General features: G+C 38.9%; 6 protein-coding genes across 14 annotated transcripts; 1 reads left to right on the top strand and 5 right to left on the bottom strand.

Moving 5' to 3' along the window:
• Positions 1-114,462: 114,462 nt before the first annotated feature.
• Positions 114,463-131,607, bottom strand: GTF2A1L (general transcription factor IIA subunit 1 like). The gene is made up of 9 exons (XM_007431726.2): positions 131,455-131,607; positions 127,724-127,825; positions 125,378-125,498; positions 123,934-124,001; positions 121,558-121,654; positions 118,847-119,412; positions 118,258-118,545; positions 116,480-116,569; positions 114,463-114,718 (listed from the first exon to the last, which is right to left on the bottom strand). The coding sequence occupies exons 1-9, from the start codon at positions 131,548-131,550 to the stop codon at positions 114,611-114,613; spliced, it is 1,536 nt and encodes a 511-aa protein (XP_007431788.2). The 5' UTR covers positions 131,551-131,607; the 3' UTR covers positions 114,463-114,610.
• Positions 131,608-153,314: 21,707 nt separating this feature from the next.
• Positions 153,315-177,920, bottom strand: STON1 (stonin 1). Of its 2 annotated transcripts, none has more exons than XM_025168892.2 (4): positions 177,589-177,920; positions 161,971-163,930; positions 160,543-160,745; positions 153,315-155,789 (listed from the first exon to the last, which is right to left on the bottom strand). In XM_025168892.2, exons 2-4 carry the CDS (start codon positions 163,877-163,879, stop codon positions 155,715-155,717), a joined length of 2,187 nt encoding a protein of 728 aa, XP_025024660.1. In that variant the 5' UTR covers positions 163,880-163,930; positions 177,589-177,920; the 3' UTR covers positions 153,315-155,714. The 2 variants fall into 2 exon arrangements, with proteins under 2 accessions (XP_025024660.1, XP_088005285.1); XM_088149159.1 differs by having other exon boundaries at positions 177,777-177,920.
• Positions 177,921-187,112: 9,192 nt separating this feature from the next.
• Positions 187,113-222,721, bottom strand: PPP1R21 (protein phosphatase 1 regulatory subunit 21). Of its 2 annotated transcripts, XM_007431724.4 has the most exons (22): positions 222,566-222,721; positions 221,210-221,278; positions 219,931-220,077; positions 217,217-217,318; positions 214,039-214,203; positions 213,013-213,071; positions 212,102-212,196; positions 211,137-211,189; positions 209,983-210,132; positions 208,300-208,401; positions 208,124-208,212; positions 206,030-206,166; positions 205,258-205,350; positions 204,626-204,753; positions 202,667-202,819; positions 200,309-200,401; positions 198,672-198,920; positions 195,886-195,921; positions 195,239-195,355; positions 192,977-193,075; positions 192,262-192,390; positions 187,113-188,775 (listed from the first exon to the last, which is right to left on the bottom strand). In XM_007431724.4, exons 1-22 carry the CDS (start codon positions 222,623-222,625, stop codon positions 188,746-188,748), a joined length of 2,355 nt encoding a protein of 784 aa, XP_007431786.1. In that variant the 5' UTR covers positions 222,626-222,721; the 3' UTR covers positions 187,113-188,745. The 2 variants fall into 2 exon arrangements, with proteins under 2 accessions (XP_007431786.1, XP_088005275.1); XM_088149149.1 differs by lacking the exons at positions 221,210-221,278; positions 222,566-222,721 and adding an exon at positions 219,387-219,513 and having other exon boundaries at positions 187,114-188,775; positions 219,931-220,070.
• Positions 222,722-237,622: 14,901 nt separating this feature from the next.
• FOXN2 (forkhead box N2) lies at positions 237,623-337,062 on the bottom strand. Of its 4 annotated transcripts, none has more exons than XM_088149127.1 (7): positions 336,272-337,062; positions 330,901-330,965; positions 267,607-268,157; positions 252,075-252,199; positions 248,602-248,666; positions 247,274-247,342; positions 237,623-245,352 (listed from the first exon to the last, which is right to left on the bottom strand). In XM_088149127.1, exons 3-7 carry the CDS (start codon positions 268,141-268,143, stop codon positions 244,826-244,828), a joined length of 1,323 nt encoding a protein of 440 aa, XP_088005253.1. In that variant the 5' UTR covers positions 268,144-268,157; positions 330,901-330,965; positions 336,272-337,062; the 3' UTR covers positions 237,623-244,825. The 4 variants fall into 4 exon arrangements, with proteins under 4 accessions (XP_088005253.1, XP_025024657.1, XP_007431785.1 ...); XM_025168889.2 differs by lacking the exons at positions 330,901-330,965; positions 336,272-337,062 and adding exons at positions 270,588-270,617; positions 281,984-282,132; XM_007431723.4 differs by lacking the exons at positions 330,901-330,965; positions 336,272-337,062 and adding an exon at positions 281,984-282,132.
• A 116-nt stretch (positions 337,063-337,178) lies between these two features.
• FBXO11 (F-box protein 11) lies at positions 337,179-423,483 on the top strand. Of its 3 annotated transcripts, none has more exons than XM_088149116.1 (23): positions 337,179-337,674; positions 380,750-380,877; positions 381,071-381,152; positions 391,288-391,429; positions 392,827-392,956; positions 394,511-394,594; positions 394,681-394,813; positions 408,104-408,210; positions 408,303-408,414; positions 409,061-409,167; positions 409,281-409,418; positions 412,281-412,498; positions 413,082-413,167; positions 413,255-413,349; positions 414,317-414,439; positions 414,516-414,601; positions 416,100-416,176; positions 416,265-416,408; positions 417,173-417,283; positions 418,364-418,471; positions 421,825-421,933; positions 422,028-422,126; positions 422,204-423,483. In XM_088149116.1, exons 1-23 carry the CDS (start codon positions 337,434-337,436, stop codon positions 422,331-422,333), a joined length of 2,790 nt encoding a protein of 929 aa, XP_088005242.1. In that variant the 5' UTR covers positions 337,179-337,433; the 3' UTR covers positions 422,334-423,483. The 3 variants fall into 3 exon arrangements, with proteins under 3 accessions (XP_088005242.1, XP_088005234.1, XP_088005249.1); XM_088149108.1 differs by having other exon boundaries at positions 337,180-337,674; positions 391,285-391,429; XM_088149123.1 differs by lacking the exon at positions 337,179-337,674 and adding an exon at positions 337,968-338,080 and having other exon boundaries at positions 391,285-391,429.
• Positions 423,453-463,976, bottom strand: MSH6 (mutS homolog 6). Of its 2 annotated transcripts, none has more exons than XM_088149099.1 (10): positions 463,527-463,976; positions 441,330-441,532; positions 439,331-439,506; positions 434,516-437,072; positions 433,785-434,047; positions 431,980-432,097; positions 431,279-431,368; positions 426,698-426,852; positions 424,060-424,259; positions 423,453-423,612 (listed from the first exon to the last, which is right to left on the bottom strand). In XM_088149099.1, the coding sequence occupies exons 1-10, from the start codon at positions 463,706-463,708 to the stop codon at positions 423,537-423,539; spliced, it is 4,020 nt and encodes a 1,339-aa protein (XP_088005225.1). In that variant the 5' UTR covers positions 463,709-463,976; the 3' UTR covers positions 423,453-423,536. The 2 variants fall into 2 exon arrangements, with proteins under 2 accessions (XP_088005225.1, XP_088005227.1); XM_088149101.1 differs by having other exon boundaries at positions 434,516-437,069; positions 463,527-463,975.
• Positions 463,977-547,907: the final 83,931 nt, after the last annotated feature.

The raw sequence follows: 547,907 nt of genomic DNA, 5'->3' as shown, positions 1-547,907 counted from the left end.
CATAGGACAAGAATGTGTTTTAAGGAGGGAATTTGTTGATGGAGTGTTATCCCTTATCTGCAGTTCCAGTTATCCGGCCCATCGTTTGCAGCCAGGGTCAGAATGACCTCTGGGTAGAACTGGCCCACAGCAAACCAAAAAAGCAAAGAAAAATCAGTCACTGAACACTCAAAAGAACACAACAGAAGTATGTAATTGAGAAAACAAAGTTAATAAACCTCTAGCACTGGAGTGATCTCCACCGCATCATGGAGTTGATGTTACATCAGCTTATATAAGATTCTGCCATTCACGTGAAATAAGAAATGAGAGTTAAAAGTTTTCAGAGTTAACTTTTGCAAATAATAATGGTCTGGAGGGCGAAGTAAAAAGTCACCTTAGTCTTTCTCCTCAGCTTTGTCACTAACCCCCTTTAGATGATAGGTTTGTATGCAGCATAGAGTCAATGTTATCTATGTGAGTTTCAGTGTTACAGATTTGAACACTTTATAACATCAGGCTCACATGTTCTCCCCTTCCCTCCTCTTCCTCAAGGAGATGAAAAGCATATTCTTCTGCTTTTAAACTACCCCTGACCTCCACACTCTAGGAACTCTGCTGCTTGCAGGAATCAGGGCAAGCTTACAGCAGCCTTTTTCAAACTGTTCCACAGAACCCTAGGGTTAGGTGAGAATTTGATGTGGTTCTGTAAGAGACTAAGGGCAAAAAAGAAAAAAAAATGTTCACTTGAATGCAGTCAGTTTTCTTTCACTAGAGCTTTGCCATTTAATCAGGGGTTCCAGAATCTTTTTTTTCTTTTTTTTTTTTTTAACAAACCGTTTCTGTGACCTGAAAAAGCTTGAAGAGTCCCTAGCATAGAGCATCAGCCCACCATTATTCATGGAAGCAGCATTTGAATTTGGAGGTGAGGGGTGAGCAGGAGGTATGTTTGAACCCTTTCTCCAGTTTAAAAACAAATAAGTAAAATTTCCCTGGCATCCAGAACTAGTATTCTTCCTCCAGAATATTCAGACATACAAGTGCAGGTGCAATGTGTGTGCAGGGATTTCCTACACTAGACCATAAGCAAGCCTGGTGCATTCCCCTACCTGGGGCACTTCCACATACAGTGTTTGCATTGTTCCCAAATAGAAGGAGCAACATGGTGATAAGTGAATCCTTCTTTTCAGGTGCTCCCCCCTATTTTGAAAATGTCAGTTCTTTTTCCACTCTAACTATTCCAAAAAGCATTTCTATACTTCATAAGAAGTTACTGCCTTGTTTTGTTTTTTATTGCCCTGGTTTTATTTGTTTATAGAGTTTCTCTGCTCAGAGTTGATTTGTTGGAGGTATTCTGGGGCATACGTGGATTGATTGGACACTGGAACAGTGCTGCAACCCTTGGGTGATCATTATTCTGGTAAGGATTGGCAATAAGAAAGATCAGTGGAGTTGTCCAAGTCAGAATGGACCCAAAGCCAGGAAACATCTTAGGTTGGATCAGTGTCTTTTAGATAAAGAGCCTGAGAGCATTGAAATTAAGTTCTCAACTAACAATAAATATTCTCATTATTCTCAGATCAGCCATGTGATCCAAACCATCATGACTGTTGGGTAGCTGAGCCAGTGTATTTCCAGCTCAGCTGCGTGTGTAAGAATCATACTGGACTCATTTTTGTAATGGAAGCACTGGAACCCCACAGTTCTCATTGTCTAGACTCTTGCCTCACTTCTTCCAGGTTCCTGGGCTCTCCTTCTTCCCATAAGTTCCCATACCTTCATGCTACCACCTCATTGTTCTTTTCAAAGTGATCAGAAAGATAGCAGCCTAGCATCTTCACCCTTCCCCAATTACACAGGGGCCATGTGTGATGTTCTCAGCATTTTGAAGCCTACAGCAGAGAAGATGACCCCAGGACAATTTAAAACATTTTCTGAAGATATGGGAAATAAAACCGGTAATGGTGTGGAAGAGCTAACACAGAAAAGATCAGGGCTACTACTGAATTTGTTGAATTCTGCATGTACTTCAAAACTTCTGAATTCACACCAGAAGTGTTAAAACATAACATTTCAAAAACCCTTTCACAACTTAGGGCCTTCCAGATGTGTCAGGACTGCAAGTCCCAGAATTTCCCAATAAGTATAAGAAATATTGGGAGTTGCAGTCTCAATTTATCTGGAGAATTCCAGGTTGAAAAAGGTCCATTTAAAAAAAAAAAAAACAACTATTTTAGCACTGCAGGGGTACTATTATTAACACAGATTATAATCTTTGTTTGCTATAACATTCACAGTAGGAATATCACTCTTGATCTCTTTCTCTGGCCTGTCTTCTTCGGCACCATTAACTGATACGCACTAATTTCATTGCTGTATTCTGCATTCCCCACAGCATCTCATGAACTGCAGTGTTTTCCAGCTTATTTCCTAATTGTGCATTTAGGTTCTTTTAAGAACCTAAATTTGGACAACGTCATCTCTGAATATAGATGTCTACCTTCTTACAAATATCTATACTAGCAAACATTATATCTTGTAGTACAGCAGCATCTTTTATGTTTGTAATATGCTCTTTCTTACAATTATGTAGTCTATGGAGGGATGAATAACGTTAAGAAAGTTGAAGCACACTATCATGTGAATTTGTAGGATGATGTTTTCCCCATTACCACCACAAGTATCTTAGTCATGGCCAATGTATCTGGGCATTGAATAGCATGGCTGCATGCAATCCACTCTCTAGCTAAATTAATTTTAAAAGATACTGTTCTACCATTTCATCTTACTTAGTTGTATAAATATTTTCACTGTGCTCTTCCAGTGCTTTCATATTACTAAGTTATAGCCATTTCCACAAATTTGGTGAAAGATGCTGGACAGGCCATTAAAATATGCAGTAAAGGGACTTTATTTGAACTATGCAACTCTAGCATTGATAATGCACAATAGTGCCTGCTCTTGGTTATATGCTTTGCTTAACTACTTCTCTAGATACTTCTGTTTCCTAGAAAAAACGTTTTCTAAACTATCCCTTTCCTTCCACTTAGACTCTTAGAGTTGCTATGACTAACTAAACCCAAGGCAATATCCACGTATAAGTTTCCAGGAACCACACATTGGAACTCAAAGTTTTGCAGCCCAGATCTGATCACTCTAGCTGCTATCAACCAAACATTAGAACAGTTTCTCCCCAAAGAGAAAACCAGACAGAAATAATCAAGCTAGGTTGTTTTTTTTTTAAATATAGATAAGGATTCCACTGTCTTGGGCTTTCCCCTTGTGTATGCACAATTGCTTTGCTTTGCAGACAGTCCCAGCAGAAATGCAGTCTGCTTCTGAGAATCCCCTTGGCACTTGTTATTTACAAAGGCTTCATCTGTTGATTGGTCACCCCCAAGCATGACCAAAGACATAAACTTGTGTTGAACAAGAGAAAGCACCCATTTCTGGTATCGAAGATATGTTGCCAGGCACTTCCTTTCCACCTTTGACTCCCCTGCTGAGCATGTTGTATGATTTCTCATAGATGGAAACCTCTTTTCCTTGAATACTACATATTCAGTTTTCTCAGCAGTGTCATTCCCTGACAATCCAGAGGGAATCAAAGAATGTTGCCAGACAATTCTCTCCCCCACACAGCTGCAGAATCAGTTGAGTCGCATTTAGCAATATAGGAGCACAAACTGTTTCTGCAGTGTGCATACAGAACAGTTCGAACAGCATCCGTGTACAGGGAGATACGTAGATAAGAGGAAATCATGTTATTAATTTATGGATTGCTTTTGTGACATATCTTATAAGTAAACAAAAAGTACGCAGATTCTCCCTTGTCTCCTGGTGACTATGTGGAAATGTCCATGCTGTTTCTTGGCACCCATTACCAAAGTGGTTTATTATTGCCTTCTTCCAGGATATTTCTTCAACTTCATGGTGTAGTCTATGACCTTGATTGTCTGCCATCCAAGCACTGACTAGGTCTGATTCAGGTCAACCAAGGCTGGTTAGATGCTGCCACATCAGCCAAGACTCGTTGACATAAAGCAGTGTTGTCCAAACTTGACCACTTTAAGGTGAGTGGACTTCAACTCCCAGAATTCTGGGAGTTGAAGTCCACTCATCTTAAAGTGGCCAAGTTTGGACAACACTGGCATAAAGTCTCTTACAATCTGCATCTTGCTCATCTTCCAAACAGCTACGTGGGATGGTATATCTTCAGTATCCTTACATTACCTTGGGGAAACTAAGGCTGAAAATAAACCAATGCTGCAAGGACATAGTCTCGGGCATATCTTCTCAACATGGAATATAATAAAGTTGAAAAATTATAAAGTGCAATGAAAGAATAAAAATAAAATTAACAATAAAAAACAGACAATATCATCATTATAACAGCATCTCATAGAGATCCAACTCAGGTATAACTATAGGTCAAGATACACAGGTATGTGTGCAGGCAGTTAGGGTGCACATAAATGCCTGAAACAATGGGGACAGAGGAAAGTCAAAACAGAGTTCTAGAAATACAAAGCCACTACCCAGAAGGTCCTGCCCTTGTTCCTGAGTCTAGGTTCTTTGACAAACAGGTATGCAAATAGGGCCTCCAATACCGAATTCAGAGATCTACTGATTAGTACAGGTGGGTTGGTCCTTTAAATCAGGGTTCCTCAACCTTGGCAACTTTAAGACAGGTGGACTTCAACTCCCAGAATTTAAATGTTCTGGATTATTATTACAATATTAAGGACCCATTGGGCCTATAAATACCTTGGCAACCAACACAGACAATGATGTCCACAGGATTAAAGACTTCCATCAAAATTACAAATCAACATTACATCATAATGACACATGCTCCCTCCCTTTAGTACATGCATGCAACATCACAAAATGTGTATAAAAGAGGCAGAGCTTGCATCATGATGGGGCTTTTGTTATTTGTCCCCCTTAACTCCTGCCAGCACAGGTGATAGAGTCTACATATCACTTGTTGCAACTGTTGAACATTTATTAGTACTCAAGCATCCACATTCTGCACAAGTTAATGTTGCTGTTCTACCTTTAAAGGCAGGCCTATACAGAGCACATTGTGGTACTGTAGCTTAATTTTGACTAAAGCAAAGATAACTGAAGCAAAGTCTGTCTCACAGTCGCTTCTCAGACGTGTTGCAAGAATAACAAGATCCAGAAGGAATGCAGAGCATTCCAACCTCTTCATTCATTCCAACCTTTGGTCCCATGACAGGAAAGAAAAGGAAAATTGGGGCTTAGAATAGAGGAACTAACAACTTTCCAAGCCACTGCCTCCTCAGGGCTTCACTGGGGGAAAATTGTCTGGAATTTTTTTCTCTGCAAACTTCTTTTCCTTCACAACCCCCAGTCAAATCCAGCCCATTTAAAACATTTTTTCTGATTTCTCTTGTCACACCAAATTGAATATTCCATTTTCAGAGAGTTACCCTGCTGATGGACAGACAGATTGAGAGTCCTGGGCCATTTTACATAATTTCTTTCCAACAGTTCATGGAGGTGAAAAGAGTAATAAGGGAGCAGAAAAAAAGTAATGTGTTTCCCTCAAATTCTCTTCTCCTTCCTACTCTGAGAACTGCGTAGATTGCCTCTGTATCAGAATCTCTGATATTTCATCCCGAAGGCCTGGATTTAGTACTTGGTGTCATCTCTTTGGGCCAAAATAGGGTAATGTAGTGGCAGCCCTGTATTTAAACTCACAGATATAAATCACATTTAAAGCTGGTAGTGATGAGGAATTCCTCTTTCTAAATCTTTTTTTGTTTCTCCCACATTTAGCTCTAACAGTTACAAAAACAACAGCAACACCAAAGTGCATCTCGATAGCACTCTAAAGTTAATAATTCTTAAAACAATCCCACAAGGTTAAGTCAATATTATTACCTTCCATATTTTAGATTGGGAGACTGAAGGTGAGAGAAAGTGGTTTGCCTAAGGCCATCTAATGACTATATGGCAGAAATAAGATTCAAACCAGGGATTTTCTGATTTGTAGCTCAGTTGTAAAGCTTCACCTACTCCCAGTGAAGAATGAAAAAAAAGAAAAAAGCTTTCACAACCAAGGAAAAATTGTGTGTCTGTGTGCCTGTGTGTGTGTGCATGGTACAGCAAATGCAGAAAACATTCAGATCAAGGGGAAAAGTACCACTCTGTTCTTACAGTGAAAAACGATAGAGTTATCTCTCTTCTGACCCTTTCTAATGAGAAATCTTAGGGCACCATAATATGATTCTGGGTACCTGGACATTCCACCAGACAGATGGACTGTGATAATAAAATATGCAGTTGGTCCAGGATAACTGAGCAATTATCTGTGGATGCTGACAATCAGAGAAGTCAGTCTCTGGAAAAGTGCTACCCAAAAGAATAGCCTGCATAAACAACCATTTCCAGGTTGTATGTAGCTACGCTTGTATGTCACCTATTCCTGTGATTGTAGATGGCATTACAGGTAGTCCTTGCTTAACAATCACAATTGGGATTGGCAACTCCATCACTAAGCAATGTGATCATTAAGCAAGACATCACATGACCATGATGAACTTACAACCTCACTTCTGCCCTGGTCATTAAGTGAATCACCGCGGGTCATTAAGCAAGATATCACGTGATCACAACTTGCGATTTTACTGCTGGCTTTTCCATTGACTCTGTGTGTCATAAGCACACGAGTCATGGTCACGTGATGTCTTAATGTGGTAATCACATGACTGTGGGATGCTGCAACATCCCACATAAACGCCCACCAGTTGCAAAGTGCCCGAATCTCAATCATGTGACCACAGGGATGCTGCTACAGTTACAAGTGCCAGGACTGGTCATAAGGTTACTTTTTCAGCACCATCATAACTTCAAGCAGTCACTAAACAGGGCATTTATTAAGCAAGGACTACCTGTATTCCAACATTTGCTATCTATCAGCTACTCCCTTGCCAAGCCCATGAAGAAATATTAGTTTGAAGGAGAGTTAATTAGGAAAATTAATTGGTATTCACTGCCCAGAATCACAACATTGAAATGGGTGGCCATATAAATTGAAATAAATAAATACAGAAGAGAAGATTTAAATATTCCCTTCCCCCATGCACATGTTTCTAAGGTAACCTCTTCTGTCCAATCCCAGACCCATTGTGGCTACTATTAAATTCTGTTAAATGTGTTGTATCAGTTTAACTCTTAATCAGTCTCATTCACAGAGTTTATAAATTCTATATGTATATAGGCAATAATGTTTTGATCCAGTTCTTAGTAAACCTAAATGGAAATCTAGGATAAAATCCTGTATTCACTTAACTGCAAATGATCACCATTGAATTGAATGGGATTTTGAATAAACAGGCCCAGTTGTATACAATAACATACAAAACTGTTTTTGTAAGAAAATAGATTTCAGTTCCTAGATGAACATCATTTCTCGTACAAAACAAAGATTGTAGAGGTTAGTATTTCTCAAGTGCATTTGGATTTATACCCATGGTTCTCCATTTATGCATAACAAATATTATACAATGTGTCTTTACTCAAAGTTAGTTACACTGAGTTCAGTGTAATTTCATCAGATTGGTAGTCCTTTAAGACTGTTCCTTAGAAAGTTGAGCAAGGACTCTGGCTTTGAGATCAGCTCTGCCACTAACCATTCCATTTGCTAATCATCCCCAGGGTACTTTGAAGCCAACTTACAGCTTCTACATTTTGTCCTTACCACATGTAGATCTCTTACTACATGTAGTTCTCAAACACTTTTACTTTGGTTTTGTGTCTATGCTATCCTCTACGTATGTGTCTAGAATTTGCTGACAGCACTTTCATCCAATCATTACTCAGTCCAATTTTGGGCTTGTCACAAAAAGCAGCAAATAAGTTTCTAGCATTTCCTCTTCATATACACACAGTCTATGCATTTGTCCACATGTATTTGCGTACATTTGTCTAGTGGTTTTCCAAACATTCATCACAATAGAATGTTATGAAGGTGATTACAAGGGAAGTTTGCTTTTTGAAACTATTGACAAATGTACTGAGAAGCTTTAAAAGCCTTCTGTTCATTATGGTTCTAGACCAGTATTGCAATCATGTATATTATTTCAACAATTCCTCAGACTGTTGCACGGCAGCAAATCCTATGAAAGTAGCATGCTAGCAAAATTGCTCTAGATAGTTTTCCCCAAACTGGCTTGAATGAAGTGGTAGCTATGAGCTGGGAAGTGGGGGCATGAAGGCACTTCCTCCAATTGGAAAGCAACCCCAGAAACACAAAATGAATTTGTTGGAATGTGAGTTTCAACTGTCTCTGAAACAAAGGACAGAAAATACGAGCACATTTTCTGAGGGCAGTGAGGAGCCATAGGCTTTGGAAATTTAAATTGTATCAACACACTTTTTTGCAAACAACAGTATACAAAGAGACAACAGTGTGTGCACCCAAGAGGTGAAGAAAAATCAGCATGTGAACATGCTCCTTGAAAGACAAATCCAGACTAGATTCCCATTCCAATCACACAGCCAGCTTTGTAGCCACTTATTTCAAAAACAAAGCACCAACTTTGGAAGGCTGCTCAGAAAAGCTTCAGGGCAAGAATTGGTCAGGATGGGAAGAGCTTTCTTTCCAAATAATCCAAAATTCTTTATGCCCTCCCACACAGCCTGAACCCAGGAGAAGTTCTAAATATATTGCCTTTCTTTGCTCCCTTCCCCAAAACAAAGAAGAGCCAGGAAGAGTAACAAATATCTCTCCTTCTTTTCTTCTTCCTGCTGGCCTGTGGTCAGAGTGCTCTACCAGTACAACTGGACTGCTTGAGGACCCTGCTTATCTAATATGGAAGTCCCACCGAAAGTTTGCAGGACTTATTCTGAGCAGAAAGACAGAGGAACAAGCTACTTACTTTTTCATAGGGTTTCTAAGGCTTCCTGACACATACAGTAATAATCATGGAAGCTTGCGAATAATTAAAATTCAGAACAGATCAAATATGATAGCCCTAGTTATCAAAAAGCTGAGCCCTTCTTGAATTATTATTTAATTCAAATGAGAAAGAAGGATGGGGGAATACAGTTTCAGATTGATTGCAGGGAAATGAGCTCCCTGTTTCCAAAATGCAAGAAAGGACATGCTGAGAAATCTTATTGTGGCAGCTTGCTGCCATAGCAGCTCTTCTACCACCATTTTGCCATCTAAAAGGAAGACATTTAAAGTCTGGCGGGGTGAAGACATACTCTCTGCTCAACCACAACAACAAAACAGCCATTGTTGCTCCTAGGAAGGAGAGGGTAACCCTCTGACTGCAATCTCAGGCAAAGAAGTCCTGCAGGAGGATGTGCTAAGGAAAAGAAGCATTAATAGTGCATTAGAAGGAATCAGGATGCTGTTTTTCCTCAGGACACACAATTCTGTCTTGGTTTTGATCATTAAGGCAGCTGCAGGAACCTTATGCTGCATCTGAGAAGTTATGTAAGGATTCTTTTTCTCAGCCCCTTCAAATGTGGATTTAAAAGTATTAAATGGCATTCTGTTTCTTATTATTTGCAATTATCTCCAAGGAGGGGAAGCTGTGGGATTAAGAGGAGAGTTTCTAGGGGTCAGATTGTTTTGTGACTCTCAAGATTTGAAAGAAGAAAACTCAGGAATCCTGCACACACACACCCAGAGTTAGTGACAATATATGTATGTGCAGGCTGCAGCCCCTGGTTAAAAAAAAAAAAAGCAAAAACTCAAAGCTTCTGTTTAACAATTCTGTCATTTCTTACTAAGAAGACCATATTCAAAATAAAAGATTGTCGAAAAACATATAGGAAATAGAAAATCAAATGCAACATTATTGTGTTCAGTTTCTTTTGAATAAAACAGCATGGAAAATTTCTAGTGCCTTTGTTATCTTTGTTTTATTTACAAATATGCAAGCAAAGTATAAGTGCAAAGTTACAGTTCTTCAACAAGCAGCAGAAAACTGAGGATAAGGGGGAATTTAATTCATGTACATTTCAGTAAGAATGTTTCATGGACACGTTTTCCATTTTTTAAAACATTTTTAAAAGAAAGCTTGGCACATTCCAGCATCAACTTACATGTCAAAGATGTAGCTAAATAAAAACATGTTAACTGTCAGCAAGAAGCTATGACAAGGAGAGATTGTCTGGTCTTCCTTAGTAGATTACTGTAAACTTGAAAACAGACACTAAAAGAAGGTCCTCTCTTTCATCCCTGATGGTGGTGTGATGGTGAGCATTTTCTTACTTCCACCTAACCCAGTGTTGTCCAAACTTGGCCACTTTAAGATGAGTGGACTTCAATTCCCAGAATTCCCCAGCCAGCCATGCTGGCTGGGGAATTCTGGGAGTTGAAGTCCACTCATCTTAAAGTGGCCAAGTTTGGACAACACTGACCTAACCATACCACTAATATGCCCCAGAAACACTGTGTTTCTGTCATGTTCCCATGATGTTGCCTTCGTTCTATCACTACCCCATAAGAACACAGGTTTAAGCTTTCCTTTGCTGTATTGGTGTTAAAGTAGTGTCTTCTTACTTAAGCTGATAAGCATTCTGCTATGCTTCAGCCCCATTACATTGGAAGAAAAATCAGCTGACCAGTAATAAGTACGATCAGAGAGATATCTGCTAACCATTTCAAGCTGATGGAAGCATGTCCCCTTCCCTCCATTTCCCAGTTTGGTTCATATGTCACTATCCTGCTAGTGCCTTCTTACAAAGCTTCACATAGTAGTACATGAAATATAAAGAAAACTACTTGCATAAAACTGAAATGATCAGATCAACCTCTCCCTCCTCACATTGTCTCCTGAACACAATATGAAGAAATCTAGAAACATGCCCTTCTTGCCTATATAAAAAAGGGAGAGAAAGAGAGAGAAATCCTAAATGAAAGCTGCTCATGATTAATCTTCATTTGTAATCAACTTGGATTGTGACAAAATAGGCTGTAGGAGGAAGAGCATAGGAAGGAACCAAGAGATGATTAATAGAGCCCTGCAGTCAGATCTGTTCCATTCCTGCTGCAATGCACATCCTAATCCATAAAACCTGGTTGATAGATGCATGCACACTGCCATGTCACCATTACTCCCGCCAGGCACTACTCATTAACCAAGGTTTGAGGCTTACCAGAGGATGAAATAGGTACGATTGTTGGATTTACAAAAATCAGAAGCTGAAACCTACATCAAGCTGTTAACTGGCCCTAGGGTGTTAGCATATCATGGGAACTCAACTGCTGGCCCAATCATTAGGTAGATGACATAGGTTCTTCTGATTTAGGGGATTATGAAATATTAGCAAATTCTTAGTTCCCAAATTGATTACTGCTGTATTCTTTTGCTTTGGTGGAAAGGTGCTTGCCAGAGATTCCAGCTTGGGTGTCAAAATAACTTGTATTATGCCTCTTGTCTTAGGATGGCTTTCTGCAAAGTGATTCCTGTAGAAACCAATAGTGACATCAAGGAGCAGATAATAGCACTCATGAGGTCTTCTACATTTATTTATTTATTTATTTATTTATTTATTTATTTATTTATTTAACTTGTCCCCGCCCATCTCCCCACAATGGGGGATTCTGGGCAGCTTACAACACACTAAAAACATAAATACAATTAAAGTTATAAAAAACCAAGCATTAAAAAATAAAAAAAGCTAAAAAATCCAAGAGGCCGATGGGGGCCACACCAGGCCGCTAAGGGGCCAGCCAACCCCATTTCTGATATCCTCCCTCCCCACCCCAGGCCAGATGGCAGAGCCAGGTCTTCAAATCCCTCCGAAAGGCCTGGAGTGAGGGGGCCTGTCTCACCTCCGGGGGAAAGATGTTCCAGAGGGTGCGGGCCACAGCAGAGAAGGCCCGTCTTCTGGATCCTGCTAAACGAAGTTCTTTTACCGCGGGGATCCGAAGCATGCCCTCTCTGTGAGATCGGGTGGAATGGGTTGAGATTGTGGGGGCGACGCGGTCCTTCAGGTAGCCTGGCCCCATGCCATGTAGGGCTTTAAAGGTGATAACCAACACCTTGAATTGGACCCGGAAGCAAACCGGTACCCAATGCAGCTCACGGAGCAAAGATGTTATATGGGTCCTTCTTCAGGCCCCAAAAATTGCTCGCGCGGCCGTATTCTGGACCAGCTGGAGCTTCCGGATATTCTTCAAGGGTAGCCCCATGTACAGCGCATTGCAGTAGTCTATCTGGGAGATAACGAGGGCATGAGTGACTGTTCGTAGGGCATCCCAATCCAGGAAAGGGCGTAACTGGTGGACAACCCGAAGCTGTGCAAAAGCCCTCCTGGCCACGGCTCCCACCTGCTCTTCGAGCAGGAGTCGTCAGTCCAAGAGGACCCCCAAATTACGCACTAGGTCTGTCTGGGGCAGTGCTACCCCATCCAGAACCAACGATGACAACGTCCCAGATACAGGGGAGCCATTAACCCACAGCCATTCTGTTTTGCCAGGGTTCAGCTGGAGCCTGTTGTTCCCCATCCAGACCCTCACAGCCTCCAGGCACCGCGAGAGGGTGGACACGGCATCACTTACCTCACCAGGGATGGAGATGTATAGTTGACTATCATCAGCATACTGATGATACCTCATCCCATGGTGACAGATGATCTCACCCAGTGGCTTCATACAGATGTTGAAAAGGAGCGGAAAGAGAACTGAACCCTGTGGCACCCCACAAAGGAGGAGCCGAGGATGGGACCTTTTGCTCCCTATGACCACCGATTGGGATCGGCCCCGGAGAAAGGAGGTGAACCAGCACAAAACTGTGCCGCCCACCCCCATATCCCTGAGCTGTCCCAACAGGATACCGTGGTCGACGGTATCAAACGCTGCTGAGAGATCAAGGAGAACAAGGATGGTCGCACTACCACCATCCTGCTCCCGCCAGAGATCATCCATAAGTGCGACCAATGCCGTTTCCATTCCATAGCCGGGCCTGAAACCTGACTGATAAGGGTCCAGATAATCCGTTTCCTCCAGGACCCTTTGCAGCTGCGAAGCCACCACTTTCTCAACCACCTTCCCCAAGAAGGGGAGGTGGGAGACTGGACGAAAGTTGTCCAGTACAGTAGGATCCAGGGAGGGCTTCTTGAGGAGGGGGTGTACCAACACCTCTTTAAAGGGCGCTGGAAACACTCCCTCCTGCAAGGATGCCTTAACCATCACCTGGATCCAACCACATGTCACCTCCTGAGCTGCTTTCACCAGCCAGGAGGGGCATGGGTCCAGATGACAAGTGGTGGCCCTCACAGTCTGGAGGATCCTGTCCACTTCCTCAGGAACAACAGGATCAAACCGTTCCCAGCTAACTAGGCAAGAACGATCCCCTGGTATCTCCCCAGACCCTGCACCACGCTCGGAGTCCAACTTGGAATGAATCCGAGTGATTTTATCCTGCAGGTGCTCTGCAAATTCCTCCATGCAGCCCTGCAAATGAACCACCACATCCCCCTTACCAAGGAGGGACCTGGTGATCCCAAACAGGACTGCCGGGCGGCACTCTGCAGACGCAATAAGGGCGGAGAAGTATTGGCGCTTCGCCGCCCTTATCGCCACTATGTAGGCCTTAATAGTGGCTCTAACATGTGTTCAGCCCGATTCAGTCCATGTCTTCCTCCAGCGGTGCTCTAGACGTCTCTTAACCCTCTTCAGCACCCTCAACTCCTCCGTAAACCACAGGGAGTGTCGGGGCTGGCGTGGCAAGAGAGGTCACAAAGGCGCGATCCTGTCCAAGGCCCCGGCTGCTTCTCTATTCCACGCAGCAGCCAGGGCCTCCGCTGGACCGTGCAGCAGGTCCACAGGAATATCCCCCAGCTCCCTCTGAAACCCTGACGGGTCCATCAGGCGCCGGGGGTTGACCAATCACATGGGTCCTGCCTCCCTGCGGAGGGGGGTGGCACAGGAGAAACTCAGGGTCACCAGGGCGTGATCAGACCATGACAGCGGGGAAAGCGGTACATCTCCCCTCAGATCACTTTGCCATTGCTCAGACAAGAAAACTAAATCCGGCATGTGGCCACTATCTCGGGTTGGGTCCCACACAATTTGAGACAGGCCCATGGCTGCCATGGTAGCCATGAACTCCCGAGCTGCCTCAGAGGACCATCCCAGGGATGGCAGGTTGAAGTCCCCCAGAACCATAAGCCTGGGGAACTCCACCACCAGCCCCGAGACGGCCTCCAGCAGCTCAGGCAGGGAGGCTGCCACGCAGCAGGGAGGCTGGTACAGTAGCAGCACTCCCAACTGTTCATGGGCGCCCAACCTAAGAAACAGTGTCTCACAGCCAGAAACTTGTGGAGCAATGCCCCTGAAGGCCACTAGAGACTCTGGGATGACAACAGCCACCCCTCCTCCCCTGCTCTGTGCCAGTGCAGAGCCATGGGTCCCTCCAGTGGGCATTTGGGACTCCCTCCCGGTAGTGAGAGACTGGGGGGGAGTCTAGGAGCTTGAGTTGGCTGGATCTTGACGCCCCAATTCGCCCCTCGTGCAACAAGAGTCAATTGGGATGCCATCCGGCACCCCTCCGCTGCCCCACTGTTCCTCCAAACCGAGGGAACTTCCTTCGCAGTTGGGCAGCCACCTTGCATCGGGGTCTGCTGGAATTCGCCCCACCGTCCGGGCTCGTTGGGGCCTGCTAATCCAACGAGGCCTGTAGTCCATCTGGTCGTTGGGCCCACTGGGCCTGGGGCTGGAAACGCCATGTCAGGTTCCGCCAGAGTCCGCTGCACGCCGCCGCCAGTCACATTCAAAGAACAATGAAATAATCATCAACAATTTAACAACTAAGACAATTAAAAACTAAAAAAGAAAAAATGAAGAGCACAGTAGGAAATGAACAGAGAAAAGAAAGAGAAGAAGAAACATTCTGTTATCTATTTGTGTATATACCTTGTATGATTTTATAAATAGGAAAAATGAAGGGGACTTAAATAAAAGCATAATAAGAAAATACTCAGAAACATCTGTTATATTGGATGTCTCTATTCTATGTATTTAGACAGTTTCTTTCTCAGCACAAAGGAGAATAAATACAGACATCCAGTGCAAGAGCTGTTTTTGGGAGGGGGTTACTTGCTTTGAATCTGTAAACTCTATCAGGATCCTGCTTAAATATCTTCTTAAAAACTTAGGATCCTTTATAATTTGGATGGTAAATTTATGGCTTGTTTTTCTTCCTGTGAAGTGGGGCAAACAGAACTGTATGCGCTGTTGTTTTGTTCATATAACATCTCACTTGAAGCTCAATTAAAATCCTTGACAGTTGTGCTGAAAAGAATTGCCCCAATAGTCAAGACATGAGGCCATGTTATGCAAGCAGCACCATCTCATTCTATATATGTCTCTGTGTTCAGTATGAATGCTTGCAGATAAAGTTCTGTATATAATCTGGAGTCCAGTTGTGCAGGATTCTGGTCTGTGTGGAGGCCTCCAACTGGACCATATGCAAATACCTCCTCTCTGTATCCATTCCTAATGTAGGCCCTGATGACGCAAAGTACTTACTACCCATGGGACAGGGGCAGTTACTTGGATAGTGACTCCCTACTTTCTTGAAGGGCTATGTACTTTTGAAAGCAACTGAAAAGAGCTTTGGAGACTAAAGGAGGTTGGGGTAAGCTGGACCATGAATTCAAGAAATGCGCCAAAGACAGGTGTATCATTTTGGAATACCTCAGTCTGGATTTGTTCATCTTTCTGTTACTTGCTATTTATTTATCCCCCAAAGCACAAGCATACATTCTGGAGAAGAATAGTATGAAGAAACATTCATTTCTGAGTAACAGGCAGGTTTAGGAGACATGCTGATTAAAAAAAAAAAAAGAGCCTCTGATGAAAATTTAACAGCTACGTCTCCACTGAAAGTGGATAATTTTAAAGTATCCAAGAGCACTTCCAGAATGTGCATTATTCAAAGAGCATGCTCTTAATTAATATCACATTTGTATAGGGCAGTGTTGTCCAAACTTGGCCGCTTTAAGATGAGTGGACTTCAACTCCCAGAATTCCCCCGCCAGCATGCTGGCCAAAGATGAGTTGAAGTCCACTCATCTTAAAGTGGCCAAGTTTGGACAACACTGGTATAGGGGAAACACTTAGCTATGATGCACCATATGAACAGCATGCACAGAAATTCCCAGGATGGTTTGTTGTGTTAACACAGCACAATAAAGTCTCTGTCGTGGGCTGATACACCTTCAGAAGGTCTTTCCACTTGCAACCTGTGATAATGGAGAAATGACAGTGCAGGACAATTCTTGAAATGGAAATGTTGTTTCTCAGATTCTGTTTCAATTCCTTCCTAAGTAAAAGTGGGGGGGAAACAGGAGGACAACTGGCAGCCTGCTTTTATCCATCCTCCACTGCTACATTTCTATCAGATATTACAAGCACACAAAGTTTCTACACCTAGGTTGATTTGTTAGATGGGGAAGAAAAATCCATAGTGGCACAACATGTTTATTGCAATCAATCAGAATACATAATATCATTTTTTTAAAAAAGAAAAAGAACATTAAACAAGCCAACTCATTCAGATTTGGGGCATCATCTAATATTTTACCAAGACTTCCATTCATGCAAGAGGATCTTCCCTCCCACTCTTTCCCATACTTCTCTTTGCAAACTGCAGATCTGCTCTCAAATCTCTAGAACACACTCTGTGAGGACAAGGGAGAGGAAAGAGGAAGGAGTGACTGCCTCTACCCACACCACCCACTGAATTTACCATTAGACCCAGGATTATATAGCTGCTGTCTTTTTGTTTCCATGAGCGCTCAAAGTACATACATGAGCACATTAACAAGATACGAATTCAACAGTCCTTCCATTATTTATTTTCATTATCTGGTTACTGCAAGATCTATTGCTGCTGAATAGGCAGGTTCTATTTAGTAATGATTTTTAATAATTTTTAATGGTCTTATCCTCTATGGATCTGTTAATGACCTTTTAAAGCTGTCTTAGCAAGTTGCCAGCTCAATAACTTAGGGCAATGGATCTCATCAGCTAATTATGCATTGTGCTATGAAGGGTTTTTTTCCCCTTTCCTTTCGTTTCCTTTCGTTTCTTTTTTCTTTTTTCTTTTTTTTCTTTTTTCTTTTTTCTTTTTTCCCTGGCTGCTCTGACTCTATTGGCAATCTATTTCATTGGGTCCTTCATTTTTACTTTTAGAAAAGGATAGCAGTGAATCTGCCAGCCATATCTCTTCTGCTGAGACCTTGGGTAAAAGAAAAGTGGCTGTTTTCCATAGACAGCACAATCCCAGGCTACGGCTCACTAGGAAATGTCCTCTCTGTGAGCAGTTTGATTGCAAACAAGCAGCTTGGCCACTTTTACTCCATGGCAAATTCTATGTAAGAGAGGAGGGGGCGGGGGAAGAAGCATGGACTTTTTTTTACAGAAGAATATTTGTGAGACACAGCAGACAATTTCCTTCAGCAGCAAAGAAATATAAAGCTGTACATGGGAGAAAGCAAAACAATTAGCACTGGAATTAACCATGCATAATTGAAAAGGCTGAAACTAACCATCAACACATACAGCTTCTTAAGGTGCTGAGGGAATGGGGTCAGGAATGGCTTGCAAATTCATGACCACCATGACAAGCAGGTGCTTGCCCAGGAGATCAGAGCCCAACTTATCCAGGAGGCCACACATTACATCTTAACTTTACCTCAGAGCAGTTGGGACAGGTTTGACAGAGGAGAACATTTCCACCAGTCTTTTGTCATAGTCAGATCACTTCCTGGTCACTTTAATAGTAGTTAGCTCTAGTGACCTCCAGAGTGGGAAAAAGACCAATTAGGATGGCCTGCTTTAGGCACGTCATAGATTCAATTACTTTCCTGCAGCCTCTTGGGAATTTTTGTAAGCTCTTCACTTATATCAGAACTCTAAATGAAAACCCAGAGGCTATCTCATAAGATTTGGGTCATATTAGTAGTAGTAGTAGTAGTAGTAGTAGTAGTAGTAGTAATAATAGTGGTGTTGAGATCCTTGAACGCCATCCAATGACATTGCAGAAGCTGTGTGTCTACAAACATTCCTGTAGGAATGTATAACTCCATAACACCCATGACAACCCTTCCCAACTTGTGCAACAATTGGACAACAAAATGACATATGTAATGAGCATTTTTTCTCTCTCTGTTTCCAATAACTATTTCACATACTAATTTCAAAATATAGAGCCAGCACAGGTATTCCTTGGGTTACTACAGCAATTGGGACCAGAATTGCTGCCGCTAAGTGCCGCAATTGTAAAGTGTGACATTACCTGACTGCATCACTTAGCAACAGCAATGCTGGCAGTCCAGTTGCCATCGTTAAGTGAGAGCACAGGTCGTTAAGCAAGGACCTCAAGTGACAGCAACTTCCAATTTCCTGCTGGCTTCCCCATTGATTTTGCTTGTGGGAAGCCAGCAGGGAACATCAGAAATTGCAATCACGTGACTGAGGCTTGCTACAACATCTGGAACTCTGAGGACCAGTCATAAGTACCATTTGTTCAGCACAACTGTAAGTTTGAACCGTCTCTGAACACATAATCATAACTGAGGACTACCTGCATTTGAAAATACTCAGATGAAAACAGAGGAATCTGAATATAGCAGACAGGTAGAATTATCAGAGAGCTTCCTTCTAGTGAGGAATACCTTCAATGTCTGTGTTCACACAATGGGCTAAATTCTAAATCCAAATGAACAAGACAAAGTTATGTAGCACATGATTGCTTACCATGACAACCTGGTTCCCTAAAGATGAACACAAACTCCCCACCTCTATTCAACTAGCGTGTTCTGAAAGCCCAACCAGTTTGTAAACATATCCCTTGGGAAATGGCCTTTCCTATTCCTAGAAGTGTTCACATGTTTGAGGGGTAAAATTTCTCCAAGCATTGAGAAAATTGAAGACCCTCTTCTAGCAGATAAAATGCAGGATTTCCTCATCTGCAGGGTTACCCTATTTATTTCAGATACCTCTAAAAGGTAGGGCATAGGTTTATGAGTAGCTGGCTGTCCACAATGAATAACACAAGCTGCTTTACTGTTACACACATCTCCCTGAGCAAATGCTCACCAAATCCATGGGAAATGCAGTTAGCTTATCTCCATACATGATTTTCCCAGTTCTCCATTCGGGGGATACATTATTATGATAGCTTGGCTAACTTTCTCTTAAGGGAGAAATAAAACCCGGATGACAAGTAGAGTTGTCACCATGGCAACAAACAATTTCCAATTGGAGGTAGGGAGAAAAAGACAGACTCCCACTGGGTAATACCGCATGGTGCACTGTTCTTCCTGCTGCGTCCTTGACACTTACGAGTCTATTTATAAAAAGACATAATCACAGACAAAGCACAGGTGGAGCATGCCATGTTTTCAAAAACAGATTCTGGTAAAACGGAGGAATTCTTGCAGCATTGCTTTCCCAGTGTGAAGATAGAAATGCACTGAATATTCTCCTGCTTCATATCTGGGGATAAAAATAATGCTTAGAAAGATCACTGTTAAGTGTAAAATATTAAAATGTTTTTTTCCAATTCTGTTTGCATTCCTTTTCTCCATTAAACTTGCTGATTCCATACCACTTTGGCTTGTACAGTCTTCTTTCCTTTTCCTGCATTAGGTCAAACGTAATTTAGTTATCTGTTCCTATCACAGAGGATACGATCTTAACTAAAAATGAAAGTACATCCTATCAGGAAAAAGAGACGTTTATAAGCAAATAGGCAATGGTTTTGCTGCCCTTCTTGAAAAGCCGCTGAAAATGTTCATGAAGTAGATTCTCTTCAACTTCAGTGGAGCAGAACTAGGCCAAACTAGATGTTAAAGGAAGTGTGGGACTACATTTCATGTCTTGGGGTTATTTTTTTATAAGGTAAATACCAGCTGTGAAGAGAGCAATCAAAATGGAGAATGGGACATGAAAGGAGGAATTGTAACTACTTATTCCCTGTGCTACAGTCCTCATCAAATTTATTTTCTCTTGAAGCTTTTTGCCAATGGCATTGACCTATTTAGGCCTCTAACTGGTATGTCACTGTCACAATGCACAACAGATCTTTTTTGGAACAGGTGCTCCTTTTACAGGCTGAAATGCCTCTTGGAGTCTTACACACACACAGTATATACATTGAATTCAACAACAACAACAATAAATTCAAGGTGCAGCATAGAATGGTACCACTGTAATGTTGTGTATATGTTCCTTTAAGTCAGTCTTGATTCCTGGCACCTGCTTAGACAAGTCACTGCAGTTTTCTTAGGAAACAATTTGCCATTGCCTCCTTCCTAGAGCTGAGAGAGTAACTGGTCCAAAACCACCCAGCTGGCTTTTTGCCTAAGGCAGGACTAGAACTCACGCCCTCCCAGTTTCTAGCCTGGTGTCTTTGACCACTACAGCAAACTGGCTCTCTACCTCTGTTGATGCAGCCCAAAACTGGCTCTTTTGATAGCAGCAGCACATTGCTGGCTCATGCTTAATCGGTGGTTTACCAGAATACCCATATCCTTCTTATAAGTACTACTCCTAAGACTCCTACATTTCTCACAATTGAACATTTTGTTGGATAAGGTCCAGCATTCAATTCTATCAAGATCCTTTTGAACCTTGAGTCTGTCTTCTGGAGTGTTGACCATCCTCCCCAGCTTTGTATCATCCACAAATTTTATGAGCATCCCTTCTATTCCCTCATCTAAGTCATTTATGAAAGACATTAAAGAGTAGTGGAACCAGAACAGAACCCTGAGGTATCCCACTGCATACCTCTCTCCATGTGGACAAAGACTCATTAAGGACCACGTGTTGGCTACAGTTGTTCAGCTGACTATAAAGCCATCTGGTATTGGGCCATTCCATCCCATATTGTTCCAGTTTATCTAGAAGAAGGCTATAATCTACTTTATCAAACATCTTACTGAAGTCTAAATACACTACATCCACACCATTCCCTTGATCCAATAATCTAGTCGCATTGTCAAAGAAAGCAATAAGATTTGACACAACCTATTTTTAACAATTCCATGTTGGCTTCTAGTAATAACCCTGTTCATTTCTAAGTGCTTGCAAGCCCATTGCTTATCTTTTCTAAGGTTTTCCGAGCTATTGATGTCAAACTAATAGGTCTGAGGTTTTCTGGGTCCGCTTTTTTCCCCTTTTTTAAATATTGGAATAACATTGGCCCTTCTCCAGTTTTCTGGCATTTCCTCTGTGCTGCAGGGTTTGTCAAAGATTTCAGCTAGTGGTTCTGAGATGACATCTTTCAGTTCCTTTAGCACCCTGGATTGTAACCCATCCAGTCCAGGAGACTTGAATTCATTTAAAGCAGCTAGGTGTTCTCTCACCAATTCCTTACATCTTTTGATCTGCATTTCTCTTCTGCCTCCCATAATTCAGCTTTCGACAATCCGGACCACTTTTTCCTTTCCACCTCTTCAGCTACTTCTTTCCTGTTAGTAAACATTAAGTCCAATATATCTGATCCTCTAGTTCTCTCCTGCACCCTTTTGACAATGAAAACCAAGAACTTGTTAGATCTCCTGCTTGATGCAGAGTTTGATTCCCAGTTGATGTCAGGGTAGTTGAAATCCCCCATTATCACAGAAATGTGTTTACTGGATTTATTTATTTAGTTCAATGTATATAGCTACCCATCTCAACATCATGACCCTGGGTGGCTAAAAACCATTAAAAACACTATCATAACAGATACAAAACGGCAGCTGAGGTAAAAAACCACCACAACCATCTACCCTGCTTCTTCAAAGTCCAACTTTCACTTTCACAGAGTATCACAAGGAAAAAAAATTAACTGTATGATTCTCATCTTTGTAGATTTAGACATATCACAGCATCTGAATATGTTTTCCAAGGCTTTCATTGCTATCCTACCAAGTGCTAGTCGGTGGGGTATTTCTTGATTGCTGGTTCCTTCACTGTTGGTAGTCAGTTCTAAAAGGCAGAAGCTATCCACCACTTCAATGTCTTTATTGTCCATTCTAAGACTGGTGACTGTACCTGTTACCATTAATTTGGCCTTCTTTATATTTAATCATAGTCCCATTTTTTCACTGTTCTTCTTATCTTTCATTACTAGACCCTGCACATCACCCATATTTTCAGCGATCAGAGTAATGTTATTGGCATAGCACAGGTTATTGATGATTCTTCCTCCAATTATAAAACCATGCTCATCTTCGTCCAATCCAGTCGCCCTCAAAAGATATTCACCATATAAGTTTCATCATGTTCCATCCAGATTGTGGCTTTCTGTCCTATGTATAGGTTTCCCATGAGAACAATGAAATATTCTGGGATTCCCATTTTCCTAAGTGCATTCCATGATCAAAACAATTGAATATCTTTTTATAATCAATGAAGTGCATATTGACTTATTTCTGATATTCTTTCTCAATTATCCAGCATGCATCAGCAATAATCTTGCTTGTTCCTCAGCCTTTTCTGAAACTAGCTTGAACATCTGGCATCTCCCTTTCCATGTAGGGATCTAATCTGCATTGGGTGATCCTAAGCATTATTATTCTAGCATGTGAAATTAAGCATGTTGTTTGATGGTTTGCATACTCTGATCTTTTTATTGCATTAGCTTCATTAAAGATGTCTTAAATATGATTTTATTATTCCCAGTTTACACCACTCATGTTCATATGGATGGTGCCAGCATGAAGATCACCTCAGCAGACATCATTGTAGATATGACTGCTCTTTTGAATAGGTGCCATAAGATTGCTTTTTCTTTCCACCAAGGTGTGAAGGGGAGGTGGATGGTAATCTACCACCAGGTCAGGCTTAGCCCATTGACCTCTTAGGAAGTTCCCATCTACAGTACGTACAACAGCATCTACCTGATCTCTAAGCAGATGCTTCGGCAGCAGTAACTGCACTTAATAAGGCAAAGCGCTTAGACATGTGTCTCCTCAAACCCCAGGGGTGGAAATTCTTAGCTGAGGCCATCTCTGCATTTACTCTTTGTTATAAACCTCTTCAGCACAGAAATCGGCACACAGAGCCAAATGTTACATTTGATTATTTCTTTTAAAGAGAACTCCAAGAAAAGCTGGACACTGGGGATGATAGAGCCTTGGTAGCTTCATTCGTATTGGAGTCCTGCATCCACTGAACCTTCTTGTGATGAGTACGTTTTTCCGGCAGCAATGGAAAAGTGGTTTGCCATTGCCCTCTTCTGGGATATTTTTTAAACTTCCCAGTCTAGCTGATAGCCTGGGATTTCGTGGTGGTCTTGCATTCAAGAACTAATCAGATCTGATCTTTGCTTTTTCTGAGATTAGTCAAAGTTAGCTAAGTACTGCCAGCTAGCTGAGTTCTCAGTTGATACCCAGTTTTAAAATAAACTAATGTGAGCAGGAAAAAAAGTCACAACCCCAAACCTAATCTCTCATTTTCATTCTCACCTAATTGTCTCATTGATAGAGGAGGCTCAGGAAATGACATATGAAGTCAGTATTGGCATGGAAGTTTGTTGATGGTGGGCAACAGAATCTGGGAAGACATAGATAAGTCAGAGGTCATGAACAGAGTTCCAGTGATATAAACAATGCTGAACTGAACTGAACTGAGCAATGGCCTGAGTCAGCATTAAGCTGTTTTCTAGTGCTTGAGATGGGGTTGGGAATTGTCCAACTGAGGAGCCCCTCCTTCAATGTTATAAATCCAGTGAGTGCTACCATGGTCCTATAGTGAACAATGCTACATCTTGCTCAGAGTGGACAGCACAAAAGAGGTGGACATCATTTTCAAGAATATAGGCATCTATCCAAACAGGTTCTGGGCATGTCAAATTGTCATGTGAGATTTCCAGTACAGACTGGCATGAAATCCAAAATGATGCTCATATATTGCTTTCTACTCTGTTGGCAATCACCTGGGAGTCATGGATGTCAACATTCCAGGCCACTTCTGTAGCTTAATGTGACTTGACAGACAAGCCTACCACAGCATGCTCTCTCAAATCTTAGAAACTGGCAACTAATATTAGCAAATAAAATTATTATTCCTTTTATGTGAGATGTTGGTTCTGCAGGGTGCTTTTCAGCCTCCATCATAGCCCTTTCTTCTACAGATTGGTGCATGCACGTTGGTGTGGTTTCAATCACACAGAGCAAGCATTTTCAAACTTTTTCAGGCCACAGAACCTGTTAGTTTAAAAAAAAAATAAATCCTGGAACCCCTGATCAAGAGGTAAAGGTCTAGCTGGCTGCGTTTGAGTGATTTAGAGAGTTTAAAGCAAAACTTTTTTTAACTGATGTATCCCCTACAGCTAATCATTTGTGGAAAGGGAATTTTTAAAAGCTTATTCTTATTCAAATTTGCTGGCCTCAAAAATACATCAGTCAAATCTGAGATTTGAGAGAGATCTAATTTCTTGCTGAGTGAAGGAAATGGAACATAATTAGTGCACCCATAAGTCATGATTTACAAACCGCTGCAGCCGATGCCAAATAAACCATATTTCAATTCTATGCAAAATAAGGACCCACCCATTTTTTTAAATTGCATGTTCAGGAATTCACTTAATATGGTTTATGATCCCTGATAGGAAGGTTCTTGAAGCAATCCTGAGATCATGCTGTGTTTATGGTCCCTGATAAAGTATGTGATTTCTGATAGGAAGAGTCCTGAAACAATCCTGAGGCTTTGCTCCAACCCATAAACAGAAACAAACTATAGATAGATGAGAGATAGATAACAGAGAGAGAGGGAGGGAGAGAGAGAGAGAGAGAGGGAGGGAGGGGGGAGATGAAAGATAAATAGCAAGGGTGTTTTGATACCACTTATTCCACATTTCAAATATTATGTTTACCTAATATATCAGTATTTGCCCCTTTGCCCCAAATGGCCACTTTTACTTCAGCCAGATTTTGAATTGTATATTGTGAACAGATGACCACCATGCAAAATGCTAAATACCTTTTTTTTTTTAATTGAACTCAACAGACACCCCCCTCTTTCCAACAGAAAGTTTACCTGATTGGCTTATTGGAAGAAAGACCTAGAATTTATGCAACCCATTACTCAGACCCCACTGACAGTATGTTGCAATAACATGAAACATTTAAGCTCTTGCTTCTAGCAAACAAGTCAGGTAGAAAGAAAGAAATTCCCCACCCACCTAGTCACAGACTACAGCAAGATGCCGTAGGCAGCAATTGAAATAGCAGTCACAATAAGAAGGACATTTGTGTTCCTTGGCCCTAAGATGAATCTGATCATCTTGCTAGGAAATGTCTGGACTTGCTAATCTTGGCATTTTCATCCTGACAGGCAGAAAAATGGCTCTCCTAAGGGGGAAGGAGAACTTTCAGAGACTGAAAGACATCTTAAGGTTTTAAAAGTGCAAATTGCATGATCACAATACTCTTTCTCCTTCTCTCCAGTGAGAAAAGCCTCTATCCTGTCTTCTTTCATTCTCTCAATCTTTCTTTCATATATAAGGACATACACACACTCTTTTCACCTTTCATTCCCTCTGTATAATGGGGTTGGGACTCAATTTCTGATATATCTAGCAACCTGAGATTCATTTCTTTCTTTGCCTTCTCTTCTTTTGGAGAGGGTTCAAATATTTCCATTTTGCATTATTTCTCTCATTTATATCATTAATTCAGGTGAAGGCTACAGCCCCCTTTCTCTTTTTTTAAATGATCATTTTATTAAAGATTACAGTTACAACAGTAAAAACCAATGCAAACTAAAAGAGTAAAAAAATAAAAATAAAAAATAGAAGGTGCAGAAAAGAAAGAGAAAAAGAGAAAAAAGAGAAAGAGAAATAGAAAAGAAAGAAAAAAATAAGAATATAGTGAAGAAAAAGAAAGAAATATATAAAGAGGTGACTTCCCTCTTCACCAGCACAAGTATAGACAATTTTAGTAACTTATCACCTTCTCTTAAAATACCACAAATGATCTCTTCTTCCATATCCCATCTATCTATAAACAAATCCTTAAAGCCTAGTCATTTCAGTCTTGGTGTCAGTAAAAGTCCATTAACTGTTACCAAAGATAACAACATATCTATTTTAACCTTCATCAAATAAGCCAACTTTATATTCCTTCCTTTTACTTCTAACGATCTTGATCTTTAGTCCCATCAAATAACGTCCTAGAGCTTGATTTCTTTTCATTTTATCTTTGTCCCTTCTCACAAAATTCTTCAAAGCTTTAACAAGTCTCTTTTGTAAATCCAATATAGGAAAATTATCCAAGTCACTTTATTGGTTTGTTATTTGTATATCCCTTTTAATTATTAAGACATCAGCTGGTTTCTTTTGTATGTCCAGTATAACATCTTTTTCCATGTCATTCTTGTAGCCTGTCATTTTTAAATCCACTTTCAAATCAGTCTCGATCTTGTTGGATAAAATTTGTTCCTCTTCCATAACATCTTTTAAACACAGTCTATCTATAGAGGCAGAGACTCTTAAAATTAATTTCTGGTCCATTTTCAAAAATATCCTTCAATATGTCCAATGTTAAAATATTTTGCTTCATTCTGTAATTCTGTAAGTTGAGTTTGAGTGTTCTTCTCCTTTAATTATAATCTTTAGTTCCCTCTAGTTCCCTCTAGTGTCCAATTTTTATTATCTTATATTATTATTATTACTATTATTATTTTTATTATTATTTTTAATAATAATATAAAGTGGATTTATATACAGTGGGTTGCTCTGCCTGTGTTGGTAGTTTATTTGTTTGTTTGTATTTCTGGTAGTTCCTTGATTAGGGTATTGTTTACTGCTTGATTGTATGTCTGGTGATAATCTTGGTGTTAATCTCTGCTTATCTGGGTGATGATTGCTGGTGAGGAGATGTTCTGGTCTTTTGTTTCCTTTTTGTTGTCTCTTTTGAATAGTGTGTAGATGTTGTTTATCTCTATGTGCTTGTTGATGACTGCCTTGTCTGAATACCGGGCTTCCAGGAATTCCCTCGCATTTTTGAATTTAGCTTGGTCTAAGATGCTGACAGTTTCCCAGTTGAAACTATGCTTATGTCTGTCCATGTGAGATTAAGGAGTTTTCATTGTGTCTTCTGACTGCTAGTTAGTGTTCATGGATGCACTCTGCTAGCCTTCTGCCTGTCTGTCCTACATAGTGGTTGTTACAGTCCTTACACTGTATGTTGTAGATGACTCCTGTTTTTTTCTTCTTGGGCTCCTGGGTCTTTTGGTTTACGTAAGATGTTTTGGAGGGCTTTAGTTGGTTTGCATGCTACAGAGATGCCATGTGATTGTAATAGTCTGTTGGTAGTTTCTGAGACGTTTCTAATGTATGGCAGTGTTATCCTTTTCATAGCTTGTGTTGGTTGTGTTGTAGTAGGTTGAGTGATCAGGCACTTTTTGATAAAGTTGTGTGGATATCCATTTTGTTGGAAGATGTGAAGGCTATCTGTTTCCCTGTTCTGGTGTTCCGGGTTGCTACAATGCATTTGTGCTTGTCTGAATAATGTTCTTACACAGCTCCTCTTGTGGGAGGTTGGGTTGTTACTTTGGTAATGGAGTACTTGATTAGTGTGGGTTGTCTGCCAATAAACTTGGGTTTCTAATCTGCTGTTGTTTCCTCTGGTAATGAGGATATCCAGGAAAGGTAGCATGTTGTTGTTTTCTTCCTCTCTGGTGAATTTTATTCCTTTGAAGATGTTGTTGATAGTTTCATGTGTCTTCTCTAGTTGTTCCTTTTTTATTATAACAAAGGTGTCATCTGCATACCGGATCCATACTTTTGGTTGTATGCTATGTCCACTATGTAGGACAGACAGGCAGAAGGCTAGCAGAGCGCATCCATGAACACCAACTAGCAGTCAGAAGACACAATGAAAACTCCTTAATCTCACAACACATGGACAGATAAGCATAGTTTCAACTGGGAAACTTTCAGCATCTTAGACCAAACTAAATCTAAAAATGCGAGGGAATTCCTGGAAGCTTGGTATTCAGACAAAGCAGCCATCAACAAGCACATAGAGATAAACAACACTATTCAAAAGAGACAACAAAAAGGAAACAAAAGACCAGAACATCTCTTCACCAGCAATCACCACCCAGATAAGCAGAGATTAACACCAAGATTATCACCAGACATACAATCAAGCAGTAAACAATACCCTATTCAAGGAACTACCAGAAAAAGAAAAAGAAAAAAAACACCAACACAGTATATAAACAGAGAGCAAACCCCACGCTACTCTAGCACTGAAAATGTTACCTAGCCAGGTAACGAAACATTTGCAAGAAAACAACCAAGCTCAGAAAACCCCAAGGGCTCCACAGTTCAACCCTGAGCTACATATATTCTCTTCTATTGGTACATTCAAATGGCACAGTGCTTTTCTATAATCTAATACTGAGGTTTCTGCAGTCATGGCCACTCCTCGACTAAATAATTCACTGGGAGTGCCATTAAAACCCCTAGATCTATTTTATTACTTATAATGTCTGGCATGGGGCACAGTATGGGAGAAATGACAGAGTGGGACATTTTTAGGAATACTGAATTTCAATTTTTTTATAACACTATACCAGTACACCAAAATAATTTTTTGTCAATACTAGCATACTTTCAGTACCTCTAGATTCTCCCTGAACTCAGCAAATTTGTCCTGCAATCACTGACGAAAATGTTTGGTTCCACTTCAATAGTTCAGACCCGAAGGTGGACATTTTCGAAAATTATTTCCGGGGCCTCTAATCCTGCTGCATCATTCTGCTCATCCTGGCAATGTTCTAGAGGCACACAGATGAAAGAGTGCATATCCTTTACAGGCCTCCTGCCATATGTAGTCTGTTCACACCTCTAGTAAGCTGTAGTACAGTAACTCTTTTTAGCATGCAACATTTCTGTCATCTATTCTACCAATGAAGCTGGCTATGGATATCTGAATTCCATGGTTCCCAAAGTGCATCTCTTCTCTCCCAAATATCTATATTTTATCTATATAATATCTGCTTGTGCCATCCTTTGGGGGTAGGTCAACTATCATATATGTTTGTTTGATTGTTTGTTTTTTGCATTTGGACAATGTGGTAAAGTGAAAAATCTTTATTTTTCCACATCCATCTCCTTCCTTCACAATTTTCCATACTGAGAGGGAGCATCACAGGCTGCACCTGTTCTACCTTACATTTCCAGCAACAAGTTTCCAAGCTAAAGCTTATGCAGGCAATACATTTGAATTATCCCAGTTACTCAAAACAGAATCTAACATGGTCAAAAATGATCCAGAGTTCAAGATACAAAGGTAGCAAAATACTGATAACAAATCCAAAGGGTTGAGCAGCCATGCAGAGTCTAGGCAATAACAAAGGTCTAGGAATTGAGTTCCAAAATTAAAGCTCAAAGCTCAGCAAATACCAGACAAGATTATTCCTGATTATTTAATGCCTTGCTGCTTCAGACTGAAGTTTTTATATAGGACAAGACTCCATGGAAGCCCAGCTGTCATTAAGTACTGTACCTTGAATATCCTCATGGCTTTGGATGGTATGTAATTTCATCAGTATTCTACTCCAGAGCCACAGGGTAGGAGATGTTGGGAATTGTTTCTTCCACAAATGCTGTGCTGTATCCTGGCTCTTCAGTATCCAGTGTATCCCATTGTTCTTCCTCCTCAGATGAAAATTTGTCTCAGGAGGCTATGATAGCACTGACAGCTACACACAGCTTGCAACCAGAGGCATCAGCAAGAAAGAACAAGTACAAAATGTGGGTCATGACATTGCCATGGGTACACTACCTCTTACATAGCTACCTGTGATGTTACAATGCATACTATGTTGCTTGGGTGGGACTGTGGTAAGGAAATGATGCCTATGTTTGCAACCCATGGCTTGTGCATCTATGCTATATACCCATAGGCCCCAGTCTAATTTGTATATCAAAGATGGACCACCTGCAACTGCAAGATCATTTATGGTGCTTACTTTAACTTCAAACAGACCTTGTAGTTCAGCATATCAAGGAAACCCAGGTATTGTTGTAGCATGTTGTATGAACTAGGCCCTCACATAAATCCACACTATGATTTATTTGTTTGGGCATATTAAATGATATGAATACAGAGACAGTGTTTTGCAAAGAGGAGTTCAGAATATAGGTCGTTATACAAAATCCACCTGCAACTGGTGATCCTTCCTGTTAACTTGCTCAGGAAAGAAAGAAAAAAGCTTCAGAAGGAGAAGGTGAACGAGAACAAGAAAAGGGGAGTTCAAGAACAGAAATGAGCTAGAGAAAAAAATGGTTAATTCCATTCACTTTTGCCTGTGCTGTGGTACCATTTATTGCTTGCTTTAGCCCCATTAATTATTAGTATGTAAACTCCAACAGACTACTGCAGAGAGAATGCAGCAGAAGACTCAGTTATCATGCTTTTTCTTTTAAAAACATTATTAAAAAAAATGAGGTGCATTGCAGAACCAAGACAGAGATGTTCCTGGTAGATTCAGTTCTCCAGAGGAAATATTGCCAATGGGAAGACAAAGTGGGAAGAGAAGGATCCAGGAATGTTGGGGGCATCTTTTCCAGAGCCTTCTCAACCCTGGCAGCTGTAATGGAACTGAGCTATTAAAATGAATGTTTGAAAGAGGTTTTTCTGTTAACTTTGCAATATAAATCTTATGTTGTACTGTGCTGTGCCAGAGCAGTGATAGAAAAGTAATGCAAGATTCTAATACAAATAAGAGAAGTTATCCTCATGCTAAAATGAAAAAAACCAAAAAGTTAATTTGCAGATCTAAGACCTTGGTGAGAAGTACCTTCACTAATGTGTTCATATTGCTATAATGGCTATTAAGTCAAAGCACCACTGTTCTCCCTTAGAGGCAAGATTTTATCATGCTTAATGAGGTGACCAAAAGAACTAGGTGAGGCATGGTTCCAGTCCATGTGCAGCAGCGCTTATCCATTTCCTTGCAATTTACAGGATGAAATGAATCCCAGGTAACATTGCAAGACTCTGCCCATGACTTACCTGAGAAGAGTGAAGACTTGAGCAAATTAGACAGATTTTATCAGCAAAATGTTACTCCAAAATCTCACAGCAGCTAGTGAGTACATGTTGCTGACCCCCATTTTCCAGCAGGGAATAGATCACCCTAAACAAGGTTCCTTGGGCATAGCATGCCTGCACAATAACATTGGCAAAGAAGATTGTTTTACTACTCTTATAACCATGGTGCAGTTTCAACCATCAGGTGTCTCCGCAGCCTACAGGAATCCAGTATGGCAACTAGTTTCCAGCAAACCAGAGAATGAGCACAGAAAAGGACTCACAATCACATTTTCCAGATCATAAACCAACTGCTTTGAAGTAAAGATCAGATGTCATATATGATCACCTGTGTAAGCTGGACCAGAGTTTACCCGGGACAAGTACATGGTTGCCATGGAAGCCATGAATGCAGAAACTCTCCTAGAATCTTGCCTGAAACATGACAGTTAAGATTCCCCAGCAGCAAAAGCTGAGGAGATACTAAAGCCAGCCCTCTGATGAGGCCCAGGAGCTTAGAAAGAAACACTGTTAAGCAGCAAGATAGACAGAACAGAATCCCTAACTTTCCCTACAGCCCAACATCACCTACAGATAGTCACAGTGCACCATCTTCTTAGCAAGGTCCCTAGTCATCTCCAAGCTTTCTCTGAGGATCACTGTCACTCCTCCCCCTCCATCACCACCTGGGTGCCACGGCTGATGCAGGACCCAAAGCCCAGGAGTGAGAAAATTACTGTAGTTCTAATGCAATCAGAGGAAAACAAGCTGTTATCGAATATTTCCATTGCCAAAACACAAAAGGGAGGGAAACCAGACTTTCTACCCAAAAGACAGTGCTGAATGGCCTGTTGCATAGCCCAGGTGGGAGAAAGAGGGAGGGAATAATAACTTTGCTTTAGCTAAAAATAGGATTTAATTTTGATACACAGCAGTTGCAGGAATTCTTCCTAGTGTTTCCACAAGAAATTATTCATCAGAAATTCCTGGATTCTTGTTTGCCTGTTTCATGTTTCCACCCAGTCTGAGAGGGATCACCCATCTAGGTTTTAGTAATAACATCAGGTTCACTTGTTCACTTTTAATGTGGCAAAGGAGAAAAGTAATAAATACATAGGGAATAAATAAGCAGACTCCTATATTAATTTACTATAACTGAAATTTAATCAAACGTGGTTTCTGTTCTGATCCCAATCATTTTTTGGAGGATTGCTGGGACCAGGCATACTGTTCACAAACAACCAGGAAGTAAAGCCTTTCCTTATCCCTTTTCTGTATCAGGAAAGTATACCTGAGCACCCTAACTTTACTTCTCTCTACAGGGGTGTTTGCTGTCAAAATAGTACCTGCAACAGTGTGATCCAAGGTCCACCTGTTTTTATGTGCATCATGTGTATGATACACATAAAAATAAATGATTCTTTGATTTCATCATCACAACTACCACCTTGATGTTTTGGAAGCCATCCTGCAAATAACCCTGTTTGTCCTCTTTCTCCAGCTCTCTCACTGAAATCTGAATTTTCACTCTTAGTTCTAGCCTTCAGTTGCCATCTGCTTCTTACCTTAACACTTCTGCGTTTCATTTTTGACAAGCCATAGCTCCCATCTTCATCTGATGTTGCTCTCTCACTGTTCTAAGAAATCCTAAAGAAGCATCCTGCAGATTCAGTGACAAGAATATACACAAACCAATCTTTCCCCTCCATAAATATTTGTGATAAAATAAATTGGGAATTTGTTATATTTAAACTTTGGTAATGTCCTTGAACTAATTTCTCCATTTTCAAGCACAATCTTCTATATGCATAGGATGCTCTGCCAGGCATCTTATTGTTTTAGTAACAATGAGTGCTGGTTCAAGAAAAAAATCCATACTTGTATATTCTTCTGTCATTTTGGTTGATCCTAAGAGTAAAATCCAACTAAGGATTTTAATATAATAATCCTAGTCACTGTAGATATAAACCTGTCACTTTCTGGGGAGGGATGTGGACTGCAATCAAGTAACAGGTGTTTACCAAGCCCTTCACATAGCAGGCGAGAAGACAAAACCATAGGAGTGGAATTTCATTCATTTTTAGTGCTCTGTGGAGAGTCGGAGGGCATAGCACCTGGATGAAACCAACAGTATCTAAGCCACATTGAATGTGTTTTGTCCAGTTGATGTTTGCAGTTGGCTTGGCGGCTCCACCCAGAATGGGAATCCCAGGGGCGTGTACCTTGTCATCCATGCTAGCAAGAGGGTGTACTCAAATATAGGTCCCTTTATGTTGGTTTGGGCTTACCTCCAGGAGACGGTGGCTAGCATCTGTTACTTTTTTTTTTACAGATGAGATATTTCTTTCAAGAGAATTAACCCATTTCAGTCAAGCCAGTTTATTGCCACTTTACATAGTCAGCTAGCAATCAAGTCCTTTTTGCCAGAAGGCAGAATTTTGCTTACTGTAGAAATTTGCTGTTCAGTAAATGAAACCTTTCTTCACACTGACTGTGTCTAAACCAAAACCTTAAAAACCCCTCAATTAGATTGTATCTAGAAAGAAATGCTTTCATAACATTTTATGGCAAGCAAATGGATGATTTCCTAAGAATCCATAATTCCTCAAAATTGCTTCCCAAAGAGAAGAGGCATTTTCAGAAAGCATTGTGTTTAAAAAAATAAATAAATAAAACGAATCCAAGCGAGGGGTGCTTTATATATTCCTGTGCCCACATTTTTCAAATATATATTTATATAAAAGCAGAGTGGATAGTGGTAAGCTTTGCAAGAGAGTAACCATTTCTCCAACCAATTGTTTGCAATGTATTAGTTTATGCTAAACAGAGCTATTCTAGCTGGGCTGCAAAAATCCCAAAACACCACAACTTAGTATCTCGTTTCTGCCATCTAGTGGCTGCTTTGAGTTTTGCAGCCAATATTTGATAGCCCTAAAATTAACATTAACCCTGCCAAAAATTTCATTTACAAACTGAATTGTGCATGATTTAGTTTTTGTTATTTCTTCCCTCTCCTGTAGGTTCTCTTTCTCTCCCACTACCAGCCCATCCCTGAGAGCATCAAAACTTCAAAATCTTGCAACTTTTTCAAAGCTTTTTAGCCATGGAAATTAGTCTCTAGCAACTATGTTCTGTAATGAAGCTGATTGATTCCATAGGCTAAGTAAGATCAAATAAGTCAATACTTAGATGATGAGCAATGAGAAACACTTCTGGGTTCATATGTCATACTAAGCCATAGCTGGATTGTTTGGTTTTGGATAAGTATTTTGTGTGAACCCAACCATTATAGTTGAAATCATAGTTTACATGTTAGCCAACTATGAATCCAGCCAATTGTTTCCTGCCACTGTTCCTGCTCCTAACCTGCCATCTGCCATCTAAATAAAATAAAAGGAAAATGTTTAAGGGGAAGATGGAAGCTTCAATAGAAGAGAATATCCATAGCTCAGGTTTGAACTGATGTTTTAATACCCAGCTAGGTAACATCATCACTTGGTCACTGACGTTACCTAGTTGGCCACTGAAACGTCTGCAAGCAAACAGCTAAGCTCAGAGAGCACCAAGAGCTCCACAAAGACATTTTTTAGAACTTTGCACCAGCTTAGGAAAAAACACCATTTTTTTCTTATTTCCAAGTTAACAAAGGAGCTCATTCATCTCTAGTAGTAACAAAAATAGGATGAAAATGACGTTTTTACATCAGATTAGCACAGCAACATCCAGGGGGGATGGCATTTCTTTGTAAGGTGCTGATTGTGTAACTGGGATTTGTGTGAGCATTTCTGGCCAGTGTAATTAGGTTAGTAAAATACTGTATTGCTAGAGTGTATTCATTTTGAAACAAGAGAAAAACTAGAGCAGTAAATATCATTCTGTTAAAAAGAAGCAGAACAATAAGAAAATTTCCCAATTTTGCCTGCATCTAATTTCCCTGTGCTTCATGTTTTAAGCTTGAAAATACTACTGGAAGTTCCATCCCCAAATTCCTATCCCTCTAGCATATACAAAGACTCTACACATAGCAACCCAGTGGAAGAGGTACAAAGAGGATTTTTCCCCCTTGTTTCCTTTGTTATACATAGATCCAGCAATGGGCATTATTATGAGATCCTCAAGCTAACATTGAAATACAGAACCTAGCATATTTGCAGCCAACTTCTTGTTAAATGGTAGATATATGAATTTCTAAAAAATAATGCAGAATAATATGGTTAACTAAAGCACAGTCTCTCTCCTATGCTATTTGATTTTCAAATTGTATACAGCACTTTCAAATTATATATTTTTCCTTGTCAGCACTGAGCAAACAAATGTCAACCATTTTTATGGCCTGAATATCGTATTTTTTCCTTCTCAATTTCTGACAAAATGATAATGTAGCTCTATTTTATGGATTTCAGCTATGGACCAGGCCTCTCTGAAATCAAAGCACATACTTATTTGAAGGTAAGCAAGGTAGATATTAACAAAATAATGCTTTTACAACTCAGTTGGGGTAAATTTATGAGCGACTACACCAGTCAGCATTAACAACCAGACTGGAAGACAAAAGAGTGATAACAAATTGAATTCCACTGGGCCTTAAGTCCTGAGTTCTTCAATATGTTAATGAATTAAATACAGAATTGCTCATACATTTTGCAGACAGAGTCTAAAGATGAATTGAGATCCAATTGCAAGCAGGTCAGCAGGCCACGTCTGAGCACTTGTGATCTTTCTAGAACTTTAGGGGGCATAGTATTGTGGTGGTTTGATTCCTTTCTGGAAGGAAAGATTCAGAAGATATTGCTGGAGACTTTCTGTTCCATGCCATGGCACTGGTGATGCGTCAAGGTTAGGGATATATCAAGGTTCAAGTTATCTAACAGTAATATCCAGAGATTTGGATTAAATCCCATCTTTTAAACCATTGGTTAACTCTTATCCTCCAAAAGCAATATACATTTTGAATAGATGCCCAAGAACAGTTCTGAAAAGGATGGAAGAAAATATGTTGAAACATAATCCAGACACAGCAAAGAACACCTGCCATAGGCAGAGGTACAGGTAGACCTTGCTTAACAACCGTTCATTTAGCAACTGTTCAAAGTTACAACAGCACTAAAAAAGTGACTTACGACCAGTGCCCAAAGTTACAACCATCACAGTGCCCCCACGGTCACGTGATCACAATCTGGGCACTTGGCAACCAGCTCACACTTATGATGTTTACAGCATCCTGGGGTCACGTGATCACCATTTGCAACCTTCCCAGCCAGCTTCTGGCAAGCAAAATCAACGGGGAATGGCCAATTTGCTTAACAACAGCCGCAAAAAAGGCCATAAAATCAGGTCCAGTCATATGATAATTTGCTTAACAACTGCATTGCTCAGCAACCTAAACTCTGTTCCCAGTTGTGGTAGTTCAGCGAGGGCTACCTGTACACAAATGACTCTGGATAGAATTACATTTGAAGAGAATTACACCATGTGGGAATTCTCCTGAATTTAGTAGTTAACATGTGTACGCAGCTGGCATCTGTGGCCAAGAGTACTTCTGACCATTTGTTACAGTTCTTTCTACTGTCTTATCTAGAGAAAGCTGTTCTTGCCTCACTGATCTATATCCTGGGCACATGCCATTTAGCTTACTGAAATACGCTTTGCATGGAGCACCCTTAAAATATTGAAATATTGAAATTGAAAATAATGCAGATTGATGCAAATGGAACTGCTTGTAGGAACCGGGCATTCAGACCATCTACTATTATACAAACATGTTACATTCTACACCAGCTCTTTGGTTTGACTAGTTCCAATATAAGGGATTAAATTTTAAAATTGTAGATGGAAAGGATGAAGGACTATCTGCATCTATAGTATTAGCTTGACTTTTAAGAAAAAACATTTGGCTCCTTGCTCTCTTATTCTTATTTTGCAATCACAGCCTTCCATAAACTGACATTCTATGACAATATTGTGATACAGCTCTTACCATCTACCATGCTGACTTGATTATGGGAATTACAGTCCAACATGCCTCAAGGTTTAAGAAGGTTATTAAAGGAAAGGTGGAGCCCAAGGAGAAATGGGGGAGCAGGGAAAATCCTATTCCCTCTCACATTAATGGGTTACAGATCAAGCACCAGGACAAACATCACAAGGTCCTTCAGAAACACAGCCCAAGCCACCATCTACTCTTCATATAGCCTACATCCATTTGGGTTAAAATAATGTTTAAAATCTGTAGCTTTTGGATAATGAGGGTTTTTTTTTAATTAAGTACTACAAGGATGGCACTTTTAACCCAATAGCAGCTTATCAGATTCAGAAAACAATAAATCCATCCAGAAAAAAAACAAGACGTTGCAACTTTGTCCTTGCCAATCAAATGGCTTTAGAGTAAATATCATATTGTTTTGTATTAACCTTTGTCACTAACATAGTTTTGTCATTTCAGAATTATGGGTGTACTTTCCCAGGTTCCTAAAATGAACTCCGGTGATTATGTGTGTAAAGATTTGTTCTGCGTGTGTGACATTGTGGTGGTGGTGGATCCCAATGGGTGAGACACCCAGTAACTTAAAATCAAAGTACTTGAAAAAGGCACCAAGCTTTTAGTAATTATATTTCTTTTTTAAAACTTAAATGTCTTATGTTATTTTCATTGGACAGCAAATTATGAATTAAGCAAATTGGGGAAAATGGACACAAAAGGACAATCATTCTTAGAAGAATTGTTAGTTTTACAGATGGAAACAGCAAACCAGTATACCTTATCATGATCAGTCTGTGAGTGACTACAACTAGGCTTTTGTATTTTTAATAAGTGAACAAAGAGAACTCCATTCCAGCCAAAATCAGCCTCAGTGGCAGATGAATAATCCTCTCCCTGACATCAGGACATTTCACCTATATGCTCCAAAGTAGCACAAATATAGCATTTTGGATGTTTCACTGCCAGTAAATCCATGGTGGGATTAATATGAGCTGGAGCTAAGCCTGGGTAGCATTTGGATTTCTTTGGATACAAATCAGAAGAAGGTTGCACTTGTTTTCTGAAATTTCCAAGGTGGTAGAGAGATCTCTTCGACCTTTATTGAAGTTTTAAAAAGCCTAAATGAAAATCTTGGAAGGAAGTTAAGAGTTAAAGATGTTAGTATAACAAGAGTAGTCTTGTTAAACTATATCCCCCAAATCTAGAATCTTTCCATCTATAACAACTATAACAAAATGATTAATTCAGCTTGAGCTTGAACAGTTGCAATAAAAGGTGATGATATATTCATACAAGAGTGTTGAGTTCCAGATTCTAAGAGATGGCTAAATGAAATCTAATCTTTGAATTATCTTTGTACTGAAGCAGAGGCAAGGGTGGACAATAGGATTCTACATAGTCTAGGTTTAATGTATGGCCCCAAATTCAGTCATAATGATGACATTAAAGAAAGTCATATAATTTCAATGCCCTGATATTTTTTCTTTCCTTAAATGTTCTAATTTAAAGAAATAAAATCAGAAAATTGACATTAGATGTAATTTAGGTCTGTTTATGTGTGCGTGTTTTAGTTTTGTTTAGTCATTTACCTGCAATTTGGGTTTTTTCAGATTTTTTTTTTTTTAGTTTTTTTTTTTCTTTTTTGTTTTAAACTGTTCTGGGGAGTCCTAGGGTTCCAATGACAACTTGATGCGGTTCTATGAGAGACTAAGGGCAAAAACAAAATACCTGAACACAACTTATGTTCTATCACTAAAGCTTAACCTCTTAATGAGGAGCTCCAGGAGGTGGGATTTTTTTTTTAACCAACAAGTTCCACAGCCTGAAAAAGTTAGAAAACTCCTCCTCTAGGGCATGTATATTTTTTCCTTCATTTTTTTCTCCATATTAGTACTGGCTGTTGTTGTTTTTACCACTGATTGATTGATTATGTGCCATCAAATTGGAGTCAACTATGTTTTTTCTAAAAATGTTAGTTACATTTTTAAAGTTTAATAAATATTTTTTTAAAAAACACTTTTTAAAAGCCTGGTATGTCTACCACAGCTAGAAGCTCTTTTAAAAATAAATACTTCTTCCCTAGCATTTCCTGAAATAATCATGTGACACACCATAGTGTATTACTCCCCCTCATCTCTTCTGTGTTTTGTATTTTAGGAAAGTAAAGGAAAAATCTTCAACTTGAGCTCAGTTCCTCATAACTTCCTGGACTTGTTCCAAGCAGTTGTCTTGGCAACAATATAGATGGTGTCAATCCATAACTGATGCTCAACAATGGGAGGCCTCCTCTGTGGGTGGATCAATGGGTAACTCTGCTATATTCCCAACTCATTCAAGGTAATTACCCTGATGGACTTTAACTGAAAGTAACAGTGCTGGAACAGGCGATTAATTGTAAAAGCTAACAGGCAATCTTAACTAGAAGTAGGGCCTTTGGGCTCACCATTGTTTTCCCATGAAACACAAGTAGGTCACAAGCTCAACCACCCCAGCTCACTGTTTGCAATCCAGTCACAACGTAAATCGCCTGTTGATTTTGAAACCGGTGTCTAAAACAAGGTAGAATTCTTGGTTTCTATAGGCTTTCAAGCAAAACCTCTGGTGCAGTGTGTTCAAGAAAGAATATCAAAGGGCAGACATTTCTTTCAATTTCCTATCACAGTACCCTTTATGTATGCTGCCTGAGCAGAATGCATCATAAAAGATGACATTTTATACAACCAGTTTGTAAATTTTACAGACACTTACATCTTGTAAATCACCCCAGCTTGTTTCTTCACTGACTTTATTACTGCAAACTCAACCATGGATAAACTCTGTGCCAATTTCCTGGAAATTTATCTTTTTTTCATGTAGATTGAAAAATGTCCTTCAAATATCTCTTCTTTTCCTACTCCTTCTAATGGTAATGCTGTTTTTCTGAAGCTATAATTTTTGTTTGAAGTTTCATGGGATTTTTACACATTTATCCTATCTTTGATATTAAAACCTATTCCCTAATCAATTTTGTCTGCATCCCTTTATTTATTTATGTCAATTTATATGTCTGCCCATCTTGCAAACAGCAACTGTAGGCAGGTAACACAATTAAAAACAATCCATCATAATAATATACATATAATGGCAGCTTTAACAGCTTCATAAAAACAGTCAGTCTATCCTCTTTTATTTTAATATGCAAGAAGAAAAAAAATGTTATAATGGAATGTATTAAAGACTAGGTATAAATATTCCAAATACACATTTACATATACAGTGACAATGTAAAGTGTCCACACTGCCTGGCTGCCCTGTCACCAGAACAGATTAGCAGTAGAGGACATTGTCCTCTATTAATCTCCCATTTACTATCAAATGGTCTTCAGAACACATGTTTCTGCTCAACTTTCAAGGTATCCTTTTCCATGTTATGTCACCTCAAGTGCTTCTGTCCATTAACATGCTACAATTTGTTGCAGGTCAGCCCCAGCAGTCCAGTGGCTACTTCAGAGGCAGGAACATTCTCTGAGTCAACTCTTACCATGGTTTCTAATATCTTTTAGAGCTATCTTTATCACAAATGCTGTAATAGTACAATGGCTTTAATATTTGCTTTGTAACAAGAAGGCTGCTGGTTCAAAACCTGGCAGAATTTTTTTTTTAATTATTATTTTTCTTTGCCTGGGCTTCCTACTTTTCCCTGTTTCTTTTAAGTAAGTCAAGCAATGTATCTTTTAATAATTTTTCTGGAAAAATCATGTAATAGTGCACTCATTTTAAACAGCTCGGGGAAAAGTATGAAGCTCATGAACAGAAAAACTGTAAATTTTTAAAAAGTGTTTTGCCAGATTTTGAATCAGCAACATTCTGTTTACAAGGCAAGTATTATAACCATTGTGCTTTTATAACATTCATGGTAAAGTTACCTCTAATAGACATTGCAAGCAACAGGACAGTAAGAAAAGGTTTTTTTTAAAAAAGTTGCTTTCTGTGCCTTCATATATGTGCTTTTTAATGCTTTAACTCTATATAAATAAATCTAATTTTCTCTCTGTGTGTGTATGTGTGTATGCATGTATGCATGTTATATATAATGTTGGCAATCACTTTCCTGAAGGAGAATGATGCGAGGGCATTGAAGGAAGGGACTTCTCCAATTGTAGGATGTGATAGCCTGCTGTCTGGACTCCATGTCTTGCAACCTGTTGCCCAAGTATCTTAACCCAGACAGGATTTTCTTAAGAGAGCTTATAGTCAAGCCAACATAAGCACAGGAGAGGAGCATCTTAAATGACAAGTGCAGCTGTGCCCTAAGACTGTAGATGCCTGAGTTCAAATTCTCACTTGAATGTGAAGCTCACCAATTGACATTGATGTAATCCTCAAATCTCAGTCTAAATTAAATCAGATGTAATTGTTTTGAGGATGAAAATGAGTGAGAAGAGTTTCGCATCCACTCATTCTGTCTGGAAGGAAAGTGGAAAATGAATGTTGAAACAAAACACAAATAAACGAAATACCTAAATGCCTGCCTGCATACAATGGCCTGTTTATGTTTCAGGGACATGCAGGAAAATCAGAGATGTACGCAGTGGGATTAAGGGAAAAGTAAGATATGAGACTGTAGCCATAGGTACTTTCAGTCCAGCATTCCTTTTTCTATCATAAGGAAACCTGGAAGATACAGCACATCTTACAATGGGGAATCCCTTTCTTACCACGTTTCTTCTTGAAATTCCCTCTCGCCTCAAACTTTTATCCTGGGCAGCATTCCACATTCATCTCCCAGATATAAATTCAGGACAATTCTGCACTGGCATGGAAGGAGAGGGGCAAAGAGATATTCCAGGAGGCGTATCTACCATTTTTTTATTTTATTGTAACTAAGACTAAGAATATGTAATTATGATAACCATGTATGTTTCTCTTTATTTTCCTCTGCCTCATTTTCTTTCGGTTTCCTATGTTGTCATCTGCGTGTCATTTTTCAGATTGTAAGCCTCTTGGAGCAGAGATCTGTCTTTTTGTCTTTTTGTCCTTTGTAAAATGCTGCATTCATAAAGGCAACATTTAATTAACAATTTCAGCAGCAATAATTGGCTTCAGCAGGATCCGTGAAGATAGCTTCACAAGGTAATAGGAAAGAAAAAATAAACTGTTGTTATTTCTAAATCTACAAAGAGTGTGACAATATTGGGAAGAGAGCAGCTCGTCATCTCTTCTTTGTGTATGAGGAATTTTACAAGTACAAACTCTTGCAGTTTAATTTTCCCTTAAAAAAAGCTGATGGGGAGTGTGGAGGAACAACATCAGGTGAGATAACAAGCTTTTAAAAATGATTAACTATCCTGTGGTATACCACGGATACTTTTAAGTTTAATTAGGCTTTTATGACACCATTCTTATTTAGTAATGGCTAATTGGTGGTGATAATTACTTAATTACACATTTACGATGGAAATATGTGATTATTGAATTTGTACCACATTTGCATTATACTTAATTATCTCATTTACTTCAGTCTAAATGAAGCAACAAGCCCTCCTACCCACACACACACACAGAGTGATTATAAGAAAGACAGTTACAGTAAAATAATTCTGAAGACCCTAGACTTCCATTAACCCTCAGTTGATAAGAAACTGTATTTTGAATGTATGCAGGAAAACAATCCACACAGAAATGTCTTATTCTGTAAAGCTTGTCCTCACTTGTATTGGAACTGTTCTGCCAAATAGCGCAGGTCTAGCAATTAAGATAATCTCAAGTAGGAGGCTATTCCAAATGGCTGGAGCGGCCACCAAGAAGGGACACTTCCACGGCCCCATCAGGAGGCAACATTTAAGGGAGGGGACCTGGAGCACCCCCACTCTATCTGACCTAGTAGGATGGGCAGATACCTTCAGGCAGAGGCAGTCCCGCAAATTACCTGACCCAAATACAGTGGTACCTCGGGTCACGAACTTAATTCGTTCTGCGACTCTGGTCGCAACCCAAATTGGTTGCAACCCGAATCAAATTTTCCCATAAGGTTCAATGTAAATACGGTTAATCAGTTCTGAACCATATGTATTTTTTTTAAACCACAAAAATATGAAACAAAGTACAGTACAGTACAGTATGAAGAGAGAGAACGCTAACCTTGCTCGAGGCGACTTCTGGCATGGAGGACAGGAAGGCGGGTGGGGAGGCGGTTATTGTTTGGAGGGAGAGTCCCCCTCCCTACAGGAAGCCACGACCACGTGTCACAGCAGGGAAAATGGCCGCGGATCCTGTTCGTCACCCAATGTGGAGTTCACGAACGGAAGCAAAATTTTGTGAACGGTGCTGTTCGTGAACCGAATTGTTCGTGAACAGAAGCGTTCGTGACCCGAGGGACCACTGTATAGCTTATCCTTCTCCATTACTTGACTTTTTTCTCCGCGTCTTGATTTCAGATCAGTGGCAAAATTTCCTGAGTCAGTCTGTCTTGTTTTTCTCTTCAGCTTGGGGTAAGACTTTGTGTATGCTTTTCTGAACCTTCAAGCATCTTTAAGCAGCACACATAAGAATGTGAAACTAGTTCCATGGTCACTGTTTTCTGTCAAATCCTCCCACCTGGAATTCTGGCTATTGGAGGCTACTGAGAATTCTTTCTCTTAGGGCCAACTATAACATTAGCACAGTGCAGCCAAGTTTAGCATTGGCCAAATAGAGATGTCTTCTCTCTGCTGCAGTGCTCCATAACAGACACCATTTCTAGTGGAGAAGGGGCGTACACCACTCCCCTACCACGTATTCCCCCTCCTCTAAAATCCCCTGTAGTTGCTTTTCCAGCACCACTTTTCCACACCGATGTAATCTCCCAAATGTCAGCCTGGAATCCACTAGAAAACAAAGGACATGAAGTCAAGTTTCAAGAGAAACTTCCAGCTGGATAAGGGTTAAACTGTTTCTGAGTGAACACTACTTCTTCTTAACTATATTAAAGATGTATAATGTCATGAATAAATATAATTCAACATCTTTGCTAATTAGAGCTCAACTTTTTTATCAGATCCATGCCCATGGAGACTTCTATTCCAGCAATACCCAAAGGTTTTTGCTTACTGTCAGCAATTAAATGTAACCTTCTGTATTTTTATACATTTTCTTCCTGTAACAGTAGGACATGGCAGTTGGTGGGAGAAAGCAGAAAAGAGGGAGAATCAGAGATGGAACATGAGAGACAAAAATGGCATATACCCAGATCCTTAACGTTTTAGTCATTGCAATTAAATATATTAAATTCTGAAAGAGTTTCTCCCTCCCTGCTGGAAAGGAATGCAGTAGCCATTAATAAAACAATGCTGGGTGCTCAAAGGCAATGTCACTGTGAGTTAAATGAACAGAGACTGTGAGTGTGTTTCCCTGCCTCTGGGTGCACAGTTTCAAGTTCCATTAGTAGTAATAAGGCAAACATAGAATACGCATGAGGTGGTTGTTCTGCACATTTCAGGAATTATGTGACTTCAGAGTGGGTGCGTTTGCCTGTGGTGCTGAGATCAAGTTTGCAATCAAAGAATAATTTGAAATATCTCTCAGGGTAGAATTTCCATACAGAAGTAGCAGACCTGTCTCTTCCAAAGCAAGTTACTAGCAGATCCCAATAAAGCAGACAGTGAAGACAATTTCACTTTAATGTGAATGGAGCCCTGCTAGATCAGGTCTGCAGGGTCAGAATTCCCACGGTGGCCATCTTGCTGCCTTGGAGGTGATGACCATAATTCTCCCTTTGCTATTTCTCCACAGCAGGTGTCATACAGAAGTGGAAAAGCAGCATGTGGGAAGGTGAAATGGCATCTTCCACTCCCTACCACTCCCACATCCATGTTTCAGAGCTAGAAAGAAGCCCTGGTATATATGGGTAAGACTACTTGGAAGTAAGGTCTACAGATAGGGGTTTAGTGATGCAAACACACCGATAAACAAGGAAGAGGTCCATGATAGTGCAACTAATCAATCAGTTTGAAGCTGCACCTGAGCTCTAACCACCTGAGATAGTGCTATCATCCAATCTCTCCTAACCAATGGATAGGACCCACCAGTCCATAGGAATCATCAAAACAAAACCTCTCCACTGAAGAAAAGAAGAGAGATGGTGATGGGAGACTCACTATTGCGAAGCACAGAAGCAGAGGCATGGAAAAATGAGTAAAGCTAATCAAACAAATTGCCCCCATTCCATTTGTCTATATCATCTACTGGACACCATGGAAACCTGGTGGGGTGAGTCATGATTATAACATAGGACTCAAAATATTTTATTGTTCAAATGAAATAGAACGAACAAAATGGGAGATGGAGTAATACTTCTTGTAAGTAAATGCATAAATTATCCCTGAATATGGAAGTCCTGGGATAAGAGAGAGATATCATAGCAATAATACCCAAATAAACATGTTGCATACAAAGAAAAAGAAAAGCCAACTAAAACAGGCTTATTACGATCCTATGATAACAAGGTCTTAAGACTGTTCCTAAAGGCTGGGGGGAGGGGCACTCTATATCTCAGGTGGCAATGTGTCCCAAAGCATGGAAGATATCCCTGAGAAGATGCATCATTGGGCTCCCAATCTCTTCACTTGATATGGGGTGGGAAACTTCAACATTTCTTTCCTAAAAAGAAATCCCAGACAGGCTGAAACTTGCCATGAGAGGTGATCCTTTAGAAAACTGAGCTATGTAGGCATTTATACATGAAAACCAGCTCTTTGAATTCGATAGGGAAGCAAATCATAGCATTGCTGTCACCGTGCTAAAACTGCTGCCCCAAATTAGAAGATGGACCACCACATTCACCACATTTTGTGGTTGGATAGGATACATCCAAAATAAGAGTCAAGGTTGCTGCTGGTCTTTTGCATGGGGAAGTAATAACCAGGAATAGAGAGAAGTCAATAGTGCTATCTTCTTTGTGTCTCTCTGTCAGGTTCAAGGGCCAACATATACCCCCCAAAGAGCCCATTTGATGATGTTCCCTTAAGATACAGGGCTAATCTCTTCTGTGGATTAGCCTCACAGCAAGACAATTTACTTCACTTGAGAAGCTTACTATGGGATCTAATGAACTGGGTCACCATTGGTTTCAGTATGAAGGTTATTCACGACTTGCATTAAAGCAGTGTTTTTCAAATTCAGCAACTTGAAGCCATGCTGGCTGGGGAATTTTGGGACTTGAAGTCCACACATCCTCAAGTTGCCAAGTTTGAAAAACACTGCACTAAAGAATGTTGAGGAAACAGAGTTCATTTGAAATAAAAAGAGAACTTTCACTTGTTTGGTGAGAAAGTAACCAAAAGTCTGAAAAATATTTCAAAAAAGTAATATATTGTGGTAACACAAAGAATTGCTATATGAAGACTATGATACCATATATAAATACTGAAGTGGCCATGCTTAAAGAAATAAAATTGTTTCAGTTCAAGACTAAGAATTGTAAATAACTTGATCAGAATGACCAGAGAATTTGCTTAAATGTGGGGTTAACAGCTCACGATGGGTGTCAGCAGAAAACAAGCAGTATAATAAAATAAGTCTGAAGATTTCAATGGCTCCTTCTCCAGAAGGGTGTAGTCTGAATTTGAAAGAAATGCCCTTAGATCTCCCCACTAAAACCACTGATGAAAGCATACTGAACCATACCAAGGTTAGGGCCCTCCTGAGTTTAATAACTGTGCTTTGGTTTAAATATCTGGCAGGTCTGGCAGGGGTATGAGGGCTACTTAGAAATATGTCTTTAGGAAGGGACATCAGATCTGATTGAATATCAATGTCCTTAACGCACCTCTTGGTTGGCTCTACTGCCCGCTCCTGCCCTGGCGTGAGCACTAGAATTAAAGAAGAAACACAAGAGTTGCATTTTGGGTTGTGGCCGAAAATGAAGCAAAATTGTCAGAAAGGATGTGGGAGGTTAGACCTGCCAGGAGAAAAGCAGTTTAGTCTGATATGTAAAAATGTGATCCAGGCACTGGATTTAGTCCTGCTGATGTGTGATGGACTGGAATGGAGGAAGGGGGGTGAAAACGGTGCTCTCGTCTCCAGAGCAACGCCCTGGAGATAAGCGGAGAAAGCTGGCGCATCCCTAAACATTCCAGAAGATAGCAGAGAGTTGTGCCTGGGAACTGCTGGTCAGTCTGAAAAGATTTCTGTAAACAGGTGCTGGCAAATAAACCTTGCTGATTGAACCTGCATGGTCTCCAGGAGTTCTTTGGGCTGGGCCTGACATGATGCCAGCCTTGTGGTGTAGGATCACATTTGGAACACTTTGTGGGACTTGGAATATGGCCCAAGGGAACTAGTCTGAACGTTTTCCTAAGGGGCAAAAGAAGGATATGGACCTCACTGGGTATTGTATTTCAAATAATAAGTGTGCCCAAACTTGGGCTCAATGGAGCACAGTGGGAATATATAATACCCCTTTGATATTTAAAAAAAAAAATGTTTGCAGAACATTTAGCAGAACTTTGGGCTTTGTGGACTACATATTCCATATGTATCATACATGTAGTTATTGTGTGAAATACAATAACAACATGCATTTAGTAGTATACATCCGTTCCCAGTTAACTGAACTTATATTTTATTTCCGTTTTTATTTTTCTTTCGGAAATGGTTTTACAGCGTCAGCAGCTATTTTGGCAGTTAGCTGGTATAGAGGACGACTGTAAAATGTATGTTCAAGATACACTTTGAATGCTTGTGAAGTAGAGGCAAGATCAAGACGCTGCAAACCACACATCGTTTTCTCAAAAAGCATTCGCTCCCTTTTGGCATTTGGCATAATTTGTCACTGAATCTTATTAGAGCTCCATGTTGGTCCTACTGGCATATTAAAGAGGTCTAAGGGAACAGACAACACCACTGGTTTTGTGCTTGTTTCCTTTATTTCATCGATAAAGCCATCCAACATGCAATATACCAGGATGAAAGAGTAATTGCCCATTATATCCAGTAATTAGTGGCATCATTTGTAGTGTAATAACTGTAACCAAACACTTTCAGTACTTGGTGATCAGTCTTTCATATAACCTTGCATGAATTCTGGTTTGTTACTCCTTGGGAAATGCCTTCAATTATCTAAGGCTACCGTTGCTAGGGTCCTTTAGAAGAGCTATTTTCACTTTCAAGCAGCAGATCATTCAAGGACCCATCACAGGAAAAGCAGAGAAGATAGAGGCAGAAGGGATGGATTGGATGTAGATGGATGCAAATGAGGAAAAACAAACACTTATCCTGGGGAGCATGAAATTATGCCTCTACTAGATGTTTGGGCCAGCCATTTTCTTTCAGCCCATCCCACCTCACAGGATTGTTGCTGTGAGGAAAATAGGAGGTGAGAGTATTAGGTGTGTTCGCCACCTTGAGTTATATATAAAAAGGTTAGGATAATCATAATAATAATTTTGGAGAAGCTTCTGAAGAGTGTTGTTCCATCCTTAAATGGATTTTCTGCATCTGTAGCAGTTCCCAAGAGTCACCATCCTATTTCAACTCTTCTTCCAAGACCACAGATGGAACTCCAGTCTGGGCTGTGCTACATATACAACATTAAAGAAAGCCAGAATCCACAGAAGGTCCATTTTCCGTGCCTCCAATTACCTGGATAATGCTGTGGTTCTATTTGCTGCTCCTTCCTGCCTTCCTTCCTTCCTTCCTGCCTTCCTTCCTTCCTTCCTTTTTTCCAGGAGCTCAGTGTGACAGAGGAGGATTCCCTTTCATTTTATCCCAGAACAATAACTCTATGAGGTAGGTTAGTCTGAGAGAAAGTGATTGGTCCAAAGTTAATCAGTCAGTTTCCAAGGCTGCTAGTGGAGTTGGACCTCCCGTATCCTAATCCAACACTTAACCACCTCACTACTTCACACTGGCTCTAAACATCAACAAGATAATGCCTTTATTAGAACTAACCAAAAATATACCTTGAATTCTCTATGGGTAGAAAGGCAGGACATAAACTGAATAAAGTAGTAGTAACTCAAGAGCATAGTCTACTCATGAAGCATTTGTAAAATGAGTACCATTTTTAGCCTATTTTAGAAGACAAGTTATAAAAATTCCCTATTTTACATATGGAGTAACATAATGAAATTTTATTTTCTCAATGTTGCTTTTGTAGTTTGGTGAACATAATTTGAAAAAACCATACAATCTGATTAGAGCTGTGTGGAAACATCCTTTTAAGATTCTCCATACAAAATACAGGTAGCTGCACTGGACTGAATTTCTTGAGATGGATACATTTTTCAACTGTTACATCCTATCACGCAATAGGCTTTTAGTGTCCGTGCACTAATAAGCTGGCTATTAGCAACAAAGCTGATTTTAATTATTCCACGTAATTCCATTTCATTATTTTTGGAACGTGCTTCTGTTTTATGGTGAACAGGTGCTTTACATCCTTTCTCTTTTTAAAACATCTTGCTGTCCCTCCCAACCTTCCTCTTTCCTCTCAAAGAAAAAGAGAAGAAGGTCATTTCAGTGTCTTGCACTTAATCCTCACCAGGTGTTGCATGTGAGTTTAATGAATAATTTCATGATCAACAATCCACCAGAGAAAGAAAAATGAAAAGCTCAATTCCTTCACTTTCTTTAGGATAAGCTGAGAGAGTACATCCAAATAACCAAAAAGGTTCAAGGATCTTAATGTGCTTTTTAATTTTGTAATATTCTGCTTTTGTTTTGTTTTTTTTAAGTGCTAGCCACTTGAGTCCTCTGCCTTGGTATTCATCTTTTCTCACAACTTGGATTCCAGGCCCAGGCTTTGTCATGTCACTGCAGTGGGAATGCAGAATTCAGATACCAGTCCTGATCCTTTTCCTTAAGGTACAATCATCTACGAGAGCTTCCAAGAGTCTGCCCATCAAACCATTTGAAACTAAACTTCAGTTAGCAAGAACTTCCCTTCAAGATTTATAGGATTCACTTCCTGCCAAGACACAGCAGTTGTGCAGTGGATACATGGAGTTTAGCAGGAAGATTTGAAACAACTGATTTACACCGATTTTCTTGTTTACCAGTTGGCCACTGCTATAATTTATACTTCTTGTTGTCATCTCATCTGTCCGTGGTCTGTAAGCAAAGGCAGCGAGCAAAGGCAGAAAGAGCCTCCTACTTTGTAACATTAGCACCACCAAATGGCTTTCTTGTGCTTCAAACTCTGCTCCTGTATCAGGCTCTTAGGAAATCATATCCCATAGATTTGCCTTTTATTTTTCCCCTTATTAAGGTCTCATAGGTGACCAAGGTCTCATAGACATCCCCCTAAACACTGGACATTAATCCCAATCTAAAACAACACATAGATTCAGTGTTTAATTGAAAATGAATGAATGGTGAGTGATAAATGAGATGAAATTGACATGATAGACTCACAAAGGGAAACAATGGTATAAACCCCATGAACTTGGCCACAATCGTCTAGTATATAAGAAGCTAAGGATTATGAATTTGTTTATTTATTTATTAAATGTGTATGCCGCTGGGGGAGATGGGTGGCATACAAATTTAGTAAAACAATCAATCAATCAGTCCAGTGCAGTGTAAATGGCAAATTAATATACTGACAAAGTTACCAAGGTAAATACCAACCATGTTCTAGTTTCCCTCTTGTAATCTTTGAAATATTGCTTCATGGTTCTTCTGTTCTTTATCACTTCTTTAGATTGCAAAGTCCTTAAGGCAGAAACCTGTTCTCTTTACTCTGTAAAGCACTATGCACCCTTTCAAGTAAATAAATGGGTGAAGGTCATGTGTATTCAGTATACAGTATTTGATTTAAACCATTATACAGTAGTGCTTAAGACATTTAATTAAGGGAGAGCCAGTTCAAGTCCACAGTACCTCACTGTTTTTGGACCACCCGCTATCGCTGAGCTAAATAATACCCCTCAGAAATGTTGTTATGAAGAAAAAATTAGAGGAGGGATTACTACAGATGACCCCTTGAGCTCCTAGAAGGCAAAATCAAAATCCATCAGTTAATGAGGTGTCATTGTGTCAGGGTCAACTCCTGGTGACTGTGTGGACAAATGATTGCCATTTTAATCTGTCTCCAGTAATAATTCATAGCTCTTCCAAGGGCATTCTAGCAATCTCTTTGCTCCCATCCATCTACCTTACATCTTGCCTTTCCTTGTTCTGCTTCCTTCAATTTTGCCAGGCGTAATAATGTTTTCTAGTCCATCAGCCACTCACATTACAAGCCCAAAGTGTGTAGTCTCTTGTTGATTGCGTAGTCTCAAGGTAGTTGACTGCTTTTATTTGGTCTAGAACTGACTGCTTTTTTTCCCCAATCCATGATACTGTTAATAGCTGTCTCCATAATGATAATTCAAAAATGTCTGTCTTTCTCTTACTTTTTCTCAGTATCCAGCTTTCACCGCCATATGCTATCACCAGATAAATCTAACAATGAATAAATAATAAGGATATGAATGAGAAACAATGTGCAAAGGATATATCACAGTGAAAGAGAAGGGAAACCATTTTGTTGGCTTCACATTTGGATAAGAACTTATCAAATTCATTCTTTCTATATTGATATGCAAAATGTAACCCAGATATTGCTTGATATTTCCCCTTCTCAGAATTTTGTGACACAGTTCTAACAAAAACGGAACTGAAATATGTACTAGGAAAAGGTATGCATAAAACTGCACATATTTGTAAAATAAACACTAAAAGCATTATCTAAAAGGAAACTGCTTGCAAAAATGCATGCATCAGGACATTTTAAAAGTGTATTTATTTATTAATGAACCTTCTGGACCACTTTAATTGCAGTAGCCTCTGAGAGATGTAAAGCAATATACATCGTAATAATACATAACAATACAGTAATACTTAGAACATAATCAATCAATGTAATAAATACAATAGATGGTGCTTCATCCTCAGCAGGCACACTCCATTTGCACATATTAAGTGGGTAGATTCTATATTTAACAGGCAGTCTCAAAGCTATCCAAGCCCCACACTAAGTCAGGTTTTATAGGTGCTATTCAGCTCCTTGATCTGCACTTGCAAACATACTGATAGCTACTGTAGCTTCTGTAATATCAGTAGACTATGATAATAATAGGTCTGGCCTATTATCAGAGGGGAGCCGTGTTCTGCACCAGCTGGACTTTCTGAGACATCCTGAAGAGCAGCCCTATGTAAAGTGAATTACAACTGTACTTAAGAGGTGAGAAGGGCATAGGTGATTGTACTCAGAACCTCTTCCTGGCCATGCCTTCTACCTGCTCTTCCAGCAGGAGCAACAGGTCCAAGAAGATCTCCCAAATTGCATACCTCTTCTTTTAGAGCTAGTACAATGCCATCAAGAGTCAAAGGCAATACAGCTCCTGAGTCAGCAGACTTCAGCATCCACTCTGTCTTGCTTGAGTTGAAAATGAGCTATTTCTCACCCTCCAGTTCAAACAATTACAGGCTCCAGATCCTGGATTAGGACTTTCACTGCCTCATCAAGTCTGCTTGGGAAAGAGGTATATAGATGGTTATCATCAGCATATGAGACATCCTGAAGAGCAGCCCTATGTAAAGTGAATTTTACAGGTTATCTGAGGAACCACCTCGCCCTGGTCACTTCAGCCCGTCCCACTCGGTCCAGCAGAAGGGGCAGGTTGCAGACCCCACTGGTCAGGGAATTTCGATTGGTGGGGTCTAGGCAGAGAGCCTTTTCTGCTGCAGCGCCCGCCCTATGGAACATCCTTCCTCCTGAGGTCCGGTGTGCCCCCTCCCTCATGGCCTTCAGGAAAGGTATTAAATCCTGGCTTTGCCAGAAGGCCTGGGGGCCAGAGGGGGGCCCACACCTGTGGAGATGGCTGGTGGGATGATGGGTTGCCCCCCCCCCCCAGCATCTTATAGGTTTTTATAGGGCCAAAATTAGAGGAGGTTTTTTTAGGGCATTTTTAATATGTTTTTTAATTATTTATAGTTTTTAGCCATCTTGGAGAGAATTGTGTTTTTTTCTTTTTTACTGTGAGCCGCCCAGAGTCACCCATGGGGGAGATGGGCGGCATACAAGCCGAATAAATAAATAAATAAATAATAAATAAATATTGATAATATCTTACCCCAAACCAATGGATGAATTCACCCAGTGGCTTCATTCAAACAAAGCAGGGGAGTCCATAGTCCATAGTCATGACTGGAAAGGGTGGAACCACCATCAAACCAAGTCCCCCCACTCGTAACCTTCAGAGGTGATCCAGAAGAATATCATGGTCAACAGAATCAAAAGCCACTGAGAGATCCAACAGATAAGTATGGATACACTCCTGCATCCAAGTCCTGCCACAGTCATCCAAAACAACAATCACTGCATTTCTTTTCATACCTGATCCTGAACCCAGACTGTCCGGATTCTAGATAATCTGCTTCTCCCAGAGTTCTCTGTAATTGCCTTCCCACAACCTTCCCCCCAAAAGAAAAGGTTAGAGATAGGAAGATGAAGACAATCGTTTTCCCAGGTTACAGAATCAAAGGCATTCCTCTTAAGGCGGGAGTGAACCGGTACCTCTTTCAAGGTATTTGTCGTCTTCCCCTCATGCAGTGAACTATTTTCCAGACTCAGGGTTTGCAAAACGAGCATCATAAAAAGTTCTAACTATTTCTTTGAGATCCAAGGACTCCAAGACAATCTCAGAAGATGCTACCCTGCCACCTCCTTGGGCTCTTTCAGTTTCCAGAAAATGCCCAGCTAAATGATCACAGCAGTCACTTTGTGGGTCTCTGTGGATCTTCCAGCCCATCCTTCCCCAAGAGGGTCTGGGCTTGTCTAAATATTGATGTGATGGATGGCATTCTATGGATGCAATAAGGGCAGAGAAGCAGTTTTTATAGTAAGTGAGAGAGGAAGAGAAAGAAAGAGAGAGAAAAATATTTCATTTTTTGTATATGACTTTATTTATTTGTTTGTTTGTTTGTTTGTTTGTTTGTTTATTCAATTTATATAGCTGCCCATCTCAGACCAGTGACTCTGGGCAACTGACAACAATAAAAACAATCAACATTAAAACAGTACAAAAATTAAATATAATATAAATGCAGCCAAGAGATCTTAAAAAACCATCAGTATCAACACAACCATGAAAGGCCCAGGCATAAAGCCAGGTCTTCAAGGCCTTCTGAAAAGCCAAAAGGGTCGGGGCCATCCTAATCTCAGGAGGGAGGATGTTCCAGAGGGCAGGCGCCACAGCAGAAAAGGCACGTCTCCTGGTCCCTGCCAGCCAACATTCCTTGGCTGACGGGACCCAAAGCATGCCCAACCTGCCGGACCGGATGGGACGGGTAGATACAACTGAGAAAAGATGGTCCCTAAGGTAACCTTGTCCCAACAGTGAAGGGCTTTAAAGGTGACAACCAGCACCTTGAACTGCACCTGGAAACACACCAGCAACCAGTGCAGCTCCCAAAGCAGTTTATAAATTGTACTATTGTTTTTTCTTGATTTTAACTTTTGTACACTTCCTAGAGTCAACTCAGAGAGATGGGCAGCTATATAAATTGTTGAAATACATACATTTTCTTGTGATTGTTTTGTTTTGTTTTTTTCAAAACAGAGAAAATGAAAATGAGAGTAGGAGGAATGAGAAAGTGGCAGGAGCAATGCCATGGAGCATTTTAAAGGGAAGATTGCAGCAAATGTGAAGGAAGTTGGGAAGCCAGTGATAGGTTGTGGCAAATGTCAGATGGAAATGCCTTCCATTTCTCCAGCCTCTGGTGTGGCCATTCGTGGTACAGAACTCGTAAACTGCAGTGTTCGAAAAAGGGAAGAGGAATTTCTGCCCTTGCCTTTTGATACCAGGGGTGCAACCTTTGAGGGCCTTGGGGACACACACACCTTTGAGAGACTTGCCAAGAGCTATATATACTCCAGGAAGTGAGGAGAGCCAACACAAATACTAACTTCAGTTTAATTTAACATAATTAAAATTATAGTGGACTCATTAAATATAAAAAAAACATTACGCACCATGCACGGAATGCTTTTGCCCTTTTGTCGTAGTAAAAATTATAATTCAGCAGCAACTTTTGGGGAGCTTTAAAGAAAGCACTCAGGGCTTTCAGGCCACAGCCAGCATTCCAAGTAAGTAATTGCCAAATTGATGTTCACTTTTGCTGATGTCAGCAGCTCTCATCTTTTCAGAGCTTTGCTGAGCCATCCATCTTCGCTAGCCTAGTTCTGTGGTCACTGTATTTCGCCTTTCTGCATATTCATTCATCTATCATGGAAGATGCCGACAGTTAAACTGATTGCGGTGGGAAATAAATGCAATAAGTAAATAAGTAAATAAATATTCCATATAAATTCCTAGAGCCATCTTCCCATTTGAGCAGTCTCCAATTCTTCCTCATCGCTCCTTCTTCTTCATTCCACAAACTCATGCCCTTTGAATGCTGAAGTGGACAGCTTATGGCCCAAGGGGCCCATTAAGCCCTTGCCCTAATTTTATTAGCCCCCTCCCAGCCTAATTCCAGAAGCCATCTGTACATAGTCCTGTTTGAACTGCTGGCAAAAACCATTTCTTCTAGCCTACTGAATGAGGCTGGAGATAACAGACACACTGAAATAAGATGTCAGAAGGAGAAAGATAGAAAAACAGGGAATTGACAAGAAGAGAAGAATATTGGGGAAAAGGAACTAGGCCCACCTACTGCTTGCTTCAGTCCCACGTAGCATAAATGTCTATTTTACTACACCTTATTCCCCCTATCTTGATTTAGTGCCTTCTCATATCTTTATCAGCATTCTTTTTTGTTTTCTTGTCACATCCTCCTCTTTTGCTAGTAAGGATAGAGACCTGAGTTAAAGCCAAGATTCCTCCATTCAGCCATGAAATTCTCTTGTTTTTCTTTTTTCTTATTAATTTTTATTAAAGATTTTTTACAGAATAAAAACATTTAAGAGAAAAAGAAAATAAAGTCAAAGAAAAGTGGTGAGAAAAGAATAAAGAAATGAAAGAGACAAAAGTGAAAGAGAAAAGATAGACAAGTATAAAGAAATGACTTCTGATCTTCTTTACAGCAGTTATAAATGCATTCAAATCTTATCCCCTCTCTCCTCTCTCTCTCTCTCTCTCTCTCTCTCTCTCTCTCTCAGGTTACACCATAACTCCCTTCTTTCCATAATCTACCCTTTCTAATAGTCAAACCTATAAATCACAAGTACATTTCTTTCCATTTTTCAGCAAAAAGTCCATAAAGGGTTTCCACTCATTAACAAATGTAGTTATCTTTTCTCCAATTAAATAGGTCAATTCTGCCATCTCTGCCATCTTCACCAACTACTCCTCCACTGCAGGTATTTCCATCTTTGTGCATATAATAATCTCACTGCAATTACTATGTACAAAAACAATCATCTGTAAGTCTTTTCTAGTTGTTTGTCCATTAGTCCCAGCAAGAAAAGCTCTGGTTTCAGTTGAATATTGGTCTTTAACAGTGTGTATCACTGTGTGTATTTGTACCCAAATTTTTCTGCCTTTTTTGCAAGTCTACCAGGCATGATAAAATGATCCTTCATGTTTTACACATTTCCAACATAAATTTGAAGTAACTTTATACATTCTAGATACTTTTTTCTGGAGTCATGTACCAATAGTACATCATTTTATAAACATTCTCTTTTAAGTTATAACATAATGTAAATTTCAGAACTTTCAGCCACATATTTTCCCATTGTTCCATCAGTATATTATGTCCAAATTTCTTAGCCCATTTTATCATACACTGAAAACTAAATCCTTCCTCAGTCAGTTGTTCTTTTGACTTCATCTTATGTTTTCCATGTTCTTGTTCTAACAACATACAATATGTCAACTATTTCTCTTTGCCTGCTATGAAATTCTCTTGCTTTTCTTCTTGCAGATATTACCAGGCTAGGTAACATCATCAGTACTTGGGGGGGTGAAGTTTGCTGGCTGTTTATATGTGGTAACTTGTCCTACCAGCCTTGATTGAGGTATTGTTTCTTCTTTGATTGTTCCTGCTTATCTGGTGCTGGTTCCTCCTTATCCAGAAATGCACTTCAAAATCCTAGAGGTTTGGCTCTCTGATAAATCAGTCATTAACAGACACATTGAGATAAGCTCTAAAAATAAACCATTCAAAAAAGGAAGTAACCAAAGATCAAGAAAAAGGCCAAACAGCCTTAAGCATATCCTTCCTCACCACACATCTATTAACCAACATCCAGATATGCAGGAACAATCAAGGAAGAAACAGTACCCCCATCAAGTCTGGTAGGGCAAGCTATCATATATAAACAGCCAGCAAACTACACTGATGATGTTACCTAGCCTCATAATGAAATGTCTGTATAAAGAAAGCAAACTGAGAGAACACCAAGAAACCAACAACTAGGAGGCAATTATACTCTTTCTTAGTATAACCATAATCATTGACAAATGTAACAGAGACCTATCTATCTCCCATGTATTATTTATTACAGGTGGTAAAAACATACCATACTGTATCAGTGAAACTCTATTATTGGTAATGTTAAAATTCCATCTGGCTATGCTTACATCAAATATCTTCTGAATATAAGAGCAGCTTTTTAAAATCCTATTTGATTAGAAGAAAGATCCATCTAGTCTACTATCCTATTACCCACACTATCCAACCATGATGCTCCTAAGGTCAAATAGCATGTTCAGCAATTGGTCCTGAGAGGCCAGGGCCAGCCTTTCCATTAGGCAAAATAAGTGCCATAGCCACTTAATAATCACATTTGTATACCGCTGCTAGCAGGAATGGGTTTTGCAGGAGAAAACATATCAGGAAGAAAGTTATGGGCCATTAGATGTGGAAGAATTGGCAGACTTTCCTCCTGTCAAGCCCTGGGTCTTCTTCAGCTGCTCCTATGAAAGGCATTCTGCCTTCTCCCTGTCTGGGAGGTTTCCCAGTTCCATTTTAAAGCCACCCAAGTTGAGAATCATCACCGTACCTTGTGTTAGCAATCTCCATGGTCCAAATTCTAGCCAGCAAGAGAAAGAACTTTGAAATTCTCTTCTCCAGGCTCTGGCTGGGGTCAAGAATATGCATCTTAATACATTATTGTTCTTGAACTGAGAGTGCTTCACCCTAGCCTGAGATAGATAGAAAGAATGATTGCCTTCTCCAAAGCAATCCCCTAATGTCTACAATAACACCAATCTGGTGCCTCAGTCTAGATCCTTAGACCATGTTTTATGGATTGCCAGCTCAGACATAATGTAAAGGCGAGCTCTTCAGCAAACAGGAAGCTAATCAAACTACTGCTGACCTTACAGTCATTACTGCTTAGAACCATGTGAGATCTTCTGGCTTGCCAATGATCTTGGGAAGAAAGGAAAAACCACTAACAAATAAACTTATCTTGCCGTTTGTGTCTCTCAAGCCCTTAGGAAAAGCTTATTAACATTTTTTTTATTTATTTATTTATTTATTTATTTATTTTCTCCCCCACCCATCTCCCCACAATGGGGGACTCTGGGCAACTCACACAAAACATTAAAACCATAAATACATATAAATACATAAAACATCAAAATTTAGAAAAAGATTACTAAAAAAGAGGAAAAGGAGAGTCCAAGAACATCCCATTTTTATTTATTTAGCTGCATTGTCCAACCTTGTTTGCTCTCCTCTAGCTTGCTTCCTTGCCTTACTTAGGGAGGGGGAAGGAGACACCGCATTTGTTTTTGCAGGAAGATAATTTTAAACCATCCCAGACTTTCGCTGAAAAATTGTGTATCATTAACTTTCTCACTTGCTGAAATGACAAATATTGTTAAATGCCAGAAAAGAAAATAAGATTAAAAATAAGATCCAAGAAAAGAGGCAGGAGCTTTATAAGACAGAAACATTGTGTTGCATTTACAAAGAACTAACCCAATTATCAATCTGAGGTGGGCAGTGAAGACATTTCTCGAGTAATTCCAGTTTACAGCCAAGTACTACAGAATCACTTTAGATACAATCTCTCAAGAAACAGTCTATGCCAGACTCTACCATTTTCTGCAGATCTTCTGTATCTTCTAAAGATGCATAGATGAGGCTAAATGTAAATAAATTGTAAATAAAAAGAACTTTGCTAGATTGGATGGTTAAGGAAGCTCTCACATATTTTATTTTATCAACCTAGACATGAGAGCCAATGTGGTGTAGAGGTTAAAGTGCTGAACTAAGGGCATGGAAACCTAAGTTCTAGCCCACCCGCAGCCACAGGAAATCATGGGGTGACTTTGGTCCCATCACTCTCTCACCCCAACCTACCTTGTTGTTGTGGGCAAAAACAGGAGGAGAAAGTACTATATACGCTGCATTAAGCTCTTATGCAAAAAAGGTGGGATGTAAATTAGATCAATAATAAACATTACGGATAGCCTGTCGTTGCAAGGAAAGACTTTGTAACAACATGGGAAAGCAGAAAGAGACACGTATGAGCTTTTGGCAGCACCTTTGCTGAGTGAGCCTCCTTTTACTGCTTCCATTCTTCCTTGTTAACACTTGCAAAATTGCAAATGTTGCCTGAGGGCAAGACCATAAAAGTAAAGAAGTAATATTTTAAGATGGATTGTACGCTCAGTATTTCAGCCAACCAGGAAGGAGTGATTAGAGCAGTGTTTCTCAACTTTGGCAACTTTAAGATGGGTGGACTTCAACTCCCAGAATTCCCCCACTACCCATGCTGGCTGAGGAATTCTGGGAGTTGAAGTCCATTCATCTTAAAGTTGCCAAAGTTGAGAAACATTGAACTAGAGTTAGTTTTACTCTCTCTCTTGATCTTTTTCTTTCTCTATGTATATGTATAATCACCCTTTTGTTACTATAAAATGATGTTGCACCTGAATTGGAAAAAAAATAATAATAATAAGTCTTGAGACATGGGAATGATCTGTTGTTCAAAAGTCCAAGAGCCTTATATCCCACTAACACCACTGAATCTGGACACTTTGGTAAAGCCCTTTCTTTAGGACAATTCCTGTTACATCCAGCTCAGGCTGACTGAAATTGCATCCTCTGCAGTTGCACTAGAGCTGTATATTGAAGAATCTCCTCCTTCTTCCCCCTTCCCTGAACCCAGAAAGGAGAAGGACCAAGCCCTCTTCTCCTTTTCTTTTTTCTGAGGACACCTTAAAATGAACTCTCAAAAATATTTTTTTCACTTGCAGCAAGAAGTTGATTTTGTTTTATTTAAATTTATTAATGCCCCCAAATAAGGGATCAAAAGGCTCTCATTAGTTCATGGATTCCTGCCATCCATGAAAGACCTCACTGTTTTTACTCAAGTAAACAATCAATTTCTCTTGGCTTTTTTGACTATCCCAATTGATGTCCCTGCTTCCATTACTCCCAAACCAACAACTTTTACAATTTCCATTTCATTAATTGGTTCTTATGTTAATTAACCTCTTCTTTGTATGACTGCTTAATTTCTCAACATGAACCCAGTATCTGCAAATGCTCCCAAACTTTGCATTCAGTATTTTCCCCCAGCTCCCTATAAGTTGCTCTCACTTCCCTTATAGGTTACTACCAGGACCTTTCCACACTTGTGTCTAATCTTAGTACCGACAAGTCCAGGCAACCCCTTATCCCTGGCTGTTTCCCCTGATGGTGCCTTCATCTTGTCCTCAGCTCTTGAATGAGACAGCATTAAATTGTCCTTTGGTGTTCCAGTTGTAAGACATGCTTTGGGCCAGACACAGCTTAAAAATTCCTCTCTCTCATTCTCTGCCTCCAATGTCTGCCTGCATTTCCAGGCAGACACAAGGTTAGATAAATAGTTTTATTACAGAGAAGTAGGAAGCCCAACCTATGAAGATGTTCTGTGTATAGCAGCACAGAAGAAACCGTGTGTATGTGTGTATGAATCCCAAATTTTAAATCCTGGGTCTGTTCCACCCACATTTTTGAGTTAATGGAGGCTGCTCTTTTCCTGGCCTTGAAGGTCTCTGCCATCTGTCCCTTGTTTAACAAATAGCTCTTCCTGGCATGTGGAATGGGGCTCCCATCTTACTAATTCAACCTAATAAAACCTACAGTTTTCCTTCTTAAGCTGGCACTTTCAAGGTGAATAATGCAACACATTTCACCAGCTGTTCTGTTGGTGGCACAGTCAGGTGACCAAACGATGGGGACATCCAGGTTCTCTTGGCCATTTCAGGTTGGTGCAGAGCAGAGCAGGGCGCTGCTATTCTTTATTTTTCATCAGGTGATAAAGAGTCGGGCGCAGCTGCTCAGTGCAGTCTGCAAAACAGCTGATCGGCAGCTGAGGGAGCAGCTGAGTGAAGCAAGGGCCCTGCTTCTTCCAAGAGCTGGGTTTTGAGAGAACTACTTTGCCCCTTGCTGATCAGCTGTCTTGTTTGGACAACAGGTTACACTCTTTTAACACTGAGGAGATTTGGAAGACCGCTAAATCAGCTGGCAAAACATGCCTGACAAATTTTGGTGGAAGGTGAGTGGTAAAGGGTGCTCTTTTCTCCATATCATATGAGTATCTTTTGGTGGGTCACCTTTGCTTCCCTCCCCCTGACTGGCAGTGAACAAACCACTATTACGAAAATATCCTTTCAAAGCACATCATGGGAAAAAAAAATACATTTAAAAACTCCCAAAGTTACACTTGCTAAAAAGAACTTCACTAAATTTCCCCAGAAATCACTGTTTCAAATTTTAGCAGCAAACTGAGAGGGAATAGAAAAAGAATATAAGTCTCTATTTCCTAGTTATTGACACAGAGAGCTCAAATGTAGGCACTCAGAAAATCTAAGTAGTTATGTGCACCAAAGGACAAATGGACTTCAATTTCATCATTCAGAGAACAACCTGAAAGGTTGCTTACCCTGGAGAAACTCACAAACACCCAGATAGTAGTTTAAAAAATACAACTTTCCTCTCTTTGGACTGAGATGATAATAGATGATGATAGATGATGATAGATAAGTAGATAGAGATATTATAGATAGATAAGAGAGAGAGAGATGATATAGATATAGATATTCTATTTATTGTTTGCTTATAAGGGTTTATTAGCCATGGAAAAAATATTAAGAAGAGTCAAGGATATGGAAGAAGCTGCAAATATTCAACAGGAAAGATGAAGAAGAATTACAGCAGGTGCATGTTCTCTTTTTACTTCTGCATTATGGATCATTTATGAAGATGAATCGATTTAGGATTCTCTCATTAAATGTTAGGGGTCAGACTTTTCTTAATAAGAGACATAAATATTCTAAATGGCAGAGAAAATAGGGAGCAATTTTTATAGTAATTTTATTAAAAAATACAATTAAAAAGATAAAAAATAATGCAAACTAAAAAATAAAAGAAAAAATAGAAAATAAAGAAAAATAAGAATATAGTAAAAAAAAATTAAAAAATGACTTCCCCCTTCATCACAACAATTTTAGTAACTTATCACTTTCTCTTAAACTACAACAAATGATCAAATGATCTCTTCTTCCCATATCCCACCTCTTATCTATAAATAAATCCTTAAAGCTCAGTCTTGACCAGCAAAAGTCCATTAAGGGTTACCAGAGTTAACAATCTATCTATTTCAACCTTGATTAAATTAATCAACTTTATATTCCTTCCTTTTACTTTCAACAATCTTGATCTTTAATCCCTTCAAATGATGTCCTAGAACTTGATTTCTTTTCATTTTTTTCTTTGTCCCTTCTCACAAAATTCTTCAAAGCTTTAACCAATCTCTTTTGTAAATCCAGTATAGGAAATTTATCCAGGTAACTCTTTTGGTATGTTATTTGTACATCCTTTTCAATTATTAAGACATCAGCCAATTTTATTTCTATGTCCAGTATAGTATCTTTTTCCATATCATTCTTGTAGCCTGTCATTTTAAATCCACTTTCAGATCAGTCTCAGTCTTGTCTGGTAAAACTTGTTCCTCTTCCATAACATCTTTTAAACACAGTCTATCTATAGAGGCAGACACTCTTAAAATTAATTTCTGGGTCCATTCTTCAAAATTATGCTTCAGTATGTCCAATGTTAAAATATTTTGCTCCATTCTTATTAGTAAGTCAAATGTAAGTGTTCTTCTCCTTTAATTGTAACCTTTAATTCCTTCTGGTTCCCTCTAGTGTCCAACCTTCAAAGTCCCACCCTATCATGTTTTTCCTAAAAGAATTCAAAACAAAAGCATTTTCCCACAGGAAGGATTCTTATTATTAATTCCAAAATCTTATTTCAAACCCATCTGGACCTTTAGTCCATTTGTAACTTTCCAAAATCAAAGTTCTAATCACGCTTTTGCTGTTTAATCCAAAAGAATTTTTTTTAAGTCCTTAAACTTATATTTAAAACTTCTTTCACTAAGGATTGAAGGAAACTCACCTGGTGCTATAAAACTGGTCAATCCAAAAGTTCCTAATAGCTAAAAAGCAGTTAACAAGCAATATCCAAAAGTGATTAGAAAAGGAAGTATGTGAACCCAGTGTCCTGTTGAAGGCACCGACCACAGTTTGAGAAAAAGGTGGCTATTCCCTTGTCTCCCAGAGCTCTAAACCCACCAGAGGCCACTGTCTTGTGGTGACCTCATGAGGAGCAACTGTATGGAGCACTTGTGGGTGATCTCAAGTTCTCTCCTCATCCAGAGAGGAATTACGAAGAACTGGTCTACTCTCCAGCTCTTCATTTTGCTGTGGTTGTCGGCTACACTTTTAGCAGAGCTGTCTTCAGTTCACCATTTCTTCGCCAGAAGTCCCGGAAGCAGATGTTTTATTGTCTTCAGTGACAGTTATACTAAAAAAGGAAAATAGTGATTTGGAAGTACTTAAACAGGAAGGTATCATCGTGATAGAATTTTTTTAAAAAGGTTGTTGCCTTTTTAAACAAAAGTATTTTTAAAAATATTCATTCAATAACTGGTAAATATTTTATAAATCAGGTTCAATTTATGGTATACCTTTATGGGATATGTAAACTGTATCAGCCTAAAGATGTATTTTGTAGGGTTATCTGGAAAAAAATAACAAGCAGAAATGTGATAGGGGGAAGTCATTAATAATTTAATAGATCATCATCATTTCCAATACAGTAAGCGATTACCTGATTTGCTCCATTCTAAATATGTTGTACCATAATTCTTATCATCCCCAACTAAAAAGACCAATGGTTATGATTTTATTGTCCAACTGCATACAATTGCAGTTTCTTTTCTAATTCTCACAATTCATGTTCAAAGACTGAACTGAACTTTATTTCCATATCACTAGATACTATGCAAAATATATGAATAGACCTGACAGTTGAAAGTTCTGAAGGTAAGGTCATATTTTTCTTCAAAATGAAGAATTAGTTGGTCAAAGTATAGCAGGTTGCATCATGGGCCCATCATGCTATTCCCTTTCAGAAGAAGCAAAGCTATGAAAACCATAGAAATGGAATAAGAAAGGAGAGAAGGAAAAGAGAAGGAAAAGTAGCTAAATGTAGTTTACACCCACTCAAACCATCTTAGCTTCCATTGTGTCCAAACTCCACTTCATATATCCCCTTTTATTCTTAAAACTTCTCTCTCTTTTTGATGAACTCCTCAGTTGCCTCCAACTGCAACTTTCTTGGTCTTCCGCTTCCTCTCAACTACAGCTGTTGTGTGAGCAGATTTTTTTCCCCCAAATGAATCCACAGTGGCACAAATGTTGCATGCTCATTCCAGGAATACCTGAAAGGGAAAACCGTCTCTAAGAAAAGTGTGGAGTTTCTCCTGTGAAAAGAAAGAAAAGACTAAGATTTCAAAAGTAGGCAAACCCTTCCTTGCCTTGAAATGACCAGAAAACTAACGACAGTTTATTTTATTAAAAATCCAAATATAATTTTAATGGAGCAGAAATCTGCCCTGCAAAGTGGACAATAAAATAAATCAGACTGACATTAATCTGTACATCGTGGACTGAGAGATCTAGTACCTTTCATCTGATACAAAAGAAAGGCTTTTATAAGAAGCATCTTACCAGGGAAAAATCTTGAGAAGAGAAAAAGAAAAAAGATAATATGCATTAAAATGTTGATTTATCAGATAATTCAGGCAAAGAAGAATATAAAAAGAAGAGAGATTCTGAAAGTTATGAGAGGCTGAAGATACTGAAAAAAAATAAGAAACAAAAAATATATGTAGAATGGAACCTAGTTGTATGGTTCCATTAACAAAATTTAGTTTCTATTGACAGAATGGAAGAAGACAAATGCTTCTCTCACATGCCCTCTCAATGCCTTCTAAATCCTCTTCAGTCCTCCAAGCCTCCAAAGCAGATTCTGAGACCACACAAAGATCTGCAGAGTAGGGAAGAAGAAGGAGAAATCCCACTGCATGGTCACAAATCTTCTTGTGTGACATTTCATTCTTTGTTTTGAGACATCAGTGAACTTTGTTAAGATGAGAGAAATGTAAGCTAGGCAATCAAACTAATAAAATGTTGGGAAAATATTAGCTAAAGAGCAGGAAGAATAGTTAGTACCAATGTTATATTTATAATAAAAATGTAGCAGTATCAACAGAGAGATTATCAGTTTGAGGAACTATATAAAGCAAATGAGTTAAATGTAGAAAAAAGTTCACACAAATTCTGCCTAGACTCAGTTTTCTTTAAATTCCTCCAGATATGATAGCAGTATTAAAGGTGTCCATTACTTTAGGACAGCTTTTCAATATTATTATTGAGTGAATGTAATAATTAGTTTGATAATACATCTGCATTTTTTAAAAAATGTGATAGTTAACCACGTCAATTGTTACTTTTAAATAAAGCCATGCCTCCTTACTGTACCAGTGCAAAGAGGTACTCTAAAATTATTGTTCTCTTCCCCAGGGAAGATAATTCAGGAAAAAAAAAAGCTTGCATATATCTTTTAGTGTGCACTAAAAGAATCTAAGATGACTTTCCTGTTTTAAAGATTAATTATTGGTTGGGAGGAGGATAGTCTTCTTTTCAGATACATATAGAATTAATTTATTATCAGCAACTAATATGTGAATATCTGGCTGCAACTGGGAGAAAAGGTAATGCTCCCCTGATTTCAGAATGGTAATTAAAAATATGAAATATTATAGTCATGTTGAAGATGAATTATTACTTGCCAAAGGGGAGGAAATATCAGGAAGGGGTAGGTGCTGAGAAAGTTGATTTCATTTCTAACATGTTGAATAATAGTTTCTAGAATGCTATTAACCCTTTTCAATTTTTTTCTTTTGTTAAAAGCAATTGCAATTTTCATATGATCAGAAGGATTCTGGTAGCACCTTTTCAAACTAACAAATTTTATTAAATGACATAATGTTTGTGACCTTAATCAGATGCATGGAATGACGAAACTGATGTAGGCTTTATGTGGGATGAGACAAGCAGGAAAGAACAGGAAGAAAGAGTGGTTATACAAATGGAGGCTAAAAGTAAGACAGATTACTTTATCAATTAGCAATAGTATTGTTTTAAAAACTCATTAAGTTTGTTGAGACCTTCTGAGATGGCCGAAATCTTTTGATGTATGTATCTTCAGCAATCTCTCACTCAACAGTGCTAGTAAAATTTCTTTGTTCTAAATCATCTACTTTGACATCTGTAATTGATTTTCCTGGGAGGTTAAACTGCTCTAATACTACTTTGCTCTTGTTCTGAGTCCTGATTCAGACTTGTTTCCATTAATTCTTTTACCCGATGTCCATCCCATTTGTCCTATATAGAATCTAGAGGGGTATTGCTGGCAAATAGTGGCATATATCACATTAGAGGAAAAATACAGTATGTGAAGATGCCTCTAATTTTGTGTGTAAAGTTCTTGGGGTCTCTGATGATGCTGTGGGGGCAAAGTAGACACCTAAATTAATCATAGAGTCTGGTTCCCGTGTTAGTATCATAGGTTTGTTATTTCACGTTTCTTGATGAGAATCTGCCTCAGGTTGGATGGTTGTCACAGATGGGCCTGCCACCCCGTACCTGAGAAATTGAAGTGTCATTGGGTTGTACAGATTGTGGCTTATTAATAATGCACTTGAGTGGCTTTGAGCTGTGAGCTGTACATGATAGCCAATGGAGTTCTGTTGTTCCATTTCTGAGGTTTATCTTTTAAGAGGTATTTGCTGGAAATGAAATTAACTCTATTGATTTGACTATTGATTTATCTATTGATCTTGTTGGGTGCATAGTTTAGTCTCTCAATGCCTGGTTTAATTCCATCAGATAAACATCTCTTTTGAGTGGGTCAGAACAAATGTGGTTGTAGCATAGCACCTGACTATAGACAATAGACTTGATGGTGCAATGGTATGTAGGAATGACCTTGGGAGACAGTGGGAAGAGCCACAGCCAGGGGAATAGTCAGATAAGAGGCAATGTAGCCTGCAGAAGGAATGTGAGTGTAGCAAACATCCCAGAAGGCACCCTCTCTAGTTTCGTGGGCTGTAAAGGGGATGGGGGAGAAATGTACTTTCAAACTTGCAAGATTCTGTGAATGCAACCTTACAATAAAATGGAATTAGTTCATCTGGGCATGTTTCCTGTCTGGACCACCTCACAAGGCTGACATCAATCTTGCAAGTCTCCAAGTCTCAAGTCTCAAAGATTGCATGCATGGCAATCTGTGGGTTTCCTATATAACATGGTCCGCTATATAGTTTTAATTAGTTTCTGTGTTATATAATTTTATCTTGACATCAGTAGAAGTGGACTTGTTCTTTAGATAGGTCAAGGCTAAGGCTGAGGTTGGGGTGAAAGTTATTGAGATCTTGATGGAATTTGATGAGATCCTTTTCCACGGGTCCAGATAATAAAAATGTCATCAGTGAAAGCATTGTTCTAAGTCAACCAAGAAGATGGTTGACTTAGCTAAAAGTCTAAGTCTTTTGTTTTTAGCTATGTTTTTATGGATTGTTGTGAGCCACCTAGAGTCTTTATATGAGATAGGTGGCTATATAAGTCCTGCAAATAAACAAATAAATAGCAACTATTTGTTGCCAGAGATAAAGTAATTACCAATACAAAGTTACACAGGTATGCTGTGTTGACATTTTATGTTCCTGATAGTTTGAACTCATGTGTTATGGGAAGATGTTGGCATATGCAATGCCTCAACATCCATAGTAGTTAAAATTGTGTTGTTGGGGAGGTTGTCGATGGATTTCAGTCATCTTAGAAAGTCTGTGGTATCTTTTATGTAGCTGGGAGTGCTGGTGCCATGAGGTTTGAATACAGAATCATGAAACCTGATATTCCAGCTGTGATGGTACCAACGCTTGAGACAATGGAATGGCTCATATCCCCACAGCAGCATAATAGCAGATCAGAAAGTACTATGCAATCTGCTGAAAGAACTTCCTGAGGATATGCAAGACTGTATCTACATGGAGACACCCCAGGAGTCCTAACAGATGTCTTTTACCTGTCTCAAAATACACAAGCCAAGCCACATTTTCCCATTGTCCTCAGACTGCGCAATTCTGTTTTGTTATGGATGGACTTCGTATTTCCCATAAGGATTGGAGACGGTTCATATGGGCAACTCCTTTTAACCAGTTTTATTGGCATGATGGAATAAATAAAACAATCTAATCCATTCTAAAATTCTTATCTTTAGGCAATGCCTTTAGGCTTGGTCTAAAAATCTCATGTACTTCATTCCCTGTTCAGCTCATTTTTAGTAAGACACCCTTTTTTTTATATGTTCCTTTTTAACTGATAAAGATTGTAAGCTTTATCCAACCATTGAAGCAAATGAAATAATAAGATATCAGTAGCATGTATAATCATTTTTGTGCAAGATAAGAGAGAGCAATATATGGAGGCGGAGAGGAGGAGGATACCAACCCAATTTTAAAGTTAACTGTAGTTAAATGTAGGGAAAGGAAATGAAAGCAGCAAAATTAAACCCTGTGGCTCTTCTGACATTATGGCAGATTCAGAGGTGCTGCTTCTACCTGCACATTATAATTTTTCTAACAAATACATAATCTTATTACTGGCAACATTGGTCCTCTTAGGATAATTTTCAGAAGGCTATGCAAATACAGCATTATGATTACTATTCAGTTACAGAACTTCACTTGATTGTATCTGCTCTCAAACAATCAGGAAGAAAAGAAGAAAATTAATAAAATTGGCCAATACAAAACATCATATTCTGGGCACTATGTATTTAGAAGTAGCATCTTCAGCTCCAATGAACAAGAGAAGTCCATAACCCAAATATAGCACCCCTGATTAGCTTCTGAGTTTCAGGCCCTGCCATCTTTAGCTAAATAAGCAATCAAGGACACGCAGGACAAATGTACCAAGTTCTCCTACCCACTTTGCTCTGAATTTTGTCTTATTTTGGTTCTGGTCCAGCCTACTATTTGAATGCAAAACCCAATATGTTTCAGAGAAGATAATATAAACTTTAACAGAAAAGGTTGCCCTCTTAGGTTAAAGTAGGAATGGGCAACCAGTAGCTCCAATAGCTCCTTTTTTACAGCCCTCAGAGGCACCCTCAACACCACTGTTGAATATTGATGATATAGTTTTCCGCCATTTTGAACCAGGAAAGAAATTTCCATGCAAGCTGTAAAACAAGTATGAAATAATTTCAAAATGAATAAATCCACTTAAATATCCACCCAAACTGCTCCATGTATGTGCTACCCAGTATGGCCCAGTCCTACCCATTTTACATCATTGCTCTACACATTGTAGCTCCTCTCCTCCCAGAATGTTAATTATGGCTCCTGGTCAGTAAAAGATTGTTCATCCCAGAATTAAAGGATTTCAGTGACAAACTCAGCTAAGTCCTAAGTCCTCTTCTACAGGCTCAAGAAATCTCATGAAATCAAAAGTCTTCCTCATTCCAGCAGTGTCTATCCTTTGTGTTTCAGATAATTTCTACAGACGCTAATACCACCACCCCTAATCTCCAAAGCAGATGAGTGTGACTTGCATTCTAGCATGGTCTTTTTTAAACAAAACTATCTAAATCTCCTATTTCTGATACATTTCTTTTATGTTCCAAGTGGAGAAATTCTGTCCCTGATTAATTTCTGTTAAGTAATAAGTGATGTTTTCTATGTGTTCTGTCCTGCCATGGTTAATAATACAAACATGTTATGTATTCAAGGAATTATGAAATGGCCTTTTATTAAATCTAATACTTTTCTTGATTTGTTTTAGTGTCTGCTCATTTCCCTATTATTGTTTCAAATTCACTGGGGATAATTTTAAACTAATCTCCTCGTCATATTGCAGAGAAACCCTCATCAATAAGCAGCAAAAGGATGATTAAAATATCTCTCCATGTAAAACAAATGAAGTCAAAATTACTGTGGGGAATAAATTGCCCTTGCAAAGGTATAATGTCACTGCCATGTTTTAGGCAAGATTTGTTACTGAAAAACAAAACTTTCTTAGAGTCCTAAACAGATACTGGCTGGAATAATTATATCGTTTTAAAACACAAAAGTAAATGTCTGGCTCCGTCTCACTAAAGTCCTCCAACCTCTCCATGTGAGACTAGGCTGAAGCTGCCATAACCTAAAGATGAAGCAGGCACGAAGCAGAGAGGACAAAAGCCAGGAAACTTGTCTATGAGATCCCTTCGGGGCGGTAGATAAGAAGGAAGCAAGTCCTTAAGGAAACAAAGGACCTGAACCAGACAAAAGAAGTTGGGCCTGAGCACATGGAAACCCTCACCCCAATCCCATCAACTTGTAAATCAACCAAGCAAGGACTTTTGGAGATAAAAGGGGTCCCAAAGCCTGCCCACTCTGAGTCATCTGAGCTGAGTCATCTGAGTCATCTATGGATCCAGACTTGGCGGCTTCCGTCCCTCTAGCTAGTGCCTGGCAGCCTAGTTGGGAAGGACATGGGTAAGTGTGGATGAGCGTGTGTGTGTGTGTGTGTGTGTGTGTGTGTGTATGAGAAAGAGCAAATGTATCTTGCAACCAGTAAAGTTTTGCTGTTACTTTAAATTCACTCGGTCTCCATGTATTACAAAGAACCTCTTGTGCCTCAGAGTTCAGTTGGAAGTGATTTGTGTGTGTCCCTAATTATTTCCCGGCTATCAACCAGGGCTATGTGTTTTGTCTGCTCCAGCCGCACCTATCTGGAAAACCCAGGTAGAAAGCAAGGGGGGATGACAAGATCCGTGTGCCTCAACAGGCTATGAGTGTGTGAGTGAGTGACCATAAGCCGAACCTGGGAACAGCATGTGTAACATTACACACTAACTTCCTTTTTCTTCTACACCCCAGAGAAGGGACTTTCAAGGTCACTGAGAGTCTTCAGCTCTTCCACAGAGGCTCTGAGGGTGAGATCCCTGGGAGACCAGATCCAAATCCAGAACACAGGACCGCTAGAGGTGGGCAGAAAAGGAATCCCCCTATTGCCTGATGGGTGCTTGTGAACATGCTTGCTGGCGTCTTCAGTGCCTGATCTCTTCTGCCACCAAGGCCATAATGGCCAGATGACCATGGAGAGGGGTCACCCCCAGCCAGAGGGAAGGGGCATGCCTGCAGCAACTGAAGGTAGCCAATAGGAGCTGGGCAAATCCCAACCCTGCCATTATCCCTCTTACAAACTGTGGGTATTGCAAGGATTATTTCAGGGAAAAGACAGAAAACATCACCAGATCAGTTAAATGTGATATTCGGTGACACCAAGACCTGTAGCTTCTGTTGCTGGGCCTGTTTGCAAATTTGCATCCTGTAAATGTCAATGGAAGGAACAGGCTAAGAATTTTTAAGGTCAGCTTTTTTGAGACTGGGGTGGAGGGTGTTATCAAATAGATGTGTTAATTCCAACAGCAAGCATAACACTCCCGAAGGCTTATTTCTCTGGGTAAAAAGAAGAAAAAATCACACCACCAAAAAGCACTATCTTGCTGAGGTCTGGAGAAGCATAGTGAGGGAAAACTGGGGCAGCCTGGCCTATAGGTTGCCCATCACTGACTAAATGAGCCCGAGCTCTTTTTCAACTCTACCATCTCTCCTCCTCCTGCTCGCCAGTCCCAGCCTCCAGCCTTTTTCTGGTTATGCCTGTTTGCTATTCTAAACAGATTTCATAATTCTGTTTTTGACCATTACCATAGTTTCCAGTGGAGAATGATTAGCATAAAGATGAGTTGTCTCTCCTGCAGTGGAGAATATAGCAGATCTTGCTTCTGATGATGGAATGTGGGGGCATGATCCTCATCTGCTGCAGGACTAGGAAAAGTTAAAAGAAGCAAGGAGAAGCCCCCTCACTGAGTCTCTTTAAACAGGGCTTAAATAACTTTTCTTCTTGTAGGTCAAAATGACCTAGCACTTTTCTGCTCATTTCCTCAAGTAAGACAGTGATAATTACAGGTACGCTCCACTTTCATCTTCAATTCCAAGAAAATAACACTTTGTAATATTCACTTATTTCATTCCAAATAATCACACTTACTAATCACTAACGTCTAGCCATTCGCATGCCTATTTCAATAGCTCCAAATTGACTTATTTTTCCATTATGTGATGTAAAAGCAAGGCATAATGCACTCTTCCTTCCACCCCCTCTCCAGTTTCTTTAATATATTTTCCTCACTATGCCTTGAACTGTTAATTCTAAGCTTTAAAATCATTTCCCCAAATGTCCATCGTTTTTTTGCCATGCCCTCCCCATCCTAACCCCACTCTCCTGCTCAATATCTACAATATTTCCTAAGTGCAAACTAACTGACTTTCTACCAAACAGCTACCCCGGTAGTGTTGTATGAAAGGCAGAGGGTCAGCAGAAAAAATCGGTCTGTACCCATGAAGTCCTGGGTTTCTTGAAACTGGCTTGCAGTCATGTTCAGCACTTGATGACTGTGTGAATGGACCATCACAGATCTCTGTCAGTGCTTTTTAGTTGAGTCAGGTCATATGGTCAGGTACTACCAGACTATCAAAGAACTCATGGTGATTGACAGCACAGATCTTAATGCCAAGCATATATTAATCAAATATATAGAGATCCAGTAATGAGCATGAAGCAATGAGCATGAAACTGAGCAAACTCAGGGAGGCAGTGAAGGACAGGAAGGCCTGGCCTGGTGCGATATGGTTCATGGGGTCATGAAGAGTCGGACACGACTTAACAACTGAACAACAACAGTAATGTATTTCCTGTGTGATCCAAGCCCAAGATCCAACCCAGCTAGAGGATTTGCTGCACATTTTTATCAGTGCTCAGCATGACAGAAGGAAAAACAGAGATACATGTGTAAATACATACCTGGCATGTATTTACATACTGTTGCCAGTTAGGGTTTACCAATGTGAGACATTGTATCTCATTTTCAGTTTGTTTCTCCAAATATGATATTATGGCAAAGTCCCTATGAGGTCACTTCCCCACCTACTGACTTCAAAGTGTTGAGAACAAGGAGCAAGATGCCTTAAGATGTCATAGGTCCTGCAGCAACAAAAATCCCTTTACTCTTTCTTACACAAAAGGAAAATAAAATAAATTGCTTAGATACACGCACACACTCACACATCTTTACTTCATGTTGTGTGCATTTGCCTGATTGGGTACAAAAAAAACTTCCAGCAGTTTCTATGAGGGGGAGCTAAAAAGGTATCAAGCAAATCTTTCCCCTTGAAAGATTTGAAGCCAAACTCAGAGGTTGGTGAGAAAGAAAAAATAAGGGAATAGACTTCCCAAAGCTCCATAGAAACAACAATGGTTTCATATATACCATAGCTGAACTAGAAATAAATCATCTGACATCATTATGTCCTGGAGCTGCTTTCAAAGTGGAGCAGAATTTCCTTGTAAGAAAGGTTGCTGAATGATCTAGTCATCATTAAGGAAGATACCCATTTTTTAAAAGGCCTTTGGTACATGATAAGGAGATCCAAGTCATTTAGCTGTCTTAAGGAACACAGGTTGACTTACTCCCCATTAGCGCATTCTTGAACATCTTGATGAGTTCCTGTTCTAGCCTCTTGGTTGGTTATAAAACTTATATAAACGTTCTGTTTCTTAAGTATCTTCAGACCTTAATATTATCAGTAAAAGCCTCCCAAGTGTTTGCAGTTCTCTTGTTCCATTCTTCACTTCCTTGCCCTGTGCCTCGTGTTTCTCTACCTCCCAGTTTGTTCTACCCACACAATTTGTGTCTCCTACAGTAGTCATTGGGAATAAAAGCTGAAGGAAAGAAGAACAAAAAAAGTTTATTTTTCTTTTTAAGTAAGATCTTCATACTTTCTATATTCAGTACTAAACTGCTACCACACCACAATGGTAAGAGTGCATATTCCTCACTGTAAGGTATGATCTTCAATAAGGCTCAAATTTCCTTTATGCTAAAATTAACATTCACATTATTGCTAATTATATGGGATGCACTTTATATTGTTGTTTGGAATGCATTTTAAATTTATCATAAATATTAACTACCAGGTGTAGATTTTATAAAAGTTTATTAAGTTTTGTTTATTACTAGCAATTGTGAACTCACAGGATAAATGTCATGGGATCTTTCAAAGTTAAATTTAAAATTGCATCATCTTTTCATACTGTCAAGAATGAATCTGGGGAAAAAGAGATATGGAACAAAACAAGAACAGTGAAGAAAACTAGAATGAAAACAGAATGACTGGAGAAATGGGAAGTGTGAGTCCTGTTTGCAAAACTACTAGAAGATGGATTAAACTCCCAACAGTGTTAATGGGAAGTGGATATAAGGAAAGACAACATGAAAACTGCTTGCAACAAAAGAGCCAAAAATTACATTACTGAGTACCATAGAAGTGAGTTGGAGTTATACTAATGGAAAGTATGAAAAGAGATGTTTGGTGGAATAATGAAGTGAAGGAAACTGTGCATGTTCATGAGGGGAAAATGCACATAAAATGAGGATGCAAGTTATTTTATAATGTATATAGAGAGAAGAAGTTGCAAAGGATATAGTATAGGGGAATTTTTGCTTAACTCCAATTAACCTTAACCCAACAGCTGAAGAGTGCTTTGAAGTTGCTTGATTGTGATCATAGGGTGTTCTCTCACAGATGAAGACAAACTTTGCAAGCAAGCATTTTTATCAGGTTGGTTATAGATATCATCTTCCTGCAGATTTTACATCATCTTCCTCCAAACCTTAATATGAAACAAACAACAGTTGTCAAGTATGTTCAGTCTTGCCCTTGACTACACACACAGTTGTCCCAAACTTGCTCTTTTTTCTGGGAAAAGAAATCACACAAAGAAATCACACACAACTCACACAAAGACAGCTTGTTTCTCCTCCTATAGCATCTATGTCTCTTACCTGTATCTTACAATAGCTTCTAACAAGCTTTCTCTGGAAGCTTTCTCTATAAGTCTCTTTAACTAGCTTCTACCATATTATAAATGCACTTTAAGATGGCTATAGCTATATCTGTCAATATCTGCTGGTTTGGGGGTCCTGCCATAGTCAAAAAGCAAACAAATATATGTAAGATTTTAAAATTCAGACCAATTGTGATGAAAAATTTTAAAAAATCTTTTGGAGTGAGTGAAAAGAGCTAAGCAGGGAGATGCCAAGTAATGAAATGGGTTTGGATGTACAGTAAGTGAAGAGAGAGAATACTGAAGGAAGTATCATAAATATTTATATGGGAATGAAAGTGTTCTCTCAGGAGTGGAAGAGAAATGAATGCTAGAAAAGTTAGCATCCAAGAAAGAATGATAAAAAGAACGTCATGAATTCCATCAGGATGTTGAAAAATGGTAACGCTGAAGGTGTAAATGGTATAGCTGAATAATGTTAAAATATGAATGTGGTTTGCTTATGGACTGACTGTGCAACTTGATTAACATATATGTGAAGACAGCACCTGGCTTGATAATTGAAAGAATGCTGTTATTCTTCTATTATACAAAGGAAAAGGTAACACAAGTGAATGCAAACACTACAGGGGGATTTGCTTGTTAAATGTAGCTAGGAAGGCACTCGGCAGAATTCGGACTAAGAGGGTACAAGAGGTTGAATTGGGAAAAGTTTGGGAAGTGCAATGCAGCTTTATATTGGAAGAGGGTGTATAGAGCAGATGTTTACTCTTCAGCAGATCACTGGCAAATAGGAGAAAGGAAGTTTGTTGTAGGTTCATTGGATTAGAGAAAGCTTATTCTAAAAGACACTTGTTAGTGGATGTTTATTGGATCGTATTGGTGAAAGTTGTTAACTGAGGATGAGGTATGATGGGCCTCGGCTCTTGTATTTTGAGTTCTATTTATTTGTATTTGTCTTTTTTATTGTTCTGGATTGTGAGCCATCCAGATAATAGACTGGGATTATGGGCCATTTTCTATGAGTAGCAAATAGTTCAGTACAGGGCAGGGAATTGAGACAAAGATGTGTAATGTTCCTTTGGCCACTTAATATGCATCTGAGTGAATCTATAAAGAATGCTTTCGGAGATGTTGGAAGTATATTGTTTGGGGACATGACTGTATGAACTTTTCTATATAAGCAACATCCCCTTCTGATTAACAGCAAAAATTATTTCCAGAGAACATAATGTAAATTATATAATGTAACGAGGAGATGGGTGTGAAAATTAATGTATCAAAGTCCAAGATATTTGCTTTGGATGAGGAAATGGAGTGAATGAAAGTTATAGATAAATGGCAAATCATTAGAGCAAGTACTTCAATTTGTGTACCTTCATGGAAGGCGAGAATTTTAAGACATGCAAGTACTATTAGAAAGCTAGTGGCAGTGTGTGGTCTCTTGCAAGGAATTAATGTCTCTCAAAAGAAGCAAAAACGGCTTAAATACTACATTGTATTTAAATAAGTAAATAAGTACATTGCAGATGTACTTCTGCATCCGTGGTATGGAAGTATGAACTGGATCTATCAGAAAAACATAAAAATAAGTTGATAAGTTGTGGAATGGGTGACATAAGAAGTATGTGCAATAAAACAGGAAGAGAAAGGATCAAGAGTGATTGGGTGCTTGAAGGAATGTGGACTGAATCCAAAAGTGAGTGGTCAATATAAAATAAGTACATTGAGGTGGTTTGGATATATCAGTGTTGTCCAAACTTGGCCACTTTAAGATGAGTGGACTTCAACTCTCAGAATTCCCCAGCCAGCCATGCTGGCTGGGGAATTCTGGGAGTTGAAGTCCACTCATCTTAAAGTGGCCAAGTTTGGACAACACTGGGTTATATAGAAAGAATGAACAGGGACTGTACTGGTTCTTCTAACATATGCTTATTTATATACATTTTCTGAATCATACAATTTTTAAAAGTACAAACACTAGGGAATAAATACATTCAGGTTTGATTGTTGTTCCAGATACAGTGAAACTGTTAAATTCTTATCAAAATGTGAAGCTCAAATTTCTCTTAGAGTCCTACCTGCCTTCATGCAATAGCATGGCCAAAATTCCACAGAAGGAGAGCCAGAAGTGAAGACAGCTTGAAATAGACAAGGATTAGAAGATGGGTCATGGTCCACTTGGAGCATTCAGGCCAAAAATCTCCCATGATTTAACACCAGTGCAGATTGAGGGGTAAGTAGTTAGATGAGAGGTAAAATAAACTCACACAAGGGCATCCATATGCAACACATGTAAAAAAAGAACAGGGCTCCATTGTGCAGTTGCAAATGCCATCTTGACATTTTTATTCCCACCCCTGATGCAGATGCTCTGAATTCAAATGATGTCCCCAAAGCAAGCATTTGCCAATTATTTTATATTTGGCCAGGAGACTACTCCTTGAAATTTGTTTATTTCCCTTTGTATACGGAGCTTAGTTATAATTCATTAAGGCAAATATATATAGTACCGGCACATTCAGAACCTAATATGTCACTCTGGTCTCCCTATTTATACATTGCCTTTGTAGAAGTAGAAAAAATCACAGACCTGGAGGGGAAGCCTACATAAAATGCTTACCACCTGTTCCTTTGAGAAGAAAAAATCACAAAGGTTAACATCACTTTTTAAATTATTTTCACACACATCCTGCCCACTTCTTGGCCATCGAGGCAGGATGTAGAAGCAGCTGGAATACTGAAGACAAATGGGATGGCAGCTTCTGGACCTCACATTTTTTTACCCAGCTCCAGGCCATAATTCCACACACACATATGTACAGTACACACACTCCTTCCTCCACTTGATGTGGGCTCTAGAATGCCACATGCTGAACCTCAGCAGGTTACATCTTACTTTCTTCTAACGTACATCTGGAAAAGAAATCTACTTAGAGGCTCAGCAAGACAACTGAACTTACCGTCAAGAAGTTTTGCAGAGTTTTTATTAGAGGAGTCCAAGAAATATTCACAGTTTGCCAAGAAATATTAGTGTTCTAAGAACTGAAGACAAGAGACTTTTGAACAACAGCAGATTTAAGTTCTATTTTTTTTTTAACCTGATTTTTCTTTAAGCTACATTTGGATTCATAGCCAGAAGAAATGTAGATATTAATATTGTATTATTTTTCCCACCACCCTTAATACTGACTAAAAGAACTAATTTGATATTGTGTTGGCTCTAAAAAGCAACATTTTTGCCATTGGGAAATGGATTCTGCTCGGGGATAATGTTACTTTGGACTCTCCATATTCATTTATTTGACTTTCTATTTGAGATATTAAAAAATAAGATTGTATTACTGCCTCTATTATTAGGGTATTGAAGGCAGAAATCCCTTTTCTTCCCCTCACTTTTTTTCTTGCTTCCCCTCTGTCTCATTCATGTTAATCACAGAAAAAGATAAGGTGTGAGGCAATTTTATTGGGATTTTCCAGAGAATTGGGGAATGAGATATATCATTGTGGCCCAAGTGGGTTCATGAGTGAGATGATATTTAAACATTGGGATATACAACTCACTGTCAGTAATAAATGCTTACCATGAATAAATTCCTATACATTTATTAGATGAACTTGCTGGGAATCTTATAGGTAGTTAGTTGGGTTCAAATCCTGTTGACAATATGGACAAATGCTTACTGTGACCTCTCTTGATAGCTCCTCCAAGGTCATTCCAGTAATCTCTTTGAACTCATCCATCTATCATCCATTATCTTCCATATGTTCTATTTCCCTCATTGTTACAAAGTATTTTCTACTTTTCTATATATTTTATATTTTCTAGTCATTCATCGACCCACATTACATGCCTATGGTATGAGTTTCTGCTTGTTGATCAGATCCTAAAGTGAGCATTTAGTCTAGGATAGATTCCTTAATTCTTCTTGTGGCCCATGATACTTTTGATAACTATATCCAAATTCATAATTTGAAAGTATCTTTCTTCTGCTTTTTGTCAGTGTCCAAATTCTTATTCATCCATTAACCTTGCAAAAAAGATTATAACATCTGAACATAATGAAAACATATAATGTTTTCATTATATTCAGATTACTGTTATCAGAGAAGTGTTCTCTTTCATGATCTTTTCTAAATTTGTCATTGCCTTCCTCTCTAGCATTAATCTTCTCTGTATTTCTCCAGCACACCATCCATCTTTATCTATTTTTGACTCCAAGGAAACAAGCTATGTACCATCTTCATTTCTTTGCCATCAACTATAAGTTCACTAAGCGTGTAGGTTGACATTATCTTTGTCTTATCTTCTTAATATTTAACATTAGCCCCATTTTTTCACATATATTTATTCTTTCATAATGACTACTGGTAAGTCCTCTCTTGATTAATGAAGTGGTATTGTCTGCATATCTCCAATTGCTAGTATTTGATTTTCAGTTTTAATTCCAGGTTTCATTTCTTCCAGTCCCATTGTTTTTATATTTGCAATGTAAGTTAAACATATGTGGGGACAGTGTGCATCTTTATCTCACCACCACCACCTCCATTTTCTGATTCTCCAAATTCAGTTCTTACAGTAGTTTCTTGTTCATTGTAAAGTTTTTTGGGAGGAACAAACTCTCATGCCCATTAGTTTTAATATATTCGCTATTAAAACTGAAAGGCAGTTTGCTGTAGTGGTTAAAGGCACCAAGTTAGAAATTGAGAGATTGTGAGTTCTGATCCTGCCTTAGGCACAAAGCCAGCTGGCTGACTTTGAGCCTATCACCCGCTCTCAGTGATAGGCTCAAAGGAGGCAATGGCAAACCACTTCTGAAATCATGCTAAGAAAACTGCAGGGACTTGTCCAGGCAATTCCCAAGACTGACATGAAGGCATCAAAAAACAAAAAATCAAACTATAGCATGATCTATACAATCAAAGGCTTTGCTGTAGTCGATACAGCAAAGGTTTTATTCCCTTGCTGTCTCCATTATCCATCCTTGCATATGGGGCCTGCAGGTTCGCTGGTGACTCTATATATTATAAGGTCTAGAAAGCCACTGTCCTTTACAGATGAGAAGCAGGTGGGTGGGATTCAGGCTGGAAGAGGCAATTAAAATTTCTTCTCTTGGTTAGTTGTTGGCTGCAAGAACTGTAGAAGCAGATTTTCTGACTGAGCCTGACACTCCGGTCCATCCAAAGTTCTGGGAGAACTGGAACCAGTAGGATATGGTAACAGGTAAAGTAGGGACAAAGGGTTGCAAGTGTTTTATTTCCTTTCAGCATTGCAGTGTTGCTTTGCTTAATTACATAGTTTTACGTGTGCTGACATTTTCTGTCCCTCCATTTCCTTATTTGTTGGTTTGTCCATTTGCTGATTAATGACTTCTACCTCTTCTATGTAGACTGAGGCCTCCATAACTTGATCCAACTATCTTTTCCTCCAAGGATTTGCCTTATTGTCTTGTAAAAATTAAAATAATTTATTCATTTTTACTTGAGTACTGGGTTTGTAGTACACAGTCAAAAACTGCTTGCATTGCTTAAAGGGGAGACTGGAAGTGTTTATTTAAAAGTGTAATCTTGGGGATACACTGGATGGGATTTCCTGTTCTGACCCATCCAGATTCCAAAAGATATGAGAAAGGGAAGACATCTCCCCACTCAGGAAGAGGGAGTGGCAAGTGGACGGACCTCTTTCACCTGGGGCACAGCAGCTGTACCCAGACTGACCAAAGTCAAGTAAAAGAGGTAGGAAAGTGGAGATCCCAAGATGGAACTTGGAAAGCTTATATATTGAATTATATATTATCATCATATTATAGTATAGTATAGTATAGTATAGTATAGTATAGTATAGTATAATATTTTAAAAAATTGCCATGGTCAGCTCTTTGATTTCATGTCCTTCTGCCTTTTTTGAAACCTACCTGTTTATTCAGCATTTCTCTGTCCATGTATGGCTGTATTCTTCTTTGTATGATCTTCAGCACAAACTTTGCTTGCGTGAAGAATGTATGCAGCGTTTCAATAATTTCCACATTCTCCTAGGCCTTCCATTTTGGGGAACAGATATGTACACTGATCTTTCCCAATCTTTATAAACCACAGCCTTTTTCTATATCTGTTGACACAGTGCTGTTAGAACTTTAACTACTCCTACACTTCAAACAGTGTATTTCCTTGGTGCCTGGTGCTTTCCTATTTGACAGCTGGTCAGTTGCCAGTCATACTTCACTTTCTAGTGGAGACGATTCCTAATGTATTCTTTCTATAAAATGTTTCTGTCACTCAATAATCCTGTTTCTAATGGATTTCAGTATACCCTTTCCATCTTCCTTTAAACTCAGTGATCTCTATCAAATTGCTTCCATGACTGAGTATTCCTATCTTATCTGTCAATTTCCTTGGAATTTCTTTGTGGGTTTTTTTTTTTTTTTTGGATAAAGATCTCTCATTTCCTTTTTGATTTTTTTGTTAATTTTTTTCCATTGTTGACATCCTTGATTGAGATAGCTTCTCTTATTCATTCTTACTTCATGTTGGAAATCCGTCTTGCTGCCCAAGGTTTTATCTTACATCTTTCCCTGACTATTAAGATATTTTGTTCTGAAAACTGTCTGGATCTTTTCCTCTTTAAAATTTTGGGAATAATTTTTTCCATGTTGGTTTTCCTAGTGTTCATTATCTCTTTCCATAGCTCTTCAGGCAGTTTTTCATATAAGGTTACTGAATCTGTTCCTTACTTGATCTATTTTCTGACCACATGCCTACCAGGTCATATTTGCTGGCACACTATTTTCTGTAATTTTCTGATTTTTAACCTATTTATTCAACTTGATTGTACTTCTCCATCTTCTAATTCCTATTCTAGTCCATTTGATTCTGATGTCCAAGTGTAGAATCTAGGTTTATATTGCTTGAAGCAGCTGTTGGAATAAACAAAGAATTCTCCTCACAAAACTCTACTAAATTATCTTCTGCATTATACTCAAAAAGAATATCTCTAAATATGTGTTTAGCTGTAATCCAATAAATGACAGGATCACATTAATTAAATTAGTGGATATCCACTGAATATCAAAATTATACAAATATATGCACCTATTACAGATGCAGCTGATTCAAATCTTCTGTAATTCCAGATTTTCCATTTCTCCAATTTTGACATCTCAGTCAGCCATTATATATTTCATGATACTGCATTTACCACTGTTACAGAATTCCTCATTGTTTTCCTCTGTAACATCTAAACAGTGGGTCATGTCTGACTTGGAGAACAAGTCAGATTGCTTGCTTGCTTATTGACTGACTGCTCACATTGCATTTATATCTTGCTTTTTCTCTGATAGCTTAAGGCAGCATATATAGAGGTCTTCCCCTAATTATATCATTAAACCACCATAATAGTGAGATAGATTGGGCTGAGAGAGAGTAACTGACCCAGGCATTGTAGGAGGAGAGATGTGTCTGTGGTAGCAAAAAATCAGGAGTCTGATATTAAAAGACATAAGTTTTTGTGAGCTCTGTGGCTATTTAAAGTTAAATAAAGCAGTTAATAAAGAATGCATTAAATTTATAAATACTTTATTAAAAACCATAAGTTTTCATGGCTGTGTTATTAGGGAGATTGTCTATGGAGTTCAGTCTTCTTAGGAAGTCCGTACTTGTAATCTGTCTCACATGTAACTTGCATCTGCATAATTTGTCTTCCCCTCCTTCCTCCCTACCACTATATCCCAGTTTAAATCCAACATGAATCTAGTCCTCTATGCATCTGATGAAATAAGCTACAACTCATGAAAATGTATACCTTTTAGTAAAATTGGTTAATCTGAAAAGGTGCTACCAGACTCCTGATTTTTGACTGACCCAAAGTCATCCAGTGAGGCTGATGTCTAGTAAAGACTTGAACCTGGATCTCTCCCATTCAAGTCCAACATTCAGTCAACTCACACTTTGTGCCACTGCATTTAAACGATGGACATTGCCATATGTGACTGCTCTGGAAAAAGACTGAATTTCCCTCTCCCCTTGAGAGGTCAGCTGATAGCACATCTTACTTATCATCATTTTAGATCCCATCTTCCTTCTAATGCAGTGGGGAGATTATGTGTGAAGTTTAATATGCAGATCTGAAGTCACGCCTGGTAATGCTCTAAGATCATGGGTGTCTGTGAGGCAGAAAGGAGACCCAAAAATGCAACATTGGTTTTATCTTTAGGATATCTAGCCTTACACTGAAGAGCAGACTGTGATTATTTAGTCTCAAATAAGTAATGATTTTATTCTGCTTCAGTTTTCAGAAAATAATTATATTACTCATGGTTCATTGACTGCTTCCAGCACAATACCTGCTTTTATTTAATTAATGAGACTAAGTCATACAGTTACTTTCTTACATTGTTGATTAACATTACTTTCAGAAAAACATTATGAGATTTATTTTAATAGATATTTTCCTTTTTTAAAAAATAAGGTAACAATATTACAGTATGATCTACCAAGAATACTTGTATGAAACTGAAAATATGTTATTCTAATGCCATCAGAACATTCATTTCTCTAGCTTAATATTGTCCTGTTGTAACCAACAGCAGCTCTCTAAAATGTTGAGACTGAACTGCACCTGATTGCTTATTGTCTTATTATTTCTTATATTTCTAGTCCACCTGGATGGATTACAATGTTAATAATAATCAAGTATTTTATTTTGAAAGGAAAGCAGCTATGGGTCCTAATCTGGATAGATTCTCAATTCAGAGTAGAGTCTTGTCATAGGTATTCACAGAATTCAACAGGTTCATCCAAACGACTAAATGAGCATCATGACACAAGCTCCACCTCTTATATATGCACATGGGACATCACTGCATACTACAAATGGGAAAGAGCTTGCAACATGAGAACACAATGCTCATTTTGTCACTGCCCCCATCCCTACCCACCTCCTAATGCCACTGAGCTTTCTTCTAACTTTCTATTAAACAGCACCTTCCTGATATTCACTGGGGACCAAAAGTGCTAAATGATGTAAACATCACTTTGCACATAAAATCTGGATTAGGAAGAAATTCTATATCAGTTTCTGGCCTTGTTTCTTTTCCAAATCAAAACTAGCCACTTTAGGCACAGATGTTTAATTACCTTGTTGTAAGGTATATTGACTTGGAGGCAATATTCTGGATACAAAGCATGTCCTAGCCACAGGAAGTCCACAATTGGACTTCCCATGTTCCAATTGTGATTTATTTTAAAGAAATTGGCAAAAAGCAAACCAGAGGACAACATGACATCTGCATCTCAGCTACAATTTTTCTTTTAAATTGCTTTTAGACTAAAAGTCAGATGAGTAAGGGGGGATGAATTTCTGTAAAATATGATTGCATGCAGGAATGCTATATATGAGCTTTCCTCTAGATTTTGCTACAACATTGAAGGTTAGCATATTTCTAAACACTAGAGAGAGAGAGAGAGAGAGAGAGGGAGGGACGGAGCTCTGTGTCTGGAGAACTGATGCTCCATTTAAGCCCCTCTCCCCAACTCTACTCTACACAATAGGCAGGATCATGGATATCCACATGGGATGGTCACAAAGTCAAGATGAAGGCTGCAATGGTGTCATCAAAGCTCAGCCTGTTTTTTATGTGTGATGTGCATAAAAAATGGGTGGGATTTCAATTGCAATGTTGCAGCCACCATCTTGACTCTTTTAACCATACTCTGCAGAGACTCCTAGGTAAGATATTTGGGGCCTTCTGGTACATCTGTCAAGAAATATCCCAGGAAAAAACGCAAACCTATGGATGTCAGATGTGACTGAGATTGCAAGCCTGCCCAGCTGAGTTGATGCACTTTGTGTTTTTTCCTGGCATATTTCCTGCATAGCCACGTCCTGAGGACAATGAGCTACAGCCACAAGAAGCTCTAATTTCAGGTTTACCCTGCATGTGTGCCAGCAGGGTAATCACGTTAGAATGCAGCTTACCTTTTTGAACATCAGGCACACAACTGGCTTACAATATTGCTCTCGGATTTGTAACTGTTCCATGATTTTATGTGGAAATTAACAAAAAAGAAATTAGTCTTGGGTGCCTAATTCAGTATCTTGATAATGTTCAGGATTATAACAGCTGAGACTATAAAGGGCTTACAAAGCCTCAAGAAAAATGGACAGGAGCAGTGCTAGCAATGACAATATCTAAATTTTCATCGCTCTGTACCTTTCTTCTGTATTAAGGAAATGGTTTAAATTAGGCATAAGTTTTTAATATTTGCATAACAGTTTATAACACATGTAAGTGATAGAACACTTACAGATGATAAGACAAAAAAAGTTATGTATAGAAGTCTAGCCCTTTGAAAATCTTTGCTGCCTTTTCCTGCCCTTTTTTTCAGCTTTTTTTTTCATATGCGATATGGCAACAAAATTATCCTCAATATTTTAAATACAATCATACCATTAATTTGCATAAGGTATTAGAATACTGGATACGCTACTCCCCCAAAACCCTTTTTTCTAGATCCAAGTCATGAGCCATTTATTGAAGAACAAGCCCACCTCACATTGAATAGGAAAATGAAAATAAGATACAAGAACAATCAAATATTAAATTTTTAGCACCAATCTAATATACTACAAACCCGGATTTTAACCCATCATTTCCCACTAATTCAAAGAAGAGTCAGGTTCAAGGTCACATAGAGACCCATCTGCTCAAGTGGGACTTCTTTCAGGGTTCGGGCATGGAGATACTGCAGATGAGGTGTGTAAACAAACTCCATTTGTATCAAGGTTTCCATGGATTGAGGATCACCTCCATCACCTCTCAGTGATATGACATCAGCCAGCCTTTCTGAACTGCTCTCCAGCAATCCAAAGGTTGTTTGCATCCATACAATAGAACAACAACTTACTTGATACTTGTAGAAGGGGATTGCAATAGGCAGACACAATTCACAACCGTATTCTAAAGTAGCAAATGGGGATGGTGATCTCAAATGTTCTTTCAAGGCTTATTATTCAATACCCCAAATATACTGAAGTTAGGTAAGTGGGGTATTTAGAATTACAGTTGGAGTGGGCTTCTTGGCACCTTGGGAAGGAAGAATGATGAAAGTCACCAGGTTCCACTACCAAAACGACCGGTGATGCTATGAGCTGCTGGGGGGATGGAGGGGGAGGGAGGGAGGGAGGGAGAGAGAGAGGAAAAGTCTTGCCAGAGCTGAAATCTCTCTAACATATCAGCTTCTTTTAAGTAATTTTGCCTCCCTCTTTCTATTCTGCTATGGAAATTCAGCTAAACATCAACATTTGGGGATGCCACAAAAGTGAAATGAAAGTAGAACAGTCAAAGGATTATATACATAGACAATCCCAATGTATTGCCTTACAGATGTGGTGGGATTCTCAGTGGACATGTAGTCGCAACAGATTTGGACAGGCGAAATTGGGGCAGGTTTATGTACATAATGTACAAAGTCACATATAGAATAATGATCACATATCCAAATCTCACCTTTAAATAACTATAACTCCATGTATTTGGCAAAATTCTAAACTCATATTAAAATGAACTAGATCTGTAGGCCATAAAAACTCCTTTTGGTTCTCCTTTGTCCTCTGTTGTAATAAATAATTGATTTAAAACTTACACGGATCATTTGAATAAAGCCTCAGAACAGACGTGCATTGCCCTGGGAAGGTTTCAGGTTTTACTTGCACAACTGCTCGAAGATATGGATTTTTTTATCTGTTCCATCTGCAAAATGTAATGAATTCTTGTTCCTCTTTATAGGAGCTGTCTTCCCAACTTAAATCTTCCTCAGGAAACTATTTACTAGTGTTTATTAGACAGGCTAGGGTATCATAAATTAATGTATGGACTATAAGTTTGGATAAGTATACACACACATACACATATATAGGCGGGGGGCATACATGGAGATGCTGATCAAGGAAAGTACATTATAGATATGAATATTCTACACTGTTGCATTACTGCAAAACCAAAGAACATTTGTTAGCATGCATCTTGGGTATCTATTGGCTATTGCGTTGTTATTATAAATAGTGGGAATGCTGTAAGAAGGCCGACATCATTTCATGAAAATAAGCAGACTGCCTCTCCTCAGTGGGCATAATCATGATCTCAGTTTTGTTCACAAAGTAATGTTTCACTCAGTATAAACTCATTGATTTCAGTTATGATACTCCATCCAAGGCAACTCCTGATAGCTCATTGATCCCATAAACCAAATTATAATTACTGTAATAGTCATGCCAATTAGGGCCGTACATGAGGCAGTTTCTTTCCACTCCAGTATAATCTGGAAGAAGCAACAATGACTGCCACTAGTTAATTTCCCCCCAAAAAGGTAGGCAAGAATGAAATCTGCTTGGATATTACATTTCTGATCTCAATGTTCTTACCTTCCCCTCCCCCCAAATCTGACCTATACAAGATTGAAGTAGAGAATCCATGTAACCAACTGGACCCCATTTCCATGATAGACCTGCCAAAACATTGCCCTTTCTTCAACAAGTATGTTGTTTAAAGCAGGGCAAAGTAAGTTATTGTTGTGCTCACTCATTACCAAAACACTTCCCCCAAAATAAATGTCACTAGAGATGAAACCATAGAGGTTGCTGGATTCTTCATCCAGACCTTCATCCATTATATAATTCTTGCTTTTTTCCTCCTGCACATATGCTGACCATCTTTTCTTCCAAGCCTGTTCTATCCCTCTGAGACCACTTTTCCCAGGATCTTGTGCCTGAAGAAAAGCAAGAATGGAAATAAGAGGGAAAAGACTGCAACAAAATGTCCAAAATGATATTACCCCCAAGGTTAAGACTTCATCCATTCCATAGTCCTACAGAAAAATAAATTTAGAACAATTTTCAGCTGAAACACAGACTTTATCTACAAAAGAGTTATCATAATGAATCCTGTTTAAGGCTCCTTTGAGAACCTTAAGAACATGGGATATAGTGTTCTTAACTATAAATGCAAAGTAACTGGTTCTAATAGCCATTAAGAGGAGAATATCACAAGTCCAGCTTAATGAAGAAAAAGTGGGTGGAGATGGCAATGATAGGATTCTCAGATATATACTGTCCAGTAGGTTGTAGGTTGTGATGGACTGGAATGGAGGAAGGGGGGTGAAAACGGTGCTCTCGTCTCCAGAGCAACGCTCTGGAGATAAGCAGAGAAAGCTGGCGCATCCCTAAACGTTCCAGAAGATAGTGAATAGCTGTGCCTGGGAACTGCTGGTCAGTCTGAGAAGATTTCTGTAAACAGGCGCTGGCTAATAAACCTTGCTGACTGAACCTGCATGGTCTCCAGGAGTTCTTTGAGCTAGGCCTGACATAGGTTTTTGTGGACTGATTCTTCAAAAAACTGTAAACGTATTGTGAGGCAGGATACTCTTTCCAGAAACCATGCACATTTATCCTTAATAAAGCTTGTTCCACTAATGATGTGCTTAATAAGGTTATATGAAGCTTTACCTTAATGCTGTACTTCATATACCAGTAGTGAGAGACTCCCCCACGATGCTCAGCTTTGTGTGGCAAAGGCAATTTGCTACACTTCATGAAGTGCTGAGGCAAGGCCGATTTACCTTGACTAACAGCCTTGTCTCAAAGAAATGGAAAAAAAAAAAAAATAGTCACTCCACACCACCACTTGGAATTGGTAGGCCACCTAATAATTATGCTCCCAATGAGGTGCTTCATAGAATCAAAAGTGAAAGAGAACATTTAGACCATTGAGTCCAACCCTTGCTTAATGCAGGAATGAAAATTAAAGCATCTCTGATTAATTATCAACACTTGAACACACCCAAAAAAGGGGAGCCCAACACTTATCTGGGTAAATGGTTCCACTATTGCAGTGTTCTTCAACCTTGGCGGCTTGAAGATATGTGGACTTCAACACCCAGAATTCCCCAGCCAGAAGAGCCCCATGTGTCTCAGCAAAGAGGTTTTCATTGGCAGACAGCAAGGACAACATAGGAGATACACAGGTTGGGTGTAAAGTGTATTGGGAATTATTTTTAAATGGAACAATAGAAAGTGTGACAGTCCACATAGGCTCCTAAATATGCTACATGATTGCCTATGGACCTGATCTCAGGTTTCCTGGTCTGATTCCATTCCTTTCTATTCTCTTTGTTCTACATTTGCCCCATTCATTTCTAAACTCCAGCATCCTGCAAACAATCTCTTCTTTTACTTCATTCAGCTCCAAGCTTTCCTTGAATATGTGTAAAAATAATTACAATAATAATAAGATATTTCTAGAGCTGTTGATCCAGGTATTGGCTTTGTCTAGAAAGATAACGTTGTCATCACTGGAGAATAACGTGCCAAGCAGAGGCATGTCTAAGTGATAGGAAAGAGATCTATGAGAACGTCAGAGGAAATTTTGAAGACCAAATCGCATAACATTACTGTCATATCTAGACAGGCAGTTGGTTATGCATCCTGGCTTAATAGTCAGCATGGAAATTAGCAGTATTCTGGGTAAAAGTTGATATTAACCTATGCTTGGGAGAGATATTAGCTCCAAGATCATCTAGTGGCTGGCAGCACATCACAGCAAGAATGCAGAATTAAATTTAACCTCCTTCTGCTCTCTTTGTGGCTGGCCCTAGATCTTGCTAGTCATAACAGAAATATCAAATCGCAGGGTTTGGAAAAGGAGTTGCATAGATAGAATTAGGTCAGTGTGATTGCAAGTGTAGGGAATAAGCAAAGCTCTTTCACTTGGGCAGGGCATGGCAAACCCTTCCCTCTCCCACATTCACTCAGACTTGCACAGCCTGGGCTGCATGTGAGCCAGGCAGGCAATCCTGCAAACAGGCATCCACAATACGCATAAGCCAGAGGCCTCGGCAAACAGGAAGGAGAATCTATAGCAGTTTCAGATGCAAGCATGTACCCAGGCAACAGTTCATTAACCTGCAGCAGGAGAGCAAAGAGAAAAAAGCATCTGTCCCAAGAGCCCCAAAGAGGGGTGGGGGGGGGTGAGTTGCCTCGACCTGTCTAGCAGGCATCCCTGGCAAAGGAAGGGGAGTTGCTGAGAAATCAACTGGGAGAGAACCAAGAAGAAAGAGCTCCTGGGACAGAAGAGAGGAAGGGGGCTGGAAGATATAGACAAAATGCAGACTGGAAACAGCATCAAGATTTTGGTGAGCAATGCTCATGGAGGAGAGTACAGACTCTAGGCAGCAGAGTGAACTGCCTGGGAAGGACAAAGCCAGGGGTGTCTGGGAGAGGGGGTGGCAGTTTCACCCTTTTTTACATGCAACGCATCTAAAAAGGGGCAGGGCTGCCATACTGACTTTTCTGACATCCCTTGGTCAAGGTTGACTTTCTCTGGGACTCCTGCTTAGGAAGTGGAGGAGGAGACAGAAATCAAGGTGGACAGAAAGGAGTATCTGAATCCCATAGTAACAGCAGAGCTGAATGTCTCTTTGCTGGAGGTGAGAGAAGGTGCCAGACATGTCCATCCTCTCAGAAGTAAAATAAAGGTTGTATACAAGGATTAGAACAATTCCATTGTTTTAAGATATGCTAGCCTGCTTTATGGTTTCTGATTTTGTGGCATCTGCCAATAGTTTCAAAGAATTCTTCTCATATCAGTACTTTAGTTGAATCTCAGATCCTATCTCATTGGATCTCAGAATGCTCTTCCCATAGCATTCTAAGGAAGACTGACAATTGAAGTGCTGTTTGTCATTTTACCAATCCTAAAGCCTCACTCTGCCCGATCGTAGTTGATTGTGCAGTTGACAAAGCCAAAAGAAAGTTCTTTTTCCTTTTTCTTATCTTTAGTAAAATTGATTTTTAAATCATAAGATTGATGCTTTTATTTTCCTCCTCAACAGGAGATAGCCTCAAAGCTACTCAGGCCAGACGGTGAGGCTACAGAGATTGTTGTTGTTGTATCTAGCTTACAGGTGAGTAAGTTACTGAGACTCTGAGAGCCTCATCGCTCTCAAGCTGGTGTAAGAAGAAGCAACTTGGTCAATGCATTTCTTTCCTCCAGAACATCACTGTTGGCAGCAACCCATAACTAAAAACTGCACCTTGCACCTGTGCAGGAAGGAAGCAAGACCAAAAGATGGCAGTGGGAAGGTCAAGATGCTTCCTGTGCATCTACTTGTGCCCATTGCTCTCCAGCCATTCTCTACAACTAATTTAGTGATGATAGGATGGTAAAAGGTTGGTAGAAGGTTGGAAAATTCATTGTGTGGAAAGGCAGCTATTCCTCAACTAGGGCTGGGGTGCAAACTTTCTGTGAGCCAATGGCTGTGCTTGGCCTTTGAATGGTGTGCCAGGAACCATTCCAGAAATGTTTACCTTATTTACAGGTTATGAACATTAAATCTAGTTAATATGATTGCTATGCCTCAAATCATGCAGTTAATAATTTTCTTCTTAAAAGTTATACATAAGTATCTACATTTACTTCTTTTGTTCCTCAGGTAGGATTGACCTTGTACATAACAATTGCTCACCAAAATTTTCTGAAAAGCTGTAAGATTTCCTGTTCTTTTATTCTGTTATCCCCACTACTTTATTTGCTAATGAAAAGCCCTAATTTTTATTTCACTCTACTGCCAAGGTTGAGTCTGCATTTAGATATTTTAGCATTGCTAAGACATTGCTTTTGTACAATCCACTCATATCAGAATGTACATGCTGTTTTGTTACCGCACTTAATAGAATGCTATATTAGCTGATAATTCTAGTTCTTTTAGGTAAAAGAAGTCCTGGTCAGCAAATGTTATCTGTAACTTTAATTTAACTCTGTCCTGTAGTTTTTGCCTGCCCATTCAACACAGAATGGCATTCCTGATGAAGTGCCCCTTAATTAGACAATTCTTGTTTCTCACATGAAGAAACATTAATTACTGGCTCTAATTAGTGTTTTTTTTTTTCTTGAAGAATAGCACTATTTGCTGCTTTGAAAAGAAAAGCAACAATAAGATGGAACCCAATTAAAGTCTTCCTGATGCTGGTGGGAAATAGCAGCTGCCTGATTAAGGGACAATTTATCACTATTGCCATATAATGTTGAAGAGAAACTAGAAGATAGTTTAATTGAAAGCCTCAAGAAGGAAGCTTTTAATTAAAGGCAGAATAGCACTTTGCCAGTGGCTACTGCACAGTATGGTGTTAGGGATCTGGAGGTGGAATGGAGTGAAGTGAAAACATCCAGGTTAGAAACATTTTAAAATGTGTTAAATGTAAGCCATCTGGATTGTTTGTCAAAAGTTATTGTCAGCCCTTCAAGGTAGTCTAGACCAGGAAACCAAAACCAAGAATACTAATACTACCTTTATTGTAAAGTTACGGTAACAGAATCTTTTCTTGTGGTCACAGTTACAATAAACGGATGCCTCATTTCAAATATTGGAAAGCCAAAAGAGTTACCACATCCTCAGCTATCAACCCCTTCATGGATCACTGCCTTGTCGTGGTGAAGGGGCTTGCGTAACTCAGTGAAGCCATGAGCTATACCGTGCAGGGCCACCCAAGACGGACAGGTCATGACAGAGAGTTCTGACAAAATGTGGTCCACTGGAGAAGGAAATGGCAACCCACTCCAGTATCCTTGCCAAGAAAACCCCATGGACAATGTTAAAAGGCTAAAAGATATGATGCCGGAAGATGAGCCCCTCAGGTCGGAAGGTGTCCAATATGCTACTGGGGAAGAGCGGAGGGCATTTCCAAGTAGCTCCAGAAAGAGTGAAGCGGCTGGGCCAAAGCCGAAAGGACGTTCAGCTGTGGATGTATCTGGAAGCGAAAAGAAGGTCCGATGCTGTAAAGAACAATATTGTATAGGTACCTGGAATGTAAGATCTATGAACCAAGGCAAGCTGGATGTGGTCAAACATGAGATGACAAGATTGAACATCGACATCTTGGGAATCAGCGAACTGAAATGGACAGGAATGGGTGAATTTAATTCGGGTGACCATTATATCTACTACTGTGGGCAAGAAACCCTTAGAAGAAATGGAGTTGCACTCATAGTGAATAAGAGAGTGGGAAAGGCAGTAATGGGGTACAACCTCAAAAACAACAGAATGATCTCAGTGCGTATCCAAGGCAAACCATTCAATATCACAGTCATCCAAGTCTATGCCCCAACCACTGATGCTGAAGAAGCTGAGGTTGACCGCTTCTATGAAGACCTACAACACCTTCTAGAACTAGCACCAAAAAGATGTCCTTTTCATCATAGGGGATTGGAATGCTAAAGTAGGAAGTCAAGGAGTAATCGGAATAACAGGCAAGTTTGGCCTTGGAGTACAAAATGAAGCAGGGCAAAGGCTAATAGAGTTCTGTCAAGAGAACAAGCTAGTCATAGCAAACACTCTTTTCCAACAACACAAGAGACGACTCTACACATGGACATCACCAGATGGTCAATACCGAAACCAGATTGATTATATACTTTGCAGCCAAAGATGGAGAAGCTCTATACAGACAGCAAAAACAAGACCAGGAGCTGACTGTGGCTCAGATCATGAGCTTCTTACTGCAAAATTTAGGCTTAAATTGAAGAATGTAGGGAAAACCACTAGACCACTCAGGTATGACTTAGATCATATTCCTTGTGAGTACACAGTGAAGGTGATGAATAGATTTAGAGGATTAGATTTGGTAGACAGAGTGCCTGAAGAACTATGGACGGAGGTCCGTAACATTGTACAGGAGGCAGCAACTAAAACCATCCCAAAGAAAAAGAAATGCAAGAAAGCAAAATGGCTGTCTGATGAGGCTTTACAAATAGCTGTGGAAAGAAGGAATGCGAAAAGCAAGGGTGAAAGGGAAAGATATAAGCAACTGAATGCAGATTTCCAGAGAATAGCCAGGAGAGATAAGAAGGCCTTCTTAAATGAACAATGCAAAGAAATAGAGGAAAACAATAGAATGGGGAAGACTAGAGATCTCTACAAGAAAATTGGAGATATGAAAGGAACGTTTAGTGCAAAGATGGGCATGATAAAGGACAAAAAGGCAGGGACCTAACAGAAGCAGAAGAGATTAAGAAGAGGTGGCAAGAATACACAGAAGAACTATACAAGAAAGATCTTAATGTCCCTGATGTCCACGCTGGTGTGATCACTGACCTTGAGCCAGACATCCTAGAGAGTGAAGTCAAGTGGGCCTTAGGAAGCATTGCTAACAACAAAGCTAGTGGAGATGACAGGATTCCAGCTGAGTTATTTAAAATACTAAAAGATGATGGTGTTAAAGTGCTGCACTCAATATGCCAGCAAGTTTGGAAAACGCAACAGTGGCCACGGGATTGGAAAAGGTCAGTTTACGTTCCAATTCCAAAGAAGGGCAACGCCAAAGAATGCTCAAACTATCGCACAATTGCACTCATTTCACATGCTAGCAAGGTTATGCTCAAAATCCTACAAGCTAGGCTTCAGCAATACATGAACCGAGAACTACCGGATGTACAAGCTGGGTTTCGAAGAGGCAGAGGAACTAGAGATCAAATCGCCAACATTCGCTGGATCATGGAGAAAGCACGAGAGTTCCAGAAAAATATCTACTTCTGCTTCATTGACTATGCAAAAGCCTTTGATTGTGTGGATCACAACAAACTGTGGCAAATTCTTAAAGAGATGGGAATACCAGACCACCTTACCTGTCTCCTGAGAAATCTGTATGCGGGCCAAGAAGCAACAGTTAGAACCGGTCATGGAACAACCGATTGGTTCAAAATAGGGAAAGGTGTACGACAAGGCTGTATACTGTCACCCTGCTTATTTAACCTATATGCAGAGTACATCATGAGAAATGCCAGGCTGGAAGAATCACAAGCCGGAATTAAGATTGCAGGGAGAATCATCAACAACCTCAGATATGCGGACGATACCACCCTAATGGCAGAAAGTGAAGAAGAACTAAAGAGCCTCTTGATGAGGGTGAAAGAGGAGAGTGCAAAAGCTGGCTTGAAACTCAACATTAAAAAAACTAAGATCATGGCATCTGGACCCATCAATTCCTGGCAAATAGAAGGGGTAGAAATGGAAGCAGTAACAGACTTCATTTATTTGGGCTCCAAGATCACCGCAGATGGAGACTGCAGCCATGAAATTAAAAGACGCTTGCTCCTTGGGAGGAAAGCTATGGCAAGCCTAGATAGCATATTAAAAAGCAGAGACGTCACCTTGCCGACAAAGATCCGCATAGTCAAAGCTATGGTTTTTCCAGTAGTAATGTATGGCTGTGAGAGCTGGACCATAAAAAAGGCCGAGCGCCGAAGAATTGATGCCTTTGAACTCTGGTGCTGGAGAAGACTCTTGAGAGTCCCCTGGACTGCTAGGAGGTCAAACCAGTCAATCTTAAAGGAAATCAACCCTGATTGCTCATTGGAAGGATCGATAATGAAGCTCAAGCTCAGATATTTTGGTCACCTAATGCGAAGAGAGATCTCTTTGGAGAAGACCCTGATGCTGGGAAAGATTGAAGGCAAAAGGAGAAGAGGACGGCAGAGGATGAGATGGTTAGATAGCATCACTGAAGCAATGAGCATGAAACTGAGCAAACTCAGGGAGGCAGTGAAGGACAGGAAGGCCTGGCGCAATATGGTTCATGGGGTCACGAAGAGTCGGACACGACTTAACGACTAAACAACAACAGCTATCAAGCCCTTTCCTAATTATATAATCACCAATGGTAGATCCTTCTATGGGTTCCTCACCTTCATAGCCAGGCAAGTCACAACTAGTGAGAGGTTTCCTCTCTCTGGCGTAACAGACTGGATTACGCAGCTGGCTTGGTAAACCCAACAACCTTTCTCCACAATGGAACTTGCTGTATTCTGCCACTGCGTATCCCACACAGTGGTATAAATATAGTGAAGAATGAGGAGGTAGCCACCTTAAGGCCCACAGAGATAGGGGCCCTCGCTGTGTTCTCCCTTACCAACCATTCCTTGCCCCTTACCCTCAACACTCCTGATCTCATGGAGTAAATCTGCCATGTCTGAGATGCAAAATCTAGATGGCAGCAGAATTCAAATTTTCTATGTCTCTTTGCTGTCATATCTAATGGCCATCTGGATTTTTGCAACTCAAGTGTGGGGCCCAATAGGAGCTGCTGTTAGAAGAGCAACGCAGAAAAACAGAGCAAGTGAGGGGAAAGTTGCCAAACTTCTGTGGCTACCATCTCCTCCTCCTCCTTTGCTGCTTCCAAGTCAGCTGTCACTGCCTGGATGGTAGAACTCTACCAACAAAGCATGAAGCAGAAGGACACTCTGGGTGAATTAAGAAATGAGGGAAGACCCTCATAGGGTTAAGGCTTGCTGCTACTGAAAAGAAACAGCCATGTGACCTGACCCTCCTCTTTCCATTCTCCTGCCTGCCTTCAATTGCCACAGCCTTGGTGGACTTCCCACCTAGCCTCTTTCACCATTGGGAACCCTATCTGAGGCCCAAGAATTCTACTTAAGTCCTGTTCATCCAAAATGATAGTTTTGCATCATATTCAACATTGGCCATTGAACGTGTAATACTGTATTTTAGTATTGCTATTAAACACTAAATGCCAGCCTGAATTTTATTCCTAGGCTGGGGTATTGTTAATAATAGTAAACAAATATATATTTTTAAGGAGTAAGTCTTGCTGGTAAGACCTCTGTGGAAGATAAGTGATGGAAGATGCTGGATCTGCTCCAGGAATGGCTGCTATGTCAGAGAAATGATTTATCTAATGAGCTCCCCATTAGCTATATTCCTTACTGTGCCCAATATGATCTCACTTATCATCCTTTGTGTGCAAACTTCTCAAAACCATAATAAATGGAATGTGTCCAGATAATGCTCTCTGAAGGGTATTCCTCCACACCCCTCCTTTGTTTGAGTTATGAATAAAATGAATGCAGATGACAAGCAAGAATAGCAACTACTTGGGGAAGTGAATTTAGAAAAAACTATTTCACATATCCTAGCAGTATCAGAAATTGTGTTTCAAGGAGCTCCTTCCAATTCTTGAGTGGCTGAAGTAATTCATCTTTCACTGCCAAGGGATTAATCCAGAATATTTGGAAGTGAGTTGCACTGACTTCCACGGAATTGGCATCTGAATGAAGTATGCCAAGGAATGCAGCTAAAATGAAAAATCTTATTTGCCCAGTGGCTACAGAATCTCCCACCAAACTTCAGACACAGGAAGTTCATCCCTTTAATGCCTTGATGCTCATTGTAATATCCTTGTTGCTGGTTACCAACAGTGTAAGACCAGTTACTTGATTGCCTTTGCACCAGGCATAAATAATTTTATTTATTTTATATTTTATTTTATATTTCAAATTTAGTCATCGCCCATCTCATTCAAAGACCAACTCTGGGTGGTTTACAATAAAAACAAGAATAAATACTAATTAAAATACAATAAAGCAGTGTTCTTAAATAAATAATGCATTCCAAGGAATAGATGGTAAGCAAAAAGTTATTAGTCTATGGAAGCCTCCTCAGGGTGCTAACCACCCTCAGGGGTGGTTACCCCTTCTCATGCCCCACACAAGTTATAAGAGCCAGGACTTCACCCCTTTCCAGAAGGCCCGGAGAGTGGGGGCCCACCTCACCTCTGGGGGGAGAGTGTTCCGTAGGGTGAGGGCAAAGGCAGAGAAGGGTCTCTTCCTGGGCCCCACTAGCCGACATTCTTTCGTAGACGGTATCTGCAACATACCTTCTCAACCTGATGGGTGGGACAGGTTGATATAATGGGGATGAGATGGTCCCTCAGGTAACCTGGTCCTATGCCATGTAGGCCTTTAAAGGTAATGACCAACACCTTGAATTGGACCCAGAAGCAAACTGGCATCCAGTGCAGCTCCTGCAGCAAAGGTGTTACATGTGCCATCCTTGGGGCACCCAAAATTGCCCACGCAGCTACATTCTGAACCAGCTGTAGTTTCCAGATACTGTTCAAGGGTAGCCCCATGTACAGCACATTGCAATAGTCTATATGGGAGATAACTAGGGCATGAGTGACTGACTGGAGGGCTTCCTGATCCAGGAAAGGGCGTAACTGGCACACAATGTGAAGTTGAGCACAGGCCCTCCTGGCCATGACTGCCACCTGCTCCTCGAGCAGGAGTCATGAGTCCAGGAGGACCCCCAAATTCCACACCAGGTCTGTCTGGGGTAGTGCAACCCCATCCAGAAGCAAAGATGGTAAACTGCTGGATACAGAGAAGCCCCCAATCCACAGCCACTCTGTCTTACCAGGGTTCAGATGCAGCCTGTTGTTCCCCATCCAGACCCCCACAGCCTCCAGGTACCACAAAAGGGTGGTCATAGCATCACTTAATCACCCAGGATGGAGATGCATAATTGGGTATCATCTGCGTATTGATGATACCTCATCACCCAGTGGTTTCATGTAGATATGCATGAGGAGCAGAGATGTACATGAGGAGCAAGGACAGTACTGAACCCTGAGGCATCCCACAAAGTAGGGGTCGTGGGCTAGACCTCTCGTTCCCTATCAACATGGACTGGTACTGGCCTTGGAGGAAAGAGCTGAACCAGCACAAAACTCTGCCACCCAGCCCCAACTCCCACAGCCAACTCAAAAGGATACCATGGTCGATAGTATCGAAAGCTGCTGAGAGGTCAAGAAGACCCAGGATGAATGTATTACCCCCATCCTGCTCCCACCAGAGATCATCCAAAAGTGCAACCAATGCTGTTTCTGTCCCATATCCAGGCCTGAAACCTGACTGAAAAGGGTTCAAGGGTTCAGATAATCCGTTTCATCCAGGATCCTCTGGAGCTGCAACGCCACCACTGTCTCATGCCAGAACCTTGCTACTTTTCACAAGGGGAAGATTAGAAAGTCTTTGCCCACATCTTGATGTAAGCAACTGAACAGGACAGTGAAAGAAAATCAGCAAAGGCTTCTTTTTCATAAAGGAAAAATGGGTTTAAAGAATCCATTGATTTGATTTTGAAGTAAGTGATGCACTGCATAAGAACAATACTCCACCAAGTATTATTTAAACAGCCTTTGGTCAGCATATGGGTTCATTTAGTAGTGAGCAAAGACACTTTTAGTTCTTTGGAATTTGCTCGTTTCAAAATATGGTTGTGGCCCAGTAATGTTGTCATGATAGGATTTGGGGACAGGAGTCCAAGACCTTGTTCAAAAGAATGAACAGGAAGACATGTTGGCTTACCGCACTTAGAATTAGCGAAATAATAAAAACTGGCTGAGTGGCATCTCTCCACCCATCTCCAACAACTTACATAAGTTAATTACACCACTGTCCCTGCTCAAAATTAGTTGCTAAAGAGGAGGGGGGAATCTTTCCACAAGAGCTCCCAAATGGAGCAACATATTTAGCCTCTCCGCACCTACCAAGACATCCCATTTGGAAGGAACTTCCTACTTACAACAAAGGACATTTGGTAGGGCATGTCTTTGTCCTACAGATAACAGCACTTTCATACTGGCTAAAATGCCTAGGATTTCAAAGAGAAAATAGAATCAAGACCGAAAGGACATGCTAAATGGAATTATACAGGACATCCATCAGATTAGCACAGCAGTAATGAGAGAAAGAGGGGAGGAGAGAAATATACCAAGCAGAACATAGTGAAAGCATTATAGTTCACAATCATTGCAAGGTCAGAAAAAAAGTTAATTTCTGAACTTATTAAAATGGAGTGGGTGATTTTAAAAAAAGAGGGGAGAGAGGGGGCAAGAGAATGTAATGGGTGAAACTCAGAAGTAATGTAAATTTAAAAAAAAAATGTATCCTGCCTTTATTATTTTTATAAATAAATCAAGGCGGTGACCATACCTAATGCTCCTTCCTCCTCCTATTTTCCCCACAACAACCACCCTGTGAGGAGAGTTGGGCTGAGAGAGGGTGACTGGCCCAAAGTCACCCAGCCAGCTTTCATGCCTAAGGCAGGACTAGAACTTACAGCTTCCTGCCTTCTAGCCTGGTGTCTTAACCACTAGACCAAACTGGCTCTTTTTTAAAAAGTTTGTTAATATGGTCCTTTCATTAGGACTGCCCTGGGCAATTTGTGACCCATCAAACCAAACATAGCTCACAGATGGTTTCTGGAATCTCTGCCTGAGGTGCTCTGGAAGGCTGTTGATCTGAGTTCAGCTTGATAGTCCACAAAGTATGCAGGCTGGAGTTTGGAAAACAAAGCCCCAAGCCTTTTTGGCAGTTATAGATACGTTGTAGCTGACTCAATGGTAAGAGCAGTTTGATAGTGGAACCAATTATCTAGAGCAGTGTTCTCAACCTCAATGGCTTTAAGATGTGTGGACTTCAACTCCCAGAATTCTTAAAGTTGCTGAGGTTGAGAAACACTGATCTAGAGGCTTGGTGTGGTCTTCTTGCTGGAAACATGAAAGCCAGAGGTGAAACATTCAACGGGAGCCAATATTTCAGTTAGGGCCTAAATGGTCCCTTTCAACGCTATGCTTTAATTATTCAGAAGAGAAAGAATGTTGCATACATAGAGAAGCATGTACACAGAGGCTTTGCGTGCTCACAGCGGTCTTCAGCCATCCTGCCAAGAGAAATGTACAGCACCATACCCCGAAGAAAACCAGAAAAGCAACGTCACCTCCAAATGGTGCTAAATATAGCAGACTTTATCATACGATGCAGTCCAAGGAGATACTGAAAACTTCAGCCTCTTACCACTGAAGACAATCCTCTGATCTACAGCACATTTAATGCTTACAAAAATGCTGTTCATCCAATATTCTTACAATCTGAAATATCACCACAGGGGCACAGAGGGATGCCTGTGTTATATTGTTAGCAAATGAAAGCGATGGATTTGCGCATGTGAAGCTGCAAGAAACATTATCCTGCTTAGGCCATTGGATAGAAACACCCAGAATAGATGGTTCACATTATCTTTCTTCATGTTACAAGCTACAATTCATAACCATGGCAGAAGAGTATAAGGTCCTACAATATAAATTGTCACCTTGTTGGTGGGGGGAGGAGAATGCAGAAAATGCTTATAAAAGTCTTATCAGCAAACAACTTTTTCAAAAAATTACAGCACTGTATATTAAGAGTCTCAGGATGGAGTTGGTTAGATCAGCAAACACTTATATATCACTACAGATAATCTAAAAATATATAATTTTGCTTGCATCACTAGTAAATAATACATTGCTGTTTCTCTTGATTTCCTAGTATTTTCAAAACTGCTTAGTGGGAGACATTATGTCTGAATGATAAAGAGAAAAGGTGGGGGGGGAGTCCAACTATTGGAGGAGACAGGAGAAATTCCAGGGTTATCTTTAGGTTTTACCAGAGTGCTTAGCAATGAACTCTTCCTGCACTGCAGCATCATTAGCACTGATTGGAGAGCAAGTTGGGGAACAAAATGGTTGAGACATGCTAGCCCCCCCCAAAAAAAATGATTGAGGGAAGGATCAGATGCAGAAGTATCCTTCTATTGATAATGTCCACCAACAGGAGATGCATCCTGAAAACCCCTAGAAATCTTAGGGGACATACCGGCAATGTTCCTAGTTTGCAGATGATATCTAGTGTAGTGATTTTCCTCCCCACTTTCAAGAAGAAGGAGATCCAGTCTCTCTACCTCTGTCCTTCAGTAAACCAGCAAGACCTGGTAAATGGTAAACCATGGGAATTAAATTTAAACAAATATCTCATTAACTCCCCTTTAGCTACAGCTTCAGGAAATAGTTGTGAGTATACCTACATTTATTGAACATTAATACAAACACCAATAAACAATAATCCAGTGCCCATCACTTTATTAAAACTATACTGTTTAACAATATAGAAAAAACGTATTGTATTCTCTGTGAAGGATGATATTTAAGTTCCCTTGTTACAAATACTTACAGATAAAAGACATACAGACAGTACATAATGAGAGAACACCTCAAGTCAGGGGAGACAAACTCTGAGTCTCAAAAGGGTGCTTATATTCCCAAAAAATCTACAATAATCAATCCAGTCCATTGACCATAAAACTGGCATTAAAAATGGCCAAGAAGGGTATTCCTTGTTCTGATGAAAACAACATGATCCAGAGAAGACTCTGGAAAATTTCACTTTTCACCTAGGTAACTGCCACCATACCAGAAGAAAAAGGAAAACACAGAAACATAAGTACTTTGTAAAAATGAATATACAGAAATGATTAATACATCATGGACAAAAAGATACGTAATAAAATTTAAAAATGCCTGCACTACAAGAACAGATAGACATTGATCCCATGACATATGCATCTTAATCACTAGGTCTATGGGTTGTCAGCCACAAAAGAAAACTCTTCTATTTCTAAATCAAAATAGCCCAAAGAGAAAAGAGGTATATGCTAGACCTCACAGAATAAAAGTTAGCGTAAGAAGAGAAACCCACATTGGCCAGCAAAGATGGAAACATCAATCTAAGCTGTGTCACCAAATGCAAAGTCAAAAGATGAGTCAGAATTGTTTCCACTGCATTTGTGTCAGTGCTACCTGAAACTGGAGGAGATATTACTTCATGGAGAGGTTAAGTCTGAAGCAAGCCAATGAATGTATTCATGTTCATTAGCAAGTAGCTCATAATTGAGGTTTCTAAGGTCACAAAACCACCCAGCACCTCATCCCAAAGCCCCAATAGAACTGATCCCTTATTATTCTAAGCATTTCTTTCTTTGCTTTTGTAGCGGTTTTTCCAAGGCAGCTTGCAAAGCAAAATTATATGAAAGCTATAACTCATTTAAAATTATCAATCATTAAAATATGTGTAAGAAATTAAAGAGCCAGCACTAATGATAAACATTGTCATTAAAAGGCCTTCCAAAATGGCCTATATAAAAGAGAATTGGCAGGAAGAAAATTCAACAAAGTGAGATCTTGCATCTCAGAGAAAACCCTACCAAACTGAAGCTTAGTTGTGCTTCAGGCATGACCAAGGTGGCAACCGGTGCCCCATAATGGTGCAAACCACTATGCAATGGAAGTGATTTCCCCACAGCCTCTTTATAACACATAATAAATATGCGTAAACCGATTTTTACACTTAACCATTGTTTCCTTAATCCATTCCTTGCCTTGCACCCAAAACAGCAAAGTCCCAGTCCTTCCCACTTCGGTGACTCAGCTACATTACTAGCCAATCAGGCAAGTATTATCTCCAGGGTGTTAAATTCTGGAATACTGGTGATTCATAGAAACCAGTATAGTATCTAAAAGGCAAAAATTCCCTCAAAAATTTACAGCCACTGCTAGAACTTATTTATCCTATTTATTTCACTGCAATTTAGTTCAACACAGCATTTCACACTGCCAGAACCTCCACCGCTACTTTTTAAAGCAGAAATAGGCCTGAGTATTTAACTGTCTTCCAAGCCAGAACTTATTTGTTTAAGCCCAGCTGGACCTAAGGAGTCTAGAGAAAATGGTTCACACATTACACTAACTCATCAAGTCATCTGATCTGGGCCTTGCATGTTTTGGGAATTTAGCCAATTGTGGCTAATTCAGTGCCAATGTGGCTAAATTCAGTAAACATGATGAATTAATCCATGCCTTGGCCTAAGGTGTGAACACAGCCTAAGAATTTGAGTGAGAGAATGTAGCTTAGCAATTAAGCTCTTGCTTTGCATCTGAAAAGTCCCAGGTTCAGTCCACAGGGTCTCCAGGTCACCATTTGAATCCTGGAGAATCACTGCAAATGATAAATCATACTGAGCTAGATCAACCATTGGTCTGACTAGATAAAAAGAAGTTCCCTAAAAAAAAAAAAATTAAAATCTCCAGTCCATGAAAAGCTTCACAAGCACATCGAGAGTGAGGAGTCTCTGGCTCCTTGGAAAGTGTAGGAACACAAGGACCATTGTACACGACCACTGCATTCTTAGCTGGGGCTGATGGGATTTGAAAACTGACAACCCATGGAGGACTGAGTATGTCTCAAATCTGGTTATTTTTTTAGGCCAGTTGGAAATCCTGAACAAACTACAACAACTTATGTACTTTTTATTTATTAAAGGAAAATAATGCCTGCCATTTACAGGCTTTGAACCAATAGATAAAAGCATATTTTTTGAGAACTTGTTGAAGTTGAAGTGTTATCCCTAGGGAAATCCCTGCTATTTTTGTTTGCTTGTCTTTCTCTCATTATGTTATATTATTGGAAGAATTCTCAAAATGATTAGATACTTACCTACATTGATCACAGGTCCTCTTTCCCCCTTTTGGCTCAGGTTTTTAATTTAGATGCTGCACAAGCAATTTAAAAAGTCCATTATCCTGAGAACCATGGACAATATTCGGCAACATGGAAAAACAGAAAACTTTTAGATGCTGTCAGGAAGCTCTTACCTATGTTGTGCATGTGTATGTTTGTACATATACAAAGATAATTTTCTTTTTTCTTTTTTAAATAATTTTATTGAAAAATTTAAAAAATAATAAAAGACAAGACAAACTAAATTAAAAAAGGAAAAGGAAAATAAAGAAAGAGAATAGAAAATGCGAGAGAAAAGGGGAAAAGAAAGGAAAAATAAGAGAAAGAAAAATGTTTAAAGAAATGACTTCTGATCTTCATGACAACAAGTATAAACAAATGTAATAATTATTCACCCCCTATAAGGTTACATGACATACAAAGAGAATTTTCAAACATTCCAAAAACATTCTCTTATAAATTCTTCCCTGCAAAATGTTAGATGACCTGTATCATGGATAATTAACCTCTATCATTAAACATGTGTTCTTCTCTTTAAACGTATAACCTAAGTATAGCCCCCAATTACTTTTAAGGATAGGAAAATACCTTATACTGGGTCCTATCATTGCATCCTCCAGCTTGGAACTGCCTTTGCCATGAGGGAGCTCCCCCCCCCCCCACCTCCGCTCAAGTCAAGAAAAGGCAGGAATCTTTGTTAGAATCAAGCTGTGTTAAAGATGGTTCTCCTCTTCCTCATGCAGCAATTTAATATGGAAAAAAGTCTCATATTGGAGGATACGTGTGCATCTGTATCAAGGGAGGCGCATATGTGGATAAACTTAAAAGGATGTGTAAGGAGGAGGGTGGGTGAGTAATTCCAATAGCTGTCTGCTTTGGCCTTGCTGGTTGCTGCCACTCTGCATTCGGAAAGTTTTCAATGTCAGAATGGCATTGAAGAGACGTAGGCAGCTCTGTCTTAGCAGCTCTGCAAGCTGTAAGCACAGGACTTTCCCAGTACTGAGATCCTGTAAATGAAGCTGTTATTCTTGAAGCTGAAACCCAATCTGTGGACTGTGTCCTACACTGAACCTTTTCCAAGGGCTGCCAATGAATTGTTGACATTGCAACTTACCTTGTGAAGCGAATGGTGGGGTTAAAAGGCAACCCAGTCACAGGTGGGATAATCAAAGGTAAGTACTTATTCTACATTTTGAAAACAATACGACTAGAACTACTAAAATAAAGCTAATGGCTATTCAGTTCCAGACATCTCTTGATCATACTCGTTTGCTGGACTTCTGCACCAATGTTTGTTTGAGAATGAGATGGCTGTAGGTATCCTGGTGGGGGACCTGCCTCTCCTGAACCGCTCAGCTCTATTCAGCACCATCAACCATGGTAGCCTTCTGGCATGCTGGGATAAGTAGGGCTTGGAGGCTCTGCATTGTATTTATTCTGTTCCATCTGATAATGGGAGCCTGAAGCTAAATGTACCACTTTATCTAGCATAGTGTGAGATAGGACAATGCATGGGTTGCTTGTTGTTTCATGGTTTATTCCAGATATGTGTCTATACCAGTGTTTCTCAACCTTGGCAGCTTGAAGATGTGGGGACTTCAACTTCCAGAATTCCCCAGCCAGCCATGCTGGCTGGGGAATTCTGGGAGTTGAAGTCCACACATCTTCAAGTTGCCAAGGTTGAGAAACACTGGTCTCTACATTGCCCAAACTAAACTCAGGATTGCATTTTTTTTTCTGGGCTGAGAATTCCAGGGGGTCTTTAAGGAGCTCAACTCCAAAAAAGACTAGAAGGATCCAGGGCAAACAACCTAATGTTTATGTTAATAAACTTCAAATATATGTAATACGATTATTTTTCAGTCATGTATTTAATAATTTTTCCCTTCTGTTACATTGAAAATTACAATTTGGTGGCAACTTTTGTATTTCTCTAGGAATACCAAAAACCTTTGTGGGCCCCAGGCAGCCTGAGGCTTCTAGTTTGTATTTCTGCTCTAACTAACCCATTAAGATGCAAGCAAGAGCAGCTAAAAGAGCACAAACTAGGAATTGATAAAACAACCCATGAATGTTTGTTTGTATTTACAGGATTGACCTTGACTGGTGTCTGGCCTCTTCAATATACCATGGCATGGTATGATCATAGCTTAATATTTAGTAAAGTCTGATAATGGCTGATGTGGGTCTTCCGGGCTTCCGGGCCTTCGACAAAGTTTGATAATGTTTCTCATCTTATTTTAGATATGCATTCTTCAAGTTGCTACTTAATATGGTGCTTTCCAATGAACTGAAAAAACAGCACCCATGCACAGGAATGAAACCCCAACATATGCATATAAATAGATATGAAGGCCCCTTCACTGAAGATATACGGCCATAATCTATAATGTTGGTCCAGTGTGGGTGGGTTAGTAGTTGATGTTTTTTGACTCCTTGAGACTGAGAGAAAGTGATTGACCCAAAGTTACCCAGCCAGCTTTCATGCCTAAGGGAAAAATAGAAACCGGATCTGCTATTCCTAGTCCAGCACTTTAACCGTTGTATGCTGGTTCTCTCATTCTCATATATATACATATAAATACACAGAGAGAGACATGAATGAATGAATGAATGAATGAATGAATGAATGAATGAATGAATGAGCACAACAATAAAACAACTAAATAAGCACTTGACATTTTAACTGACCATGGAAATATGGCTAACCTTTTTGGAAGGAGGTATGGAAAACGGGGAGAGAAGGCAAATAGAGCAGCTAGAACCCTAAACTGGGAGCTCTCTGCTAGTAACAGTTTGTTGCAGGTCCCATTTTATAACATCAAAGAAAAAAAAAAAGGATAAATTCATCTCTGTTTATTTCTCATCTAAGGAAAATAATACATGGTAGAGCTGTTCCAGAATTTGTCAACTGGAGGAACGTGTAACAAGATATGTTTCTTACAGAAATTTTAATGAAAATATAGATCTCATTCTGTCATTTAAAAACCAAATGTGAATTGTGTTTCTGACACATCCTTCTTGTTGCCAAGCCTCAAGCTTTCTTTGTGAAATACACCTATAATCTCATTACAGTGTTATTACACTTTCAGTTTTGATTAGGGTTTTTTCAGTTCAGTCAGTCTGCAAGCCTGCAAACATGCTTGCAGAAGAAATTAGCAAGCAATTTCTTTCAAATCCACAATGATGCATTGCACCAATACACTCTCAGTTTATGACTATAAAAAAGGGGAAATTAGCAAGACACTTTGCATGGATTTGCTGGAGAATGAATCGACACTTCTGTAGATAACATAATGGAACATGTCCTTAATGCAGGAATACAAATGCCTTTAGAACGTAAATCAGAGTTAATTATGCTTCCATTGATTTCTCAGCTGGGAACTTAAAAAGTTTTAATGCCAGAGTTAAAAAACTGCCAATAAGATCTGACTTTGGCTTGTAACAAACCTGCTGCAACAGCAGAATGATGATACATTTGAGTGCTTTGCAGCTGTCCAACACAAAATATTATGCACTGGTTGTAATTTGAGAATATCAAAATTCTATAGCAAAAGGTCACAGGGTCTTCTTTCAAATTCTAAGGAAAGCTGTTTCCACTTAGTCAGATCACTGGTGCATCCCAGTTCAGAATAGACCACACTGGTTGACTTTGTCCATTGCACCAAGCTATGGTGTTTTCTTAACCATGGTTTTTCAACCAAGCCACAATCAGCATAATATGTGATCTCGACTGCCAGTAGCCTTACATGGTCTTAGGGCCTTTCCAGACTTATCTAGAGGTGCCAAGCACTGAAATTGAATGTAGAATTAATTATGAATTCTGTATCTGGGTACAAATCACTTGGTTTCTATTGCTTGGTGACAGAGACCTATTATTGGCACTACCATCCTCTTTTATTTACTGCTAAAGCTGCTGTGCCTAAATTAGACCACTCAAAAGTCATGGAAACTTTAGCATTCTTGCTCTGAAGGGAGCAACCTCATGGTTCATCTCTCTCCCCCCTCCAGGCAGAGCTTTGATCACATCATTTTGGTCACAATTTCTGCCTTTTTGACCATACCCTGCAGATATCCTTGCTCTCCTCTCTCATTTTCTAGCAACTTTACTGCATCTTCTGGAGCAGTATTTCTCAACCTTGGCAACTTTAAGAAGTGTGGACATCAATTCCCAGAATTCCCCAGCCCTTTGCTGGGGAAGTTGAAGTTGAGTTGAAGTTGAGAAACACTGCTCTAGAGTCATAGAATTATTGTTGTGCCACAATAGCCTTAATGAAGACAGGTTTTATACTGCTTCAGTGACAGCTAGTTGATGCCATGAAGATGCCATCAGTTGCTGGTGGGGAAATTATCTCTCCCCCTCTGTGGAACGACACAATATCATTATATTCCAGTTCACCTCAACAGTCAGTAGAGTGGGCTGAAGAAACGTTGAAGCTTCATGAAGAAACAGCACATGTTTTATTGTACTAGGGAAGGCACCAAGAGGAGGAGACAAAGGACAAAACATTTTAGTGGTATCCTTGGTCAGGTCTGAGTCCAAGACTTTGATTTAAAGACTTGAAGGACCTTGGATTTTTGTCCCTTTGAAAACAATCCCACCCACCCCTTTCTTTGCTAAGTAACATATTTCTTGTGAACTAGAGAAGTGCTTTGAAACTGCATGGTATTATGGCAAGAAAAGGCTTTGCCATTCAACTGGAGGAAGTGGGATGCCAAACGCTTTGCAGCACAACACAGCATGCCTGGAGTATTGCTTTGCATTCTGCTCTTGGGGCATTTCCAGATGAGGTATTTATTGTGCAGACACTGACTCATTCATGACATTTTATTTAGAGACAGGGTCCAGCTGATGGCATCTTCCCTCCCATTTCTGTGTATCTGTAAAAAAAAAGGAAAAAAAAGAAATGGAGGGTGCATTAAGGAGGAAAGACAGAATAAGTGCATACAAACTTTTGATTATTAACTCCAGGAGACAACCTTCTAGACCAGTGTTTTTCAAACTTGGCAACTTTAAGATGTGTGGACTTCAATTCCTAGAATTCCCCAGCCAGCAAAGTTGCCAGGTTTGAAAAACACTGGTCTAGAAAGACACTCAGTGTTTGGGAGAAAAGAACTATATCTGTTTTACTCACCCATTAAATGTTGCTGGAAGAGAAGCAGGAGCTAATAAAGAAGCAATCTGCAACTAATATCAAACTACACTGAACAGAAAACAATTATTGCTGCACCTTGGCTCAATTCTTGACACTGTTTCCTTCAGTGGCAATTCTACTAGCATGTTAAACATGTACATAATTTACAAAGTAATGGAGCTTGAATCTTCTTGCTTTCTTATTCTCTCACCGTTCATTTGTTATCATGTCTATGAAATAGTGGGAAACATTCATTTGTGATTCAGAAAGAGACTGAAGCCACAAAAGGAGGCTAGTGTTGCAAGTGTCCTTGAAACCACAAAAACCTGGACAATAACAGGCAGTCAGTGACATGATTTGAATCCCTCATAAACAATAGCTAAAACAGAGGATGTCAACCTTTCAGGGCACTGGCGAGCAAGTAATTGTATTTATGTGTGTTGATTTACAGAAAGCGCATGATAAAATGAATATACTTTAACTATGGCATTTTTGCACAAATATGGAGTTGAATGTGGTTGCTAAATACAGAAAGTAGTGTATGATGGAAGTAAAGTATTATGAAAATAAATGGAATGCTTAGCAAATGTGTCAGCACTGAGCAGGGACTAAGGGAAGGATGGATTATGACCCTTGGTTGTTTAACATATTTATAGGAAAGATGTAATGAATGATTGAATGCAGGAATGCAGGAAGTTCAGGAAAAACAGAAAAAGTGAATGCAGTGGGAATGGGGTACTTTAGAGCAGTGTTCCTCAACCTCAGCAACTTTAAGATGGGTGGGGAATTCTGGGAATTGAAGTCCACCCGTCTTAAAGTTGCTGAGGTTGAGGTATGTATGGTAAAACAAGTTGGGGTCGATAATAAATGGGTGCTGAAGGAATATGGATACAAAAGTGGGTGCCAGGTGTGAAAGAAATACATTGAGGTGGTTTGGTTATATAGAAAGAATGAATAAATGATTAAATCGCAAAACTAATATATGGAGGAAGAGTCAATAGGTCAAGAGGAAAGGAAAGACTGAGAAAGCTGTTGTTGGATGGAGCTGATAGGATGCTCAAAGAGAGACAGGTAGAAACAGAAACTCAGGCATGTATGGGCATGGTGGAAACAGGGATAGTTTGCAAGGATAGAAAGGAATAGAGAGGTAAAGAGAATGGTAAGGTGAACTTGTAAACTAATTTAAGCAATGTTTCCTTTTCTTTTTCTTCTCCCAGATTTTAAATTTATTTGGCTATGTATTTTCTAGATTCTGTATATATAAAACGCTTACCTCAAAAGGGAATCTGTGATGGGTACATTTGTATAGACATTTGGGGGACAGGCTGAGGATCATAAAATGAATGGGCCACAGCACATATGTGGGCAAGACAGTTTAGGGGAGAATTTTGGGGAGATTCATATTTTATCAACTAATGATATGCCTCTTTAAGTCTTTCACTATAGTTTCCATCTCTTTCCTATCTCAGAGGGGTAGGAGGGCAAGAAAAGGACATTCAGGGGCTGCCAGTTCCTTACTTCTGTACTGAGCGCAAAGTGAACACACTCCAGGACGCTTAGGGTAATATGTGTTGTCTGCAGTCTGAGATCCCAAGGCTGCATTGCAATGTCTAAAAAGTCTGCTTGTCATTCTCAGAGATCCCCAAAATCTATTACTATACTGGCTTTTTTATGTGCAGAAGGAAAATGATTATATACATGATTAGAGAATAATCATGTTAACAGTATTTATTTTTAATTAAATGTGAATGAAGCAAATTTATTTTTGTCATGTCCCCACCCATTCCTTTTTGGAATGCAGTCACAGCACACAATCCAAAAGGCCAGATGCAGGCCTTAGCTACATCTATCAACACTTCAGAAATAGAAGAAAAAAGGCATGGTTATATGAAATCAGAAGAGAAAGAGGTTATTTTCTTGCTCATGCATCATGTTCTTTAAAATTGCAAGAATGAGTTTGAAGCTATTCACAATTCTGCAATCAGACAAACTGACAGTTTATGACCATGTATTTCTACCAGTCATTAATTAAATAGGGTGAGGCTGTTTATTTTCCACCTATATTAGACAAAGATGCTCTCAAGTCAAGTTTCATCTCTTGTGACTACATAGTCACAACTGTGCAGTTTTCTTGGTAATAGTATGGAACTAACTTGCTATTTCTTTCTTCCAAGAATTAGCCTAGAGCAGAGTTTCCCAACCTGGGCAACTTTAAGATGTGTGGACTTCAACTTCCAGAATTCCCAAGCTGGCTGGGGAATTCTGGAAGTTGAAGTCCACACATCTTATAGTTGCTAAGGTTGAGAAACACTGGCCTAGAGCCCTGCTGTTCCCTATTGGTCTTCCATCTAAGTTGTAACCAGACCTAATCTTGCTTAACTTCCAAGTCCAGACAAGGTCAGCCTGGAACTACTATCTGCTGAGGCAACCCATCTGGTCTATGGGTCTAACTGTTCAAATATGGGAAGTAGCAATCTCTAGTATCCCTAGCAGTGAGTGGTTTACCTTTGCACCAAACAATCCAGATTAACAAATGCTGTCAGTGCTAATTTGCCCACGCAGACCTACCTAAATCATTTGACACCCAAAATAAAAAAAACTCAGTATTTTTCCAGAGGGCATTGTGTTTATTTCATGCTGCATCCACAATCACCAAGGTCTACCCTCCACACTGAAAGCTTGGTAGAACAAGGTGGCTTTTCAGCTTTGCCCCCTGTACTTCCAGGTGAAAGGTTTCACAGGGTGGGGATGACCACCAAGAAGCCACACCCCAGGCACCCTTTCTTTTTGCCTCAGCCCCTCTTCAGAAAACCTCACAGCATTGCCTAATTCTAGTCAAGACATGATCAACTAACATGCAAAGAGTCAAGCAATCACATTTGCCCTGCAGAAAAGGCACTGTTCTGCTGATGTGGGAAGAGTTCCAGCAGAAATTTTGTATGTACATACACATGCACAAAGCCTTAGTCTCATGTGTATTAAATACTTTTCTACTTTAAGTCTGAAATTATATTACCCCACAACCAGGACTCTTGATAAAACTGAAACACAAACCCATTTTTTTTAGTTATGGATAGTCCTCTTTTAGCAACTCCCTCAGAGAACAACCATTCACCAATAGGAGGGTAATAAACAATTCATTTTCCAGCCAATGCACACATTTACAACAAAAGCCTTGGGTGTGGACCTGATTAAGGTCTTTTCAGTTTCAGGCAGCAGCTGTGAGCCAGCTAAAGGTTTTAATCAACTAATTATGGTCACACAGCTGAACTTGTTAACTTGCAGCTAGCGTTTTTTAGGGACTCACAGTGCTGCGGAGAAAAGCAGCTCAGGGATAGCTTGTTTAAGCAATCTCTGCACCCTGCAAAGGGGCAAAAAAGGGGGGGGAACAGGTCAGGCACAGGACACTGTATATGAGAACTTGATCTGAATGAGAGGGCAGCAACCAGCAATGTTTGCATCTGTCTCAGTCACGTTTGCTTAGCAACCATTTTGCTTAATGACTGAGTTATCAGAACCAATTAGTCACTAAATGAGGACTATCTGTTTCATGTAAGTAATATCCTCCTGAAGGAGTGCCTTACAATATTTGCACCCAATTTTTGCAACATTTTGGTTGGTCGATCAAGAGAAGAGTCAACAGACTTGGGTCCCATCAACAAAAACCAGAGAAACAAGTATACACCATACATTTCATATATCATAGACTTTAGCTTATGAGACAAGAAGGATGCATTTTTCAGAATGTGCATAATTAACTAAGAAATTTGTTTCCACAAGAAATGGCAACAGCTACCATCTTAAATGTCTTTAAAGGGGAGTTATGACTTTACTCTAAATGAAGCTGGCTACAGATGGTTATATAACCATCTACCAGCAATTAGATAATTATTTTAGTTCAGGGTCTATGGCCATCTGAAAGTACACTCTCCATACTGCTTATGGGGGAAGAAGCATGAAAAGTGCACTTTTAGATGGCTGTTTATATTACTTGGGAATAAGAACCATTTCATGGGGGGAAAATAATGTATTTTAAAACAAAAATAACACGTTTTATCTATAATTATGAATGTGACCAGTCTTTCTGCCCAACCCTCAGCTGTAAATTAAATTTTAAAAATGAATGAATGAAAAATGGCTATGGAGACCAAGATCAGCCTTGTTGGCCTCAGCAATCCTAAACTAATGGGAGAAAGGTATGTGTCTGCAGTAGTATGATGGAGCTGGCTCATAGCAGCTCATGAGAGCCAACTGTTAAATTTTTGGGAATTTTGCAAGCCAACTAGAAGCAGAGCTGAGCCCAGAAACCTAGCTCACTATCAGCTGCTTGGCAGCTAGCAGCACGGAGGTGGCAATGGAGCTGCAAGAACCAGAGGTTAAATATATATCAGCACACCACTGCATGTCCACCTCCTTTTAAGAGCACTCCAGAAGTCTCTGGTTAGCCACCGTGAGAAACAAAATATTCGCCTCAGATGGGCCTTGACCAGCAGGGGTATTCTTATGTTCTTATAACCTTTCTTTGTAGGAAGACATTCTCCCCAGAGACAATGTTAATTTCAGAAGATGCTGTCTCTTGCCTTTGCCCACTTCATAATTTATTAGATATGTGTTTTCTGTGTTTTGTCTTCAAAACATTTTTAGTTTTTATATTGATTTTATTTGCTACAAGCCACGCTGAATGATATATGTGCATTTGAAGGAAGGAATAAGGGGAGTGTGTGTGTGTGAGAGAGAGAGAGAGAAAATCTATCTATCTGGAGGGCACCAAACTAGGAAAGGAACATGGATATATATTTACTGATTCATAAGAATTAACTGGACATTGATCAACACACAGTAATTGTCAACACTGTTTTTTTTATACAGAGTCACATACTTTGTTCATGTGAGTTTTTTTCAGAACACAAAACTTTCAGTATTTTCTTACTGAATTTTACAAAATAGCTTAAAAAAATACTGCAGATATTTCTGTAAGTTTCACCACTCTGCATCTCCAATGGCTTTGGAGAAAATGTAGTCCTTTCCCCCAAAGCACATCACACCATCTTTCAAGTAGAATTTCCATCTGTTCTTACTTCGCTGAACCTAGTAAAAAACAAGATGGGATTCCTCAGTAATGGCTCTGAAAACTTTTGTATCCTGGTGATTAGAAAGTCCACTAAAAGAAAAGATGCTTTCTTTTATAAGTGATGAAAAAGTAGGAGTTACTTGATGTATCATTCTAATATTAGAGGAGCAAGTCAATAATGCAAACCTTACAGTAATTCAGAAGCAGGAAAAATGTTGAGAGAGAAACTTCCTGTTAGAATTCCAGTCGTGGTATCTTATGGGATACTCTATTAATCCATTCTCCATTTTTCGTCCCTTTCCCAACTGATAGCAAGGCCACTGATTAAGCTCATTCCTCATTGGTGTCTTTTTCAAGTTTATCTTCTTTGGGGGTGGAGACCTCTAAAGTTTTTTCACAGTGTGGCAAATCTTGTGATTCCCCTGAATTTACTGGTCTCCCTCATGGGGGACCAGCACTGGTCTCTCATGACCAGACCCTCTCTCATATGGGATAGCTCGTGCATGATTTTCATGAAAGAACCTTGAAAAAGTACTGAGAATTCACATTAAGGATGCTTTATGTCTTTCTCACAGCCATCAAGCTATTGTTCTCATGATCTCCTGGGTAACTAAGAAAGTGTTAGATCTCTTGGTGTGTATAGATATTTCGAACATCACTTGGGTCTTTATGATTTGCTCTTTCCCACTCTGACGAATCAGAATTGTCCCAAGCAAGGTTTTGGAAATAAGCCCTGCCAGCTCTGAAGCAAAGAGAAATGAAGCACAGACACCTGTTCAAACACCTGTTCGTCTGTTATGCCAAGTTCTGTTTTCCATTTATCTAATTCTTCCCCCACCTCCCCACCCCCCAATTATTAAAAATGCAATGTGTCTAAATGCGCATGCCCCTGATCACCAGTTATCTAAGATTTGGGGGGGGGGATCACAAACTCTCAGGGTGATTAGATTTCTTAATAAATCAAAAGGTCCAATTCTTTTTAAAGAATCTCAACATTTAACCTCATTGTTCCACTCACTTTTATTCTCTTTGCATGGATTTCTGAAATCTCATCAAGCATATGAGAGATTTCAGCTACACAATTCCATAAAAAGACAACATATGGCTGAAGAGGCCATCATTCACCTTGGGCTCTTTCTCTCAGTTTTTGCTGTAATCTTTCACTAGTCCATGAAAACAGGAATTAATAAGCATGCCATTCAACTACATAAATATAAGAGAGGATGCTTAAAGGGGGGTTAAGCAAGCATGCTGCTTGGTTACTTCTGTGTCCATTCCTGTATCAAGTATATATTTAGTTGCAGAACCCAAGCTATTTTTAAGTGTGTGGCTAAAAATATAAGCGTATTAGGGGTCTATAATGCATCCCATTGTGGAATATTCCAACCCCAAAAATGATGTGCTCTAGGATCAGACCATTCCCAAATTACTTGAAACAGCCATTCTGGGTGGGAATATTTTACAATCCTTATAATATATCATACAGATTCATGCACCAGGGAGAATACAGATGCAACTACCTTTTGGAGTATTCACTAATTAGAAAAGCACAGGTTTTTGTTTCTGTGTAGACTGAAAAATAAAATAAAATCACAGTTTTTTTCACTAATATTTTTAACAGGGGTTAGAAGATCTTAAAGTAACCTTCCCTAATCTGGCACTATGCAAATATGTAAAGAGAACTACACCTTCTCAAATTTCCAACCATTGTGGGAGATGTAGTCCTGACATACTTGAAGTCTCAGGGGTCATTTAAAAAGCAAAATACTTAACCGTACCTTGTCGTATTGGCATACAATTATATTATCAGTGTCAAACACATCAGGTGTTTCCTGTTCACTAACGTCATCACCAGAATTTAAAGGGTCCTGCAAAGAAACAAACACTCCAAAAGTTTAACCTAAAGACTGGCATTTTGACTTATTAAAATGTGCTGTATACCTAACCCTCATTATAATACACTACAGTACAGGAATAGAGAGAGCTATTATAGAGGATGTCTTCAGTTCCTGCCTCTACAACAAGGATCAAACAATCCACAGGGCAAATGCATGGAGTTATCTTGTCCACCTCGTACCTGATGCAGGATCTCCACAGTAGGATACAATTCAAAGAGCATTACAGATGGTTGCCAGCCTCTACAAAAGTGTCTTGTGCCCAACAGGGCACACCACCTCCTCAGGCGCTCTGTTGTGGCTTTTCAAGTGGAAAAGGCTTAGCAAAGGGAGAAAGACTGCTCTGCATATCAGTACTACCCCTCCAGCAGGTATGTTGCAACCTCCACTTTCCTGATGGCTTATTACTGAACATTATTGAGGTATCTATGGTTTCTATTTTACAGATATTAAACTGAGCTCTCAGATAAATATGCCTCCCCGAAAGAGCCACTATCTGATGTCTGTCTGTAAGAAGAGAAGGAAGTTCTGGAGCGTTTAGCAATGAATGGCTACAGCTCACTTTTTCTGCTAATACATTCAGTTCACCCTTCCTCACCTTCAACCCTGAAATGATGTGTGCCTTGTCTCAATTACTTCTCCACTCTCCTCTTCTCCTTCTGGGAGGTAAATTCTGCACACTTTATTTAACCAGGCATTTGCACATTTTCCTAATTAAATACTGTTCAGCACCAAAACTCCATCTTTTAAAAAAGAAAATGAAAAATTGCTCTCTGGAACCAGGATATGGAATGGCTTTGGGATTTGCAGAGTCCAAATTGACCTATGTTGCACATACCCAACTGCCAGAAGCAATGAGAAACAAGTTGTTTTCAAACTTGATAATTACAGGAGGTTGCAAACCTGACTAAAATAGATGATACAATGGACTCACTGTTCAATTTAAGCTTGCTTAGAATTATCATGAGTCTTGTGTCTTGCCCAGAGATGAACACTGCATATTTATAATTCCTCCTCGTATTAGACTATGTTAACAAACACACACACATAGATTTCCCATCATGTAATACCTGCACTACAAGTGTATCCAGTTGTGAGCACTAGATCTGAATGGAGATATCTGTGTTTTCCTCAAGTCCTTTGAGGAAAACTTGAAGGAATTACATGCATTTAAACCACAGAATAGAGATTAAGATGTGACCTGATAGCCACATTCAAATAGTTGAAGGGCGGTCACATAGATGATAGGGCAAACTGGTGCTCTATCACTCCTGAGAAGAGGCAACAAGCTGGTGCTCTCCAGGTGTTTTGGACTTAACACCAATTAGACCCAGCCAATATGGCCAATGGCAAGGGACCATGGAAATTATAGTCAGAAGTATCTGGAGGGCTTCAGGTTGCCCATTCTTCTTTAACTAAAAGGTTCAAATTATAAGAAAGGAGATTTAGACTGAACATTAAGAATGATGCCCTGTTCAATAGTGGAATAGAACACTTTCATTAGAGGTCTTTATAGCTGAGACAAAGATACAGTAGTTCATCAGTGGAGGAGCTGAAGCAGACAGCTTTGAAGATTCACTCTAGTTCTGTTTTCTTTATGCAAATTGAGCCTATACTGCAAAAATGAAAGCAAAATAATTTAAGAAAAGCAGAAGCTTTACCTCCTCAATAACATCAACTGAGGGTTCATCAGCATCACTAGTGCTATTGAGAGACTGATTGTCTGAAGTGCTGTTTTCACCTTCCTCCTCTTCTTCCTCGTCCAGGACTTTTAAATCTTCAGCATCGATTATACCTACAAGCTCCTCATCTTCTCCATCTCTTGGGCTTTCTATTTCTGCTTTGGGAGAGAGATCACTTGTCCCATCTAGTTGAATGATTTCTTCAAGGTCATTGGAAATGTCTTTCTGAGCCAGCAGATCTGATTCCATTTGCACGCTGGTATCTAGCTGAAAGGAAGGGAGGATCTGAAGACTACGGTGCAGCCAGAAGCATGCAGTCAAGAGATACATTTTTTTTAAATGATACTCCCTGTCTTCCAAAACACTAAAACTATTGAGGCTGTTCAACTACACAAAAATCAACAGGCATTTTGCTATTGATTTTAAATGGGATGGATAGCAATGCTCATTCCACATTTCTACTCAAGCTGTGTATGAATAAATTTTTAAAATTATATCAACAAGCTCTCTTCAAAAGAGGAAGTAGTTAAATTAAAATTCTTTTAAAATAAAAAAAAATCAGAGTTACCTCTTCAACAAAAGAGAGGCTGGTTTCATCAGAGAGAAGGGCACTGTCATCCAAGTCATTGCCCATAATTATCAGCTCAATTATATCATCAGGATCCAGGGGCTGCTCAAGATTCACAGACAACTCTCCCCCACCAGAAGAAATGCCTTCTCTTGCTTCTCTGGACCTTGTGTTGTCTACTTCAGATGACTTGGCTACAGGAACAGTCACAACAGCTGTCTGGGGAGTCTCTAAAGAACTTGAGGGCTGCAGGCTTACCAGGGCCCCCATTGCAACTTCCCCCTGACTCCCAATGGCTTCTGCCTTGGTAGCAGCAGCCCCAGGCAAGTCTTTCTCCCCCATCCTGAGGTGCTGGGATACAGCAGGCTTTGAGGCCAGCAAACTACCACTGCTGGGTTCTTGAAGAGAAGACGTGCTTGCCTGTGGAGCACTGGCTGGGGCCGGCTGAGGCATCAAGGACTGCTGCCCAACCTGCTGGAATATTTGTTGAACTGGAGTCTGGATGGCGGTTCCTCCACCTGGAGCCTGAGTGACAACCACAGGCATGTTGACTTTATACAAATGGCCTACGAGAAGGAAAAAAACAGAAATTGGGGATATCAGGACTACACAGTATTTTGGAGCTTAGTCCAAGAAGGTCCTTCAAAGCATGCAGGGGTGTGAACACACCACCTGTCTGCAACTTTTTAACGTGGCGTGTCTTCTTCCAAGACAACATGGCAGCTGGCCAATTCAGGGCTCCTTCAGAAAGCGTGCACTCCAGCACCTTTCCAGAATGGAAACTGAAACGCTGCACAGCCCTAATGAAAACACCTGCTCCCTCTGGCAGCCAACCAGAACGTCTAGTATTTATTTATTTATGTGTTTTATTCCATTTATATGGCTGCCCATCTTGCAAAGCCAGAACAACCAAACAAATAAACAATTCCTTTGCCACCCAAACTGTTACCTCCCTCAACCACTATCCATCAACAGTTAATTCAACTTCAAAATGAAGCAGAAAAGGATATACAAGCGGGGGTGCTTCCAGGGAGATGGAGAAAAATGCTCTTCCAAACAAAGAGTTTGCCCCCACTGCTCCCTTGAAGTTAATATGGATTTTTATTTTTTTAGGGCAAACGTGAGCCAGAGCTCATCCTCCTAGAATTGCACATTGCCGCTTCTGAATTCCCCATCCCACTGATTATTTTCCCACTGGGCCACTACTACACACAGGCCAGACTCTCTGCATTTGGATGCTGTTCCTCACATTATCTTTGTCTTTCATATACAGGGAGAAAGAATGTGTGCCAGAGTGGTATAGTAGTTAACATTTAATGTGCTAGATTAGGAGCAGGGAGACTCAGCTTCTAGTCTTCCCTTTGGTATAGAAGCTGACTGGGTGATTCTGGCCCAGTCACTCATTCAGTCAGCCTTAAACCAATGAAGCAGCTTTCATCCTACTATGGACTGATTCAGGCTGATACACACAATTACACACTCAGAAACATCATTTCTTAGTTTGCTTTCTGAGGAGGGAGAAAGAATGCTCCTTCTGTCTATCTTTGGGTAAGTGAAAGATCATACATTCCCACTTCAGCAAATATTCCCTTCTTTATTTCTTACATTAGCTTCCTCGGTTTAATGCCCTACAAATGAGCTGCACTTATACAATTCAGAACCAGCATAACCATGAACTCTAAGGACCTTTCTCCTCTTGCAGGAAACTGCAGCACAAATATGACCCTGCCTTCATCCCATCCTCAGCCAATGTGTGAGAAAAGTTGAAATCATGCTTAGCTCTCCTGTTGTTGCCTCACCCTTATTCTAACACTGTTCATAGACAAATAAAATCTTTTAGGCTTTGTTACCCATCATCTTGGAGAGACGTCAAGGGAGGGAAAAGAGGCAATAGAAGAATAGGGAGAGCAAATTTCATGCCAGGATTGTTGTTTGCTGTCTCAAGGCTGGATGGCTAGCACTTAAACTCAGCACCGGGAAAGGATCTAACGATATCCGGAGGGTACCATGTTGGGGAAAGCTCTCCTATATGATTTCCCATACCCTTAAATGCTCTTGAAAGTACACAAGCTACCGTTCTACTCAGCCAGGATGCCTTCCCCCAGTGCCATCTCTTAGCTATTGCTTCATGTTGTGCTTTTGAACTTAAGGCTATAGGAAATTCACACTGGCCAGGTCAGAGTTGCCTTCCAGCATGCAAGCTTCTTTAATTAAAATCCCAGCAGCCATATTAGTCTATCAAATCATCATGGTTATTATTTCTCCCCTATACGCACACTTGTCCACACTGCAGTTTTTCCCTTCTGCTTGTGGTATTTCTCTATTCCAGAGTTTCTCAACCTTGGCAACTTTAAGATGCGTGACTTCAACTCCCAGTATTCTCCAACCAGCATGGGAGTTGAAGTCCACGCATCTTAAATTTGCCAAAGCTGAGAAACACTGCTCTATACAATAAACAGATGCTTTAAAGCCCCCTCCACAAAGAACGCTGAAAATTGAAGTTCTTCGAGAAGTAGGAAAAGAACTTTTGAATTACAAAATTCAGTAAGAGGGAACCAGGCCGAATGATTAGGTATTAAATTTGCAGAATTCTCAACTATAACACCCATGCTTCACTATTTCCCTGTTACAATAGCCTGGTAAGTTTTTTTTTAAATTATTATTTTGCCCACTGCATAAATGGTATTCAAGGCTATATCATTAACTCTTACCAGAGGCTGTCTGAAGAGTCACACCAGGAGGTATTTGGATAGGATAGGTAAGGCCAGAAGGCAGAGAAAAGATTGCCCCACTAGACCTGGAAAGCCCCTAAATAAAAGAAAGTTTATCAGGAAAATTCCTGTCCAAAGTTGTACTATCCTAGCTTAGAGCAGCCTATATTCTGTTTCATTGACATAAATTATGCAATTTTATTTTGCAGATGAGGAATTAGGGCATCAAAACTTTGTGCCATGGGGCAAGAAATCACGTTCAATTCTTCTTTGCTTTTTATGTAGACTTCCTACCTCTTTTGAAGTCCCTTTTCTTATCACTGTAAGGACTAGAAACACCTAGGAATTTTAAAATGCAAGATGAGGTTCCTCTGAGATAAAATTCCAGCCAATACTTTAATTCTGCATTTCTACACTCTGGCTATGGCTCTGTGAAAAACACATACGTTTTTGCATTTCCTTCCTTATTGTACAGATCCCTTAAAAAATTATCATTTAAGGAAAGTCACATTTTGAATTCTATCTCCATTAAGGAGGAAAAAAACATTTTTTTGCTCTTGAGCACAACTAGGTGCTTGAACATGTTTCAATCGTTTTAGAGGAGCTTACTGGAGGATGGGAATTGTTCCTTTAAAAAGTGAAATTTAGGGAAATTGTAAATGACTCTATTCCTCCAACAAAGGATCTTCATCTAGACTGATTTTTTCCCCTGAATCACGGAGTTGGAGGAGCCATCCAACTGTAGTCCAAGAAGCCCAAAGCTAGAGCAGGGCCAAGAAATGGCTGTCTAGCCTTTACCCAAAGACTTCCAGTGAGGGAGACAGAAGACCTAAATGCCATCTAATAAATGGAAGTTGCCTTGAATGCTTTTGCAATGCATTCTGTGTGTGTGTCTGTGTGTGTGTGTATGTATATATACACACACACACACATACATACAGTACCTAGTCCAATGTAAATAGGTATATAGCTTCAGCTTTTTTGTGTGTGCTTTTCTTCTTGTGGTTGTTCAAGTGCTTTACCACACTCATGAAGTTTTATAGGGAGTCTCATTTGTAACCCACCCATATTATCTCGCTGCTTCCACCATCGTTTTTCTTCTCAGAAAAATAATTCTGCTAACCCACTGCAGGAATGCGTTAAAAGTGTGAACTGTTGAAGTGCAAAAAGTTATACGTCAACAAATATAGAACAAGAAACTTGGATCTACAGCTTGGAAAAGATCACTGTATAAATCTTTACCTAAGGGAAATGCAAGATAATGCATAATTACCAATTACCCGTATGCAAGCAACATTTTACAATGAAAAATAGTCATACATAGAAAGCGAAATAACAAACGAGCATGACATGAAAAGGCAGAGGGGAACAAAATCACATACCTATCAATTAATAACGGAGAGTATGAAAATACAAAAAGGAAATTTGTTTTATTGACTTTAGCTAGGCCTTTGACTATGTAAAAGACATTCCAGAATATAGAATATATTAAGGCTATACACTGAAGGTGTTCTGAGTATGCCAGCACACCTAATTATTGGGGTGAGGAATACTTACAATAAGAAACTACTGTAAGAACTGAATCTGGAGAAGACAGGGGTCAGAATATTGAAGGGAGGGAAACAAGGATGTATATTGCCTCCATATCTCTTTCTAAAAATGTTTCAATGACAACAAAAACCAGAACAGTAAAAACATGGTCCTTCCATGGTAATGTATTGCTATGAAAACTGGATACTGAGAAAGAGCCAATGAAAGGAGATAGGACCTTCAAATTATGGATTTGGATTCAGTTACTAAGAGTACCATGGCCTGCAAGAACCACTGATCAGTCAATCTTGGGCCAAATGAAAATGGACTGCACCCTTGAGGCAATTATCGTTAGATGATGGTTTAGAAAAAACTATTATGCTTAGTAAATTTGAGGGAAGTAGAAGACAATGAGTAACGTAGATGGACAGGATCAAAGTAATCATTGCAATTTCTATGGAAAACTGAGTTATTACTAAGACAGGTCAAGATAAAAAAGGATTTCTCCATAGTGTCACCAACAGTTGACCCCAATTCAATGGCATCTAACTAACCAACCATGATATACCCAGTGCAAATGTACTAAAAAGTGAACCCAGATTCCAGTGAAATTCATTTCCTAATTCTTGTATTTAGGGTTGCAGGTAAAGTAACTTAACAGCCCCTCTGCCCAGAACAAAATGCAGTTATTATATAAAAGTTTCCTTAACTATAGTTGATGTTTTCCCAAATTGTTTAGAATTACTGAAGACTATGAGCAAGCAAGTACTTCTTTACAAATACAGAATTTACATTCTCACCCTTTTTGAAATGTTAACATTATATGGAAATATCAAAGCTACATACTAGTTCAGCTGCTACTGCTGGTGTTGTAGACGTAGTGAACTGACGCATTCCTCTGCCTGCAGCAACACCTAAAGGGGTATTATTTAAATAAAAGATTAGACATCATTAAACAACTGACGTTTTCTTGAATTGCCTTCTCTAGTTTGGGTGCTTCTGATGTGAACTTGTAGTCCTATCATTCCCCCACAATATGGCCATGGCTGATCATTCTGATTGCTGAACTAGACACATTTAGAGGGTGCCCATGTTAGAAAAAGCTGCTGTTGAATACATATTTTATATACCCTTTGTGCATACTTTATAAACAAGATAGACTGACATCAAAGTTATGTATTTATTGTTAAATGAGAATAAACCCAGAAAAGTTTCTTTTGTTTATTCTTGTGTCAAGCTTCACCAACATTTGAATGAGGCCACTCATCGTAAATATGCTTTGTTATGAAAAGTTACTATGGCTTAGGAGGAAAATGAGCCAGACTCCTTTGTTTCCCCTATCATGGTAGCATTTATGATTTGTTTAATCCAGTGTTTCTCAACCTTGACAACTTTAAAATGTGTGGACTTCAACTCCCAGAATGCTGGCTGGGGAATTCTGGGAGCTGAAGTCCACACATCTTAAAGTTGTCACGGTTGAGAAGCATTGGTTTAGTCCATTCTACAGGCAGGAGGAGTCAGCAGGAAGGCAAGGAAGGAATTATTCAAAATTCAGGCTTAATCTGATATGCAAATGCAGCCATTCTGAGTGACACCAGCATGGAAAAGGGAAACACTTTCACGGAATTATGTTGCCATTAGGTCTGGCTATAGTTTTATTCCTGAAAGACCATATCTGTGCAATACACAATAGATTGGTCACTCATATTCTGCAGGCCAGATGTGGCCTCCAGCAGCCCCTTTGACAAAATCATCACACTGAAATTCAGTGGCAAATTTGCTATTTTTTCTTTTTTCTTTCTTTTTTTTGGTGGGGGGCATTTTTCTTTTAAAAAAACAAAAACAAAATGACTTTCCAAATAGGTATGCGAAATCCTAGATAATCTTAATGCACATACTTTTTTAGTAAAATAACCCTTTAGAATCCAAACATAGACAGACCAAAATGTTCAGCCCCTTCAGGAATGGCACACTCCCTGTAGTCCTCCAAACTCAAAACAATTTTTTAAAGGTAGAGGCAGCCCTGGCCAAAAAAACCCCAAACTAACAGATATTCTCCATCCTGCTGTTGGCATTTAGGTGAGCTTAATTTCCATAGTTTCCCCTGAAGAAGACCCAGAATGATGTTGAGCTTTGTGTTAGATATGTATGAGAAAGACAAAATATTCTTTGTCACTTCCTACTCATCCAATAGCAGATGATGCAGGAACCTGAACTGAAGTCCCCACTTTCATATTGAGCAATGATTCCTCTCTAAGACAGTCTTTGCTGAAAGAAATCAAGCATCAACCTGTAGTCTGCAGGGCTTGATGGAAGTTGGGAGGCAGATGCAGTGTGAACTGGGGAGAAATATGACTGTGGCGGAAGAAACCTTCAGTTGCTTTAGACTGCATCACTTTCGTTTCCCAGCGCTGCAAGAGAAAGTTTAAAACACACAGACAAAAGTGAAAAGAGAGATCATCCATTTTAAGCCTGATGAATTTTCTATTCTCACGGCACGATCTTGCATTACCCATGGGTTTTACATGCTGCTAAATTTTGCCAGCTCGTTCTGAGAGCACTGTCTGATCCTTGATCAAAGCCTTCACAGAAATGCTAAACGCTTCTTCACTAGGAAACCAGACTTATGGGGTGAAATTTCAGATCCGTCCTTGGGATGGGGGGCGGGGGTTGGGCAGGGTTGGAAAATAAAGCAAATTGCTAGTCTCACTTTGAGCATAGAGGCAAAGATGAGTTTTTTTAGATGAAAATGAGCAAAGTAACTCAAATGCTACATTGTGAGCTTCTATTAAGCAGATCTAGGTAATCTGATACAATAATAATAATAATAATTTATTAAACTTGTATGCTGCCCAGCTCCCAATGACTCTGGGCAGATCACAACAATCAAATAAATTACAATAAAATCAATACAAGATAAAAGATGGCAAGCCTGATGAAGTGAGGGGTCCCTCACCAAAGGCCTGGGTGAAGAGCCAGGTCTTCACGGCTCTTCTAAACGACTGGATCTCCAGGGGAGCCTCATTCCAGAGGGCAGGCACTGCTACAGAGAAGGCACACTTCCAGGGTCCTGACAGATGACACTGTTTATTCAGAGGAACCAGGAGTGCGCCAATCAAACTGGGTGGGCAGATGTTATGGGAGACAGACATTCCCTCAGGTAACCAGGCTCTATGCCATGTAGGGCTTTAAAAGTAACAACCAGCACCTTGAATCGCACCTGGAAACAAACTGCCAACCAGTGCAACTTGCAAACAAAGGTGTTACAGATAGTCCTCGCTTGGCAACCACAATTGGGACTGGCAACTCCATTACTAAACGCTGGTATGATTTAAGCATAAAATCACATGACCACAATGGGCTTCATTTGATTTCATTTCCCATACAGTCATTAAGTGAGACATCACGTGACTGCAACTTGCGATTTTACTGCTGGCTTCTCCATTGACTTAGCTTGTCAGAAGCTGGTTGTGAGGCACACAAATGGCGATCACATGACCACAGGACACTGAGACGGTCGTAAATATACACTGGTTGCGAAGCACCTGAATGGTGATCACATGACTGCAGGATTCTGAACAGTCATAAATGTGAGGATTGGTCACAAAGCAGGTTTTTTTACACCATCGTACCTTCAAATGGTTGTTAAACGAGGCAGTCAGTAAGCGAGGATTACCTGTATATGGGCATACCAAAGCATGCCCATTACTACTCGTGTCACCACATTCTGGACCAGTTGAAGCTTCCGGGTGATCTTCAAGGGCAGCCCCATGTACAGTGCATTGCAAGAGTCATGCCACTAGGTGACTGGGGCATGAGTGACTGAAGGGCCCTCAATCTAGGAGAGGGTGCAACTGGACACCAGGAGTTGTGCAAAGGCCTTCCTGGCCACAGCTGACACCTGTTTTTCAAGCAGGAGCTGTGAGTCCAGGAAGACCCCCAGATTGCATCCCAACCCTGAAAAGAAAAGTACTACCCCATCCAAGGTCAGAGATGGAATACTCCAGATCTGGGCAGCCCAAACATCCATAGCCACTTGGTCTTGATAAGATTGAGTTGGAGACAGTTCCTCCCCATCCAAACCCACAGTCTCTCCAAGCAATGGAACAGAACCTTGACAGCCTCACTTGGCTGGCCTGGGGTTGACTGCTTAATTTTTACAAACATACTATAAAACTTTTATGATCCTTTGGTTTCTCTCTGATATCTGCAGGAAAGTAAACTTTGTTGGCAACAATCCTGGACTTTTCAAGGAAATATGGGCACCAACCAATACAACAACTACTTTCTGCAAGTAATTTCAGTAGAATTTCAGCGATTAAAAGAAGAACTTGCATGGCAAGTGAGAGATAGCAAAAGAATATTAATTCAGCCCAGAATCTATTTGGTGGCTGCAAAGCTCATAATCCCAAATGTATATTGTTGGAGTAATGTTTTCATTATTAGAAAAATTATGACTTATCTCAAAATCCCATGACAGACAGCAGTATTTTCAATTGTTCAACATAGACGGTTCAACATGGCAATTGAACAACTGGGCACATCTACAGAAAATGGGCATTTGAACTACTTATTACCAACTAGAAATGATAAAAAAAAAACAAGATAGGAAGGAGAAATGGAGTTATCAACAAACCCGCTTCAGCTCCTTCAGAATTTGTTCATCTATACCTTCTTCCACAAAAACATCTCGGACTCCTTCAATCACATCATCAATGACCGATTTATAGAATTTAGGCTGCATAACACACAAATTGCAGAGAGAGAATTAAGAGAGGAGCTGCTTTGGTGTGCTATATTCCACTGAGATAATACATCCAAGGAGCAGTATTGGGTGCAGAAATGGAGAATCTCAGAATTTTCTCTTTTGTTAGCTACACATATGACCCTTATGGCATACAAATATGCATTGGCAACCATGAACTGTACATGCTGTCTTTCAAACCTGGGTAGTGGACAGAATGATCAAGATGGTATCATCAGACTATAGCCTCATTTCATCTTTCTAAGGGTGAAATCATTTTTGGTCAGGCAAGCATTGGGTTGCCTTATCAGCAAATTTTAAACTATGTTGGCAGTACTGGAAATAGGCCTGACTCTCAGGAGCAAAATCAGGATCTCATAACATGGTCTCCCATGACCATGAACACCAGAGAATGGCAGGTGACAGGGAGAACCATTGTTGTTTCCCAGGTACAAATGGATATACCAGGACCTCATGAAACTGATGCTGCTCAGAAAAACAGCCTTTTCTTCCTAAAGCAAGCATTTAACTGGAACTACAGTATATCTCTCAGGGATGCTCTAATAGGGCTACAATAATCCAGATGACCTATTAGATCAGTGTTTCTCAGCCTTGGCAATTTTAAGAGGCGTGGACTTCAACTTCCAGAATTCCCCGGACAGAATGGCTGGCTGGGGAATTCTGGGAGTTGAAGTCCATACCTTTTGAAGTTGTCAAGATTGAGAAACACTGTATTATATGGTAGCACAGAGATACAGAAAAGTCTGTTTGCTGCCATCTAGATTTCTGTAGCACAGATCTGAAAGCCCTAGCTTTAATCTAGATTCATGCATAGCAGGGGATGGGATCTGATAGCCCAAATAGTTCTTTCCAATTCTGTAATTTATTTCACAACTATAGGCATTCATTCAATTTTTTTAAATAGGTATTATTTTTCCTAGAAAAGAATTGGGTATGTCAGGGGAAACATAGCTTTTGAATGTAATGGGATTGGGGTACTTAGTACTCCAGTAAAACAAGAAGAGTTGGGGTCAAGAATAAATGGGTGCTGAATGAATGGAGATTGAATACGAAAATTGAGTGACCAGCACAAGAGGCACATTGAGTGGTTTGGTTATATACAGAGAACAACTGAGGACTGACTTTCAAAAAAGAAAATTAAGAGGAAATGTGAATAAATTAAGAGAAAGAGAAGCAAAAATGATTTGCAAGGACAGAAAGTTACGGAGAGGTAGAGTGAATGGTGCTAGGTATAAGCTATGCTTTACTCTGCTTTTTTTTAATCTCAGGCTTTTAATTCTTTTTGGCTTAGTATTTGTTACTCCTTTTCTGTAGTCTGCATAATGATCCCCAAAAGGGAAGATATGAGTATATGCATACAACACAATGGTGCCTAGTCCCAAGGAATCCACGTGGTCATCTAAGGGGAAGCTCCATAAAAAACTATTCAAACCCAGGTCCCAAATTTCCTAGCTGTATCCCCAATTACAGAGAAGACAGAACAGTCAATATTCATGTAATTGTTCCCAGAAGCTAACAAGCCATCCGTGTAAATGCTGGATTGCTAGTGCAGCTCAAAAAAGCAGGATCTTGCACAGGCTGAAGTTTTAACTATTCCACCTGCCCTTAACATACAGTATGTTATACATGATGTCAACAAGGGCAACACCCTCTTTAAAAGTTTAAGTGAAAAAAATCCTTCCTTTTTTCCTTTAATTTTTTTTTCTTTTTAGTTTAAGTGATTGCATTATCTAAAATGAGAGGGTGAGCAACAATCAGCTTCCTTTTAAAGCCAGTATTTGGAGGGCCTGCCAGGAGCTCTTATTGCCAATTCTTGAAGTTCCTTGTTGTTCAGCAGCCCTCACTGAGAGCAAACAGCAGGAAGGAGAAGAGGGATCAGGAAGTTCTCAGCACCTTATCTTCTTTCTCTGACCAAGAAGCCAGAGAATCTTGAACTGGCAAAAGGGTCTTTAGCTACTCTTTTATTTCTTTTTACAATATTTTGTATAAATGCACACAAACTTTTTATCCATGCACATTTGTACACACTCTCTCTCTAATGTCATCCCTGGCTACTAGGCTAACACAAAGTTAGACTTTTTCCACTGGGCAGTAAATGTTGGTTTTTTAATGGGATGAGCTACATATTAATTTCACAATAAATAAATGCTGGCTTTTTGCAATGTACAATATTTCAATTTTTAAAATCTGTTTTGAAATGCAGTGCAAATCTGGACTGCTTCTGTTTTGCATTCACATCCAAACTATATTCAGTTTAGATCAGATTCATTGTAAAAGATAGCAAATTAATTTCAATGTGGCTTAGTTTGATTCATCCACAAAGCATTCCTTCTGTTAACAGAAGCTTTCCAACTAGATTTCTTCTGGATTTTATTTTTAAAAACTATTTATTATTTGGGTAACAACAGAAATACAAGGCAGGCACTAAATTATACATACATAACCTCAAACAAGTAATTTGAAGTGGTTGACCTTTTAAAGGAACAATGAGCATTTTTGTGAACAGCAGGTATGTGTCTGAACTCTAGATTTACTGAATCAAAAAGCAAAGCATTTCAGATATCTGTTTCTTATTATTTTGGAACTGTTATAACCTAAAGGTCAGAAGTATCAGCTGAAAATTTCAAATTTGGATTCAGCTCTAAATTGGTTGGGTGTTGTAAGGCAAATCATTATGACTCAACATACTTTGTTATAATAATTAGTAAAATAATGTGGCATGAAATTCTTTGACGCCCAAAACACAAAATAAATCACATTAAATATTATTTTGTGGAGTCTTTAGTATTTTAAATATTCTTCGGTTTTGACTTTCAGACACATTTCCTGTCAACACATGCCTAAAGAATTACTGATGAATTTACCAATAAATGAAAAAGTTGACTATCCATCACACCAATTCAAAGAGCCTACACTGTATGTTATATTCTTCCAAGGGTATTGTTTCAAAACTCCTGCCACATTTACCCCCAGACCACTTCCAGGCAATGTTGGTGGGGCTGATTTACCTCTGAAAGGAAGGAGATGCAGGTCACCTGCACCACCATTATGCGGAGGTCAGATTACTCAGAGTAGGAGCCCTTGCTGGAGCAGGCCTAACCCAGCTCTTTATCCAACTCAGGAGAATTTCACAGGCAGCCACAGCTACACATAGCTACCTGGGGTCCCATTACATTACCATAGCTAATGGGGATCTAGAGACCAACTGCCTAAATGTGAGCAATTGTTGCTTGTAGCCAGGTGGGTCTCCTGATCCTGCTTTACTCGACCTGCTCAGGAACTGCTCCTTCCTGTGAGGTGGGTTTTTCCCCACTCGCCTACTGAGGCCAGGTAAAGGGTAGCAGATACATTTGCCGGTGTGCCCAGCTTAGTATTAATCTTAGTCGGGTTGGGTGAGTCCATTCTACAAACCCAGCCCAGCCAGTCCATGGTTGCGTGTATTCTGGAGATCCAGAAACTGGGTTTACTTAATGGCCAGGAGAAGCGGGAACGCCGCCTGCCTCTGTAACTGAGCATCCCCGCCTACCTTAGGCGAGAGGGTCGGCTCAGCCTAGGCTGAGCCTCTTTCTTTCCTTCTCCCAACCCCCTCCTTTCACCCTCACCACAGGGTTGCCGTGAGCCATCGCTTCTCGCTCTCGCCTCTCCCCTTCTCTTTCTCTTTCTCTCGCGGCGCCTCCGGCCTCCGCCGACGGCTCCATGGAGCGCTTAAGCCGCCGCGGCTCCCAACGCTCGTCCTCGCGCGCCCCCTGGCGGTTCCCGAGGCAACTACCGAGCAGCCCCGACCGGCCGAAGTCCAGGGCTTCGACGGGGAGCGAAGGAGACTTTGCCGAGGAAAGCGGGGTTCCCCGATGTGAGAATCAAATGAAGTAATAAACAATTGACAAGGAACATAAGTACATTAGAGAAAAAAGGGGCCACGAGGGAAAGGTTCTCGAACAGGTTGGTAGGATCAAATTATCTCTTTCCTTCCTTCATCGGAATTACAATAAATAGCTGCATAGCCTCTAAACATACGCAGATTGCACTGACCGGAGAGACGACCGTGCAGGGTCGGTGTGTTGCTCAGGGTAATGTTTGGAATCCTGCCATACATTTAAAGCTCCTTAACCGTCTTCTTCCGGGCGGGGTATGAAACGTTGCTTTTGGGCGCTCGATCAATTTGGAGCACGGTACTCTTTTTTTTTTTAAAACGAGTATCCCAAGGTGCACCTTCGTCTTCATCGTGAAAGTGTCACCTGCTTTAAAGCTGGCCAACCACCTTTTAGCCTAGTTTGTTGTGGGAACCCAGCCGGTGTAGCTAGTTCACGGTTCAGTGAGTCATGTGAACATAGCCAGACGTGCTTGGGGTAGTTTTCTGGCAGGTTGGGAATCCGAACTGAATGTTGTCAGAGGAAAGCTGCGCTTTTTGCCTTCCGCATCTAGGCTCTTTGCTGCCATCTAGCGTCATCTGGATGTTGGCAGCCCAAATACGCGAGCCCTAACCTAATTGACTGGGCGTCTTCTACCCTGACAAGGGCAGTGTCGCTGAAGTACAATTCCCAGCATCCCTTAGTGCAGAGTCCGGGGCTGCTGGGACTTGAAGTCCAGCAGCAGCAGCTGGAACTTCATGTGTTGCCCCCTCCTGAAGGGCATAGATCGGCAGGGATTTGGGGAGTGAACCTCTGGAAATTTACAACCTTGTCTTGAGATGGTGGAAGACTAAACCAGCACTAATTTTGCTGTCCCCATTTCTGATCTGAGCAGCCTCAGGCCTGATGTAGGGCTGGGGGTTGGTTTCCAAATTTCATACATGCCAGGCACATTGAGGAAAAAGGGAAGGGTGTGCTTGCTGGCCTTCCTCCCTTCCCGTCATCAGCTGGAAGGAAGACCATCCTCCAATCACTGCACCTGCACCCACAAAGCAGGGCACATTTAAAGGGCTAAACCCTGCTCACCGATTTAGACCTGGTGGCTAAAGACTGGCACTCCCCTCACAGCCCCTGGGATTAGGGACTTGAGGAAATGAAAAGAGATGGATCTCCCCCTTCACCTGACTGGTAGTGGGGGAAGATGCCTGTTACATGGGCTGGTTCCTCTTTCAAAACCAGACCTCCGAGCCACCTGGCTTGGAGATCTGGCAGTATAGGGGGACAGCCTGCACCTGAATGCCTGGGGGCCAGAGGGAAAGGGGTGTGCCTGTACCAGCTTAAAGTGTCCAACAGGCACTGCGCCAGTCACCTCACTGGGAGTCACCCATCTGCACAACGTGCAGAATGGTCAGTGAAGTGCACCATACTGTATCCACAGCAAATAAGGGGGAAAACTCTACTTTAAAGCCAGAATAGTTAGAGATAATTTAAATCTGCCTTAGATGGAAATGCTATAAGAACATTGGAGAAAAAAGAGCGTGCCCAGACATATTTGTCCCACGATTAAAAGCAACAAGGAAAGATTGGCAGATAGGAGTCATTCCCTGTCCTGCCTGGATATGCCAAGGATTAAAAGTAGCTTTCAATACACTGTGGCTGCTGTGTGAGCTGCAACACTTCCCCAATTTTCTGTCCTGCACCTTGAGTATAAAATGCTTTCAGAGTGCATAACAAGACATATAAAACCAGTGCAGTTGGTCAATTAAAAACAAGACTGAATAACAGATGGGTAATGCTGAGTTAATCAATACTAAATAAACAAGAACTAAACACTCACAGTGGCTTAAAAGGTCTAAAAAAATTGCAGAAGTAAAAAAAAATTAAAAGATCTAAATGACCTGGAAGAATTAAGCCAACAAACAAACAGACCACAGGTCAATTGCAGGAAACCTGTAATTAAAGCAGCTGAAGCAACCTCTTGCAATTTGCTGCTTGCTAGATGTATTTCACATGGTGTCTGTCCAGGTTGGCTAGGACTCATGGTTGCTGAAGCACAACATATCTGGAGGGTGGAGTTGTGTTAAATAGCTACACAAGCTGTTTCAAGATAACTCTCAGATGAATGTCACATCCAAATGCTTGTAATTATCCCCTAGTTTGGCAAAATTAGATTAGGCATTACATTTATATTCTGCCTTTCCTCCAGGATCTTGCAGTGCTTCCTGCAAGTTTATCACCATAGCATTGTAGTCCTGTGAGTTAATCTTGGGCTGAGGGATAATGACTGGCCCAATGTTACCAAATTAGCTTCCATGGCTGAGGACAGACTTGAATCTGGATCTCCTCAATCTTCATCCAACACTTTAACTACTACACCATGCTGAATCTGTATGACTCTTCGTGCCAATAACCTGTCTTTGCAAATACTACCAGTAAAGATGGAATATGTCCAGCTTCCCCTAGTTTCCTCCTCCATAAGTATTGGCCTCTATTATTCCAATTCTTGTCATCTCCACTCTAGATGGCCAACAGAGATAATGGCTGAAGAGTCACAAGAACTGTCACCAACATCTATAGAAAGGGGAAATAGGTTAGGAGAAATTGGTTTAATCTATTCAGGATTATTGTTAGTTTTTATTTTTGTAATCAGGGATGCTCTCCATCCTTTTAATAAGGATGCTAACCCACAATCCTTATTAAAAGCATTCAATCAGATATTCATAGAGTGGTTTATAGTTCAAAACATGTGCAAGCACACAGACAATCCCCGTCTTTAGGGTTGCAGTCTATGAAGAAAGGACAGAAAAGAGGAAAAAAAGAAAGCGAGGAAGAAAATACATTCTGGTAGAAGTTCTGTATAAGCTACACAAGCCTTATAAAGACTAGGATAGAGGCAGAAGAGGAGCCCAAAGAAACTGTTCTTTCAGAAGAGCAGGTGGGGTTAGCCTGCCTCAATCCCGTATCTCCCTCTGTAGCAGCCAGATGGAAACCTATGTTGACTTTGGATTCCTTCACCTGGGCTGTGGTGAAACTAGGCTTCTGTTCGTGCTCTGAAAATGATCACATGTCAGTCAATAATTTGCATCTGAAAACATAATGTGTAACTGGAATTCATTATCACAAGAAGTGTTAATGTTAAAGTACTTTAGCATGCTTCAAAAGGGGATCAGATAAATTCACAGAAAAGAATATGACTCATTAAAGTACTGCAGTGTTGTTCTTCGGGACGTCACTTATGCCGTTTCACTTACAAAAAGTATATCAGTTTTCTATTTTTTTCCCCAAGAATCAGTTAGCACCCTGTGTGAGTGTTAAGCTGTCTGTCAGTGGACTCTGTGGAATTCTTCTTTAGAAGTTCCCTCACACAAACACTTTTTTGCATAGTTAATGCAAAGTTTTAGGTTCCCCTGAACCTGCATAAGCTCTCGCCTTTTGAGGCCTTTGGGGGCATCAGCAAGAGCACTCACAACCCAAATATTGTATCACCCTTCATATAGACCCTCTGTATCAGTGTTTCTCAACCGTGGCAACTTTAAGATGTACGGACTTCAATTCCCAGAATTCCCCAGCCAGCAAAGTCCATACATCTTAAAGTTGCCAAGGTTGAGAAACATTGCTCTATATTCAGAGGTAGCATATCACTGACTGCTGTTTGGTACGCCCTTTGAGCCCTGTTTGTGGGCTTCTCAAAATCATCTTGTTGGGCTAGTGTGGGGAACAGATGTTGGATTTAACAGCCTTTGGGTCTATTGCAGCAGAACTCTTGTTCTCCTCTTAAGAAGTGAAATATGCTTGCACGAAACTCCTGCATTGCCAGGGCTCATTAACGAGAAGCAATCAAGTCTCATTTCTTTTTTAAGACAGTCACTTCTTTACTTGGCATAGGTATTTCCCTTAAACTACCGTGCTCTGCATCTGCCACTTCCTCACAACTGGAGGTGCAATACTGCCATCTGCCAGCTGCAGAGAACAATGTATATTTCCTGTGCAAAGCATCAGCCTTGGTTTACTTGTTGATTTCAGCTAACCAAACCTTACAAGTAGGAGTTTTCTTTATTAAAAATGATTCTTGCAATTACATAGCTGCCCTGTAGCCTGAGGCAACACTAATAACAGCAACAACAGTGCAACAAACTGAACTTATCCAGTGTGACGGTGAAAGGCCCATCTTCCCGTGAAGCAGTTCTGCATTGCAACCACATGTACTAAATGAGTGTCCAGAATCAAACTGGATGACGCTGCTGGTTTATTCAGCAGTATGTGCTTTACATCGATAGATTTTTTTTTTTCCTAATGAGGATTGTGAGCTTGGTGAAAATAGAATGCTGGAGTCCATGAGGTCACCCTCCCTCCCTTGCAGCCATCGAGAGCTGAGTATACATATTGGACTAAGCTGTGGTTTTATTTAACCATGTTTTCTTGAATTAACTACAGTGGCTGATTTCACACAACTAACCATAAACCTCAGTTTACAAAGTACAATGGATGGTTTCACATAACATACTAAGCTAAAATGAAACAACCCTGTATGATTTAGTGTGATATGTAAACCTGGTAGCAAGGGTTTGGTGGAAAACATACTAATTAAAAGACTGATCAGCTGCTGTTATGAGCACGGCATTTATGCCTAGGTCCTGAGGAGGATGTTCCTGTCGTCCTTTTTTTCTTTTCTTTTTTCGCATGCTGCATGAAAAGCATCCATTTCAAGCATAACCCCTATGCCAACAAGGGACCCCCAAAGAACTTTTAGAAAATAAAACAGGTTGTTGCAGGCCTGTAATTTGTTTGCTTTCTGGTACATGGGTGTTTTCTTATTGGCCAGACTTAGTATGACAACCATTTTGTGAGAGTGCTTACAACCTGTTCTGAAATTGAGTCATGCCCGAGGGCTCAGAGAACTCTGACTTAGAATCTCTAATGTGCAATTTTGCAGTGAGGTTCTCAAAGGCCTAGTGCAGTGTTTCTCAAACTTGGCAACTTTAAGATGTGTGGACTTCAACTCCCAGAATTTCCTACCTTCCTTATGCTAGTCTATGACCGTAATAAAGATTTGATTTGAGAGTTGAAGTCCACACTTCTTAAAGTTGCCAAGTTTGAGAAACATTGGTCTAATGGAATCCAGCTTCAAGTGTTCTATGTGGAACTGGTCCTAGTTTTCTGCTTCCCTTCAGAGCAGACTCTGTCTGCCTTGATCACTGCAGCTTGGCTTATATAACATGCTAGATAACAATACTGCATGGTTGGCTAGTTTGTTCTTCAGTGTGTTGTGCAAACTCAGACAACTGGATGAATTTAGTGAACCTTGGTTCAGTTCCATGGTTAGCATATTGTGTAAACATTCCTTCTATGTGTGACATTTTATAGATTCTTCCTCTGCTCTTTTTGATTGGCAAAACCAAATTTCCTCAACTTGGGATCCCTCCAGTCAGCAGGGCCCAAAAGTCCAACCAATCGGAGACAACCATGTTAGGGAAGCCTAGAGTTCAAGTTTCCAAATGATACTTTTTGGGCAACCTTGTTTAATCATGTTATGGTAGCCTAGCATAAAATATGTTTGCCAGGCCTGCACCTGTTAAAGATGAAAAAGAAAGATTTATGCAATACACATAGCCACATCAGTTATAAAATAACAATTGCATTTGTACAAGATACTAAGCTTGGTTTGTGTTAATCTTGGTATATTTGCTTTTGGTGGTAGATTTTGTTGTTGTAGTTCAAGGGAGTGATGTAGCATGTTGGGCAAATTCAGTCCATTTGATTAGTTTATGGTTTAACATACTATGCAAATACAGAAATTGGCTCAGTTCAGGTACCTGGTTAAATGGGGTGTGTGAATGCAGTGATAGACTTTGCACAGGAAAGAACTGTTAAAAGAAAGGTGATATTGATTACTGTTGAGATCAGAGCTCTGAACCACTAAAGGGTATTTTGCAAGGATCCCTCCCACCATAGGGAAGAATCTTTTTAAGTTTCAAGTTCCAAATTATAGCAATCTCTTTGCAGCAAAACATGCAAATTGTTAATTCTTTTGCTGAGACCCTTGATCAATATTTAGGACCCAGCAAATAGGAACAGGCACATAGAGGCTGCATTTGCACAACATACTGAACCACACAATAGCTATTTTTAACCTAGGTTTCATATAAATCCAGCCTATTTTGGTAGTTTATGATTCAGGGTATTATGCAAACTCAACATTGGATCAAGAAAACCATGCTTCAGACAGCCAATGGATAAGCATGTAGTCCAAACACAGCCAAAGCAAAGAAGTAGGACGTTGCCTGTCTTCAAAATGGTTTTAATATTTAGTCTGCAAACCGGTAAACTCTATTGAACTTAAGGAGTTTATTTCTGACTAGGCACACCATACTGAGAGACAGTACAAGCAAGCAAGCTGTTTCTTATTGCTTTGGTTAACATTTAATTATATGCAAAAATGTATTGTTCCTTACTTAACTACTGTATGAGGCTAAAGTTAAAAGGCTGAAAATGAGAATGAGATTGAGAACAAAAGAAGCTTTACACATTGGTCATATCCAGAGCTGTTCATTTTTAATTATTTCTTGTTTACACTGGGCTTGAGAGCTAAGGATGATTTATATTTAATGTCAGATTTTATTTTTAAAAAGATAAATATTACTGTTTTTGAGACCTGTGATCCATTTAAAAAATGTAATTCTGATAGATAACTAATGCCATCTTCTGTTTTAAGAAAGAACTGCTATAAAACAAAACAAAGCAGCTGATTATTAGAGAAAGCCATGCCATAAATTTCAAATTTGGAATGATTAAATTCCAGTAATTTGCACAGCCCTAAAAGAACATCTAAATACTTGCCCCAAATCAAGGGAAAATGTGATATGATCTCAACCAGTTGCCCCTCCAGTTGTGGTCCTACTCTTCCAAAAATGTTTAAATGTAGCCCCAGACCACAGAAAGTTTGCATATCTCTCATATAGTAGCTCCTTCACAAACTACAGCTTTTACAGCTTTGTTTTTCAAAAGTGGCAACTTTAAGATGTTTGGACTTCAACCCCCAGATGAATTCTGGGAGTTAAAGTCCCTCCCTGGGGAATTCTGGGAGTTGAAGTCCACACATGCCATGTTTGAAAAACACTGATCTACAGCAGTCAACATCCCCTGACTTGTGACAATTTTTACTGTTGCCAAACTGTACTTGAATGTCAAGGCTTAAAAAGCAGGCTGGAAACAAACTTGTAACCATTAAGGTACAAGAGTTATTAACTTGTAGCTACTGAAGTAACGATATTGTCATGATTGATTTTTTTTTTTTTTTTTTTTTTTTTTTGGTGCCTTCGAATCAGTTTTTGACTCCTGGCGACTGCGCAAACAAGTCCCTGCTGTTTTCTCAGCAAGGTTTTTCGGAAGCGGTTTGCCATTGCCGTCTTCCTAGGGCTGAGAGAAAGTGACTGGCCCAAGGTCATCTAGCTGGCTTCATGTCGAAGACGGGGCTAGAACTCCCAGTCTCCCGGTTTCTAGCCTGACGCCCTAACCACTACACCAAACTGGCTCTCATGTTGTCATGATAACATGCTCTTTATTCCACTTTATTTTCTTGTACCTACATCCATTCAGTGGAGTTTTCTGAATATTATTCAATAGTATTCCCATAGAAACAGGGATGACTCCAGAAAAAGAGCAGGTGGCAGCTCCTGGACCAGGAAGCTTTGCTGGTCCTAGTTGCCTCCCAGTCGGACAATTGCAACACGCTGTACGTGAGGCTGCGTGAAGGCCACCCAGAAGCTTTAGTTGGTCCAGAATGCAGCAGCAGCATAGCTATGGCGACAGCAGGTTATGCCCATGTCCGAAATCTTCAGCTTGGTATCTGTATGTGGGTTTGGAGAGGGGCTTCTTATATTGACAGAAATAAGTATTTTGATAACAACAACAGAATAAAACTCACACACAACCACATTTCTGAGGTGCGTTCTGGGAATTTGGGGATTGCAAAAAGTGGATAGATCTGCATACAACCTGCATTTACTCCAGCTATGTAAAACATGCATAAACTGTGACTAAAAACTGGAGAAATAGAAGGGGAACCAGCTCTTTGCATTTAGGAAAAAAGAAAGATAATGCCAATCTAATCTAGATCTTAGTAAGGTACGGGTATTTTCCACTAGCTATCAGCCAGCAGGAATCAACGCAGTGATTGCCATTAAACATGTGAGGTGTCCGTATTTATCCAGCGTTGACTACTGTTCATTCAGTTCTCAAGATGGAAGGTTGCTCTAGCTTTCCTTCATTTGCATCAATTAATTTGTACTTTTTCCTTATATTCCTTAGTTTATATACTGAATCCTGTCAGTATGACATAGTATGAAATGCAGCAAGAAACCAGAATAGAAAGATTATAGTCTTCATGCAGGATTGAATGAAAACATGCAATCATACAGTTGCAGATGTCAATGATAGGCATTCATTGTGCCAGATTTGTCAGTCAGCACACAATAAGCATTCAGCAATCATGGTATCAACAAATAATGGTAGATTAGTTTTTGCTAAACCCACTGCAGGAAAGTCAACTTCTGCCAAATGAAATCATGTCTCCATAAAGACTCAGAGGAGGATGAAAATTGCTGTTAATTCCTCACTTGATCCAAAAATGTAAATATAGGACTTGGTTTATGTTGCTCCTGTTCTCCCAGAGATACAGTTTCATTTTTGGAAACAGGATTCTAGAATCTATGGGGGACAATAGATAATTTATTTACCCACTATTTGAAATGTTTGTATTCTATCTTACTGCTATTAGGCTAAGAGTGCCTTATAATTGAATATATATAATACATTGTTATAATGACCTTAGTATTTAACTGTTAATGCATATAGGTAGTCCTTGCTTAGCAACCACAATTAGGACTGGCAACTCCGTTGCTAAGCTCCACTGTTGCTAAGTAGAAAATCATGTGACTGTGGTGGACTTACAACATCACTTCCCATTCAGTCATTAAGCAAGTCACCACAATCATTAAGTGAAACATGTGACCGCAACTTGCAATTTTACTTCCACGTTCTCCATTAAGTCTGCTTGTCACAAACTAGTGGTGAAGCATGCAAATGGCAATCACATGACTGCAGGATACTGCAACAGTCATAAATGTGCGCCCACTGCAAAGTGTCCAAATGGCAATCCCGTGACCACAGGATGCTGCTACAGTCGTAAATGGTTGCAAAGCTGGGGGGTTTTTTTTACAACATCGTAACTTCAAATGGTCATTAAATGAGGCAGTCAGTAAGTGAGGACTACCTGTATTGTTTATAGGAAAAATTATTTGGGTAGCTTACATGAGAAAAATACAGGTAGCCATTGGGTTACAACCATTTGTTCAAAGTTACAATGGCACTGAACAAATAGTACTTATGACTAGTCCTTGGAGTTCCAGCTGTTGCAGCATCCCCACTGTCATGTGATCACAATTTCTGATATTCCCTGCTGGTTTCCCACAAGCAAAGATAATGGGGAAGCCAGTCAGAAGTCGCAATCACGTGAGGTCCTTGCTTAACAATCCACATGGCCCTTGCTTAATGACGGCAATCAATCACATGATATCACGCTGTATGACCACCTTGCTCAGTGACAGGAATTCCAGTCCCAATTGCTGTTGTAACCCGAGGACTACCTGTAAAGAAAAAAGTTTAAAGAAGCTAAATTACAATTACATGAAGTAAGTAAAACCATCGAAGAAATTCTAAGTATAATAAAACAACAGTAATGCATAGAATTTGCTTTCTGATGCACCAGAAGCTAACATAAGAATAAATGAAAAGGACAAGAAAGGTGTTTTCAACTTCTTACCAGTACTGAATTGTTTGGCAGTAGATCCAGTAGCTTTGGAGAGTTATGGAATCATGCAGTAATTGATTCCATTGCTGAGCTAGTCGTAGGATGAGGAAGTTCTCACATTCAGTCAGAAGCTGCCCCGCTGTGATTTAAAGCCATTGAGGAACTCTTCGCTATTAAAAGTTCATAAGCAGAGGGTGCTATTATAGGAATACTGTAACAGTAGATTTTGTGTATTTCCAGGGAGTGGCACTGAACCCAGACTTCATCTGAACCTGTAAGAGTAGTAGTAGGTAGGCTGGCAAAGTTTATATATTCTTTCTCTAACAAGCCATCATATTTTGGTTGCTTATTCTGGATGGCTAAATCTAATTTCTCCCACTGCATCATCCAGAGGGAGCATGTTGATAAAAAATCAAGGGAGTTGGGGTCCTACCAGTTCTTCAGTTCCAAAGAAGGAAATCCTCAGTAAGCATGTCAAGACAGTGTCTGCTTTAGAATAATGCAAATGCTGTTTTTATAGAAATGATTTGAATGTGTTGAATTATTCTGTCTTTCTGACTGTATCCAGACTTATCCATCTATCTTACCCATCCATCCATTTATCAATTATATTTCCATTCTACCACAATCACAGGAGTCTTGGCAGCTCACAAATCGGAATAGACAGTAACGATATAAGAACATAAAACAATAAAATCCACACACAATACATGTCAGCCTCCTGAAACCCTCCAGAAAAGCTTCCTCCTTAGCTTTTCCAGAAGGCAGAACATTTTCAAAAGGAGCCATTTCAGAGGGCTGGCTCATCACTGGAAAACAATGTTTCTGGGCTTCACCTTCCCTGACCCCCTGGAACTGGGGACCAATCCATTGCTTCTCCCAGCATGATCCGAGTGGTTGGGCAAACTCTAACAGGGAAATGCAGTCCTGCAGGTAACCTGGCACCATAAGGGGCTTTATAAGGTGAATTAGCCCTTTAAACTGCACCTGGAAGCTAGGTAGTCAGGGCCTACAGAAAAAGGTAATATGTGCCCATCAGTAAACATCTGTGAGCACTCAGGCCATGGCATTCTGCACCAACTGAAGCTTCTGTGTGCAACCCCATGTGGAGGACATTGCAGGAATCTAATTAGGTGGTAATGAGAATGTGAGACACTGTTGTCAGGTCCTCCTGTCACAAGTAAGCTTGCAACTGGTGCACCACCCAAAGCTGGGCACAGGCCCCCCTGGCCATGGCCTTTACCTACTGATCCAACAGGAACTGATAGTCCAGGAGACCCCCAAGTCACAGACCTGCTCTTTCAGGACCAGTGCAATCCCATCTAGAGACAAAATGGGGTGTAAAGGAACCTCAGTGTATAAGCAGCAGGTCTATATTAGCTAAACCTGTTCTTTCCCATCCAGACATACACAGCCACCAGGACAGGACCTTGACAGCATCTTCAGCCCAGCCTGTATCATGTAAGGCTTCTGAGGGAGGTCAGTATATTGACAACTGACCTCTCTCAGAAGCCTTACACAAATGTTACATAGCAAAGGAAAGGAAGCCAATCCTGTGGCACACAACAGCTGGAACTGACTGCTGAGGAAGGAGCAGAACAATTGCAAAACAGCGCTTACAATTCCAAATCCCCACAGCCGGTCCACAAAATACCATGGTTGATGATATTGAAGGTTGCTGAAAGGTCCAAAAGGACTACAATAGGAGCACTACCCCATCCAAGTCCTAACATAGGTAATCAGCCTGAGCAACCAATGCTGTCTCTGTCCCATGCCCAGGTGTGAACCCTGATACAGGTCCAAATAATCAATTTCTTTGAGGACACTCTGTAGTTGGTTCCAAACCACAGTCTCAACAACCTTTGCCACAAAGGGGAAGGATGGAGACTGGGTGGTAATAATCTACCACCTTCCAGACTCTTAAAAAGGAGGCAAACCAATGCCTTCTTAGGAGCTGCTGGCGTTGATCCTTCCTACAAAGAGGTGTTCATAACCTCCCAGATCCAGGGAACTACTACCTCCTCCAGCTGCCCAAAGAAACCAGGAGGAACAAGCCCATAGGTCCTTAAGGACACCCTAGAGAGCACCCTGTCCGCTTCCTCAGAAGTGACAGGCTGAAAAGAAACCCAGATAACCTGGCAAGATGGTGCTCCAGTCACCATACAAGATCCTTCCAATAGAAGAGAATATATGTAGCTCAGGGTTGAACTGTGGAGTCCTTGGTGCTCTCTGAGCTTGGTTGTTTGCAGACATTTCATTACCTAGCTAGGTAACATCAACAGTGCTACTGAGTGTGGGGTTTTCTCCCTGTTTATATACAGTAGCTTGCCCTGCCAGTGTTGGTGGGGGTGTGGTTTTCTCCTTGGTAGTTCCTTGATTAGGGTATTGTTTTCTTTTTGTTCATCTGATGTTAATCCCTGCTTACCTGGGTGTAGGCTGCTAGAGAGGATGTGTTCTGGTCTGTTTGTTTCCTTCTTAGCTTTTTTATTGTCTTTTTTGAATGGTGTGTTAATGTGGTTTATCTCTGTGTGTCTATTGATGGCTGATTTGTGTGAATGCCAAGCTTCCAGGAATTCCCTAGCGTTTTTGGATTTAGGAAAAGAGACAATAAAAAAGCTAAGAAAGAAACAAAAAGATCAGAACACCATTTTAAGAATTTCAGGATTGGAAGAGAAGTCAGATAGAATCAAAATTGGAAGCCAAAACACTAACAATTTGAGATATGCAAATATACTACTTCATTAGCCAAAAGCGAAGAGAAAGAAAAGAAAAATTAGCAAAAAGCAATTTTTCCAACTTAAATTGGAAAGCAAAAAAAAAAAAATGGTTAGAGTTAAATATTACGAAGACAAAGGTAATGTCAATCAGTCTACTTAGTGAACTTAGAGGTGACAGTGAAAAATTGAGATAGTAAATTGTTTTGTTTTATTGGACTCAAATATTGGACAGTATGATACAGAATTAAAAAGCTGATTAACTCAAGGGAGGAAGGCAATGACAAAGTATATACATTTCTCCAGGTTATGGGTTGGGAGACTTCATATACATCTGGCACTTTCCTATTTGAGAGCTGGTCTATTGCCTGTCATGTGCATTTTCTAGTGGAGTTTCTGTTTTTATATTTTTTTTCTTTCCTGGCTTTCATGACATGTACTGTAAATCTGCATCTTCTTCATGTACAGACTACCAGGATTGCTGAAAAATAAATGGATCTTCTCCTGTTTTGAATTTTAGAAATATTTTTTCCATTTCAGTCTGCATGATGTCTCTTATCTCTTCTCATAATTCCTCAAGTTTTCTTTCACCTAAGTCAATCATACTGAATTTTTTCCTTAAATTTATTTTATATTTTCATTCTGTGTCCTCCAGATCAAATCTTTGTGGTGCACATAGTATATTCTTTATTGTTCTAAGTTTTACCTATATATTTGATACCAATAATTCATGGCCAGTTCAACACCTACACCGGAAGTGTCATGGCTGTCTGGATTGCACTTTTTGATTCCTATTATGAATGAGTTTGATTCCAGTGTTCTACACCCAGTGATGTCCAGATACAGAACCTGTGTTTATGTTGCTAGAATCAGGTGTTGACAATAAATTATCTTTGCAAACTTTATTAACCTATTTCCTCTGTTATTGTACTCAAATACTCAAATTTCCCTTTAATTCCAGGTTTCATTTCTCAAACTGTTACCTTTTACTGCCCCATCAATAGAACTCCTTAATGTTTTCCACTATTGCATCTCTATATTGCACTCATGAAGCACTGATTTTCATTAGATATCCACTAATTCTAATGGATATGATCATGTCATTTATTAGGTTATCACAGAGCACATACTTAATGGGGCTCTTTTCTAGACTTCACTCCTTCCCTTTTGATGTTACAGACAAGAGTGCACTTATCAGGCACTTGTACTAGCAGCATTCTCAGAGCCATTCCTGTCATCTTAAAGTGGTACTCCCCTAGGACTTAGAAATAGTTGTTGCCCAAATCATTGAAACACACTACGTATATATGTTGTGTGCAGATTAAACCTCTGGGAAACAGATACCTTGTATTGGAAGCTGATAGATCTGTATACATATGCATTTGAGTATGTGGATTAAAGTCATCTGGCAACAAACTAATTTCTGCAAGAAAATCTATTATTTCACTCCTTCTGAAACATGCCAGAATTACACTGGCCAAATTCAGTGGCCACAGTTTTCCAAAGGCATCGAATTGCATTGAATGCATTACTTGTGGCCAGATGTACCAGAATTTTGGCAGATTCCCCAGATCTAGTCTGCATAATATGCAGAACGCTGGCCATCCAAAATAAACCTATTTCTTAATATCCAGCCAGTACTATATTCCCTTTCAAAGAAAGAAAAAAAACCTTGCCCTGAGAGGGATGGCTAAATTTTCATTTGGAGTGAAGTTGCATCATTTCTTAAGTTTATTCTGGGCATAAATAAATAGGCTTTAAAATCTCGCTGCTACTGCCTCAAATAAACCTAGAGCTCTTTATCTCTAGATTATCTCCTTTCTTGTGTGTGTGTGTGGGGGGGGGGTGTTACTAGTCAATGGGACATCATAATTCCTAACTCATTCTATTGATTTCTGAGAGTCTCCCAGAACTGTCAGGAGAAGCATGCTCAGAATACATCAGTTTGGTTGGCTCCAGGACCATGTGCCATCATGCAGCTGATCTAGGGCTACCCTGCAAAAGTGAGCAGGCACAGGACCCAAATAAAGAAATAAGCATATTATGTTACATAACATGTATATTTTATGTTTTCATATACATACAGTTATAACTATTTCTATAATAATTTATTTTCCCCCAACATACAAATTTTGATTCCCCCTCTATCTACCTCTATAGCAAAAAGGGAAAAACAGAAAAAGCTGCAATTTATTTGTTCATGACTAGATGATACTGTAGCTTCAGAACCAAGATTCCTGCTGATGACAATCTGACTTCAAATTACTAAGGGAGTGGTTAATAGCACAAGAGGAAAAAAGCTTGTGCACTCATTTTGTTTTGCTTTTCTTGGGTGGAAGAATGGAAGATTGTTTTCTTTCTATTCCAAAAATATGCATTTTTCTTAATTAGTAGGGGAAGCTGTCAGTTTCATAACCACCTCTTCCTCATGGAACAGATGGATGCTTCTTAATTTTTTTTTTCTCTCAGGGTCCCTTCCCACTTTTAAAAATTATGGGGGACCCCAAGAGCTTTTGTTGGTATGGGTTATATTTATTGACATTTACCATATTAAAAAATTTAAATTGACACATTTGCTCTTACTTCTGCTTCTCATGATTGTTTGATGGGATTTTAATATTGTATTATTTTTCAACATAGGCTGGCAAATAATTTTGATTTCGTGGACCTCTGAGAGGGTCTTGGGGGTCCTAGGACCACACTTTAAGAAACACTGGAATAGATGCACAGAGGCTGTGCAGAGAAGCTGGAAGAGAGTGGCTAAGCTAGGAAAGATGGAGGACTGGGAGAGTGTCAGGCAGGAAGGCTAGGAAGGGCTGGAAAAAGGAAGGGGAGGAAGGAGAGAGAAAGAGAAAGGCAGAGGGAGGGAGATGCAAGAGTGGGAGAGAAGGCTCTGGGGGTGGGGAGAGGGTATCACAGTTGCTCTCTCTGGAGTAGCAGGAAGAAGACATGTTTGAATGCCAGTCCCAAGTTCAATTTGTCACACCAGCATCTAGAGTGGTGCAAGATTAACTCTAGAATGCTGCTACCAGTCAAGGTGGAATTCAGTAGCTCCCAACATTGCCTCTACATATGGGAAGTGGCTGAGGATGATGGGAATTCTAATTCAACACGTGAGACTGAATGATTGGTCACAACTGATACTGAGTTAGGTTCACCACTCCGGTATAATACATCTTCCTATATTTCTAAGAATTGTATTTAAAGAAAAACAGTTCACAAGCACATATTTCTGAGCATCTGGAAATCTTAGTTTGATATTTTTCTGATTTATTTTTTTCTTATAGTTTTTAAGCCTAGGGGACAGAGACTCAGTTTATTAGACTTACGTGTAGGGCACTTCTGTCAATAAAGTATCTTAGTTTCACTACTGAATTTCAATAGCTTGGAGTCAAATGGGAGATCCTCTGAAAACTGGGTTGCAACTGCAAATAATATTCAACCAAAAAACCCACCAAAACAGAAAATTGAGAACCTCAGCTTCTATTAACAAATAAAATGTTTTAAGCTTAACAGAAAGATTTGCAAGTGTGTGTGCTTTGGCACACCTTGAAGGAACTTTTTTCTAAGAAATGAGATGTTGATTTGTTAGGCTTTTCATCTGTATGTATGTATATGTGTGTGTGTGTGTGTGTGTGTGTGTAAATATAATTTTATTAAAGATTTTTATAACAGAAGATAAAAACTAATACAAACTAATATAAAGTGAGAAAAAAAGAAGAAGTAAGAATCAAAGAGAAAGCTAAAAGTGCAAGAAAGGGGGGAAAAAAGTAAAATAGAAAAGAAAGAAAAAAGATACAAAGAAGTAGCTTCCAATCTTCTTTACAGCAGTTATAAGTACAATTATAAATTGTACCTCTTACTCTATGGTTACAACATAACTCTCTTTTTTCTATAATCTATCTAATCATCAAAACATAAATCATAAGTTCATTTTTTTCTGTTTTATGCAAAAAGCCTATGAGAGTTTCCAGTCAGCAATAAATGTAGATACTGTATTTTCTCTGATCAAAAAAGTCAGTTTAGCATCTCAGCAAGTTCCATCATCTTCACCAACTATTCCTCCATTGTGGGTAGTGCTGGAACTTTCCATCTTTGTGCATACAATAATCTTGCTGCGGTTATCATGTAAAAAAACAAATTCCATGACTTCTTTCCAACTGTTTGTCCATCAATCCTAAAAGAAAAACCTCTGGTTTCAATTGTATATCAGTCTTTAAAACCCTCTGGAATAAGTGTATGTATTTGAATCCACAGTTTTCCAGCTTTTTTAGACATCCACCAAACATGATAAAATGTCCCTTCTTCTTGTTCACATTTCCAACATAAATTTGAAGTGCCTTTATACATTCTAGACAATTTCTCTGGTGACATATACCAACAGTACATCATTTTATAAAAATTCTCAGCTTTTCATCTATTCCTGAATTGAATTTAACATTTCCTTCAAGGAGAAATCATTCTAACTCCTCTAATCTGTGATGCATTGTAATTAATTCATTTGGCTACAATTACATTTTCCTTAAGACCTTCCCTGTCAACATGACAATGGGAACCAGCATGGTAGTATGTATATTTCTCTCTCATCTACATTTTTTTTCTGTGTGAAGATTACTTCCATGTAAGAAATTACTGTATGAGGCAGCTGTCAATTTACATATATTATGCTGGACAAATGCTTATACACGTGTTGGTACATTGGTCCTTGCCATGAAGGTCCATTTTCCACACTGAATGGAGGATTTCATTCCTAGAATTGTTCCTTCCCATTTGCAGGAATAATTTTAGTGAATACATCCATAGAAAGAAGCAATCCTTCTTTAGTTTCAAACTACAAAAACAATAGGATCTTTATTTCAGATTTTTAAAAAAAAACCTGCAAGGCACCTAAAACCAAAACTGATACACAGAAGAGGGCAAGATAACCAAGTGGTTTCTCTACAAATATCTGCAAAAGGAACTATGGTGAACCACACTGCCAATGTGGTTGTGTTCTTAATAACATGAGCCACATGCCCATTTGGAAAAATAGTCTCTTGAGATTTCTCAGCCACCTAGAAAGGATGTCTGACAAAACTATATAACCAAAGCTTGACTACAAAAACAAAATGAACAGAAAATCTGACCTCCAGGACTCTAATCAGGTAGAACTTCAATGTATGTCAGAGATTCTTATCTCACTCCTTTTCCACTCTCAAAGATGGTTTAAAAAATATGTCAGTTCCTGATTCATATGGAAAATGGAATTGATTTTGGAACCAAAAGGACACCACTGGATCCAGATTGAAGTTAGATAACTCCTCATGTGCTGAACAAGTTGCCACTGCCAGCTTCCATGCTCTTCTGGCTCAGATAATAGCCACAAAAAAGTCTGTCTTCTAAGAGAGGAGCTTGCGGGATATCCACTGAGGATTCACATGGAGGTTTAAAGTAAAATAATGTGAAGCTAAACAGGACAAAAACAGTGATTGGGTAAAATCACCGAGGACAGTATTAATAACAGATCTCTGACATCTGTGGGATCCAAAACCCTTGTCCAATCCTGACCGTAGAAAACCCAGCATCTGTGGCCCTGAAGCACTTGCAGGCTGAAAACAATTTCTCTTTCTTATTTTATATATGCAGTGAGTGGACCGACTTTAGGAAGCAAGAGACTGAGATTACCTTTTCTTCATAACTTGACATGGTAAGCTGCGACCAATTTGGATCCAAATCTTGAAAAGAACCCTTTGAAAAAATGTTCAGAGATACAGAAAGAACCAGCAGTGAACTGACTGACAATTGGTTCAGATCTAAAAACTAGGGCCTATAAAATCAGTATTATGTACAACAGATCTGTATACCATCAGGAAATTAAAATATCTGCTGTCTCCATGTCTTCAGGGGGAATACAAAAATAAAGTGTCAACATTTTATTGAAGAGAAAGCCAAACGGATAACTGGCATGCCAAAATGTTTGACAAAAAACATCCTCTGTTGAAGGCAGTTTTTTTCCTATCTCCAAGTTTATTCAACTCAGCCTGTCGTCAGGCCTTGAGTGGGTTTGACTGGCAAAAAGAGAGGGTGACATTGGCTCAGGCTGGAAGGCTGCTTACTTCTTACATGGAAGAATAAGATTTTGACCTATTTTGAAGCATCACTGTTACTGCAAGTCATCTGATTGTCTGTCAGGATGAGAATGTGCTGATTCTGCAGAGATTCTGGAAAGGACTAGTGCCAGTTTGACCACTCATTTGAACTCCCAGGAAGACAAGAGACTCTGAGTCATCCTGTTACTGCAATGCACTTTCCAGATCCTGAAGCTCCTTCCATCTGTTGCCGCTAGAACATAAGAATACCAGTTTGTTTTGCTTTTCTTGAGTACTGGCAAGAGTTTCCAGAGAAGAAACTGTTTGACATTTGGAGAAATTTCTGAACAAGATATGGTTAGTATGCTAGTATCCACTGCAGATCTTGATAGTGAAACCTGGTCCAAGAAACCATATCAGTGCTGATTATCAATCCCTGGAATTTGGCCATGACATCAAATAATTTGGATAGCAACACTGACATGAACACATACTGAACAGTACACCACCTACTGGTATACAAATCATGCCTTTTTGGGGGGAGGGGGGAATTTAAATGGACCCCAGATGTAGAAAATGGTAGGATGCTATCTCCTAACATTTCTTTAGGTTGACCAAAAATATGACCTTCGACAGACCCTTCCCAATTAGAGAAGAAGATTGTATTAATATAAGAGAATATGTGTAGCTCAGGATTGAACTGTGGAGTCCTTGGGTAACGTTTCATTACCCAATGAAACGTTCAGTGCCCTGAAGATGTTACCTAGCCAGGTAATGAAAGGTTTGCAAGAAAACAACCAAGCTCAGAGAACCCCAAGGACTCCACCAAAGATTGTATTAACAAGTTGTCCCGATATGAACTCATTGGGTCTCTTGGAGAAGGTGGAAGATTGAGAGGGAGGACTGGGTGTTGCAAGTGAGCCACCTGACAATAAACTCTGAGAAACTTCCTATGGTAATTAGTGTGGAACATGCAGGTATTCTCACAGATTCAAGGAAGTAGATTTAGGACTCCATGCAGAACTTGCAGCAGCAAACAACCAATTTACCTATTTCAGATACAGAACTTCCCTCCAGTAATTCTTCTTTTAACTATAAAGAATGTTGAGTAAGAGCCAAACAACACATCTTCAGACAGCATCAGATCAAATGTTGATATTTTATAACTTTCAGCACCAAACCATTCTTCTATGAGTAGCATGGCCTGAGAGCTGATACAAAATAATCATGAGGTATTTGCACATAATCTATTATGCACCCCTGAGAACACATCTATTATCTGACTCTAAAGTATCTACAGTATAACTGGCCACCCACAGAAATAATTTATAATCATTTAATGCTTCTACCTCCTTTGTGAAATTAGCTATGGAAAGATTTGGCCTGAGGCTGATGCCTTGGCTGACTCATCCCAAAATGATCCTGTTCTCTTGAGATTTGGGAACAGGCTCAACAGCTAAACAGATACAAGAGAAGAAGCCTCTGAGGCATTTGAAATCTCTTTCAGGACAATTGGGAAAGCCTTTTCCTTGTCTTTGGTTTCCACATAAATTTCCTCAAAAGTGTATGCTAGAATAACTTGCCTTGTTGAATGACTTCACAGGTACTACAGCTTTAAACTTGGAATCAATTTTCTATTATTTTGGCCAGAAGTAATTTGTGACAGCATGAGATGGCGGGGAGGGGATCACTCTCATTGGCTAAGTTTTCTTTCACCCTTTTCTGAGGATAAAGGTGACTACAAGGTCTCAGAGCAGCCTGGAAGTGGGGAGACTGCCAAAGACATCATCAGCAAAGAAATCAATCTGGAAAGGGCTCTCCTCTAGCCCTACTGTCACATGGGACCTGACAAGGAAATTGAGATCAATGAAAATATCCCCTGCATGACCACATTTCTAATGGTTTTTACCTTGGTCCTTATTAGCCAAGATTATGTTTTCAGCCCTTGTGTTTTCTCCAGTTACCAAAGCCAGTGGCAATGAAGGGAGCAAGGAAATGAAGGCAGCAGGGAAAATCCCATGGCTGAGGGAACTCCCCCTATTACTGTAAAGGGAGCTGCAAAGAGCATAAATCAAGCTCAGATAGCCTTATTCATTTAATTCAACTGCAAAATCTGTGGTAGTGAATGTCTGTCCAAATAAGGCTGTCTCCTCACTAATGGCCGAGTTCCCTGAAATAGCATGTGGAAGGAAGGTGCACACAAGGGATGAGCTACAACTTCCTTTAGTGATGTCTGCTGGTCCTGATGCTTTACTCCCACAGAAAAGGAGGGGGAGTCACCCATATGGATGGACCTTCCTCTTGGGGCCTATAATGCACAAGTCTCAGAGGCCCTGCTGGAGTGTTCTTCTGAGGCATCAAAGAATCAAGATGGATTAACCTCCCTTCGTTCTGCTCTCTCGTCTGGATGACCTACATACTAAACAATGGAGCTGCTATTCTTAGTTTGCCCACCAGAGTTAGGCAAGAGAGGAACAGAAGGGGGGCTTCCTTATCCCATAGATACATTGGCTGAAATTGTTCTTGTTTACCAGATTACATGGGAAGAGCAACTCCAAGGATACCCTTCTCCACTGTGGGAAAACAGAATTAGGTCTGCACATACTCATTTACAAGCATAAAAATAGTATTGCTTTTGTGATTAACAGGATATTCTCACTTTAAAAAGTAAAACATAATTCTCTTTTGCCAAAAAATCTAAATGGAACAATGCATTAGAGTGAAAAGACATTTCTCTGCTCTATCCACTCCTATTCAGTGTCAGAAACACTCTAAGTGTGCATATTTAAATTGTGTACATACTAATTTTAGCTAATCTTTTCTTAAAATATATAAATCTTAAAAGGATTGATCCTTCCATAGTAGAAAAACCATGCTGACATAAACAGATCATTCCAACAGGAGTCGAAAAATGATCATCTAAATGTGAAAACAATTTAACTAATATCTGAATCTCAATATGAGCAAGAAACAACTTAAAGACACTGAGATATCTTCAGAATTAACTCCTGAGAGAAAGCAACAGAATTTAGGAAGTATTTTTATTTTTAATTAAATAAGCTTGGAAATACCATATAAACAGAATTTTTGAAATTTGTTCTTGCAGCTTTTATCTTTCAATATACAGTAATGTGAAAAAGAAAGTACACCCTCTTTGAGTTCTATGGTTTTACGTATCAGGACACAATAAAAATCATCTGGTCCTTAGCAGTTCTCAAAAGTAGGTAAATACAACTTCAGATGAACCACACATGCCATATTACACAATGTCATCATTTATTTTACAAAACGAACTATTTTTGTATTTATTTTACAAAAAGAACCCTAACTATTTCAATAATAGTTTTTATAAATATATAACCTAATAGATTATCTTGGCTTTGTAAAAGTGTTTCAAATTCTGCCATCTTTTTCAAAGTCCCTCCTTTCTTGAGGTCACTTTTTATTCTTCCAGCAATCAACCATAGTGAATGCCTACCTTCATTGAACAGTTCTTGCTGTGACTTTAGTCTGTTTTCTGAGTCTGAGTGTACTGTATTAGCATATGTGATTAAATCTTTCTTACTGTAGTTGTTCGTGAAATAAAAGGCATTTGACAGTGATGCTGATGCTGAAATCTTATCCTTGTTTTTAGAAGATTCCATATTTTTAACAAACTTTGTCTTATAATATTCTTCTCTTTTGTTTCTTCATACCATAGATATCTATGAAATCTATTGGCTAAGCTAGCTCCTTCTATAATTGATATTCTGCTGTTCAGGAATTTTATCCATTCATGATAAACTGCTCACTTGATAATATAAACTTAAATTAGGAAATTCAAGTCCACTTCTTTCGAGTCTTGCAAAATTTTGAATCTTACTTATTAAGTACCTTAATATTAAATCCCATGATATGCTGAACTGGAAGTATAATGTAAAATATGGTTTCCAAATCAATTGAGCTCAATTTTATTTTAAATAATTTTCTCTTTGGAAACAATTTACTGAAATGGTATTTAATACCTGCAGCAAGAATAAAAATGTCAAGTGAAGTGAAATGTGCTGTTAGAGTTTTATTCTAAAAAGACTTACATGGAAGAAAGATAACATGTGGAACAGTTAAAATTAATCAGAAAGCCAGCAATATAAATTAAAACTGACACCTCTTAGCTTCCCAAATATTCAATATAGTCCTCAAGATTGAAACAGTGATGAGTCCTCTTCCCAAATGTCCAAATACATCTAAGTAATAAACTTAAAAAATAACTTCAAAATAGCCCAAAGGGTAAGCTGATCATATTGTGTATAGTTATGTTTTCCTTTAGAGTCAGACATAATCCACTCTACACTCCTTAAGCAAACTCTAGTTCAGCTGGCAGAACAAGAGAACATCTCGTTTTTCATGTTCACATGGATCTTTAGTTTCTCTGAAGAACAAATGAAGACACTTTTTTTCCTAAATCTAACATCTGTTCTTGTTGGAAATCCAAAATAATTTGTAACCAATGACAAAATACTACAAAGTGAAACCTTTTCCACCAAAAGGCCAAAGAAAGGAACAGTTCAAGTAATTGCACTGCTTCCTCTGTAGAGAAATGTATATTAACAATTTTGACAAAGTTTGGAATTGGTGTAGATTTTTGCAAAAAGTTAAGGAAGCAATGGATTAGCTCTCTGTTTTTGCCAACTGCACTATTCAGAAAAATGTCTACGCTGTACTCTAGTGAATCATTTTCCACACATGTACTCTTATGTAGCAAAAGAATGTACTGAAGCACTTAAAATGTATAAGATTCAATTTACAATAAAACTGCTAAGCTCTATACCAATGATCCCACCATGAAATATAGTTGGGACCTGCATTTTTTACTGAAAGTGGCAAGAACATACAGGATTATACAGACAGATTTATCTATGTCTTATAATTCTAGACAACATCAAAAGTCAAAATATTTTGATGCTACCACTAAAAGATTTGTGGTCAACTGACTTTAAAGTCATATCAAATATAGTTATTTTCAATATAGTGTGTCCTTTGGGTTCAAAGGCAAAAGGGTGTTTGGGAGTACAAACAGAATCTATCTGCAGTTCATTAATATATATTTTCCCCAGGAATTTCATGGCAGTTGTAGTGTGTAGCTGTATTATCTCAGGAAAAGGCACGTCTGCTTTAGGGAGTTGCAAAGGAGAGCTGCATTCACTCCCCCACACACACTGGAACAGCTTTTTGCCTTTAAAACCAATTTATAGTATTACCTTTATAATGTTATAGTTAATATATTAAATGTTTAGAATGCATACTGCCAATTAGGTATCTGATCTTTTAACATGACAATTTGAAAAATTATATATTGAAATCCATTGCTTTACTGCATTTAAATTATCCTGCTTACATTAAAATATTGCCCACATCCTCAAAAGGAATCCAGATTATTTCTCTCTTCTATTGTATGTCACAATTCCCACCCTTATTGGGATCTTCTCCCTCAAGTCTAATCCATTTCTTCTCAATTTCAACCTGTAGTATGAAAGCAAAAGAAGTGAGATTAAGAAATACTTACATTATTAGTGGCATTCCTATTTAATAACCTTTTTATTGAAATAAAATATAAATAGAATATTAACAGAACATCGGGGAAAAACATACAGAATAAAAGGGAAACATGTTGTCATGATACTGACTTAAAGCCATCATCCCATCTCATTAAAAATATAAATAGCTGATATAGATATTTGGCTGTTCCATTTTTTCAACAATTCCCCCTCTGGCACACCTCCAGCCTTCTTGCTCTGCTCTCTGGTGATTGCCCTCAAATCTGTCTGGGTGCATGGGATGACTGGTGTAATCACTTCCTCACATTTGCTGTTGTGTTGGGGCAATCTGGAAAGAGCATCTGCCAGGAAATTCTTTCCCCCAGGAATGTACTTTAGGGAGAAATTAAACCGGTGGAAATACTGAGCCCATCTCATTTGCTTTGGGGACAATTTCCCTGGGGCCATCAAGGCTTCCAAGTTCTTGTGATCAGTCCAAATTTCAAAGGGATGGGGGCAATCCCTCCAAGAGATACCTCCAGCAAACTAGCTCCCAGCGCACCACAATGCCTCCTTCTCCCAAACTAACCACCACCTCTCCGTTTCTGAGAACTTCTGTGAAATATAGGCACATGGGTATAACTCCCCAGATTCTGATTTTTACAGCAGCACAGCCCTCACTGCTACATCTGAAGCATCTGCCTGAATGACAAACGGCTTGTCTGGGTCAGGATGTTTCAGAATAGGCTCCGCCATGAACAAGCTTTTCAACTTCTCAAACGTTTCCTGACATTCCTTCGACCATGCTAGCAGAGCCCCAGGCTTTGAGGCTTTCGCTTTATCCTTGCCCTTAGTCTTTAGTAGATCAGTAAGTGGGAGTGCCACCTGCGCGAAGTTCGGAATTAATTGGCAGTAAAAATTAGCAAAGCCCAAGAAACTTTGAAGCTGCCACCACGTCTTGGAAACCTCCCAACCAATCACATCCCTCACTTTTCTTGGGTTCATCTCAATCCCCTTATGCGATATCTGGTAACCCAAATAATCTGTTCCTTATGGAAATCACATTGCAAACAGCTGAGCATCCAACAGCTTCCACAACATTTTCCTCACTAATTTCACATGCTCATCCATATTTTCAGTATAAATCAGTATGTCATCCAGATATATCAAGACCCCCCCCCCCATACAAGTCCTCTTGTAAAACCTCATTGATGAGTTGCATAAACATCCCCGAGGCTCCCTTCAATCCAAACGGCATGACTTTGGGTCAGAAACAACCAAGGGGGCAATTAAATGCCGTCTTCCACTCATCTCCTTCTTGGATTCGCACCCAGAAATAAGCGTCCCGTAAGTCCAGCTTAGTAAAAAATTTTCCCTTTCGACAAGTGAGCTAATAAGTCTTTCATTAGCAGCAACGGATACCTATTATCTTGGCAAATGGCATTTAACCCTCGGTAATCCGTGCAGAGTCTTAAGGAACCATCTTTCTTTTCCCTAAACAGCGCCAGTGCCGCTATCTGGGAGTGAGTGGGCTCAATAAATCCCCTCTGCAGGTTTTTATTGATAAACTCCTGCAGGACTTCCAGTTCCTTAGAAGTCATAAAATACATCTTCTTTCTCGGGAATTTAGCCCCAGGTTCGATCTCTATGGCGATGGGGGGGGGGGTAGTTGGTCTGACTCCTTTTCACTAAACACCGCTTTCATATCTCAATATTGCTCCGGAATCAAATTCAGACTCCCATCCGCCGCTTCTACACTCACCGCAGCCACCTCTCTCTCTGATGTCTTCTCGGCAATCCCCTCACTTCCGCACCATCCCCGTTCAGAAACCGTAAAGTCTCCTTGTCCCAATCCATCTCAGGGTTCCTCCTTTTCAGCCAATTCATCCCCAAGATGGGCCATGGGTTGGTGGCCATGGGAGTCACCAGGAATTTTATAGTTTCTCAGTGAGTCCCCATCCTCAGCTCAAGTTTTTCCGTACAGAACTCCACGGGACCCCCTCCCCCACTGGGGACCTGTCCAGCTGAGAGGATATTACTGGAGTTTTGAGTCTCTTTACTCTCAGTCCCAGCCCGCGGAAAATCACAGGATTTATTAGACAACGGGAACATCCTGAGTCTATGAGAGCCCGCAAGTCCATTCTATGGTTTGTCCTCAACACCCTCAACTTCACCCAGACACTCACACCCATTTCTTCACTCTCTGACTCCTCTCTGGATTGACCTTCATGCTCTGGAAGTGATGCCTGCTTCCGGGTAGGTAGTGAAGCTGGTGTTTTTAGTTTCCCGCCAATGAGTTGAGCTCCGGGGGTTCCTGACTCCACCTCCACACTGGCAGCTGCAGTCTCCTTCTTCCCCAATTTCTGAGGCTTTGCTAGCTTCCACTCCGCCTTCCTCCCTCCAGCATCCAATTTCACTTGAGGACAAGCAGCCGCGAAATGACCCGGCTCTCCACACTTGAAGCACAACCAGCAACTACGGTTACCCTCTGGGGCACTCACTTTAGGTTTGATCCCAACCTCCTTGGCTCCCAGCACACCTGGCAATAAACAGGTTCTCGCTTCCACAGTCCATCACTGCTCTTCCACCTCTCCTGCCATAGCGATCTATCTGTTAAGGGTCTTTGGATAGCCCCGACACATCACAAGCTGCAATAGCTCAGGTTGGAAGAACTTGATGAGGAGTCCCTCTGGGATGTCTGGGAGCTTCTGAGCTAGACCCCTGAACTCAAATGTGAACTTGGACACCTCCCTGGATCCTTGCCTGAGCCATTCCAGATCCCTGCATGCCTTCAGGGCAACACATGGATCTTCAAAACATGTGCGCAGGGTATCCACAAAATCATCCAACTTTGGCAGCACCTGATCTTTTGCACGATGCATTCCGACGACCCACTCCACCGCCGTGCCCTTAAGGTAATTTGACACGTAAGTAACCTTCTCAGCTTTGCTATGAAACAGATTCCCATATCCTTTTGTGTAGATTCCCACCTGGGTGAGAAAACAGGCCAGTTGCTTGGCATCTCCGGCAAATCTCATGGAGATCCCCCTTTACTGCATTGGGCTCTTCTTCACCCATCTGGGTGAGTAGTCCTCATCGTCTTCACTGGACATCTCCCCTTTGGCTGATCTCTCACCCGCCTCTGACAATCCAGGTGTTACCACCGGTTCCCTGGCTGAGGGCGTGAGGCCACCCCCCAGTACTCGATCCAACATGACTCTCATAGCCCGCACATCATCTGTTAGCGCAGCCATCTGAGTCTCCATTTTTCCCATGTGGTCCTTCAACGAGGGACCCCACTCTTTCGCTCCCATCCCTTTTGCCGCTGCTCTGGTCGCCCACGATGACTCCACCGGCGCCTCCCACTGGATGACCTTAGCTTCCAATGGCACTCCCGAGGGACCGGGAGCCTCTTCCATCTCCTCGATTACATTGTCTGCCATCTTGTTGCTCGGTTGCTGCTGGTCAACGCAATGTATTGGGCTTCCTTCAGGGCAGGTTTCTCCCCAGTAGAAGTCCTCACGGCAGTCTTAGCAAAATGTAACAATCTGCAACTCCCAACTCCAGTAACTCTCCTTGCAACCAGTCATGGTTCAAAAGAAAGTTCATTTATTGAGAACAAGTGTACAGTTCCAAAGCATTGCTAAGACTGAGCCTGCGCGCACCAAAAGTTGCTTTTATCTTTTTTCCTCCTTTCCACCTGCACCCCCCTAACCTTCCATTCTTTTCACACTCGCTCATTGGTACGACCTTGAGCATTCCTCAGTCCATGATAACAGTCCATCTGCCTCTAACGGTCAGTTCACCCATCCATCGTTCCAGAGCCTTCCAGCCCCCGCCCCATGTCTCTTAATGGCAGAACCGAAGCAAGCAAGCAAGCTGGCCATTAGCATGGTTAATTAATTGCGAGGATTCTGACAGGTATCCAATGTAACACTAGCAGAAATTTGCATGGTCAACTCTAGCTGTTTTACCACAATCAACAGAAGCAATACTTAGGATAAAAATGTCATAATGAGCTGTGAAAGCATTCACAGAACAGCATTATTGAATCTGAAACTTACACAAAAATAAAAAGGGGGTTTTCTGAGCAGTAGAAGCTTCATGTTAGTTGAATGAGCCCACTGACACAATCCTTTGTGCCAATAATGTACACAGAACAAGTGTCTTGAGGCTTTTTCAGAAGAATAGACATGTTTGCTTGCTATAACCCTTTAGTAATTTAAAAATATGTGCCTGATCATGCCAGCTGGCTGTTTCCTGCTGCTCTGTATGAATCTCCAATGGTTACCGCTGGCTTGTTTAATGCATATTGTCTTGTCTTGCTCATGACTTCTACCCTCAGTAAGCAGAGAGGCAAGCCTTAAATCATGACTTGTTTTAGATTTGTTTGTTCTGGCTGGCACAAAAAAAGTTGTTGGCAGGTCATATGATAAGCCAATTGCTCTGGTAGATGATATGGAAAGCTTTAAACTAGAGGCAGCTACTGGAAAGAAATGTGCAGCTCGAGAAATAAGGCAGTTGGTACAACTGGATGCATTGACAACTAGAGCTACACTTGCCACGTTATCCAAACACAGTCATTATGCTAGTGCTGTATAAGGTTCCACAGAGTAGAAATTACATTATCAGATGCATGCCTTAGCAAAAAAACCATAAACATGAAATAAAGTTAAATGTAATAGTAGTAATTGTAGTAATTGGCATTGGATTAAGCAGAAACAGAAATACAACATTACCTGGCAATTATAAAATGCTTTCTGAATCACATGTTTCTGAGGCTGTACATCCCTCTCAACACCCCATGATTTCACTTCGGTTCCTGAGGCGCATGCGTCAGACACAACAAACTGCACCACGGCAAAAGGGTACCAATCAGAAGGGATATCTTGATCTGAGCCAAGTTCTAATTTGAAAGACAAACTGTGCAGATGATCTGGATCTTGGAAAGAAGGAGGACAAAATGTTATAGCAAAGCTTTACAAAGACAATGTATTGTCGAAGGCTTTACAAAGACAGCTGGCTGAGAGAACAATCAAGCCAGTTAAGTTTTTGGAAGGACTGGGTAGGGCAATTCTATGGGAGAGGTAAGTAGTTGGACAGGAAACAACAACTATGTAGGACCACGAAAGAGGACCCCACAAGAATATTTGCTCCAAGGCTTAAAATCTGGTGTGTACAGTTTTTTAGCCAGACACAATGTAACATAAGCAGATAGAATTGAAGTTTGTTGATCAATCATAATAAACATAGAAGAGCCCAGCATACCAAATACTTGATATCAAAGTATCAATTCTGGCAATACAGTATATTCAATATACTCCCCATCCATCTCCTGTTCAAAAACAGTTGAAAAAATCAGTTGGAAAATATTTTTGCTGCATTTCCACTTCAAGAAACAGAATTACTTCTTGCCATCTGACATTAAAGTTTGTATTAATTTTTGGATATATTTGAAGACATAAATGTAGTTATCACCTGGTAAGATTTCAAATTTATATGGCTATCTCAACTGCAAAGAAAAATACAATTTCTATTATTGTTATTCTATTCTATGCATATTTTTGTTTTCAAGGCTAATACATATTTAGGCATTGCATTTAGAAAATATAATTGTAATCATCTATGGAGAGAAGTGTACTTGGATCAAACCCCCTAAAATATAAATGCAATAAAAGATTTCCCCAAAGGACAAATTCCAACATAACTCCAGGGCCCTCTAACAAGAAATGTATGAAGCAAGTTTAAATAGTATCACTTTACTTGTCAATCAAAGTTGGCTTGGGTAGCCATTATAGTCTTCACACAAAGACATTTATAAAATATAAGAGGTTGTAATTTGGCAAGAAGTTTTATATTTTGCATAGCTGAATAGAATAGTTCATAACATGGAGTTAAACAAGCAGAAGTCATTGTATACATTCAAAATACAGTCCTGCTTACACTAAAATTGTACCGACCGTATGTTGCCATACTGACTAGAAGTAATGGAAGTATGCTAGCCAGAATGAAAAAGGCATGGTCTTGCACTATGGCTTGTATTTCAATCACTTGATCACTAATTCTGCTACTAATATCCTATTTCTGCCATATTAATAAACTACTGAAATAATTCAATTCTCTTTCAGCATTTATATAAAATAATGTTATATAAATCAAATATTTACTTGAGTTTTTATCTGGTAGTCTGTCAATCTTCCACACAATGGCTCGATAAGCACTTTCATACTTGGCTGTTCCAACTGAGACATGAATAATGGAGTCAGATTCAACCTCATTTAAAGAGCCAAGACAAGTTCTTCTGTTCATTTTTGCTTTCAGGGATTTCTGTCTTTGGAGGTTCATAGTCCAAAGAGTTTTGTTCCACTGTGAGGGAACAGGAAAGTGAACCATTATATTTTCACAGTGTTTTGTAGGGTATGAATATGCTGAAGCCAAAGCAGATGGAAACATGCTTATGAAAGCTTGCAGTTCAACATAAGCTCCTTGAACAACTAACAAGGCTTTGACAGAAAATGGAAGATCCAGTCCATTATGCTGTGTCCTATAGCGCATTAGTTCTATTCTACAGCCATCTGGTGGTATAAATTTAATTATTCTTGAGTGCTCAAATTCTTGTTTTTTCACACATTGATGAAAGTGATAGTCATGAATTTCAATCCATTTTTTCTTACTGCCTGACTCAAAATAACGCTGATCTCTCTTTTGAAGCTCCAAGTCATTTAGTGTCATAAAGCACTCAGAATTACCATTCAAAAAGTTTAAGGAATATATATGAGTGATGACAGCACTTTCAATTAACTTCTCTTCTGCTTTGCTAATTCTCCCCCAAAAGTTGTCCACTATTTCCAGGATCATTTCTTGTTCTTCATAATGTCTCTTTGGTTTTGAAATAGCAGGAAGCTTCATCAACTCTTCCTCGACTATCATTAGGAAGTCAGTGAAGTCACTGTAATCAGTCGTCCCTAGTTTCAGCATCTGTTCTACCTCTGCTTCATGAACCACTTCAGTTTTAGGGTGATACTTCTTTTTCTCTGTGTATGACACATGTTCAATTTTCACAGTATGGATTTTCCCAGAGATGTTGCAGTTCTCTAACTTTGGTTCTGAAAGTCTGCAAAATGGTTGCAGGTGGAATACTTTGAAAGGTTTTTCAAGACCTTTTTCATAATACATTTGTAGGATTCCTCCAGTTAAGACTTTAAGATAAATAGGACCCCACTGCCTTGATGACATCATATTTTTCTTTTCAGGAATCCTCAACATGAAAGGCCAACCATCTTTTCTCTGGCTGCTAAAGAGACTGCATGGAATAAATGAAGAAAAGCCATCTCTAGTGCACATACATGGAACTGGTGTCAAAGTTCTTTCAGTGTTTGAAGTTCCAGTTTTCAAGTGTTCAAGTCTCTCACATATATAATTGAATGAACCCTGGTTTAGGCTTTTCTGATCTGGCCAGCTTTTCTTCCCTTTAAAAGAACAATCTCTTTCAAAATCTGGCTCTTTTTTGTGCCCATGAAAGCTGGACAAAGACACAGCAGATGAATCTTCTGACCAAAATGGATTAGAGAAAGCAGAGTCAGTTGAAACATTCTGAAAAAAGGTTTGTGAATCGAAGGAATTTTCCAGTTTCTTTGAGTTTTCTTGATGCATAGCATGTGCACCATCTGTTGGTTTTAGAACAGAAACTTCTGAACTGTGCACAGGCTGAGATATTCCAATTAATTTTTGAGAAGATGGTTCAATTAGTGGGAGATTAACGTTGGATGACAACTCTGGTATAGAACTAAGAAAATGAGTTCCTGATTTGGGAAAGCAAGGACTGACAGGATAGTCTTTGGTGGGTGTACAGAGTGGAGAGTTACTGGGGGGCCGAGGGCTATAGTAATAGTCACTTATAGGAGATGAGAGAGAAGTATTGCTGGAGGAAGATAATTGGCTTGAAAAATCTTGCACTTTAGGCAGAGCGAGTTTAAGCCCATTTGGTCTGCAAGAATTAACATTTTCTCTTGACTTCTGAGGGGACTGGGATTCATCTTCAAAAGTAACCCAGTCTGCAGTATTTGCAGTAAACATCTTGTTGTAGCAATCTGGAAAAACTGAGCAAAAGTCTCATTTGTAATTCATCTGTTTAAAACAAAGAAAACATGAAATAAGAAAAACTGTTTTAGTCTTAGAAATACATATCTACAGAGTAAGTTTAGATCGGTTTAAACCATCAAGCAGCCCAGAAAATTGTCTTATGAAGAAATGTTCAAAAAGCATTCATAGAACTACAGCTTCCAGAGTTCTGTTTGAAATGTATATCATATCAACAGTAAAATAATTAAGTCCATCACCAAAAAAAGTGGCACATTCCAAGCTGCTTTAATTGCTACTTAAAGAAAAGGGAATTCAGAATATATGAATACAAATATTGAATGACCTACTCCATTAAATTTGGTTGTCAACCTGATACCCATGAAACACTCCTTGGTGCCTGGCAGATTCCATTCCTATCTTTTTTAAAATACTATTTTAATTTAAAATAAACATATAAAGGAATGCATCAAGGTATAAAACAAAGAACAAGAACCAAGCAAAATCTTCATTTCCAAGGATGCTCCACAAGCATTCTCTTGATTCTCAAGAGAATTAAATGGCAACCCAGGACTTTTTGGGAACTGTGCAAACTAGTAGACATTGGCCTCTCATTTTTGTTTCCTACTATATTTTGGTGAAGTGGGGCAATAACAAAATGGAAAAGCTAAAAGAAGTTGTATCCTCAGCAATTTTGCTTTTCCCCATTAATTTTGCAGTAAGTTTTAAGAAAACATCAGGTTTAAGAAATGCCATCCTTCTTTTTAATTATACCATTATGCATGCCTTTTAACTAGGACCAGATTTTGGATGCCTTCCCTAAATATAAATTCTTCTTCCTGAGTCTTTTTGGAATATTCATATATAATACCCTTAGTTAATTGGATGCTATGGGTTCAAAATATATTACATATCTCCTGTCACTATCACATATGTTCAAAAATTTCTGCATTTTGATCCTTCTTCTCATACCATATAGATGCTATGGGGTAATCCAAATCTTAAAAATTGATTTTAAAAATGTTATGTGGAAGATTTGGATGAATGCTGGGATTTTTTATTTAGAGCAATTATTGGGTGATAAGGAGTTTCTATGATATACTATCTTAAAGGATAAATACTGCTTGACTGTTGCCACCCATTGACAGTCTTACAACTGCAACATTTATTGACATCTTTATTTCAATCAGTGGAATTTTCAGCTTCAGAGATATGTAAACTATTAGAAGTGAATGCTTAATGCCACAAGACAAAAAAATCCACATTTTGTTTTTAAAAATACCCGTTATCAATAAATTAATTTGATATGTGATTACTAAAGATGGAGTAGAAAAAGGAACTGGAGATCCCTATTTTGTCTAAACTCTCTTAAAAATTAGTATTTTGAGACAGTTAACAATGTTAAATATCAGTTCTTTCAACAAATCTTAGATTGTGGCTTATTCAAAAGGAACAAAATCAGACTTACTATATCCCATGGCATTTGATTAGAAAAGGAATCAGTAAATCATAATGATTTTGGAGATGGAGAGAGAACAATGCTGCATTAAAAGATACGTTTTTCAAATGTCCTAAAGTTATTACATTCTGGGAAAAAGTAATTACATATATTAATTTGACTTTAAAATAACAGTATTTCTGGATGTTCTTTTTTTTTTTTTTAACCTTCATACCTATTGCATGAAAACTGAGAACTGGACAACAGAATTGGCTTCTTGCAGCCTTTCTTATGCTAAGAGATTAGTCCTTCAAGAATTTATGACCCAATTATTCCAAGGATTGAAGATCTGATGTTACTTGTCACTTATGAACAAGTTGCTTATAGACATGGATTATGTATAAACTATTACAATGCAATATGGTCATCCTTTATTGAAACTGTTGGGTAAAATTTTATATACACATATAAATTTCTTAGAAGACTTTATAAAAAGAAAAAAATAATTATCCTCTTTATATTGGAATGTTGCCTCAAGAAGGAAGGCAGGCATGTAACAGTGACACAGTGCTCGGTTATAAGAATGAAACAATGAAAATACAGTAATATTCTACTTAGATGTAAATTAGCATGGCTCTGTTAGAATTACCAACAGAGGTCAATATGTGTAGCTCAGGGTTGAACTGTGGAGTCCTTGGGGTTCTCTGAGCTTGGCTGTTTTCTTGGAAACATTTCATTACCCGGCTAGATAACATCTTCAGTGCTAAAATGGGATGGGGTTTGCTCTCTATTTATATGCTGTGGCCTGCCTTGCTTGTTAGAATTGTACCATTATTTAGGAAATAAATAAAATACCAATGGGAAACTTAATATTTTTGTTGTTGAATTTAAAACTCCTGATTTGAATAAGCTGACCCTGACGAACTCCAGTTCCTCATTCTACTGCACTGACACATGTCTGAAAATACAGATCATTCATAGAAATAATTACCACATCAATAACGCTTATTTTCAATCAATGTAAATTTTCCATTTTATGAAGGCTATAACATTCAACTTAAAATTGTAAAGTCCAAAACTGTGGATTTTTGGAAGTTATTTAGAGAAATAAATAAGTTATACAAATATGAATATTTATAATATGATTTAAATAAAAAAGAAAAGGGTGCAGGATAGCTGATACTCATTACGTTTACTGTGAATATTTGAGTCCAGCTCCTCTGCATACTATTAGTTTAAGGATTCACTCTAATTATGCACATACAACTATAACCTTACTTTTTAATGGCTGAATATTCTATTAATCATAGCAGTATACAAGTTTCCTGCCATTTTTAATTACAGTACTTGCTTATTCATTTGCTATTTTTCTCTAAATAAGTTTCTGCTTTTTGTACATGGTAATAAAATGTTTTGCTTTCTTTACTATGAAGTTGGTAATTTCATCCATTAGCAAAGCAAAGGTATATTTGACAGGATTCAGAAAATCTGCAGTTCATCACAAATACGGGGTATATTTTAAATATGCTTAACTTTTCTTTTCAGATTACTCTAAGTAGTCTAAGCCAATAGCAAGAGGGCCATGACTGGAAGCAACTCAATCATAAGTCACAAAACAACAGTCCATTCAGGATTTTGGAAACCAGGCACGTTGTTTCTTATTCAGAATTGTGTGTTTTATTCCATCCTCATAACTCTCAAAATGTACCTATTTATTTCTTGCTCAGAACACTCAAAACAGCTGTTTTGAGACTGAAATATTTTGTGCATTCCTAGCTTCTAATCTCTGGATTTCACAAAGCTGCTCAATACCAACAGATCCTCTGAGAAATAGCTGGAAAATACAATCTCAACTACTATCAGAGAAGCTTAGTTATTAGTAATGTCCAATACTATTCATCCATCAGAAAAGTGGCATCTGCTAAGAGAATGGATTCCCTCTCCATTTCAAAAAATAGTCTGATGGCGTAGCAATTTGGCAGAACACATCTGAGCAGGCAAGGAAGATAGGAAAAGAAATTCCCTGCAAGAGCAGAAATCCACTTACATTGGAAGTAGCCCTGTACTTTCAATAGTTTGATGCTGAATTTTATTATATGCAGAAACTGATCACACTTCATGATCACAGAGATAAAGGAAATAGGTTTATCTAGCACAGGCCAAAACTAACATTAATTTATCTTAATTTAAGAAAAATATGATATAATAATGAATTTTGTAGGCTAAAGTGCACCAACAACATTGATCCAGATGGTCTGCATTTTACTCGTGTTTCATTCTTTTCCTGTAGAGACACAGCAGATGCACCCACCCAATTTAATGTTGAGACTTGTAGAACCGCTTCATGTACTAATTGCCCAACCGTTAAATCTGTGTCAGCTACATAACATCTTTTTTTTCATACCTATGTATTAGCAGAACTTGCTCTGAGTCCTTGGCAGTTCTACAGACAACAAAATAGTGTTTATAGGCATTTCAAACTTGCTACTCCTTCTTAATCTGTAATGCATGAAGATGTCATGAGATACATTTTTAAATATATAGAATGGAACAATGTCACCGTGATAAAAAGTTGTAAATACGATTGATGCTGCACAAAACCTCAAAGCAGCTACTCATATGCAGAAGTCATGTTCCCATATTTTAATTTAAAATAATTAATTTGGGACCTTAAAGGAAATGAAGAACCAACCAATTTTCAGAACAATCTTCTATTTGCTCCCTATGACCTTTAATATTTGCCATGAACTCTCATGCTTCAGTCCTCCCTTATTTTTCTGATCAGATTTCCACCCTGTTATGATCTAAGCATCCAATATTCTTAAAAAACATTTGATCATTTTATAAAAAAGCAAAGGAGTTATCTTGCAGGTTCTTGAAACAATTACATAACCGTAGCATGAAATCATGTCCAGTTAATCAAAATCCAGAACTGATTTAAACATTGGGAAAATATTTAAATTTCCCATTTCCTTTAACACAATCAAAAAGATACCATACAATGCAAAGCAAAAGGACATCCCATTTTCTAAAGGCTGAAGTTCATTAGACTTCACACTTAGTAAATCAATGAATTTGAAATTAAATTCCATTCTGGGAAAAATGATAGCTGTGGTCTGTGTTGGCCATCTTCAGATTAACAAGAAGTGCAGTTTTCTACATCAAGTTCAGAGGGTCTCTGGAGTAGACCAATCAATTAATTAATAAAGTTATTATACCAGTATTTCACAACTTTTACCTACTACAGTGGCCATCTAAACTGTGTTACCTATCTTTCAGCTAGCAATATAATACTGAGGATTGAATTCAGCCCATTGTACATGCAAACCCATTACAGTGGTGTTTTTTTAGCACCGGTTTGCTTGGTTCCAAATGCTCAAGATTCAGAGGAACAGAGTTCTTTTCTGTTATTATCTGAGAAAGAGTTGGAAGTTTATATGCATGTATTAAGTAAAAATAAAATGCCAGTCAACTTGGAATTTCCTGTTAGTCTGATTTACATTCCAAATGTTACTTAAGTTCAACTTCTGACTACAGTCTGCAATGGCAGACAAACTATTTTTATTTTTTCCCTAACCACAACTATTTATACAGAGTACTAATGCCATATTTTTCATAAAAATGTAAAGAGGACAAAAACATTACCTAATGTAGAAACATACCAAAGATCTCATTGACTCAAATTCCCCAACTATGCAGAGTTCAATTTCTTCCCCACTTTACAAATTCTGTTATCCTCAAGTAACACATTATCATCATTAGAGTTTCTTGATTTCAAATAAGAATTTTTTACCTTAAAAGAAAATCCATCCATACAATCTTTTTATAACAGCAGGTATATTTATACATTTTTCTGAAGACTGGAAATAGATAAAGAATTCAATACCATAGAGACCAAACTAGATATGATACAGGAGAATATGCTCTCCCCCATTTTTTAAAGAGTTAAAAGCAATCACAGAGACCCTCAGACCCAACAAGTTCATGATACTAGAAGGTAGGCTTTAACTTCTTCAACACAAATCAATCAATAAACCATCCAGAGTTGGTGGGAATCGGGCAGCATATACATTTAATAAATCTCTAATTCAAAGTAATTTTCTTGAAGCTATGTACAGTTATACATACATATTGTTGTGTTTTGGACAAATAGAACATGGAGATGTAACACGCAATTTAAGTTAGGAAAACAACTATAGGAACAAGAAGACATATTACTCCAGCGCTGTAATAGAACTCAAAGAGGGTGTACTTTCTTTTTCACATGACTGTAAATCCAGAGAACTTGCCCTAGCCTTTATCCTCATTTCTATAAACGTTCTTGAGGGTATATATGAAAATATATCTGCCTAGTTCTTGTTATCATCCAAAATTTGTGACAGCTACAGGAACACATAAGAGGCAGTATAAAAGCAGAGCTCATTTATAAGCTGCAGGTCAAGCACTTTTTGAGTAGAAAAAAAAATGTGTGTGCAATTAAATTAGAAAGATTTGCAGTTCCCTATGTGATATACTCTGTCAAGAGCTATCAGTTCTATCCTTCCTTGTATAAAGGACATTAATCCCATGGCATGAGTGTAGGAGGGTGATGATACTTGTCCCCAAAAATTATACTTGCCAGATGAAACTTCAATATATTTAGCAGTGAGTTCAGGGAACCTTGAATACTGTTTTTTAAAAAAATAGTAACTCGACTGCTGTTCAAAGCCAAGCAAGGCTGCCACTTTGCCTTGAAACAAAGGCATTTAAAACAAGTGAGCTGGTTATCAATTGATAAAATACCCATGAATGAAGATAATTTTCAACATAAGAACCCTTTGTTTTTGTGAAAATTATTAGCACTACACATCAAATTTGGCAAAATCACAAGTCAGTTTTGGCAATACTGAATTACAAATCAAGAAATACGGTTTCTGTCCAAAACTCGCGAGTTTTCTACCACTTTTGTACTCTATTGTTGCACCAGATTTATGTTTCCCTCCACAAGTAAGTAACAGACATGCCTCCTACAAGTAGTTAACAGATACCCCCAAAGAAACATTTTATTGACTCTAGACATACATTAATTTATTGTACCAATTGTATCATAAATCCCAAAGTCACAGCTACCAAAAAGTTGAGTAACTAACCTCTGTACCGGTTTAGCAAATTGGGACCAAGTTGGTTTCTTTGGATGTCTGATAGGGGTACGTCAACTATCCATGCGTTACGATAAAGGTAGGTTTGATAGACTGGTATATAAAATTGGAATAAACCTTTAGCATAGTTTTGAGTGAAAAACCAACGTTGGGAATTCACAGTTAACATAAATTGGGTTGCTTTGGGCTGCTTATGTGGCTCCATGAGATGAAATGAGATTCATAAAAAATGAGCTGAGCCAACAATCATTTTATTTAGTGTTAGAATTATACTCTATCTTCTGTTTATATAAAGACACTGAGATTTTATCAATGATTTAGCACTTCTGAATGCTGAAAAAAAAAGATACTGTCTGCAAATATATCCAGCTTTTATACTAGAACAGGTACAGGGAGGAGTAGAATGAGTAACACATGTATCTTTTAATCAAAAGAACAAATTCATTAAAGATTTTCAGTGATAGGGCCCTGCAGAATTACCCATACCTGAGTAATCATCTCAATTTGTAGGATGCCCAGAAGCATGATCAATGAAATTAACAGGATCCCTTTCTCTCTGCAGTATTCTTCCACCTTGGGAATGAAGCAACTGATACCAGTCTTAAAAGACTGCTATTGTGATCCATGTCTTTCAATCTGAATGGCAATGCACATGAAGGGTATCATTATTAATGCCCTTAAATACATGGGGATTTTCCAAATAATAAGCAACAGTTACAGTCTGTATCCTCCTGCTGCATTAGTCGTAAGCAAAAGGATGAGGCTACTTTTTACACCCTTAAAACCTGACATTGCTTTTCCCTCTTTGGAAATATATGCATTTTCCAGCATTTTCTTCCACAGAAATTCTGTCTCATCAATATTAAAGATCTACTGTGCCATCCAACTATCTTCATGAATATTTTTAACAAGAAGACACACTTTTCCTACTTTCATATCAATACTAGCAGCCTCACCACTCACTTTCACATTATGACAATTAGAACACTGCCTAAATCTCTTAAACCAATCTTTACTAACCAGAGTTATGATCACCATATTTTCCCATCACATCTTCAAAAGGACTTGTAGCCTTAGCTCTAATCACCATTAGGCTAAGTAGCATGAAGCAGTGAACTCTGTCTTCCACCCAATGTTAATAACTTTTCCATCTCATGGAAAGCACCTGCACATTGCTTTGTTATCACAATTGGGTTTTAAAGATGCCAAGCCCTTCATATGCTCTTTTATGCCTACATTATGCCTTCATAATCGCATTCACTACTGAAGCAGCAAGATCTGATTCATGTGTGATAGAAGATAGGCTTGTTCTCCCTCTTATTTCTTTATTATTTTCATTTTCTGCTCTAAGCCTATAACTTTGCACTTAACAATTGGTCCTACACTCATGCTATAATTTGATCACTTTCTGCAATGCAATTAGTAATGAGTAAAATAATACATAAAATATTGAGATAACAGCAACATGTCTGAAAAAAGAATGCATCTATATGCCAGACTATTTTGTGTTGTATGTTTAACACACACTTTTATGCACCTTGAACATTTTTAGATATGCCTTATGGAAACATTTGTGTAAAGTTCCGTTTACATAAATCAGATCTTATATAACCCAAGGAGCAATCTTTTTTTTTTCTTTTTTCTTTTTAATAGAGACTCCTTTGCTCAAAACATCTGGACTATTTATTTGAAAATTGGTATGACATACCTTGATGGAAAGGATAACTACTATTGATTAAATTTGTATCCTACATTTCTATCCATAAACTAACATTAAAATCAGATTCATTAAAATCAGTTGAATTAATAAATAGAAGCTTGGTGGAAGAAATGGATTTTTGCCATTTTCTTGAATAGTGGAAGAAGAGGGGGCAAATGGCGCCTGCTGAGGAGTGAGTCCATAGCTTGCATGCCACATACAGAAGGCCCTCTCTCATGTGCCAGACAGCTGAATTTCTGACAAGGGGAAACTATGCCTGCAATTACCATCTAATTGTGTCCAAGAACAGACACTTCCCTTTTTCAAAATTCAGAATTTAAAAGATACTTGTTCCAAACTTCCTGCACCTATTTCTCAAAAACCGGGCTCTCTCTACCTTCACAATAGTCTAAGCTGCATACATATTTCATTTTATTATTACAATTAATAAAATGAAATGTTAATGAATCTCAGTGTAGTCTGAAACTGATTCTTACAAGATATTACATGTCTGTACAGTTTACATTGGCAAAAGCTATGCAAATTTGCTTTCCTTGGCCCTTTTATGGCTTTTGCCCACATTCTTGCATAATAAGTACTGGGAAGAAAATGTAAGTTGCTGGCCATCTCCATTGTTTCAAAAAAGCGCCACTTCAAGGCATGGTGGGTTGAAAAACACTGTGTACTTGTCACAGCAAAGCTGCCACAAACTTTGGAAAAAAGGCTGCCACAAACACTGAAAAGCAGAAATAAATATCAGTAGTTCAAAAAATCCAAACAGTACCTAATAATAAAGCTGACTTAAAAACAAGAAAATTGGCAACGGAGTAGGAATGTTGAACAGCAGGCAAAGTACAGTTATTTTTACCAGCCCTTCTGACTCCGTTTTAACCACAAGGAATCATGGCTGAGAACAGAAAATGCTGACACTTTCAACTTCAGCAATTTGCAAAAACAAAACAACAAAAACCTTTATCCTAAACCCTTTGTCCTTTCCTCATCAGCAAAACAGACATTCTGCATTATTATAAAGAATTAACTAGTATTTATGCAATCAAGCCTATGATGCACCGCTATCATAACACATTTGAAGGATATGAAATTTCCAGAATCTCTTTTTTCTGCAGCATTTTGCATAGCCACTATGGACATGTTTCTCCAAAACTCTGCAATGGCATCAACTACAGTGAGGTCTGGGAATTTGTGCCAATTGAGAATTTAGGCCCAATATTGGTAACTTGGTTGAGAGAAAGTGGCTTTGTGTAGCCACAAAGTTGTTTCTTCACCATCTCAACACTGTCTTACAATTTTCCATGAAACAGCATAAAACTAAGTCTAAAAGCTTATATACAGTAGTACAATTTATAAAAATCACACTTAGAAAAAATAAACCTGGCATATCATTCAGATAATAATCTAGTCAAAAACAGTGCAAGATTTCAAATATAGGTTTCTGACCTCTATTTACTCCAAATCTTTGCTTCACCAAAAGATTATTCGTGGTACATTTAATGTTGCAACAAAAATGTTAGTGTTACTAGTTACAGTACCATCAAACTTTCCTTTGAATTTTGTAACATGAGCTCCCATTCTTCTACCTCTTCTGAAGGAAGTTTGTTGTAGTCCTCATTCTAAAACATGTAAGCAAATGATAGTCAACTGCCCTTCCTATCTAAATTATTTTTTCATCAGCTAAGTGCCCCTTGCCAAAAGTATTTAATTACTACTCCAGTTATGGATAGTCCAAAGCATAGAGAAAAATTTACAGAATGAAATACATGAAGAATCCTAACTTAAGTTATCCTTTAAGACATTAAAGTTTCTTCTGTTTTAAAAAAGCTTGTGTTTTACATTCTGGATTACTATAAAATTTTACATATCTGCAATGTATCAGATCATTTTTGTTATTTCAGACTGTTCTTTTCCTACAGAGTAGTTCTTCTATCTATCTGAAGTCAAAGCCGATGAATCAGATAAATCACATCACAATATAAAGAACAATCAAGTAATACTGTATTATTCCGCTTTGCAAAATATTGAAACACTCCCCTGCCCAAAGCCACTTGATTCCTCAGAGTTGGCAAATATATATGTATGTCTTAGGTATATGTGTTATCTTATAACTGGACTAGCTAATGCTTCCAAAAGTTGGATTGTTATAAACTTTATATCATAGAACTACTTCCACAAATGTCTTACCTTGTTCCACCAGCCAAGAACTCTTCAAAAGATATCCCTCCTATTATCCATGGTTGTTAAACAGAGCCCCTATTTACAGTTATATCCTATTTCTAACTATTAAATGTTGGAGGGGCACAGATTTCATCTCTTGTGCTTGAGGCTGGAAATAAATCTCTCTTTGCAAAATTTGATTTCCCAACAGACTTTATCTTGTTTTCTACTATTATTGGGTCCCCTTCCCCCGCCCCAAAAAAAGACAATTGTTTCTTATGAAACCAACAGCTCTTGGTAACCTGATGCATGTATTCTCTTTACTCACCCAGATTATTCTCCTTTAATCTAGACTAAAAATACAACATGCAAGGTTAAGAGTCAAAGGGAGAAGGAAGGTCTCCCAATCCATCAGTGTTTCAAATCCCCTATCTGCCTTTGAATCTATCAGTGCCTAAAGGCATAACTGTTTATTTTATTTAAAAGATTTGTATGGCCACCTTTCTTAGAAATACAACATATATATATAAAAAACAAGCATCAAATAAAAGGTAAAAGCAGAAAACAATAAAAATAGAAACAAAGAAACCCAGCACCACAACCAATTTCCATTGATACAGCCAGCACTGCCATTTTCAGGCTCCAACCTCACCCTATCCCAGTGCTTGGGGGAAGACCTGACTCTTCACAGCTTTCTGGAAGGTTAAGAGTGTGGGGGGCTGCCAGAGCACAAGGGGAAGTGTGTTCCACAGGGCAGGGGCTGCCATGGAAGAGGGATACTTCATAGGTCCCACTAAAAGTTATGGAATGGGGCCTGGAGCATGACTACTCTATCTGATCTGGTGGAACAAGCAGATATCCTTAGAGAGAGGTGGTCCTTCAAATAACCTGGCCCCATGCTATGTAGGGCTTTAAAGGTGATAACCAGCACCATTGCATTCTGGACCAGTTGTAACTTCAGGTGGTCTTCAAGGGCAGTCCCACAGACAGCACACTGCAGTAGTCCAATCAGAAATAGTGGCCATGAGCAAAATCTCCTGGTCCAGGAAAAGGCACAATTGGCATACAAGATGAATCTATGCAAAGGCTTCTCTAGCCACGGCTGCCACTTTCTCCTTGAGGAGGAATCGTGAGTCTAGGAGGACCCCCAAATCGTGCACCCGCTCAGTGCAGAGGAGTTCCACCCCCTCCAGAGTAAAATATGACACACTGCCAGGCCCTGGAGAGCCAAAAAGAAGCTACTGTATCTTGCCAGGTGGAGTTGGAGCCAGTTTCTCCCCATCCAGACCCTCACAGCCTCCAGGCACTGGGTGAGCACTGCCACAGCATCCCCTGCCCGGCCCAGGGTGGAGATATGTAACTAGATATGATCACCATACAGTACTGATTCAGTAATTCTCTGCAGCATTGACATGTGGGAGCTTCTATGCTAATTGATAAGGACAGGAATCTGAAATATTTTTAAAGCTGTCTGTCACAGATGCATACTGTGCTGAGTTTTTTGGGTTTTTTTAGCCTTTTCAAAGTGGCATGTTCTGCATTTTGAGTCAGTAGCTATAGTTACCTGTAGCAAAAATAATGTGTCTAAGTGAAGAGATCCTAAAGGAATTTCAAAGAAAGAGAAAACAAACTTGAGTTTTTAAACATTCTTGGATTAGAAATAGGTTTTGCTAACAATGATTTTAAAAAATTCCTGGTCAATAGATCAAATTCTGTTTAAATTCTTCAAAACAACATGCAGTATTTGGTATGTGAGCATTTCTATACTAAACGAACAACAAAATATAAAGAAAGACCAGGAATGCTGAATACCTTTTACAGAACTATATAAATTATAGACTGGTCTGGCTTCTTTTTGTGAATGGCCACATCCCCGTGGCGGCCGTTTTGTGTGTAGCCATGCCCTCATGGCAATTATTTTATGGTAGCGCCACTGAAACTTTCTCAGAATTTCAGCTCTACCTATGAGTTTAACAAGTGGGAAATATGTTGTCTCCTTTTACCGGTATAATTCTTTTTTTAAAGAAATAAATACACCTCTAAATAAAATGTGCCCATATAGTGTGACAGAACAGCATTTAGCCACCTATTCGTCTTAAAACCAGGCTGTCTAAATTTAGACAAGGTAGAATTTTCCATTTTACAGTGACATTGATATATAAAATATTACTCTTGGACTGCAGCCATTTTATCTTTCTGGAATGAAGCATGGAAACAAAAATCCAGAAGGCAACAAGATGTCCTCCAGATGTTCTGGACCACAATTCTCAAACCCCAACTGACTAGAATGTCAGAGTGTTATGGAATTGTTTTTCAAAACACACAAAGAGAACGAGATTGCCTAAATTGCTTTAACCATTACCCTTAGCTCTTAGGATGCAATTCTGCCAATGTTAAGTTTTAAAGCCTAGCTGGTGAATAACAAGCAGTAGTAATGTCAGCTGTCCTAGGTTTAATTGAACATAAGAATAAAATGTTGTCCAGGAACTAGAAGTTATGAAAAGCAAGAAGTGGTCATTTACAGAGAAATAATTACTTAAGTTAAAGTTGCAATTATCCCTTCAGTTATAAATATGACCACTCTGGTGCAACCAAGGAGGAGGGAGAGAATAAGATGTACGATTCTGAAGCAAGAAGCATTTAAGTCAGTGTTTTTCAAACTTGGCAACTTTAAGGTGTGTGGACTTCAACTCCCAGAATTCCCCAGCCAGGGAATTCTGGGAGTTGAAGTCCACACATCTTAAAGTTGCCAAGTTTGAAAAACACTGACTTAAGTTAACAGACAATCTTCAAAGGAAGCCAATGCGACCAAGCCCCAAAGGATAACGCTACTTTGTAGCCGCAGAGCGGTTTCTACGAAGTTAGCTTCGCTGGGCTGGTCCCGCGGTCCTTCAACACCAACGTGGCCCCCGCAGTTTCGGAGTCTGGACGCTAGACCCCCCTTAATCAGAGGCACGACGCGCCCTTCCCTCAGCTAGCAGGCCCCGGGGTGCTCACACACAATGGAGATGAACACCCGCGAGAGAAAAGGGGGAAATATAATCTTGGGGCCAAAGCACAAGGAAAGGCGAAAGGTTTTTCACTTCTGTGCCCTCCTACTTTTAATTTTTAATAAATCCCCCCCGCTGCCCCTCCTGGCTTGAAGGAGAGACGCTAACCCGGCCCTCGAGTTCGCCAAGTTAGTTGCCGCCTCCTCTCCCCGTTCAGCTCGCCGCGACAGAGAGACGCGCAAACGGGGCGTCCGGCGCCCCCTTCTTACCGGCGTGGGTGCGGATCCCTCTGGGCTCCGCGAGACGGAAAGCGAGACAGCCGCTGCCGGCGAAAAAGCGAAGGAAAAGGAAGAGCAGGGAGGAAGCAGCTGCCTCCTTCGCTTCCTCGCCAGCTGCTCCTGTCCCAAGCTCCGGCAGCCCCGCGGTCGACCGCCGGCCGGCCTCCCCTCCGACCAACCTGTCTTCGCCTTCCACCCTTCGCAACTGACAATCGAGCCAAGCTGCTCCCTGGCGAAGGCGAGCCGGACGCGTTCCGCTAACTCCCGAGGGGCATCTTTAATCGACGTGGAGGGGGGCCAACCTGGGCGGAGAGGAGGATACGAGCTAAACCCCGCCTGGCGTCTGTGGGTCTCCATTCCCTGCGCAGGCGCTGTAACTTTCAGCTGCGTGGAAATCCTTTTGCGTTAGGGTAACTTGTGGAGTGAGAGTGAGGTTGAACCCCTTTGAGGGGTTGGTCAACGAAGGACCGTGGAACAAAATCATGCAGCGTTCGGGATAGCTCAAAACAGGAGAGGGGAATGAGCTCCCTTCGTCTAGAAAGGTAGCACCTCAAGGGAGAACGTTCAGCCTTGCTTTTCACCTAATGGGCTGGTTGACTGTGCAAGGAAAGATGCATTCTCCTTAAACCCATACACCAGCTCCCTGTCTTCCTTTTTCAAGATTGTAATAACCAGAAAGCCCCATTTAGTTCAAATGGCTAATTTATTTCCAGATGAATAAGCATAGGATTGCAGGCCTAATTATTGACTGAAGCTGTGAACACTTAGACAACTGATTTAGTCTGCTGCACTGGCCATTTTGAAAACTCGGTGAGGTTCTAGCTATTTTATTCTGTCCTTTAAAAGAGCCAGAATTACTTTAAAGAACGATATCCCCACAACTCTTACAAAGCCTCAGGCTTCAATACTGAACACATTTGCTAGGGAGTCCCACTGAAGTAGAACAGACTTGCCTCTGAGGAATAGGCACAAGGTAACAGCACTGCATAACTGTCTACTACTGACTCTCTCTCTCTCACACACACACACAGACCCAAGTTGGAGTGTGTGTAATTGACTTTCTCCCATGTTTGCTTTATGGTAAACTTTCCTTGCTTTATCACTTTCCTTGCTAAGGAGACCTTCTGTGAAACTTCAAAGGTTAATTATCAGTCTTGGCCCAGAGCGCTGGTTGGTTATAAGCCTTAACAATTTAGCTGCCTCTTTTGAGGAGATCAAGCTTACAGGGTTTTTCCCTCCATGTAATGATCTCTTGAGCTCCCCACTTCCTTATGTCAGAAAGGAGGGGCATAGGGCTCACACACACACAAGCTTACTGCAGCATGAAGAGGCTCCACTTGCTCTTTGTTGAGGACATTCCCTCATAACGGAATCCCCACCTCACTGCTACCTTAAGCCAGGCTGAAGCTGGTCTAAGGTAGGTAGGCAAGCTGGCATGAAAAGAGTATTTCCATTGGGAACATGGAAGGCAATCTGTGGCGCATGGAGGAAGAGAAGTCTTGAGGTGAGATGGCCAGTCATGGGTGGAGATCCACTCAGTCACAATTGGCCTAGAGCAGTGTTGTCCAAACTTGGCCACTTTAAGATGAGTGGACTTCAACTCCCAGAATTCCCCAGCCAGCATGGCTGGCTGGGGAATTCTGGGAGTTGAAGTCCACTCATCTTAAAGTAGCCAAGTTTGGACAACACTGGCCTAGAGGGCTGCTGAGGAACTGCTTCCTGCCATCTGGGCCCTGTGCTCAGTGCCTGTTTTGCAGTGTTCTCCCTTTGGCTGCAAGGCAAATTGGAAAACCAGCTCCCATAGCCATTTTTTTCTTTCCCTCCTCCTTTTATTTTTTAAACCTACTCAACCTAGAGAACTCTAAGCCCTGAAATTTGTGTCCAGCTTCATGCATGTAACTAAAAGTATAACTGAAAGGATCCTGCACTTGTGCTTCCTTAGCCTTCCTCAGTTCCTCTCCCATGGGATGTTCCTCTGAAAAACTCACTCTACCATTGGATGTAAGCCAGTACAGATTTTGCTTCAGCGTGCAGTCACATATTTTCCTCTTCTATCCTTTTGGATGACAGAGATGTATTGTATGCTTTGATTTGACACAAGAATCTTTGCAATTATTTCTCAGGCCTCTTCACAACACTTATCTAGTGGTAGCATCCAGGTTGCAAAAACCTGGATGACCAGTAGATGGCAGCCAACTGTCAGGCCTAGCCCAAGGAACTCCAAGAGACCGTGTAAATTCAGTCCAGCAATGTTTATTAGCTACAACCTCTAGCAAGAATCTTCCCAGACTGAAACCCCAGTTCCCAAGTAATGCCAGCCACAACATTGTGAATTCCTCAGGGAGGTGCCAGTCTCATCCTCTTATCTCTCCCTCTCGCCTCAGGAGATGAAAGAAAACATTTTTCTCCCTGAGTCTGGCCTTCATAATTCCATTCCATCACACCAACAGAGACAAAGCTCTCAATCTTTGCTGTCACCTAATGGTCAATATAGGGGGACGCGGTGGGGCAGCGGCTTAATGACACTGAAAGTTGCCGGCCAGAAATGGTCGACACTTCAGCGGTTCGAGCCCAGCTCCGGGCGGCAGAGTGAGCTCCTGTCTCCTCCCCAGCTTCTGCCAACCCAGCAGCTCAAAAGCATCCGCGAGTAGATAAATGGGGACTTTCACCCCGGTGGGAGGAAAAAAGCTGGCAGCACCTTGCACGAGAGATGGGACCAGTTGCCAGTAACGGAGAAGCCACGTACACCTGAAAAAGGCGCGAAGCAACGGAAACCTCGCCTCCTGCGCTCGCCAGCTGGGCTCTCCTCTAGGAAGGAGGCAAAGGCAAACCGCTTCCGAAACACCTTGCCATAAAAACTGCAGGGACTCGTCCAGGCAGTCGCCACAGAATCGGTCATGATTGAGTGCGAATAAAAAAAAAAAAAAGGTTGATATGCTGACTTGTTGATAGGTGAATAATTATTCTGGAAAAATTACATGGATGCACTCCATAGTTGAACGCATCTCTCACACACCAAACCCCTAATTTGAACTCTAAGGACATTTATACTGTACAGTGGCAGCTGAGTCCTATGCTGCAGTTAAGAGAGGTTAACTTTTTGCTATCATCTAATGATGATAGGGCTGAATTTAAAACACAAGGCCATTAATCTGTCACTATAACCTAATCTTGTTTCATTTCTTGTCCTCTCTCTATTCACATTAAAAAGCTGAAGCATTACATCACTTAAAATTTTATGGATTTACCCCCCGCTTCTTTTTGTTTTTTGTTTTTTGAGGTAAAATGAAGTTCTAACTTGGTTATACACTTGCATATAATTTTTTTCTCCAAGTAGCATTATGTACACATACAAATAAATGCACACTTCTCTGAAAAAAATACATCACATTTTATTTTTAAGGAATTTTCCATTGCTATTAAATCACCTTTCTTTTAAAACTAACCAAACTTGGGAGTGGATATACTATCCACATGGGATAAATAATGTATGGCTCTTCCTGAAAAGGCTGTAGATACTGATCAAGAGATATATTTTGAACTGGCGACATTGCAATGACATTTCCTTAGTCAAACATCTTCACCCCCACACAAAATGCCATGAGTGCTTCTCTTGCACATTTATATAAAGAATGTCTTGCCCTTATGGAATTTGCAGAACTGCATGCATTATCAAATAAAATAAACTTAAATCCCATAAATTCTTATTCCAAAAATTGGAAACATAAGAGAGATCAATATCATACCTCTTCCAAATCAAAACGATTCTCCAGATTCAACATGAGAGAGCCCAATTAGGTAAATTACAACCGGGAAAGCAAAATTTGCAATTTAGGGTGCTTCTGTTCAAGACACATCATTCTATGCCTGGTCCAAAATACATTCTTCTACTACTATCACAGCCTGTTAGCCAGGATTCTGAGGCCATTGACCACACTCAGAGCTTAATTGGTTTGTTCTTGGTGATTTTATGGACTACTTTTTCTTTTCTTTTTGTATCTGTAAAACTTGGGGCTCCGAGCAATTTACTGATTGCTCCCCCAATTATGTGTGGAATATAATACTTCTGCCCAGCATGTAAAACAATTGAGACTGCTATTGCACATATACCAGTTACACCATAGTGTTTGCTTAGCTGAACTTATATTCTTTAAATCCATTTAAATGATTGATTAGACTATATTTCAAGAAAAAAGCAACTCTTTCTCTTATCTTTGTGTTAAGGAAAACCTCTACACTGCAGTACTGTCTGATATTAAATCTGAGATGGCAACAGATTAAAAAAATAATTATCTGCCAACTGAAGTCCTAGAAAACTATCTTTAACATTTTGTCATTTTTAATTTTTAATATTTGTCATCCCAATACATTAACACACTACAAAAAATAATCTCTAAAATGTGTTTTTATCTTGCATTCTGATCAGTTTAAGAATGTCAACACACTTTGGTTAATTAACCTAGTCCTTAAAACTTGCAAAAATAATTGAACTAAATCCTGTACTAATGAGCAAGAATTCCTTTCATATCCAGAGACACAGTGGCTCTTCCTTTTTCATTTGCAAACTCAACTTCCAAGCCAAGATAGAAGCAAAATGATGGATTTCTACCCAAATTACAGGAATTTTCAGCCTTTTTGTTTCTCTTTGTCCAGATAAGGAAAGCAAAGACAGTTTTGAGCACTTGCAGGACACTCAAATTGACAAGAGCAGATTCAACACTGTAAAAGAAACAATCATATATGTGTATTTTAAAAATAAGTAGGGTTCATATTTTCTTCCTGGATAGGTACATGGGGAGCATGGGTGCTTCTCCAGTGAATTTAATTTTTTTATCTCAATTCTTAAAAGCACTACAATAGTTTTAAGCCCATTAATAGTGGCTTAAGTAATTTCAGGGCTCCATCGATAGTAGGCTTATTAGACTGCTGACAGTTATGTGATATATACACACTGACATTGGGTGAATGAGTGTTAAGCAGTTCTAATAGTGTTTCATACGGATATTAAATAATATGGGGAAAATAGGCAAGACCTGTGGCACCCCACAGAGAAAGGACCGAGGGGACACCTGTTCATCTGCCTCATGCTATGGACTAGAACTGCCCACTCAGGAAGGAGTACACTGCAAAACAGTACCCCGTCCCCCACTCTCAAAGATGCTGAGAGATACCACAGTTACTACTACAACTACCACTGTTAAGTAAGTAGGATGAGGAGGGCCTTACTCCCTTCATTCAGTTCCCAAGAAAGAATATCCACTATTGTGACTAATGTCATTTTGATTACATACCTATATCTGAACCCAGACTGGAAGACATTCAGATCATCTGCCCCATTACACATCTTCTCTGCAATTCTCACCCCACTACCTTCTTCAACAATTTCCCTAAAAAAGAATGACTGAGAGATGGCTTCTTCAGAAGCAGGTGTACCACCACCTCCTCCAAGATGGCAGATACCATTCCTTCTCCCAAAGACGCATTAATCACATCCTGAATCCAAATGCAGACATATGGCTGCCCAAAAGAGCCAGGTGGGGCCTGGATCCAGCCCTCAGGTGGCAGAGTTCTTGATACAAAGGATTTTATCCACTTCCTGAGAGTTCACAAGGCCAAATAAATCCCAGATATCCAAGCAAGATATTGCCCAAGTCTCCTCATAGAATTATGTTCAAGAGAAGTCTAGACTTGACTGAATATAAGCACCTTTACTCACAAAATGTTGAGCAAATATGCCCCAATGTGCTGCAGGAATGTCTTCCCTTCTGTCCTTCATTAACAGGGAATGGGTCATCTTAAACCAAACATTATTTTGTCAATGAAATAAGCACAGACAAGTAACAGCACTTTGCCACTCTGAACCTGGGTTGAAACTTGTACTCAGTCATATTCACTCCTTGTCTTACACCATTGCCGCTTTACACATCTTCATCTCCCTGCATTCCTTGATAAATTCAGATGTTCAATAAGATCAGCACACAATGAAAGACCACTTGGTGCCCTTGTCATCTCTGAATTCCAAAGGTTGAACAAAGCATACGGAGGACTTTCTGCCAAACTGCTTGGAAAATCCCCAAGTGTCTGTTGAAAACCAACCAGACCCATTAGGCTTCTTGGGCAGACCCTCCTAATTGACCCCATCACTTAGAGAAGCCACAGGTCTCAATGAGCCACATGTTGACCAGGAAATAATCTGGAAGGAAAATAATTGATGACAATGTCCTCCACTTTCAGATCACATGTCATCTGCTGCAAGATAAAGATCAGATCCAAAGTGCAATGTATATATATACACCCTGTATATGTAGAGGGTGATATTGCATGGACAGGCCCAAGGTTTCCAGAGAGTCCATAAACTTGTGGGTCCTCCTAATCCCCACCCAGCACATGGAAATTGCCCAGCACCAGTAGCTGGGAAGCATCAACCACCAGCCTGAAGATGAAATCCCTAATCTAAAAAAAAAAAAAAAAACTAGTAAAGTCTCCAGAAAGAAGTAAAGCCTTTGCCTGCCCTGGATGGCTGTCCCACGTGGGTGCCAGGTGCCGTATTTTAAAAAAAACAATTCATAGCCTCCTCAGCAAAGCTTAAAACATGGGCATACTAGTATTGATGCTCAACTTTTTCAGCTATATGAATCCAAATCCATTTAGAGATTTAAAACAGAACAGCACTTTGAATTTGGTTCAGAAATGAATAAGCAACCAGTGAAGATCTTTTGTGCTGGATTATGAGAACTTACCTGGCTGTTGCAGTTAAAACTCTCATCACCTGATTTTGTATGGCCTTAGCCTCAGTAGGCTCCAGGCAGATGTTTTCACATTTATAGCAACCCATAGTATAGTCTATATGGCTTGAACTTAATGCAAAGCTGGACAATTTTTCTGTACCCAGGAGTCATACTTTCCATTTTTCTAGGGATTGACCAATGTTTTAACATGGCTAGAATTATGTACTATAATATATTAGTCATGTATTTTAGATGTGTTGGCTGCTATCTATATTTTACCATTTATATTTGGTTCTTCATCTGTATTATATATTTTTATCTTCTTTTAAACTTGCATTTGTATTTTTTCCTTTATTTTTTTAAAGATATTAAACAATAAAAAATAAACATGGCTAGAATGGGTAGTACTTTGTGAAATGTAAGGATCAAACATTATTCTTCCTTATTACATTTATATCCTGTCTTTCCTCCAAGAGCTTAAGCGGATGTACCTGGGGAATAAGTTGGGCTGAGTGAGTGTGACAAGTGCACCCGCTGGACTTAAGCTTGAGTCTTCTCAGTCCTAGTCCAATACCTTAACCACTACACTAGAGTAGGCAACCATTTTGTCTCAAAAGGACTTCAAGGGTCTTTACTTTTGAAGAGCAAAATCTATACCATTTCACCCCTTAGCACCCCCACCATCTCCTCCCCCAAAATCTTTAACAAGTAAAGAAAAAAAAATGCCTTTCCTACTCCAGAAGTCTTTATAGACTGTTTGTGGTCCATGAAATTCCAACTCGTGGCTTCATGAGATCTGTGACCCAGCCATTGTGGCAAATAAACCAGGGCTAAAACAAGGTATGGCTTACCATGAGATACAAATAAATGATTTATCCCATTGTAATAATCCAGTTGGGAGGTTAACTGAGCTCTGATCACTGTGACAGTACCACCTTGTTCAATAATGCCCCCAGAAACCAACTAAAGCAGATAAAAATCATTCATGCCATTAAGTCTATGTCTGTTTCTAGCCACAAAACTAGACATAGAAGTGCATCCCAGCTAAAAATCTACTTTTTCTAGGACATATGAACACGTGCAAGTAAGAGGATTGTCTCACTGCATAAATATGCATAAGAAAGGATTAAGCAAATACATGCTACAACATGAGGAGGGCTAACAATATTACTGCTTTGTGACTGATTTTAAAGTAATTATGTGGTTGTTTTATGGTAGTTTTAGCTAGCCTGTTTTATATCATTCTAGATGAGTTCAGAAAGGCAAATAATAATCTTAGAAATCAACAAAGCAGCAAAATACAGGGCTCCAACAAGACCTTTTGAGGCATGTACTAAAATGTTTCCACTTTTACATGCAGAAAACATTTCATGGATTCTTCTGTTGGCTTGCAGCTCTTTTGTAGCATTACAGAATCTGGGAGTCCTCTCAGACTCTCAACTCCTGCTCAAAGAGCAGGTGGCAGTCATGGCTAGGAGGGCCTTTGTACAGCTTTGTCTTATGCACCAGCTGCACCCGTTCCTGGATCAGGGGGCTCTGCTCCCTGTCACTCATGCCCTGGTCACCTCTTGTCTGGACTTCTGAAATGTGCTCTACACAGGGCTGCCCTTGCAGAGTATCCGGAAGCTTCAGCTGGTGGAAAATGCAACAGCACCGACAGTTGTGTGTGCCCCTAGCATGTTACACCTCTGCTCTGTGAACCATATAGGTTGGCAGCTTGCTTCCAGGTCCAATTCAAGTTGCTGGTTTTGACCTTTAAAGCCCTTCATGGCATGGGACCAGGTTATTTGAGGGACCGCCTCTCCCCAATTACATCAGGTCTGGCAGAGAAGGCATGCTGCGGGTCCTGTCTCTCGGGGAATTACATCTGGCGGGTCCCAGGAGGTGGCCTTCTCTGCTATGGTACCTGCCTTGTAGAATCCTCTCCCTCTGGAAGTGAGGTTAGCTCCATCCGTTTTGACGTTCCACAATTTCCTCAAGACCTGGCTATGCCATCAGGCCGGGGGGTCCCAGGGGACCAGGGAGATTTTGCGATGGCTTCCTTACTGTGGTTAACATCATCCTCTTTTGTTCTGTGTGCTTTTTTATAGTGTTTAATAGTTTCAGTAATAACTATTTTATATATATTTATTGGTTTTCTTTTTAACTGAGTGTTGTATGCCACCCAGAGTAACTTTTTTGTGAAATGGGCAGATATACAAATATGCAAATAAATAAAATTAAAAGCTGTACTAAATGTCTGATTACAGTTACAAACCAAAGCTTCCCATGTTCAATTGCTATGTAAAAATGAACAGGAAAGGAAGTAAAACAGTTACCTGGCAATATGTAAAAGAGCTCCCAAATTGCAGATGCAGATAATGTATGGCTTAATATAAGGTAAAAGATACTTGATATATAAGGATAGGTAAAAACAGAGAAAGGGCCAATTCAGAAGTTGCTGCAATGTGTGGTTTTGCCATTCAAAACCACAGTGCAGATGTGGTTCATTGTACAAAAAACCTGCAATTTCCTTTCCAAATGTAAATCAGTGTACTGAATATTTAAAATTGCAGAGTTTTCTCTCCACACATGAGCTTTCCGTTAATCTTCCTCTACCAGATGGTTTCTTTTTACCCAGCCCCCTTTAACAGCTGCCTTGCTATCTGAAAGGCTGAGCACGATAGCAAAGGATTTCAGGAATCAGCAACATAATATGAAAATAGCCAAGGTCAAATCAGCCAGGCATTTTAAAATCGATATTCTCTTAGTTTGTATTTCCATCTAAATGAAACTTGTGAATTTTCTAGACAGTTTGGGGTGATTTAAGAGTAAATTTTCCTTTACAAGCATCAGCTTAACATCAGTTTTTGAAAAGAAGCAATCTTTTCTCAAATGCATAAAATCCTCCTGTGTTTCCATTAGCCAAGACATTTAATCATATTTGTTCCAGACACTGTAATACAGATATATTCTTTAAAAAAAAACATAAAACATGAGATATAAAGTTATCCAAGACAGTGTTGCTCAAAATTACATCTACTGTGAAATTGCAGACCACTACCACCCCTCCAAAAAACTTCTAAAGTGAATATTTAACTTGGCAGTGTATTTATTCTACATTCATAATGCACATTGACGTAGTTAATACAGTGGAGTAACTTCTGATGGTAGAATAGCTATCTCTTATAGGTCAGTAGAATTAATACAATAGTGAACATTTTTGTGAATTCATGGTGAAATATTCCCATGTTGAGGTCTGAGGGAACACTTTTCTTACCAAACAAAAAAAATGTGAATGGAAATTGATGACAATTTCAAAATTCCATAGAACAATCAACTAAGGATTGATTCATCCTCTAATAGGGCCAGATAAGACTTTCAGAAGTAGGGTACTCTGCTGGAATACAAAAACAAGTATCCCTATGAAAGAACTAGTGTGAAGATTCAAGCCACCATTCTCAAGAGGACATGGACAGGATAGGGAAAGAAGACAAATGGCAATGTAAAAATGTAGGTAGAGATGCAAGCAGATTTCTAAATCTCTGCATTTCACCTCCTAGTGTGTAGGCTTATTCTTGGGTACATCAATTTCTGTACAGTCCTTCTGTACACAGCTTTCCTAATTCAGTAACTTGTTATATCTTATCTTATATACCAGCCTTTATCTGATAACCTTTTAAGTGTTTTTCCTCTTTGCATCTTACTCCACCTGGTGAAGGTGATTTTTTAGTCATCACTTTTGTGTGAAAAATAAGTAACACAAACAAAAACAAGAGAAAAGTCCATCACAATTTTACATTAAATCCTTCTTTGGCCCTCTTTTTGTACTTCATTTTAAAAGACAACTATTGTTCATTTTCAGTTGTTCATTACAGTTAATAGGAATTTGCATTAGTCATATTGCATTGACTGTTTCAGTGTAAGCATTTTGAGGCTGCCCCTCTTAGACAAACTCCTAAACTCATCTAGAAGACACGTTACAATAATTGTACAGCTGGACAGTGCTGAAAAAGTCTTGATGTGCCTGTTTTTGTTGGTTATTTCCTATAGACAAGAACAGATGAGCAGGAGTGAAGGAAAAGGCAACTACTGCACTGATGCCCAATCTGTTCATCTAGTATACATCTAAACATACAAAACTGAAGAAGTTTGGAGATGGAAATTAAAAGTAATCCAAAGTGTAGGATAAAAAGTTATGGTGAAGTCCTATGCATGCTATCCATACAATATTCATTTTCCAACCTGTGTTCCTGACCACACCAAGTTCAGTTTGGATTTTGCTGGCTAGCAAAGCCAGTATGGTTTCAATTCTGGTCTCAAGCGTAAATAGCATTACAGCCACATCCAGGCAACAGGTGGTTTGCCAACTGAAATCCAGTTCCAGCATCCGTCTTTCATCTGCAGCAGCATAATCCTAAAAACAGCTAGCCAACCAATACTATCGGTTTTTGTTCTTCTTGGAATTTCCCTAGATCAAGGAGAAAACACAAGTGATAATAAAAAAATGACAGAATGCTGCCATATACCTGCATTGGACTCTTTGTACATCCAGCTCAACTTTTTAGTTAGCAGCAGCTATGCATGGTTTCTTTTAAAGTTTTAAAATAATTTATTATACATTTTTTTTAAAAAAAATATTCTAACTCTACCAAGAGACCGACATTAGGGAAAAAATCCACCACTTCCAAAAGCCACAGGTATTTAGTCTTAGTTACAAGCCAGATTTTGGAATTTGGGAATGTAGCAAGGGAGTACCAGATTCCATATGTGGCAGCCAAAATTGCTGAAAAGACAACTGATACATCAGCTGGAGCAATTTATATTGCCAATATGCTAGTGTATTCTCCAGCTGATTTCTTAAAAAAAAAAATCTAACTTTAAGAAATGGTTTCAATTTTCTTTCAAAAATTGTTTAACACAAAAGCATATTATAAACAAATAACATCCTAAAAGTGACAATTTAACACATTATAAGCATTTCAAAAGTGAAGCTTTGCTCACAGGACATTTCTAAAGCAGAGCTTCTTGGAAGAAAAGGAACTCTCTCTTTAGTGGGAAATAAAATAATGGTTTGGGAGCTGAATTAATTTCTTCAAGAATTTCACGGTACTGATTTCTAGCAAATCAATGCTTGTTGATTGCTGGGTTTATTTGTTCATTTTGCAAAAGAGGCATTGCTCTGTTCTAGCAAAAGACTGCAGATTTGTTACTGTTTAAAAATATCTCGGTAGGGATTGTATATTTTTGTACATTTACAGTGACATTTTGTATATACGTTAATAGGTCACAGAGATTTTGGGAAAAATCACTAACATTGCAAGGTTTAGTGTAGCACAACCACAAAAAGAGAGGGGGGAAGAATGTGAGTGCACATGTACAGTTTACAGTTCTTTAGTTTCAGTTCAGTTCTGGAGAAGAATTAGCAGGATTAAGATAGGCATCATGGACCAAATTGTGCTTTGAGGATCAATAGGATGAACACAGAAAACTAGGCTCTTTTAAAATGTAGGATATTTTCCAGTTTGGACTCTTCCTTCCTCAGTTATCAGGACCTCTTCCACTTTAGCTCCTGCAATGTATTTTGAGTGCTCTTCACTTGGGTGAACTAGCAGAGGACAACCTCTTTACTACACCAAGGACTTCCCCAAATGCATGTGACAATTTATAATTCAGAAGTGGACAGTGGACAAGCTGCCTGTCATCAACATAATTTTGGCCTTTCAGGAGGAATGGCAGTATTATTCAAATCCTTCCTCCCCAATTAAGCCAATCCTGTCACTCTTTCAAATCCATTTTGTCTGGAAAATCCACTCCTCTTTCTATCACTTGAACTCTGTTCTGTGACATAGTAAATTCTATTTATCTTTCTATCACTTATCTACTTCTGTACTTACTGTTCCATCTTTTATATCATAACACTACCCAATTAGGTCTACCTGTACCAGCAGGAGAGGCATGCTCCAGGTCCCATCTAGCAGGGAATATCATCTAGAGGGCCCAGGAAGAAAGCCCCAGAAATTAGATTGGCCCGACCCTGCTGGTCTTTTGTAAGGCCTTAAAGACATGGTTTTGTCACTGGGCTTAGGGATCCAGATGTGTGTAATGGGCAGAAGGAATAACCTTAAGAACAGCAGGAAAAGCCACAACCAAGACAATAGTCAGATAGAAATATGAATCTGGGGCAGAAATGTAATTTGAGAAGGTGTCTCAGACAGTTCTCACAAAGATAAAGGGAGGGAGAAGGGAAGCGTATTCAGACTTGCAAGATTCTGTTACTTTAATCTTAATAAAAGTAGTATTAGCATTCATAACTTTAGTTTCCTAGTCTAGTCTACCTTGAAGGGCTGACAATGTATGGCAGAGCCTGTTCAATGGTTATGTTGATTTGTTAACGGTGGTTATTTTATTTTTTACTTTGACTACTGATTATGTGTGTGTTGTTTTTATAGTTATAAGTTTTATGATGTTTTTAACATAGCCACCCAGAATCATGAATTTGAGATAGGTGGTGATATAAATCAAATACATACATACACACATACATACTTGTTTTGAGCTCTTGAAAATTACAGCCTATGCATAAATAAAACCCATACCAGGTCCTCCTCCTTACTTGTTTCCTGCCCCTGCAGTTTCCAGCTTCTTCATAAGAATATTATTACTGTTCTCTAAATAGCACTCAATATAAGGTTTAAGCAGCAATATTCTCCCAGGAAATATTACTGCTTACTTGTGCAATGTCTGGTAGATATTTCGTATTTACTTATGAACCTTGGAGCAATTGCTGGTTATGGAGTAAACTATTCTTTCCTAACATGGTCATTTACATATAGAGAAGACAATATGCCACATTCACCTGAGGAGGTGCTATTTCTTAAAAGATGTAGCTTCTATAGAGGAAGATGAACTCAAACTAATTTTTACATCATATAACCAATATTGAATCAAACCATGCAACACTGCCTCTTCCACCACCATTTCATGTCATACTTAGTTTGAGTTCATATGGATTTTGATGTAAGACCCAAACTGGTATATACTATGAAAACTGTCAGGAAGCAATCTGTGATGAAGAGCTTTAAATAAAAGTAGTAAGTAATCAGTAATTTTAAAATAATAAGAGAGAATTTTATTCAGACCTAAAAGGTAAAATACAATAAACTTTTCCACTAATGGAACTGTGTGCACATTTTCTCATTCATGTCTCATCATATGAACTCACAATATTGCCATGCCAGATCAGACAGTTGATTCATTTCAGTCCTGCAAAACCTGCATCAATTGTTAACAGTTCAAGGCTTTAGACAGAGACCTTTGTTATCAGAATTCCTTCTAAATGGAGAGGTCAAGGAATGAGCCTAAAATCTTCTATCTGCCTCCGTGCTTTGACTCAATGATTGCAAAGCTCAATAAAGCCTCTTTGTCCACTCATTCAAAATAGCCCCTTTCTCTATTTCTCCTATTTCAGTGCTTTGTACTTGCTATTCCTAAGTATAAGTCAATTTCTTCACTTATGCTTCTTCTCAAAGCATGTATCTTTAAGCTTTTCTTCATCTCATCTTGGTTTGGCTTGTTTTGTGCCATCCATTGTTACCCTTTATTCCAAAAACTGTATCTCTTTCCTGGTCACATCTAGACACCTAATATAGAATATATGCCTTCTGAATGAAACTTTAATAATCTTTCAGATATAATATATATCTTCTATCTGCTAGGCAGGAACTGTGGACAGAATTAAACATCAAACCACAGGCAATCCTTATCCCCAAGTCAAAACTCTCAAGATTATTTTGCTTAATTCACAGACCAAGAGTCTATACTGTATTCATATGTATATGTTCCTTTTGAAGCCTGAGACATTAAGTTAAACATCTAGAAATGCACAGAACAATAACCACACTCTAACAGATTGCACGAGAAACCAAATGCCACCCATGGCATTGAGCTTACTTACCTTGCTAGCCAGTTTTAATGTATCTATCTCTTCCCGTTGTTTGGTTAAGGTTTCATTCATGCTGCAAAGGTGGTCACTCATCATGCTTAACTGATCTTCATAGCTTCTCTTGGTTGTTGTCAATTCATCCTGAAAGGCCAGAGAAGCAGAGCCTTCAGGCTCTGTCCAGCATCACAAAGCAATGGCATATTGCTGCAATCAGTGTCCCATAAAACAGGACAGAAGTGCAGAGAACGAGAACAGTTTCAGGTTCCAAGGCTTACTGTGACTTTGCATTTCCTTTAAGAAATTGATCCATTCCTGTTTTAAAGAATTACTCTTGGAACTTTTTTGGTATTAAGTGCAAATGGCATTATAAGACCTATCACTTTAGAACTGGAACTCAAACTTTTTTACCTCAAAAAACATAGCACACAATTGGCTTGGAAAAGAGACTCTAACATCACCAAGCCAGTGAGTTTTACATTGCAACCCCCAAGCGATGAGAAATTCAGTGCGACCAAGCAGATGAAAAACCCAGCCAACAAAACTGGACTATCCAGTGGAGTTGGGAAGCTATAATAAATTCAAATAATTGTCATAACAAAACTTTCCCCAATCGGGCAATGCTAATTAAATAAAACGTAATTAAAATTAATTAAAACTGCAGAACAAATTCAAAAGAAATGGATTACACATTAAACCCCACCACCATCCAAAGTTTAAAGACCCTTGCCTGTAACTTGTTGATGCTAAGTCGTGTTAGTTTCATTTTTTCCAGTGACGATTCTTTAGCTTTCTCTGCTAGAGTGAGTCGTTTTGCAAGAGCTCGGCACTATTAAAAAAAAAAAAAGTTAGTTTCCAACAACTGTCGCTAGAGCATATACATATTCTCCAGAAATGATGACTACTTGATCTCTTGATAATGCCCCTTGCCTGTTTCAAACATTATTAGGCTCCCCCTGCCTGTTCCCTCTAAAATTGCACTCCCTTATTGGGAAGGCAGTTAGGGGCCATGATCTTTTGTTCTGACTTCACCACTCAAGACACTGATACTGTTGTTGTTCTTTCTTGTGTGTGTGTTTGTGTGTGTGTGTGCGTGAGAGAGAGAGAGAGAGAGAGAGAGAGAGAGACTCTTCAACATGACTGGTCTGGAAATTCATAGCTGTGATATTTCCCATTTCTTCATCTTTTTCTTTCTTTGAGGTTACTGCCTTAAGCTTTTCTTCACGTGTCTATTCTGATTCTGTATCAAACCCTGGCTCCCTCTCATTTGTCATGTTGGATATCGATGCCTTTGAGGACTTCCTTTTATTCTTTAATTATGTTAATGTTCATGTTGATAGTCCATCCAATTCTATTGCCTCCTGTCACTTTTCCTTAACCTTTTTCCTCAATCTCTAGCTTTGGACACTGCCCCCAGCCAGGTTCACTACTTTAGGCTCTCTTTTGTTTCTTCATACTTTATTATTCAATAAGAAAAGTTTTGATCTATATCTTAATCCTGTTTTTAGCAAAAAATAAAATTGTGGAATTCTTTCTATCACAAATTTGCTCAATATCTCCTTGTGTTGTACATCCTTTTCCTTCTGTAACCTCCAGCTTATCATGGAACTGATTTTCTTCAAAATAGCTTTTTTTCTGTTTGCACCTTCAGTTTGTCCTCATTATCAGCTCTTGACACATTTGCTCAATGAACTCTTTGCTTTCTGCCCTAATTTAGGGTCCTTCTTCAGTCATTTCCTCATACAGCTGAACACCTCTGGAACAGAACGAGGAGTTGTACAACTTCATTCACGATAAATTCATTCTCTGCTCTTTTCCTGGTCCATCAATCTGGGTAAACAATGCCAGTTCATCCCACTCAACCCTAAAAATGACAAGTGTCTTTCATACCCTGCTTCCCACTCTGCTGAAGAATTTGCCTTTATCTTTAAAGCCAAAAGTGAATCCATATATTCCGACCCATTCATTTTCACTTGTGTCTTTTCTTTCTCCAACACTTTTATACTTTTTTGCTTTCTCTCTTCAGATAGGAACTACCACTATTATCTTCATCAAACCACTTTATATAGTTCTTTGATCTTGTCACTGTCTATCATCTGTACCTTCAGTATCATCCTCTACCCTCACCAGCCCTTTCTGTTCAGCATTCAGGCACAGCACTCTTTCGCCTATTGTCAAAAAAACTGTATCACATCACTTCTTCCTTTACATCATTATAAACATTCAGCCTTTTCTCACTCTCCATTTATTTGTTTGTTTGTTTGTTTGATTTGATTTGTATGGCCACCCATATTAGAACACAGCTCTGGGCAGCTCACCACATTAAAAATTCAAAACCATAAAAACCATAAACTAAAACTAAAAACCCAGTGCCTCAGTCATCCTCCCAGGATGCCCTTCAGGAAAAAGTCTTACCCAGGCCCGGATTATCTCTCATCTTGGCTACTGCTATTTTCTCTCTGATCTTGTACTGTTTTACCTTCACCGCATTCATATGCATATAGCACTTCAATGACAATTATTCACCTATCTCCTCACTCTGACAACGGAACTCCCCTCCTTTAACCCTGTCCCTGGTTTCCTAACTATTTCCAATTCCAATTCTGCACAAGCTTCCTGTCTTCCCGTATGACCCTACAGCTCTATTCTTTCAAGCACCTAAAACCCCTCCCTTTATTTTCCTCTGTTGCTCTTTACAGTTGGAATTTCCTTCCCCAAGTTCCCATGTAGCCACCTTCCTTCTTTCATTAACATTCTGAAAATCCATCTCTTCTAGGTAATCTTTTACTTGTCCTCCTTGTCCTACTATTTCATTACAGCTAAAACGAACTACAGCACATGTAACAAAAATAATCATATCTTATTCTCCTGCTTACCAGAAATAAACGGGAGGGAATTAGCCAATGAAAAGGCCCCTATAATAAAATAGAACCTTTATTGTAACACTAATTAAAGTCTGATTTTCAGAGTAAGCAACATATGGCTCACTCACCTCTGCATGGAAATGTACGGACTTGCTATCAGCTAGCTGCAACTGAGATGTAAGCTCTATTATTCTTGCCATATAGTGGTTCTTTATCAAGTCTTCCCTGGTATCAGCTTCTGGAACCTTCAAAGCAAATATGTGAAAAAATGTAAATGCTTATCAAAGTAGGAAAAACTTCACAAATAAACATGGCTTCCACTGCATTGGATCCCTGTGAAAGCCATAATTCAAACGAAGAAACGGCAGAGTTGAAAAGGGGCAACCAAAATGAGATGGCAACAGCTCACTTATGAGGAAAGATTTTCTAAACTAAAAAAGGGCAAAGTTGAGTGAGAAGAGCTCTCATTGAGATTTATAAAATGATATACAGTACGAAGAAAGTAGAACCTAGAATTAGCCAACCGAGGAAAGAAAAACAAAGCATTTCTTCATATTGCACATAGTTGAACTATGGAACTCACTTCCTCATATCTTTAAACTTAGTTAACAATAGCAGCTACCAGAAATGGTGGCAGAAATAGTTGTAGTAAAACTAAAGCAACGAACACAACTGTTGTTTAATTACACTGAACTGTTTTCATAATCATAGTGGCATAAGTAATTTGCATTATTTGATATATTCAATATAATACTACATAATATCAAAGCTGTACCTCTTCATTTCCAGTGGTCACTGTTAGCATTCCAACCTTTAAAAGAAATCAAGACAAGATTAATTCAAAGTAGTAATTTATTATTTCATTCTAAATTCATTTACAGAGAACTTATTCTTTCTCCTTTTAATAGAATCTTAACTAGAATGTGTTCCAAATTTTAAAAACGCAACCATGCTTAATTTTCATCGGTCTCAAAGGACATATTGGACATACGCTCAATTCCCTCCCACTGGAATCAACAGGCCTAAATGAGGCTTTGAACATTAAAACCTAAGGGGCATTGAATTGTGTTTTTCTTAATACTGTATGTTAAAAACATATTAATTCTGAATTGCAAAAGTGTTATCACCTAATGAATGCCAAAAAAGAATTAAACTCTGAAGCACTAATCGACATAATGCATCAGGTTACCAAGTATCTGATAGTACAATTAAATCATCTCCCATTATTTAGCACAGGAACATTAAGCTGCAGTCTTCCATAAAATTTGCTTGAGATAAAGGATTGGCAGAAAAGAAATCTGAACTGCTGATAAAAGCACCATACTTCTATTAGAAAAATACTGGCACACATTATCATGCCACCCATTGTGCTCTTTACATTAGTTAGTTATTGTCCCTTGGCACTCTTCCTCCTCTTCTGGTCTTCAGCATTCTTCTTCAGATTGTACTCCCTTCCTACTCTCTTCAGGAGTACCAACATGCCCAATCCAACCCAGGTTTACCAGCCCACACTGCTCTTTATTAAAGATAACCATCTTCAACAGCCCCTGCTATCTACTCCATTTTGGTTGCCAAACATTTTCCAACACCTTTCCAATTCTCCCTCTAGAGTTTTGTCTGATCCTTTTTGAGACATCTTTCTCGATCCCGGCATAATCCATTATCTTCCATCTCCCACGAGAGAATTGTACTCCCTATTCCTATGGGAATTTAAAGCTTCTTGTTACTACCAAACCTAGTACAAACTGCCCCCCAAACACTTGTTTAGGTTAGAGCATGGAAGTCTGAATATATGACAAGCCTCACTGACTAAGGTAAGTGTAAGTGTGGACATCAGCAGTAACAGCAGTGGCAAAGAGGGGAGAGGAGGAAAGAGGAGGAAAGTTCTAGAACGATCAGGAGGTGGGTCAGCCAATGGGATATGCTATGTTAAAAACCTGTTTCTTACTGTTGACACTATTGCAGTAAGGAACTGGTACATAGGCCAGGATATAGGCAGCAGCAGTTGTTGAGGGGAGAGAAGTGGCTGAGAAGATCGGGGAGGAGATGGATCAGCACACAGTCAATGGGGAGGACATGGTGAGAGAGAACAGTGGACACCAAACTTGCCCTACTTGCCCCCTAAAATCACTTGCATCTACCAAATGTATGTGATCCAGGTCAGTTTGGCAAAACTTCCAGATCAAAATAGTTTGTTCCAGGTTGAAGGCAAAACATTTTGTTTTGTGTGCACACCTATGATAAACTAACCACATTCAGACATTTGCCCAAGCAGAAAAATAAATGGCATGAGTGCTGCATGCTTTGTATCTATCCTTCCCTTTGTCTTTAGCATGGAAACTTTACTTTAACCCAAATTTTCCTTATACAGCAAAATTAGAAATTTCTGGCTTAATGCTTCTTAACAAACCAGAGTCAGAGGCTCAGAGTAAGACTGTAAACTAATACCAGATCTAAGTACAACAGCTCAAACTTGATAGAATATTATGGCTTATCAAAGGTAAAAATCTGTGTACTGAAGGTACTGTGGTATAGGGGAGAAGCAGAGGAGAATATGGTGAGGTGAGAAGAAATAAATGGCTTCATAAACCATAGAGAACAAGACTGTGGACAAATATTCAGATACAAATATTTTGCTTAAGACCTATCTCATAGTCCATTAAGTCCAGCTATCAGTCTTAGTATGGAATACATTTTTGTTCTAGCAATATGCCCATTCGAAATTTTCAAACTTACTGACTGTTTTCACAGTAACCAATAAGTTAACTATGATTTACCCTGATTTTCCCATCTCTCTGGTTTGCACAATACACTAAACTAACTTCATGGGTTTGGTTTACAAGACGTATCAGGATAAAATGTGGTTGGCTACTTAAACCACAACTTAACTTAAGCATGTGACTAGAGGAGAAATTCCTTAAGTTACAAATATGGCTTAAATATTATATTCAAGCCACTTCAAAAATTTACTTGGAAATTATGTTTACTAGAATATTTGTAAATATTTTAGGATATAATAGCTTAATAATGTACCGTCTCCTTATATTATTAGATTAAATTGAAAACAATTTTTAATTTCAAAATGCTTGGAGAACTGTGCCCATAAACACATGCTTTCTAGAGAAACCACTTTAAAAAGTTAACTACAATGAAATCTAAAACTAATCTAGTATCCGTATGTGTTGGACAGGCAAAAACTGTGGTTAAATTTAATTGTGGTTTAATGAAATGACTTGTTTTAATAGAACTGTATTTCAGATTAGCATTATATCCTAAACCTCAACTGAAATTAAGCTGTGGTTAACTGAATCTGAAATGAAAACCTCCAATCATCTGAAAGCCATAGAGATGTGGGAGAAGGCTGCAGTCTAGTCCAGAGGAAGATCAAGCAAATTCTCCTCATGCTAAAACACAGGTCTTTGTGGCATCCAAATGCAACTATTGGGCTAATTTCCTCAAAGTGCTTATTATAGAAATGCATTGTTTCATGACAAGCATCCATGAAAAAAACATAGTGGCTTGGTAGCTTTTCACCACATCAATGGCATGTGATATACTTACCAAACTTGTACTTTGAACTGGCTCTCTCAAAGCTTTCTCTGTGCCATCATCCTTCTCTTGTTCCACTGCATTTAGCACAAAGGAATTTTCTGTGGTTGCTTCAATCAGCTGGCTGCCTACAGAATTTTTGGGCTTTTCTGATATTTTTTTATTCTCTTTCTCCAGCCTAATTTTGGATAGCTGGGCCTCCAGCATCCAATGCTCTTTTTCTTGCTCCAATTTTGCAATTTTTTCCAAACTCTGCTGGACCTGGGGAATAAAGAAAGTTATTACCATAAAGCAAACTGATGCATATTAAAGCTGCAGTGAATTGATTTAAAAGACAATGCATATGGAACTGATTGCAAGAGAAGGGTGGAGCAACAGAAGACACTAACATATAGCTTCAATATGCTGTCATGTGGTCTGCACATGTCTAAGCTAAGTTTGCACTGAGAAGTATCTAGCAACCATAACATCAAGAATGAAGAGCAAGGCTTGGATTCTAATACTGTATGTCTGCTCTTTAAAGGGAAGGGAATAGAAAACATTTTAGATAAATCACAGGCAGTCACTGACAAAGCAGCCACATTTTTTATGAAGCTATAATGTTTCCTTAATTTTAAAATGTAAGCATATGATAATAACAAGACGCACAGCTGTGTACACAACCCACAGAGATCCAACTGCAGAATAAAGAAACAGATGCTTGCAATAAGAGATTAGATGTTTTATAGACCACAACAAAAAATACACTATTTGTTTTAAAAACCCGTGAACAGCATAGTTTAATTAAGATACAAGTACATTAGTGTGATTTCTTTCCCCAACTATGACAAGTTTGGTTAAATTGATTGTTCACTCTAGATATTATTCTGCAGCTAGGAAAAAGTGAATATGAAGTTATTCTCCAAAAGTCCCAACAGGAAGTACATTTTGGATATATATTCCTACCTGTTTACTAACTACTTTTTAATTGAGCCTTCTGATTACTGCACCCTGAATTAGAAAGACTTGAAAACTAGAACAGGATCTCATAATCAATGTTAGTTTTTTTTAACTATTGTCTGCCAGTGAACTGAATGCTTACCTTGAAGCCAAATTTAAGTATTGGGCAATATGTCATATGATTGGCAACAAACAGTCCTAACATACCCTTTCATAATACAGGCTGATTTCACTTACCCAAATACCCCAAAGAAGGTATAAAATAAATCAAATACAAACTATAATAAAATCTGTACTTTTCCATAAAAGTATTTCCATTGGCTGAGCTCTGGGCATAGGGAGATGGTAGAGGAGGAGAATCAGTCTATATTCACAATTAATTTTCCATCTTTTTCTCCTCTCTCTCTCTTACGTTTTATACAAATAGAGTAATGTACGACAGCAGATAAGCAAAAAGTTGATCTAAGTATTATGAAGTAATATTACTCTTGGGAGGGTAAGGTTGTAAAAGAACCTGCTTGCTCTAGTTCCACATTTTGCATTTGGACTGAATTTATACTATAGGAAAGCTCTAAAACCAAGTATCATTCTCCCTTAATTGTGGATGTCCACATTTAGATATCTATTAGCACATGTGATAAATGAAGATGTCTCCCCAGTGCAACTCCCATACTGTATTTTGAAGGAGCTGCATATCAGATCACAAGTACCTGCTGCGCGAGGCCTTCTCTGCTCTCCGTGGAACTCAGAAGAACCCTGCGATTGGCCAAAGCCTCTTCGTAAGGCACTGAATCAGGACAGGGCTGGAGCCAAAAGATACATGATTTTAGTGAACCGGGCGAGGCAGGAATATCTTGTGTTTTCCATCGCCCTCCCCCTTGCTAGCAAAAAGCCAGATGCTTCTCAGTCCTTTAAGGCACAGGTCTGTGCCATTATTCTTAGCATCCTAGAGTGGGACTTGGCAAAAATGGCAAAGGAAGGCCTTGCTTGTCCTCACATCAGCACAGTGAATTAAAACAAGGGTGTCATTCTCAGAAGCTTTCAGCTGAAAAAAACGGTTTGAAATTGCATGAGGTATAAAGACAGCAAAGACTGCAGGAATTGCTGGGAATGGAGGAGAGATTATGGCTGTATGGAAAAAAATGCAATAACAGCTGGCCAGAGTGACAAGTCACAGATGAGAAGGGAAATCTACTTTTTTTCAGCTCCTTGCTGCTGACAAACATGAATTAGAGAGTTGTCTCCCTTGCCAGTTTTCTCCATCTAGCTAAAACCAAAATACATAAACAATGTTGTTTAAATTAGTGTTTAACTGGTTTATAGCAAGTGAGCCTTTATGTCCCTTGTTTGTTTGTTTATTTATGCAATTTCTATAGCCGCCCATCTTAATCCAAGTGACTCTGGATTTTATAAGTGACTTTATAGCACTTTATGAGCCAAAAAACGCCTGAGAATTCAAGTAGAAATAATCTGAACCCACCCATTTTATCTCTTCCATGAATGTAGCTAATTCAAGCTAACTAACAGGCTGAGGAGAAAGTTAATTAAAGGTCTGAATCCTTCCTAATACTTATATTTTTTGCATGTGTGAAAAATTTTCTTCCATCAATCTCCACTGTGATATGTTATTTGTTTCCTGTTTTCTTTTTATCATGATTTTTACATTGTAAACCCACGGGGTGGGATGGTCTTATTATTGTTTTAAATTATCCTATTTAAACAGCTCTGAGAATCTTTTCAGCTGAAGTAGTACAGGACAGAAATACTATGAACAAAGACATAATTTTAAAAAAAACTTTTTAAAGAAATTAAAAATGGAAGGTCTGTTTCAGTATCCAGTATCTGAAACATTATATTCTAATAACAGACATGAATTTACCAATTATACTTTTAAGCATAATCCTGAAGTTACACTTTTTGTATAGGTGCTCATCTCTCACCACTGGAAGATCAACTGTCTTTTCAGCTTTTTGCACCCTCTGCTGTGCAGCTATAAAAGGTTGGGGGACACTGCAGAACTTGAGAACATACAAGCAGGGATTATATGTGGAAGGAAGGTGAAAAAATTCACACTGTGCAAGGGAAATTTGTTCATGTAACTAATACAAATGAACACAGCTGCTACCTGCAAACAGGAAGAAGCTTCTGAGATTTTCTCATTGTTTTGCAGTCATTTATACCACTCCACATAGATTTTAAAGAGGGCTCCATAGATAGAGGCAGAAATTAGGAGACAACTCAAATTTGTAGTTAGCACCAACTCTGCATACTCCCTAAGAGGGAGGGCAAGAGATTTTTCCATGGTATTACACTGAGCTTCAAAAACATTTTAGGACCTCTGGGGCTTACTGTGCCTATTAACTGGGAAGAGTGACGTGTCTCTTTAGCAACAAGCCATAAAAATGTTCAGCACATAGCACAACACCTTGTTGCTTTCTGCACCTCCCTGAGGTTTGGCACAAGATTTAGAGAAAACTTGTCAGAGTAAAAGACGAAAGTATTGTTAAGATTGCTGGCTATAGCAAATTAAAAAATGGACATAAATGGTAGGTGTAAAAAGAGATGCTCACGGGCCTTACTGCTAACATAGACAGATCCATCACTGAGAAGCCTCTCCTCCTGCTGCTGAAAATTAAACATGCAAGGCTTCTGCCAAGCATCCATTAAGTCTCCATGGTTCTAGTTAATCTAAATCGTTAAATAATTTCAGTCTCAAATCCCTCTCTCAGCCCATACAGACATCCCAAACATATTTTTCCCTAAACAGCCATAATCTCTATCACTAGGTTTACTACTTCTTGGAATTCCTTTCAGCCTCCTCCACAATCTTTCACAGGCTAACAGCAGGAAGCCCATTACAACTCTCATGCTTATCCATCAATTTTCAGCTTCTGCAACAGCTTCAGACAGAGCTAATATACAATTGAGTAACAAAAATGGTTCCGTCCTTAACAAAGAACCTCTTCATAGAGGAAAATATTCCAGTCCCACATGAAAGGACTTTTTGAGCCTATCCGAGGAATCCAAGTTGCTGTTGGTATATCTATTGTATCTGAACAAGCACAAACCTTCTTCAGAAGTTTTATGTAGGCAGCCGCTTTCTTCTTATACTGAAGCATGCACTCAGCTGAGAGGGGGTCGATAAATGCCATTCCTCCCTTAGGCCCATAACTCAGTGACAGAGTGAAACTATCTAAATTATTGCCGAAGAATGAAGCAATCTAGACATACAAAAACAGAGACGTGATATACCGGCCTGCTTTGGATGTAAAATTAAACGACAGTTTAGCATAGGAGAAATAAATGATCATATGGTAGGTTGCCTATTCAAAATATGATGATGGTGGCCAGTCACAAAACACCCAAATCCCAGAAGGCCAACAGGTGAGACTGCCACTGCCATCTCCTTTAACATAAAAGTATATGGACACAAAAGGCAGCTTTGGGCTGTCACCTTCCACCATTTTTATTTTCTAAACTCCATAGGGCCTTGAACTTTCTGGGAAATAAATATGATGTTAGGGGTTGACACTTTGCAACATCAGCATCCCATTTAATTAAAAAAATGAAAATAGTAATAATAAAAGTTGGGGCTGAAGGGCACCGAGAAGATGTCTGAAGACTCACTAGTGTTCACAAGCACCACATTGCTTATCTCCAGTTTAGAATTACAAGAACGAGTTGCAGTGAGCCTCAAAATCTCACACTTCCCTTATTAGTAACACAACCACTTGGAGTTCTAATTTATCCAAATTTTGGTTTGTGGGAACTTCAAATTATATCTTATGTTTGTTTGAGTAATATGCTTAACAAACTAAAATGGAAGCAGGTTCTTCTGGTTTTCTCATAACTCTGCAAGGTAGGGAGGGCAGACTTCACAAAAGAAAATGCCCCATGCTCACTAACACTAAATTATATATTAGCACTATGACCAAATAAAGATACTGGGACTTTAAAAAATTGCAAACAATATGCTAGAGGTCGGGAAGGTTTCATCAAGTCTTCTACAGACTCTCTCAGCGATTTACAACCTTGTGCAATTACCAAACACAACTGGAGGATCAAATTTCCTAGAACAGTAATTGGGAGGTTTAAACAGTGAAATTCATTACAAAATTTAAAGATTAAGACTCTTAATTTTATATGCAGTTATTTGCTAACTGCTTAGAAAACAAAATGAAGTTGCAATATTTATTCAAATTCAAGTTCTTCATTCAACAGAGCTTTCTAGCCATTTTCTTGCTCCGTGTTTTCTTTCCAGTTTAAGATCAAATTGCAGCTACCCCAAACAAAACCCAGCTCTCTTGCCCCAGCACCTTAAATAGTTGTCAAACCAAAGATAAAGGGAGAAAATAAGGAAAAGAACTGGAGACTTCAGCCACTTGGGCAAGAGAGCCTTGGGCCATCTCCTACCCCCTCACTTCAAAAGGAAGATATACTATGGATCAGGATTCTATGCTCCCTTGAGTCCTCTGCTCATCCCTTCTCTCTCCTTCTTTTTCCTCACCTTAGTTTCTTACAACTATAAAATCACTGATCTCCACTTTCCCTCCCAATTTTTCAGCCACGTGTGACATAGCACGCAAGTAAAGTAAATATGCAGAAACTCCAGTCTAGATGTATTGAACTTACATTCTACTTGACTCTCTTTGATTTACCATATGAACAGTATTTCTTAAAAAATAGCCCTTGTCATGGTAAGTTACTGTATTCTAAATATATCTCCAAGATGACTGACAAGCATGCATGCATGCATTCATTCATTTAGGTGCCTTCGAGTCAGTGTTGACTCCTAGGGGCTGCCTGGACAAGTCCCTGAAGTTTTCTTGGCAAGATTTCGGAAGTGATTTGCCCTTGCCTGCTTCCTAGGGCTGAGAGTGTGTGACTGGCCCAAGGTCACCCAGCTGTTTTTGTGCCTAAGATGGCATTTGAACTTTCAGTCTCCCAGTATCTAGATTGATGCTTTAACCACTACACTAAGTTGGCTCTCCAGATAAGCCATTGCTTGGGTTAAAAAGAGACTTTACCTTGCCTGTTCCATTAGTTAATGCCACCAGAGAGGATAAGATACAATCATTAGTGGTGATGAGCTTCTGAGTGGCTATGGGGAGCTCATGTTCCAAGGTAGCTTTTTGACTAAAATGCTTGGAAATATCTAAAATCAAAAGAAATTAACATGTATCAGTTACACACATAAGTCACAGCACCTTTACCTATCAGATTTACTGTATATCCCACCTCAAGACAGTTCACATGAGGATTTTCTTCATTGTATTCCCACAAAAATCCTGTCAGCACTCATGGCTGAAGGTGAACTGGAACTTTTCCTCTTCTCATCTTAACGTTACACCACATCAGCTCTTTTTTCCTTTGAACTTCTTATTCCAATCCAGTTGGAAAATCTATTTCTCCTTGCTATTTTTAACTTTTACTTTTTTTCTATCCAGAAGAGTAATTTTACTAGAAGATACATCTTATTTCCTCCTCACCATTATGGAGACCAATAGTACACATATGAGGCTGCTCAGTAATCAACTGTTGCTTTTAACAGCAGTTACTGCCAGACAAAATTTGCAATGGATTATAACTTAATTGCTTCCTCCACATTCACATTTCCTTGAATCAGGGTGGACTACACAGCAAGTTCAGCTGGTCTCACCTTTCATAACCTCATGAAATCCATTAAGAGCTGAAGCAATACATGTGAACACAGAGCCAAAGTTCATTCGAAGTAGGCGATCTGCTTTTGTGCCTAGATTGTATAAACAGCAACAAATTGAAACTTGGTCACAAATACAGTATTAAAGAAAAAAAACATGAAATGGAAAGAGAAACACAGAATAATATTGGGTAAACAAATCAAATGTCACCTTTGAAATAACCCACAAACCTTATTTGGTTAAACAGTGTGATCTGATGAGCCCAGAAAGCAGCAACATACAATTATAGGTTTTTCTGCTTCTTTATTACATTTGTACCAAGTTCAGATTTCTTTTATCAAGCAGAATTATGATGGCACAGAAAAATAGTCTGAAAAATACTCTATGGCATTATATTATAAAGTATTCCAATTAAATACATTTTTATTTTCTAATAATTGTCCAGCACATAATAAAATTACTACCATTCAGATTAAGAGTTTAAACCAAATTAAAAACACCCATCTGAGTGAGAACCCAAATTACCAAAGTTTTAGCTCAATCCTACTTTAAATAATTCAAATAATTTCATGGGATTTATTTCATTTTCCTTCCTTTATACATTAATTAGTATAATGAAAGATATAAATGTTTTATAGGCCAGTTTCTTTGGGGCAATTAAGAGTGGCAATGATGTGTAAATAATTCGGTATCTGCCTTCTTCCTTGAAGAAGTCACATTGCATACATCACACTGAATCCTGAATTGTTGTTGCCCAAAGCCCACACTTACTGGGTAAGGCTAGAAGACTAATGTACGTATGCAGCTTCTCAAAGATCGCTGTCAGCTTCTTCATATCATTTTGCAGCTCCATATTCCTGGCTCTTAATGCAGCTGTGCAAAGAGAAGATTCACACTCTTCTTCCAAACTAGGAACATATGAATGTATGTTTTTGAGAGTGAGTATTATGGTGGTGTTTTGGTACTTTTTAAAAAAAAGTATGAGAAAAATAAGAACATAAGAAGAGCCTGCTGGATCAGGCCATAAAACTGATCTAATCCTGCATTCTGCAGTACACAGTGACAACTGCATAGATTTGGGTAGCTCAAAGCCTGGAAGAGTAATAAGCCCCTTCCGCTGTCACTTTCCAACATAAGTATGCTCCTCATGATTCAGGAGACAGTAAATAATCATCAAAAATTAGTAGTCACTGAAAGCTCAATCCTCCATTAACTTTTTCAGCCTTCATTCAAAACCACCCAAACTGACTGCCATTACCATAAGTGCGAGCAGCAATTTCCACAATGTAATTATGCATGATGTGAAACAGTATTCCCTACTATCAGTCCTGAATCTCCCTATATTTAGTAGGGATGCCACATTATCTAAGCCATGAATGATTTTATATATTTCCATCTTGTCTTCCATTTCTCTTCTTCATTCTGAGCTAAAAAATCTGAGTTGCTATAGGCTTTCTTCGTAGTGGAGCTGCTCCAGCCTCCTAATGATTTTGGTACCTCATTTGTAGTTTTTTAGTTCTGTTATATCCTTTTCAAGGTGTGGTGGCAGCAGCTGTACCCAATACTGCAAGGGCAGTTTGTTTGTTTGTTTGTTTGTTTATAGGTCACATTAATACAGCCGCCCATCTCACACAAAGCGACTCTGGGCAGCTTTTCCACAGATTGTAAAAAGATAGTAATGAAAACAGAACCACTAAAAGAAATTGTTTCTTATTCATTCCAAGACATGGAAATTGCTTTTTTTAAAATAGCAACTGCACAATGGATGGACATCAAAGTGTCCCTCATGACCACCTGATTAATGGGATCTGAACTGGCAGTGACTAATGTACAGGTGAAGTTTGGATTTGTTTTGTGCCAACTGCATTAACCATTTTGAAGCTCCTATACCCAGTTCGAAGAGATCTTTTTGGAGTTCTTCATGTAATTCCAGATCATTAAAAAGTACTGATTCCAACACCGATCTCTGAGAGACCCTACTAGACACATCCTTGCCACTGAAGGCATTGCCCATTCATTCCTTCTCTGTTTTCTGCTTTTTAATCATTTTGCCAATCTATAAAAGAACTTATCCTCTTATCTCATGGCAGTTGTGTTGGCTCAGAAACCTTTGGTGACTTTGTCAAAGGCTTTTTGAGAATCCAAGTGCACAGTTTCTATTGGGCTGCCCTTGTCTAAATACATGCTGATGCCCTCATATAAGCGCCTTACAGTCTTTCTGGAAAACAGCGCACAGAATGTTTGCTGAGGTTTCTTTGGGTACTAATGAACATTGATTAAAACTGATAGTCATCTGGTATTACTAAACCTAACCTGGTGCCTACTACGTATGATGGAATTAGAACTTACAGAATTCCATGCAGCAAGACCCAAATCATTGATGTCAATATATCTGAAATGCACCAGTCCAAAGAAAACTAGAGTGCGTTAAGATTTGATGGCTCCCAGTTGCTCACTACTGCAGCCTTCACCAACCTGACAGTCTCCAGATGGAACTATGACTTCCAGAATTCCCAACCAGTACAGATAGCGCATCTGGAGAAAAGAAGTTTGTGCTACTGTATTTCTAAAAAAAAAAAAAATCCAATTTGCTATTATAAATCAGCTTTGGTGAGGCATGTCCTGACACATTAGGATTTGGTGGGTGTGAGAAGGGAAATCATTCAGGCATCACATTTCCTGCTTAATCTTCCCTATGATAATTCACATCACTGAATAGGAGAAGAGCAGAACCAAGTTGCTTGTCTTCCTCTTGCCCTTCTCAACCTGAACTGGTAGAAGAAATATCTGAAAGGGAGCTTGGTTTCTGTGTTTCTGCTTTATCTGCCTAGTTCTAAATTGCTCGGAAAAAAACACTGGTAATACCTTTTCAACTGATAAGGAAGGATCTTCCTGAGGAAGCAGACGTAAGATGTTAAGTAGTCAGAAAAAGTTTTTAATTCCGTAGTTGTTTCCTTTGAAGAAAAAAAAAGAAGCTAAGTTCAGATATTTAGTACCAAGTTGCTTTAGACAGGGACGTGACAATTGGATAACAACATTACCAGCACTGTGATGGTGTCTTCTGTGATGCTCTCAAACAAATGCAGCATTCCTACCTCCAGAGGGCGAATGTAGGACGCATTTTCATGAAGGTACTGTGAGAACTGAATGCAGAGAGACCTGTCAGTGATTTTAGCTGGCACTACTGCAAGATCATAGTTATATTTACCTTCAAGGGTTATAGTCCTTCACTGAGAGAGATTTTGCAATTGATTTTATACTGCCACTTAGAACAGGGAGAAAGAAGGAGAAAATAAACTTTTGAAGATATGAATATGAAAAGTTAATCTGCTCAGCAGAAGCAATTTAAAAAAATAAAGCTATGTTAAATACAAGGGAGATGTTTTAGAAAAGATTTATGTCTAAACATAAAATAATTACAATCCTTGAAATACTTCAGGGGCCAATTGTTGCCAAATATTTTAATGGTTCACACATTCACCTGAGTGATTTCATCAAACTACTGAAGTACAGTGTTCAGTTTCTCATCAATTACACAGCTAACTACAAATAGCAAACACCCTCTACACACGTCAGTACCTCCTCCTGATTCAGAAAAAACATATGCTTTGCACAGTTTGATAACTGTTTCATCAGATCCAGCATTCTGTTTCTAGCAGAAGCCACCTTAATAAGCCAAGGGAGTCCAAAAGGCATTTCTCTTTCCCTCGTTATAAACTTCTATCAAGTTCCCTCTTAAATAATTTTTTTCTAAGCTAAGCAAGTATTTCAGTGTTTCCTTGTTAGGAAAGTCTCCCAACATTTTGCATATTAACAAATACTCTTTTCTGGACCTCTACTCACTTTCTAAGTAGTCACACCCCTAATTGAGCATCTTTTAGCATTCCATCAACAACAGCATCCTCAGTTATCACCCATCAAACTGACTACTTTAGGGCAGATACTTCCCATAATTATTTTTAACCCACAATGATGCCAACATAGCTTTTCAAGGACATCTTACAATTAAATTTAAAACAAAACAAGACAATAAGGGAGGATACATAGATAAAACTACAAGAGCAGGAAAAACTCAGGAAGCAAATTTCAAAGATCAGAAGCCCTAGATTAAGAAGAACCTGCTACCAAAATAATATTATTGCAGGTTCCTGTGGAAGCCACTTTTAAGAGAAAATCTCAAAAGCCGGTGTGTGTGTGTGTGTGTGTGTGTGTGTGTGTGTGTGTGTGTTATATCACCATTAAAAAAAAAGGCTCTCTTCAGTTGCCATGGTCAAGAGTGGGGAGGCACTTGGGGAAAAGTCTCTGATTATGATTTCAGTGAATAGATAGCTTGATATACATAACAACTTACAGTTCAGAATCACTGAACAAGAAGCTACCTACATCAAGTCAGATTACTGATCCATTCAGCCAAGTACAGTATATAGTATCTGGCAGCAGCTTTCCAAGCTCTTAAGCAGATATTTTCCCACCATGTGCTACTTGACTTTTTATTTGAAGATGCAATGTATTGAACCTGGAATCTCCAAACTTTAGAAATAAAGTTACCCTGACAAGAGAATAGAACAGCAAATCTCACCCAGTTCTGCACACTCAAGTTTTCACAAATGCAAAAGTTATTTTAACAGCTCTACTGTACTTGTTGAGCTATAGAAAGCTAACAAGTAGCATGTTATTACCAGTTCATTATACCTAATGGTATAAAGTTCCCCCAATAATCTTACCTTCTGATTTAATGGTGAAATGGTATCTGTGGCAGAATCAATGGGGAAAATCTGGATTCTCTGCTCAGTGTAGGTATGGAAATTAAGGAGGGTTGTCACTAAATCCTGGACAAAGGTCAGAGCTTGACCAGCAAGATCACGAAGTTTCAACTGCAAAAGTACAAAGAACCAAGACGCTACTTTACAAGAGCCTTTTGCCAATACTGCTCCCAACTGAAGAAACAGAACTGCCAAGATAATAATTAAAAAACCAGATATGCAAAAGCTTAGTAGCAAATTTTAGCAATATTCAAATTAAACATGGAGTTAAATGTAAGAGGTGCACAAACAAAAAGCAGATCATATAGGTGACTTTGCTCTTCCGCCCTTTCCTCAGCATCCTTTCTGAAGATACTTTCCATGTTAGAGTAGATTGTGTTACATAAGGTTTCACTGCAATGGAATGGAGTTGTTCCCAGATGAGGTGGAACTGCACTGACACAAGAGCTCTGCAATCAATTTGGGACTGTTGTCCTACAACACTACACCTAATACAACATGAATGCCAATGTCCAGAAGAGACACTAGAGAGAATTTTAGCAAGATACAGGGCTTGTATTCAGTTAAATATAGCACCTAGCTAATTTTGGTTGATCTTGAAAAGATAAGTAGTGTGGACCTGATTAATATTTTGTTAAGAGATCATAAGAAAATCCCAGGGATGTACAGTAGTATACACTGGAACACTGAAAAAACATAACAGAAAATGGTAATGCAAACCACTTCCATATTGTTGCAGAGAAAACTACATGGATGTATCAATGTGGTCACCAGAAACTGAGTTCAACTCAACAGAGTTTCTGTCTTTTTATGAAGGTAGATCAACCTCAGAAACTGCAGTTAAGAGATAGAGAACAAATTCTGAGATTAAGTGTTCCTGTCTTGTCCTGTCCTGCTCCCCAAAACCAATTCCCTCATTTCTCATTTAAAAGCAATTTAAGCTGAATTTCAGGACTCTTTTCTTTAAAAAATGTTTCTACTGTACTAGGTATCACCCAGAATTTGAAATCATTTAAACAGAGTTAATGGGGAGCCAGTATCATATATCCAGTGATTCACAGATGCCAAAGAAATGCACATTTCTTAATTTAAGCACCCTTAAATATATTACTCACCTGCCTGCGTCTATTATGTAATGGCACATTCAGAGCATTATACTGGCTAGATCCTACAAAATAATGAATTCACAGTATTAGATCAAGTATTTTTCCACTGATCATATTTTCTAAAATTTTTGTTAGTTTATAAGTCATTCAAGAATGGGCAGTATCTTTACAACCAGCACTGGTAACCACATGCTTAAAATAGTATAGATTAAAAAGAAAACAAAAAGGCACAAATACAGTTATAGAAAGGCTCTTTAAACACTGCCATTTAGCATTCATATATTTGGAATGTGTAACATGTTTTATACATGTAATCTTTATTAAAGTGAAGTAGAAATGTCTTAATTTGCAGACAAGTCTTTAACTGCTCCACTACTTTATGTTATGCACATAGATTTCTAGCTAGGAATGTAAATCAGGTTCCTAAATTAATGCAAAGCATTAATTCAGCTTTCCCAAACTTGGAGTCCTCCAGATGTATTGGATTACAACTTCCCTTATTCCCAATTAGGAAAGGCCCTGTTCATATGGAATGCAAATATCTCATAAGCACAAAGGATGGTAATGCTATGGCAAGATTTGAAGCCACACTGTTAAAGGAATACATGGCAGCTCCCGTAAATGGCAGCTTTCTGATAGACCCTGTACTATTTTAAATTAATCACCTGGCATCTTTCTGCAATTATAGAGGCACTTCCTAACCTTGTTCCACATCATTTCTTTGGCATGGTGATTGTAATAAAATTAAAAATGGGGGTAAGTTGTACAATACATCATGAAGAGGAGATGGAAATTCAATACAAGGCCAGTATTTTAGTGCAATCTCCATGTTTCCTATTAAGTGTAATTCCAGGTTGAGCAAAATTATGTTACTTTAATTAATGAGAAAACAGAATAGGGAAAAATCTCAGTTTTTCAGTTTTCTATGGTTTTCTCCTTTATCAAACTGGAAATGCAATCAGTTCAATACCTACTTGTATCATTGAAAGGTAATTTTTCACTTATAATCTGTAAAGACTCATCCAATCTGCTACTCAAGTCAGTATGAAGATGCTGTAGCTGCTGCTGGCTAGCAGACAAAAATAAGACACCATCAACATTTTATTTTTTGTTCATTTTCTTAAAAAGCTACAAAACAAAACAAAAAAGTATAGTGCCAATATTACAATTAATCAAGAAAACAAAAAAAGAGAAAACTATTTATTAATATTGTACTAATTAGTATCAGTATTATATTATTATTATTATTATTAGCAAAGCAACAATACTGCTGCATTAACTATGAACATTCACATCTCCCCAGCAGTTAGAATATTCAGGTACATTATGGCAGCATGTTTCAATCATTTGTTTATATTACTGTAAAACCAATGATTAAGACTGTAAATCAGAGTGACTTTTGAACCAATGTAACTGTTGCTTTTGTTTTTAGATGCACAAATATTACATCCTGACCTTCATTACATTACAATAACAAAAGAAGATTCAATAATAACTTGAGCATCCATCTTCATACCTGAACACAAAAAGCAGGATTTTAATTAACACTAGCTCACCTGCCAGTGTATTACTTTTACATTCTCTGATTTGGCAGTAAATTTTTGGTATGCTTCATGATGTCAATGTATGCACCCACCCACCCCAAAAATCTTACATGCATCTCACAGGACTAAAAGGCAATAACAGGTCCCTGCTGTGCATACGTAAAGTGTAAAAAATAGCATTCATATATAAAGGTATGCACTTAAATTTCATGCTGGGTATGACTCAGCTCTTTACATTGGTGCTTGATGATCAAGGTGACAATAAGCAGTACTCATTTAACTAAAATAACTTTCTCTGGATAGACTTCAATACTATTTAATCTTCAATATCAAAAGTATACCACTCTTCTGTTCGAACTCTGCAGTCCTTGGCTTCCCTCTCTAGGCTTTGAGATTTGACCTAAAAGAAAAGGGAGAAAGAAGATCAGAGCTGGCAGTATTTGCACAATCAATTCTATTCCAAGACCACAAAGCAGCATCAAACAGCATTATCTACTAAAAAGTCAAAGCAATAACATCACAATGAAAAACTAAATTGCCAAGAAATAAAAGATCCATTAAAATAATCATCCAATACTCAGTGTAAAAGTAAGGTTTCAAAAAGGCTGACAAAGACTATGATCTGATTATCATACACTGGTTTAATATGCCCAGATAGGAATTAGTCTTATAACTTAATGCAGCATTGATTCCTCCCCCATGTCGTAAGACGACTTAATATAATTTCTTGTGCTGAAATCAGCTAGCATGCTGCTACTGTTTAAAGTAGACTTTATATTATGCTTTGTTTCATCCCATCTGCCTATAAGAGAAAAATTGATACTGTAAAGAATGTATTTTCCATCTCTCAAGGGGATTTTACTTCTCACAAAGGGTAGAGACAGATTTGATTTTAACAGCTGGATGTTATAGCACCAAAAATGGGATCATCTAAAATTTTTAGGATAGTCTCTGGTATATCCTGACCACCGCTGGATATACCTGGAGACTATCACTTCATTTAAAAATGCAATTTGCTACAAAGGTGGCTCAAATATCAGACATAATATTTCCTTCCCATACATATTTTTAATCAGTTTTAACTATCTTGCCTGTTGAAGAGTTCTTGAGAACTTGAATGCCTGCAGCTTCAGCTGGCCTAATACATGTATTATGTTTTCTGATTATCATCACATTTGCTTATTGCTTTGTAAGAAACTAGAGTTAACTGGAAACTTTACAGAATTAGATAAATGAAGGAGCAAAACAGCTGGATGCAAGATTCATTCAGTTCCATCTTAAGTTTAAAACACACAATTGTCAGTATGCCCCTGTGTGCCTCAAAAGGGCAGACTTCCACAATAGGGAATGTACAGCTTTAAACTTACTTCTAATTTGGCTTTATCATTTTGCAGCTTTTCTATTGTATCTATGTACTTTCTAGTTAGGCCATCCACCACAGCTTGATGCTGTGCAGCCTCCATCTCCAAAACTTCAAGTCTGCTTCTCAGCTCAGCTTCTAAGCGCTTATGTTGCTCGTCTGCCTCAAAGAACTGAAATGAGAAGGGCAGAAATATTACCACAGATGCTGTACAACTCCATCAGTAACTGCCAAGATAGATAAATTGTATAATAATAAATGTTGAAAATGCCATGAGACAGAAGGAACAGTGTAGTGTGTGTGGTACACATGTAAAAAAAAAAAACCCTCAAAAGAAATACACAGCACTATTCAGAGAATTTTAGAAATCAAATCTGAAATGAAACCACAGTTCTTCTTACTAGGCATAATTCCAAAACATATTAACAAAGAATACCACAATTTACTAAGGTACATGTTCATAGCTAGAAGGAGAAATTTACCACAACATTAGAAAAGAGATATGTTACCAAAGATAGCAGACTAGGAACTCAAACTTGAAGAATATGCAGCAATAGCAAAATTATCAGCATATATTCACAACAGAACTTTAACCTAATTTAAGCAAGAATGGCTTTCATGCCTTCTATATATTACACAGCAAGGTAAATACAAGGACACAGAATCTGGTTTTTAAGGGGAAAAGAACTGACTAAAGAACTGAAATCGGAAACACACAAAAATGCTAAATGTCTATAAATATTGTCCATCAGTCAAATTACAACAAAAGGGAAGTTATAAATTAGTATTTATCAATAATATTTTAATAGTTCCTTTTTGTGTTTTTAAATAACTTGTAGTGGAGATTTTAGCACTCAGCTCAGAGATTGAAATATTTTCTCCCATTGTTAAAATAATTAAATATACTTCGTTTTTTATGGTTAATTTCTCATCAACCATACACTGAGCACTAACTGTACTATCTTGGTAATTCCTATGTCCACTTACTGATATTATATTTCTGTATCAACTATTATTTCTCTTTTTTTTCCTTTTCTCCTCTTGCTTGCTTGTTCACTCATTTCTTCTCCTTCTAATGAAAATGATTAATTTTTTTTTTTAAGTTATCACCTATCGGAGAAGCACTCAATCACCCATAGAGGGACTGAACCACTCGTTTCAGGTCTGGAAACCGTGCACTGAGTAATCCACATCCAGAAAATATCAGGGATCAAAAGCTCCCAGTTTCCTTTTTTCAAAATGGGAGGACAACCATGAATAGGGATAACTGGAATAAGGAAGAGTAAACTAACATTTTTCCAATAATGGGTGGAAGCAGGGAGGGGGGACCCTTTATCATGCTTTACTATAAAATTCCAAATAAAGGTGGCTAAATATACACATTCAGTAATAGAAAATTATATGCACCTTCCCAGGTCACTTCTCATTTGCAAAGTAAGATATCTGACTTTCGTAGAGCAAACCAGAGCAGTTTCCATGGGTGCTCATACAAAGCAGAGAAATCTTCCCTTCCAACATAGTCTATTATGGGAAAGAGTTAAAAATTCTGAAGTCAAGACCATAGGGTAAAGTCCTTGGAAGGGGGGAGATTAGTTTCTTTTTTTTAGTTTGAAGAATGATGAACACAGTGAATCTGTATGTCTTACACTGCAAGAAAAATGTTTGGAAATCTGAATCAGGCAGAAACAGCAGAATGAAAACAGCTCATGGTTTGTTTTGGTCATTAACAAGGCAAGTCATGGCTACACCAATATATAGATCCATGGCTTAGTATGATGTGTGTCTTACTCCTCAACTGAGCTGCTCCTGGTTCAAAAATGCACACCATGATAAAGACAACAACAATTCAAGAGATTCTCTTTCCTACGTACTTATTTATTTCTGCTGCCTCTAGTCTTTTTGTGATAGGAATTTATTTAGAAAGCCATGAAAGGAAAACAGAAAGGCATACAAGGAATAAGAAAATCTTTCTTAGGAGCTCCTGAGCCCCTCCGTCCCAATATTTTATCTTTAGGTCATAGAGAAGAAGATAGATGATTGGGAGCAGGTGGGTTGTGCTAAATGAATCTATTCTATGGAGTATCAAGTCTTTTTTGTTCAATTAAAAGATTCAGATCAGAAAGGTTATTTCTTTGCATATGAGAATATGCAAAGTTAGGATATTGTTAAAAACTATTAAAGGGAGTTGAATGACCCACTATGCAAAAGACAAGTGGTAATTCACCTATTTAATATTTCTCAGAAGTGATATGTTTCTAAGATGCCCTGTTACTTCTACAGGTAGTCCTCAGTTAACAATGGCACCTGGGACCAGAATTTCCACTGCTAAGTGATGTCACGTGACCACACCACTTAGCAACAGCACTTCTGGTTGCCATCGTTAAGCAAATCCTGCAACACTGTTAAGCATGATGTCATGTAATCGCCATTTGTGACCTCCTGCCAGTTTCCCCATTGACTTTGCCTGTCAGAAGTCAGCAGTGAAGGTCACAAATGGTGATCACGTACCCATGGAATGCTGCAACATCATAACTGCAAGCCAGTTGCCAAGTCCCTGGATCGCAATCACATGACCACAGGGATGCTGTGACGGCCAGAACTTCAAGGAGTGGTAATACGTACCATTTGTTCAATGCCATCATAAGTTCAAGCAGTCACTGAACAAGTGGCTGTTAAATGAGGACCACCTGTACTGGCACAAGCCAACTCATTTCATAGCAGAGTTATAGAATTGAATCACCTGGCTATCTTTGCCTAAGCTGTCCTTATGACACAGCAACTATATTCAGGTTGTTGTTCTAACTGCCTTATTTTAAGGATGGAGAAACACTAACCCACAGGCCTAATCAAGCTTGCAAGACCATTCGTCCAACCTGTGGGTTAGGGTAACCCTGTGGTGCCTCAACTGAGGATCCATTTCTTCCCCAAATCCACACTTCTTTCAAAAAGAAGGGCCCAGAAGACACATTTCCTGGGCCTGGAAAAAGTTCTTTCTGGAAGCTTGACAAAATCAACAAGAAGATAAACTTGAGGTTTGGCCCCACCCACAATAACATTACTCAGACCAAGTGAGGATGACTGAGGAAGGATACAACCCTTGCACCCAACCATATTCCCACTTTTTCCTTACTAATTTGAGTTAAGGATATAAGTGTTTGTATGATGCATTAAACCAAGCTACATACCTGAATATGTAACCGCTCATTCTCTTCTATCTTTTTTTGAAGATCTTCACCAAATACGTTTTTCTGTTCTTGACTCAACTGAGATGCAGGTTCACCAGTTTTCTAATCAAAACAAAATGTTGTTTGCTGAAGGCCTTTTAACTACAACATACCGTATCGTTACTCCCATGAATTTTTTACAGTAAAATAATTAATTAGCTAAGAATTCTAATATAGGGGAATTCTTAACTATTTGTATTACTACATTTACAGAATATACAGAGAACCAGGAGGATCCATTTCAAATCTTATCATCAAGAAGTAAAGATCCTGATTTCAACTCACTCTCCACTATAGTAAGGCCGTCCTACTTAATTTGGAGAAATACATGAAATAATATATCATTAGTGAAGCATTTCGGAACTGCAGTATAAAGCACTTCCTGTTGAAGCCCTAACACTGATCTCTCAGCCCTAGTGATTCAAGCTAAGCAAGACCAAGTGGCTGTGTGTTTCTCAGATCTGGAGATTTTCCACCTATAACTCTGGATGGAGTAGCACCAACCCAGTTGGTGTGTAATTTGGGGCTCCTCCTGCTTGAGGAGCAGATGACAGCTGTGGCCAGGAGGGCCTTTGCACAAATTCATCTTGTGTGCCAGTATCTGTTCCTGGCTTGGGAGGCTCTGTTCATAGTCACTCATGCCTTCGTCACTTCCCAGATGGACTGTTGTTAACATGTTTGACATGGGACTGCCCTTGAAAGCATTCAGAAGCTACAGCTGGTCTGTAATGCAGTGGCACATATAGTTTTGAGCACACCATGGTACACTCACATAATACCATCACTATGTGAGCTGCACTGCTCCCAGTGGACTTCCCAACCTTACATAGAGATGACAGAGGATTCAAATTTGAGATCTTTCTTTAAAAAGAAAGTATCCATTTACAACTGAACTAGTAACAAGCATTTGTATGGTACTTTCCAAGTGTCTCAGGCACTTCATATTGTTCACTCAAAATGTGAAATACTGATAGGTTAAATAAATATTATTCCTTGTACTGCAGATGAAGTTTAGGGCTGAGAAACAAAACAGTTGGCCAATTGCTGCTGACTTCAAGACAAAGGCATCCTTCGACTCACCAGTTTCTAGAATCATACCTCATTCTCTTAGCCACTATGCTACTACAGGCCTTCTCTAAATAAAACTGAGTGCCTCAGCAGTTTGCACAAGAGCATCTATCATGTCTCAGGGATATTGACCCAGATCTTTTTGGCCCAATTTAAACAATATACTACCTTGCACTAGCTTCCTTCTAGAACAACTGAGTATTCACTATGCTTTTCTTCCCCCCAGTGTCCCTCTGTTAACCATGGCCAGGATTTTCTCACTTCTTCAACTGTGAAACAAAGGAACGTTTTAAAGCATTGCGGCAGTTGCTTGTCTTAATTCCTCCCTTTGCTTTGATTTGAGTGTTTTGCTTATTCTATAAAATGTGTTCGCAACCACATTTTTAATTATTAGTATTAAATGCACTATGAAAAAATATGGAAAGCAATACTGTACTATTTTTAGATATTACAGCAAATACTAAGAAAATACATTATGAGATTCACTAATCAAGCTAAGGAAGTCTTGTCCTAGAAAAGAATCATCCTGGAACCAACCAAAAATGCTTATCAGAGATACTTAGATATATAATAACAAATAATATATTTTAGGATCAGTAAAAACAGCAATGTAGATACTCTACTGCAGTGTTTCTCAACCTTGGCAACTTGAAGACATGTGAACTTCAACTCAGAATTCCCCAGCCAGCATGTTGCCAAGGTTGAGAAACACTGCTCTACTGTTTGCAATGTATCAAGTTGTAATCTGTGGACACTTACCTGGAAGTAAGCTCACTAGCTATCATAAGCTTAATTTTGAGTAGACTACACTAACTCAAAAAGATGATAAATAAGACTAAACTTAATACCTGCCTATTTTCTTTCAGTCAGCCAGCCATAATTAGACACGGACCACATCTCTACCTCTAGTAACTTGCGCACAAATGTCTGCAGAGGTTAGAAGGCACACACAGACCTCATACAGAAGTTTCCCTCAGGTCTAAGAGAGAAACCATAGAGAGGGTGGCAGTATCTCAATTGTCAGAGGTTTAGGAAGTGCAGTTCCCCAGAAATGCTCACATACTTTTAAGAATTTAAGAGCAGCCCTCCAGAATCACATCAGAGTCCAGCATCCAGATTCCCACAGTGGCTTCCTGCCCTCCTCTTGTAGTTCCTCAGCAACTGGAATTCAGAAGAATGCTTGACTGATGCTGGAAGTAAGATATAGCCATCATGACTAGCATCTATTGATAGACTTACTCCCCATGAATTTGTCTAACCCACCTTTAAAGCCATTGAAATTGGAGACCTTCACTGTAACTTGTGATAATGAGATCCACAAGTTACCCATGTACAATGGGTACTTTCCTTTATCAGGCCTAAATCTTTCACCATTAACTTCACTGATTGATACAAATTCCAGCACTATGGGAAAGATAGAAAATTTATTCTATTCTCTTGTTCCACAAAATTCATATTCATATCATTTGGTATATATAATAATCCCTCTATGGTGCCTTTTTTGTAAGCTATAAAGCCTCAGACTAAATCTTTCCATGTACAGAAACAGTTCCAGACCTTTAGCTGTTTTATCTGCACTTTTACACGTTGGCCAGCTTGCTACCTACCTTGTTCTTCTTGCCTTTAGATTCACTTAATGCAAGTTCATCTTGAAGAAGCTCTACCCTCTTGGCTAACTGTTGATTTCGAAAAGTCAAACTATCCATTTCCTGTTGCAGCTTCCTGAGCGATTGGTCCTTCATTTTCATTTGTTCCTGTATTAAGCATCAAAAGTTTCATCAGAGTTCTAGCATGGATTGATTTTAACAAAACACAAAGTCTTACTCAACTCCTTTTCATATCCAGCATCTTTAAAGAATCATGGTGTATTTCATCCAAGATTACTAAAGCCAATAGAAGAGAATATGTGTAGCTCAGGGTTGAACTGTGGAGTCCTTGGTGCTCTCTGAGCTTGGCTGTTTGATTGCAGACATTTCATTACCTACTGGGTAACATCATCAGTGCTAGTGAGTGTGGAGTTTGCTCCCTGTTTATATACAGTAGCTTGGTGGGGTGTGGTTTTCTCCTTGGTGGGGTGTGGTTTTCTCCTTAGTTCCTTAATTAGGGTATTCTTTTCTGCTTGTTTGTTTGTCTCCTTGGTGGTTCCTCGATTAGAGTACTATTTTATGCTTCACTGTCTGGTGTTAATCTCCGCTTATCTGGGTGTAAGCTGCTGGAGAGGATGTGTTCTGGTATTTTTGTTTCCTTCTTACGTTTCTTATTGTCTCTTTTGAATGGTGTGTAAATGTGGTTTGTCTCTATTTGTCTACTGATGGTTGATGTGTCTGACTGCCAGGCTTCCAGGAATTCCCTAGCATTTTTGGATTTAGCTTGGTCTAGGATGCTCAGAGTTTCCCAGTTGAAACTATGATTGAGTCTGTCCATGTGAGATTAAGGAGTGTTCATCATGTCTTCTGACTGCTAGTTGGTGTTCATGGATGTGCTCTGCTAGCCTTCTGTCTGTCTGTCCTACATAGTAGCTGTTACAGTCCTTACACTGTATGTTGTAGATGACTCCTGTTTTTCTTCTTAGGCTACTGGGTCTTTTGGTTTACTTAAGATGTTTTGGAGAGCTTTAGTTGGTTTGTGTGCTACAGTGATGCTGTGTGGTTATAATAGTCTGTTGGTTGTTTCTGAGATGTTTCTGATGTATGGCAGTGTTCAGTAGTGACAGATTTCAGAAAGATTAAACCAAAACTTTCTATGATATAGTTATTTCTAAGCTGAAAGAATATTTCACTCATTACATACCAGCTAACTCAGAATCATGATAGATTGTGGCCAACCCTACTGAGAAATGTACTTTTTAATCAAGCTATTATTCACTTCAGTATTTTTAAGCGGTACCTTTAGAGCTGCTGAGTTTGCTTGTTCATCCATAACACCCTTTTTCAATACTTGATTTTGAGCTCGAAGCTGCAAAACAGAGTGAGAAATGATTAACTCAGTTATGAAGCAATAAGGTTATAAGTTGATCTTCAACATCCTTTAGGAAAATATTAAACACTTTTAGAAAAATACAGAAAAGTACAGTTGCCTAAGAAAGTAAGAAATATTACAAAAGAATTTTAAGTCTTGGAAACTTTAATTACCCCTATAAATGTTTCAGAGTCAAGGTGAAACAAAACTGTTAACATAAATGTAATTTTGGCTCAAAATATACCTATAGCTATAAAATATCTGGGAATAATCTCTATGAAGAATTGAATAGCATTGGTCCAAAGAGGGTCTCAGTAAACAAGCAATGTTGAAGTAAAAGGATTCCAAGCAGAATTTTTAGAATATAAGCCAAAGAGCAATGGTTAATCAACATGGGCATGAAAGTGAACATGATAGATTACTACTGTGTCTAACATTGCTATGCACATTCTTTTAGTACTACTAGATTTATAGCCCACCTTTATTTTTTACAACTCAAGGTGTACATAAAGCTCCCACCTCCTATTTTCCCAACAAAGCAACCCCATGAGGTGGGTTGGGCTGAGAGCGAGAGTGACTGGCCCAGACTCACCAACCCAGCTTTCTAGGGAAGACCAGAGGTTTTAGTCTCCCTGATTTATGATTCAGCACCTTAACCACTACACCAAACTGACTCACAATACAAGAGTCTGAATAAAAATTATAATTTAAAAAATTCGTGTTAATATTTACAGTCAATGTTGTGCCCTCAATAAAATGTTACATTTTTTTGTAATTTTAACCCAAGTTAGTTGCTGGCTCTTTCTTACAATACAGCATTAACTCTTCCCACCATGGGTGGAGGAGAAATCTTATTCTCCTAATTCTCCTAATCCCTTTAGGTAGACAGGAGGTCGTTTAAACGATCCCAGCCTTTCCTAAACTGGAATGACAGTGGGGTGATGGAACTGGAGGACACCAAGTCTGGAAAGGCTGAAGCAGATAAGAGGTCCTCAGGCCAGAATTTCCACACCAGTTGCTACTTGAATGGATTAAACAGAAAACGGAACATCACGGATTGCATGCATGCAAACTAATTCTGCAAAGAACTGCGTTTCCTTCCTCCAATTAAACAAGAGGCAGAGGAGACAAAGATATGGCAGCTCAGCATTTCAAACAGCGGGAGAAAGGCACCACAGTCCTTCTTGATATCTAGAAATGAAGGGGGGGCACATTAGGGGGCTGAAGCCACTAAGGCACCGTTCGGGGTCTCGGTACTTAGGGGAGTCGGCAACGTCCCGGTACCTTGGAATACTCCTGCGCCAGCTTCTGGTACTTCCCCTGCAGCTCGGTCGCTGCCGCCATGACCGCCCCCCGCTTAGAGAAGCAGCTACCCGGAAAGCGCCCCCTCAGCTGCTCCAGCCATTGCGGGAGACGTACTTCCGGGTGTGGGCAGAGCGAACGTCAGGCGTCATCCCCCGACCCCGCCTTGCGCAGCTCGGCCGTCCACCATCTTGAGTTCCTTGCAAAGGAACTCTCGTAGCTCAAGAGCCGACCTGACTCAGCGCGAACGGGCGGGGACCGAGTGGCCCCGCCCCCTGTTTTCGCAAGAAAGGAAGGCGGGCCGACGGAAGGCTGGGAGGGAGCGGTGAAATTTGTGAATGGAGGCTTGTTGTCCGTTACGATGGTGGTGGAAGGAGCCGCTTCCTATTTCGGCGAGCTTCGAGGCGGTTCCTGGCAGTTGAGTTTAGTGTTTTGGTGCCAGCCGCCGGGCTTCCCCAGTCCTCAGCGTAACGTATCTGGGCTGCAGAAATCCGAGTTTTTGCGGCCCAGCTATGGTAGCCCTAATAAACGTGCCGTTTCCCGAAATGCAACCGGGTGGTGTTGTCGCAGTAGCTGTGCATCTGTCCCCCGGGCAGGGTACACAGAAAGTCCTTGGGAGAGTTTGGGAGGCTTTTCCAGTTAGGAGCCCCAGAGAATATTTTTTTAAAGGTGGCGTTAACTGCGTCTGTAAGAGGGGGAACCATTTCGAAGGCGTTATCTCAAATACATTGTTTTTATTGATGCATCAGTTTAATTGGTTTTTGTACTGCTTCCCATATAAGATGACACATACAATTTTATCAGAGATGTGAAACATCTATATTTAAAGATAGCTTCTTTGGCAAAAGTAAACTTAACTCCATGTGACTTCATGAACGGTATGGGAGTGGTTTGCTAAAAGCTGCTGGGATTTTCCTTCCCAGTCTAGCCCGTCGTTTCTCAACCTTGGGAACTTTAAGATGGATGGACTTCACCTCTCAGAATTCTGGCTGGCTGGCTGGGGAATTCTGGGAGGTGAGGTCCACCCATCTTAAAGTTGCCACAGTTGAGAAACAGTGGTCTAGCCTATAACACTGGAATTTCTTGGTGGTGTACCATCCACCTTCGGGCCCTGCATGCTTTCTCAGGCTGGCTAAATGCTGTCACCATAAATTTAGCAAGCATATTAGGATATATTTTGTTAATGTAACCAAAAGCATGGTTATATTTGAATAAAATGGCCTTAGTTGAATTTTTTTTCAAGTCTGCAGTTGTAGTTTTCCAACCAATACACCTTCTCATATTTAAAAGCCATTGATTCTAAGAATGATGCAGTTTAGTGTTGCAGTAATAAACCTGCCTGCTAACAACAAAAACTGGATTAAGTTCTTGTGTTGCACTGGTCCATAAATTTTGGGAAATATGAACAGTAAACTTACAGTAGATTTAATTAACAAGATTGGGAACATTATTTAGAAAAATTTTAAAGCTCACCCATCTTAAATGCATAAGTCTAGATGGTGAATAGTACAAACAAAAACAATGTTTAAATTAAAAACCCATAACCCATTAGAATACAGTAATCCAATGCAAGGAAAGGAAACTGAGGCACTGCATAGCAATGCCTTAAAACAAACACATGTATATTGGGCTCCCCTGACATTCTGGCTCTGATGCCTGGAGAAAAAGCCAGGTTTTAATAGTCTTCCAGAAGTACAAGAGGGTTGGCACCATCTGAATCTCAGGGGGGAGGCTGTTCCATAGGGAAGGTGCTATGACAGAGAAGGCAGATGCCTCCCTCTCCCCACAAGATGGCATTATTTAATAGAGGGAATTTGGAACATGCCCGCCCTGTTGGATCTGATGGAATAGGCAGAAACCCACAGAAATAGATGGTCCCACAAGTAAACTAGCCCGTGCCATGTAGAATGTTTTCATAGAATAAAAGACAAATTGGAAGGGGAGGGGAGGGAGGAAGGAAGGAAATGCAAGAAATAAAGAGAGAAAAACTAAAGGAATATATGAATGACTTCCGACCTTTTCAACAGGTAATTACAATCTTATTATCCTTCCTCCTTCTTAGATGTTATATAAGCCCCTTCAGCCCCTCATTTAATTCACGTCTTTCTTAATCTTCAGATCCATAAATTATCATTTCATTTATTTCTTCATTCAGCAAAAAGTTCATATAAGGTTTCAAGTTTTTCAGAAAAGCTTTTGTTTTTTTCTCTGACCAAACAGGTCAGTTTTGCCTTTTCTGTGAATTCTGATATTTTCACAATCCCTTCCTCCACTGTGGCAGTTTCAGTATTCTTCCATCGTTGTACATGCAATAATCTTGCTGCAGTTACCGTATACTTTGGAATCATGTATTCTACCATAATTTTTTTTAATTCATTGCCCATAAGTCCCAATAAAAAGAATTCTGATTTTTTCACAATATTAATTTTTAAAATCCTTTGCATCATTGTATGAATTTGTATCCAAAATTTCTTTGCTTTCTCACAAAGTCCATCATGCATAATAAAATGTCCCCTCCTGCTTTACACATTTCCAACACTGGTTTGAAATACCTTTGTACATTTTTGACAATTTCTGTAAGGTCATATACTAACGGTGCATCATTTTATTTAAAAAATCTCTTAAATTATGACACTGTAATATATTACCCCTCTAGACCAAGCTGGGAATGTAGTATAAGTCTTGACCTGATGCCTGCATGTGAAACAAGAAGTTGAGATTTAATACCTGCAAGATAAAGGTGTTTGCCAGAAACCATTTGGCATTCTACTTACCCAGTAATAACTCTGGACAGGGAATAGCTCTTCCTGTAAGAGAAGATCAGCAACTTGCTGAAAGTTGGACAGCACATACATTTAAATTATCATTATTATTATCATCATCAACTTGGGGGACCTCCTAGACTCACAGCTATAGCTAGATGAGCAAATGAAGCCATGGCTATGGGGGCCTTTGGCTGGTACATGACTTATTGTCCTTCCTGAAGCATAAGGCCCTGTCCATGGTTTTGTGTTTATTGCCTGGAGAATGGACTATTGCAATGAAGCTGCCTTTAAAGACTACCTGGAAGCTGCAGAATGGCATAGAATGCATTTGCCATCTGTACCAAATAATATCAGCTTTGTGGGTACTTTGCTAGCTTCCAACAGGGTTCCAAGTATAATTCAGAGTGCTGGTTTTAATCTATAAAACCCATTTATGGCTCCTCCCCTAAGCAGTCTTTGCCTAGGTTCCAACATTGGACACAAGCATGTCACATGGGTTGCAAAGCAGTGCACATTTCATCACTTGTTCCCTCTGCCAATGTCTATGACCCAAAGGTTCAGGATGGTACTCGACTTGATTGTGTTCAGGAAGGCAGTCAAAACTAAGCTCCTCCACAGAGGGTTTTAATTAGTTTTAATGAACCATTTATTTAAATTTGGTGTGGTCACTTAATATGATGTATACTGTGATAATCTGTTGATTTTATTTGTTTAATGAATGTTATGATTTTGGAAACTTCCAGGAGTTCATATGGAGTTGGTGGTATCTACAAGAAAATAAACACAATAAATGTTTTTTAGTTCCATTTGTACACTATTTTTATGAGCAATTCATTACTCTAAAATGAATTGGGAGTAAATTTGATGCAATATAAAATTCAAGTCTAATGAAAAATGTGATGTAGTGAGAATGCATATGTTATTATTTTCTTCTTGCTCCTCCTTCTTCATAACATCTCATGTCTGAGAAGCTTCCAGAGAGTTATTAAGCAGGATATAAAAGATAAAATCTTATTCGAATCAAATTTGACTCCTAGTGACTTAAATGAGTTGCAGACAGGTGCCTTTCCTGCTCTTGAAGTGTATCTTCCCAGACAAATCCAACACACTACAAAGTCCAAATCAATACTGCTGCAATTTTCCTTATTTTTAAGTCAACATGCAAGCATACTCGTTTTAAATGTTTACAAAGCACCTATTAGTCCATGCTTCCATACAGAAACCTACTGTGAAAAATACTGTATCCTTCCCTATTAGATGGATTTTTTGTGATAAGGAAAAAGATGGAAGAAACAATAACAGAATATGAGATTGTGACAAATGAAAGATATGTCTATACCACTTGTTATACATCTTATGTGTGGAATAGGCAATTAATATAAAAACCTGATCAGAAAGCATACAGATAATGTTTATAGATGGTGTTATAAGGCAGAAAAGCATAATCTGTCCATAAAATAGTACAATAGCATGAATAACAGAGTATTTAAAACAGTAATATTTAGAATTAAAGCATCTAAAAGTCTGGTGAAATATAAATGCATGGTGGTGGATCAAACTTTGATTTTTCAACTCATCTTCAGTGATTCTGAAAATCTAATGATAAGTCAATAAACCCTATCCTGGGCAGATTCATTAGGGTGAATTGTTTGATGCAGAACAAGGAATATGGAAGCCTGTACAGTACTGCACAGTTAATACATTTCACAGACATAAGAAGATGTGATATATATCACACATAAATATGGATACATTGTAGTTTAGTGATACTTAAAATGGATTGCTGCTTCTAAAGAGTGTTCATTGAAATTATTGTACAAACAGATGTTAGGTAGAAAGCACAACAGTCACAGCTTCTCAGATGGTATTCACAAAAAAACCCCATCTTCTTACATTATAATCCATGAAACAGTAATCTTTGCCTTTGGTATTGGTATTTTGTAATACATTTATTAAATGTATATAAGTCAAATGCATCATTTTGTACCTTGGCACTCTTTTGATTAACTGAAACATATCTTTTGTGCTAAAGGACTCAAAATCACTAATGTAAATTCAAATCCATGAAGGTGTATTAAAAAAATAATAATCTCTCCCTGCTTGATAGTCACGTGTTTGACTACAGTAGTTCAACAGAAGAGAAATAAAAGTTAGCAAGTGGTAAATTGATCAGGTGTTCTCAATAAGCCTTATAGTATCTTCAGTTTGGCTAAATGTATCTAATATTAATGCACTAAGATTCAAAATATATATGTATTCATCTGTTATAAAAATGTTGACTAGTTCAGACATATAATTCAGGCATGAGTAGTATGCTTGGCCTTCAAGATTCTGAGATAAGACTTCCTACTTGGAGTTTCTAAGACTGGGTATTTTTAAGAGCTTAAGTTAATTGTTCTGGCTAATATCACATTAAGCAAATGATGATTGTTGTCATGAGGAATATTTGTTAGACTATTTTCCTGAATGATTGTAAGATAACCAGAGAATGTTAGGAAGAAGAAAAGTCCATTAATAAAGTGGTAAGCTTTCTTTTCCATTCCAGCTCCTAGGCTGTAATCTCCTTACTTGAAAAGCAGAATAGCATTGCAGTCGGCATCTGATGAAGTGAGTTACAGCTCAAGAAAGCTTAAGCCTTTTAATAAAATTTGTTAGTAGGAAAAGGTACTACCAAACTCCTCCTGATTTTTGGCTATCACAGACTAACACAGCTTTCCTCCTGCAGTGAGAGTGTTAGGTCACTTGCAGATAAGTATTTATTGTACACACATTTGTTGTGCTTGAAAATATGGTGTGGAGGAAATATCCTGGGGAGCTGGGGGAATGGCAGGGAGCAAACACTAGTTTGGCTTCTGGCTTTGGCTTTGTGTCCTGCAGTGCCCACTTGGGCAGGCATTTTGTGAATAAGCAGCCATTTTGAGTCCTTGCCCATAACATCCTCCCAAAGTTCCCAATGCATCCCCTGGTTCAAAAAGATTGCCAAACTTGAATAGATAGATAGATAGATAGATAGATAGATAGATAGATAGATAGATAGATATTTGTTTGTTTCTTTGTTTGTTTGTTTGTTTGTTTGTTTAATTTATATAGCTGCCCATCTCACATTGTGACTCTGGGTGGCATACACAGTCAAAAAAAAATTCAGCATAATTAAAAACAAACCATTAAAAATACAATTAAAACAGTTAAAAACTATAATAAAAACATGGAAGAGTACATTCTAAATTTAAACATAATGCAACCATTTAACAGGCTCTCCATTTCCATGGGATCCCCAGGCATGATGACAAGACCACATTTTAAGGGACTTCTGGAAGGTTGACAGGGTAGGGGCCAAACTCACCTTGGGGAGAATTATTTCCAAAGGGCAGGTGCCAAAGCAGAAAAGGCTCCCTTCCTGGGTCCTGCCAAATGAAGCTCCATGGCTGATGGGACCTGCCACATGCTCCTCCTTTTGAACCTGATGGGATGGGTAGATGTAACCAGGGAGAGGGGGTCCCTGAAATAACCTGGCCCCATGTTATGTAGGACTTTAAAAGTTATAACCAGCACCTTGAATTGGACTAGAATTGTTTTCAGCTGATTTTAAAATGGCATAAGTTTTGTTTTTATATGACAGTTCTTGAAATGCTTGAAAAAGTTTGCTGGATATCTTTCTTGATTATTTCAAGGCAAAGAGGCAGTAGATACGATAACAACAGTGACACAATCCATGGATGCAAGTTGAAAATGTCCAAGAAAAAGATTATGGGCAAATGATAGGATATCAAATGCACATTAACAAAGCACAGACCATGATTTGCTGCTGGTATTGGAGGTTAAATGGCGGGGGGGGCTTAAACTTTTATGAATTTTCCAACTTTCTCTTAATTCTGAGCCATGTTTATAAAATTTATTTATTTATTTATTTATCAAATTTATATGGCCATCCTCTCACACCAATTGACTCTGAGCAGGGGCAATAAAACCAACAAATGTCCTACAAAACCAGTTTAAAACAATTAAAACAATAAACATAGATAAAATAAGTCCGTAAAGGGGAAAATATATAAAATGTAGCAAGCGTGTGGGCTCCCTATTACCAGGGGATCCGCAGGCTTGCTGAAAATTTTTTAGGGTTTTCTGGAAGGCCATAAGGGTTGGGGCTAAATGCTTCTGCATATTTAAATCTTCCTATTGAAAGCTAGTTAAGATTTACTGTATCCCATTGGATGTATAATATAATTTTGCTCTTTATTTTTAATACACTAGGGGGAGCTTTTTGACTATGGTTTGTAATTTCTGTTTTTCTTGAATAGGACAGAAATACAGGAATTTACTGCCTAAAGCGTCACATAATTTTAAAATACATATTATTTTGTAAACAGCACAGAAAGCAAAATCATACATTTAACAGTCATATTGTCATAAAAAAATGTTTTGTTTTGGTTTTTTTGTTTTGTTTTGTTTTTTGGAAACCCTGACTTTACTCTGGTAATTCTAATTGCCCTTGAAAATATTTAATTGGTAGTTGAAGTCTATTTGTTTCTGCTTATGTAGCACAAATTTGGAAACTCTGTTTCTATAAATCAGTTTACTTCACTAGTCCCCTAAACAAGCCTGCCATCAACTTTTCTTACACACATATTTGGCAAGTTGAGTTCTACGGTACTAGCCTTTTTGAAATTTTCACTATTTAGCAGTCTTAAAGAATTATGGGACAAACCTGACCAGCACAAGCTTTAAATGTAAGACTGGTATTCTTGAATAAACACTGCAGTTGCGTGAATATTCTTTGGTGATTTGAAGCATCTCTTTACATGATGTTTTTCTCTTGGCAATATCTTTGTGACATAGATTGTGGTGACAGGAGTTGGGGGGTCAACATCTGCAATGTGGCAGTATGTCTTTGTGATCCAAGCCCCTCCCTTCTTGTGTGTTCATTGTAGATATGTGCAAAAGGGAAAGGGCTTGGACCATGACACCATGCCTGCATTCTTGCAGATTTTGACCCCTCCTTTAGATATGCTCTGTGGTGATAATCACAATTTTGCTTTGATGTAAGTTTATGCTTATCAGAAAGTTACAGTGTCCTTTCATATGAAAAATAAGCCAAAATGTTATTGTTATGTCCAGTGCCAGATGGGGTTACAATTCTGCCCTGTCTCTCCTCTATCATGGCCCCATTCTATCACACACCCAGCCATACTATCATTTTTCATGTCTGAATACATCCCCTTCTATAGAACCAGATATATTTAACTGACTTAGTTCACAGACTAAGAATTTTTATGAACAGACAAAATCAATACACTCTAGATGTTCAGGAGAGAGAATGACAATTCATCCTGGATTAATGAGAAATAGAGGTAAATGGATGGGTGGAAACATTTTTCCAGTTTTTCAGGCATAAATAAATGCTTAGAAGTGAGCCAATAATCAAGTGGAAAGTGAAAATATTGGACATTCATCATTATATAACTTTGCAGAAATCATTTCCTTTTGTATTCAGTGGTACCTCTAGTTACGAACTTAATCCATTCCGTGACTCTGGTTGCAACTCGAGTTCGTCTCAAGTCAAGGTAAAGTTTCCCATAAGGTTCAATGTAAATACGGCTAATCCGCCCTCCGAATTTGGTCGCACCCCGAGGTAAATTTCCCCCATAAGGTTCAATGTAAATACAGCTAAACAGTTCTGAAACATATGCATTTTATTTTTAAACCTCAAAAACATGAAAAAAAGTACAGTACAGCACAGTATGAAGAGGGAGAATGGGGTGGGGAGGCAGTTATTGTTTGGAGGGAGAGTCCCCCTCCAAAGGGACATCGGGGAGATCTCCTTCAGGGGTTTCCTCTCTTCTTTGCCTCTTAGCTGCAGGCTCAGTTCTGGGGAAAAACCTGTCTAAAGTCAGTTGCCAGCCTGCTCTGCATTTTCTTTGGAGCCATGCTGACAAGCACACCAAAAACCTTCCAAACGCCACAAAACACACCACAAGCCTCACCGAACGTCTCCTTGCTACCGCGATCTCGCCCACAGGAAGCCGCGACCGCGTGGCAGCAGGGAAAATGGCCGCGGATCCAGTTCGTAACTCAAGGCATAGTTTGCAAGTAGAGGTAAATTTTTGGGGCCGGAGCTGGTCGTATCTTGAAAAATTCGTAAGGAGGGGCGTTCGTAACTAGAGGTACCACTGTATTTTTGTTTATATTATATCTGAAACTATGTCTTTTAAAGACTTTCAACTACTTTTACTTTTAAATTCTAAAATTTCTTATTTAAATTCCATAGTTGATTAAAAGATTTGAAAATTTTAAAAACAAATGACCAAAAGGAGAGGAAAATTAGAAATAAAAGTAATCATGTAGCAAAATATAGACATGTAATTTTCAACCAGGAAATCAAACTAAAGCAGAACCAAAGCCTAGAACATTCTTTTTCTTGAACTGAGAAAATTCCAGAATTCAGTTCTGAAAGTGTCTCTTAAATTGCATCAGAACTGGAGATTGAAAAGTAGGTTTAGCATAGGTGTTCAACCAAATAAATACTTCAAGGGACAATATTTTCATCAGAATCAGAATGAATATGTAAAGTAAACCAATATCAGGAGGTGGATTATTTATTTTGGATTTCTGCAGGCTTCTGTGTTTTGCCCTCTTCAAAGAAAGGTACATATATCTCCCTGATGTCAATGTCATCCTTATTGACAATCCAGGTTGGTCTCATCAAATGAACAAAGAGGAAGAGTATTAACTTTATTCACCATAATGCTGTAATGGAACAATGACAGGTTCTGAAGGAAGAGTCAGGTGTTTGGCAATATAGAGAACAGCAAGATGAGGCTGCATAAATCTGGACTATAGACAAGACAAGACCAGTGTTGTGGGCACAGATGGTAAACTTGGCATTGCCAAGCTATTCCACTGATACTATAAAAAAATTAAATGCAGCTCAGAGATACAACTGATAATTAATTGTTTCTCTAGTTCTGTTGCAAAAGTTTAAATATATATTAGTCATGTTCCCACAACACAAAAGACCCAATATCTCCCAGTCACTAGATTTCCAGTGTGTGTCTGCAGTGCACGATGACTGATGTATATTGTGGTGATCATTTTTACAGTCTTCTCAGCTATTGCAAAGAAAGCTAGGAAGTTATCACTTCCTGCCTCACTTCCCTTTTCTTTGTCATGCAAGCTGAAACAACAACAAAAATTATAACAGCCTATAAACAATTTCAAGAGAAGCCTCAAATCTAGTAGTAGACTGTTCCACAGCATTGGCCCTACCATGAAAGCAGCAGAAATCCCTGTTGTTAAATGTATCAAGTGGGGTGGGGAGGAACCTGTAAGAGGATCTGGAAACAGAGGACAAATGACAGAGAAGGCAATCTTTTAGGCAACTCAGATTCAAATTGTATAAGTAGGGCTTTGTATACTGATGCAGGCAATTTTTTTACAATAACATCTTAAGATCTCTTAGCTTGCTCTGTCCAAATGTGCAAATAGACCTTGTATTTAAATATTTTCATGTGAAATGGAACTGGTTGGTTATGTGGGCTGAACCCATTTTTAAACCTGTAGTGGTTTGGGAAATATTAAATAAACAAATAAAACTCCAAACTAAATACCCAAAATTAATGGTTTGACTCCTTTCTTGCAACTGACTGTTTTTTATGTGATTTTTTCCCCCAAGCCTGAGCTGCTAAGAGGCTCTGGTGGTTCATATGTTATGGTTTGTCTCAACATCTTTGTATTCAGGGATGTAATATCTGAGGACCTGAAAGGATGGTTTAGCTATCATGTCATGTGTTCCCTGTGTCCAATTTTGGAAGCCACCTGAGCTAAACTCCTGCACCATGTGGCAAACTATACAACTTATGCATCACGTGAAAAAAGTTTCTACTGTTCAGGCAGGTTTATAGGAATTTCACAAATGGCAGTTTTCATCAGGCTGGGGTTGGGTGCAGCCGTTTTTGGGAAAGAGCCATTGTGAGTCATCAAAAGTCATCAGCCAAAGCTGAAATCAGGCCTCTAGATGCTGGTGGCACCAGGCTCTGAATCGCTGCTTTGTTTCTCTTATCGTAGCAACAGTAGGACTGGACCATTGAAATATGTGCTTTTCTATAGCAGTTCCAACAAACGTCTCTAATGGGGCAATACCTTTCAGGCCAATTTATTGTTATTTTATGAAACCAGGCAGAATACTTTGGGTGGGAGAAGAGAAAATGAAAGAGACCCAAGGGTTATTGGATTTCTTTGAGAAATGTATTCCAGGCTTTTCCTCACCAGAAAAAAGTTGTTTGAAGTGGCATCAAAATTTAAGAAGTATAATTAGAGCATATTTAAGATAAACTATGAAGCAATACCAAAAACTAATGATAACTAACAATAATAGTTTTAATAAACATTAGGCAGTAAAACATTGCTTAAAAAGAGATACCTTGATGATATGTGAGCTGGGAGGCTATATAAATTCAATCAACCAATAAAATCTAACACAGATAAGGAAGAAAATGATCTAATCTCAATGCAGAGAATTTTACATACAGTTAATGCTACTAAGTAAGTTTTTCCACACTTTGTCATCAACTCTGTCAACATTATAATGCTGTGAAAGCACTAAATGATGCTAATACTATTTGCCACAGTAGGATTCTGTGTAAACTAGGAACTATTTTAATCCTCTTTTGCCTGTTAAAGATCTCTGATAATCCCAAGTGCGTCAGTTACTGCATGTACATCCCAAATGGCTGGAAGTGGACAATAGCATGTTGGCTTGCATGATAGTCTCTAGGTCCTAGCTTGCATAGAATATCATGCGCATGCTTGGAGCAAAATGCTTGGAGCATGCTGGGCTTTGGTTGTACTTGTAGCAGATGTGCCCAGACTGATTCATACTGTCTTTACCATTAGTTGTGATTGCAGCATGTGGCACAGGTAGAACTAAGGCTGGTCATTTAGCCTGCACCTTCCTTGTCTTACTAAAAAGCATTAACTGAAAGCCTTGATTGACCAAAGTCATGATTGGACATCAAAGGTAAGTATCTATGGGTACATCTGACCATGTCAGATAGGAGGTTGCAACTTGAAACGCAAGACAACTAAACAGCATGACTTAATAAAAGAAATGAAAGAGAAAAATACGTTGTGTGTCTAGGAAGCAAAGAGAAAGGGGAAAGATGGAACAGTTCTGAATGAAAGTGGTATGATCTTGTAACGTTGATCACAAAATGGAAGAAACCAAGAAAATCAGTTTTATTATCAAACATTAGTGGCAGAAAGCATCACATTGGGCTAGAAGTAGATTTGCTGAGGACTTCTTTCAATATCCTCTGGCAGTAACTGTACTTAACGCCAAGTTGCTGTGAGTCATTCCTTCAATTTCCCACAATACCCCCAGTAACAATTATATCTCTTTCAAACAATGTTTTCCGGTCCTTGAATAAAGCCCTGCTTTTGCTGATCAGGGGACCCAAGCAAATTTGGCCCTGTCCTCAAAATACAGCCGTTAAGTCTGGCTGGGAATTCTGGGTATTTCAGTCTTAACACATCTGGAGAGTGGCAGGCTGCTTTAGAAGGCAAAGTGTTTTATACACAGATGGCAGGGATAAATGAGTTGCTGAGTGGGTCTATGTAGCCATCCTTTCCATTTGCCTTTTCATCAGCCCAAATACTAGTATTTCTTAGTAGTATTTCTAATTTTCTTGCTCCCCAAACCATTATATATACATGCATACATACATACATACACGAATATGAAATCAGGAAATACTGTAGGTGGAATGAATCCTGGTTCTTCTAGAGTTAAATCTTTAAAATTAGGTCTTGCTGAAAGAAAGCTGGCTTGGTTTCCTAGCAACCACTGCATGGGATGCTACTGTCATTCACTGGATACTTCCCTGGAGAGTCAACCTTCTGCTCATACAAAACAGGTTATGATTGGGTGGAGATGACATCATGCTACTTGACAAGAAATACAAATTGTTCCAAAGGCATCTCTGAATGCAATGACTTTCAAACTCATTCCAGAAGAAATCTTTTTGTTTAAAATAGCTTTCCGTAACATGATGCTCTCTAGAAGTTTTGGACTACGGTTGCCTCAGGGTTGGAGAAAAGCTTATGGATTCATCAAGCAAAATTCCTGTAAAGGGATCATTCCATTCCTGAGACCCAGTTTAGCTAATCTTAGCAAGAGTCTGCAGAAAGAAAGAAGGGTGGGTGGGTGTGACACAATTTCTATTATTGGCTCCATAAGAGGAGTACAGACAGATAGTGAAAGAATCTTTTTCAGACATCCAATTTGTTTATGAGTTTCAGGACACTTTTGGATTAATACAAGTTTATATGAAAGGAAGCACCATATATGTAAGCAAAACCTGTAGAAGTTACAAGTACACTTTAGTCCTTGAACCAAGCTGTGCCCAGGGCCCCAGAAGCATCTGATTAGGGATTAAAAACTGGAAACATAATTATGCAAAACAGACAGAGACACCCACTACCCTCCTGCAGAACATAAATGGTATTTCCTTTGTTTTCCCAACTTCTAAAATACCTTTTTTCCAACCTGGAGTTTTCCAGATGTGATTAACTTTATTTCCCATAGAAAAATGCTGCTGAATTATGTCAGTTATAGTTCAACAAAACTGCAAGGCACCAGATTGGGGAAGGCTGTTCTACAAGCTTCCAGTCTGGACTTGTCACAGACTTTTTGCTCAATCTGATTTAGGATACTCGCCAACCTATCTGTAACCCACCTCTCTTTTCCTAAAATATCACTTCACGTAAATAAAAAACAGACACTGACAGTGAGCTGATATTGAGAAGCTAATTTGTAGGACTTAAGTTTTGACAAAGTGCATCATGTAGTCAAGCTGTTGGAATTGACCTTGAAGTCTTCTCCAGCATTCAGAGTTGGGTGAAGATTGCAAATTCCCAAGTAGCTTTCTAATTGTGGATCTGACAATGCACAATGGAGAGGCTACTTAGATTCTGGATTTCTCTGGAAGTGTGTATACTGCCCATCACAAATCACTAGCTGACTTCCATGTTGCTCAACAGCTGAGCACTCTCCTTCCATGTGGATGTTGTGGCATTGTTCACCAATATTTCCATTTGTAAGGATCTCAAAGGAAAAGGACTAGGAAAGCATATGACTTAATATGGACAGTGCCAACTATGTTACTAAAGACCATAGGTGTAGATGTACATCTCTGCCTTTAAACATGTATTTATATCCCATCTTTCCTTCAGAAATTTGAAGTGCTGGATATAGATCTTCCTCCACCCATCCTACACAATTTAGCTTAGCATCAAACCTGTACAATGGGTTAAACTAAGTATAAATTTCTGGCCCAAAATCACTTTGCAAGGTGGATGATTGGGTTGATTTGAACCTGTTTATTTCCCAGTTCTAGGCCAATACTCTAACCACTGCACACAGCCTGTCATTGCATAATCTGAAGCAGCCAGCTGAATTAACCATGACAACAGGTGTAATAAAACACTGAAAGGTTCTAATATTAACTTAACCTTCTAAGGTATCATCATTTTATTTCTCCCTATGACAATCCTGTGTTTGTCCACATGAGGAAGCTGTACAAGAGAAACTTTTTTTGCTGTAACTCTCTGTAATGGAATTTCAGAGAACTGCAGAAAGAACTGAAATGACTCCTTGATTGATAATTGAAACCACCAGGGTTCTTTCAGCATCTGTCCCCTCAAAACTGTCTTTTACATTATTGAAACAGCTTTAAGAGGGAAAAGATTTCCTAAATAAATGAGTTTGGGATCATAGCTCTTTATGTGTCTGCATACAAGTGAACAGTGGCCTTTTCTGAGTAATTGCAAGGACAGAGCAAATGACAGGAGTCAAGAAGCACGCAACAAAGAATTACCTCCCACATGGAGCTAATTCTTATTCTAGCTAATAAATATGCAAAACTTGGAAAGTCCAGTCCACTCCCCCACCTCAAATTTGTTTTGTGGGTAAAGGGTTTTTTTCTTTTTCTTTTTTGAGTCATTGTTGACTCCTGCTGACTGCCTGGACAAGTCCCTGCCATTTTCTTGGCAAGATTTCAGAAGTGGTTTGCCACTGCCTCTTTCTTAGGGCGGAGAGAGAGCGACTGGCCCAAGGTCACCCATTTGGCCTCGTGTCCAAGGCTGGACTAGAACTCAGAGTCTCCTGGCTGCTAGCCTGATGCCTTAACCACTACACCAAACTGGTGTTACACTTCTATGGAAAGTGTAAAATAAAGATTTGCTGTATTATCAAAATGCAAAGAAATCCATCACTCCAAAGTGTTATAAAACAAAGTTTATTTTGAAATACTTTATCATAATGAATTGCATCTCTTTGGTAAAAATAAACTCCATCAACATTTTAATTAATAGAGGTTAGCATACAAAAACATCTTTAAACCAGGTAAACTACTAAACTGGGCTCAGGGAATTTCAGGTTAGAAACGGGTTAATCTATTGGCAGAGTTAGTCTCAGTCAATCCAAGAAGTGGCAGGGGCAGGTGGTGGGGAGAAACAAGCTAATGTAAGGTTTTTTTAAAAAACAAACAAAAAAGAATTTTGCTTACTTTGATCTGAAAGCATTCTTACAATTTCCATTTTTAAATAAATAATAGTTACAGTGAATTGGCAATTGTAAATGGTCTATCACTACAAGATGGCAATGTAATACTTTTAAATTATACACTTTAGGTCTGAAAAAAAATACACTTCTAAAAACAAATCTTTTCTTGGCACTGGCAGTTAAACTGTGGAGAATGTGCTTTTTTTTTCAAATAAATGGCAGGTACAAGATTTTTTAAAAATACTCTATTCCTCTTTTTCAATAAATATTTTGACTACCCCATCATTAGCATTGCAGGGTGTGCTTTGCTTTTACTGTCGTATTTGCTTTAGCCAAATAAAGGAGCTGCAAACTGTTCCAATTCAAAGTTGGGCTTTTCTAAGAAAGGCTGCCTGCACTTCTCACAGAAGCTATAATTTAGCTCCAGAATATGAAATGGAGAAAGATTTGCACAATACTGACATCAGCTGCTACCTCAAGAACAGGTGGGTCTCCCGCAGAAAGGACCTCTAAGCTAATTTTTAGGAGTTGAAGAGGATCAGGTAATATTCCACTACCAGCTCTTTTTCCCTGATGCTAAACTAATTTTCTGAAGAGAATTTACTTAAAAAAAATTAAAGGTAGATTATACTTAGCATCTGAAACAAAGTGTGCCCATGTTCGCTTCTCCTGACTACAATGTATACAATCGCTGGCACAGGGCCACAATGCTGCACACACTTTCTCAAAGGTGGTAGCCAACATTATAGAGTACAATGCAGGCTGGCCTAGAGGAAATGATCCCATATGTTAAGAGGGCACAGATTGGCTGGCCTAGATATATTCTCTGTGCAGCAAGTACTTGTCACACATATCAGTTCCATGCTGTTCAATCATTGCAACTGTCCCTAGCCTTTCCCTCTCCCCAAGAGATTTAGCTATGCTGACAAGGAATATTAGGAGTTTGTAGGACCAGCACATCTGGAGAATGCTTGGCTGAAGAAAGCTAATATAGCACATCCTGAGATGTGGTTTGTTTCTCCCTTTCATCTGGGCATACAATGGTGCTAAATTCTCCTATTTCCCTTTCTCTCAAAATGAGCAAAAACATTAGTATATCTGGAACAATACCATATGCTCCCAGCGTAAGTTCCTTGTTTCTAGAAGCTAATGCGTCAGGAAGGATTCTAGCCTACTAGTTTTCTACATGCAAGAATTATTCTTTCATGAAACCAAACTTAGAGTAGAACAATTCAAGTACTGTATGTGTGTACTGCACACAGTAAGAGGATGTGGATACATCTTTCATCTGCATCACAGCTACTATACTTCACAATAATATGTCTCTAACCTTGCTGAATGTAACCCTATCCTTGGCCATTCCCATTTGTGCTGGGATGATCCTGGAGTGCACAAATTTCGGAGGGGAGGGATGCCTGACTGCACTGAAAGCATCCCAATTTACTAGTCAAATATACTAGCATCATCTGGACGTGTTTCAAATGTACTAGAGCTAGTTAACCTAATGCAAAGAAAGTGAGGACTTCCTTGTGGAGATGTGAAATACTTATTTCTCTTTGAATATTAGAACAGTGAATTCAGCATGGATTTTGGCCATAGGAAGACACATACGTTTTGTGAGTACGGCTAGTAAAGGCAAAAAATGCAGCTCTTCCCCATATCCACAGAACTTGGATACAGCAGTTCCCTTGTTCATGCAATTTCCACAATGAATTTAGAGATGAATCAACTCTGACATATTACAACATCCATGTTGTTCTACCCATTCTAGAGAAAATAAACCTCTAAATCTCTGCTCAGGATCACTTCCAAAGCGGGGGGAGGGGAGGCATGTTATATTTTTGCAACTCAAAAAGCACCATGCATATAGTAAACAAGCATATCGGGAGAAAAAAACCCAAACGTCTCTCCAATATGCTATTTGCTACCTGCAAATATATTACTTCCCATCCATAGGCAGAAATTGTACAATCAAAGGATTTCCCAAAGTCATGCTATGTAACGTAGCCAAGACTGCAATCCCCCACAATCATAGCTCTTTAAATCTGGACTTTCTGAAGCATCCGTTCTCACCAAATGCTTTTATTGCTCTGCCTTTGGACTCGAAGACCAACAGGGAAAGTGCTACTGATGCTAATGATCACTATACATTTTCCATCATAATGGTGACCCTAGACTTTTTCTTACTAATGGGAGGACACTGAAAGACAATTGTGCACATGCCAACTTTTGCCTGGAGAAAAGAGAGATTGCAAACAGACTTTTAACAGGTCAAATGTAGGACAACAAAACTGAGCAAATGAGCTCTTAAGGAAAGTAGCCTCAAGTATGAAAATCTGGCCAATTTTTATGAGAACTGAACTCAGCTTTTCTCAACTTTCAAAAGATATGCAAGATCCAAAGAAACACATTTCTTTATAACCATATTACCTGCATTGCTATGGAAACAAATTTCACATCACGCAAGTTATTAAACACACATTTTAGACAAATGTTAAATGGGACATCTCTGCACAACATACAGGACTTAAAATGTGCCTTGGCACTTAATATACAGGCTTGCTTATTAATTTGTGAGTGGTGACTTCATATTAAATCCCCATGCTGTAGGTGCACTGGACCACATACATAGTACAATATTCTTTACTTACCCAAATAAGGTCACATGTTACCATGTAGCAAACCCCATCTCATGGGAAGGATATATGACTAGAACCATTCACAAGTTCAGATGTGGGCACATACTTAATTTTGCTTTCTCTGAATTTCTGTAAAAGTTTTCAACTCCCATGATTTCTACTACGGTGAGATTTTTGTGAATCAATTCTACCCAATGACACAAACTGATTACTGAGCAACTATATTTCAGTTTCTATTTATTGACTGGCTTCTTTTATTCAATGTAGGTACCTTTTGGCAGAAAATGCCATACTTCTTAAGCATACAAAGAGCCTTAAATAGCCCTGACCTAGCATGTTTGCAGGGCACACCAGGCTTCCAGATGCTATCTTTTACAAAAGTAAGACCTAGTAACACTGTGACTTGGTTTTTTGTAGTGGTAACACAATGGAAGACCCTGTTCAAAGAGGGGCAAATATTATTTGTAGAGCTTCTGACAGCAAATAAGAATAATATATTTAAAGCAACTTTTAATCCATGGGTCTTTTTCCAATTCTGTTTAATTATGCTGTGGCAGAACTCCCAATATTAATTAATTAATTAAATGAAAAAATCAGGAAGATAGAAATTATCACAAAGTATATCTGACTTGGAAGTAGACCCTTACATAACTCCTTCCCTAGCAAAACCTAATCAGCAAGTTATCTCAAAAGTGATTGTGGCAGGCAGACTGTTTTTCGCCAATCCATGAGAATTTCTGGATTGAAAAGCAGAAGCAGGCAATATACAGAATGAACACCATTTGTGTTTAAATTTGACATCAAAGAAAGTTGTCTACAAACAGGTGAGCGTGCAAACATCCATGCATTAGTTTTTTGTTTTTGTCTATAAACTAGCAATGTGATTACAAGGTTGAGCCATTTATGTGTTGCTACCATTTTGACAAAAGATTTGTCTTGAAATACTAAAAACTACATAATTTCTTACAAACTTAAGGCCTACACCAGGAGAATCTCTGCTGATATTATTCTAATAGTACCGTCCTGGGTGTGCTGGGACTACAAATCTCAGCATTCCCATTGTTCATGGTGCCTGGGAATTCTGCAACTTGCAGTTACACTACAGCTGGATGTTGCCAGATTAAGGGAAGCTGTAACAGTAGCAGCATTCAACAAAGTAGGGCTGTGCAGTGCTTTGCATTCTAAGGCAAAAAATGCTTTAGAGCACATGGGGTGTGAACACTACGCCTCTCAGCAACTCCATAAAGCAGCTGCTTCTTTTCTGGGGATCAGAATACAGTACCTGCCAGTTGCTGGGCAATCTCAGGAAATGACAAATGTGATTTAAGGGATTGTAGATAGATGCTATGTGATTCTCTCCATAAGCTCTGAAGGACTACTTTGCCTTTGAATACAAAACTCTACACAAGCCTACAAGAAACCTCAAGGGGGCATGGCTCCTTTTAGTTCTGGAGCTCTTATAATCAGTCCAGTTAGGATCACTGGAACCTGGCTAAGGCATTGAACTCCTACCGAACATTTAAAAATAATTACAGTGGCAGAGGTTTTAGCAAGTATAAAGAGGCAGTATGCAAGAAAAGGCAGTGAAGTTAACTCCCAGACATTTACATCTTTGTCACTAAGAAGCCAAAGTAGCTCTATGTCATCAGTAGAAATGTAATCTATAAAAACTCACAAGAATGCAAATGCAGAGATGTAACAGACAGATCTGCTTAATGGGCCACCAGTGGCCTCCCTTCCCCTCATTCTCAAAAACATGGGAAAATAAATGTGCAGATGAAATGCCATTGTCAAGCTGCCACTCCAAACCAGGCAGAACAAGTTACACTTATGCTTTGATCATTATGCAACATTCAAGACATTCACAGGACACAACAGCCCCAGCCTGTAGCATGCAAACATTTCTTCCACAAGTGACCACTGAAAAGTAATGGAACTGCATTAACAGACTGCAGCCAGACACAGCTGTGCCATCTTGGAGAGACTCCTGTTTTTCTGAGTCAGGCTCACTGTTTCCAATGCTTTGCCTAGCTGTTTATTCCAATCAGGGCTGCCTGCCACATGACTCCAAACTCATCAACACAGCTGACAGGAACAACAACAAAATGTCTGGACTATACAGTTTGGCCTTGTACTTGTACTTCAGACTAGCTATCCCACAGGCAAGTAACTGCCCCTATTCCAACTGTGTAATAGCACCTAATCCACATAGTAGCGTTAGAAGCCCTAGTCCTCTCTTATGGCACCCAGAATTGGGAAGATGCACAACTGTTTCTGAATAAATGCCTAGGAGAGGCAGAAGTCCACAAATTCACAGAGACTTGGGTATGCACAAATGAATGGTCTCTGGATCCATATCCAGAATTAGTATTCCCCAGTACAATCCACAGAAACAGGTAATTCTCATATTACATGGTCCATGCATTATAAATACTATGTTCCGTGCACCACTGTCACACCACTTCTGGGCTTATCTCAGAATTCAACCAGAGAGATTATATTATTGCTGAAATAATGGATATAAAAGAATAACAAAACAGAATTCTATCCCATCTCTTAAGAACAATGGAGACTGCCAGGAGTGGACAGTATGTATTTCTAAGCTTCTTTTGTTGTCCCTAGGAATGCTAGGTTAAATCAAAGCAAAACTGAAATATGTAGGGTAAGGGAAATGGTCTTTCAGAAAGCTGCTACTGAAAGCCCTTGTTCTCACTCAGGTGATACACTCAACTGGACTATACTGCTGCAAAGGGCAAGAACAATCTCTCATGATCATCCCATCATGATTTTTTTTTTTAAAAAAAAAGCTCTACTCATAAAGAATCAGGGAGAAGATTAGGCTACAACTGTTCAACCAACAATGAATTTTCAATGCACTTATTTCTGTTGCATAAGGAATATAATTCCATTATGGTTTGCAGGGTGATGTGCTAGAGCCCCCAAAACAACTCTTAGCTTATTAAGAACTAGTCAAGTATCAACTACTTTAACCTAAAAAAAAAAAAATTCAAGTTCTCTGTGCAATGGTCATTTACAATTTAGCAATCACTCTTTTTCACTTAATTTGGGTATCAAGACAGGAAGAAGGGCCTCGGATTTGCAAACAGATTTATATATCATTAAGCCAATATATAATAATCACAATTAAAACAAACACAAGAGAAAGAACCAGCTCCTTCTCTTGTGTTAAAAACAGGAAGAAAATTCTAGATTAATCATTCAAGATTCCAGAGTCAAAATATGAAGATTCATGTGTTGTATTTCTCTCCCCTGCCCATCAATTTTATAATTGCAAATACCAGTCAACATGCAACTGATTATAATGGCAGTTTTATGCCATTTATGTTACCACAGACCCTTGGCTTATAAATTGAGGAAATCAGGTAACAATGGAAGCTAAAGCTGGAAGGCTATAAAAACACATCTTTACCATACATAGCTCTGCATTCTAGATCACAAAACAAATGGAGACACTTTCCTCTGTGGACCCCATAAGCAGTGAGAAAAGGGGACTGTACCTGCTTAATTGTCCAATTTCAGACGGGCCTCTCCACCTTCAGGACCACCAGATTTGTGTGTGCTGAGCACCAACTGGGAATTAGACATGTATATGCGCCATCTGCTTAATCTTCATCACCCCATTCTGAGGGCTAAGAATCATATAAACTGTGCCTATTTTGCATAAAGGGCAACATATCTCATCCACTCAGTATCTAACCCTCAGAACTAGAAAGACAGAGATCTCTTCCTGGGTGTGATCAGACCCTTTGCATATAGCCTCTTATCCTAAAGTACAATATATGAACATCTGGCAGGCCTGGAAATTGAAGAGGCGTATTGGGAAATGCCAAGCAATTCCCATCTCCACAATATACACACTTTTTTTAGAATCCCCTGTGCACAGGCCAAATTCATTCCTCCAGTTATCTGTTGGACCTACAAGCCACACCCTTAGCACAAAACGACCCAGTCAATGATATCCATGTGAATCAATCACTCTACAGATAATAATGAATATTCTATTTCCCTAAAATTATTGAGAGGAGAGACTTCACCATCTGTTTCACACAATTTCAGTTGGCCCTTCAATGCACAAATTAATTGCTCTTGTAATTAAAAATAAAAACAAAATTTTATAAATGGCAAAATTATAATCTGCAAAAATTAAGAACAAACAAAAAGTCCTTTTATGGCTTTGATCTCCCTTGCAAAGGGTAAAAGGAGGAGTATTGCCAGGCTAAAAAATAAAATATGTATTTATATATATATTGATCAATTATCTTCACACTGTGTTGTCATTTTTTTTCCTTCTCTTCTGGGTATGGCTCTTTGCAGTACTTATTAGTGAGCCGAGACAAGTGCTGATCCCAGCAAGATGAAGAAGAGACCCAGCAGCCTCTTTGAGTTCGTCATCAATTTCTTGGCAGAGCTCCTCCAGGACCTTCTGGTGAGGCTGGGCCTTGTCTGTGATACTGACACATGGCTGTGAGGTGTAACCACTGTCTGCTAGAGAATCATCATCATCTTCGTTGTCATCTGTGTCCACTTCACTCTGAAATCCTTCGCTGCCGTCACTCCCCGTCCGGGTGGCCTCTGAGACAAATTTGTATACATCATCAACAGAGGACAGGGAAGACACGCTGGAGAGTGATGCACAACGCTGCGCAGCCACACTGCTGGCACTATAGTTGTGGTCCTCCTTGGGGTCAATGTTAGGGACTGCTGGATCACTCTCTTCCTGGGTGTGGTTATGGAATGTGCTACCATACTTCCTTTTCTTGGAGAGCTTGAGGGGTGGTGGCTTTTCACCTAAGAAAGCAAGCAAGAATCTTCTGAAAACTCAAGGAGACAGTAAGTCCAGTAAACATGTTTCCATGTTTAAAGCATCAGGAAGGGATGCAACTAAAACACAGCTCAAGAGTATGAACGAAATGACTGAGATTCATCCTTTGTTACATGACCCTTTCCCTGTGTTTATTTCTCTGCTGAAATTTTAGATCATTCACTTCTGGGATATTTTTCATTATGTAAATCAACAAAGTGCTCTCCAAATGTGTTGGACTTCTACTTCCCCAGACAGCATGTATAATAGTCCTGCTGCCTGAGGGATTATGGAAATTGAAGTTCAATTTATGAACAGCATCAGGTAGGGAATACTAGGCTATGTTGTTTGATTGATCTCCCTCTCTCCCTCATCACACACAATCGCTCTCTCTCCCTTTCTGTTCATCTTTTTCTGGTTTCCAGGGTACTGACTGAATATTTTACTATTCAACTCCCCCATCCCCTTCTTTAGTGCTCAATGAATTTTCACAAGTCCTGTACCACTATCGCTGTATTTGAAAATTGAAGCCAGCCATGATATTAATAGTTCTGCTCAATTTGGAAGGAAATGACTTACTGGACATGCATTAAGTGTGTAATCTTTAACAACAGATGCAGTGGATCTAACTAATGAAGGGCTGGGCAACCATTTTCTCTCAATGGCCACATCTTATCAGGGAGAATATTTTGGGAGTAATATGCTGGTTGAGACCAAAGTGGGTAAGGACCTCCCTCCCTCCTTCTTGAAATTCCACACATAGACACACAGAAACACACACCTTTCACCCTTCCAAGCAGCAGATTACATGGAAATGAAGTTTTACTGGAGGTTTGAATGAATCTCTTGCAGAGATTCTGAAATAAGACTAAAGGGTGCATGAAATTATGCCAGGGGCCACATGTTGCCCACACCTGCAATAGAGAGGCATCTAGTCCAGCATCCTGATTCCCAAAGAGCAACCAGACGGCCCTGGAAAACTCACAATAAGGGAAGTAACTATGCCTTTGCTTCCTTCAGCTGAAACTTAGAGGCACACTACCTCCACAAACATGTTGTTGTTAACAGAACATTTCTCCGTGAATGTTTCTAATGCCCCTCTGAAATCATCAAAGGTAGTGGCCTTCTGGATACCTTTTGGCTCCTAATTCCATAAATTAATAAAGCCATGTGAGAAGGGCTTTCAGTTTTCACGAATCTACTGCCTATTAATTTCAGTGGATGATCCTGAGTTCTGGGTTATGAAAGAAGAAAAGGAAGGGGGAAGAAAACATTTCTCTCCCTAACATAAAAGAATAGTAAAAACAAAGCTGTAACTGGTATAACAAAAGTTGCTTTAAATCTTTATTAACTTTTCATACACAGCTACATAAACTTCCATCATGTTTCATTTAAATGACCCCAGGATTATTTGAGTTGCCCTTTTCCAAATAACTTTGGTTGATTTCAAGGTCAGGATCAGACCAGGTTAATACATGGATGGGAGACCACCATAAAATTACTAGAGCTATAAATAATCTGTTGAACAAACATCACAAAAGGTGTTTTTGGAAAACAACTTCTGTACAGTTGCCAAGAAAACTTCATGGATGTGTCTATGAAGTCATTAGGAGTCAAAGATAACTTGAGGGAGATTTTACATCTTTTAAAACTTCTCTAGGCCCATGGCAATTCTAAGACTTGGCAACAGTGAGACTTTCTGCTAAGTAAATCAAACTTCCATTATTTATTTCACTGGAAAAACAATTAGTTAAGAGGTTTTTTAAAAAAATAAAGAATCCAAATGAGTATTTTTCTATCACATTGTCAATTGCTTAAACTCAGACATACTTCTAAAAATGTATAGTTAAAATAAATTTAAAACACCAGCAATATTCTTTGAAAAGAAGACAGGTTTATTGTACTTACAATCTAAAATGCCTTGTTCAATGGAAGTATTCAAGAGCATCATGGCAGTAGCAGCATCAATATCTGAATCTGAAAAAGAAAATAGGAAAAACAAAAAAGCACCCCATGCTCCAATTAAGTTTTGTTTGGAAGAGTATGATTATCACAGAATAACCTGTCAGACTTTGTTCCTAGCAATCTGGATTGGAAACAGTTATCCAAAGAACAAGATTCTTAGAACTCTGATTAGTAATTTGATTAGTAAGATTTATCACAAAAGTGATTAAGGTAACAAAAATCCCAGCAAACAGTCTGCTTTCAAATGAGAATCCCATATATAGGCCATTTAGAATGGCAAAGTTCTGGTTTGTTTTCCCATGCAAAGCATGGAAAAAAAGGAGGGGGGCTTTCTCATTTCCACCTGCTGACTGTTTTTTAACTGCTACCAGACTCCTTCTCATTGCATTTTCTCAGGCAAGAAAAACTAGCCATACTTCTGGAGCAATCCAGGTAGTTCAAATAATACAAGGAAACCACTATCGAAAGTTCAAATGAAAGTTTCCAATTTTAGTACCCTTAATTTTCTCATTTGTGACTCAGTACAAATGCTGTGACCAAATTATGGCTTGATAGCTATAAACAAGTTTTGAGTTCAAATTCTTCCTTCTCCCCACACGTGATCAAATTCCCCACGTGTAGTCAGAAAGCAAAGGAGGAAATCAAAGTAGAAGGGGGGAAATGGGTACACAAAAGCTGCAGTGCCCACTTATGATTATCAGACCAAAATTTGCACACAGCATCTGCACTAGGTCTTAAACTCAGATCTCACCCCCCCACACACACAAACCCATGTTTTGCTCAGCTATAGTTTGTTGAATAAGGCAAAAATGACTTGATTCATACACTGTGTTAAACCATAAACTATGGTTTACAAACCACACTAGCAGAGTTCGCACAATTAGGAAGAACAATGGTTTAGTGCAACATGTGAATTGAACCAACCCCCTCAAATGACTCCAACCCCCAAAATGGCCACAGCATCTATATCAAGATTCTGTTGAGAGTCACAGGGATGACCTTGGAGAAACTAGACAGAGATGATTGTTGAAAAAATGTGTTAAATCCAGGAAACTAAGAAAGACTCCTCCCTAATTCACTAGAGTATAAAAAGGAAGGAGAGGAAAACTCAGTCAGGCTTTCAAGATTCTGTTATTATAGCTTATATTAATAAAATAGAGTTCCAGTCAGGTTTGTGGAATCTGTTTCTGATCTGCCTACCTTGAAGGACTGACTGATTCAGACTTTTTAACAAGGACAGGTAAAGAAGGGGCAACAGAAAAAATGCTTACCTTTGATAGATTGTCCCTGACACTGTTTCCGAACTGAGGTTAAATAGCAAGGAGATGATGAACCACTGGAAGAGAAGAGAAAGAACCCCAAAGTTCAGAGCCTATGCTACAGAAGACAAAATTAGCATGAGCTAATCATATTTTCATTTCCTATGATTTCAATATACATGGTAATTTTAAAAGGATGCAACAAACTTCAGGAACCTCCAAGTGGATCTTCAACTGACCATACCATATTGATTTCTAAGCCAACTATTAGAGATATGTGCCAGTTTTTTATTCATTCCAAATCATAGTATGTTAAGACATTTTTTATATGTGACCCATTCTTACCTTTATTGGTCATGTTTCAGTCTTATATCTAAATACTGGAAGTGGGACAAACTGATATTGAAAAAGATTATCCAAACAGGCTTACTTATCAGATAAGAGACTGACTGCAGCTCCCTTATGGATCCACTTGATTACTATATCATAAATGAAATAGCTACTTTTATTGTACTGGCGCAGGGCCATTATTTCCTCAGTAAAGCACTTACTTGGCATAGAAATGATCCCAAGGTTTCTAGCACTTTCAGTTTAAAACTATGCAGCATGTTATCTAAAATATCTTTGCCTAAAATCACAGAAAGTACCTGCCTATCAGAACAGATTATGCTGAGTGATGCAGATTAAATAAATAAATAAACAAATAAACATAAGATTTTGTACAAGCTACTAACAGGTCTTCTATACTCTTATTTTGCCACTACTTTCTGAAGACCCAATAGTTCCCGTTGGCCTTTTTCTGCATCTTGTCCCAGAATGAATGCCTGGGTCAGGCTTTATTCCAGGTCACATATTACTGTCTGATGCAAAGCTCTGAATTTTTGTTCAGGAGTAAATGAAGTCTTCTAATGCCAAAAGCCAAGTATTAAAAACCTCTTTATACTAAAGGATGTGTGTGTATGTGACATTATTTTACCCCAAAATTACTTTCCTAAGAGTGACTTCAGTATTAAGTCTTCTGGCAAGAATTTCTACTGCATCAAGACTATTTTGGGAAGAGGGTCTGGGAACAGCTTGTCCTTCCTGCAGTGGTGCATTTACCTCAGAGCAGATAATTTCCATACTTTCAGATGCCCATGTAATTTTCAAAGGCCTTCTAACCTATAAAGCAGTACTTATGTCTAATCAATGGGAAAGCTCTTGGTTTGATATTCTATTCACTTATACTGTAATAAACTGTATCACCAGAAACAGAGATCTATCACTAAAAAAGGGGGTACACTGGGTCTGTATCTTCAAGTTATGACACGCTAATTTATGTCCACATCAGCTCCTGAAGACTAAGAAGGGAGCGTACCTGCACTATAGTAAAATACTTTCTCACTGCTCAAGGGAAAAAACCCTCCTCATTATAACTATGTATAAATTTCTCCCTAGAGCAATGAGAGGAAATAAGCAAAGTGATGGGTCTGAGGCCTTTTAAAAAAGTTAAAAGCTCCCCAGCTTCAGCCCTATATATGCAACTTAATAGCACTGTTTTTACCTATAACCACAATGTTCCAAGATTCTTCTCCAGCACCTAGAAGTTAGTGGACAATTATCACTGCGACCATATCTTCTGTAGTTAGCCCATGCTGTGGAAGTCTTTCCTTAGTCCCTTCTTTTTAACCTTTTAAGCCTCAGGGAATTCCAGCCAATTTCCTAAGTGTATTAACACAGGAGTCAGATGCCTTTCTCTGGTTATGAACCACTTTGCCTATGGATAAGAAGCATCCATTGGTGAGCAGGACCAGAATCAAAACAGTGTGAGGCTACCTGATATGCTTCCATCCTTCTTCCACTCTAGCACTCTTCCCAAAGGCTGGCACTCTCTCTGGAGATTTAGGGCAGGGTTTGCACAGGCCCCTCAGCACTATGTTGGCCATTCTTTTAATGGATCTCTGACTCTTCTGAATTGTCTTCTGCAAGTTTTTTCTAAACTGCCTTTTGAATTACTTCTTTCACTTCCTTTAGTCCCATTTTTGCACCATCTTATTTTTTGATCTGCTGATTATATATATTTTACCATACTAAGTTGGTTATTATGTTTCAATGTACTTATCACAGCCACCTTGAAAAAATTTCATGGCAGAAAAATATAAGTATCCTGAATTAATATCTTTAAACATCATGCTAAGCTTAAAGGCTCATGTACCTATTTCCAAGGCTAGATATGGCACAAAACAAAGGATGCAATCTAATGCCATAACAAGCATAACTTTTTAGTGTTAGCCAAGTTGGAAAATAGAAAAAGCTCTAAATAATGTAAAGTGAGATTCCAGGATTTTATTTCTGCGCCTCCCTGAACGTGCAATGCTCCTAAGAACAGAAAACAAAGTTTGTTCATTTTTTTCAATTATTGCTAGGCATGAATATAAGTCTGAATTTCAGTCTCACGCACCTGTGCTTTAAAAAATTCATCTCATCCTTAACACTTTGTCAGAAGGCATTTCATCATTTCTAGATTTTTTTCTTTAAAAAGCCTTACTCAGTGGTGTCAATTTTTAAACTGTATTTTCTGTTAATTCTTTTTTTATTCAGTTGACACTTCCACAGGAAATATGAGCTAGTTTTCTCCATCAAATTATCTCCACACTGCAAGTCATCATGGCCGCGAGAGCTGAAAGGCCTCTTTGTGCTTGCAGGTGCTTGGTACATCCTGGAGGTAGACCGGGTAGAGCATCCAGCAGCAAAAATAGCTCCATCCTCTTCTCCACAAGGCCATCTGCTGCATTTCAAGCTCATATGGCTCGTTGGGATTTCATAGGGCTAAGCCCAAAATCTCACTACTGCTATTATCTCTTCCAAAATGTACTACGCAACACAAAAATTGTATCAGAAAATTATTTTTCTGCAAACTTATACTCCTACTTCTAAGGAGGCCTAACTAGAATGTGTACGATGAGAACTGTGTAACTATTGTGGATTAGGAATTACTGTGTAAGTAATTCCTAATCCACAGTAGTAGGAGTGAATGGCTTCAAAATATTAAGCAAGAAGCTCCAGACTACCTGGTGTATACAGAGTCCAGTACATCTCTCCGATACCACAAATAATTAGATTCCTTTTTTAAAATCTCAGCATCAAAACCCCAGGAACCATGACAGGAGGCTGGCTCCTGGGATGAACATATGAAGCTGTCTTGTTAAGTGCTGGTCTCCTGTCTTCTGTGACTGAGGCATGCAGATGGGGGGAAGTGCAATCAATGCACTTGGGGACTGGGAAGGTAGGGCCTTTTCACGGAAGGCCCTCCTGCCTACAAAATATGGGATCTCCCATTGAATATGAGCTCTTTCCCAACTTTCACAAAGGAAAAAAGGAAAGAGAAAGAAAGCTTTCAGTTACAGCCTTATCAAAACCCAAACCATCCGGTCTTATTTTTAGTATCATTATCTCGGGGAAACCTTTTCCTCCAAGGCTGTATTGCTTGAAAGAGGAAATCCTACCTTAGTGGTGATGCCGGTGGGGTATAAAATGCAAACGCAGAGGGAAATGGTTGCTTCTTCAGAGCCTGCACAAGGTTTGGTTTATATTCTGGGTCCACACACCATAATGAACCTTTACCGTTCACCTAGGAAATAACCAAGCATCAGCACTGATTACAAGCAGTTTCAGTAGGACCATCACATCCAAAACTGAGTTACACTCCACAGGTGCTCGTATAAGGCACAACATATCACCATTTTTATATTTAAAGACTCTAAGATGAATGTGAACACAGCTGGAGACTGTTAAGACACACTTATCTGAATAAGCATGGTCACCAGATCATTGCAGCACCACCCTGGGACTGTATTCTTCAATGGTAGTGGGAGGAGAAGAGCTCATGCAGGGATTACCATCACTACAGCTGTGTGCCTCCCCAAAGGACTGACTGACCCTGAAAAAAGGCCTTCCTGGGCCCTCAGAAATGTGATGGAAAAAAAGAAGGAGCTTGCAATTTCCCTCACACGTGCTTTTGTTTTCCTCATGTGAGCACTGGGGTCATCTTTACGGACAAACACACAGTTAAAGGCCTTCTAAATCTAACGCTCACGCAGTTGGAAAGCTTGCACGTTTTCTTTTTTTGTTTTTGGCCACCACCAAACTTAAAAACCAGCCTTTTTTCCTTAAATACAATGGAAGTTCTTGTGTTCCAAGCTTCTCCCACCTGTAACTATATTTCTATAAGACTTTAAAAAAATGTAATATTATTTAAGTATGAAATTTTTGTCCTGCCTTCTGGAGCCCAAGGTAGCATACTCTCAGTCCCACTAGGTAGACCAGACCAGGAAATCAATTCCACATGAAGGCTAAAACTGCTTTCATTTAGATTGGCTATAATAACAGAATTTTGCAGGTTTGATTGTGCTGTACCTCCTCCTCCTTCTTATACTTCAGTGAATTAGGGAGGTGTCTGTCTGAGCTGCTTCTGAATGTTATGTCATTGTTCTGGACCCCCTTTTGCCTAGGTGACAGTTCCTGCAAGGTCATCTTCCTTACTCTCTACGCATTATTTAGCAATTTGCCTTCCAATACTTGGAATTTGAAAGATGTCAAATTACTAATATTGATTCATCAAAGTGAACATTTCTCCTAAGATATGCTTCCTTTCCTTGTTTTCATAAAAAAGGCCAATTGAGACCATTTGTGGAAAAATCAAACTTTATATTAAACAACTGCTGTGATAACAAAGCTTGAAAGCTACTTTTGTTTTATTAGAACCACCATTCATAAACTTTACTCAAACTGTGAGAAATACATTTTTATTAATGAAAGGTCAATTCCACAGCTGGTTGCTCTACACTGACCCTTTTTTCTTAAGCAATCACTTCTTTCTCCCTCTTTGACTTTAAAATGATTAGTTTTACTATGATCAAAATGGATGGCTAAATATAACTTTTAAAAAAGCATTTTGTTTACAAGCTTTGTAATACCAGCTTTGAAATGCAACCTTCCTCAACTTGGAGTCCTCCAAATCTGTTGGACTACTACAATGCCTATCATCTCCAGTTAGCATGTAAATCTAGAAAAAGTTGCTTTTCCTCTATTTTAATGGATTAATGGGAAAGCTGGCTCTTTCTTGTTTTCCAACAGCCCTATTCAGGGAACATAGCAAACATGAGACTTGAGTGTAAAGGAAATGCCACCTGCCTCTTTAGAAATGGGCTTCCCTTCCCTAGATGTAGAGGACTGATACACAAGATCTTGAAAAACCCAATACAGTGGTACCTCGGGTTACGAACCCCGCCTCGGGTTACGAACTGGATCCGTGGCCATTTTCCGCCGTGACACGTGGTCCGCGGCCATTTTCCCCTGTTCCACGTGGTCCGCGGCATTTTTCCGCCCGTGCCACGTGGTCCGCGGCCATTTTCCACCCGTTCCACGTGGTCCATGGCCATTTTTCCGCCCGTTCCACGTGGTCCGCAGCTGTTTTTCCACCCTGCCGCGTGGTCCGCGGCCGTTTTTCCGCCCCTGACGCGTGGTCCGCAGATGCCGGAATGGATTAACGGTAATTACATTGAACCTTATGGGAAAATTTGCTTCGGGTTGCGACCAGAGTCATGGAAGGGATTAAGATCGTAACCCGAGGTACCACTGTATTTCCTTATATGTATTCTGAAAAAGCTATTAAAACAAAACAAAACTATGTACAGCAGTAGTTAGCAATAGTAAAACTGACAAAAAATTGAGACAAATCCTAGATGAATTCCTCCAAAAATGCATTATGAAATTGACTACAATTAGATCTTGGCATCTCTTCCTTTACTTAAAAAGACAAGGTACAACTGATTAGGAATGCTCTCTGCAGATTTTGAGCTGTGCTCTTTCCCCCAATCCCACCCCACCCTGGCAAATCTAGTTTTGTCTTTGCAGACTATCTATATCTTGAATTACTCTTTTAACAACCTGTATCAAGCCAAGATTCGGCAGGCTGATAAATGCTGAATCAGACTTGAATCCTCTTTCTGGTACTCCGGGCCAAATCCATTTCCCTCTCCTGGTTTAAATATGTTTATCTTGTTCAAGGCAATTTGGTTGTTCACTGTCTTTCTCACTTGGGTTTGCATACATCTTATATTAATATTTTGCCTCCAAATGCTTGCTTGGAAGCATTAAAACTAACTAGAGGTTGAAAACATCAATAGATAGGATTAATAGAGTAATTCCTTAATAGCAGCCCTGCTTGTATTTCTAATTGGATTTTATTTGGAGAGGCCTTTTGTAAAAGGGTGTTTAGGACATATTGCAGGCAATCATTCACAGCCATCTCTTTCTCTTCAGACAATGAATAAACAGGCACAATTCCAAAATAGCAATGACTTTTCCTATCAGTTCCCAATCTTCCTTCCAAGTGCTCAAGGTGAATTAACTGGGGCTGTCTTCTTTTTATTCTTAACAACATATCTCAAATGAGGTACATCTGGCCAAGAGATACTGCCAACACCATTTAAGAATTGGTTTTCACTGGGGTATAACCATATAATTGGACTTCACATTTTAAAATATATCCTTCTTATCCTCCTTTTACATAGGACTGCCAGCGATTTCTCATCCAGGGAAATCAGACCTATTTCTGTTTCAGCTTCAAACAATGATGCTGCATCAAGATGGTTCACCAGACACCTCATTATCTATTTTAAAGCTAAATTCTAGTGCATGCAAAGACATCACTGGCTGCTAAGTGATCTCATCTCAATCACTGAGCCTAATGCACTTTTAATTTTATTTAAATCCTATAAATAAGGCCCTGGAAAGGTAAGAGTAACCTCAATGGTCCCAATACACTTTATTACAATATGCAGGATACTTTTATGGGTTTGGTCATATTTCTGCCTTGAACAGTGGTACATTGGGTAGATTTGAATTGCTTATTCTTTTGAACAATCTTATACTTCTTGAATAAGATACAAGAAAATAAGTTATTTTTCAAAGATTAAAATGTGCACACAGAAAGTCCCAAGTTCAACTATTTCTGAGATAGTCCTTTGAATGTCTTGAATAGCAGGGTGAGAAAAATCCCTGCCTGAGCCCGCAGAGACCTGCCATACTACTCAGCATGTAAGGCAACTTTCATCTCCTGAATGTATTATAGCTGCACCAATTCACTCACTACACTGAAAGAATTTCCTCAAAATTTGTTGGTTTATTTAAACAGCTCACAACCCAAAAAGTAAAAACAGTATCTATCTACAATAAAATAAAAACGTTAAAACAAAAAGACCTGGCACCACAGCTAAACTTTCCTATGCAGCCCACAAGTTCATCCCACCAATCTCACCCTATCCCAGTGCTTGGGGGAAAAGCCAGGTCTTAAGTGTTTTTCAGAAGGTTAAAGCGGGGGGGGGGGGCACTGCCAAACCTCAGGGGGAAGAGTGTTCTGTATGGCAGGGGCTACCACAGAAAAGGCACGCTTCCCAGGTACCGTAAGATGGCAACATTTAACGGAAGGGACTAGGAGGGTGCCCACCCTATCCAATCTGGTAGGATAGGGAGAGGCTGTCACGCAAATAACCTGGTCCTGTGCCATACAGGGCTTTAAAGACAATAATCAGCACCTTGAATTGCACTTGGAAGGAAACTGGGAGCCAGTGCAACTCACACAACAAGGGTGTAACATGGGTGAACCTAAGGGCATCCATCACTATGTGGCATACTGGACCGCATTCTGGACCAGTTGTAACTTCCGGGTGGTCTTCAAGGGCAACCCCATGTAGAGTGTGTTGCAGTAATCCAAAAGTTAGCTATTGTTTTTCTGCTCAAAAAAAAAAAATTTTTTTTTGCCCAATTCAATTCTATCCAGATAAGTTGGAACAACTTCCAGAATTCCCCATCAGCACAATTGTGTGTGATTTATATTCATGTGTCCAATAGTTTTAGCAGAATTTTTCACATTTACCGCTTTTGGAATATTACCATTTTTTTCTGGACAGGAAGAATTCATTTAGAGGAAGGTCTATGCCAGTTCCTGTGGACAACCACCCTGCCTATGATCATACATAGTCCCAGGTTGTTTTTCCAAATTGAACTGCTGAAATTCAACAGAAAAACAAAGAAATTTGATGTACAACCTCTCAACAACTTGGAGAAGGCTGATAGTACTTAATTAGAGATTCCCCAAGGAATGTGTATTTGTTTAGCAAATCTCATTTACCTAAGCATTGTGTACCCTACCTGTTTTGTTCTCACTTAATGACTGTTTGTTTAGCGACTGTCAGACATTATGATGGAGTTAAAAGGGACTTACGACCAGTGCCCAAAGCTATGACCATTGTAGTGTCCGTGGGGTCACATAATCGCGATCCAGGAGCTCGGCAGCCAGCTTGCACTTATGATGGTTGCAGCGTCTCAAGGCGACATGATTGCCATTTGCAACCTTCCCAGCCAGCTTCCGGTGAGCAAAATCAATAGAGAACTGCATGATTCACTTAACGACTGCGTGATTAGCTTAACAACCACACAATTCACTTCACCATGGTGATTCCTTAATGATCAACCACCAAAAGGTCGTAAAATTGGGTCCAATCATCCGGTGACTCGCTTAATGACCACATCGCTCAGCAACTTAAATTCCGGTCCCACTTGTGATCATTAAGTGAGGACTACCTGTTAAATGATCTGAACAGTTTTAACATTTGGATCAGTATTACAAAAATACATATTTTGCCAATACAGTGAAGGTTTGACATCTGCGGTACATTAGGGAGATCAACCATTGCAAAGGTGTCTTTCCTAACACTACACATAGGTACATCATTCTCACAATAAAGACTGCAATTATAATTCTACCCCTTTAAGTTCAACAGACTTGCTTTTAAAACAACTACTTTAGGATTAGTCTGCAAGATTCATTATAACAGGCTTCTCTAATCTAGTGACCTCCAGATATGTAGGGACTGAGAGTCCCAGAATTCCTTGCCTGTAATATTTCCAACCTATTAGAAGAAACTGAGAATTGCTGGACCAGAAAATTTAAATCATCTAGATTCAAACATCTACAGGTAGTCCTCAACTTACGACCATTCGTTCAGCAATCATTTGAAGTTATGATGGTGCTGAATGAATGGTGGTTACGACTAGTCCTCAGAGTTCTGGCATCCCAGCATCCCCACAATCACGTGATCATGATATGGGTGCTTGGCAACCAGCTTGTGCTTATGACTGGTTGCAGTGCCCCGCAATCACATGATCACCATTTGCGACCTTTCTTGCCGGCTTCCCCAGAAAGTTAATGAGGAAGCTGATAGGAAAGGTCGCAAATCTCTGAGGTAGGTCTCCCCCACCGGTGCCTTCCCCCAGCCCCTCTGCACTCACACTGCGTCAGCCATTCACACACCCCGGTGCACCTTGCCAAGCCTCACTGCGCCTCCCTTGCACCCTGCAACCCTCCCCAAGCCTCACCATACCTTGACACCCTTGCACACCCTCCCCAAGCCTCGCTGAGCCTCCCTTGACCCTCGCACACCCCTGCACACCCTCTCTGAGCCTCCCTTGCACCCTCGTGCACCCCCTTGCGCCTTCCCCCACCCAGCAGCAGTCATTTACCTGCCTGTCAGCCTGCTTGCAAAGCCACTTGGCACATGCAACTTCCTGCCAGCTTCTCCACTGACTTGGTTGTGGGAAGCTGGCAGGAAGTTGCCTCGCCTAACAACTGTGGCATTCGGTTAACAACGGCAACAGGGATTGCAGGGATTGCTGTAGCTAAGTAATGTGGTTGTGTTTTATGACTGCATCACTTAGTGATGGAAATTCCAGTCCCAACTGCTGTTGTAAGTCGAGGACTACCTGTACTCTTCTTCAAAATTTATATTTCTTTGGCCTTGGTGGATTATGCCATAAAATACTCTGGAAGTGTGCTGGCTGAGTGTTCTGGAAACTGTAATCCAAGCATATAGGAAGGGCACCAGTGCAGTGAAAGCTTCACAATTATCCTTACTATACCAAGAACAGTAAAGCAACTTTTTAAAAAGTGACCATTTTATCAGAAATCTGTTATGCCAGATGATGTAGACAACAATTGGCAATTTTATGTACATTTTTTATCTTATGAAACAATTTTTATGTCTTATGGAGAGATACTCCATAGGGGAAACAGTCCATTTGATTCAGGGTGGCTTTTCCATCACCTGCATTCTTCCTGTTCATTTAAATAGTAGTTCTGATGGTATACAAAGGAAAATACACAAATGTGTGTTACTTTGAGCTCCTTCATGAAAACTGGCCTCTATGTAAGCTGCAGCACTAACTTGGGTGGAAAGCCTTACGCCAGAGAGCAACACTTACAATGTAACAAAGCAACATTCAGCAAATTTGACTTGCATATCTTGTTTCCACTGCACAAGCAGTTCCTCTTTAATTGCTACAAAACCAGTTCTGCAGAACAACTGAAAAAGCCAGCTAGGTGCCCTCAGATACTCTTGAGTTTATTGTACATCAAAACATGCAAACACATGTGCACTCAGATGCACCCTCACGCTTGAGCTTAAAAAGACAGAGAAGAGAGATGACATCTCCCACCTCCAGCCAGGAGCACAGCACCAGATCAGCGCAGCTTCTGCCTTGCGCTACCAGTCACTCGCAAGCCAGCCAAGCAAGAGGAAATGCTACCATGGCAACACAAACCAGGCTGCTTGAAGAGCTGGTACTTCACTCACTAAGCTCTCCCTACCACACACAGCACAACTTTCAAATAACCAATTTCTTCCACTTTAGGCAAGAGAACTGATGCAACATACAATTTCCAGCTTTTCTAGAACAACCACGATCCTCCTAACTTGCAAACTCTGCAAGGTACATCCCAAAGCTGGCAAAACTTAAGTCACCTGGACAAGTACCAAAGGAAAAACAAGAGTGAACAAATACACTGCACTCACTCTGACAGGGTGGTTTACGTACACATGGATACATTCTTTATATTCATTTCCACTCTTTCAGGCACTCAGCTGAATGCACAAAAAGCACGAACTAGGCAAAGAACAAATATGCACATATAGCCCACTGTTTTCCCTCCCCATCCGCTACACATTCAGCTGAAAGCCCAAAGCACAGATATATTCATGTTTGCTGGAAAGCAAATACAGCTCTTTGAGTTGTACCTTTATATGATCCAGGATTGTGCAGAGTTATATTTGTGTTCAAACCATGTATGGACCCCTTTTAAATCTCACAGCTGAACCCATGGAAAATTGGGAGAATGAGGATAGCCTGATCTCTATTCAGTTTGAAGCCTTGCATGGTTTCCACTGAATGTCTGTAGAGAACATAGGGAATGGCCTTGAAGGATGGGAGGAAGAGCCGCTACCAAAGCAACAGCAAGATAAGAGGAGCTTGAGCCCAGGCCAAGAAAGTAACATGAGAAAAAGTGCCAGACAAGCCCCTCCCTAGTTCACATGAAGATGAAGTGAGGGAGGGGGAAACACATTCAGACTTGTAAGACTGTTATAACAACAGTAGTCCCAATCCATACAACATTGGTTTCTTAGTCTGGTCTACCTTGTTAGGCTGACAAGGTCTGTGCAGGGCTCCAGTACTTCATTTTTTTCAACCAACTTTGTGAGATCCCATTGCTGCCCTGATTTGCAATCTCTTTGCATGTTCATTTCTCCTAAATGCATGCATTTTTGTACATGCTTTTTCTAATAGATCAATCTGTGCAATTTTCCCTTCGTAAATTCATAATTATATGCTATTCCATCAATAAGTAAATATTTGTGCACATTCCCCACAAATAACTGTGTTTTGGAGCTTACTGCTCATAAATAACATTACAATGTGTGTTGCACAATTGTCAGTTTAATATACTTTGCTTTGTGCCTTGGTTTAGAAAGTGCAAATTTTGTAAATTTGCATTAAAACCAGAACTGAACTGATTTCTCACCCATCCCTTGTTTTAGTCAGATGTAATTTATGAGTCATTATGCCAAGTGTTAAGCAATAGCAAAAGAAGAATGGCCACCCACTTTTCTGGTTACTGCTTGATTCTTGTGACACAGCCATTGATGCCACTCAGCATACATTTCAGAACTCACTATTTACCAAAGACAGTCCACATTTCTTATCACCTATCACAGGTATTGTAAAATTCACTGAGGTGGTTATAAGAACAAATCCAACACATCAAGGCAACACCTTGATTAGGTCAACATAAAGGTCTCAAAAGCAGACAAGCTTTCAGCAACTTTTTATTTCTTCAACTAAAATGCTAGAAAAACCAGGTTATGAGGGAATAAAAAAGGGAACAAAAATACAATATCTACATTGTTAAGAGTTTAGCAAAAAAGTGTGTAATGTGAGATTCCCAGCTACATGCAACTTTTGAATTCCTTGGATATAGTCTCAAGAGAACTTGAAAAGTTATTATTAAATTGTCATTTTCAATACACTAGGGAAAACACTATGTAATGTGTATGACTGGACATTAATCATATTAACTCTATTTAATTTTAATTAAACTTAAATGTAAGCTACAAGAAATCAATTTTAGTTTTTAACCTGGCCTCACTCACTACTTTTTGGAATGCAGTCCCCGGCATGTCACTCAATGAAGTACTGTTGGAGATGCAGACATTTATATTACACTCCACCTGGCATTGTGATACTCGGCTTATATTCAGCCCTATCATTTAGGCTGGTGAAATTAAGAAGCAAGCAAGACAATGACTGTTTTCCCACTCTGAAAAATATAAAATCTACTTATAAGTTATTTTTCCAGCATGAGTTTTTTAAGCTTTCACTGCCAGACCTTAAGGCTAGCTATGCATTCCCAGGAACAATCCTTTCCCCTTCTCCATACTTTAAGTCTTACCTGAAAGACTTCACAAAATGGCCTGCCACACCCTACTTACAGACAAATTCAGTCACAAAGATTGATTTATTTTTTTTCCAGCTTATAATGAGTGAAAGAACCCTACGCCTTCCTCCCAACACTGAAATTGCAAATGGGGAAGGGTGGGTGCAATTCTTTGGCCTCAAAGATGAGTAAACACCTGAAATTTCTTTTAATTGTACCCTTGCTTTGTAAAAGTGAAGCACCTTGATTTTGAGCTGCCAATGGAAGTCAAATACACACACTGGGTTCACAACTCATGCTGTCATAATGTGGTTGGTTTGAGCTTAGTGGGTTGTGTATAGCAAGAAAGCTGTTTGGTAAAGGTGTTCTGCAAATGGAATGCTATAATTGTTGTCACTACCCAACTCAAACAACAATATTGGGCAGCAGCATGCAAAAAAACAGGTGTACAGAAAAGGGCATGAGACCATCCAGAGGAAATGTGACAAACAAGAAGTTCAGAAGAAAGGAGGGAAAGAATAACAAACAGCTAAGTCACCTAAAGAAGGCCAAGTGTTACTTTTTAATATAGCTTTGTGTTTATATTTGTGACCATTTTATTCCAGAGCAGTTTACAATCAGTGGATACTACTAAAAGATGAGAGAATATTATATATTATATTTTATAAAATATAAATTTAATATACATACAAAAGTATGTTTGTGTATTTGCCCTAAAACTTAGAAACTGTAGACTATAGGATAGCCAACTTTGTGACTAACATATTTGAAGCATTAAAAATATATGTAACACTGGCTTACTTCACAACTGCATTAAACCATAATGCATTGTGTTAGAGTAAGCTTAATATATTATGTGAACCTAGTCACTAAGGGTTTGTAAAACAAGGTCTACTGCTTAGCCAACTGATTTATACGGTAAATTATAGTAAAACAAAGTATGGCTTAGCCCACGTGAGTCAGGTTTCTGTGGCTTGTCTCTGAACCTACTGGGCTTGGAAATGGTCCATTTGACATAAGAAAGAACAAAACAGAAGTTGGCCTCACACAACACACTAAACTCTAACCCTAAGTTTATAAAACATAATGCCTATAAGCATAATGATCCCCAAATAAATATATTATGGCTTGATATGTTTAGCTCACACAATACGTTAAGACTATTCCACAAATATGGATTCCCCAAACAGTGATCTTTAAATTACTAAACAATAGTTTAGCCCATTGTGTGAACATATCTAGCATATTATGTGAACACAGCCTTTATGTCTTCACTGCCCTTTACTACATCCAAGCTGCAGAGGGGCAGCAGAAGTATTTGGGCCTGTCCTTAACTTTCATGCTAAGAGATAGAACCCCATTCTGTTGAGTACAAAGGAGCAATTCAGCAATGCCATCCCAAATTTCCTGGGTCCTAATGCAGGTAGTCTCCACAACTAATTACTGTTCCCAAGAAAACTATATGGATTCAAATATCTTTCCTTTCAGAACACAAGGTGACATACATAGCACTTCCTCTCCCAACCCAGTCACCCTGTGAGTTTCCTGTGCTAAGGTTGGAATTGAACCTGTAGTCCCCCAATGCCAGTCAACACATTAACTCAATACAAAGGCATTGTTACTTTTTAAATTTGTGAGGGTTCTTTGTTTTCCAAGGACTGGACACACCACAGCATAGCAGATCTGTACAAAAAGCTTTATTGCAGCACACACTTCCCCAACAACAGACTATTGCTCTCCACCCATCTAGGACTTGCAAGGTGATGTTGTCATGTAAATATGTCTTTAATGCTCAGTCCTTTAATACTTAGTTCAAGCAACAGTCTATAAAGTGTATAAAGTCTATATAAATATATAAAGTCTGTAAAGTGGCATACAACCTTTGCCTTTTTCCAAATATTTTTGCACTAAGAGATGAGGTGCTGCTTCAGTGTGGTTGCTCCTCTTCCAGTTGCTACTGAGCTCCCAGCAAAGCTCTAAGTTCCAGGCAGGACTCCCACCAAGATACGCTGCTCACCACAACCTGCGGTCCTGGCAGTTGAATGATAGTCCTCTTGCCGGTACATAATAGCTGCCAATCTTCTGACGTTGCCTCCGCTTCCCTGTATGTAGGCTGTTTGCTTGTCATCTTTCCTCTTACACACACACACATCTCCTCCTCCTCCTCCACTCTGCCTTAATGTTTGCTTTTCTAAGCCAAGAGCCTGGTTGGGGTGAGGCGGCCTCTGGACGTCAGAACATCCTTGAAAACACCAGGGTGTGGCTCATTATCACAGGCAGCTGGAAAGCTGGCCTGGATGCTTGTGAGTAGCCAGGAAAACAAGGGAAATGGAGTGAGAAGTGTTTCTGCCTGGCTGGAGCTTATCTTTCCCAAGCATAGACAGCAACCCCAACTTCACTCCCTCACAAAATTATAGGCAACATAATAGATTTTCTGTTGTTCTCATCCTTCATACTGATGACAACTTTTTAATATTTCTTCATTCATGATATTACCATCAGGAGGAAAACAGATCACCCAAAATTATGGTGCGTATTTAAAATTATCCCTTTTAATCTAAGCTGCACAAAATGTATACCCATCATAAATGTTGAATCTAAGGAAGTGAACAGGGTCCTTAGGACTGTGAGCTTAGCCAACTGCTCCTTAGTTCCATGCCCCTCCTGGCTCGTGAAAGCAGCCTGGGGGGTGTCGTGTGAGTGGATTCTAGCAGTGGTGAATTCTCCTTTGAGTGAGGGGGATGTTCCTGCACCTCTTAAGGAGAACTTGGTTCATCCTCTCCTAAAGAAGCCATTGCTGGACCCCACGATACTGGATAATTCTCACCCAGTATCTAACCTACCTTTTCTGGGGAAGGTGATTGAGAAGGTGGTTGTGCAACAGCTTCAGAGGACCTTGGATGAAGCGGATTATCTGGATCCTTTTCAATCAGGATTCAGACCTCGGTATGGAACGGAAACGGCATCAGTCGCACTTCTGGATGATCTCTGGCATGGGTGGGATGGTGGCAGTGTGTCCATCCTTGTCTTACTTGACCTCTTGGTGGCTTTGATACCATCGACCATGGTATCCTTCTGGATCGACTCACAGGACTGGGGGTGGGTGGCAAGGTGTTGTGCCGGTTCACCTTCTTTCTCTGGGGTCAATTTCAGTCGGTGGTGATCAGGGAGGAGAGATCCCGCCCTCAGCCCCTACTGTGTGGAGTGCTGCAGGGGTCGGTGCTCTCCCCTCTCCTATTCAACGTTTACATGAAACCGCTGGGTGAGCTCATCCATCACCAGGGAGTGAGGTATCATCAGTATGCTGATGATACCCAATTGTACATCTCCGGTCCTGGCCAATTAAGCAATGCTGTGGATGTCTTATCTCGATGTCCGGAGGCTGTGAGGGTCTGGATGGGGAACAACAGGCTTCAACTGAACCCTGGCAAGACTGAGTAGCTTTGGGTTTTGAGTGCTCTGGTTCTAGGACTATACCATTTTGGGTACTGGATGGGGTTGTACTGCTCCAAACAGACTCTATGTGCCATCTGGAAGTCCTCCTGGACTCACAACTCCTGCTCAATGAGCAGGTGGCAGTCGTGGCTAGGAGGGCCTTTGTACAATTTTGTATTGTGCGCCACCTGCGCCCATTCCTAGATCAAGGGACCCTACTCATGCCCTGGTCACCTCCTGTTTGGAGTACTGCAATGTGCTCTATATGGGGCTGCCCTTGAAGAGTATCCAGAAACTTCAGCTAATGCAAAATGCAGCGGTGCGAGGTTATGTGTGTTTCTGGCAGAAGACACGTTATACCTCTGCTTTGTGAGCCACATTGGTTAGTTTGTTTCCAGGTCCAATTCAAGATGCTGGTGTTGACCTTTAAGGCCCTTTATGGCATGGGACTGAACTATCTGAAGGACCACCTCTCCCTGATTTCAATGCCCGTCCCACTAGATCTAGCAGAGAGGCCATGTTATGGGTTCCATCATCTAGAGAGCTACATTTGGCAGACCCTAGGCAGGACTTTTCTGCCATGGTCCCCGCATTGTGGAATCTTCTCCCGTCTGAGATGAGGTTGGCCTCATCATTCTGAGCATCTGAAGGTCCCTCAAGACTGGTTATGTCAGCAGGCCTGGGGACCTCAGGGGATGGGTGAACTAGTGAAGTGGCTCCATTATTATTAACATTCTCCCATCTATTATTTTTTGTATTGCCTCTGTTTTTATAGTTTTTAATATTTTTAATAATTAATAATGATGATTAGTGTTAGGTATTTATTAATTGTTTTAGCTCTGTTGTACACTGCCCAGAGTCACTGGCTTTGTGAGATGGGCGGCTATATAAATTAGAAAATAAAATAAAATAAAATAAAATAAAATAAAATAAAATAAAATAAAATAAATCATCCTAACAGCCTGTCCAATTATGGCTCTGTCTTTCTATGCTAAATCTTTCATAGTCAAAAACACTTGTCACAACACACTGAATACTTGCTATGTGACTGATTTTCACAGGTGGCTACTGTACGGGTTTGGGCCGAGTCTGGATGAGAAAGATAGTCCCATAGGTACCAGGCACCAAGCCATGTAGAACTTAAGAGGTGGCCACCAATATCTTGAATTAGACCCAGGAGCAAACTGGTAACCAATGCAGCAACCCCAGCATAGGTGTTAACACTGCTGAATCTGCTACCTTACAACAAACAAGATAGAAACTATATATATGCAGAAGATCTGCCACCTGCAGAACACAGACATCAGGTTGTTTCTCTAAATATATGATCCAGTGTTTAAATTTTAAGTCTTTTCTTTACACTTTTTTCAATCAGTGGAAATCTGGCCATTCTGAGACTGGGAGGCACCTGATCAATGCTTACATGGTAGTTCTGTCTAGCCTGAGTACCACTAGTCCCTGCTGTACCAGCTTCAGCTCTTACAGATTGGGAAAAACTTCTAACACAAATCCTGGAAAGCTACTAACATTTAGCATTAACAGTACTGAGCTGGGTGGACTACTGGCCTGAATGGGGAGAAGGCAGCTTCGTAGGTATGGAAGTGGGGGAGGAAGTGATAGTGATGCTGAGGATGGAACCAACAGGCATAATCTCACTTCCAGATGTTCAATTCTGGCAAATAATATTTGTTAACACAGTTTTTGTGGGTACAAATATTTATCATTTGAGCTCCACCAGGAACTCAAGGGAACATACACAGCATTCCCTCCTTCAATTTTTTCTCCCAAACAACAATCACGTTAGACTGAGAGACAGGCATTGCTCCAAAGTCACTTGTATACCACTTAGTGTTTTTTTTTTTTTTAATTGGGGCGGCATAAAAACCATTTGTAAATAGTCAGCCACTGAGTTTCCATAGCTTAGAATGGACCAACATACTAACTACTGTACCACTTGGTACAGATTTTCAAAACAGAATGTAAGAGGCTTAAGTTTACGAAGAGCAAGGTTTCCCCAACTAGGCCCCTCTCAGAGGCACTGACACTATGTAATGGTATGTGGGAATGACCTTCGGAGACTGGGCCCAGAGACGCTGCCTAGCGAACGGTCAGATAAGAGACAGCATCGCCTGCAGCTGAATAGTGGGCGGGGCAAGAGGGTCAGAAGAGACCCTCCCTAATTTCTTGGGGTGTAAAGGAGATGGGGGAGAATTGTACTTTCAGAGTTGCAAGATTCTGTTAATGTTGCCTTACAATAAAATAGAATTAAGCTCATCTGGTCATGTTTCCTGTCTGGTCTACCTTGTAAGGCTGACACATTACAGGCAGTCCCTGGGTTAAGAATGCCCAGTTTGTGGATAATTAAGAACGGAGCCTACTGCAGCAAAATTTAAGTTAAATACACAATGACTTGAGTTAAATACACAATGGATTGAGTTAATTACATAATACTACTTATATCTTATTTTACAATAATACTGTTCCTGCTTACATACAAATTTGACTTAAGGACAGACCTTGGGAATGGAACTTGTTCTTAAACTGGGGACTTCCTGTATAATGATCAGGCTTTCTAACCAGCATGATAATTTGAAGTCCCAACGTATCTGGAGGGCACCTGGTCAAGTAAGACTAGGATAAGGTAACACAGACACTGAACATTCCATGTTTGTTTTCTTATGTTCTACTAAACATTTGAATCAAGGGTTCCAATAAGCAAAATAAATTTACAGTAATTAAAAACAGCCACATATAAACAACTTCTCTAATCTCACCTTGCCATGGCTTCTCTCTACCTTTCGGAAACACTTGTTCAGAGAAAGATTATGCCGGACGGAGTTCTTCCAGCCAGTGGGAGCCGTAGCAAAGTATGGGAAGCGCTCCAGAATCCAGCTGTAAATTTCTTTCACTGGCAAGCTTTTATTAGGAGAATGTTCAATTGCCATGTATATAAGGAGGCTGAAAGAATACGGGGGCTTAGATGTGGCAGATTTCTTCTTCGGATTGGAATAGCAGGAGGATGGATATGTTGGCAGATTATCCCCCTCAATATCATACAGAGGACTGACAACTGGAAGACCTTCACTTCCGAGGCTGAAGTTTGTTAGGAGGTTACTGTTTTCATGCAGCCAGTTCAAGTTGGTGAGCTCGTCGTCTGCTACTTCACTATCCACAGCTGTGGCCTTTGGTCGAGCAGCATCACCCGCCTCCGGCAAGCTTCCCATTCTTTGGATATGCCTTAGACCTGCAGCTTTCTCTACTCCTGGTGTTTCAGCTTTCTTATCTGGAGTCATTCCTGTTACTGGACCCATTTAATCTTGTAGGCCTAGACATAAAAAGAAAACCCTAAGCATTAAAAGATAAGTTAAGTTGCCCTATACTTCATTTGATCACTGGTTCATCTAGTTCAGTATTATCCAACTTTTCTGCTTTAACAGGTCTATGTCTAGGTTTTTAACAAAATACTTGCCATAAATGTGATACAGGTACTCCTCATTTAATGACTGCCTTGTTTAGTGACTGTTCACATTTACAACAGTGATGAAACAGTAATTTTATGACCAATCCTCACATTTACGACCTTCGCAGGTTGTAAAGCAAAGGATAGTTGAAGTAAGATCATAAGCACAGTCATGGTTTCACTTAGTGACTGCTTCACTTAACAACTGAGTTGCCAATCCCAATTGTGAATGCTAAACAAGGACTACCTGTAGTCTTATTAATGGCGTAATGGTTTATTTAGTTTTGAAAATGTAGGAGATAGTCAGGACTCTTGGTTTTTTAAAAATTTATTTCACAGCAAAAATGCCCCACATCATCACAATAGTGTGGGGCTGCTTCTTCTTTGCAATACTTCTGGGAAGACCATGTGACCACATAAATATTGATTGGTCATGTGGCCATTCCAGAAAATACTGCAAAGGAGAAGCCTCTACAAAGTCTTTCACTCCTTAGTGCTCATGGGATATTGTTGCTACGAAAAGAACAAAGAAAATCAAGAGCTCATAGCACCCTGAAAACCTCAAAGCAAGAAGTTCCAATTGCCAAAATGTACTTATTCTAGTAATTATGATTATTATAACATTTACTATTCTAGCAACTTGAACATTTAAAGCAGACAATCTAATTACTTCAGCAACTAGTATAAACTTGTAAGGTAGATCAGGATTATTAAAACATTACAACATCCTTAATCTAGTCCAAAATCCACACTGAGGCAACAGCTTGATTAGTTAACTTAAAGTTTACAAAATAGTTGCAGTTTTACGTTTCCAGGAACTTTCTTAGGCGAGATAGTAAAAAATCTAGGGGAAAAAAAAGGAAGGGGTGTGGGATGAAAAAAGATGGCAATGTTTACAGCATGTTCTTAAGACTACAGGTAGCTCGCAATTAATGCAAGTTCGAATAGTGTGATGTTTGATTTAGTGTGAATTATAAATTGATACCATGTCACATTTAATGTGAGTCAAAATTCAGTTAATGCAAGGCTAGCATGCGCACAGTTGAGGCTAGCGCATGTGCAGTTGCCGTTATGGTTTTAGACACTGATCGTTGTTTGTGCAAAATGGAGAAAAGGAAGGCTCTGTTGGAGGAAAGCTAAAAAAAGAGAAAGCTCATTTTGAAGAACTACAGCAGAATACAGGAGATAGCAGGTACACTTTGGATATGGGTTTATCCTCCAGCTTGTCCTTTATTTGCTTGATGTATTTATTTTAAATATTTATGAGATCTATAATCCATTAGAAAGCAATAAAAAGCACTAAAACCACATAAAAAATAACTGAAGGGTGTTCTAGGTAACAATCTTAGATTGCATGACATGACAAAGATGTTTTTGTCAGTGTAGGCTTACCATTAGGAATATATTTTTTTCATTTTTATTTTGCTTTCTATAACTACTCTGTCACTTTGTTAAAAATAAATTTCAGTTGTAAGTATATTCTTTTAATCTTTTACTGTTATATTTCATTAATAAACATAAACATTTATGTTTAAAAATTTTCATTTCCTATTTCCGTCAAGCTGGGACCAATTACCCTATTTTTCATAGAAATATCACTCTGAATAGTGCAAATTCAAATAATGCGACCATTTCGTGGGATTCATTATCAGCACCAATAGAGACCTACCTGTATATAGGTTATTTATATTAAACTCCGTAATTTATTTATGGTGCTAGTTTAGTTAGCCTTTCACACCTGCAGATAAAGAGAAACTCCTCCCATCTTTCCAGTTATTCCATCTGTTAATAATTCTTATAACAATTACAAACTATTGGTCTAATAATAGTAAAACTGGAGGAACCTCCTAAGTATCTTTCCTTTGGAGTTAGCTGAATCAAGCAATTTTGCAATTTGCCAAAAGGTGAGGTGGTGATGGTGGTGTCATGACAAAAGCTTATTATGAACTCCTCTGATTTTGAGAGAAATCAGAAATACAGGGAATGTAAGATAAGATGGCCTATCATTTTCATCTCAGTGCTGATGTTCAGCATTCACTGGCAACATACTTCCATTTAGAGCACTGAAGGGTGAAGACAGATCCACAACATCTGTAATACAACAAGGAGGCATTCAAAGAACTATTGGCTGGCTTGATGGAAATGTACCATCACGACACATTCTGATGAAAAAAATATTTAATTTTTCTGTAGTGTACGATATGAGGTGGAAACATTTTGGCCATGGAGAGTGTTAACTGGCTTATGCATGATAATACTAATGGACTAACTGCACAAGATATTGCTAATACTCACCTGCACTGTGGTTTGGCAGTATCACTGCTTCTGTTTCAAAATAAAGAAGTCAAAGATAATGCATATGATCTTTAAGCACATTAATCCTCCAAGAAGCAGTAATAAAACTCAGTAGGTCTATCAATTAAATAAATACATGCTGCACAACTGAGAAGCCTGCTGCCAGTCACAAGATGCACATGATGTTTACACAGTTCCACTGCATTCACTGTCCACCACTTTGATGTCTGCAGTTTAGATATACTTTGCTGTGAAAATGTGACTTGCCAACAGTGAAAGGAAATATCCTCTATAGCCAATATACACCAAGCTGTGGAGTCCTTGGTGCTCTCTGAGCTTGGTTGTTTGCTTGCAGACATTTCATTACCCAACTAGGTAACATCAATGCACATCAGGCACTGATGATGCTACCTAGTTGGGTAATGAAATGTCTGCAAGCAAACAACCAAGCTCAGAGAGCACCAAGGACTCCACAGCTCAACCCTGAGCTACAGATATTCTCTTCTATCATATATAACAAGCTCTGAAAAAAAGAAGCCTTTCCAGAAAGATGGTTGGATCAAAAGCAAATTTAATGCACCATACATTTGTTGCATTAAAGTGTTAACTGGAAAAGTCCTAATAAAAAGAAAGACTTTTGCTAGTCAAGCTCAATATTGTTTGGACCCAGCCAAAGATGCCTACATGGAATTATTTTCTATACATAAGAACACATTTTCCAATAGGAAGATAAACTCTACAGTTCACAGGTTTTCTCTAAATTAAAACATGCCATAAAAACCTTTACTACAAATGTGCTAAACTTGTAGTTTACAACAGAGCAGCAACACCATGCTTGGTGGTTTGCTGCAACCACTTTGATTAAATTCCGCATCAAAGGCATTTGGTAAGCTGTAAAGCAGCGGAATTTATATTCTTTCTCTACATAAAAGAATTACTGTCTTCATTTCACAGTGGGAACCCAGAGCACATCAGTGTGAATCAAACAGAGTTATGACACCTAATCAAGTGAAGGTTTCTATAGCAATGGCACTGTGATTTCTTTAAACCTAACTGGAGTTGATTTGTGGCAAAGTACACCATACTTTACATATCTGAACATCCGCAGAAGAAAAAGCATTCTGGGAGGTTGCTATTTTTCCCACCCTGTCTCTCTCCCAGGAACTGAGTTAATTTTCCCACAATCCACAATAATGGATTTTAATTCTAGCTACCCAGTAGTGTTTCTCTCCACCCGCAATTCCATTCTTTGCCACACAGAGCTGATAAAGCCATCTAGCTTCAAACAGCTTGGAAGGAATAATCTTAGCAAAAGTCTGCCCCTCTTCACAACTTCTACTTACTGTCTCAAACACCTAAAAACTGTCATGCAACATAAATCCAGCTGTTGTTATCATTTGGTACATAATTTTTCGAAGTACTGATTTCACATACATTTCAGAAACATTTCTACCTGTGCAACGGATTTCTGATCAAGTATTCCATTTCAACTCTTTAAGCAGTTTTTGTGCATTTCTGTCTCCCAAGCCCTTAGATTTCTTTGTTAGTCATGATGTCTATACTAGGCAAGTAACAGCAGACCATAGTCTGAATAGATTGGCAAATCTATTTAGCACTAACTTTTGAGCCAGGTATGCATATTCCCTGCAGAAAGTGAGCTCCCAGAACCTGTTCAAAAATTGTCACAGATTAATATAATGTTGTACACATAAAACTAATTAAAATAAAATTCAGGATTTGTCCTGTCCTTGCTCATTTACTTGGTCTGTCCCTCTCCCTTTTATGGAATACTGTAAGATTCTCAGCCCAACACACAAAAGCTTAAAGCTTGTGCCAAATCAAGATGGCACTTCTCCACTCTATGCTATGATTTCAAAACCAGCTTCAAAGTATAGTCCAAGTTAGCCCTAACAACAATTTACCCATGATGCCAAATTAGAAAATAAGCAAACCGAATAAGGAAAAACAGAGTGCTGGGGGGAGGCTAGAGCAGAGAACCTATGAGCTATGATACATTCCCCATCCTACAGCATAGCTTAGAGAACACAGAAAGACATTTTAGATCAGCTAAGAATATCTGTCCAACCTAATCGAGTTTTCTCCAACCAGGGACCTTCCAAATATATGTGACAACGTCTCCCATAATTCCCAGCTAGTATGATCACACTGAGTAGAATTAGGAGAGCTGAGGTCCAATTGGGAGGGCATCAGGTAGGGAAGGGCTAGGCTTTCCAGTTCAAACAATGTACTTAAATTGGAAACACTTTTCAGCGCACCCAAGGAGCTGGGCATTTCTATTCTCCTGCTTGCTTGTGAGGTATAGTCACCGTAATGTATTTTTCTTGAAAAGCCAATTACAGCTTTGGAACTGCCCAGTTGAACTAGTACCATGGCCATTTTTAAATCAAATTTCTAATTATTTTTATTAAAGAAGCATTTCTATATATGTTTTTAAAATCCCAAATTACAAAGCTTTGCCCTAGAAAACATATTTTGCTTCACATTATGTCTTGGGCAGGAATTTTTCTTTCCAGCAGGAGGACCCTCCTACCTCCTTGCCTGTAAGTATCCTATTAGGTGGTCTGGGCCTCACGCGGCACGGGAGGGCCGAAGCTAGCAAGCGTGCTGCATTCCGAACAGTGTCGTGTTCAGCTTCTGTGACTTCCTGCTAGCTCAGCATTGCACGTTCCAATCAGCCTCTGAACAAATGGACTGTGCCCTCATTACCAACACTTAAACCTTTGGCATGTAATGCTAGAGTGCCTTATGTTACGATGCTTTTAGGGCGTGTGCGTGCAGAAGAGTGCAAGTGGGGGCAGGGAAGAAGGAGGAGGATTGTTACCAAACCTGTAATTATTAAGTGACATCATATAAAACTTGCTTTTGTGCCAGGCTGAACTGGTTTAACAGAATAAGGGAGGAATTCCATGTTAAAAACAGAGACAGCTGCAACAGTACCATAAGACAGCGAGGACTTCCCTGTATAGTACAGAGTAACCAGAAATCAAAAAGCAATGGTGGGATTTTGCTACTGTTTAGCATTATGTGAACACAGAATATGGCTGAGTTCACACATCATGTTGGGCTATGATTTACTGAATAAACCACACACTAATAGAATTATACAATAACCTAAACCATAGTTTAGAATGACTGGGTCCATCCAACAAGCTAAGCCAAAATAAAACAAAGCACACAATGGTTTAGCTTGACATGTGAATCCGGTCAGTATCTCTACTTGAGTATTGTATCTGTATTTGGCAATCAGTTGTAGGATTCAGCTGTGTTTGAGCCTGAAACACAGAAGGCTAGCTTGATCATGGAGACTGAATTTAATCCTGACATTCAGCATCTAGAGATCTCATTCGAGTATTTTACCTCCCAACTTTGAAAGTAAATGCAACTATGTTTGAACTTAAAATGCAGAACTGCTTCTTTGAAATCAATGCACTACATTTCATTCTGATACCTTAATGTTCCAGTGGAGCCACTGCATGTAACAGAGAAAAACCTAAATAAGCAACTTAAGCTTTATTTTGCTTAGCCATCAAGTGCAAGAACAGTCATTCATAGGAAATAGGATATGTTCTAGAAAAATGTAAGGTCTCTTGGGCAAAGAATTATATTCATTTCTTCTCTTCCCCTTTGTTCTCAGGATTTTCCACACATGTGCTAATATACACCACCCATCTCACTGGAGCTGCTACTCGGATCAGAGGTCAGATTTAAATCCCAAAATGCAACTGCAGATAGCCTATATTTGATTACAATGCTACTTACACCACCATGTATCCAAGACAACTGAAGCATTATGTTCTCCTCAGGGATAAAAACCTACCTCTCAGTCATAGGTTTAGGCAAGCTGGCATATCAGTTAGCCAGATGAAACTGTGCATACAGTGATACTACTCAACATCAGAGCATCAAAAAGGTCCAAGATGTTGTTGTTTCTTTGTCGCCTGATGGCAAGACTTCCTGATGGCTAAATAAGTCTTAAGATTTTAAGCACACCCAGGATGTGCACTCAGCTTTGCCATTTGCATTATTAATGAGACATGTCAACAGTCAGCCTTTTCCTATAAGCATCAGGTGGCTGGTCCATTTTTTAAATGGCTCATATATGCTTATGTGCATCCCTCCTTTGCTGTACTCCCCATTTAGCAATTAAAAAAAGGACTGCTGCAAAACCAGCTATGAAGAATAGGCTTGAAAGCATAATGCTGCTAGTAAAGAACCTAGCTAACTGGGACTCTCCACAGTTGCTTCCCCTGGTTCAAACTGTCCATGCCTAGATATGTTCAACACTGATTTTTCAGAGTTTGCCTTAAGGAGGAGGAAAAAAGGATCCATCTGTATGGAACAGAGAAAGGAGACTTCCAAAATGGACATCTGTTTTCACTCTGAAAGCTTCTCCCCATTTACACCTAGCCACAGTACAAACATACCCTGGCAACATCTATTTTCTGCAATGTCCTAATACTGTTGTCTTCCTTTTATCCCCAGACCATGAGTAAGGCAGGCTTAAGTTCTCCTTAAGTGCACCAGTGTTAAAAGAATGCTTTCCTCCTTCTTCCAACATCACCAAAGGACAATCCCAAGTTTTATGAAACCTACAATGCTTTGTCATGCATGACTTTGGAGGAAAGTCAGGTAACTTGAGCAGAGGTAAAGGGGCAATCAGCTTTTTTCCCCCTGCCAATTCAAAAATGAGCAGGTAACACTTCCACTTAACAGTGGGGAGAAGCCCTGAGTGGAAATTTGGAATAAGCTGTATCAGAATTAAATGTTTTCAATGTCAAAATTAACAGCTAGGCTAAAAAGAAGTCCAACTAGGCTAAGAATACGTTCAACAACTTTTTCAACGAACCATGGATATGCACAATTTATCCCCCCTTTCATTACGCGATTTTCAGCAGGGAAAAAAGCATAGAAGGAAGAAGAGTATTTCCAGTTGATTTTAGGGGCTCAAATGAATCAACACCTAAAACATTTCCAGTTCCTGAAACACTAACATAAATCATAGGCCAAGCTAATTAGATTACCAATTAAAATGTGAAATCAAACATCCTTCAACAGCATAACTCTGGGTTTTTTTGTATATATGTTATATAGTATAACTGTACATTTCCCTTCATCCCACCAGTTGTAACTTTTCAGAATATCAGGCTCAGATTCTGGCAAAACCTGGAAGAAAAAGAAAACAGTATATTCTATTTATGGATAACTATTGAGCCTGACTATAAATGTGGCCTTCTGCCAATGCATAGCATCATTTGTTTGATAAAATGTATAACCACAGACAGGCAGTAATTTGTGATGATTCTGCTTTGCTGTATATACATACATCTACTGGAATGGGTAGGGCAAATGCATGAGCATGTAGAACCAAAAATACACATACAACTTGATTTGCAAGGCCATAGCTCCATTTGGAAAAACTCTGAAATGGCTCCAAGAATGCCTATTACCACCCCATCTCAGTAGTAGCTGAGCACAGAGTAGGGATGGTGTTTTTGGACTGGCATGTATAGCTGTAATTTTGGGATTATGTATTTATCTATTTGATTTCTATAGCCACCTATCTCAACAAGTGACTCTGGGTGCCACTGATGCTGTAGATGCTCTTATGCTATAGATGCTCCCACAAAATGGCTGTTTTGTCACAATGCACTCATTTCCCAGAAGGTAGTACAAAGGCAACCGTCCAGAGTGGTTGAGAGTTGGTGGCATACAAATGTGATAAATACATAAATAAACATGATTGCTGGTTTGGAAAATCTTTTCCCAGATGCAGATGTACAAGAGTTACAAAATAAGTAGATATAAGATGTACAAAATTCCCAGATGTACATGATGTACAACATTCCCAGATGTACAAGAGAACCTGTCATAAAATGTCCACAAATCAGAGGACTGAATTCAATGGCCCAAACTTTGTGATGCTAATTATTCTATTTTTGGTGTCTAAGATTTTATAGACATTTCCCCACAACAAAAAGTTAGTATGGTGCGCTGGTCAGCATGCCAGACAAATCGGAAAATCATGGCTCAAATCCTCAGTGATGATCACTACAGCCCTATGTGGCTATAGCTCTGCACATAAAGAGGAAAACACTCTCCCCCTTCCTTATATTCCAGGGAAATGTCTGGTGACTTCTGCTTCCATGGGAGCTCCCTGTGTAACGTCAAACCCTAACAAATGTGAACTCTGTATGGTGCAAGCAGCCTACACTGTAATAGTCCTAAATGCAAGGAGGGAAACAAAACAGTGACCGGGAGCAACTTGTTCCCATTTTCCTACCTCTTATCTAACTAGATAAGAACAACTCCAAAAGCCTTATATCTCCATTTAATTTCCATAAAAGGTGGAAGCAAACCAATGCAACTGGTTGAGCACCCTACAAGAAAGGCCAAATAGCTCTGAAGGGAGGATTATAACATATTTCATTTCAGATGCAAAAAGAAACAATTACACAAGACAATTAATTTAACTCTATGCAAGCAGGCATGGACTTTGATTCAAGAACTCATGGCACAACATACCAGGAAACAAGTTAAACCTGGCCTACAACCACCTATTACAGCCAACCAGATGCTTGATTTCTTAAGTTCCAGAATGGAATGAAGAAATAGCTTATGCACATATTCCACAATGGGCACAGTACAGATGCTGGACTATTAAAAAGCTGGTATTGGCCCTGTCAAACTTAAAATCCTTTTCTAGCCCAACCTATGTATAGTTCTGATATTATATAACTTTATTCAGCTTTCCTGGCTGAGGCTTGGAAGGAAAACAATGTCATTTTATTCTCTCTCTTTTAGGGAAAGATCAAATTGGCTGTGAAAATGCAAAAGATCCTATCAAGATACTCAGAGCAGTAATATAAGTAGTTCAGAATAACAGGCTCACATACATCAAACACATCACAACAATATGAGGAAACTGCCTGCCAGCTTACCTTTGTGTCTGGATGGAGTTGAAAGATCAGACAATGCAATGTACAAAGACAAGAAAAACTCCATTACAAGGTCATGTGGCAAGACTGCTCATCTCCCATGCTCCAAATTCTAGTATTTGTTAAGAACACATTGCCTGTGCTGCACAATTGCGCCTTTCCCCAGTTACAACAGGGATTTTTCTTCCCTTTGAAGAATATAGATTTTTAAGATTCAAAATGGTCTGGGTGTGCAGTCCTATACCTACTTAATTGCTTCTCTAAATTCAATGGGGCATACTTGAATGGATACATTCAGCCCTGTGCAAAAAGCTTTTTGGATGTTATCCAAACACTGTTATTTGAGCCATTTGTCCAAGTAATTTTCAAACTTTTTATCTTCTAGGAACTTTTTCCCTGTTAGCACTGGTGAAGCATTAAGACTTAAATACGGCATGTAAACTCTGATTAGAGAACATGAGGCTGTGTGCATGGTGGCCCTACCCCTTACTTCTTGTGTGCCCACCTAAACCTTTGCATCTCCATTAAAAAACAAGATTTGGAGAGGATAATGGTTTCACTAGTCTTCATTTGAGTGCAGTAAAATACCTTGATAAAGCACAGTCCACATTACCTGGAAAGTTTTAATTTTCTAGTGAAAAAGTCAGCATTGTGATGGAACGGAATTATGAAGGCCAGGCTCAGGGAGAAAAACATTTTCTTAGCTTGCCGGAGGAGCGTGGGAGATACAAGAGGATGAGACTGGCACCTCCCTGAGAAATTCACAATGTTGTGGCTGGCTGACTTGGGAACTGGGGTTTCAGTCTGGGAAGATTCTTGCTAGAGGTTGTAGCTAATAAACATAGCTGAACTGAATTTGCATTGTCTCTTGGAGTTCCTTGGGCTAGGCCTGACAGCATGCAATCATGTTTTGGCCTGCATTAATTTAGCACAGCAATATACAGGCTTTACTCAAAAAGAAGATACAGAAATGTATGATCTTTGATATGTTGCTGAACCACGACTCTAGCAGCCCCCTCAGCGTGGCTGTAAGTGAAGGGATGTTGAGAGTTGTAGTTCATCAACATCAGAAGAAACACTGGTTCCAAACCACAAGAATTGGAGGTGGGGGAGGTGAGAGATGAAACACACAGTCGTGACGCAAATTACATCAGAAGTCAGGATACAAGTATATAAGGGTGGAGTATGCATCATAGAGTCACTGCACATGTGCCATCATTTTGATGTAAGCTCAGTTTGCTGCAAATGCCTATGTTCCCAACCCTTCCTTTAAAGATTGCCATTAATATTTGTTAATTGTCATTACAACCAAGGCAGTCTGAAAGTACAATGAGAGGAAAACAACCACTATTATATTTGCTGAGATCACAGCAAACTTTACAGGGGAAACCCTCATTCCTGCATTGAGATAATGCAAGTCAGCTGAAGAGAAGATCATCTAATAATCTGTAATGAAAGAAAAAACGTGTGAGTTACACATTCTTTTTCCTTCTGATGGGCTGCACTGGAAGTTGAGAAGCCCTCAAAAGCTTAGTAAGTAACCAAAACTCTTGCAAAAGCGTGTTTTAGTACTTAAATTTAGTAACTGAATTAAAAAAAAGTTTATTCCAATATTCAAGGCGGCTCTCAATAATAATAGTGAACAGCATAACAAAATGCAGTTAAAATCAAAGCCCAAATTAAAACCTGTCATTAAAAGAGTTAACAGTTAATAATTAAAAGCTTGGTGAAAGAGGTTTTTTCCATCTTCCTAAATAGTGGTAGAATTGGCACCAAGCACACTGCTTTAGAAGTGCACTCCAGATTTCAACACTGGAAAGACATTTTCCACAGCTTCTTACTACCCAGATTAGATATTTAAACTGTAAAGAAAATTAGTGCTGCGTACTTGGGATGTAACCTAGTTCAGCCTTCTTCAGTTTTGTACCCTCTGTCTGTGCAAATATGCTATAATTCTTAGCCACATCTGCTTTTAGTACTGTATTTTAATACATCCAGAGATGAAAAATAATGGTTTACTACAGCAATTAATGAATATAGAGGTGGCACATTAAAAATATGTCACTAACTACTCTCAACTATGTTTTCTGATTCAAACTAACTGGTCTCTACAAAAATGCTGCAAATTTCCTACAAGGTTACTCATCACTTTCTCATTTATATGAGGCTTTCTGGCTCACATCATCCTTAAAGTAGCTTCTGATACTGAAAAAAACACAATAAACAATAAACACAACCGTAAGTAAACGGTAAGCTGCTTAGAGCCTTGTTTGGGTTGAACAGCATACAAATTGTGCTGAATAAATTAAATGAATAATATACTTTAATATAACGTGTTTTAAAACAGCAGATATACATACATGCCACATATCTGCAAAATAAAACCTTTGTGGAAGAGGGAAGAATACTAGCATCTTCTAGACAACAATGCAACAATCTCCCATTTGCAGAAATGGCTTCAGAAAAGAACAATAGTAGATCATTGTCTCACTAAGTTCTCTGTTTCATACATACAGAGATGGGGCTAAAGTGTGTTTGAAACAGAGGATGTATTTTATAAATGTTTAAAATATGTTTGCAATTTAAGAGTTTTCAAGGGGAGACTGTTCTTCTTTCTACCCGTTTGCACAATCAAAACGACATGGGTACAAGTTTCTGTTTCCTGCACTTCCATCCAGTTTTATCAATAAAGAGTTTGCATTATTTTTTAGCAGCCGGAAGCAAAGAAAAGCGGCACGGAGGGAGGAGGGGTTGATGCAATATTGCAGAGATTGCATAGGGGGGGTTCCTCTTCTTAAGCTCCCCTGGAGGAGGAGGAGGAGGAGGAGCTCTACACTGTGTGCCTGGCTTTGTGTTGAGCTGCTTACACAGAGCCACACGCTCCCACAGCCGCCCGTGTGACCCCATGGCCGCCTCTCCCTGCGCAAGCCTTCGCCGGCCACGTGGCTGTCACAGCCTCAACCAAAATGGGGGAAGCTAAAACTGGCGGAACTAAACAAATCGCAGTCGATGACAAGGGGGGTGGGGGGCGGAATCGCACTTTAAACTGGAGGGAAAAGAGAAGACGATTGTTTCGTTCACATGTAACTTCCAAGACCTAAGTTTTCTGCAATCTGCACGAAAGATCTTACGCCTTACAACTTCACACGGAAGAAAACTGACAGAGCTTTTCCTTCCTTCCTGATTGTTTTAAGGACCTAACATTTCTGCAGTGGCTTAAGCGTCTCTCTTCCCCCTTCGTCACGACCGTCCGTCGATGGAAGGACAGCCTCAGGGCAGCGGTCTCCCGCGAGAGCAACGCGGAGTCCGGGAGGAGAAGAAAGGCGGCATGTGCGGCAGCCGAGCAGCCCGAAGGAGTCCCGAGAGTCTTAAGGCCAATCCCCGATCGCGAAAGGTCACAAGAAAGACTCGAGCCCTTCCCCGCCGCCACGGAAACTCAACCCCCGCCTGCCTGCTCTCGAAGCCGTAAAACTCTTCCCTCTCACGGACGCCGGAACGCCCCCGGAGTACAACTCGCAGCAGGTCCTATCGGTGCACAGACACTACCAGTTATTTGGGGGATACTGGAACATATTCCCGTTTGGTCTCCCGTTCTTCGATCGACATGCACAGTCGCCCCCAGTAGTAACTCTGCCTCCAGAAGCAAGCCTTTCTAGCCTCCTCACATCCCCTTCTCCTTTGATTTCACTTCTCCCCGCGTCCCATACGAACGGTCGGGCAGAACGATTGCTCCCCACGCGAGTGGTAAATGCCAATCAGTCGAAAGTCTATCTTCACCCACCCCTGGCCTCTGCAAAACTGGCTGGAAGAAGCCCTACGCCGCCGCCTGTGGAAAGCTACCCCGCTTTCCCTAAGTCGCTCCTCTGAAATTCCTACCCTTCCTCTCCTCCCCCCGCCCCCCCCCCCCGCAGCAAGAGGTCACAAAGCTCTGGCTTGGTCAGGCAAATGTTCTTCCCCAGTAGAGCAAATAGAGCCCCTGGAGGTACAAACTCCAATTTACACAAATCTTCGACTCCTCTGACATACGCTCGACCCGATCACCTTTTCCCCGATTTCCAGCCTAGCTCGATTCCACCCATTCCCCGAATTAAATCTTCAGCCGGACCGCGCGGAGACACGCAAGCACGCCGGCGGCGCAATCTAAGCCTCTGCGTTACTCAGCTCACATTGTGCAATCGAGGGAAGAAAAGCCCGAAGACAGCGTCTCCCCCCGACACACATGTTAGCCCCACATCTGAAAATATTTACCAAAAAAAAGGGGGGGGGAGAGAGAAAAACGGAGAGAAAGACTAGCTAGAACTTAGCATTTAAAGATTTGGAAGTGGAAAAAAAAATTGGAAGAACAGAAAATCCCAGATTAGGAGGAAAATGAAAGAAATGATATTTGATTCCCGCCCACTTTTCCCAGAAATAGTTAATAAAGGAAATATTCCAACTCACTGTACTCATGAAGCAGGCGCATGGGGGGAGAGAGGATGGGGGCACAATATGGCAGCAGTAGCAGCAATATGGGAAATGTGTCACAGAACAGCAGCGTCGCCGCCTCTGGCTTTCCCTGCCCTGCGAAGCAGCAACAGCAGCGGCGGCGCCACCTCCTCCCTCTGTCTCCCCATAGCAACAAGGCGTCCGAGCCACTAACTCCTCCTCCTCCTTCTCCTCTTCCCGCATGCTAACCTTCCTCGCTCACGGCCAACTTTCGCCTCCCTTTATTGTAAATGGGCCGACCCCTTTCCTCGCTTCTCGTCGGACAGAAGAGCCGAATCCATTCGAAAGGAAAAGGGTGGGCGTGTATTTTTTGTAGGGGTGGGGAGCGTTTTTCGTTATTTAATGTCAATGCCTGTAAGCATGCACACACATCTAGCATCCTGCAGTCCTCCGGAGAAAAAGAAAAAAGCATGGAGTTCTAGTTCCTCCACACCTTGACCTTGAATCAGTTCATTCAGGGAACTCCCATAAAGTTTGTCTATTACAAAAATGGAATTGATCTATTATTGGAATTGACTACATTATCGATAGAAGGAGGCGGAAGAGGTCAGTTATAACAACAAAAACATGGCCAGGGCTCACTGTGGAACAAATCACAAATTGCTCACATGCAAGTTCCAAGTTAAAGCAGCAACCAATTTCCATGGTGTGATGTTGACCATATATTCACCGTTTGCAAGCAGACCATCAGGAATCCCTTTGAAGTCCTGAACCTCACTGATTGGGAACCAGAGGAACTATGGCATAAACTTAAAGAAGTTGTTAAGGATAAATGTGAAAACAGACTATCAAAGATGAAAAAACAGAAGAAAGCAAACTGGATTTTAGAACAAACTGGAAATTTCTAAGAAGAGACAAGAATGTACAGATAGTAACTTATTCAAGGAAGATCAAACAAGGATGGAAGGAGTATAGTGAAATTTGGTACATTAGAGATGCCAACATCCAAGATATCCTAGAAGATACGTCCTACTTACATGAATATCTAGTACTAGAAGATGAAGTTAGACTAGCACTCTAGTCATTACTAAGTCAGAAGGTTACAGGAATTGATGGAATATCTACCAAAAATATGGCAAGCAACACAAAAAGAATCTGTAAAGGTTCTAACAACCTATGCCATCTGGAGAACGGCACAATGGCCAACCGATTGGAAGAGGTCAATCTATATACCAATACCAAAGAAAGGACACTTAACAGAGAATGCAAACTATCATACAATATCCTTAATTTCACATGCTAGCAAATAATGCTTAGGATCATCCAGTGAAGATTACAGCCTACAAGGAAAGGGAGATGCCAGATATTCACGTTGGCTTTAGAAAAAGCTGAGGAACATGAAACATTTTGGCTGATACATGCTGGATAATTGAGAAAGCCAAAGAGTACCATAAAGAAGTCAGTACGTGTTTAATTGATTATAGAAGGCCTTCAGTTGTGTTGATCATATCAAGCTGTGGAATATGCTTAGGAAAATAGGAATCCCAGAACATCTCATTGTTCTCATGAGAAACCTATACACAGGTCAGGAAACCACAGTATGGCAGAATATGGTGAAATCAACTGCCTGCAGATTGGTAAAAGACTGAGACAAGGGTGTATATTCTTCCCTTATTTATTCAACCTATATGCAGAAGAGATATATATAGAGGGAAGCTAGATTGGAAGAAGATGAGTGTGGTTTTAAAATTGGAGGAAGAAACGTAAATAATTTGTATTATGCTGATGACACTGTTCTGATAGCTGAAAATGCAAATGATCTGCAAGCTTTAGTGATGAAAGTCAAGGGGCACAGTGAAAAAATGGGACTAAGATTAAGAACAAACTAATGATAACAGGTACAGCAACCAGTCCTAGAATTAACAGAACCAGCAGTTAAAAAATACATTGTGGACTAGCATTTGGTAGGGTAGTAATGAAGGCCTTGGAAAAAATATTTGGATGGCATGATGGGTCTGTATCTACAAAGATCAAAATCATGCAGGCTATGGTTTTCCCTGTGATACTCTATGGAAGTGAAAGTTGGACATTGAGGAAGCAAGATAGAAAGAGTATTGATGTTTTTTTAACTTTGGTGTTGGAAAAGACTCCTGAGAATATCATGGATAGCCAAAAAAACAAAGAATTTGATTAACAAAAAATCAACCCAGAGTTCTCATTTGAGGCACAACTGTTTGGGCTCGGATTATCATATTTTGGACACATTATGCGAAGACCTAGTTCTCTGGAGAAGGCTGTAAGCTGGAAAAGGTGGATGGGGAGAAGAGGATGACCAGCAGCAAGATGAATGGACTTAGTTACAGCAATACTGTAAGAAGTTCTGAAGGACCAGGTTAGGGACAGATCATCCTGGACAAAATCTATTTATGTAGTCACTAAGAGTCGACACTGACTTGATGGCAAATAATCAAACAGCAGGCATGGTAATGCAAAATAGCACCAAAGTACACAGCACTGGATTGAAGTAGGAATGTTGATGAGGGTGCCGTACTTTATTGGGCAGTCCCAAGATGCTTTGCAAGAGACTGGTAATTATTGTTTCAATTTATATTCACCTTTCTATTCAAAAGGCATGTAAGGGAACTGTATATTCAATGGGGCTTACTGCAAGTTAAAGTCAAGTTAAATCACCTTGACTCCTGGTGATTTCATGGACATGGCCCTCTTGTTTTCTTGGCAATAACATGGAAGTGGTTTTGTGTTGCTGTCTTCTGGGAGTATTTTTAATTTCACAGTGCAGCCAACAACCCTGGAATTTCCTTATAGTCTCCCATGCAAGTACTAAACAAGGACAATCCCGCTAAACAAGGACCATCACGTTCAGTCATGGTTGGGTAGGCGTAGCCACCTTTTTTGTGTAAATCTACCATTCTCTAAGGCAGATATGTAAAAAATATTGCAGCATTGGGAAAAAAGTTTTTGTAAAATTATGTGTAATTTAATTGAATTTTACAAAAATTAAGTATATTGTCCTAATTCTGTGCTTCTATGGATTACTGTTGTTCTTTTGATCTTTGCATTAAATGGAGTTGCTGAACCTGAAGCTTCCTTTAGGATTGGATAATTGTAAGAGTGTTTTTTTCCTTTTTAATCCACCTATTGGTTTGTTTGTTTATTTTGCCCACATCACCACATGAGTTAATCCTATTTTATAACCTGCATGATATGTATTAATCACATAAAGACTGAGTACAGTAGAATAATTAAAGTTAGACTTCCCTCTAGATATGTTGGATTCAGTTCCCATAACACCCAGTCAGTATGGAAGATTAAGGGAGATAAAGCCCCACACATTTGGAGGGTACTATATTGTAAATGACAAATTTAAAAGTATTAATAAATATACATCAAGTGATCTTGTGTATGCTAAAGCTAAACTGTACATACATTTAACTCATGTAAGGGTCTTTGATTTCAAGTAAGACTTCATGTAAGTGTATGATAGCAGTCAATCAGTCTATGACATTCTGATTGGGGATTTTGGTACTACCTGTAATTCAATACACCTGAAAGACACAGTATTGAGGAAGACTACTGTAAAAGCTAAACAAATGTATTGTGGCATAAACCTTCAAAGAACTAGGGTACACTAGATACACATTTGACTTCATCAAATGTCTGAAGCAGACATCTGAAATTATAAGTTTAAACACTCAATGGGAACAGAGATCAGGAAAACTCAAACAGTGGTGGATGCATTGTCAGAGAGATATTTTATTAAAATGAAAAACTGGAAGCATTAATGGTATGGCAAAAATGCGTTGTGGCATTTTTGCTATGATTCCTGTGTTCATCCTTCCCCATGCACTAGAACAGCACCTTTGTAAACAGAAAATCCTAGCATAAAATATGCTATTCACATTATTTTTCCATGCAAATTTTATAGTTACAAGCAGGAGCCAGGTCAAGTGCCAGAGAAGGTATGCACAAGTGAGAAAACAGTGAAGCACAACTGGAATTTGGCCAAAGAGACTACCGTAGTCTTGGTTCAGATTTATAAAGTATCTTGCCATTTTCATAGTAGCAAAAGTAGCTCCAGATTCACAGCAATTTATTTTCCAAATGCACACATAACATAAAATTCCAAGTAAACAGAGTAACTGATCTTAAATGTGAGTTTTAAAAAATTATGAAACACGAGCCGGTGTTCTCTGGCTGCAGTAACAAGTGTCCACAGTGTAAGTATTGCTTCTATTTTATTTTGTGAACTTTTAAATAAAGTGTTTTTTAAATGCATGGGGAAACTAGAGGAAATTTCTTTTATTTATGTGAAAAGACTGGGTTTCTTCCTTATAAAGTCTGAATACACCGCTGTTTGCTCTATATTATCCTGTATTTTGTATTTTTATACTTTCAGATTTACAACTGATCTGGCCAAGAGCTTTGGTATTTGTTCAGCTCAATATACTGCACTGTTTGTTTACACTCTCAGGTTCCACTGCAGGATACAAGATTTCAGAAATACCTTTCTACATTTAAAGACTGTGGCAATAAAATAATATGACAAGAAAAAAGAAGTGACACAATCAGTTTATTCACAGCATTTGAGAGTGCTATCCTATTATATACAGAAGATAAGGTACAGTATTTTGTTGGTATCCCAATCAGATTGTGCTTAAACTTCATTTTAGTCTTTATGGGATATCATATAGGGCCAATATTACATGTATATTAAATCCACAGATGATGGGAAAAGAAAGAAGAAATTTCAGTATGGAAACCTATTATTGCTTAAGATGAAATAAAACTTGATATTAACTATGTGATTAGAATTCGTTGTCTAGTTTTAAAAATGTAAGTAGCACTGTGGACTGGGACGCTTGCATGTTATGTTTCTGTTGACACTGCTGTTTCCAAGATACCAAGAACATGATTCTACTAATAACGTTCTGAAATTATACTTATGTGAAAGAATTATATAAATTGATATCAACTGAATAAGTAATAATGTTCCCTCTATTTACTTATTTACAAGTATTAATATACCACCAAACCTCCACTGTTGACAATATGATTAAAACTAAATTAAACAGATAAATCAACACAATACACTGTATCAAAATAGTTACATACCAGCAACTGAACTATCCTTGTCATAAAAATCACAAAACCCAATGACAATCAACCTGAAAAATCAAATAACACTGTCTTAACAGCCTTGCAAAAAAATCAGTAATGAGGGTGCCATGCCCACCTTTTAGAATGCTAAAAGAATGGGGTTCATTCAAGAGGAAAAAGTCCCTTAGGTCTATGCCCCTTGATTTCTTTCAGGGACTGGACCCTGAATATCCCTTCCCTATATGCTCATGCAGGCTGGGCAGGTTCCACCTGGAGTGAATAGTCCCTAAATTATCTTGGAGTGAAGCCATAAAGTACTTCAAATGGGACTCTAGAACATATGCAGAAAAATAGGTGTCATGTTGCAGTAGTGGCTCTCATCCTGGCCACATTTTATGAAGTTTGTGTCATTTTCAAAGGCAGTTGCACATAATGTATGTTTCTCGTTTAGCAACTATGTCATGATGGTGATTAGAAAGTAACTTTGCAACCAATCCTCACATTTACAACCTTCGCAGGTCCATCACAGTCACAGTTTCATTTAGCAACATTTCACTTAACAACTGAGTTGCCAGTCCCAGTTGTGGTCACTAAATGAGGACTTCCTGTAATCAAGTCACATGGTGATGAGGGCAGGAATAATTGTTACCACAGCTTCACATTCCAGGTAGGATTATAAACTGGCACATCATTCTCAGCTGAACAAAGGCCTTCCTGGCCATGGTTTCTATTTGGTGTTCCAGATGACCCATGAGTCTAACAAGATCCCCAAGTTGCAGACTTGCTTGTTCATATGGAAGATGACCCCATCTACAACTAACCTTGGAACTGTCTCCAAGTTTGTTTCCAGACAGGCAGCAACTCCCTCTTGCTAGGAGTTAGTCTGAACTAGTTTCTGCCCTTCCAGACCCCCACAGCCTCTAGACACGGAGTCAGGACTTCCAAAGCATCTCTGGCTCAGCCTGGGAAGTTATACATCAACTGGATACCTTCAGGACCGCCTACTCCCAGTGGTTGTTGCCTGTCCATTAAGATCAGGAAGAAAAAATTTTTTCCAGGCCTCTTCACATAGGGAATGTCATCAGTTGGGTTCAGGAAGTAAGGCTTTCTCAATTGCTGCCCCACCACAGCATTCCCCTGGAGATTAGATTGGCTTCCACGTTCTTTAGTTTTCAAAAGGACGTACAGTAAAGACCTGATTTTTTTCAGCAGAACTTTGGGGCTTGATACATTATCTTGTTCCTCCTTGCTAGGGAATGTCTAGATGTGTATTGTGTTATCAGTCTCTGGGGTATTTGGAATTATATATTTTTATGTTCCAATAAAAGAGAATATATGTAGCTCTGGATTCATTCAGTTCCTTGATTAGGGTATTGTTTTTTGCTTGATTCCCTGCTTATCTGGGTGTTGGCTGCTGGAGGGGATGTATTCTGGTCTTTTTGTTTCCTTCTTAGCTTTTTGTTATCTCCATGAACACCAGCTAGCAGTTAGAAGACACGATGAAAACTCCTTAATCTCACAACACATGGACAGACAACCACACTTTCAACTGGAAAACTGTGAGCATCGTAGACCAAGCCAAATCCAAAAATGCTAGGGAATTCCTGGAAGCTTGGTATTCAGACAAATCAGCCATCAATAGATACATAGAAATAAACCATATTTACACACCATTCAAAAGAGACAACAAAAAGTTAAGGAGGAAACAAAAAGATATAAACAGGGAGCAAACCCCACACTTAGTAGCACTGATGATGGGCAATGGGTAATGAAATGTCTGCAAGCAAACAACCAAGTTCAGAGAGCACCAAGGACTCCATATTTTTATGTACTGTATTTGTTTTTATACAATTGTTGTACACCATTCAGAGTCTATAATGACTGGAGTGGCCTATAAACCCACTAAATAAATCAGCATACTGATACCTCACTGCAGACTAACAAATGGCCTCTCCAGTAGCTTCATTAAGATGTTAAAAAGCAACAGGGAAAGAGCACCCACATTCAAGTAACCATGGGTGTGACTGCTCCTTCCCTACTACTACAGACTGGAAATGCCTCTATGGTAGGAGAGGAAGATTTGCAAAGGATACCTCCTTTTCCCAACCTGTAAGTGGTCCAGCAAGAAACTACAGTTGATGCTATCAAAGGCCATGGGGACATCCTAATTGTCCATTCACTAGGTCCTGCCAAAGGTCATTTACCATACCAGAGCAGCCAATGTTGTTTGCATCTATGACACTCTATGTTGCATCACATCTTAAACTACAATCCAAATTGGAAGTTGGATTATGATGCCAGCCTTTGGGGGAGATCCAGCAGATGGTAACTTATATTAAAGGTAGGGATTCTTTTTGTAGGATGTGGGAAAAGGGCTACTTCCATTTCACAGGATTTTCTGGATTTTCTTCCCTTTTATGAAGCAAGATTTTTATGCTATTATTCCATTGTTGTATTTAATTGTTTTAAATATATTTCAGGACATATATTATTGGTTTCATGTGTTTCCTGTCGCAGAAAGATGGGAAATTGCACTACAGTTAAATATAGCAATGGCACTGCTGAATTTAAGCAGTTCAGAGAGGGCCATGGGGCCCCAAAATGAACACTGAGGGCTACAGTTGCACATCCTACCCTAAGTCATAAATATAAGCTAGCACATTTATGTACAGTCAGTTCTTCAAAAGGTGTCAGCACATCCAGGTTGCCTTCTCTTACTTTCTAGGGTCAGCAATAACTTTAGCAATATGATTTTTTTTTCTTTCAAAGTAACTACCTGTGAATTGGAAGAGTAGGTTGCTGATGACATTAGAGAAAGCTATTGAGAATAGAGAAATGGGCAGGAAGTGAAAATGGGTCCACATGTAGCTGCTGGAAGACCTAGTTATCTTTGACTTACTTTATGTTTTCCATAATGCATTACTATACTGTATTCTAGTGGAAAAATTAAGTGGCCACGTGCTTTTATCAAGTAAGCCTGTGGCCAGAGCCTGTACCACTTTGGGAGGGACTTCCAAAGGACATCTTGCTGAGGATTACTTCCGACCTGGAGCTGATCCTGATCAGGCAAACTAATTTCTCTGAAATAAACCTTGTCCACTGAACATTCCCTAAAATAAGCACCAGCAGCAAACAAGAAAAATGCCACAGAATATGGGCAATATTAAAACTCTGGGTTTTTAATTTGTTTAAAAACCCAGGCCTGTTCACTAGGTGTCAGAATTACCTGATGGCTAAAATATGGCACTGGTCTCATAAAGTGTATGCAGAGTTAAGCTTACCTAACGAATGAATACTGGTATCTGCTTTTCAGTACATTTGTCTCATGCCTCAGGCAGGGCAGTTCTGCTTCAAGCAAGAAACCACCCTTGCAGTTTCTGAAGTAGTAAATAGGCACTGGAATTCTTTAGGAAGAAAGGAGATGATGTACTATGATTATTCAAAACCATAGTACTGTATCGTGGTGTTGAATTTCTAAATATTCTTGTCATATTCATGCCAATCTATATTGCTCTCTAATTTATTTGTATTATATTTTAATACATTAGCAGACTTGTATTTTAGGGGAAAAAGTATTTGTTAATAAAGCTCTGAGGGGGTGAATGTATTCCGTAGTGTCCTTCCTTGTTCTGAAAGCCACTTTGATAAAGTTGCTAACTGCAATGTCTCATCAGACAGATTTGCCTAGAAAAATATCTGCATGTTCAGAAGCTCACCACTTATATATTCTTATCCTTCCCAAGCAACACTTGGAAGAAAACACTTTGAAGACCTGCATGTGTTCACAGGCATGGGAGTTGAGAGCCCACAGGATGTTTTAATTTACTGGATTGGTTTTACTTTGGTGGTCATTATAGATTTTATATATTAATTGGGCTTTGCTGTTATTTTATGGTGTTTATATCTGTTGTTAGCTGCCCAGAATTGCTACAGTGAGATGGGTGGCCATATAAATTGAATAAAATAAACAGACAAAGAGAGCTGGCCAGGAGTCTGCACCAACTGAGTGCGCCTTCATAGATTTCCCAGAATGCAGCAGGAAGGGTTCTACATCAAATCTGCAGGGGTTCCTCTCATAACTGGAAAAGGTTCCCATGAAACTTGTTTCTATAGCAACTGCTGCTAGAACCTGCACAGGCCATGACTTCTTTCCAACAAGGCCAAGAGAGTTGGATTTTGCTGAACTCAAACATGACAGCTGAGACAACCTGCTATGTAATCTCTCTTTGGCAGAATTACTCAGATAGGTTTTGTTTTGAAGAAGGTATAGAGATTCTTCAGGTTTAATTGTCAATAAATCAGCATGACCTCCACGCTTTTAAAAACAATGATCTTTTCAGCCAGAGAATGGAGAGCAATTCTTAGTGTGTGCAAACTGCCTATGGTAAGATAACAGCTATGACACATGCTGTTTGCTCCATTAAAGGCTTTGCTAGATAATGAAGGACTCCATTAAAAGCATGTCCTATTTGTTTTCTGGTTTATGCTCCTCTTGTACTGTGGTGGGCTTCCATATGCATGCACCTATGTGTGATCATAAAAGCACCTGTTTTTAAACAATCATCTTTTAACTTAATAACTTAGTATTCCTCAGTCCTTGAGAAATTATTTGACTCCCTTTTCAAAATATCTTTTAGAAAAATGGTATACCATTTCAAAGCTTATAGGGGCGTAAATACTATAACTTTCTGCCAGAAGAAAAATGCATACAGTTACTATTTTAAAATAGAATAGTGGTGTGGAGAGATTATGTAAAAAGTTCTAGGCTAGCTGAATATTAACAGATAATATGCCAAGGATGAGAGCATTCTCTCTTTCTTTCTCTCACATTTCACCATTTTAAGATGCAAAGCATTCTTCTATTCCTCCTGTGTCTGAAAATAGGTGTGTAATGAAGAGTAAGAGGCACTTTCTGGAACTCAAATTACAGAGTTTTCCATTGACTTGTTCAAATCATGAGTTGTAAACCGGGGTGGGAAAAAATTTGATGGGCAAGAATACACTTAATATTTTGGGAGGAGCTAAGGGCTGCAGAGTTGATGTAGTCACAACATACAGGTGGGCAGGGCTGAAGCTTGATGGGAATATTGGAGGCATTTGTTTAATTGTGATATGTCTATTTTGGGACTCGCACAACAGTTTCCATTAGTTTTCACCGCAGTAGTGGGAAACTGTACTTTCCTACTTTGCTTGTAATGTTGCCTATTCCCAAAGGCTTTAGGCACTAACAAATTCAACATATAAAATAATGCCCCCCAACCCCAAATACATATAAAAATGGAAATATCAAGAGAGATAAAACACAGAAACTACAAACATTGTGCATTTGCAAATCCCACCTTCAATTACAACATACCCTCTTCCTATGCAAGTTTGGTCTTGATAATTTTCCTAAAACCCAAGAGAGATGAAGCTGATCAAATCTCTGCCAGGAGGGAGTTCCGAAGTGTGGGTGTAGGTACTGAAAACACCTGCTTTAGAGGCTTGTCAAGTGACAATCTTGTAAGGACAGGACTTGGAGGGAGCTGACCCCATTTGATCTGGTTCAGAGGAAGCTGTACAGGTCACAAAAAGAGGGTTTAGGGCTGCAAGGTTCTCTGGGGCTGCAGGTTGGCTACCCTTGTTATAAACTGATCTATGATTAAAGTATGTTTAGGTCCTAGGTCCATATTTGCAAAGTTTCATATCCCACCTTTAGATCCCAAAGGACCTCCAGGATGGCTTGCAAAAATATTCTGACAGCAATATAGATTGGATTAAAATAACAGCTTAAAAAAGCATGTACAGTGGGGCAGAAAAGTATTTAGTCAGCCACCAATTGTGCAAGTTCTCCCACTTAAAAAGATTAGAGAGGCCTGTAATTTTCATCATAGGTATACCTCAACTATGAGAGACAAAATGGGGGAAAAAATCCAGAAAATCACATTGTCTGATTTTTAAAGAATTTATTTGCAAATCATGGTGGAAAATAAGTATTTGGTCACCTACAAACAAGCAAGATTTAAGCAGTTTGTGGAAAGTTGGAAGGGTTGGAGCGGTATGAACCTAACTGATCTAACCTTCACATACTCATGTAGTCAACTGACTGTAACCCAAATTGCCAACTTGCACAAGAAATAATTTTATATACTTTGTGGAACAGTTCATTGGATGAGCTCCCAATTCTGTATTTAATGGAGCTAATATTCCTGGACAGTTAACCCCATGGACAGTCTTCTGCTAGGTTGCTAGCTTTCTGTAGATGTTCCTCATTTGGCTGAAGTGCCCCCTTGAAAACAGAAGCAGAACAGTTGTCAGATGTATTGGTAGAGAATCAACATAAGGTATGGTTGTGGAATTTGCATTGGTTGAATCAGGTCCAATGAGAGAGAGAAAGGAAAAACTCCCACATTTCTAGTTTAGGCTGCTCTTCCAGCATGTCATGCATTGTCCCAGTCTTTGATCGACAATGGGCAAAAAGGACATGTATTTCTGTCAAGTCTTTTTACTAATGTAAAGGGCTAGCAAAATGTAGGCACAGCTCATCTTTATATAATCTCCCTTTATCTGTGTTGTATAAACACAAAGTATTCAGTGTTCACAGCTGCTCTCTGCAACATAGTAATTGGTGTGAATAGAATTAATACTCTCTTTCTTCATTGAACATGTCTGTGCTAATCCGTGCTGGTCTAATTCCCTGCATTTTGCCCAGCAAAATGAATTGAGATGAAGCATTCATGGAACAAGTATGAGAAGTAACACAGCACCAGTTTATTTATTTAGGTTTTCTCCTCCCTCATGAAGTAAAGGTTGAAGACAGATATATTACAGTCATAGCAGGTTCTTTGTCCACATCAACAGGAGATACAAATGTATGCCTGAGCAAATCAAACATTGGATTACAAATATGTTTTGCTGTTCTAAATTGTCAGGGAGATTTTGAGAAGACTGTGTATGTAGTAAAGAAAGGTATTCATCTAGAGTGGTGCTGAATATGTGATATGTGCTAACCAATAAGCATTTATATGAGCTTCAATGCATTCAAAACAGTTTATACTGGAAACCTTTATCAGAGCTCACCCCAAGACTGGAAAAACTTTTGTGTAGTTAGAAAACAGCTTAAACAGTTTTTAGCACTTTTAAATGTGTTATCCCAATTAGGTGGTAGTCTCTAGCCAACCTTAGCTGAACATGAAAGCTAAGCAGATCATGCCTAGTTAGTATTTGGATGGGAGACCCATTGGGTAATATTAGGGTTGAAGGTTAGATTGGAAAGTAAAACAAAACCTCCAAAAGAGGGTGATGACAAACTGCTTTTACACTGATGCTAAGAAAACTACATAGATATCTCCATGAAGTCAGTCAAGTTCAACCTGAAGTAGACTTTTTTTTTAATATATCTTCACCCATCACAAGTTCCAATTGAGCATGGAAGTTGTTACAAATCAGGTTATGGATATGGACATATAACTCAGAGTAAATTCAAAGTTGTGTAAATATGCCAGTTGTAGCTCTGACATTGGAGCAGCTTGGTCATGATGTATCTGACTTACACAAACATGCAACTTGTATGAGTTTCTGTGCCATTAGGCAAAACATTATAGGCAGGAATTATTCTGAAGGTATATTTAGGCAAGCATTGTTTGATTGGCAATGGGGAACATTTAGTCATTTCAGATAATTAAGGTAGCTGGTAACAATCCATTAGCACATCAGACCGTTTGAAGACAGTGGAAGACAAAACACTGGGGGGTTACCGCAGGTGCTGTGAGTCACGAAGCAAAGATCTCTAATAACTCATCATTGCTTCTGGAGAGTGGAGTTATGTAACTCCCAGGAGTTCTGAGTTTAAATTCTTAGCTTTATTATCGTGTAACCTATCCATTAATTTCTTGCATTGTCTGTTACTCAAATTCAAGTAAGGAACTGGTATATTCCATACATCCTTTCATGAATTGTCACTACTTTGCAGTCCATTTCCTCTTTCATGAAGAGTTCAATAATAAATCACATTGTTTGCAGTAGAAAGTTCCAGGTTTAGTCCTCAACATTTTCTTATAAGAGATGGGGCAACCGGTAGTGGGAAAAAGACCTTTCACAACTGCTCCAGGTCAGATGGATAATACTGATCTAGATAAAAAGTCAGAACTGATATAAGCCGGTTTCCTGGGTCTCCCAATTCTCTATACAATGTGATGCCACTGAGCTTAGTGTTCTCCCACCACCTACAAGCTACAGCAATCAGATCTCTGAATGTAGTAACATCACAATTCTCATTATCAAGAACTTGGGGCAGAAGGTATGGATCTGTAGTTCTTAGTCACAGATAAGAGTGTCAGTGAATGTGCAACTCCATAGTCCTATGCTCTTGTACTGTAAGAGCTGCCAGAGTTAGAACCAAGACAGCTTTGGGATTTGTGTGCTACCAAAAACTTCAACTTCGAAATTCTTCCTGGCAGGTATCCACTCTCAGCAATGCACCATAAAGAAGTCTGAGACCATTCAAATGAGGAATAGGAGATGTCTGCTGGCCCTAGGCAATAAAATGTCTGTCTTAAGTCAGCTTTGCCTGTGGTGAGTTTCTCTCTCCCATCTTATTTACCGTGATTGAACCAATAATTCAGCAGGCAGCCTGTCTAGCTGTCTCTGCTAGGTGTGTATGTAATTCTGAAAGAGTTTCTATGTTTGCTGTGCTTACGTGCTGCAAAAGATGTAAAGTTTAGTTTTCTATCATAGGTTTCAGCTTTATACAAGTTTTTATTTCCAGGAAAGCATAGGTCATAATTTTTACTAAAATAATATTTTTGAATTTTGTTCTACAAAAACAAACAAACAACAACTTTGAGTATATGGATTAGGAGTGGAGGCTAAGTAGGGAGCACATTATAGTTAGCTAGTTCTATCTTGGACCCATCATAGCTTTGATTGGGCTTGTTCCTGGAAGGTAGATGTTACTTTTGATGAGGAAAAAAGTGGGACCAGGTTGAAATAAGGGGAAAAAACCTATAATCAAATTCATTATACCTCATTAGAGATATAATTTTTAAGAGATGAGACCAAGATGCTGTAAAAAATATTGGGGATTTCAGATTCTGAGAATTTGTTTGTGGCCATATGTGACATAGGTCAAAAATAGAAAGGAATACCTATTTTTGACATTCTTCAATGCAAAACTTAGAACTGTTATTGCAGTTGAGTAGCATTTCGTTCTTTTAAGCATTAAATTCTTAACATATAAGCTCATCATTTGATATCCAGAAATGAGAAGCAGAAGACTACTTTATAGAATCCAAAAAATAGCTTTCACTGTATACATATACATAGAGATATACAAACTAGAAAGAAAACTTTTTTGCTCACTCCACTCAGATCTATTCTGTAAGTCCAAAAGTGTGGACAATTTTGCACAGAAATGTCAAATGAAATGTTCTTTCTACAAACATGAACTTCCATTCAACAAGTATTTTAATTTGATCATTTCAGCAGCATGGTCTTAACAGGAAACTCTTTTATATACTATATTCATGCTACTGTCACAATCCTTTGCCTCCCAGAGGCTTAAAAAATCTGTTGTCTGAGACAGTTTCTTTTGTGTCCAGGACAGCCATTTGGCTTCGTTTTTTCTATTGTTTTCTTTTTAAAAACTCAGCAAAAGTTGAAGAAGGTAAAATGGGTTTTATTCATATTACAAAATCAATAAGTAATTAATTGTAATCAGTTGGAAGATAAATCTTCCCACCCATTACGTTCTGTTGCGTGTGTATCATTTTTGTCTCTGATCACAAAGGAACAACAAATATTGAGCACAATATTTTACTACCAATCTTATGAGGTGCAATTGTGGTTTGATGCAGTTATATAAGAATGATTGTTATTGGGGTCAATTATTTTTAAGGAAAATACATTACCTACTAATTCTACAACATGAGTGACTGCAATGGTGCAGATAATATTTCTTCTTTCTGTTTGGGGCAGGACTAGTTTGATCAATTTTGTGTTCTATTGCCTTCAGAAAGCAATAGTACAGATATTTCATTCCTGAGCTGGTGATGCCCCCAAAACTCAAATTCCAGTATCTATAAAGCAGAGCAGAGAAATTTCTGGTCAATGAATTCAATGTTTCTTCCAAGGTGTCCACATTTAGCCAGCAGAGGCTCCTTCTTTAGACTCTTTCCTTGAAATTCCACCCTATATAAAAGTATATAATAGCTAAGCAGCTTCATACAAGTCCCAGAGTTAACTGTTAAAACTAAGTGTAGCTCCCCGTAGCTGACCACACTAGCACTGACTTCTATTCCATCACCATGTAAAACTGGCAATTCAATAAAACTAGCACCCTGTTTCACTTGCTTAGTCACAGCTGCCAACTACTTGGTTATGCCTGGCTGTGCACACCCATCCACAACACCAAGAGCAACACAGACAATAGCCCGTTTATGGTAATTAGCCATCTGGCAGACTGGCAAGTTGTATAGGGAATAATGGCAACTATAAGCCCAAGAACTCAGGATTGGCAAATGAAAAGCAACACCATTTATAAGTATAAACCTAAGCTAGATAGTTCCAAATTTGGAAGCCACTCACACAGCCATAAAAATTATAAGGCAGCTGTCCTGTATGTAGTTATTTAAACTCACTAGAACTGTTCCTAACTGAATAGGCATAGGGGAATTTACATCAAAACAGAGGAATACTAGTATCTTGACTGTTCCAAAAATTATCGTGGAAAATGACAAATTATCTTTGTAAACATCTCAAGATTCTCTCTCTCTTTCAATAGATACTTTATATATCCAGAATTGTCTAAGAATTCCAAAACATAAAAGAATTCAGAAGAACTTCAAAACCAATAATCCAGGAAAAAATAACCTAATTCCCTCCAAATGATTAGGAAAACAAATCCCATAATCCCATTCTTTGCCTATTCTGATCAGCTGCTGGGAGCCTTTATCTTAAACATCTGGGAAGGCATTGGGTTGCCTCTCCCTGCAGTAAGATATCAAAAAAAAAAAAAAATCAATTCCATCAGTGAACTAAAACATCCAGACTTCCCTGAAGTCTACTAAGCAGTGTGTGGTGAGTTAAATCAAGAGAGGAGCTAGATACAGTTCTTCCAGGGTTGATTTCCTAAAAATTTAAAATGCCATTATATAAGAATGAAAAATATTGGGCGGCTAACAACTCAAAGCAACCATTCAGTATGGCATTACCAAAATAATACAAAACTAGAGTAATTCAATATTCCTGCAATTGGAGTCAAGAACTTCAAAATGCTTTCCATAAAATAAGCTTTTACTGGCAAGTCTGAAATCATTGAGTTAAGTGCCATTCAGCTGAGTGCATTGATTTTTTCCCCCCTTCTTCCCTCCCCTCCCCTCTCCTTGCCTTGCTTTTAATGGCTTCCATTTACTATTTATTGAAAGAACTGGAGAGTATAGTAAAGACATTATCTGGCAGAAGAAAAACTAAAGCAGGGGTCTCTACGGGTTCAGAGAGGAAAACTGCATATACTTCCGGGAAACACTCAGCAACAAAACATATCTTGTCAAAAAGTTCCAGATATTGAGCATCCTCCCAAACATATCTGTCTTTTGCCTTTATAATATCTCCATTTTGCAAGGCCAAGCAAGGAAAAGTAATTTAAAGAGGTGCAGCATTTATGCAAATAGTTGTCCTAAATTTGGACAGCAATTGCTTACAATGTCAGAACTTTAGCTGTGTAGTAATAATTAGTGTAGGCAGACTAGCACTACTGGATCTGGGCTGCACAATTCCTGGATGACCACAGCATGGCAACAAAGAGATACAAAAAAATGAACTCTTTTATTGAGATCTAGTAGCTGTCCAGAGCTCAGATCTGATAGCAAAGTCTCCTCAGGTTCCAGGAAGACTGGCAAATTAAGCTATTTTCCTGCAAATCAAAATCTCTCTCCCCCAGGGCTCACAAACTAATTCTGAAACCCATATCTCTTTGCATTCCCATTTACAGAACAATGAGACCCACAGAGCTCTTTGGGCTATGCAGTTTCCAAGATGCCTGACATCCATATCAGAAGCCCCAGGCAACTATATTTCCCAGGGTCTTTGGTGCCTCAAGTATTGCTATGGCAGTATTCACAATGCCTGTATGGAGGCTAGTTTTGCAGGACTTGTTGAATCACAAACTAGCCAACCACAAATTGGCTTAGCATGTTATATGTACTTAGTCCATGTGATTAGTTTATAGTTCATTGTGTGTTCAGTGGGTATTTGGAAGATGAGATTAACTGAGTAAATAAGGTTAAGTTAAAACACAGATAAACATATGGTGTGAACCCGACATTTCAGAGTCTACCACTGAAAAATCCCTTCTCTTATCCAATCTGGTTAAGAACATTGGGGAAGAGCAGAACTTGCTTTGTAGTACAGCTAAGTATTACTTGCTGGACAAATGTATATTTCAACTCAGGTAAATATTAATAGCAAGTTAACATTCCATCCAAATTCCTTGTCCTTATCTAGACATCTCTCTGATGGCTTTGCCCCTCTCTTAAGACCTGGTTTACACTTCATATGAAACCATGTTTGTTGAAACAACTATAATTGGATGGATTTACACATCATTCAGTGTAATAAATCCTGATTGATACAACCTGTTAATGCAAAACCAGTTATGCTATCAAGCCTTAGGGACTGAGTAAGAGGACTGTACAGGCTTTCCAAAATGAAGGTTTCCTGCCTCTGCCCTGAAGAGAAAGAAGCATCAATGGGTGCTGGTGCTAGCTGAAGGCTCTAATGAGAAGGACTGAAGTAGCTTTCTGTCAGCTGGATAGCTTGTCAGGAGAGGTGTGCTACCTATTTGGGGCACACATCTGGGATGTGACAGAAAGACTTCAGAGACTCTTTAAGTCTGCTGACTTCCTTTGATCATGTAGAAACAAATCACACAGCCAGACATAACTGTGAAGGTGCTGCAAGGGACAATAAAGTACTAGGCAGGAGACTGAAGGAGCTGGGGACACAGGGGTATTTTCTTTTGTCAAAGGACATAGCCCAAGAAGAGAAAGAAGAATACTAAAAATGAACACATAGCTATACAGAAAGTGACTATGGGACTGGTTTTGATTCTTTGTTCATAGGATATGTTTCTGAGATGAGAGGTTTTGGCAAGAGATGGGATGTTCCTTATGAAATCTAAGAAGAACATGTCTGAAAGTCACATTGCCAACTTGATCTAGTCTTTAAAATGAATCCTGTGGGAAGAGAGAGGAGAGGCTAGAAATTAGTCTGATGTTTAGTACTGGGACTGGAATGGATATGCAGGATATGGAGGAACCCAATAAGAAGCATGTAAAAAGGAGTACAGTATGTTAGGTTACATGACCTGAAGGTTCCACTGTTTCTATACAAATGCACAGGACAAAATTTTAATGCAGGAAAGCAAATACTGTATGATTTAGCAAGTATTACTGAAACCTGATGGGATAAAACTCATGACTGAATGCAAGGACTGGAGAGTATAACTTATCCAAAAGGGGTTCTTATCAAAGGTAAGAACTTTATTCTTAGGAATCAGGATTCTACAGAAATAAGAAAAACTGGAGTAGAGAAATACTGTATACTAGCAAGTAGCTAATCTACAGAGAGAGAAGCAGGCAAAGCACAGAAAGAATGTAGCAAGGGAAGCTAAAATTAACAAAAATGTCACTATTAAAAGAAAGAGAAAGGAAGAGGTGGTCCTGCTGCTGGGAGGAGATGTTAGGATGAAGGCATAACCCCTTGACTCCTATTTTATTTTGCTCTTCTCCCCAGAGGGAAACTATGTTCAAATGGACTAAAGCAGTACAACAAAAGCAATCCAAGATATGGAAAGAGATGGTTAAGGAGAATCTGATTACTATGAATGAGTTTTAAAACTCCAGGATCCTACCAATTACATCTAAGAGTCATGAAGGAATTTCTGGATGTCTCATTTCTGTAATGGTTGAGAAATTATAGAGGATATGCATATTGTCAAGGGCAAATATTCCTATTGTAAGCCAGGTGTTGCAGTAAAGTTGAGGAAATTACTGAATGGGTACAAACTGGTAGAGGTTTGCTGTGAGAAACAAGGGAATATTTTAGGTCAGGGATTCTCAACCAGGGTTCTATAGAACCCTAGGGTTCTGTGAGAGGTCACTAGGGGTTCCCTGGGAGATCATGATTTATTAAAAAAAATATTCCAAATTCGGGCAATGCGCTCTTGCAGTGATGAGCAGATACACCCCCCCCCCCAAATCTAGTTACAACTGTTTCTGAGCTCTCTGGTAGTGCGCTGTAGGAATGTGTTTATTTGGTTGAATCCATTCTTAATTTTTGATGTGAGATAGGGGAGACCGTTGATAACAGATGAATGCTATATTGCAGGAAGAGAGGAATATATTGAATGAAGGGGAGGGAGAAGTGAATTTTTCAAGAAATGGACTTGTCCAACTTAGTCTGTGATGTCAGTCTCTCCCTCCCGCAACTTTTCCCTGCGGTTTTCCTGTAGTTATTTTATCCCATTATTTTAAATAAATTTCATACATGTTTATTCAGTCATGCCTGAAGGTCCATTGTGGTGATTTTTTAAGAGGAGATATGAGAGAAAGGAGGAGGATTCTAGAACAGACAATACCAATAAGTTTAATGATGATAATGATAATGAAGAATTTAAATCTCCTCAGGCATTTCACTGCACTGGTACATCAACGGACACACACACACAAAAAAAGTCCATCTTTACAATGAAAGCTATTTATCAATGGGTTTTACATGGACTGGTGGTCCGAGTTGTCCTATTCCATTGTGCCATCTGTGGCAAACAACTTATAAATGCAGCAGTGGCTCCAGCAAAATTAATAAGAAACTGAACTACAAATCACAGCCATATGACAAGTAAAAGTTTTGATTATTTTAAATGGCTATTGGTATCAGAACAAACAGAATAAAACTTTTGTTAATAAAATTATCGTCAGTAAAAAAGCCCAAGAAGCAAGTTATTTAGTAGCAGAACTTATTACACAGCAAAGGAAAAACCATGCTTTGGGTGAGAAAGTAATCATGCCAGCATATAAAATAATAGTGGGAAAAATGCTAGGACCAGATGCAGTACAAGAAATTGAAAAGGTTCCACTGTCAAACGATACAATAAGTCGGCTGAAGAGGTTTTGTGTGATAAATTGAAGAGCAGCAGCTTTTCTATCTAACTTGAAGAGTCAACAGATTTTACCAATAAATGTCATGTTATGGCATTTGTAAGATTTGGAAATGATGGTGAAATTCAAGAAAACTTTTTCTGCTGCAAAGAACTACATGAAACATGCAAAGGCCAAGATGTATTTAATGTTTTGTCTTTATATCGGGAAACAAAAACTCTGTCTTGGAGGAACTGTGTCAGCATCTGTACTGATGGTGCTCCATCAACGGTTGGCTTCATGAGAGGTTTCATTTCTCTTGTAAGAAAATAAAATCCTGATGTTATCACAACAGACTGCTGTTTTCACAGAGAGATGTTGGTGTCAAAAACTCTTGGAGAGGAAATGAAAAAAGTTCTGGATAATGCTACACAAACGGTTAACTTTATTAAACAAAGACCAGTTCACTCAAGAATGCTTAAAAAAATGTGAAAACCTGGACAAAAGACATAAGTCTCCTGTTACACAGAAATATGGTGGCTCAGCAGAGGAAGAGTTCTCAACAGGGTGTTTGAGCTGAAAACAGAATTCCACATTTTGCTGAGTGCTTTGAAGATGGAGAATTTCTGCAGAAACTAGCGTACTTAGTGGACATCTTTCATCACAGTAACCAGCTGAACAAGTCTCTGCAAGGCACTGGAGAAAATGTTTTCACTTCAAGTGACAGGATTCTTGGATATAAAAGAAAACTGAATGTTTGGAAAAATCATGTTCTAAAAGGAAATACTGAAATATTTCCACTGCTTCTTGGCCTTGAGAGTGAGGAAAGATACCAAAAAGTCTCAAATCTAGTTGGAAACCACCTGGAAGTACTGCAGAACAAAATTGACCAGTACTTTCCCTTCTTTTCAACACAAATGTATGACTGGGTGAGGGATTCTATCTCTGCATCTTCTGCTCAGCCTGAGAACTTCACTTTGAAGAAAGAGGAAGAACTTTGTGAGCTGCGGTCTGGTCAAGATGAGATTCGCTGATCTGTCCATTAAGTTCTGGATTTCTGTGAAAATCCATTCTGCCATTCATAGGAAGGCACTGAACATTTTGTTGTAGTTTTCAACTTCTTACATGTGTGAGCTTCTTATTTAACAGCGTCAAAAGCAAAGACAGAAATCGTCTTATTTCAGTTAAAGATGAAATCAGTGTGTGCTTATTTCAAGTTTGGCCCAGAATTGAGTATTTGTGCAGCAAAAAACAAACACAGATTTCACATTAAAGAGGTAAGTTTCATTCTTTACTTTTAGTTTAAGAACACTGTTAATTCACATATACAGGCCTGCACATGAAACGAATATAATAAATTTGTAACTTCTGGCCTATATTTGAGCCTGAATGTGCAGGGGTTTCCTGAGGCCTGAAAAATATTTCAAGGGTTTCTCCAGGGTCAAAAGGTCAAGAAAGGTTGCTTTAGGTGCTAGGAATCTGAGTGCCCAAAGTTTGTAATTAGCAGGATGTAGGAAAGAGGATGGGGGAAAATAGGGAAATGCATTTACAGTAGATTCAAGAGAGGTCCATTGGGAGGCAAGTTTTACCCAATCCTTCATTTGGAAAGAAGATTGAGACAAGAGAGTGAGGAGTATGCCATGTGTGATAGTTGGGCAAGCGGACTGTGTCTGGAAGAACCAATGAGCAGCCTACCCAGATATGGATTGGTACCAGTGAGGAGAGATGCAAGAGGAATCAAAGAGCATACAGGAGAAAGGAGAGGAATCTGCTCCATGAAATGTTTCCAGACAAATGTGTACTGTATGTTGGATTTTAAAATATGCTGGGATTGAACAACAGCCTGTCTAATTGTTGGGTGATGTTGAGACTGCATTCTCCAAGCAAGCCTCCCAGGACTAGAGGAGGATGGATTCAGTCTCATTGAACTCAATAGCTACTGTTTTGTAAAGTTATTATTTTGTTCTTCTATTTGGGTAAATAGGGTTGTAGATCTGTATGGTTATTGTTTTAATGCAAAGAGTAAAGTAGAGTTATTCATAATATTTTGATTCTGAGTGCCAAGTAATAAAGCAAAGCTGTTTGTACATAATTAGAAGTGTATCTTGGGTCTTACTGGATTATTTGTTGAATCTAATGTTACTCCTTAGATGTGGTTGGAAGTGACAGGCTTGATGAGACTAAATTTTATGGAAGCCAGAAGAAATTCTGCTTGGCAAATCTCTTGGGGTGAGATCCATTTCTTGAACTCAGACCAGCTACTGTGTTGTGACAGAGGGTGCCAAGCTACTGATTGATTGATTGATTGATTATGTGCCATCAAGTCAGTGTCGACGTTTAGCAACCACATAAATAGGTTTTCTCCATGATGATCTGTGCCTAACCTGGTCTTTCAGGTCTTCCAATGTTGTACTCACTGTCACTGTAATTGACTTCATCCATCTTGCTGCTGCTTGTCCTCTTCTGTTTCCTTCTACTTTTCCCAGCATTAAAGCATGGTCAGAGAGTTAGGTCTTAGCATCATGTGTCCCAAGGATAATTTAATTCTGGTCATTTATGCCTTGAGTGAAGACTCTGGGTTGATTTGTTCAATGTTTCATTTGTTTTATTTTCTTGGTTGCCCATGGTATTCTCAGGGGATTTCTCCAACACTACAGTTCAAAAGCATCAATGCTCTTTCTATCCTGCTTCTTCAGCATCCAACTTTCACTTCCATGGACAGTCTTCCCCCTCCTTTTTTTTTTAAAAAAAAAGAGGAATAGGTAAATTTACTCAGGTAACTACAGGCCAGCCAGTTTGATGTCAATACTAGACAAAACTATGGAACAATTCAGTTTGTCAGCATCAGATGGGGAGGAACCATCTCCAACTCAATTCTACCAAGACCAAGTTGCTGTGGGTGTTTGGGCCACCCAGATCTGAGGATACTCAATCTTGGAACTTGGATGGGTAGCACTTACTCCTTAAAGGTCGATATGCAATCTGGGGGTCTTCCTGGACTCACAGCTCCTGCTTGAAGAGCAGGTGTCAGTAGTGGCCAGGAAGGCCTTTGCACAACTCCATCTGGTGCGCCAGTTGCACCCCTTCCTAGATGGGGGGGGCCTTCAGACAGTTACTCATGGCCTAGTCACCTAGCAGCTTGACTACTACATGGGTCTGCCCTTGAAGACCACCTGGAAGCTTCAACTGGTCCAGAAAGTACTTCCTGGTACTGCTGTCCAGGAAGTAATGGGCATGCCTTGGTAAGCCCATGAAACATCACTGCTTTGTCAGTTGTACTAGTTGCCGGTTTGCATCCAGGTGCAATTCAAGGTACTAGTTGTTACCTATAAAGCCCTATATGGCATAAGGTTACTTGAGGGACTGCCTATCTCTCGTAACATCTGCCCAGTTGAGTCAATCCTGCAGGGTTGACACACCCTGCACTCCTTTGATTAAACAATGCCATCTATTGAGACCCCAGAAGTATGCCTTCTCTAAGGCAGCACCTGCCCTCTGGTATGAGGTTCCCCCTGAGATCCAGATGGCCTCCACTTTGCTGTTGTTTTGAAGAGGGTGAAGACCTGGCTCTTCACCCAGGCCTTTGCCGAGGTAGAGTGAGACCCTTTGCTTCATCAGGCTTGCCATCTTTTATCTTTATCTTCTATTGATTTTATTGTAATTTGATTGTTGTGAGCCTCCCAGAGTCATTGAGAGTCAGGCAGCATACAAGTTTAATAAATTATTGTTGGTTGCATAGTCAGCCAGTTGTTTAGACTGGATTTGGCATTTTTATCCACCTATCAAGTCCTTCCCAAGGACCTGGGATAGGCAGATGTTGTTTGATGGTGTTAGGCTCAGTCCAAGAACAGCAAGGAAACAGGTCATACAAATTCAGTTCTTTTATTGCTTACACCATATAGACAGAATCTTGCCACACTAAATCTATACTACTGCAACTAGTGGATATACCCTGGGAGATTCTAGGGAGTGGCTATCCTGAACCTCTTATTCTTCCCACACTCCAGCTCTGGACTATGTTGTCTTTTGTCTCCTTTCCCTTCCTGAAATGTACCCCCTCCCTCCTGGTAGCCTTGCTCTCTGCTGCAATCAACCACAGATGGTGTTAAAGGTATCATCACAGGATGTAAACTGTTGCAAGTAAATCTGTCTTTTCAATTGACTGATGGTGATTATGTCAATGCCGATGGTGTTCAATTGGTGCTCCAGGTGTTTTGGGATTGCACCCAAGGCGCCTATTACTACTGGTACTATCTTTGATTTCTTTTGCCATAGTCATTCTATTTCTATTTGCAGGTCTAGTATTTTGTGATTTTCTCCAGTTTTTTCTCTTCTATTCTGGTGTCTCCAGGTATTGCAGTGTCCACTATCCAGACTTTTTTGTTTTTCCTATCAACAATTGTTAAGTCTGGGGTGTTGTGTGGTAGGTGCTTGTATGTTTGAATTCTAAAGTCCAGAGCACTTTGGCTTCTTCATTTCTATTACTTTGTCTGTTTTGCGGTCCCACCAGTTCTTGCTTGAGGGAAATGGTATTTCTTGCAGGTATTGTTATTATTATGGTTGGTCGCATAGTCAGCCAGATGTTTAGCATGGATTTGGCATTTTTATTCGCCTATTGAGTCCTTCCCAAGGACCTGGGATAGGCAGATGTTGTTGTTTGATGGTTTGATGGTGTTAAAGGTATTGTTGCAGGATGTAAGCTGTTCCAAGTAAAGCTGCCTTTTGCAACTGACTGATGCTAATTTTGTCAATACCAATGGTCTTCAAATGGTGCCCCAGATGTTTTGTTAGGGTTGGTCACACAGTCAGCCAGATGTTTAGACTGGAGTTGGCATTTTTATCAACCTATTGAGTCCTTCCCAAGGACCTGGGATGGGCAGATGTTGTTGTTTAATAATATTAAATGTATCATCACAGGATGTAAGCTGTTCCAAGCAAAGCTGCCTTTTGCAATTGACTGATGGTCATTTTGTCAATGCCGATGGTGTTCAAGTGGTGCTTCAGACATTTTGGGATTGCACTTAAGGCGCCTATAACTATTGGCACTATCTTTGCTTTCTGTTGTTGTTGTTGTTGTTGTTGTTGTTGTATTTAGAAAAGACTGCATTGCTTCTCAGCAGCCTTTGTCAAGTATAAATCATGGCAAACCAACCTATTATCCACTTTTGATAGAGTGGTCAGTTTAGCTGATCATGGGATCGTGGCAGATATAGCGTGCTTTGACTGCAACAAAGCATTCAACGACGTCTTTCATGAGATTCTAGTACAGAAGATGACACAATATAGTCTGAATTGTTACTATTAGATGGATGCAGAGCAATGTTACCTAGTGACTGTCAGTGACTTTGTATCAAGTTGGAGGGAAGTTTTGTTGGCCCTATATTGTTTATCATATTCATATATGACTTAGAGGTTAGAAAATATGGTTGCCAAATTTGCAGACAACACAGAAAGGACAGAACAGCAGATATCTTAAAGGACAGTATAAAGAGTCAGAAGGATCCTGACAAGCTGGAACAATGGGCAGAAACCAGCAAGATGACTTTCAGCAGGAATAAATGCCAAGTCCTATATCAGAATAGGAAAAATCAAAGCACTATAACGAATATAGGAAGGATAGACCATACTGGGCACCAATACATATTAAAAGGATCTGGAATTTGTCCCAAGCTGAACATGAACCAGCAGTGTGATGCAGCTGCAAAAAAAAAAGCACATGCAATCATAAGTTTCATCAGCCAAAGTAAGTCAAACTCAAGAGAAGTCATTGTTCCTCTCTGTTCTGCATTCACCTGACCACACCTAGAGAAGTCTATTCAGTTGGAGGTGCCGGGTGGGATTAGCTACAAAAGAGAAGATTGCAAGGATAGTTATCTTCAAATATCTGAAAGGCTGTTATTTAGAAAAATAGGCAGAATCATTCAGAAGTTTCCTAGAAGACACAGCAAGAAATTTTGGGTTTAAATTGCAGGGAAGTTTATTTCAGATAGGTATCATGAAAAATGTTGCGGCATAAGAACTGTCCAACAATGGAACGGACTGCCTCAGGAGGACTGGACTCTCATTCACTGAAGGTGTTTAAACAGAGGCTGGATGATCATCTGTTGGAGATGCTTTCCTGGGGAGGCAGTTCATGTAGGTCAATGTTTCTCAATCTTGGTAACTTTAAGATATGTGGACTTCAGCTCCCAGAATTCTGGGAGTTGAAGTCCACATATCTCAATGTCACCAAAGTTGAGAAACACTGGTGTAAGATGATCTCCAAAGTTCTTCCCAACCCTTACATTCTATTATTCTAATCCACACTACATGTGACATGTGAACCCAGCCATCTCATTGTATGAGTACCATCTCATCATATTTCAGCCAAAAACCTTTGTTTATCAAACTCTACCACCTTCACACATGACATTTGTTGTTAATTTTTAATCTCTTTTGTTTTCTCTCCTGGTTATAATCTTCCTGCTTTTGAAATTTAGATTGTCAGCTTCTTAGGGACATGATCTTTCATACACATGCCTTGTTATATTGCTCTGTAAATAGCTATATATTCTAACTGTAGTATTATTCCCTTTCAGTAATACACACAGAAAAAATTCATATTATTTTTTTTTTCCCTCCCAAGATGCCATTATTACCTCCACAGCCAACTTTTATATAGTTCACTCCAGTCTGTCACAAACAGCTTGAGTAAGGATGGTCCGTCCTAACCTTCATCTAACAGCATCAGCCAGTTCAATTCCTCCCCCACTCCCACTCCACCTCATATTAAGGAGCAAGGTCGAGGATACAGGATATCATTACATCTGACTGTTCTACCATTGGGCTTTTAAAGTAACCAGCACTTCACTAAGCTATGTTGCTATATTTTCTACATGGAGGAATCTTTTGCCAACAAGGATTAGAGCAAATTAATTTGCTGGTTTTCTCCAAGACGTCTCTTTGGTTTCATTTACATCAGCAACCATAATTTATGAACAGGGCGGTGGTAAAAGACCTGAATCAGCTTAATGTGCTATAAGTAGGACATTGTCATGGCAACAAGATGCTGAAGGTTTGCTACTATTTATGTACGGCTGGGGTTATTTTTTTTTTTCTGCTGAACCTTGACATAAATAGATTTTAAAATATCTCTTTAGAAACATGATTCCCCTCACCCCATCCCTCAATACATCTTTAGATATATATCTGTGTGCACATGCACAAGTGCTTAAATAAGCATGACAGTTTGCAAACATTGCCACAAAAAATAGCTAACTAGTTGCTATTTAAGCCAACTGCACAGAAACCAAAGATTTTGATCTCGGATTTCTCCTTATTTATTTATTTATTTATTTATTTATTTATTTATTTATTTATAGGCATATGTCTTCCTGATTATTTCCTGAAATGGAACAAACAATGTTTACAACATTGTTTACAACAATCCTTAAAACATCAGTACACACTGATTGGTTTGTTTTAAAATGCAGTTAACTATAAAAGCTACATGCTCTGGATCTATTACCTTCTAATCCATGGGTAGGCTACCTGGAATCTACAGACTACATGAGATCTTACCTCTGCTTTAAAGACCTCAGAGCCTTCCCCAAGATCACATTGCTAAAATTTAGCAACAAGGTGCCAATTTTCAGTGACACATGTGTTTGGGTTTTTTGGGGGGAGGGGAGTGTTGCATTTTTTTCAGTGAAAATAAGAATGGAAAAAGTGTTTTTTTAGTCTTTTAATACCCTAGTTTAAAATACCATTTTTTTATCAAAATCCCACAAGCTCCTCCAAAAGAGCCGTTTTACTGGTCCTGCCTTCTCCAGTGACACCGCCATGTCACACAATACTACTTCATGGATCCTTGATGTTTGCCATCTTTTAAGTATATGCTTGGCTAGAAGTGAAATGCCCATCTCTGTTCTAATCAGAGATCTTAATTACATCTTTGCACTTTGCTTAAAACAATACAAAGCTATATCCTGCCACTTCTCTATTCTACCTCACACTTGCACATGTAGGATCATGAGGCCAGGGAATATGAAACAATCTCCCAGACTGAATTAAATTCTGCATGTGAATTAAATTATACTAAAATGTATGATTTCTATTGCTTGTTAATTTTTATTTAAAAGCTAAGATACAAGGGAATTGCCAAAGGACTTTTCATACTTGAAAAATCTAGTTTCTCCTATTAAACTAAGTTTATATATGGAGAGAAGAGGATCTGTAACACAGTGATAAGGGGCATCTTAACAGGGGGCTGAAAAAAGTCAAGATGGCAATCATGGCCACACTGTTAAAGCCCTACTTCTTTTACATATGCATTGTGGCATACAGAAAAAAAGGGGCAAGATTTTGGCTGCCTGGTCACAACTGCCAAATTGACTTTCTTGACCACCCCTGAAAGTGATCCATAAGATACCCAAATCCCAAAATGATTGTGGACTGGTATGAAGATGTTATTTCAGTGGAAGGCTGAGGGCTGCACTCCAAAAAATAGGCAAAGCCTATACTATGAAATAGGTGGGATCTGAATAAAATATCAATTTAAATTTTGGTTAAATTAATATGAAATCAATATACTGTAGTTTATACACAGTAATTCTCTCATTTGGTCAGTTCCAACTTTTGGAAGGCTTGGGGGTCCTGATTCAAAATTTTGGATGGTTGCAAGTCATCTGGGGTTTCTAGTTTTGCCTCTTTGCTCTGGCATGTGGCCTGTTCTGTAAACCTGACCATGGTTCAGTCCCTTGCTCAAGACTACAGGATTAGGCAGAAACCCTACCAGGAGGCAAGAGAAACATCCTGTCAGCAGCATACCCCTAATATATCAGTGGAACACAATGCCTGCAAATATTCCTAGGACACAGTCCATGGTTGTTCAGGGAGGATCTTATTTACACTACATTGCTTGAACCCCCTTCCCATGATTTAAGGTTTATTATATATCACACAATCCATCAGATCTTCTGTTATTGCACTTCCGAACATAATTCACCATTGTCCAACCTTTAGCCATACTTGGAGAGCCACATGTTAGGCAACCATAGTTCAAATAAATGTTTAAAAGGCTGTCTTTAAGTTGACTCCTTCATGTTAAGAGACCTTTTGCATGGAAAATGTGCTCTGAGTCACATCCTTCTATCTTGCCTGAACTGCATCAGTTTAGTGTTCTTCCCTTTGTCCCTTTGTTCCTCCAACAAAAATCCAGTGTCTTTTACACAGGACAGTAGTTTATCCCACTTGCAGTTAAACTTTGTATTAGTAAAGACTAAACACTCCAGCCCTTGCTACTGTCGGACAAGTACTCCGAGTCTTCTTGGCTTACACAATAATAGCCCAGATATCTGAAACAGAACAAACAGCCCCTCAACCATACATAGTATTAATCCCTGGATTACCAAAGTGATGCCCATGGTTGCTGGGCTACAATGTTTTTGGACTCTACTCAAATTTGCACTAACCAAATTTTGCAGTCAACTCATGATAACTCAGGGCATAGTTGTCCTAAACTGTGTTTGGTTTTATCATTGCTAGAGTGGCATCCATGGCTGTTATTGCATCAATCCATCACATTCCTTTGCCACACCATAATTCAAAATCATCTCTTTTCTTCCTGTCTTATTTCTTTACCATCCAGCTTTCACATCCATGGGATATTATTGAAAATACCATAATCTGAACAAGTTGGAACTTAACATCTCTGCAATTAGAAATCTTGTATGGGTCCTTCATGGCAATTTTTCTAAAAGTGATGCATCATTTGATTTATTGGCTGCTTGTAGTTTCATTATTGTTTATTGATCTGAGCAAGTTGAAGTTATCAGCTAGTTCTATTTTTTTCCTCTGTCATGAGTGAAATTATTGATGTTACTAGTTGTTAAAATCTTGTCTTCTTCACATTAAGGTGCAGGCCCTTTTTGAGACTACGTTGCTTCATCTTGATAATCAAAGATCATCTTCAGTTTCATCCAGTGATGTGATATCGTCAGCATAATGAAGGTTTTTGACAAGTCTTCCACCAAATTTCATACCTTGGTTTTCTTCATATTGTCCTACTTCTCTGATTATTTGTTCTGCATATTCCTTGAACAGGTATAGGAAAAATATGCAGCCTTGTTTTATGCCTTTGCTAAGTTTAAACCATTCTGCTTCTCCTTATTCTATTTGGACTGTTGCTTCTTGATCAACATAAAGTTTGCACATACGAATTATAAGGTATTCCAGTATACCCATTCTTCTTAATGTGGCCCAGAGTTTTGTATGATTTATGCACTCAAAATCTCAGCTGAGTCAATGAAACAGATAATTTTTTTATTCTTTTGTCTTTTCAACAATCCATCTCACAATCTGTGATGATGTCTCTTGTTCCTTGTCCTTTCCTGAATCCTACAACTGCCTCTCTTGGTCCTCTGATTTTTTGCTTCTCTATGTTTCTGAGCACCTTTTAGAGTTTCTTCAATCATCCATTTTAGCCATTTTTGCAAGTATATCTCAAAAGCAAAGTGCTAATTTCAAGCATAACCTAGACTTCCAACAATGCCACTGCCCCCACATTAATTTCAGATACATTCTTATAAAATTAAATATTAAATTGTGCCGTCAGTAGGTATGCTTAATTGCCCTGAAATGAAAACAAGAACAGCTAAACTAAGATGGTAGACAGCATCCTGGAAATTTAGAGAGGCTGATGGAGACCAATCTCATCAATTTACTTTTTACTAAATATGTGATTTGCAACTGACCATGCCTATAACAACTGTTTTGGAAAAGTGCCCATAACATGCTTTCAGATGTTCAAATATTCCTATTGGTCCAAACTATTTGTAGACCCTTGCACAAAGCCATAATATAATTTGCTTCTCTTGGAGTTAGTAGAGTGTTTAGTAATACACAGTGTGTTAGCAACTGTGATTTGTAAATCATGTTTTGACAAAAGCACTTTGGCTTATTCAACCAAGTATGATTGAAACAAACCATACTTAGCATAAGTGAACCCAGTAGCTGTTTCATTAGAAAATTCCAAGGGAAGAAGTCATATCACTGCAGTCTTTCCTGGCAGAGACAAGATGAGGCATAAGAACTGGCAGAGCACTTCAGAAGTTTTCCAAGGTTTTAAAGAGAGATCTTTAACCAGCTAGTCTACCAGAGACTGAACTTGAGCTCACTGGCATATGAGGACAAGCTACTCTTTCAATGAAGATCTCTGGGATGCTTGAAATACGAGGGCAAACCACAATGAAATCTTTTTCACTGCACCATTATCAAGAGATATCAGGAGCTATGAGAACTGAGTACTGTTACAGGTTTTTTCAATGAAATATGTTGGAGTTTTAGGGTGACTTGGCATTTAACCTAGGTAACTATCGAAGGAAAGAATATAAGAAAACCTATAAAGATCTAGGCTGCTGTCCATGGCCCAGCTCTGAAAAGAAACTTGTTGACTTGTGCTTCAACACTAGCACTAAAAGGTGACTAAAAGATGGCATTGCAGCTGTTAACTCAGCTAATATTAAGTAGTCTCAAGGGGTCAATCTGCTTCTGTGCATCTGTTAGTCTAAGCAGTCAAGAATAGATTCTAAATCTGTCAGTTAAGAACAGATTCTAAAATGTCTGAATTGGTTATCCACTCAGTGGCTTAACCATCAGTATGATTAATCAGTAGCAGCTAGTCTGAAAGAATCTGTATCTAACTGATTGATCTGACCATTAGCTATACTATCAATTGCACAATGCCTAAAAGTAGTCATCGCTTTCTGACAGCAGCCTGAAGTCAAAATGGAATCATCTTAAAATAGAAGGTTGCCATCTACTGGCCATATTGACAAAAGACATGGCAAGAAGAAATGAAGTATAGTATCATTTTTAGAGAATGGGGTCATCAATTTTTCACTGTAAGCTAACATTTTTCTTTATCTCAATCACATATAAAAGAATAGGAAATAATTTTTCAGCCAATGATGACACCTGAAATGTCTTGAAGAATCCTCCAGTTATAGGTTGTTGTATTCATATTTGGTCTATATTTTTAGTTATAATAAAAAGTAATGCCTAATATACCTTCACCTATACAAATATCTTTGGGGCAGAAATATTTAATATGGATATTCAAAATGTTTTACTTGTGCTTAAGATAATAAATATAATTTTATATAGATCTCAATTATGCTTTTTTTTTTTAAATTGCTCTTCTGCAGTTTTTTTTAATTATGCAGTTTTATCAGTGTTGTTCTTTTATTATTTGCTAGATTTATATCTCAGTTCTCCTCCAAGACCTTAAGGTGGCATATATAACACTCCCATTTTCACTTTCTGGTCTTCACTCTAATAGCTTTCCAGGGGCTAGTGAAAACCTGGCTTTTCTGGAAGACCTTTGGGGACGCAGAGGTAGAGCCACAAGTACATGCGTGCGTGCATGTGTGTAAATATCTATAATGATAAGAAATTATTTTCTTGTTTTATACAACTTATTTCTTATTGAAATGTTTTTAAATGTATTTTTACTGGTATTGCTATTTTAATATCTGTAAACCACCTAGAGCCCATAAGGATTGAGGTAGTAGAAAAAATGCATAAAAAACAAGCCAATCTCCAGGTTTTAACCACAACAATAACCCTGTCAGGTAGGTTGTGTTGAGAGAATGGCTGGCACCAAAATCACCCAGTAAACTTGCATGGCTGAGGGTGGAGTACCATAACTTTTCTAAATTAATGTCTCACTCTGTCAGGAATTCATCACCTTTGCACATAAATGCATCTTTTACACATAAATGTCAGGGTCACAATTGTGGTCTTAATGATGAGCTGCTTGGGAATGATGGGCACTATAGTCCAAGTCATCTGAAGAAATGCAGGCTGCCTTATTCCCAGACTTGGATTTTTATTTAACGGAAGGGGAAAGGCATACTTGCTATAGTCAATTTAAGTTGACAATAAGATCTAATTCTCCTTTTGCTGTCATAGGAAAAGGGTTGGAATTTCTCAGGGTGAGTAACAAGGCAGAAGATTCTTGCATATAGAGATGCTCCACCCTCAAACAGTCCTAAGAAATAATTTCATTTATTTTAATGGAATTCTATAGGATTATATTATCATTTGATAATAGTAATAATTCTCACAATAATCACCATAATAAAACATATGCTAAAATTCAGATTGCATCTCAGAAAGGACTAAGCTATTCCAAGAATTTTTATAAGATATGAGCTTAGTAAGCAAACAAACAGGCACCTTCCATTTTATACAGCACCTAGAAGGCCAGGAGAGAGCGAGCTCCTTTTCATTCGCTGTGCAATGTTATTTTCTCTCCAATAGATGGCAGTAGTGACTTCTCTTGTTTTACTTCCTTGTCAGCGGGGGAAAACCTTTTAAGCCAGTTAAAGTGCTCTGTTGAAACAGTTTTGATTTCAGTATTTCTAAATCACCACTATGCTTATTAGAATTACAATTTTAGAATTAGCTTATTAGAATTAGAATTTTTAGAAGGTACCTCAAAAATCATCCTGTCAGCACAGGAAATACTCTGCTTTATAAAAGATATGGAGCCCCTAATGTAAAGCTGTATTTTAAACTTTCTGACAGTTTGCTGGTACTGTAACATGGCATCTTGCCAGCAGAGCACAAGTTCTCTAAAAGTCCTGCAACACTTCAGGGGGCAGATTCTAAGTATATTATTGTGCCTAAAAACTTAAACATGCTTAAGTGAAAAACAAAATTGGTCCTCAGGAGAGTGAGGAAAGCCCTTGAGAAAAGTTGTTTGACATGAAATACAGAATTGTTTTTAACTGTTATTTTATTCAGTTTTGCTTTTAAAAACAAAACAATAAAATCAATATAAGCTATTTATTTATGCCAAACTGGTGAATGCTAAGTCATTTACATGGGGAAATTAAAATACTTCATGTCATATTGAATACAAAGTCTTTTTCAAAACACTGATAAAAATGAGTAATATTTTTTGTTGTTGTTCAGTCATTGTGTCCAACTCTTCGTGACCCCATGAACCATATCGCGCCAGGCCTTCCTGTCCTTCACTGCCTCCTTGAGTTGGTTCAGTTTCATGCTCATTGCTTCAGTGATGCTATCTAACCATCTCATCCTCTGCCGTCCTCTTCTCCTTGTGCCTTCAATCTTTCCCAGCATCAGGGTCTTTTCCAAAGACTCCTCTCTTCGCATTAGGTGACCAAAGTATCTGAGCTTGAGCTTCATTATCAATCCTTCCAATGAGCAATCAGGGTTGATTTCCTTTAAAATTGACTGGTTTGACCTCCTAGCAGTGCAGGGGACTCTTAAGAGTCTTCTCCAGCACCACAGTTCAAAGGCATAAATTCTTCGGCGCTCAGCCTTCTTTATGGTCCAGCTCTCACAGCCATACATTACTACTGGAAAAACCATAGCTTTGACTATGCGGATCTTTGTCGGCAAGGTGACGTCTCTGCTTTTTAATATGCTATCTAGGTTTGCCATAGCTTTCCTCCCAAGGAGCAAGCGTCTTTTAATTTCATGGCTGCAGTCTCCGTCTGTGGTGATCTTGGAGCCCAAATAAATGAAGTCTGTTACTGCTTCCATTTCTACCCCTTCTATTTGCCAGGAATTGATGGGTCCAGATGCCATGATCTTAGTTTTTTTAATGTTGAGTTTCAAGCCAGCTTTCGTACTCTCCTCTTTCACCCTCATCAAGAGGCTCTTTAGTTCTTCTTCACTTTCTGCCATTAGGGTGGTATCATCTGCATATCTGAGGTTGTTGATGTTTCTCCCTGCAATCTTAATTAATCTGCTTGTGATTCTTCCAGCCTGGCATTTCTCATGATGTACTCTGCATATAGGTTAAATAAGCAGGGTGACAGTATACAGCCTTGTTGTACTCCTTTCCCTATTTTGAACCAATCGGTTGTTCCATGACCGGTTCTAACTGTTGCTTCTTGGCCCGCATACAGATTTCTCAGGAGACAGGTAAGGTGGTCTGGTACTCCCATCTCTTTAAGAATTTGCCACAGTTTGTTGTTATCCACACAATCAAAGGCTTTTGCATAGTCAATGAAGCAGAAGTAGATGTTTTTCTGGAACTCTCGTGTTTTCTCCATGATCCAGCGAATGTTGGCAATTTGATCTCTAGTTCCTCTGCCTCTTTGAAACCCAGCTTGTACATCCGGTAATTCTCGGTTCACATACTGCTGAAGTCTAGCTTGTAGGATTTTGAGCATAACCTTGCTAGCATGTGAAATGAGTCCAATTGTGTGATAGTTTGAGCATTCTTTGGCATTGCCCTTCTTTGGAATTGGAACGTAAACTGACCTTTTCCAATCCCGTGGCCACTGTTGCATTTTCCAAACTTGCTGGCATATTGAGTGCAGCACTTTAACACCATCATCTTTTAGTATTTTAAATAACTCAGCTGGAATACTGTCATCTCCACTAGCTTTGTTGTTAGTAATGCTTCCTAAGGCCCACTTGACTTCACTCTCTAGGATGTCCGGCTCAAGGTCAGTGACCACACCAGCATGGACCTCAGGGACATTAAGATCTTTCTTGTATAGTTCTTCTGTGTATTCTTGCCACCTCTTCTTAATCTCTTCTGCTTCTGTTAGGCCCCTGCCTTTTTTGTCCTTTATCATGCCCATCTTTGCACTAAACGTTCCTTTGATATCTCCTATTTTCTTGAAGAGATCTCTAGTCTTCCCCATTCTACTGTTTTCCTCGATTTCTTTGCACTGTTCACTTAAGAAGGCCTTCTTATCTCTCCTTGCTATTCTCTGGAAATCTGCATTCAGTTGCTTATATCTTTCCCTTTCACCCTTGCTTTTCACATTCCTTCTTTCCACAGCTATTTGTAAAGCCTCCTCAGACAACCATTTTGCTTTCTTGCATTTCTTTTTCTTTGGAATGGTTTTAGTTGCTGCCTCCTGTACAATGTTAAGGACCTCTGTCCACAGTTCTTCAGGCACTCTGTCTACCAAATCTAATCCCCGAAATCTATTCATCACCTTCACTGTACTCACAAAGAATATGATCTAAGTCATACCTGAGTGGTCTAGTGGTTTTCCCTACGTTCTTCAATTTAAGCCTAAATTTTGCAGTAAGCAGCTCATGATCTGAGCCACAGTCAGCTCCTGGTCTTGTTTTTGCTGTCTGTATAGAGCTTCTCCATCTGTGGCTGCAAAGTATATAATCAATCTGGTTTCGGTATTGACCATCTGGTGATGTCCACGTGTAGAGTCGTCTCTTGTGTTGTTGGAAAAGAGTGTTTGCTATGACTAGCTTGTTCTCTTGACAGAACTCTATTAGCCTTTGCCCTGCTTCATTTTGTACTCCAAGGCCAAACTTGCCTGTTATTCTGATTACTCCTTGACTTCCTACTTTAGCATTCCAATCCCCTATGATGAAAAGGACATCTTTTTTTGGTGCTAGTTCTAGAAGGTGTTGTAGGTCTTCATAGAACTGGTCAACTTCAGCTTCTTCGGCATCAGTGGTTGGGGCACAGACTTGGATTACTGTGATGTTGAATGGTTTGCCTTGGATTCGCACTGAAATCATTCTGTCGTTTTTGAGGTTGTACCCCATTACTGCCTTTCCCACTCTCTTATTGATTATGAGTGCTACTCCATTTCTTCTAAGGGTTTCTTGCCCACAGTAGTAGATATAATGGTCACCTGAATTAAATTCACCTATTCCTGTTCATTTCAATTCGCTGATTCCCAAGATGTCGATGTTCAATCTTGTCATCTCATGTTTGACCACATCCATCTTGCCTTGGTTCATAGATCTTACATTCCAGGTACCTATACAATATTGTTCTTTACAGCATCGGACCTTCTTTTCGCTTCCAGATACATCCACAGCTGAATGTCCTTTCGGCTTTGGCCCAGCCGCTTCACTCTTTCTGGAGCTACTTGGAATTACCCTCCGCTCTTCCCCAGTAGCATATTGGACACCTTCTGACCTGAGGGGCTCATCTTCCAGTGTCATATCTTTTAGCCTTTTGACATTGTCCATGGGGTTTTCTTGGCAAGGATACTGGAGTGGGTTGCCATTTCCTTCTCCAGTGGACCACATTTTGTCAGAACTCTCTGTCATGACCTGTCCGTCTTGGGTGGCCCTGCACGGTATAGCTCATGGCTTCACTGAGTTACACAAGCCCCTTCGCCACGACAAGGCAATGATCCATGAAGGGGGAGTAATATTTTACAGGACAATAATGAAGGAAGGTATTTCTCAAGTTAGCTGTTCGTTCTTTACAATATATATAATACAAATCTATGCCTATGGAGCAATCCCAGGGATTGTACTAAGACTTTTCTGAATGTATTATATGCTCTAGCACTGAGCACCTTTATGTAATACAGACTTTCCCAACCTGGTGCACCTTTTAGGCAGAAATGTGGTTAATAATTACAGGGATTACAGTCCAACACTTCTAGAAGGCTTTAGGTTGGAAAATCTTGAATAATTTTTAAGATTCACTTCTTACCAAAATCTGTCTTTTGAATTGCAATACAGTAATAAAAGATTTGAATGATGGCTATTTGGACATTATAGATGAAAACTGTAAGTTTTGTGAAGAGTATTCATCCTCTTTTGGATTTTCTGAATTTTTGCATATCTTGGCCCCTGGTTGTTATTAAAACTGCATGTAGATCTTACTGATATACAAAAGGAAGTCTGAGAAAACAAATAACACCAATGTTTGATGCTTGTTTCATTTATTGGATAATCAAAGTAATCCAAAATTCAGTGTGCCAGTTTGGAAAAGGAATTACACACATACACAGTTCAGTCAAGTCAATTAAAACAGTAATAGACAAGTTGGGTGAGTACTTTATTCAGTACATAAGGGCTGTCCCTGGCTAGCTCAGCCCAGTATACATCTCACTGACTCTGGCACTTCTCAGTACAGGAAAGTTCTCACCATACAGATTCTAGAGGTATCTTCTGCCACTTCAAAAGAAATTTCTGAAGACTTCTGTAAAAAAAACCCATTCTGGAAAAGACTATATAACTATTTTTAAAGCTCTGAATCTTCACTGATCCACTTCAGAGATACAGTCTTGAAATGCAGAAAATCTGGGACAATGATGAATCTTCCCAAGAATGCTGCCCTTTCAAAATCACTTCAGCAGCATAGCATACAGTAAAATCATCCAGAAAGTCATGAAGAATACAACAGTAACAACATCCAGGGAACTGCAGATCTCCCTTGCCTTAGTTAAAGTCAATGTTCATGAGTCTACCATGAAAAAAGCAATAATAAAAATGGGATTTATGGGATATGAGGAAAGTGGCTCACTAAGACAAACATTAATTATGACACTGTGGATGACCTTTCATAAGTCTATGGAAAGATGTATCAAACATAGGGGTTTTTTGGCTACATGGTATTGTTATGTCTGCTGGAAACCAAATACTGCATTCCACAGTAAGAACCTCATATCAGGTATCAAGGATGGTGGTTGTACTGCCATGGATTGGCAGATGCCTTCCTGCCTCAGGACCTGGATGACTTGCCATTACTGAAGGAAATACGAATTCTACTTCAGAGAATACTAAAGGAGAATGTTAGGCCATAAGCTGAAGTGCAAGTGGGTCATGAAGCAAGACAATGATGTCAAACATAGAAGCAAGTATCTAAGAGAAGAACAAATTCAGTGTCTTAGGATGGCCAAGTCGAAGTGCAGACCTAAACCTCAAGGAAATATTATGGCAGGATCTGAAATGAGCAGTTTATACTGGAAAGCCCTTAAATGTTGCTGAGTGAAGCAGTTTTCCATGGAAGGATGTGCCAAAATTCTTACACAGCGATATGAGACTGACCATCAACTACAGAAAGTGTTTTGTTGCAGTTACTGTAAATAAAGGTAGTGCAACCAGTTACTGAATCTAAGGGACTATTACTTTTTCACACCGGCACATTGCACATTAGATGACACTATTTATTTCTTTTGTTTTCTTCCCCCCTTCCCGTTTTTGTTTATGAAATAAATGCAAAGAGCACTAAACTTTGGTGTTATCCGTTCACTTAAACTCCCTCCATATATCTATAGGACTCCCCATAAGGCTATGATAACATTTCATAGCAAAGTTATACAAAAATCCAAGAAGGGACAAACACTTTTTCATATCACTGAATAGAACTATTATGAAGTGTCTGTATAGATAACTGTGAGCAGTTCTAGAATATAAATGAACTTCACAGTAACTTGGGTGTATGGTTCCTATTCATAAACAGTAATCATACAGTAGTCCTTGAAATAAACTCTGGGATCTAGCTAGAGACAAGAAGTTTCCAGATATACAAATGCTTCTCCATGTAGTCCTCTTGCAGATATGCATGTAGAAAAAGAAATGAAAACATGTACAAATAGACATACACTCTTTCCCCACCCCCAGCTCACCAGCTATCCTGCCTTTCACCAAATGTTGTTTCATCTTGTCCACTAGATGCCTTCATATGGTTGCTTTACACACAGGATCTGTCTTGAAGGAGTCTAACATTCAGCTTTGAAATGAAGATGCTGCTGCAGGGAAAAGGATGAAGGGAACATCTAGCTCATCACACAGCTGGGATAGGCAGAATGTTTATATGAATTCTCCCCATCCACATAGTTATTAAAACAACACGTGAGAAACAGCGCAGGATTGTTACACCCAGACCAAACTTGAAGTTTCCTGAATGGTCTGCTGCCATTCATTTTCAGGGAAGGTCCTATTTTACTAGAAAAAGTATGTAGCCTGATTTTGTCAGAGGGCCATCCTTACCCTTTTAGCACTATGATGCCATGAAGGGGTGATCATAAAGACTGTATGGGTGCAGTAGAAAAATTATTTAATTTAAAATTAAGATAAATTATATACTATTAACATTACTCCCCACTTATTTAATAATTCTTCTGTTACATTATCAATTGTCACAGACACTGACAATAGACAATAAATACATTGTTGGGAGGACCTGCTTCTCTGGTGAGTTTAATCCTTTTTGAAGGAAGAGCTCTCTCTCTTTGCCTTTTCTATCCAGGTACATTCACCCTTTGCCCCAATCTCCATCCAATGTTTCCTATTTCCCTTTCCTTTCCTTCTCTTCCCGGTAAGTTACCATTATATCCTAACTCCACCTTGATTTATTTCCCATCTTTTTGCTATTTCTGATGGAAGGATCAAGGGGAATGTGTATATGTGTAACTTGTGAGATATGTAGATGTTTCATGTGTGAGAGAAAGGTTGTTATATGCAGTAGAGGTACCTTATTTTATAAGTAATTTTAGCTATAAATAAGAATTAAATACATATAATTTTTTATTCTTGTCTCTGACCTTTTTGCAATGTGTCACATCCACAAAATATTTGGATGGTAGACAGTAAGATTAGTTTCAACTTGAGTTGGCAACCCTATACTAATAAGGCCGGGAAGCTGTTCCCTGCAGAGACTTTTGTCTACATTTAACATTTGTTTTCCCGTCAATTCTTCCTTTTGGGAAGGCTATGCTAAATCCCTGGATAAATGCAACAGATAACCAGGTTCAGACTCGACTCATACATTGCTTGTAATTCTTGCTTTTTGACTAATATGAAAGTTAATGCTATTATGTAGAGTAATATTGCTTTTGGAGGTACTATTGGTTTTGGAATTAAGGCTTTACAAACAGCAGATTAACAGTAAACCATACCTATTATATTTGATTATGGAGGGAGAAGAGGCTCATAGTAGTAAATTTTCCTATATAGGGAAATCCTGTATGTAGAAAGTTTAGATAGCAGGGAGAAAAGTTCTTGACCATCTTACTTTCTGACATGCTGATTTATACATCCATAATTTCACCTGCTGCTTCAAACAAAGGATGGGCCAGCAAAGTTCATTGGCCAGAATAATTTTCCCTTTCAAACATTCTAAAGAACATGTGAAGCCTAAAATGCTTAGTGCATGGCACCCTCCTAAAAAAGTTATTAGCAAAGTTCACCACCTTATAAACAAGTTAAAAAGCAAGGGTCCCTACAGATTTCAGGAGGATCCCCTAATTTATGTACATCAATTGTGAGAAATGGCCATTTACTCCTACCTTCTTTTCTGTTCTTTTAGTTATTGGTTCATTTCCTAACTAATGAGTTTAATAATGAGTCTTTTTAAGAACTTTGTCTTAAAAATCCAAATAAGGCTGTCCACAGTCTTTTAAATAGGTGCTGCTGAACATCCTTCATACCAAAAAGAGTTGGGAAAGACTTATTTTGCAATCTCTTTTGTTAACAATACTGTCATCTGATGGTCCAAATGTCTTCATAGCCAGTTCCTTATTTGAAATATACATAAGCAACGTACCTGCCTACTGACCTTCTCTTTTTTTTCCTTTCTGTGCTGTTTCCTTCATCTGGTCAAAATGCATGCAGCATCTTGCTTATTATCTATATTTCTTAACAAATATAACTTGATGCAGAAAAAATAGAATTCATTTAATATTGTTAGCTGCTAAGTTTGGTATAGCAAATTGCTGGAAAACCAAACTACATCTTTTGTTGGATCACTATTTTAACTATGATCTCTCCAGAAAGGAATGAATTGTACATCAGAAGGTTAATCTTGAATACGCTGTTGATGTATCTTGCTGTGTAAACGTTTTCATGTACCAAAGGAAAAAAACCCAAAGATCCATTTAAATGATTATTCTCAGAATCAACTTATATTGTATCCAATATAATTAAATTGAGAGTATCAGGGTAATGCAAAGTGCAGCCTAGCCTTTGATTCACAAAGAACACCTGTGTAAGATCTTTAATGGAAAGTTATTCACTTTACAAACTTGCTTTCCAACTGATATGAGAGGAAACAGAAAAACTCTAGTGGTGGCTTTTAAAATGTTAGCAATGGATCATATAGAATTATTTACAGAAACTAACTTGAACAGCTGCTTTACCCACTCTCTTATGGGACTCATTAAAATCCTGTTTGACACTCCAATAACTCTGTGTTTGATGGTGAGAAGGAGAAAAGTATGTATACTTTAAAGAAATTACAGGATTTGGAAATTAAGATCAAAGGTACAGAATGATCTTGAGGTTGCTCATGCTCCCCATGCTTTCCTGATGGATTAAAGAATGATGAGGAGCAGAGAAGAGCAGTTTTTTCCTGCATACCCCAAAACGGCACACAGGAGCTGCAGCCTTACTGCAATTTGCATCTAAAAAGGAAGTAAGGAATAAAAAAGATTTATTCAGAGAGTGATTCAGGAAAGTACTTATGAGGTTCTTTATAACCTAATGTCTAGTCCCTCTCTGTATCTGGGGTCTTGGAAAACATAGAATTAGCTGGGTTCACACATCATGTTAAACCAAGATATTAATCTGACTTTCTGTATTTGATGAACTCAACTATTATGATTTGCAAACAATAGCTTATGACTTAACATGTTGTGCAAACCCAGCCAGTTGTGCTTTATTAAACCACAGTTAAATCATGGTCAAACTTAGGCTAAGGGCAATGTGAGAGCTCAATCAGTATAAGGCTGAAAAGAGTAAGTTCTAAGTATAGTTGCATATGAACAAAGCCTTCATATCACCCTTGATTATAATGAAAGATTCCTAAGATAGTTAAGATAGGTCTAGTGTTTAACCATCATTTGACTCCAAAACTGAAAAAAATATGGCTCAAAAGAAAGACGACTAGGGTGCATTTACATAAGAGAATCAGAACTTGTGAGGAGCAGAATTATATTTTCTGCACGCTAACTGATTCTCACCTATCAATATTGCTTCTGCTCCTGCATTTCCTTTGCAAATGAGAAGCTTGAGAATATGCATTAGTTAAGGCAGTACATGGTGCCATTTTAATTACAACCAATTAAATTCTTAAAGACAGAATTAGCAATTATTTATTAAGTAGTATAATATTTGATTTCATCTTAGATATCTCTTAATTGTTCTAGAAGCAACCAACTTCTTCGATAGATTGTTTTCTGCCAACATGATTTCTCCTAAGTTTGTCATAAACTTCTATCTGATCTTTAATATCTAGTAAAAATATAAAATTGGCTGTTTTTAATGTATGTCACTGAGAGATGATGATAAAGGATGAGCAATATATTTCAGATAATCAGGAGAACACAAACTGAATCTAGACCTGAGTCCCAACCTCATTTTCACTCTGCAAGTTGGGAAATTTATTCTGATCATGGTAATGCATGTAATGTTACTCCATTATCAATAAAATATGCAGTCTTATGAAAATAGATGGATTGATCTAAACCGCTTTCACATGTTGATATATAGCCAAGCTACACCTGTGTAGTGGGTACTGCACTGATTGCCAGTAGGAACAATTCAAAATGTTGGTTTTGACCCTTAAAGACCTAAATGGCTTGGCTGAGGTATTTGCAGGACTGTTTTCTCCAGAAAGGTTTTTCCTGGATGGGAATGCTATGAGTTCCTACTCCACTACCAGTAAAATTATTTGGAGCTTAGGATGGTGTTTATTGATTGTGGCCTTTCCCCAGAAGTTACATTGGTGATAAGCTTGGTGTCATTTCAAAAGGTTGTCAAATTGAGTTATTCTTCAGGACCGTTGAAAAGCAAAATTACATGCAATTGGTGGGCACTATCTGATGGTTATAACAATGCCTGTAGATAACCCCCCTTGATTTTTTACCGTGCTGAACTTTTTAAATGTTTTTATGACTGTAAATCATAAGGGGTTTTTGGATTCCAGTAGCAAAATAAATAAATAAATAATAAAGACTGTTTCTAAATTTGTGCACATTAAATTGTTTAAATTGAAATAAATAAATGAAACATAACTTTACAATGTGTTTCATCATTTGACAATTCCTTCCCTAGTATTTGTTATCCCCACTCAGGTATATTTTCATATCAGGCCAAATATCAAAACATTTATATCACTGACTTCTGGGACAAAATGTAAGATGTGGCGAAAGTAAGAATTTTTTGAAGCATTTTGTTTCTCATAGTTTTCATTCACTTCATTCTTTTCGGATGCTATTTGTCCAAGGTGAATCACTGAATATGTTAATGATGTTGGAAAAGCTACCCAGGAGTTTGTTTTAATATTATTTATGATTAGCACAAATATTTGGCAACTTAGGTACTTCATTGAAGGCTTCACAATAGTAAATATGCATCAATCTTCACATAATTATTTTCCTTAGTTTGTTTGTTTGTGTGTATGTGTGTGTATGTATGTATGTGTGTGTGTGCGTGTGTGTGCGTGTGTATGTATGTATGTATGTATATGTGTGTGTGTGTGTATGTATGTATGTATGTGTGTGTGTGTGTGTATGTATATATATATATATATATATATATATATATATATATATGCTGTTTAATTTCTCACAATTCAGTCCAGTATTTCGGAATATTAGAACTGAAAGTGTCATTTGGGAAAAAAAATATCCTACCTACAAAGCAACTGACCCATGAACTTCTTGCACATCTTCTGAAATTATTACTGCAAGTAGTAATAAAGTACTACATACTAAATACAGCACCACAAGCAGTAATAAAGTTTTAAAATCTGTTTTGGTCATTGCTGAGCAAGGAAGAGCAATCACCATCATAACTATAAGAAAGGCACAGTGAACTCCTACCTAACATTGGAATCCATCTAATTACTTACAGGGCAGAGATGAAGAAGCCCTGACTTTTAAATGCCAATTCTCTTGCCCAAGAAAATTAGTATCCTGTTGGAAATACTGTAAATATGTTTTATTTGGGCATGCATTTGTTGACAAGCTAATGATATAGAGAAGAGCTAGCATGGCATTAGTATTCTGATCTGGCTCTGTAACCTACTCACAACTCTTAGTGAAGAATCTAAATAAGTACCAATCAAGCAAGCTTTAACTTTCAGGCCAAAATCCAATACATAAGAAAGACAAATTAATCTGTATGTGAAGAGTTCCCTGTTTACATTTATATTAAGACAAAACGTTCCTTTGGGTAAGGAAGCATGAGTTTTTCTAAAAAATCAAAAAGGAGGTATAATGCCAAAATGTTTGGGAATCATTTGGGATACATGGTCTTGTTGTCAGTTTTTAATGTTTGATTTTGTCAGTTGGAGGACACCTAATAATAATAGTAATTTCTAATTATGAATTTATAGTTTTATTATGTGGTAATGTTGCTGGCATTTTACATTATAAAAGCCAGGAGTCCTTGCAGAGTGAGACAATATAAAAATAGGATAGATAGACAAACAGCTAGATAGACTGACAGTCATGCTGAACTACAACCATTATCATGCCCAACCAATAGGACCACTGGCTATTGTTATTGTCTTTTTAATGACATATGGCAACACTATTTGCTATCTCAAGTCATTCAATACCAATTTTCTCCTTAGGTATCTAAATTTGATGTCCAAATTATTTTTTCACCAAGGCACTGCTCAGTTCCAAATTTCTTTCATTTTAGCCATGGAACTGCATACTTGTGCTTTAATAATATTTTTTAACTATTTAGTTCAGAATAATCATTATTATGGTTTAGATTTACATGTGCTAATTTTTCACTTTATTGAAAACCTGTAAATATATATCACACAACATTTTCTTAGGGAAAAATATTTTATTTCCTCTAGTCTACTACTACATTTTTTTTTTTATAAGAATCAATGTGCATTTGTCAAGGTTCAGTGTATTTGCCAATCCTTATTGTCCATCCTCACACCAATCAGCTAAGCTATGGGAAATCTTTATTATTCCTCTTCTGGAGACAGGAACTGAAACTGCATCATTGGCAGAGAATATGGTCTCTTTAGCCCAACATTCCAACTCCAGCAGTTGCTAACCAACTACTGCCAGAAAGAGTGGGATGGTGGTTCCTGTTGTTTGTACACAGTAGTTGGTTGGAGAGTTGCTTCTTGGCTTCCTTAACATAATCAATTTTATTCATAATGACAACTGCCCTCCCTTATCAGCTGTTGTTCTTGAGACCTTGGATGGCATCTCATTCTGCTCTACTAAAATTGTTGCATAAGGAGAGTTTTTTACTGATAATTGTGGCTTGGGCTTGTTAGAGAAAGCTTTTGATGTAGAAATCTAATTCAGTGCAATATCCATCTGGGCATTTCCATGCAGTATTTTTAAAAATGTATTTGGCTTTGGTATGAACTACGGTTGTGTGTTGTCTCAGGATGTGTTGAGTTGGCAATGGCTGTATGTCTGGTTTCTGGCTGGTATCTTGAAAGTACAGGTAGTCCTTGGGTTACAACCCTAACTGGGACCAGAATTTACATTGTTAAGCGAAGCGATTATTATGCAAAACATCACGTGACTGTGCCACTCAGTGAAGGCAGTTCTGGCAGTCCCTGTTGCCGTCATTAGGCGAGGATTCACAATTGTTAGGCGAGGACCTTATGCTTCTCCTACCCTGCATGAACTGCCTTGGATTCAATTCCCCCACCTGCCTATCTCCCCTCACTTTTGCCCTTTTGACCACCCTGCACTACTGCTGGCCCTTTGCAAGACCTTGAAGGTAGGCTCTGTTGGCAGTGGGCTTGCCTCCACCCCTCACTGAAGCCCACAGGCTGGTTCTCCAGAAGCGCTTCCAACACAAGCTGCAGAGTGCATGCTGCACTCTGGGAAGCCTTTGTCCCTCTGCTTCCTCCAGTTCTGTCGCCACCCCAAACAGCGTCTGCCGCACAGCCATCACCTTCGCCCGGGGAGCTGCTGCCATGGCCACCTCTCTCCAGCCCACTTCACTGTGCTCTCCATGGTCTGCGGGCTATAGCTTCTTGCGCCAGTGGCAGAAGATGGGGCTCCTCTGCCCGCACTGCCTCCTCCCCAGTCAGACCTGGCAAGCTGACTTTGGCAGACAAGGCTCTGCTGCCCTATGCTTGCCATGCATGTTCCAGGGCTGTGCCCTTGCCCAGCACCTGGATCCTGGGCCAGCAGCAGAAGGAAGAAGTTCGCGCAGGGCAGGAGAATGTGACCATGGAATGCTGTGACTGATCATAAATGTGGGCTGGTCACCAAGCACCCAGATTTGATCATGTGAATGCAATGGTCAGAATTTCAAGGACAAGTTGTAACTAACATTTGTTCAGCGATGTTATAACTTTGAATGATCATTGAATGAATGGACGTAACTTGAAGGACTACCTGTATTCCTTAAGTCTCAAGTGATAAAAAAATGTTTCAAGGTTTAAGTTGTACATTTTGTGTGGGTTTAGTGGGGCAAAGGATAGGTCTCATGAGAGGATGAATTATTCTGCCTGGCTGAATTTTGAAGAGTCTGTGAATCCTCTCACTATGGTAAGTGAATAGTTGCAGCAGCTTAGATAATTTGTTTTCTTTCTTTTTCTTTTCTTCAAGGTGAGTTCTACAGTGTAGCTTTGTCTCAGCAAGTATTAATGATGTCGGGTTCAGGGTAGAGATGGCATTAGTGATTATCTTTTGGTTGTTGTAAAGGATGTTGATTAGATGGTTTAGGAGTTTCTTGGAGAGAGTATAGCATAATCTTTGGCTTTAGACTATGCAATATTATTTATTTAATTTGTATATCTGCCCATTTCGCAAGTGTGACTCTGGGTAGCTCAACTGAAACAACAGAAACAGTAAAAAAAAAATAAACACAACAGCATTCCACTATTCTAAAATCACTATTAAAAAAATCAATAAAACATAAAACATAGTCACAGTCAGCTGGTGAATATAAATCATACACCCATATAATATAGCCATTGCCAAGGCTCACCACTACTGCCAGACCCCCAGGCACAATGGCACAGCCACGTCTTCAGCCCTTTCCTAAAGGCCAGAAGGGTTCTGGGGGAATGAGAGCGGACACCTTGGCAGAAAAGGCTCTCTTCCTGGGTCTTGTCAGATGACATTCCTTAGTAGATGGGACCTGTAACATGCCTCTCCTGCTGGATCTGATGGGATGGATAGATGTAACCGGGGAGAGGAGGTCCCTCAAATATGTAGATTGTAGAGGATATTTCACCTTTAGTCCTTTAAGAATGATGTCATGTTGTTTGCTTCTGGTTAGGAAGATAATGTTCTGATTGTATCTATGCCACTTTCTTGGTAAATTTTATGGATTTGCTGTATATACAAAAAATCAAGATGGAGGAAGAAGAGAACTTTGGCATAACAGAACTTGTTGGAACTGAGAGAGATGGTATTTATCACCCATATACACATTCTGTAGGAAGCATAGGGGAGGAACTATTAGTGTTAGCAAAGCTGTATATGTTGAAAACTCAAAATGTCAAACAAATAGGATGTGCAAAACCAAAGTAATTTAGTAAGAAATGTTGTCATACACATGACCAAAATGCTGAAGATGATCTTGAGATGGGGAGTAAAATCCAACAGCCATCCAAAGAGGAACTGCTATAATAATTAGTGATATTAATTACCCTAAAACTGGATAAATATGATCTAGTTACAACAAAAAGATTGGGTTTTTACAAATTCTAAATAACTCATCTTAGAGTAGTAGATCATACAAAAAATCTGAGAGGTAATCCTGGATATAAATCTAAGTGGTGTCCAGGATATTGTGTGAGAGGAAAGTGCTGGTGAATGACTGTGGCCACTGTTTATATCAAATTTAATTAACATACAAATGAAAAACTGCCAGTATTGTCATGTTTACCTTAGAAATTCTAAAAGATAAAGGATTGATAAAAAAGAAGTTGAAAAAATTGAAATTCTTTAGAATTTTTGGTGGTTATTAAAGCAATAATAAAAGCTTAGCATATATTCATACCAAAGTGAGAAAAGGTACCATGAAGTCCAAGCTTACATTTCTTGTTAACCTTGGTGGCAAGAAAGCTATTAGAGAGAGAGAGAGAGAAAAATACTTTTTTTAGAAAATATAAGTGTTGTCCAATGAGGAAAACAAAGCACACAAATGTGCAAAAAACATTTAATGGAATTTTAAATCAATATATGAGAAACATTTTGCTAATAGCAACCCTAAGGCTACAATTTTTAAAAATAAACCACTAGAGAGGATATGGGACTATTGATATCTATATCTATATTTATATCTCCACTTAAATTTTACATATATATATATATATATATATATATATATATATACACACACACACACATACATACATACATACATACAGGTGAAACTCGAAAAATTAGAATATCGTGCAAATGTTCATTTATGTCAGTATGGCAACTCAAAAGGTGAAACCAATATATGAGATAGACGCATTACATGCAAAGCGAGATATGTCAAGCCTTACTTTGGTATAATTGTGATGATTATGGCGTACAGCTTATGAAAACCCCAAATTCACAATCTCAGAAAATTAGAATAGTGTGAAAAGGTTCAATATTCTAGGCTCAAAGTGTCCCACCCTAATCAGCTAATGAAGCCATAACACTTACAAAGGGTTCCTGAGCCTTTAAATGGTCTCTCAGGCTGGTTCAGTAGGAATCGCAAGCATGGGAAAGACTGCTGACCTGACAGTTGTGCAGAAAACCATCATTGACACCCTCCATAAGGAGGGAAAGCCCCAAAAGGTAATTGCAAAAGAAATTGGATGTTCCCAAAGTGCTGTATCAAAGCACATCAATAGAAGGTTATATGGAAGGGAAAAGTGTGGTAGAAAAAGGTGCACAAGCAGCAGGGATGACCGCAGCCTGGAGGATTGTCAGGAAAAGGCCATTCAAAAGTGTTGGGGACTTTCACAAGGAGTGGACTGAGGCTGGAGTTAGTGCATCAAGAGCCACCACACACAGACGGATCCTGGACATGGGCTTCAAATGTCGTATTCCTCTTGTCAAGCCGCTCCTGAACAACAAACAACATCAGAAGCGTCTTACCTGGGCTACAGAAAAAAAGAACTGGTCTGTTGCCCAGTGGTCCAAAGTCCTCTTTTCTGATGAGAGCATCAGAACTTTTGCATCTCATTTGGGAACCAAGGACCCAGAGTCTGGAGGAAGAATGGAGAGGCACACGATGCACGATGCTTGAAGTCCAGTATGAAGTTTCCACAGTCTGTGTTGATTTGGGGAGCCATGTCATCTGCTGGTGTTGCTCCACTGTGCTTCATTAAGTCCAGGGTCAACGCAGCCGTCTACCAGGAGGTTTTGGAGCACTTCATGCTTCCTTCCGCAGACGAGCTTTATGGGGATGCTGACTTCATTTTCCAGCAGGACTTGGCACCTGCCCACACTGCCAAAATTACCAAAACCCGGTTCAATGACCATGGGATTACTGTGCTTGATTGGCCAGCAAACTCGCCTGATCTGAACCCCATAGAGAATCTATGGGGCATTGCCAAGAGAAAGATGAGGGACATGAGACCGAACAATGCAGTGGAGCTGAAGGCTGCTATTGAAGCATCCTGGTCTTCCATAACACCTCAGCAGTGCCACAGGCTGATAGCATCCATGCCACGCCACATTGCGGCAGTCATTGCTGCAAAAGGGGCCCAAACCAAGTACTGAGTACATATGCATGCTTATACTTTGCAGAGGTCTGATATTGTTCTATTTCCAATCCTTGTGTTATTGATGTCATGTAATATTCTAATTTTCTGAGATTGTGAATTTGGGGTTTTCATAAGCTGTACGCCATAATCATCACAATTATACCAAAGTAAGGCTTGACATATCTCGCTTTGCATGTAATGCGTCTATCTCATATATTGGTTTCACCTTTTGAGTTGCCATACTGACATAAATGAACATTTACACGATATTCTAATTTTTCGAGTTTCACCTATATATATATATACACACACACACACATTCACACACACATACAGTGTGTGTGTGTGTGTGTGTATATGTGTGTGTGTGTGTGTGTGTGTGTGTATATATATATATATATATATATATATATGAAAAAGAGTTTAAGTGGTACTAAAAAGAATATAAGATAATTGTAAAGAAATTGATTTTTTTTTTCCAGGTATCTTGATAAAATTGCTAAAATATGACATTGCAAAGAAAAGTCATTGCTGAAGAAAATATAACATGGCTTCTGAAAAGGTAAATCCTATTTTAGTAAATTTCAGAATTCAGTGTGTCATCATGCAGAAATATAAATAGAATGGTCCCCAAAATATTTTTAATGGGACTACTGTGTTTTAACTTTTTCAAGAATGACTGAGTCAGTACTTAGGACACAACCATTTGGGGGATGGGTAAAACCAAAAGGGAGCAGCAAAGAACCTCAAAAAGGATTTCTCCACGTTAAGCAAAGAGTTGTTTAAAATTGAAAAATTCAAAGTAAACAAGTATAACAAAATGCATGTGCGATTTTTAAAAAACCCTAAAATATGCTTATGGGACTAGACAGTAACTGACCAAAAAAATGTCGTTGCCGTGAAAAAGGCAAATTTCATGTTGCAGGTCATTAGGAATTGCCAGTGTCTTTATATAAATCTATGGTGCAACTATATTCAAAATATGGAATTTGCTTTTTGCACTCCCCCAAAAATTGTAGAGATGGAAAAAGTGCAGAAAAATGACAATTAAAATAAACAGGGAGATATAGATTATTTTAAAATATGAAATCATTCATGGTGAAGAGAAAGTGAATTGGAAGAATTGTTTCTCATGTCCATAATGCTAGAATCTAGGATTCCAATAAAATTAATTGACTGAAAATTAGATAACGATAATTTCACCATGTGCAATTATCTTGTGGAATCTGCTATCAAGATGGAATACTATTTTCTTCATGTGCTACCTATGACCCTCCAATCGGCATCTGATGAGTTACTGTGGGTATGTCTAATCTACCATTTCTCTTGCTTTATTGCTAAATAATATTTTCCCAAAGAAATGGTGAGAAAGCAAATTCACCCCATACAATATATTGAAAATCTGGATTTTTTTTAATTTAGTTTTTTCAAAGATGGAAAAATGCATATATTTAAGCATATTTAAATATTTACTATTATAATTAAGACTAGTGCATTGTTGATAGGGATCTGTGCAAACTGGAATGAGCAGGACAGTTTCGAGCCACTGTACCATGCTAACAGAAATTTGGATTTGGATTACAGATGTCTCCTTTCAGCCATAAAACTCACTAGTCATCTTGGTAGGCTGTTGCATCTGTACCTAACTCATCATGTAATTTTTGTAAAAACAAACATTTGGGGAGGACATATATGTAATCCTACACTTCTTGAAGAAAGTTGGAATAGAAAATTAAGAAACACATGGAAACACACTGAATATTTTATTGGTATCCTGCCTTCTATAGTTTTCAGGTAATTTACAAAAAAAGAGTTCTGTGTTATTTTAAAGCATAACAAATGTGATCTGGCACATATTTTGGAAAACTAAATTCCACATGGGTGAGTGGATGGGGATTAAATTACAAACTATAAAGAGGAATAAAAATGCAGAAGTTATAAGCAGTGGTAATTAATTACTCACAATGAAATGACTAAGTCTGACACAAACATTCCTGCATTCAGTACAGGGGCATCTGGGGGGGGGAAATGTCAAAAAAGTCAAGATGGTGGATGTGATTATGCAATTGAAACACCTCCCACTTTACACAAAAGGTGGTGTGGCTTCAATTCCATGGGTGCAACTATCATCTTGACTTTTTTGACCCATCCTGATCAGAAATTTAATTCAGTATACAAACAGTGCTACCTTAGGATACTTTATTTATGTATGTATGTATGTATGTATGTATGCATGTATTTATTTATTTTAGTAGCTTTAGAAGCTGGCTGACTCCAGAACGATGCTGGGTGGCTTATACTTAAAATAGGAAAACAATAAAAAAATAAAAAGAACTTAAGGGTCCAGACAAACTGCACAACGGGTTCCACAAACACTCAACCCCAAGGCATAGGAGAACAGACAGGTTTTTAAAAGGTTCGTGGGACATCATTAGGGTGGGCGCTAAACAGATCTCTAGACAATAATATCATTCTAAAGGGCAGATGCTGTAACAGGCAAGGCACATCTCCTGGGTCCCAAAAGATGGCATTGTTTGCTTGAGAGGACCTGAAGTGCACCAACTTTGCTTGATCTTAATGGATGGGCAGAGACCATGGGAGATAGGTGGTCCTTCAAAGCAGTGGTGTCATGTGGGCATACTGAAGCATGCCCAACAATGTCTGCACCACTGCAGCTTCTGAGTGGACTTCAAGGGCAGCCCCATATACTGTACAGTGCATTGCAACAGTCCAGCCATGAGGTGACTAGGACATGAGTTACTATCTGAAGGGACTCCCAATCCAAAAATGGGCACAACTGGTACACCAGATGAATCTGTGCAAAGGCCCTCTTGAGTACAGCTGCCACCTGCTCTTCAAGCAGGAGCTGTGAGTCCCAGATGACCCCATTTGTGCATCAGTCTTGAATGGGGAAATGCAATTCCATCCAAAATTAAGTTTGAAAGTCCCCAGATCCAGGGACCCCACAATTACATCCAATGAAATAGGCTGTAGTCCTAGAAAACCTATTACAAATTTGTTAGCCTTTACAATAATCTTTATTGTTTTTCATGCAATGGAGCAATATAGTTATGCTTGCAGGGGTGGGGGTGGAGGTAAAAATAAGTTACAATTAAATACATTAAAACAATATATTACTCGTGAAAATAAAGTAGAGAGATATAAAGGCAGTAAGCAGAATGAAGAACAAAAGTCATACTCATAAAAGCAATTTGGAAAGATAAAAATGGTCAGAAAAATTAAAAAGTGGATTTGCCAAAGAAACATTAACATAAGCATCAGGCAAATTTCTACTTCAAGAGCACAAAAACTAAGTAGGCTCTCTAGACCAGCAGATTAAGGAGGATCTAAACAGTTAAATATGTTAACAGCACCACTGCTAGGTATGCAGTTTAAAAAAAAAAAATTAAATTGCCAGACAAGTCCTACTGTCTGATGCACCCCACAAAACACTTCCAACGCTGATATTTTAAAACAGAAATAACATCTAAGAGGAACTGAACCCACAAAATATATCACCATGGCATCTCTGCCTAAGAAAGGTTAAGCCCATCCACTCCAGAATACTGTAGTATCCTGAACAGCAGAAACAGAGGAGGAGCAAGAAGCCCCCCAGTAAGAAACATCAAGAATACCCACCCCCCAAGAATACAGGCCATTTTCCAAAAATCGTTTCATACCTACCCTTTTATTCTATGCTCCTTGACGTATTTTCAGCCTCCCGGCAAACCGAAGAGTCCCAAATGAGCCAAGCTGTCAAACCAAGTCCTCTTTCAGAACTGACCTGCTCTTTCCTTTCGACTCCACCACCTTCCCCGTCAGGAACTGATTAATCATTTCTTTCAAGGTGAGGTAATAATTTATAATAACTACATTACTGTCATCCCACACTCCTTCTCTTCTTCGCTTCCATTCTTTCTCAAAAGCCGAAATATTCATCTTTCTCTGGCAGGAAGACAGTTTTGGAGCTCTTTGTACCTCTGACCCAGTTCTAAGACTGAACCCCATTTGCTCCTTCCCTTTCCTGAATCTCGAATCCTTCAGCTCTGGACAAATTAGAGCCTTTTCTGCCTCGAACCTCCCCCGCGGACCCCTCTCCCAAACCTTCCCCGCACTTCGCTGGCCTCCCGCTTCTCAGCCTTTTATATAGCCCCCTTTTTCTGCGGCCTCCTCCAGCTACCCCACCCCGCGGTCTCTCCTCCCACTAGTTCCTCTTGGCTTCCTCCCTCCCTCTCCGCTCCTTTTTTTTCCCCACCTCCTCAGTACCAGCCGCCCCTCGGCCTGAACATGCAAGCCTCGCCACCATTGGCCAAGCGGCCTCATCTCTTCCATGCGGGATGCGCGGATTGGATGAGCCAAGGCTTGTCGCCTTGCCCGTTGTGAGAGTGTAGAGAGGGACGGAGGGAGGGAGGGCCTTTTTTCCTCCTCCCCCTCTCTCTCGCTCTGTCTCTCTCTGGCAGTGTCCATGGCTCCTCCTGCCACGGAGAGGCGACGGGCTTAAGCCGAAGCCGGGCCGGCTGTGGGTGACTCCCTTGAGAGAGACCTTCTTGGGGGGGCTGGGGAGGGGTGGGAGGGAAAAGCGCGAGCTCCTGAGCAAGGGGAAGGGGGTCACCAGCGGCACGAGCATCCCCCTCGTTAACCGCCGCCGGCGGAGGAGAGACCCGGGCGGCTACGGAGGCATAGGAGGAGGCGCCTTCCTTTTCTCTGAGCGAGCTCCTCTGGGCCGGTCTCCTCAGCCAGGGAGCCTTCCTTCCCCCTCTCCTCCTCCTCCACCCCCCCACCTCCCCTCCCCAAGTCTCGTTGCCGGAGGAGCGACCCCCTCTCCTCCCCCCGCCCGAACCGGCAAATGAACTCGGTCCGAGCCGCCAACAGGAGACCCAGGCGAGTGTCCAGGCCGCGCCCGGTGCAGCAGCCGCCGCCACCGCCGCCACCGCCTCCTCCTGTTCAGCCGCCTCAGCAGCAGCAGCAGCAGCAGCAACCACTGCAACTGCCGCCGCCACCTCCACCACCGCCGCCGCCGGAGAGGAACAACAACAACGCCGTAGCTGCCGCCGCCGCCGCAGCCGCTATCGCCGCTGGGGAACGGGGTAAGAGAGAGAGGGAGGGAGGGGCGGCGAGGACAAGGGAGGCGGAGGGGCGCGGGCAGAGGAGAGACGGCGAACCGGGTGGGGTTCCTTTTCCCACCCCCACCTCCCCCCCGCAAGCCAACGATTCGCTCTCCCCGTTCCGTGGACCTATTAGGGACATAGGCCGCGCTTTGTTTGGCTCGGGCCCTACTTGGGTTTTGAATTGCCGATAAACTAACTGTGGGTTCCTCTCAGGTACTTTTCGGGGCGGGGGGATAGAGAGTACAGACCCTTCTCTCGGTTCCCCAAGGAGAGGTACAGAAAAAGGGAGAGCAAGAGGACGAAGAGGCCCGGGTTCTTTCTACCTTCTCCCCGGTGGTTTTTTTAACCGTGGGAGGGGAAAGCTTCCCCCTGTGTCCGGGACACGGTGTGTATCCCAGTAACTTGTGTTGACACCTTTCCTTTTATTCTCTTATTCATCTTCTCCTCCTCCTCGTCGGCTCTCCCCTCCCTCTCCCCCCCCCGTTTTTCTCTCTTTTTGTAATGGTGTCTCATGGAGACAAGAACTGCTCTCTCACCCCCTCCCCTTCCTCTTCCTCTCTCTCTCTCTCTCTCTCTCCCTCTCCCTCTCCTCCCTCGCCCTGCCCCAGTGTTTTTGCTGCGCAGTTTGCATGGCTTTGGTTACCCGGATCCCGAAGGAAAAAACGATCCGAGATAGGGAGGGATTCAGAGGGGGGCATGAAAGAAAGGAATTGGAGACCCTCATCCCTACATAGGCGGCGTTTTTGTCGGGGTAGATCATCGGCCATTTATTTATCTGCTTCCTTCTCTTCTCTTTCCCCTTCTCGCCCCCTTCAGTCTGTCGCACCACTCTCACACACTGGCCTAAATAAAAACCCACAAATATTTGTTCCTGGTGTCAGGCTGCTGCGGGTGGCGGTAGAGAAACCTTCGTCGTTTTTCGCGCGTGTGAATGTTTCAGTTCCCTGCTTGTCGGTCCGGGGCCTAGCATAAAAATATTAGATTGAAGCTAATTAGAGAACCACCATTGTTTGAAAGAATTGGAAATGTAATAATGAAAGGGATTCCTCTTTTCATTCTGTCTCTAATAGAAGATTTACATGATCACTGGGAAAATTAAAACCCAGATCTGGGTGTCCGGGGGTGGGGGAAAGTGTTGGAAAAGGAGGAGGAGGGTGATCATTTTCTCACTAGGCTGCGTAACTGTTGCCATATTAATTGGCTAGGTTTCTCTCCCAGTGTTAGTGTGCTGTCGTCGCAGGGTTATTTTCTAAAGGAGAAGAACAGGGGTGGGATCGTAGGAGACATTTTGCATGTATTATCCATTGGGTTGGATTTTAATTTTTTATGCACTGGGTGTCGCACCTTTCTCATCAAAAAAGGAGAATGACCTGTGATTTTAGTCGGTTAATAAAACACCTCTAGCTGCTGCTGTTAGAGGAATGTCTTTTGTTTGAGTATGTAAGGATAATTCACTAGGGACAAAATGCTAGGTTTAAGAAGTACATGGTGATACAGTAGAATTTTTTTTTTAAAAAAAGATGTAATCGAAGGATTGTTAACTCAGAACTTGTTCAGAAAGAATGCCAGGATGCTCTTAATTTGGCTCTGTCTATTCCCCCCATTCAACCAATCAAACAAGAATGTTGCAGGAACCAGATTATTTTGAGAGGATGTGATTTTTTTGCCCAGATATAGGGTTTGTGTAAAACTTAAAAATAATCCTGACATCAATTACATAATTACTAATCATCTAATGTACCATTTGAAACATGGAAAATCACTTCCTTCTTTTGTACATCATGTATTGTAGGCTTTTTGCTCTCATGTGCTCCATTGGCATATGGATTTATATAATAATAGTTTCTAGATAGTTTAGCAAAATTTTGTGAAAAGTGAAAAATATAATTAAAGTAACATTGTATTTCATTTGCTTGTTGCTTAACTCAGAATTGTAACATAAACTAGATAATTAGATCTCAGAAGTGGCATTCAAACAGTACTGATTTGTTCCTTCTGGAAATTATTTTTCCTTTAACACAACACATTAAAGTTGGGTAACATACTTGTGAACATAAATATTCGCGCTGCAACTAACACCATAAGGAGTATATCTAGTTAATCTCAGCAGGTCAGATGAAGGAGATTTTCTGAAGCTAGATCAGTGATAAACTATAACAAATAATGTTATACAATAAAGACATTTCATTGATTTGAGAACATCCTGTATTTTATTTTTGAGAAGCATTAGGGTAGTGAATTTATGAAAAAATATTTATAACTTCAAAGTGCAGGAGTAAATTTTCTTCAATAAGATTTTAATCTATTTTCATTAAAAATCTTTAGGTAATAGCGTTTTCATGTTTAATTTCTGATTTTCTGGTATTTTAAATTCCTATTTAAAATACCTATATTTAAAATTCCTATATTTAAATAAATACCTATTTAAAATTCCTATATTTCAGGTTTTTGCCTTAAGAATATTTACTCAGTGAATAAGACTTTTGAGTTGGAAGAATGTAACAAATTCAATCTGTTCCCTAAGCCTATATAAATATAATAAGATGAATAAGAAAAATTACATTCCATGTAATATATTAAGAAATTACCAAATTTGTAGACCTATATCATAGCCCAGAATCAATATTTTATTCGTGAAAGTTTAAAAAACTGATATTGGCTGAGATGTGTATCTAAAATTTGGACTTGTTTTTAAGTTTGTTTGGACTATTGTGTTAGCTTGGTTTGAATGTTCAAATGACAATGATAATTTAATCATTTAAATGATTTTGTTGACAGGATTGGGATGTATATTCCCCTGCTCAATGCATTGTAAAAATAGTGATGATTTGGATTCAGGATGAACAGATTCATTCAATCTAGGTAGCCTGCAGATATCAAAAAAATACAGCTGTGTGCAGATCTTTAGCATTGTACAAAGCATAAGTGAATTATATAGTACTGAATCTGGTTCTGACTTTTACTTATTTATTCCAAATTAATTGCTGTCTTCCAAATATCCTGGGCCAGTTATCTTGAAATAAGGAAGAACGATAATGGAGTAGTAGTATTTTTTTGGAAATCAAGTTAAATTTTAAAAAGTTGTTTTCATGGTATGTTGAAGAATTTTATTTTAGAGATTTAGAGTTGTTCAAATTCACAAAAGGATGCCTACACAGCCCAATTTCTCTATAATATACTTTGCTATCTTCTAGTCAGTATTTACATGTTGCTAGTTGCTCCCAATTTATTGATTTAATTATCTTTTAACATAAATTATGTGTAGCCAGTCAAAAACGATACTGCTAAAGGATTATTGTCTGATGACCTCCATGCTTCAATGCATGTTCCAGCATGCATTCTGATACTCATATGAATAGTTTTTGTTTTACCAAATAATATACATGCTGACACCTGTTTCTGCACATGGAGCTCTTCAGCTGAGTTGTGGTGATAGTGAGAATAAAATCTGGATTGATTTTTAAATGTGGCCTTTTTAACTTAGATCTTTAAATAATTGTATTAACTGAATTCTCCAGTTAATTTCTTAAAATTGATTCCAATCTAGTAATTATACCATCAGCCATGAATATAGATTTTTAAAAATGCATTTTGGCTGACTTAATAAATAACCTAGTATATAAACATAATTTGTATGAATTGTATATCTCAACACAGTTTTGCTTTGTATTGATATTAAGATTTTTTTGGCCTATTGCACCTTGTTCACTTTTGTTTGCATGATACAGTATGGTTCATGTGAGTTAATCTATAGGTGGCTAGTGGAACAATGTGATAAAATTTGCTACAGTTCAATCTGTATTTCATGCATACCTCACAAACCAAAAGTGAATCAAAATTTAATTTATGCAAAAACTTTCATATGCAATATGCGATGTATTTCCAGTATTAAAAATGTTTCTACAGATACTTACATAGGAATATATGCTGACAGGAGGGTGGAGCTCCAACACCTCTGATGGTGACAGATGTAGCCTTTGACTTTATATTAAGATTTATCTGCAAAGTTGGTTATGGTACAGAAGAGGAAGTTCTCTTCCACAGTGTACCAGATATGATGCTCATTTCACAATGTTAAAACAAAAGTGAAATAATTAGAAGACAAGTTCATGAAGTCAGATGTGTATAAATTGAAAAGTATTTGTTAGTTGCACTAAATAAACTTTTAAAATTACTAAGTTAGATAAAAATGCATGCTATAATGAGTTATGTCATATTATAGCTGTAAGACATCTAATAGCTGTAATCACCTATTTGGTAGTGGGGAAACTGAATGAACTCAATACAATGACAAAAAATGTATTTTTTCATTAGTGTTGATGTTATTTGTATATATGTTCCAAGATCTGCACTTAAAAATCAATTTCTGTGTGTATTATCTATCCTTTCATGGGAAACAGATTTCCTGAATACACATTTCATTAAAAAAGTGAAAATTAAGTAATATTTTTAACAGGAAGTTCATGTACATATACATTGTTAGCTAAAATGGAAGTAAAAGCTATGAAATAAAACTCTGGCTGTAGATATTTTGTTGTACATGAATGTAGAAAAATAGACTTTTTTAACTTAGTAATTTGTGAAGCTTCAAGCACACTTCTGTTTTTAGATGTTTTGTGAAACTAGCTGGCAAAAAGGCTAGTAACTTGTGTTATATATTTAGCTTTATGCCAGTCTAGTAGATGATGTGTAATCTTCTATGCATTGCAGTTCCCTGTTCCCATTAACAAGCCAAGATTCAAATATCTCAAATATTTTTCTTGTAATTGTTGCTGAATTGTTTTAGTAATTGTACCTTGAGGTTTATAATATGAGTTAGTTCAGATTATTTTAATATATACATAAATTGGATATATAGGGGGGAAACTGAAAGATATAGGATGCTCTGTTTTCATGTGGTATGCCTTTTGTTCACTACCTGCTTGTTTCTAGTGCTAGCTCTAAATCCTATGTCCTGATAATTTTAAGTACTAGATTTGGAATGAATATTGAATGAGGTGACTTTACTATCTATTCTCTGTGCCTGCATGGACTATGAAATATGCTGTTTTTCAGTGGCTTATGGTTCCCATTATTTTATGTATGTAATAGATGAATATTAATGTACCTTGTGACATTGTGGCATCTCATAAAGCAGTATAGGCTCCATAAAGTGACCATAGACAAATATACAAACATACAAATATATGTATTTGGCTTCAAGTAATGAAATTGTCTGTGTATTTCATGATATATGACAGATTTCAGTTTTCATAGTTATATTTTCATTTGATTTTAGAAAGTATTTTTTTAATATGCAGTCTGATCATAGTGCTTGTTTTTACATTTTTTCTTTTGAATATTTGCTAAACAAGATATGTACAGTCTGCTTTGATTTATTAAAACACACACACACATACTCAATTTAAACAAAGCTCTTGTAAATATAAATATCATCCAACATACAATTAGAACAATGAATAAATATAGGAGTAAAAAGTAAAATGCAGGCTAGGTTCTGCTGAGACATAATGTAGTTTGTTAGGTTTGGCTTAGTGCAATATGTCACATATGCCTTAGTGATTTGTAAATACGTGACTTTGTATGTTGAACAACCTAGCCAATCATGTTGTATTTAATAAACCATGCTCAAATAACTTATGGCTTAATGGGATGTATGCATTCTACTACCAACAAAGAAGTTATCGTTGGAGTTATTCCAGTGCCAGTTTTCATTTATTGATGTGGCAGATCATTTTTCCCAGTTTTTGTGGCTTTGGATCCCAAAAGTAATAACAGGCTTTGATGAATTTATTTATTTCACTTATGTAGATACCCATCTTATGCACCATAACCCTATGCAGCTTACAAACAGCAATAAAGACAGTAAAAAAAATAACTATCATAAAAACTCCCAGTGCCCCCAGAAAGCACACGCTAAACATCAACAAATAACTTTACTGGGCTCCAACCTCATTCTCCCCCAACACTTGTGGGAAAAGCCAGGTCTTCAGGGCTTTCTAGGAGGGTAGGTGCCTGCCAAATGTCAGGGGGATGGGTGTTCCAAAGGGCAGGGGCTGCTATCAAGAAGGTGCACTGCCTAGATCTCACTAGATGGCAACATTTAATGGAAAGGACCTGGAGTGTGCCCACCCTATCTGACCTGGTGGAAAGGGCAAATGCCTTGAGGGAAAGGCGATCAAGAAAAACTTGAGTTGTCCACTGAAGATCTTTTGTTTTTGCTTTCAATGAATTCCAAAATATATATACATTTGACTCACCTTAAACTGAGTGCACGGCAGCTATAGTTTTCAGGAAACTTTCTGCTCTTAGTGATGTTACTGTGGAACCCTGTGTAAACTTTCCAAGGAATGTCTTGATTTCCCAGAATACACATTTGAAATTCACTTATTTTGGCAAATTTGTAATATGTAAAAATTATTTACTAACCAGTTAAATTAATTGATTATAAAGTTTTAATAACATATGTCTAAATTAGAAAATGAATAATAAAGACATAAACTAACTCTAAAGATTATATTAATATATATGTTTTATCTGCTTTCACTGCATTTCTTAGCTCTAGAGAATAAAATATCCAACTTTAGAAGGGAATAAGTCTGCTGAAAGTATTTAATACTTGAATTTGTGGCTTTTAAAAATTAGCTCTTAAGCAACAATTTTGACGTCATTACCTAAGGGTTCAGATAAATATATAGTTCTCTTATTCCAGATGCTATGAGAATACAGCAACATATAAAACTAACTAGGGCTGATGAAACAGAATGTGAAGACTTTATAGGAAAAGAAAATCTGTTGTAGTCATGAAATTAGATTCTGGCTGCAATTCTAAATGTACGTTGAATGCACTGAAATTTACTTCTGAATAAATGTGTAGGATTGTAGATGGTGCACACTCCTGTAACAATTGCCTCTCTTAGAAACATTTGGGTACTTGTTTTAAATATTGTGTAACTTTTGGTCAGCCCTCACTTCTTTCAAAAGTTATACAATATTTAAAACAATAATGCATGCTTTGCACTGATTCTAAGAAAGCTGAAACAGTGTATGGAATGGAAGATATGTGGTAGAAGCATAATTATGCCAGATTTGGAATCCACATAAAACGGTTTTCAATATGTTCCAGAATGTAACAAATACATATATAAGTAATAATTTATTATGAAATAAACATCTGTGCAAGACATCTGTTTGGTATGCTTCTGGATATGCTACCTTGTATCCTTGGGCCTTGGCTCCATTTCTGTGGTAAGAGAGAAGAGCAGGTCTACAAATGGAAGGCCCATGAAACAAAAGGCTTTACTAAAGTAGCATAAAGGGTAGGTGTGAAAAATGCACAATATTATCAGACAACAGTGCAAAGGAACTATACTTAGGGTAGGATGGCAGGCAATATAGACTTTATGTGTTGGAATCTGGACTTTATATCCTCTATGATTATGAAAAAATTTAACCCGCTTTTCCAACGTTAATATGTCACTCAGAGCGGTTGATAAAAATTAGAGTTACCTGTACTTGTAAAATGCTTCCCCCCCCCCCAGATTTGGAATATATAAAAATAGGCAGCAAGAATTTGATAAAAAATAAATGCCTGAGATGTTTTTGTAGTCTGATAAAATATTACAAAAGCAAACTACGTAGACATTACTTTCCTGTAACAATGTGTATAGGTTAATCCACCGGGAAGTTTTTCTTAAACATGCCTCTTTGAAATGAAGTAGATTTGGACAAAAGGCCAACGCAGGAGACTTTCTCAGTGAATTACTTATTGAAGGATAGGATGGGACTAACATCATTTCGAGTCTCCCCCCCCCCCAAACATCAAAATCTCAGCCCCAGTTATATTTGGTAAATAGAATGACTGATTCCAAACAAATAAGACTTAAGAGGCCACTAGCATCCAGGAGTAAGGAGGGGGTCAGACTGATGAAAGCAGTATTGTAATGCAGGTCTCACCTCTTTTCTATATGCATTGCTATGTTGTAGACATAGCAACAAAAGGTGAAACTAGTTTCATTGTTTCGACAAAAATAGAAGGTTGCAGATACCACTGTTAAAGGCTGTTGATTTTCAGAGTAATATTTGGAGCAAGATAGCAAAAATTAAATCCATCTTTTTCTTCATTAAGCTTGGCTAATTTTTCCCAACCAGGTAACTTTCTAATGTGTATTATGGTAATGAGGTTAGTTAAGGATAAACTTTAACGCATCTGAAAGGCATTGGGTTTGGAAAGCTTATACTGCCCCAGGGCTTTTGTATCTGGTTGAAGACAACCTGTTCATTTAAAGGCCTGACAAACTCTGATGTTTGACTTTTTGATGTCTCTCACTGGATATCAGAACTTAACTGTGAACTGGAAATTGCCTTCATAAATATATGCATAGGCCAAATTTAGGGATATATGAAACCATGTATTATGGTCTTTGTCACTTTCCCATATTTTCTGTCTTGTTTCCATTTTCATCTCCAGGAAAAATAATTTAAATAACCTTTTAACATGTAAATTGCTACTGTGCTGGGATATTTGGAAAGTGGGGGAATGTATACTTGAGTTTCAATACATGCACTGATTTTGTGTGTGTGTGTATGTGTGTGTGTGTGAGAGAGAGAGAGAGAATGTGATACAGGTGATATATCCTCCATAATCTATCTAGGCTCATATTAAATTTAACAATGTAATAGCTACATTTAAAATAAATAAGATGCAAGATTTTGATACTGAAAGTCTTTAATTCCCCACTCTCCTGATCAGTATGAGTAGGATCACAATTTAGTTGGTCTGTACAATAGAATACTTTAAGGTACTTGTGCTATGCCAGGAGCTCAGGAGGAGCTAGTAACTATATAATCTGAGATTTCTGCAGTGTTACTTGTTAGCTATGTTGATTCAATATGTATTGCTTTTAAGATAATAGTTATATAGGAAATTATGAAAACTTGGTTATTGAAGTTATAATATTATTTTATAAACTTAGGTTGTTGCATTAGTGACAACTAATGTAATCCAAAATTAGACTTTCTTCATATTAATACACCTTTTACATAATTCCCTATGCCACCATTTATTGCGCTCAACAGAATTATGTTTTGAAGTGGGTGGTGGGTTGTTCAGAATAAATCTATATAATTACTTCAGGTGGATCAGGGCTGACATATAGCCAATATATTTATAACTACATATATTTAGAACTACAGTTAGGAGCAGTAGTCATTTAAAACTAGTTGTTAATTCTAGCTCATTCTGAATAAAAAATGCACACCCCAAATTACAATTAAATTTAACTCTTTGGAAACATTGACATGTCTGAAATTTTAACCAAGGCATATTATGGTAAACATGGAAACTTGCTTAAAGTTTAGAATTTTAATCAAGTAATTAAACTCTTTTACAGGTTTGCTTTTTAGTTGAGCAAACTCTTAAAAATAAATCTGACACTATATACAACGTTTCTGGCTTAAAATTCATAGTTGCAATGTAGAATTTTTTTAGACATAAGTGAGACAGAGGAAATAACATTCCTTGGCTTTTTTCTGCCCCTGATGCTGCTTCAAATGGTATAGTTAAGGGGAGATATTTACTTTACAGAAAAAAGAGCAGAATAGTCTTTTTGAAAGAGGACTGGAGAAACATCACGGTGTGCTTGGAGTACTCCTGACAGCTTTGTAGTTCCCAGGCCAACTCTTAAATTGACCTGAAACACAAATACAGTGAAAACAGCTAATCCTGTTTCATTTAAATAGTCTTGTTGCGTTCAATATATTTGTGAGAACAGTACTATGCATTTTCCTAGTACTGTGATCCCCATCACTTCTTGAGCTGCAAAGAGAGGAGGAAAGGTGTGGACTGATTGACACCTGAACAGCTTTATCCACACAGGAACAAGTTAGCAAACACACTCTCTCTGTTCTTTCCACTTTCAAAGTGGAAGGATGGAAAGTATCGAATCCTGTTGCTTTTGAAAGAGCTCTGTGGAGCTCCAGAAATCTGTGCCATTTACACCCCCTACAGCTATCTTCTCCATGCAAAAAGGAGTTCAACAGTTGGAGCAGGCCAGCCAGGAAGAAATTGGAGATACTGGCCTTTGTTTCTCCTTTAATGCAGAATTGTTTGATAGATGGCATAGGATTGCTATTAATTGCTATGAGGGGAGTTAGATGTTTTTACCAAATAACTTGTCATAAGAAATGTTAGTGAGGTTTTACTCAGAATTTAAACACCTACATGGCATATTCTAAGAGAAATATGTTTCCTAAAAATACAGATTCTGAAGGCAGCAATCATATATGATTGTTTATTTTCCATATTTCACTTTTCTAATAGAAATCTGCTTTATGTGATTTGTTTAGCTCTCTAATAGTATTTGGCTTCATTACCTCCATGGAAATTTACTCACCAGTTCGTGGAAAATTAGTGAACTGTTTGTTTGTTTATTTATTTATTTATTGTATTTATATAAACTATCCATTTACTTTCAGCATTTGCTTGTGGACACTGCTATACAATTTAAGTAGCTTATACCATTTAATAGTAGATTGTAAGAAAAATGATAATAATCATTTAACAAAAACAATAATAATGCCAGGACATTATTGAAGTAAACAATGAATGATGCTAGAGCTAACTTTGGTGCATGCCAGTTTCCAATTTATTTAAGTATCTTTAAATACTTCCAAAAGGAAGTGTGTAAGAAGAGAGGTACACCTAAGCACATTGATGCCTTTAGTACTACATTGGGGCCCTAGTACTTGCTATGAAGAAAGTTTATAGGTAGGTTGGAAGTAATGATTTTTAATATTTGCAGTTTGTTAGGTCTGGTGTTTTTAGCTTTTGGGTTTGTTTCCATTTTGATTAAAAATGCGTAGCACTTTGATGAGGAAAGAGTAGTTAAATTCAGACTGTTTGAAGTCTGTGTATGTTAGCTGACTAGGGAAGAATTTTGCATTAAAAATCTGTTTTTATTTGTTGCAGAATTTTGATCAACTAGTACAAGGTTCCTAGTTATTCATTGTGAATACAGTAGTTTTCTTTAAACCTTTAGTTGCAATTCTGTATTTTCTGTTTTTTGTTCAAATCTAAAGTTGAAAATGAAGTCTTTTAGTAAAAGGTAAACATTTATATGATCTGAAGAGAAAGCAGAATATATTAAAAAGCAAGTAGTCTCTACTACTTGATGATTTTATCGAGTATCAATAAAATCCCCAAATAGTAGAACTTCAATATTGGAAGGAACTGGCCTAGCTAATGTGCTTTATAGATATCTATGGTACAGGGACATGAAAGAGGACAAAAATGTAAAAGGATGTATTATAAGACAAAGTATGGTAAAAGTTTGGAACTTTATGAGAAAAACAGTAAGTCCAGCAATTTCATTGCTAGGTTCTCCCTTGAATGTTTTTTATTCTAGAGATAACAGAAACAACAACAAAAAGAGTAATTACCTATGCTGATATGGTTTATTCAGATTCCATTAATAGACTATGAATGCACAGCAAGAATCATTTGGTGAAGGCTGGAATATACCATGATAGATGCACCTATGGATTGTTGGAAGAATACAAACTACAGTGCAACCTCAGTTCACGAACTTAATTCGTTCCGCGACATTGGTCACGACCCGAATCAAATTTTCCCATAAGCTTCAATGTAATTACCGTTAATCCGTTCTGGCGTGGAGGACAGGGAGGCGGCTATTGCTTGGAGGGAGAGTCCCCCTCCCTACGACCATGTGTCAGGGGCGGAAAATGGCCGGGGACCACGTGTCAAGGGCGGAAAAATGGCCGCAGACCACGTGTCAGGGGCGGAAAAATGGCCGCAGACCACGTGTCAGGGGCGGAAAAATGGCCGCAGACCACGTGTCAGGCGGAAAAATGGGCGCGGACCATGTGTCGGGCGGAAAAATGGCCGCGGACCACATGTCACAGGCGGGAAAATGGCCGCAGACCATGTCACGGGAGGGAAAATGGCCGTGTATCCTGTTCGTAACCCGAGGTGGAGTTCACGAACCGAAGCAAAATTTTGCGGCTGGAGCTGGTCATCACCCAAAAAGTTTGTGAACAGAAGTGTTCGTAACCCAAGGTTCCACTGTAACTTCAAAAATGCGGGAGGGCTTCTAAAAAAAAAATGACACAATTTTAAATAATTATACAGATTTAGACCATCTAATAGGACACATATACAAACATATATGACATAATAATTGGATGATAAAATGGATTCAAAACTTCAAAATAACAATCAGAATACAATAGTGGGGAAAACTATGGAACAAGAAAATAAAATTTACCTCAAGTTACGATCTAAGGGAAAACTGGTACAAAATGTTTTATAGATGGTATACACCTCTGTAATAATTGCCAAGATAGACAATTACTATTTTACAATATAATTACTATATGATTGAAAATACTGTGATACAGAAAGAACATTTTACCATATGTGGTGGTCATGTATAAGAACCCAAATACTGGCAAGAAATACATAACACTGTTCAGAGGGTTTAGAAACTGAATTTGAATTGAAACCACAAATTTCTTATTAGGCATGATTCCGGTACATATCAACAACAACACAAAAAAAATCACAATTTACTAAGATACATGTTGATGGCTATGAGGATAAACTTAGTACAGCGTTGGAAAAGAGATATGTTACTTCTTCAAGAATATTTATTTATTTATTTCATCATATTTATATATGCCAATATGCCAGCAAAACCATATATTCACAATAGAACTTTGACTAAATTCAAGCAAGAATAGCTTCCATATATATTATACAACAAGGCAAATTTAAACATTTAGAGTATGGTTTTTAAGGGGAAAAACAATTGATTAAAGAACTGAGGTTAGAAATATATGAAAATTTTAAATGCTTATAAATATCGTGTATCAGTCAGAGTACAATGAAACGGATGTTAGAAACTAAATATTCAATAAAGTTTTTAGTAAATTTTCTTTTTTTTCTATTAGGTGATTTATGTTTAAATAATAAAATAGTGGAATTGGCATTCAGCTCAGAGATTTAAAAAGACCTTTAAAGTCCTTTTCTTTATTAAAAATAATTAAGTATATTCTGCTTTTTATGGTTAATCCTTCATCAATGATATAATGAGTAGCAACTACAATTTTTGCAATTTCTCTGTCCATTTACTTTGCAACAACTTTTTAATGTTTTTTCTCCTTGTCTATTTAGTTTTTTTAAAAATGATTTATAAAAATATAACAGAAAAAAGAAAGGAAGAAAAAGAAAATGATATATTTTAAAATCATGACAATGATTTAGAAACGATAGCATTGGAACAATATACAGTGGTACCTCGGGTCACGAACTTAATTCGTTCCCCGATTCTGGTCGCGATCCGAATTGGTCGCGACCCGAATCAAATTTTCCCATAAGGTTCAATGTAAATACGGTTAATCTGTTCTGACCCCTCCAAATTTGGTCGCCAACTGATTTTGGTCGCAACCTGAATCAAATTTTCCCATAAGGTTCAATGTAAATACGGTTAATCCGTTCTGAACCATATGTGTTTTTTTTAAAACCACAAAAATATGACACAAAGTACAGTACAGTACGAAGAGAGAGAACACTAACCTTGCTTGAGGCGTGGAGGACAGGAAGGCGGGTGGGGAGGCAGTTATTGTTTGGAGGGAGAGTCTCCCTCCCTACAGGAAGCCACGACCAGGTGTCAGAGCAGGGAAAATGGCCGCGGATCCTGTTCGTCACCTGATGCGGAGTTCGTGAAGGGAAGCAAAATTTTGTGAATGGTGCTGTTCGTGACCCGAATTGGTCGTGAACAGAAGTGTTCATGACCCGAGGTACCACTGTATTGTACATTTTAAAACTTTATACAATTTCTAAAATTCTTAATGATGGGAGGATTAATTAAGGTAGACAAAGTACAAATTCTAGCTTGATTGTGTAGAACTGATCTACTTTTTAGATAGGTGCTATATTTTCTAACAAAGTATATTTTCTTTGTTATTCAGTATTTTTTCTTAATCATACAAATATATTAATGTGATGTAATTTCCTAAATTCATTTATAGCTTTATTGCTATGGATTATAAAATATTCTTAGGTTATATTCCCCCCCATATCTTCTTTAAAATTTAGGCATTGTGGAAATTTTAGTGACATCTAAAATATGCAATATTAATAGGGCAGTTAAAAGTAATTCAGAGAAATATTCCATTAGTTCATTATTTTGTGAAGACTACGTAAGTTGGCTGAATAATTTAAGAAAAAAGATTGTCATGGAAAGTTAGGAAAACACTGGAATGTACTACTTCTAACTTTTCAAGACTATTCCTAATTTTTGAAAGCTACAACTAAGTTTGAAAGCTCTAGGTTGGTTGGTGCTAGGTTAAAAAAATGCCATAAAAACAGCTAGGGAAAGGGGGCCAGTGCAATGTTCTGGTACAGGGCTACAAAAGAACTTAGGTGCTTAATGCTTAGAAATTTCTAGCTGTATGCAGTTTCTTTTGAAGGCTTAAGATGCTAGTCTTATATGATCAATGAGTTTACCCTAGTTATTTAACATAATACAGTAGTCCTTGCTTACCAACCACTCATTCAGCAACTGTTCAAAGTTGCAGTGGTGCTGAACAAGCAGTACTTATGACTGGTCCTTGAAATTCCAGCCATCACAGCGCCCTCATGGTCACTTGATTGCAATTCAGGCACTTGGCAACCAACTTACGACAGTTGCAGTGTCCTGCAGTCATGTGATTGCCATTTGCAACCTTCCCTGCCAGCTTCCCCCAAGCAAAATCAAAGGGGAAGCTGGCAGGGAAGGTCATAAGTCACTCTGGTAAGTCCTCTCCCACCCTGCCTCCCTGCACTCACACGCACCTGTGCCCTCTTTCCTTCGGCTTCCCTGTGCTAGCATCACATTGTAGCACCTCCCTCCTCCAACTGGCATGCAGCCTGTGCTGGGCCTCCCCCATCCCCCCTGCAACACTCCCATGCTCCTTACCTGGAACTCCTGCTACTTCCCGCTTAATGACCTGTGCACTTTCGGGTTCCAATGGCAACTGGGACTGCCTGGATTGCCATTGCTAAGTGATGCAGTCATGTGACAACGCACTTAACAACCGCATCATTTAGCAATGGCAATACCAGTCCCAATTGCCAACATAATCCCAGGACTCTGTAATACCCACCTCTCTATGATCCATTGTATCTTCTAAGATTAGAGTATTCTGTTAACAATAGCAATTTTGAGTCTACATGATTTACAGAGAGTATCTTGTCTGCCTTTTTTTTTACAGTTAATGAAAATTCTTGATAATTGCCAAAGGCTAAATTTGAATACAGATAGTCCTCAACCTACAACCATTCATTTAACGACCGTTTGAAGTTACAATGGCATTGAAAAAGTGACTTGCAACCAGTCCTTGCACTTATGACTGTCACATCGGCCCCACATTCACGTGATGAAAATCCAGTTGCTGTGTCCTAGGGTCACGTGATCGCCATTTGTGACCTTCCCAGGGGATTTCTGACAAGCAGAGTCAATGGGGGAAGCCAGACTTGCTTAACGACCACATGATTTGATTAACAACCATGGCAAAAAAGATTGTAAAATCAGGCACGACTCATTTAACGACAGCATCGCTTAGCAATGGAAGTTCCAGTCCCAATTGTGGTTGTAAGTCGAGGACTACCTGTATTGTCAGAAACGAGCCAGTTAAGGACTTTTTTGATTTTAACTGTCTTCAGTAGACTGCTTTCTGTAAATTAGTGGAAGGATTGGTACTATCCCTTTTTCTTAAGCAGAGAAAGCAAAAAGTCTTTGAAGCTTGCTGTTCAATGCAGTATATGCTCAGTAGAGAACATACTAGAGTAAATAATAATTCAGTTATTTAGAAGGTTTTATGTTTATGCCTATAAATTGTAGAGGTGTGGTTAAGTAATTTAATACTTTTCTTGAATGCTTCAGAAGTGTTACTAGCAATGTTACTACTGATGCACCCTATTAAATCCTAATGAGGAAACATTTGTCCATTGATGTTGCTTAAATTAAGCTTATTTTCTTTCATAGTAATCTTTGTTGGGTTTTACAATAGCTTTAGAAAGCACTCTAGAGTAAAGGTTTAACTACCAATCTCTTCTGTTTCTTCCACCAGTGCTTCCATCTAGTACTTGTTGGCAGCTCCTTAAGCCAGCTGTGCGTGGCTGCCCTCCACAGCTGCCACTTGATCCTGGGAAAAGACACATTTCGTTTAAGGATTTGGCAGTATGTGCTAAATGTGCACCCATTTGCACTCCAAAGCACTTTTTCCCCTTTTAAATTCAAAGCCCAGTATAGTCTTAGTGTTTGGAGTAATCAGAGCCATGCAGTACTTTGCTACTTTAAAAAGCACAGTTTTAGTTTAAAACAATAACAACACACTGTGTATGTATGGAATGTGCAAAACATTCTGAACTCAAAATATTCTGAGTTTAGAATAGCCATTTCTAATGTTCCAAGCCTGGAGAAAACAATATTCTTCTTGAGTTTTGTTCCAAATTGGGGACAAAATGAGATTCCATTCTATATTGTTTCAAAGGTTTCACCATTCAGGTGTTGACCTGTTGTTGTTTGCTTTCAAGCTACAGATTTAAAGAATTTTACTAGCTAATAAAGCAGCAGGCATGAGCTCCATTCTTTTGGACACGGCTGGAGTTTATTGAAGAGAAAAAGGAGGAGGGAGAATTGGGGAGAATTTGTTAAGTTTACATTGCTGCCTACTAGTAGGTAGGTTTAACTTTTTTTTTTAATTCTGAGAAAGTTAGAATTCATGAGTTATAATATTCTATGTGGTATGCTCTCTTTTTCAAGCAGGTTGCCAAATGCAAAACTCGGTATGTGCATTAGTAAGAAGCAAGTCAAAGTCACAGAAATTTATTTTTACTAGGGTGGTGCTGGTTAATTGTAGGTATTCAGACTGTTAAATTGAATAAATTGTTGCTGTTTGTTTGCTGAACTGTAAGCAGGCTGCAAAAAAGCATATTTAGCAGTTGCTACCATTGTTTATTATATACATTTTTAACACAGTTAAGATTTTCTTTTTTAAAAATCCTTCCTTGCCATAGTTTAGGGAGGGGGCAGTAATATTGAACACAAAACCAGGGGGGTGGGGGTGTAGTGGGTTTGTATTTGGGGTTTTATTTCTATAAGCCGCCCAGAGTCACCATGAGTGAGTTGGGTAGCCATATAAATTGCATAAATAAATAAGCAAGCTGCTTACTCTCAGGCCACTGTCTGACCTAATTATTTCATGGTTTAATGTGTTGTGTGTACCTGTCACTGGCTTGAAAAACATTAGAAATGAAAGGATTATGTGCAAGTATTACTTTTCAGTCAGGGTTGGAGTTTAACAACTACACTGACTATTAATTGTACAAGCCAATCATCATCCTATATCTAACCCTTCTGGACAATTTTCATCTAGTTTCCCACCTTCCCTTTTTAGGAAAGGTTGTGGAAAATGTGGTCTTGTGACAGCTTCAGGGGATCCTGGAGGAAATGGATTATCTGGACCCCTATCAATCAGGTTTCAGCCCTGGTTATGGGACAGAAACAGCATTGGTCGCACTTTTAGATGATCTCTGGGGAGAGCGGGATGGGGGTAGTGCTGGTTCAGCTCCTTCCTCCCAAGGCCAATCCCAATCGGTGTTGATAGGGAGTGAGAGGTCCAACCCGTGGCCTCTACTTTGTGGGGTGCCTCAGAGTTCAGTGCTCTTGCCGGCCCTATTTAACATCTACATGAAACCATTGGATGAGTTCATCTGGCATCATGGGATAAGGTATCATCAGTATGCTGGGTTCAACTGAACCCTGGTAAGATGGAGTGGCTGTGGGTATGGGAAGACTCAAGATCTAGGAGCTTATCATCCTTGGTTCTTGATGGTGTTGCACTATCCCAGACAGACCTGGTGTATAATCTGGGGGTCCTCCTAGATTCTACACTCCTGTTGGAAGAGCAGATGGCAGTTGTGGCTAGGAGGACCTTTGCACAACTTCAGTTATGCCCCTTCCTGGATCCGGAGGCCCTCTGCACGGTCACTCATGGCCTAGTCACCTCCCGGTTGGATTACTGCAATGTGCTCTACATAGGGCTACCCTTGAAGAGTATCTGGAAGCTACAGCTGGCACAAAATGCAGTGGCGTGGACAGTTTTGAATGCCCTCATATAACACCTCATGTGAGCTGCATTGGTTGCCGGTTTGCTTCCAGGTCCAATTCGAGGTGTTGGTTATTACCTTTAAAGCCCTTCATGGCACAGGACCAGGTTATCTTATCTTATAATGGTCTTTCCCCCATTATATCAGCCCACCCCACTTGGTCCGGCAGAAGGGGCATGTTACGGACCCCACCAGTCAAGAAATTTCTGGTGGGGTCTAGGAAGAGGTCCTTTTCTGCTATGGCCCCCACCCTGTGGAACAACTTACCACTGGAGGTGTAGTGCATCCTCACTCTCATGGCCTTTAGGAAGAGTGTGAAATTTTGGCTATGCCAGATGGCCTTGGGGCCTGATGGGGGCTAGCATTGTTAGAATTGGCTGGTGGGGTAATTGGTTCTGCCCCCCGTCATCTTGAATTATGTAATCTTTTTATGTATATAGTCTTTTTATATAGTATTATTTTTTAGATAATTTAATATGGATATTTATATTTTTACTGTTTTTAATGTTTGATTTTAATTATGAGCCACCTAGAGTCACTCTCTGGGAGAGATGGGCGGCATATAAATTTAATAAATAAATAACAAGTTGCTGCTGTACTTTGTATGTGTAATTTAGTTTATATGTTGTTATTGATACTTGTGGAACTGTGCCTGTTAAAAAAGATGATTTATAAATAATGAATGACTTATAAGCATTGGATATTTCCTGTCATGATGAATATCCAGCATACACATATACTAGCTTTTGTCTAGTATTTTAAAATCTATACTGTTAGTATTATTAATTACTTTCTTTCATTGTGGAATCTGGGACTGCATAAATAAAGATCCTTGGTAGTTTCAGAAAGATATATTGGCAGGCATGCTTGTCATTAGGCCTTGTCCTGTAAATTTCTGTCCTGCATGTAAAAAGTCAGTATCATGAGTGGCTCAAGCCAGATGTATTATCATGCACAGCACACTGACTAGATTGTTCTGCTTGTCTGTTTCTTGTTTAGAGAAATGTACAGGTGGTCCTCAACCCTAATTTGGACTGGAATTTCCATTGCTAAGCAATGCAGTCATTAGGTGAAATATTACATGATTGTACTGCTTAGAAATAGCAGTTTTGGTAGTCCTGGCTGTGGTCATTAGGCTAGGACTGCGCCATCGTTAAGCGAGGATCTCACACTTTTCCTTCCCTGCCATGCTTGCCTCTGCTACACCTTCCACCACTCACCTATCTCTGCCCTTTTGGCCACCCCGCACTCTGCTGCTCCTGATGTCCCCAGCTGAATTTCACCATCTTCTTCTTCCTGCTGCTGCTGAAGTGTGCCCGGCCCAGCCCCTTGTGTGGCAGATGCTGGCCGCGTAAGGTGTTCTTCCTAAAGCTGCACGGATGGTGGGGTGCAGGGTGGTGGGAGCGGCAGAGCGCAGGGCAGGGGCAGCGGAGTGCAGGGTGATCAAAAGAGCAGAGATGAGGGAGAGATAGGCAGGTGGAGGGAGTTGAAATACACCCTGCAGTTGTAAATGTGGGCAGGCTGCCGAGTGCCTGAATTTTGATCACATGACCATGGGGGTGCTGCAATGGCCGTAATTTGGAGGACCGGTTGTAACTTCAAACAGTCACTGAACGAATGGTTGTTAAGTGTGGATTATGTATACTGACAAATCAGATGAGTGGGGATTTACCTTTCTATCATCCCTGAGGTAACATAGTTTCTTTTATAGTAAGTACACCTTCCTTCTTTTAGCTCTTTTAAGTAAGTTTTTATAGCATCTCTTAGAAGTGAAAAGGCCAAATAGTGAACATGGCAGATTGAAATAGTGCACCTGATGGAACTCTGTAGATCACAATTTGAGAATTACTGCATAGAACATATAGAGAATACAATGAGTTACTTTGTTGTTTCAGTCTCCCTAACTAAAAATGAATTTGAAATGTGTTCGGTTATATAAATTTATTAAAGCATTTTGGAATGTCTCTGATATTTTAGGAAAAAATGGTTATTGAAAATACTGTAGGTATAACTATGAATTTCTGAATATTGGAATTTGTCATTTTCATTTTTTTAAGGGTTAAATTTATTAAAGCTGGCCTCTGGTTTATCTGTTTTGTAGCACCCATTCACAGTTAACAAAGAAATGGACAGAATCTTGCCTTTTTTTTTTTTTTTTTTTAGTAATTTCATGTCTGTTATTTAGACAGAAGTTGCTAGAAATACTTTTTTTTGCTTTGATATTATTTCTAAGAGTGCTGGTGTTCACTTTGGTGATTCTTAGTTACTGTGACAATATACTTCTTCAGTGTTAAGACATGTCTTTATTAGGTGAATGGAAGATTTATAAAGTAATTACAGACATTTTAATTACCAAGAATTCAGTAAAATAGTGAAATCCTCTGGAGGTAAAAAAGAGTGGGGGCAGAACTGTGTCTGATTTTTCGTGTAGTAGCCGAAATTGAAAAAAACTGATTTTTCATGTGGTAAGAGTAGCAAATTTCATTTTTAGCTACAGTGAAGAATTTCCAGAAACATGTTTTGGGTCTTAGATGGATAATTACATTCCTGATTCTTCAAAAGCTTTCTGGAAGAAACAACCCCCATTTTTTCAAAATATAAAATAAATGCATAAATAATTGCTTATGACATGTGCAGATTTGATCTCTTATATCCTATAAACAATTTAAACTACAGTACAACAAATTATAGTAAGGGAATTCTATGGTCTAATTCATACATAGTTTTTATATTTATTATTTATTTATTAATCAAATTTGTATAGCCACCCCATCTCACAGAAAAGCGACTTTGGGCAGCTTATATAGAAATGTTCAGTTGTCTTGGAAAATAAGTAGATTTTGTTTAGTTTTAACATTTAAAGAAAATATCTTACATTGAAAACAAAGAACAAAAACAACTCTGAAAATTGTAATACTTTAATACGTTTTTAGGAACCTAAAAAACTGGTCATACTACATTGGACACTCAATCATTTATTTCAGAGTTCAGCTCTTCTTCACTGACATTGTATTTTCTCATCTCCAGAATAAAAATCTATGCAAAATTATGTGTACTGGCTAATGGACTTATGAAACTGAAAACTAAGTTTGAAATAATAAAGTACTGGGAAACTTTCTTGAATTTTTCTACCCCATTTTATTGAATCTCATTTACATTAGTGTGATTAAACCTGGTACAGATACAGCCAGAATCCTCATGTAGGTTCACATGGGACAAGGAATGTTTGTGGGCAAGGAAACATGAGGACAAATGGTTTGAGCAACTAGAATGCAAGTCTAGGTCAAATCTAACTGGCCATTGTGCAGTATCATAATAAGACTGATAGCAGTACAACCAAGAAGAAGAAGCATTAGGTTACCTCCATAGTTAATTCTTCTGAAAACTGTCTAAAGGAATTCTTCAGAGTTACTAAGCAGGTTGACATTGTTCAATGGACTCAACCAGTGCCTGACCCCATAAAAGCTGCATTGTGAGCAATTTTGATAATTGTTTGCAAGATAAGGCCCTTAGAGTTATTCCAGGTTTGATGTCACTTAAGTCAATACCTTAACTAAGGTATCTAGTCTTTTTAATTGTTTTACTTTATTTTATTGTATAGTTTGCAAATTGTCTTTAGATCTATATATGTTCACTTAAATAGCGTGAGCACACTGATATTGAGATGAGCACTTTGCAGAATTGAATTATTGCTAAGAGCCGACAGTGACTTGATGGCACATGTCTTTGTAGCATCTTGAATTTAAACATGCTTAAATGAAATTGGTGTAATATTGTAGTTATTAAAATAAACTGTACAATAAGTGTACTGCTTATTAGGACTTGATCTGCAAATTGTACACTTCTAAATGTTAGTGTATTTTTGCAAGTAAAGTTGATTTGATTTGATTTGATTAAGTACCATCAAGTCACTATTGACTTTTAGTGACCACATGGATAGACCTTCTCCAACATGATCTCTCCGTAGTCTGACACTTTAGGTTTTTCATTGGTACAGCCATAGCCATTGTAATCTACTCCATTCACTTTGTTGCTGTTTGTCCTCTTCTTTTTCCTTCCAACTTTTCCAACATTACAGATGTCTCAAGAGATCTAGGTCTTCACATAATTTGTCCAAAATATGATAATTTGAGTTACCTTGCTGCTGGTCATCCTCTTCTTCCATTTCCTTCTACCTTTCCTAGCATTAGAGCTTCTCCAGAGAGCTAGGTCTTCACTTAATGTGTCTGAAGGATGATAATTTGCGCCTGATCATTTGTGCCTCAAACGAGAACTTTGGGTTGATTTATTTGGTGATCAGTTTCTTTGGAATTTTTGGTTACATGCTATTTTCAAGAATCTTCTCTAACACCAGAGTTCAAAAACATCACTACTCAAACAGTGTTCCTTGACTTTCATTACTAAAGCTTCCAGATCATTTGGATTTTCAGATACCTTAGTAATGTCATCAGCTGTCAGCCCTCCCAGATAAATGAGACAGGAAACACGACCAGATGAGCTGTTTCTACTTTATTGTTAGACTACGTAAACAGAATCTTGCAAATCTGAAAGTACAAATCTCCTGCTGTCCCTATTTACTGCCTGATCAGTTAGGGTGGGTCCTTTCTAAGTTTCTTTCTGTGCTCATTACTCTGTTGCAGGTTTCTCCCCCTTTTATCTGATTGTTCCCTAGGTAGCATCTCTTCCCCCAGCTTCCAAGGTCATTCTCATATTCCATTACCTCAGCAGAGCACAAGCTATTGATGTCTCTCCATTTGATTTTAAAACCATGCTAATTTTCTCCCAGTCTCCCTTCATATATATTTAGCCTATGGGTTGAATAAATGAGACAGCCTTGTCTCATTCCTTTGCTTACCAGGAGCCAGTTTGTTTCACCATGTTCCATCCAGACTGTGGCTTCCTGACCTGTGTCTAGGTTTCTCATGAAAACAGTAAGATGTTCTAGGATTCCCATTTTCTTAAAAACATTCCATAGTTTGACATGATCAACAAAATAAAATTGATTGATTGATTGATCATCTGCCATAAAGTCATTGTCAACTCTTAACTACCACATAGGTAGATTTTCTCCATGATGATCTGTCCCTGAGCTGATCTCTCAGGTCTCCCAAAGATATACCCATTGCCATTGTAACTGAGTCCATCCATTTTGCTGATGGTCATCCTCTTCTCTTTCTTCTACCTTTCCTAGCATTAGAACCTTCTCTAGAAAGCTAAGTCTTCACATAATGTGTCCAAAGTAGGATAAATTGAGCCTGGCCATTTGTGCCTCAAGTGAGTACTCTGGGTTGATTTGTTCAAAGTTCCATTTGTTTATTTTCTTGGCTGAACAAAATCAAAAGACTTTCCATAATCAACAAAACAATACATTGACTTCTTTTTGGTATTCTTTGACTTTCTCAGTTACCCAGCATGCCTTGTCAATAATGTCTCTCATTCCTCAACCTTTTCTAAAACTAATCTGAACAGCTAGCATCTCCCTCTGTGTGTAGGGCTGTAATCTGTGTTGGATGACCCTAAGCATTATTTTGTTAGTATGTGAAATTAAGGATATTGTCCTATAGTTTGCATACTCTATTAAGTTTCCTCTCTTTGCTAGTAGTCTGCTGTGTCGTTCTCCAGATTTGCTGACATAGTTAAGCTAGAATCTCTATTGATTCTTCTTTTGTCATAACTTTGTAGATATTCCATCAAGTCTTATAGCTGTCAGTCCTCCAAGCCAGATCAGACTAGGAATCTAATGTCATGTAAATCAGTATTATTTTTATTGAAAAGCTAAAGTAACAGAATCTGAATGTTAATCTTGGTAGCAGCTCTTCCTCCTGTCCCTCAAGGCCATTCCCTCTTCCCTCTACAATAGCTTTCAGATTTGGTAAAGAACAGAGTGCTCATCTAACTTCATCTTACAATACTAGAGGTTCTTGTAAATAGAGAGTATCTTCTAAGGTATCTGGAATATGGATATGTCTACTGTGCAGAATTTCAATATACTCCTTCCATCTCTGTTTGATCATTTATGAATCAGTTATCTGTTACTAATAACTATATGCTGTCCATTGGCATTCTTTAGCATATCAATTTGAGGTTGGAACTTCCTTCTAAGTTCAGATATCTTCTTTCTATCTTCATTATCTTTATAGATGTCATTGTAATACAGCCTTCTTCCTTTGCAAATCTGGAAGCAGTCTCGTCTCTTGTAACTTTGCTGAAGTTTTTTGCTAAGTTCTTTCCTGAGATTTTGGTTTTTTGTGGCTTTGGCTTCTCTTTTCTGCTTGGCAATTTCCACAGTTTGTTCTGACATCCAGTTTGCTTTCTTCTATTTCTTGGTCTTTGGCAGTCTCTTACACTCAACTTTAACAACAGTTTTCACTCCATACATCCTTTGGTTCCCTAGTACTGAGATTTAGGACTTCAGAGTAATTCCTGGTATTTTTCTTGAAAATGAAGGGTATACTCAAGATTATACTGTGGAAACTGGTTAGCTTTGTTCTTGTGCTTTAGCTTAACTTGGAATTTGTACATGAGGCATTGTTTTCTTTGTTTGAACACTGTGTTGGCAATGAAGAAACCAACAGATTGGCAGAAACTGATAAATCATTCTGTTTTATTTCTGTTTCCTAGGCCATATACTCCAACTGTGTTTTCTTCCTTACTGTTTCCAGCTTTGGCATTCCTGTCTCTAACCATAAGCAGCGCATTAATCAACCTCTTCTTTTTCTGCCTCAGTGGTTGGAACATAAACTTGGATAACCATCATATTAAAGGATCGTCCATAGAGTCTAATTGGTATTATTTGATCATTGACTGCATTGCACTCAAGTTATATCCTTCCTGACTATGAAAGTAATGCTGTTCTTACTTTGTTTTGGTGTTCTGAATAGTAAATAGTATGATCTTTCAACTGAAAGTGTCCAATTCTAGTTCATGTTTAAGATGTCAATATGTAGTTGATTCATTTCATCTTTCACTGTGAGGAACTTTCCCACGTTCATGCTTCTTACATTCCATCTTCCTGCTGTAAGTTCTGGACTTTCTTTTCCTGCATGGAACTATCAGCAACTAGATGCTTGGAAGGAAATAATCCTCTGCATTATAAACAGTATTAGTACTCTGAAAAATCCTCAATTGTTCTTCAGTAGCATGCTGAGTCTTATCCGACCCGAAGGTCCCATCGTCTGACACTTATTGTTAATCATTTTATCTTGTCTATGTGTGGTCTTCTTGGTAAAATAAAAGAGTCATTTACCATTGCCTTTTCCTGTGCAATATGAAATGATGCCTTTGTTGTTGCCCCTAAAGTGATAATCCATCTCCAGCATCTTCCTATATCACTCTTGCCTGACATAGGTGCCTGCTTGCTTAGCTGTGCAGCTGGGATAACCGTAATGCCTTGAGTCACCCTGCTGGGAGTATATATTCTTGGCATACTGTATACTCCTAGCATTCTTGGTTTATCCCTTCCAGGAACACCCCCTGTCATGATGAGGTAGCATAGGAGAACTTGAAGGGGAAAGAAACAAGGAGAGTTGTGTATGACACCATAAAGTTGTTAACAAAAGAGTTCTATGGAGCAAGACCCTGCGAATGGCTATCATTGCATCTTCTGATAGTGAACCCTATAATAAACATTCTGTATAAAGAAGAATTTTCTTCTATCTGCCCCCAAATCTTTGTATACATCACTGTATGAAATGGTATTCTAGTATTATGAGAGATTATATACATTTATTAGATTTATATTCCATTCAGGAGCAAAAGGCGATGTACAAAGCACTCTGTGCTATTTTTCCCCACAGCAACCACCTGAGAAGGTTGCCCTGAGGGACAGTAATCGGTCCAAGGTCTTACAGGTAGTTCTTGAAGTTATGATGGCGCTGAAAAAAGTGACTTATGACTTGGCCTTACACTTATGACTGTTATAGCATCCCCGCAGTCATGTGATCAAAATTCAAGTGCTTGGCAACTAGATGTATTTACGATGGTTGCAGCGCCCCGGGGTTATGTGATTACCATTTGCAACCTTCTCAGCCAGCTTCCGACAAGCAAAATCAGTGGGGAACTATGTGAGTCACTTAACAACTATGTGATTCACTTAATGACTACCCCCCAAAATGTTGCAAAATTGGGTGCAGTCACATGATATCTTGCTTAACGACCGCACCGCTTAATGGCGAATTTTCTGATCCCTATTGTGGTGATAAGACGAGGACTGTACAGGGAGTTTCCATGGCTGAGGGTAAGACTAGAACCTGGACCGCACTGTTCCTAGTCCTGTATTTTAAGAACTTTACCACACTGGCTTTATAGATGAAGAAAAACCTCTGCCTACCGTCTGTCTCTACATCTTCAAATATTACCTCCATTCTTATATTAATGTTATATTTTATCTTCTTTCTATTGTGAATATTAGTGGAAGGAATACATTGGAGCCAGTTTGGTATAGTGGTTAAGGTTCTAGTCTAGAAACCAGGAGACTGTGAGTTCTAGGCCTCCCTTAGGCATGAGAGCTGGCTGAGTGACTTTGGGCCAGTCACTCTCTTTCAGTCCAACCCCCCTCACAGGGTTGTTGTTGTGAAGAAAATAGGCTGGAGTACAGGTAGTCCTTGCTTAGCAACCACTCGTTCAGTGATCATTCAAAGTTATGACGATGTCGAATGACGGGACTTACGACCAGTTCTCAAAGTCTTCAATGCTGCAGCCATTGCAGTGTCCCTGCAGTCATATGATTGCAATTCAGGTGCTTGGCAACCAGCACGCAATTACGAGGGTTGCAGTATCCTGTGGTCACATGGTCGCCATTTGCGACCTTTACTGCTGGTTTCTGACAAGCAAAGTCAATGCGGAAGCCCACAAATGTTGCAAGTTGCACTCTCGTGATGGCGCGGATAATGATCTGCTTGATTCGCTTAATGACCACAGCTAGAACTGCTGTCGTAAGTTGGCGCAGTCACATGATTTTTCACTTTATGACCACGTTGCTTAGTGATGGAGTTGTCAGTCCCTCCTCCTCCTCCTCCTCCTCTTCCTCTTCTTCTTTCGATTTATTCTCTGCCCATCTCCCCCAATGAGGAACTCTGGGCAGCTCACAAAGTATACAATTCTAATACAATTCTTAACGGTGACTAACAATTCTTAACAGTAACTACAGTGATATATTACACTATGTGACCAGCAGTGGTCACTAGGGAGTCACAGCACATCTGGGCTTTTTCCTCCTCCATAGATCTTTCCTCGCCACTCACGTCAATCATCATTCGCGACGGTTGCGTTCAGAGTCCGGTCCAGCCCTGGTATGTTGCTCCCTGCGCAGCAGCACCAGTTCCTCCCACTGAGATGGGAGTCCCCATTTATCTACTCGCAGATGGAATTGCTTTTGAACTGCTGGATGGGCAGGAGCTGGGATGAGTGACGGGAGTTCACCCCATCCTGCAGAGCCAGACCCGAACCACTGGAGTGCCAACCATTTCTGACTGGCAAACTCCAGTGTCATTAAGTCCTGTGCCACCGCGTCCCTGTTAATATACTATATTAATTATAGTCGTAAACTGAGGACTACCTGTATTAGGTATGTTCACCGCCTTGAATTGATCTATCTGTCTGTCTGTCTATCTATCAAAGGTGATATAAAATAATCATAATCATCTTAGAATTTAATTCAAGGTTTATTCAAGTATTTCCTAAGTTAAAATATTTAGAAAGTCTTGTTCTAAGAGAACTCAATTGAATGAAAGCATCTTTACTTTCTAATTTTGGTTTGATTTGGTTTTAGTATATCATATTTGTTACTGAATGTCATGAGATCTCTTCTGGACATTGGTTCTACTTGGCACAACATTTCTGGACAGTTTGCTAGTTTACGTGTTTAGAATTAGAATCTGGTGTTTCTTAAATCATTGGTATGCACTTCAGTAAATAGCCTATTTTGAAAATTAATAGGGTATTACAATGTTACCACTGTTTTGCTTGTATTGTATTGTCACCATTGTATTGCTGTATTGCTTCTTGGTTAATGATGTGTTTTGGAATTTTCAAATTTATTTTCAAAAATACAAATATTTTTTCAATAAAAATTACAAATTTTATATTTAGTCCAACAAAAGCCAGGTTACTGTATTTCCTAAACTAATGTATTCACCGTAATTAAATTAGCTTCAACTAAATTGAATTGGTCACAGTATAAATGAAATAATTGCACTGTAGAACATGGCTGAGATGAACATGAGATTCATACAAATTGTAGTGCTTCCTATGTGTATGCATTTGAGATTATAAAATAAGATCATTTGAAAATTTAAACTGTAATCCTTTGCACACCATTTTTTAAAAAGCAACTCTCACTGAACTAGATTTAACTTATTTCCTGGTAGATAGACATAAAAATAGTTTTAAGTGGGCAAAAATTTCCAAAAGCATAAGGTGCCATAAGCTGAAAAGAACAGTGGTTTAAGTTGGGAAAATTACTCCATCACTAAGTGATGCAGTTGCTAAGCAAAAATCACATGATCCCGCGGAGTTACGACATCTCTTCCCATTTGGTTGTTAAGCAAGTCACCATGGGTTGTTAAGTGAGACATCACATGACCGGGACTTGCAGTTTTACTGCCGGCTTCTCCATTGACACTGCTTGTCGGAAGCCGGTTGTGAAGTACGCAAATGGCAATCATGTACACATGTGATGCTGCAACAGTCATAAATGCCTGCCAGTTGTGAGGCGCCTGAATGTTGATCACGTGACCTCTGGGGTGCTGTGAGTCGTAAATGTGAAGACTGGTTGTAAAGTTACTTTTTCAGCACCGTCATAACTTTGAATGGTCACTAAACAGGATAGTCATTAAGCGTGGTCTACCTGTACTAAACAAATTTTCTCCAGCCCTGAGCTGATTTAAAGCATCTTGACATGCTAGTGTGAAATCAGCAGAGAGCAATTTTATTGCACTACTTTTCCTGTTACAATGCAGGTAGTTGTTGCTTAATGACCATTCGTAGTTACGACAGTGTTAAAAAGCTACTTATGACTGGTCCTTGCCCTTACGACTGTTGCAGTGTCCCCACGGTCACATGATTGTGATCCGGGCACTCGGCAACCAATTCACATTTACGACAGTTGCAGTGTCCCAGGGTTACATGATCACCATTAGCAACCTTCCCAGCTGGCTTCCCGCAAGCAAAATCAATGGGGAACCGTGTAATTTGCTTAACGGCTGCCGCAAAAAATGTCATAAAATCAGGTGTGGTCATATGATGCCTCACTTAATGACCACCCTGCTTAATGATGAATTTTCTGGTCCCTATTGTGGTCATTAAGCGAGGATTACTTGTACAGTAGTCTAGCATTTACAATTTAGTTTATTGTATTAATAGGTATGATGAAATGTAGCAATAGTGTCCATTAATTTGTTTGTCTGCTCTTATTGCATCTGCAGAGTGCCACCTGGTGGCCCTGGTTACAATTACTTGGACCCTCCTGGGTAAGGAAGGCTCCGAGGTTTACTTTCAGGGCTGCGCAGAAGAATTTGCTGAATATCTGGCAGATAAAATCACTTGGATTTGTTTCAGGTGGAGATCAAGCGTGGTGCAGGTCCTTTGGAGATGCCTGGGAAATGGACTTGCCTGGTTTTCTGCGAACAGTTTGATCATGTTGAACCTGAAGAAGCGGACAGGGTCCTCGGGTCTGTAAGCACAGCCACCTGTGTGTTAGACCCATGCCTCTCCTGGTTGGTCAAGGCCACCTGGCAGGTGATATGTGGGTGGGTTTGGGTGATAGTTAATTCATCCTTGAGAGAGGGGGTGTTCCCAGCCCCTTTTAAAGAGGCACTGGTTTGCCATGTCCTCAAGAAGCCATTGCTCAACCCCACCATTCTAGACAATTTTTGCCCAGTCTTTCACATCCCCTTCTTGAGGAAGGTGGTAGAGATGTGGTGGAATTGCAGCTCCAGAGGATCCTGGATGAAATGGATTATCTGGACCCCTTCCAGTTGGGTTTCAGGCCGATATGGGACAGAAATTGCATTGGTCATGCTTTTAGATGATCTCTGGCGGGACTAGGATGAGGGTAGTGCATCCATCCTGGCTCTTCTTGACCTCTCGGCAGCTTTAAATACCGTTGACCATGGTATCCTTTTGGGTTGGCTACGGGAGCTTGGGGTGGGGGCACAGTCTTGTGCTGGTTCACCTCGTTCCTCCAAGGCCTGTCCCAATTGGTATTGATAGGGAGCGAGAGGTCCAGCCTGCAGCCCCTGCTTTGTGGGGTGCCACAGGCTTGGTGTTCTCTCCACTCCTTTTTAACATCTACATGAAGCCACTGGGTGAGGTCATTCATCATCACGGGATGAGGTATCATCAGTATGCTGATGATACTCAATTATACATCTCCGTCCCAGGTGAATTAAGTGATGCTGTGGATGTTCTTTCGCAGAGCCTGGAAGCTGTGGAGGTCTGGATGGGGAACAACAGGCTTCAACTGAACCATGGCAAGGCAGAGTTGTGGGTTGGAGGTTCTCCTGTATCTGGGGTTTTACCATCTCTGGTTCTGGATGGGGTTGCACTACCCCAGTTAGACCTAGTGTGCAACTTGGGGGTCCTTCAGGACCCACTACTCCTGAGCAGGTGGCAGTTGTGGCTAGGAGGGCCTTTTCTCAACTTCATGTTGTGTGCCACTTGCGCCCTTTCCTGGATCGGGAGTGACCTTCTCTTGGTCACTCATGCCCTGGTCATCTCCCTCATGGACTATTGCAATGCATTCTACATGGGGCTACCCTTGAAAAGTAACTGGAAGCTGCAGCTGGTACAGTATGCGGCAGTGCAGGCAGTTTTGGGCGCCACATGTAACACCTCTGCTGCATGAGCTGCATTGGGTGCTGGTTTGCTTCCAGGTCCAATTCAAGGCATTGGTTATGACCTTTAAATCCCTTCATGGCACAGGACCAGGCACCTAGTCCCAGTTACATTGGCCTATCCCACCTGGTCTGGCAGGAAGGAGATGTTGCAGACCCCATTGGTTAGAGAATTTTGACTGGTGGGGTCCAGGAGGAGACCCTTTTCTGCTGTCGCCCCTGCCCTGTGGAATATCTTGCCCCCCTGAGGTAAGGTTGGCCCCCACTCTTCTGGCCTTCTGGAAGAGTAATAAGGCTTGGCTCTGCTGACTAGCTTGGGGATCCAGTGGGAGCTCCCAGCGCTGGGGGTGGCTGGCACCTTGAGAATGCTCTCCATCTTTTAACTTTGTTTGTAGTTTTTAAATGTTTTATGCTTTTTATTTGTGATCCGCCTAAAGTTGCTGATAGTGGAGGTAGATGGCGTATAAATTTGATTTATAACTAAATTAAATAAATAAATATAGGTTGGCTAGAATAAAACAAAAGACTTTTACCTGTACTGGACAAATCCTGCAAGCCAAATATTTCCATGATCAGCTTAATAAACACATATATGAAGTCTGGCTAATGAAGATGTTTGTTAAGTTTGCAGATTGCTTTAAGTTCCTTTTTCTTTCTTTCCAAGTTCAGCATTACCTTAATCTGTACTTGTTGTATTTCTCTAAAATAATGCTATTTGTTCTTCCTGTTTTATTTCTCTTGTTTTTAAATTGGAACTGAGAGTGTGATATTCAGGTTTTACTTAACTATAGACTACTTTGGTCAGTGTTTCTCAACCTTGGCAACTTTAAGATATGTGGACTTCAACTCCCAGAACTCCCCAGCTGTTGGCTGGGGGATTCTGGGAGTTGGTCCACACATCTTTTTATCTATCTATCTATCTATCTATCTATCTATCTATCTATCTATCTATCTATCTATCTATCTATAAAAAGATGTTTTATTTATTTATATATATATAAATAAAATTTTGTTTTATTACAAAACAAAAATAAAATAAATAAAAAATTTAATAAAATTTTATTATTTATTAAAAGTTTAATAAAATAAAGTTTTGTTATGTTTTCCAAAAAAAGTTAAAATACAGAAGAATCAAGAAAAAGGAAGGGAAAAAATGGGGGGAAATGGGGGAAGGAGGGGGGCGTGAGTAAGAAACAGTAGCTTCTAACTTTCCTTGGTACAGGTATAGATATAGAATATATTCACCTCTTACTCTAGTATCTAAAAGTTTACATAATAAAAATAGTTTTTAATTTAATAATTCAAAAAGATTCCTAAAATCAATTTGTTTGGATAATACATATAATTTGTACAAGATATTTTTATAACATCAGTCAGCAAATCCCAAAATCAAAGTTGGAGTTTTTTGAGTATCAAGCAAAAAGTCTAAGAGTGCTTTCCAATTAGAGACATAGTTAGACAATGCCCTGTCTTTGAGGAGAGCAGTGAGTTTCGCCATCTTCACCAATTCCATTAATTTCAATATCCATTCTTCAGCAGTAGATATTTGTAAATACTTCCATTTTTGCATGTATAAGTCTTGCCACAATTATCATATAAAGAAATAAATTTCCGTGTAGTCTTTCCGTTTGCTTATCCATCATACCTAAAAGAAAAGTCTCTGGTTTCAATTGCAAGTCTATTTTCAAAATCTTTTGAATCAAAATACATATCATACTCCATTATTCCTTAGCCTTTTCACAAGTCCACCATAAGTGATAGAATGTACCTTCACATTGATTACGTTTCCAACAAACATCTGAGGTTCCTTTATACACCTTTGACAATTTATCTGGTGTCAAATACCAACAGTGCATCATTTTATAGAAATTTTCTTTCAACGTATAATTGAGAGTGAACTTTAACCCTTTATTCCACATATTTTCCCACTGGTCTAACATTCTGTTATATCCAAAGTTTTTTGCTCATTTAACCATACAATCTTTAACATATTCATCTTCCAAATTCATCTTTAACAGAAATTTATACATTTTAGCAATAAGACGTTCATCATTAGTACACAAACCATATTCAAACTCAGTATTCTCAGTGGTAAATTCATAGCTTTTCTTATCTAGTTTAAATTTTTCCAGCAACTGTGCATATGTAAACCATTTGCAAAAGTCCACACATCTTAAAGTTGCCAAGGTTGAGAAACACTGCCTTAGGTAATTCAAAGCCTTTGTTTTGGTTTCTGCTGAAGCAGATCGTGGTTCTAAAAATATTAAGTAAACTAGAATAAGTTACATTTTAAGTAATAGAATTTGTTATTTTCCTAAACAATTTGCCTTAATTTGTCATTTTATTTTCACAATAATTGCCCATCGTTTTATGAATGGCGTTAACATTTGTAAATTTGGTGAACATGGTAAATGATTCTCAAATTACAGGTTATAGATATTTATTATAAAGATTATAACAGCAGGGATTGGGCATTTATTCCTGGTTTTATCACATTCTGGTGAAAATAATGCAGAGGTGTCCTGTGTGCATATAGCAGACAATGCTCTTTTTGAAATAATTTCTTGCTTTTTATTAAACCTAGCAACAAAACTATACCTTTCTTGCACATACAGCTTTACTTTGTCCTAGTTGTAATGCTCCAGAGTGTCTGGTTCATAGATGGAGTTATCTTGTCATACAACATCCCTCTGATTTTGATTCCTCTAGGCAGTCTTTTGTGCAATATGCTATATAACTTCAGACTTAAATTATTGGTTCTTTGTGAACATTTATAGAAACTCAAGGACTTTTGCAGGTATCACTGACATACATGGAAACATATCACACAGTACTTCAATTGTTTATTTAACTCTTAATTTGCTTGGACTCCTGGCAGTTTACAAAGTACAGATTAAAACAGCCATAGTACATCTTTGATAAGCAAATAACTAAATAAATATTCATATATAGTTAATAGGTAACACAGAACCAACAATATCAGCATCAGTATCTAGCATTCAAACATAAATGGGCTCTTCTACTCAACAAGCACCCCCTGAAAGAGTTGTTTTCAGCAGTTTCTGAAAAACATGTGAGTCTGATCTCGTTATCCTCCTGGATCTCTTGAAGGCTTTTGATACCACTGATCATGTTATTAAGGGCATAGGAGTGGAGGGTATTGTTCTGTGGTGCTTCCCCTCCTTCCTCCAGGGTCAGTTCTAGTTGGTAAAAGGGAGAGATCTAGACCCCTCTTGTATGGGTGTCTCAGGGTTCCATTCTCTTCCCATTGCTGGGTGAGGTCATTCATCAGCAGGTGATGAAATATCAACAGTATGCTGATGATAGTCAGTTACACATCTCTACCCCTGGCTGTACAAGTAATGCTGTTGATGTTCTTACTCAGTGCCTGGAGGCTGTGAGAGTAAGGATGGGGAAGAACAGGCTGTGACTCAATCCTAGCAAGACCAAGTGGCTTTGGGGTTTTGGACCCCCTGGATCTGGAGATTTTTCATCTTTAACTCTCAGAGTGGTAGCACTCTGTCAGCCCTACAAAGCAGACCAGATCAGGAAACTGATTGCACAGGAAAAGTAGAGCTATACATAATTGAGATAGGCTATAGTAACAGAATCTTGCAAGTCTGCTTGTGCTTTACCTCCCCTCCCTCTTATAACTGTCAGCCCTTCAAGGTAGACGAGACTAGGAAACCAGTTATTAATGCTAATGTAGTAGTATTTTATTATAACGTCACAGTAACAGAATCTTACAAGTCTGAATGTGCTTCCCCCTGCCCTCCATTTCTTGTAACTGGGAGGGTCAATCCTGAGATGCTTTCTCAAATTACATGTCTGCCTTAGATACAAATCTCTTTTGCCTAACATTGTCTTGGTTGCAGCTCTTCCTCCAGTTCCCCAAGGTTACTCTTACAGCCCATTACAATACCCCAGTGCATCAGGGAGTCTCTTCCAAATATTATCTTGTTTCCCGGGTCTTAAGGAATGTTTCAGTCCTCTTTGATAATTTCTTGTCAATTTTCCTCAGGGTCATCTCCCTTGCTCTCTACACCACCTTCCCCATTAGCTTTAACCTCCCCTACCCCACATGCACAGAAAATCCCAGGTCAGAGTCATGGGAATGAGCAGTAGACTTGAAGTCATCTCCCTGATTCTCTAAACTCTTCCCCAGACAAAGTTGATGTGGAACCTGGGAGTCCTCCAGGAAGAGCAAGTGGTAGCTTTGGCTAGGAGGGCTCTTTCAAAATCTGTCTTGTGCATGAGCCCATTGCTGGATCGGGAGGCTCTGTTCACTATCACCCATGTCTTAGTCACTTCCCAATTGGATTACTGCAGTATACTCTGCATGCGGCTGCTAAATATGGTTTGTGTTGTGACTTTGTTATATGGCATCTGTTTTTATAATTGTTTTAACTGTGCTTTTTGTTTATTTCTAGAGGTTATATTGTTTTCTTGTGAATGGTTGTTAGCCGCCCAGAGTTATGTATGTAAGATGGGTGGTCATATACATTTTCTAAATAAAATAAATGTGGTAAATGCTTTAACTAGGAAGTGCTAATTATTTCAAATGTGAATGTGTGTTTGTTTTCTCTTTTAACTGAAAAATAATAAATTATAGATAGCACCTCTTCAAAAGAATCTCTTAAAACCAAATGCCCAATTGTGTTAATAACTCTCTAGAATTCTGTTTTTTATGTATATGATTTCTGAAAGTCCGGTCATGTGTGTTTACAATTGTGCATTCTTTCATAATGTACTGGAATTCACTGGTGCAAGTATATTAGAGAAATAATACCTCTGTGTCCCCACCATGATCATATACCTAAATTGGTTGCATTATGTTATATATCCAATTATGCCTTGTGGCTGTGAACTTGAATTCACCAATCAAATCAAAAAGCCCAGCCAAGTCACATTATTCAGTAATGCAATTATGTTCCTTAAAAATTACTCCCTGCTAAGTGTGCTTATAGGGTTGTTGAATTAATTTTACAAGAATACTTATAAATCTATTTGTATATAGTTAAAAAGTGCCAATGGGGACAGTTTCTTTCTCTGTTGCTTCTCATCCAGTCAGTAAGATGCTATTTTAAATTGTTTTCTTAGGTTGTATGAGAAACCAGTATATTTTTATTGTTATAACAACTAGGTAGTTACATAGGCTTATTCTGAGGAAATATGAGCTACAAAATGGCAAATTTAAAATTAATAATCTATCTTGATTTGATTTATTCTGGAATTATCAGTCTTCTGTATAGCCCACATTTTATTAGCCTCAGCCTACTTCTTGTTTGTGGTATATGTAGACCTAACTTTTATCAAATGTTTTTTAATAGCCAGCTGGAAGAAATTGGTAGCTAAACAGGTACAGTAATTGATTATGTAATTATGTGTATAACAAATTAAATTTGTTAACCCTAGCATTAGATATTTTTGGTACAGAATTACCGTATATACTTACTTATAAGCCGAGAAATTTTGGCTCCAAAACTCACCCCAATAGGCTTTGGTTTATCCAAGGACCAGAACTCAGTTTTTTTTAAAAAAAATCATGGGCTTTAAATGATAACTTATTTCAGTTCATATAAACATTCAGTTTTCAGAGTCTAAGAAGTAGAAGTGAAAGTTGAGGATTATAAACTTCAGTCCATCAGTTTCCACCAGTTTGCAGTTTCCCACTTTTCACTGTATACACTGCCAGTAGGTAGGTATTTGCCATGTCTGGAAATCACCAGCAGTTAGCATATGATGCAGCTTTCAAGCTAAAAGTTATTAGTACAGGAGGGGAGATAACAATTCTGTTGCTGCCAGAGAATTTGAGGTAGATGTTTTTTCAATAAATTCTGAAGAATTTCATTTGCTTCCATGGCTTGAATCAATAAATGTTGTTTTCCAGAAAAGATTCTGTTTTTCCTAGTGTTTTGGTTGCAATTTTGTGGATTGGCTTATCCGTGGGTGGCACATTTTTCCTGGTATTTTGATTCCAATTTTGCTGGTTGGCTTATCCATGGATGGGCTTATCTGCAAGTATGCTTATTCAAATAGTATTACTGAAAGCATTCTAGTTTGTTCCATGATTGTCATTGCTTGGTTTTATTTTTGTCTTTTCTACATTTCAAAGTTATTACATTAATTTTGGTTTTAGAGTGAAAACTGCAGGTAGGCCATATACAAAGATCCTTTACTATTCATTTGTCCCTCTGTGTAAGTGGGATGTACAGATGTGCAGTACTATGCATCCAGTGCTGAAAAGGAGTGAGTTTGGTTGCTTGGGCTGTACCTGTTGACATTTTCTTAAAGAAGCTGAGTCTTTTTCCTGGGATTGCATGGTCAGGGATACAGTTTCTTTAAGGAGGCATCAACAGGTTCATTGTGTGTGTGCTGAGGCACACCCTGAAGCATCTTTTTGGCTTCAGATTTGAAGCATTGCACATCCCAAATGGTATGAATATTGGCAAGTCTGCTGTCTCTGGGGCCCTACTTGGTGAAGTCTGCATGATATGAAATAGTTGTGTCAGTATTCTTGAGGTATTCATTCAGATAATATATTTTTTAATAAAAGGCAAAATGGGATGGTAATTTAAGGTGTAAATAACACAACAGAATTATTCCATTTTGAATATGTAGTAATAGATACTATTAAAGTGGATTTTCTTTAAAATCTTATTTCAAAGTATTTGTTCAGCTTATTCTTTTATTTTGTTTCTGATTATTAACAACTCAGATTTGAAAGATGTCTGCTGTTACGTCTCTGTTTCATTCATTTTGCATGCATTTTAATAGCTATTAATAATATCCTTTAAAATTTCCTACACTGTCTGTTCATAGAAAGAGATTATACAGGTGGGACTAGCTTTAATAAAATAATCTTATGGTTCTTTCCAGAATTGCAAGGTATTTGCAAATGTGAAGTGAAGGTTTTAAACATTTCCTAGCTGCTGTTTGTTTGCATATTTATAACAAGTTTATATGCTGCTTCAGTTGAGCAAATTTAGCTCTGAAATCCTAATTCCCCAGTCTAATTCTGATACAGGATTTACTTAACTTGTTTAGCTAGTAGCAGATTTTCAAAGTGCATTCTGTATAGTTTATCTTTCATGTTCTCCTTTGCCAAATCTAGAGAAGTTAAATAGGTGTAACTTTCTGTTAAGGTCATATAACCCATTCTACAAAAGTGTATTTTGGCTTTATACAGTAAAATATTCTAAATGTAAGGAGAGTTTATTAAAGCATACTGAAATATGAAAGATGTAAATGCTCTGTTTTTCCCAGAGACTGTCTTTGTAGAAAGAAATGTTTTTTCCCCCCAGAGGTCCCTAGTGGAAAAATGAGGTGTCTGAGGTAAAAGATTTTTTTTTTTTTATTAAGCATTTTTTTATTTATTAAGCAAATATTCAAGGAAAGATGGAAAATAATGAGAGGAAAGGGGGTGGATTTCTTCCAGATTATAATTTAATAGTTATTTTACAGCAGTGCTTTACAGTAGTATTGTTATAGTCAGTTCACACATACAGGTACGATCTTAGATACTAAAGTTGTAATGTTAGGGATAACAGTATTATTTTATTTATTTGTTTGTTTGATCAATTTATTTGACTGCCCATTCACACTACTTGGAGTGTTACTGCCCTTTGACTGTCTACTTTCAAGTTTTGCAGAATTTCATAGCTGTGATATAGGAATATAAGATGAAAATTTACTACAGGTAGTCCTTGCATTACGGCAGCAGTTGGGATCAGAATTTCTGTCGCTAAGTGATGCAGTTGTAAAGCATGATGTCGCATGACCACATCACTTAACAATGGCAATCCTGGCAGTCCCCATTGCTGATGTTAAGTGAGGACCTAACGTGACCACAATGTGGGAAGAGGTGCTGAAACTGGATCCTAGGCAAGCAGGCTGGCGGGTGAGAGCTGTGAGCAGGTGCTATGGAGTATGGGTGGGCAGGCAGGTACCACGGGCGCTACAGGATACAGCTGGGTGAGTGGGTATCAGGGGTGCTATGGAGTCGGGGGGACGCTACAGAGTGCAGGCTGGTGTGCACAATGGAGTACAAGATCCCCATGCCACCTGAGTGCTCCTCGGGAGAAAAAGTGCTGAAAGCTACTTGCAGGAGTGACTTGTGACCTCCTGCCAGCTTCCCCATTGCCTTTGCTTGTGGAAACTGGCAGGTAAGGTCACAAATGGTAATCACATGACTGTGGGATGCTGCAACAATCGTAATTGCAAGCCAGTTGTCAGACGCACGAATCACAAGCACGGGGATGCTGAGATGGCTGCAGCTCCCTTCTTCCAACGCTGTTGTAACTGAATGGTCACTGGATGAGTGGTCATAACCCTATCTGTAAGCATATTTGTTTCCCATTTTTCCTGGATTCCTTGTGAGCACTGAAAGGCTGTTTTTAGTTCATATAAACATTCAGTTTTCAGAGTCTAAGAAGTACAAAGTAAAAGTTGAGGATTATAAACTTCAGTCCATCAGATGGTTCATTTTTTGGATAAAATAAATTAATCCTGCTGCAATTATATAGTCCATTGATACTTATAGATAAATGAGTTTAGCTTTCTAAATTCATTAATGTTTGTTACTAATGATGTAGTAAACAGTCCTTTTATCAGTTTAGAATGCTATATTTTGTCGGAAGAAGGTAGATACAATATATTTTCCAAATCCAGGTCTGTAATTCATACTCTACAAGATGTTCATACTCTGAAAGATGTTCTGTGTCCTAGTTATGGAGAAGTATTTCTGTCATGTCTTGGAAAACCCTTTCTTCTATGCTGATAACATTCTCCCCATTTGCTACTTTAACTTTGAATCCTTTGTTCCAGATGCTTTACTATACTTTCAGAAAGCCCTTCTTCGCTAGAACTTGGGTAAGAAAAAGCAGCTGGGAAGGAGATGTTTCAGGAATGCAAAAAGGCTTGGGACGTAACATGTGCCTAACATTTTTAACATTTACATAAAGCTGCTGGGGGAGGCCATCTGTGAGTGTGGATATGATACCATCAGTGTACATTACTATTTGAGGCTGTGCAGGAGATACTTATCTCAGTTTCTGGAAGTTGTCAGAAACTGGATGGGATGAAACAGGCTACAGTTGAACTCAAGCAAGATAGAGTTGCTGTTTATGTATCAAGGTGCCCTGTTAGCTTTGATGTTTTCTCTTAACACATTGGTGCACCTGATCTGTGAAACAGTCTCCCTCCAGAGATCAGACTTGGCCCCATGTTGTTGTCTTTCTAGAAGTTAATGAAAACTGATTACAGATACATGATATGCACTGTGCTGACATTATTTGGTCATTGATATGTTATTTATTTGTATCTTATTTTAGTTTTAATTTAGTAATTTCTTGCTGTGGACATTTTGTTTATATTACTGTGGATTATACTGTATTTTTTCCCAGGCCACTTTATGCCTGTAATATGGAGTTAAATCCTTGGTAGTATTTAGCTTCCCTTCCAGCTATAACATTACTATAGTGGAGTTCTTGCCTTTAGGAAAGTAGATACAATGACTTATATTATTATAACAGAAGACTTGAGCATATCTAATTTTCTTTTATTTTTGACATGCCCAGTATAATATTGCAAATGTGTTTAAATCTCATATTAGTTTGAAAAAAGAGTCAGCATTAAATAAGGACTCAGATCAAATAACACAAGACTGAAGGTTTCTTTTTTGCATGTGCAGAATAAGTGAAATTGTTCTTTCAGTCCAACTCTCTCTTCCTAAGACCTGATTGTCAATAAAAAGAAATTTTACAGAATTGGTGTTTATTTTTCAACTTGGAAATCCTTTTAGGCCAAAATGCTGGGTATAAAAAACTAATACTAATAGAAGAGAATATATGTAGCTCAGGGTTGAACTGTGAAGTCCTTGGAGTTCTCTGAGCTTGGTTGTTTTCTTGTGGACGTTTCATTACCCGGCTAGGTAACATCTTCAGTTGTAGAAGAGAGTGGGATTTGCTCTCTGTTTGTATACAGTAGCTTGCCCTGTCAAGTGTTGGTGGGGGTGTTGTTTCCTCTTTGGTAGTTCCTTGATTAGGCTGTTATTTACTGCTTGATTGTCTGTCTGAGTTGGTAGTTCCTTGATTAGGGTATTGTTTACTGCTTGATTTTTTTTTCTGATGTTAATCCCTTATCTGGGTGTTGATTGCTGGTGAGAAGATGTTTTGGTTTTTTTGTTTCCTTTTTATTGTCTCTTTTGAAAGTGTGTAAATGTTTATCTCTATGTGCCTGTTGATGGCTGACTTGTCTGAATACCAAGCTTCCAGGAATTCCCTCAGTTTTTTGGATTTAGCTTGGTCTAAGATGCTGACAGTTTCCCAGCTGAAACTATGGTTAAGTCTGTCCATATGTTGTAAGATTAAGGAGTTTTCATTGTGTCTTTTGACTGCTAGTTGGTGTTTGTGGATGTGCTCTGCTAGCCTTCTGCCTGTCTGTCCTACATAGTGGCTATTACAGACCTTCCACTGTATGTTGTAGATGATTCCTACTTTTTCTTCTAATCAAGGAACTACCAAGGAGGAGACAACAACCCCACCAACACTGACAGGGCAAGCTACTGTATATAAACAGAGAGCGAACCCCACTCCCTTCTAACATGGAAGATATTACCTAGCTGGGTAATAAAACGTCTGCAAGAAAACAACCAAACTCAGGGAACCCCAAGGACTCCATAGTACAAATACTGTTAATAAACATATCGATAGTGACTGTCCGCTAAATTGTAAATATTTTTACATTGGTTAGCTGAGTAACACATGATAAGATTTTCAAAAAATTGCCTCTGTTCAAAGCACAAGAACTAAACTTGGAGCTATTCATGTATGCATATCTTAGCTGTATGTGCAAACAATGGATTCTGGTTTTGTCCACCCTAAAAAAATAGGAGTTCTCATTTTGTATAAAGCAAACAATGTGCAAGATTTTTCTTGTATTCTCTTTTCTTCAATTCTGAATAGCAGACAATTCAAGACTGTAAACAGCACCTCTTTTTTATATTACATCAATACCAAGCCCTAGACTTCAAGATATAGAATTGCTTTGTTTTGCGTAAGTATTATAGTAGTAGTTAATGGTGAAAGATGCATAATTCAAAGTAGACATTGTATTTGAAAATGCAGACCGATCCACCAATTAATAATAAATTGCATTTTAAACCAACATAGAGAATTGCAAATGGAAAGTAATCGGCTTCTTCGAAACCTTAAGCGTACAATATGCATTCATCAGTTCTTTGAATTAAAATTGTTTAAAATAGTTGCAAAAATTTGAGAGTGCCATCTGTTTCACTGCTGACTGCAGAAAAGTCTTGTATCAGTTCAGAAGATTACAATGCTGTCTGGGTAAAATTAAGTTTTAATTTATTGTTTGTGAATTAAGAACAGGAAGGTCTTGTGCTCCTATCTCTTGTATTACCCTTGTGTGTACTTGCTAGGTCAGTAAACTTGAGATGAGATATATCACTGTGTGTATATTCTACTGTGAACTGCTGCAGGGCCCTTCTCAGCTATTGAAATGTTAGATCACCACTGATTTAACAACTCAGAGAAGAAGTCTTACTTTTATTTACTTGTATCAAAATTATTATTTACTTGTTTCAGAATTTCTGGCTTTTCAAGAAAATGTCAAGGCTAGCAGAGTAGCATTTACTTACCTATTTTTTTTAACTATTGCAGCAAAACCAATTTTGTGGCATCTGAAGGGCTCTGAAGAGCCAACAAACCTGTTTTTACATTTGAAATCTTTCCCCATACTTATGAGAAACATTCTATAGTTCATTTATAAAGTGTACTTCACTGCTCATATAAGGATTTTAAAAGTTTAAAATATTTGAATACAATGCAATTATGTTTACTAATATAAAATAAATATGAATATATAACGTAATATTTAACCAAGATGAACACGTGGCTGATAACTGTATTAATATACCAGCTTTATCTTCATATAATTTAATTAAAACAGGAGGTTTTTGGTATTCTGATAAAACAATATATGTTACTCTCTTATAACAATCTATTATGTGTTCTTTGTTTCTTGGTAGATGATGATGTACCTGCAGATATGGTTGCAGAAGAATCAGGTCCTGGTGCACAAAATAGTCCATACCAACTTCGCAGAAAAACTCTTTTACCTAAAAGAACAGCTTGCCCTGCAAAGAGCAATATGGAGGTATTAAAAATAAAAAAAAAAGTGAGAGTAGATAAATAACACTGTGGGCATAATCTAGTCCATAGGCTGTTGTGAAGGGAGCATATGTAGGAATATCAACATCAACAAAAAATGGTGAAGGATGGTTGGGATGCTTGATTGTATTTAGTAGTTAGAAGAGCTGTCATAAATGTTTTTACTTTTTTCTTGTCAGGGTGCTTCTACTTCAGCTACAGAAAACTTCGGCCATCGAGCAAAACGTGCTAGAGTATCTGGGAAATTACAGGATTTATCAGGTAATAGCCATTTTATGCGATGGAGTGTAGTGTAAAAAATGTTTAATTTTCCATGTTCCCTTTGTACTTTTCTTTTTAAACAGAACAATTAGGATGCTGACTTTAGGCCTCTTCATTTTAAGTAATCTGATCTTATTAAATGATATTTGTAGAATCAAAGAAGATAGCAATAAGGTTATCTGTGTGTAGCAAGTTCTGTTTGCCATGTAGAAGAGAAAGATTTTTTAACTGATAGAAGCAGTTAATACCCCTTCTGAACAACACAAACCTATGAGTTGTTTTGGAGTGAAGTAGAAAAATCTCAGTCTCTAGAGATATAGTAAAGATTGCAGCATTACAACCTTGAAATGTTCCAACCTCAAAATATGCTCTCAAATAACTCCTTGTTATTGTTGACACATCTTGGTAGCCATTCTTATAAAATTCTTGAGAGAGAAACCATGGGATAAAGATGACTTGAGCAGTGATTAAAACACCCTGGTTCTCTATACAGGTTGCTCACTTAGTGACCACAATTGGGACCAGCAACTCCATCGCTAAGCACCGTGGTTACTAAGCGGAAAATCACATGACCACGATGGGCTTACAACCTCACTTCCCCTTCAGCCATTAAGTGAATCACTGCAGTCGTTAAGCGAAACAGCACATGACCACGACTTACAATTTTACGATTTTACTTCTGCCTTCTCTATTAATTCTGCTTGTTGCAAGCCAGTTGTGAAGCACACAAATGGCAATCATTCAACTGCAGGATGCTGCGGCTGTCATAAATGTGAGGTTTGGTCACAAAGCTTTTTTTTTTTAAACAGTTGTAACTTCAAACAGTCATTAAATGAGGCAGTTGGTAAGTGAGAACTACCTGTACTCTGTGGTTTCTCTCTCAATAATTTTTTATACGTATGTATGTATGTACAGGTGAAACTCGAAAAATTAGAATATTGTGCAAATGTTCATTTATGTCAGTAAGGCAACTCAAAAGGTGAAACCAATATATGAGATAAACGCATTACATGCAAAGTGAGATATGCCAAGCCTTACTTCGGTATAATTGTGATGATTATGGCGTACAGCTTATGAAAACCCCAAATTCACAATCTCAAAATTAGAATAGTGTGAAAAGATTCAATATTTGAGGCTCAAAGTGTCCCACTCTAATCAGCTAATGAATCCATAACACCTGCAAAGGGTTCCTGAGCCTTTAAATGGTCTCTCAGGCTGGTTCAGTAGGAATCACAAGCATGGGAAAGACTGCTGACCTGACAGTTGTGCAGAAAACCATCATTGACACCCTCCATAAGGAGGGAAAGCCCCAAAAGGTAATTGCAAAAGAAGTTAGATGTTCCCAAAGTGCTGTATCAAAGCACATCAATAGAAGGTTATGTGGAAGGGAAAAGTGTGGAAGAAAAAGGTGCACAAGCAGCAGGGATGACCGTAGCCTGGAGAGGATTGTCAGGAAAAGGCCATTCAAAAGTGTTGGGGACTTTCACAAGGAGTGGACTGAGGCTGGAGTTAGTGCATCAAGAGCCACCACACACAGACGGATCCTGGACATGGGCTTCAAATGTCGTATTCCTCTTGTCAAGCCGCTCCTGAACAACAAACAACATCAGAAGCGTCTTACCTGGGCTACAGAAAAAAAGAACTGGTCTGTTGCCCAGTGGTCCAAAGTCCTCTTTTCTGATGAGAGCATCAGAACTTTTGCATCTTATTTGGGAACCAAGGACCCAGAGTCTGGAGGAAGAATGGAGAGGCACACAATGCACGATGCTTGAAGTCCAGTGTGAAGTTTCCACAGTCTGTGTTGATTTGGGGAGCCATGTCATCTGCTGGTGTTGGTCCACTGTGCTTCATTAAGTCCAGGGTCAACGCAGCCGTCTACCAGGAGGTTTTGGAGCACTTCATGCTTCCTTCCGCAGACGAGCTTTATGGGGATGCTGACTTCATTTTCCAGCAGGACTTGGCACCTGCCCACACTGCCAAAAGTACCAAAACCCGGTTCAATGACCATGGGATTACTGTGCTTGATTGGCCAGCAAACTCGCCTGACCTGAACCCCATAGAGAATCTATGGGGCATTGCCAAGAGAAAGATGAGGGACATGAGACTGAACAATGCAGCGGAGCTGAAGGCCGCTATTGAAGCATCCTGGTCTTCCATAACACCTCAGCAGTGCCACAGGCTGATAGCATCCATGCCACGCCGCATTGCGGCAGTCATTGCTGCAAAAGGGGCCCAAACCAAGTACTGAGTACATATGCATGCTTATACTTTGCAGAGGTCCGATATTGTTCTATTTCCAATCCTTGTGTTATTGATGTCATGTAATATTCTAATTTTCTGAGATTGTGAATTTGGGGTTTTCATAAGCTGTACGCCATAATCATCACAATTATACCGAAGTAAGGCTTGACATATCTCGCTTTGCATGTAATGCGTCTATCTCATATATTGGTTTCACCTTTTGAGTTGCCTTACTGACATAAATGAACATTTGCACGATATTCTAATTTTTCGAGTTTCACCTGTATGTATGAGTGAAATTGGAGTAATGGCATTAGAGTAGCTTCCATTCTGAGCAGCAAGAGAATGCTTTCCCTGCTTATGGTGTGGGTAACAGTCTGTGCTGGAGAGATGAGGGAAGAAAAATAGAGGAAGCTGAACAGAGCTGCCCCATTGCTCTTCTGGCCATAGCCACTACTGGCATGTAGTTGTTGACTTATTGCTACTGTTGGCCCCTCAAAAGCTTGGTCCTGCTTTAGTATGTCTTAAATAATTCTAGGAGTCCTTTTGGTGAAGTAGTTTTGAAGCTCCATCTGTAAGCTCAGGTAGTGCCAATTAGGAGGCATACTGGTAATGCTTCTGTGCACATTTCAGTTGGCTCTTAGCAAGATTAAACAACATTTAAACATTTTGCAAGAATTTTCAGTAAATAGGGAATATTAAAAACGTATATTCAGTTGATAGGATCTTTAAGAAATATATCAGACATTTGTAGTAATTGTACCTGGATTCATGTATATTTGTACAAAAAGTTATTAGTGTTACGTTATCTAAGAGTCATATCATGTATTCTCTAAAAACATTTTGGTAACAGTTCTGACAGTTGTAACCTACAATCCTGTGAAATATCTATTTCCTTTTGTTATATGTGTTCATGAAATTAAATATCATAAAGTTATCTATTAACTAACTTAATAGTTACAAAAAGTGTTCTTTCCCCCAAGGACCAGTCTTTTAACCTGCTGTTAGCTATACAGGCAGTCCTCGACCTACAACCATTCGTTCAGCAACTGTTTGAAGTTACAACAGCGCTGAACGAATGGTTACAACTGGTCCTCGGAGTTGTGGCCATCCCAGCACCCACATGATTACATGATTGTGATCTGGGTGCTTGGCAACTCATTCATGCTTACAACTTGTTACCAAGCGCCCCACGATCACATGATTGCCATTTGCACTTCCCACGCTGGCTTCCCCAGAAAGTCAGTGGGGAAGGCAGCAGGGAAGGTCGCAAGCTGCTCTGGTACGTCTCCGCCACCTGTGCACCCTCCCCCAGCCCCTATGCTTTTGCACCGTGCCAGCCATTTGTGCACCCTCATGCACCTTCCCCAACCCTCACAGCTCCCGTGCACCTTCATGCACCCTCCTTGACCCACACGGCACCTATCATGCACCCCCTCACACCCTCATGCACCCTCTCTGACTCTCCTTTGCACCCCCTTGCTCCCTCCCTTACCCAGCAGCAGCCACTTACCTGCCTGCAGGTCTGGGACTTGCAACTTCCTGCCAGCTTCCCCACTGACTTTTGAGGGATGTTGCCTTTACTAACAACCATGGGATTCAGTTAACGATGGCAACTGGGACTGCAGGGATTGCCGTTGCTAAATGATGCGGTCGTGCTTTATGACCACATCACTTAGCAACAGAAATTCCGGTCCCAGCTGCTGTTGTAAGTTGAAGACTACCTGTATATCTTGTCTGCCTTGCATTGTTATGGAGACAAGAAACATACACATATGAAGACTGACAGATTAAAAAAAGATCACAGCTGGGAGAATTTTTAACGTACTATAGGGAAGTAAGTACAAGGCGTAAACTCACAGTAATGCTTTTGTCATCTACATTCTATATTTTAAGAGTTTCTTCAGAATCTTTTATGGATAGTTAAAGTTTAATACACAAAATAGTTCAGTGTGATGCATATTTAAATTTTAAAATGCTACCTAGCAAGAGTAATAATATAATATGTACAAGAAACGATATCTTTATTGTTTTTAGCTCAAGCTCTTGGATACATGGAGAAATCTAGGAAGTTAAGAGTATTAGAACCATAGAATTATAGAGTTGGAAGGGACCTAAGAGGCCATCAAGTCCAATCCCCTGCACACTGCAGGCTTCATTGTACCATTCCCGATAATTGACTATTCTGCCACTGTTTGAAAGCCTTCAGTGAAGGGCGAGCAATCACTCCATGCAGTAACCTATTCACTGATTGACAGCTCTTACTGTTTAATTGTATCTACATCCTTGAATTTTCATACCTTTAGTTCTAGTCTTACCCTCTGGAGCAAGTAAGAATAACAAACCTTAAACAATGTGACAACCCTTCAGATATTTAAAGACAACTATCATGTCCCCTCGCAACCTTCTCTTCTGCAAGCTAAGCATACCTAGGTCTTTTAATCATTCCTTGTAGGACTTGGTTTCCAGTCCCTTTCACCATCTTGGTAGCCGTTCTTTGGACTTGCTTCAGTTTATCAATGTCTTTTTTAAACTGGGGTGTGCAGAACTGAATATAATACTCCAGGTGAGGCCTAAACAAGGCAGAATACAACAGAATAATGACTTCCTGTGATCTGAGCTCTATGCTCCTCTTGATGTTCCTTAGAATGTTGTTGGCCTTCTTTGCAGCTGCATTATGCTGTGGGACATGTTGAGCTTGTGATCTGCTAGTACACCCAGGTCCTTCTCACATATCCTGCTCTTGAGTCAGATTTCCTCCATCCCATACACCGCCAAGAGTCACCCCACAGTGAGATGGACGGTGACAAATTTGAAATATAAATAAATAAAATAAATGTTTGTTTTTTGTTTTTTAAATCTAAACGCATGGCTTTACATTTCTCCCTGTTAAATTTCATTCTATTTGTTTCCATTCACCATTCTAGCCTAAGTCTTTTTGAATTTTTTCCCTCTTCTCCCAAGTATTAGCCATTCCTCAATACATTATTCAATACACTATATAATAGTTTTAATTGCTTTCCTTATCTTCAATATGTGCAATATACTCTTTTATATTTTTACAGACCAGAATTCTGGGAAGAAGATGTTAAAATCAGCTTACAGTATATGCATTTTAAGACTGCTGTACTAAATACTTTTATTAAAGACTAATGCTGACAATCTTTACTGTGTTATTTAGAAATAAGCTTCACTGAAATCAGTGGAAATTCTTTGTAAACATGCACTATGTAAGGTCATCTTCAGTAATGAAGTCAAAACTGGCATAATGTTTTTCTTAAGTAGCATTCAGAATTTCCATGCATACATTTAAGTTAAAAAATAGCTTATTTTGCTCATTTGCATTGAGAAATGCAAATTGAAATATTTTGACCTGAACCCTGAGATATGATGAGTAGAAAACTGTTTATAAGACATTCCCACTGATGGATAGAAATGGGACAGTTTTCACTGAATTTACAGCCCCAGTCTGCTCTGTAGAGTTAGTGGACCCTCAAATAGCATAGAAGGTATGAGGTGTCATCAAAGAGAAGGGTAGTGGTCATAACCACATTTCCAGGAAAGTCCAAATTGCATAATTACATGTAGAGATGAGAACCAGGATTCAAGCTATAGTTTGTATAGCCAGTTGTAAAAAAGAGAATATTTTAAATCAACTTTTCCATTTTGGAACTGATACATTTCTTGAACAAATATGTAATAATTCCTTGTTGCAAGAAATAACATACCAGTTTGCAACTAAACACAGTTCAATTGATCTGAACAGCACAATTTAAAGCAGTTTCATCATATACCCCAGATACCTCTTGCATTATGAATTATACGTAGTTAAGCAAGCAAGCTAGATTAGTATGCAATGCTGTACACACAACAAGGATACTAAATCTGAAAAATAATGTTGCAGTCCTATGCACTTATATGGAAGCAAGGCCTATTGGATGAATTATAGGCATAATCTAAATAATCAGAAATATTTCCAGAAAAAAAATCAATTTCAAACCTTTGACTAAGGAAATCACTTCAGTATTCATACAAAATGGTATCTCCTAGTTTGTTAGTCCTTTGAGTCATTCATAACATATACTACAGTCCTATACTTGTCTGATTATGATTGATTATATGCCATCAAGTCATTTTTGACTCCTAGGAACCTCATACAGTGCATTCGGAAAGTATTCAGACCCCCTTCACTTTTTTCAATTTTGTTATGTTGCAGCCTGATACTACAATTGTTCAACTTCATTTTTTTTTCTCATTAATCTACACTCAGTACCCCATAATGACAAAGTGAAAACAGAATTTTAGAAATGTCTGTAAATTTATTAAAAAGGAAAAACTGAAATATCACATTGGCATAAGTATTCAGACCCTTTGCAACAACACTTGAAATTTAGCTCAGGTGCCTCCCATTTCTCTGGATCATTGCTGAGCTGTTTCTACACCTTGATTGGAGTCCACCTGTGGTAAATTAAATTGATTGGACATGATTTGGAAAGGCAGACACCTCTGTATAGAAGGCCTCACAGCTGACAATGCATACTGTATCAGAGCAAAAGCCATGAGGTGAAAGGAACTGCCTGCACAGCTCAGAGACAGGATTATTGCAAGGCACAGATCTGGGGAAGGATACAAAAAAATTTCTGCTGCACTGAAGGTTCCCAAGAGTGCAGTGGCCTCCATAATTCTCAGATGGAAGACGTTTGGCATATCCAGGATTCTTCCAAGAGCTGGTCACTTGGCCAAACTGAGCAGTCGGGGGAGAAGAGCCATAGTAAGAGAGGTGACCAAGAACCTGATGGTCACTCTGACTGAGCTCTAGAGATCCTGTGTGGAGATGGGACAAAGTTCCAGAAGGACAACTATCACTGCAGCCCTCCACTGATCTGGGCTTTATGGCAGAATGGCTAGACAGAAGCCTCTCCTCAGTGCAAAACACATGAAAGCCCGCTTGGAGTTTGCAAAAAAGCACCTGAAGGACTCTCAGACTGTGAGGAACAAGATTCTCTGGTCTGATGAAACCAAGACTGAACTGTTTGGCCTCAGTTCTAAACGTTCTGTCTGGAGGAAACCAGGCACTGCTCATCACCTGCCCAATACCATCCCAACAGTGAAGCGTGGTGGTGACAGCATCATGCTGTGGGGGTGTTTTTCATCAGCAAAAGCTGAATGGAGCAAAGTACAGAGATATCCTCAATGAAAACCTGTTCCACAGCGCTCAGGACCTCAGACTGGGCCAAAGGTTCACCTTCCAACATGACAATGATCCTAAGCACACAGCCAAGACAATACATGGCTTAGGGACAACTCTGTGAATGTCCTAGTGGCCCAGCCAGAGCCGTGACTTGAACCCTATTGAAAATCTCTGGAGAGACCTGAAAATGGCTGTCCACTGATGGTCCCCATCCAACCGGATTGAGCTTGAGAGGATTTGGAAAGAAAAATGGCAGAAAATCCCCAATCCAGTTGTGCAAAACTTGTCGCGTCATACCGAAAAAGACTCGAGGCTGTAATTGCTGCCAAAGATGCTTCAACAAAGTACTGAGTAAAGGGTCTGAATACTTATGCCAATGTGATATTTCAGTTTTTCCTTTTTAATAAATTTACAGACATTTCTAAAATTCTGTTTTCACTTTGTCATTATGGGGTACTGAGTGTAGATGATGAATTTGACCGATTGTAGTATCAGACTGTAACATAACGAAATTGAAAAAAGTGAAGGGGGTCTGAATACTTTCCGAATGCACTATAGATATAGAAGAAATAAAATACACTTTAAAACACTAATCCCCATTGAATTGAAAGGGTCTTATTCTTGAATAGACATTTATAGGATTGCACTGTAAATCTAATTTTTAATAGGCTTCTGTAAAAGATTTAAAGGAGATGCTGCACTTCATAAAGCACATTAGAATGAGTGAAACATTCCTTCACAAAATTGTTAAAGCATCTGTATCCTGTGGAAGGCTTGTGCAGCTACTTTGAAGTCTGTCGCCGGCTGTCTGCACATATTTGTGCATATACAGCCACTTGCTTGCTGGCAGTCCCAGTGGAAATGTCTGTGTTTCAGAAGTTGTGACTGCTCTAATGTTTCAAGGAAGCATGCTTCACAAAGCATGTTAACATGAGCTAACATAGCGCTATTTGCACAGCCCCACTTTTTAATTGCTGCTTTGAAACTATTTTCTATATATCTTCTTTAGATAGAAAATTGGGCTTTGATCTATTATTATAAGCATGTGTGTATTATATTCCAGTTGACTCTTAAACTTGGTATTTTAAATAAGAGAGTTGATAACTTAAATGCTTAGCTTTTAAAAATAAATTTCACCAGCCATACTTTAATATTTGATTAAATGCTATTATATTTTTCTACTGATTCTAAAGAATTTTGACTGCCGTTGCTCCCGCCCTTGGAATATCTTGCCCCTGAGGTGAGATTGGGCCCCACTCTTCTGGCCTTCTGGAAGAGTGTCAAGACCTGGCTCTGCCAACTAGCATGGGGATCCAGTGCGGGTTTGCAGCGCTGGGGGTGGTTGGTGGCTTGAGGACGCTCTCTCTGTCTTTTAACTTTGTATATTTTTGTAAAGATTTCTATAGCTTTCTTTTTTACTTGTAAGCTGCCTAGAGTCACTTATACAGTGAGATGGGTGGTGAATAAATTTGATCAATCAATCAATAAAATTAATAAATAAATACTGCCAAAGGTATGAAATACTGGAAGAGCTTTTGCTTTGTTAAACGTCTCATTCTAAAAGGGAAAATATTTTCTTATTCCCTGTTGAAGTGGTACACCTTCAGGAAAAAGAGTGGAAAATTTAAATTAAAATAGAATCAGAATCATAAGACCCTAACAACTACCAAAGCTGCATTAAAATCTACATGCCAATACCTCACAGCCATAGCTTAAAACTAGCCTTAGTATACATTAATTAATGTGCTTTATCTGTTTCCCATTGTAGTTGTACCAGCATGCCCTCATTTATTATTTTTTTATTGTATTCAAGCAGCACAAGCAAAAGAAATAAAATGTATAAAGCCATTGCATCAGATGAATGTCTTTGAGGAAGTCATTCCATACGGAAGGAGGAATCCCTTTAGGAACTTCCGGTCATTATAATTCCCTTATTCCTTCCTCTTCTTATGTGCCCCTATCATCAAGATAGCTGAACTCTTACTGGTTTTTGTGCCTATGGGCATCCTGTGTCTTTAGAAGCTGTCATCCCGTATGATCCCATGCTGCAAGCAAGGCTGTTTTGAGTATTCATTTGGTCTTCATCAGCAAAGGTGGCTATCTTCCCTGTTGCCTTAACTCTTGTATGATGAAATTTTGCCTACATATTGTCTCCTTTGTGTAGAAGGCTATTGTTGCAGTTGTTCACTAAATTGGGAGTTAAACTAGTAACTAGTTTCTCATATTACAGAAATGTTGTGGAAGATCTCCACCAGCCGTGGATATCTGAGTGTTCTGAATATACAGGGATGTTGAGCCTGGATATTGGAATATGAGCTTGCCTTCCTTGAAGGCTCCCTATTTAAAATTATGAGATATCCTAGATCTGTGGGTAATTCCTGTTTACTGTGTGGATGTATCAGAAAGCTAAGTAATCAGAAGTTTACTGTTGTTCACTGCCTGTCCATATTGGTTCCTAAGCTTGATTGTTTGTTGTACTTTGCCCAAAATCCATTACTGTTTTTATAGTTTATAAATGTGGATATATACTTAGGTTTTATGCTTTGATATATAACCTACATGCTGTTTCTTATAATAATTTTTTTTCAGTCAGCTCATGAGTGTAAGAAAGATAGAAAATGTCCATGATCTTTCTTGGTGAAAATACTCCAGATTAGTTATGAACACCAATCCTATTATTCATGTTTTGTATTTTAATAGCAGCACCTGCAGAGCAATATCTTCAAGAGAAATTGCCTGATGAAGTAGTTCTGAAAATTTTTTCATACTTGCTGGAGCAAGATCTTTGTAGAGCAGCTTGTGTATGTAAACGCTTCAGTGAGCTAGCTAATGATCCAATTTTGTGGTAAGTGAAAAGATATTCTTAATTATTCTGAAATATGTTATTTATTACCAAACACAATAAGAAAAATGAATTCCTAGTTCTAATTACTTTGAATGAAAACAGATACTTGAATTGCAAGGTTTGTCTTGCACATACTTCAGACAGCATGCCTACTTTTTTTGATGTGTGCTGTGAGTATGATTTGGCTGATCACAAAGATTTTGCTATTTTTCATGGAAACCAATTTGTACACTAATAATTGTGGAAATACTATTGAAAAATCTAGAAGTTAAGATTTCTGAATTCTGCATAGTTGGTAGGTTTTTTGCTTTCTCTAATACTGTCCTCACCTTGTAAAACTATGTTAATAATGTTATGATTATCTCCATATTAATATATCTAATACTGACTGTTAAGCAAACTCCTTCAAGTCAGATTCTACTGCTAATGACTTTATGGACACATCCTTGTAGTTTTATAGTCCTACTTAGTTTCCAAGACGAAATAAGGTTGGCCAGCTGCTGCCACCTGCTGAGATATAGAGACTGTAGTAGAATATTTAATATAATTTTTTTAATGATCTTTTTAAACAAAGATTTCAAGGTTTGTAAAATAGAAAAAAAATAGTCACAAGAAAAAATAAAATAAAACAATCCATTAAAACAAAACAGTAAAAGGGGACATAAATACCTCTAAAAAGGCAGTTCAGTTGTCATTAAAAATTTGACTTCAGCTAGCACCTAAAGAAATAATAAAGGTACTAGGTCTAAATGTTAATGAATTTGAACACAGAATAAGTCATGAATCAATACTGAAATATGGAAGTTCTTTTGCTTCATACATTGATCTGGGGAAGGACTATTCCAATAACAGCAGTAGTATGTATTTGTACTTGCAGAATGCATTCTTTCATATACCATTCATCATGTAAGTTCTGTGTATGTTGCTCAGCATATGATTGGTCAGTTGCTCAAGGATACAATTTAAAATTCCAGGAAAAAGCAACACATCTTGCTTTTATATAAGGAACTTTAGTAGAAAGAAGGGGTTAATTTTATGAAGGAAAAAGGAGAAAAAAGAGTTGATAAACAATTACTTCTGTTCAACCAGATGCTTCTAAGACCATCCATAACCTTAATCCTTTGTTCATAATTGTCCTTGTATTCAAAGAAATTCTTATCTAAAATTATTCTTATTGACTATGGTTTTAGTTATGATCTATCTATCTAAAATGAGCAGTGCTCTTTGCTATCTACTGTGAACAATGGGAAACTAGCACAGTTGAAAACATCTAATGCATTGCAAAAATAATCACTACAACATTTTTTATAGTTTCATATCATTTTTATCTATATAGTTTATACCTGTGTTCTCTTAAAACATATCCACAATTTTCTGTTCATAATATCTTCATTCAGGAAACGACTGTACATGGAAGTATTTGAATATACACGTCCAATGATGCATCCTGAACCTGGTAAATTTTATCAAATAAATCCAGAAGAATATGAACATCCAAATCCTTGGAAGGAAAGCTTTCAGCAACTGGTATAAATGTCTTTTTTAAAGCCTCCTTACTATGCTTTATGTTTACAAAGGTTGAAATGCTGAAGAACAGTCACGGGTGGGATTATTTACATTTATTCCACCTGCCATCTTTCCCACTTCAGTTTATAGTGTTGAGATCCCAGTTCACTCTTACTAGTGTGATAGCTTCATTTCCTTAGTCTCTGGTTCAGTTTTATATTCCCAAATTATTACATTAAAGGTTCCTTGTCTCTATGCAAATGAAATATAATCCTTGGGATGTTGATTGGTGCATTTAATATACAGTTCTTTGAGCTAAACTGCAATGAAAGCAGTGCTTCTTATTTTGAGAAGAAAGTTCCTTTAGGAGCATAATAATAGAAGAAACATAAAAATTGGAGAAGGGAACAGATAAAAGTGTATGGGAGAATATAGAGACATTAGATTAAAAAAAAATTAAAACAAATGTGTGCCTATATTGTAGTATACAGGTAGTCGGCGTTTAGTGGCCACAATTAGGCCCAGAAACTAGGTTGTTAAGTGAAATGATTGCTAAGTGAAACTGCAACTGTGCTTATGTTCTTACTTCAGCTTTCCTTTGCTTTACAGACCTGCGAAGGTCATAAATGTGAGGATTGGTCGTAAAATTACTTTTTCATCACTGTCATAACTCTGAATGGCCACTAAATGAGGCAGTCAGTAAACAAGGACTACCTATAGTATTAATGAAGTATAAATAACATTGAGAACTTGAATTTGAGTCAAAAGTGAATGCAAAAGTGGGGAGCTTTGATACTCAACATGCATACTTTCTGTCCTCACTTAACTTGTAAAATCAGAAAAAATGATAATAGGTGAAGCAAATGAATAGTAATCAGTATGACTAATTCAACAGATTGAGAATTCTTAGAAAATCATTTTATTCATAATCTCTTTTATTCATGGCCTTCTTCCTCATTCTTTTTGCTGATATTATGGCAGTGACAGTAAATTTTAATGTTTAACATGGACCACAAATGGCTGGAACTCAAAATACTGTCATTACATTCCAGTTCGTTATCAGGAAATAAGGCAAAACATGGAATGAATAGAAATAAATAAATAAGCAGTGATATGGTTTAGGCAATGTATAACAGCAAAATGCATAATATTTTTGCATGCTTCAGACATTATTGAACATATTTAACCCAGTTTTATGGCAAACTCCAGGAAGTTCACTGCTTTTTAAGAATGAAATTCACAGCATTCCAGATCAAGGAAACATTCTTCTGGGAGTCATATGCCCAGTGTTGCCTGTTAAAGTTGAAAGCACTTTAATAAGGTTTTAATGAGGTCTATTTCATAACTCCCACCAAAGTTCTCTTCTTTTCATATCTGTACTTGAAGTAAGCAAGCCTGAAATTCAGAGCCATCTACTGAGCACAGTTAATACTGTATTGAAATGATGTGAATTACTTCTAGGAGTTTTGCAATGCAACATTTAATACTTGTGTGTTATTATTTCTCTCTTTCTCCAGTATAGCTCAAAAGGTACAGTTTACCATAACCTTTTTTTTTTTTTTTTCCAAATTTTAGTATAAAGGAGCCCATGTAAAGCCAGGATTTGCTGAACATTTCTACAGCAATCCAGCAAGATACAAAGGAAGAGAAAACATGCTGGTACATTTCAGAATCACCTTAATTGAATACTAGTATACCTTTTCAACAGCTATTTAGCTCTAAACAGTCCTTTTGCTTTCTTTTAGTATTATGACACCATTGAAGATGCATTAGGTGGTGTACAAGAAGCTCACTTTGATGGACTTATCTTTGTTCATTCTGGCATATACACGGATGAATGGATATACATTGAATCTCCTATAACCATGATTGGTGCAGGTATTGAATTTGAAAAGCATCCTAATATCAGTGGGTTCAGTTTGCTATTGCTTTTAACTTTTGTAAACAGAGCACTTCGCTTTGCAGTCATGTGGGAAATACCAGGAAAATAAGCAATAAAACTAGTAAGTTATCTTTACTATACTATGTTCCAGACAGTACTCTTTATGAAAAATATTTCATATTGTTTTGTTTTTGTTTCTGAGGAAACTTTAAAACTTGCAACAATATCTTCCATTTATTTTGGTCTAATAAAATTGGATCTCACTAGCTACTTGCCTCAGGAATTATATTAGAATTTTAATGCATTTATTTAAAAATAATATTTTTATGAGAAGGTATTATAAACATGTTCCCCCATTCTTCTCTCCCCCAATAACCTCCAGCCTCATCAGATTTCTTGCTTAGAAAGAGAGCAGTATTTAAGTTGCTTTTCCTTCTACCTTTTAATCCAATATTTAAAATTTTCTAATTAATTTGCAGTAGTAAATTTGTTTCTCTTATTGGTGGTGGTTTTATTGTTCTTCCCCTCTACTCGTGAGATAAGGTAGAAATGATTATTAAATCATTGTCAGTAGAACTAATTCACTTTATTTTCTGGCTTTTGTTGCTGAAGCCTTTACTACTGACCGTTCCAGAATCAGCTTAATAAACTGGATTTTCCTTAACAGAGTAATGTTATTATAAATTTCCTAATTGTGCTGGGGGGGGTTTGCTTTTGTCTTCTTTAGTGGGAACTGTTCTGTAGTATGATAGAAATTTCCATGCAGTGTGTTTGCCTCACTGTTTTTGCTACAATTGGACACAGTTTCATTGTCAATTATTGTTTTTAGAATATGTTCTTTTAGTGTAAAGATGCTGGCCTTCAGAGTTTATGTTTTGCACATCAATTAACACATAATTGTCTTGCAACCAGTCATGAATAGGTTGGCCACTTCTTAGTTTATGCCCTTTTTCTGACAGTTCTTTCACCCCCACCCAAATGGACAGGGCATAAAAAGAAACTAGGAGTAATTCAAGATCTTAAGCAAGCCAGGATCTTGATAAATGTAGTGGTATATAAGAAAAATAAATCATGGTTGCCTTTTGGAACATGCTTGCACATTATACTAAACAGAAAACAAATTACATTATGGTGTAGCACTGTATGCCAACAAAGACAAAGACAACCCTGTCAATATATTAAAGCCTAAGATGATGATATTGTTTATGTTGGTTGCACAGTCAGCCAGATGTTTAGACTGGGTCTGGCATTTTTATTCACCTATCAAGTCCTTCCCAAGGACCTGAAATAGGCAGATGTTGTTGTTTGATGGTGTTAAAAGTATTGTCGTAGGATGTAAACTGTTCCAAGTAAAGCTGCCTTTTGCAATTGACTGATGGTGATTTTGTCAACGCTGATGGTCTTCAAGTGGTTCTCCAGATGTTTTGGGATTGCACCAAGGCACCTATTACTATTGGTACTATCTTTGCTTTGTTTTGCCACAGCCGTTTTACTTCTGTTTGCATGTCTTTTTATTTTGTGATTTTCTCTAGCTCTTAATCTTCTATTCTGCTGTCTCCAGGTATTGCAGTGTCCACTATCCAGGCTATTTTGTCTTTCTTATCAACAGTTGTTAAGTCTGGAGTGTCATGTGGCAGGTGCTTGCCTGTTTGAATGCTAAAGTCCCAGAGCACTTTAGCTTCTTCATTTTCTATTACTTGGTCTGTTTTGTGGTCCCACCAGTTCCTGCTTGCAGGCCAATGGTATTTCTTGCAGATATTCCAATGCACCATTGTTGCTACTTTGTCATTCTATTGTTTGTAGTCAGTCTGTACAACCTTCTTGCAGCAGCTGATTAGGTGGTCCACTGTTTCTTCAGCTTCTTTGCAGAGGCGGCCTTTCCTATCTGTTGCTGTCTTCTCAGTTCTGGCTTTGTATGCATTTGTTCTTAGGGCTTGGCCTTGTGCGGCCAGAATTAGCCCCTCTGTCTCTTTCTTCAACTTTCCTGCTCTTAGTCGGCAACTTCAAGTTCAACTACATCATCATCATCATTATTAATCACACAGTCAGCCAGATGTCTAGACTGGATTTGGCATTTTTATTCACCTGTCAAATCCTTCCCAAGGACTTGGGATAGGCAGATGTTGTTTGATGGTGTTAAAGGTATTGTCGCAGGATGTAAGCTGTTCCAAGTAAAACTGCCTTTTGCAATTGACTGATGGTGATTTTGTCTTCTCAATTCTGGCTTTGTATGCATTTGTTCTTAAGGCTTGGTCTTGTGCAACCAGACTTAGCCCCTCTGTCTCTTTCTTCAGCTTTCCTGCTCTTAGCCTGCAACTTTATCATCATCATCATCATCATCATCATCATCATCATCATCATCATATTATTATTATTATTATTATTATTATTATTATTAAACTGCAGATACCTTAAAATCTTCATTCATTCATTTAGCAACTGAATAAACTCAGGCCCAAACTAATCATTGTATGAGAAACTTAAACAGTTTTCCTGGTTTCACAGAACCTACAGAAGTCAAATTGTTTAGTTAGGGGTGTGTTTGTTGGAGATAGGAGGATATAACCCTTTTCATTGCACAATTTGTCACTCAAAATTAAAACCTGCTTTTCTCTTTTCTGAGCAAGAGAAGAAGGAAGTATATATGTCTTCCACAAAATAGCTTATAATAACTCCCAGAATAATATTTGTGGATTGGAAAGCATGGTGGGAGAAAGAAAAATAATTTCCAAGTGTTGTTTTCCTAATCTAATGCCAGTGTAATGTAGTGATTAAGGAGCAGGAAAATTTGGGTTCTAGCCCAATCTCAGCCACAGAACCTCAAATGTGGCTTTGGGCCAGTCACTGTCTTTCAGTCCAAACTATCTCATGGGAGAAAAATCAGAAGAGGAAGTATAGTATATGCCACCTTGAGTTTCTGTTACAAAAAGTGGCATATAATTTTAATAAATAAATGCATAAATAGTTATGTATTTATATGAATATGCATATTCCAGTCTTGTAATCAAGTGAGACATTAGGAGCCAACAAAAATATTTAATCACCTGCTTGGCCTCCTCCAAATCAAAATCTTCTAGTACTCCCCTGAATCCATTTAACTCCCATGGACATTAATGGATCTTCTAGGCTGTATTCCATTTTCCATGAATTGATCACCTCTCCACTGCACACAGAAGAAAATAATGATTGCTGCAAAAGAAAGACACTCCCTCGAGAGGGGCATTATTTGATTAAAGTACTGGTTCAGTGACACTCATCTGTTTGTCACATGTTCATATGAGTTCGATTACAGTTGCTTCTCTACTGCCATCTGGGAAAATGACAGCAGTGGAAAAGTAGGAGGATGAACAGTGGTCAAGCCTCTGTGGCAGAGCAAAGGGAAAGAAGTGGAGCCACTTACCTTCAATGGTTCCTCACTGAAAGGATTGTATTGCTCACAGGCTGAGGCAGAAGTCATGTACCTTGGAAATCTGAGCCCAAGATGTCCCTACCATCTCCCAGTGCTGGTGCCCTCCAGGCCTACAACTCTTGTCACCTTCCCAATTCCTTTCTCAATGATTAATGGAAATGGTAGGTTAAATTAGCCTTACCATTGCCTTGAATTTCTTTACTGCCTGATCATGATTTTTAGTTGCCAGTTGTGATCAGGCAACTACTAATTATATAATTGGCATATGCTAGCGGCTCTTGCCTTTTTTGGTCAAATATGCAATCACAAATCTTCCTACTATGGGTGGAGCCTATTCTTTGCTAGATTGTTTTTCTATCATTCTGCCAGGCAGGACAAAAGAATATTTTTTTATGCCCTCTAGGTGCAGTAAAAGGCAATCTCCTACCCACTCTGGTAAACATATTGTTATTCATCATGTTCTCTGAGATTTACACTTATGGGTTATGTGCCTGCAAGAGCCCAGTTCAGGGTCTTCAACAGTTCATCAGCCTCCCATGCATGCCATGTGACTAGACTCAGCTGCTGTTCAACCCTATCATAGTGTTAACACATTTGTGGTTGAATTAATTCTGAAAAGTCTCTGTAGTGGTATTCTCCAACTCCTTTACCACCAGTTCTACCATTTATGGATTCTTCTCATTTGTAGTATCCATGTTTTTCCAGTTCTCTTCAGGCATGGAAGTTAATCTCAGAAAGTGAGATTCTCTTATACATTAGATTGATTGAAATTGATGCTTTCTCCTTTGGTGATCTTGAGATCAGAGTTGGTTACCTCTTGGCCTTCTACTTCCAGAGGTCTCTCTCTCTCCAGTTTTGGTCAGTTCCATGCTACTTCATTCATTGGTCCTCTGGGCACTAGGCCTTTCATGGTCCTAAGCAGTAAACTGGTCCTCCCCGGAACAGCCAAAATATAGGAAGACAAATCATTACATATAATGGGCTTCCACTTCTGTAGTACTGTACCACTGTGCCTTCCTTTAATTTATAGTAGTTGAATACATCTACCAATTCTGTGTTGTACTATTTGACCTCCCCATGCCCTGAGATTTTTTTTTAAATGAATCATTATGTTTTTTCACCACCAAGGTATTTTGTTTCTTTATATGGATGACTATGCCAGTTGTACATTCCTATGCTGAACTATCTCCCCATGTAGCTCAGGTCCTTCTCCTACTATCAAGTTCTCAGACTTGAACTTTGCAGAAGCTCCCCAGATATTTAGGTCAAATACATGATCACAAATCTTCCTGTTGTGGCTGAAATGTATTCTTCACTGGATTGCTTTTTCTATCATTCTTAGGCAAGAACAAAGACATCTTCTGGCCAGTTCTTCAGTCCTGGCCACTCTAGTAAACATATTGCTACTCATTATGGTCTCTGTGATTTACAGTTATGGGTTGTGTGCCTGCACAGAACCTAGTTCAGGATCTTCAACAGTTTAACAACCCCTCAGGCTGTTAAACTAGGGCATGACTTCTGTTCAACAGGGCATAGCTTGATAAGAATCTTTACTGTATCTTAAACAAAATCACTTTAATTGCCCTCTGTCAGTGTGAAATGAAGACCTTTCTTTTACTCCCATCATTTAAACCAGGGGTTTTCAGACAAGCCACAGAACCTGTTTAAAAACAAAAACAAAACCTGGAACCTCTGATCGAGGCAAAGCTGTAATGATAGAAAATTGGCTGCATTTGAGTTAACTTTTTTTTTTTTTTTTTTGCCCTTAGTCTCTCATGGAACCCCATCAAGATCTTGTGGAACCCTAGGGTTCCACAGGCCACAGTTAAAAAAACCCTGAGTTAAATTATGCAGTTTCTTTCTCCCATCTTTCCCATGGCTTAAACATTAAGCCTGGTGCTTCTCATCCTTAGAACTAAGTGGTTATTAGACACGGCCAACAGTTATGTCCTAAGACACTGCCAATACAACTCCAACACCTACTGTCCTCAGTCTATGGCTGAATTATGAAACGTCTTCCATTCTTTCTTTGCAGATTATCCAAATCATAGAGGCAAATGTAGATGCCACCAAAGGAGCCATTTTCCTCCCATTACTGCAACTCTATATGCTTCAGGTGTTTGTACTCAGGATCGCCTGCATAACAACAGTCAGCGTCTACATTGCTCTCCAGTTACTAGGCGAGTTTGTGAGCTAGTTCTAGTATCTCTTTCCAAAAAATTAACAAGTGCAGACTGCCTGTCTTCACAGAAAAGACTAGTCTATTCCCCTTTACATCACAAAATGTAGATGTACAGAAAATGATACAGAATCTTTCCACTTAAAATTGCTCATATATAGTTTTCTCTTCTAAGAGTTGAGTACGTGCTGGAAATTCTTGTTTTGTAAACTTAACTCTTTCAAAATAATAATATTAATCAGAGTTCTGAGATACTTACTCCTTGGATAACTGTTTTCAGTCCAGGTTGCTAGAAGAAAAGTATGACAGGCATAGTGGGTATAAATTCAGTTGATCGTTTTTCCCATCTACTCTGTACTGATTCTCCAGATAGAGGCAATTCATCCTCTCGGTTTTGCCTGCACCAAAATCCCTCTGCTGGTGACTGATTCAGATACTGTTACTGGAGGTGGTCCCTTCCCTTCTCTGTCCCTGATATGTATCCTCAGCACTGATGCACCCATGTCTGGCATGAACTATTGCAACTTATCATGTACTTGAGCCCATCCCAGTTTGGAAGGCACTCTAAGTCTTCAGAGACTGTCTCCATGACCAGACTATCCAGGTTATTTCAGAGAATTCCATGGTAGTATGGTCCATAAACAAACAAGAAGGCACAAAGTCCACACTTCTCTTGCACCTTACATTACAGATTTGGCATTGACATTTACACTACTCCATCTTCATCCTAGTAATCCATACTTAGAAGCAACAGCTGTACCAGAATCACCACCCAGAAATGGTAATTGTGTCCTTCAACAAATTCCAGTGGAACAACTCCAAGGCCGATCTGTTTGCATCATAGGTCAGCATGCAATACCTAATATTTTGTAGCAGGGTCAAGGTAGACCTCCCAAGTCTCTCAGCAATGCTTCATTTTATCTTCCTGCCGCTTTAGTTCCTCCAGTTGCTGTGGCCAGACAACAAGGGAATGCGGGGGGGGGCATATTCCAGGTTTGTCTAAACCTCCTATCTCAGACTTGTTTGTTGATCTTGATAAGCTGCTGAACCCATCTTCACTTGTAAGAGGAGGGAGTGATTCTGACACGGGAGGTGGTGTGATGGAATGTCAGAAGAATGTAGAGCAGTTACAGAAAAGATATCCGAGTCCTGGAAAAGTAAAAACCACTCAAATCTTCTCTACCTTGATTGAATTAGGTATGTTGAACTAGAGAGAGGCTTTGCCAGGCTTTAGGATTCTGTCACAGTACCCTAACCACATTAAACTACATTCCAGGACTCCAAGGGACACCTGTTTCCTGACCTTTCTGACCTTCCCTACCTTAGAGGGCTGACTGAAGCAAGCATTTGCTTTGTTTCAGAATGTCAAACGAAAACCAATTGAACCTAATATTGACATATAGGTTCAGTTTACAAATATATTAAAACAACACAGTCATCTAGCCTTTTAAAACATGTTTTTAAAAATTGCTTTTCTATGTCCTACTTATGTAACTTGTGTTTTTAGCTTCAGAAAAGGGAGGCTGAAGAACGTAGATAAGGAGAAGTTTCCACCATCCCAGAACTCTAGGATTTGAGTTCTTCCAGTGAAGCTGATTGAGAGGAGATTTAGATAAAATACATAGCACATAATTAACCTGTGTATTTCATGTGATGACACTAACTTGAATAATTTTAAATGGGGATTGGATATATTCAGAAATGAGAACACAATGGTGCCACTGCTGCTTCCTCTGCGTGGCCTGTGCCCTGTTCCTCAGTGGTCTCAGCAGCTCCCAGAGTCAAATATCCCCCTGCCCCCTGATCCCTTCCCTCTCATCCATCCCCTCAGCTGTCATGGCATGGAGCCTTGGTTTTTTAGGCACTTCCCTCCATCCCCCAGTTTATTATGGCAAGGCTGCAAACTAGGAAGCTTCTGGACATTTATAAATAAGGGGTGGTGTAGGCCAATCAAAGCCCTAGTGGATGGTATGCAATGTTTTTTACCATCTAAGGCTGGTCTGTTAACTCTTTTTGGTTACACTTAATTATAAATACATAATTCATTATATATTTGGATGCTTTTGTAGCTAGTGAGCCCAACACTTATTTATTTTTACAATTTATATTCCATCTTCCTGCCCATAGAGTATCATACAACTGTTATAGTATTAAGTAGGGTAGATTATTGTGAATATATATTTTGTTGAAGGAAATTCGTGAAGCTGATTCAGCTGCTCCACAACAGAATAAAAGGACAGGTCCTTCACAGTGGTGATACATCAGCTGCATTTGCCATTTCCAATGGGGTGAAGCAGGGCTGTGTACTAGCCCCAGTCTTTGCTTGCATGCTGTCATGTGCTGTCCAAGGTCTGAAGGAGGGAGTGTATGTCAGGTATCAGTTGGATGGCTCTCTCTTTGACCTTTGCTGCTTGAATGCATGGACGAAGTGCTTCCATACAGTCATTCAAGAAACCCTTTTTGCTGATGACTGCGTGCTCTTGGTGCACAAAGACAGTGAGCTACAGTTGATGCTGAACAAATTTTCAGGTGCTGCTACACTCTTTGGCTTGACTATCAGCCTGAACAAGACTGAAGTACTTTACTAGCCCATGCCAAATACCAACCCCATAGAACCAAACATCACCCAGCTGACAAATGTAAACAGCCTCAAATACTTGGAAAGTATCTTCTCGAGCAATGGGTCTTTGGACAAAGAAATTGACTCCAGGATCAGCAAGACCAGTCAGGTTCTGGGGTGGCTGCATACCAAAGTGCTCAACCAACACAACATCCGCATCTCTACAAAGCTAAAAGTCTACAGAGCTGTGGTTATCCCTTCTCTCCTATATGGATGTGAGTCCTGAACTCTGTACTGACGACACATCAAACAACTGGAGAAATTTCACATGTGTGCCCTCTTCTTCATCCTTGGCATTCATTGGCAAGACCATGTCTCCAACCTGGAGGTCTTGGATCATGTGGAGTCCACCAGCATTGAGCCCCTGATCATCAGAGCCCAGACCCAGTGGGTGGGACATGTCATCAGAAGGGACGATCGCTATATGCCTTGCCAGTTGCTTTATGGTGAACTGGAGACCAGAAAGAGACCTTGAGGTCATCCATGCAAGCACTACAAAGATGCTGTGAAGGAAACTCTGTGCTACTGTGACTTCCAGCCAAGGGCATTAGAAGCCGCAGCTGCTGACAGAACCTGCTGGCAAGCCCTGTGCTATGAAGCCTACCAGCTTTGAAGATAGGTGCCGCCAAAAAACTGAGGGAAAACCATGAGCAGCATCATAGAATAATACCTACAGTTATTGTAACAATGGACCTCCAATGCCCCCATTGTGCTAGACTCTGCTTCCAGACTGGGACTGCAGAGCCACCTCCTTGTTCACAAATGAACTAAACAACAACATGTCTTCTTCGAATCCAAAGGACTACCTATACATATTTTGTTGGAGCTTTAAAAAGCTACAATTGTTCCTCTGTAATGTTAAGCAAACGTTTGAAGTGTTAGGCATATATTTTCATATTCCTTTATACAATTTGATTCTTGGATACAGAAAGATCATATTCACACATATTAGCTTACCTGCTGAGATCAGCTGGGAATGCCATTCAGGTCCCCCTTGATACTCCAGATAGTGTTCAATAGGGTTCCTTTCTGAGGTGTAATCTTGAATTCCATCTCTTAGATAGTTCACCAAGTGTTATCTTAATATCTTTTTTAGCAGCAAAGAGTTTACTTTTATATATTAGTATGTGTATGTATTATTCTGGAAACATTAACTGATGAGTCATATAGAGTTTAATTCAAATATATGTAATTAATGGCAAAGGTTTTTAAAGGGGAACAAATTTAGCTTTAAAAAGAAAGCATTATTATTTCTTGGAAGTTTAGAAGTAACCATAAAACAAAATTAATGCCCTCACTTGATAACTATGGGTAATAGATTTTGTAGCTACATAATTGTGTAAATTAACATTTGTATTGAATTTGTCAAAATAAATTATAGGGTGGATGGGTTATATGTTTCCTAACTGTTCCTTTTAGAAATATAACATGAAGACCAAAATAGGGATTTTACAATTTTCCTCCTTGGAAGTTCTGATTTTTTCCTCTTCCATATACATCATTTTTATTTTCTTCAGCAACACTGCTTCTCTAGCTTTATTTTATGGTAAGGCAGAATACTATTCAATATGAACAATATTCTGTTCATATTGAATAGTATCAAGAGGGATTACTGTTCTATAATATTCCTTATTTTATTTCTAAGATTATAGCCTGTTTTTCTGCTAACAGATGGCACTCAGAGCAATTAATAAAAAATAACAATAACAATGTAATTAAAATGCAATTAAGAATATCCAAAGGCATTAAAACTGTACAAATAAAAAATAGTCTGCATTTTTAAAAGCTGCCTACGTATCAAAAGCCTGATTTTATGTTCATTGTTTTTAATTTATAGTAATTCTATAATATGTGTGCTATTTGTGTACCACTTCAAGAGTTTCCTTGAGAAGCAACATCCAAATATATTAAATAATAAAAAGAGAGCTAGCCTGATCTCTCTTGCAAGGAGATCCAACCCCTAGAGGGAGCTCTGGAGAAGATATTAGTTTACATTTGCATCAGATGTACTTCATATGAACTTCCTTTGAATATCTTAATCTCTTGCCAGGCTGAGAAAGGATTTAACATAGACTGTTCCCATTTGTATAGGATTTATATTGTCTAATCATTTCTTTAAATTCTGCCCATAAACAAACTGGCAACCAGTGCAGCTTTTTTAACAAAAAACTCATGTAATCTATATAATCACCCCTAGTCAAAAGTTCTAGACCAGCTGAAGTTTGATCACTTTTAAAAAGCAAGCCCATGTAGAGTTCATTTTGTCGCTATGTGGGGTATAACTGAGGCATATATTATTGTGGTCAGATCTGACATCCCAAGAAATAGGAACAGTTTACATATTAGTTCTAGCAGTGTAGATGTATTCTTGACAACTATAGGAACTGGGACATCTAAATGCAGGGCAGAATTGAGCTTGATTGACTGATTGATTGATTATATGCCAACTAAGTCAGTGTCTGTATGATCTGCCCCTTCTGGCCTTCCAATGATGCACTGATTGCTACTGTAATTGAGTCCATCCATCTTGCTGCTGGTCGTCCTTTTCTCTTTCCTTACACCTTTCCCAGCATTGAAGACTTCTCCACAGAGAAGTCTTTGCATAATGCATCCAAAATAATATAATTTGAATCTGGTCATTTGTACCTCAAGTGAGAATTCTGGATTGATTTGTTCTGTGATCCACTTGTCTGTTTTCTTGGCTATCCATGGTATTCTCAAGAGTCTTCTCCAACACCAGAGTCCAAAAATGTCAATCCTTTCTATCCTGCTTCTTCAAAATCCCTTTCACTTTCACCAATTCCCACTGGAAAAACCATTGCCAGCACAATTCTGACCTTTGTAAGTACAGATATATCATGTCATCTAAATACTTTTTCCAAAGCCTTTATTGCTACCCTACCAAGTGCTAGTCAGTGGCATATTTCTTGACTGCTGATTCAATCAATGAAGCAAAATTTGACTTCTTTTTGGTATTCTTTGGCTTTCTCAGTTTTCTACTGTGTATATTCCAGTGTGAATATCTCTTGTTCCTTGGTCTTTTCCAAAACCAGCTTGAACATCTGACATCTCCCTTCCATGTAGGGCTCTAATCTGCTTTTGACCCTAACCATTATTTTGCCAGCATGTGGAATTAAGGATATTGTGCAATAGTTGTCACACTTTGTTAAGTCTCCTCCTTACTATTTCCAACTTTGGCATCCCAGTCTCCCACCACAAACAGCACATCTTGCTTGCATGTTTTGTCAATTTCAAATTGAACTTGATCTTAAAAGTCATCAACCTCCTTCTCTTCTGTATCAGTGATTAGAGCATGAGCCTGGATGATCATCATATTAAAGGGTTGTCCATGAAGTCTAATTGATATTATTTAGTCCTTGACTGCATTGTACCCAAGAAATATCTTTGCTTTCCTATCTTCCTGACTGTGAAAAGAGCTTTGTTCCTTCATTGTTTTTTGTGTCTGGGATAGCAAATGTTATGATTTTCTGACTGATAGTATCCAATTCCAGTCCATTTTAATTTGCTGATGCCTAAGATGTCAATATGTAGCCAGTTAATTCCATCTTTGACAGCGTTGAGCTTTTCCATGTTTATGCTTCTTATGTTCCATGTTCCCACTGTAATTGTCTTTGCAGTTTTGGATTTTCTTTTCTTTACATGGCAACATCAGCTAGACATCCTAGAGGCTTTAATCTAGCAGCGTTATATACACCATTAGTACTCTGAAAGATCCTTAACTCTTTTCAGTAGCATGTTGAATACCATCTGACCAGAGGGGTTCATATTCTGGCACACATTGTTAGACTATCCATGTGATTTACTTGGTAAAATACATGGTTTTCCCATGTAGTATGAATTGCTCCTTTCACCCTTGTTGCTAATGTGATCCTTCACCTCCAGCATCTTCCTATATTGCTGCTTTTAGGTACCTGCTTCCTTTAGCTGGGTAGCTTGGGTGACCCTGCTGAGAGTATACACTCCTGTCATACACTCCTGGTGTTCTTAGTTCATTCAATCCAGTATACCCCTCCTCCCCCACCATGATGAAGCAGCATAACAGGATTTGAGGGGGCTGAATTCAGAAGCACACCCAGACTGCAAACCCATGTCTTCAGGGCAGTTTAATCCTCTCTAGAAAAAAATGAATCCTCTTTCCTTGATCTACATTTGGACTATTCAGGAATACTTCTTATACATTTAGATTGAATTTTGATTTGTCCTTATCCAGTCCGTTATCAGTATTAGAGATGGACATGAATACCTTTCTTGGATTTAAAAGGAAAAAAGTTCTGAAACTGCATAGAATATTTTCTGTGCTGAATTTATTCTGAAAATGCACTTTTTCATTTTTAAAACTATAGCTAGTTTGTAAACTAGCACTGTTGAGATTAAAATTAAAATGATTAATTATACCTTTGTACTCACTCTGGTGGTTTTTCAAGTAGATATTCTTTTGATTAAACATAGTGTGGATGTAGTACCATTGTAACTCATTTTGGTTTTAAGAACTCTAAAATAGTATGTAGCAACCTGAACTGTTTGTACAGTCAATTCTGTGTTCTGTTTCTTTGCCCTGAATGAGGGTATGTTGTGAAGTCAACTATCCTGTGGATAGTTGTCCTGAACTGTGAGTTCTCTCTTCAGTCAGGTGGCTGATCATTACTAGAGTGGCAGCCATGACTGTTATTGTATTAATCCATTGCATTGCTGGTTTTCTTTTTTGTGTGTGTTTTGTGCCAAGCACAAAGATTATGTTATGTCCACAGTATGAAAGTCATTGTCATTTGAGCTTTGAATGAAAGCATAGTTCCTTCTATTAAAACTAAACTTAATGAATGTTTGATTTAGATAAAACTAAGAAAAACAACTTTTGAATTCTTGTAAAATGAAGTTATTGGACTGAATGTCTCAATAGCTTTAAAACAATCTGAACTGTCATCTATAATTTAATATAAACTCTACTTTTCGAAAAACATGATGGCAGGTGTTACGTTACTACTTTTTAAAGGAAATTAGAATGATGGTTTGTAATTTTCTCCCAGTAATTCATTTTAAAATTTTATATTTTTGTAAAGCTCCTGGGAAAGTAGCAGATAAAGTCATTATTGAAAACACAAGGGATTCCACCTTTGTCTTCATGGAGGGATCAGAGGATGCTTATGTTGGTTACATGACAATCAGGGTAAGAAGAAACATGGGCAAACACTTGCCTTGAACCTACTCCGTTGAAAGAAATGAATAGCTAGTAAAGAGATTTATTGTATGTAATTTCAGTTTAACCCCGATGACAAATCTGCACAACACCATAATGCTCACCATTGCTTAGAGATTACAGTCAACTGCAGCCCAATAATAGATCATTGTATTATTCGAAGTACTTGTACAGGTAAGTAATTTATTTGCAAACATAGTTAAAAAGTAGCAAACATTCTTTACAGATATATACTTTGTCTTAGATTAGTGTTTCTTGATAAATTTGTTAGAAAATTGATTACGTGTGTGATATCACTGCTGTTCTAGGTGATGAAATTTCATGTGTTAATATGAATTTTCCAACTAATGAAAATCTTTGGGTTCTTTGAACTTTACTTTTTTAAATGTTTGTTTCCTGATCCCCCAGTGTATCTTTAAATGATAATTTATGATAGAGATGTGCAAAAATTCCATTCTGGGGAATACTCGAAAGTTTTATGCTTCTTATGTCCCATCCTTATCCAGTTGTTCTGGGAATGGTCTGGCAGTCTTCCAGAACAGGAGGTGGTTTGTTGTATTCCTACTCCAGAGAGCTCTGGAGCAAAGTATTTTCTACGTCCTTAATTTAGTATTCTAAATTACTACACTGTTCTTTGTCGTCTATGAGATGTAATTTATTTAGCTTGGTATCATATTTTGAAAGGCCAAGATTACACAATTGGCAACAACTATTCAAATTATTTCAATTACAAAAAATAGCTGGTGGTATTTGTTACATAGATCTTATGAAAGACAGATACTTACCTCATTTTTTTTATATGTACAAACTTCATTTTCAGTTGGTTCTGCAGTTTGTGTTAGTGGCCAAGGGGCTTGTCCCACTATCAAGCATTGTAACATAAGTGACTGTGAAAATGTTGGACTCTACATTACAGATCACGCACAGGTAACACCTTTTCCGTTTTCCTTTTTTTTGCTATCTCTTTTTAAAAAATTTTTTTCTTAGAACAATAAATATTCTTAACTCATCCTAAATCCATTTTTTTCCTAACCTTTTAGGGGATATATGAGGATAACGAGATTTCTAATAATGCATTAGCTGGGATTTGGGTTAAAAATCACGGAAACCCTATTATAAGACGGAATCACATTCATCATGGGCGAGATGTTGGTGTTTTTACATTTGACCATGGCATGGTAATGTATATATATTTCTCTCTGTGTGTGCATAAACACACAAACATAGATAGATGTGTTTTGCAGAGAGATTTTTATGTATATGAATGTCTCTTGGAAAATAGAAGCTTTTGTGAGCATTTAAGTTACAAAGGCACTGTTCTCTATTCCAGCAAGACATAAAGTGGGAAATGCAGGCAGAAGAAAGCTTGAAATGAATGAGTTTTTTCTCTCTTAATTTTATATTTGGATATGTAGTTGAAGTTGGGAAGATGTTTGCATAAATCCTGTATCACGATATCTTTGTTTTGTTACTTTTGCAATTATACCTTGATCTAACTGGGAAACTGTCATATTTTACTTAGCATGTCCAAAATTCCAACTCAGGAAGATTCCGTATGAGTTGTTTTTTTTTTGTTTGAATTTCTGCTTCTTGGTGCTGCAACAGCACAAGAATTTATGTGCTACAGGATGGCATATTTTTTGCAATATTTGTGTTAGCTTAGCACTTGTTGGAACTGTTTTATGGTTGCCAGTATGAGTACAGGTAGCTCTTGCTAACTGACCACAATTGGGACTGGAACTTCAGTCGCTAAGTGATGCGATCGTTAAGGTGAAACATCATGTGACTGCATCACTTAGCGACTACAATCCTGGCAGTCCTAGTTGCCATCGTTAAGTGAATGCCCTGGTTGTTAGGCGAGGCAATTTCCTGCTGGCTTTCCACAATCAAGTCAATGGAGAAGCTGGCAGGAAGTTGCAAGCCCAAGCCACTGCTGGGTGGGGGAGGGGGAGAGGGGATGCCTGGGGGTGCGTGGGAGGGTCAGGTTGGGTGCACAGGGGTGTGGTGCGGGTCAGGTGTGCGAGGGAGGCTCATGCACCCGACCTGCACTGCACCCCCACGCATCTGACCTGACCCTCCCACACACCTCCATGCACCCCCTCACTCCCTCCCTCAACCGCTCCCTCCCCCATTCTTCATGGCTGAAAATCCTGCTTGGATTTTCAGAACAAAGCTTTTTCAGGCAGCCCCCAAGACTCCATTTGCTAAACGCCCATGGTGGCTGCCTGAAAAATCTTTATGCTGAAATCCTGCTTGGATTTCAGCACAAAGGTTTTAAAGACTACCTGAAAATGCCCCATACTGAAATCCTGCTTGGATTTTGGCACAGATATTTTTCCAGCAGCCCTCAGAGACAAGAGGGAGTCCTCTCGGCAGACGTCAGTGACTTGTGATCTTCCCTGCTGGCTACTTTCCCGGGAGGTGGCAGGAAAGATTGCAAATGGTGGTCACATGATCGCGGGGTGCTTGGCAACCAGTCGTAAGGGTGAACTGATTGCCAAAGGCCCAAATCGCTGTAACTTTGGATCAGGTCATAAGTCCCTTTGTTCAGCGCTGTCGTAACTTCACATGGTTGCTTAATGAATGGTCGGATAGCGAGGACTACCTGTAGTTTGTCAATTAAAAATGCACTGCCATGTTGACTCTTTAATTTCAAGCATGGGGCATCGTTGCCAGATACCTGACTTGAGCTGCCATATTTCTGCCATAAATTATATTTATTGTATTCCCTGAAAGCCAGAAACAATATTTATTTACTAATGGTATGTCATTGCAAAGCATTGATGCTGCTTCTTGCAGAATATTACTGCTAGACAAAATGTTTCACTTCACAAAAAGAGCAGCAGAATGTGATGTGTCATTATATGATTTTACCTAATTTTAATTCAAAGTCTACATAAAATCCTTTTGTTCCAAATTAGTAATCCAGAGGCTACATTGACTTAATATTCCTCTAAAGTAAAAACTGATAAAAGTCAATTGTAGGTATCTCAAAATACTTCATTACAGGGCTGGCAGAAGTTTGGATGTTATGATTTAAGATTTAAAAATTTGTTTCAAAATACATGGCTCTCTATTTGAATGAATTTCCTGCATTTTAAAATTTCATGGTCAAAAGCACTGGTATCCCCAAAAGATCTTTTGAAACAAGTTCTGATGCTCAGATTAAGAATTGAGATATTTCAAATTTTTTGGTGCGCTGTTGAGATCATAGAAGTCATGGTGATGACATGGTGGCTTCTCTGGAAGAGGCAGAAAATTTTGGCCTTTGTTTTAAAAAGTTAAGCCTAATACATCTATTTAATATTTAAAAATTGAAATAATATACCAAAAATCTGCAATGTATTACTGAATTTAATCAGCACAATTGGGGAAGGGGCTCTAAGTGTTACAAAAAGAGAATTGAGAGCTAAATGTGGCCTGTAGGCCAAGAGTTATAAAATCCTGCTATAATAGATCATTTTTGCTATATGAAGCCTTGTTGTGAAAATAATCTAGGGCTGGTTCTGTTGAATTGAATATAATAGCTGTATAGAAGACTCTTTCTTCAACTGAAAAAAAAACGGGTTTAATATGTTCTACTCTTGTTAAGGGTCTAACAGATGGCATGAAAGAATATGATAACCTGACATTATTTTAGTGCTATAGAAATAAATAATAGCCAGCTTGGTGTAGTGGTTAAGGCACCAGGCTAGAAACTGGGAAACTGTGAGTTCTAGTCTTGCCTTAGACACAAAGCCAGCTGGGCCAGTCACTCTCTCTTGGACCTAGGAAGAAGATAAGAGCAAACCGCTTCCCAAAATGTTGCCAAGAAAACTGCAGGGACTAGTCCAGGCAATTGCCAGGAATAAATATTGACTTGAAGGCACCATAAATAAATAATGCTAATAGCAATACATAGTCTTGTATACTGACATGTTTCATTACAACCGTTAAGTACGTGGTCAGAAGATAATTAAAAATGATTTTTTCCTATTGTCTCTCCTTACCTCTCAACATTCCCCATCCTCTTCCCCTCCTTCTGGTCTTCTTGTGTTTAGGGTTATTTTGAAAGTTGCAACATACATAGAAATAGAATAGCTGGTTTTGAAGTGAAAGCTTATGCAAATCCTACTGTAGTTCGTTGTGAAATCCATCATGGTCAAACTGGAGGAATCTATGTTCATGAAAAAGGAAGAGGACAATTTATAGAAAACAAGATCTATGCAAACAATTTTGCTGGTGTATGGATTACTTCAAATAGCGATCCAACAATAAGGTACCCATCTTTATTTTAACTTATAGGGAAGATTTACCCTAGGAAATATTGCAAAATATTTTCTATAGGTTATTTTAGTCATTTGGGAATCATCTAGTTTCTAAGTTAGCATTTGAGGCTGGACCCAGAAGTTACCTGGCTGTGAAACCTTGTATAAACTATTCTAAGTTCTTCAGATTAAGAGCACATTATACCTGCAATCATAACATTTAAAGAGTAAGTTTAGATGAGAGATGGGTAATCTTTTATTCTGTTGAAGACTATATTGTCTTATGTAATTTGCTAAGGACTGTGTAATATATGGAACTGAAGCAAGCTACTGGTGGGTCCAGGGCCAAAAATGCTTGATAACCTGCTCTCTTGCTTTCTCTCTCTGTCCCCTCCCCTCTCCTTTTCCCCCTAAGCAGCAGACTGCAAAAAGTAGAAAGATGATTTTAACTAGAAGTTTGAAGATATCTTTTGTGGGGGGCAGAGGGGGAAGAGATTAGGATGAAGCATGTGGAATTAACCTGATGACCCAGATTGTACTCAGTTTAAAAGAGATGATACCTGACAATGTTATTTTCTGGTTTTAAACCTTTAGGGGTAATGCAATTTTTAATGGGAATCAAGGTGGAGTCTACATATTTGGTGATGGAAGAGGTCTTATTGAAGGAAATGACATTTATGGTAAATAAGCAAACATTTGCTCGGTTGCATTTAATATTCTTTGTGACCTATATGCCACATTTTCTTATACTTTTCCTGTTTCAACAGGGAATGCATTAGCAGGGATACAAATTCGGACTAACAGCTGTCCCATTGTTCGGCACAATAAGATTCACGATGGCCAACATGGTGGTATTTATGTGGTGAGCATAGTTTTGGAGTAACTATTGGAAGATTCATTCTTTAGCATTATTAACAGTATTAAGCTTGTAGATTATGGATACTTGGGAAAAGAAAAAATCATAACATGAACTTCTATAGGAGGAACTTCTAATATGCATGAAAATGAGGGGTGGAGTTTGCTGCCAACATGCATTCCTCCTGTGCTCTGAAACCTATCTGTATTTTGAACTCCTGAAAAAAGTGTGAGCTGTAGTTTGATTTAAAAGTAGATGGAAAACAGCATTTTCAGGAAGCAGCAATATAAAACAATGTTTATTAAACAAATTTATGCATGCATGCATGCATACATGCATGCATGTCAACCAACTCCCAGGGACTCTGGGTGGTTAGGAAGGCAGAATGAGTGCTGTTCTTGGAAAGAAGGTTGGTTGGGGGAATGTGCAAAATATTTCATGCATGGGAGTATCCAGTTTTGTGTGATCTGTATCCAGACAAAAATATGTGTTTGGTCCAAGCAGTGGTGGTTTAGTGTGGGGAGAGGGGAGAAAATAAGTAAGGCTGTTAATGGCGGCGGCAGCAGCATTTTTCAGAAAGGGGAAAGTTGGGTCAGCTTGGCATCTAAGGTGGTGGTGGGGGACTGGTAAGGGAAAAGAGGGCAATGGGAAGGTTAGTAGGCAGCCTGGCACACAGGCCATATGAAGGAGTTGTGGAGTGAGGGATGAGGTACACCAATCTTGCTTTACCTGCCCCGCAAGACTTCTCTGAATTTTTGTTTCAGCCAAATGCTGGAACAACCAAAGTGTTGCAGATTTTTGTTTGGCTAGACCATGACCCATCTGTAACAGTTTGACCAAACTTCTTGGTCCCCAAATGTTTGCTTCAGGTTTGAGCAAAACACTTTGTAGATATCCCTAGTTGCTTGTAACCCTGAACAGAAGCAACCCTTAGAAGGGATTGACAGAATTGGTTACTTTTGTTTTGTTTCAGCATGAAAAAGGGCAGGGTGTGATTGAAGAAAATGAAGTTTACAGTAATACTTTGGCTGGAGTCTGGGTTACAACAGGAAGCACTCCGGTTTTAAGAAGAAATAGAATACATAGTGGTAAACAGGTATGTTGCTTACTATTGTATAAGTTACAGCAACACTAGTTTCAATTTTTTTACTATTTTTATGTTTATGCTTTAGGTTGGTGTCTATTTCTATGACAATGGGCATGGAGTGCTGGAGGACAATGATATCTATAACCATATGTATTCAGGGGTTCAAATCAGGTAAAATATATTTTTACTTCCTTAAAAAGCTTAATATATATATCTATTGTTTTCATTTATTGAATTCTCTCCCCAATCCTTTAAAATGACCGACTGTGATTGTGTGTGTGCGTGCGTGTGTATGTCTTACTGCTTTTTTTCTGTTTAATGAGAATGATTTTTCTAATGATAATCCAGCTACAAATAAGGAAGGACAGTTGTCATTCATTGGATAGTGTTGTATGTTATATCTTGTAGCTATATGAATAATCTACCTTGCAACATGCTTAATTTATCAATACATTGTGGCCTTCTTTTTCTAAATGGGGATTTTCCTCCATTTATTCACACATTAGCACATTGGCGTCTCTCACAACCTTCCAGAGGTGCATTTACAGTGAGGAACTTCACTGAAAGTGAAAAATCCTTAAATAGGAGTGGTGGTGGGAGAGAATGCTGTATTTACAAGATTTTCTTACCACTAGGATAACCAACCATATCATTGGAAACATTTGTATCTTTCTTGGTGTTGGGCTCCATCCATTAGTCACACAAAGACAATGAGGGGCAACAAATTAAAACAAATTAAATCTAGTCATATCTGAGTCCTATTAACACAGTAAAACTTACTGCTTATAGTCAGATGATAGGTATTCAAAGTGTGAGCCAGGCTTTTATTTTCCTTTCAGTCTGTATTTCAAAATAAGATTCTCTTATCTGGAAGCATTACCTTCACTTACTAAATGAGATTAGCTTGACTAACAATATTTGCATGAGAAGGAATTGATTTACTGCGTGGTGCCATAATACCCACTACAGCATAGAGGAGAAGTCTGCTGCCAGCAGATCACATGGCTTCATCCTAGCCCACTGTGTGTACTCTTGTCCCAGTGTTTCCTAGCATGCAGGATAACATGCAGGATTATTGGAAGAGATTAGACTTTTTTTTTCCTCTGCAGTAATTCTGCCCAAGATTGCTACTTCCCCACAGCCCTTGGCAGTGATCTGGAACAGAAGTACTGGAGGAAGGGGAATGAAGTGGCACTTGGGCTGAAAAGAGTGCATTGCCCTGTTCTCTGTGACACATAAGATCATTTCAAGATAGAATGGGAAAAAAGCCCTAAGTAGAGAGAGTGCAAGAGAAAGAAACTAATAGGCACAAATCAGATTTAAATAAAAGCAAGCATTAGTACTATGAAGTGTGTAGGTATGCATGCATGTGCTGTTTGCCCTAAATAAATAACACCTTGTCTGGTTGTATACATATCTTTCAGAGACCAGTCTCAGAGTATGCGAGATTTGGCACCAAGATAAATGCAAAATAAATAATTATTTTTATGTATGCCAGGATGATGTGAGAAGTGATATTAGAGTGCCAGTTCTGATCTAAGCTCGTCAGACACATGTAAATAAAATTGTAACATTGCTAGTAATGCTCTTCCACCTGCAAGTAAATTTTATTTTCTCAGTAATAAATTGTAAGTACATTTTGAGTAACTTAATGTTTGCTTACACACAGAACTGGAAGTAACCCCAAAATTAGGCGCAACAAGATTTGGGGAGGCCAGAATGGTGGAATTCTTGTTTATAATTCTGGTAAGTTCCCCTTTACTTCATTTAATTTAACAAATACAAAACTTTTCCACATTGTCAAGGTCTTAAATTTTCCTTTTACCTTGTAAAGGGCTTGGTTTTATAGAAGACAATGAAATTTTTGACAATGCAATGGCTGGAGTATGGATTAAGACAGATAGTAATCCCACATTAAGAAGAAACAAAATCCATGATGGCAGAGATGGGGGTATCTGCATATTTAATGGAGGCAGAGGTTAGTGTCTTCTCATTTTTATCAAATTTATATTTTAATCATATTTTCTAATAGTCTGGTGCTGCTAAAAATAAAAAATGGAATTCTAGATCTGAAATGTGATCAGGATCTTCACTTGAGTGGAACTGGAATGCTTATGCAAATTGGCCTATTACTGCTTTCCATTAGTATTTGATAAGTGTCCTGAGGAAATGGAGTTGAGGTTAACTTATCTTATGTAAGGTAACAGATGAGTGATACGTGTTCTGTAGAGAACTTTTCTACCCTCCGACTGACAATAAATTTGTTACTTACACTGGAAAAATAATTTGAAATCTTTGTGGCTCTTCTGGTTTGGCCACAGACACCACCAAATTAAAAACAACTCCAGATTTGATAATTGTTTTGGTTAGTTAAGAAACTAATTGCTTCCACTTACTATAAATATGGAACTGTAGCTCTCTGTTGAGCCATCCAAAATAGTTAGGTGTGCAATATTCAAAATTCCACTGGCATAATTGTAGCCTTTCTGAGATTATGAAATTGTGATTGAAGAAAACAGTATGCAACATCAGTTCATGTAAATATCTGAGGGGTTTTTTTTTTTCATTAAATGGTCATTAGAATTCAGCTATGCTAGCTTTCAACATAAAATGCTTATACTAATATTGAAAGGAAAATTTTACTAATATAACATTAGCATATTATGGGAGGAGATGTGTGTGCCTTTTTAAAAAAAAAAAACCGATTTCAGACTGAAATTAATGTTCTTGCTTTGGTATTAGGCCTGCTTGAAGAAAATGATATCTTCAGGAATGCACAAGCTGGAGTTCTTATCAGCACAAATAGTCATCCTGTGTTACGGAAAAATAGAATATTTGATGGATTTGCTGCAGGTTTGTGTCTGATTTGTATCGATTTTAGCCTAGTAGTAGTGCCAGCCCTTGCCAGTATTGAGGGAGACATACCTTGATATTTCAATACATTTCAAAAGCATCAATAACTTTGCTATTATACAAAAGTTCAGTTGTGGTTTTTCTTTTTCTTTTTTCTTTTAGAAGGTATCATAGCTAGAGCACCGTGTTTCAAATGGCTTAGCATTCTTCATGATCTTTGTAGTTACTTTCCCCAGAATTTTCAAAGTGGTAGCTATGTTAATTTGTTTGAAAAACAATATAGTTTCTTCTGACATCCTCCCAACCAACCCTGTTATTATGAATTGCAGCTCAATTGCTTTATGTTGAAATCAAAATTTTTCATAAAATGTAGTATCTGCCCAGTCCCCACTCACATGTACTGCCCTTTATAAACATGTCCTTTGGTGAGTATTCAAAGAAAAGCCCTAGTTACTGAGATTTACCAAGCTTAAGACAGCATTTTTCTTTTGTTGAATATCTTGGCAATAAGATGTCATATTGTTCTTTAAGAAGAATAAACTTGCACACAAACATACTGCTATACTAAAACTTCACAAAGTATGGCAGTCTGTACATAATAAACATGTGAATTCCCAAGTAAAAAACTGCAATGCTACGTAGCATAGATAATTTCTAAAAAAGTTCTCCATGTATAGTAATACTATATGTTGAATAAAAATTAATGCACAGTAGCTCATGAACTCCAAATACATTGGGTTGCTGCTGTTTTAGGGAAAAATAGACCAGATGAAGCGCGTCATATAATCCCAAAACTCAGTTCTTGCCATATCCCACCTCCTTTGTATTCATAAGATTGAACCTAACCACCTATTTTCCAAAAAGTGCAGTGCTCCATAGTTCTTTTAATACATTTTATAAAATGTTGATTACAGGTACTTGAATTCTAAAAGTTGTAATCAGCTTTAGCATGAGTGCATCTCATGAGTGCATTTTTTTCTAGTTGGCATTATTTTTCAGCTGTGTGGAGATTACCTAAAAGTTACTGATAAAACATATGTTTTTGTGTTTATTAAAGTAACTTTTTCCTTTTAACATAAGGTATTGAAATAACAAATCATGCAACTGCAACTTTAGAAGGCAATCAGATTTTCAATAATCGGTTTGGAGGTTTATTTCTAGCCTCTGGGGTCAATGTGACAATGAAAGGTATGTAAATTATGCTTATTTGTAGCATACCAAAGCTGTTAGAATATTTTACTTTTGTACAGTAAACAATTATTTTTGCAAGCATGGCTTTGTTTAAAAGTAAGAAATCATCTTAACATTTAGAACATGTATTAACATTTTCTCCATTAGAAGCACAGCCAATTCAACCATCCACTGAAGGAAAGGTATCTCACAGTAGAACAGGCTTTCCAGTATCTCTTGAATCTGTTCTGGAGGGTTGGGTGACCCTCTGGAAGAGTTTTCAGAGGGGCAGATCGGGAACTTCTGCTTTAGGGAAGTGTTGTGAATGAGCAGAAATATACTTCCATAACAGAAAGATATATAGCCCTAAGATTTTGCAATGAATATTGTAGTAGTTTGACATAAACAAAAATCTTCCATTCAGAACTAGTTCATGTCCTAGCTGTAAGTGTTATGCACATGTATTATATATATATTGTTCAAGAGACTATGCAGTCTGACGTAGCTAAGCGCATAAGGATGAGGTGTGCACTTTCAAAAGAAGTGACCACTATTAACAGTGGGTTGTGATAACAGTTGGAGTATAAAACCAAATCAAGGAATCTTAGAATTATAAACTGCAGAAGAGGCAACTTATACAAAGCATAAAACCATACAGGAAAGGAGTCATGGTAGATATAAACAGCATGGATTCTCAGAGGATAAAGAAAATCAATTTGTATTTGGAAACTCGATATGTCATTTTGATTAAAGATTATCTGTTTTTCAAAATAGGCATCCTAAACAAAGAGTGGATTTGATAAATTAATATTTTATGATTTCAGAATATTTGCTGAAGGAAATAGTAGAAAATGTACATTATTGGATCAAAGTAGTTTTTCGGTCACTTGTGTCGCTTCATGATTCAGTGGATATTTTGGCAGGGCTGTGTGTCAGTAATACCTTCTTTGAGCTCTTGTAAGCTTACTCTTATAAGCTTAACATTTGTGATCAGTGATACCATCCAGCCACCTTGTCTTCTATTGGCCTCTTTTACAACTATGATTTTCCACTGATTCTTTACATCATACTTCTGGTCTTCTGGAGAGACCTGAAGACCTGGCTCTGCCATTTGGCTTGGGGTGGGAGGGAAGACACCAAGTATGGGGATGGCTAGCCCCTTAAGAGGCCTGTCATCTGCAGCTCTGGAATCCATCAGCCTCTTGGACTTTCTCTTTTCTTCCAATAATGCTTTACATAGTTTTTGTTTTATGTAACTTTATATATATTTATTGTTTTAACGGATTTTGTGAGCCACCCAGAGTCCCGCATTGGGGGAGATGGGCGGAGATAAATCTAATAAATAAATAAAATATGAGGAGTCCAAAACATGTAAGCGTTAGCTTTGTTACTGGTGCTTCCAGTGAACAATCTTCACTTACTTCATCTAGCATTGAATGGTTTTTTTCTTGCAGTCCAAGATACTCTCAAGGATTTTATTCAGTATAATTCAAAAACATTTTTCTTTATTCAGCCTTTCTGATGGTCCAGCATTCACAGCCATATCCTGCAGCTAGGAAAACCATACATGTGACAATATATACTTTTGTTGGTGGTGTGACGTCTCTGCATTTATCCCTTTATTTCATGGCTGCACTCTCTATCCTTGTGAATTTTTGAGCCACTCTGTACTACTTTTTTTCTCTGCTTCTTTGCATTTGGTTGGCATTGCCTGTCAACAATTTTTTTTAATATTGAGCAACAAACCGGCTTTTGTATATTTTTCTTTCACCTTCAAGAAATAATTCCTTAAGCCAGCCTTGCTTCCAGCCATTGGAATGGTATTATCAACATAGCTGAGGATGTTGGCATTTCTCCCAGCAATTTAATTCCAACTTGTTTCTTCTAGTCCAGCATTTCTCATGACAGGTTCTGCAGATGACCTTGGAGCATTCCTTTCCCAATTTTGAAGCCCTTAGTCATTCTGTCATCTGTCCTAAATGTTGCTTCTTGATCATCCTAAAAATTCTTCAGTAGGCAGATGTGATGGCCCAGCAGACCCATATTTTTAAAGGCTATCCACAAATTTTAGTGGTCCACACAAAGGCTTTGTATAACCAATAAAACGTATATTTTTGCAATACTCTCAATTTTTCCATTATCCATTGATGTTAGCAATGTAATCTCAAATGTCCTTGCTTTTTTAGTTCAGCTTGGCAGTTGTCATCCTTTGCATTGTTGAAATCTGGATTTCAAAATCAAGCGTTACCTTACTAGCATGGGGAATAAGTGTAACTGTTCAACCCAGTGAGCACTTTTCAGCACTGTCCTTTTTTGGTAGTGGATGTAAATTGATGTTTTCCAGTTCCATGACTGTTACTGTATTTTCCATACATGTTAACAAACTGTATGTGGCACTTTAATTGCATTAACTATTAAACATTTTCTCACTATTTCATCAGCTCCAGCAGCTTCTTCGCAATATTTTCTAGAGCCCATTTAATTTCGCTTTCTAAAATGGCTGGCTCCACTTCAGTGATCTTTCACATACATCATCAGTTTTGGGAATCTTTTTCTATAGTTCTGTATATTCGCACCAACTCTCCTTTGGAGTTGATTTTTTCCTTCTTTGTATAAAAGGTTCTCTTGATTATTTTCGTAACCTCTTGTCCTTGTTATTTTGTTGATATTCTCAATTTGGTTGCATGGCTTATTTAGACATAACATCTCTCTTCTTGCTCCCTTGGCACTTGTTAGGTTTCCTACCCTCTTTTTTCACATAAAAAAAGAACTTTGGTGGTAGTTATGCTCAGAAGCTTCCAGTATTATTTTTACATTCAAGAATGTCTCTCGGCTCCATAAACTTTCTTGCAAAATAAACATGATAGGCAGCCCCAGCTCTTTGAAGTGTAGCCATGTCTCAAAAAAAAACAAAAGGCAAAAAGTATGCAGGAGTTGAAAGATAGCATTCTGATCATTTAGTATTTCATAACATTGCATCTCTAAGGGCAGCCATGTTATGAATGGGCAAGCCTCTTGACAGTTTTTGAGTGTTGACCATTCCCAAACCTTGGGGACCACATAATATACAGTACTGAATATTCTCTCAGGACCTCAGAAAAAGAAATAGAATAGGCTCATGCAGGCCAAAGACAGATGGGACAACTGTTGACAAAGAATGAGGTGTGCTTGAATAGCTTTGCTACAATTAACAAAACAATGCATACATTAAGATTTGTATCACTAAATTCCTTTAAACTGTAATTAAAATCTGAAGGAATATTTTAAGAAGTAGGATACTTGAGGGTTTCAAATTCAGATTATGATTTTAGTGCGTCAAACATCAACATGATATAGTAAACTAATATTGTGAAATCTGCCATTTAATATAGATAATAAAATAATGAACAATCAAGACGCCATTGAAAAAGCTGTTAGTAGAGGCCAGTGTCTATATAAAATATCAAGTTACACCAGCTACCCAATGCATGATTTCTACAGGTAAGCAACTGAACATGGTATATCCTTCTATCCTGTAGCCTTGAATTTTATATGGAAAGACTAATCTATTTCTTTCTTTAATTTTCTATTCTAGATGTCATACATGTAATACCACAGACCGCAATGCTATATGTGTAAACTGTATTAAGAAGTGCCATCAAGGACATGATGTCGAATTTATTAGACATGATAGGTATGTTGCATAACCTTTGATTGAAAACCCTTAAGTTGAACTTTTCAATAAATATTTAAAAGATTTCTCTCTTCCAGGTTTTTCTGCGACTGTGGTGCTGGAACACTGTCCAATCCCTGTACACTAGCTGGAGAACCGACACATGATACAGATACACTATATGACTCTGCTCCTCCTATAGAATCTAATACACTGCAGCACAACTGAGTTACTTTTGAGGGGAAAAAAGTCCTGCCATTCTATTGTAACTGTTATTTTGTTTTTTGAGGAAGTTATACTTGCCCATTTCTGCAGAGAGACTTTAAAACGGATAGTAAATGGTGACACTAATGGAGCTCAACCTACCAAAAAGAAAGTGGCAATATGTTGACTCAGGATAACAGAACTGGGCGTTTCAGCATTACTGTGTAAAGACTAAGGGACAGGTGTGAAGAAAGTAAGCCGCGTATTTGTACAGATGGCAACTTCCAAAAGGCTGGTGTTTCTACAAGTAGCATTGAAACGCAGTCCCATTTGCAGTAGTCCTATTCTATAGACGAGCAGCAGTCTTTGTTGCTGCCTTTATGGACATGGGTACCAATTGCTTTTTGTAATATGGTAAAAATGTGAGCTAGCACTTCCGCATTTATTTTGGTTTTTTAACATTTATTCAGATTGAGATGATTTTAATGCTTTAATCTCATGTAGTTTTTAATTTCAAGCAAATCTTTATTGTACTTGAATGTGTCCTGTTTTGTTAGCACACCTAGACTTGCTGTAACTGTACTCATGTCCCAGTATGTATGTTCTTTCTATGAAAGAGAACACTAATCTTAAATTATATCCAGCAATTTTTCTGGTATCCTTTGCAGTTAGAATCTCCCCTTCCCCTCCCAATCCTCATGATTTACATCACCTCACAAAACAATATTTTAATGAGACTTCTTGGGAGATAATGCACTATAAAACAAAGTACACAGGTGACAGTTTGCAAGAGGAGTTTTACTATGTTTTAAAGTACACTGTAAGAATCTCCTTAAAACAATCCTGTATTTTACTCTGTTCACAGTTTTATTGAACAGTCTAGACATTACTCTTATGAACTGCTGAAAATTGTAATTTCCTGCTCTAATGAAGATGAGAGAAAGTATATAGACGCCCTATACAGTTTCATAGCTTTTTTCCATTTATGTGTATTGGTGACAGTGGGTAATCAACAGCCTGAAAGTGTATGCATGTACCATAACATCTAGACTTAATATATTGTGGAGTATTCAATAATCATTATGTAGAGGGTAGCTAAGAATTAAAAGGGTTTAATTTCCTAGGAAAGACAATGGAAAATGGTCATTTTTAAAAAATAAAGTTTATTAGATCACTGTGTTGTCTACATACTGCCTTTGAAAACTGCTGCAAAAACTATACAGGGTCTCAGCCATGAAGCAGAGTTAGTTTGTCAAGATAATCTCTGGCTGCTAATGCTCCTTCAGCTATCCAACAAAGATTCCTGCAAAAGCAAACATGCAATTATTCCAGCACAACTACTCCAGCCTCAACCTGTTTTAACATAATAGAAAACATGAGTGCCTCTGGGTTTATTGATCCAGATGGTGTATGCACTTTTTCCACTGATCCTATTAGAGCCTTAACATAGCTGCGATATTGTACTTCAGCTCCAAAACACTATTTTTAAACCTGGTTAAATAAATGATCCTCCAATTAGTTTTTGATGAATTACAACTCTCTGTAATTCCAGCCAGTGGTTAGGGATACTGCAGGTTGTAGTTCAGCAAAAGCTGGAAACTAGGGTTATCTCCCACCTCCTCTGTCAGAACGCCCCCCCCCCACACACACACTTGTTTTAAAACTTCCTTCAGGATGCACAGGTACTTTAAGGAACATCTGTGACTACTTTCTATTAAAAAAAAGTATAACTGAAAAGTGAGAAACTTACCTAAACACTTTCAGTGAAAGAATAGCTCTTTCAAACTCTTTTGCCTTTTTATGGCCTTTCTGAATCACTTCTTCTGGAATGTCAGCAAGCTTTGCAGCATTAAATCCATAACTTTTAGGGCAAGCCCCTTTAACAAATTTATAAAGGAATGTGATTGTTTCTTTACTAGGATCTTCACACTCATTTTCTACCATACAGGCCTGGAAAGAACAAGAAACTAGTAATGTAGGCTCTCTTTTTCAACACCACCCCCTACTGTAGCAACAGATTATAAATAGAAAAGGCAAGGTAAATGCTGAGTTTCCCAAATTTGGCAACTGCCAAATGTGTAGACTTTAAGCAATCAAAATTAGAAGGAATGTCAAAGGTAATCTTAACACTACTTGGTGCAGGATCTAAAATGCTTTTGTATTAGATAAATGCCTTTCCAGTCTCTATTTGAAGATTTCCAGTGAAGAGAAACATAACGTTTCTTGACACAACCTGTTCCACTGTTCGACAGCTTTTATCTTTAAAGAGTCACTCTGTAGTGAGATGGGCAGTGACAAATTTGAAATATAAATAAATAAAAATAAATCTTCAGGAAATGTCTCCTAATATCTAACCTGAATCTACTTCCATGTAGTTTCAAATTCCTTCTGGTCCTCTCTTTTAAGGTAACAGATAATAAGTCCATTCCCTTTTTTATGACATCCCTTTTGATATCCCCTTTGATATCTGAAGACTGCTATTATATTCTAAATCTTTTGTTGATTTGTAAATTTGTTGATGGCTTTTGAGATTGTGGTGCCCAAAACTAGACATAGTATTATACCAAATAGATCTGATGAAGGTGGAGTGGGGCAATTACCTTCTGTGTGTGACTTCAAGCTGTTGTGAAACTCTGGGTGTAGTTATTTAGCTAATCATAAACCTGTATTTTCACAGCCCATATTTTTACCACTTTATTAATGAGAATCAACTCTCAGAAAAATGTTTGGCAATGGCCACATTGGCTAGGGAATTCTAGGAACTAAGTCCACACATCTAGAGATTGCCAAGGTTCAGAAATGCTTCCCTACACTAAAAACATTTAATTCTCAAATGAACCTCAAAATAGGCATTTCATTTCTCATGATGAATATAAATGATTGGTACAGCCCATAATCACAAATCATAGGTACTATGAGAATGAAAGAAAAAGAGAAACCAAATCTCTCTCACACACAAATAGGTGTGTATTGTTAAGGCCAACTAAAATTTACAAAAAAGTATAAAAGATTATGACTTCTCAAAGAATAAAAAGGGGATATACTCTTTAACCATCCTTCTTTCCAGCTGATTAGAACAATCTTTCATGCAACTTAACCAGCTCTTACCTGATAGAACTCAATCTGTATGTTTTTCTTTCCTCACATTTTCTATAGCGTTTTAAAACAACCCCTTGCCTAACAGAAAGCTTTAAAACTCAAAATGTATGTATCACTTTGGGAATTCTGATTTAGCCTAAATGCATACCCTTATTTTTTTCTCATACACAAGATTTAAAAAATAGCTTTTGTATGACTTCTCGGACATAAAAAGTATGACTGATGCAAGGACTGGTTCTAAGCTGAGGCATACAAAATATGTTGAGCTCAAAACAGGTTGTTTTGTCTTTACCAGAAAGGTTTCAAGCTTGGAACACTTGTCTTGAGCTTGATACAGGATCATTTCAACTTTGGAATACATCTTTTCACTGAATAGTTTCAAACAGAATGTATTTTGCAAACTTCTAAACTTAAATATTTAAGTATATTTCACACTGGTTCTTAAAAGATTGTGAATCCTTTTGAATCTTCAATATTTCTGCATGAATATGACCTAAAAACGTGATCTGTTCTCCACACAGGCCCTCAAACTAGATAAAGAGAACCCAACAGTCTGCCTGATAGTAGACTGATGGAGTCCAAACTCTTTGAAATAATTTTGTTACCTATTCCAACCTGGTGAGCATTAACAATTGTTTTCCAGAGGTCCTTAGAAATCTCCTTTGAGCCATGACATACTTCCACATACCTGTGTTGTAAAGATTAGACTTTGATAGTGAATACCCAGAATTCTGTTCTTTAAATAAGGCAGGACTTCCCACACTCATACCTAATTATCATCCCACTGATTGAAACACCTGATTCTTAATTTCCCCTTCACATGAACTGATAATCCTAAAGGTTCACATACTTTTGTCACACCCGAACATGTAACTCTGTATCATTTTCCTCAATAAATCGATGAACAAAGTATAATGTTTTTGACTCATTTGCTTAATTCAGTTTTCTTTATCTATTTAGGAGTTTTCTTTATTTAGGACTTGTGTGGAGAACAGATCACATTTTAGGTCATATTTATGCAGAAATACAATTCAAAAGGGTTCACAAACTTTTAAGCACCACTGTATTTTGGGCAAATTAACTAACGATAAAGATCAGAAATTTACTACTATTTAGGAAATGATGGGAAAACAATTTTACATTTTCTTCTTGCTAGTTTTAACCAATCCTTGGGAAGAAGGGAGGTTTTCTCTTAGCAGTAATCGGTTTTAACAAAGTACATTCTTAAACACTTAATACATCTGATAAAATTTCTGAAACTACCACTACAAGCGCAGAATATTACATACCATGTGTCCCAATCGTACAGAGAGACTGTGAGAATAATCTTCTACTAAAGAATGGTAATGTGTTGAAAACATTGTGCGACACTTAATATTCTCTGAAAGTTCTTTGACAACTGCACTAGCAATAGCAGTTCCATCAAAAGTTGCTGTACCTCTCCCTGGAAAATCAAGAGATAAAATTGTAGCAAAAATATTGCAACAGATAATGATCCTGCAATTTGGGTTTAAAGAATCCTCCTCTATCACTTTCCATAAAGCCAACCCACACACCTACTACTCCATGGATAAATCTACATTGCTAAAAATGTAACAGGCAATTTAAAAAAGCAAAGTGCAGCATTCTAGTACCAGATAGCTAATGAAAGAAACAACTTCAATTTTACAGGAAATGAAAACAATTAGCATGACGCACGATAGAATAGATTTCTCCCTTTAAAAAATTGAAGGTTCTATCTCTACCATAATGGAAGGACTTATAGTTGTTCCTTTATATGTAAAAATGTGGCTTTTGCTTGGCCTTATTCCCAAATTAGACATTAATTGCATGTGGAGAAGTAATATCAAAAATTCAAAATAATATTTAACATTCCTTTATGGCTAATAGGATGCTAACATGGAGAAAAACTAAAGGAAAATACTTCTTCCTTACAAAGTCATAAGTAACAGGAACACAATATTAGTAAATTAAGTACTTAAGTCTGAATAAAGATCCTGCTTCACTATTCTGCAGCTAGAAAAGCCTTATTTCAATAACATCTAATGAAGCCCCCCCCATTACTATCCAGTTTTATTTCTGCCATCTTTTTTTTTTGTTTTTTCCTTTTGTAAACTGCCCAGTCACGCAGCATATAATAATAATAACAATAACAATAAAAAAATTAACAAGGAAGATCAAAGAAGCACTGGAAATAATAAAGCAGCAAATAACAGCCACAGCCAAAAAGTTCAGCAGATACGAAGCTTGAATTGCACACTATAGAGAGGATCTCCAATTTCAGTTGAATCAGAAACATTTCTATCAGTCCATCAATGGAGAGACCGCAATGAACCAGTCAACACCTAATAAAGAAGAAACAGTACAGTTCTGAGTGTAGCTATGGGACAACCCGAAGAAATACAACAAGAATGCAGCTTGGATAAAGGAGGTAGATAAGAATAAAAAAGAAGCTAAAATGGTGGAGAAAAGGGCAAAGAAGATCAAGAATTGGTCAGCACCAGATGAACATGAACTGCATGGTTTTTGGTCAAAACATCTGACTGGTCTGCAACCACTCATTGCCAAGCAGTTTAACAACATACTGCAAAGAGGTGAAATTGAAGATTGGTTAACATCAGGCAAAACCTACCTGATAACGAAAGATCCAACAAAAGGGGCAGCACCAGGCAACTACAGGCCAATTACCTGCTTGCCAACAACTTTCAAATTGCTAACTAGGGGGGTGGTAGCTGATGCAGTCCAACAACATCTAGTTGCAAATAAGCTCCTTCAACATGAGCAGAAAGAAACTGCCCAAACAGCAGAGGAACAAAAGATCAGCTCCTAATTGACAAGATGATTTTGGAAAACTGCAAGAGAAGGAAGACCAACTTGAATGTAGCTTGGATTGATTACAAGAAGGCATTTGACTCCCTGCCACATGACTGGATAATCAAATACCTAGAAATAACAGGAGTCAGTAGAAACATCAGAAACTTTGTGCAAAGATCAATGGCACAATGTAAGACACAGTTCCTGGTCAATGGTGATAGACTGGAAAAGGTTAATATCAAAAGAGGAAGCTTTCAAGGAGACTGTCACCACTAGTGTTTGTCATTGCATTGATTCCTCTGTCAACATTACTGAACAAGTCAGGCCATGGCTATCAAACATCAAAAACATCTGCTAGGCTATCCCACCTCCTTTACATGGATGATCTGAAGCTGTATGGAAAAACACCATCTGAAATAAAACTGCTGCTCAACGCTGTCCTAATATACAGCCAAGATATTGCAATGGAGTTTGGACTGGACAAAAGTGCCGCCCTTACCATCAACAGGGGAAAAATAGTGAAAACTGAAGGAATCAAGATGCGCTATGGAAATAACATCAAGAGTCTAGATGAAGAAGATCACTACAAATACCTGGGCATCCTTCAAGCTGACAACATCAAGCACACTGAAGTCAAGAAGGTTAACAATGAATACATCATGAGAGTGAAGATTATCTTAAAGTCCAAACTCAGTGGAGGGAATACCATCAAGGCAACCTGGGCAGTTCCAGTCATTAGATACACAACTGGAATAGTGGACTGGACTCAAGCTGAACTAGAAGCCCTGGATAGGAAGACCAGAAAAATAATGACAATGAATCATGCCCTTCATCCATGCAGCAATGTTGACAAACTCGACTTACCAAGGAGCATAGGTGGGCATGGAATGATACAAATACACCAGACAGTTGAAGAAGAAAAAAGGGCATTAGAAGAATATCTGAAGGAGAGTGAAGAGGATGCACTGAAGCTAGTACACCATGAAGGCTTACTGAATACCAAAGAAACCAAACTGGCCTACATGAAAGATCAAATGAAGAACAGAAAAGAGACATGGCAAGGCAAAGTATTACATGGCCAGTACACCAAAAAAACTAACAGTCAAAGCAGATAACAAGACCTGGCAATGGCTAAGAGCAGGAAAGTTGAAGAAAGAGATAGAGGGGCTAATTCTGGCTGCACAAGACCAAGTCTTAAGAACAAATGCATACAAAGCCAGAAGCAACATACACAGCAACAGACAGGAAAGGCCGCCTCTGCAAAGAAGCTGAAGAAACAGTGGACCACCTAGTTAGCTGCTGCAAGATCGCACTGACAAGGTCGCACTGACTACAAACAGTGGCATGACAAAGTAGCAACAATGGTGCATTAAATATCAATGGTGCAAGAAATATCATTGGCCTACAAGCAAGAACTGGTAGGACCACAAATCAGACAAAATAATAGAAAATAAAGAAGCTAAAGTGCTCTGGGACACAAACAGAGACATAACACCCCAGACTTAACAATTGTTGATAAGAAAAACAAACAAGTGGACACTACAAATACCTGGAGACAGCAGAACAGAAGAGAAAGAACTGGAGAAAATCACAAAATACAAAGACCATCCAAATAGAAATAGAGCAACTGTGGCAAATCAAAGCAAAGATAGTACCAATAGTAATAGGTGCCTTGGTGCAATCCCAAAACATCTGGAGTACCACTTGAAGACCATCAGCATTAACCAAATCACCATCAGTCAATTGCAAAAGGCAGCTTTACTTGGAACAGCTTACATCCTGCGATGATACCTTTAACACCATCAAACAACATATGCCTATCCCAGATCCTTGGGAAGGACTGAATAGGTAGATAAAAATGCCAAATCCAGTCTAAATATCTGGCTGTGTGACCAACAATAATAATATTGGTGCCATCCCTAAAACTCAGTTATGAAAGACAAACGTATAAAGCAAAGGATTTATGAGAAAAGGCTTGTTTCTACATATAGAATTAAGAATGGGCCCAAACTACTTTTTACTAAGTTAATAGGACAAGGGGAAAAAAATTGAATTGATTTTTTTAATCATCTTGTCCTGCTTGAAAAAAGTCCTGCCTTATAAATAGAAATTGGAAGCTCACAAATTAGAGGTTAGGGGTGAGATAATTTATTGCTTTTCTGGATATCTGGGCCAAATATGTTTGAACTGTTGAATAAAATTGTTGATTCAAGAAAGTCTAGCCAATTGTGAGGGTCAGGAGAGGGGGTGCTGGTTGCCAATGAAGGCTCTGACTGGCAGTATTAGGACCAGATAATTTCAGAAGCATTAACTATGCTTTTTTAGTTTGTAGGAAACTTACATCCTAACAAACAACAAATTTGTATGTTAATCACTTCAGTTGTCTTATATAAAAAATGAGATATACTTTGTTCCAAAATGCTTGGGTTTCTGCAAGGAAAAGGTAGAATAAGCAGGCAAGGCCTTCATTAAAATGTTTAATTAAGCAAAATCTGGGCAAATTAACAACTAGTAATCTTCCCTCTGGCTTTAACGTCCTTGACCAATGCATGTGAAGATCTTTTTTTCATGAGTTATCAACTCTGTATATGTTTTTACTCAGTTACCCCTTAATTTTCTCATTCACTGCCTTGGAAATCATCTCAAGTCTCCCTAATGAATTTCATCTGTAAGATTAGTAACAGATTAGTAAGATTTTTACTTACCCATAACTAAATTTACTTGGAAAATTAGACCTGATTTTTAGAAACGGCTATGCGTGGGCAAGAACACACCACTCAGCATTGTAAACATTTGTTGTCTAATTTAAATTGGGCTCTGGGTCTTTAGTATACACTGTATTATTAGATGTTTGCATGACTATAGCACATGTAGCAGCTAAGAAACTTTCATTTGAAGAAGATGCTGGTGCATATCATGTTACACATTACTTTACCTTCCACACTACATTGAAGTCAACAAAAAGTACAGGCAATACTAATCTGATTTTGAATCAGTGAATCTCTGGCAGCATTAAAACTCAATTATAACACTCTTAACGCATTCAATATACATACCTAGTTCATCCATAAGAACTAGGGAATGCTCTGTTGCATGTTGTAGTATACTCGAAGTCTCACTTAGCTCAACAAAGAATGTACTCTCTCCTGATGGAAAACATATTAAGACATTAACAAAATGTAGTCAGAGGCAGGAATATCACATGTAACAAATCAAAAAAATCCCCCATAACACACATTATTTGTTAAACATGCTCTGTAATACATGAGTACAATTTTTGTTTACTACAGTACTAACAAGTCCACAAAACATGATTTCAGCTTGAGATTTCCATGGTTGGTTAGAATAACCTGATAGTGAAAGATCTATGAACAGTCCAAGATGAGAAGACTACAACACATCTGGAGAATATCACGTTAGGAAAGAGGTTCTAGTTTTCTCTTTATTGTAATGTTGATATTTTATCAATCTACTAGGAATGCTCCAAATGTTCAACCAGAAAATACTGGTACCTTAAAACAATGTATTTTCAACTGCCAGATAACTGAAAATATGATGTGTATTTAAACATTGTTATTTTCCAGTGATTAACAAAGGAATTGGAATTGATTTGTACTTTCTAGATTTGGTCTGAGAACTTTTAGCTCAGACTGAATTTGGAGGTAAAGTAGAAAGACATCCTTGAATCTGATCATTACACATTGTGCTGAGGAGGAAAATTTGTCTTTTAGCATTTATAGAAATATGTGAAACCCACCTGACATAATTCTATCTGAAGCTCCTAGTCTAGTGAACACTCTATCAACAGGAGTAAGCCTGCAAGATTCAGCAGGTACAAAGCATCCCAACTGAGCCATTATTACCAAGAGGCCAGCCTGCAAAGTAACAAAGCCAAAAGCAATTAAAGAACTCTTTTCATTAGCTTGTTCTGCAACCAGTCAATACTTCTCTTCACCAACTCCTCCATTTATATCTCCACTAAAATCAAGCTGTTCTGAACTAGAGAGCCAGTCTGATGTAGTGGTTAAGGCACCAGGCTAGAAACTGGGAGATCGTGAGTTCTAGTCCCTCCTTAGGCACAAAGCCAACTGGGTGATCTTGGGCTAGTCACTCTCTCTCAGCCCTAGGAAGGAAGCAATGGCAAACCGCTTCTGAAAAACCTTGCTATGAAAACTGCAGGGACTAGTCCAGGCAGTTGCTAGGAGTCAACACTGACTCAAAGGCAACCCCTCCCCCCCACTTATTGAGACTACCCAATCTGCATTAACAACTTAAATTGCACAGAAGAGGACCATCCTTTCTTTTGTTACTAGTGGCACTAAATACCTCTACAAATAACTGTTAGCAATGGGGCACTCTTTCCCAATTTTCAAATTTAGTACCAAATTATTCTATTTTATTTTAGTCACTCTATCAAGGCAAACTCTAACAGGCATTAATAGAGATATACCAATAAAAGCTACTATGAAAATCCAAATCAGATAGCTTTTAAAAAATGGGCATGTGAAACTACAGGTAGTCCTTGTTTAATGTTTACTCCTTCAGTGACTGTTCAAAGTTACAACGGTGCTGAACAAGGGCTACTTATGACTGGTCCTCATAGCTGTGGCCGTTGCAGTGTCCCTGCAGCCATGTGATTGCGATTTGGGTGCTTGGCAACTGCTCAAAATTACAACAGTCATAGCATCCTGAGGTCACATGATCGCCATGCGACCTTCACTGCTGGCTTCTGACAAATAAAGTCAATGAGGAAGCTGGGAGAATCATGTGCCAATCACATCATAAGTTGGCAGTGTCACATGATGCCATGCCTTATGACCACACTGCTTAGTGATGGAGTTCCTGGCCCCAATTACCATTGGTAAATGAGAACTGCCTGTAATCCTCCCAAATCAAGCTTTGAGTTTAGCCATTTAATACAGAACTGTTCCTAAAATTTATACAGTGTATTTGTGGTCTCACAAAGCTATTTACAATCTAATCCACATGCTCCAAAAGGAGATATCAAAATTCTGGCAACCAATTTCATTTCATTGTTTGGACATAGTTAAAAAGAAAACTGAACATGTACAAGGCATTTAGAATGGTGTACTTTTTTCCTATGTCTGGTACACTACTATCTGGAAGATGGGGAAACAGTCTATGTAGAATCAGAGATTTCTATGAAAAGTTGTGCAAATTAAATTCACTAAAGCAAAATTAATTACTCCAATAACAGAACTTGGATCAGTAAAAGAATATCACTAACTTTGAGTCAAGTCCTCTTTTTAAATGCATTCTATTTTGGAGAAGTAGTTTTCATCTGGAGTATTTTTCTTCTTGTACAACACTGTGTAACCAATACTTACATAAAAAGATGGGGGGGGATGAGAGAGACTAACTACTTAGTTCCAACTTGCTATCTTCAACACAATTCTGTCTGCACAAATTCAAATTATATTAGCAACTGAGCAAACTAATATTGGAAATAAGACAAAGAACTATAAAATCACTGCCAATACGTATAAGGTTAAAAAATGCAGTGTGTTAAACTCATACTATAATGTGCCTGTCTCTAATCACCTGTCTCATGAGTGTAGATTTTCCTCCCATGTTTGGGCCAGTCACAAGGACACAAGTAGCTTTGCTCTTTGTTTTCTCATCCTCTATCCCTATTACAATATCATTAGGGATGAAATCATCTCCAAAGAATGTTTTTGTAATGCATGGATGGCGTGAACTTTTGAGCTCCAGAAAAGGTGGGGTGTTCTCTGGCAACAAGATTACTGGGCGACACAATGGTCCATCACATCCTTGACTGTAGCGTGCAAGGCATAACAAGACATCTAGAAAGTTAAAAAATAAGAATTAGCTTTCCTCCTTCAAGTATTTCTTGTGAAAACTGGTCTATATAGCTAGACACTTGGAATTATCATCTTGATTGCAGTATAGATCTGTCAAATGACAAGGCACAGTGCCAATCTATGCTCAGCCAGGGCACTCCCCTTTCTGTACCAAATATAGGAATTCTCTCCTGTAGGTAGAACTCTTTGATGAAAAATTTTGTCACATAGCCAGACTTTTGTATCTGAGGCTCTACAGCTGAAGTAGGAGTCAAAGCTATGTAGAACATGTACTTGTTATTTTATATTTGAGGGCTGAGATTTTACAATAAAACCCAAATAAATGCAACGTAATTGTATAAAGCTACCTTTTTCTTAATAAATAAGCCTGTGAGCACTTTTAGATAGCCCCAATGTAAGCTACATAGATATGCCAATGAGATTCTACTTCTATGCTAGAAGGCAACATACCTAGAACAGCTATGCATTCCACTGCAGTTTGCCAATCTTTCCTGTTTTTATCGAAGTCGTAGAATAATCTTTTCATACAATCTTTTTGTGCTGCATCCCTCCGCTCTTCAGCATTCACGATATCATTTAACATCTTCTCTATGTCTTTTGTCCAGTAACGTTTATAGCCCTTTCTACTAGACTTCAACACATATTCATCAGGCAAATCCTGAGGCACTGCAGTTTCTGCTATCTCCATTTGGTAACGGTTTTTGCCTGCTCCCCAATACATCACGGCTCTGACACCAAGTCTTTTGCGTTGTTTTTCCAAATACTGACGAAGACGTTCCTCAACCTCACTGATATCTTCTAATGCTTTATCATAATCAGAGTCAAAACCAGTTCTTGGATTAACCACGCCAGTCTTCCGTGCAATATTATGATCAAAGGCGGCATCCCATCTTTCAAGTTCTGCTTTCAAGTCTGGGAAGCAGCCTGCTGGATTTTTTGATTTCACTGTTGCTATCTGTTTTAGTGTTTTAGATGTAAAACCATCAACAGTATCTTCCAAAATTGAGAGAATTTCAACTATTACTTTAAATCCTTCCAGTGCAGACAAGAAATCTATAATCTTTTTCTTGCTGTACCTAGCCTCCTCATATAAAACAGCCCTGTTGTCTGGATGGTTTTGATTCTTCAGAGAAGATCCAATACTGTGTATTTTGCTCAAAAGCCTTTCAAGGTCTGGAAGCTTTTTAAGAAGGTCACGGATCTCAGACATTTTAGCAGCCTCAGCTAGTAGGTCTTCAACTGCATCCAGGCGATCGTTAATGGCACAAGGATTACATAATGGTGCACAGAGCCATTGTTTCAGGAGTCTCCTTCCAAAGGGTGTACAACAAGTGTCAATTTTTTCCAGCAATGTGCCCTCTATTGAACCACTGGTTGCATTCTGCAGTATTTCCAGGTTTGCTAGTGTTACCCCATCTAGTACCATACGCTGATTTGTTTTGTCAAAAACACTACTTGATTTGGTTCCATTAACTATATCGACATCTACAGGAATGTATTCTTCAAAATTTGCCATTGATAAAAGTTCCTTGTCAATAATGCATTTTTTAAGATAGAATACACAGCCACCTAGAGCAGAGAGAACAAGCTCACTGTTTTCTGCAGGAGTAAGTCCGAGAGAATCACTTTCTGCAGTCATGGATCTGATTACTGGCGGCAGAGTGAATCCGCTATTTATATTCTCTTTGTTCTGGAAATAACCTTCTTCAATGAGAGTTTTCAAAGTTTTAGACGCGTTCCAGAACTGAGAACCAGGAGTCAAACTTTCTTGAACAGTAAAGGAGATTAAACCTTTAAGTATCTTTTGTGTTTCTGCAGAGGGGTTTCCTCTCTCAGAAAGTATCTGTACAGGAGTATAATGAGCCAGAAGTGTTCTAAACCTAGAACAATGGCGGTCATCCAGGAACTGGCCTACATAAAACTTTCCCACTGTTGTATCAACAAAGCAAACTCCGTAAGTACGATGCAGGCCAGCAGAATCATCAATTTTTTCTTTTATGCAAAGAAGGTATTTGTTGTGGGTCTCTGAATAGTCACCATCAAGAATACTGTAGGTCTGTGTGCCTTTGGAAATTATCCTGCATACTTCTCTGCGCACAACCCTGTCAAATCTTGTTGGGTGAGCCAAAGATTTACAGCGTGCTTCCATCATCTCAGGAGTCTCCATCTGCTCAACTCGTACAACCTTATGACCTTTCTGGACTAGGATATTGGAGAATCTATCAAAAGCTATTTCTGGAAAACCTGAGTGGGCCCAACTGCCTTTCATAAATACCAATCCAAGCTTATTTACACCAACAACAGCATCCATATGATACAGCTCATAAAATTTTCCAACTTTATAGAAAATTACAGCATCAAAATTTTGACTCTTCAACTCCCACCATTTCCGCATTCCTGGAGTGCAGTTTTTAAGATAATCCTCTGGCACAAATAAAGTACTTGGGTCATAATCTGGATCATTTTGTCGTCTTCTATGACCATCTTTCCTTTTACCATCCTGAAGCCAATCAATTTTATCATGCTCCCACATGGTTGGACTACCATCTCCTCCGCCGCCACCGCCACCTCCTCCATTAATGCTTGGTCGAAAATCAAAGCCTTCAGGAGCTGCAAAAGATGCTAATTTATACATGATCTCAGGACAGATATCCCTGTTGGGTGTTTCAGGAAGGTTGTTCTTAAGAATATCCTTTTGGGGAGGTTTACATGCCTTTTCCTGCATTTGTTTAGGAGAATGTTTAGTGAGTACTTTAACAGGACGCTTCTTTTCAGGGACAGTTTCAGATTCAGAAGTCTCGCTGTCACATACTTCAACACTATTTTCATCACTGCTGACTTCATCTGGTTTAAATTCCATATCGGAACCCTCATTATCCGTGTCTGAATCCATGAAAATCCTTCTCTTTTTGGCTTTTCCATCAGGCTGCTTTCGCCTAGCTATCCTTTTATTTCTACTTTTCACTTCCTTTACTGTGTCGAATTCATCGCCCTCATCACTCACCTGCTTAAGGGAAGAAAGCCAAGAAATTTAAAAAATTGATATTTGAAAGACAAGTTGATAATTAGCAGACTAACACTTCGACTTGCAAAGTACTGACAAAATTTGCTCTCTTCCCCTATCTCTTATTTGTAAATAGGTGGGCAGATCAAGTGTTCTCTAGTTTACCCATACTTGCTAAGCCAAATACATAACCAATAAAGGAAAAGTATACAGGTTTATCTGCCTAAGAAGAGGCAACATTTTTCTACATTAACAAATCAACCATATTCAACCTCAAGTTAAATAATAAGAATAAACATAAAGCTCAATAGATAAAAGAATGTATCTCCCTGACTTTATCAAGAAACATGTCTTGATACAGGTTCTTAATTATGATCATGACATTTGATCATGCCTATATATGACCTCTGGTGGGCCTGGGACAGAAGTATATATTTTGTCCCTCCTTGATCTCTCTCAATACCATCAATTATGGTATTATTCTGGACTGGCTGAGGAGACTGAAAATGGGAGGCATGGTTCTTCAGTGGTTCCTCTCCTTCCTCTGAGGCTGGTTCCAGGCAGTGTTGGTATGGGGTGCTTTGCAGGGTGCCACAGGGCTTGACTCTCTTCCCACTCCTATTTAACATCTACATGAAACCACTGGGTGAGGTCATTTGTCATCATGGGGTCAAGTATCATCAGTATGCTGATAGTAGTTATATATAGGTGACCCTTGTTTAATGTCCACTCATTCAGCTTAACAAGTGGCACTTACGACTGGTCCTCATACTTACAGCCAGTACTGCATCCTGCGGCCACACAATCACAATTTGTTACCTTCCTTGCCAGCTTCCCACAAGTAAAGTCAATGGGGAAGCTGGCAGGAAGTCAGAAGTCAGAATCATGTGAGGTCCTCACTTAACAATGGCAACTGGGACTGCTGGAACTGCCATCACTAAGCAGTGCGGTCACATGGTTTTTCAACTTACGACCATGTCACTTAATGATGGAATTCCCAGTCCCAATTACCACTACCTGTATCTCTGTCCCAGGCCACCCTAGTAATGCTGTCAAGGTTTTCCTACTGCTTGAAGGCTGTAAGGGTCTGAAGAACAGGCTTCAGCTCAACCTTGGTAAAACTGAATGGCCATAATTAATAAAGAGGATGCCCTTGGAGGACAGAAGGAAGACCCTCTACCAAGGCAATGGTAAGATAAATGAAACTTGAGTCCAGGCCAAGAAAGGAATTTGCAAAAATGCCTCAGACAGCTGCCACTCCGCCCAAAAAATTTCATGAACATGAAGGGAAGAAAAGTAGTATGTTCAGATTTGCAAGATTCTGTTGCTCTAGCTGTTCTAATGAAAGTAGCTTGTTTTAGTCTAGTCTACTTGATAGGGCTAACAGTGGCTATGGGTTTCAGGGCTCTCTGTATCTAGTCATCTTCTATTGTTAACTCTGGATGTAGTAACTGTCTCTTGGAGCTGGTGAACAGTCTGGGGACCTCCTAGGTTCATGGCTCCTACTGGAGAAGCAGGTGGCAGCAATGGCAGGAGCATCTTTGAACAAATACATCCTGTGTACCAGTTGCATCCATTCCTAGATTGGGAGGCGCTGCTCACAGTTACTCATGCCCTTATCACCTCCCAATTGAACTACTGCAGTGCACTCTATGTGGGGCTGTCCCTGAATGGCATTCAGAAGCTTCACTGTTGGGTGCCACCTTTAAAATCCTACATGGCATGAGGCCAGCTTACTTGCAGGACTACTTATCTATGATGGTTTCTAGCCATCCCAAAAGTTCTGGCAGTGTGAGCATGCTCTGGGTCCCCTCAGTGAAGCAGTATCACCAAGTGGGTTTTAGGAAGCATGCCTTCTCTGTCACGGTATCTGCCTCCCCCGGAGATTTGGACAGCCCCAGCCCTATTGGCTTTATGGAATGCTGTAAAGACCTGGCTTTTCCTCCAGGCACTGGGGTGAAGATATTAATGGAGGTAAGCGTGTGGGATGTATTGATGTTTTTACAGGGGATTCAACTTGGCTCTTTTAACTGATCTGATTAGGTATTATGTTTTACCTTTTGTTTGATAGCCAGAGTTCCATTGATAGATGAGTGGTTATATACATTTGTTAAATAAACAAATTGCAGTTTCTGAAACACTTTCTTTTTAAAAAAAAAAAGGCAAGGATCCACTTATATAAAATTGTGTCCTGAGAAACATGAAAAGAAAAACATTTTTCCTAACATTTCTGAAAGCAACAACTTAAACAGAAAAATTACCTCCATTTCTTCTTCCTCTTCCTCTTCACTTTCTGAAGGTTTGTCACAAACTGCCAGACCAAGTCGTTCGCTTTTATCCTTTCTCATAGCAGCATCTGCCAGTTCCATTGCTCTTTTAATTTCAGGTTTTGAACTGTAAAATATACCTCCCCTCTGGGTGTCTCTGCCTGTAGAACCTTTAAAATAAAGTGGGTTACTGGGATCTCTTTTTACTAAGTCCATCCTATGTTTTAAATTTCGATACCTTTTTTTTAATATCACTGAATCTAAACTATTAGTGATCTCCTTCTGAAAATACAGAAATGCCATAACCAGCAGAGACCATGGCAGCTATTCAACCACTAATTCAATCATTTAAACTCCCTAGCAGAAAGCAAGACTTCCTGCTTTCTCTATAGCACACATTAAAACTACTATAGAACACAAGTATAGTTTTAAAATATCAGAATTTTTAAAAGTTATACAGTAACTGAACTATGCAAATATACTGCGTTCTTCACATTCCAGAAGATGTAGACATAATGCAAACAGAATCCACAACCTAAGAGGGAACAGTTGATATGAGCAATAAAAGAAAAATGCTCTGATACAATCAGAAGTCTCCTCTACCAGCTGACTATGCAGAACACACATTATTTATATTATAATTATAATAATATATATTATAAATGATATTTATAATAAATGTATTGTATTGTACTGTATTGTGTGTATGTATGTATGTGTGTGTGTGCGTGTGTATGTGTATATATATATAAAAAAAATAGTGAGAGTATGAGACAAAGAGGAGCACATTTTGAGATATACAGTCATTTTCTCTGCTTGAAGAAGAGAGAGGGGGAGAAAGCAAAACAAAGCAGAGCTGATTTGTCTGGACTGTGTTTTGTCAACCCAAATAAGTCTTGACAAGTCTTCTCTTCTGATGGCTACCTAGGACTGATCCTGCCTGACAATCCATCTAGATCCATTTCCAAATTCTGTAATATAGTAGGAACATTCTCTATTTTTCTTTGTTTTATTTTTTTTTTAGAAGGGGCGGATGGTTATGGTTTCCCCATTTCTTTCCTAGAAATGGCTTGGAATAATTCTGGAAGGCCCCTTCTTTCCCTCTTCTTAACTATAAAATCCCCCTAAATCAGGTATTTCCTTACCTCTATAAAAGGACATGTCCCTGCACGTTCTCACACAAGCCACCATTTTTTACAATCCACGTGACTTTTTGAAATTTTTACCCTTTTCTCTGACTGCATTAGAATGCTTCTAAACCAGTCTTCCCCAACCTGGTGTCCTCCATAAGGCCATAAAAAAAGGTAAAGAATCCCTGGAGTCAATCCTGACACAATCCCACTGTCTAGCCCACAGCCTTGCAATTTCCTGGTTGTCTTCTATTAAAGTACCAACCAGAGATATCTGCAAGGAGGATCAATGACAAAAGCTGTGTCATGCCACAAGGTCCACAAGGTGCCACACACTGTGACACTGTACATATGTACAAAAGGAGTGGAGCTTCTGTCATAATGGCACAGTGTTGCTTTTGTCATTTTGATGAAAACTTCCAATCCTGCAGATGCCTCTGGTACTATCCAGATACAAACCAGCTTAGATTTTGGGACAGCCATTATGGGCTAGATGATGTCACATGTTGTAGTCATGCTAGCTCAGAATTCTGGGAGTTACAATCCCAACATACGGAGAATACCAGGTTCAGGAAGACTGTTTTAAACCATGCTATTTTTCTGCACTGGTTGCAAACAGAGGTGCACAAGTCTTTTTTGGCAAACCAGATGGCAATTGAATGAAATCTTGTTCAAATCAGAGTTGTTTTCTGCTTTAGTGGGAAAGCAAATATCTGTTCAATGTTTTCTGTCATACCTTTTTCCAATTAAAGAACAAAGGTGGATTTTTTTGTGTATGTCAGCTATCAAGATGAAGCAATAATAGTATTAAGTGCAAAAAATTTCTGATTTCAGGTGTAATATTCTGTTACTACATCTCTTACCTGTATATGGTCTTATGTATCTAATGCTAACCCAGCCCCTTGATGGGTCATCATCAAAAAACTGTACATGGATACGTGATGCTCTTCCTCTCCCCCTGAAAAGGGTTCCTTCTGTTGGGTGTGTGTACACAAGGCATGGCCACCATGGGTAGCCTTCAAGTTTGGCCCAAACTAAATCACCAGGTGAAAAGTCATTGAAATCACTGCAAAAAAGGAGAAAAATGGAAAAAAATGAAAAAAGGAGAAAAAAGAAGAAAAATAGCAATGAATATATTTTACTGAAAATGAGGTCTGAAAGTCAATATTTTATGATAGCACAATTCTCACAAAAAAAATCAACAGGCTAAACATGCTATCAATTTTTTTTGCTGATTAATCTGGTATTAAATTCATTTGAAAATTAAATTGGTATCTGCTAGGATTATGCAGCTCTTCAACAGAATTCCAAAAAAAGTATTTCAAAGTACACAAAAGTGTGAATTTAACACTGCCTTGCAACTCTTTAAAGCAACAGTTTTCTTTTCCAGGATCGCCCAGCTGCTCTCTGCCAATGCTACATGATCCTGGGAAAATATATGGTCCCTTTAAAGATTTGCAGACATTTGTGCCTTTACACATTCCAAAGCATCTTTTGGAATTGCATCTATCCACGTTTCTATAAATAAAAACATTAAGTGACTTCATGTTTGTTAATTAAGGTATAGGCATTGGAATTTGCAGGTCCTATTTTTGATGAACACAACTACGTTTTGTTAAAATCATTAAACTAGAACTATACTTATGAGATTTTGCACATATAACCTTCCAAATGTCCTGAAATTAACTCTTCCAAGACATTGACCCCAATGAAACAACTCTGTTAAGTCCTCAGCATTCATAACCTAGGAGTAAAGATCCCTTTTACTTATTTTTCAGACCTGGTTTTTGCTTCTTCCCATCTTTATTTTCCCCTAATGTAATTGCTTGCATTTAGTGTAAGTTCATGCTAATACATCCCAAAATAGTATTTGACTTTTTAGGAGCTGCATCAAGCTGCTGGCCCATGTTCAACTTATCATCTACTAGAACACCCAGCTCCTGCCAAGCCAGGTCTCTCCATCTTATACTTGTGTGTTTTATTTTTCCTACCCAGATGTCAAACTCTACATTACTCCCTGTTAAATTTCATTTCAGTTGACTGCTCAAGGCTGTCTAGATCTTTTTGAACTTCCTTTCTCTTCTAAAGTGTTTGCCACTCCACCTAGTTTGTGCTATATTACATGTAGATTTGATAATTATCCCCTCAGTCCGCTTATCCAGTTCATTAAGAAAAAGGTTGAATAGGACAGGGCCCAGGATATTGTGGCACTCCATAATGTAGGCATTTATGAGTATTTTCTGGGTGTGATCATTCAGCCAATTATGAATCAATCTAACAGTTATTATCATGTAGCACATACTTTATCATGTTATTAAAGAGGATATTATGAGAAAGTTAGTGATCTGTTGTCTTTATCGAGCTGTCTCTTGGAAAAATATGTTACAGAAATACAGATCAGAATAAAGATTTATTAAGCCTTATTGGAATATAGGAATATCTGATACTATCTCAAAAGTGTAATCTTTATAATCAATAAAAGCAATTTTATTGTGTTAACATGTTTCTGTTTGCCTTTTGGGGCATAGTCAAGGAGCAGGTAGAAGCCAAAGCTGGGGGGGGGGGTCTTTGCACAGATTCATCTTGCACACCAAATGTGCCCTTTCCTGGACTGGGAAGCCTTGCTCACAGTCACTCATGCCTTGGTCACTTCCTAGTTGAACTCCTGCAATATGCTCTATGTGGGGCTGCCCTTGAAGATCTCCTGAAAGTTACAATTAGTCCAGAATGCAGCTGTGTGTTTTCTGGTTACCTTCTAAGAAGTTACCAGGCTTAAATTTTAATTTAATATAAAAGTTACATTATCTGACTTAGAACTGCAGTTCAAATTCTCTCTGTATCTTCTTGCTAATAAATATAATACATTCTTGTTATAAGAAATTGCTTTTTTAAAGATATTTTCTTTCTACATCAGAGTATTTCCCAGATCAGTAACGCGATTTCACCATAACTATGTACGTATGAAAAAAATTAACAATAGTAAACATATACAGAACAGGTCAGTTGAATGCAATGGATATAGGATAGGAATACCTCAGCACTGGGCAAAGCAGGCAGCTATACTATAGCTCAGAGGTATCAAACATGCAATCCCATGGGCTGCAAGCAGCCCACAACACTCCCGAGTATGACCAGAACCAGATTAAAATGCAACTGGGTAATATTTAAAAAAATAAAAATAAAAATACAATGAAATATAGATAATATTACATTTTAAAACTAAATAATAATAAATGTAGTCACCAATCACCAAAACTCCAGATTTGCAACTCACAAGGAGTTGTGCACAAGTTTGCTGCCTCAAGCTTAACTGCAGCAGCAAAGATTGCTTGGCGCTGCCCTGGTGCAGACTGAGCAGGAGCACCGTGTGACAGGAGTTCCCTCTCAGTCTCAGTCTCAGCTGCAGCAGCATCAGGCAACCTTATTTCTGCGATTAAGGTCAGGCTGTGAGCTTGTGCTTTTCCTTGGACAGCAGGCAGGCAACCAGCTTTGCACTTGTAGCCAACCGGCTCTGGGCCTCAGAGCCTCCAGCGCATGAAAGAGCACCCCTCTCCAAAACAGATTGCATTCATCTCTTTTCCCCTCCAGAAAAGGTTTATTAGTATCTGTTGAGTTTTAGGCTGCACAAGGTCCATGATCATTGTTAACCTTATAAAAATTTAAATTCTTAAATTAATAATAATTGAAGTTTAAGTTCAGAATACATCCAGAGAAAGAAAGAATGGGGAAAAATGAAAGAGGAGGTGATCTAAATGCTTTTTGTATAATACTTTCTTTTTTCTTTTTTAAAAATTTTCTTTCATTACAATATCAAATTCCTAAAGAAGGGAAAAAAAAGAAATGTAAATGATTGCAAAATATTGACTGCAGTTATCAGTGACTAGTGAGTTTATATTATAATCTGTAAGCATGTATGCATGGAGCCAGTTTGGTATAATGTTTAAGATGTCAGACTAGAAAGGATGACATGTTGAGTTCTAGTCCTGCCTTGGGCACAAAGCCAGCTGGGTGACCTTGGAATAGTCACTTTTCTCATCCCTAGGAAGAACTGCCAAGTGACTCCTGAAAAATGCTGCCAAGAAACATGGAGGGGGCAGTTGCAGGGGCAGGAGTCCAAAATTATTTGAAGGCACAATTTTCAAGCATGTATGTGACATGTTATTATACTTTCTAGTTTCTATATTTTAACTAAGAAATACGTAAATATTTTAACATGTCACTATTACATGTATTTGCAATTTATTCATATTCTTGTATTGTGGCACACAAATTTGTGCTTGGCTTGGGAAAAGCTGCACAAAACATTTTTTTTCCACACACGGGACATCATAAATTATAGGGTATATTGCAAGGTGATAAGTAGGAATAGGAGGTAAGGAGCTGGCATAATAATTTGGTGGTATGCCAGGAGGAAGCTCAGAGGAAAAAAAATCCTCTCTCATCCCTTATGGAGGGTATGTATCTTCCTCAATCTTGGGTCCTCTACCAGAGGCCTGAGAGTTTGAAGGTTCTATGCAGTATCTTAGCTGTTCCTAGCACTGCACTCTTCTGGACAGAGAGCTCTGATGTTGTTCTCGGGATCTGTTGGAGCCACTCTCCCAGCTTAGGAGTCACAGCGCCAAGTGCTCCTACCACCACTGGGACCATTTTGGCCTTTACTTTCCATATTCTCTCTAGTTCCTCCTTCACGCCCTGGTACGTCTCCAACTTCTCATATTCCTTCTTCCTGATGGTGCTGTCACTTGGCACAGCTACATCCATCACCACCACTGTCTTCTGGTCCTTGTCTACTACCACAATGTCTGGTTGACTGGCCAGTACCTGCCTGTCCGTCTGGATCTGGAAGTCCCATAGGATCTTAGCCCTGTTATTCTCCACGATCGTCTGTGGAATCTCCCATCTGGACTTAGGAGTGTCTAGCCCATATACTGTGCAGATGTTCCTGTACACAATGCCAACTACTTGGTTGTGTCGTTCAGGGTATGCTGTTTCTGCCTGAATCTTACATCCTGCCACTATGTGTTGGACTGTCTCCGAGGCCTCTCTGCAGAGTCTGCACCTTGGGTCCTGCCTAGTGTGGTAGACCTCTGCTTCTATGGATCTGGTGCTTAGTGCCTATTCTTATGCTGCTATGATCAGTGCCTCAGTGCTGTCTTTTAATCCAAAAGACCTAAGAGCCCAAGAAGAAAAAACAGGACTCATCTACAACATACAGTGTAAGGACTTTAACAGCCTCCATGTCCTCCTTTCCCCAGCTCACTATACGGCAGGGTATCTGATGACTGGCAGGGTGTACATGTTGATGGCATGGATCTTGTTCTTCCCACTGAGCTGGCTCTTCAGGACCTGTCTTATCCTTTGGTGGTACTTGGATGTTGCTGTCTTCCTTGCCTCCTCATTGTGGTTCCTATGTGACTGTGGGATACCAAGATATTTGTAGCTGGTCTGTATGTCTGCTATGTGGCCTGCTGGTATTTCCACCCCATCAATCTTAACTACCTTCCCTTTTCTTTACTACCATGCAGCCACACTTTTCCAGTCTGAATGACATCCCAATGTCCTCACTGTAGATCCATGTCAAGTAGATCAGCGAGTCGATGTCTTGTTCACTCTTAGCATACAGCTTGATGTCATCCATGTACAGGAGGTGGCTGATGGTAGTTCTACTCTTGAACTTGTATCCGTATCCAGTCCTTGTGATTATCTGGCTGAGGGGGTTCAAGCCTATGCAGAACAGCAGTGGGGAAAGTGTATCACCTTGGTAGATGCTGCACATGATAGCCACTTGTGTGAGCTGTCTTGAGTTGACTTCCAGTGTTATTTTCCACAGTCCCACTTGAGGAAGGTCCTTAGTGTGCTGTATGACTTTGTATAGTGCCAGGCATTCACAGATCCATGTGTGTGGCATTGAGTTGTAGCTTTCCTGTAGTCAATCCAGGTTGTACTCAGATTGGTCTGTCTAGACTTTGAGACTTGGACGAGTACTCTATCTATAAGCAACTGGTGTTTTGAGCCTCTGGTGTTCCCAATGCTCTTCTGAGAATGCTCGTGTATTGGCTCATATAGTCCTGTAGCTTGGTGGTATAAGGAAAATATATCTTTGGGTGAAAGAAGCAAGTTTTTAGACGCCTCAGATGAATGGGATTGCCTTAATAAAACTGAAATATAAAGAAATGTGCAGCACCCTTGAAACCGGTGGGAACTAGGCTGGTTATAAGGAGTTTATCTAGCTGGTGTGAATTCACACTAACCAAGTGCTCCATTACCAAGGTAACAATCCAACCTCCCACAAGAGGAGCTGTGTAAGAACATTACTCAGATAAATACAAATGCACTGCAGCAACCCAAAACACCAGAAAAAGGAAACAGACCACCTATATAAGGTATCTTCCAATAAAACGGATACCCACACAACTTTATCAAAAAGTGCCTGGCCACTCAACCCACTACAGCACAACCAACACAAGCTATGAAAAGGGTAACACTACAAGACATCAAAAACATTTGGAAACAACCAACAGACTATTACAACTACAGGTATCAACACAGCACACAAACCAACTAAAGCCCTCCAAAACATCTTAAGTAAACCAAGAGACCTAAGAGCTCAAGAACAAAAAACAGGAGTCATCTACAAGTGTAAGGACTTTAACAGCCACTATGTAGGACAGACAGGCAAAAAACTACCAGAGCACATCCATGAACACCAACTAGCAGTCAGAAGACATCATGAAAACTCCTTAATCTCGCAACACACAGACAGACTCAACCATAGTTTCAGCTGGAAAACTATGAGCATCCTAGACCAAGCTAAGTCCAAAAACACCAGGGAATTCCCGGAAGCTTGGCATTCAGACAAATCAGCCATCAGTAGACACATAGAAATAAAACATATTTACATACCATTCAAGAGAGACAATAATAAAGCTAAGAAGGAAACAAAAAGACCAGAACACGTCCTCTCCAGCACATCCTCTCCAACAGTCAATACCCAGATAAGCAGGGATTAACACCAGGGAAACAATCAAGCAGAAAACAATACCCTAATCAAGGGTACTACAAGGAGAAAACCACACCCCCACCAACACTGGCATGCAAGCTACTGTATATAAACAGGGAGTAAACCCAACACTCACTTGAACTGATGATGTTACCTAGTTGGGTAATGAAATGTCTGCAAGCAAACAACAAAGTTCAGAGAGTACCAAGGACTCCACAGCTTCATATTAATTGTGAGAGAGATTTGTGTGCATTTTTATTTTCAGTGATTATTATTTATATGAACAGACTAATCCAGGTAAACTTTCGGAAGGCACTTTTAACAAATAAGATAGTTCTCTCTGAAATGTAGTTTGTTGATTTGTTTTATTTTAGCTTTAAAATATATTTTATAATTTTTTGCAGAATCCATTTAACTTGAAATGTGGAAGAAAAGGAAGTACAATGAAGCCTATGATCAAATGGCTTTAGTTGCATTACTGAAGGTAATGAGACACAAAAGCCAGTGTTTATGTAGAAAAATTCTTGCAAATGGAAGAATGAAGCTGAAAGAACATCTCATGTCTCTCCATCTTGAAAATGCATCATGCAAAAAAAAAAAAAAAATCAATTTGAAAAAACAGGAACATTTCCAAAACTTGGATTTACCATTTCACAAAAAACTTTTGAAGCATCCTATGGAGTTGCTTATCAATTGCCACACAAAAGAATTCCCACACAACTGGAGAGCCTTTATTAAATCCATGTGCACTGGAAATGTTTGAGCTGATGTATCAACAAGAACGGAGGAAACCATTACCTTGTCAAATGATGTGATATATTCTACAATAGTTTATATTTCTTCTAACAGTTTGGAGCAGGTCAAGGAATTGGCAGGGTCATCATTCCCCTTCAGTATGCAGCTAGATGAAACTTCAGACACATTGAAACCTCACAATGAAGCCAATTCCTGTTTTATTATTGGAAGCTGATGTCATCAAAAAATAATTCCTATTTTGAAAGTTCTGGAAACTACAAAGACCATCAACATTTTAGAAATTGTAAATTAAAAAAAGGGGGGGGGAGGACCTGCTGGAGCAGAGAAAAGAAGTACCAAAGGGGACAGAATAGAAAAATAACCAACCAACCATGGACATGAGGCCAGCAAAGTGCAAAATAAGTCCAAAGAAAGAAAAGGGCCTCTAATCCCATGGCATGCACTGCAGCGCTGCTTATAAAAAGAGTCAGAACTGAGAAGGAACCAAGGACCTTCAGGATCTGGACCCAACTTTTTCCAGTGCCTTAGCCTCTGTCTGGCTAACACTAGTCATCGCAGCCTTATGAGTATGGTGTGTGTTTGAAGAGCAAAAATTTGCTTTGTTTTAATAAAGAAACTCTCATTTACTGGAAAACCCTCTTGATATTCACTGGGAAACTTAGGGCAAGGGTTGTGTTTTTTGCATAGAAACTTATGAGCCCACTGAATGAGAGAATGTATGTTTCCCCATAAATAATCCACATACACCTGGACTGGGCATCATACTTTTTTTAGCTGCTTCCTATTTCTTGGCTAGGTGAGAGTTGGTAACCCTTAGAGTCAGGAAAGCAAAGGGGAAAGGCCAGCAAGTGGCCAGCAAGTGGTGTGTGTTTGTTTATGAGCAAACAAGATGGAAAAAATTATAACATAATACATCTGTTTTGCTGCTTAGGTGAAAAAGGAAGTTTCTTACATCGTTGTCTCTCAGTTTGTTACACAAATATGTACTGGCAACAAAGACTCATCAATTCTAAAATAAGTCAACAATCCTAAAAGCAATTAACTTTATCAGAGTCAGGTGTCTGAATCACCTTTTAAAAAGATTCTGTCAAAGGAGCAGAATATAAAATGCTTCTCTGTAACACAAAGAGCACTGGTTTTCAAGGGGACAAGTCTTTTTTTATAATAATTTTATTACAGATTACAATTATACAGATAAAAACTAATACAAACTACAAAAAAATAGAAAAAGCAAAGTGCAGAAAAAATAAAAAAGAATATAGAAAGAATAAGTAAAAAGAAAAGTATAGCAAAGAAAAAATATAAGTAACTTCCTCCCTCATCACAAGTATAAACAATTTTAACAACTCATCACCTTTTCTTAAAAACAACAATCTCTTCATCCCATATCTCATTATTTATAAACTAATCTTAAAACCTTGTCATTTTAACCTAATCAGCAAAAGTCCATTAAGGGTTACCAGAAGTAACAACATATCTATTTTAAACTTAATCCAATAAACCCACTTTATAATCCTTCCTTTTACTTTTATATCTCATCTTCTATCTATAAAAAAATCCCCAAAATCTTGCCATTCAATCCTAGTCAGTAAAAATCCATTAAGGGTTACCAGAAATAACCACATAACTATTTTAACTTTAATCAAATAAACTTAAAATATAACAAATGAGCTCTTCTTCCCATGTCTCATCTCTTATCTAAAAACAAAGCCATCATTCAGTCCTGGTCAGCAGAAGTCCATTAAGGATTATCAAGATAGCAACATATCTATCTTAACCTTGATCAAATAAAGCAACTTTATATTCCTTCCCTTTACTCCCAACAGTCTTGGTTTTTAACCCCTTCAAATAATGTCCTAGAACTTGATTTCTTTTTGTTTTTTCTTTGTCTCTTCTCATAAAATCCTTCAAAACTTTTAACAGGTCTCTTTTGTACAACCAATATAAGGAAAATTATCCACATCACTCTTCTGATTTATTATCTGTATGCATGGAGTTCTTCAATTCCAAGAATATCTTTACAGAAAATGCAATTATCAATTAATGAGGGAGGATTTGGTCTTCCAAATCTGGAGCTATATCATCATGCTTATCTATTGTCAAGTATTAAATACTGGAATCCAACAAGTGGTGTTAATTTTCCGATTTGGGCAACTTTGGAATATACATATATGGATAGTATGGATAGTACTATCCATCTGACATGGTCAGATGGATAGTATTACGATCAAAATACACTTAAACTCTAATATCTCTGGAAACAATTTCATCAGTTAGGAAGCTATGGAATGGAATGTCTAATTAAAAAAAAAAAAGATTTGACCCTTTTTCCCATGCCAAGCTGACTTTATGGGGAAACCCAACTTTAAAAATTGGGAAAAAGATGGTGATATGGAAAAATTGGATGGAAGTAGGGATATTGACTTTGGACCAAGTGATAGATGATAAAGATGTATTTTTAACGTATGCTGTGTTAAGAGATAAATATCATCTACCAGATGTAGCCCAATGGCAATATTTACAATTACAACATTTGTTAACAACGTTGTTTGGACCAGCAGCATTTTCAGCTTCTGAGACACCTGAGATATTAGAACAACTTGTTAAATCCTTTAAAATTAAAAAACCTACTATTAGTTTGTATAGATATTTGTTATCAATAAATCAGTTTGATATGCAGATGCTAAGGGATGAGTGGAATAAAGAATTAGAGGTTTCTATAGTGTCTAGACAATGGGAGAGTGTCTTAACTTCTATACCAAGAGTGTCAATGGACATTAAATTATGACTTATACAACAAAAAATAATATTTAGAATTTATTGGACTCCACTATGTATGTATAGAAAAGGACTGTCAAAAACAGCATTTTGTTAGAGATGTAGTAAGGACAATGCTTCTTTAAAACACATGTTTTTACAATGTCCTATACTTATCAAGTTTGAGGAGAAAGTACTGGACTATATAAATATGATTGTGTGACAAAAGCTAAAATTTTCAGAGGATAATATTCTTTTGAACTATATACCTAGTATATGGAACTTGACAACTGGACAACATAAATGGATTCTTTATGCCCTTACTATGGCCAAAAGACTGATATTGCAACACTGGAAAGATAAATGTATGGCTCCAGTTAGTCAATGGACTGAAGACCTAATTACACTTGCTACTTATGAGCGGACTGCCTATAGATGTAGATTTTGTACGAACAAGTATAAGGAAATACGGGACTCATTTATACAAAATTCACTGGGTTAAAAAAAAACAGGATAGTCATACAAATCTCTTAGAAATATATGTACTTGAATAACATTTGCATTAGATAAGCATATATAGAATTGGACTATATATCATAATAGTACACACTAATGCACTATATAATAGTGTACTATTATGATATATTAACTTTTTTGTTGTACTTTTTCATTTTTATGTTAAAGCACTTTTATGTATTTTTTCCTTTTTTTGCAATAAAAAAATTAATTAAAAAAAGGTTAACTTCTGAGTCTATTGTTTACAAATATCCTTCAGTACACTTGATCTTAAAGTATTTTGCTCCATTCTGTATTAGCAAGTCAAATGTAGGTGTCCTTCTCCTTTAATTGTAATCTTTAGTTCCTTCTGGTTCCCTCTAGTGCCCAAGCTTCAAAGTCCCATCCTATCATGTTTTTATTTTTAGAATTCAAAACATCCACATTTTCCCACCGGAAAGATTCATATAATTAATTTTAAAATCTTATTTCAAATCCATCTGGATCCTTAATCCATTTATAACTTCCAAAATCAAACCTCTAATCACTCTTTTGCTGTTTATTCCAAAAAAAAATTTTTCTAGGTCCTTAAATTTGTAGTTAAAACTTCTTTCACTAAGGATTGAAGGAAACTCACCCGGTGAATGCCATAAAACTTGTCATTGCAAAGGTCCCCAATATTTAAGAGACAGTAAAAAAAGTAATTCCAAAAGTGAATAAGAAATGAGGCTTGGCTGAACTTTTTGTCCATATAGGCTACATTACAACTGTGAGCTTAGTTGAAATCCCTCAACCCCTGGCTGTTCAACTCACAAGCAACCACAAAAACCTCAGTTCCTGCAGTCTACTCATAAGTAGCAGCTGTCCAGAGTAAGTATAGGCGATCTCACAACCTCTCTTTTCTCCAGAGAGATTTTGCCGGCCCAAATCCAGAATCCAGCTGCTGATTCAGCCGTAATGTTGTCCCCACTGCTTCAGGGATGACTAGTTCGCCATGTCCTCAGCCTCAAGGCGACAAGTCCTGAAATGCTCACTCAAACTAAGGGCAGAAATTTCTGAAAGAAAAAAAAAAGCCCACTCTCGGAACAGTTTGAAAGAAATGATTTTCATGATTTGGCTTACATGGCCAATATTTTTAACCATATGAATGAGAAAATCTTTCAATTCAAATTCCTGAAGCAACCATTGTGGATGTAACTGAAAAATTACAAGCTTTCTTCTCTAAGCTGGCGCTTATAGGACAGACTGGGGGCTGATATCATTACAAACTTCCAAACACTGGAGGAAGTGCGTTATCAAGATGGAGCTGAAATAAAAACATACTGTCAGTTTCTTTGAAGAGAGAAATCTGTGAACACCTGGAAACACTTAGAACTTTTTCAGAAGTTACTTCCACCTTAATGGTATTAAAGTTGAACTATGGATACACAATCCTTTTCTTCCCAATATAAACTGCAGAAATGATACTGACATAGTCAAAGATGAGCTCATTGATCTTAGGACAAAAGCCTACCCTCACCTTCTAAAGAAAGCTATGAAAGCTTTAATTCCATTTGCAACAATATATCTTGGCAAATCAGGATTTTCAACACTTGTAACCATCAAACAAAAAATTGAAATTGATTGGATATTCAACAAGACATGCATATTGATTTGGCAAAGACTACTCCATAATTTTCTTATTGAAGCTCAACAATACAATAGCCTTCATACTGAAATATGAATAAATAAAATTTAATTTTAACTTGCCTATCTTTTAAATTTAATTATCTTGCTATTGATTTGATACCTGTATTCCAATCATATATCATAATTAGATTTTGGAATGTTCCTTTATGTTGTGGGAAGCATGGGAACTTCCATGTGCAGAAAATGAGAGCCTCAGGGAAGAAAAAAAAACCCTATGTATCTATAATCAGTAAGAAAAATAGACTGCTTGAGCATGCATTTCTATGCTGCTAATAATATTAGAACAGATGGCTTTCCCTTTTTTTGTTTATCCTGCTGCTGTACCTAAAAGAATAGGAAATCTTACTGGACGGTGTAAGGTATAAAACATATTGCCTTCTTTTTGTCTGGGATCTTCTCCTATGTGCTATGTTGAGTCCAACAGCTCTTGTCCAATAAACCATTTTCTTTTAGAGTGTTGGTATGGTGCCTCTTTTCCCCAGTGGTCTGACAGAGATATCACCTTATCCCTTGAGCAGGCTTAGCAGGGAGATCTCTGGAAGGGAGAGACTGATTTCCAGGGCCCAGCCACCAGCGTGGGAAGCCCAAGCAGGACATTCCAAAGTATTGGACTAGCTGAGCCACAGTATGGACCCACTGAAAAAGGCGTTGGGTGATCAGTTGAACTTCAAAGTAGATCTATAATGTGAATGGAAAAGAAAGGAAGTGCATGGGAATATACCACAAAGCTAAAATTGCGGAAAACAGAGACCTCTGTGCACTGCAGATTTCAAAGAACTCCTTTCTAGCAGTATCCCCAAACCAAGAACCCACTAAATATAAATGTAAGCCTCAAAGTATTGCCATGCTGGGTCGGGACGAAGGAAGTGAAATCCAACACATCTTGACACTGGGTTGTGGATGGCTGCTTTTGGATATGCTTTCAGCTTGCGTGGGATGCAGGCCAAGCCTGTTAGAGTTTCCTGTTGTCTGAAGTGAATGGAGAGTACATTCTGGAATATGGCCAACCCTCACCTGCATCAATGCATGACTGAGATGTTAAAAGTGTCCCTCTCTAAAATGTATTTTATAAACATTATATAATGTTCTCAGCAGAAATTGTAGGAATGCAGGTATTGGAAAAATACAGCAAAGGTGCTTCGCTACCATGAACAAAGTAATGGTACTAGAATATGTGAGAAATAATAAAAATGTTGTTTTTGCAAGTAAACTAATTTGACAGTATATGCTTTAAAATAAACTCTAATGAGCAACTAGTAGTGAAAGGGGATTTCTCAGACCCCTGCTTTTCTAAGCAAAACATATATAGTGATACAATTAAGTTACTAGTCCTCAATTGCATAGGGAAGTCTTAGCATAAAGTAGTACTGGATTGCTTAAAATGAGCAGGAGAGCTGAAATGCAGAAGATGCAGTAATTTAGAAGGAAGCTCGTGCAACTGGTAAAAGGAGTTTCTGAATAGAGAGCTAACGAACCAACCTGAGTGGGTTTTGTGGTAAACCACATCGCTGAGCACACTCACTGCTAATGTCAAAAACTGCCATAGAAGGAAATAAATAAATATGGGCAAGGGGCTTCTAAAATAAGGGTAATGGGAGATGTAAACTAAGGCGGGACTTCCGTGAGTTGTATTAGGCGTATCGGATAGGCTGTAAATTCCTGAGTACCTAACCAATGGGGAAATGGAGGAGGGTCTTTTCGCTCGGTCATAGGGAATAAAAAGTGCATGCATCTTATCACAGGGTGTGCCTACTTGCTGGACACCCGCTGTTGCAACAACGTACTCTTTTAATAAATGGTCATGCCTTGCTGCTTCACTGGATCTTTGTCTTAATTCTTTGGAACTTGAGGTTTGTTTCTCACAGAATATAAATCTGTTTTTTTTTCCTATTTTGCTCACATAACCTTCCCTGCGTTATTTTATGAAGTAGCTGCACTGTCAATAGGTAAATTTAGTACCAAAGTAAAGAAGCTGAGTATGTTTGGAGAAACAGATAATGACTGAAGAAAAACAAGGTATGCAGCTGAGGCTAAATACTGTAACAAAAAGGAATTGAAAGGCATGAAAGGCATTTGTCCCAGTTCTTCAAAAGTAAACTTTCACACAGAAACAGTTACTAATGGATGAAACAATGCCCCATACAGCTATTGTGAGTATCCAAACCTGAATGAGGAAAGGCCCAGGGCAGGCAAAGAAGGAAACCAATCAAGGACAAGAAACAGGGGAGAGAGTTATAGCAGCCTTGACTTCAAAGGGATAAAAAGCCCTTGATTTTTTTCCTTAGCTCTTCCCCACCTCTGCATTTCAGTTTGGTTTATATTGTTCTCTTAACTGTGTTTGGTTATTTTCATTATCTTGCATTAAAAAAATCTGAAGAATTTGAAATAAAAGCTTTGATTTCAAAAATTAGTGTGTTTGTCATAGTCCTGAGCCTATCCTGATAAGCTGACCGCTGCAGCGTATTTGTCTGTTCTAAAGCAGCTCACTGACTGCCATGCTGTCACTTGATCTCCCAGACACACAAGCTTTATTTGGAGGGTGATGAACTCAGGTCTGGGAAAGCACTGAGCAGAAAATGGCTTTTCATATGCACAGAGCTCTCATGGGGGGCATAAGGGAGGAATGAACACAACCTGATGAGCTAAGGGGAGTTTTGAAACTGTGAAAAGGTTCTAGTTGGGAAACTAGGCTGAAATTGGGCAGTTTTGGCTGCTAAAGAATATTCCTATTCTGGGGTGGATTAAAGACCATTAAGATCTGTAGGTTCCTGGGTGAAGGGAACTAATCACTGAGTAGTAGACACAATTAAGTCATCAAATAATTTATTGTTTGTGCCAAAGACTATCACAAACTCATGAAGAAAAAAAAGCATTGGTGATCCAGAACACAGCCCGGAAGACCCTATCAGCCATTGGTGACGATCATTAATCACTCATTGCTTGAGTGTTTTTCTCCACCCTCCCCAGGTAGGATGAAGGATGACAAATCCTGTGCAATGCCTCACTTTCCCACCTAAGGTTGCCAATCTCAGCTAAAACCAATCCTGGAAATTTCTGCCACCACATATGTCATATTTGCATATATATATATATATGTGTGTGTGTGTGTGTGTGTGTGTGTGTGTGTAATAATTGCCTGCAAATATTATAAATAAAATACCTCACTTGTAAATTAATTGATCCTTATCTGCACAGATCAGCCTTTCTCTCACAAACAAGACACTCTCTCACACAGAAGCAGCATCATATAGCACTATTTCCTAAATAACAGGAAATCAGAATATAAATTAAAGGGAGCTAGTGTGATGTAGTGGTTAAGGCACTGGCCTGAAAACTTCGAGGCCCAGGTTCTAATCCACCCTCAGCCATGTAAACTCACTGGATGACTCTAGGTCAGTCATTCTCAGTCTACCTCAGACAGTTATGAGAAAATAATAGGAAGAAGGAATCCTATGTATGTTGCCTTGAGCTCCTGTACAAAAGATGGGAAATAAATCTAAGATTTTTTTTTTAAAAGTATGTCTCTCCAGGGGTTTAGACTAACTCCCATAATTTTCAGCTATGGCTATGGTGGTTGGGGAATTCTGAAAATTGGTCATGCTGTAGAAACAACCTGTCCCCACCCTCAGTTGAAGATGTACAAAGTGGACTGCAGATTGAAGTCTTTCATCCAAACAAGGGTTGTGCTTTGTAAGTAGTGGTTTAACTCCTGATGGTTTCACAAAAAAGCAAGAATCCTGGCTAACTTTTGGATGGGGCTGTGTGTGAGACCTAGAGGATGACTGAAACCCCTTTCTTCCTTTTTGTTTCCTTCCAGTTTTGCTTTCTTTACCATCACTGATCTTTTGTCTTGTGCTGTTTTTGTGTTTTTTGTATTGTTCTTTGTTTTTAAATGTTTTAACAATTATAAACCACCCAGAGGCACTGGGAGTCAGTGAACTTTTAAAAAATATCACAATTCTGGTAACCAGAAATGGCAATTTAGCCTGTCTTTGCATATCTCAAGCTATAATCATTTGTATAGTCTAGATGGAGATGGGGAAGAATGGGCTTCAGCTCAACTCCAGCAAGACTAAGTAGGTTGAATTCTAGGACTCTAGGATCTTGTGAATCTGGGGATTTGCCATCTTTAGAGGTTGTACTACTCCAAACAGACTTGCAGCTCCTGTTCAAGGAGCAGGTGGTAGCCATGACCAGGAATGCTTTTGCACAACTTTTCTGGAGTAGTCGGCACTGCTTATAATCACCTAAGTCTTAGCCCCTCCCAAGTGGATTATTGCAATGCATTGTACATGAGGTTGCCCTTGAAGAACACCCAGAAACTACAAGTGGTTCAGAATGTAGTAACATGGGCAGTCATGAGTGCACCTTAGTGAGTTTAGGTTACACCTCTGCTCTGCAAGCTGCACTGGCTTCCAGTGTGCTTCTGAGTACAATTCAAGGTGCTGGTTGTCACCCACAACGCTCTCCATGGCATGGGGCCTGGTCATTTGCAGGAGCACCTCTCCCTCACTGCTTCTACTACATTTGGTCTGGCAGAAGAGACACACTTAAGACCCCATCAGTTAAAGAGTGTTATCTTTCAGGACCCAGAAAGCATGCCTTTTTTGTCGCAGAGCTGTCCTTTGGAACTCCATACCACCTGAGGTTAGATTGGCCCCAACCCTGCCAGCTTTTCACAAAACCTTGAAAACCTTGCTGCGTTCCTGGGCATGGGAAGGGGGAGGGGTGTCAAGTGGTTAGTGAGATTGTGTTTTGAATTGCTGCATTTTTTTGTTTTTACTTTGGTGGCCATTATATATATTGTGGTTTATATGTTCATATTGAATTTTTATATGCTGTTAGCTATTCAGTCACTCTGGTGAGATGGGCACCCATATAAATTGACTAAATAAATTACTGAACAGCAAAAAGTCAGAACTGTAATCCAATCTTTCGTTACTTCATTGTTAGATCGCTATCATTTATTTTACACTGGTTATTGATGGTTTTTGGAATTAGTATTGATTTATTGTGTTGCTTCATACTATATTATCAATGTTTGCATAGTAGCATTTAAAAAGCACATGTTAGAACTAACTATGCTCTTGTAAAAAAGCCCAGGTAAGTAGGCCATATCATGTGGCTTATCTCTCTCTCTGCTGTCTGATGAGGGATGGGGAAATCACAAGCAGTGGAAAGTCTACTTGCAGAAGGTACATGAAAGAGGTAGGTGGATGAGACAGCCAGTAATATGAACTTTAGCTTTGTTCTTGGAAAACTGCTTGTCTGGTGTGGATACTAGCTGCAGAATATGTATTAACATATGAGATAAGACTGTCAACTATAGCTGCACAGTAACCAATCTAAGAGAAAGAAAGTCCCAAAGCAGACAAAGTAAGCACCCAATTAGATGGCCTGAACCAGGAAGGTATAACTGACATTCTGGATACTGAAAAGACAAAGAACTCTGTGGACAAGGTTTTCAATCACTACAGCAACTTTCAGCCATTTATTCCCTCTCAGCAACACATACTATATGTGACTTGTTTCTTATCTGCACCGATTCTCCGCTCAGACATAAAATGGGAATTTGACTGGGAATTATCCAATGCCTGAACACAAGTGCAACTGCACAACTCTTATAGACTGAGGACAGCTGAACAGACTTCCCACCCTTAGAAATGCATAGTAGTTATTGAACATAAGCCCAAAAGACAAGTGGGATTGAACATCCAGTACTATGTCTTATGAACATCTGGCTGGCAGGCAGCCTAAGGAAAAATCGCTTGGAGAGTCCAGCAACAAGTGTTATCATTTTACACAAGTCCTACCAGTGGCAGTAGGTACAACACAATAAATAAACCTCTGGGTTTATCTGGCCATCACTAAGTTTAGAGACTGGTTGGCTGAGTGATTGGGCTTTGAAAGAAAAGCCCAGGATTTAACCAGGGCTAGTCCTGAAGAGGCTACAGGTAGTCCTCTTATTCCAACTGCCTTGTTTAGTGACTGTTCAAAGTTACAATGGTGTAAAAAAAATAACAGCTTTGCAACCAATCCTCGTGTTTACAACTGTTACAGTGTCCCCCAGTTGCCATTTGCAGGCTTCCCAAACAGCTTGCAACAAGCAGAGTTAATGGAGAATGTGGAAGTAAAATCACAAGTCGTGGTCATGTGATGTTTTGCTTAACAACCATGGTGACTCACTTAACGTCTGAATGGGAAGTAATGTCATAAGTCCATTGCGGTCATGTGATTTTCCCCTTAATGACCACAGCGCTTAGCAACAGAGTTGCTGGTCCTAAGTGTGGTCACTAAGTGAGGGCTACCTGTACTTCCAGAATTCTTAATGGTAGGTTGCTACTGATATAAAATAATGACAGTATCACTTCAATATTAATAGAAATGAACTGACTCCCTGTTGTTTCCTTGGTGCAATTAAAGGTATAAGCCTTAAGCCTTAAAGATTTAAATAGTTTAAGCAGTGGTTGCTGAACCACTTGTCTCATTATTACATAACTCAATTATTAATAACTTCAGGGAAGATTTTCTTCAAAGAGGCCATTTGCCAAGTACACAGGAAAGTGTTTTCTCCTGTATTAGTCCAAACCAGTATTTTTTTCTCTTCCCTGAGAGCCAAGATTGATCCCCATTCAATAGGCATTTCAAAAAGGAATATATTTTTAAATTGGCCTTTTAAAATTTAGTGTTTGGTTTTTAAATGAAGTTTTGATGCTTTAATATATTTTAATGTCTCTTTGCTTTTTAGTTTTTAAAATAATTAAAAACGTATTGCTACTGGAAGTTCAGAATGTTACTCAGCTGCCATGGAAAAATGCAAGCCATGTCAGTCTGCTTTTAACTCTTTGGAGGACAATCACATAATCCTGACAATACATTTATTCACTGTTTTCCCCTTCTACTACTTCCCACGACCTTAGGTTTGCATAGGTTTTTTTCCAAGTCTATTATCTTCTTGCATAACAAGCCTAAAGTATGTGAGTTTCTATTTCTGACCATCATAAGCAGATGGTTCAGAACTGACTGGTTTCTTTTGCAGTCCATGTTACTCTTTGTAACCCTTTCCAGATCCATAATTTGAAGGATTTTTTTCAAACTATTTATCTTCTTAATGTCCAATCATACAGTTATGTTTAACTGCAACAAAATTGTTCTGTAACTGAGAGGAAAAAAAAATGTAAAAATGATTTAAATTTTAAAAATCTGCATTAAAGGACCCCCATTTTTTTTTTTTAAAAAACTGATTTTAGCACCTTAGAACAGACCTTCCTACTGTGAGGCGAATATACCTTGGGGTGAAAGAAGCAAGTTTTTAGAGGCCTCAGATGAATGGGATCGCCTTAATATAACTGAAATATAAAGGAATGTTGAAGCTGGTATGAACTAGGCTGGTTGTAAATTCCTTATCACAAACATCCCCATAGCAACTTAAGGGAGGATATCTTCTTCCTGGCATTTGGCACCTTGAACTAATTTGTTTCTTCTTCTCTGTGACACTATTGTCTTCTTTGTAGATAGCAGTTGTCCTTGTAGATAGCAGATAACAGAGGGGCAGAAAGTAACTTGAGAAGTATTGCTTATTTAGGTATGCCTGCATCATCATATGAATATGTATGCGTATGTGTTTTTTCCCCTTCCCCTTCTTGTAGAAATGTATAAATACCAGGGTACCCATTTTGCCTATAGGGTAATGTCTCCCACTAACCCTTGGTGGGTCCCCTCCAGTGCGAACTGTCTAATAAACACTGCAGTGAAGCCTTGATTATTTTGCATTGTGTCCTGCATTTTGATTCCACACTACTGTTTTGCCTCTTCAACCAAATAGCTTAAATGTTTAAGAAAAAAAGAGGCAGATACCTATTGATAGACTGATTAAAGCAGTAAAGTATAACAAACTACCAAACAAGCACTACAGCTGTTCCAGAGACAGAACTGTCCATGTATTGTCGAAGGCTTTCACAGCCGGAATACGATGGCTGATGTGGGTCTTCCGGGTTGTGTGGCCGTGTTCTGGAAGTTTTGGTTCCTAACGTTTCGCCGGCATCTGTGACCGGCATCTTCAGAGGACAGGAGCACAGAGCTCATCCTGGGCACACAGAGAACTGCTTCTGTCTGTGCTCCTGTCCTCTGAAGATGCCGGTCACAGATGCTGGCGAAACATTCAGAACCAAAACTTCCAGAACACGGCCACACAGCCTGGAAGACCCACATCACCCACAGAACTGTCAATATTTGTCTGTGACAGAGACTGAATTCCTAGAGATGATATTTCCATGTAAAGAGCAGGAAAGGATTGAGAGATAAAAAGATTACTATTCTCCATATCTTGTTCCCTTATTCTTTAAACAAACAAGAAACCCAAGGATCAAGTTTCTGGAATAATTTCTGTTTATAATAGGAGGCATCCTTGAACACACTGAATGATTGTTCTGAAACTTAGGTGATCAACCAAAAGATTGAAAAATACCACCTTGCCTTTGAATAGGAAGACATTATTGTTGGACACAAACTACAAAGTAATCTAAGCATTCTACAAAAGAATATACTTTCCCTCTCAAAAAAAAGTATATATTCTAAAAAATGACAACAAATTTTTCATTTCAGAGCAAATGGGTTTCAAGTAACATTCAATGAACTCTTAGCCTTCATTCCTGTTAATTCAATACTAAGCAGATTATGATTTGAAAAACTTTAATCAGGCAAATTACACTACAATCATGGAAATTATGGGTAGGCCATATCATCTTTATACAATTAGGTCTAACGATGATTTATTGAATCAGCTTGTATAGATGGAGTTCATGCAGATACTAACCCATGAACAACAGTTTATAAAGGCAAAACAACATTAAACCACACAAATTAAATTATCTTAGTATGGTATCCAAATCCAGTCAATATATTTCTACACCATGCAAGTGGAAGGACCTAGGTGAACTTGGATGGACTTGAAAAAACTAAGTAGGGTCAGATATATTTAATTCTTGGGTGGGAAACCATGATAATAATAGGACCCTAGACTTGATTTTGTGTGTGCACACTTTCAAATTAGTCTTGACTCCTGGCAACATTCTTGGCAGTGGTTTGCCACTGCTTTCTTCCTAGGGCTGAGAGTGACTGGCCCAAAGTCACCCAGCTGGCTTTGTCCCTAACGCAGGATTAGAAGTCAGTCTCCTGGTTTCTAGTCCAGTGCCTATAACCACAACACCAAATTGGCTTTTAGGCTAGATCAGGAAATTAAAAACAAAAAAATCTGAAAAAAGACAATGGCAAACCACTTCTGCACTGTTGACAGAATAGTCACCAAGAGTCCAGCTTGGCTCAAGGAAAACTTGACTATGAAAAAGGCAAGAATAAGGAAATGCTCTGAAGCACTAACATTTCCAAAGCAGGTATCACCCTAAGATAGCTATTGCTATGCATATTTATGATTGAAGGTGAGTAGGATAGACAAAATGAAAAGTGAATAAACACACCACAGAAAAAAATGGAATTGAATGTAAGATTTTAACCATAATGTTGCCCTATTTTTCCATGTTACAAAATCACTATTTTTTCCATGTATGTACTATGCTACCACTACCCACCCTACCTTATATATTACTTTCCAGTAACTCATTTTATATCAACTTTTCTATTAAACTTACAAGACAACTGAATAATATTTTCAAAAATGATAAACTGTGCAGTACCACTCATCTCAAAAGCTACACTAACACTTATTACCACTATCCATCTTCATTCCAATGAGATACACACAATCAGTATACAATCAGATGAACAAGCCAGGTGAACAAACCAAGTCAACAAGAACTCACAAGCTTGTCCTCTGCAAGGGTAATCCGAAGCATTTTCCACTGTATTCAACGGGGCACAAGAATTTGATTCCTTAAGACTTAAAATGCCAGAGAAATGAATGAGGAATGGATGATGAAATTAAATGCGATACTGTAAAATCCCTGTGCTGGGCCTACATATCAATCTCACTGAATAACTCTACCTTAGGTAAGCAGTTCTACGCTTCATCTACCCATTCTGGCCTAGGGCCAGGCTATTATATCACCACGATGCCCTCCAGCAACGAAGAGATGGCTCCAGATAGCGGCAAGTGAAGTGTCAACGAGGGGCTTGCACGAGCAGCTGCACGCATGAGGCGCCTCCCCCCCGCCCAGCGCTCTATTGTTTTCCGCTTCCCGGACACATTTTTCTTTCTCGCCATGCCTGCTCTCCGCTCCACCTCCCTCTAAGCGCGCGCTCCTGGAGGCGGAAGCTGCTTAAGGCCTAAGTGGAAGACCCCGGGACGACGAAGCCACCCCACAGCAGGCCCCGGCTGCCTTCCCCCTGGCGCTGGGCCACGGCTCACCAATCCACGGGCAGCGCTCGCGTCCTGCCCTGGCTGCTGCTAGGGGCACCGGCCGAAACCTTGGGACGGCTCTCGGGGTCGCTTGGGGGGCTGCCGCTGCTGCTGCTTCCGCCGCCGCCGCCGCCGCCGCTCTTCTCCGCAGGCTTTGAGAAAAACGTTAGGAGGCTGCTCTGCCGGGACATGGCGGCGGCCGGGAAAAAACAAGCCGCCGCCGCCGAGAAAACGAGGCGATCGCTTCTGCACCTCCTCTCCTCCGTCACGCTGGCTGAGCAACGCGCGAAATCTACGACCCCGCCCAGTCAGCTCCGGGGCAACCGTCCCAGTGCAGTTCCGGGCGAAGGAGGAGCCCGCCTTTTGCCCCAAGAGGAAGCAAAGGCCCGAGCGAGCGGGAAGGCGCTGCTCGAAGATGCTCCCGCTACGGCTTCTCGTCAAAAGAGCCGCCCTCAGCTGTGAGCCAAAGGGCTGGTTTAGAAACGGAGAGCCGAGGACAGTTAGTCCTTCCGGGTTAGGAATAATCAGCTGCGGCGGGAGTAGCCTCCTCTAATCTGTCCCCCCGTTGGGTTGGTCTGCAAGCCTCAGCATCTCCGCTCCCCGCCTGCGTGACCTGGAATGGCGAGAGATACAGGGCATTTCAGTCAGCAGCAGGAAAACAGTGCGGCGAAAAATGCGTTTCGGGCCCCTATTTTATCTCAGGAATGAAGCAGAATAGGGGTTCCGTCCTCCAGAGGCGGGGGGGGGGGAAGGACCCTCTGGTGCCAGTCTCTGGTCTTTTCAGAGTGATTCTGAAGACAATGCGTTGCCTCCATCCAAAGGACTTCCTGAATCTCAACATCAGCAGAAAGGAACCAAGAGTATACATCAACATTTGCCCTGAAGACATTTTAGTGGGCATTTAAGCATGTGCACCAGAACACACAAATTTAACATTACCCCGAAACTCCACATGCTTTCTTTTGAAGGCCACATACATTAGCATACCCACGTGTGGGCCAGCTTTCCCACAAGAATCTTAATTAAAAAATAAAAACAGATTAGGTTACCTTCCAGATAGGCAAGGACATGGCAAAAGACTTTAGAATCATTGGGAACCCCCTACCCAACCCCAGGGATAGGGAAAACATGCCTTTATTCTCCATGCAAGATGTTGGAGAAAAATCTGTAAGGGAACTCCTGAATTTCCATCCCATTTGCAACTTAGAAGTTTTCTCTCCCTTCTCAAGATGCTGCTCATTTTGTCTACACAAGCAGGACACCAGAGGACTTGTCTCCAAACACTTTACAGGTAGTCCTTGGTTAATGATCACTTGTTCAGCAACTATTCAAAGTTATGATGGCACTGAATGAGGGGGACTTATGACAGGTCCTCTTAGTTGCAGCCATCGCAGCCTCCCTGTGGTGACATGAAGGTTGCAGCCATTTGCAACCTTCCGTAAGAAATAGGATATAAGTAGGTGTGTTGTTTTTACAGAAACTTAAGAGATAAATGAATATGGAGAATTGTTTATGGCATAATAGTTATAGCTTTGGCCAAGCAGAAACAAAGAAACCTAATCTTACATTCAAGAAAAATTGGAAAAACAGAAAAAGGGAAGAAGGTAAATGGCTGCAACAGGATGCAGTTAGCTTAACCACAAACTCCAGATATTTACAGGAACACAGTAGCCTTTAAGATGACATGTAGGTAGAAGTACCAAATATGGACAATTGTAAATAGAGGTAAGGGGGCTTTGGAGTAGAGTAATGGGAGATGTAAACTAAGGCGGGACTTCCAGAAATTGATTTAGGCGTATCGGATAGGTTGTAAACTCCCTAGTACCTGACCAATGGGGAACCGGAGCAGGGCTTTTCGCATCTGTGATAGGGAATATAAGGAAGACCAATTGCTAAGATCTGGGTCTACCTCATTGCTAATGTGTGTGCACCTGTTTTTGCAAAAACGTTAATAAATACTTTGCTGCTTCTGAAGACCTGAGTTGGGTTTTATTGATAACACTTCCGATAAGCAAAGTCAATGGGGAAGCTGGCAAAAGATCATAAATGGTGATCATGTGACCCCAGGATGCTGCAACAGCTCAGGCTTCACCTAACAACGGCAACTGGGACTGCCTCAACTGCCATCATAAGTCAGTGTGGTCAAGAAAAGAAAATGATATTGAAATTTCAAGAGGGAGACACTGTACTAATGGATAATGTGGCAATACAAAAAGCATTTCATCAGTATTATTCTAATAAAGAGCCAGTTTGGTCTAGTGGTTAAGGCACCAGGCTAGAAAGCGGGAGACTAGTCCTGCCTCAGGCATGAAAGCCGGCTAAGACACTTTGGGCCAGTCACTCTCTCTCAGCCCAGCTCACCTCACAGGGTTGTTGTGGGAAAATAGGAGGAGGAAGGAATATTAGGTATGTTATCTGGCTTGAGTTATTTATAAAAATAATATAGGCAGGATTTTAAAAAATCTAAAAAAATTATACAGAGGACATGACATTTCGTCAGAGAAAATAGATGAATATTTTAAAAAAAACAAAATCTACCAAGGATTACAGGGAAAGATTATGTTGCGCCACAAAACGGGTCTGAGCTTGGTGCCGAAGCCAAAAGACATCCAAACACGAGGTGCAGAATGAAGGGTTGCTTTTATTAAGGTACCAGAACAAAAGGACTCCAGCCTGAAAGGCAGCGGGAGCCCTGAACACAGTTTGGTTACAATTTTTATACTTCCCCAATTCCCTCCCCAGTTCCTCATTGGTCAGGTACTATGGAGTTTACAACCTATCAGATACACTAAATACAATTCTCGGATGTCCCGCCTTAGTTTACATCTCTCACTACTCTACTCCAAAGCCCCCTTGCCCCTATTTACAGTTATCCATATTTGGGACTTCTACCTACGTGTCATTTTGAAAGCTACTGTGTTCCTGTAGTTTCTTAAACAGCCACAGTCTGTGGTTAAGCTGGCTGTACCCTGTCGCAACTATCTACATTCTTCACTTTTTTATATGGCTGCAAGCTGCTTTAAGCCTATAGCTAAATTTCACACATGCTGTTTTCCAGGTTGTGGGCCCTCTTGCAAGCGTTTCAGCATATTAAACCCCCCCCCCTTTCCTAACTGTACCTCCTCTTCAGAATGGCATTGGTGTGGACTCAATTCCACATATGAACCTGCATGGAGATTAACCCTCTTTTTCTGACCCTTCAATTATGAATGGACCTGAAGGGCATTGTTTTGATACACAATTTTTTACTCTCTCTATATATATATTTCACATAATGTATAAACATACATGTAACAGTGCACTCTATCTTACTTATAAAGGGTTAACTTGCTTTTGCCTTCCAAGAGAGCACACCATTCCCCCACCCCATTTCCTTTAGAAGCAATTAGCCAGATGCCTGACTGCTTTTTGAAGCTATAAATTAGCTCAGTACCAGGCTGGGACTAGCAAAGAAAAAGTATCAGAAGAACTTTCCAATTCCAAAGAAGAGATAAGGACCGACATGGGGTGTTTCCTTGGTAACCAGAAGAAAAAAGTTAAACTTAGATTCACCTCTTTAGGAACCACCTTTACTCCTCCTTAGACCATCCCAAAAATCCCTTGTATGGGTATGGGGGAATGTACTATTTGAATACATTTGTAACTGTCGATAAATTCCTGATGTTTGCTTTTGCAAGGTGTGATTCCATCAGCATTCATTGCCACTATGTTGATTGGGTTCACCCAGATGTGTCTTGGCCAAAATATATCTGTTTACTTTCAAAGAAGCCTCGTCTCAAGTTCTATTTGGTTCTCTGAACTTGGGTAAACAAATAAACAAAGGCTAGTGCCTAACAGACCCATAACAATAAGGGGGGTTTCTGAAGCTATAAAAAAGATTAAACCAGGAAAAGTATCTGGACCAGATGGATTATCAGGTTCTCACTACAAATATTTTGAGGATGAACTTTTACAATCTCTGCAAAACGTGATGAACTCTATTTTACAGGGAGGAGAGATGCATGAAACTTGGAAAGAGGCAAATATAGTTTTAATACCTAAAGAGGGACAGGATTTGACTTCAACAAGAAATTATAGACCAATATCATTATTGAATAATGACTATAAATTATTCACGACGATTCTAGCTGATAGGTTGAAAATAATTCTACAAGAATTTATTCATGAAGTTCAATGTGGGTTTTTACCTAAAAGATAGTTAAAAGACAATGTTAGAACTGTGTTGGATATTCTAGAATACTTAGAACAACATAATGAAAAACAAGCTGCATTAATTTTTTTAGATGCAGAGAAAACCTTTGACAATTTGAATTGAACTTTTTAATTTAAAGTTTTGGAAGATATTAACTTTGGAGAGAACTTTATAAAATGGATAAAATCAATTTATACTTCACAGAAGGCACAAATAATTGTTAATGTAGATTTAACCAAACCATGTGTTGGCCACAAATTGTGGTTTCAGCCCAGCCCTTTAACCCAATGAAAGACTGGACTTGAGAAACTCAGTTACTCATTTATTAAGGCACCTTAGTAAGTGAGGACTCCTTCCCAAGAAGAGAGCCCTGAAAATAGAAGACATGAATCATTTATACCTTTTCAAAGACAGCATCATAATCAGAGGTTACATGCAGAAGACAACTGTCGTTGGGGAGAATTTCTGTGATTAAGAGGAATGTTCTGCCAAGAATGTTATTTTTGTTTCAAACAATACCTGTTTTGACATCTGATGTATCAATTAAACAATGGCAGAAAGATATATCTGAATTTGTGTGACAAGGGAAAAAACCACAAGTTAAATATAAGGTGTTACAAGATGCAAAAGAAAGAGGATTGGGATTACCTGATTTGAAATTATATTTTGCAGCTTGTTGTTTAGTTTGAATGAAAGAATGGATGCTGTTTTGAGTGGTTTTGCTGAGAAATAAGTGGGTTTTGCTGAGGAGAATTAGAAGAGAATGATCTGAGAATCTGAAGAGAATTATTAGAATTAGAAAAGCATGATCTGAGGTTCAGAAGGCATGGTCTTCTGTGGTATGATAAAGTTAAAGTTAATGTAGATTTTAAGAATCAATATATCAGAAGTGCCATACTGAAAATATGGAACAGATACAAACTCAGACTGTGCCTGAAAATGCCTTTATGTGTCTCAGCACATGAAGCATTTTACGGGAAAGAAACGGTAGGTAAAGAAAAATTGTTAATTTATTGAGAGTCATTAGAACAGGAACATGGAGAATATAAGATGAAATCAAAAGAGCAATTGGCTGCAGAGAGATTTAGTTTTCAATGGTTTTTGTATACACAGTTAAGAGAAAGATTTAAGGTAGATAATAGGACATTTGGACAGAATTTGAACTATGTACAAATGATGAACATGTAATCGCTAAAAACTTTGGACACAATATACTGATGGGACAGTGGGAAAATATGTGATTAAAAGGATTGAAATTTATATTATGGTATAATCTAAAATATGTTTTTTATAAAATGATGTACCGTTGGTATATGACTCCAGAAAAATTGTCTAGAATGTATAAAGGTACTTCAAATTTATGTTGGAAATGTGGACAACATGAAGGGTAATTTTATCATGCCTGGTGGACTTGTAAAGAAGCCAGAAATTTCTGGGTTCAAATACATATAATGATACAAAGAATTTTAAAGATCAACATTCAGTTGAAACCAGAACTTTTCTTGCTGGGATTAATAGATAGCCAATTAGAAAACAGACATGGAAGATTATTTTTATATCTGATTATTGTTGTGAGACTGTTATATGCGAAAAAAATGGAAAGACTCTGAAATACCCACAATGGAGGGATGATTGGCGGAGATGACAGAACTAGTAGAGATGGCAAAATTAACTTGTTTGATTGGAGAAAAAGTAACAACTACATTTATTAGTGACTGGAAAATCCTTACAGGTAGTCCTCGACTTATGGCCATTTGTTCAGTGACCATTTGAAGTTACAAAGACACTGAACAAATGGTGGTTATGACCAGTCCTCAGAGTTCCAGCGGTCCCAGCCCCTCTCCCCACAGTCACATGATCGCGGTCTGGATGCTTGGCAACTGGCTCGCACTTATGACTGGTTACAGTGCCCCGCGATCATGTGATCACCATTTGTGACCTTCCCTACCAGATTCCCCAGAAAGTCAATGGGGAAGCTGGCAGGGAAGATTGCAAGTTGCTGGGGTACGTCTACCCCCCCAGCCCCCAGCCCCTCTGAGCTCATGCCATGCCAGCCACTCACACACCCCACGTACCCTCCTGAGCCTCACCATGCCTCCATTGCACCCTTGTGCACCTCCATGCACCCTTGCATACCTTCCCCAACCCTTGCTGCACTTCCCTCACAACCTTGTGCACTCCATCGCACCCTCCCCCACCCGACAACAGCCACTTACCTGCCTGCTGGCTTGCTTGCAAGCCACCTGGGACTTGCAACTTCCTGCCAGCTTCCTCAGTGACTTGGTTGTGGGAAGCCAGCTGGAAGTTGCCTTGCCTAATGATCATGGGATTCAGTTAACAATGGCAACCGGGATTGCAGGGATTGCCATTGCTAAGCGATGCAGTCATGCTTTATGACTGCATTGCTTAGTGATAGAAATTCTGGTCCCAGTTACCATCATAAGTTGAGGACTATTGATGGCAGCAAAATTGGAGTTAATTGATAGAGTTAGACTGGAGTCATAAACTATTGAACTTGCACCCCTCAACAGAACATGCCAACAAGCTCTGTGGTTAAGCTTACAAACAGTCTAGAACAGGAAGATATTGATCAAGTGTGAAGTTAGCTAGCATAAGAATGGGAACAAAGATGTAGATGTGTATTCAGATAAAGTTTAAAATAAAGAGTTCTAAAACCACTAAGTATCCCAGATACAGAAAACCACCAGTTGTCATGGACACAGACACATGGTTTGAAAAGGTGTTATGATTATGGGATGTTAGCTATTAAGTACACATGCTCAACTATGTGACCAATCATGTAACTTCTGATTATGATGCTGTTTTTGAAAAGGTATAAAAAATTTATGCTTTCTATTTTCGGGGCTCTCTTGGGAAGGGGTCCTCAATTACTAAGGTGCCTTAATAAATGAGTAACTGAATTTCTCGAGTCCAGTCTTTCTTTAAAGGGTTAAAGGGCTGGGCTGAAAACCACGATTTGTGGCCAACACTATCTGTATGGACTTTTTGCTAAAAAAAAGAGAAAAATAAACTTGTGATTTACGGGTTTGAAGATTAGAAAGGGTGGCTTTTGGAAAAAAGGAAATTATGATGTAACTTTAGAGAGAGAGGGCAAAATATAAATGTATTTATAACTACTGTCAAGAAGATTGGAAGCTGCTTATAATCTTTCTTTTTCCACTATTTACTATTTTTCTTTATTATCTTTATTTTCTTTTATGGTTTTTACTTTGTTCAAAATTTTTTCAATAATTTTTTTTTTAAAGGAAGAAACTGGATGTGCCTCTGACCTCTATATAGGAGAGAGCTTTTGCCAATACATGCATCAGATGAACAAGAATATTTCCTATTTCCCTCTCTGGTGGAAAGAAGGGATGGCTTGGACAGGAAATAAGGACTGACATATACAGGTAGTCCTTACTTAATGACCACAACTGGAACCAGCAACTCTGTCTCTAAGTAACATGGTCATTAAGTGAAACATCACATGACTGCACCTGACTTACGATGTCAGTTCCACTGCGGTTGTTAAGGGAATCACCTCCATTGGTTTTGCTTGTTGGAAGCCGGTTGTGAAACTTGCAAAAGGCAATCATGTGATTGTGGGATGCTTCAACTGTCATAAATGTATACTGATTGTGAAGCACCCAAATCATGATCACATGACTGCGGGGATACTGCAACAGTCATAAATTCAAGGAACAGCCATGAACTTACTTTTTCAGCACTATCATAAGTTTGAACAGTTGCTTAACAGGGCAGTTGTTAACCAAGGACTACTGTATTTAATTCTGAGCGCAATTCACCCCACACCTCATGCAGATATACTCAATTTAGCAGAGAGCTGTTTTCTAACCACCCAAAGGTTCCTGTAAGGAAATGCCAGCCAGCCATACTATGTGGTTCTGCACTGTTAAGCGCTGGAATGAGTCAGGTGACTGTTAACCCACTCAGGCAGCCTTCCCAAGAAGTGAAATTTGTGAAAGATATGAAAGAGACTCCAGATGAAGTCACCTTTCTCCCAGCTGTATTCCAATCCAATGGGAACCCTTTGTGGAGCGATATGAGGCCTATTGCAAAATCATGTGGGTCTTAAAATGGAGACTGTTAGGAATAGTCTCACTGTAACATTAAGAGGTCATTGTGTTGTATATGGTACCACAGCTTACAAGCAGTTTTCCCAGGATGGGAAAAAACCTTCTCTGTAGCATGGTTGTGGCCCTGTTGTAAAAATTATTCTGCAAGGCTGACCAGCACCTGAATTTCTTTATTAGTTAAGCTAATCACTTCCTGCAGCCTCCAGAGCTGCCAGGCTTAGGAGGTAAGGAGCCTGTGGCCTCCCCTTTTCAATGTAAATAGCCTTTCCATTCTTGCTAACAATGTAGTTAACCTTTCACTCTCCTGATCAAGTAACCAGCTTAGATTTATCACCTGTAGCCTGGGGAGCAGGAAGTACACCTCATTTTCACACTTGTGCTTTTACTAATATGAAGGCACAAATGCCAATCTCATGTTTCAATCGACCTGGCATTATTTCCTGGTGCAGATGGGAGGGGGGAACTTGGGATTATAAACCTGGATGCTAACAAGCCTATTTTACAGACACATCATGATGAAGTGCCTCTCCTGTCACTGTCTATTATGGCTAATTGGAATGAGAGATCTATTGTTTGAGTACAGTATGTTGCTTTTACTATTTAATAAGTAGTGAGGGCCACCTGAATCAATTTATTAACAAACAATTAGAAACTTTTGTAAACCATGAATTAGCTTCACCTAGAGTTATTCTGTTGTAATCACTTTGTCTGGGCTTTTGCTTGATAAGAATCAGCACTTCCTTAACTTGCTAGTAGGGGCTAGAAAAATTGACCACAAAGGCTATGTAGGCTGACCACAAACATTCTGTAAGGTTCGCTAGCCTGGATTCTATAATTTCCAATGAGACTCCAGACAGAGGTTTTTCCAAAGCAAATACAGCTTTTATTTCTGGCCAGAAGAAAAGCAGGGTGGACTGGTCTCTGTCCGGCTGGCAGAAAGTAGACAGGGAACAGCCACACCCAGAACAGTTTACAACAGCTTTTATACCTTTTTGTTATCAGGAAGCATCTAGGAGGAGGGTCACAAACACAAGTGTGCCCGCCTTCTAAGGTTGGCATAACATTAGCCCAAGCAACATAAACCAATAGTCAAGTCTTTAGTCCTCACTTGTTCCAGGGGTTCCTCATATAAGGCATTGCTATCTAGCTTGCCCGAATCTTGCAGAGAATGTGGTTGCAGAGTGTGGTTAGAAGCAAAAGCAGGTGCAACAGTTCATGCGTGCTCACGAAATGTGTCTAGGAGCTGGGAGGAGGAAAAGGTAACCACATCTTTCCATTTCCTTTATGTCCCTTTACAATCGGCATAACTTTTATATGCTTAGCACCTTATAACTTTTATAAGATTCCTAGTTTCTTTAACTGACCTTCAGCCAAACAGTTCCTATGTCAGCAGAAGCTTGAGGTACAGAAGCAAAATAGGCAGTTAGTCTAACCATTCCTTACAACTCCATACATAGAATAGCTGGCAGGTTGTTGCTCCGACACCTTGCTAAAGAAATTTTGTAAGTGAGCCCATTACTTGAATAAAGAAAGGAGACATGGCATTCAGCTCCAGCTGCAGTTAGAGGTGTCCGGACAAGGGTCCAGAGGTGAACAAAAGTTTATCATTAGCATGCTAAAAAGCACACCCAGAGGTGGAAATCTCATATGCTAATATCTCCCCCATTGGACTATTATGGGATAGAATGCTTTTGTGCGCATGTCTAAGACGTGTACCAATCAGCTTATTATTTCCTTGTTTAAACTATATAAAAGATGGTTTTGGCTTCATGAAGGGGCGCTCGATTTGGACTTGAGTCCCGAGTGTACCTCTTTGTTTCTGCGCAGAAATAAAATGTTGGAATCCACTTTCCTCGACTCTGCATGATTTATTGGCTCATCACACTGGGTGAAAATGAACTCAGTGTTGGGCTGGACCAACAGTAGTATGTATGTTACTGTAGTCCTGGCATCTGTTCATTGTATCTCCAGGTTCTCCCCAGTGGGTGGCTATTGTAACTTAACAACAGTCCTGTAGTTAAGTTACCAAGGACCATTTTGGAGAGTACAGAGGTATAAACTTAAGAAGGAGCCTACTGTAATCCAGGGGAGTTTAACCAGCTTAACCACTATATGAGATGAGAGGAAGCCTTATCCTGGGTGAGGAGTGTGAACCCCTTAATACAGGCTAACTGGGACCACCCTGTTTCTACCAGATGGGATAGCAGTAGTAGGGCACACTGTGGTTTGACTGCAGGTTTTGTTAGAAATCTTAGCAAATGAAGCATCCGAGCTTCTAAAGGCTCCAGCACAAGAACAGCAAGAGATTGAATGTGTGGTTCTGCAAAAACTGGATGGCCTCAGATTATTTACTTGGGAAGGCATGTAGGAGATAATAAATGGCACTTGCTGTATGAATATCACAGATAATTATGAATCATGAAAAAGTCCATTTTAGTAAAAGAGACTGGAAGAGGAGGGTCTGGATCTGGGGATTGGTGGTCTTGGCTCACATCCTAGATGCCCAATCTTGGATCCTGGGGAAAGGAAACATTATTGGTGGTAGGCATAGCCATTCTGGTTATTGGATGCATGGTTATTGCAGCTGTGTGGCCATAATCAAGAGCATCATAGCCCAAGTGTTGGGAACACCATCTCAATTTTCTATGATTAGAAAAACCACAGATGGCAAGAGGAAATGGTAATGCAGAATATGAAGGGTAATATTTATAGGTGATCCCTCCAAGATCAGAAGGAGGGAGATTGTGGTGCAGGGAAAGGCAAGGACATCAGTAGCAGTACTCATGGCTTAGGTATGGTAGAAGAAAGGAAGGAGCAGAAAAATTGGTGAGGGGCATGTGGGTTGGTTGAGTACACTGCACTCTAATTCAGTTCCAGCACATAAGGAAGGAAGATGCTGGGAAGGTTGGTGGTGGCAAGGTGCACCAGTTTTGCCCTATTTGCTCTATAAATCCCCCTCCAGATTTCATCTCAGACAAAACCCAATCAACTGAAATGTCCCAGGGACAGCCTTCTGAACTTTAAAGCTGCAGTGTGTTTGTTTAATGCATGGAACAAAGTACTTCCCCTGTTTTGTGCACATTCCTTCAAACATGGAAAGATTGGAAATGAACTTTTTTCAAAAATAGAAGTCTTAATTTAAACAGATGTCTTACTATCTGTATTTAATTTCATATCTCTTTATTCCCATTTGAAAATAAAGCAAATCAATTTCTGTTTACATTTATTTAGCAGCAAACTTTTTTCCAGTTAGTAAGGAACTCAGGAGAATCTGGTTTATCAGCTTTGGAAGTGCTGTATATTTTTTGCTGTTATTTTGGTACATGGACAAAGACAGAGCAAAATAGCGTTGAAGTAAAATGAATGAAACTATTGCCATTTTCATTGTGTTGAGTTGTGCTTTTTAGTTATGCTTTTTCAATTAAAACCAGTACATGCAAAACAAACAAACAAACCTTATTACAGTTATACTTGGAATTTACTGAATGTGCTGTATATCTTGTGCTGTTTTTTATAAATATATCTTATATTACTGTATCATTAGTAGTCTACTGACCTCAAACATAACTTTCTGGTTTTTGCATTTTTTTATAGCAGTAAACTGTAAGTGAATTTTAGAATAAACCAGAGTAAAGCCATTTTATTTTAAGTGAAGCCATCTTGCCCCATGAATATTTTTTTTAGTGATTATTATATGAGCTGAATCTGATCTTCTGTTATCTCACAGAATGTTCTTGGGAAAGGATGGTGCAGCATGATGAGTTGCGGTGCCAATCGGTTTGCATATTGAAAAAGAAGGAAGGAAGAAAGATAATGAAAGAATGGTTGTAGCTTGCTGAAAAAATCTTAATTTTACGAATATAAATACACATGCTGAACATACTTATCTTTAGAAAGTGTATGCAGAAAGAAAGAGTTGATTCTCTGCCTTCTCACTTGTAGGCTTAAAAATAATTATAAAAATAATCAGTTATCTTGTTGCTACAAATTATACAAGAGTTTTTCTTCTACAAAAAAAGATAAAGGAATGGGGGTCACTGCAATGGTGGAATGTTCCTTTTGGTTTAAACTGGAGAAATGGCACTTGGACAACCAAATGGTGGGAGGAAGAAAGGATAGGTTATAAAATTATCCACCTACTGAAAGGAAGGGTCTGGTTTAATTTAGAAGAGGCATACAGATTAATATATCAAGGTCATATTCAATCTGGTTTAAATAAGGATAATTATGACATCACTAGGTACCTGGGGAAAGTTATATGAATAGGGGTAGACATAAATGTGGATCCCTAGGTTTAGTCCAGCACTTTAACTACTATACCAGAACAGGAGGCTCTACTCACTGTCACTCATGCCCTAGTCACCTCCCATTTGGATTTCTGTAATGCACTCTACATGGGGCTGCCCTTGAAGAGTATCCTTGAAGCTTCAGCTAGTGCAAAATGCAGTGGTGGGGGCAGTTACATGTGCCCCTAGAGCAGTACATGTTACAACTGTGCTCCGCAAGCTGCATTGGTTGCCTCTGGGTCCAATTCAAGGTGCTGATTTTGACCTTTAAAGCCCTTCGTGGCATGGGGCCAAGTTATCTGAGTGACTGTGTCTCCCCAATTACATCTGCCTGTCCCATCGGGTCTAGCAAAGAAGGCATGCTGTGGGTCCTGTCTGCCAAAGAATTACATTTGGTGCATCTCAGGAGGTGGTCTTCTCTGCCATTGCACCCACCTTGTGGAATCTTCTCCCCCCAGAAGTGAAATTAGCTTCATCCCTCTCAACATTCCGCAAGTCCCTCAAGACCTGGCTATGAGATCAGGCCTGGGGGTCCCAGGGGACTGGGGAGATTTTACGATGGCTCCTGTTAGGCCCAGGCCAAGAACAATGGTGAAACAGTCCAGTTGAGTAAAGTTCCTTTATTTGCTTATACCTTATAGACAGAATCTTGCTATTCAGACTAAATCTATACTACTGTAACTAGTGGGTATACACTGGGAGATTCTGCGGAGTGGCTATCCTGAACCTCTTTCACATCCCATACTCCCGCTGCAGACTGTGTTGTCTCTTGTCTCCTTTTGCCTCCTGGAATGCACCCCCTCCTTCCTGATAGCCTTGATCTCCCATATCACTCCCCTCTTCGTAGATACATTCCATCACAGTTCCCTTATTAATATTATCACCTCCTGTTCTGTGTGCTTTATAGTTATTTTTACTTGTAATTGTTTTTTTACATATTTATTCTTTTAAATTGTTGTACGCTGCCCAGGGTCACTTTTATGTGAGATGGGTGGCTATATAAATATGATAAATAAATACATACATACATACATACATACATACCATATTGGCTCTCAGAACAGAGTGGAGTGGAACAGAATGGAACAAAACAGACAGAGCAGAGCAGAATAGCTATATTCTATGGCATCAATTATCCATATATTTTTTTCTTTAAAATAAATTAAAAAGGAAAACAATGAAACTGAACATGTCATTCTAACCTTAGAAATCAAGAAACAATCACTCTTGTCTCTGCCATTGTTTGCTGTAGCTATTTTTTCAATCTGTTTTTCTCTCTTTCTCTTTTGAGGTCAGGTCTCCAAACTGCTTCTCAGCTGCTCCTCACAGGTGAGCTTCCAGCTCTTCACATGACATCAATTCGGCTGCCACTCCTTGCTCTGGTATTCTTTGCACAAAGCTTTGAATCTGCCTTTCTTCACCTCTTAATCCTGACCAGTCATTATGCTAGTACATGGGGCGGGGGTGTTCCCTGCTTGTTCTAAATGCCTTTTTCCTCTTTCTCTCTCATCCTGTCTCCCTTTTCCCTTCCTTCTTTTCATTTGTGCCACACTTGAGGTTTGGGTTTTATAAATGTTTCTGAGCTAGCTCTCAAATTAGTAAATTAGCTTCTTTCCTCCACCCTATCCTTCCTCTCATTGCCTGATCTTTGGGGTTGAGCTAATTAAACCATAACCTGGCACTAAGTTTCCTAGGGCGAAGACCTTCCCATCTCTTTCCAAAATCTGTATCTCCACTGGACTTCCTATGAGGATTCATGGTGAACTAGATGTCCCTGAAGGAGCAGGGACAGCATTGCTGTAGAGATCAGCAGCCAGACGATGAATTCTGGCTCACAAAGTGTCTCTGGAAAAAAGGAGAGCCCGTGAAAGTAATAATAAGAATCCTTCCCATAGGAAAATGCTACTGTTTTGAATTCTTAAAAAAAAAACATGATAGGATGGGACTTTGAAGGCTGGACACTAGTGGGAACCAGAAGGAACTAAAGCTTACAATTAAAGGAGAATAACACTTAAATTTGACTTACTAATACATAATGGAGCAAAATATTTTAACATTGGATGTATTGAAGGATATTTGTGAACAATGGACCCAAAAGTTAATTTTAAGAATGCCTGCCTCTATAGATAGACTGTGTTTAAAAGATGTTATGGAAGAGGAACAAATTTTACCAGACAAGACTGAGACTGATCTGAAAGTGGATTTAAAAATGACAGGCTACAAGAATGATATGAAAAAAATGATACACTGGACATACAAAAGAAACTGGCTGATATCTTAATACTTAAAAGGGATATACAAATAACGGACCAAAAGAGTAACCTGGATAATTTTCTTATACTGGATTTACAAAAGAGACCTGTTAAAGTTTTGAAGGATTTTGTGAGACGGGACAAAGAAAAAATGAAAAGAAATCAAGTTCTATGACATTATTTGAAGGGATTAAAGATTAGATTGTTAAAAGTAAAAGGAAGGAATATAAAGTTGATTTATTTGATCAAGGTAAAATAGGTATGTTATCATCTCTGGTAAACCTTAATGGATTTTTGCTGACCAGGACTGAACGACAAGGCTTTAAGGATTTGTTTATAGATAAGAGATGAGATATGGGAAGAAGAGAACATTTGTTGTATTTTAAGAGAAGGTGATAAGTTACTAAAATTGTTTATACTTTTTGGGATGAAGGGGGAAGTCATTTCTTTTTACATTCCTTTTTTTTTTTCCTTTACTATATTCTTATTTTTTCTTTCTTGTCTATTTTTCTTTCTATTTTTTTCTTTTCTGCACTTTCTATTTTTTATTCTTTTATTTTTTTAGTTTGCATCTTTTTAATTATGTTTAATAAAATTATTATAAAAAAAATTGTATCTCCATTTACCCTCCTACCCATCTTAGATCCTGTATCCTGTATCCTATAATCTAGCTCTTTATCTTATAATTTTAACTTTTCCTAACTTCCCTGAAAAACATCGAGTTGCACTTGAATAGTTAATATAGTTTTATATTTCATTTTATGAGTTCATTTATTAATATTGCAGAATTAGTTGTATAAGACTTTTGAAGCAAAAATAAATAATCTTGTGGCATCTTAAAGACTAACCATATAAACTTTATAGATCACATCTACTTGATCTATAAAGGGTGAAGGGTGAAGTGCAGTCCTGTAAGAAAGAAATTATTTTTTGTGGTCTTTCCTTCTGCTCCGCCAAGTCTACATATGTGATAGAATTAGCAGTAGAATCTTCTTCTGCCACTACGATTTAGCATTATTTCCATGATGAAAATAAATGGCACCCCAACACAAAACTTACATCTTCAAAGCGTAACCAAGAACAGCACATTGGCATGCAACCAGCTACAGTATATGGTGAATCCATCTGCACGGGAAGACTTCCGCAGAGGGCTACAACATGGGATTGCTTATGTTACTGAGCAGACAGCAATATAATCAACAAAAAGCAACATTACCATGTAGTATCAGTCAGCTAATAGGATGGCATCCAGAGCCTATAAATATTACTGACATCGTAATTAAAGATGCAGCAAAGGAACAGCTATTTTCATCATGAATGAATCAGATTATTTACAAGAGACTGAGAGACAATCTCCAACACAGAATTTTTTAGGTTTAGATAAAATAACAAGGAACTACAAATGTATAAAAACATAATTGGTTACAAAGAAGTCAAAAGTTCTGAAATATACCGATGACATTTTTATCATGTGGACTCACGGTTTTGGCAAAATCCAATTAGGATTTCAATATATTTTATATCATCATCACCATCACCATCCTGAGACTAGACTAAGCAACAAATTAACTTTCTTGGCATCGGTGTGAAACTAAACAATAGACAAAAAACTACCATTTTATCAACTGACCACAACACACATTTACCTACTTCCACTTTCTATCCAGAACAGACTACAAAATCCACTGGATATTAATCTGTCTGTATCTTACTGACAGAGCATTCAGGTATTTTTCAAACTGCATCACCTCTAATGAAGTGAGCGACTCTAGCGCGAGAAAGTCCGTGTCATATCTAGCAGCTTTTTTACATTTACATCCTTATTGTCAAAGGAACTAACCTTATTAATATGTTGCAGTAAAAAAGAAAAAAAAAAAGGCTGTGAACAGGCATGCCCCTGTTTGCTCCAGAATCTGCCACAGGTAGAAAAGGCATGTGGGTCTTTATGTCTCCCATACTCCCACAAACTTGCCCTGTGCACAAATCTCCCTCAGACACAAATCAGCATCTTGGCTTCTCTAATAAAACATGCCTGACAGCATGTAGGCCAAGGGATGACCCCCAGACCCCTCATTTTGCTAGAGAAAACAAAAATTCACTCCTTTTGGAATTCCAGCTTCCAGAAGAGAGGGGGGAGGGGAAAGTGAAACTTGCCAGGATACGCCAAAAAGGAGTTTGAATCAGCCCCACCCTTTCTGTTTAAAAAACTTTGTCCTGAGAGGCAAGGAAGAAAAATTGTTGGAAGGTACAACAGAAAAGAAATAGTGGAGAGGGGAGGGGGAGCGGAGCTCTGGAGTGGGACGTGTTCTGGTCTTTTTGTTTCCTTCTTAGCTTTTTTATTGTCTCTGTTGCATGGTGTGTAAATATGGTTTATTTCTATGTGTCTATTGATGGCTGATTTGTCTGAATGCCAAGCTTCCAGGAATTCCCTGGTGTTTTTGGAATTGGCTTGGTCGAAGATACTGACAGTTTCCCAGCTGAAACTATGATTGAGTCTGTCCTTGTGTTGTGAGATTAAGTTTTCATCGTGTCTTCTGACTGCTAGTTGGTATTCATGGATGCGCTCTGCTAGCTTTCTGTCTGTCTGTCCTACATAGTGGCTGTTACAGTCCGTACACTGTATGTTGTAAATGACTCCTGTTTTTCCTTCTTGGGCTACGGGGTCTTTTGGTTTACTTAAGATATTTTGGAGTGCTTTAGTTGGTTTGTGTGCTATGGTGATGTTTTTATTAATTTTTATTTTATTAATCATATTTATATAGCTGCCCATCTCACACGGTGATACCGTGTGGTTGTAATTGTTGGTTGTTTCTGAAATGTTTTTGATGTATAGTAGTGTTACCCTTTTCATAGCTTGTGTTGGTTGTGCTGTAGTGGGTTGAGTGGTCAGGCACTTTTTGATAAAGTTGTGTAGGTATTTTCCATTTTGTTGGAAGATATTGTATAGGCGGTCTGTTTCCTCTTTTTTTTTTTTTTTTGGTGTTGTGGGTTGCTGCAGTGCATTTGTACAAGTCTGAATAATATTCTTACAAGCTCCTCTTATGGGAGGTGGGCTTGTTACTTTGGTAATGGACCACTTGGTTAGTGTGAGCTGTTTTTTGATAGACTTGTGTTTCTAATTTGCTGTAGTCTCCTCTGCTGATGTGGATATCCAGGAAGGGTAGTGTGTTTTCTTCTTCTCTAGTGAATTTTATTCCTTTGAAGATGTTGTTGATTGTTTCGTGTGTCTTCTCTAGTTGCTCCTTTTTTATTATGATGAATTATGTCATCTACATGCCAGATCCATACTTCTGGTTGTATGTATGAGAGTACTGTACTATAGTTTCTAGACACTGCATTACAGTCTCTGCTGTGAGTCCTAAGAGTGGTGTTCCCATGAGATGTCCTCTGATTTGTTGGTGTATCTGTTCATCAAACTAAAAGTAGGTAGTGAAGCAGAGGTTGATGAGGTCCATGATTCTGGGTATTTTGTTCTTAGTTATTTGGGGTGTGTTGTGTAGTATTGCTGCCATGGATTCTTTTGCTAGTTCTGGATCTATGACATAAAGAGTGCTGTGACATCAAATTAAATCCTAATTTCATCTTTTATTTTTAGGTCTTTGATTTTCTAGAGGCACTGTAGTGGGGAGTTGATACAATATTCACTCCCTTCTGTGAGAAGTCCAAGCTTTGTATTTTGGGGTCCCTGGTAACAATTCAATTGGACAAAGAGGTATGTCGGGCTTGTGTATTTTTGAGTGTCCATAGAAGCACGGCAAGATAGATCCACTGCTTTTCATCCTCCACTGTTCTTCTTTTGTGATTTGACCTTTCTTGGTTAGGTCATTAAGGGTTCTCTTGATCAGGTTGTCCAGTTTCTGTATTGGGTTGGTGTTAACTTGGATGTAGGTTTCTTTGTCCTCCAGTAATTCTTTTGCTTTTTGTATGTATTGTGTTCTGTCCATGATAACCATGGTTCAGCCTTTGCCTGCTTGGAGGATGGTGGTGGTTTGGTCCTTCTTTAGGTTTTTGAAGGCTGCTTTGTCCTCTGCTTTGATTTGGTTCTGCTTCTGCTTTCTTCTGGTCTACGGTATGATTGTCTGCCTTATGTTTTCTTGGGTCTCTGTGGCCAGTCCTGTGGTTTTACATGCTGATTCTAAGGCTGCAAAGAATTCTAACTGATTCTGTCTGTGTATATATGTATGTAAACCTACATACTTGCTTATAACTGCAACTTATCTGCCCAATTTTGGAGACAAACTAAAACAAAATGCCTGGTGAAGGTAATTTTATTCTAATCCACTAGAGGGAGATAGAAGACTTTGAGTTGAATACCTTAAGCCATTCAATATTTAAAAATGAAATGAAACCTCTATCCTTTCCAGGATACTTAATTTGAAGATTTGAAATTATGGTATTTCTCTATTCCAGAGACAGCCTAACAACTAGACTTTACTTCTCCAAAATATGTGGAAACACTCATTTCATTGTCTGGATAAACTTTTTTGTACTCTTAATTTTACAAGCAATTAAGCTTAATTTGCATATTCATCCTCTATTCCATCCTAAAACTTGATATTCTGCACACTTCAACACCATGAACTACTCCTGATTTTATTTAATGCCCAACCTATGAAAAGGTTCTGTAAAAATCAAAAGGTGGCTTATGAATTGTAATGCTAAACAGAAAAGGCTTGTCCTCCTGTAGCAAAAAGCACAATATGTACACTTTAGGCATGTTCCAGATTATATTCTGAGACTCTAGGATAGATCCAGATAGGTTCATTCTTATGGATGTACATGAATTCTGCCAGGAGCTTGGGGAGTTCAACTGACTGTTTTTTTCCCTGCTGGCAATGAGAGGGGACCCTGGCTCTTGATGAGATTGCTCCCAAGTGGCCTGTCTCTGTACACCAATCCCAGATGGCGCCTTAATTTACCAAGGGACTCTGGGAGATGAAGCAACACCTAGAGAACTGGTGGAGAAAGATGAGAAGAGAATCTGTTCAAGCTTGGTTATGAGCTCAGGTCTGACCCTACACCGTAGCAACAAAAGAGGAAGAGCATCACTTCTCTCTTATTGCATCAGTGGACTGCAGGTCAGAGGCTTTGTTTAGGGTAGTCATCTTCCTGCTGGGGAGGGGACATTAGGTAGATCTTTTGCCTGACTACTGTGGCCAGTTACACAGCATTTTGCTGATAAAGTTTATCAGTTTAAAGGTATTCTCAGAATCTGGGAAAGAAAAGGGAGTTGTTCAAGCCATGGCAAATGAGGAACAGATGGAGATTTCAGCCTTATCTCTTAAGTGAGTCCTCAGTCTGTTAGGGAATCTAGGAAACACAACTCACAAAGACTTGGCCTTAACATCATTAATGAGGATTGTTGTTTTCTTATTTAATTTCCAAGATTCTGTAAACCCTTTTTCCAGGCATTCATCCTGAATAATGAAACTCTGTGAATCTTGTTTCTTTGGTCTGATAAGGGCTTGACATTCAAATTCTCCAGTCTCTTAATTCTTTTTGGGTAGAGTGATGAAGTGACAGGGGTGATATCTTACCATGTTATCTAGAACTCATTTCAGCCTATGGACTGTGAGGACATGGATAGGAGGCTCTGGTATGTCCTTGGCTATCTGAGTTCTGCATACCTGCCCCTCAAAGTGTGTGTGTGTGTGTTGGGCTGGATCCAGAAGGTTATTAATGCCTTATTTCAGGAAGAGGTGATCCACATAGTCTTGAAAGAGACTGTGCACCCCCTTCTTAAGAAGCCCTTTTTGGGTACAGTCATCCTTGATGAACATTGTTCAGTCTCTAACAACCACTTTAGAGGGAAGGTTATTGAGACTGTGGTCACAGGGCAACTACAGATCATTGCAGAGAAAGCAAATTTTCTGGACCCATTTCAGTTAGGGTTCAAACCTGGGCATGGGATGACATTGGTTTCTCTTGCTGATGATCTTTATCAGAATCTGGATGGAAGCAGTGCATCCTTTTTGTCTTTTTCAATCTCTTGGTGGCTTTCAATACCAACAACTATGTTATCTTTCTTGACCATCTGCAAGGATTAAGGATTGGAAGGACTGTTCTACAGTGGTTCCTTTCCTTCCTTAATGGACCATTCACGTTGGATGGTTGTTGGGGTGGAAAGATCAGCCAAGCAGTCACTCTCATGTAGGGTGCTCCCTCCCCTGTTTTTTAATATATGCATGAAACCTCTGAGGGAAATCATCTATCAATTTAAGATGCTGTACCCAAGTAAGGTGGAGTTGCAGTCTGTTCATCATGGTGTTCTGATAACTCCAGCATTGCCTTACGAGAGGATGTGCTAGCCTTGAAAGAGTCATGTGGGATGCATGGCTACTGCTTCAGGAGGCTAGTGTGCCACTTGCACCCTACCTAGGGAAAGAGGACCTCACAACAGTAACTCATGCCTTCATCACAACATGGGTGAACTACTGCAATGCATCCCTTGGAGACCACCCAGAACCTTAATTAGTGACTGACATTAGCTACCATGAACACCTTTGCTCTGAGTGTCACACTGGGTTCTGATAAGCTTCTGGATGCAGTTCAGATGGCTTGGCACTGAAGTATCTTCAGGACTGCCTTCATCAACTGGAATTAATTCATCCTTCTTGCTTGTCCCAGGAGAAATTATGGTTGTCCTCCATTTCTGCAAAATATATACTATGGAGGCACTACTTTATTGTGCCTATACTTTGGAATAGCCCCCACTTGAACTGAGGTTGGCCCCTTAGAAATTACTGAGAATAATTGCTCTGATGGATGATTATACTATGGTTTATTTTAGCTTTATGCTTTTATAACTATGTAATGTTTTATTTTTTTATGTTTCATTACTGAAATCACCAAGAGTCTTGGGATTGCAGCAAGTAGTAAATCCAATAAATAAAGAAATAAATACAACACCATTAGACAAGTCTGTAATGCTCTGTGTTACCTCACACATTTATAATCAGTATGCTATCACTTAATTTTTTTCCAGCCACTAGACTACTAGAAATCATATACAGCAATGAGACTGCTGTGAGTGGACGTGCCAAATATTAAAATGCCTGAATTTATATACCAGAATTCCACAGCTTAGTTCCTCCAGATGATTTGAACTGTAGTTATTCCAATTATTCCTATCCTGCAAAAGCCATGTTCCCTGTAACAATAGGAACTGTAGTTGTTAGAAATACAACCTGATTGCTCAGCCCCACAACTTGCTAACCATAAGGGGCAGAAAGGTGTAAATAGAGATTTAAAGATTTACTCTCTTTCCCTGCTAAGTCTATCACTTTCTTTGTTCTTTGTCTGGTCCCCTTTTCTGCCTTTGACCAGACACATACACATACTGAGCTCTTGCTCTCTGACTCTACATAGCTAGCTAGATGTTTTGCCTATTCCTATCATGAATTTCCTTTCTGTTATAGTGGTAAAACCTGCTTCACTATGGTCAGGTGAGATTCTCAATCTCAGGAACATTCATTCACATGCACAGACACTTTCCTTCCAACAGCAGTCCAAGATGCCTAGAGAATATCAACTTGGGTAACAGCTGGTGTATTGTAAGCTTTCACTAAGGTCTTAACAGCTCTGTAGCTCAAACACTGAGTCTAGTACTACTTTTAAAAACAATGCAAAAGAAAAGAGTCTACATCACCAACAAACAAGGAAGATAAACAGTGATTATATAGTGAAGAAAAGAAACTTAAATATATTATAGTGATTAAAATGAATTTAATGTAACCAAACCCCTAACAGGAAAAAGATCCATATAATATGTATAAATACCTATATAAAATCAATTCAGTAATTAAGCTTATCATTAAATCTAGATCATATAGCAACATACTGTGATAATATTTTTAGAACACAGGGATTTTTCGAAAAAAGGTAACAAACATTCCTTAAAATCAGGAGAGTAATTTTCTTTCCAATCATGTAAAATTCTGTGGAGTCCTTGGGGTTCTCTGAGTTCGGTTGTTTTCTTGCAGACATTTCATTGCTCGGCTAGGTAACATCTTCAGTGCTAGAAGAGAGTGGGATTTGCTCTCCGTTTATATACAGTAGCTTGCCCTGTCAGTGTTGGTGGGGGTGTTGTTTTCTCCTTGGTAGTTCCTTGATTAGGCTGTTGTTTACTGCTTGATTGTTTGTCTGGTGTTAATCCTGGTGTTAATTTCTGCTTATCTGGGTGTTGATCGCTGGCAAGGAGGTATTCTGGTCTTTTTGTTTCCTTTTTATTGTCTCTTTTGAATAGTGTGTAGTTGTTGTTTATCTCTATGTGCCTGTTGATGGCTGACTTGTCTGAATACCAAGCTTCCAGGAATTCCCTCAGTTTTTTGGATTTAGCTTGGTCTAAGATGCTGACAGTTTCCCAGCTGAAACTATGGTTAAGTCTGTCCATGTGTTGTGAGTTAAGGAGTTTTCATCATGTCTTCTGACTGCTAGTTGGTGTTCATGGATGCACTCTACTAGCCTTCTGCTTGATTGCTTGTCTGTTCTACATAGTGGTTGTTAAAGTCCTTACACTGTATGTTGTAAATGACTCCTGTTTTTTCTTCTTGGACTCCTGGTTTGGTTTGGTTTACCTAAGATGTTTTGGAGGGCTTTAGTTGGTTTGTGCACTACGGTGATATCATGTGGTTGTAATAGTCTGTTGGTTGTTTCTGAGACATTTCTGATGTATGGCAGTGTTATCCTTTTCATAGCTTGTGTTGGTTGTGCTGTAGTGGGTTGAGTGGTCAGGCACTTTTTAATAAAGTTGCAAGGATATCCATTTTGTTGGAAGATGTTATATAGGTGGTCTGTTTCCTTTTTCTGTTGTTCTGGGTTGCTGCAGTACATTTGCACTCGTTTGAATAATGTTCTTACACAGGTCCTCTTGTGGGAGGTTGAGTTGTTACTTTGGTAATGGAGTACTTGGTTAGTGTGGGTTGCTTTTCAATAGACTTGTGTTTCTAATTTGCCATCATTTCCTCTGCTGATGTGGATATCCAGGAAGGGTAGTGTGTTTTTTCCTTCTCTAGTGAATTTTATTCCTTTGAAGAGGTTATTGATAGTTTCATGTGTCTTCTCTAGTTGTTCCTTTTTTATTATGATAAAGGTGTCATCTACATATTGGATCCATACTTTTGGTTGTATGCATGGAAGTGCTATAGTTTCTAGACACTGCATTACAATCTCTGCTATGAGTCCTGAGAGTGGTCATCCCATGGGATTTCCTCTGATTTGTTGGTATATTTGTCCATCACTGAAAATAGGTAGTGAGGCAGAGGTTGATGAGGTCCATGATTCTGGGTATTTCAATCTTGGTGTATTTGGTTAGGCCGGGTGTGTTGTGTAGTATTGCTGCCATGGATTCTTTCACTAGTTCTGGGTTTATGGATGTAAAGAGTGCTGTGACATCAAATGACACCATAATGCCATCTTTATTTATTTGTATATCTTTGATTTTCTGGAGGCACTATAGTGGAGAGTTGATAGAATATTCGCTCCCCTCTGTGAGATGTCCAAGCTTTTTTGTAAGTTCTTTGGCTATGTTGTATATTGGGGTCCCTGGTAATGATACAATTGGTCAGAAAGGTATGTCGGGCTTGTGTATGGTTGTCCATAGAAACATGGGAGGATGGGTCCACTGCTTTTCATCTCCACTGTGCTTCTTTTATGATATGGCCTTTCTTGGTTAGGACGTTAAGAGTTCTCTTGATCAGGTTGTCCAGTTTCTGTACTGGGTTGGTGTTAACTTGGATGTAGGTTTCTTTGTCCTCCAAAATTTTGTTTGCTTTTTATATGTATTGTGATTTATCCATGATAACTGTGGTTTGGCCTTTGCTGGGAGGATGATGATGGTTTGGTCCTTCTTTAGGTTTTTGAGGGCTGCTCTGTCCTTTGAGTTGGTTCTGATTCTATGTTCTTCTGATCTTCTAAAGCTGCACAGAATTCTAGCTGATTAGCATTGTCCATGTTATAGTTGAGGCCTTTCTGGAGGATATTGTGTTCTGCAGTGGATAGTGGTCAGCTAGACATGTTGACTACCCATTCAGGATCCGGTACCTGTTTGTTTCTAGGGTTTAGTTTCAGCAGTTTAATTTGAAGTTCTGTTTTTCTTTTTTCAGCTTGTCTTAGGGATGTAATCTTGATGGTGGTTGTCAGTTCATGTAAAATTCTCTGTCATACCCTTGCTCATTAAAGACAAATCTCTTTGTGAGATGACAAATACCATGTTTTAGGAATATAATTCAATACTCCACTGAGATCATTAACTACAATATTTCTTCCCCAAATTATATTAATACATGTAATGATCTGAAGCAAAAACAAAACTGTAACAGTACAGGATCAATTAATATGAGTAAAAGAACCTTCAGTTTTCTTATATTGCCATTGTAAGAAATCTAATATCCATTATTTTTGAACACTGAACCACCGAATACTGGTTCTATATGACTTGCACTGCCCTTTGAACTAAGTACAAATTTGATGTCCAGTTCTAAGAAAACCTATTTACTCCCTGGATGGACAATTTAGAAGGCTTTTAACATTTCTCTTTACTGGAGACATAATATAAATGGCAAGATTCCAAGGTTTATGATACAATGATACAATAAGGAAAATAAATCTCCCCCACTCCCAAATAATTATCTTTGAAGTGGGAGGGTCATCTTACAGTTGCAGAATAGAAGAGGGAGTATTGAATGGGAGAAGCCACAACCTCTGAGTGGGTTCTATATGTATGAGACAATGAGCTTTGTGCATATATGCCAACGGGAGATCTGTTAATTTTGCAAATAGGGTGCCTTATTTTATACACACTGTCCAAAAGCCACACTTCAAAAAAGGTATGAATTTAACTGATACACACAACAGAACATATATATTTGTTCTGCCCCTGCCTCTTTTTTTTTTTTTAAGTGTGGCTTCTGGCCAGCGTGTATATTCACACACACATATATACATAAGTGGAATTGGCCACTCTTGGGTGGCAAAATAGCAAAGCCAAACACTATGCATGATTTGTTGGGGTATATTTGTGTCTAATTTTTCCTTCTTTGGAGGATCATCTTAAATTCTGTGTCATCTTCTTTTCAGATAGACATAGTATATATTTTTGACCCAAAAGACAAAGCAATACTAGGAGACGTTTTTCCCGCATCAGTTTCCAAGAGCACTTTTTTTTTCAGTCAGAATTCCCCCCCCCCCACACCCCCATGACTTTTATAATTGTGCCTAGGTTAATCTTAAAGATTAACATCTGGAGGGCCGCATATTACCCACTATTACTGTATAGCTTTCATTTAACAACTGCAAGGTGTATTGTACAACAGTTAACCATGAAAGTCAGCAGCTGAAGTGGAGAGAAACCATAAAACAACCCACACTTCCAACCCAGGTGTGACAATAACACTGTATCAGTTCAAACCTTAAGTGATTTTCTGCACTTGCATTAAGGCCTATCATAATAATTAATATCCAGCAATTAAAAAAGAAAGAAAATTAGGATGTTACCTGGGAAGAATGAGATGAGAAATATTAAATACATAATTTCGTGGCATCAGTACAGTATCTGATAGAAGGGACTACATAAAAACAGTGTCATAGTCAGCTGTAATATATTCAGTTGATAAACAAATTTATGGTACATTGAGCTATCAAACTATCAAATGTTTAAATTTGCTTATTTGTTATCCTGCTTGAACTTTTCAACCTTTCTTTTTAGTTGCATGGGCCATGATTTAATTTACTATTTTTCCCTCTGTATATTTTTGTAAGTATTATAAGGAATATTTCTTGTTAAATTCATGTTGACAAGATGGCTTATCAATGAGTAGGCTGGAATTCAGTCATATTCATTTTGCGATATTTTAAGCAGTCATTCTGGAAACATTCTGCTGGAATAATAATGAACCTGTGTGTACCAGGATTGCCAAGTAATGTGTTCTTTCAAAAGAACATGAATTTTCTGAAAATCATAAGGGGAAAAATGGCTTAGACAGCATATCTTTTAGGCAGGCAGCTGATCAGTGAACAGCATCTGAGCTTGAGAATCTGAAAGATCGAAGCTGAATGAATTGCTGCCTAATAAACTGACAGCCTCTTTAAATCATTGTTTCAACCCCACCCCCCACCCCACTTCCTGAAGGCTTTAATATTTAATCATCTAAAATTTGGTAGAATTACTTTGCAAAAATGTTACTTAATGTATTTTGTATGTTAAGAGCGCACTCAGAACATTTGGTATTACATAGGATCCCATTAGTGACTTATGGTGCCTTTCAACCAATCATCAGTCAGTCAACATAACAGCAGTGAGGACAGCCTTTTTCTCATCTCAGTTACTATTAGGTTATGTTAAAAGATGCTTTGTCACTAGTGGGAAATGCCCTTTGCATGGCATGTTAGTTGCCAAATATAGTGTTACAGCTGACTTCTGAACATTATGTTAAGTAGATTGCTGATCAATAGCCCAGAATGGTTGGTTTGCAATTCCTCAGTGGAAGCCAGTTGGGAGATAGTTGGCAATCACACTTTGTGGGAGGGGGAAAAAGGAGAGGAGAGGAGAGGAGAGGAGAGGAGAGGAGAGGAGAGGAGAGGAGACATAGCAGACTGGCATTGTTGAAAAAGACTGAGATGAGGCTAAGGATATTTCCTTACTGTTAAAATGGTATCTATCTATCCTTCAGTCACCACAAAAAGATGACAGCAAAAAAAGTTGCTGTCCCCCTTGCCAATCCCTCTCCTCCCTCAGTTGCCTCTGTTCTGAGCCCTTGCCAAATGGTGTTCTCCTGGTTGGTGAGTATGCCAGACATTGTAGGAAAGTTCATTGATTGCTTCTTCTGGTTGTGTTGCCATTTCCTTTCAGCGTGTCACCAGCCAGTGGGGAAAGTATCTAGCAATCAAGGCACTGCGGCAGGAATGGGGTTGGTCTGGCTTCAGAACTTTGTCTGGCTTGTGAGGCTGGTTTGTCTGCCTGCCCTCCCCCATGCTATTTAGGTATCTCCCAAATTAAAATAGTATGAAATAAAGAAACCATAGAAACATATCAGGGCAGAAATAGCCCAGAGAAGAGGAAAGTAGACCCTGTCACAACTTTATAACTAGTTAGGTCCCGTGGAGCTTCTAGGCAACCGCTTTCTTACTTTAAGAGGGAGGGAGGAGGTGTTTGAAACTGACAAATACCAGGAAAATTTCAAAAAAGCAACAAAAACCCAGTTCAACATCCCTTGTTATTCTGTGGATACCACAATGAGGGAAAGTGAAATATTAGCACTTTCAAGTAAAAATATATATTAGAATACTCTTAAAGCAAACAGAGAAAAACATGCGTGTCCTCTTCCCCAAATAAAACAGAGGAGCTCTCTTCTGCTTTGCTGGAGGTCTGGAGAAAAGCTGGATCAATAACAGAGGGAAGGGCAGGTAATGGATATGAAAGGAACTCAGAAAACAAAGCACTACCGTATGTGCTGGGAATCATGGAGTTGGTCCAACATTATGAAAGGCTACCCTACAATGTTTGGACTACAACTCCCACCAGCTGAAGACAATAGCAAAAGAGTGTGAGAACTGTAGCCCCAAATAGCTCAATTTTCCCTGATCTGGTGCTCTCCAGAGATCTCAGACTCTAACTCATATCCTTCCTAGCTAGCGGGCCCATATAGGCTTGGAAGCGATGGAGTTGTAGGCCAAAATATTTGGATGTTACTAGACTGAAGAAGCCTGGGTTAAAGTTTACTTTCTCTCAGCATGGCCAATTCCATCTGGCTCCCTGTATTAGAAAGCCACAACAGCAGTTTGTCCCATCATTAGTCAGATGCTTGATCATTAGAAGTAGAAAAATCAGGGTTCTGATCTTGATTTGGGAACGTTCTGATAACAAAGTACACATATTTTCCTCTGAGTTCTGCTTCTGTGAGTGCCTTGGCAGTTAATCCTTCAAAGAAAAATATCTGATACAGGAGGGCGGAGCTGGCGTCGCGGCGATACGGCGGGCGATCCTGGGCTCCCAGGATGGCAGCCGATATCTCCTCCCCCGGACGGTCCCGATGGACCTAAGCCGTCCCGTAGAGATGGCGATCGCAAAGGGCACGTCCCGCGGATCTCAGGGACGCCGCAAGTCCCAGATTGATCCGGGGAGAAGCTCTTGAAGCCGGCGGAGGAGAGCCAGCCAAAATGGCTGCGAAAGCCGGGGCAGCTCCAAAGGAAGAAGGAAGAGAAGGGTGTCAACTGGGTGAGATGGACTTTTACTATTTAACTATTCTTAGAGAACACCTTAAGTAACTTAAAGAGATTTTTAAAAGTGAAGAAAAGTGGATTAAGCGGCGAGATCGAGCCTTATAAAAAAAGGGGGGAAATTTTTTTTTCTTTTCAACTTTCCCTTTTTAGTGGAATTGGCAAGATGTTTTTTTCTTAAAAAAATATATATTTTTAACTGGATTGGCTTTTTCTTTTTAATACTCAATAACTCTTTATCTTAAGCCTTTTTTTTTTGACTAAGATTTCTTTATTGTTGTAAGAAATTTATACTTTTTGATTTTGAAATGGGGAAAGTGGAGTTAAGAGAAAGTAAATGAAAGAAAGTTACACTACCATCTAGAGGCTCAACATAGTGCTTTTTTTCTTCTATTGTGACGCATGCTCAAGGACCCTGTGCTTTCTAAAAAGATAGTGGGATGTGCATGTTTATACAGGTGCCATCCGTAACTATAAATAAGAAAGTGGAGTGGAAAGCGATTTTGAAAATATCAAGATGGAAAGTTTGAGCTAGTCACAAGAGCCCTGATTAGTGGCAGTAGCTCTTCTTTCTGCTAGAAGCTCTGCTTTGCTCTCCATTCCCCCCTCAGTTGGATTTTTTTTAAAGAGACTTAGTCTTTTCCCTCTTCTTTTTTTTTTTTCTCCTCTTGTTTTTTTATTTTTTTTTTATTTTTGGCAAGAACAAAGATAAAGAATCCTTTGACTCAATGAAGGTTTATCAAGATAATAAACTATACGAGAAACACAATGCATAAAAAGATCTTTAAACTATTGAGGATGACTATAAAAAACTGGAAGAAGAGCTGCAGAAATTCCCGCAAAAAAAAAAAGAAAGAAAAAAAGATACTAAAGCTAAAATGGACTTAATTAAACATAAAATGGGATCAATGGAAAAGGAAGAAATAGTACAAGAAATCAGAAACATTAAACAGAATTATTGTGAGGCTTATAAACTGAGAATTAAAAGGGTTAATCAACTGATAAATGAAGAGGGACAGACTTGTTCTTGGCACTGAGGGTGAGAAAAAGATTATACAAGATTATAATGGAAAATCGTACTAAAAGAATGCACAAAAAGAAGAAGTAAAACAATATTGAAAGAAACTACTTCAGATGTTTAAAGAAAAAACGAGGGGAATACAACAATGATGGAACTGACAGAAGCTTCAAAAAGCAGAATGATTGAAAGGACATTTATTATTGCTTTCTCTTATCCAACAATATAGAAAAAGGAATAAACAGCTAGATATTTTGGGATATTGAATGAAAAGGGTGAACTCAAAATTATGCAAGCGCTGGAATAAAGTATAAATCTGAGATATATAGTTAAAAATTGTATTTGATTCTAAATGTTTTAAGAGATTAGACATTTACATATGGTTGAATATAGTAATATATAGATTTTAAACTAGAGATTTTTTTTGTTGAAATATGTAGTGAAGAATCTGGTTAGAACTGTAACCTGGTTAGAACTGTAACTGATATTGTAACTGATACTGGTTAGAACTGTAACTTTTAAGAATTGGAAAAATTAAAAATTACTTATGCAGGAGGAAGTTATTGAAAATTATGAAATGTGCAGAGATGAGTTAAACTGAGATTTGAAATTAGAGTAAGAAGATAAGTAACTTGTTTTTATTAATGATTGGATGAGAAAATATAGTAATGTAATGGATTAGGAAACTTTATAATAGAAATTTGATATTAATTATTATATATATACACATATAATCGATAGATGAAAATGTATTACTAATCCTATTGAAAGTTAAAATTTCTTGTAATAAATGATTTTATAGATTAGCCATGAATGATTAATAATTGTTAATTGATAAGTATACAAGTATATTTTGAATAGATGATATGAGAATTTAAGATTATGAAAGGGGCACCAACGAGTTGGTAACTGGTTGACACACGCTATAAAATGGAAGATGCTCTTTTTTTTATGTCTTTTTATGGTTTTGTTTGTCCATGTATGTTTTGTGTTTGTTGTAAAAATAAAAAAATATTAAAAAAAAAAAATCTGATACAGTAGTTTATTCCAGGTAATAAAATCTCAGCAACCTGAAGACCTTTCTGCTACTCTATTATCCATTTCCTATCATGCCCAAGATAAAAAGATAAGAATGCTTCAGCCAGGAAAAAGATAATTGCTTGTAAGTCAGCTTCTGCAGGTGGCAAGAATTGTTTAGGGCATTGGCAGGGCTAGGTATAGAGAAGCAGGAGATAATCCTTCAGAACTCAGGAGAAAACATGTCAAAGCTGCTGCGTGACAAAACTGATATCTAGGCTTGAAAAAGTATGATAGCAATTCTGTAAGTGTTTGTTTTCCATTCTGTAGACTTGAGAAAAGGGGGAAAATATATAGAAATACTTAGATTTAAATAGTCTTTGTTCAGTTTCTTAAGAGCTAAGGTCCTGCCTTGATTAAGATGATTTAACTGTCCAGTATCTCTTCTCTTACATCTGTATATTTACAGCCTCCTTCAAGTATCCCTTGTATGTCCCTTATTCATTATTATACCAGTTCCTGTTTCTCATTCACGACAGACAAAAGGGAGCCCCTCTTCACATTGTCCATAGTTAAAGTAGAAAATTCAGTACCACAGATTGTGCTGATGGCAACTAATTTTATGTGACTTTCAAAAAGGATTAGATAAATTCATGAAAGATAAAAAAGGTAAAACTCTTGATGGCTACTAGCCCTGACATCTACAATGTGCCTCTTCATGCTGGTTACTAGGTAACAATAGCGAGATTGCTCTTGTGTTGTTTGTGGGTTTCCTATTAGAAAGCCAAGGCAGTGTATAGTTTATTGCAGTCACAAAAAAAGCCTCCCCACCACACACACTTTCCATTCTCCCCCTGAGCAAAATTAGCTTCTACTGAAGTCTGATTTCAAGGGAATAGTACCTACTCCATTGTCTATGAAAAAGGGAGTACTTAATTGTACTGAACCTTTTGGTTAACCTTTCTACACAGTATCAATCTTCTAATGCTTTTTGAGCTGTCAAAATTTCCATAAGCATCTTTCCTTTCCTTTCCTTTCCTTTCCTTTCCTTTCCTTTCCTTTCCTTTCCTTTCCTTTCCTTTCCTTTCCTTTCCTTTCCTTTCCTTTCCTTTCCTTTCCTTTCCTTTCCTTTCCTTTCCTTTCCTTTCCTTTCCTTTCCTTTCCTTTCCTTTCCTTTCCTTTCCTTTCCTTTTGGCTGGGAAATAAGAAATATAAGAAGATGCTGTATTGGCTGCATGGCTTCCAAGCTGTGAATGACAGCCAACTGCAGCATAATGTTGGAAAGTGCTCAGAAATACAGTGAGAGCTCAGAAAACACTGGCTTCTTTAAACACAACTCTCCAAAGTGGAATTATTTACAGTTCTTTGGCAGCAAGACTAGAAAAAAGGGCATTTTCCAAGGTCAATCACACAACTATATGGAGAAAAAAAATTATTTCTGTGAGCTCAAGAGATCTTCCAAGATATAGTGAGTGAAATTCTACAATGTGGGTGGGGAGGGGAACAGAAGTACTGTAGCTGCAAACGTTTGCAGGCCATTCCTTGAAGAACATAAAAATACTCCTGCTCCTTTAGGCTCATTCAGTCCAACCTTCTGTTCCCATTGCTGCAACTAGGAGCTATTTATTTATCTGATATTTTGCGTATTACTTTTTAAAAAGCAATCTTAAAATGGGCTTACAATTCATTGCAGATTAAGAAAACAAACAGTAATAGTCATAAAAGTGGATGAAGATAGATTAATACCATCCTGAAAAAAACATGCAGCAGTATCAGCTAATTAAAGGTCTGTTTGAACAGACATTTTAAGCTGTCTCTGGAAACATATAAGGCTCAACGCCAACTGGAATTCTTAGTATCATGTTAATACTTGCTACAGTACAAAATGAATTCTCAGTCAAAAACTGCCTGGACTAAAGAATTAAGAATTCTCAGCTGGGCCTTCAAGTAACCTGGTCCTACGAAGCCAAGTATATTTCAATATCAATAGTGTGGCCTAAAAAAACTTACATAATCCATGTACTTGTTGCATGCTTGATATTGGAGAAACAATTAGATTGCCAAGCACTGGACTGTCCATAATGTTGCTTAGGGAGAGTATATCAAAAGTAGTACAGTATTCACAATAGTATTTTTTTATTTCTGTGATGCATTTTCTCCTGCTATAGGTTAGCCATAAAAGGCTGCAGGACAGCTTACAAATATGAGTACTGAAATGGTCTATATCTGAGTCTTACATTCTAAAAGAAATCACCCATACAAGAAAAAGGGTTTGGGGGGCAAGTCTCAAAAATTAAGCTCAGTCGTGACTATCCAGTGCCACTAGAAATTGGGTCTTAGAGGGGAAAAAATCATTAATATTGAGCCTGAGAAAAAGTGTTTTGGCCCATGATCTGAAGATCATTAAGGAAATTTGGGGACCCTGAAGCAAAGCCATCTGGGGGGCCCTTGCCAAGAACATAGCTTGTTAAATTACCTATTGGCATTAGTATATAGTTTTATGATATCAGCCGAACTTGTAACTAAGACAAAGTAACTTACTTACTTTCCGACTGGCACAGAGTATATCATGTTCAGTACTCATTACTGCAAATCGTGAGAGATTACTTGGATTTATTATTTTTCTTAATCTGTGTTTATTATTTTCAGCTTGAAAAATGGCCGTTCGCCACCGCAGTTGGACACCACTGACACCAAGCATAATTTCTATTGAGAATATGACTTCAGTTGCACTGACTCTTCCAACCTGCTGACCAGAAAGGGCTGGGAGATGTAGATAGTTAGGAATTTCCTCTCTATCTCCTGCTCTGCCTGCTTTTTTTGGGGCGGGGGAGGGGAGATTATAAAACTCAGGGAATTTCCTAACTCTCTTTCTGATTTGCACACACACGTGTGTGGTTATCTCTCAGAAAAGGTAGAGCTAGCCAGAACTAGACTTGTGTCTATCCTTTATGTATTTTCTACAATAACACTTATTTTTGTTAACATTACAAGGAGCTGTTTCAAAAGTTCTTGCTCAGATTAGATCACTGCTCTCAGGAAGACAAATCACTTCCTCCAATAATTTCAAATAATGAAATGGAGGAATATGTCAAATAATGACATATTGCTTTTAGGTCTTTCTCAACAATACATATATACATCTATAGAACAACAGTTCCTCTGGCATACTGTCATTATGGTCTTTGTTAAGTTTCACAGAGACATCAAAATGTGCTAATTCATTACTAGGCCTATGCTCTGTCAGTCTTGTACGTATTCACAAGATTGGCTCAGATGAACAGAGTTGGGAAGCATCTGTTCCAGATGATTAAAGAATCCAAATTGCTAAGACTCATGCAGCTATTCTGGCATTTAAGGACAGAATAAGGTGATCAGTAACTGGAATGTAACTTTCTGTGCAAAATTTCTCCCTGTGTGTCATCTGGGCTGCTTTACCATATACTGGATTGAGATGCACTTCTCATGCAAGGACAAATCTGTGCAATGGGAAACTTTGCTGCTTCAGACAGTCTTCTCCCTATGTTTTCATATTCATCAAACTTATCTTGCTTTGACTCAACAAATGCTTTCCAAGACTTCAGTGCTGTTACAGTAGAATTGGAGACTGTTTTTGACTCCAGTAGCATGTGGTTCGTTATGCTGAATATTTTCAAAGTATCATGAATGTGCAGACCTAATGTATATCACTGAGACCTGGTTGGGTGATGACTGAGATGTAGCCCTGTAAGAAATCTGCCCACTTTGGTTTCCCATCCTGCAGTAACTGTACCTCCGAGACTGGGGGGAGAAGTTGCAGTTACTGTGTTCACCAAGTCCTATCCAGTGGCCCTGTTCAGGATGATCTGGATCAAACTGAGGAAGGATGAGAGTCATGATGTCTGTGAGGCTTTTGTGGGTTTCTTCATAGATGAAGTAGCTCATACTCCTAGTGGTTAGCCATCAATTGAGCAGAGCTGGGTGAAGCAAGTTCAGCAATGTCCTGCAATAGTTCCCTTGTCCATGATCTTTTGGAGAGTAATCAACCTTTCTCTTTAAATGGGCTTTTGGAGTTGATGCTTAGTTTTTACTATTTTTTTAACTGAATGAGTTCCATTTATGCATACTGTGTGATGAGGTTGTTAGGGAGGTATGGGAGATATGTTTTAGAATATTGCTTTTAGGTATGTGTTGTATACCACAGAGAGTCACGTGATTGGGGCCATTCAAAAGAGAAAGAAAGACCAGAATAAAGCATATAGTACTGCCCATTTCTCATAAAGATGGTCAGCTGAATTTCAAATCAAAACCTATTGAATGTCACTTGAGATTTAATCTTTCAGGCTAGGGTTTTTCCGACCCAACAGAGAAATGCCAAGGCTTGCGTCTTGGACATTCTGCACTGGCTTCCAAGTCTTCCCCATCATAACATTAGAATGCCCCCTCCCCCGCCACCTTATAATCATTTGAAAAAGCAGTAAAAAAGTGCTTTTCCAGATAATCTTTGGAGAGGAAGGTAATAGGACTGGTCGTGAAGATGTATATACTGTGCAAAGGCTAAGTGGTTTTTTTCCCCCTCCCTTGATATAATCATCTTTTATTAGTGGTTTTAATGTATTGCTTTTGTTTATAATCCCAGTAAGTCACCCAGACTTGTTGATGAATAGGTGCCCCTAGAAATTTGAATAAATAAATAGGTAGTAATTAGAGAATTTGTGGGATGAATAATCAGGGAAATTGTTGTATTGATTTGTACTGATTCATTATGAATTTATGTTTCTGTTTTTATGTTGAGCACTCATTTTGTTGTAAACTGCCTAGAGTCTTTAGTATGACAGCATACAAATTGGGTAAATCAAATAAATAAATAAGGGTGACACTTTGTGTGAACATTTGCCACTTTCCTCAGCAAAGCTCTCTACTATGTCCTTGCTTATTTTTACTGTGGAGGAAGTAACATGCAGGTAGAGGAACACCATACAAGGTCAGAGCCCTGCAGTTTGCCTGGAAAATGTGGGGGTGAAGGCCAAAAACAAACTTCTATGTATGTGCAAAATGGTGGATGGATTAGAACTGTGCGACGAAAATCATGTGACAAAACCTGGATATGTGGATTCATTTACCATGGATAATGAGTTTTGGTGTTTATTTATCAACCACAGATACACAGAACTGCAGATAAGAAGTTTACAGATAATGAGGTCCACCTCTACTGTTGATTAGCAAAAAATCCTAAAATGTGATATCAAAAGCTCTATTTCCCAATTGAAAGAGGTGGAGAATGAAGATCATCTTGTTGTTTTCTGTCTCGCTGTTCATCAAATCAGGTCACACCACATCTTAGATTTCAGAAAGTCTCCCTGGGAATCAATTTAATTCTGTTACAAGATATTGTTACTATATTCAGAGGAGGAACTGGATTTAATATTTTTTTAAAAACCTGCATTATTAAACTAACAGAATACTGATGCTAGCAAATGCTCTGAAGTCAGATATTATTTATTTGTTTAATGCAATAAAGAATTTTAGTTGATGGTAGAAACTCTGCCAATGTTTGAAATGAAATAGAATGCCATCTTAGTTCTTTTAATAGGAACCACTGATGCACTGCCAAAAATATAATTAAAGTGGATTAAGAAAAGACAAAGATTTCCAAAAGGTAAGGTATATATTTAGAAGGTAGGAGCCTAATTTAAATAGCATTACAAGGCACCTCACAATAACGAAGAAGGTTGTGACTCAATGACCTGGGCATCTGTAGCTCCTCAGTTCATTGTCCGAGTGCTAACTGCTGATGAACAGTTACATGGTCCTGCTCTGCCTTCAAACAAGCCTTCAAGTAGAGAAAGATATGCCACCCAGAGACATTGAGAATTGGGTGACATGCAAGTTTAGTAAATTATTATGATTGGTTGCACAGTCAGCCAGATGTTTAGACTGGATTTGGAGTTTTTATCCACCTATTGAGTCCTGTTGTTGTTGTTATTATTATTATTATTTGGCCATCTCACCTTTTTTTAATGGGTGAGGGGAGATGGAGACACTTGGATCAATGGTTTTCTTTTTCCTCAACAAATGAAGTCCCAAGGCCAGCAGAATCTCAGCTGTCTTCATTTTTTCATTTACTAGTTTTTGCCTGGCTTTCCTCAATATGTTCAATGTGACGTGCATTGTACTCTACTCTCTGCTGAATCCCTCCAGTAACTTGGCACCAGAATGTGTTCATGTTATTTAGTGTTCATGTTATTTATTTATTTATTTAGTGTTCATGTTATTATTATGAGTTACTGTAGTTAATTCCCCACGCTGCCCAGGGAATTCTGGGAGTTGAAGTCCACACATCTTAAAGTTGCCAAGGTTGAGAAACACTGCCCTAAAGTCTATGAGGACTGAGACAGTAAACAAATCTCATATATAAATACAAACTACAATGTGTCAGGCTGAGACATTCTAACTGGTGCAAATTACAAAATAAGCTAAGATGCTTGATTCTGGATGAATCTGGAGCTCCTCAGTTCTACTCCAGAATCCTATTTGCCATATCAGTGTCTGGCAAGTACCTGCTTGCTCTTGCCACTCCCAGATTTGCAAACATTTGTGTTAGGCATGAATTTGAGACTATATTCCACTTACTGACAGATTCTCAGAGGGAGGTGCACATCATTAAAAGTGAGAGTATCAGAAAATACCGATATCCACAATAATATAAATGTCTACACTTTTGTCTTGGAGTTCATATCAAACAATTAAATGCTCTTGCTTGGTAACCCAGGGTGGCTAACAGCTGAGTATCTTGCCCCCAAACTTTCACAGATCATGAATTAACAATGTTCGTTTCATTCCCTATGCCCAGAAAAATTAAATAAATTGTTAATGTTCTCTTTTCTCTCCCACTCCAGGTATTTGGCTACATGTATTTGTATACACTTCAGTGGTGGTTTTTCAAAACATCTTGAGAGGTTGCTATGGGTGGGGCTTGGGACAGGGACATTGATAGAAGAAATGTAAATGAATACATCTAAAAACTGTGTAGTCACCACGGTAGCAAGCCATGGTTTCAATGCCTCAACAAATATTCAATTCCAAAACCTGGCATGATATCATGCTTATAAAGTGAGATGGAGGATGGAAAATCAGAAATAAGAAAGTTAAATTGAGCACAGGAGAGAAAGGAAGGGGAGAATTCCTGGTCCAATAAAAGGCCAAGGATTAAATTCAAGAACTTGCAGGGTTCAAGAGAATAAGGTGGGCCAGCAGCTCTGAGTTTCAGACTGTTAAACATGCTAGCTGTTTAATATGGATTTCAGGATGGATTGTATTTCCCAGTGGTTCCATTACTTCCATGGAATGGGTAGCTCCCAGAAGGGTTGCACAGATATATCTGGGTTGACACACAGAGAAATAAACAATTTATAACAGATCATACAATATAAAGGAAGCTCCTGAATGTCTGGGATAAGTACAGGAAAAGAATAAGTCCAGATGTCTCCCCTCTTGCCTTGTTATTAATGTGTTTTTTTTTATATATAAAAATGAATATATCAACAAAGCAGAGAAACAATAACTTCTTTAGATTGAAGATTTTATTGTTAACAGCACAAAAATAAAATCTCTTATTACACATTGTTCTTCTATACTTAATTGGTTCCAGTACCTTCAAACAATCAGCACAGCAATAAAAGAATTGCAGAAAAAAGGGGAAACATTGAGAAGTTTGACTGAATTTGAAAATCTTGTAACACATACTACCAAACATTTGTCAGACATAATTTATAAATTACTAATGAAGTATGACTCTGAATCTGAACAAAAAGACTGTATGATGAAATGGAGAGATGCAACAGTGGGAGTTTCAACAGAAGAATATCAAATTTACTTCAGAAATTATACTTACAGAGAGTTGGTATAAGATGTTTTACTACTGGTATATCATTCCAGTCTACACTGCTAAAACGAGTAATTTCCCCCCCCAAAAAAACATTGGAAATGTAACAAGCAGGTTGGATTTCTTTTTCATATGTGGTGGCCGTGTTGTAAAGCCTAACAATACTGTAAAATTATTCATTGTAGTCTAGAACACATTCTGAAAGTTGTAATCCTATTGCAACTTGAGATATTCTTACTGAATTTCACTAAGTCATATATGCCTTCAAAATACACTGAATCGGCATTGCATATGTTAATGGCTGCAAGGATTCTATGTGCCTTTTGTTGGAAAAGAATGTTGATTCCCCTTTTCAGCAGAACAGCTAACTAAATTGTGGGAGTATGCCTCAATGTAGAATTTAATTCTAACTGGAAACCATTTTTGGATTACAGTTTTATACATGGAATGATGCCACATCCAAAATTTGGGTTTTAGAGTTCATATCTTAATGTGATATAAATTTTACAACATTGATTTACTCTCTATAGTCTTTTTTTAACAAGTTGAATTGTGCTAACTAAACATTTTTAGGGACATGGGTTTTGATTAGGAAATGGATATAAAATACTATAATATCATGAGCTTTTGGTGATGCATTAGAATATATGAGATTTATGATATTTCGGATTTGCTGTTTATCCATCTGTATTTCACTATCTGTACCTGGTTCTTCTATCTGTAATCTATTTCTTTTCTTTTTTTTTTCAAAAATATGTAACAATAAAATGTAAAAAAAGGAAAGGTGAGAATTCCATCTAACTAAAAACAAAACATTAAACTGCAGTTGAACTTTCCCATGTATTAAAAATGATATGTTTAAAATTTTAAAGGAAACACTGTTTCCATCATTGGTGATAACAGGGGAGGGATTTCCATGACATTATGGATAGGATGGCTGATAATTTAAACCAGTAGATTAGGCACTCTGATGGACCTTTGGAAGTGTCAGGTTCAGCCGGCACCGCACGCCTAGGAACTTGCCCAGCCGTGCTTTAGTCAATTTCACCGCTCGAGCGCTAGCGCAGAAAGAGGAAATGCGAAACCGCAAGCTAATGAATGGGCCACCTGGCGCCACTTCACTCATCTGGAGCGGATGCGTTGTGTTAACGCCAGAGGGCTGCGGGCGCTATAGACAAAGGAGAGAGCCGCGGAATTGAGGAAGAGATCAGCGCGCGAGGGGATGCCCCCGGCTGTGCGCGCGACAGAAGCCCCAACGAAGGCAACGACCACGCCACAGGCAACAACAATCAAAGAAACAAGAGAACTGGGCTGAACCTGCCATTCCAGTAGAAGGGGGGGGGATTACAGGGGGCAATCTGCAATCTAATTTGTAATGTGTAACCTAGCAACGGGGCCCGCAGGGGGATTGAAACAACTATAAAGGAGTTTAGTAAATGTACCAAGCCAGTCCTGGCTTTGCTTGTAACCGCTACTTTACGCATGAGTAAACCTCTTTTGTGAACCACACGTGTCACGGGAGTTATCTCTGTCGAATGGGGCAAACCTTACAGGAAGTACTCTTGGTCTTTATAGGAAGATACAGTAACATCTCAGATGGAAAGAGATATGCAGAAACCACATAAGTGAAAGTCTTATATGTGGCTCCACTAGGAAGGTTTTCCATGAGAGGCAGATTTTATGCCATTGAGATACATTTTCAGATGTTTATCTAAAGCATGAGACATCTAATTTATGATCAATTAACTTACTATGTTTGAATGTGACAAAGAAAAATATCCCAGTTGCTGTTGGAGGCTTCCATCCCTTTTTTATATCTTAAAATAATTTAAGAGTCATCATAAATGCACAGCATAGGAGAGATGTATGCTGCCTTCATTTTAGCTGCTCAGATCCAAACTCAATCTGACCTTCGGAGGTTCTGTTGGTATTTCATTCACCCCTACCCACTTCCAGCAAGGCAAAAGACACAATATAAAAGCTGAAGTAACTTGATTTAAACCAAAGGGTCCAGCACAAGCTCATATTCACCCTGTTGGATTAGATGTTAAGGAAAGACAAAGAAATGAAGTCTCTGTGTGCACAGGGGTGAACTGTAGAAGCAGGCAAAGCAAATCCTATCTTTCCAACCCAAGTTTCAATTTCTACACTTTTATAGTCACTCCTTCCCCAGAAGTGCCCTAATTTGATCTATAGCATGTGATTTAGGAAAGCAGGAAAGTATATGTTGTGTAAAAAGTATGTATCTTGCTATATAATGTACCAGCTTGAATCTTCCATCTGGTATACTCTGTCATTTTCTTTTATCAATGCAGCAATTAGGAAAGCACAGAAAACCATAACTGGTTCAACTTTCCTTACCGCAGTATAATTCACTTGTACCTATTCATCTTAACTGCAGGCAGCCACCTATAACAGAAGCTAATTGAAGTCTGTGAGCATTATGTTAGGAAACTTACTGTAATTATTGTAATATATTTCTTCTCTATGTAATGTCACTCTTATTAATTTCTTTAAAATAAAAAGAAGGAAAAATCCAGATTATTGTTTAAGCAGAAGAATTTACTACCTCCTATCAATTTACTGCTTGAAAATGCAACATATCAAAGCTAAAGAGCAACTCAGTGCAACATGTAGAGATAGATGCTATGTCACATTTCAAAAATAGGTTAAGCATCCTATTGCTAGGAATGATGAGTAACCAAAAATTATGGGATATCAAGAGTGATATTCAGATACAAAGGTAACTGAGCCCAGACCCAGTGAAATCAACAGACTAGCTACATTAAGAGAGCTGTAGGGAACTTTACTGTGATGGTCTCTTCTGGCCTTACCCTGTCTAGTGAAAATTCTGTGAGTTTTAGTCACAACACCATTCCAGACCATCAGGTTGGAAAAGGCAGATCTGTTCCAGAAGTAGGAATCTGGTGGATACACATACAGTAGAATGTTGGGAGCATGTCATAGATGTTCTCATAAAATAGCTACCATGAAGGTATGTTTATCGCAAACCCTTAGGTGATAAAATAAAATACAAAATGCAGACTTTGCCAGAATATAAAACAGCAAGGTAGTTCTTCATCAGCTCTCCATCAGCTCTCTAGCCCTCATCCATACAAAATCTCCCAATCCCCCCAGCTTACTGGGGGGGGGGGGGGAGGTGAGGGGATAGGTAATAAATCTTCCTAATAAAATATTGGCTATTTTATATTATAAGAATGCCAAGGAATGTATTATGGATTATGGATCTTTATCCACGCAGACTGCTGTATAGTGGATTTGTGCACCAGGCAGTGGTCCTTCCAGCACTTATATTCTGTTGATTCTATGAAACAACCTAATGCCAGTGGCACAAATGCCAGTGATCCTGGTTCTGGGCTTGTCCACTCTCCACCCTCTATTCCCCCACCCCCTTCTCCTCCTGTCTTTCAGGAGGGCCTAGGAAACTAAATCCTAAAAGTTAGTGTCAACTTCCAGAAACAGTATTGATAGACCTTCTCCAAGATGATATATCCCCAACCTGGCCCTTCAGGTTTCCCAAAGGTGCACCAATGACCTCTGTAATTGAGTCTATCAACCTTGCTGCAGGTTATCCTGTTTTTCTTTTTCCTTCCACTTTTCCCAGCATTATAGACTTCTCAAGAGAGCTAGGTCTTCACATAATGTGTCCAAAATATGATAATTTCAGCCTAGTCATTTGTGCCTTGAGTGAGAACTCTGATTGATGTGTTCGATGATCCATTTGTTTATTTTGTTGGCTGTCCATGGTATCCTAAGGAGTCTTCTTCAACACCAAAGTTCAAGAGCATCAATACTCTTCCTATCCTGCTTCTTCAAAGTCCAAGTTTTGCTTCCATTGAATGTCACAAGGAAAACCATTGCCTACATGATTCTGACTTTTGTAGATATGGATATGTCACAGAATCTGAGTATTTTTTCAAAGATCTTCAGTGGTGTCCTACCATGTGCTAGACTGTGGCATATTTCTTGACTGCCGTTTCTTTACTGCTGATAGTTGAGCCTAAAAGTCAGAAGCTATCTACCACTACCATATTATATTTGATAATTCCAAGGGTGGTTGCTGTACTTATTATCATTAATTTGTTCTTCTTAATCCTATTTTTTCACTGTGCTCCAGAACTTGCAGTTCATTTTGCATTTTCAGATATCAATATCATCAGCATAGTACAGATTATTGATGTTTTTTTCCTCCAGTTTTAAAACCATATTCATCTTCTTCCAATACAACTTCCCTAAATATATGTCCAGCATATAGATTGACTAGATAAGGATAGAGTATACAGCCTTGTTTCACTGGACCAGTCTGTTTTGCTATGTTCCACCCAGATTTTGGCTTCCTCCCTGTGTATAGGTTTCACATGAGGACAATGAAATGTTTTGGGATTTTCATTTTTCTTAAAGATATTCCTTAGCTTGACATGATCAACATAATCAAAACCTTTTCTATAATCAGTGAAGCATGTGCTGACTTTTTGGGGAGGTGGGTATTCTTTGGTTTTCTCAGTTAGCCAACATAAATCAGAAATAATGTTTCTTGTTTCTCAGCTTTTTCTAAAAAGGCTTGACTATCTGGCATCTCCCTTACCATGAAGGGCTCTCATCTGCATTGGATGATTCTAAAAAATCCACAGTGCTTCCTCAGTAGCACGTTAAGTGCTATCTGATCCGAGAGACCCATCATCCAGCATTATTTACTTAGTCTATTTATTTGTTAGTCACATTTATATAGCTGCCCATCTCACACAACAATAAAATAAAACAGCAAATAGATAAAAAAACAATCATTATAAAAAGTAATTATTAAAATAAAAATATTATCAAAAATTTTAAAATATACAAACCCTACAGAGAGAACAGAATATCAATCATAGTGGAGCCACATAAGAATGTCTCCAGTTTCCAAAGACCCCTAGACCTGATGACACAACCATGTCTTGAGGGACTTCCTAAACGACAGCAGGCAAGGATCGAGCCTAACTTCTGGAGGGAGAATGTTCCACAAGGAGAGAGTCACGGCAGAGAAGACCCACTTCCTGGGACCCACCAAATTGCAAGTCCCTGGCCGATGGAACTCGTAGCATACCTTCCCTGCCAGTTCTAATGGGATGGGCCGATGTAATTATATCATCAACCACTTTATCTTGTCTATCCAAGTGGCTTTCTTCATAAAATACAGGGGTGGTTTACCACTGCCTTCTCCATGCAATATGAAATGTTGCCTTTGCCCTTAACACTGAAGTTATCAACTGTCTCCAGCATCTTCCTATATCGCTGCTGCCCAATATAGGAGTCTGCATGCTATAGCCGGGCATCTGGGATAACCTTCACACCTTGGATGACCCTGCTGGGAACATTTACTCTTCTTGTACACTCCTGATATTCTTTGTACATCACTCCCAGGAACACCCTGCACCACACTGAGGCAACATATTAGGGCAGGGGGGACAGATTACTTCGACAGCTCTTCAATGTCCACCTACTCTTTGACTCTGCTATTTCCTTGTTTTTTTAAAAAAATCTTCATTGAACTCCTATGGGAAATTCTCATTTGCCTATGCCACTCCCAGGAAACACAGCACCTGTCTGCAAGCCTCAGTGGGCTGATTCTGCAGTTATGGGGAGGGTAGAAAGGGAGGGTAGCCTCATAGAAATTGTGAAAAAGAAAACAGAGGTACAACACCAAGTTGAGCCAGTTTGTAGGAGAGTTTTATAGAACAATTCCTATTGGTTGTATATCCACTGTGCTTTTGACCAGAGACCCACCATTTCAGGATGCAGATCAGAACTATGTATGCTGGACTTAGTATTTCCAGAATGGACATTGATAGAAATAAATGCAATAGAATCTGTTCTAAATTTTATTCTAAACTCTGCTATTCTCTGAAAGTCTATATTTACATTTTCCAATTACATACAGTCATCACAAACACCAGACAGATACATCTGCTTATCACACAAGTTTTAGTTGTTGTCGTACCAGAAAGCATGTCCCCCAGATGAAAATATTGCCCCCCCAGTCTCAAGATGGTCCTCCTATAACTCTATTGTGGATTTTGGGAGGGAATGTGCCTTCAAGTCAGTTTTTGGCTCCTGGCAACTGCCTGGACTAGTCCCTTCAGTTTTCATAGCAAGATTTTTTGGAAGTGGTTTGCCATGGCTTCCTTCCTAGGGCTGAGAGAGAGTGACTAGCCCAAGGTCACCCAGTTGGCTTTGTGCCTAAGGTGGGACTAGAACTCATGGTCTTCCAGTTTTTAGCCTGATGCCTTAACCACTACACCAAACCAGCTCTTTTTATTGTGGATTACATATCCCAAATTTCTACTTGTGTCAGCATATTTAAGGAGCATGCACCAAAGAAAACCTTTGTGCCAGTAGGCAAAATCCCCCTCCTTATCATAGACATGGGGACTAGTTTAGGATTCTATCTTCTTAACTCAGGAAAGTTAAAGTTGATTTATTTTTATTTATTTATATGTCACATTTATATAGCCGCCCATCTCACACAAAGTGACTCTTAATCTCAGTAATTGGTTATTTCAGCAAATTCCAGCAGTCTAGTGAGGAAATCCTATGTAGAAATAAAGGATTTCATGGAGTTCATGGAGTCCAATAGCTTTGGACTTTTCTTTCCACAGAACTGAACTACAGACAGCAAGCTATGGGGAAAAAAGTCATACAGGTAAGGCAGATACTGAGCTGAGTTACTCCAAGGTGCACTTAATCTGTAATGGCCAACTTCTGCAGGCAAAGTTTCTGGTAGTGCAAGACCTTTCCCACCCCCCATCCCCAGTTTCTCCTTCAAGATGATTCTCTAAATAGAAAATAAATGGAAAGCAGAAATTAAAAAATGGGAGAAGGCGGGGGAGTCTTCCAACTCATCCTACAATCCAGAGGCCATTGTTGGATGGCAGCTGCAGAGGATCTTGGAGGAAACAGATTATCTGGATCCATTTCAGTCGGGTTGCAGGTCAGAGTATAGTACAGAGACACCATTGGCTGCACTTGTTGATTATCTTTGGCAGAGTCAGGATGGTGATGGTACATCTATCCCTGTGCTCCTTGATCTCTCAGCACTTTCGATACTGTCGACCACAGTATCCCTCTGATCTGGCTATGGGGATTGGGAGTAAGTGGTACTGTGTTGCAGAGGTTCGCCTCCTTCCTCAGTGATTAGTCCCAGTTGATGTTGACAGGAGAGGAAATATTACGCCGCTGGCTGCTTGTGGGATGCCTCAGGGCTCAATGGTCTCCCCCACTTCCTTTTCACATCTATATGAAACTGCTGGTTGAAGCCATCTGTTGGCTCAGGCTTTGGTATCACCAGTATGCAGATGACACCCAACTTTACATCTCTACCCCAGGCTGTGCAAGTGAAGCTGTTGAGGTACTGACCCAGTATCTAGAGGCTATTTGGGTCTAGATGGGGAGGAGCAGACTTCCTCTCAATCCTGACAAGACTGAAATGCTGTGGCTTTTGGCCCCCTCTAGATCACAGACGTTTTTATCATTGGTCTTGGATGGGGTAGGACTTCAGTGGTGAACAACTTGGGGCACTCCTGTACTCATAGCTCCTGCTCAAAGAGCAGGTGGCAGCTATGGCTAGGAGTACCTTTGTACAGATTCATCTTGTGCACCAGTTGCGCATTTTCCTTTGTCAGTAGGCCCTTCAGATGGTCACTTGCACCCTGGTCACCTCACAATTGAACTATTGCAATTGTCTCTATGTGGGGCTGTCCTTGAAAACCATCCAGAAGCTTCAGCTGATTCAATGCAGTGGTGCGAGCAGCAATGGGCATTTGTCATTATGCCCATGTGTTACCACTGCTGTGTGAGCTGCATTGGTTACCAGTAGGCTTCTGGCACAATTCAAGGTGCTGGTTGTTATCTCTCAAGTCCTTCATGGCATAGATCCTGGATAAATGAGGGACAGCCTACCTCCAATTGTTTCTGCCACCCCGTACGTTCTGGCAGAGTAGATGCAGTCCAAGTCCGTTCCATTAAACATTGTCATCTTGTGGGACTGAGGAAGTGTGTCTTCTCTGTTGCAGGCCCCACCTTTTAGAACAGCATCCCCTCAGAGATATGGACAGCACCCTCTCTCCTGGGGTTCCAGAAAGCCCTTAAGACCTGGCTGTTATCCCAGCCTGGACTTAATGTGCTTGTGGGGCTCCTGTTGTATTTTACTGTTATTGGTAAGTTTGTTTTTAGTTTGGGCTGTCTGTTTTATTTTGTTTTTAACTGTTTTACCTTCTTATTTAGATTTTGTAAGCCACCTAGAGTCTGCAGGAGTGGTTGGCCATAACTCTTTTAAATAACAAACAAGCAAACAAATAAATATCCTTCAATGCAGTCTTGCAGAAAAAAATTCACTTATTGTTCATGCTATTCACTTATTCCAGTGGTTCTTTTTACATGGTGAAATCAAAGAAATGGGAAATTTGGGGGTGGAGTGGGGAAGGAAAGTTGAATTCGATCTCCTGACAAGCTGAATCCTGAAAAAAATCAATTTATCATAACAGTTGCTGAAGGGTTAAGAAACATACAGTTCTTTTTCTTTTTTCTTTTTTTTTAGAAAATCATAATGCTGTCTGGTTCAACAGGCATTTCATATTTTCACAGGAAAGCCTGGCTATTTCCAGTAAAAAAGTAAAATCATCTGTGTACCAAAGTTATGGCTGGTAGCTACAAACACTAACTGCAAATATGCCTCATTTAATATGTCACTGAAATGAAACATTGTTAATTAGTTCATTAAAGGCAACTTGCTAGTAATAGCATAAAAATACATTTTAAAAAACCCAAATCAAAGTGAATTGTCTGAGGCATGATAACTTGTTAATAGGATAATAGGTGTCATTTACACTTAGATTATTTCTTCACTAGAAACTGTTAATGCTGCTGAGGCATTGCTTTTCCACAATCAGTTGGAAACAGAAGGATAACAGAGATTATAACAGAACACGATCCTGGGCTTGGTCCAGCACAAAGCACCTTTGTTCCAAATTTAATGGGACGCTTCCTCTTTCTGACTTCTGCCTCTAATTTATTTTCATAAAATGAATACATCCCCCAGCACAAGTTCTTTGGAGGCTCATAAATAGATAAAACTTTAACATGCAATATGAAACAATAAAAATATTAAAACTAAAAACACAGTTAAAATCACATAAGCATATCCTTGCTGGAAAGGATTCTGCTTCCTTCTCTACCTCCCTTATTTATCTTAATGATTGATGTGCTTTGGGACTCTCAGCTTACGCAATATTGCTCTCTGATTCCTCTGCCGTAATTTCTGTCTCTTTGCTCAAGCAGTTAAACATGTGTCTCCCTTCATGCAAAGCTTGTTCAAAGGATGGATGACTTCTCTTCCCATTTATTTCCTTTGTGGAAGTGAATACATTCATCTTGAAGTTTGTGGATTCTAGGCAATTTAATGAAGTGCTCAGTAAAAGTGGCCCGGGGACTGCTTATATTATCAAAACCATTCTGAACCCTTCCATTCTGAGACAAGGCCGTTTGACAATTAGTAAAACATATCTCATTAAGAGCTGGGTGTGACTTCTGCTGCAGGGGACTGCACTTATTTTGCATTACTTTAAGATAGATTAATCAAGGTCCCGGATTCAAACAGTCTCCTCTTATACTGTAATGTAATAATTGGAATGCCTCAATGGATGGAGGCATGTTAATATCCTGGTGCTGAGTTTAAAGCTCACTGCATTTTGAGTGGTGGCAATGAATTTGTTAATGTAGAATTTATTATATGAAACATTGTTTATTGTCCACTGGGCTTGACTGGAGAAAAACGTTCCAATATTCTTTTGACCGGATAATTCCTTCAAATGATTTATAATTTATACTAATGACATGTTGTTCTTTTGTAATTTGGATTTCCACGTGCCATTTTCCTCTGATTTCTGATGTTGCCCTCTTGATTTTTTTTTCTATTTAATCAGTCAATAGTTCCTCTCATGGAACTGTTTTATTATCCTGTGACAAATAAACAAAGGCAGTATTTCCAATTATAATGACACTGGCTTGCATCTATTGTGCTAGTATTTGGATGTTGGGGGGAAATAGGCGCTGTCTGCTTGGATAAAGTCTGGCAGGAACATAGGATATTGCTTTATAATGACTCCTACCCATGAATTATCTAGGTAAGTATTACACTGATGGATTCGTACCTCATGCTAAATTATGGTTTGTTTATTTAGCCATGGTTCATTGAAGCCAGCAATCAAGTCATCAAAATATGGTCCATAAATCTCAGTGGGTAGATTTACAGAACATGGTAAATCAAAACCAAACAATCCAAAATGTGTTGAGTGAAGAAGACTATTGAACGGCACTGGGTCTTCAGCATGCCAGTTGGGGGTATTTCTCAGACCTCTCCAGAAATGTGTAGGACTGTAGTAGGTACTTCAAATGAAATCAAATGAAATCAAATCTTAAGTAGGGTCATAGACCAGCATAACGAAGGTAGAATAGTCAATTAAAAAGCATAGAAGGTACATCAGAGTCAATTTTTTTTTTGAAAAGCTAAATGATATAAAACAGAAAGTATATATGAAAAACAAGAATCTAAAAGAATCTAAAAGGAGGAGTAGGAGCATTAGACGGGTGTAGGGGAGCATAAATGTTAGTATATGGCAGGCTCTCTATGAAATTACAGAGCACTCTAATATGATGATCATTAAGTCTAGTTTATGGCACAGGCCATCATCCAATGAATTCTAAGCACTGCTTAAAACACTAGGTGGGAGGAAAAATGCTGGCGGCGCCTTGCAAAAGGAGACAGGAGCAGTTGCCGGTAGCGCAGAAACCGTGCATGCCCGAAAAAGGCGCGAAGCAACGGAAACCCCGCCTCCTGCGCTCGCCAGCTGGGCTCTGCTCTAGGAAGGAGGCTCTGGCAAACCACTTCCAAAACACCTTGCCTTGAAAACCGCAGGGACTCGTCCAGGCAGTCACTGCAGAATTGGTAACGATTGAGTGCGGATTAAAAAAAAAAGCACTAGGTACTTTCTGTATGGAAAGCATGTGTTCTGTCTCAGAGTAATGGTGCCTCTTTTTCACTGTGTAGAAATGATAGTACTAGCAAAAATCTGTTGCCTGCATTTTATCTATGCTTAATTGTAAGAAGCAACATGCTTACAGTATATACCTGTACTCAACATATCCCAAAGACAGATACCTACTAGATGCATCCAAGGATACATGTTTCTCTTCAGATTCCAGAACATGACCACTTTTACGGTTGTGTAAATCCCCTGCAATCCAGATCTTCAGCTTCTCAAGTACTGATTTTAGTTTTCCCTCTCTCTTTTATTATGTAACATGAACAGGAATGTCCACAAGGGGATCCACAAGTCCAGATGGGGTCCACAATTGTGCACTGGAAGCTCTGCTCCTTTTTACATGTACTACATATGCGATGCACATTAAAAAAAGGCAGGGCTTCTGTGCAGTCACAGCTGCTATCTCGAGGTTTTTTTACACCCCCAACCTTGTGGGCACTCCTGAATGTGAACACTGAATAAGACTTATAAGGACTGTGCATGTAGTGTGTGTAGCAAAAAGTGAGTAATGATCACTTTTTAAAATGAGGCAACCTTCTATGGTTCAAGAAGACAGTCGCGCTGAGCAGGTAGGGAGCTCTGTTCATTAGATTAAAATGCAAGTCTCATCTGAGCAGTCACAGAAAAGAGCTTCCCCAGCTGCCACAGTTGTTTGAAAATCCTTAGGTGGCAATTTTGCCTGTTGGACAAAATTACTTTTAAGGTGAAAGCACAGAGTGCTTCTCTGTGCTCTGTATTTGGAAACCTGTTTTATTAATATTAAAGCCACTTTTTACTGGAACTGAAGCCTTGCTAAAAATAGCTTCCCTCTCTCTCAATGTTGAGTTTGCAAAAGGTGATAAGAGGCAAACCGAAACATGATATTACTTCAAATAGGGGGAATATTTAAAGCAGCTTGTTCTTGTAGTGACCTTTAAGCAAGCTCCTTAGAGAAAAATATTTCTCTGCAGAAATCTCCAAATGAAACTGGAGAATGTTCTTGGAGAAAACAATTTGCTGCAAGTAAAAAATCTTCCTACATAAAGACCACCAAGCTTAGTTTTCTAATTAGATACATCCAGTCTTCCTGAGAAGGTGCTTCTGTGATTTGCTTTCTCTGTAATTTGGGGGTGATTTATATAACCATTTTTAGCACAAAGTCATACTTATAATTCAGTTGTTACAAGACTGTATCTGTCAGCAGGGCCTTCCAGTTAAACTGGAAGAAGTATTGATGTGAGATAAGCTCCCAGATGATCGTACAATGTTAGTGCTTACAACTTCACATAGTTTGGATATATTCATGTGCTACCAGTGTGATGTACATATAAGGATAATACAACTTCAAGGCAGAAAGTGCTCTTTCAGAAACAGAACATACTGTTCCTTACACTTTGAAGAAGGGCCTTCTATTACAGGAGTGCCCTATCTTCTACTTCCTAGAATCCCATCATAGGCATGATTGGGTTAAGAAGCCCAAATGCAGAAGTAACATGCCAGAATTACGCGATTTGAAGGAAATGGAGGTTTCCCATCAGGGTTACCACAGAAATTTAGACTGTGTGTGCAGCCTGTGTGTGCGTGTGTGTGAAGAGAGGAAGGCGTAAGGCACTGAAGTCGATTATGTATCTATTATGTAGGTTATGTATATATTACGTATACCCAAGTATTTATTTATTTCTCACACAAATGTGTTTTAAGACTGAGCTGCTGTGTAAAGTTCATAAATACCAAATAAAAGTCTTACCTTAGAGCAAGAATACCTTACTTTAAATCAGTAATTAAATGAAAAGACAAGAGAGTCACTATCCTTTTTCTCTTATACAAGGTAGCTTGCAAAAATAGTTTAAAGATATGAGCAAGTTAAAGCTTGACCTCTCTGTGACTTTTGATACCATCAACCATGGTATCCTTCTGGAGTGGCTCAGAGGATTGGGGGTGGGTGGCACAGTGTTCTGCTGAATCACCTCCTTTCTTTGGGGCTGATTCCAGTCGGTGGTAGTTGGGGAGGAGAGATCCCATCCTTGGCCCCTACTATGTGGTGTTCTGCAGGATTCAGTACTCTCCCCTCTCCTATTTAACGTCTACGTGAGGCTGCTGGGTGAGCTCATCCACTGTCATGGGATGAGGTATCATCAGTATCTCTGCCCCTGGCAAATTAAGCAATGCTGTGAATGTCTTATCCTGGTGCCTGGAGGCTGTGAGGGCCTGGATGGGGAACAACATGCTTCAGTTGAACCATGGCAAGACTAAGTGGCTTTGGGTTTTGTGGCCTTCTGGTGCTAGGACATCTTTGGTGCTAGATGGGGTGGCACTGCCCCAGACAGACCCATTATGCAATCTGGCAGACTCATGACTCCTGCTCAAAGAGCAGGTGGCAGTCATGGCTAGGAGGGTCTTTATACAGCTTCATGTATGCCAGTTGAACCCATTCTGGATTGAAGGGCTCTGCTCTCAGTCACTCATGCCCTGGTCACCTCTTTTGGACTTCTGTAATGCACTCTACATGGGGCTGCCCTTGAAGAGTATCCAGAAGCTTTAGCTGGTGCAAAATGCAGTGGCGTGGACAGTTATGTATGCTCCTAGAAGGGTACACATTGCACCTCTGCTCCATGAGCTGTGTTGGTTGCCGGTTTGCTTCTGGGTCCAATTCAAGATGCTGTTTTTGACCTTTGAAGCCCTTCATGGCATGGGTCCGGGTTAGTTAGACTTGGCTATGTGATCAGGCCTGGGGGTCCCAGGGGACCGGGGAGATTTTGTGATGGCTCCCTTACTGTGGTTAACATCATCCTCTCTTGTGCTTTTTATAGTTTTTATAGTTTTAATAATGACTGTTTTATATGTATTTTTTTTGTTTTCTTTTTAACTGAGTGTTGTTTGCCACCCAGAGTCACTTTTTTGTGAGATGGGTAGCTATACAAATATGACAAATACATATATACATACATACATACATAGTTCCTGGCTGGCAAGTGAACCTGATAAGCTGACAATTCTGTGCTCAACAATTAGCCAACAGGGGTAAGTGACTGGTAATTCTCTGTGAGTTCCATAGACTTGTAAATATGTAAAATGTGCATATTTATAGTATTCTGATGTCCAAATAAATCTGTAAATAGCCAAAACACCCAGATGACTCTGATGTATTTGAAACTGGATTCAGAAGGATTGGCAATGGAAAGACAGATGATTATGGAGATGTCTAGTATATCAACTGCTTCATTCCTGGAACCCATAACACATGCTCCAGCATGTCCTTCTGATGCAACTGTCCCTCAGACATGTACTTTCCCCCTCTAACTGCTTTATGATGGTTCTTTCAAGCAATTGCAGCTTTTGCATGTTGAGCACTGTGGGATTCTGCTAAGAGACATACCTTACAGTGTGTAAACAGGGAAAGTCAAGCCAGGAAATTTTCTGTGGGCAATCTGACACCAACTACTGTAGAATCTCTGCTCCCCCACAAGGGAATGGTGGTAGGAAACAATTCATGTCTTTAAAAAAACATACAGGAAATATGCAAGAATTAAGGAGTTCACACCTGTGAATATTTGCAAACCAAAAAATGAACCTGCAAAGCAACAGCTGAACCCTGCAAAAGTTTTGTCTGTCATCTCCACAACATGGCTTTTCCTGCTTCTCTTACAGTTGCATGGTATATATCATATAGTCATGTAATAAACATAGTGACTTTTGGACTACACATACTGTTTGTTGTATGCCTACTGAATGGAAGTTGTCCTTTGAAAAATGATTGCCATTCCAGGACCTTACATAGGAAGAACATCCAACATATGTAGATCCTGCCTACACTCAGACAGCAACATTTAGGCTTAAATACTCCTTGCATTGTCTTTCCTTCCTTATTTCTTCCTGAAAAATATTTCTGTCCCCCTTTTTAGTATGGATATGAAGGACTTTAGACAACAGGGAAGTGATTCAAAATAAACAAATCAATTTAAAAATACAATTAAAACAATATTTTTTGAAAAGCAAACATACGGTAAAGTAAAAATGAATAATAGGAAGGGAGTAAGCAGAAAAGAAAAGAAAAAAAAATAAACGTGTGACTGGCCAAAGGTCTCATATATCAAGATATCCAAAATGTCTTTGATGTGGGAAAAAATATGAACAGGATTAAACTATTCTCCCATGATAAAACTTTTTTAAAAACTAAGAATAGCAAAGAGCCCCAAGTATATGGAATGTAACTGGAAGCTGGAAACCCTTTCTGTTTCTTTGGAGCCATCATGCAATTTTAGTGGCACATCCTCAGCTCTCAAAATCTCACTAGATATCATCATCAATATACTATATGTATGTATATATGTATGTGTATGTATGTGTATGTGTGTGTATACACATACATACATACATACATACATACATACATATACACACATACAAACATACACACATACAGCCCAACTTAAATAACTCTGGGCAGTTACAAATAAGCCATTTAGGATTTTACTAGCACTCAGTCCATAAGAGAAACCAGTGAAGAAAATACAATACCAGAGGCAAATATTCCTGACCATTGGCCCCATTCACGAACTTTCAAATTGCATTCTGCAACAACAGAAATTTCTGAATCATTTTCAAAGTTACCATCATGTACAGGTATTTTCCAATTTTATTTTCTATCAACAAAAGGCACATCAACACTTTTTTCCCTAGGTAGCATCATTTCAGATCCATGAACTCTCAATTTCAGCTATCAGGAAGTATTGATTCCTTTGTGATCATCATTTACAGTCCTGGGAAAAATGTTCTGAGAGAGAGAAAAAGGAAAAGGTGATAACCACCAAAGAAGGGGTCTCAGTGGACTTTTCCCCCTTCCTTACAGACCATTACTACCAACTGTCTTTGGGAAATATCTTAATTAGGAATTCATTTTACATAATATTAATTGTATTACAAGTGTAATTTGTAGGGATTGTTATTTAGAAAAACAGGATATAAATGACTGCAATCTTCCAATCAATCAGTCAAACAACCAGTTGGCCATTTTGCCACCAAGTTTGATTATGTACCTGATTATGCTTTCAGTCCCACAAAATGGGGGAGGGGACAGTATGTGGCCCGTTCTCTAAGAGTTGTCTACTGTGTTGTAAGAATGCTGTGGTCAAAATACAGGTAGAAGCAATCTGTGATTCTTGCTACTGCAAAACTGAAACTCCATGTTTTCTTGCATTTTCTGGGCTTCTTTTTTATTCTCCTGCCTTTTCTTAAGAATTAAAGAAAACTTTTAGTATACTTTCTGGGCAAGCTGGCCATTAATCAGGCTCTCCTACTAAATTATGCTAATTTAACTTCATGCTACAGTGAAAAATTGTGCACGCGGAAGCCTTTCTGAGCTTGGCAAGACAACTTAGAATTTTTCAACCTTCTCTTCATTATTTTTTCACACTGCCTGTAATGTAACATTCATGTTACTCTTTGCAGAAATGTCAGTGCCCTCTCCCCCTGTTTCCTTTCTTTTATTAACATCCAAAGTTCAGGTGTCCAATCCAGGTTTTGAGAAATATCAGCACTTTAAAGAAGAGACAAATCTTTCCTCTATGGTTGTCACCTCAAGAAGCTTTCTATAGAAGAAAAATGGCGGTTAAGCAACCATGGTTGATGTATGCAACTCCCTTATCATTTTCTGAAGGAGAACCTAACCTGAAGAGGAGAGAAGAATTAGAACTGAAAGGTTTTGTTTGCTAATGGAGGTCAGGGTAGGTCCTATTATGCTGGTCTTTTGAAAGCTCTTTAAGACTAAGCTGTTTCAGAGAGCCTTCCCCTGTTTTGATTTGATGTTGCCATCCTTTAATTCTCTTTGTATTGCTGTTGTGTTTTTATTTTTGTATTTTAATATTGTGTTTTTTCTGTGTGAGCTACTGAGAAAATTGACTGCAGTGGCATAAAATATGTTTAATAATTAAATAAATGGTAAAGTACATGAATTAAAACTTGAAATAAAAAAACATATATTAAGATCAAAGATACAGAGTTAGATCTGAATTAGGTAGTCTGATTTTTATGAAGTGGAATTGAAATGGATCAATGAATGAATGCAGGAAAGTGAAGGTGGAGGTTTAATTATAATGAAAGAAGCTAAAATGAAAGTATGAATTGGTGTCATCTAGGTTGTGGGTGCTTATGAAAGATTGGATACAGTTGCATGTTAGGCTCTAGTAAATTATTATAATGGATTAATCTGGGATGAATTTGGGGGAAAATTGTACAGCATTCTGAAAAAATTATTCTGCCAGATGGTATGAATAGGTACGTAGGAAGAAGATAAGAATATAGAAAAAGTGATTGAGCTGTTCAGAGACCCAAGAATGAATAATGGTAATTATTTGGTGCGTATAGCTTAGAAAAAGATCTGTTTCAAATGCATAGTTTGGGAAGAAATGGACGTGGAAGCAAAGGATAAAGAGGGAAAGAAAAGAGAGTGAATATAGAATGATTGGAGGAAGAGAAAATATGAGCCCTGTATGAAAACATATCCAAAGAGATATTAACCTTTCAACAGAATGTAAGGGAGGTGGACATAAGAAAAGAGAAGTGGAAGCTGCTCTGAACAGCTCCTCTTCCCTACCACAGATGAATGTGCTTTCCTCCCATCCCTAAGTTGGGAAGAAAGTATATTGACATAAATTACTTTCCCCATAGTCTACCTTTACCATGCCTTGGCAATGAGGCTAGGCAGGGTTGTTGCCCTCACACAATTTAATGTGGGGTAGTTTCAAGGCAACAACTGGTAGATTCCCTGCTTCTTCTGATAGGACTATCGATAGTCCTATGAAATCATTTCCTAGATGCTGTCATTTAGAAGTTGTCTTGGATACTATAGAATGGAAGCAGCAAAGCCCAGACCAAAGACCTCTCAGTGCTATTGTGTCTCTAGATCTTTCTTTCCTTTCTCCTTCCTGAAACCAATTCCCACCCTCCCAAACCATTTGTGGTCAGGCAAAGAGCCTGTGCTCTCTCCCATCCCCCCATCCCTCATTTGTTGTGTGTGTGTGTCTCACTTTTCTTTTTCCTTAGGATTTCCCTAGCACACATTCACTTGTACACACAAACCTAATTGCAGGATTCCTGACTGACATCTGTTCATCTCCTGAGAGTCTGATATTCCATTGAAAGGAGAAAAATGCCAGGTGTCTGGTCTTTCTCATGGCCAAAGCCAAAATGGTCAAAGAGGTGCACTGTTCAGTGACCAGACAGGGAGAAGGCATTTCCTTAGCACACTTACTAGGCCAATTGGAGGTCAGCAAATCACAGACCTTGACTGCATCATTCTCAGACTCATTCTCGAGGTGCCCTAGATTATCCAGATGGTTTGTGTCAGTTCCACACCACTTCCAAACTGGAACAACTATGGAGAGCTCTAAGCTGCCTCTGCAGTGGGCTGGGGGTGAGATGGAGGTGATGCCATGAGGATGTGCCCTTCAAAGATCATTAGTTAAGAATGTTTATGCTGGGGCATGCAAGACATGAAGGTAAGTCCAGAATAAAAACCCTATGCTAAGGGTTCCATAGACGTATGTAGAGTTATGGTAATGGAAAATATGAAAATGGATGCTTGGTGGAATGATGAACTGAAAGAGCTGTGGATGTGAGAAAATGCATAGAAGAGAATGATTCCAGCAAAAAAAAAAAAATTGAGGATGAGATAAATATATTGTATCATGCATATAAATAGAAAAAGGTAGTTGCAAGAATGTAAGGGAGTAAGGGACAACTAAGATTAAATGAGGCAACAGGAAATGCTGAGCAATTTTGATGGAAATAAAAAATGGAAAGAACAGCTGGATGTCAAAATAAGAGAACTGGAACAAAACACAAAACCAACCCAAACAATTGATGAAAGAATTGCAAGAAACTAAACAGCAATGGGATCTATTAGAAACAGTAAAATTATAAAAGAAAATAACATTTACCAAACAGAAAATTTTAAAACATGCAAATAAACCAGGGAAATTATTAGTTTATCAACTCAGGAAAAAAAAAAGAAGCACAAGTAATATCAGTAATAAAGAAAGGATCCAAATTGTTACACTTAAGATCAGAAATAATAGGAGAATTGGCAGATTTTTTTAAAGAACTATACTCCAAGACTAACACTGATGAAGCTGCCATGAATAAATATGTTGAAAAGTCGGTCATCCAAGAATTCAGTGATCAACATAGGCAAACATTAAGCACACCTATAACTATTCAAGAAATGAAAAAAGCAATAAAACAAATTAAATTGGGAAAAGCACCAGGCCCATATGGGTTGATAGCTGAATATTATAAAGAATTTGAAGAAGAATTATCAGAACCATTAACAAATATGATGAATGAAACTAAAGGAACAGCAAAAATTTTTTACTGAAAGTGGGTGAAAAGGGCTAAACAAAGAGCCTCCAGCAAAGTAAATGGAACTAAACACCAAAGTGATAAAATGATTTGGGATGAAACAAAAGTGAGGAAATGCTTAAAGAAGTATTTTAGAGATTGACTATCAACAGTAAAGGAAACAGCAGTAAAGAAATATGCCACATACTAGCACTTGGTAGAGTAGCAGTGGAAGCCTTGGAAAAGATATTCATGTCTGTGTCTATAAAGGCCAGAATCATGCAGGCAATTGTTTTCTCTGTGACACTCTATGGAAGCAAAACTTGGACTTTGAGGAAGCCGTATACAAGGTGCATTGATGCTTTTGAGCTTTGGTGCTGGAGAAGACTCCTGACAATACCATGGATAGTAAAGATAGCAAATGAATCAGATCAGTCCAGAGTTCTCACTCAAGGCACAAATGACCAAGCTCAAATTGTATTTTTGATACATTATGCAAAGACCCAGCTCCCTTGAGAAGTCCATGATGCTGGGAAAGATGAAAGGAAACAGAAGAAAAGGATGACCAGCATTGAGATGGATGGACTTGATTAGTGTGGTGATAGGTGTGCTGCTGAGAGGCTTGAATGGCTAGGTTGGGGACAGATCATCTTGGAGAAGTCTTATCTGTGTGGTCACTAAGAGTTGATATCAGCCTGATCACACATGTCAAGTCAAAATGGGAATGGTGGTCATGTGTTGAAGAGTGAAATTGAAATGAACGCTATAAATCTTAGTATTCAAACAAAAACTTATGGAAAGGAAGTCAAAAGCTGTGAAAATTCTTGAAAAATGATAAAGCTATCCATGTATGTGGTGTAACTGGAGAAACGCTAATATATGGATGTGTTTTGCTTATAAAGGGATTGTATATCTTGTTTAAAGTATATATGAAGACTGCATCTGTGTCTGAAAATTGGAAGAATGCCATTACTGTTTCCCCATAGGGAACAAGGTAGCAACACTGAGTGCAAAAAGTACAAGGGAATGAGTCTGGGAAGGCATTAGTAGAATTCTAATTAAAAGGTACAAGAGATGACAATGAGCAAAATTTGGGAAGTAGTGAGGCTATATGCCAGACCAGATTTTTGCTCTTCAGTAAGTCATTGAGAAATGTACAAATATGAGAAAGAAAGTTTATAGTATGCTTACTGATTTGGGGAAAAATGAATAGGCTTGAATATGGAATATCTTGAAGGAATATGGAATATAAGAACAATGTATGATGTAAGAAAAGCATATGTGAGAATAAATAGAATGCTTAGTGAATGGTTCCACAATTCAATAAGGAAAGATAAGGATGCTGTTATCCCTTGGGTTTTTATTTAAGGGTACATGTGTAAGCAATGCTGGTGGTCATGGTAGATATACAGTATATTCATTGGAGTTGTGTACTTACATACATAAGTACTTAGTGTACTTTCCTATGCAGATGATGCTGTGCTGCTGGCTAAGAAGCTGAATGATTTGCAGCAAATTTTAGATAAACTATATGATACAAAACTGCATGATGCAATGAGATGGAATCAAGTATGAAAAAACACTGAATGAAACTGGGCTGAATACAAAAATGGGTAAGTGAACAAAAGAAATATGTGGCAGTGGTTGGATCATAAAGAGAGAATGAATGAGGACTGAATTGCAAAACAACTATATGAAAGAATAGTGGATTGGCAAAAGGGAAGGGAAAGACTGAGAAGACTGTCTATGGGGAGAGATGATGAGTTCCTCCAAAAGAGGGATGGGCGATTTTAAAGAACACAAGGCAATAGGTGAAGTTTTGTATGTCCCTAGGAGAAGCAAATATGGATTGTCAGGATAGAAAGATATGAAGACATACAGTATAATGGATGAAGTTTGTATAAACTACAGTAGTATTAGCTACTGTATATTTCCTTTCCTTGTTCTTATCTCATTTCATTGCCATATTATTTCTTTGTCATATTATTTCTGACTCATTTTTGTATTCTGCATAATGTTGCTTGCCCCAGAAGAAATAGTGTGATTGAGATAGATGCTTGGATGGTCAGAAGAAAGAAGTAATTAGCACTGTTTTAGTATTAAGAAGTACAATTACTAAGTTATAAAGTTACCATTTAAACTGCATCACAGCTGAAAATGTAGACACCTTTTAAATTTGAAAAAAAAATCCAGTACAGGTAGGTTTCTAGTTTCATCCTACTCAATTAGGATTTTAATTTACCATTGAATTTGGGGCATAGCTTACCTTCTGGGGAAAATAACTCTGAAATGCAATATAAATACAATGAACAAATACAGATTGTTGGAGATTATATCTCTTTAGGCTAAGTAAGGGTGGATAACCTGCCTCCCTCTGCAAGTTACTTCCCCATTAACTTAATAAGATGAGAGTGCGTGCCTGCATTTTCTTTGCAAAGAAAATCCTTTGAAACAGGCTTGGGAAATGATGGGGAGAGAGTATGTATCTCCACAGCCACTTTTTCTGCAGAAAACAGAACCAAAGCTCCTGGTTTCTTCCTCCTCACCCTTCATCGTGCCTCGCAATAGTCCACCTGTTTGTTTAGTGTAAAAAAAAAACCCAGTGACAACCTTTTGTTATGCAGTCTGGCTGGGTGAGAGGGGAAAGAAGACAAGTGCATAGCCTTTAGAATCTGGCTCAGAGTTTTATAGTTGATCTTTGAAAGGGGCGAGGGAGGTAGGGAGAGAAGCAAAAATAGAAAAATGCTTTCCTGTCATACTAGCACGGTGGAAGGCAGGAATGAAAATGAGAAATTGCAAAGCACCCTTTGGAGCCTTTAAAAATGAACAATGAAATGAAACTACATGACGGGAAAACTGAAATAGAATGATGGAAGTGTGCATGGTGAGTGTGCATGCCAAGAAGGAGATAATGGGATGAGAAAAACACTTCAGATAAGACTTCTGAAAACTAATCAAGATGAGTCCAGCGATGCAATACAAGATACATGAAGATATTACTACATGGGAATATGGCAGGATTGTTTTAAAAATCCTAACTTCTTCAAGATCAGGTAAAACCATGCCATTGAAGTCTCTATCACATCTGATGAACTGCTTGGAGATTATGTCATGCGGATTGCTTTCCAAACAGGGTCAGCACAGCATCCTAGAGTCACTATAAGCCTCCTGTGTGGAAATGACTTCAATTTAATGGCTTGGCAATCACCCACATTTTAAAAAATTTATTATCTGCCTGATCAAGAATTTATTGATTGAAAAATGTCTATCCTATCCTATTATCTTTGCCTTCAGAACAATTAAGCAAGTCTTTTAAATAAACAAAAACTCTAATTTTAAAAAGCTAAAATCTATTAAGCTGAATTTAGCATGATCCAAACATTTGTGTAAATTGCCCATTCTTATTTTGTTGGAATAGAAATGAAGTCAACATCATCACTACCAACAGAAGCCCAGGGAGGACCATTTCCCATCACTGAGAAACTACAGTCAAGGAAGTACTCTTGAAGATTCTACATAATGCGGGATCCCCGATTCTGAGATGTAGAGTTGAGCACCTTCAGCAGACTTCAGTGCACAGTCACATAGCTATAGGGAAGGCCTTCAAAAGATCAATGTTTAGCCATTACTGACACTAACCTTGAATCAGAAGCTAAGGAGTGCCTATGAACATCTTTTACAATTAGTGCAATATGTATTTCTCTACATATTCCAAAGCACCATCTAGCAGACCTTGGCTGATCTCAAAAAAGCCTAAATAGAGTCAAACCTGGTTATTACGTAGATGGGAGATTACTTAGAATTCCCAAGCTGTAAATTAGACTGACAATTGAAAACATCCTACAAGAAGGCAGTGACAAGCCACTACCACGGCTGCCAGAAGTTTGACATGCAAGAATCAATCTTTCTATCACATTCTGCACTACAGACTTTACCCCAAGGACAGATTCACATATAGCCTGGAGAAGGCTGTATGGAAAGTACTAGAGTATTTTTTATCAGAGTATACAGTTCTATGGGTAGTGGTAAGACTACCAGATATGAATTGCAAACTTTCAAAGGACCACTAGGTGGTAGCAAAGATAGATAGAAATGTTCCCATCTAGAGGCCATACAGATTTCTGCAGCTCAGAATTGGGTGGTCTTAGCCAGTAGTTTAGCCAAATTTGGCTAAAAGCACTTCAGCCCATCAAGATTACTATAACTAGGGCCAATATTGGTATTGCCATTCCTCACACCCTCTAGGCATTCCCATCAGTAAGAATTCAAGTCCTCTTATGTTCTCATAACCAGCAGAGTAATCAAAGATGAGGAAAGAGAGGGACTTCCTGTGAGCGCCATGGCGAGCTGACGTCCTCCTCATTAGTAGGACAGCTTTGCAAGGAGAATCATGGCTGGATGCTGGATCCAAACTGAGAAATTTCTGCAGAAGGAGAAATCATTGAGCTTATCCACTCTGGACAGTCACTATTTGTGAGCAGACTGTGGAAATTGCCATTTTGCGGTCAGTTTATGAGTGGAGAGGCTGGGAGTGGGGATTTCATTAAGCTCACACTTGCAAAGCAGCCTTGCACAGACATTAAGCTTGACCAACCTTATTTCTTAATCACTTTTTTGGATTTGGATTATAACATTTTTTGTTTGTTTGTTTGTTTTGTTTACTGGAGAGATTAAGACCCTTTGGACTGGTAAGGTTTTACTGTATTCATTGGGTGAGTTTCCTTCTCCTTAGAGGATGATGGTGTAAATTCATTTTAAAAGTTTTGAAAATCTATTATTTCTTGGATTATACAGCAAAAGTGTGCTTAATATATGGATTTTGCAAAGTTAACAATGGATTAGGGGGCCAGACCAATTTGGAATTATAGCTTTGAATTAATTAGAAGACATTTGCTGATGAGAAAATGGTGACTGTTGTGGCTTTTTTACGATATTAAGAATGTTTTGGCTGTTTTTACGATGAGGAGCAATGCTGGCTGGGGGATTCTGAGAGTAGAAATCCACACATCTTAAAGTTGCCAAGTTTGAAAAACACTGTTTTAAGAGTCTCAGTTACAATCTTGAATTTATAATATAATCTTTGCTACTTGCTCAGCATTATCCATTGGGATGGAATTACAAACCTAGATTTATATCAGTCCATGGATATTTTATTGAAAAGACTGACAACAGCTACCAAGAGTGTGAATAACCTGAAGACAGCCAATATGTATTAAAATTCTTTTTGTTTTTGAACATATACCATGACATTCCCATTTCACCATAGGCTCTTTGCAGAGCAGAGACAATTTATTCATGTGGCAATATCCATCTGTGACAGTTGGCATCACAGTATGACATAGCCTTAAGCTTTCCCTCCTCATCTTGATTGTCCTTTTCAGATCTGACTGTCTTTCCCAGCTTTGTTATCCTTGTGCATTTCAGTTAGTATTATCATCCATATGTCCTTAGGTGGAAGTAGAGATTGCTTATGGCTTCATACCTCGTATAGCCTGGGCTGAGTTACCAGCAGAGGGGATGGAATACATGCAATGGATGTGTGGCACAAGGTATCTCAGGGGGTCAGTTCTGATAAAGAATTCCTTTAGGTGAGGCCCTCTATTTGAAATGGCCCTCTCTGCATTGCACAAGAACATATGAAGACTTCTGTGGGATCAGATTAAAGACCATATAGTTTAGCATTTAGGTCCCACAGAGGCCAACCAGTGACTGCCGAAGCTCACAAGCAGCACATGAACATATTTGCAGCCAATGTAGAAAAAAAGGGGAGAAACTCTTTTTTTTGCCTTTGAATGCAGGAAACAAACTGAGAGTTAACTCTTCTTTAAAATTTGCATTTCTCCAGATTTTGTAAAATAAAGATGCACACTTTTATGAAACTGTACAAAACTGTTTTATATCAGGATAAATTGTTTGGAAATATCTGTGTACATTAGCAAAAATTTCAAATGAAAATGTGGGGAATTTACCTACATTTTAGTGTTTTTTTTAAACATAGTACCGTGAATCAGACTTGATAGTTGAAAAAATGAGAAACTGAAACAAAATTAATAGATTATCTCAGATTATCTCATTTTTAAGGCTTTCACACTGAGTTTTCCCAGTAACTAATACTGAGAGGCAAACAATCTCTAATACTGGAAACATTTATGAATAGTAGCTGTTGATAATCTTTTCCTCTATGAATATGGCTAATTCCCTTTTTAAGATATGTCAGTTATAACAATAATTTCTCCTGTTCAAGAACATGTGATGTGAAGAACTTACTTTCATGAGGAAAAGGGAACTGAGTAATGATGGGGAAGGTAGATGCAAGGAATATTTTAAGAAGATTGGGTGGGGCTGATAGATGGTTCATCAGACATACAGGTGCAATCAACTCTTGCTCAGGAATTCCTCTGTGAAAAGATACTGAGCACATGAAGTTTCATTTTCTCACGGACTTTCTTTCCCTCCATATACTGCTAGGCTGTTAAAAGTACCCTAGTCACCAGATGAAGTAGAAAAAGGAGGAAAAGGAATAATAACAACACTTTCAGCCACTCCAATCTTAAAAGCGTACCCCAAAAGGCACTGAATATCCCCTCATTTCTATGGAGGACAAATGGTCTTATGAATCATCTGGGGTTTTGGTACTGATTTAATGCAAATTCTCAAGGCTACCCTACTAGAGCAGAACTGAAAAAAATATCTAGAAAGGCTGGAGAATCTGTGGCCCTCTAGTTACTGTTGAACCTCTCCCAATAGATCACTACTGACTACATAGGCTGGGGCTTCTGGGAAAGGTAGCATAGCAACATCTAGATGATCACAGGTGCACCACCTAATCCTACAGAGTAATTTCTTCATGAGGATTTAACTCATGAACTCCGTATTGTTTATAGGATTGCAGCCCATCCTGGAATTTAACTCCTGGTTCACAGTGTCCAGGTGTCCTTGGTTCAGCCATAGCTGGTGAATAATAAATTAAATTAAAAGTACTTCATTTTTCCTCTCACAGGTTGCCTGTCTGCTTAAGGGTTGATCTCGATATTTTGCCATTGATCTCTCTGTCAGGTGCCTCACCTTTTGTGCTCATAGAATTGAATTGCCTTGGAAGCTTGCCTTACTTTTATATTTCTGGCCATCTTCCCACACCTCTTGCTTTAATGCTTTGTCAGCTGGGACTGCCTTCAGTGTGCTTTTCAATATCTCTCGATGGAGCTGATGAGCGTACTGTGAGAATGCTACTGCTGATGCTGCTTTCTGTTGTTCAGCTTGCCACCCTCTGCTGCCTTCCTTCATTCCCCCAGCTGAAAAAACCCAGTGGAAGGAATTCTCTCTTGAGGTCTTCCCTGAAGATTTAACTGAAGCACAGGAAGCCAGGCAGGATTGAGAGCACTCAGAGGATGGTTGAAAATAAAAAGGTATCCCTTGGCAACTTCTCATTAAATAAGTCCAAGAAAGCTCCCCTCCATCCATAAACATTTCACCAAAATTCTTTTTCATCACGCCGAATGAGAACTGGTAGGAAAAGCAAAGAAATAAACAAACCTCCGGATATTTTCTCTCTATAACTCTAATGTTGGCAGAGGATCCAAAGCCCTGGGTCAAGAGATTATCAAAAAGATAGTAGGAGACAGAGCACCAGAAACCTCCGCACTGCAGTTCTGGCTGGCAGTTTAGCAGAAAGCCTTCTGCAGGATTAAAGCATGACACTGAATCCTCTACTTCACCGTAATACAAGCTGCTTTCTCCTTCTCCTCTGAGCAGCCCAAAAAAGCGTTGAGATGAGCAGCGCACACTGAAAGAGGAGTGCATAAGGAAGAGAAGACTACCTCATTTGATTGATAACAGAGGTATACAGCCTGAAAAAGTGTCCCCTAGAATCAAAAGCTACCCCTGAATTTTAATATTTTAAATCCTTCCCTCAAATGTTGCCATCTAGTGGGACCTAGGCAGCGTGCCTTCTCGGTAGCAGCCCCTGCCCTTTGGAACAGCCTGAGATCCGGCAGGCCCTTACCCTCCTGGCCTTCCGAAAAGCCACAAAAAAGTGGCTTTTCCCACAGGTGTTGGGGTAGAGTGCAGCTGGAGCCCAGAAAGGTTTTTTTCTGGATGTGTGGCAGTTGGGGGTGCCAGGGGTTTTCTGTGTTGGTTTTTATGGTTTTATTGTTTCTGTTGTTGTACGTGAACAGACCAAGGCTATATTGGATACGATGGGTGGCTAGATAAATCTTTTCAATAAATCAATCAATAAATACATTTTAATAATGAATATTTAATGTGACAGAAGGGGACATTATTAAATAGTGGGAAGAAACTGCATTAACTGTACTTAATTCAATGCAGTTTAAAGTGATGCTTTGCATCGATTAAAATTAAATGAAAATAAGGAAGTCAAGCTTTTTATCCTGACTGTAGCCATGTCTTTGCCCTGTTCTTGCCTCCTGTTTGCCAGGTGCTCTGGCAGGCCCTGCAAAGGCTGAGTGTAAAACTCAGTCCTTCACAAACATGTCCATTCCAGACTTTATCTAAGGTGCTATCAGGAACTGGGAACCGAGTGAAAAGCCAAAAAATTTTGGATACAAATGCATCCATTAATTCAGAAAATTTTCAAGGTGAAAGTACAACTGAAACCAGAGACTTTTCTTTTGGGACCAATGGACAAGCAGTTAGAAAAAAGTCATGGAACTTCATTTTTATATATGACAACTGCAGCAAGACTATTATATGCTCAAAAGGAGAAAGGTTCGACACTACCCGCAATGGAGGAAGGGCTGGGGAAGATGATGGAACTTGCAGAGATGGCTAAATTAATGTCCTTAATTAGAAAAAAAATAGCTACATTTATGGCTGACTGGAAACCCCTTATAGACCTTTTGCACGAAACGGACAAAAATGTACTTATGATTTGTGGTTTTGATGATTAGAAAAAAAACAGACAATAGAAAAAAGTGAGCTTTTTCTGTAATCATAGAGAAAGAGATAATTTTGTAATTATATTTGCTGCAGAGAAAATCAGAAGCTTCTTCTTTCTATTTCTTTCTATTCTTTCTCACTGCACTTTTGCTTTTCCCTTTTTCTTCCTTTTTTTCCCTTTGTTCTCTCTATTTTGTATTAGTTGGTGTTAGTTTTTATGTTCTCTTCAAAACCTTTAATAATAATAATAAAAAAAGGAGTTGGGAACTGAGCCAGCTGCTGACTCCTGAACCTCTGAGTCTTGCTGCTATTACTGCTTCTTGCTGGCATGGACGGTTCACTTCAGGAGAGCCAGTGGTGAGACCAGCAAGGGCACCGAGGCAGAGCCTGTCCTCAGTTCACCCTTTCCTTTGGAGTGGTGGCCCCAGATAAAGAAACCAAGAAAATGGGCAGCCGTGCTAGATATAAGGAGGAAAAAGAGGGCCTCTGATGATATTATTATTAGAAATAATATATAATTTAATATCATATGACTATATACATTTTTAAATAAATACTTATTTAAAATAAGTATTTACTTAATAATTATACATTTTAATAATGAATATTTAATGTGAGAAGGGGAAAATTAAATAGTGGGAAGAAACTCCATTTACTCTATGAACTGCATATTATTATTATTCTATAATAATGTTACAGAATTTCAGAACAGGTTGAGGAAGTCAGTGCAAATGATCAAAGGGATGGCACAATTCCCTCTGAAGGCTGGGCACAGTGGTTGGGTTTTTTTTTTAGCTTGGAATAAGTAGAGATGTTATAGAGGTAATCAAATATTGTGTGTTCACAGTCCTTTCCTGTTCTGACATTGTCTAGGGAATCCTGGGAGTTGCAGATCCAGGTTGAGAATGACTATAGTGGAATCTTGGGTTATTCTAGGAAACTAGTTGGTAGAAGATTCAGGACAGGAAAAAGAAACACATACAAAAACGCTGGCATTCAGTACTGCAAGATGGCCATCAGTCTGGACAACTTTAAAGGTAGAAAAGGCAGACAGTGGCTATCACTCTTGAGAACTGTCCTATGTACAGAACTGTACAGGATGAGCGGCCCTATCCTTCTACTAGTTGCAGAGGAACACAAGCAGAGCCCTACCCCTCTGCTCTCCTTTGGATTGGCAAGTAGTTGCAAGCTATTGCCAGCAAAGTGTCAATATGGTCTTTGTTGATCTCAAAAGCAGAAAGTTTTGTTCTGCATTCTACTTTCCAGAAGCAAGGCATATAGTAGAGCAGTATTTCTCAACCTCAGGAACTTTAAGATGAGTGGACTTCAACTCTCAGAATTCCCCAGCCAGCTGGCTGGGGAATTCTGAGAGTTGAAGTCCACTCATCTTAAAGTTCCTGAGGCTGAGAAATACTGTGGTAGAGAGTCAGCTTCTCAATAGAGAGACAAAGGACTGGAGGCTGCACAGGAAAACATTTTCCTCACAACACACAGGGGTGTGGGAACAAACTAACTGCATTTCCAACGGCATTTCCAACTGATAAGCAGCCAGGACTGCCAGCAGAATACACATAAAAACCATAACATGCCTTCAGGAAAACACTCCCCCCCCCTTATTTATGATTAGAGCTATTACTATGTTCATTATGGTCTTCTGTAGTTATGCTTGGCTTTTATTCTGACCCAGCACAGCTTTTCCTCTATTTTTGCAAGAAGTTCAGGAATGAGTGGGGAAAAGAGCATGCACATGAGAAGGGTTAGTTTGCATGGAAAAATTCAGGAACTTTGGAAGGGACAGAGTTTCAAAGAGCTGGCAACTAGAAGTGCTAGATTGTCTTCAGGATCTATCAGATTTATACCTGCCACAATCATTTTTGGTAGTTTACAGTAATTAAGAGCAAACAAAGACCAGGCACTCAATACTAAAACATCCACCCTAGGACTAAAAGACTAGAAATCATACCATAAAATACACTGAAGAATCTTGGGCATTCTATCATTGCATATAAGTTCATCAAAATAAATAATCTTTTACAAGTTCTCAGAAGGCTAAAACATCAGTGGATAAAATTTTCATTTACCCCCCTTCTGCAGCAGTTTCGGTCACTGAGCTAAACTTGATTAGAAGTCTAGGAGAAATGGGGTTAAAGATGGCCATCCAGTGGAACTCCTTACTATTTAGTATGCACCTTATTCTTTCCTTATTAGCATAATTGCTAATACAATAATTGCTGTCTACAATAATTGCCAAAGTTCAGGGAGTGAAAGGCAAGACAATCTATTCTTTTCAAATACATATGCCAGGCAGATCATGAAGACAATACAGGTGTTAAGCAAATTGCCATATAGCTATTTTCCCTGTGATATATAATACTGCTATGTTTTTTGTCTCTGTGTCATTCCCACATCCACTCATCATTAAATACTATGGCTGCAAAAATATACGTATGTAAATGTGACTTATTTTTGACTTGGTATAATATTGCAAAACCCCTTCATGGATCACTGCCTTGTCGTGGTGAAGGGGCTTACGTAACTCAGTGAAGCCATGAGCTATACCGTGCAGGGCCACCCAAGACGGACAGGTCATGACAGAGAGTTCTGACAAAATGTGGTCCACTGGAGAAGGAAATGGCAACCCACTCCAGTATCCTTGCCAAGAAAACCCCATGGACAATGTCAAAAGGCTAAAAGATATGACGCCGGAAGATGAGCCCCTCAGGTCGGAAGGTGTCCAATATGCTACTGGGGAAGAGCAGAGGGCAATTCCAAGTAACTCCAGAAAGAGTGAAGCGGCTGGGCCAAAGCCGAAAGGACGTTCAGCTGTGGATGTATCTGGAAGCGAAAAGAAGGTCCGATGCTGTAAAGAACAATATTGTATAGGTACCTGGAATGTAAGATCTATGAACCAAGGCAAGCTGGGTGTGGTCAAACATGAGATGACAAGATTGAACATTGACATCTTGGGAATCAGCGAACTGAAATGGAATGGGTGAATTTAATTCAGGTGACCATTATATCTACTACTGTGGGCAAGAAACCCTTAGAAGAAATGGAGTTGCACTCATAGTCAATAAGAGAGTGGGAAAGGCAGTAATGGGGTACAACCTCAAAAACGACAGAATGATCTCAGTGCGTATCCAAGGCAAACCATTCAATATCACAGTCATCCAAGTCTATGCCCCAACCACTGATGCTGAAGAAGCTGAAGTTGACCGCTTCTATGAAGACCTACAACACCTTCTAGAACTAGCACCAAAAAGATGTCCTTTTCATCATCGGGGATTGGAATGCTAAAGTAGGAAGTCAAGGAGTAATCAGAATAACAGGCAAGCTTGGCCTTGGAGTACAAAATGAAGCAGGGCAAAGGCTAATAGAGTTCTTTCAAGAGAACAAGCTAGTCATAGCAAACACTCTTTTCCAACAACACAAGAGACGACTCTACACATGGACATCACCAGATGGTCAATACCGAAACCAGATTGATTATATACTTTGCAGCCAAAGATGGAGAAGCTCTATACAGGCAGCAAAAACAAGACCAGGAGCTGATTGTGCCTCAGATCATGAGCTTCTTACTGCAAAATTTAGGCTTAAATTGAAGAATGTAGGGAAAACCACTAGACCACTCAGGTATGACTTAGATCATATTCCTTGTGAGTACACAGTGAAGGTGATGAATAGATTTAGAGGGTTAGATTTGGTAGACAGAGTGCCTGAAGAACTATGGACGGAGGTCCGTAACATTGTACAGGAGGCAGCAACTAAAACCATCCCAAAGAAAAAGAAATACAAGAAAGCAAAATGGCCGTCTGATGAGGCTTTACAAATAGCTGTGGAAAGAAGGAATGTGAAAAGCAAGGGTGAAAGGGAAAGATATAAGCAACTGAATGCGGATTTCCAGAGAATAGCAAGGAGAGATAAGAAGGCTTTCTTAAATGAACAATGCAAAGAAATCGAGGAAAACAATAGAATGGGGAAGACTAGAGATCTCTACAAGAAAATTGGAGATATGAAAGGAACGTTTAGTGCAAAGATGGGCATGATAAAGGACAAAAAAGGCAGGGACCTAACAGAAGCAGAAGAGATTAAGAAGAGGTGGCAAGAATACACAGAAGAACTATACAAGAAAGATCTTAATGTCCCTGATGTCCATGCTGGTGTGATCACTGACCTTGAGCCAGACATGTCAGGATTTTCATTCTCATGGGAAAGGATTCATCCCATTATCTTTACAACAATAACAAATAATATTTTGACTACAGAGATCATGTGAAAAACACCTGTTATTGTGTGTTGTGTATTGTGCTATTTACTGCCACCTATTGGCGTGTGTATGCTAGTTACCCAGTGGGGGTGGCATAGAGCTATAATACAAGGGGAGGAAAATGTTTAGCCTCTCTGAGTAGTTGGTAGTTGTTTTAGTGTTAGCCACTATGTAGGTTTTATGGGCTACGTAGTTGTAACAAAGTACCAAGTAGCGTACCTCTTCTCTAAGAGTTTGTAGCTAGAGATTTTGTTAAGCTTGTGTTGCTAATAAGTCTTGGATGCTACATTAAATGAGAAGATGTGTTTTTCTTTATATTTTGTATGATATTTGCATTTTATGGAATTTTGCATTTTTATCAATAAACACCAGTTAGTATATATTTTCTGACTGGATTTCTTTGGGAAACAAGAAATGGACATTGCATTGCGTCTGCTGTCATGGCTAATATTATCCTGGAGTTTTTGCTGCGCTCTGCACAAACAGGAGTGTTTGTGATTATCACTCTGCCCGACAGGTTATGGGCCCAGGTTATGGCCAGTGGTGCTGTGCCAGCCCAGGTATGGAGTGTTGTCCCAGCATTATGGTTCCAGGAGTGCTAGTCCCAGGACTGTGGTCCCAGGCATGTGCTAGCCCAGGCGTGAAATTCCAGGCTTGTTTTGCCGTGGATGCCGGTGCTGGAAGCCAGGACTGAAATTCCTAAGTGACAGGAGATTTATGGATTTATCACCCTGCTTGTGAGCATCTGGTCAACGTTTCGTTTGAAGTTTGGATTCTTTCTGTGTCAAGTGCCTGTTATAAAGAATAAAACATGGCAACGACAACGGTGAGTCTTCCGTTTGAAAGATTGAATTCAAAGAACTACCAGACATGGAGTATAAAGATGAAATCTTTCTTCATGAAGGAAGGGCTCTGGCAAGTTGTAAACAATCCTGCGCCAGCAGCTCCTACTGATGCTGAGAGAGTTTTGCTTGACCGTGCATATGGTAATCTTATATTGGGACTTGAGTCTTCAGAACTAGTGCATGTTCGTAATTTGGAGACTGCTAATGGATGCTGGGTGGCTTTGTGTGAAATCTATGCAAGACAGACTTCAGCTGCCATCGTAAGTTTGTCAAAGCAGTTGTATAACCTTAAATTGGAGCAAGGTGCTAATGTGAATGAGCATCTGAACAAGATGAAAACTTTGTTTGCTGAGTTGGCAGATCGGAATATGCAGCTTCCCGAGAATCAAAAAGCATGTATAATACTTTCGAGTCTGGACGATTCGTTTGATATGCTTATAGAAACTGTGAATGTTTTACCGCCAGCAGATCTTACTGTTGATTACCTGACAAACAGATTGCAACAAATTCAGAGTTCAAGGGATTTACAATTACCATTAAAGAAGAGGCTTGATAACGTAAAGCAGCACTCTTCTATTGGCACAGAGACTGCGTGCATGGTGAGGAAATGCTTTCGTTGTCAGTCTACCAAACATCTTCTAAAAGACTGTCCTATGAAAAATCAGCCTACTGAGAGTTCCAGAAAGGCTCCTTGTCGTGGAAAAGGACAATTTGTTAAAAAGCAAGCAAGCACTAGAATGGTGTCTGCCTTGATGTCTAACAGAAACAAACATTATACTGATAAGTGGTTGTTGGACTCCGCTTGTAGTGAAATCATTATAAACAATGAGCAGTTGTTACTGACCAAATGCAAGCCTAAAATTCAACAAGTAAACTTGGCTGATGGTTCTGTAGCTAAAGTAACTATGCAAGGTAATGTGTTCATTCCTTGTTTGGGGGAAGTGGTTTCTGATGTATTTTGTGTGCCTACACTTGATTATTCTCTTCTCAGTGTCCCTGTATTAACTAAACTTGGCTATACTGTTGTATTCCAAGGTTCTGAGTGCTATGTCAGTAAAGAGGGGATTGAATGTGCTAGAGGGGAATTGATTAATCAATTGTATGAAATGCTTCCTAAACAAGATATGTTAATTGGAAGTTGCACTGGCAATGTGTCTTTGCATGATAATTGTATACATTATTATCACAGAGTGCTTGGACATCCAGGATGGAAATGTTTGTCAAAAATGGCAAAAGTATATCCAGATTTGAGATTCAAGAAGTGTGGAAAATATCTTGATTGTACTGTGTGTAAGCAATCTAAGATAAAATCTGCACCTATTGCTAGGAAAAGTAGCAGAATTGTTAAAAAACCATTTGATCTTGTGCATGCAGATCTGGCTGGTCCGTTTCCTTTAAGTGAAGGTGGAGCAAGATTTATGTTTGTGTTAGTGGATGATAAAACACGTTTCACGTTTTGTTATTTGCTTAAACAGAAATCTGAAGCTTTCTCTCGTTTCAAAGAGTTTGTGGCTTTTGTTGAGAGAAAACATGGGCACAAAGTAGGGAGTTTGCAAACGGACAGAGGGGGTGAGTTTGTAAGCAATGAGTTTCAAAACTGGCTACGTAGAAAAGGCATTTTCCACAGATTAACAAATGTTGGTGTGTCTGCAGAAAATGGTGTAGCTGAGCGCAAGGTTAGCATTCTGAAGGTTTTGAAAGATAGCCTACTGAAGGATGCTAATGTGCCATCCCATTTTTGGGGTGAAGCAATGTTAACAGCAGTGTTTCTCATGAATAGACACTGGAATTCAGCTGTGAATGAAGTTCCTTATTTTTTGCTGTATGGGAGATATCCTTCCTTAAAGCACTTGCGTACGTTTGGAACGTTTGCCTACGTACAGATTCCTCAGGCTCAAAGGAGGAAAAACCAACCAAAAACACGGTATCTTAGATTTGTTGGATATTCAGGAGAATCTAAAGGATATAGATTTTCAGTAGGAAATGGAAGAGTAGTTATTTCCAGAAGTTGTAATTTTGAAGAGCCTTCTAATTGGCAAAGGCTGCATGCAAATTCAGAAGTCATTTTGCCTTCATACACAGACTTAGCTAGAGAGCAAGCAGCCCATGCACCCCCCTCTCCACAGATAAAACAAGAAGTGGCAGTGGAGGAGTTGCTGGCTGTAGCTGAAGCTGAGCAGTTAAAGGCACAGGCACAAGAGAAAAGTGAAAAACAGGAACAAAGCGTTTTTGAGATTCCACATAGGTCAACCCGTATAACAAAAGGGGTTCCACCTGAAAGGTTTGTTGTTCAACAAGTGAGAGTATGTCACATCACTTGCGAACCAAAAGACTTCAAAGAAATGTTAGTTTTACCTGTTGATGAGCAAGATAAATGGAACATTGCTATGGACACAGAATTTAATTCATTGGTAAAACAAAATGTTTTTGAAATTGTTGATTTACCTGTATCAGAAAAAGCCATGGGTTCCAGATGGGTATTTAGAAAGAAGCTTTTACCTGATGATACTGTGCAGTATAAAGCTAGGTTGGTGGCACAAGGTTATTCACAAGAGCAGTTTGTGAATTACAACCTGACATATGCACCCACAGTTAGGCCTGAATCATTGCGTGTAATGTTGGCCTTAGCTGCACAGAGAAACATGGTTGTTCATCATTTTGATGTGGATACAGCTTATTTAAATGCTGATCTTCCTGAAGTTGTTTACATGAAACAAGCGCCAGGATATTCATGTGGAGATTCCCAGAAAGTTTACAGGTTGCGTAAAGCACTGTATGGATTGAAACAAGCTGGGAGATGTTGGCATCAATGTTTAGATAAAGCTTTGTTAGAAATTGGTTTCAAGAAATCATTAGCTGATTCATGTGTGTACACCAGAGGAACTGGAGAAAATTATACAGTCCTTATCACTTATGTTGATGATTTTTGTCTTGTCACTGGTTCTTTAAACTTGGTAAAAGAATTTGCAAAGCAAATGGAGAAATATTTTAAAATGAAGGATTTGGGTATGTTAAGATACTACCTTGGTATTGAAGTGCATAGAACTGAAAATGGAGAAATCTATCTGAGTCAGAAGAAAAAGATAGAACAGTTGTTAGCACAGATGGGGATGTCAGATGCAAAACCTGTAAAGACCCCAATGACATGTGATTTCTTAAAACATGAGACATGTGAAAAGTTGTGTGAAAAACCTGAAGTGTACCATTCTGTGATAGGTTCAATCCTTCACCTAGCCCAATGGACATGTCCTGATTTATCCTATGCTGTTGGAGTTTTGAGCCGTAAAGTAGCTAAACCAACTGAGCATGATTGGCAAGGATTAAAAAGGGTAATGAGATATTTAAAAGGTACAGTAGATTTTTGTCTCAAAATGTCAACCAAAGGGCCTGAAAAGCTTGTAATTTTTGTTGATAGTTCATTTGCAGAAGAAGGAGACAGAAAGTCAATAACTGGGTTTGTTTGTAAATTTGGTGAATCCACAATTGCGTGGAAAGCAAAGAAACAAACATCAATTGCCTTGTCTACTGCAGAAGCAGAATTCGCTGCTTTGTCAGAAACAATTTGTGAATTAAGATGGTTTCATCAATTATTCACTGATTTAGGCATCGAAGTGTCATTGCCTTATACAGTGCATGAAGATTCCCAGGCCTGTATAGGGTTAGCTAAAACAGAAAACTTAAAAGCTCATACTAAGTATGTGGATGTAAAGTACAAAAATGTAAGACAAGCTATGTTAGAAAATTTCATTGATCTTGTGTATTGTGTATCTGAAGCAAATCTTGCAGATGTATTTACCAAATCATTGCCTATTGTACAACATGAAACAATGTTAACCAGACTTGGGTTTGAACAAATGTAATTGATTCTATCTTGTTGTAATCAATTGTCTGTATTATTTTTGTAACGTGTACTTGTTGTGTCGAAAACGGGCTGAGAGGGGTGTCAGGATTTTCATTCTCATGGGAAAGGATTCATCCCATTATCTTTACAACAATAACAAATAATATTTTGACTACAGAGATCATGTGAAAAACACCTGTTATTGTGTGTTGTGTATTGTGCTATTTACTGCCACCTATTGGCGTGTGTATGCTAGTTACCCAGTGGGGGTGGCATAGAGCTATAATACAAGGGGAGGAAAATGTTTAGCCTCTCTGAGTAGTTGGTAGTTGTTTTAGTGTTAGCCACTATGTAGGTTTTATGGGCTACGTAGTTGTAACAAAGTACCAAGTAGCGTACCTCTTCTCTAAGAGTTTGTAGCTAGAGATTTTGTTAAGCTTGTGTTGCTAATAAGTCTTGGATGCTACATTAAATGAGAAGATGTGTTTTTCTTTATATTTTGTATGATATTTGCATTTTATGGAATTTTGCATTTTTATCAATAAACACCAGTTAGTATATATTTTCTGACTGGATTTCTTTGGGAAACAAGAAATGGACATTGCATTGCGTCTGCTGTCATGGCTAATATTATCCTGGAGTTTTTGCTGCGCTCTGCACAAACAGGAGTGTTTGTGATTATCACTCTGCCCGACAAGACATCCTAGAGAGTGAAGTCAAGTGGGCCTTAGGAAGCATTGCTAACAACAAAGCTAGTGGAGATGACAGTATTCCAGCTGAGTTATTTAAAATACTAAAAGACGATGATGTTAAAGTGCTGCACTCAATATGCCAGCAAGTTTGGAAAACGCAACAGTGGCCACGGGATTGGAAAAGGTCAGTTTATGTTCCAATTCCAAAGAAGGGCAATGCCAAAGAATGCTCAAACTATCGCACAATTGCACTCATTTCACATGCTAGCAAGGTTATGCTCAAAATCCTACAAGCTAGGCTTCAGCAATACATGAACCGAGAACTACCGGATGTACAAGCTGAGTTTCAAAGAGGCAGAGGAACTAGAGATCAAATCCCCAACATTCGCTGGATCATGGAGAAAGCACGAGAGTTCCAGAAAAATATCTACTTCTGCTTCATTGACTATGCAAAAGCCTTTGATTGTGTGGATCACAACAAACTGTGGCAAATTCTTAAAGAGATGGGAGTACCAGACCACCTTACCTGTCTCCTGAGAAATCTGTATGCGGGCCAAGAAGCAACAGTTAGAACCGGTCATGGAACAACCGATTGGTTCAAAATAGGGAAAGGCGTACGACAAGGCTATATACTGTCACCCTGCTTATTTAACCTATATGCAGAGTACATCATGAGAAATGCCAGGCTGGAAGAATCACAAGCCGGAATTAAGATTGCAGGGAGAATCATCAACAACCTCAGATATGCAGACGATACCACCCTAATGGCAGAAAGTGAAGAAGAACTAAAGAGCCTCTTGATGAGGGTGAAAGAGGAGAGTGCAGAAGCTGGCTTGAAACTCAACATTAAAAAAACTAAGATCATGGCATCTGGACCCATCAATTCCTGGCAAATAGAAGGGGTAGAAATGGAAGCAGTAACAGACTTCATTTATTTGGGCTCCAAGATCACCGCAGACGGAGACTGCAGCCATGAAATTAAAAGACGCTTGCTCCTTGGGAGGAAAGCTATGGCAAGCCTAGATAGCATATTAAAAAGCAAAGACGTCACCTTGCCGACAAAGATTCGCATAGCCAAAGCTATGGTTTTTCCAGTAGTAATGTATGGCTGTGAGAGCTGGACCATAAAGAAGGCTGAGCGCCAAAGAATTGATGCCTTTGAACTGTGGTGCTGGAGAAGACTCTTGAGAGTCCCCTGGACTGCTAGGAGGTCAAACCAGTCAATCTTAAAGGAAATCAACCCTGATTGCTCATTGGAAGGATCGGTAATGAAGCTCAAGCTCAGATACTTTGGTCACCTAATGCGAAGAGAGATCTCTTTGGAGAAGACCCTGATGCTGGGAAAGATTGAAGGCAAAAGGAGAAGAGGACAGCAGAGGGTGAGATGATTAGATAGCATCACTGAAGCAATGAGCATGAAACTGAGCAAACTCAGGGAGGCAGTGAAGGACAGGAAGGCCTGGCGCAATATGGTTCATGGGGTCACGAAGAGTCAGACACGACTTAACGACTAAACAACAACAATATTGCAAAAGCACCTCATCAAGGAAGAAATAAAAACAGACTATATGGAATTAGTCCTAAAGTCTATTTAATCTAGCACTTGATGCCAGATTACATATAACATTCAAGCCCTTACTTGACTTTTTATAAAAGCAGCTTCATGGTCTCTGTTTAATTCAGTGCCTTTTGGTGGTTAAGACTGGGGGAGACTAATCTTTTGCTTTGCACTTGGTCATAGTACCACTGAAATTTCCTCCTCCTCCCCAACTGAGCTGCAATTGGCCATGTAAAGGAGAACTTAACTGTTTAACAAAATAAACCTGATTGTCTTCATTACCATAGGTAATTTTACCAAGAAGGATTAATATTATCTGCAAACACAACATGAGGATCTGGGAATTAGGACCCTTCATGTTGCTTTGATTTAAATTAAGTCTCTACACTTATTTTACAGAAAAAAGGACTGCCAATAAAGTGAATGCATGCATGCATGCATCCATCCATCCCCTCTGTTTATTTCTCACCTTTTTGTATTGTATGCTTTGTGCTAAACCTCCTTTGGGTTTAACCCTCTCTGCTATTGCTAGAAGAAGGGTGCAGGGAGAGAAAATATTGTAGAGAAACTTTTGAGGTTCAGCAGAAAATCCATATGTCATTGAAACCTAGCCCATGTGAGGTATCTAAAGACAGAGGTATAAGGTTCAAAAGCACACATTCAGTACCAATAAAATGTATGAAGGAATAAATGTTATGTACTGATAGAAAACCTGCATCTCTGAGCTTTGTGTCCTCATGCTGAGGGAAAGAAGAAAAGGGATGAAAATATTATATTCTTCCTCTAGGAAACAGGTCTTGTGACTCAATAGTAACGTTCTCCCAATCAGGAGAAAGCAGAGGAGACACGGGGCTCTCTCTCATGACTGAATTAATGTGCTATCCACCAGTCATTTTGCTGGCAGACATCTATACCAGCATAACATCTGCTGCCCCCACTGATGATCCCTATCCTGCTGTAGCACAGGGAATTCTCCAGAAGATATTTCCCACAAAAACCAGCTGTGCCATTTAGGATTAAAATTCACCTGGCAGTTAATCTAATTTCATCATTGGTAGGGAGAAATGATTAATTTTGGGGTGATTGAAAGCAGGCTAGTCAGACATCTCCAGGACAACAATGAATGGCCATGTGCAAAGATGAGTAATTATTTCTTTTCTTGTAAATAGCAATTGCAAAACAGAAGCATGAGAGTCATGTAATCCTGGTGCGTTTAACTTATTAGAAAAAACTGATTAAATGTATGAGTCATTGAAATTCATACGTGGACTCCAGAGATGAGTGCCTGGCCCAAGCAGCCTCCTTGGCAAGTAAACCAGGTCACCTTGCTGACTGAAGGGTGAAAAATTACAATAAAATCAAATTCTTCTTTTTTTCTTAAATGTAGTCTTGGCAACTTCTGAATTGGAAGGGAATTCCTTTGCAGCACAATTCATTCTAAACTCTCCTTTTTGTTAAGTGTGCAACAAAGAGTGAGACAGTCATTTATGGCACATTCCATTCAATTAACAACTTTTGCCCATTGAGCTCTACACAATTTGAAGGGTTCCTTTTCTCCAGTTTGTTACATTTGCCACAGACACAATGCTGGCAAATAATACTCTCCTTTTTTACAGAGTACAGGGCATATTAAGGACAGGGACTGGTGGATTTCCTGGCTTCCCTCTCACTAAACATTGCCAGACAGCAAGTAAATATTCACCAATCATTCTCCTTAATATGGGTGGGGTTGAAGCTGGGGGAGGAGGCAAGTTACTCAAGTGTGGGTTGGCAATAAGATGAAGACAGTCATGAGGTCATGAGGTTGCCACCAGCATCTTGGTGCTATGGATAGGTGTGTCAGATTCATAGCTCACGAGGGTTATTTCCAGTGCTGAATGCAGCGAATCTTACAAGGTGTAGGTGAGGAAAGGTGCAAAGACAAGTCCCCAGAGCTATTTCTACTCATGGCTAATAGGATAAAAGATGCAAAGAGTTGGTGGTTCTGGAGTTGCATTTTCCTCAGATGCTTCACAGAGATAATAGCAAATGATTTCAGTTTATCACAAGTGATATATGCTTCAACAGAAGGGGCCACAACATAACTTTCCAAAGTTGTGTAAAGGGGTGGTAAGGATCTTCTGAAGCCGAGGTCTCTTTGCTCTCCTTTTATAGAACTGGAACAGGTCTGGTAACTAGTATAGTAGTTTAGCATGGCAACTTTCCTCCCATTGATTTCAGTGGGAGAACAGGGAAGAATGAACCAATAGGGAGGAGGAGGGGAAAAGCTATCTTGCAACTCTTGCCCTGATGGCAAGGAAATGTAAGGGTTTGAAAGGGATGAATCATTTGAAATTTAATTTTCCTTCCAGTTAGGATCACATTTAAGATCACGTAATATCTTTCCTATTTGTGTGAAGATACATGCTTAATTTTTTGCAGGTTCTCCTTCTCTGCTCCAAATATCCTTTCAATTTACTCCCATACTTAGGGCATCAATAGAAAGTACTGCACCTAGTAAAAGGAACATAAAATAGGGGTATGGTTTTCAAACAACTCATTGCTACAAGACCTTTGAAGGGGGCAGGAAAACACAACCTTCTGTCTACTAAATCAAAACAATATTAAGAATTGTCCCTCTTCAAAATCTAGAGAACAGACCGAATTTGGAAGGCAATAAAGTTAATGGAATGTAAGCTAACTCAATGAAGGGGGCTGAGCACAAAGCCAGTGAATGGTGATGAAATTTTTATTGGCATTAGGCCCAGAGAAAACAATTATAAAGAACATTCTTACCTTTCTTCTTGCCTCATTTGCATGTGATTTTAAACGAGAGGCTTGTTTTTTAAACAAGAAAGAGTCCTTTGGGGGAGAATGCACACAGACAGACAGACAGACACACAGACAGACAGACATGTATAAGGAAAAATAGACACAGAAAGCTTCTAGTTTGTAGCTTGTTTTGGATGGTTTTGTGTGCTGATTTTTGTTTTTCTCATATCCATTTTCTTCAGGTAGAAAACTGTAATAAGAAGAGATCCCATTTTTAGGCGCACACACATGTTTGGGAAAAGGGAATTAAATAGATCTAGCACCTTCCCACCACCCAATACCATCCAGACGGATCTGGCTACAACCCCCATCATCTTCAACCAGCATAGTCAAGCATCATTCTTTGTGGCCATCTGGAGTTTTGCAGCCCCGATCTGGTAACTCTTGCTTGACTACGTGAGACGGAGTGGGCAATGGTGGCTGGGGAAGCAATAATCATAGAAATGACATCAGGTAATCAAGCTTTCTTGATAATGCATGGGTTGTCATTCATTTATCAATTTGGAGAGCACCTCTTGCTGGAAGGGGAAATGCGAATGGAGGAGAAATTCTCTTTCTTGTCCATTTCCTAACTGATAGAGGGATTTATTGCTTGTTAATTATCCTTACCTTAATTTGACCTGGAAATATTCTACACATAATATAAGTGCGCAACAGAAAAAGTTTAGAATTACCGAAAGTTGCTTCATTACAAAAGAGCCATTTAAAATATTAATCCCCTCTTCCTTTTCATAATTTTTGCCCAGGGCCCTTGAGAAATAAATATCTTAAATTTATTCAAATTAATGTATCCCAGTTTTTGCTGCTAGAAATCTGTCCACCCTACAGAAGCTACAAGGCAGTCTCCCTGATCCCAAGTTATTTAGGGCCCTCTATATTAAAGAAAAAGCTAAGCCTTGGTTCACTAGTTAATTGGCAATCAATACAATGGCTTTAGCAATGTGCATGGAAAGGCACTCCGTTCAGGCACATGGCCACCACTCTCTATACCAGCTAAAGTTTCTCAGCTAAGGTCAAAGGCAGTTCTACATAAAGCATATTTCAGTAATCTGTACAAGAGGTTACCTGTTGTGTGAAAGAGCTAGGCTATGCTTATCCTAGGAAAGGCACAGTTTACATACCAATAAGGCTGGTAATACTAGTCAGAGGACACATGACCTCCCTCCCCAAATTATGTACAGGAACTGTTTTTTCTGAGGGTGTGCAATCCCATTCAGATAATCTCCCCAATTCTTATGATCAGGAACTACCCAACCACAGATTTTTGTCATGTCAAAATTCAACCTCAGTTTATTGGCCCTCCCTCGTCTACTCCACCACTGCATCCAGATTCACATACATAACACATAGAGCCTCTCCTGATTCAGATCTTATGGAGAAGTAATTATTCTGATTTTTTTTTTTTAATTGCTTTAAGCTGCCTAGCCTAGGAATTTACAGGTGGGGCAAAGAGCAAAAAAGCATGACAATGTCATCATACAAATGCCACACCTGATATATTTGCATCAGGTATTCCGGGTGTAAGCATGTCATGTCAGAATTTGCACAACGATGTTACCACATGCGTCATCAGTGTGGTGGCATCATAGTTTGATGCAGATCCTGCCACTCCTTGGGGTGGAGGTTTTTTCACTGAAAAGCAAGATATACATTATTTACATAAATAAACGTGGGACATTATTTACATAAATAAACATGGGAAAAGATATACTAACTCTGTTAAAAGCCACTAGAGCCATTAACTGAGAATGGGAGAGATGCATATAACCACACACAGTAGGTGCGTGCACACATCATTTCAAAAGCTACCAAGGGTCTTCTGCTCTGGCATGCTGGCACTGCTGAGCTAGTCTTTTGGACTTTTCCAACAAGTAATTTACATATTGAAATTAAAAATGTTTATCTTCAGTAATGTCTTTGGGCCTCAATCAAGTCTTGTAGAAGCCAAGTTTCCTCCAGACTTGGCTTACATCTTGGCAAAAACTATCCTACTAGGAAAACTGCAGGTTAAGTTTATTTTTAAAAATATTTTTTTCAAAAAATCTCCCCAAAGCCCCATATGCTAATTAATCTGCAAAAGAAGACAGGAAAATACATTCTGACATTTGATGAGAGGCAAGTGGAACTGTAGTGCCATATGCTGTCTCCAGCAAAGATTTACGAAGGATATAGGAAAACCATACATAACAAACTGGAAAAGGTTATGGATACAGTTTCTAGCACACTGGTCCCCAAATGTGGGCTAAATCTCTAACAGAATTAATACCACACACTGCTTTAATCAGGCAGTTATTTATTTATTTATTCCAACCCACAACTTTTATGGCACAACCTCAGAGGTGCACGCAAATATAAAAACATACAATAACATAAAATCAAATAAATCGTATTAACAACTAAAGCACTCCAGAGATAGAAATCACAAAATGAAATAAAATATCAAATTTCATTAGAAACTCCAGTAATGTTACTGTTAAAATACTGAACAAAACCCCTGGGTTTATATACGTTCACTTGATGTTGGAAAGATATGAGTGTAGGTACTAGATAGGCAGATGTTGAGATGACATTCCACTGACAGCTTTTCTGGAAGAATAGTATAGATAGGATTATATCTATTAAAATTAGTGGATATCCACAAACATCAATATTATACAAATGCATATTCCAACTGCAGACACAATAGTGGAGGAAATTATGTTCTATAAACTAGGCTTTCATGTTAAGATATAATAAGTCTATTTGCTTATTATATCTTAACATGTTAAGTTGAAGTGAATACAGGAATTGGATTTTGTCTAAAATGTTGAACTGTCAGAGGTAAGGCCAGGCATGATTGTAATCTCTACTCTTCCAGAAACTCAACTCTGAGTTCTCTTATCAAGAACTAGACAAGAGCAGAAACTTCAAGGGCTAGGAACTATGATAGACTAGAAAGAAGATGTGTCCATAGCTTTGCTTTGCTTTGCTTTGCTTTGCTTTGCTTTGCTTTGCTTTGCTTTGCTTTGCTTTGCTTTGCTTTGCTTTGCTTTGCTTTGCTTAGAAGAGAATATCTGTAGCTCAGGGTTGAACTGTAGAGTCCTCGGTGCTCTCTGAGCTTGGTTGTTTGATTGCAGACATTTCATT

This window comes from Python bivittatus, unplaced genomic scaffold (genome assembly GCF_059951505.1).
Source record: "Python bivittatus isolate LINGU-HERP-01145 unplaced genomic scaffold, Pbiv_v1 ctg000020_np1212, whole genome shotgun sequence".
Classification (NCBI taxonomy): Eukaryota; Metazoa; Chordata; class Lepidosauria; order Squamata; family Pythonidae; genus Python; species Python bivittatus.
Note: the sequence above shows the minus strand (reverse complement) of the source record. Positions and strands in the feature narration are given on the sequence as shown.

Coding starts and splice junctions, on each gene's coding strand:
- GTF2A1L (XM_007431726.2), bottom strand. CDS start 131,550: ATGGAGCCGTCGGCGGAGGCCGGAGGCGCCGCGAGAGAAAGAGAAAGA. Junction 127,826..131,454: donor TGGCTCACGGCAACCCTGTG/GTGAGGGTGAAA, acceptor TGTGTTATGCAG/CCTAAATTCTATAAATCGGT. Junction 119,413..121,557: donor GACTCTTCAGACAGCCTCTG/GTAAGAGTTAAT, acceptor TCCTTCTCGTAG/GCCATTTGTATAAAGTCAAC.
- STON1 (XM_025168892.2), bottom strand. CDS start 163,879: ATGTTTACTGCAAATACTGCAGACTGGGTTACTTTTGAAGATGAATCC. Junction 160,746..161,970: donor ACTACCAGATAAAAACTCAA/GTAAATATTTGA, acceptor CTTCTTTCCAAG/ATCCAGATCATCTGCACAGT. Junction 155,790..160,542: donor AAGCATTTTATAATTGCCAG/GTAATGTTGTAT, acceptor TTCATACTACAG/GTTGAAATTGAGAAGAAATG.
- PPP1R21 (XM_007431724.4), bottom strand. CDS start 222,625: ATGGCGGCAGCGACCGAGCTGCAGGGGAAGTACCAGAAGCTGGCGCAG. Junction 208,402..209,982: donor TTTCACCATTAAATCAGAAG/GTAAGATTATTG, acceptor CTCTGCATTCAG/TTCTCACAGTACCTTCATGA. Junction 206,167..208,123: donor CTTCCTTATCAGTTGAAAAG/GTATTACCAGTG, acceptor ATATGTTCCTAG/TTTGGAAGAAGAGTGTGAAT.
- FOXN2 (XM_088149127.1), bottom strand. CDS start 268,143: ATGGGTCCAGTAACAGGAATGACTCCAGATAAGAAAGCTGAAACACCA. Junction 252,200..267,606: donor TAGAGAGAAGCCATGGCAAG/GTGAGATTAGAG, acceptor GTTATTTCCTAG/GTGAACGGTAAAGGTTCATT. Junction 245,353..247,273: donor TGAACAAGGCATTTTAGATT/GTAAGTACAATA, acceptor TTGCTTTCTTAG/GTGAAAAGCCACCACCCCTC.
- FBXO11 (XM_088149108.1), top strand. CDS start 337,434: ATGAACTCGGTCCGAGCCGCCAACAGGAGACCCAGGCGAGTGTCCAGG. Junction 418,472..421,824: donor GGTCAATGTGACAATGAAAG/GTATGTAAATTA, acceptor CATTTAATATAG/ATAATAAAATAATGAACAAT. Junction 422,127..422,203: donor GAATTTATTAGACATGATAG/GTATGTTGCATA, acceptor TCTCTCTTCCAG/GTTTTTCTGCGACTGTGGTG.
- MSH6 (XM_088149099.1), bottom strand. CDS start 463,708: ATGTCCCGGCAGAGCAGCCTCCTAACGTTTTTCTCAAAGCCTGCGGAG. Junction 431,369..431,979: donor TTCAGATAGAATTATGTCAG/GTGGGTTTCACA, acceptor GTTTTCCATCAG/GAGAGAGTACATTCTTTGTT. Junction 424,260..426,697: donor CTGTACGATTGGGACACATG/GTATGTAATATT, acceptor TGTTCTTTCCAG/GCCTGTATGGTAGAAAATGA.